The sequence below is a fragment of the Agelaius tricolor genome, unplaced genomic scaffold (genome assembly GCF_023055355.1).
Source record: "Agelaius tricolor isolate 1412-34295 unplaced genomic scaffold, bAgeTri1.0.p SCAF_67, whole genome shotgun sequence".
Classification (NCBI taxonomy): domain Eukaryota; kingdom Metazoa; phylum Chordata; class Aves; order Passeriformes; family Icteridae; genus Agelaius; species Agelaius tricolor.
The window spans coordinates 495571-1005648 of record NW_027269327.1 but is presented as its reverse complement, the minus strand read 5'-3'; the positions used below and the strand labels follow the sequence as shown (position 1 = coordinate 1005648).

General features: G+C 41.0%; 2 protein-coding genes and 1 long non-coding RNA gene across 5 annotated transcripts; all 3 read left to right on the top strand.

The window, feature by feature from the left end:
• Positions 1-22238: 22238 nt before the first annotated feature.
• Positions 22239-53846, top strand: SLC6A5 (solute carrier family 6 member 5). Its single transcript, XM_071417116.1, has 15 exons — positions 22239-22756; positions 23617-23755; positions 25561-25692; positions 27129-27302; positions 27917-28058; positions 28474-28606; positions 30757-30891; positions 31417-31520; positions 34046-34170; positions 37256-37368; positions 38032-38163; positions 39579-39678; positions 47226-47326; positions 50081-50248; positions 53551-53846. The coding sequence occupies exons 1-15, from the start codon at positions 22250-22252 to the stop codon at positions 53704-53706; spliced, it is 2361 nt and encodes a 786-aa protein (XP_071273217.1). The 5' UTR covers positions 22239-22249; the 3' UTR covers positions 53707-53846.
• Positions 53847-63972: 10126 nt separating this feature from the next.
• NELL1 (neural EGFL like 1) lies at positions 63973-382595 on the top strand. 3 transcript variants are annotated; one of them, XM_071417123.1, is made up of 20 exons: positions 63973-64187; positions 68184-68312; positions 93231-93381; positions 107772-107942; positions 127754-127850; positions 136015-136087; positions 136330-136412; positions 140184-140318; positions 141141-141243; positions 144627-144700; positions 151970-152069; positions 161595-161723; positions 220594-220719; positions 257536-257658; positions 306048-306143; positions 362959-363099; positions 371721-371914; positions 377146-377322; positions 379247-379471; positions 380701-382595. In XM_071417123.1, exons 1-20 carry the CDS (start codon positions 64139-64141, stop codon positions 380749-380751), a joined length of 2427 nt encoding a protein of 808 aa, XP_071273224.1. In that variant the 5' UTR covers positions 63973-64138; the 3' UTR covers positions 380752-382595. The 3 variants fall into 3 exon arrangements, with proteins under 3 accessions (XP_071273224.1, XP_071273222.1, XP_071273223.1); XM_071417121.1 differs by lacking the exon at positions 362959-363099 and having other exon boundaries at positions 63997-64187; XM_071417122.1 differs by lacking the exon at positions 377146-377322 and having other exon boundaries at positions 63997-64187.
• A 24121-nt stretch (positions 382596-406716) lies between these two features.
• LOC139584824 (uncharacterized) lies at positions 406717-408806 on the top strand. Its single transcript, XR_011676843.1, has 2 exons — positions 406717-407930; positions 408156-408806. It is a non-coding gene; the product is annotated as an uncharacterized lncRNA (long non-coding RNA).
• The last annotated feature ends 101272 nt before the right edge of the window (positions 408807-510078 follow it).

Below are 510078 nucleotides of genomic sequence, written 5' to 3'. Positions count from 1 at the left end.
GCCTTGGGTTGCAGGGCTAAAAGATAAAAGAGGCTTGAGAATGTGTAAATGCTATCTTAAAATAAATTAAAAAATAAACCCCCCCCAAAAACCAACTCTGCTAAAAATGAGGATTTGGTATCATCTAGCCAGAAGGAAAATACTCTGAAAAGATTTCCATTAATGTAAAGCCTGAGATGGGGGATTTAATAAAGGCACTGGGTTTTCAAAGAACTTCAAATACACAAGTGGACATTGATTTCATGGTGGTTGTCTCACAGCATGCTGTGGAAATAACCCATCAATTATAGGGGGCTTTTTTCAGTCTAGCAGTTGAATAATCTGGGGTTCATCTGACAGCACAGTGAGTTATTTACAGTGAGTTATTTCCTAATGGTAACTCAAACAATTAAATATTGTAGGAAATGGGGTCAATAATTACTCACTTAAAGGGATTCTAATGATTGAATCTGAGGCACAAAAGTGGAAAGTAACTATTTGGAGTAGAAATGCCCCTGGATTTGTCCAGTGAGATATAATAATCCTTCATACAAATGTGATTCTTTATTCTATGGCACATGGTCAATGTGGCCAAACACAAATAATTTTTAGCTGAATTTAAAAAAAATAAGTAAATAAATAAACAAAATAGTGCAGAAATGGCTGGTATTCTGCACAGTTCATGGAAACTTTTCTTTGTCCAGGTGGTACAATCAGTCATTGGTGTATCAAATTTTTAAGTATTTTTTAACAATTGGGATAGTCACAATTTCAGACCTAAATGTATTACTTCAGTGTATTCTCCTGTATTGAGAACAGAAAGAAAAAAGCAAGTTGTAGAGAGCCTGAATTTCACTTATCATCTGACAGCATTTGCCTGTTACACCAGCTTGTCTAAATTTACCTCACAGAATTTATTTCTTTAACAACAACATCTTATATGACAAAATCTTTTTTTTTTTCCTCAGCTAAGCAGCATCAAAATTATGGGTTAGACCTCTGTAAGTTTGAAATTCAGATGAGGCATTTATTTACCTGCCTTAGAGCTCTGTTTTCTTCTGCTCTTCCCTCTCCTTCCCTGGAGCTGCTGTGGGCAGATGCAGTTTCTGATGCAGAAGCAAACCCCACTGCTGCTCTCCAGTGCTCATTCTTCCCCTCATGATCCTTGCCTGACATGATCCATGGAGCTGTTTGCTGCTGCCTCCTTTCCAGAGCATCTCTGGTCTCTGACTTTGGGGTTTTTCCTGCTCTGGGGCTTTTTGTTGGTTTTCATTCTGTTTGAACTTTCTATTGTGCCCTGACAGCATTCTCCTATTTCTGATGACCACATCTGTCCCATCCTATGGTGCTCCTCTTCTCCCTGATCCTTTAATTTGAAATGTTGGATGTGCAGCTGATTCTTGGGAGGTGCAACAAGCCCTGTACAAATCTAATCTTTGCTCCAGCAGCCATGCTTGATTTGCAGGCACAGCAGAAAGGGGATGCAGGTGCAATAAGACAGATACACACAAAGGGTTGTCACAGGCCTTGAAATGTATGAATCACTTGTTGTTGCTAATGGAGAACTGCCAAAGCACATTAAAAAATCTGATTGGGTCTGTGATGCATACCTAGGAGGATATAAAGCAAAAATAAATATGATTGGTAATTTCAGGTTAGTTTAGTTGTCAGATGCATGAAGAAATACAAGATGGAATTATGACACTTTCCTTAATGTGTAGTTTCATGCATAAACAAAGCCTTTTCTTTGACATCAGAAAATTTAGGACCCTTAATTCACTTTATAAATTCATTTTGTGAAACTTGCACTCAGCAAAGGGCAAATGAATACATGGGGATAAAGGCATGTCTGTTTTCCAAGAGGATAAAATTTGCCTGACCCAAATTGCAGGTGGCAGCTACAAATTTAATGGGAAAGTGTCTTCATTTGCAGAACCAGGAAACCTGTGTGTTAGGCATTAGCAGTGTCATGTAAGTTTGTGTATGGGAGTGGGTTTTGGGCATTCAGGGGGGTTGTTTTTGGAAAATATGTTTTTGCCATGCTCAGTTATGAAGTCCAGCACGTTCTGAAATTGCATGGACAGAAGTTTTTAATGTTTAATCCCATAGTTAACCTTTTTTTTCAAGGCATGTTCTTTACCAGTAGTTCTCAATCACTATTCATGCTGAAAGCAATTTGCATTATACTTAGCCCAAAGTCAGAGGAGCTAAGATGGATCATGATTCACAAAACTTCTTTTAATATTCAGATAAAACCTGAAGGTTGGCCTGCCTTCTACTTGCAAATCTGTGCCCAAAATCTGTGGACTTGAAGATAAATAACCCACCTGGAAATTATATGGATGCTCACAGCTCTACTTCTCATTTAGATGTTAATGGTATGTTAGTTTTTGGGGGTTTTTTATCTTGTCTTCTGCAGTGCTTTTAAATGTTTTGCTAAGCTGTAAAATTTTCTTGCTGCTTCTGCCCATCAGAGAGCAGCTAAGCAAGACTGAGAAACCTGGAAGCTTCTGAATGACTCTTCAGTGAGCACCATGCTGGGGTCTCTTAATAGGATTTTTGTGTGTACACCTTAGTTTGACCTTCTAAATTCTGTCCTGTGGGCTGTGCTGTAATGAGCCAGATCCAGCTTCTGTGATCCAGAGAATAGCAAAGCCTCAATTTCAAATAAAGCTCTACAGAGGATTGGGAGAGCTGGTTTGGGAAATATAGCTTCTAACTAAAAATGTAGGCTGCTAGTGAGGTTTGAAGAGTTTTATCTCAAGGATGTTTCTCTGCTCTGTGTTTAATAGTGCCTGAAGTTCCCAGCAGTAATGACTCTTTACTTTTTCTGTCCCTGCTTGAAATTATCTGAAGGAGAAATTGTACAAGTGTGTCTTCCCCCAGGTTTGTGGAATGACATAGCCCAGCTATGGCTGGCTGGAGAGGGAGGAGGGGGAGCTGGAAGATCAAGGGTTGAAAGTAAAGACTTGTGTGAAGACTAAAGTGATGATTTTATTTTTAGAAACCAGGTTTAGAAGTACAATTTGCTACTGCTGTGACCGTGTTCACAGGGGTCCCAGGATGAGGGAAGAGACGAGCATCTGACTCCATGTTCCAGAAGGCTGATTTATTATTTTATGATATATATTATATTAAAACTCTACTAATAGAATAGAAGAAAGGATTTCATCCGAAGGCTGGCTAAGAATAGAAAAAGAAGGAATGATAGCAAAGGTTTGTAGCTCAGGCTCTCTGTCTGAGCCAGCTGACTGTGATTGGCCATTAATTAGAAACAACCACATGAGCCCAATCCCAGATGCACCTGTTGCATTCCACAGCAGCAGATAACCATTGGGTACATTTTGTTCCTGAGGCCTCTCAGCTTCTCAGGAAGAAAAAATCCTAAGGAAAGGATTTTTCATAAAAGATGTCTGTGACACTACTGCTTTTACTGTGTGGATTAACTGCATAGTAACAGCATTTAGGGGTTTTCAAAGGCAACCAAAAATAGTTTGCAGTGACTGTGGCCTCCTTTAGGGGAAATAATGCTGTTACCATTGGTTTGCAGTGGCTGTGACCTCCTTTAGGGTGCCAGGTGACAGTGACCTGGGCTGAGCAGCCTATGGGGACACATGGGTATATATCTGAGAACACAAACTTTGAAAGGAATGGCAAAGACATTTTACGTTATTTTGTTTATCCAGGCATTGACAGATGTTAAAGCTGGTGAAGTAGTGACATCTAATTAAAAGACAAATACCTTATTACATGGAAAGGGAAATTAGAGGGAAAATCTAGCTTTTAATGTTATGAGCACTACAGACAAATTTGCAGAAGGACTTAGGTGATTAAATAGGTGTAGAAAACAACCAGTTTGAATTGCTTTTATATAACTGGACAGAAACCTGAAGATGGTTCAGTCCTCCCAGTTTAGTGATAAAGTTTAAACACATACTGTTTGATACAATTTTTGACCTTATATTAAATTCTTAGGTTGATAACTAACTTCACAGGGAAAAGTGGTATTGGTAAATACTACTTTAATGATATTGAGAGAGAAGGAGAAGCCTTCCTGCTGGTGAGGTACCATGCACACAGGAATTCATAGGATATTTTAAAAGCTCATGCTTTTTCAGCACCTGAATGTAATGTCTGTGTCATTTACACCTGAGTGTAAAGTCTGTTCCCAATTGGCTCAGAATTTTGTACCTGCTTTGCTAATTCCCATATATCAAAATGGAAACAGGCTTCATTTCTATCCCTTTCTGAATGGCAAGGGTGTTCCTGGGTTTCTTTGAATTACTAATGCCTCCAGGTTCCAGAGCTCTGAACTCCTCCATGGTAAATGAAAAGGCCTCACTCATCCCATGGAAAAACCACCATGAAACAATCAATTTCTGGATTTATAACATTTCTCTTGCTGTTCCTCTAACAATTAACCAAAGTAAAATAAAAGGCTGTTAATGGCAGTGATAACAAATTAAAGAGGAATAAAGCTTACTCAACATGTTAATTCTATTTTCCACTTGGGTACTACTCAAAACATCAGTGCAAATATGTCCCCTGGAAAGCAAACTGGCTGAAGTTAGCCTTTCACAAGTAAGAACTACTACCCAAATAAAATTACTCTCCTTGGATTCAGCTGGCAGATGCTAAAATAATCCCCCTTCACATGGTGATTTGAGAGGCTTTTCAAATTATTTTGTTTTCTTCCAAGGAAAAACAGGTGAAATGGGATAGCCATTTTTTCAGGGTTTTTTTTTCTTACCTTTCTGGCATCTTGATGCATGATCCCTTCCTGTACAAAAGAAGGGATGGATTTTTTCCAAAGTGGCTGGCATTAACTGAGGGAGATCACATCTGCAGCCCAGAGGAACGTGCAGTGAGGAGCAAGGTGTGAGTGACCCAAGTGCTTAGAGGATACCCAAACTGGCTGAAGTTTGCCTTTCACAAGTAAGAACTACCACCCAAATAAAATTGGATTCAGCTGGCAGGTGCTAAAATAATCAAGTGCTGAGAGGATACCCACATCTGGGAATTACCACTGGTGAAAACCCTTCTGGTGGACATAATGCCAGTGCTGCTGGAATAGAATCTGTGCCAGGTGGCATCACTGCACCACTTGAGCAGGTGATATTCATAGACTAGAATTAAAAACCTACTAAGAAAATAACAAAACTCTCTAAAACTGACATCATTCATCCAGTAGTGTCCAAACAAATTAATACATATTGGCTTCACCCTTTAGAGCCATCACTCTCTCTTTGCAGTACTTTTCATTATATAAAGTCAACCTTGCTAAGAATTTTAGCTTTTGCTTCTATTTCCCTGAGTGTTGCTGACTGCCTGGATGAAAGAGGGGGGCAGGAGGAAAAGTGACCTGCTGGGAGACACAGCAGAAAACCAAAGGTCCTGGGAGGCACAGGGAGCTCCTTGAAGGAGGGTTGATCCACTTTGGGTAACGATGCTTTAGGTAATTAAGCCTGAAATACAAGTAGGATTCAGTAAGTAGAACTGAATTTTGATTTGACCTTCTGATGGGTTATGCAAAGAGAGGAGCACTGAAAAGAGGGGAATTTCTTAATAGTATTGACTCCTGTCACAGCACTGGACATTCTTGGAATAAAGGCTACTCAGCTGGAAAATTGGATATGAGGAGGAGGAGGAGGAGAAGGCCTCTGTGGCTCAGATGTTAAACTGTGCTGCACTGCTTGCTTGCTTGGGAATTAACACAAAGGAGAAAAAGCAGTGCACAGCTAAGTTTCTTTCCTCTAAATGATACATGCACTGATGTTAATTTTGGCAGCATTTTGCCTTTAGAACAGTCCCAGCCCTTGTGTTTGGGGAGATCCCAAAAAATGGACTTGGCTTAGAGAAAAACAGCCCCCAGAGGTGGAAATAATGCTGTTACCATTGGTTTGCAGTGACTGTGGCCTCCTTTAGGTGGAAATAATGCTGTTACCATTGGTTTGCAGTGACTGTGATCTCCTTTAGGAGGAAATAATGCTGTTACCATTGGTTTGCAGTGACTGTGGCCTCCTTATGTGGAAATAATGCTGTTACCATTGGTTTGCAGTGACTGTGGCCTCCTTATGTGGAAATAATGCTGTTACCATTGGTTTGCAGTGACTGTGACCTCCTTATGTGGAAATAATGCTGTTACCATTGGTTTGCAGTGACTGTGGCCTCCTTTAGGGGAAATAATGCTGTTACCATTGGTTTGCAGTGACTGTGATCTCCTTTAGGAGGAAATAATGCTGTTACCATTGGTTTGCAGTGACTGTGACCTCCTTTAGATGGAAATAATGCTGTTACCATTGGTTTGCAGTGACTGTGATCTCCTTTAGGAGGAAATAATGCTGTTACCATTGGTTTGCAGTGACTGTGGCCTCCTTTAGGGGAAATAATGCTGTTACCATTGGTCTGCAGTGACTGTGATCTCCTTTAGGAGGAAATAATGCTGTTACCATTGGTTTGCAGTGACTGTGACCTCCTTTAGATGGAAATAATGCTGTTACCATTGGTTTGCAGTGACTGTGACCTCCTTTAGGTGGAAGTAATGCTGTTACCATTGGTTTGCAGTGACTGTGGCCTCCTTTAGGGTGCCAGGTGACAGTGACCTGGGCTGAGCAGCCTATGGGGACACGTATCCCCAATCTTTCTAACTTCTCACTTGGAACAAACCAACATCCCTGGTAAATGACAGCAAACCACAGCAGGGAGCACACTGCCAGCTGAGGAAAATGGAAGGAGAGGAGGTTTGGTTAACCAAGGTTATTTAATGTTGTCAAAAATAGAGCATATGGAGGTATTACAACCTCCTTCTTTAATTATCAATTCAGCTCTGATCAAAATTTTCTGAAGTGACTAGGGATTTTAATTTTCTTTTTTGTTTTTTAATTGCTCTGATGAAACTGAGATTTATATTTTTACAAAAGTTTGCCTTTCTGAATGCAAGCTCCTCAAAAAACATGAAGGCAACTTCCTTTGTAGTGCCTTAAATGCCAGATAGGATTTTTTCCTCTAAAGCAGACGTCCTGAATGTCATTTCTTCAGAACAGGTTGATCTGTGTTTTAATATTAAAAGATGCCATGTTTTTTCTTGTCTTCCTATGTTAAAAAAAGGCCCACAAGCAGATGATGCAGTATGAGTGCAGGAGTAAATACTCCATCTTTCATGGCCTTCTGATCACCTTTTAATCCATTGTTTTGGTCAGTTCTGAAGTGAATACCTAAATGCAACCTCTGGCTAAGGAATGGAGTTGGGGTTGTGGCTGAGCCCAGCCCTTAATGGAATTTTGTGGTTTTCACACGGAACTATTTTCTGAATCAGATGTTTCATGCCTGATTTATTCATGCATGTGACACTTAATTACTTTTGCAGTAATTGAGACATTATTGAAGGAAGTGGGTAAGAGAGCTGTCAGCAGGAAAACCTCCACAAAATCAATATTGTAACATCATTTGGCACAGGCTGCCCAGAAAAGCTGAGGATGCCCCATCCCTGGAAGTGTCCAAGGCCAGGCTGGGTGGGGCTTGGAGCAGCCTGGGATAGTGGGAGGTGTCCCTGGCAGAGGGACAGCTCTAGGGTCCCTTCCACACCAGAGAACCCTGTGATTCTGTGTCCTGTAGCTTTTGTAGTTGCCATCTGAACACTTTGCCTCAGTCAGTGGGGTAAGCAAGAAATGGCTGAGCTGTTACCCCAGTCGCACCATTTCTCTGCTCACATGGATTTATTCCCAGCAAGACATTTTCAAGACAGTCTACAGAGCTGAGAAAAGACTTTCAAAGAATTCAGAGGGGAGTTTATTAGGTTTTTGATAAAATGCTAGTCTTTGATATGCCTGCCAGGACATGGTTGTTTTGCCCGAGTTCTGTCATTGCTCCTCTGGGACCACTCTGTGCTTGAATGTTTTTAATAAATTCCTGTGTTTGTACCTCATGTTAGAGCACTGAGAGCAAAATGAAGCCATTCCCATCAGTCAGAATGCCCAGCTAATATATTACAAATAAACCTTTAGGTCATTGCCAATCAATTTGCTCTTCAGCATATTCTGATGTTGCTGGCTCTATTTTTAAAATGCTGAAGTGTACTGATCCTTTGGAAGAGGACAAATACTTCTTTTCAAATCTCCTTCTCCATGGGCATTCACTGTTTGATATGTGCAGCTGTTGTTATCTGGGGAGGAGGGGAAGTGATCAAGCATCAAACTTTGATTTGTTTGACGTGTGCTGTGCACTGAGCAGCGCCTCACCAGGCTCTTAGGAAAGGTGCTGTGGTGGAGAACCAGAGAGGCTGGCTAAAAGATTTTATTTTGCATAAAATATTTTAAATACAGAGTCTCTTTCCAGAGTGCCTCACCTCTACTCATCTTCCATAAGGAATAAAACCTTAGGTGGGGTTGGCCAAGTGTAATTTACGATTTCTCTAGAGATGAAGTTGAATTAAGGAGGGAAATGCATAATCCTAGCTGATAACAAGAGTGTAGGTGACAGGAGAAGTTAATAAAAGCCAGTAAAACACCTACCTGCACCTTGGCAAAGTAATTACCTCGACCTAGAGCAGTGGCTTGTTTAAGAAAACATCTCCAGATCCTATTACATTTTCCTGTGCTTCACAGACACCTCTGCAGGTCATATTTCTCTTTCCTCCTCACTCCCTGCAGCCTGTTGCAGCTCATAATGTGAAGCCATTTCTCATGCCCAGTAGCAGGGGAATGGAAGGGAGAGAGATGAGCTGGCACCAGGAGGGTTTTGCAGCGGATCTGACAAAGGGCCAGGGGAGAGATGGTGCAGGTGATGTTCATCCTCCTGCAGTGCATTCCAGGGACTGAGCTTTGCTCTCATTGTGTGGGATCTGAGAGAGGTAAATAAACCACAGGGTTTATTTTTAATATATTTTTATATTTTTTATATTTATAAATTTTTATAATTTTTATAATTTTTATTTATTACTTATATATTATTTATATATTTATTTATATTATTAATATAAAATATATTTATATATATATATTTATAATTATAATACCATGTTGCCATGGGTTTTAATCCCATTCTGGCTTCACATATGAGCTTTCCATACTTGTATGTCCAGTGATAATCACAGCAAAAGTAAATACTGAGCATGCACATGCCCCTCCTTGCTGCCTGACACCGTCCAAGGGGAAGCCATATGTTCAAGTCCTCCTGCCTGTTGTATGTAGATCTGAGTTTTGAAGCAGGTTGTGGTGGCCTTGATAGCCTAAAAAAACCAAATAATTAGAGATTCTGGATCAGCCCTGTTTGAGCACTGCTGACTCTGTCAGCTGATACCAGGAGCTGCTGGTAACTTTCAGATCATCTCTGCAGAGGAAACAGTTCTGGTTTGCAGATTATTACCTCATGTCCTTGGAGGATATATCCATTTCCAGTCTGATTCTGGGGGGTTTTTTGTTGTTTTTGTTTCTTTCCCTGTATTTCACACCTGCTCCCAAATTGTGGTTGTCTCAAAGATAAAGTGGGTGTTTGTATGGTCCTTCACTTTTTGGGGGGTTCTTTGCTTTTTCCAGGGATCAGTGCTGGGTGGTACCTGGAATTTGCTCCTCTGCCTGCTGCTGACCAAGCTGGCTTGCTTCCCCTGTGCCTGAAGAACAACCACTGATAATTGTCAATCCCAGCAGAAAGTTGGAGAAAGGAACATGTGGCCAAGTTCTGTGAAATTCTCCAGGCTAAAGTCTCCAGACATCAAAACCAATTTAATTTGTCTGTCTAAATGTTATTGCTCAAAGTTGAATGATGATGTGTTGCTTGAAGATGAACAAATTGGATAGAAAGAGGCAGGACTCATCTTCTAGATCTAAGATATCTCTGTGTTGTCAGCTTTGTAACAAGTCCTGTAAAGCAGTGAAAAATCTCCTCTGACACAGGAGAGGTGAGTGTGCTGACATTGAAGTAATTGGTTGGTCCAGGTGGTTATATTGCAGTTATCTGGGCAGGCACAACTTGTCTGGGGTTTGACCCTCATGGCCATTCCCTTCTTGGGGACCAGAGTGGGGAGAAGGCAGCTCAGCCCCCCTCATCTCACCTGACTGGGCCCTGCACCCACGATGAGGGGGCAGTATGGAAATCCAAGTATTTCCACTGGCAGAAAGTCTCTTCAAAGGACATCATCTCACTAAATGTCTTTCCATCCATCTGCCCCATTGCAATTAAAGAGGGATGTGTTTATGATTGTTGGAGAGATGTTATTGCCAAAATGCAGGTAGCATAGGAGAACAAAAGGCTTCTCTCAGGTTTTTGTATCAGCTTGAAGAGAACTGAGGGGTTAGTCTCAAAACACTTTTGTCATAGACATCTTTTATGGAAAATCCTTTCCTTAGAATTTTTCCTCCTGAGAAGCTGAGAGGCCTCAGGAACAAAATGTAACCAATGGTTATCTGCTGCTGTGGAATGCAACAGGTGCATCGGGGATTGGGCTCATGTGGTTGTTTCTAATTAATGGCCAATCACAGTCAGCTGGCTCAGATAGAGAGCCCGAGCCACAAACCTTTGTTATTCATTCCTTCTTTTTCTATTCTTAGCCAGCCTTCTGATGAAATCCTTTCTTCTATCCTTTTAGTGTAGTTTTAATGTAATATATATGATAAAATAATAAATCAGCCTTCTGGAACATGGAGTCAGATCCTCATCTCTTCCCTCATCCTCGGACCCCTGTGAACACCACCACACACTTTAAACATAGAGAGAGTAAGAAAAGGAGAAGGGAAATAAAAATGCCTAATAGAATTCTTCATAGTGGCCCTCAATGAAGTACCATACTGGTAGCTGTAATCCAAAAAGTTGCAGTGCTGCAACAAGGGCACCTGGAGATGCTCAGATGCCAAGTTTCAGCAAAGTCTGTGACCGTGTTTACAGGGGTTCTTGGATAAGGGAAGAGATGAGGATCTGACTCCATGTTCCAGAAGGCTGATTTATTATTTTATCATATATATTACATTAAAACTACACTAAAAGGATAGAAGAAAGGATTTCATCAGAAGGCTGGCTAAGAATAGAAAAAGAAGGAATGATAACAAAGGCTCTGTCTTGGACTCTCTGTCTGAGCCAGCTGACTGTGATTGGCCATTGATTAGAAACAACCACATGAGCCCAATCCCAGATGCACCTGTTGCATTCCACAGCAGCAGATAACCATTGGGTACATTTTGTTCCTGAGGCCTCTCAGCTTCTCAGGAGGAAAAATCCTAAAAAAAGGATTTTTCATAAAAGATGTCTGTGACACTGGTTCTTGTTTGTATAAAACAAAAAAGAAGGAATTGTGGAAAGAGAGGGGATAGAGTTGAGCTGCAGGCTGTGGGACAAAACTGAACAAGCACAGGGCAGCACAGGGCAATACATGGCAGAACAGGGCAGCACAAAGGAGCACAGGGCAGCTTGTCCCAGCTTGTCCCTGCCTGGCCTTTGGGACAGGAGTGTCACACAGCAGAGCCCTGCAGAGAGGAGCCACCAGGAGCTGCAAGGCAGGTGCACAGCCCATGATCTGCCCATGGAAGGACATTTAGAACATGTGGGGCTGACACGGCAACGTGGGATAGGCGACAGAGTGAGAATTGCCATGGAAGGAAATACTGTGCCTTGAGGAGCTGTATCAAACCAGCTCCTTGCTTTGAATAAAGGATTCAGATTCCCTGCCAGTCTGGGTCAGTGTCTCTGTTGTTACACTTATCCACTTGCTCTTGGTCCAGTTCCCTAACCATGTGAAACCTCCTCTGGCTGCCAGCACAACCAAACCTCGTGCTTCTGCCTGAAATGAAGGCTTCTAACAGGTTTTGAAGTTTTTACCTAAATGCTTTTATCTCAGACAGTTGGGGGCTGCTGAGAGGTCACACAGGGAGATATGAAATTGGATGGAGCCCTTGGAATCAGACCTGATCTCAGAGGAGATGTTGCTGAGCAGGAGCAGAAAGGATGGAGGCTGCTGCCCATGCTCATTCAAATTCCCAGTTGAAGCAATGTGTCTGAGGTCACCTGGGGCTTGTGGCAGAGCTAAGCTCCAGTCTCACAGCATCCTGGACAGGTTCCTCCCTTTTCCAGTTCGTCACTGCCTGCCTGAGCTGGGCCTGTTTGTCTGCTTCTTGAGCTGTATTTTCTTAAATTCTTAGCAATGTGATGAGAAAACATCTTTTGAGCGCCCCAGATAAATGGGGCTTTATTAGGAAAGATTAAATTTAAAAGGTACTTGGGAGAAGCTGGCAACTGAAGTACCTCTGGTGATCTTTTTGTTTTGCATTTCTTACCATCTCATTGACAAAATAGGAGTGAGCTGAGAACCTTGATAAGAAAATGATCTTGACACTGAAGTCAGAGTTTGATTTTCCATTATCTTAGATAGTGGATCACCTTGAATTTTTCATATGTCCAAGGCATTAAGTATTTTTAGAACTCATTGTTGAAGCTACACAGAATTTCATATAATGAAGCATAGGAATTAACAAAACGATCATTTAAACAATGAATCTTGTAGCTTGGGAGAACAGTGTCATTCTAATTGGAAATTCATGCTCAAGAGAATGCTTAAAGCTGATTCCAGTATATAAACTGGTAGAGGCTTACTTGCTTTTTCAATTTTTAAACAGTTCAATATCTGTGATTGAAACCAAACACCCTAAGTGGAATGCACAGATCATCCGAGGCTATTGAAGTTTCTCTGTTGTGAATAATGTTTGAGGCTCAGACCCCAGGGTAGGATCTCCCTCTGGGTTTACTCTGGGACTCTGCTGAGGAGGGCTGGAAATGCTTCCACCAGTAAATTCCCACAGAGCTGTTCCAAGTGTCCTGGGACCACTGATTCAGGAAGGGGAGTCATTACTAATGTCCTCCAAATAGGTGGCCCAGTGAGAGAAGCTGTAGCTGAAAGTTTGTCCTTAACATTTATTCTTCAGCCAGAATAATGTTAGGTTCAACTTATGACCTGAAAAGCTCACTGCCTATGAATGTCCTACAAACCACTGACAGATTTGGCCTCACATCCCTGCCCTGGGGTTTCAGCCCTGGACAGATGGGTTTCTTCAGCTGGCACTCTGCAGGATGGAGGGTGGGATTTTTCCATGCTGACAGAGAGATCACAGTTTTGTTGTCTCTGTATGACAATCACCACACCCACTTCAGTGTATTGGGACATTTCCCCTTTCACAGTGAAAGAGGAAACAAATTCAATGTGAAGAATCCATGCCTAGACAAAGTTAGAATTTCCCATGAGAGACCACAGAAAACGTTTAAGGTTTGTTTGGGTTTTTTTTTCCCCAATCAGAATCCAAATGACTGTCATGACTTGCCTTGTGAAACACTGAAGCAGGTACATTAGTATGCTTATTATTTTTTTTTTCTTTAAATGGGATCATGTAGTCCATGCTGCTGACCCTGGAGAAGGATCACACAGCCTCACAGAGGTGCATGCTGTGATTTTTCCTTTTGACTCAACAGTCAGAAGTGGACAAGGCAGAGAGTGACAGGTGCTAAAATGGACTGGCTGTCTGCTAGAATCTGCTCTGAGGGGTGGGTACTTGTGGTGTCCTCGCAGCTTGGAAAACCAACTTTCCCTCATTTTGTGCTATTTGGGATATTTTCTTTCCAAATTTGTGATCAGGAGTTCAAACCTTCATGTGGTACTTTTACATGATACAAGTGACTGAGATAGCACAGTTTGAAGACTTGTGAGTGTTAATCTCCATTAATATTGAAATTCAGCTGACTTGATGCTTGATGGTTCAGCACTGAGTCAGTGTGCCAAGCAAACCCATCTCTGCAGGTGGTTTGGGCACTTTTCTGCAGGTGAACCATCCCTGTGAATGTGCTGTGATGGAATGTGCCCCCATGTTCTGTTCCTTGTCCCTGTTTCCCTGTCCTGCTCTGTCACTGTCACATTTTCTGGAGAAATCCCTTTGCCAGGATTTCTTCTCCTGGGAAGCTGAGAAGCCTCAGAGAAAAATGAAAACAATAATTATCTGATTGCTGCTCCTGTGTTTTGCTGCTTTGGAATGTGGTTGGAGAGTGTTTATCCAACATGTGAATTGTTTTGAGTCAATGACCAATCACAGTCAGGCTGTGTTGGGACTCTGGAAGCAGCCACGAGTTTTTATTATCACTCTTTGTAACCTTCTGTCTGTATCCTTTCTCTATTCTTTAGTATAGTTTAGTATAGCATTCTTTAACATAATATAATATCATGAAATATTAAATTAGCCTTCTAAGGACATGGAATCAGATTCTCAATTCCTCCTTCATCCTGGGGACCCAACAAACACCACACTGCTCCATCCAGCATCCAGTCTGCTGCCACTCTGAGCAGGACCTGCTGCTGCTCCAGTCTCTCTGTCTGTGGGAATCCACAAAATCAGAGGGTTTTGGGAAAGCTGCAAAAGGCAGGCCTCAGAGACAGCAGAACTGTGATTAGAGCTGAGCAGCAGCCATGAGATTGGGCAGCAGAAAAATTATTTAAACTGTAGAAAAGCAAGGACAAATAGAACAATGGTCTGTGTATTAATGCTTGTCTAGAATAACTCCCTAAGCTACAGAAAAGTTTATCTAGTGAGATATTAGGAAGTTTGAAGCTTAATAATGGAGCTCTGTACATTGTGTTTTAAGGCTCACAAGCAGGTATTGTATTTAAAATCAGCAAGCATTGTTTAACCAAAGGTACCTGTGCTTATAGTGGTTGGATGGAACTACTGTCAATGTGCTTTTGCTTTGTGTGATTGGGCAAAAAGCTTATAAAGTGAGTTGTAGCATTAAGTTCTTGGTCTGCTGCCTGGGATGTGAGCTGGTGGCATCTTCCCATTGTCATAACCATGGAATGAGAGTGATGCTGGAAAATCAAACAGCTCAAGGCACGTTCCCAGCAGTCCTGTCCTGTTGGTGATTTGTACACAGCCCCCAGCTGGCAATACTAGGTCAAAGAAATGTATTTTTATTTTGTTTGCAATGTTAGGACAGGTGCAATTTTACCTGAAGAGGAGAACTTGTTAAGTTCAGTGGTTGGGCTAAGCTAAGTCTGTGGCACAAGAAAAAAATATCCTTGATCTGATTGCTTATAGGTAAATCATGGAAATCTATTTACAGCTCTAAATAGCATTTACTTACCATTTTTTCATTAAATATATGGGATTTTTTTCTTTAATGTCCCGTTCTACTGCAAAGTGAAAGTTCAAAGCTGTGGTTATTATATCCCATACTGAGATTATGCCCTGTGATTAAGGCAAATGTCCAGACAAATGAAGAAACATGTATATCTGGGGGAAATAGCTGTCAGGAGCATAAATGCCTGGCCAGTGGTGCAGAAATTCCCTCCAGATGCTTCTGCTTTCCCCCCACCTGATCCCCCTTTCTTTTAATTCTGTTATTTACAGTGGTCTCCAGAGAAGAAGTTAAACCTCTCAGGGAACTGGCTCCTTTTACAGCAGGATACCAGACTTTGATAATTATCTGGAAATCCAGGGGCCATCCAAGCAGGTTATGTGAGTTAAGGCAATTGGAAAGTGTACAGGAGAGCTAATAAATAACGGGATGAGACTGAGGCATTTCACAGGATGAAAATAACAGGTAGTTATCACTTGAAAGATTTTTACAGTCTCTTCATTATTTGAATATAATTAACTGAGAGAAGTAAAATATTGCAGCCTGGTGAGGTGAATCTTTGCCTGTAGAAAGGGGCCGTGCTCTTTGCATGGGAAAACTGTTCATTGGAATTAAGGCTACACAATTTTTTTGCATATAGGTAGAATTAAAAGGGAAATACAAGGAATTGAAGTGTCCCTTGCAAGGAGTGGCTTATTGACATCTACTTTTGCTGGTGTATGTGTGTAACTCAGCTGAGTGAATGCAATATTGCTCTTGGCTTTGCACTATGGATTTCTATATCACAATGGTTTCAAACCACTTTTGGTTATGAGAAAAGGCATAACCCTTTTCACACACACATTAGCTTCTCCCTGTTATTATCCAAAAGTGTGATTTCTCTGTAAGATCCCTAAGCCCTGGGCGAGGGCAGGTTTATTCAGGTTTGTTATCACCGGGACAATGCAAGCCCAGAGAACCGATGGAGCCCTGCCCGTTTCTTGGGCTCCTGAGCTGCAGCAGAGCCCAGGACTTGCCTGAATTCAGCTCCCCTCCCCTTGGAAGGGGCACCATGGCGTGAAAAACACATTTTACTGCAAGTCACATCCACCATGGTCCTGAATCAGTGCGTTTCACAGCTGTCGTTTCACACCTCTGCTCTAATTGCCTTTATTTAGGCTGTCCTTTGGCAGTCTCAAGTGGATGTTCAGAGCATCCCCGGGCTCCTCACACTCATCCTCACCCTCACTATCGCATTTGCCTTTGGGGTTTAAGGCAGAAAAGAGTGTGAGTGGCCGTCCCTAGGGAGAACTTCAGCCAAAGGGTTTTTCCCTGGATTTGCCAAGATTTCCCTGCCACAAAAACAACAACAACAACAAAAAAGAGCCCGAGGAGAGGAGGGAAGAAGGAAACCTGTGGAAGGAAGAAGAAATTCTTGTGCTGTGGGAATTACTTCCCAGGACAAGCTGTGACTTGGGAGGGTGGCATTTCGGAGGGTGGCATTTCAGAGGGTGGCACTTAGGAGGGTGGCACTTGGGAGGGTGGCACTTGGGAGGGTGGCATTTGGGAGGGTGGCATTTGCGGGGTCGCAAAGGCCGCGCCTTGGGGCCGTGGAACCCGCCGGGATGAGGGCGCAGGTTCTTGCGGCGGCTGTCCCCATCCCTTTTAGGCAAACTTTCCAGCGGCGAGGGACGACAAAGATTTAAGATCGATAGCTGCAATGCTTAACTCCGTCATAGAGAAGCCAGGACGGGGGATTTTAGCGCAGGGATTAAAACTGCATGGGTGCCCGTGGGCGCGTTCGGGGTGGTTGTGGAGAGGTGTCATCACTTGCTCCTGTCGTGACTTGGCTTTTTCTCCACTGAGGCACGGCACGAATGCGGCACAAAGCCAGGAAAGCGCCTGTGACGGGGGAGGGAGGCAGCGGCACCTCCGGAGCCCGCGGGGCCGGACACAGCCCCAGAGCCTCTCCGGGGCTCAGCTCCGCCGCCTCCCTTCGTGCCTTTGCTTATCCGCAAAGAAGGGGCAGGGGAAGAGGAAAGATGGCCAACGAGGGGAGAAAAATAAATCAATCGCCATTTTTCATCTTTGACAAAGTAATTAAGGCTCGCTCGCCCGCTCGGAGGGGCCGGTTTGGGGCAGCCCCTTCCCCGCGGGGGCAGCGCTGGCCGGGGTCCCCGGGGCTCCCTCGGGGAGAGCAGCGATGTCTCCCCTTCCCCTTCTGCTGGAAACACCGCCGCCCTCCCCTGCAGAAACCGCCCTCCCTCCCTCCCTCCCAGCTCTTCCCTTTGGGAGGAAAACACGGATCCCTCCAGGCAGAGGAGTCCCACGTCGGGGTGGGGGACATCCCCAGAGCCCCCAGGGACGGAGGGGAGGGCGGTGCTGGGGGTGGGCTACAGGGAACTGCTGCTCCTGAATCCCTGCCGCTCCTGAATCCCTTCCGCTCCTGAATCCCTGCTGCTCCTGAATCCCTGCCGCTCCTGAATCCCTGCCGCTCCTGAATCCCTGCTGCTCCTGAATCCCTGCCGCTCCTGAATCCCTGCCGCTCCTGAATCCCTGCCGCTCCTGAATCCCTGCCGCTCCTGAATCCCTGCTGCTCCTGAATCCCTGCCGCTCCTGAATCCCTGCCGCTCCTGAATCCCTGCTACCCCTGATGTGGGCTGCAGGGAGCTGTTGCTCCCGAATTCCTGCTGCTCCTGAATCCCTGCTACCCCTGATGTGGGCTGCGGAGAGCTGCTGCTCCTAAATCCCTGCTACCCGATGTGGGCTCCAGAGAGCTGCTGCTCCTGAATCCCTGCTACCCCTGATGTGGGCTACAGGGAGCTGGTGCTCCTAAATCCCTGCTACCCGATGTGGGCTGCAGAGAGCTGCTGTTCCCGAATCCCTGCTACCCCTGATGTGGGCTGCAGAGAGCTGGTGCTCCTGAATCCCTGCTGCTCCTGAATCCCTGCTGCCCCTGATGTGGGCTGCGAGGGCGGCTCGCCTGCGGGACAGGCAGCGACGGTGACAAAGGGCTCAGAAAAATCATTTGAATGAACCTGACGGCTGCTAGGTGGTTAATTAAACTAGCTGGTTTAATTAAACCCCCACATTGGAGGGATTTGGTTTGGTTTCGGAAAGAACCATAAATCCAAGCTCGGAGGTTGGACCAAAGCAGGTGTTTCCATCCCAAATCGCGTGTGAGAAGGCAGGGGCGGTAGGGAGCTGGGCTCTGCGGCCCCGAGGGCCGGGGGGGACAAAGGAAAATGTTTGAAAACCGAGCCGCGTTGCTCCGTGCGTCTCCCTCTTGACCGAGCGTGGATCCCGGGCTCCGGTGCCCAGTGAGAGCCCCCGGCCGTGCCCCTCCCGGAGCTTTCCCTGGGGTACAGGGGAAGGAGAGGTACTCCCGACTTGGCAGAAAGTGAAGGAGATCGACTCCCTTTTTCCGGGGGTGGAACTTCGATTTCGCGTTTCAGTGCTGATGGGAGAAAACAAAAATGTAACTTGGAAGAAAACGTGAAGAGTGAGTTATCCGAATTATGGAAAAACAAAATAAGTCAATCCAATGACTCTAGAAGACGCTTAGGAGCATTCCCGACCAAAATGTCTCTCGGACTGCTGTCCTGTCGCTTTGAATTCGGCCTTTAGAGGCGTTAATGTGCACGGCCGAGCTGACGAGGAGCAGATCGCTCTGCGGCTGGAGGGCGACTCGGGAAGGACACGCTGCCAAACCCCACCGGCCTCTCCCCCTCCTGCTAAAGCCAGCTCCTGTCAGCGCCCCTCCACTCCTCCAGCCCCGGGGGAGTGCATGGAATCACAGAATGGCTTGGCTCATCCAGCTCCGCTCCGCTCCTGCCACGGGCAGGGACACCTCCCCAGGCCAGGCTGCGGCTCTGCGCGACACAACAGAGGCAGAAAAGTGATTGAAAGACAGGAACGTGCAACCATCCACAGACAGTGTGTGTAAAACAGCAATTATATACCCATGGTACAGGTATATATATATATATATATATATATATATATATATATATACAGCAATATACAGCAATTATATACCCATGGTACAGGTGTGTATATATATATATATATACAGCAATATACTGCAATTATACACCCATGGCACAGGTAACCCCCGTGCTCGGAGATGTGCGAGGCAACATCGCAGGTGAACGAGCGGCGCTGCGAGCGCGTTCTGGAGCTGTGCCGGGAGCCAAGAGCGTTTCTCAGCTGCGGGGCTGACCGATCCCTTCGGCGAAAAGCGATTCTGGCCGTTCTGCTTTGCTGGCCCCCGGGTTCCGTGGGGCTGTCAATAATTGTGGCGGTGGTTTCAGCTGCCGCCGCAGTGCCGGGCTGGGAGGGGGAAGCGGGGGAACAAAGCTGCCCTGTCCCTGTCCCTGTCCCTGTCCCTGTCCCTGTCCCTGTCCCTGCTCCGGGTGGCACCGCGCACCCAGCGGCTCTGCAGCACCGCCTGCGCGAATTTCTTATATTGACTTTTTAATTTTTTTTGTTTACTTCGGCCGCCGAAGCAAAGGCTCGTAAGCCGTAAAAGCCTCAAGGACGCAGCAGAAAGGCAGAAAGGCGTGTGGTGCCGGCGGGCTCAGCCCCCCCTCTCCGCCCCTCTCCGCATAGGCGCCACCGTGCTTACGCTAAAGTGTGAAATACTCTCCGGAGAAGCTGACACCGGCAGGGTCTATGCGGATGAACAGCGTCGCTGACGCTGAAATAACTGGGAAGGTTGCGTAGGGAGCATCCCGATTCGCCAATGCGCTTTTTAGCTTTTTTTTTTCTTTTTCTTTTTCTTTTTTTTTTTTTTTTGTCGGCGTGAACAAAATCATCTTGTGCTCAACAAATCTTTGAGAAAGCCCCTCAAGTAGCAAATCACACCTACAAGAGGTGATCGGGTGTGAAACACTTCGCTGCAAAAACGTGATTGTCAGTCAACACCTGACTTTTAATGACGAATAATTTCTCCCCCCAATAATCAAACTTTGATGGGTGAGGGAAAAACACCAGCAACTTCAGGGCTGATGCCGTCATCTCTGATCCCACTTAGCCGCTCTTCAGACAGTTTTGATGACAGAGAAGCTTGTTTTCTTGTGTGTATCGTTTAAATTTAATTGGAGTTTCCCCCATGAGGCACAGTAAAAATAAACGATACAATGCAATTTCGTGCAACGAGACCAAGAAAGACACAATTTAAATGTATTTGGGTACTTTATAAGTATGAACTTCTCACTCCGTGTGTAGGTATGTGGTTAGACACAAAACCCATAATGTTTATGTTTTTATTTTTATATCCATGTTTGTAAATTTTGTATATTATATACGATATACTATATATCGATAACATGTATATATGTATGTACATGTGTATATATATTCATATATAAAAAATAATATATATATATGATACATGTATATAATATATATTGATAATATGTATATATGTATGTGTATATGTATATATATATATACACATTTATATAATATGATACATGTATATAATATAAATTGATAACCTATATAAACGGGCTATTATAACACCTGATCTGCGACCTGCAGAAATGCAGACTTTTAAAAAGGGAGCTGGATTGCACTACAGTGAGAGGGAGGAGGAAGAGGAGCAGAAATGGAAGCTTTGTCCCCATTTCTCTCCCGCCTGGGTGCAGCAGTACGTGTTTCTCACATGTTGCCTCTGATCAGCAGAGGAAAGTTCTGCCGTGCTGGGCTTCGGGTTGGCGATCAGCCCCCACATGAGTCACAGGGAGCACGCAATGCCACCGCCGCGGGAGTGACAGCCAGCCCGGCTTCCCGTGTCCCTTTAAAACCCGAAACCAAGGCTAATGATTTATCAAACTCTTATTATCAAGAAAATGTCACGCGAAGGGCACCTTGCTATGCACTGACGCAAACCCGGTCTTTCCCAAGGAAGTATAGAAAGCTTTGCTCTGAACTGGGCAAAATCCAGTCTGGCAATTGCCCGTACTGCTCCTTTCCCCTCTGTCGGCTCCATCTGTGGCTATTTAAGGCATGGTGAGTGCTGGGTTTTTTCTCCGGGACGCCGAGCGGGGCTGGAGGCGCGGAGCAGGGGGAGCTGTCCGCGGTGCTGCCGGCGGAGCCGCCCGCGGACCGGCTACGGGGGGATGCTGCGGGGAAGGGGCGAGCGCGGGCACAGCGGGGGCACCCCAAAATGCCCTCGTTTGGCGGCCCAGTCCCTGCAGACTTTATCTCTGGTGCCGGGAGAGTGGGATGACGGTGGAGAGAAAACTTGTGGCGGAAATGGTGATGGGGAGTTTTGCGCGACAATGAGAAAAATAAAGGGTGTATGTAAAGCTAACATTGAACTGATGGAAAAGGTGAGGTTGGCCTTCAGGTTGCTTAATGTATAAAATGAAGATTTTTTTAAATTGTAGTTTTAAATGTCTGAGTGTTGTCAGTAATCTATCTAATGAAGCTTAAATAAAATCTTTAGCATTATGTGAATCGGAAAGATAAGAAAAAGAATAGGGGAAGGCTACTGATAGTGGCGTTAATCCCTCTGTGGCAGTGCGGTTATGTTTTGGGGTTTTTCTGCATTTCACTCTCTTGCTGACGGGCTTTGAAGCGTAGCAGCCAGCTCAGAAATTTTCACCAGCACCATTTCACTTGTTTTTTAACATCTCCGGTTGCCTACAGGGCAGCTTGTCTCTTGCTCATATATAATAAAAAAAAAAAGCCGATGTGCATTGTTGAATGACAGAAAGGAAATGGGGCGTAAAATTAAAGAATCTTTCTACACTGGTGATAGGGAAGGGAGCATCCTACAGTCGTGATGTGAAATCTAACGAGGTCTGGCGGCGCAGTGCTGTAGAAACACTTATTTAAACTTGAATTACGGTTTTGCAGATGCCAGTGTTGGTTTTTGTTTGAGGTTTGTTGTTTGGGGGTTTTCGGGAGGGAGGTTGGGTTGAGGTGGGGGTTCTCTGTGTATCGTACCCTTTTTCCCCCCAGAGCATTAACGTGGAATGGGAGGGCGAGCAGGAGAGCCGTGGCTCCTCGAAATTCTGCAACCCTCCTGTATCCCGATTTTCTGGCGCATGCGTTTCCTGCACGAGGACAAAAATTCGTACAATCTCCGCAGCGCCAACACTTTCCCCCCACCCCCACCCCCCTTCTTCTCCTTTTGGTAAAATATGTGACGTTCTCATTTTAGGATTACGCCAGTCAAAGGGATATGAGCAAGCAGCTTGTGAACAATCCTGAAGCGGTGGCTCCCGGACCCAACGAAGGTGCGGGAGTTGTGAGAAGCGGCCCCGAAAATGAGCCGCAAAACGCCCCTCTGCCAGCGCCCGCCAGCGCCAGCCTTCCCCGGTCACTCTCCAACGACAGCAAAGCCTTTCTCTCCGAAGAAGCGAAACCGAACGAGTTGGAGAGGACCAAAGTGGGGATCTGCAAGCTCAGCAGCACCCCGGTGCAAGCCAACTCCACCCTCCTCCGGAGGGAACCTGCGGAAAGCTTCCCCTGCAAGCCGAACCCCGGGGCAGGGATTGCCGGGCAGGCTGCGATCCCCCATTGCAAAATTCCCGCTTTGCAAAGCACCGACGGGGACGCTGCCCTGAGCCTCGGCAAGAGCACGCTGGAGCAGAACAACGCCAAGGACGCCTGGGTGACCTTGAGCCAGAGCACGGTGGTGCTGGGCGCCGACGGCAACACCTCTGTTCTCCCCGGCAGAGTGGAGGGGGTGAGTTGTCTCCTTACAGCTTTTCCTTGCCCCGCTGCGGCTCGTGGGAGAGTCTTTGCCGCTCAGCACCGATTTGGGGCGGAAGCTCTAAATTCAGGTGCCGATGAGTCGGGGATGGGCCCATGCCGCATGGAGGGGGAAGGAAGAAGGGGGGAGCGGATTTTAGCCCCAGCAGTCAGCGCTGAGGATGTGTTAGCGGTGGTGCGAGTGCCAGCGATGTGTTGGCGGTGGGAACGAGCATCCCGTGTCATTCCAGCGCCTGTGGGTGCAGCGCGGCTCTGACCCGCACACCCGTACATGAGGTCTGCTCCTGTCCCCAGCAGCACACACACATGAAGGGTGCCTTGCCCTTCCCCTCACCCCATAACCAAAATTCGGGCGAAATAAAGCAGCCCAATGCCATAAGAGGTCCCGGGAGGGAGGGGATGCCGCCGGTGGGGAATCCCCCCGCTCTCCTCCTGCCCACCCGCATTTACCCTGCAGGCCGGCGCTGCTGCTGCGGTAAAAGCCATTTCCACTTCTCCTGGCTGCGCTGGGAACCGGCGCTCGGTCCTGACCCTCCAGAGGCCACCGAGGGCTCCAGCCCCGGGGGAAGCGATGGGACCCCCCTGGCCACGGGGGATCAGGGGCCGGGACACCCACCCCGAACGCTCGGGGCAGGGCCGTGCTTTAACCCCTTTCTGGTGCGGTTTGTCCCTGAAGGAGAGGCCTGGCGGGGGCGGCCGGGGAGCGGGGCCCGAGGCTCCCCCGGCCCGGGGGCTCCCTCACGGTGGAGCCGCAGCCTGTGCTGCTAACGGGGCTGCTTTGCCATCTCTCTCTCTCTCTCTTCTCTCCCCCCACCTTTCCCCCCCTCTTTTTAGGAAGACGATGTGGGGGATGAAAATAAAGCCCGAGGGAACTGGTCCAGCAAGCTGGATTTCATCCTCTCCATGGTGGGTTATGCAGTGGGGCTGGGCAATGTCTGGAGGTTCCCGTACCTGGCCTTTAAGAATGGGGGAGGTATGATGGCTTTTTCCTGTCTCTCTACCTGCAGAACCGTACGGGGCTGAGCCAGTCCCGGCCTTTTGGGCGGGGAGAAACGCGAGGGAAGCGGGGTCGGCGGCTTCCTATGGCCGGGCAGCCAGGCCGGGCTGAGCCGGGGTGCGGGGGCACCTTCAGACCGTCACACACGCTGGGGAAACATTCGCCTCGGCTGTTTGTGTTTGTTTGTTTGTGGGGGTTTTTGTTTGATTTGATTTTGTTCGGGTTTTTTTTTTTTGTTTGTTTGTTTGCGTTATTTTTGGTTTGGGTTTTTTTTTGTTTTTTTGGGTTTTTTTTTTTGTTTGATTTGATTTGGTTTGGGTTTTTTTGTTCGCGTTATTTTTGGTTTTGGTGTTTTTTGGGGTTTTTTTGTTTAATTTGATTTGGTTTGGGTTTTTTGTTCGCGCTATTTTTGGTTTTGGTGTTTTTTTTATTTGATTTGGTTTGGGGGTTTTTTGTTTGCGTTATTTTTGGTTTTGGTGGGTTTTTTAATTTGATTTGGTTTGGGGGTTTATTGTTTGCGTTATTTTTGGTTTTGGTGTTGGTTTTTTTTGAGTTGATTTGGTTTGGGTTTTTTGGGTTTTTTTCTGTTCGCGTTATTTTTGGTTTTGGTGGTTTTTGGTTTGTTTTTTTTTTGAGTTGATTTGGTTTGGGTTTTTTTCTGTTCGCGTTATTTTTGGTTTTGGTGGTTTTTGTTTTTTTTTTTTTTTTGAGTTGATTTGGTTTGGGTTTTTTTCTGTTCGCGCTATTTTTGGTTTTGGTGGTTTTTGTTTTTTTTTTTTTTTTGAGTTGATTTGGCTATTTTTGGTTTTGGTGGTTTTTTGGTTCTTTTTTTGGTTTTTTTTTTTCTGGTGGTCACCTCCGAAAGCAGGAAAGCCCTGACGAGATTTCCTTAAAAGGGAGCGCTTTTCTTAAAAAAACCCCTGCAATTGGTGCTGGCCGGAGAGGGAGGGATGTGAGGAGGCGTGATGAGCACAGGGGCAGGGCTCCGGAACCCCCGTCCTCGGTTACACACAGGCTCTGGATCCGCAATCGGTGCCGTGGGGAAGGAGGAGGGACTCTAGGGTCGGGATCCCGAGTCGGGACATCCCGTTATTTCGTGAGGCTTGGGGGAATTGTCTTAAATCTCTCCGCGATCCGATTGAAAGATAATCGTTTGAAATAGAGGGAATGTCGATCAGCTGAATAGAGGAGAAGCTGGAAGAGGGGCTATGCCGTTTGCAGTTGACAAGGGCATGAAGAAGAAGAAGAAGAAGAAGAAGTTTATTTGCAGGGGTTCTGCTACCAGAGGCTCTCACTGAAACGGAGAAGCCGCGGATGCTACCGGGTTAAACCCCTGCAGCTGCAAACCCCTTCCCTCCTCGAAAGGGCTCTCAGCTGAGGGCAGTGGTGCTGCGATCATGGAAAGCAGTTTTGTAGAGCCCGTAACAGCCGTTTTCTGCCAGGGAACAGGCAATTTTAAAGAACTATTTTAACATTGTGAGCTTTTTTCTTTTCCTTTTCATTTTACACGTAGACACTTCTAAGTGGGAGGTGTTAAATACTCATTTAGCAATAATGAGGATTTACTGTCTGTAGAAAACGCTGGAAATGTAGAAAGCTGACACCTAGCTTCCCCCCCTCCACCCCTTCCGAGGCTGTCGGCACCGGGAATCGATAACAAACCGAAACGTTTTAATAGAAAAATTAAAAAAAGTTAGAAAAATGTCTTGACTAAGTTGTCCCCAGTACCACGGGGTGATTCAGGTTGCTCTCTCTTCTCTCCCCCTCCCGCCCGCCACAAGGTGCGTTTCTCATCCCCTATTTGATGATGTTGGCTCTAGCTGGGATCCCCATTTTCTTCCTGGAAGTCTCCCTGGGGCAGTTTGCTAGTCAGGGCCCCGTGTCGGTGTGGAAAGCCATCCCCGCGCTGCAAGGTGAGCGGGGCAGGGCCGCTTCGGGGAGCATGACCCGCGCTGCGGCTCTCGCATGGCTTCAGCCGCCCCGGCCCCGCTCCGCCGCATGCCGGGGTCTCCCTCCATGCCTCCATGCCTCCCTCTGTGCCTCCATCCCTCCCTCCATCCCTCCCTCTGTGCCTCCATCCCTCCCTCCATCCCTCCCTCCATGCCTCCATCCCTCCCTCCATCCCTCCCTCCATGCCTCCATCCCTCCCTCCATCCCTCCCTCCATCCCTCCCTCCATGCCTCCCTCCATCCCTCCCTCCATCCATTCCTCCATCCCTCCCTCCCTGCCTCCATCCCTCCCTCCATCCCTCCCTCCATCCCTCTCTCCATCCATTCCTCCATCCATTCCTCCATGCCTCCCTCCATGCCTCCATCCCTCCCTCCATCCATTCCTCCATCCATTCCTCCATGTCTCCATCCCTCCCTCCATTCATCCCTCCCTCCCTCCCTGCTTCCATGCCTCCCTCCATGCCTCCATCCACCCCTCCATGCCTCCATCCACCCCTCCATGCCTCCATCCCTCCCTCCATGCCTCCATCCCTCCATCTCTCCATCCCTCCCTTCATCTCTCCATCTCTCCCTCCGTGCCTCCATCCCTCCCTCCATCCCTCCCTCCACGCCTCCATCCATCGCTCCATGCCTCCCTCTGTGCCTCCATCCATCCCTCCATCCCTCCATCTCTCCCTTCATCTCTCCATCCCTCCCTCCGTGCTTCCATGCCTCCCTCCCTCCATGCCTCCCTCCCTCCATCCATCCCTCCCTCCCTCCCTCCCTCCCTCCCTCCATGCCTCCCTCCATGCCTCCATCCATCCCTCCATGCCTCCATCCCTCCCTCCATCCCTCCCTCCCTCCCGCCCTCCATGCCTCCATCCCTCCATGCCTCCATCCATCCATCCATCCATCCATCCATCCCTCCATGCCTCCCTCCATGCCTCCATCCCTCCCTCCATGCCTCCATCCCTCCCTCCATCCCTCCCTCCCTCCATCCATTTCTCCATGCCTCCATCCCTCCCTCCATTCATCCATCCCTCCCTCCGTGCCTCGATCCCTCCCTCCCTCCATCCATCCACCCCTCCATGCCTCCCTCCGTCCCTCCCTCCCTGCCTCGATCCCTCCCTCCATCCCTCTCTCCCTCCCTCCATGCCTCCCTCCCTCCATCCCTCCCTCCATGCCTCCCTCCATCCCTCCCTCCATGCCTCCCTCCCTCCATTCATCCCTCCCTCCCTCCATGCCTCCATCTCTCCTTCCATTCATCCCTCCCTCCATTCATCCCTCCCTCCCTGCATCTCTCCCTCCATCCCTCCCTGCCTCCCTCCCTCCGTCCCTCCCTGGCTCTGTGGCCGTGTCTGTAGCAGAGGAAGCGATGCTCGGTTAATGGCTTTCCCTGCTGTCCCCCCGTGTGTCCGCAGGCTGCGGCATCGCCATGCTGATCATCTCGGTGCTGATAGCCATTTACTACAACATCATCCTCTGCTACACCCTCTTCTACCTGTTCGCCTCCTTCGTGCCCGTGCTGCCCTGGGCTTCCTGCAACAACCCCTGGAACACGCCCGACTGCAAGGACAAAAACAAACTTTTGCTAGGTAAGGCGGGACGCGCTTGTACTCTTCTTTTATTGAGGGATTTGGTTTGGTTTGAAAATCTGTGGCCGTGGTGGTTTTCCAGAGGTTTCTGCAGCTCAGCTGCGCCCCTGGGAGATGCCGGAGGAGAGTGCGGATGGCCCTGGGGAGCGGCCCCTTCCCAAACCACTGCAGAGCGATCTGTGTCCCATGGGCACTTCCCTCTGCTTTTATTTAAAGTATCCCTTCCCAAGCATAAATTAGATTTGTTAATTTAAATGCTTTCAAAATGCCGATTCCCCCTCCATCCCCCCTCCCCCGGAGGAAAACTCTGTGTAGGCAACACAATACCACAGCTGGCAGCCTGGAGTGTCTGCTGAAGACAAATCATTTGTCTTTAGAGAAGCTTCTTTTTAACGAAAAAACCCCCAAAAACGTTTCTGCAAACGGTCCCAAATACACGATGACATGAAAACGAAAAAAAGTTTATCTAGTTAACGACCTTTTGGAAAAGGTGTCGGCAGCTGAACAAAAGTTCAAGTAATTAGGTGTGATGTAATGCATTCTTGTCACTTTACAACAACAACAACAAATCTGTGCGCTTTATTTTCCTGTTTCCTCACCTCATTTCTTCCTAGATTCCTGCATTATTGGCGACCACCCAAAAATACAAATCAAGAACTCCACTTTCTGTATGAGTGCCTATCCAAATCTAACCATGGTTAACTTCACCAGGGAAGGAAACAAAACATTTGTCAGTGGGAGTGAAGAATACTTCAAGTAAGATCTTTCTTTGTTTAGAAAAATTATGTTGTTCTTTCTGTAAAATCCACTGGAACAGGGAACAACATGGCTTGGAAAAGCAGAAGTACAGTAGTGAAGGGCAGCAAATGATGCTCTTTTTTTGTGCTTAGGAATGATGAGAGCAGAATTCAAATGCTGGATTACTTGTTTTCTGTTCCTGTGGTGCTTGGCACAGCTGGGGTGTTGGCCCATGCCCGGCAGTTTTATCTACTACTGCAATGCAGATAAATAAAATAATACATGGGGAGAATCACTGGAACCATCTAGAGAAACTGCTGAGGACACTGAGGCAGAACAAAAAAGGAATTTGCACTGAATTGCTGCCTGTGGTTGCTTCCATTATTTTTTTTTCCAAAATTTTTTAATTTCTTTTTTTCCTTCTTATTCTTAGGTACTTTGTATTGAAGATTTCAGCAGGGATTGAATATCCTGGTGAGATTAGATGGCCCTTGGCATTGTCTCTTTTCCTAGCTTGGGTGATTGTTTATGCCTCCCTTGCTAAAGGAATCAAGTCATCAGGAAAAGTAAGAACAATATTTGTGATTGTACACTCACAAGAAAGCAGGGTGCTGGTTTTAGGGACTCACACTCTCATTTAAGGGATGAATTACTGAAAATATTTTCAGTAAATGACTAAGTATTAATTGAAATGCCTTTTTCCTTTCTAGTCAAAACAGAAACTATTTTTGTTCAACATTTTTTTCTCTAACCTTCAATAAATTTAAAATGACCTCTTCAGCTGCACTCAGCAGTGGGATGGCACAAATGGTACTTTCCAGCCTTCCCTATTCTGTGTGGGGTTCATAAAAATTCTGCATTCATCTCCCGTTTCACTGGAATCCGGGAAATTTGGATGTGAATTAAGATGTTAAGTAACATATTTGAAAACCAGAACTGAACTTTTAAAAAAAACTCAGTGTGGGTGTGTGTGTGATCAACACCACTGGCTATTTCCTGGGATAAAGACAGTGGAAATGGAGATGTGAATAATTTTCTAGAGCTGGTCAGAGAGTTTGAAGCCATCCCTTTGCTCCTAGAAGCTGACTTCACCTCTTGGGAGGTCACGTGAAAATCCACGGATGCAGAGTGCCAGGGGAAAGTTGAGATTTTTTTTTCCCCTTACCCTAGTGGGATAGGAAAAAATATTCCATGAAAGGCAAGAGACTGGATAATAATGTGGGTTTGGATGTGGCAATGGATATTTCTCTAAGTGACTCTTTGTGGCCAGGAAAAATACTGACACTGATGTCAGAGAGAAAAATATTGACTCCTTGGTGTTAGAAATAGAAATCCTGTAATTATGTAGAGATTAGTTCAGTATCTTGACTGTACAGAAATTCATCGGGGCAACTTGTTGAAACACCCCTTGAAACAACAAGAAAAGTTTGAAAAGCAGTTTCAGAAGTCACTTCAGCTCAAGCCACAGGCTGAGGGAGGTGATTCTCCCCCTCTGCTCTGCTGAGGAGCCACCTGGAGCCCTGTGTCCAGCTCTGGAGCCCACAACACCAGAAGGACCTCTTGGAATGAGTCCAGAGGGGGCCACGAAGGTGCTCAGAGGGCTGGAGCCCCTCTGCTACAGAGGCAGCTGAGGGAGCTGGGGCTGAAGAGAAAGGTCCTTCACCACCTAAAGGGGCCACAGGAGAGCGGAGAGGGGCTTGGGACAAGGACATGGAGTGATAGGACAAGGACAAATGGCTTCAACTGACAGAGGGAGGGTTTAGATTAGAGATTAGGAAGAAAATCTCCTCTGTAAAGATGGTGAGGTCCTGGCAGGGGTTGCCCAGAGAAGCTGTGGCTGCCCCATCCCTGGAAACGTTCAAGGCCAGGCTGGGCTGGGTTTGGATCATCCTGGCCTTAGGGGAAGGTGTCCCTGTCCATGGCAGGGGTTGGAATGAGATGATCTTTCAGGTCCCTTCCAGCCCAAGCCATTCCATGATATAATTCCATCATGTGTTATGATTCTGTTTTGTTTAGGACCGGACATTGATGTGAAAAATATTTGAAATTATTTTGTGTCGAATGTAAAGCTTAACTGGCCATAATCCAGCCATTTTATTTCAGCTGTGTTCTAGATAATTATTAAAACATTAAACACACAGCCACTGTTGTGTATTTAGACATCATGACGATTAGGTCTGTCTAGCTAACTGCAGACTTTCCTTTTGTTTTGAACTTGGACCATAGCTATCATCATGGTGATACGTAATTATTAAGAGGTACAAACAGCAATAAAAATTCTTTAGGCTTTTTTTTTTTTTTTTTAGTTAAATACAGAAAAATATAGAAGAAACTACAGAAATGTTTTACTGAATGGCATTTCTCATTTCATTTCCACTGAACTGGGATAGTTCCTGCTGGGGAATGATCAAAAGCAGGATTTTCCTTTAGCTTTAAATTCCTATTGTTCCTCTCCAGATGGAGAGAGGAATCCTCCTTTCTCTGCCTAGAATTCCAGCTCTTGCCACTGTTATTGATGTTATTCGTGTTCCCAGCAGCAAGAAGAGCTGTAAAACTTCAGATTTCCAGGGAAATAACCCTGTTGTTTTCTTAGTTTATCATAACCCCGACTGCTGTCTCTGAGATTGAGTAATTGCCTTCTTCTGGCAATAGTGGCATTTCCATTTCCCCTCCTCTCTCCTTACTCTTTCAGTAACCTCTTCTCTGCCCTGTGCAGGTTGTGTACTTCACAGCCACATTCCCCTACGTGGTTCTCATCATCCTGCTCATAAGAGGAGTAACTCTGCCTGGAGCTGGGGATGGCATCTGGTACTTCATCACACCCAAGTGGGAGAAGCTGATTGATGCTATGGTGGGTTTGCTGCTGCACTCAGAGCTGCTGGGGTGATAAATGATATATATTATATTATGAGATATATTTCACATTAATAATAATAATAATAATAATAATAATAATAATAATAATAATAATAATAATAATAAAAATCCCAGATCTCTCAGGGGTCTGCTGCAAGCATTTTCCATGTGCAGAAGTGGTGTTGTCATCTATGGAAACTTGTTCTTCCTCTTACATGGGTAAAGTATTATTTAGGGTCACTGGCAGAGAAAACATCAGTATCTGATGCAGGTTTTCCCTCTTGACTTGTATTTTTTGTTTCTGAATGTATTTGAACTGATATGTATCAAACAATATGGTTTATATATTTATGTCTCCCATATACAGCAAGGTTTATGGTCTCCTTTCAGATGGACTCAACAAGAACAGTGCTCCTTATCAAATGAGCCTGATGTGGCTCATTCAGTGGCAGGATTTTGCTTTTAAATATTCTACTGACATTCATTGGTCTAACACTCTTTCCTTTTCTTTCCGACTTAGGTTTGGAAGGATGCTGCCACTCAGATTTTTTTCTCCTTATCTGCAGCATGGGGAGGTCTAATTACCCTCTCTTCATACAACAAATTCCATAACAACTGCTACAGGTGTGTAAGAGTGAAATACATCTGTGTTATTAAACAGGTTTGTCCAAAACCAGTTATCCTTCATCTTCCAGAAATCTGGTTTGCAAGACCCCTATCTCTTGTCTTTTTCTCCCTTGTCTTTTTTCCCCTGCTGCCCTTTTGTCCTTTCTTCCTCTCTGGTATTTTTTCCTCTTTTCCTCTCTTCTGTTTCCTTTCCTATTTTTTTTTTTTTGGTGTGCGTGCGTTTCGTTTACATTTAACCATTTTTGTGTATTTTTTCCTCTTCCCAGATCCTAATCCACTAGTCTCAAGATGATCATTTAGGCTTGTTACAGTTCCTGCTGGCTGCCCACTTTCAGAATGAGCAGGCTGAGGCTGAAGGGCAGCCTGGGATGTGTCAGGAGCTGTGGGCAGTGAGACAGAATCACTCGGCAGCTCTGCTGGAGGACAGCCCACGAGCAGAGTGAAACATGCAGGACTTTAACTGGCAGCTTCCATTGATGGGATTCCTACATCCCCTAAATCTTCTTTCTTTTTCCAGTTTTTCCAATTACATGCAAAAAGTTATTCCATGCTATGAAATCTAAAATCACTTCTTTGAGGGCTATTTTTTCATGGGAAAAAGTCATAGTGTGTAATTTTTCATGCAAAAGCCTGCCAGCTAAAATGTCTGCAGATGGAAAACACAAAAGCAAGTGGCACTGGTGGAGTGCTTCCCTGCTATTTTACAGTTTTTAAAGTCAGTCTGAAGCAAAGCTTTTCCAATTCTTGCAGTGCCAGAGGTGCTGATTCAGGACAGCCAGCAGCATGCACAGGGACTCCCCCAAGAGATGCTCAAAAACTTTCCCCAGTCAAGATTTCAAGGCAAACACTCCTTGGGATTTCCACTGCCATCTCCTACGGCTTCTAAGTACAGAATACAGAGTACTTAACCTAAAAAGAAATGTAGATGAGGATATTAAAAATAAATAAAAAAATTATTTTACTAGTGCTCAAAAGTAATTTAATGAAATTATCCCAAAATATGGATGAAAGCTAACAGTGTTGCATACACAGTAACTCCCACCCAGCAATCCTTTGGGTCCTATTTTTGAAAATGCTATTCCTGAGCTGTTTTTTTTTTTTTTTTTAATGAATAATTGCAATCAGAATATCAGGGGGAAAAATGGAGGAAGCATCATGCTACCTTTCTGCACTAACTTAACAATCTTTTGTGACATTTGGAAGATCTTAATGAAAATTTTGAAGGGAATACATGGTAATGAAGTGTAAAAATATCCCAGTTCTAATACCTGATAAATGCTTTGCCTCTGTTAGGGAGGGATCTGAGAGACCAAAGTAGAAATAATTAGAAAAGCTTAGTTACTCACAGTATTTTAAATTTTACAACACAACCTTGAATGTTGAAATGAAGTATGACTATTTTCTTTTTCAATTTCTATATTCATTACATTTTAATACATAAATTGTAATTTTCAGTCACACATTGATTTTAAACATAGTCCAAAATCTATAATTGCAGTAAATTTACATAAATTGACTTCATAATGAATACCTGAAATATTTCAAAGCAATCTAGGTTTTGGAAGGTTAACACATGGTAATTCCAAACAGCACACTGTCATTTTTTTTTCTGTAGACCCAAAGAATTAACAAAATAATTCCTGTTAACACATGCTCTGTTGGACATTCTAGAAGTTTGCCAGCTCAGTGAGGTTCTTTGACAGCTTTTCGAGTTGTGTTTCATTCTCTTCCTGACAAAACAATATCAGTAGGAATAAACAATTCTAGCCAACATAAACCCCCTAAACATTTAAAGTGAGGGATTTGTTTTTCTGAAGATGTAGTAGTTTATGGGGAAGTTCTCTGGACATGCATATTGTTTAAAGAAAAATCCTATTGAAAAAAATCCTATAGAAATCCTATTGAAAGATCCTATTACATTCCTAAGAATGCAATAACTATGGAGGGCTGGTTTGCTGTCAAGTCTTGACATATCCAGCATAGTGAGATGTTCAGCTGTAGATTTCTTGAGATTCCTTTGATAATAACAACCATGGAAAAAGGTACCAAGGAGTCCTCCCTCTACAGACAGGAAGGTGATTGAGCAAGCTCTGCAAAGTACAGGAATTTTGTGTCTAAGCACAAGAAAGACAAGACAAAAATCATCTCAGCTGGGCAGCAGTGGTTAGTCCATACCCAATGTGGAGAGCAGATGTCCTGTGAGGCAAAGAGTTAAAAAATGTGTCACAAATGAAGTCACCATGGCTGTCTCTGTTCTTCAGGAGGCCAAGAGCAGATGTGCTTGGCCTGTGGCTCCTGCACAGCACGTGGGTGATGGAAGCTTGCAGAGCTGATTCCTGGTGCTGCTGTGGAGACCTCTGTGCTCTCTGATCAGCACCAGAGGCACCTGAGGGGTGTAAAAGTGTGCCTTCACCAGCACCCCCACAAGCTGTGTGTGCTGATGAGAAACTCCTGAAATACAAATGCATACACAAAACCTTCCTCGTGTGTATCCCAACGGGCTTCTTGTGCTTTCTTTGCAGGGACACACTGATAGTCACGTGCACCAACAGTGCCACGAGTATATTTGCAGGCTTTGTCATCTTCTCAGTCATTGGCTTCATGGCAAATGAGCTCAAAGTGAATATTGAAGCTGTGGCAGACCAAGGTAGGGCTCACTGGCATTTCATTACTTAGACAGGCACCCTGTGGCACTTCCAGCTCTGTTATTAATGATCACAGATATTTGATATATGATGGCTCCAGTGTCATTGATATTGGAGGTGGGAATGATGACTTCATGGTGTGGATTACTAAACCATGTGCAGGCATTCCTGCACAGGAGAAGGTAGCCTGAGAAGTCAAGATTTTAATTAAAGCCTGTTAATCACTCGTTTGGTAAGAGAAGGAAGGAAATTGAGACTCATTTGAAGCCTTTGTGTAAATGACAGGTGGAGGGTAGGGTGGGGTGGTTATTGGCCTTCTCATTGGTCTCTGCTGCTGTTTGAGGAGGATTTGACAAGGTAAAAGTTATCTCTGGTGGTGGGAATTTTGGATGAGAGGAGGGTGGGAGAAATCTGGCGCGAGGGGTGGATTGTGCTTCTGAGCTGTGGGGAGCAAGGAGATGCCTCCTCAGACAAGTAAAACATTTCTGAAGAACTGCTCAGAACACCTTGGTTAGTGAAGAGAGGTGGTCATTAGTGGGGATCTGAGAGGTCTGAATTGGTAGTGCTGAGCTTAATTGGTAGAGCACCACTATGCCCACAGAACCATAGCTCTGAGTGCCAGTCAGTTTTTAGGAGAAATGTCTACATGAATATTTTAGACTTTACCTCCATTCTGGAACAAACAACAAAAGCAGCCCCAAAATCTCAACCACGCTGCACTCACCAAAATGATTTGTGAGGAGATGGAGCTAAAGGAGCTGAGAGGGGCTGCAGAGGCAGCTCCCAAGAGAAGTGGAGAGGGATGGGTGAGGGATGGGACTGCCAGGCATGGAACACCTGGCTCAGCTGGCACCTCTCTCTGGAGATGTGAAATCTTCAGCACAGGAGGTCAAAAGCCCTTTTCTGCTTGGTGTCTTGGAGTGAGCACCTCGCCCCAGGCTGGAGCTCTCTGTTCCCAGCTGTCCCAGGGGATGTGGGGGCAGCTGTGGGGGCATTTGTAAGAGCCTGTTCAGATAATGTGGAATTATTTCATGAGGGTGAGGCTTTGCTGCTCTCCATGACAGGGGGAAACAAAATTGGGTGAAGTAATAGAGGATGGATTTGCAATAGGAAGAGAGTGAAGATGGAGGGGTAATTGTGGACTGAGGTGCATTATGCATTATTGCATAATAGTAGTTAAAAAGCAAACCCAAGAACTTGTGAAAAGAACAGCCCTTGTCATCGCCTAATTATTATTTTTTTTTAAATTCTAAAGTTGTATTTCTTTTTGCAGTGAAGGAAAAAAAAGCCAAAATGATGATGAAGCATAATCTCCTTTCAAGTTTTCAAAACCTTGAATGAAAATGTTAATGGAAATACAAAGGGTTTTAAATTTTTTTCCTTTTTTTCCTCCTAAATTATTAATCTGAAAAACATAGTATTTTTTTTCATTTAGAGTTTTCTTTTCAGGAAAAACTCATTTATCTGATGAACAAATAAAACATGGAGGGAAAGACAGCACAACCTCTTTTTGTTCTACTCTCTGATTAAGAACATAGTGTAGTTGAAAAGGGTACCTTAAAATGAAATTTCAAGGTAATTTTACTTTTTAAGACATATAAAGTACTTGGAGTTTTCCTGGCTTTAATAACTTTTATAAAGAGTTCATACCCACCAAATCTTGGAAGATGGAAGGAATGGGAGCTTGTGACTATTTCCTGTGGTTGGATGCTACCAGGTGTGTGTTATCTAGGAGGGGCTGACCTGGAGACATGCTCATATTCTATAATTTAACTTTTCCTAAAGGTGTGATTCATGGGAACTCATTATTCTGAGACTTAATTAAACTTCTATATGCAGGCAGTGAGTTTAAACGGAGTCCTTATCTCCACCAGCCAAGAAGAAATCTTTTCATTAAGAGATTAAAGAGGTGTTTGTTAATAAAACAGGTTCCACATGCAAAAAGTAATTTTTTTGCAGCACATTTTAAAGGAAGCAGCACTTACTGAGTCATGTACAGAGTTTGTTTTGTTTTTTTTTTTTTTTTTTTACTGTGTTTTAACTCCTGTATTTGCCTTTTGTTCAGAATTGAACCCTGAGCACTGCACAAGCTGCCCAAGGAGATGATTTTTCTGCTGCTGAAACTGGATTTTTCTCAGTACATGAGCAAGCAGCAGCTCTCTCCTGAGCACAAGCAGCACATGCAGATATATATATAGATATATATATATATATATATATAAAATCCAAGCACTTACAAAAATACGTTTTTCTTTATGATCAATAGAAATTAAAGCCCAATATATATATATATATATAAATATATATAAAAGATCTAAGCAATTACAAAATACTTTTTCTTTATGATCAATAGATATTAAAGCCCAATATATATATATATATATATAAATATATATAAAAGATCTAAGCAATTACAAAATACTTTATGATCAATAGATAAATAGATATTAAAGCCCTATATATATATATATATATAAATATATATAAAAGATCCAGGCAATTACAAAATACTTTTTCTTTATGATCAATAGGTATTAAAGCCCAATATATATAAAAAAACCCCAAACAAAAAACACAAAAGGATGGGAAATTCCTGATTTAGGGTTTAAAAGATTCCATCTCCTTATTTCTTGTGCTCTGCATTATTTTGGCTTTTCTTGTGGATTTTTTTAGAATCACAGCAGTTATTACCTTCTGTCTGGTGTCAGGTCTGGGCATGTTTTATATTCTCTCCTCATTTAACAGCGTGGCAATGAGCTGAAGAAGAGTGTTTGCATTTCCATTCATGTTGTAGCACTGAAGTGTGGATGTTTGCCATGGGTTTCTAATTGGCAGGGAAATTGCAGGAATTTGATCACAGAAACATTGCTGCAGTGTGCAATTTTTGCTATTTTTTATAACTTTTGGATCAGTGTGTTTGTATAGTGGTTGAATATGCATTCTGCTTGGAAAGTTGGACTAAATAAGTGATTTGAAATTTACAGTGTAAATAGAAATCAATCAGGTAGTGCTAAACTCTGTAATGTTTGAGCCTTTTTGTAAATAGGAATGATTGAATGTGATAATCTTTATTTTTCTTATTTCTAGGTCCTGGGATTGCTTTTGTGGTTTACCCAGAAGCCTTAACTAGGCTGCCCCTCTCTCCCTTCTGGGCTATAATATTCTTTTTGATGCTTCTAACTCTTGGATTAGACACCATGGTAAACTGCTTTTGTGTCCCATTCTTTTCCTTTTGATTTTTCTATTTATTTGTTTGGAGGACCATGCAATTGATTGCTATTTCCCATGTGTGTGACCGTGTTCACAGGGGTTCTTGGATAAGGGAAGAGATGAGGATCTGACTCCATGTTCCAGAAGGCTGATTTATTATTTTATGATATATATTACATTCAAACTATACTAAAAGAATAGAAGAAAACGTTTCATCAGAAGGCTGGCTAAGAATAGAATAGGAAAGAATGATAACAAAGGCTTGTGTCTGAGTTCTCTGTCCGAGCCAGCTGACTGTGATTGGCCATTAATTACAAACATCCAACATGGGCCAATCCCAGATGCACCTGTTGCATTCCACAGCAGCAGATAACCATTGGTTACATTTTGTTCCTGAGGCCTCTCAGCTTCTCAGGAGGAAAAATCCTAAGGATTTTCCATATAAGATGTCTACGACACGTGTGAGCAGTGACTCATGAAAAAAAGAGGAATGCAGTAAGGCCATCAATGCTGAAATCATTTTGGCAGAGCTTTGGTGCTGCCGTCTGAGCATTTAACACCTAGGATTCAAAATAATGCTCAGATTCGAATGTTTTCCATGCAGTTGGAGCAGTCTGTGTGCACTGAAATGAACCCTTCTGTTTGTTTGTCAGTTTGCCACCATCGAGACCATCGTGACCTCGGTGTCAGACGAGTTCCCCAAGTACCTCCGGACACACAAGGCTCTGTTCACCCTGGGCTGCTGCGTGTCCTTCTTCATCATGGGCTTTCCTATGATCACTCAGGTAACCACGCTGGCTTTGAGCATCACTGCCTGGCCCCAGTCCCCCTCTGCTGGCTGCTTTTCTGCTGCACAGGCTGCACAGTGTTTGGCTGAATTCTGCCACAAGCGACACATGCTGTGTCTGAAAACCTTATTAAAACAAACAAACAAACAAACAAAAAGGATGCTCTGACTGAGATATTCTTAAAAGACTTTGCTCTTTAAGTCTTTCTGAGAAACAGGCCTTTAAATTTTTCTCCAGCCAAACATCTCCAAAATAGTAACGTTTTGTAAAGTAATAAATAAATAAATATATAAATTAGTAATAGTAATAATAGCAATAGTAATAATAGTAATAATAGCAATAGTAATAAATAGTAATAAATAAATAGTAATAGTAACAAATCAACAAATAAATATATACATATATATATACACACACATATATATTTATATACATAAAGTATAGCAATAAATTAAGTATTCAACCCACACTGACAGAAGGCAGGTTTAGATCAGACATTAGGAAGAAATCCTTCCCTGTGAGAGTGGGGAGGCCCTGGCACAGGGTGCCCAGAGCAGCTGTGGCTGCCCCTGGATCCCTGGAATTGTCCAAGGTCAGTCTGGATGGGGCTTGGAGCAGCCTGGGACAGTGGGAGGTGTCCCTGCCCATGGCAGGGGGGCTGGAATGAAATAATCTTTAAGGTTTCTCCCAACCCATTCTATGAATAAGGGAAAAAACCCCAATTTTGAATATGTTATAAATATGCACACCTGTTTTGAGTGCCTTTCCTCTGAGACTAGACACATACTGATGGTCTCTGCAAACTGTGGAGTTAATATTGGAACTCCCATCTACTACTGATAAACTTCAGTGTCTTCTTCACCAATACCTTCAGCATGATATATAATTTCAAGATGAGATGGACAAAATCTTAATATTTTATCAATCCTTCCACCCTTTTTTCTTTCTTTTCTTCCCCCTTACCTCATCACCTACTAGCCCAACTTTGCTGTTCCAAAGCCCAGGAAGGATTCAGTCCTTTATTCACTTGAGTTATGCATCTTAACTCCATCATGGAGACAGGATATTAAATCCTTTCCAAACAGATGAACTGGACTCATTATTACAGCAGCTGTGCTTCCAATGGTGATTTTGATTTTGTTGTGGTATTCTGTGTTTTGAGACACTGCAGGCGGAAGTTCTGATCACAGTTCAGTCCTTCATCTTAAAGGACTGAATCCAAAGTCTTCCCAAGCTGTCCTAGCTAGCAGAATCAGGTGTGCCCTCTGCTTTTTTCCTGTTGGGTTTGACATTCATTGAGCCAGAAGGAAGAGCCTGGCTCCAGCTGATGTGTGGGTGCTGCCTTGGCTCCTGCTCCTCTCCAGTCTGCCCGCCTCAGTGCCAGGGGTAATCCTTTCTCTTTCTCTCCTCAGGGTGGAATGTACATGTTGCAGCTTGTGGACACTTATGCAGCCTCTTACTCTCTTGTCATTATTGCCATCTTTGAGCTTGTTGGAGTTTCCTACATCTATGGTAAGAAAAAACCGTGTTATTGGACAGCCTCTGTCAAAGCGACATTTTAGAGAATGAGAAGTGACATTCTTAAGGAAAGGAATAATTTTTCTCTGTAATAAAAGCCCCAAAACACTCTTAGTTTGGACAGAAGCATGACAGGACTTCAGGATCCCTTTAAATGCATGTATGCAAAAGACTTTCATACAGTCCCAAGTCATTTTCCACCAACAGCTCAAAGATATGAGAATAGAGCAAACATTTGCTGACACTTTTCCAGGGGTGCTTTTGTGCTTCAGCAGTTTTAGGGACAGAGACCTCCTGAGCCAATAGAGCTTTATATATACTTTATACATATATATATATATAAATTTATATATATATATATAAATATATATATAAAGTATATATAAAGCTATAATATATATATAAAATTTTTAAATATATATATATGCAAAATATATACATTATATTTATTTATTTATTTGTTTGTTTATTTATTACTATTACTATTTTAGGGTGGCCCTAGCTGGATGCCAGGCACCCACCAGAGCTGCTCTATCACTGCCTTCTGCAACTGGGCATGGGAGAGAAAATATAACAAATGTTCATGGGTTGAGATAAGGACTGAGGCAGGTTGTTCAACCAATACTGCCGTGGGCAAAACAAACCCAGTTTGGGGATATTAATTGCATTTATTGCTAAGAAAAACAGAGCAGAATAATGAGATTAAAATAAATTCTAAGAAAACTTTGCCCCCACCACTCCCTCCTTGCCAGCTCTATCTCATCCCCACAGGAGCACAGGGAGATGGGGAATGGGAGTTATGGTGAGTTCATCACAGGTTGTTCCAGCTGCTGCTCAGGAGAGGAGTCCTTCCCCTGCCCCAGGATGGGGTTATTCCCACAGGACAGTTCTCCATGAACCCCTCTAATATGAGTCCATTTCATGAGCAGCAGTTGTCCATGAATGTCTGTAATGTGGGCCACTCTGCCATGGGGTGCAGTGCTTCAGGGACAGCCTGTATGGGGCTGTCACAGGGTCACAACTCCTTCAGTGGGGGTCCCTACAGGGTCACAACTCCTACCAGCATGGAGAGGCCCAGCATGGGCTTCCCTCTCCTTGGGTCTGCAGGTCCCTGCCAGGTCCCTGCCCCAGCCTGGGCTTCCCACAGGTTCACAGCCTCCTCTGGGCACCCCCTGCTCTGCTGTGGGCTCCTGCATGGGCTGCAGGTGGGTTTGTGCATCCCTGTGCCCTGCATGGGCTGCAGGTGGGTCTGTGCATCCCTGTGCCCTGCATGGGCTGCAGGTGGGTCTGTGCATCCCTGTGCCCTCCAGGGCTGCAGGTGGGTCTGTGCATCCCTGTGCCCTCCCTGCATGGGCTGCAGGTGGGTCTGTGCATCCCTGTGCCCTGCATGGGCTGCAGGTGGGTCTGTGCATCCCTGTGCCCTCCAGGGCTGCAGGTGGGTCTGTGCATCCCTGTGCCCTCCCTGCATGGGCTGCAGGTGGGTCTGTGCATCCCTGTGCCCTCCAGGGGCTGCAGGTGGGTCTGTGCATCCCTGTGCCCTCCATGGGCTGCAGGTGGGTCTGTGCATCCCTGTGCCCTCCCTCCATGGGCTGCAGGTGGGTCTGTGCATCCCTGTGCCCTCCATGGGCTGCAGGTGGGTCTGTGCATCCCTGTGCCCTCCATGGGCTGCAGGTGGGTCTGTGCATCCCTGTGCCCTGCATGGGCTGCAGGTGGGTCTGTGCATCCCTGTGCCCTCCCTGCATGGGCTGCAGGTGGGTCTGTGCATCCCTGTGCCCTCCAGGGGCTGCAGGTGGGTCTGTGCATCCCTGTGCCCTCCAGGGGCTGCAGGTGGGTCTGTGCATCCCTGTGCCCTCCAGGGGCTGCAGGGGAATCTCAGTTCCAGCACCTGCAGCAGCTCCTGCCCCTCCTTCTGCCCTGCCCTGGGCATCTGCAGGGCTGTTCCCCTCACGTGTTCTCAGCCTGCTCTTCTCTGCTGAAATAACACCTGTACAATAACTTTTTTTTAATCCTTTTAAAATCTCTTCTCAGGGATGTTGCTGCCATTCCTGATTGGCTCTGATTTGGCCAGTGGTGGATCTGCCCTGGGCATCTCCAGGGATTGTCTCTGTCAGACACAGGGGAAGCTTTTACAGCTTCTCACAGAAACCACCCTGTAGCCCCACTGCTACCAAAAACTGTCCCTGCACACCCAACACAGCATTTAACAACTTCTGAAGGCTTTTTCCCCATGTGCACATCCAACTTCCCTCCTTCTTCTTTGTCCATAATGTAGACTCCAGACTGGGCAGCTCCTCAGGATGATTAATTATCCACAGTGGTCACACCAGTGATGTTGATCCCTCTTGATGTACATTAAATTGTGCATCCTCAGCTAGTATGAAACAGTGCAATCATCACAAAGCTGCTGTAGCTGCAACCATTGATACCAGCTGCTGATGTGCTCCCAGACTTGCCCAGTGTTTTCAGATTCTGAGGCTGATTCTTGGAAATGGAAAGATCTTCCCACATACCATAAAAAAATAATTTATGCCTGGAATGGAAGGCTATTTCTGCTGTTGCTGTGGACAGGAATGGATTATATTGTTTAATCAGCTAGGCATAAAAATCCAAGATGTTCTGCTGAAGCTGCTTGTGTAGCCACTGACTTTGGGTTCTGGCCCTTTTCACTGAATACTTGTACCTGCCTGTGTTGTGGAGTCCACTCTGTAATATAAGTGCTTTTAAATATAGTCCAGGTTTCAAATTTTGGTGAATTTAAATTATAGTCCAGGTTTCAAATCATGCAGAATTTAAAATATAGTCCAGGTTTCAAATCCTGGTGAATTTAAATTATAGTCCAGGTTTCAAATCATGCAGAATTTAAATTATAGTCCAGGTTTCAAATCCTGGTGAATTTAAATTATAGTCCAGGTTTCAAATCATGCAGAATTTAAAATATAGTCCAGGTTTCAAATCCTGGTGAATTTAAATTATAGTCCAGGTTTCAAATCATGCAGAATTTAAAATATAGTCCAGGTTTCAAATCCTGGTGAATTTAAAATAGAGTACAGGTTTCAAATCATGCAGAATTTGGTGCTCCTGCTGGAGAAATAAATGTTATAGACAGGACAGGGAATCAGCCCTTCCTTGTTTTCTCTGGTTTCATGGAAATTCAGCAGTGTGTTTTAACCTCCACTGACATCCAATTCAGTGGGTACACCTGAGAGATTGGCTGCTAAGCCAGACATGACCTAGTAAGGAAATGCTATAGAATATTATGGAAATACTCAAAACACAAAGAGAAAAGTCATGTTTTGGTTGAACAAAATTCTTTGCTTTTTATGTCCCCGGAATGTAAATAATTCAAGTAGAGTTGGTTTAGAGGTGAAATGAAACCCAGCTTCTCGAAAATCAATGCAATTTCATAGGCAGTGATGAGTGGGGAGACTTACAGAGATTTTAAGGTTTTGCTGGGGATTTTTCCTCCTCACTTTGCTGACAGCATGCCTGAGCAATGATATTTTCACTCTTCATGGCCACCAGCATGGACAGCATCACCTGCTCTGTGCCAAATATTGCCCCCTTTAAAGCCATTGCTATTAGTGCGAAAGAGAAAAGGTCTGTGCTTAAAATATTTTTAGTATTTTAAAACCTACTTAAATCTGTGAAATTTCTTTGCTCTGCATGATTTTAAATAAGGATGAAGGTAAACAGGGAGCAAGAACTGGCTCTGTTCCTCCTCTGAACACTGTGTGGCAGAAGCACTGCAAACCAGCCTTTGTGGAATGACATCTTAGTAGGTTTGGAAGAAAAAACTGCTCTGGCCAGTGTTTGCTTTGCCCAGCAATTCCAGTATCCCTTGAAGCATTAACACTTATGAAAAACATAAACCAATGCAGAAATAATAATAGCTCTGCAAAGGAAGGGCCTGAATGGGGGAGAAGGCTTTTTTAGTGAGTTATTACTTCAGTGTAATCAGATGTGGAAAAGGTTTGACAAATTACCAATTATTCTTTTTGTGCTTTCTGTACAACTGATTGTTCATCAACAGATGTTGGTGAAACCTTGGCTGCAATCTATTTCACAGGAATTAACCCTTTGCTAGACTGAGGAGCTTCCTTTTGTGCAAATAAAAAGGAAAGGCATTAAAATCATTGCCTGTTTGACTAATGTGCCAGAGCTACTTTTACTGTGCTAAAGCTGCTTTTGCAAGGACTGGGCACAAGAATACATCTTGTGCATTTGTGATTTGTGTGTTGTAAATGCAAGCAAAGCTGCTGCTCGTGTTGGATCCCTTCAAGCAGCGCTCAAAATTGGCATAATACATTTTCAAGGTCTGACAACTGCTGTTTTACACTCCACTGCCACCTTTCTCTGTGCACTTGTACTCTTCATGGCAAGCAGGTTGGCACAGCAGTGGCAGGTGCTGTTATGATGAAATAAATTTGTCTTTAGTTCTTGTTACATGTTCTGCTTGCTGAGCTTGCTGAGCTTGCTGAGATTTTTAAATTAAAAAGAGACACACGTGGTTATTTCCTTGTGATCACTTATTTTTCAGTAGAGTCAGTGCTTCATGATACAATCAAATGCAGATTTTTACTTCCCATGCTGGTTCAGATGTGTATTCTCCGATTGTTTAGATTATGATGAATGATTAGTAAAGAACAGCTTAGAGGTGGGGGCATTAATTTAATCACCAGCATAATTCCCACCGTTGCATTTTGTAGCATGAAGCTAAAGACAAAAATCCCTGTGTTTGAGTGAAGCACTGCTGGAAACTGAAAATACATGATGGAAACTTTGTTTATGCTCCATCCAGAACTGCTTTTTGTCAGTTTGTTTTTGGGAAGGTTTGTTGTCAGAGTGAGTGGAAACTGCTGCTGTGTATTTGTGGAAAGCATTAGTCATTTTGAACATTTTACCTGTAGCAGAATAGTGAAGTAGTTGTCTGGCTAGGTTTGCAGTCTCCTTTTAAATGGATTTTATATGTCAGCACCTATGAATACATCATTCTACTTTAGAGAGGGAAAAATCAGATATGGAATATCATGTGTTGTTTATTTCCCAGAGTTATTCAGCAGGCCTGGCTGATCTGAGAGGGAGATCAGATTTATTAAGATCTGGGAAAAAAAGTTGGTGTTCTGTAAACTAAAATATCCTTTGCATTTTTTCTGTGCAACTTCCACTGGAAAGAGATAAGTAATGTCTAATCCCTCCATCTGTTATATACATTTGACTCCTGAATTGCTAATATTTAAGAGTGCCTTACACTGTGAATATCTACTGACCATTCCTAAAAGGAATTTCTTTTTTATTTTTAAAATTAGAGTTTCAAACAAATCTGTGCAGGTTTTCATGAAGCCAGCATGAATTCTGGAGGCAGAAACCCTTGGTAAATATCCAGTTAGGTATCCCTTCTTTGCAGCAGCAAGTGTGGCTGAAGCAGACACTTGAAATGAGATTTAAACTTGGTGGAAATACCCATCAGCCTTGTGCTGCTGCAATTAAAGCCCAGCTTTGTTGCCAGCAGAGCACAGGGATGGCTGCTGTGTGAGCACCTCCCTCACACAGCAGGTAAATAAAACACAGGGACAAATCGTTCAATTGCAGCAAAAATCTCCTTCCAGCTCCATCACACGATGACCTTGGAGGGTACATTTTGTCCAGACAAACTTCTATTCTTCTATACAAACTTCCATTACCAGGTGGAGAAGGACCCAATTAGTCAGCCTGGTGCTGAAGTACAGTGATTCCATGGGCCATAAAAATTACATGTATTTTACACAGAAGAGGCTTGCTGAGGAAGAAAACTTGTGGTAGTCAGTAAAAGAGAAAAAGAAGGAAAGAAATTACAAAAGGAAAAAAGTGACCTCTGAGTGTCACCCTGGTTTTTTAAAATTTTCTAAACTTTCTGCTGTTGACATTTTTGTAGTAAGTTTTCTCACACACTTTCTGTAAATAACTCATTGTTCTGTATTCTTTTATAGAAGAAAAAAAAGTTGATAGACTGTTGGTTCAACCAATGGCATTGGAGAAGTGCCACTGTCATCCTCCAATCCATTGTCACTTTTAGAAAACGATAAATGTTAGAATCAGAAAATAAACGGCCCTTTTTTCTCTTTCACCTTGAGAACAGTGTGAGCGTGTGTTCTTTAGCAATATCTGAGTTACCTTGGGCTCAGTGTTCTGAGCTTACATCCAATGCAGATTTTAAGTCCAGTCCTTGCAGTGCCACTTTCCTGTTTAATTTCTGTATTTTTTTTTTTCTCTGTTCCCTATGATATCAGGGTTCTTTAGCTCTTCTCTCCCATGCTGGGTGCCTGGGCTGGGTTTCTGTGTGCTGCCCCCTGAGCTGGCCCTGGGGGGCTGCCAAGCATCCCCAGCCCTGCTGCCTTCCCCTGCATCACAGGGCACTGAGGATGGACCAATGCTGGTGCTTCACTTTCTTAATTCTCAGAACAGTCAGGTGGAGAGATTCATTTCTCCTTGATATCAGCAGAAAGGCTTCCAAACGAGGGGGATCAAGCCTGGGATTATCCCTTCTTACACTCAGCAGCTGCAGCAGCTGAGTCTATACAATAAGGAAAAAAGTAGTTTATTACTTTTGTTACAAGCATTTCTTCCCTTACTCAATGCCTTTTGTCCAGTATTTAAGCTTTCCACACATCATGCAAGTTAGACAAAATGCTACAGAATAATGCTTTGCAAAATTTAGATAAAATCGGCCCAAATTTTAAACATTTATGTGAACAGATGAGCTCTGACCTCTCCCTTCTAGGAAAGCTGGAATCAATTTTAGGGTTTTTTAAACTTTTGGATAAATTACTAATGATGAAATTGCTAACAACTAACTTACTAACAACCACCAGGAATAGCAGCTGCTGACCAACACACCTTTCCTGGCACATGGCATGGCCAGGGAGGAGCTGCAGAATGAAAATAACGTTTTCTGAAATGTTGCATTTTGCTGAAATAACATTTCCCAATCTTGCATCTTTTATTAACTCAAGTAACCTTATGAAGGTTAACATATCAGCTGACCTTTTTGTTCAGACAACATTGAATATGATTCAAAATATTTACAACAGGTGCTTTTTAGGGACTTTAAGTATCATTTATGCATCAGGGGAAAAAGAGCAGGACATCAGCAGTTTCAGTGCTGAGGGGTACAGCTGTAATGCAGTCATGTAGCAGGTGAAGAGAAGCTGAAATACTGCCTGGATACTAATAAGGCTGATCTTCACAGGGGAATAAAACAAACAGACAAATAATTGCAGCTACCCAGTACATATCAGTAATGCTTTAACACAAAACATACTAAACACCTAATCTCAATGTAAAAGCTCAATTGCTTTAATCCCTAAGAAGGAAATATTAAATTGGAATGGTTCCCACTCTATTAATCCCATTTTTACTGTGTAGTTAGGTGCTCTAAGGAAGCTTTCAAACAAAAATTTGGAGTTTGTTTCCATAGTTAGACACAAGGGAGGGCACCAGAGCTCTGCTGCAGACTGCAGCTGGTTTCTTTCACACCTAACTGCTCTTCCCTTTGCTGTTTACAGGACTGCAAAGATTTTGTGAAGATATAGAAATGATGATTGGATTCCAGCCAAGTAAATTCTGGAGAGTCTGTTGGGCATTTGTGACCCCAACTATTTTAACAGTAAGGAAAAAAAAATTTAACATCTTCTCCTAAGAGTTTTGCTGTTTTTTGTTCATTATGCATGATGTTTCTGGGTGTTAGTAGCCAGAACTTGGATGACAGCACAGGTGTTTTTGCCATGGCTATGTAGTAGAAACAGTGTAAGGAATGGTGGTTTTGGTGGAGAGGGATGGTGAGTCCTCCAGGAAAAGGGTGGCCTTTTCCTGGCCATGCAAAATGCTGCTGTGGCACACCATTGCACTGCAGCATTATAGATTATTGTATATAAATATGTAAATATAAAAAAAATATAGAAATACAAAAATATAAAAAATTAAAATATTTAAAATATATGTTTAAAAAAAGAAAAATTTTTAAAATATATAATAAATAGACACGATTTATATAGATATAGATATAGATATAGATATAGATATAAATATAGATATAAATATAAATATAATATAATATAATATTTTATACATATCTATATCTATCTATACATATCTATATCTATATCTAGATGATATTTAATACATACTAATATCTGTATATATCAATATATCTGTGTGTGATATTTATGTATGCACAGGGAAAAGACAAGGTCCTCCTGTGTGCTGTCAGACTGAGCTAGGGACAGAAGCTATTTTATTGCCACAGAAGCTGGTGTGAGAGGGGTGCTTTGGAAAGGCTGAGGTGGAACCGGGCGGCAGAAGGAGAGGAGGAGGATGAGGAGGATGAGGATGAGGAGGATGAGGAGGATGAGGAGGATGAGGATGAGGATGAGGAGGAGCGGGACTGTCCCGTCCCCGGGCCCGGGAGGTGGCGCTGCGGGACAGCGCCCGGAGAGGAGCCCCGAGAGGAGCCCTGAAATCTAAAAGCAGAGCGACTTTGGTCTGTTTTTATTATTCTTCCTATTTTCCTTTCATTTTTATTTCCTCCCCAACACCTTCCTTCAAATTCAGTTAGCATTTGCTTCACGTTTAGATCTCCATTTAATAAAAAAAAGTCACGTTCTCAATTTCACCATTGCTATGAAAGTTTTTTCAAGGCCAGGGGACCAAATCCAATAGCTGTATCTACGTTTGCCATCTAGGTTTCTAACACAGTGCTTCCTTTACATTTTAACCTCGGTGCAGATACAATCTGCAATCACATATCTTTTTTTTTTTTTTTTTGGCACAAGAATGAAATAATTTTTTCAGCATTTCCAAAAGCTTCCAGCTTGACAAAACAAAACAACAGAGCCTTGTTTCACCAGTATCTTCTGTTTGAGTGCATGTAGCTGCCCTTGGAAATTCTCAAGCCTGAGCCCCAGGTGCAGCAAGATTCTGTTCTTTAGTGCAGTGTCAGTGTTGGCAAATCTTCTTCTTCCTGGAGGGGGAAGAAAAGGGCACTGGCTGAAGTTAACAACTTATTTTCAGTATTGTTAACTCACAAATGAGGACATTTTTTCCCTGAAAACTGGAAAAGGTTTAGTTTTCACAGACAGGAATGCCTGTGTGAAGGGAGCAGTGAGTTTTGGTGAGCTCAACAAAATCCTGAGTTGTGAAGAAATGAAATTTTCTCCAGTGAGAATGATTTCTCCAGTGGGTGAAATGAAGGTAGTTCTACTTTTCTTGCATAGATTTTCTTTACCTGTTGTCTGCACTGCCCTACAGCATTGCTCTGTGTGAAATCCAGAGCAATCTGTCTTACCCACCTGTTGTTTGATTGTGACAATGTAGGCCTGCAGTTTGCAGATCACTTTTAAAAAGTTTGAAGACATACTCCAGTTTATAGAGTTAGGATGACATCAATGGTATTTATCTTCTCTTGGGGACCTTTTTTAAGATGAAGGCATGTGCACATGGGATTGTTTTAGCTCTTTGCTTTTTTCCCAGTGGTTATTTTCAAGATGCTGCCTTAGACCCTATTTTACACTTCTGAAGGGAACTCTAAGGCTTTTCTGCAAATTGCTCAGATCCTTTACTAATCAGACTTGTGCTCGTAGCTCAATCAGTAATCACAACCAGGAAATAGGAAATTATGTTGTTTGTTAAGGAAAACAAATTTGAACTGACCATGTTTACTCTCTAAACTTGCATGTTCTGTTGTTGTTCCCTGCAAATGCAATATTTAGTGAACTCACAGTGAGAAATAAATTGACACTGATCAGTTATAATTCAATTTTTATGCAATGGAAACAGACAAAGCAAAACCAAGCAACGAATTCTTTTCTATTATTGCCTCTGTAAAGCTAATATTTGATACATTTGGATAGCCTAATATTAGACTTTTGTTAGACTCCACATCTCTGGAACTAAAGCTGATCATTTTTGTATGTGCCTTCACCTTGTTATACTTCTGTAACTCTTCTGTGTGCAATTATTGCAAGCACAGGCATTTTCCAAAAGTTACTGAATTATGCACAAATGTAAGCAGATGTATTGCTGTTCACACAGTAAGTGAAATGGAGAACTTACCATAATCACATTAAGTAAAACTGCCAATAGACCATGTAATAAAGCATGTTACTCTAGGGACAAGATTCTATTTCAATTATTCTGGCACAAATACAGTGATTTTTGCGGGATTTTGCAAGATTTCCTAGAAACTCATTAGACTCAGGCTCTGACCCATTTATTAGAGCTTGTGGCAGCACCCTGCCTTAGGTGTATGTGGTTTTATCTGTGTTCCAGAGACACCAGCTCTGTGTGAGGATACCCACCATTGGTGGCACAGCAGGCTTGCTTTGCTTACTCAAACATATTTGTTTTCCTTTCTTGTTCCCAGTTTATCCTGTGCTTCAGTTTTTACCAGTGGGAACCCATGACTTATGGAGCTTACCACTACCCAGGCTGGTCCATGGTGCTCGGCTGGCTGATGCTGGCCTGCTCAGTCATCTGGATCCCAGTCATGTTTGTGATAAAAATGCATCTAGCCCCAGGAAAATTTATTGAGGTAATGCTTCTGTCTTCTTGCTGTTTAAAAATATGGCCACAGGAGACTGTATCTTTCATTTTACACGGATTTTTGTGATATTGAATGCCTAATACTGCTCAGATTACTTTCTGGTAAACCAGTTATTGTGTTGCAAGGAGATGTTCAGTTGATTTAAATTGTAGAACTTCTATTCCCAAGTTTTCAAATAACACGGTCCTAAATTGTGGAGTGCTTTGTTTTATGAGCTCTAGATAAATTTCATGAGGTTTTGTATGGCTTTATTGGAAGAAAGCTGTTCTAGATTCGTTGGCCTTTTTGTGAAAGCAGCACACATATACAGGAAGCCTCAGCTGCTGGCGTGTGTTGTGCCCAGGGAGCCTGACAATCAGCACCAGGAGAGGGGAATCAGCACCAGGAGAGGTCAATCAGCACCAGGAGAGGTCAATCAGCACCAGGAGAGGTCAGTGAGCACCAGGAGAAGGGGAATCAGCACCAGGAGAGGGGAGTCAGCACCAGGAGAGGTCAATCAGCACCAGGAGAGGTCAGTCAGCACCAGGAGAAGGGGAATCAGCACCAGGAGAGGTCAGTCAGCACCAGGAGAGGGCACCCAGCACCAGGAGAGGGGAGTCAGCACCAGGAGAGGGGAATCAGCACCAGGAGAGGTCAGTCAGCACCAGGAGAGGGGAATCAGCACCAGGAGAGGTCAGTCAGCACCAGGAGAGGTCAGTCAGCACCAGGAGAGTTTAATCAGCACCAGGAGAGGGGAATCAGCACCAGGAGAGGTCAGTGAGCACCAGGAGAGTTTAATCAGCACCAGGAAAGGGGAATCAGCACCAGGAGAGGTCAATCAGGAGAGATCAGTCAGCACCAGGAGAGGGCACTCACTACCAGGAGAGTTTAATCAGCAGCAGGAGAGGTCAATCAGGAGTTGCTGTGTGCAAAGTTGGGTCCTGGAGTCACCCAGGAAGGCTTTTCATGCATCTCAAGATACTCGTTACAAAACCCAGCTGGCAATCTCTGCTTTCACCTTTCAGCTCTTTATTCTTCCTGAATTGGCTGATCTTTTCTGGCACCTGGGCTTAAAATAATTCCAGGTGGCAATTTACTTTTAATTTAAAGTTCTTTTGTTTATTTTGCTAATTGGATTCCTGACGCTTTCCCCCAGTGCTTCAGAAATGCGGTGGCCACCTACTTCTCTGCATCCCTGAGCCCTGTCCCTGCCTGTCACCCCCTCTCACTGGCTGTTCCCATCCCTCTGGCTCCTCAGCCCCTGGCAGGAGGAGCAATGTCAGCATTTCATCCCTTCATTGCCTTGCCCCTGTTTTCTGGAGAAGCTCAGAGCTCTTATTTTAGGTCTTTGAGGCTTTCTCAGTTCTGCCTTCTCATCACTGCCTGCTGCTTGTGCTGCTCCCACCTTGGGAGAAGGAACAGACACTCTCTCCCCTTTCTGTAGCTGCTTTTACAGTTCAGCTTCCCTGCAAATCCCACCGGGGCTGTTTCTTGCTTCAAAAAATGAAAAGGAGAGAAAATGTGCTAAAATAGCATAATCTTTTTGGTCTCTCAATATGTCACACTACACATGCCTGAGGGAAAAGACCATGCTTCTCTGCTATCCATAGAGGAAAGGAATTTTGTAGGAGAGGAATTTTCACAGTGGTGGGACACCCTAGGGAGAGCATCAGAGCAGCAACGAGGCCACTTGTCTAAAGGGTCATTCAGCTCTTGTGTAGAGCAGACTGCAGGGCCTGGTCAGGAGACAACTGGAAATGACCTAAAGTGCAATTAGATTTACTTCTTCCTTGGCTCATCAGCTTCTCTCGCTGACACTAATGCTTCAAAACTTCTCATGCCTAAAACTGGCCCACAAATTGCCACAAAAATAGGGTACTTCCCTTACTGTGTTTCCAGGTGTGCACCCAAAGAAACACCCAAGAGTTGGATCTGTTTTGTAAGGGCTTTTGCTCAAGATATTTCAGCTGTAGTCTGGTGTTTCCTCAATATTGAGTCTGCTGCATAAAATTATTATGGTTGATTTGGGAGGGAAAAGTTGCAAACTGGTAATTAAGCAGAGATTAAAATAACTGATAGAGAGGTCTGATTCACTTTATTAGGTAATAAACATATAATTGTTCCCTCTTAAGTCATCAAAAATATGTTTTCTTTCCTTTTTATCTCTGAATGCACCAATCAAATTATATATTCAATAAAGAACTCAGTGGAAAGATCAGAAAATTTTCGTTTTTTGCCAGGTTGACGTTCTCCTCTTTCTTTTTTCCCGCAGATAGAAACAAAACATTTTGTCATCTCAAAATTAAAATCTTTCCTAGTGATATACTACTTTTTGGTCATTTGTTTACTTTGGGGAAATATGCTAACTATAAATCCAATTATTCTAATGCACTTACCCACTGCTTAGACCATTGGGCTGAGTAATTGTGCACATGTCCTTCAGTCAGAGAGCCTCACAGTCTGTAGCAGTGGTTCTGAGCTCCCCTCATATGGTGTGGGGTAGAATGTATAATTTAAACCTGCCCACTTGATCCCTTATTAGTCTTGAAAACCTTGTCCCAAACAAATGCTGAGCAGTCTGTTGGAACCCAGGAAATTCCTCTGGCTGCCCTGGATGACTCCAGCCCCTGCCCAGGGGGCTCAGAGACCTTGGCACAGAGCCCAAGCCCCTGTGCCTTTGATCTTGACCCATGGAGCAAATCACCACCTTTATATGAAGAATTACAAGTCAAGAGAGTTTAAGTAGAATAATAGTTAGTTTATCCCAGGGTGAGAAGTAGAATGTTGAGATTGTAGAATGGGGGCTCGGGGTCCCAAGATGGAGGAATTTGGGCGTGCCTTGTCCTTCTTTCTTCTTCCTAGCCTCCATCTTCTGGGTGATGCTGGCACTTTTGGATTGGTTTAAGGTAGAAGCTCACTGTCTAACACAGGTGATAGGTATTGGGAAGTTATGGTAAATAGTGTACATGTAGTTTTTAGTATAAAAGGACAACACTGCCCCAAGGACAGGCAGTGTGCCTCAGCCTGACCTGCCAGACAGACCTTGGTGGGTCAGAGAAAGAATGTTAGAGATAAGAAATAACAAACAACCTTGAGAATGAGAATGGAAAAATCCTGACTCCTTCTTTGACTGCCGGGCTGGGGAAAAGAGGCTTGTACGTATCTCAGAGTCACTGTGACCAGCAGAGATTCTGAGAGCAGCAGAGCATTGCCAGGCTGTCATCACTAACCTTAGTGAGCCCATCCTCACTTGCTCTGCACTGATTCTGCCCCATGGCACCCAGTGAGACTCTCTTTTCTCTCCCTGGCAGAGGCTCAAGCTGGTGTGCTCCCCACAGCCTGACTGGGGCCCCTTCCTGGCCAAGCACCGCGGCGAACGGTACAGGAACATGATTGATCCGCTGGGAACCTCCTCCCTGGGGCTGAAACTGCCGGTCAAGGACATGGAACTGGGGACCCAGTGCTAATGATTGTTACAAAAGGGTGGCAATCACACTGTCAGCCTTCTCTGAGTTTATTTTTCGCATTTTTGTTTTCACCCACCACTTCTTCTTTTCCGCAGTGCCTGAAAGTGGTTGCTTAGGAAAGCAGGACTTGTTGTTGCATGCCATAGGGGAGGCCTAACTAGACCACTTCCAGGTGTGGGTGATGCCTGTGACATGTTCTGTACCTGGGGACGCAGCAAAAGCCCTGTGTGTGACAGGTGACACAGCCAGGTGTTGTCAGGTGATGTAGGAATAAACAGAACCAAACCAAAAAATCCTTAGAGGAAATGAGGTGTGCAGTTTGGCCCACTTCCCACAAACACCCTTTCCAACAGGTGGCTGGCATGGGACTAGGATTTTGCTACCAGTGTATTGCAAGGAAGGTTCATCCCTCAAATAGGATGGAAGTGAGCAAAGAATGGGATCTCCTGTAGTCCTGATGGAAATCCAGCACAAGGCTCCTGTAGCAATGGGGTTGCTTCTTCTACACTGACAGCCAACCTTGACCCATCACGTCTGCACACCTCCTTTATGATTTGTACTAACTTGGAGGGATTGTTATGTTATTTAAACAAGTGGAGAACCTTGAAACAGCACACCAGGAAGCAATGTATGAGGTGAGAACAGAAACACGATAATCCATTTGTAGAAAAATAAGAACAAAGTGTTTAAAAATGATCAGTTGAGAGACTAAACTGCATTTGAGTCTAGAAGTGGTTTGGAAATGGTGTCAGAATGAGCTGTATGGGCATCACTGCTTGAAGTCCTCTCATATGTTTCTTTTGATAATTTGACATCTGTCATTTCAACTAGGAATGCCTCAGTTACACGAAATATCTGAAACTTGCTCCACGCCAAATGCAACTGTGATTTTACTCACCTCGCTCCAATACTCTGAATATATTTTTCCTTGTTTCTCTGCTTTTGTTTACAGTATCTCCTCAAAAAGCCATCATATAATTTGTGCCTAACTTTGTATTCTTACAGTGGTAAGTGTAGTCTAGTTACCACCTGAAAACAGTTATTGGATGTGCTGTTCAACTTTGTGACTCCCCGTTCATTTGCCTCTAAGCACCTTTATATAACCTGTAACCTTTAGATGGTGTATTCTTCTCTTTCAACCAATAGGGAAATAGCAGGACCCCACTTGTCTATAAATTATATATATAGCACGTCAATTCTTTAAAGCAGTATTCTCTCTGAAACATGCATAGGGTATTTTTTTCATTAGAACATTTTCATTAAATAAAAATACTCAAGTCCACAATAATTAACCACTGCAGCTATCCACACAGATGCAATATTAGATGTAGAAAATGCAAGGGTTGAGGGGGAAAGGGACAATTTAGTAGAGGGCCATCATAGCATTGCATAGCATCCTAAATCATTACATTTTAAAAATCAGATATATGCAATCATATGAATATTAGACTTAAATAGTTTTGTTACCTATTGGACAGAGTAAAAAATAGAGCTTTTAAAGAGTACATTTATTTACCTAAATAGAAAATTAGCCCAACTTATTGTAAATGCACTAGAACGAGAGAGAAAAATATATCTTCAATAATTGGCAAAACTTAACCTTTATTATCTTGTTATATCCTATACATACATATATGATATTTTTTAACGGTGATCAGTGTTCATGTAGTGTGTGCTAGTGATGTTTTATGTCCCTATAAATATCTTACCAATCGTGTAGAAATAATGAGCTTAGTAGTTTAGCCAGTTTTTTCCTCCCCACAGACACTGCTGTAGTAGCCTGTAAATGTTCTTTCCTTTCAGGGGGCTGTTTCTATCCCATTTTTTTGTCTGTCTGTCTTCATACTACAGGGTCTCAGGTAAATCCTCAGTTCACGTGTGTCCGTAGATCAGTAGGTGTGTTGTTTTCATCCTGTCGAAGAAAACAAAAAGCTAAACCTTAAAGTAACACTTCCACAAATTGTTAACTCCTTTTCTCTCTGTGTGTGTGTGTATATATATATGTATATGAAATATATTAATAACCATTTTGCTGAACTTCCTCTTTCACGGGGCAATTAGTGTTGCCAGTCCTAGGCACTGCTGGAAATCTTTAATCCTCACACAGAACAAGTGAAGCACTATCAGGGGCTGTCAAGCAGGGCAGGGAGGGCAGGTTCCACAGTATTTTACACTGACCCCTGAATCTCTGCTCCATGGGCTCTTGTTGGTCTCTGTCTCAAACAGCAGCAGGACAGGACCCTCCCGTGGCCTTCTCTGCCTTAAAGCTGTTCCCCTTGCTTCAGCTTTGCCTGCTATTTTAATAAAAGACTTGCTGTTCTTACCTCTGGCTTTTATTTTCCTGGCAGAGGCAGGTTTGAGAAGCTGTGCTCTGTTTGGCCTCATGAAGGTCCATAAGGATGAGCTGGAAATTTGGTTCCCACGTCTGGGTGGGGCTGAGGGACCTTCCCTGGGTGCAAAAGGAACCCAAGTCAGCATCTCTCTTATGTGAGAGAATTATGTGTTTCTGTTGGGATAAATCACTCTGTGTCCCTCTTAACCAATATTCCCTCGCGCCTTGGTTTGATTTTTGGAGTCTGAGCCAATTTGTCCTCACTAATACTGTAATTTAAAACCAACAGCAACATCTATCTGTAGGTTTGGTCCTCTTTGAAAAAGAGACGACACAGTCCAGTGGTTTGGGAGCACTGAATCCTTTCCCTCAGTGGCTTGTCTCAAGGCATGCCTTGGCACTGGGATTGCACATTGCCATGGAGCTCCCTCAGGGTGAGGATGTCAGTCACTGCCTGCCTGAATTGTGAGAGAGATATCGTTTGAAGGAATACTCCTGGGATGTGATATCTTTTGGCTTGGATTACCAAACCAGACTGCATATGAAATTGCAACTGAATTGCTTTCCATGATTTATGTAATTAATCTGCTTGCTTTTAATTTAGATGTTGTTCCTGTGCCTGCTAAGTCATTAGCACAGGATTAGGCTTGAATTTGAAACTCTGTAAACAGATGATTGTGATTTTTTTGCTAGCTGATCTTTGTCTTCAGCTTTGACCCCATTGCTAGGCTTGCAAAAACCTTTGGAAAAGGGGAGAAATGCATACAAAAATCACAGAAGATGTAAAGTTTTCACTAAATGTGAAAGGCAGGGTTTTATTTTGGTCACATGAGACTTTTTCTGAAGTATTTTACTGTCCAAATCTGAAAGTTGAGATTAAATTAACCAGCAGTGTCTTCTTTAAATGAGAAGTTACCTTAAAGTTTGGGAATGCACTTCATTTACCATGTTCTAAGGAAAGTTTGCATGCACTTTGATAATTTTCTAAAAATAAATTTAGTAACTAATAGCATAACAGTAAAGAACTTTAAAAGAAAAAAAGGAGGGGAAAAAGCCATATTAGTAAAAATGTGATGTATGTACTTTCAGATCTATCTATCTTGTGAGTAAAAAAATGTTTAAATTTGGTGAAACTCTGATGCATATTTTTTCTTTGAAATTAAATTGAATTTCTGGATGAGCTGAGATGCATTACTGTATGCATTAAAGATTATACCTAATGCAAATGCTTGCCATCTTCAAATTCTTTGGGGTCTTCCTAGTGTTTTTAATATGCAACGTTCAAAACCTGTGTTTCAGCTAGACAAGGCAGCACTTTGTTTCCAAAAGAAGGGTTTAACAAAATGACCTTTAATTGAGAAAGACTTGGATTGTCTTTGTATGATGTTTCAATTGAGTCCAAGTAGTCTTTTGATTCATTTCTGCTCCAATGGCCACATCAGACGTGCCTCCACACTGAAGATCATTGCTTCTGATACACTGTGTGACTGTCTCTCACCATCAAATCCCAACACCTGATTGATTTTAAACACCTTCGGTCTTTTTGTTGTGTAAAGTTGTTTGGAGAATATGATTTCTTTTTGCCTGTGTTAAAACAGTGTTTATGTATGGCAGTCATTGGTGTCCTGTTGGTTTCTTTTTCTGCAGCTCCACTTCTTGCAATCAAGGATGGACTTGTAGGGACTGTGGGCTGCAGACAGCAGAGCTTTTTGGCCAGAGGCATCCCAGAAAGCTTCTCTGTTCTGCTGTTGTAAGAGACACTCGTTTCTTGGTTGGCAATTGGGTGGTGTGCACATGAGGTACCTGGGAAATGGTCAGAGCTTGATGCTCCTGAGGGGCTCAGGTGGGACACTTGAGGCAGGAGGGGAGAGGTGTTGGGAGTCCTGCCTTTGGCACCCTCAGGCAGCCTATCACCAAAGAGAGGAGGTTTTCCTGAGGGGTGTATCATAATGTGAGAACCAGGTTGGATCTTAATGCTTGCAATATTTTATTTGCCCATAACATTTAAATACATCTTCAGGTAACCATTTGCCTTATAGCTATCTTCCATTGCTAGGAAAATTGACTAAAACATGTTGTTATCTGTCCTTTATATTATGTAGTATTACCTTCTAAGGTAGATGCTTGGCTGGTATAAATTGTCCCAGCTTTGTCTGGAGCTGTGACAATTTACACCAGCTGAGAATTTGCTCCCTGTGTCCTATGGCACTTTATTACAGACCCATCACTGATGGGTTAAATCTTAATTACTTGCGTAATGTCATATATAAATATATATATATATATATATTTACAGGCATTCTATGGGGTACTGCTGCCTATGGATAAAGATTTGTACCCTAACCAGATCATTATGATTTATTCATTAGCTGTATGTGCAAAAGATATATTGTTACAAAGAATGCATCATATGTATCTCATGTAGTACATATTATGTTGCTGTATGTTGTTAATTTCAGAAATCATTATTCTTGAGGCCCTACCTCAGATTTTGTATTTATGTGTAAAAATGCAATTTATTGTATTATATATTTGCCTAATATATTTGAATGTGATAAATTAAAATTATTCAATAATGTATGGGCTCTAAAGACTCTAAATAAATGTCCAGTGTTTAAAACTGAAATGACATCAGTTTCCCTGGTGAATGAAATGTCTCTTTTTCCACCACCTCCTTCCCCACCCAGCACACACCACAAACATCATTCTTACTTAACACACAGACTTAAGGTGTCTTCAGAATTGATCCATTTGATTGTTAGAAACATTGAGCAGCGGCTGGAAACAGCCCTCCTGGGAAACAGACATGTTGCACAGCTGCAGAAACAAGCACCATTTAAATGGCTGCTTCCTTAACTATTGAGTGTTCTGTACCCTGTGGAACTATTGATTGCTTAACACAGGACCGACTGGATTTGTTTAAATCCTTCTTATCCTATCAATTCAATTATCCCAAGGGTTGTTAGACTGTTAAAAACAAGAGAGGCTCACATCTGCTGGAGATGCAAATGGGAGGCTGAAAGCAGGAGCAAGCGAGGAAGGGAAGTGTAAGGAACAGTTTCTGGTGTTATTGTACCTCGTGTTTGAATTCCTGCCGTGCGGTGAGGCCATGTGCCACAACACTGGTTTGCAAAGCAGCTTCTCCCCTTCCCAGCCTGCCATGGAAATGGGTCTGGTCCAAGCTGTTTCACTGTTGGCAGCCAGGAGCTCTGGAGAAACTTTCCCCAAATACAGCAGCTGAAGCACGATGTCCCGACGTGTCACCAAAAGTGGTGTCACAGGAGATACTCGTGCCAAGAGCAGGATTCCTTCCAGGAGAGGGCCTGAGCCTGAGCACTGCTCTGTAGCTGAGTGGCAGGATGTTTCACTCTGCTCTGCCTCTCAGCTCCTGTTGCTCTGAAATGTGCATGCATGGGTGAAGGAGGTGCTAGGACCTGGTGATGGAAGACTACAATCATTCTTTGCACATTGCCTGTGCAGGCGGATGTGACCGTGTTCACAGGGGTCCCAGGATGAGGGAAGAGATGAGGATCTGACTCCATGTTCCAGAAGGCTGATTTATTATTTTATGATATATATTACATTAAAACTATACTAAAAGAATAGAAGAAAAGGTTTCATCAGAAGGCTACCTAAGAATAGCAAGCAAAGAATGATAGCAAAGGTTTGTGGCTCGGGCTCTCTGTCTGAGCCAGCTGGGCTGTGATTGGCCATTAATTACAAACAACCACATGAGCCAATCCCAGATGCACCTGTTGCATTCCACAGCAGCAGATAACCATTGGTTACATTTTGTTCCTGAGGCCTCTCAGCTTCTCAGGAGGAAAAGTCCTAAGGAAAGGATTTTCCATAAAAGATGTCTGCGACAGGCAGATTTCATTTTGGGGAAGTCTGAAGTTACCAGAGGGCATCATGAGAGTCCTGAGAGAAAGCTGAGTGCCATTAATGCCCTTTTCAGGAGGAGAAACTGAGGCATATGGAATGTGTCAGACTCCCAGAGACACCCAGTGTAAGTTAATGATACAACACATTGATTCTGGGAGTAAGGGACCGTCACCATTAGGCATCTACTGCATCAAATCTTTAAACTCATAGGAACAGATAAAAATCCGTGTCCTTTTAACTGGATTAAAGTTAAAAGGACCATTTTAACTTTGGTTAAAGTTAAAATGGACTGATCATGGCCAGAATTTCAACCAATGCATGTTACTTAACAGCTGGAAGATAGGCACATGTTCTACTACACTGCTTACAGATGTGTTTAGTCTGAAATAATTTTACTCTTTTGGTGCTGAAATTCCTATGGTCAGCATGGAGGTTGAAGGGTACATCTTATACCAAATGGATTAATCAGCTGTAAAGTTTAGTTTAGATTCTCAGTCTTCAAACATTAGCTGACTATGTGTTTGGGAATTAAAAATAATTTAAAAAAGAGCAGTAAGCATTGCTCCATGACTGCAAACAAAAGTAGACAAATGATTTTTGTTCTTAAGGCTTCATTCTGATGGGTTTGTTAGTTAGTTATGTAATTGTAAACCCTAAATGGGTACTTTTAGCCTGCTGAACTGATTATATAGTCCTTTCCAAGTATGTGTTGGTTAAGGCAAGCACAGCATACAGTAATCCCCCCTTCCTTTCCACCTATTCTTCTTCCCAGTGCTCAGGTGTGAGTGCTGCTGCTAATTCTTGCCCTCTACTGGCGGCAAAGCAAACTTGGCTCGGATGGATCGCCAGCGTCCCCGTGGAGCCAGGCTTTCCAGGGACGAGAGCTTCACTTGGGAATCCAGGAGGCTTTCTACCCCACGAGCTACAAGTGGTGGGCTTTCTTTTCTTTTCTTTTCTTTTCTTTTCTTTTCTTTTCTTTTCTTTTCTTTTCTTTTCTTTTCTTTTCTTTTCTTTTCTTTTCTTTTCTTTTCTTATTTCTTTTCTCTCTCCTCTCCTCTCCCCTTTACCCTTTCCCTCTTTCTCTTTTCCTTTCTCATCTCTTTCTCCCTTTTTCTTTTCTTTACCCTTTCCCTCTTTCTCTTTCCCTTTCTCCTCTCTTTCTCCCTTTTTCTTTTTCAAATTTTTCTTTTTATTTTTTCTCCCAGGTGGAAGCACTGCTGTTTTCCAGCATTTGCAGTGTAGCTGGCAACTGAGTCCACACAGACACTCTTGCAGTAGCAATGCCTTTAATTGCATTTTAGCTGTGGCACGCAGACAGCCCTACAGCTGTTCAGAGAGACATTGGGCCTACTCAAAAATCCTTCCTCAAACTACAAAATGTCACAAGCTTTGTGGCTGGCAGGACTAACAGTTTAACACCACACAGTTAGAAACTCCACAATAATTTAGGTCAAAACCACGAAGCATTCCATGCCCAATGGATAGTGCAAGAACAATATTCACAGGAATATTATCTGAGCTGAAATCCAGCTCAGTTTCCAGGACAAATGCTTCACTCTTGCAAAAGTACCTTCAGATTTTTTTTAAATGCCTTTTTAAATTTTTTTTAAATACTCAGGAACACAGTTTTAATTCTTACTTGGTAGTCAGCTTTTCAGCTATTTATACTTCCCATAAGAACATACCAGAAAGTCAGATTTTCTGGTGATAAAGGGAGATGATTTATTGCCATTAGGGGAGGTGTAAGAATAGTGTTGGCTGCAAGAAGGGGATTTTTTGTTTTCCATCCATTTGCCCTATCCTTTCTCCATATGAACAGCTGAACATATGTGCTCTCCAAATGCTCTCCAAATGTGTGATCATTTGGGCATTAAGCTGGACTACAGGAAGAGCTACAACTGTGGGACCAGCTTTTTCCAGAGCACTTTTTACCAAGTTACTTGTGTAATGGTTATTCTTTTCCATACATGGAATTTGTATTATTTGTTTTGTACAAATAAATACAATACAATTTATATTGTATTTGTATTTGTATCCATACATGGAATACTATGGATATTCTTTTCCATGAGATTGCTCAAGATGTGTTTGAAATTGTGCTTTACAGCTGGTAACAAATTTTTGCATGTACGCACAGTAATTTTTTTATAAACAGCATTTAATCCAGGCTTAGGTTAAACAGATCAGTTTGAGAATCTATCTATGACCAGTTTAAACCGTATATCCACTTAAGACTCTGCATCAAGTGGAAAATGGAAAACTTGAATTAGATTCAATTTGGGGTCTAGATAGAAACTGGTTTTATACCAGAGAAGCACAAACAGATCTAAACTAACAGGAATTGGATACACAGACCTGTTCCCCAAAAAGAAATCTCTAAAATCAGATAGTAACTGCTGTGCAGAACCCTGATGTCACTAGGATGGAATAGAAGGGTGTGTCTTCACAGGCTGAGGTACCATTGCCTCTTTCTCCTGTTGCTATGGTTATATAGAATATCTGTGCATAGCCACACACTCCTGTGTACCATGTGTGTGCCCCTCCTCTCGCCCAGGGGCTGGTGGTGGGGCACCCTAGAGCCAAAGGGGAGAAGCTGCAAAAAGTTACATTTGAAGGGAAAAAAAAAGTTGTTTCGATACACTGGAGATAAATTACTGATGTGCTTTCTGAGTGGCCACCCCAGAGGTTTCCTGGAGTGCATTACCTTGCTGGCAGCCAGGAACAGCTGTTTCCAGACATCTCACTAATTAAGTAATTAGGCAACCAAGTCAGACTGTTTGCTCTTGCCAATGTAAATGTGTACGACTCCAACTGCACCCCTAAGATGGGCATGATTTTTATGGTGTCATCCTAACTTTGTCCAAATGTACAGCTTATTATTTAACATTAGAAAATGGTTGGAATTTGCACTGTGCAGCACAAAATCACGATGAGGAGAAGCAGAAGAGAGGATGGTCCTGGAGCTTGCAACTGTAGATCGACTGGAAATCCCACTCTGTTCCTGTTCTGTAGGGTGGGAACATCATCTGGGGCCACTAAACTGTCCTTCCAAATTAAATCAGGTGTTCTGCAGGGAAGAGTATTGCATTTAACAGAGGCATGTGGTAGTGTGCTCCTTGCCAAGCACTGAGCCAAATTAAAAGGCTGGAGTGAAGAAATACTTGAAGACAGGTTTTAGAACAGCTTATCAGAGCAGATTCTCATGGCTCACGAGTATCTTTAAATACTTTACCTCCCTTTTACACGTTAGAGGCTTAAAGCACAGTTAAGGGAGGTGAGCAAGGACACGCAAGAAGCCGAGGAAAGGCGCAGCTTTCTCTATCATACCTCAGAACTTCTTTTTGTTTATTCATACGTGGCATAAATTATTACTCAGAGTAAATACTTGATGAGGGTCGATTCTTAGGCACGGGAAGAAGGGCAAGGTGCCCCGGAGGCACCGCACACCGGCCGGGACGTGCTGCAGCAGTGCGGGGCCTCTCTCGCCCGGGGGGTTCCCGTTATGGGAGTGGGCCCGGGGGGTTCCCGTTGCGGAGCGGGCCCGGTTTGCGGTGCGGGGCTCCCGGCCCGGGGGTTCCCGTTATGGGAGCGGGCCCGGTTTGCGGTGCGGGGCTCCCGGCCCGGGAGTTCCGTTATGGGAGCGGGCCCGGTTTGCAGTGCGGGGCTCTCGGCCCGGGGGTTCCCGTTATGGGAGCGGGCCCGGTTTGCAGTGCGGGGTTCCCGGCCTGGGGGTTCCCGTTATGGGAGCGGGCCCGGTTTGCAGTGCGCGGCTCCCGGCCCGGGGGTTCCCGTTGCGGGAGCGGGCCCGGTTTGCGGTGCGGGGCTCCCGGCCTGGGGGTTCCCGTTATGGGAGCGGGCCCGGTTTGCAGTGCGGGGTTCCCGGCCTGGGGGTTCCCGTTATGGGAGCGGGCCCGGTTTGCGGTGTGGGGTTCCCGGCCCGGGGCCGCTCCGCTCGGAGCGCGGCCGTGGCCGGGCGGCGGCGCTGGCGAGGCCCGGGGGGGCCGGTGCGCGTCACGGCGGGGGGCGGGCGGGGAGCCCCCGCTGCGGGGGCGTCGGGGCCGCGCCTGGGCAGCGGGCGGAGCCGCCGCCGCCTCCTGCCGGAGCCGCTCCGCGCGTCGGAGGCTGCGCTCGGCTCCGCTGGGCTCGGTGCGGCTCCGCAGCAGCTGCCGGCGGCCGGGGAGGGAGCGAGCGGGCGCCGCCGCCCGCGCCGCGCCGATGGGTCTCCTCCTGCTCCTCTGGGCGTGTGCGGCCGCCGCCGGGGCAGGTGAGGGGCCGAGCCGGGGTCCGTAGCGGGGCTGGGTTCCGTGGCGGGGTTGGGGTCCGCCCCGGCCGCCTCCCCGGGGAGCGAGGGCCGGGGCCGCCGCCCGGGGCGCGCCGGTGGCGGGCGGAAACTTTGCGGAGAGGCGGCGGCGGCGGTGGCAGCGGGAGCCGCCCCGGCCGTGCGGGGCCGGGCATCCCCCACCGTGCCGTGCCGCGCCGGGCGGGCCGGGCTCGGGGCTCCGCGGGGCGCAGCCGGGCTCGGGGCTCTGTGGGGCGGGCGCTGCGCGGGGGCCGGGGGCGGGCGTGGGAAAGTTTTGCGAGAGCGGCGAGCGGGCTGAGCCCCGCGGGGACCGGGAACGGAGCGGCGGCCGGCGAGGATCCGGGTCCGTGCCCGTGCCCGGGCGGTGCTGTCCGCGGTGCTGCCCGCGGTGCTGCCCGCGGTGCCGGGCGCGGGGCGCGGCGCTATGGGCGTGATGCGGCTGGCAGCGCGTTATTCCAGCCGGCTCCGCTGTCTCTCCAGCCTTGCGCGACCCGAGTAGCGCTTCTTGTTCCTTGCGAAGGCTTTGTTCTTGGTCCCCGCGTAGCGCTCCTCCTCGGCTGGAGCTGCTGAGGGACACGTTTCTCCTTTCTGCTTTCTAGCTGTTCTCAGGGAAACCACCCGGCACAATTATCAAAATGCAAAGGAATTAATGTTTTGTAATTAAATTCTTATAGTAATTATAAGCTCATCAAAATCTACAGAGAGATGCGGCATAAAAACAGTTGGAAGAAAATACTGCCCGTCCCTTTCATAGTGGTGTTACCCCTGATAGTGCATACGGAGATTTTAAATGGTCAGCAGGGACCCAAAACTCTGCTACTTGGAAAGTTCTCTGTGTGCAACAATTGCCATCGAAGTTGTGAGAGGAGAGAGCAAAATGCCTGTTCTAGAACCTCTTCTTTACTATTTTACTGATTCACGTGGGTACGTGCAAATGGCTTGATTGTGTTGAGTGTGCTTTAAGGAAAAGTTTTTCCATCCCCAGACAGCAGGTTGCACATGTCGAGGGCGTTATAAATGTGCTGCATATGTTGCATGGCTGCACATTAGCTAGATGGAGCATGGCATGATTGCTGGTGCTTGGGTGTAAGTGATAAAGGCAGAAGCAGAGAATAAAAGCTGTCAGAGCTGTAAGGCAGAATTAATTTCTTTTAGGGATTTCCTAGTGACATCATTCATAATTATATGGCTTAATCCTCTAATCTACTGTAGTGCCTTCAGTTCACATTGGGCTGAATCCACCAAGTCCTGAGATGATTTCTACTCCCGCCCACCTGCCTGAAGCACTTGGACTGTTGCTTGTGTAAGCCACTGATTTAAGGGGAATGGCCCAATTACTTTAAATAGGAATTGAAACCAACATCATCCAGAATCGGGCCCAGGCATTGCACAGCTCTCCAGCGAGAGCAGACTGCCTGATGCTTAATTTTTACTTTAGAAAGAGATGGCATTTCCAGCTACTTGTTCCACTGGAGAGAGACAGCATGAAATGCTAGATGCAAGTGTGGTTGATATGCATGTGGTATCTTTCTGATAGACTGGGGGAGACCACAGGGGAAAAGGAGACTTGCTTATCATACTGAGGCTGCTGATTTGTTGTTTATTAATTATTAACTCGGCATTCGAGTGCCTGCTGCCGTTTGAAGACCCAGCTCAGGAAAATGACTAGGTATTTAAAGCAGTGTAGGCTCTTGCTAAATAGTTACTGTGACATAAGAAACGGTCTCTGTTTTCAAAAGTATTTTAAAAGCTGGACGAGAACACACTGAAGCTGTCACACAGGATCCTTTGCTGGCATAAATTGAAGCCTGAAGTATACAGTGATGTATACTTGTTGAGCCCTGGGTATTCAGGGTGGAATAAACAGCTTTAATAGAGCAGTGGAGCCACTGTGATTTATGGGAGTGCCTACCCTTGCTCGCTGTGGTTTCTGTCCCCACCCTGTTGATGGCTGTGACAGAGCTTTCACTTACTTTAATGGGTTTGAGATTTGTCTTACTGAACACAGTTTGTCCTTTCTGTTGAGCAAGTTTTAGTACCTACTTGACCTCCCTTCATATCAGTAGATTACTGCTGATTTGAATAGATGTAAGCCCTTTCTAATGAGGGACAGCATACTCTGTTTCTCACAGGGACAGCAAACACTTGGCTTTGCTGGTAGGTAAATTCACACAATTTACATTGTGCTGCTTTTGTGCTCAATGGAAACCTTAGAAGAACAACAAGTCATTTATTGTTTTGGTTCTGGTCTTTATTCCAGGAGGGGGAGGTGTTTTTAGTCCACCAGTGTGGATGTTGTCACTTGTGGTCATTCAGTGCCTGAGTGCCTACAGTGGAAGTCAAAGATAGTACAAAAAGCCTGATGAAGTTGCTGATGATCTGGGAAGTTTTTACCTTTGGAGGAGTTTATCTGGGTTCGCTAATATTGTCCCAATTCCAATTTTCTACAAAAATGTGTTTATCCCCATATCCTTATGTAAGCACTGTGTGTGTGGATGTGTCAGCACTCTTGGAGCTTCAGTTCCATCAAATGCCTCTAGATCTTAATTTTCCTTGTAGAGTAAGGTTGCTAGAGACCTCCTAAGCTGTATTTTCAGTATTTTTTAATGCTCTGTCCCTTGTGGAGCAGAATCCTCTATGTTAGCACAACATGTTATTCCATCAACGTTTCATCCTTGAGGAAAAGACAAAGTTCTGGAGTACAGAAGATTTATGAGTAGTGTATGTAACTTCTTGTTCATTCTGTACACCTCAGTAATTTCTCAGAGCCTTTCAAAGAATCAAACTAGAGTACTTGCTGCTTAAATGATCCAGAAGTATAGTCCTGGAATAACAAATCAATCAATTTAGACCTGAATGTGAAGTCTACTTAGTGGAAATCAATCTGGACGTGCTTTACAGGTAATGTCCTTGCTCCATGGAAGTCAATGGGACTTTTAGCATTGACTTCAGCTGTGTCAGGATTTCATTCTTGGAGCCTGTTACTAATGATGTTAGTGAAAAATGTAATTAGGAAAGTGTTTGGATTCCACACGAGCTATTTGACCTGTGTCTCAGGCACAGATCTCATGTCACTCTTCCTGCTGTGTTGAGAGAAACACTGAGGGCAGGCTGCTCTCTTCCCATCCCTAGGAAAAATGAGCTATCTTTGATGAATTTGGTGTGCTAACCATCATGTTGCCCTGCACTCTTCCACACAGCATTTTCAAACTTTTGGAGTCTGTGTCTTTTATGTCAATCCCACCAGGTAGATTGAGGGGTACCCAGGCTTTTCCTGGGCACAAGCCTGTTATGAATTTCAGGTTTAGATTTCTGCTTTCCCAGCAGGTGCTCCTGCAGCCCAGGGGTGCTGCAGCTGGCTGGGGTGAGTGAATGTGGGCTTTGGCAGCAGCAGAGGCAGTGGCAAATACCTTGGTGAGCCACCTAAAGGCTCTTAGCCTACAGGAGGGTGCTCTTTGCCCTGCTTCCACATCTGCTCCATGCTCCTTTGGTCCACTTGGGAAAAGGGATTGGGTTTAGGTGATGAACTGTGGGCCTGCTCAGTTGGTCACAGCCAGGCAGGAAATGTGAGAGGAGTTTTCAGCCCTTACATCTCCCTGGAAATCATGTGGCCAACAGATGAATGCTGCAAATCTCTCTCATGGTTTTGCCTAGGTGGTTATGCTTTTCTTTATTTGTTACTCTTGAACCTTTTGAAGATACTGGATAAATGTATCAGCTCTAGAATGTTTTAACATGTGCACAGTAAAATCTCTGGGAAGGAAATAGCTTAATTGAAAGACTTGGAATAGAATATCTTCTCTTTCCTGCCTCTCAGTTACTGTCTTATAAGTAATTACTGTGTACTCTGTGTGTGTGAGTGGGAAGGCACTAGAAATGTCTGTGCTAGATATTCTTCTCTATTCTTTCCATTACCTGATTTGAAATAAAAATTGATCTAACTCTCTCTGCCTCCAACAGCTGTAGGATTTGGAATGGATCCTGGCTTACAAATTGATATCATCACAGAGCTGGATCTGGTGAATACAACCCTGGGGGTAACACAAGTGTCAGGACTACACAATGCCAGCAAAGCCTTCTTATTCCAAGGTGAGAGAAACATCCTCTGCTTTCTTATCTTGCTTCTGTCTGCATGAGCTCAGGACAGCTTTGATGCTTAAAGGGCTCCCTGTAATGGTGGTCTTACCTAATTATTGCTTTCTTTTATGTCTGTTTCTTGGAATTAGTTCTTGAAATACAGATGCTATTTTGTGTGTGTGTGTGCTGTCAGGTAGTGGCAAGGGAATTTTGGGTGTGTTTTCAATACTCCCTGATATTTATTTCTCATTAAATATGTCAGAGTAGTTCCAATGGGTGGACTTGTGGGTTTTTTCTCTATGGTCATATACATGCAGAGAGGCACACAGCTAAAGCTGAGTAACTATGAGAAGGCATTTCATGTGTTAACACTGATTGGTAATGTAGCAAATCTTTAATCAACGTTGTGAAAACTGCTAAGGGGGCCAAATAGAATGCTTTTGTGTTTAAGTCAAGGGCAAGATAAGTCACTTTGTGGTTTTTTTCCCCCTTCATTAAGTATTCTAACGTAAAGTTTGTGAAGTGTTTGAAAATTATGTTGGGTTTTTTCTTTTGTATTTTTACTGAGTGAGATTCTGGATGTAGTTTTTCAATGTATTTAGGTAAGGTCTAGATTAAGGGACAGTGTCCCATGGGGTGGAAGCACTGAGTTGCTACAATATGCTAATTAGGCAGGAAAGACATTTATATGATTTGAGATTAACATGTGAATTTTAAGGCACTATTGGAAACATTTTTATTGTGGAGGCTTCCTATGTTTCTTCTTTACTGTGCTTTAGTCAATGTTGAAGACCCTTTTTCTTATCTGTCTTCTGTAGCTGTTTTTAGAGGCAAATGATTATGATCTCATTCAGCTTCAGTTCTGGATCTGCAGTGCAGGGAAGTGGGTCTGCAATCTTGCTTCATTCTTTATCTGGCCAAGGCCAGTCTAGGAGTCAGAGCAGAGCTGCTTCTGGAGACCACCTCAGGAGTTGTTTTCTGTCTTTTATGATACAACAAGCAGCTTAATTTTCACTGATTCCCAAATTATTGCCCAAAAGAGCAGCATTGATTCTTTTCATTTAAAGATATCAGTTTTTTTTCTCTTGATACCCTGAGTCCAGGTTTGTGTATTATGGACAAATAATACATTATAGTCAATCCTCTAAGGACTGCAGTGGCCTAAATATGTTAATGATTCCAAGTGCTATTTCATGCAGTTAATTGCAACCACACTGATGAGTTGCAATGTGAGTTTTCACAGACTGGTGGTCAGAGCTGTAGGGAAGAAGTCTGAGATGTGTTTGTCAGGACTTGGATTGAGACCACTGATACTGAAAGTAGCTTTGAAATGTTAATGGTGAAGATGTTTTGGATATTCTGTTCTTTTGTCCATTTGTAATTTGGGAACTTAGGACTGGTGTAAGAAAGGTGGGACTTACAAAATCCATGTGAATGGATATGCTGAAAGATAGATGCTCATGGGAAGCAATAAACAAACATTCACAGTATGAAATGAATAAATAATTTGAAGACTGTAGTTAGGTACATAAAGCTTGTTTTAATTCCCAGAACAGAAATGCTTTTTGCTAATGCTCACAGGAATAGCTCTCTTTTTGAGTAAAGCCTCTAGTGTAAAACTTCCTGGAAGGTGGCTCAGGAAAGTGACTCTCTTTGGTAAAGCTCATCAGCCCTTGGGTTGTGAGAAGACTGAAGGCCTTTGCTGTCAGCTGGGATGGAATCTGAAGCTGCCCTGTTGTCTTCTTCCCTTCTTGTTCCTATCTGTTGCTTGTTAAATGTCAGCAGTGTGTTGGCAGCTGTAGGGATTCCCTTTCAGTAGCAGAGGTGACTTTACAGCTACAGTCTGGCTGTGGGCCATGTCCTTTGGCTGGAACCAGGAGATACTCTACTCAATTTGGATTTTTATCTTGCCATACAGTAAAACCAGGATGGAACTTGGAGTGTATGGGAGATTGCTATGTCTAAGACAGAAGTAATACTTTATTCCACAGAGATCCACAAACAAACCGCTGGTCCAACATGACACTGTTATGGTTTGAGAGGAAGTGAGGTTTTTTGGGATGCTGTGGTCAAACCAGTAGGTGCTCAGATTTGAATATTGGCACCTGGCGTGGCCACTGGGGACATGGATACGCCTCTGAGAACACAGGGGTTAAAAGCAGAGAACTCCCAGGAAAACTTTCTCTTAATTCTGGTGGGTGAAAGGTTCAGAGCTGCCCTGCCTGGCTGGCCCTGAGGATGGAAGGGTGGAGGAGCACTGAGAGGCATCGGGCAGCTCTCCCAGGAGAGAGAGACAGAGAGGGAGAGAGCCAGCCTGTGCCTGTGCCACCTTGAAATTGGATAGCACGGCCGGCCGAGGAGAAGGGGGGACGCAGGGCAGCCTTGGGAGTTCTGGACAGGCAGAGCCTGAGATTTTTAACCCTTTTGATGATGATGGATGAATGGAAACCTTACAAATGCTGATCCTCCTGGAGCTGAATGAGAAGAGAGATAGAGATGAGATAAGAGGAAATGGGCCACGAGAGAAGTGGAAAAGAATCTTGGGAGGGAGGAGGTGATGGAGTGGCCTTTGGCTGGACTTTTCTTGTATAGCCATGGACAGAACCATTTTTCCTGTGACAAGAGACTGCATCTGGGGGGGAGGCAATGGCTCAGAGACAAGAGAGTTCAGTGATGTTATGTGAAGGAGTGCATGGACAGAGACAACGGGTGAGGAGGGTGGTGGTGCCCTCCATCTTCAGTGGAGGAGAAGATCTCTGTTCCTGACACCCCTCGGCCCCAGGGGGTGAATTTGGGGGGGGACAGGTGTCCCAAAAGTGAGACACTGTGCTTTTTTGGAACTGGACAAAGCACCCTTAAAAGGGGAACCCTAGAAGCAGCTCTGGTGCATGTGCAGTGGTGAGAGCACTGGGCATGGAAGGAAGATGTCACGATGGCAAATGATCTCCAGGCGGTGCCACGTGTGACAGGAAACACACGAGGTCTCAACTGTGTTTCCAGGGGAAGCCATGGCACAAGAGGGACTCCTCTCTCCTTGATGAGCTGAGAATTGATTATCTAAAGGGTGGTGATGGACTGAGAGCTGGTGATCTGAGAGACAGATGTATTGGAAATTTGGTGGGAGGAGGAAGAAATGTTTTTGGAAGGTTTTCATTCTTTCTGTGTGTTTCTTTTTACATGTGGTTGTAGGTTAATAAAGTTTTCTCTTCTTTATTCCTAAGCTGGAGCCTGCTTTGCTCTATTCCTGGTCCCATCTCACAGCAGACACCAGGGAGAATGTATTCTCATGGGGGCATTCACTGGCATTGCACCAGCCTCAAACCGTGACACACTCGCAGAGGAGAGAGAGCCTGGAAGTTAGCACTGAGTTTCAAAATGACTGTATCCTCTTGGAGCAGCTATTCCAGGTGGAAGGTGTGGTGCTTTCAGCACAGCTCTGCTCTGGTTAGTCCTTACCACATTTTCACAGTGGCAGTTTTGCCTGCCGCCTTTGACAGCGTGTATGGGGGCTCTGAGCTTACGTAAAAGCTCCCTGTGGAACATTTTCTGTCTTGTGAGATGAATTTTCTAAAATGGCTATACTGGAGCTGTTCAAACTGAGAGTGTTCCAGCAAGTTTGCATCTTGGAGGTAGAGAAATGGTAATTTTTTCCCCAATCCAGACAGTTTTGTGTCCAGGGTAAGTTCAGGAAAATATGGAATCTTCTCCTAAGCAATTATTTTTTTTTGTGAATTAAACTATTTGAAAGAGAAAGCTCTGTAAGTTTTGAGCATTCTTGAAATGGAAAAGGGGGGTGATATGAAAATATGCACAAAAAAAGGGGAAAATATTATTTTTAATTTGACTTTTCATCAGTGATAGCTCTCTTACAGTAAATGACATACTCTTTATTACAGAGTTTCTGAGGAGTGGTGTCATTATTAATTTATCCTAGAGAAGATGCAGAAAGAATTTTCATTGACGAGTTTGTGATTTCAGTCTGAGACCATCCCAGTAAAGCTGGTGGAGTATTCTGATTTTTTAATAATATTGGTATGAACAGCCAAACCTCAGATTTCTGAGTGAAACAGATTTATAGGCTAAGAAACAAATTCAGCTCTGTTGCAAATTGTGTGACAGCATGGTAGAACCAAAGTGGCAATTGAGAGATGTGGGTTGCCTTTGGGCAAGCAAATCTGTTCCTAATTCAGAAAAGCATAGAAACCTATAATTAAGTGTAGTCATCTGAGTTGTCCTGCTGGGCATGGGCTTTGATTGTTAGAGTATTTCAGCTGGATTTTTGATTGATCAGTTCCATTATTTGAATTTTTCAGTTCCATTCTCTGTGAAAGGGGGATGAGGAAGTAAAAAACCAGAGCAGTGTAAGTGCTGACAATGTGCATTAGAGGAAATGTAGATATAGAACTCATAATTGCAATTCTGCAAACAGTCTGATTCTTAAGATCCATAACATTCTGGTGTCTTAATTATTTGTCTTTTATTAACTTTCACACACAAACATGGGAGAGGATGTCTTGGTGGGCAGATGATTTGCTCTAGCATGAAAGGGCAAAGGAGGGTGAGTGGAGATTCTTGATAGGTGCTTTTGGGCAATGGGGCACCCAAGACCCTAATGTCTGACCCACATCTTCAGCTAGGAGGCCAGGGAAGTCAAGGAAATGGTTGTGGGGCTGGGTGGAAAATCTGCCTCAAAGAAATATACTGAAAAGACGAACTTTTCACCTAATAATGTGCCTTACAATAACATCTGACAAACATGGAATGTAAGAGATCTACAAATGGTGTCTTACAGGCATGAGAGATGAACAGGATCAGAACAGGATTATACTGTAAACTGTAGATAATACAATTAATGCAAATAGTAAATATTGTAAATAGTGCATTAAGAAACCCTGAGCTATGGCTCCCTTGCTGGGGCTCAGCCCTGTTCCCTGTTTCAGATACCAGGGAAGCAGGGCTTGTGCTGACTTTGGCTTACCAGCATCTTGAATTCAGTAGCAGAGGAAACCTTAGTTATCTGATGATAACTAAGGCAAAAGGGGGCAAAAATAAGGCAAAACTGGTCACCCTGTTTCTGGGTAGACTGGGACCAGTTTTTAGCCTAGCTGTTAAATGATGGGATTACTTTAACCAGTCTGACTTTCGTTCCATGCTCAGTTTGTGTTGTGGAAGTGAGATTTTATTCCCTTTACAACCTGTCAGCTATGCCTATTTCTTTTTAATTCTTCCTGCAACGTCTCTTTGGAGTTAACAGAGACTTAAAGCCCTTAAGGCTTTATTTACATAACAGTCCCCCCCCAGCCCTGAAAGTTTATTAAGGCTTTGCTGTTTCCTTTACTGGCAATCTGGCACTATTTTTCTACTTAGCCTTTAAATTAGGAATGGTCTTTTTACTACATGTACTATGTTTAGCACTCAGCAAAAGAAACCACTGAGTACTGTTCAAAGTCTGGAGATCTGCAGTGCTTTGTTCTTGACCATTTCTTGACTTGTATTACACAGCCACTGGATTTAAGAGAAACACCTGGCCTGGAGCTGCTGCAGCACAGGGTTCAGTCATGCTCCTTTTTCCCACTTTGTGCCAGACACTGCTGAGTGCTTTTCTGTACTCTCGTGGCTCCTACAGGAAAGGTGAAAGAATAACAAGTGCCTTAAAGCGTAGAGAAAGGCAATGTTTTTGTGAGAAAAAGAGCGAAACTTGTTGAGTTCCTGGAAAAAAAGGACTGTCCTGCTTCAGGCCAAAAGAGAGATCAAAGCTGCACTTCCAAGGCGGGTGGAGGTGAGTCCCAGGAGACCCTGGAGCTTCCAGAAGAAGTGCACTCCTCTCTGTTGGTGTTTTCCTTCAGTGTTGTACAAATCCTGGCTTTTTTAAGACTAATTCCTCACTTAGAGAGTGGAAGTGTTTCCAGATTCCACTCCAGGAATTTCAGTCAGGTTTTGCAGTGCTGAACTGAAAGAGGTTTGGATGCTGGCCAGCTTTGCTGTGTTTTAGGCTGGTGGATAAGAACAACTGCCTAAATTGATCTTGTCATCAGGAGTGTAGAGGGGAGGTGGGATAAGCACACACCCCTTTTTATCAGAACAAAATACCTCTGTCTCTGGTGGGGCAGTCTTCAGGAAATGCTTCTTGTGCCCTGGCAATGCTTTTGGGGCAGCAGCTCAGCACTGAGCTGTGCTCACTGAATCCCAGGGCCAGTGTGCTGTGTCACAGACATCTTTTATGAAAAAATCCTTTTTTTAGGATTTTTCCTCCTGAGAAGCTGAGAGGCCTCAGGAACAAAATGTAACCAATGGTTATCTGCTGCTGTGGAATGCAACAGGTGCATCTGGGATTGGGCTCATGTGGTTGTTTCTAATCAATGGCCAATCACAGTCAGCTGGCTCAGACTCTGTCTGACACAGAAGCTTTGTTATAATTTTATTCCTTTCTATTCTTAGCTGGCCTTCTGATGAAACCTTTTCTTCTATTCTTTAGTATACTTTTAATGTAATATATATCATAAGATAATAAATCAGCCTTCTGGAACATGGAGTCAGATCCTCGTCTCTTCCCTCATCCTGGGACCCCTGTGAACACGGTCACAGGGCTGAGCTTCTCACCCTCAGTCCCATGGCCTGGGTGCTGTGGCCAGGGTTGGACTCCTCTCCAAGTGTTAAACTCTGTTATGGCAGCGTGATGTGCAAGGTGTGGGAGCTGCAGGGCTCAGGACAGAGCCAGGGGCTGGGTGAGAGGGAGCAGAGAACAGCTCAGGGAGGAAACTTGCCATTGCCCTTCCTGGGGCAGGGGGTGGGAGGTCTGCAGTGGGCAGGAGAGATAAACTTTAATTTTGGAATGCAGGCGTCAGTCCCTCTTTACGTGAGATAATGAGACAAGAGTCATTGCTTTTTGTGGGATCTCTCCTGCTACCTTTATGGCAAATATTAAATATCAGCAGTATTGTTTTTACAGAGCACAAATCTTACAGCAGCAGAAAAATTAGGAAGGCACAACATGGTGGCTGGAAATCTTAGCTCTGCCTTCAGGTGTCATGGGAGAGAGCAGCTCTGGTACCTTCCCATGGTGGTGCATCCAAATATCCCCTCTGGTGGGAACACCAGGGTTTTTGGGGCAACCCCCTCCTGCTTTGGGACACTTGGCAGAGCAGCTGATGACCCTTGCACTGTTGGAAAGGAATGGCTGTTTTTATTTTTATTTTTTTTTCACCAGGTCTTGCCCACTGGCACTTGGGTGTGTGTCTGTGCAGCTGCCCCCCCTCCAGCTGGATGAGATTTTGTTTTTTCCCCTTTTAAAGTCCACTTTGCCTGAGGTGCTGCTGGCCTGGGCGTGGGGCTGGCCAGAACCAGCAGTGTGTCCCCTCACAGAGGTGTCCTGCAGCTCACCAGAGCTTTATCTCTGTGGAAACTCTGCAAGCTCCTTGAACCTGCGAGCTTTTATTTTATTTTTTAAAGGTCAGCGCGAGGTATTTTGCCATTGATGTGCCACACTGTGCAGGCCTGCTCTGCTTCCTGTAAGGGGGGGGTTAATTTGGGGTTTTACCCCATGTTGCCTGTCCTAGGCTTCAAGTGATGGTGGGCAATACCTGGTGAAAAAAAAAATAGAAATAATAATCCCTTTCCAACAGTGCAAGGGTCATGAGTTCATGAAGGAGAGGCAGCTTCCATCAGGTAAAAACCCTTTGTATTTGTCAGTAAAAACACCTTGAGGTGTGGATCAGCCTCTTGCCCCATCCTGTGGTAACATTCAGGTGTGGCAGCATTCTGTGCTGCTTCATTTGGGCTCTTCCTCCTGGCTGTCCACTGAGGTATCCCCCTCTCCCCTGGGCATGGCAGAATTGGTGCTTTACCCTTCTGAGAATCCCCCTCTCATCTGGGCATTGCAGAATTGGTGCTTTATCCTTCTGAGAATCCCCCTCTCATCTGGGCATGGCAGAATTGGTGCTTTACCCTTCTGAGAATCCCCCTCTCATCTGGGCATGGCAGAATTGGTGCTTTACCCTTCTGAGAATCCCCCTCTCATCTGGGCATGGCAGAATTGGTGCTTTACTCAGAGCTCATCTGCTTTCAGGGCTGGTTCTGCAGGCACTCATGGACACCTCTTCTGCCAGTGTCTGTCTGTCCCTGTGATGGAGGCTTGGGGGGCTGTTAGCAACAGGGCCCAGCCCATCCTTTGGAGAGTGGGATCCTCACTGGTGCTCCACACTCATCCCTGGAGGTGTTCCCCTGTGTTTCCCAGCTCCAGCCTGGTCCTTAGAAGCCATGGCAGCTGCCCACCGTCCTGGAGTGCTGACAGAGGTGTTAGCCCTTTGTCAGAGTCTGTGAAGCACTGCTAAAATAAGGATTTAAAGAGGATGCCAACACCTGGGCTGCCTGCACCCGGCAGGATGGAGGGAAGTGGGACTTCCCTGCTGGAGATGGTTTCTGGGCTTGTGTCCAGCAGCAGGATTGAGCTCTTCTTGGGGCCTTGAGTGCTTGTCCTGCTCCTCACCCCTTCCTTCCTTCCCTGCTTCGCAGCCCTTCCCTCTGTAGGAGCTGGGGGTGAGGGGGACTCAAAGCTGGAGGTGCGGCATCACCAGCCGGGGTTTGTGTACAAATCACCAACAGGACAGGACTGCTGGGAACGTGCCTTGAGCTGTTTGATTTTCCAGCATCACTCTCATTCCATGGTTATGACAATGGGAAGATGCCACCAGCTCACAGCCCAGGCAGCAGACCAAGAACTTAATGCTACAACTCACTTTATAAGCTTTTTGCCCAATCACACAAAGCAAAAGCACATTGACAGTAGTTCCATCCAACCACTATAAGCACAGGTACCTTTGGTTAAACAATGCTTGCTTATTTCAAATACAATACCTGCTTGTGAGCCTTAAAACACAATGCACAGAGCTCCATTATTAAGCTTCAAACTTCCTAATATCTCACTAGATAAACTTTTCTGTAGCTTAGGGAGTTATTCTAGACAAGCATTAATACACAGACCATTGTTCTAGTTGCCCTTGCTTTTCTACAGTTTAAATAATTTTTCTGCTGCCCAATCTCATGGCTGCTGCTCAGCTCTAATCACAGTTCTGCTGTCTCTGAGGCCTGCCTTTTGCAGCTTTCCCAAAACCCTCTGATTTTGTGGGTTCCCACAGTGTAGGAGCAAGGAGTGAGTGTGTGAGTGACAAGGACGTGGTTGGGATGGGCAGGTTCCCCTGGGAGCCAGCAGGACCCAGGCTGGTGCTGGGCACAGGGGGAAAAGAGGAGAAACAGAGGCAGATATGAATGCCATCTGTAGCCAGTCCATCTTAGAAGCAATAGGTATTTAAACTCCAAGGTCCAGTTCTTGTATATGTTTCGCTCTAAAGTGATCTTTATGCTCTGTATATCTTCATGTCACATTCCAGTTCGCAAAAAGTTTTTAAAAAATGAAAATAAAGACATAAAAAGAAGGGGGCTACACAATTCAGAACTAAGCTTTACAGCACAAATTGATCTCCTCTGGGAGTGTCTGTTCCCACAGATGCCAAATGGAAACCTCACAGCTTCAGAGGAGGAGTCACCTGGATGTGCAAGGGAAGGTGAGCTCTGGCAGGGGGAGCAGGGGATGAGGTGAGATCTGACAGGCAGGGCCACAAATGGCCTCAGAGGAGGGGAGAGGTGAGGGAGAGCTCTGTGGAGGAGCTGGGGGCCAAGGAGGAAGCAGCTGATGGCAAATTGTGATGAGGACAATGCCAGTGTTGTAAATGGTGTTCCATTTGTGTTGACTTGGGGCTGGGTTGGGAATTGCTGTTTTGGGGTGAGTTGATGGGTGTTTGTTGTGGGTCCTGGGGCGGGGAGGTCCAGGGTTTGGTGGGGGTGGGAGGTGAATGCACGGATCCAAACCCACCAATCCTGGACTTGAGAGGGGTTATAAAATGAGGGCTTCAGGTGGGTTTGGGGTTCTTCTCCTTCTGAAGGATCTACTGTCTGGGGGAGAACCCAGCGTGTTTGGGACACGTTGTTATCTTTGGGTTGTTGTGTGGGAGCTGGGGCTTATCTCAAACTCCCCGTCCTCTGTAGTTTGTTTTGATAAACAAGAGCCTGTTTCCTTCTCAAAATCTGGCCTCGTTCGAATTCATAACACAAGGACTTTAACTTGAGGCATGGTGGGGAGAGGTGCAGAGTAAAGGGGGCTGTGCCCAGCAGCTGGAGAAGCAACCTGGAGAGAGGGGCACGGGGCTGTGGCTGGATGGGAAACACAAAGTCTGCAGTCCTGGGCCAGGAGAGCAGGATTAGGTGAAGGTTTGCTTTTTCTACAGGCAGCATTAAGGCAGCATAATCAGGAAAAGCACAGCAAGTTTAGATTTGGGGTTGCTGTAAAGTACCCCTGATGTGTACTGAGATTTCACAAGTGTCTTTGGAGGATGCAGCTTGGAGAATGTGGGGGTTTGTGTTAGTGAATTAGAACCTTACTTTTGCTGTAAAACTGCCCATTCCTCCAACAGTGTTACAGAGAATTCACTAATATTTGTAGCAGGCTCAAGTACTGTGCTGGAGTAATTAGCTTGGTGTGTTCTGCCTTCAGAGAAGGATTTGGATATGGTGGATTTACTGTTCAAGGTGAGTCCTGAACAGTAAAGATGAAGCAACACTTAAGATCCTTGTTTGTTAGTTTTTCCTCTTTGTTCTTTCCTTTGTGCACTGACTGTGACCTGTGATCACTGGCTGTGGGATGCTGTAATTAAGAAAGGTTTTGGAATATTCATCCCCAGAGGGTTGAGCAAGGATTTCCTGTGATACTTTAATTCAGACATCTGCCTAACTTATAAATTATATATATATATATTAATATAACTAATCTTTTAATATAGCTAATCTTTTGTTTTGTATACACAATACAAATTTTTTTCTTTCAATTTAATGGTTAGTCTAAGTGAGGCTACTTTCCATTGCAAAAACCATTTTCAGAACACAGAAAGAATCTGCAATTGAATCCAATGAGCTAGGAAGGGTTGAGTGAGATGAATCATCTTCAGTGGAGGAAATTAAAGATCACTTGAGACATAATTATTAAACAATGCTTTGATGCTTCAAAGGTACATAAAATGCTATTAATTTTGTTAGTTCCCAGAGGTAGTTTTTAAAATACTCTTATATATCCATCCTGTCTTGGCTGTTTCTTGTTTAATGTCTGAATTATGTTAGAAACCGGTCCAGGTGTAAAATTTATCCAACATATTGATATGAAAGTATAGCTTGTGAATAATTTCAGAGTTTCTCCTTCAGCATTTCTTTGTTTAAAACACCCTTGCCCCCTGCTTCCAAGCAAGTGTAGACTAAAATAGAAACCTAGTCACATTAAACAACAGTGACCAATTTCTACTTCTACCTTTTCCCCCTCCCCCATCCTGAATGCTGTCATGCTGCCTTCTGTTACTTGACATTTTTTGGATTTCCCATCATGTCTGTCATGATTAGGAGAGAGTTCTGAGCACATATTGCCTCTGTCCTTGACAGTTATTTTTGCTTTCCTGGGAGACAATAATTGTGCTGCTTATCTATCTTCATTTGCCACGATGGGAAGTACAGAGGGGAAGTGGGATAAGTACTTCTGGAGTGTGCTAAAAGCCTTGAATGCTTCTGGCAACCTGTTGACAAAGTCCTGTCATGAAGATAAGCAGAAAAGGAAGACAAGCTCTTTACTCTTTAATGGGCTGAGGGGGGATGCAGAAATTAGTTTCTGATACTGCTGCTAAGGGTGTTCTACACCACGTGGTCCTTACAGTGAAAGTAACTGAGATAAAAGCAGGACTAACAGTTTGAGTTTCTTGTATCCTCATCAAAATAAGATGATGACAAAAACTGTCTTTTCCATGCAAAGATTTTGGCAAATGGGTACTCTTCAGTCACACCATCCTGTAATTAGCTCCTTGTTTATTAAACAAGCATTAAAATGGAGGAGGAATATTCTATAGCATCTTGTCAGATGGGCCCAGGTGCTGGTCAGAGCTGTGGGAAGCTGGGGTGAAGCAGGGTTGGCACCTGAGCTCTGCTGCCTTGGGGCAAGTGCCTGAGTGGTCCTGGGTGAAGAATCCTGCCCCTCATATGCAGCTCTGGTTTGCTGGACAGATGCTGCATCAAAAGAGGGCAGAACTGGAGCATTTGTAGGGCACTGCTGAGCTACAGCTGCTTGAAATGCAGAGGATGGGAAAAGCACTGCTCAAGAATTGGGTTCTTACTGTAGGCAGTGAAACAAAGCGGCCTATTATTGTGTATTTTGAGCCCAAGGGTGGTGATATCTTAAATTTTAAACCAGTTTTAGTAGGAACTTGTTAATAACTGAGCAAAATATTTACATTTGGCCTACTTGATTAAATTACTTCTAAACACAGCGACATCTTTTGCCTAAAAGGAAGTGGTGTTATTTGTAATTACTTTCACGAGTTTTCTTTTTAAGATTTTGTACCTTAAAGAAGTACACAAAGGCATAGACAGCCAGACCTAATGAAGGAGCCAGGAATGGACCATTTCCTGTGATGAAAAATCCTGCTCTCTTGGAACTGTCTATCAAGAATAAAGATTAGATGCTACTTGAGACCTCAACCTACTTCTTCTGTGCCAAATTCTAGAACAATCCTGCCACCTGTGGTGTGGGTGTATAAATGATACACGAGGGGGGATGTTTTTTCTGTTATTTTTTTCATTTTCACCACATAAATGGCACAAAGTATTCATGTCATACTATGCTGGTTTTATGGTGTTATATCATGTGATTGTCTTGCTTTTTTTGGCCTATTCAAAGATACAGAGAGTATTAGGTTTTTATTTTTTTAATAGAATGGGCAAAAATTGATTTTGGTGCCTGATGCCCACTCCAACATGGGATGATATCCTTAGTTATAGGTTGCATATCTGCTAAAATAACATAGCTGGTCCTGTAATTCTGATGACAGGGATCTGTGAATCACTATTTTAGAGCAGTAAGTCCAGCAGCTCAGAATTGGTTTTGCTTCCTAAAAGCCTCTCATTACAGTTTTTCTGTCCCTCATCCTCCCTCCTTTGTGGCAACATTTCTTAAATTACAATGGAGCTCGCTGTGGGTCCCTGTACTGTAAATAGGACAAATTGTACAGGATCACTGCAGCTGCTGGGGCTGTTTTAGGGTCTGTCTTCCCTTGCACATCCAGGTGACTCCTCCTCTGAAGCTGTGAGGTTTCCATTTGGCATCTGTGGGAACAGACACTCCCAGAGGAGATCAATTTGTGCTGTAAAGCTTAGTTCTGAATTGTGTAGCCCCCTTCTTTTACGTCTTTATTTTCATTTTTTAAAAACTTTTTGCGAACTGGAATGTGACATGAAGATATACAGAACATAAAGATCGTTTTAGAGCGAAACACATACAAGAACTGGACCTTGGAGTTTAAATACTTGTTGCTTCTAAGATGGACTGGCTACAGATGGCATTCATATCTGCCTCTGTTTCTCTCTCTCTACTTCAGCTCATTGTGAATAATTCTGAAACTTTAAAGCCTCTTCCTGGGGAAAACAAAGCCAAGATGTGTGGGAGGGGAGTGGGATTTGTGTGTGTATGTGTCATGATTGTTCGTGGTCTGTGGAGGTCTCCACAGATGCTCATCATGCTGTTTCCAAAGCCAAGCAGCACAGCCTTAAAACATGACATTTGTAGAATAATTTGGTAAATGCTGATGATTTGGAAACCTCATGTGTTGCATTTATCCCAACCTTCCTTTTCAGGGAATGTACTGACAAGCTGGGGTAGGAGGACCCTGCAGTATTAGTTACAGTGATCTTGTTTGGGAAATAGTGGAAGAAATTTAGGTATTTAGGTTTCCTTTATTGTAAATAATTATGGAGCCAGAAAAAGAAGAGTTTTGCTCATATTTCTCTCATATCTAAGTCATGTCCTCTGCTTTAGCTTTTTGTTCTCTGATACTGGCATGCTTTTAATATTTTTTGATGTCTTGTGAATGGCAGCTTTCAGATGGGATATACTGCCCACCTTGCTTCGTGCCATGCTAATCTCTTCAAAATGTGATCATTAAAAATAAAAGTAAACATTATTGCTGGTGTTACTGCTAACAGCAAGAAAGGCAGAAGAGGAGGGACATGAGGCATTTCTATTTAAATAAAAGCTTATTTTCAGAAACAAAGGCTTATGGAGAAAAGGGAGCTCTTAGTACCCCAATCACGTTTCCTGTTACGGATGAACCCACAGCAATGGATGCTATCAAAGTTGTCATATTTTATTCATGAGTTGTGGTATGCTTGGGTGAAATAAGAAAAGCAATGGTCCAAATCATAATTATGGTGTAAAAAGATAAAACAGTTATTATTGTGACTTTTTAAAAGAAATTATCAAATCTCAAATCATGTAAAACTCCTGGAGAATGACTAAGTATGTTAGTTATTTATGGATCTTTGTTGTGGGTGTTGTGAAACATTTCACCAATAGCATTTATATTTATTTTGGGAGAAAATATAAATGTGTGCCTATGTACGTTCCAAGAAACAAAGACATCTAGAATATTGAATATAAACATAAAGAGGCTGACAGCAGAAATTATACTTCAGTAGAGAAGGGCTCTCACAAATGTATTATGCCTCATGTTATTATCATGCAGTTAATAAATAAAACAGACACCCAGGATTTAATTTGCTTTAGCAATAACATGGAAGTGATTTTTTTCCTCGGGGTAAGAAAACAAAAGGGAGAATTAGTTCATGAAACATGTGCTGTTTAATGCTTGTATAAATCATTTATAGAGTATAAAAAAACCCCTGAAATCGTAACTTTTTAGCAATACATGACCTATGCTTTAAAAGTAATTAAAAAACTATTTAGACTGTCAAGTCTTTGAGAGTTTGTGAACCAAGAGAGCACTTCAGCATATGCTTGCTTCCAACTCCAAGGATAATTTCATTGCCTTTAGTTGGATTATTCATGTGATAAAATGACTGGAAATTAAAACCTGTGTGTGGGTGTACCCAGGTCTGTTAGCTGCATTAGGATAGTAACCTCTCTCCACAGTGAAGAAACCAAGTCAGATTTCTGCTTAGCTGAAACTTCCCTTTTAATGAACTATTTCAAGTAGTATTTTGATTTACACATTTTAGAGTGCAGGTTTTCACCAGGGAGGCAAATTTTAATTTCTGTATGGCTTTGCTGAAGTTAGACTGGGATTTTCAACAAAGTCAGAGTAACTTAGCATTCTCCTTGTTTCCTGCTCCTGTGGAATCTGGATCTTAAAATTTTGTTGAAATGGGTTATTTGTTGATTGTATCTGTTAAATTCATAGAAAACTTAGGAATCATAAAGCACTTCAGAAGTACTTGTGGTTTTTTTTTTCTAAACATTGTTGCCATTATTGGATCAGTATTTGTTATTACCTGGAAGAAAGAATAGTGCTAAATGAGAAATCAGAATTATTACCTACTGCTCAAAGTGTGGATCTGTCTCTCTCTTCTGTTAACTTTATATTTTATTTCTGGATTACAAACACACATGGAGTTATAATGGGAGGAAATAAGACCAAACCTACAATTAGTAGTTTTTTGCAAAACTTGTCTCCTGTTTCTGATTTTTAGTTCTAGGGGTTCCTCACCTTCTGGTGCCATCTTAAGTTTCCTTTAAACAAATGCAGATTGTCTTTTGTCAAGTTTTGGTATATATTATAATTTTTTAAAAGTAATCTCTAATATTTTTGTGTGACTTCAAGCATATTTAAAAATGCTTTGTAGAAGGGGAGGAAAAAACTGTTTATCTTGCTTTTTCATGAAGCCATATTTTTGAGTGGCTCATTATTTTGTGTGTGACATTAGTATTTAGTATATTCTTGAAATAGGTCCTTGGAATGGCCGGTATTACTCCAGCAAAATGGATAGCACCCTGGGAATGGTTCTTGGCAATTCCTGAATTTTCCCAGTGTTGCTACTGGCTCTGTTCACAGTGTTGCTGGTGTAAGTCCACGTTCTTTCTGTTAAAATGTTATTTTACAAATTGGCAAAGAGCAATCTTTACAGGAACAGTAACACGATAACCTTATCTAATATAGGTAAGCAGTGGGAAAGTTGATACAATCAGCGACTCCTGAACTAATTAACTGACAACACATGTAATTTGATTTAACTCACATGATTTAAGAGCAGATTATGTGCTTTTAGTGATAGTGAACTTCTGGAGCATTTCAACAAAGTGTTTAATTTAAGGGATCAACCATTTGTAAACAGTCTTGATTTCAGCATGAATCCCTTGAGGAAGGAACGGAGCCTACTTGAGAAGACGAGCTCAGCAGCTGCTTAAAATACTTGAAATAAGGTTCAAGTGGCTGCCTTGAGCAACAGGTGAAGTGTAGCCTGAGCACAGTGGTGGCTGCTGGTGACAGCAGGAAAGCTGTTCCGAGGCCCTTGGCTGCCTGCAGGTGTCTGATGTTGGTCCATGGCAGCCACTTGGGTTGGTGACAGTGCCAGTCCTCAGCTGGCCTTCGAGTGGAACCAGGCTGCTGCTTCTCCTTGTGCTGCTGGAGAGCTTCCCTTGCTTTCCTTCCAGTGCTTCCCTTGCTCTTTCTGCCTCTGTGGGTGGAAAAGCCAAGGAGGAAGCCCTGGAGGAAGGAGGCCCATGGGAATTTGCTGGATACAGGAAATCTGCTGCTGTGCTTGCCCAGCCACGTCAGGCACCTTTGGCTGGCTGCTGTCACTGACATATTTTATGGAAATCCTTCTGCTAGGACTTTTCTCCTGAGGAGCTGAGAAGCCTCAGAAAAGAAATGTAAACAATAACTATCTGCTGGCTGTGGAATGTGGTCTGGAGATGGTTTATCAACAGGTGCATCTTTGATTGGTTCCATGTGAATTGTTTTTAATTAATGGCCAATCACAGCCAGCTGTGTCAGGACTCTGGTCAGTCACAGGTTTTCTATAATCATTCTTTGCTAGCCTTCTCATGTCTCCTTTCTCTTTCTTTAGTATAGTTTCAGTATATCATTTTCTTTTAATACAATATATATCATAAAATAATAAATCAGCCTTCTGAAACATGGAGTGAAGATTCTCATCTCTTCTGCACCGGTGCAGTTTGAGACGCTGATAAAGCAAACAAAGGACTTAAGACTCTCTGACATCTACTTAATTAGCATGAGTGTGGTCACTCTAGCTGGTGCTCAAGTCAAGGCAATTTTCAAGAAGTGAAGAGTGTGATACTAAGCCACTAAATCAGCTAAATTAGTGGTTGAGGAGAAACTATGATTTGATAAGTATTCTCTGTTTGATTTCAGTGACTCAAAATTCTCCTGCTCCTGGCAACTGGAGTTTTAGGGCTGGGTTTGCAGTGGCTTCCTGAAAGGATTTTTATTTATAGGTGCATATATAATTTTAAACACTGGGTGAATTTTGTTAGGGGAGACCTATTTGTAAAGTAGTTTACAAACATGTTTATCAAAATGACAGCAATAAATGAGCACGTATAGCCAGGGGTAGTTTGGCATGATGCAAAAGCAGAGTTTACATGGAATAACACTATTTTTCCACCTTCTCTAGTGGAACTGCTTTTGCTGTATAGTCATGGGAACTTACCTTTGTGACATTAGCAGTTCACCCTGGTAATTGCTCCATCCTCTAATTTAATGAAAACCCATTAAACCGAAACAATAATTAAAATGAGACATCATCTCTGTAGGAGGCTTGCATATTAAAATCACCAAGCATTTCACTGCAGACGGATCTTATTCTTGAGAAACACTGTTTGAAGCAACATGTAAAAAGTGATTTACAATGAATAATCATAATTTAGGAAGCTGTGCTGTTGAACATGATTTCCTACTGTTTATTACTGACTCTGAGTGGAGCTAGCAAGGCAAAAACATTTACAGTGTCTTTTCATGCTCAGAAGCAGAGACGTGCTTATGAGAATACATCATGCCCTCTTTGGTGCTCCCTGGTAGCAGAGATTTTCAGAGAAGGGGGAGGTGTTTTGACCCCTCTCTTTTGGGTTGCTGGCAGGTGAAGTCTTCTATTTTCTTAGCATATCAAGAGAAATTTATGTGAATTTATCCCCATAGCTCAAACCAAAAAATTGGTGGTATCTGCAGACATCTACATTTTGCCCTTGGTAGGTAGGCAGGGTCAAGTACCTGAAGCATTTCTCTGCTTGGCAGTGAAATGATTCTTTTTGGAGATGATCCCCATAATTAGTGTTATCATCCTTCTGGGGATTTTTGTATCTGTTTGTGACTTGTGTGGACTGAGGAGTGCTTTTAGAAGGGTGGAAGTGAGTGGGAATGGGCATTTATCACTAGTGTTTTGCACTGTTGGTGTTTGTGGGTTTTTTTTGTGGTTTTTTGTGTTTTTTACCAGTTCTTCAAAAGATGTTTTGTGAGACCAGTGTGCAGGAAGGGGGTTGGTGCATTGGATCCCACTTGACTCAGAGGCTTTGGTGAAGCACCTGCTTCAGTGAACAAGAATGTTTTTGTGATGCTGTTGTGTGTTTTCATCCTCAGCAAGTGTTAGGGACTGCCTACACTGAGTGTTGCTAGTTTTGGATCATCCTTCTAATCTTGGTCTCATTTTTGTAAAGCTGGTGACTTAAGAAAAAGTGGGGCACCAGGATGATTTTCTGTTTGTTTTGTTTTTTTAAATACAGTTTTCGTTTTATTTGATTTTGCCTATAGCAAGGTAAAAGCAAAAAAACTGTAACATTCAATTCTTTAATTGCTATAGCTTAAATCTGGATTTTCTGCCGTTGCAGGATTAATTTCTACTTGCTTGTCCAGAGTGACTGTTCAATGGTTCTAATGAAAGCATGTTGAAGCAAATAGCTTTAAAAATGATTGAGGTTCCCAATAAAGCAATGTGTTCTGCAGTATGTTCTCTGCCAAGGGAAGTAAAAGGTATTCAAGCAGGCTAGTGAATGATAAAATGTACCTATTGCTTTAGAAAATGAGTTGATTCAGAAGTGAATTTTAGTATTTTTCCGCTAATGGAAGCATCTATTAAAGAAAAATTATTCTCCAGATGGATTGGTATGTGGCTTTTAACAACTGGTGCACATTTCTCATCACTTAAAATTCTATCCCAAATGGTCATGTATTTCCCTTTGTGCTGTGGATTGTTGCCACTGTCAAAGGAGGCTTGGCAAGACCTTTGCTTTCTTTCCTAGCATTGTCCTGTTCCTTCTCTAACTCATTTTTTCTCCTTCTGTGTGGTGGTGATTTTATTACACTTAATTAATGGAGCTGATGCCAACTCCTGAATTTCTCCTAACTGGGGTTTCTGATGTGTTCAGGGTTACAAATGGCAGAAGCCTGAGGTTTAATTTTGAGTTGCTAGAGCAGGTGATGCAAAGAGTGTTGAATCCACACACGAAGATGTGACTTGAGGGTCTAAATCATGTGGGGTGAGGACTGATGCTGATCCTGACTTATTGTGAAAAACGCCAATCACTTGTTTTTAAAATTTTAAATGTTTAATAGTAATAAAATGGTTATAAAAATAGTAATGCAATTAATAATAATTTGGACAATTTGGATTAGGACAATATGAGACAATAGAGACAAAGAGTTATGGATGTCCGGGTACCTTTTCTGGGCAGCACGAGCCCGAAAAAGGACCCACGTTAACAGAGGATTAACCCTTAAAAGCAACAGCCTGTTGCATATTCATACACCTCATCCATGATGCATAAATTCCATTCAAACACAGGATTCTGTCTGGGCAGTGTCAGCTTCTTCCTCTCAATCCTAACAGCACCTTCGAGGCGGGAAGAAGTTCGTTTCTTCTGATAATGGAGCAATAAATTCTCTTTCTCTGAAAGATTCAGGTGTCCTGTGGCTGCTATCACAGTGCGAGTCCTTTCTGTAAAAAAAGTATCCTACATAGCACAGTTTCTATTTGAACATTTTTTATAACCTAAAACTATATTTAACACAGTACTTAAGAGAATTAATACAGCATCACTTTCTAACACAACACATTTAACATTCATTTTAATATTTGCAAAAAGCCAATCATAAAATACATGCATTTTTCACATTATTGTACCTAATTCCATTTGGCATTTAGGGTTAGTGTGCCCTGAAATGTGTGAATGGTTTGTATGAGTGAGGTAAAGTCTGGCCCAACATCACTGCCCCCAGAGCAGCATCGCCATTCCTTTGGTTTTATGGGGAAGTGAAAACCCCCCTAGATTTGAGACTTCTTTTGAACGTGCTACTGGTGAGTGTTGGGAGTACTTCCAGTGTGGGTGAGATCACTCTGTGTGGCTCAGGGTGCTGTGGGTGCTGAGCCCCTGTGGCAGGGCAGCCCTGGCTGCTGCTTCCTCCTGGAGCTCTTTTTGGCTTGGCAGGGCTGTGGGGGCTGAATGGGCTCTCGGAGCACAGGGCATCCAGGACAAGGCAAGGTGGCATGTTGCCATTATATTACAAGAGTTCTATTGTCATTACACTGCAAGGGTTCCATATTGCCAGCGTTTCATAGGCAGCTCCTCTAGGCACTGACTCTTCCTTGTCCTCGCAGTAGCCAACTGATTCCAGTTCCCCTCAACCAACTCTTTAGGGGATAAGATTACATTCTATACTTCCTTTATTTACTTATCTTCTATCCCCCTACAATTCCCCCTTTCTCTTTTAATTAGCGAGTTGCAGCATTTCTAGAAGGACACATTCAAATAAATTAACATTATGACACGTTCATCTATTTCATTTAGACCTGAGAGTTATACAAACGTTCAGGCAACATATTATGGTACAAATATACGTATATATTCCTGAGTGTTGGTTCAGTGTTGCAGCTTTTCTCAGTTTACCAAGTACTTATCTTCAAAATCTTTTATACTCATATTTAACACTAATAGCTGCAATTAATATATTTTACCAAGAGTTTAGTATTTAAGTCCTTTTCCCAAAATCCACAGGGTCATATAGTCAAGTTCTTTTTCACGAATCTATGGGGTCATATAGTTGAGTCCTTTTTCCCCAAATCACTGCTAGGTTACATAGTTTAGTATTAAAGCCCTTTTCCTCCCAAGTCACATCAGGGTCACCATTGGTTGTCATCATAGTGCAAGATTTCTACTGTCATTACACTGCAAGGGTTCCACATGGCCAGAGTTTTGTACCTCCTCTAGGCACTGACTCTTCCTTGCCCTCACAGCAGCCAACTGGCTCCAGTTCCCCCTTGGCCAACCAATCCACTCTTTTATAACACTCTTCTGATTGGCTACAGCTGTGGCCTGCTAACATCAGGCCTGCTCCTAATCCTCAATAATTACCTCAGCTGCAACTCTTTAGGAGGTAAATTACATTTTAAACTTCCTTTATTTACTTATGTTCTATTGCCCTACAGTGGCATCCCTGGTGGTGGGGGAGATGGTGCTAGGGAGGGAAGGTGTCAGGACCTAAACAGTTACTGTTGTCTGTTCTGGCAAACTGGACCTTTGGTTGGTGTTTGGCTCTTCTTCTTTGGACCCACAGCTTAAGAATTAAAATCAAGCTGCACATATGCTCTCTCTGATATAGGTGTGTCTTGTGCATTTGTTCTGCTGAAGGTAGAAAGTTGCCTTTACTTGATGCTCTGAGATGATTTCTGCCTCTTGGACTTGCAAATATGCTTGCTTTCTTTCCCTGATTAATTTTAGAAACACCCTGGTATGTTTTAAAAAACCCTCCAGACAGTCACTATTTCAAATTAAGAAAATATAATCACATAGAAGGGCATATGAAAGTCGTATCTCTGTTTATTTATTTTGCTGAGATTGCATTATCATTCAAGCATGAAGCGATGTTTCACTGAAGATTGCTGTATAAACCTATATTGTTCTATATTATGTAGGAAATATGACATTTCATTACAAGCAGACAGTTATTTTTATAGAGAGCATAAAAAGTATTTTACCTTTCAGGCGCCTGTGGTGAGGGGGTGTATGCATTCTCAATTTTTTTTTTCTATTTTTTTTTTTTTTCTATTTGAAGTGGGAAAATCTACCTGAAAATAGAAGGCTCTTATTCTAAATGGGTTGTACTCCCAGCTCATTTGTATGGTGTTTTCTGCAGAAACCAAGCAGAACACAAACCCAGTGTTCCTGGGGATGCTGTGTGTGAGGGCAGGTGGCTGTGCCACGCCACAGGAGCTGGGCTGTGGCAGTGCTGGCCTCAAAACCTCCCCTTCCCAGCCCTGGGGTTCCAGCTGCAAGCCCAGGCTGTGCTCAGCTCCAGAATCCCAGGCTCTGTGCCCTCTGGATCCCCCCAGCCTTGCTGCCCTTCCCAGCTCATGAGTGCAATTGCATTTAGCATCTCACCATGGAGCTAGTGGGAGAGTCCCCTTGGAGGCACTGAGATCAGGCTGGGAAAGCAGCACTTCTAGAGACATTTTTGCATCAGCAAGTACATTTTTCACCTGGCTTGCAGTAGGGATGTCCCAGGATGCTGGTAATGGCTGGACTTGTTTCCCAAATATATACATACATATATAAACATATATATATATAAATATATATGTGTGTATCTATATGTATATATACACACTATACTTAGATGTGTGTCAATTTTCTAAAAGCCTGGTTGTGTAACTCCCTTTGCACCAATCACACTGGCATAGAGTTGCAAGCACTTTGTAAATACTATTTGTTACCCAGTGGTTTTGGCCCAACATTCTGGAATTTCAGAACTCTGGATCTTACTGATTTTAATCAGCAGAGAATGAATATCTGTGTTTCATGTGGTTTTGGTGTACTCTTATCTATGAAGAGGTGGTAGAGAAGAGCAAAATATTTCAAAGTGTGTTTCTAACTGAAATAGTCAGTGCACTGATGAACCATGGATGATTCTGAGCAAGGAGCCCTATATTTTTGTATAAAGTTTGATGGATGGGTGGTGGGATGTGGGCCTTCCTATAATGAGAAGCTGTTGTACTTTGCAAGGCTTGACTGAAGTTTAAACATATATGTTCCACTGACAGCACTGCCTGCGAAAGGCAGATTCTTTCATGTGAAAGAATTTTTGAAAGCTTTGTTAAGTCATATTTTATTTCTGGTAACAACTTCAAGAAAAAAAAAAAGGAAGATATGAAGGTTTTTAACCTTCAAAAAATGATAATAATCTTAATCTGTCAGGTCTTGGACATTTTACCTCTGAGTCTTACTTGTGCCTTGGAACAGGCTACCAGTGTGTTGCCTGTTTCTGTAGATAGCAAACTGGATATTGGTGAATTTATGGGTCTGTGGGAGACATAGTTTTGTATCTCTTGTGTCAGCTTTTTAAAAAGAAACTGCATGATATTTATGACCAGTAATAACACCTGCTAGGTAAAGATAATGATGCAGATAGAAAAAGCTAATAGATAAAGACAAAATCTGGTCTTCTGTGCTGGATTGTTTTTTTTTTTTTTCTATTCCACTATAGGATGGCAGTGGAGATGGTTTCTGCTCCTGGAAGCTTTATCTTCTGCTCTGGTAAAAGTGGCACTGGACAGATAAATAGTTTGTTGCTGTAAAGTGGGCACTATATATTTATTTATCAGGGGAATTTGAGCCCCTGGCAAAGATTTTTAAATGATGCCTGGTGATTTTGGATGTCTTAAAACTGGTACTTTTCACCAGTGAGCCTTTCAGAGTCCAAGTCTGGGTGTGCAAGCTCCTTTGGAGGGCTTTAGGCTGCACAGGACAAATGGAGACACCCAATTACCAAACATGCTTGAATGCTTTTTCCCTGGAGTTTGGTTTCAGTCCATGGCATCCCCTCAGCAGTGATGTGTTTGAGGCTTTTGGTTGTTTTCCAAGCCAGTCTCTCTCCTCTCTGTCTGCAAAGCCTCATTCAATGACACAATGGAGCCTTTTTAAAGTGTTGGGGATTTTTTTTTTTCCCCCTTCTACAGTGAAATTCTGAATTGTAATTTTCATCACTCCTCTGTGTGTTACATCATGCATGCTGGGCTGGATTCTCAGCATTCACTGGAGTTTCTCTGGTTTTCTACTAGCTTTGTGCCAGCATTTTTGGCTTCAGAGTAAAACCTTTGGAAAGCAAGCACACTGGTTTCTAATTGGTTATGACATCCAGGAACTGTAAGTGGCTCAGGTCTTGCAAAAATGTGAAAAAAGCCCAGCATGAGAGACATGGCAACGAGTGGGAAGGTGAAATGCCACGATTTCTCTGCTTTGTCATTAATTGTCTTTTGTAATGATGATGTATAGTGAATAAAAGGATGAGTTAAAAATGAATGTGGTGGGGGATGATGCATTTGAATCTTAGAAGATCAGCTGTGAGAAGGTGTGAAGCTGCTTGGCCATCGTCAGGACTGGCGAGGCTGGAATGTTTCTGCATCTGCCTGGTCAGGCTGTAGTTTAATAAATATTGTATGAGCTGTCATACTTTGCTTGTTTAAAGAGAGCAATCCCTGAAACAGCCGTGGATTGCAAGCGTGTCTTGTATTTATTTCTCAGGCAGGAGCACAGCCATATAGCATTATTAGCAATAATACATCTCTGCCTTACACTGTGCAAGGACAGATTTCCTGTGATGTACGAGGGAGAGGTGGTAACAGAGTCACTGGTGAAAACTGAAATTGGAGCTTGCTGAGTTGTGTTGGGAGAGGCAGTGCCTGAGATCTCTGAATTTAGGGGCCTGTTTATTTGACTGCAGCACACCTTATTTACAGCAACTTAATCTGCTCGCGGCAGACACAAATGGCTCAGCATCCCGTCAAAAAATCCATCAGAAAATCAGTAGCTGACCAGTTGTGAACTTGTCAAATTGACAAGTGGACATGCTGACAGAGATGGCATTTGGGTTTTTCCATTGAAAAAAATGCAGTGGTGCACCATGGTGGATGACTCTCAAAAATAAAAAATATTGCTGTGAAAATGAAAAATGTAATCTGAATCTTTCTGACTCAGCACTTTTACTAGACTGTTATTTCCCTTTTTTTTTTTTTTTTTTTGTTTCCTATTAAAAATAAAATTCTTAGATGCAGAAAGAGAAATCCATGCAGCACCCCATGTGACTGAGAAGTTAATCCAGCTCTTCCAGAATAGAAGTGAGTTCACATTTCTGGCCACTCTGCAACAAAAGGCATCGACTTCTGGAGTTATCTTGTCCATCCGGGAGTTGGAGCACAGGTAAGAGCAATTTGTTTCTCTCATGGAGCAGCAGCAACATAAAAGATTCTGAATGCTCAGTGCTCTGTTTGGACAATGTGTTGAAATGGTAGATGTAAAATCTAACATGCAAGTTAGAGCCTTTCTTCACAGTTTGCAATTTGCTACTTTTTTCTAGCTCTTATTTTTTTTTTTTGTTATAGGAGGAATTAATTATTTATGTATCCCAATCTGTAAAATAACTTAAACAGAAAGATCAAAGCCAATGTAGTGTAGATGCAATGCACTTTGGAAGTTACAAACCTTGTAATGCAATTTTCCTGGCTAGTTTATTATATGTGCTTTAGGAGTTTGCTTTTTCATAAAAGTTAAACTTGCACTTTTCTTGCTTCACTATGTTTTATTACATTATAAAAGAATACATTTTCTTTGAGATGCAGTAACTAAGCTATTAAGCAATTAAGTTACTTGTGCTTCCATGCAATACTGTGTATCTTTTCTTCCCTACATAAATACATTGTATTCCTATTTCAAGTATGTCTCTTATAGTCTGCTGTTTGTAACTTTGTGAATGCTTTTTTGGTAATTTCTTAGGGCTTGAAGGACCTTTGTGTCTAGTGTGACACAAAAAGGATTAGTGCTGGTTTTTTCTGTTGTAATTAAAGTAATGGGACATTCTTTGGTTGCTCCCATTTCAAATCTAATATTAGTTATTGTGCAGCACTTCTATTAAAAACAGTCCTACTGATAATTTGTCTTAATCATGTACTTGATACTCAGTTGTTACCCCAGTTGGCCTTTTTGTGGAGAAAGTGTGTGGAGGAGAAGGCAGTGGCTTCATCATGGCCAGATTGTCAGTGGTGCCTTTTGCTAGTGCAGCAGCAGAGATGTCCAGAAAAGGCTCCCCACTTAAGGGGAGGACTTTGCTGTACTTTTCTGTCACCACTCTTTCTTATTGCTCTTTCTTTCACTTTATTCCTTTTTACAATTTTCAGGCCACTGTCTCAGTCTAGAAGAATATTGTTTTACATTAGAGAGGGATCCCTCCCTCCATCTATTCCTGTTCTCCTTCTCTTACTCTATCATTCTTTTTGCATTACTTTTCAATTTCTCCAAGCTTTTTCAGGCCTTGTGAAGTCATGGTTAACAGGATCAGTTTGCCATGTTAAGAGTTTGTTTATTATTTATTTGAGGAAGAGGACATTGAGGACAGCCATGGAACAGAAAAATGCTATCACATGCCTGCACTTAGCAAAATCCAAGGTCAAACTAGACAGGCCGTGGTGATTATACAATGCAAGGCACATGGATTTTTAGAGATGGCATCTACTGAATGCAGCTCCTGGAGTCCTCTATCTTGACAGGCAGAGGCTTGTAGGGAGATGTGCTCTGCAGGAGTAATCTTGGTTGAGCAAAATACACCGCTGTTGTCCTCTCTGGCGCTGAGGTTATCTATAATATTTAAAATTATGACATCTGCTTAAAAATCCATAGAGTTGAAGGATTGCCTGCTGGTCTCAGTTGAACCTTTGTAGCTCTGTGTAGTAACAGGAAGTTTCAGTCTCTGTAATTCCATGCAGGAGTCAGAACAGGCATGTCTGGTGTTGCTCCTGACTCCTGTTACTTCAGGTGGATTACTGTGGCTATCCTTCTTTTTTGGACTCATTGTTTATCCCTTAAAGCCATTGTTTGTTTGTCAGGTTGCTGCTCAGACCTTGGTAAGGATCCTGCTTCAGACCTCAGATCTGTGATGACAGAAATCAATAAAGTGGATGACAATGGAGAAAGTATTTTTTAACATGGGTGAGAAGCAGAGAACAAAGATTTGGGGCACTACTGAAGAGCACCATGCTTACATTAAATCAGAACTTTCAGGCTGATAATTTTTGGTGTTTCTCTAGCAGCTCCACTCACTCTGTAGCTTTGCATGGGAACTGAAGTGGGTGCAGACACAGGGCAAGCCTTTTATTAATCGTGGCTCCTGCTGAGCTTCTGATAATTATCATGGCTCTGTTCTTGATGACATCACATTTTTTGGTCAATCTTTTTCAATTTTCCCATGTCTATGAAAACAGACACTGCAAAGAGGACAATAAAGAGTATCTTTATTTCATCAGGAGCAGGATGTGTGGGAACAAGTGTAAGGGTGCAATTGTTCCCTAACCAGTATAGTTTTTGACCATGGAAAACCCAAGAACTCTTCTCAATTTCTTTTCTTTGTGCAAAATAGGAGATATTCTAGTTAAAGGCTTGCTTTTTTAAACTTACCAACATACCAAAAGTGGCCAAATTAAAAGTTCAAGCCTTCAGCAACAAGTGACAAAAAGAAGCTCTGTTAGCTGTGGAGTTCATATCTCTATGGGAAATGTCTTTTTTTTGTTGTACACAGATTTAATAGATGAGAAATAGGTGTTATTCCAAGCAAAGAAAAGGTGTGTGCATATATTCTGTTTTTTGATGTAGTGGAGATGATTGTCCTAAGGTAGTAAGGCATAGAATGCCTGGTGTAAATTTAATTTCTCTAATAAGTTTTAGCAGATTTTTATTTTCCAAGAGAATGGAGCTCTTAAACTGAAGATCATAAAATAAGATTAATACAACTTTTCTTGAAGTCAGTCATTTAGATTTACTATTTTGTTGTTCTGAATGGATATTTTGTAGCAATTAGAGATCTGCTGTTAATTTGTGTCATCATTTGATGGGCAGGACAATGATTACAATGCATCTTTGTTAACATTTTGTTGAATCAGTTTAATGATGATAAAGATTTTGTTTTCATGCTTCAAATGTATTAAAATAAATCTTGTAAAATCGAAATCTTAATTAATGCAGAGAAATTCTAATTGGAGAGTCTGATAGTTTGTGCGGTCTGTGTGTATAGTTACTTGGAATATAGTGGTAAATCTGAGGATTATGTTTTCTTTCCTAAATCAGAGGTAATAAAAAATAATATAGAATGGACAGACATGTTACTTGGGGATGCAGAAGGTGGAAACTGTTTTGATCAGTGAGTTGTGCTAGCCAGTTCTTCCCAGATGAGCTTTGTGAGCTATTTTGCTCACAACCTTTGACTCTTTAGACCACCAAAACACTGAGAAAAGGCCACCAAGATATTTAAAATGCCACCCACAATGAACTCCTCATTTCAACAGTGATTTAATAGTGTTTCACCTGAAGCTGTGTCTGCCTGCTCCTTAGCTGCTCTGGCCTCGCATGGTCCAGAGCCCAAGAACATAAATTAGATGGAGCCATCATTGCCTTTCAGCTGTTTAATCTCTGAGTTTGAGATATGCTGATGGTTCTTCTCCACCACTGGCCAAGATCAGCATCTGGAGAAATGTGTCAAGGATGTTCAGGGTCCCATTTGTCATTCTTTCTGAAGAGTGTTTCATAGTGGGAGATGTCACCATGACAGAACAAAGAACTGAGTCATAAGATGATTGTTTCAAAGATTTTGTTACAGGAAGCATTAAAAAACTTTTTTCCTAAATTTTTCCCTTTTTTTGTTTTCCTTTTTTTAATATGCTTGTAACCTCTAAGTCTAGGACCTGAACTTTAGAAACTTGATGCCATGCCAAATATCTGGAAACCTGTAAGCTGCTTGTACTGCTACAGTGAAATGGATTTACTGAGTCCAAAATCTGCCCCTTCACTATGTAGCAGCAAGCTGTGTTGATATAAATATTCAGGAGGAGTCTGATAAATGTGCTAGGCTCATAGTGAGACTTTCATTCCTTGCAGGTCAGTTTTGGGTGGGGAGGTGAAATAGGATGAGACTCCAGTCCGTTGTTGGGGGTACTTCCCCCAGGAGACACCATGAATGCCTCCTGAGGCTGTTGAGGAGCAGATAGAAAGCTGTATGTTCACAAATAACAGCTGGAAAGCTACCAGGCCATTATATGTTTAATTAAAAACACAAAGGAGTAATAAGCTAGTTAAATTATTCACTGAAACCTCGCTGATGAAGAGAAGCCTCTGCAAATGACTTCTGACCCTAGTAGTAAACCTGAAAAATTGGATTTACTCCCTGCTATGTTTTAGATTATTCTCTGCAAGATGGAGAATAATATTCCAATATGAATATTGGATTCCAAGATGCCCAGGATTCAGAAAGGGAAGGAAAAACTCTGCAGATGTATCCATTAACCTTTTTCTTTTAGGGTAAAGGGCACATCTTTATGAATATTTATATGTGGAGTTGCTAAACTGAAAAGCTGTAAAGAGAATAGCTGAAGACTGAGCCTCACTTCCACCCCTCTGAATGAGCTGATGTGAAATATGTGAGGCATTTACATGTTTTCCTTCTCAGAAGGTCTTTAGAGATGCAAATGCAAATAGAATTGTGCTCACCTGCTTCTGTTCTTGGGGTTAAAGTACCTGAAAGGTTAAAGTGAAGAAGAATATATACACTGTTACATAAATCTTCCACTGATTTAAGCGTTGTGAGAGAGGAGTTACTACTGGAGGAGTTACCTTCCATCCTGTGGCTTCCTGCTGAGAGCAGGTGTTTTATGGACACTAGGCTGACAATTGTTGTCTCTCTGAAGCATTAACATGCTGCTCATAACCAGCTGTTGAAGCACATCCATTGGACCATGCTGGCAATTGGAGGAGAATGGCTGACAGTTTGAAACTGTTAAAACCCGAATTTGGACAGTGCAGAAATGTTATGGTCAGCCAGGAGCAGGACGTGTGGGTCCCCCAGGAGCCTCCTCCAACATGCTGAGTTATTCTGTTTGATTGTTTTATGACCCTCTGATCCAGGCAAAGAACCAGAATGTCTCAAACTTACACTAAATGCAACTTTCTGAAAACTGTCTGCTGAGTTTGGGCTGCTGGTTTGGAATGTTAACTCCCCTGGTTAATAAGACATTTAGATGTCTGCACCATGTTATTAATGTTCCTTTGCGTGGTTGACGGTAGTCTGGTGACATGTCTGCTTTTTTGGGTTTTATTTGCAGTTTTTTAACGATGCCTGTGTGCTCTCTTTGCTCCAGGCACTGTCTCCAGAAAGGGAGGGGTGGCAGTGCCTGCCCTGATGGTTGCTGGCTGTGGAAAGCTGCCAGAGCTCGTGGCAGTGGGGCAGGGAAGGTGGAGGCCCCCTGGGACTGAGGGCAGACATGGACTGGACCTTGAGAGAGGGCAAAGGAAAAGATTTTCTTTTCTTTTTTTCCCAGAGAATCCAGGAGAAATGTGTTTGTTGTCTGTTACCCAGTGTGCAACAAGTCAATAATTACACACTTGAGAGAGACATCTGTGACCTTGTTCACAGGGGTCTGAGGATGAGGGAAGAGACGAGGATCTGACTCCATGTTTCACAAGGCTGATTTATTATTTTATGATATATATTACATTAAAACTATACTAAAAGAATAGAAGAAAGGATTTCATCAGAAGGCTGGCTAAGAATAGAATAGAAAAGAATGAATAACAAAGGCAGCTGCCTCAGAATCTCTGTCTGAGCCAGCTGACTGTGATTGGCCATTAATTAGAAACAACCACATGAGCCCAATCCCAGATGCACCTGTTGCATTCCACAGCAGCAGATAACCATTGGTTACATTTTGTTCCTGAGGCCTCTCAGCTTCTCAGGAGGAAAAAGTCCTAAGGAAAGGATTTCTCATAAAAGATGTCTGCGACAAGACATCAATTATTTATTTCAGATCTGCACGAGCCTGGGCACTCGGTGCTTTCACACAAACCAAGTGCACCAACAGGGCTTCCCACACTGTTATTTGTGCACAGAAATCCAGATTTGGTAACTTCCCAAGTACAGCCCTGGTACTGGTTAGTATTTACTACTGGTTAGTAGTTTCCATGCAGGTTTTGTAATCTCAGCTAACTTCTGGGCCTGTCCAAGGGAAGGGTCTTCCTGGGCAGGTGGCTTCTTGAGCTCTGGGTGTGATTTTTTAATGTTACAATGGAGATAGTTCAGCTAAGGGATGCATGGACCTTGAGGTTTTTGCCAAGTTGGTAATGTATAAATAGGCATACAAGGACATACTGATTTACTACATCCTTATAGTTTATTAGTTCTAGCCTGCTCTTCAATTAGGGTAGGTAATTGTTCCACTGATTAAGTGTCCTTTCTTGCTGATTAGAAACGTCTTAATAAGCCAGCTTAAAGTGTCTAAAGAATACTGACCAGGCCAGGCCTAAGATGATTTTGGCATATTCCATGTTTTGCAACGTGTGGAATTTGTCATAATGTAAGTAATCACCGAAGAGCTGCTGAATTTCAGGGATTAGAGGGAAGAATCTTTCTTCTAGGGACACTGCAATTAGGGTAATTTGTTTTCAAATACTTTTTAAGTGAGTACTTTTACTCAGGTGACAGACCTCATTAGTTAAAAAAAAATTTCTCTTTGTTTTTTTTGAGATACATTTAAGGAGCCTTAACTTCAGCTGACTCCAGCCAGACTCTTTCCTGTCCTGCTGACTGGGCTAGCTCTGAAGCCTGCTAACATGCTGCTCTATTTTTAGGTGCAGTGTGAAACTTCCTACTTGGTTTATTAGGACTAGGAGAGAAACCAGGCTTTTCTCTTTTTTTTTTTATTTCAGCCAGTAGGCAGGTTGCAGCCATGGTGAAGGTAGATTTTTAGACATATAAAATGAAAACAAAAATGCTGAAGGTCAATCCTCACAACACATGCCATGGAAATCTGTAGCTGCTTTGTACCAGCTCTGACTCCAGCTGTCTTTTACTTGGCAGGCAGATGTTGGGGTTACTTTTTTCTTTATCTGATCAAAGAGAAAAGTAAATTTGTATTAGGGTGACCTCTGCCTAGTTGCAGGTACACAAACACATCATAAATGCTTTATGCCTTGCAGCTTGCATGCCCAGCTGCCATGTATAGGATGGGTAGAACAAAAGACAAAATGTTAATAAATATTCTGTACTAATAGAAGATGTCAGTGTGGGAGTTTTTATTGTTAAATGTTTCAAACTAAGCTGGTAGAGCACAATTACTCTTGTCCTCAGAGTGGTCTGAATAGAAAAATAAAGTCACTTAATTGACTGAGTTTAGTTCCTTTTGCTTGAAATGAAAGGATAGAAATGTTTGGAAGAACCTCATTTAGGTAGCCAGTAGCACAGTGATGTTGCACTTTCAGGCTTTTACTTGTGAAGTTTGAAAGTGTTTAGTATCACATTTGGCTATATTGGATTTTCCTGCACAGAGGGAATACTTTTGGAATGGAGTAGGTGATGCAATATATGGCATTCACCTTTTGTGTTTCCCTTTGTAGAAAATTAATCTGATTTTTAGTAACCAATTTCTTTGCCACAGGTAATGCTTCTATTCATGGCACCTTTTGTGCTGCCTGATGTCAGCCTGACTTTGGTGATATCAGTGTGCAATCTCTGCCACAGCAGTGAGTCTTTATTGCTTCATTTGCCATGTATGGCTTTGCTGTGCAGCCTCTGGGTCTGTCTGTATTCAAACCAGCTGTAAAAAGCAGCTTTGAATGGTTTGTAGGTATGGATGTTAGGGTGATTTATTAAAAATATGGATATTGGTCTAGTACCCATATTCAGCTGTGATGGACAAAGACTCTCTAACAGTTTAAAGTTAGAAAGTGTGTGTTTATTGTGGGATAGCTCCCAAATACACACCACAATTTACAGGTGATTACAGAGCCCTTTTATCTGTACAGGTATTGAATACCCAAAATACAAATGCATATTCATGACTTTGGTACATCCCATTCCCCTCTTCATATGGTAATTAGTTCTAAAGCCATTAAGCATGAGTAGTTTGTTCCTCAAAATGGGTCGGTGGTCCCTTTCATGGGGAGGGGTCCCAAAATGAGGAAATAAGTGAAGTCTTCCTCGTTCTGATCTTTCTACCTTGTCAATGCAAATCTGACAAATGAACCCTTGGTAGGACTCCCATTCCCCATCTTCAATTGGTTTCAGAACAGAGGAGCCCTACAATTGTCTTATGTTCCTAAAAACCATTTATCAGTTTCTATATTCTTCATTATAAACCCAGCTAACCAAACATTGTGTTGACAAGCAATCAATTACTAGTTAACTACTAACTCTTAACTTCATCAAGGCCTACTCATTTATTTTGATTAACTCCAATAAAGCTTATCTCTAACTAAAACCTCAGCTCCTCTAAAATCCCTAAATTCTTTAAAGTTTATGTCTCAGGGGAAGCTTCCCTGCCTCACCATCCAGGGCCACTGTGGCGGTGACAGTCATGGCACACAAGACCCTTGCTGCACCAGACGTGTTCCTTAAGAGGAGTAGATCTGTGTGCTTGAGCCTGTTAAGAGCATTTCTTCAAAATCCAATGTTTCACAGTGGTTAATGCTGCAGAGCTTGGGATTGTGCCCTGTCACTTTATAGTAACTAGGGTACAGGAGCAGCGCCCGTGGAAGCGACTGAAATATTTGAGATATTTGCCTTGGCAGGTGTAACTTGTTCTGGTTTTGCATCCACACAGAGCTGTGGTGACAGCTGCAAAGTGAGTGTTTCCTTTCCTTTGAGGAGATGGATCTTTTCTCTCAGAGGCACTGCTTTTCCTCACCACGGCTTCATCACCAACAGGGGCAGTGCCTGGGCAGATGCCTGCCAGCTTATCTGCAGCACAGTGCCCAGTGCCTGCTCCTGGCCTGGTTTGCTTTGCACTGAGGATGCTGAAACAAAATCTCAGTTATTTGATGTCTCTGTGCAGGCTGAGCCACTTGGCACACCCACCACAGTGTGCCCCACTGTGCACTCACTTGGTGGTAAGGAGCAGCAAAAGGCCAAAGCAGTAATGGCCTGTGATTCATCACAGAATCCCTGTAGATGGAAAATCCTGAGATCTCTATGATAATGGATGCAGATTTTTTGCCTGTCTCTAAATACATCAAGAAGTGTTTCTACAAAGATGCTAAAGCACAGTCTTGCCTGAAGCCGTTTTTATCATGAAATAGCACAATGCTATTGTGAAATGAAAAAGCTATGTGCACAAACAAGTCCAAATATACTGATTTTTTTTCAGAAGCTTGCTGAATTTACAATTTATAGCTGATGACATCAAAATGACTGTCTCTAGACTTTTCCTGAATTTGCATTGTTATTGACAAAATTAAAAGCTGTGCCTTGGCCAGACTCACAGATATTTTCCAGAAGTTTCTGTGCAGTAACAGTCTGATTTTTATGGCAGTGATTTTTTCCCCAGCATTTGGGAGGCCCCACATGGTAGTGTGGCTGCAGCACGTGTGAGGTGGATGGGGCTTCCATCCTTGAACTCCCGTGGCTTTGTGACCTTCTCCCATACAATGGTGAGCAGATGCACAGTGTTTTGACTAGATGGCAACCCCAAGTTTGTACATATTTGCAGGCCTGCCATCTGTGCCTGCTGCTTTGCCCTGGGACATCTGTTCAGTAGCTGTAAGAGCATCTGCTCTAAGCGCTGGTGCTGCTCCTTGAAAGAGGCTGTGGGGCTTCATTTGGCACTTGATCAAGGACAATGGAAGTTGTAAAGTCAGAATGATAACTCTGCTTTATTTATGTTTGAATGTGGTAAGGAGGAGGGTTGCCAGAACTGAATGCAAAAAGTAGTTCTGTGTTAGTTCCTGGAGCTCTTACAGGAGCATTTAATCTGCTTACCCAATTGTGCTGCTGTCTTCATTGTGGGATATTTTAGTGATTGGTGATAGCTGTTGGGTGGTGAAGATCAAGAAATAAAGTGCTGTGTACCCTAAGGATGTTCTGGAGGACACCAATTCCACAGTTCTTGTTGGACCCTGTCTTGGGATCCACAGTGTGTGGGCTGTCCTTCCTTTGGCCACTTGCACAATCTAACAGCAGTGAAATCTCTGAATGAAACGTGGTGGTGTTTGCCACAGGGTAAGATCTCTTCTGTGGGTTGAGATGGTGAATAGGTGAATATGTTTCTTTAATGGAGATGGTGGATTAGGCCAACTCACCTTATAGAAATACTTTGCGTTTTCTGCTTCAGGTGTTGTAGATGTTCTTGTTTGTCACAGACATCTTTTATGGAAAATCCTTTCTTTAGGATTTTTCCTCCTGAGAAGCTGAGAGGCCTCAGGAACAAAATGTAACCAATGGTTATCTGCTGCTGTGGAATGCAACAGGGGAATCTGAGATTGGGCTCATGTGGTTGTTTGTAATTAATGGCCAATCACAGTCAGCTGGCTCAGACAGAGAGTCCAAGACAGAGCCTTTGTTATCAGTCTTTCTTTTTCTATTCTTAGCCAGCCTTCTGATGAAATCCTTTCTTCTATTCTTTTAGTATAGTTTGAATGTAATATATATAATAAAATAATAAATCAGCCTTCTGGAACACGGAGTCAGATCCTCGTCTCTTCCCTCATCCTGGGACCCCTGCAAACACGGTCACACTTATTTAATGTTGATAGCGACTTTTCCGTATTTTTTGGTCATTACATCCACAGCCGGTGTTTCCAACTGAAAGTATACCTTTCTCTCCTGATCTGGAAGTGAAATGAGCAGTCAAATGTACCGTTTAGTCACTGTGGTGGTGACTAAAAGAAAGGGGAAAGAAAAAAAAATGTCATTAAACGTACCTGTGTCAAGCTTTATCGTCTCCAAACAATATTTTTGTGTGAGGTACGTAGGGGTTGCAAAAAATGTCAGAAATAATTGTAAAATATCTTGAATCTAATGTGGAATAATACTGTTCTTCACAGAAAGCACATTGCATGACCTTAAAATATCCCAACTTTTTTTGATGTGCATAAAATCAGTCGGAATTTAGCAGTGTTTTTCTCTTATACATTGGGGTTTGAATGAGAGACTGCAGATAGACCTATAAAAAGCATTTGAATTCTATAATTGTACAAAAGAAGCCAGCAGTAATTTACATGCTTAGCAAACAGAGAAATTCTACTAGTGGGAGAATTTCAGCCAAGGTCAAATTGTATTGCTGTTCCATAAAAATCAAGCTTTCTTAATACACGTGTTCTGAGAACTTCATCTGTCAAAATACATGTTAACTTCTGATCGTGCCTTATTTAAAATATATGAAAGTACAAATTGTTACTGAGAAATAACCAATAAAACTAGAAACCATCACTCAGTGCTAAGAAGTTGACAAGGAGATTACTGTCTCACGCCTTTTTCCCTGCAAAAGGTCTGGAGGAGGGTGGCAGGGCCCTCACTGTAGGGCAGCCTGACACAGGTGATGCAGAATCAGAGATTGTCACAACACTCAGGGTTCTTTCTTGGGCTTTTGGAGTGCATTTCATGGCAGCACTGGAAGTTCACACTGAATCATGATACATATATTCAGGTGGTCCCAGGTGTTGCAGTCTGTTCAGGAACCCTGATTCATTCCAATCCTCTGTTTTCTTGGCGTTCCTGACAAAATACTGGAAAGTATCTTCAAAACACCTGGTAGACATCAGTCAATTTTCCTGTCTCTTGTATGGTACCTTCTATTAATTTTCCCCCCTCCCCATTTTTATGTGTTGTTTTATCGTGGATAAAAAAATGTACAATGGCATCTGAAGATGAGATAGCGATTAAAAACAAAATTCCATTTATTTCCTCTGTGTTTACTAATTATTTTTTTACCGGTTGATGATTACTTGCCTGAGTTTGTTTTTCCCCTCATTTGTCTTCCATTCCCCAATTTGCAGATTAGAGCTCTGAAGCAGAGCAGGTGCACTGGCCTTTGTGCCACTGCTTTGGAAGAGGCTCCTTTCCCCCAGAGTCTCGTGGAAGGAGGAAAGAAAGGAGAAATCTGTTTGCATGTGACTTCTATTCTGGTAGAGAAAAGACAACTTCTGAACCCAGAACATCGTGAAGTGTTTGTGTAATCAAGGTCTCTGTGTGAATTTCTGCATCTTTAAAAAAAACCAACACAAGAGTGTTGGTTTAGATTGCCTTTAGTTTTTTTAAATACAGGAGAGAGAGCGATGTGCTGGGGTAACCCAGTAGTTTCTGCTGTTGGGATTATGTTGGCTGCTGTTCACTGATGTCTCTCTGAGTGTAACTGTTTGTGATTTGCACTTGTTGAAGGGTGGTGAAGAGTAGGTGCAGAATTTGTCTGCTGTCACCCTCCTTTTCCTGCCACTGAAGAGCTAAAACATGGTGTTTAATACAGTCCCGTGGCACTTCCAGCATTAGGTGCACATCTATAAAAATGTTAGCACTAGCTATTACATGAAATTTTAAGTAATCTGTTCTGTACTATATAAATTAGTCAGGAGGTTGACAACAAGCTCGATTCCTAAGCAGCAAGTTGTTCTCAGTCCTGAGGTAACTATTGACACTAAAGCTTGTCAGGTGAGAAGCTTTGCAATTCCCTGTGCTGTGCAAATAATAGAGCCCTGATGTGATTAAGTGCAGTATCAGACTGACCTTTCCAGGGCTGCACTGTTTCCTTTACATTAACAAAGAAATCATTGTGTGGTGAGTGATCAGCTCTGTGGCTATTGGAGATTATGAAGAATGACCTCAGGAAGCAATTTGCTTCCTGCAACAGGAGATTGTCTTGTTTTTGGGCTCTTAAGCCTCTGTGATCAACCCTATATCTCTATGTATATACATACAAATACTTTGTGTGTGGATGTTATGTACTTCTCCATCATTTAAATTTTTTTTCCAGTTTCCTGTCTCACTTCCTTTTGTGCTATGACAGCAGATGGAAATTACAAAATGTTTAAGTATGACATCACTGACAATACTTTTCCTGTAGTGCTCTTCTTGCTTGGGAACACCAGCAGCAGAATCTTCTGGATATTGACTATACTGTTACTGAGCATTGAAATAATAAATCTTCTCCAGATTTCCTGTGAATGTTATTTAGGTATTTTAATGGGTGTTGGCTGTAGTTAATCAACACCCTGCTCTACTATTTAGAAAACCCCTCCTTTTCTGCTCTCCTTGTACCAGTTCCTTCACAACACCAGTCTTTTTTTCCACTCTGTACTGCATGCATTTTGTTTGTACCTATGCCTGCTGTGTTTTTATTCAGCACTGGTTTTACCTTTACCTCCTTGTGTGTTTTACTTTGTCACTCGAGCCTTTGATTCATGTGACCCAATAATGCTTTTATGTTGCATGAAAAATATGATTGGCAGGATGGAGGAGGGCTTGAATTTCACATTTGGTGAAGACTTACTGTCTTTGTGTTCCCTTTCCCAGCCTGTTGTGATGTCTTGCACATGTGTTTTATCACCTAAGTTTCCTCCCAAGAAACTCCTTTTTTCCAGTTATGTTGGAAACCCTCAGCTTCATTGGTAAGATCTAATCTTGAAGAAGTGCACAGCCCCCATGTAATGATTGTGCACACAGGCTGGTAGGGCCAAGCAGTGTAAAAGGCTTGTGGGAAAATGAAAATTGGCACTCCAATATTTATTGGTTTGTGTTACATTTATTTTTTTGGAAGTGGATTTCATTACTGTAATTTTTCCCATCCTGCCCCAAATCAGCACCTATCTCTCAAATGCCATGTTAAATTGGTATTGGCCAACAGGGAAAAACAAAACACTGTGGAGGCAGATGGGGGAAAGGACTATCTGGACAATCTGACATCTTTACTTTCTTGTAGAGCTATTTCTACCATGAAGGGAGGTCTGCATCACCTGTTTCTATAGACACAGCTTCATTTTAGCAGGAAAAAGATTCGATATGATGCAAATACTTGGTGAGGTCCAAGAGAAGACTTCACTATTTATACTGTCAGTGTATAAAATCATCCTGGAGAAAGAACTGGCTCCCCCCACAGCCCTGTGAAGTCAATTAATAACCCCATTTCATTAGCTCTCCTGTGAGTCTGACAGCTGTGTGAAGGTTTTGATTGTTGGACACTTTATGACAGATTTGGAGACACCTAATCCAGCCAAGAGGTTTTGTCCTTTCCTTGTAAAGCTGAACGATCACGGCAGCAACAATAAAAGTCAGAAAATGAGTTAAGCACAATTGCATGTAGGGGAGTCCTAAAAATAAACAGTTGTGGTATTTTAACTGGATTTGCAAGTAGTAAATACAAATTTAATGATTACCAGGTGGTTTCTTACCTTAATGGCTTTTTATTTGTTTGTGGTAGTGATATATGTACTGTTCTTTATTTTTCAATTTCTTACAAAGCCTGCAGTCATACAAAATATTTTGGTGAAAAGAATAAGGCTTGGTTTCTTGTAGTTTTCTATGGGTGAAAAGAGGACTTCAGTTTCCTTGGCTAACGAGTGGTACTTGGAGCTGTTTTCAGTAATTAGTATCGCTGGTTTTGTATGCTCTGAATGTATAGCCTTGTCTCTCTGCTCCTTTTAAAAAAACATAATTAGTAGCTAATCCATGCTGAGTAACCTCTTTAGATTGTGGTATTTGTTTAAAGAAGCCTTGCCAGTTCAGAAGAAAGCGACAGTCTCTTTCAGAGGGCATATCCCAAAAGTGGAACTGATTCTCCATGTTTTCACTGCAGCTATTTTGAGCTGGAGAGCAGTGGCCTGCGGGATGAGATCAGGTACCACTACAGGTTTCATGGGAAGATGAGGACAGAGGTGTTCCCCTACCGCCTGGCAGATGGGCAGTGGCACAGGATTGCTGTGTCCCTTAGTGCCTCTCACCTGCTGCTCCACGTGGACTGCAACAGGTAAGCAAACACTTTCTGGCATCTGGAATGCTTTGAAAAGTAATCTCTAGTGACGGGAATCAAATTGGAAAATGTCTCATTCTAGAAGTATGCTGAACCGCCCTGGGATAAGAGAAGGAAAACCAAGTACTAAAATGGAACAATTCATTGTGATTATGAACAAATGTGGAAAAGGTTGATTGCTGATGGGGGAGTATTAAATGCATCTCTGTAGTTTAGGCAGTAGCTGAGCAGTTATGTTTGCCAGTGATTGCATTTAAGTGTGATGGATGGGTGTGCAGTCTGCTCTGTTGTGAGCTGCTTCACTCAGCATACCTGAGAGCCTGAAGGATAGATAGATGCATCAGAGACACTTTAATTTTATTTTGCATAATCAGACAATGTAGCTTTTACTGATTTTTCCACGTGCTGCCGCATTTGGAAACTTCTGAGAAACCTGAAAGCTTCTTTTTGCGTGACTGGAACCAGAGTTTTTTGTTTTCTGAAGGTTATTCTGTCTTTTCCATTAGAAGTTGTGGAGTCTGTGAGATGGCATATTGCCAGGATTTCAGAGAATGAAAATCATCAAACCTAGAATCTCTCTTGCCTTGGGACTTGATCTCACAATGTATTGTAGACTTCAGACTTAGCAACTGATGAGGAAGAAATTCAGAGAGCTTGAAATTGGGACTTTGATGATAGTCTTTATGAATGAGGAAAACAAACCATTACTTTTGTATCTTATTGCACCAAAATGAAGGGAAAAAAAATCCTTCACATTCAGTGAGAGGATCAGCATGTAAATTTTGCGATCGTGGCACTTAAAGGATTGGGTGATGGTAGCAGATATTTTTTTCAAAGTCTTCATTTTGTGAAGACAGGCAGAATAAAGTTAGATGAGTATTATAGGAGCTAAAGGAACATTTGAAAAAGTTTGAATTTTGACCCAAGTAATTATGAGATACTGTTTTGAGAGGAATGTTACAAACATTTTCTGCAACTCCATTAACTACTGAAAAATCTAATCTGAAGGAATGTTGCTTATTGGACCTTATTTGGACCTTAGAAGCAATTAAATGCTGAGAGTAATTTTAAATTCATTGGGGCATGAAATCCACAGTTTGCAAAGATTCTCTTAATTTCAGTCATTTGATTTATTTATGTTCCCGTTATTTGTCTGTTATACTATTTCTTTGCTTTCAACAGAATGCTTCTTTCTTTGTTTATTGACATACTGGGTTTTGGGACAGGTTCTTTGTTATCTACTTTGATTTTTTTTTTTTTTTTTTGAACAGCAAATGTGTTTTGGGAAGACCCTTTTTAGCAGATTGTTTATCTGGCTGCTTTCTTGTACAGGATTAAAATGAAGACAACACAAAATGGCTGTCTGGTGCAGAATTCTTTCCAGGGACAGGAGAACTGCACAGAGCCATGGTTGTGACCTGATTTTCTTTACAGTAAACAAGAAATAGATAGATACAATTATGGAATGAGCTGTGCTGTCATATGAGGTGACAAATGTGTCCAGCCATCTCTGTCAGGTAGCCCTAAACAGGGCTGGTCCATCCAACCATGTCCCTTAAGGTGCTACATCCTAAGGTTGCTCCCAGCATAAATCCATACCAGGATGTCTGTGTTTGGCTGTGCATTGTGGTGTATTTTATGTATTGTGGTGTTTTATGGCAACTCCTGTGGAAGAGTAATGGAAATAGTTCTGAAAGCATGACTTGAGGACAGATCATAGTGGAAGTTTAGATGAGATGGGGAAAAAACCAGGAAGTCTAAGTTCCTGAGTCAGCTGAGGCATCATTGTTCAATTAATTGAGAATTTTGTGAATGTGGGTGTTACTTTGATTTAATCTTAAAACCCTTTATATCTTTGCACTCAGAAAAGGAGTCAACATCTTGTTTATCATGGCATTTTCTTAGGACAGTGCAATAAATGTCAGAGCTTTGAAAATGAAGAGCAAGTCAATGAGGGGTACTTCTGAGCACTATGGAAACCCTCAGCCTTCTTCACGTTAGTGTTAGGGAAGCTCAGCTGGAAGTGTGAGCAGAGTCCCATCCCACGTGAAGAGCTGTGGCCTCTGTGTGTGTGTAAATATCACTATTTTAGGCTGGTTCAGGATGCCCAGTGAGAAGTGATGCTTCTGCAGACTTGAATGAACAGGAGGAAACAGGATATGAGTGCAGTCAATACATTCACCTGTCCCACCTCCTGCAGAGGTTTGAGTCATCAGAACAAGAATTTAGCTTCCTGTCTACCTATCTAGTTAAAGTTCTCAGCTTTTTGTTTACTTTGTTTGCCAGCAAAACAAAAAGGGAAAAGAAAAAAAACAACTGACTGCCAAAATTAATGACTTGTATTTCTTTAGGGGCTGGCAACATGGCTTCCTTACAGACATGGCTGAATTTGCACAAATGCATTGTTTCTTTTGTTTAGGACTGTGGTAATGTGTTATATATTTGGAAGGCTATTGTGAGGGAAGGATTTGTGAATGCAGTGTTACTAAAGTTAATCTGTACCTGAGAGTGCATTGCAAGTGTTTGCATTGGGAAAAATATCCAGTCACAGCCTAGTTTTGCTACAGGATTCATACTGTGGTACTCTGGCCTCCAAGAACTGCAGCTGATCAGAAAGCATTGGAGAAGAAGCTTTTAATTTGTAAACAGATAGTCAAATCTACTTTTTCTCTTCCCAGCCCTATCACCTGCATTACTCTGATTTGTGAAATTTTTTTTGACATTTGTACTTGATTATCTTTTGGATTCAATTCAAAGCCAGCTTTGTTTTTCAGACCTTGGTAGGCTAGGGGAAAAAGTACTTGGGAAATAGCAAAGACCTGTAGGGCTTTAAAGCATCACCTTTAAAACAGTGCAGTTGTCTCTGTTCTAATGAGATGTCTCTGGCCTCCAAGAACTGCAGCTGATCAGAAAGCATTGGAGAAGAAGCTTTTAATTTGTAAACAGATAGTCAAATCTACTTTTTCTCTTCCCAGCCCTATCACCTGCATTACTCTGATTTGTGAAATTTTTTTTGACATTTGTACTTGATTATCTTTTGGATTCAATTCAAAGCCAGCTTTGTTTTTCAGACCTTGGTAGGCTAGGGGAAAAAGTACTTGGGAAATAGCAAAGACCTGTAGGGCTTTAAAGCATCACCTTTAAAACAGTGCAGTTGTCTCTGTTCTAATGAGATGTCATGTGGAGGGGGAAGCACATGTATCAAAGGAGGTTTATTTGCCCAAGTACAGGTCCTTTTGAAATCAGCTCCTGCTGCATCTCACTGGCTCCTTTTAGTGCTCCTTCAAGAACAAGGAGTGGGAATTGCAGCTGAGTTTGATGTTAGAGCTTGGAACTGCTGGCTCAGGAATCATAGAATGGTTTGGGTTGGAAGGGCCTTTAAAGATCATCTTGTTCCAATCCCCTGCCATGGGCAGGGACACCTTTCAGTATCCCAGGTGGCTCCAAGTCCCATCCAAGCTGGCCTTGGACACTTCAGGGATGGGTCAGCCACAGCTTCTCAGGGCAGCCCATGCCAGGGCCTCACAGTGAAGAATTTCTTCCCATTTATCTAATCTAAACCCACCCCACTTTGATTTGAAGCCATTTTCCCTTGTCCTATCACTTTGTTTCCTTGTCCAAAGTCCCTCTCCAGTTCTCTTTAGGAACTGGAAGCTGCTGCAAGGACATCTGAGCAAGGAGCTTTCCCAAGGCTGAACAGCCCCAGATTTCTCAGCCCATCTTCATGGGACAGAAAAAAGATACCTTGGAGTCCAGACTAGAAACCTGCTGAGCATCCCTGGACTCTCCTTACTGACTTGAAGAGCTTTTGTGCTAGCCAGGCATGTCTCAGAAAACTGACATGAGAAGCTGTGGGTGCCCTTGCTAACATGCATTTCACAGTCTAGTAAGGTTCTGAAGGCTTAGAAAAATGAAAAGACTGCATTAATTATAAATGCACCTACTGATGCACAAGTAAAACCTGTGCTCAAAGTGACATGAAAATTAACTTTGCTGCTTTTGGTAGGATCTGTGCCTCCCTGCTCTAGGCAAAAAGGGGTTGTCAAGGATTTTCTGGTGAATGTTTAGATCCAGCTAGAGCAACTGCATCATTATCCTTAAATAACCAGTAGTACCAATAGATATTTCTGTATATGTATGTATGATCAAATTAACTCTGCCATGCTTTTCCTCAGCTTGGGCCTCTGTTCATACCTGTGCTGTTGGGAGATTTGCAACCCCAAGAGGCTGTCAAGTCCCACAACATCTGATGGTTGTTTTCTCTGGCAATTAGTTTTAGCTGTAGAGTCTGTATGGTTTCCCATGGCACCTGACTGTCCACTGAGATGTTTCTCCCCTATGGCAGCAATAGCACAGAAATATTTTATTTGAAACACAGCAACATTTAATGGTGTTGAGAAGAGTGAGGGAATAACATGGAGCCTACAAGTTAGGAGGTGGCAGGTACTGTATCAAAATGTATTTATTGAAAATTTTATTTATTGCAAAATAGAAATTCCAAGTTGTTCTCAGTGTAGCTGATTAATCTGGAGGGGTAAGCCTGAAAGGTATTTCATTTATTCTTTTTTTTTTGTTTTCTGTTTTACTTATCATCAGCCATATTGATACAAAGGTACTCATCTATTCAGACAGTATCCATCTTCCTTTTCTTGAACTCTGTGGGCATAGAAGGGAGAGAAAGGTGTTTTGATGAAAAAATTAATGTTCTTCCAGTGGAAATCTGTGCTGGAGTGCCTTTTGCTGGGAATACATCCTGTGGTTTTGATGGATATCTTAGCTGTTTGATGGAGGGGGTTGGTAAGAGCATAAGAGAATAGATTATAAAACTGGAGCAGGCTTGGAAGTAGTCTCCAACTGAAAAAACATGTTGTCTGCTTCTTTTATGTTAGAACAGCGCATTAGGGAATAAAAAATGCATGAGCAGTGAGAACTTTTTAATTGGAAAAATAAATAAATTAAAGTAACATCCTCCAAATATGGGAATCCAAGACGTCCGAGTTCTTATAAATGAGATATTGTGGCTGCCAACCTGAGGTTTTCAACTGATCTAAACAAAGTTCCGTGACTTTAATTAAAGTGTAATAAATTTAAAGAAGGTTAAAGGATGCATTTAAAAGAGGGATTTGCTGCTTTAGTTACTGTAAAACACTTTCTCTTGAGAGGGAAAATGGTGTGGTGACAGTGCTGTGCAGCTAGGTAATTCAGTCTCGCTGCTTGAATATGAGTTTGTGACCCAGATTGCTTCTCTGCTCTCCAAGCTGTATCGCAAAAGCTGCCAGAGAAATGTTTACTTGGGTAGAGTGGTGTAATTGTGCATCATGGGTGCACCCAACCTCAGAACTGTGGAACTGTGGACTGGTTCCTTGTCACCTACGAGTTCTTTCTTTTGTTTGGCAGAAAGGCTGTAAAATGTTTAGCATGAGGGAGATCTCCAGCTGGCATACCACATCAGCTGCCATCAGTCTCCATCATCACAGTTACTGCAGTTAGCTGCAAGGAAGTGTTGAGGATACAGTCAGCATTATTTTCTTTTTAAAGGAACTTTTAAATAGCTAGGGTTTTTCACTGAATAGCTAATGCATCAGCAGAATGGTGGCATGGGTGTGACCAAAGACTGAATGATATGTTTTAATCCAGTCCTCAATTATGATGAAAATTTATTTTTAATCCCCCAAAAATATTTTGAGCTCCTTTGTATACTGCATTGAGAGAATTGTGAGAATGCATGAATATTTATGAAAGTGCTGAAAAAGTACTTGAGGACAAAAAAGGTAACAATCCATATCTGTTCCTACCTGTCTGAGACCCTTTGGCCACCCCCAGAAGGCAGACATCACTTGCACAGGTACCTGGGCACTGAGCTTCAGCAGAGAGGCCTCACAAGCTCCTGCTCAGCATGGAATCTGCTTTGGGCTCCTTTTGGGAGCTGCTCCAGCTGCTGCTGATGTCAGGAGAGGAGCAGAATCATTCTCCTGGGGTTTGATTAAGGGTCTTCCATAGGAGCTCGGGGCAGGGTTTGGTGCCTGCAAAGCCCAATATCCTGCTGAATGTAGACTCAGCAATGGTTTTGGTCCCCCCTCCCCCTGTCAGATCTGGGGACTTATTGTATTTGTGGGTGCCCCATGGCAGGGAGGAATGATGGATCTGACTCCCTGTTCTCAGAAGGCTGATTTTTTACTTTATGATACTATATTATATTAAAGAATACTGTACTATACTATACTAAAGAATACAGAAAGGATACTTACAGAAGGCTAAAAAGATAACAATGGAAACTCCTGACTCTTTCCAGAGTCCTGACACAGCTTGGCCCCGATTGGCCAAAGAGTCAAAACAACCCACATGAAACCAATGAAACAATCTCCAAACACATTCCACATGAGCACAACACAGGAGAAGCAAATGAGAGAAGAATTGTTTTCCTTTTTCTCTGAGGCTTCTCAGCTTCCCAGGAGAAAAATCCCGTGTGAAGGGATTTTTCAGAGAATGTGAATGCCACAGGGACTTGTGGTGCTTTCTGGTGAGTTGTCAGTGTTGGTAGACAGGTTGGTGGCTTCAACAGGACAGGAATATTGTGTTATGCTTTACCTTTGCCACCTTGCATTCCTTGTACTTTCATGCTCTGGGTGTGTCAGAGGGAGAGGATGGATAATGGCAGAGGAAATGATCTTAAATCAAGACTGGCAAGCCTTAGGTGGTTTAGTAGTTTCCAAAAGTGTGTGACTAGTTGTATTACCAAATTCTCAAATATTTGTATATTGGTCCAATATACATGTAGGCATGTATAAAGCAGTAAATCTTTAAATTGGTTTGGTTAGTTACAAAAGCAGTCTCTGAAAATTTAGCTTGCACAGTTTGAAATGTACTTGGATATTTTTCTGTGAACTTTTTTCAGGAGAAGTCTCCTATTACTTGGCTCTATTTCTTTTTTATTTGTTGATGTGGGGTTCATATGGACAGAGGGGTGATCATAATAATTTAAGAGTCAGCCAGATAAAGCAAATGTTTTGAGCTTTTTCCTGTCAGATTGTAAAAACAATTATCTTGCTCCAGACAGACAGATTAACTGAGATCTAAGAAATAAATGAACTCTTCCATTTGAAGTAGTTAGCTTAATTCTGGAGTTTAGAACTACAAATCACATAGGATAATGTTGGAGCAGAATTGAGAAAAGTATAGCCCAATTCTAGTTAAATACTTTTAGATCTTTGCCAAAGAACAGGTGAGAGCCCCTCTGAACTATTCAACAGCAGACTTGAGACCTGAGTCTCCATGTAGCAAATAGTGCAGAGTCTTTCCAAAAGATCTGAAACCTCCTGAGTGTGGTGGGGCTTGAGAGGGCGATTGTTCAAACAGGGCTGAGGCTGCTGAGAGCTGTGAAAGCAGCCCAGAGCTTTATGGAGTGCTTTAACACTTGAGGTGTCTGTCTTTGGCAGTTTAGCACTGTTACCCAGAAGGTAATTATTCTAGGAATCCAATCTTTACAAAATCCTCAAGCTGGCTGCAGGGAGGTAGAGTCTGCTTGATTGAATTTCTTAATACCCCAGAACCTGACAGTTCTCATTATTTCATGATGGGGTGACACAAAACTGACAGCTCTCTAAAGGGCAGTGGTGCGGGATCAGTCACATTTTTTCCTTGGCTCCGAGGAGCTGGAGGCATGTGGGGTGCTCAGAGGTGGAAGGTGGCAGGGCTTGGGAACACCAAGGGGGCTCTGGGGCAGTGGCTTCCTCTTCCACTTTAAATATTTTTATATAATATTTTAATATTTTATATAATATTTTAATATTTTTAAATATTCCATTAAAGTGGCTTCCACTTCAAATATTTTAATGATATGAAGAATCCTTGTTTTGTGATCCATTTTGCCAATGGAAGGATGCATGGAAGAAGCAGTAAGGAGGAGGTTGGTAGCTTGATCCTTGGCACAGGAGTAAGGTAACATGCAATTGCCAGTCCTGTAACTTGTCCTTGGATCTGAGAGCAGGCAGTAAATGAAAGAATCAGTGGAAACTGCATTACTTAATTGGGCTGCAGTTTCAATGGCATCCTCTTCAGCACATCAGTAGTGAAAGCAAATAACTAATAACTGCCACTGTGCTAACTAAGGCAACTTGGAGTTTTTCAGCCCAAACTGAATTTTTCTCTGTCACACCAGCTACTCACCTTAACTTGTCTGAAAGATGTGCCATGCAGCATCCCTGGGGAACACCCCAGTGCAGTCTGCAGTGAGAACTCTCACTGACTTGAGCCGAACCATGCTTTCACCTCCCCAGTGTGTCAGATGTTGTGAGAAATGTGCTGTCCCTGCAGAGTGCTTTTCTGCCTGTCTGCTGGCAGTTTCCATCTAAATTTAATTTTAGAACCAATATAATGGCTCGTTCTATGTTTACTGTCTGTTTCATACACCTCCCCAGTCATGGCCAATTAGTTATTTGTGGAGGGACTGCAATGTTATCTTTCAAACAACCAAGACTAAACTGGACAGTTGGAAAACACCATGGGAAAAGGGAAATGTGGGCTATTGGAAGAACCTGCAGGAAGAGCTGAGGAGCAGGGAAAGAGGCCATGGTGTTCCAGAGGCCGTGGCAGCTCCAGGGAGGGCAGAGTGCCTTTGCACAGAGCTGAGGCAGCACCAGGGGCAGGGCCCTGGCATGAGCCTGGCAGCAAAGGCAAAGCTCCATCCTCAGCCTGCACTTGCCTTCCATCACTGCAGCAAATTGGCTCTGGAATATGGATGAGGTTATTTTATGATTACGTACAAATCCTCCAGTGATGACATGAGCCCCTTGATGAGATGATCCTGTGACAAGATACCCTGTAAAGCAATTAACTTCTCAGCAGATGTGGTTTTGGAAGGGGGGCAGAAGCTGTTTAGTAAAAAGGTTTCTTGTGGCTTGCCTGAATTTTATATTTAGCTTTTGTAGCAGTGCAGAAAAAGTTGAAATCAAAAGCCTCGTTCTTTTCACAATTGCACCTATCTTATTGTACTAGATAAATCAACTTTGGGGTTGAGAGGAGCCTGAGACAAAGGGAAAACAAAGGAAACACAAAGGCTGCATGTATTTTGTGAAGAGGAGCTGTTCCAAAGCTGTAAAGGCTTATCATGCCTCAGGTTCTGTAAGTGCCAGAGTGAAGATCCCTGTTCTGCAGGTCTTGGGCCAGAGACCAGCGCATCCCTCTGTGGCAGGCAGATGGAATAGAAGCAGAATTCAGAGCTGCCAGTTCTTACTCAATAAACACCTTGGGACAAACCCCAGATGCAATCTTAGTTTGTATGTTTTTGGAATTTTCACGACAAAATAGAGATGGCATTAGCCATTTAATAATGGTTTTAATTAATGACAAAATAGAAATGGCATTAGCCATTTAATCATGGTTTTACCTCTTTGTTCTGATAGCATTTTATTTTGGGGTTCATTTTGCTGCAAGGCCTTATTTGTGCACATTTTGATGCATATTCTTCCTGTTTTGCTTTCTGATTGCAAGATAGGCTTAATTGGCTACTACTTGTTTCATAGATATTCTAATACAGTTTTTTATCTCAGATGTATCTTGCTCTAAGGGTTTCTTGTTTAATTTGTGGGAGAGGAGCTTTTCTTCTTTTAATATCTTGAAAGAACCCATTGAATTAATTTCTCCCTCTTATTTCTAGAATCTGCTTTTAATTGCTCAGGCTTGGTTTGATGATATTTTGCATCTGGGATGTACTCTGAACATTTGGTTCATGTGAGATGGGCTTTTGGTATGATACTTGGTATGGTAACAAATGAGTGTGCTGTGCTTTAAGCTTTCTTGTTAACAGTTTGCTTTATTCAGTATTCTGGTTTAGAACCTGAGCTTCAAAGTTTGCTGAGGTTAAAGGGTGTCTTTTAGGGACCCTGTGAGTTTTAGTTTTGTCCTCTTTTAATAAGTGTATTTGTCTCCTTGACTGTCATGGATACTTGTGTGCATCATAAAAACCCTCCTGCTTTGTGGTTTATGCTCTGGTATAAACCAGATAGTGATAGTTGCTCACAAGTGATAAAGAGATGCTAAAATGCCTTTGGAGAGTCAGATATTTGTTTGAAAAGTGGCATTTGATCTATGTAGCTCTCAGCTCTGTATGGAGATGTTTAAAGTCCTGAATTCACATTAATCCATAGAAGTTGAGCACATTGATTTTTGTAGAAAAAGCCTGTATATGCAGATGACATTCACCTCAGCACTTCAGAGGAAGAATTCTTTTGACCTAGACACCACCTTAAGTTCTGCTGAATATGGCAAAAAATTATCATGTTCACCAAAACCTGTGAGAAATATTCTTGTGTGCTCCTGCTACCTGTGGATTATGTACAAGTTTTAAGGGCAATGACAGGGCCAGGAGCCACATGCTATTTATTGAGCTCAGCTTTACCTAAAAGAAAAAGGTTGCAGTGTGGTTTAGTGGTGGTAGGCAGCTGAGCAGCACACAGCTGCTGCCTCTGCAGTGGGATGGGGAAGGGATTCAGGACGATGCAAGTTGAAATAAAGACAGTTTAACAGCTAAAGCAAAGCAAAACAAAGAATTAATTCACATCTCCCATCAGCTGGCAGGTGTTTAGCTGTTTTCCTGGAAGAAGCAGGGGTTTGTCTCACTCCAATGCCATAATGTCTCACTGACAAATGCCATAATTCCAAACATCCCCATGCCCTTTCTGCTTTCCCCCAGCTTGTGTTGCTGAGTGTGATGTGGTGTGGCACGGGGTGTCCCTGGGCTCAGCTGGGCTCTGCTGTGCTGGCTGTGTCCCCTCCCAGGCTCTCGTGTGTCCCCAGCCCCTGGCTGGTGGGGCAGTGTGAGGAGCAGGAGAGGCCCTGGTGCTGCTGACCATCAGCTACAGTACAGGAGTGACACCCACCCTTTTTGGTCATGTCCTGGGGTGAGGTTCTGATGCTGTATCCCCATTCCTGTGTTCTGTTCATGCTGGATATCATGTTCTGTGCCTTCAAGGCTGGCTCTGCAGAGCCAATGTTTTGTTTTGGTTTTGCTATCAGCCACTCCCCCACAGCTGGTGGGACACAGAGACAGGGCAGTGCATGGGTGCTGCTTTTGCTTTTTGCTTGGCTTTTCACTTTGCTCTTGCTCCTGCTTTGCTCTTGCTCTTGACTTCTGCTGGTTAGTTTAGCTGAGCAGCCCAAATTTTTCCCTGGACTGTTTCTCCTTTCCCTTTTTTGGGCCTACTCGAGCCTGCTCCGGGCTGGGGCCTGGGAAACACCGAGAGTTTGCACCTTGTGGCTGCAGCAGCTGCCCCAGCACAGGAGGGACTGAGAACAGAGCGATCATCCCTAAGAGAGACTTTCTGAATTTCTCATCATTTCAGAGCAGTGACAGAGTGGTGTCACCTGGTATTGTTCATTCTGTGTGCTGGGGGTGCTGTGCCTGTTAAATAAACAGGTTCTTTCCACTTGTCTCTGAGGAATCCTTCCCGACCTGGTTGGAGGGAGGGGCTGTGTGGGTTTGCTTTCTGGAGGGGCCCCTTTTGGAGATTCTCTCCCAAATTTGCCTTAAACCAGGACAGGTCACAAATCCTGCACAGGGCACCACACCAGCTGCTTTGCAGAAAATGAGTCTGTCCTAGCCAAAAGGAGCAGTTGCCTAAGCTGAGAAATGTGATCACTATTTGGGTGTCAGACCAACTGTCTTGACACTAAAAGCCCTACTCTGGATCCATACATGTAAGGTACAGTTGACCTCATGGTTTGGCATAAAATTTTTTCTGTATAACTTGTGACAATCCTAAGCAAATGGCCAAATTTCTATTTGTGCTTAGAGTCTGACTCAGCCTATTTTCTGGGTTTTTCACACTTTCAGAAGTGCTGTTTTTGTTACATGAGGATGGGCAAACATTGCAACCTGGCAGACAGGCTGTTAGGGCTTAGGCACTCTTTGCACTGTTGCTGTCAGGAACCATTTGTATCCGTTTTGTCATTTGCAAGTAAAGTTCATAATATTGACCTTGTTTGTAAAGGTGTTGGAATCTACCTCAGGTAGATTTTCTCCTGATGAAAGTTGCCATAGAGGGAACTCTGACAGATGCACTTCTGCCCTTCTTGGGCCGTTTGCCCTAAACCACAGATGCATTTCATGACAGATGCATTTCTGCCCTTCCTGGGGCCGCTGCTGTGTCATATAATAGGTCCAGTCCTCTACTTCGAGTCGATAAGAATGATTTGTTTTAATTTAGTGCTTAGGAAATTCTGATAAAATGAATGGATAAGTTTGTAGGAAACTGAGGAGTGTAATATATTTTGTAACAAAAGCCCCTGTACAGGCAGATAATATCTCTGTGAATTCACCCTTACACAACTGATGTGTGGAGAGTGAACCCCCAAAACCTGACAGTGAAAATGGGCTCTTGTGACCATCTCCACTTGCATTTGTGTAGTTTCCTCCTGTTTGTTAGCTACTTTGAATTTTTCTTGAATGAAAAGAAGAGATTTTTAAAGCAGAATTTTATTTAGATGGATTTTTATTTTTAAATTTAGATTTGTTTTTTGGAATAATTAAAGTGAAAAATAGAGTACATTAACTTTGTCTCTGTGATTATACAGGAAAATCAATGAAATCATTTGGGTGACAGACCTTGAAGAGAATGTAAACTGAGCATGCACTCTTGAGTCTTTTACTTGACATATGCTATTACTGGACACCTATTTTTTTTCTCCCAAAGCTGAATAATAACTTGATTAAATGGTTGGCAGTTACTATTGTACATTCAAAATTTAATAAGAAAAGGCTTCCTTCATACCCCAAGATTTTAATCTAGATTGCTTTCCTCTGTTAAATTATTATGAACTCCTATAGTATGGCAGAGGAGATAAGAACAAAAAAAAAAAAAAAAAATCCAAATTTCCCCCAGGAAGTTTATTTTTCTGAAACAAAACACTGGAAACTGAATGAATAATTCAGTTGAAGTTGCTCCAAACTGAATACATGTCAAGTAATGCATCCTATCTGTAAACACTATCAAGAAAATCCAATCACATTGGTATTGGCACATTTATATTGGGAAGCATAGAGAAAATGGGTTGAAAGAGAAATATGTAAAGATACCTTAGTATTTATTTTTAAAATAAATTCTTAATCTCTTTGGAAGTATAGAGATAAAGACAAATGCCGATATTGTATCTTAAAGCTAGGAACTGATATAAGCAATCAATTTCTCTATTGGTAGGTTCAGAGAATTTGCTGGAGAAACTTTTTGAAGCAGCTGATTGTTTTTATACAATGGGCTGTGTTAGGAGGCCTCATTTGCTATTTCAGAGGTGTACTGTGTTTTTTCAGGCTCAGCTGGAGATGATAGCAAGGGTCAAAGGTGGTCCTCACCTCTGCAAATTTGATTAGGGAAAAGATTGATGCAAAACACAGGGAACTTCCTTCTCTGCCTCTCTTTACAGAAGTTGAGAGTGCTGTGTTAAAGACTGTCATGAACAGAACTTTTCTATGCCCTTCACTGTATTTAAAGGATCTGAAGATCCAGATGGATGTATACAGGGTAATGAATGGTTGCAGGAGAGTGTAATTTTTGAGCATCAGGCTTTGAATTGCAAAAATCTGTTTTGATGATTCACCCTGATGTCAGGAAGGGCTCCTGTGCAGCTGTTGGAGGGGCCTTTGGAGAGTGAATAATTTACTGTAAGATGAATCACATCCTAGAAACACTTATGTCTCTTCCTTAAATGAGTCTAGAGGACCAGCTCCACTACAGGTATGAACTTTTGAGACATTTAAAATTGGGTGTGATGAATTCAACACCTGTTCTCTACATGGAAATTTAGAGCTTCCCTGAGGAGGAATCCCAAACAAAGGACCCCCATGGCTTTTGTACCCTCAGTCTAAATCTCTGTTTAAAGCCTGTTTAATGCAGTTCAGGGCTGTGTGTGTTCACAAATTTCAGAGAATGTTCTGAGCTGGGAGGGACCCACAAGGACCTGAGTCCAGCTCTGTAATGAATGGCCTGAGTGAGGATCAAGCCCTCAACTTTGGTGTTGTTTAGCACCATGCTCTAACTAACTGAGCTGATCTCAGGGTTTTCATATCCAGCCTGCAACCAGAAGAAGGAATGTTCCTATTTTACTAACCCACTCGTATTTTAGACATGGAAGAATTTGAAAATATCATGATTTGGTGTGCTGCTCTGTAGTGACTGTTGAGTTGCAGTCTATTTTATGGTTCAGAATTTTAGGCAGCGGTGCCTCCTGATCAGTCCATACTGGCTGATGTATCCTAATGTGAGCAGACATTTAGTTTATTTTCAAAGTTTATTTTCATGTTCTGCTAAATATTTCAGCAGTTTCAAAAATCCATCTGGCATGGCAAATACTCTATGTATGATGTAGAGCTGCATCTCCACAAAAGTGGAAATAAAGTGCTAACTTCTGCTTATTAAAGTTGTGTGTAAGAAATCATCTTCACTGCAAGAGACAATTCCATATCACGTTTTTTCCAGAGGGAGTGGGACCCAGTATGAGAGGCAGTTAAGCTTCAGTCATGCCCAGTCTAAAGGCTTAGATCTTGGGCAGAGACACTGTCTTTGTGATCTTGGTTAATCTGTCTGTGTTTCAGTCTACTCGTGTATAGAATGAGGGTATTTTCCTGTGCTACCATTCTATATTAGATATATACCATTGTACCATTGTATATGTACACATTACAAGGATGCTAAAAATAATTTATATTGAGTTAATTTATGTTGATTAATCTGGAGGGGTAAGCCTGAAAGGTATTTTATTTATTTTTTTGTTTGTTTTGTTTTGTTTTATTTATCATAGGCCATATTGCTACATATTGAGTACATGGACTGGAGCTGTCTCCTTGTCCAACAGAGCTTGATTTCTAGAGAAGTTCTCCCTCTATGCAGAGCAAGATATGTGTGTGTGTGTGTGTGTGTGTGTGTGTGTATTAGGATGCAAATATTTTAGATATGTCTCCTTTCAGGAATACACTGATTATTTTATAGATTCTCTATTTTCTGTATATTGTCTTCATTATGGCAGAGATGCACGTTTGAAATGTGTCCTTGAGAGAGGTGATTCTGATGATTGCACAAGAATACTTAATAAATCAAAGCATGCAGACAGGGTAGAGATATAGATACAAACCACAAGAATATTTGGGTATTTATTGATTAACAGGTGTATTAACAGGTATATTTCTTACTGTATTTTGCTCAATGGGTCAGTGGTTACTGAATGTATTCTGAGCATCAACATTTCAAGACACTAGGATTGGTTCATTGTTCTATTACCCTGGTTTTATAGTTTAACTTCTTTGAAATATGTTGGTGTAAAATAGGGGCAAATCAAGCTTTCTCTTGGAAAGTAACTGCAGCAATGATAAATCTGGAAGCCTGGAGTTTGTAGGAGAGCTTCCATTAACCTGGAGACCTGGGTCTCCTCATGTTGGAGGGGCTATTCACTCTGCAGCAGTTTTAGTGACCACAGCTCCCCCGAGTCTTCTTTCTGAGCATTCCTTTTCTTGTGAAGTGTATTGTGCATTTCTCTGTGTTGGCATCAAAGCCAAATGTGCTGGAAACTGGTCTCCAAGGAGCTCTAGACCAGCACTTCGTAAGCTGAAGTGTGTACTTCAGCTATTCATATGCCAAATACAGAATATTGGTCACATGGGTAAAAAGCCAAGGAAGGTGGCACAGCTCAGCCCAGAAAGGCAGGTAAGGGAAAGTGAGTGATGTGGAAGCTTAATGTGGATATTCTGTTTGTTTGGGGTTTCTGTGTTTTAATTTTTTTTTAACTGATGTGCTTTCCCCCCTTTTCATTTCCCAAGAGTATAGAGGGGCTTACAGGAGTAGCAATATGTTGTGTGTATACTTGCCAGGCTTTTTTTTTCTGATTGTGTTTAACAGTATACAACAATAAAGTAAATTGACATAGTTTGTAAATCAGATGATGTCAACCAAAACATCTTTTGGCATAAAAAGATAGTCAAGGACTGATCTGCATTTCATGCCCTCTCTTGACTCCTAAGCCTGTTACTTCATAGGCAGATCTGAGGAAAACAATCCAGCCTTGTTGACAGATGTGGAATAAGGTACAAACTAACCCTGATCAACCCCTTGGTTTAAGGTAAATGCCTGTTTCAGAAATGCAATTTGAATTAGAGTAGAACAGTGGAGGAATATGGGGAATCTTGAGCTTTTGTGTCTTAAGGATGGCCCTTTGTGAAGAGAGTGGAAAGAAGGTGACAACAGCCCTGTCCACATAGGCTGAAAGAGTGTTAAATCATCAGAAAAGACAAGATAAGCCACATTAGCCTGTCTCTGATTTGTCTTCCTAACTTGCAGTTGTTGAACTGTCATATAACAGCGTCAGGTTTTGATTTCTTTTATATGCAATTGAAGAAAGATAGATATTGTGGAGTTCTTTTATCAACTTTAACTAGGCCAGGTGAATAAAAATCAAATATTCTTCAATAAGTAGTGTTTTTGAACCTGGTCAGCACTGGGATTTTATATAATGGGAGAAATGCAGTTATTTATTGGATATTGTTTAGCCTTTTCAGGAGATGAGGAATTTTCCTGTGGGGGCATTATTAACCAAAATCATGAATAAAGCTATGCTATTATGCAAAGATAAATTCCTCATATGATAGAGCAGTTCAGTGCACATGCTCTCAAGGAGTTCATACTCAAGGACCATGTCAATTCTTTGTTTCTCATTCAGTATTTTGCTGCAGTTTTGCATTTGTGTAGTTCAATTTTGCATTTGTGTAGTTCAATTTTGCATGAGGTATGACAGAAAGCTTCTACTTATACTTTAAATTATTGATAGGGACAGTGCATGCAAAAATCCTGTAATTCTCAAAACCTGCTTTAAAAGAATATGAGCTTGTTCTGCTGTTTGGGCAGGTAAAACAGCTCAGCATGGTAATTTTATAGATAGACCTAATTAAACACTAGAGATAGAATTTTCCTAGAGCTCTGAATGCATCATGTGCATGAAATGTGATGAGTTAGGGCTGATGATAATTATAATAAACTTTAGCAATGAAATTATGAATATTACAAGAAGTCTGACTCCTGTACTCACATTCTTTAGCTGTAATTTTCATATTTTTTGTTATTAGGTTTGAGATGTTTCTTGCTGTTTCTTTAAAAAAAAAGTAGTGTTAGACTTTGGTTTTGTTATATATCGCTTCTATTTCATCTTGACAAATGGTTTGTACTCCTTTTTGATAAGCAAAAGTGGGTGGGATATAGGACTCTGTACTTTAACATAACTTTGTAGATCTTTCTAGAAGTTCTTTAATACTGGGATGTTATTCTAGGCCTCTGGAAATAAATGAATTTTCCAATAGTGTGATATGGTGGCTTTGACACTGGCTGGACACCAGGTGCCCAACAAATAGATAATGAAGATAGTGATAGACTATATAGATAATGGAGAGATCACCCACCCATTACAGCTGAGGGCAAAACAGACTCAGGAAAATGAGTTTAATTTGCTCAGTTAAATCGCAGTTAGGCAGAGAAGTAAACCCAAATCCCTTCCACCCACCCTTTTCTTCTTCCTGTGCTTATTTCACTCCTGATGTTCCTCTGCCTGGTCCCCACAGATGGCACAGAGGGGATGGGGAATGGGGAATCTCCGCTCCCATGCTGGAGCATCCCCTCTCCCTCCTCCTGCCCTGCCCTGGCTGTGTGCAGAGCTGCTCCCCTCACTCTGTGTTCTCAGCCCTCTCCCTGGATGGAATTGCTGTTGCTCAGTAACTTTGCCCCCTCCTCAAAGCATTATTCCAAAGGTGCTGCCACCATCAGTGATGGGCTCAGCCTTGGCCAGCGCCGGATCCATCCTGGAGGCAGCTGGCACTGGCTCTGCCAGACATGGGGGTGTTTCTAGCAGCTTCTCACAGAAGCCACCCTTGCAGTCAATACAAACCCAATAGCCATGGCAACTTGCAACTTGAAAAATCACTGATTACACTTGGCAAGCCTCTGGCAGAAACACGTGGAGTGTAATTGTGAAGAGAAGTTCAGTTGATCAACTTCTGTGTCACCCTGGTTTTTTAAGACTTTTTAAGCCTTCTGATGTTTACATTCTTGTAATGAGCTTTCTCACACACTTTCTGTAAATAACTCATTGTTTTGCATTCCTTTATGGAGCAGGAGAAAGCTGATGGACTGTTGGTTTGTCCAGTGTCATTGGAGAGGTGGCACTGTCACCCTCCAATCCACTGTCACTTTTGGAAATCTATAAATGTTGGAGTCAGAAAATAAACTTCCCTTTTTTCTTCACCTTGAGAACAGTGGTGTGCACTTGTGTTCTTTTGCGTCCTATAGTGACACTTCTGCTTTTTTTTAGTGGTTTTTTTTTAGGTTTGTTTTAAAGCCATAGCTTTAAAGAAAAAACCAATTTGACCACAGATAATTTCACCTCTTTAAGCTAGGGGTTTTGGCAGACTCAGAGTTTCTTCTCTTGGCTGTCCCACTGCTGTGATTGCATAGCCATGCATACTCCCTGTAAACCGGACAGTAATAGAAATAGATTTCATCATCTCCTCCATAATTCTTATTAAGCATGCTATTTTTGTTATGAAGCAGGAAGTTCATGGCTCCCTCTGATGTGACACAGCAATATGAGAACCCAGGATCAGTAACTCTGAATTTTTCATGTTCTGGGAAGATGATATCATTGTAGCGGTCTGTTTTCCTGGAAAAGTTGTTATGGAAACTTCATTACAGCTTTTCTAAAAATAAACAAACAAAACCCCAAGCAAAACCTGTTTAGAACTCCAAATACTTTGTTAATTTAAAAATTGTGTTACAGCAATTTTTTCATCGGTTCATTTTAGAAATTTGGTATGCAGATTGCTGCAGTCACGTGCGAGTTTATGCAGTCCATAAAGGTTGTTATGGACCTTGTATTACTTGCTGTCACTGTTAGATACCATAGAGATGTCCCATTCTGTGCCAGACCTGTGCTGGTGACAGGCACAAGGTGGATGTGCAGTAGAGGCACCACATGTGAGCACCCAGCCTGAGGAAATCCAATAAGAAGGGGAGAAGGTTCCATGTGCAAGCATGAATAACACATCAGAATTGCTGAGCCAGTCTCACTGGATAACCAAGGAGCAAAGGGTGTGTGAGTTAGAAGGGGTTTTTATGGCTTAGAGCAAAGGATAAACCCACCCCAAACAAGAAGATGTTTTTACCAAGCACAAAGATAGCAGAAGAAAACAAGGCAGCAAATGCTGCAGGTAGAAGAAAGGTCTCAGAATTTTCCACTGCAAGAAAACTGAAAACCAACTTCTAGCTTAAACTGTAATGTACTGATGTAGAGTGGAAAAAAAAAAGGGAGTGGAGTGGCATAAAGTTCTTTTGTGAAGTCTGTTCAAAATTCTAACCAGTCTGAACGCCTCAAGGGGTTGTTGGATTTGGTTGGATCTTGTGTGTGATTGCACTTTTTCTCTAGGGTAGATTTTAAGAAACATCCCTAGACTAAGATGGTCCTATTTTACTTTTTTTTGCCCTACTGCTCCACCAGAGTGGAGCAACTCTGGTGCTGTTACTTCTTTAGTCTAGTGCTGCACAGCTGCACAAGGAGAGTTTCAATTTTAAGGAGTCTTCATATGTTTGTGATTTAAATTTTTTTTAACTTTAAAGTTATAATATATTTTCTTCACCACAATCAGTGACAAATACTGTGTTTAATGAAAATTTTTAGGGGTTTTATTTTTGGTTCTGTTTTCCATCTTTTATTGTTACCTGATTTTGTCAAGGAAGTTTTCAGAGGAAAGAGAAAATTCAAGTAAATGCAATGTCTTCCCTCTACAGGATTTATGAACGTGTCATTGATCCCCCAGAAACAAATTTGACACCTGAAAGCAATTTATGGCTTGGACAGAGAAACAGGAAACATGGTTTCTTTAAGGTAAGCAGATATGAAATGGCATGTGAGGTAGGAAATTAATAATAGTCAATAAGGTACTTCCAATCAGTTGTCTTAGGTTCATGAAACACAATATGCATGAAATTTGGTAGGAACTGTGGACAATTTGTAAACAGCTTGTTGATACCTGTTTATACCTGCCTATACCTGTTTACAAGGTGAAAGTTCCTGATATTTATTCCAGTTTTGGCTAACAAGGCACAGTATGAGTGTTTATTGTGAAAGGAGTCCGTAGAGCAGCAAGAGGCCAATCTGCCTCTCCTCAATCTGGGCATGGATTTGTTGCCAAGGTGATTTACCACCCACTTGGTTTCCATGTGAAGCTCTCAGCTCCTAAGACAATTTTACAATTTGCCTGTTTTCTGAGGATGTCCCTAGATTTCCAACAAGCTAGGGCAATTACACTGAGCTTATTTCAGCATAGGAGCTAGCAATTTTAATTGTGAAACAGAGGTAAAAGCCAACTTTGGACTTAAATGATAGTCTGAGGGTTGCTCTGAACCTACAGTGCATTTCATCCTCCAGCAGCTGAGCTGTCAGTGTGAAGTGAAATTGATAGTATTATTTTATCCTACAGCTGTTGGTTTTTTACCTCAGCTGCTTCCCACTATTCCACAGATGGTAAACATATGTTTATAGCTACATAGGAAAAGGAAGAAGTTATATTGGAGGGCCCATCTTAAATTCTTATTTTGTGCAGGCAGTCAGAGCCTCAGAGCTCTGGGATATTATATGTTTGTAAATTAATATTTCTACGTGTTAACACTTTGGAAACAGCAGGGTAGCTAATGATATGCTAATGGGCTGACCATTTTTATTGATCATAATGAAAGCTGACAAGTGCCTTACTTTGCTTTATGTGTGCTTGAATATTTTACTAACTTTCTTCAGGGGAGAAATATAATTGGTTGTGGTTTTTTTAATCCTGCTTGAGAGTTCCAGAAATCTTACTTTTTTTACGTTTCTTGTTGCAAAAACTTGGGATTTTGCCAGTTTGGAAAGAGTACACATCTCTTTCCATATATTTATATGCTCAGCAGGATTTCCCTTTCTTTTTCAGAGCAATTTGTTTCACTGTTTTAGCATATAAAAAAATAGATATATTTTCCTTAATGTAAACAGAGATCTGCAGGGAAATAAGAGCATTAAAAAAGAATTAGCATTTTTGTTTGTGTGTTGGAGCCATGAAAATGTGTGTAAGGAAAAGCAAGCTTGTTGCGTGAATAATTTTTTTTTGTACCTTTTGTTATTGATCTTGATACTGTTCATTTTCTTACCTCACCACTCTTTCCAGTAAATTGTGCCTGCCTATACCTGTGATCTTCACCTTTTGTACCTCCAGGTCTCCATTCCATCCTGCCACAGCAGGGAGGGGTAGAGGAAAGGGGGATGGAGAGGGAACAGCCTGGGGTTTGGGAGTGGGGACACTGAACTGGGAAGGGCCATTCCCAAACCAGGACAGCCCTCATTGGTGGCTAAAGTGTGGCAGGAAGGGTGGAAATAACAAGAGTCAGAGCTGGTGGATGATTTATTTGCTGTAAGCATCTGTGGTATGAGGTGTGGAACACTGGCTGCAGTGTTGCCTGGCTTGTTCACGGGGATGTGGTGCCCAACCCTGTGTTTGTTCCCTGATGTGCCCCTCACAAGGGTCTTCTTCAGTGGCTGTTGGGAAGGATGAAAGTTTGACAAGGAAGTCTCACAGATATGGATGCTTGGCAGAAAGATTTTTGAATGTAGAGTCTGAAGAAGGAATAGAGATGGAAGCAAGTTTTGATATAGAAGAAAAGAATTGCTGAGCCAGTCTCACTGGATAACCAAGGAGCAAAGGGTGTGTGAGTTAGAAGGGGTTTTTATGGCTTAGAGCAAAGGATAAACCCACCCCAAACAAGAAGATGTTTTTACCAAGCACAAAGAGAGCACAGGCAAACAAGGCAGCAAATGTTGCAGGTAGAAAAAGGTCTCAGAATTTTCCACTGCAAGAAAACTGAAAACCAACTTCTAGCTTAAACTGTAATGTACTGACTGTTAGTGATTGGAGAACAGTGACATGAATATGGTCATTACAGGAGTTATGACAGGCTATAGGTAATAGTTAAGGTATGGATTGGTTCTACTGTATTGAGATGCTCAGCAAAGAAAAGTATAGAATGCAATGTAAACAAAAGAAAAGTCTAGAATGCAATGTAACCAAAAGAAAAGTCTATAATGCAATGTAACCAAAAGAAAAGTAAATAATGCATTGTAACCTAAACTGAGGGTGCAGCTGGAGCTGACAGCTGTAGGCACAGCTCTGTCACCCACGACCCTGGACTGCTGTAACATCTTGGAATAAACTGCATTTTGGAGAGCCCCTGGAGTCCCACATCCCTCATTTAAGCTCTTAAGTGGGGGAGAGGGATCAGGATTCCTTTGTTGCTGATCTGTGTGATATCTGCTTGATAACATAAAGGGCAATGGGAGTTATTTTGGGTATGAGTTCAGTGTTGTTCTCCTACCCTCGGGTTCTTCTGTGGGGAGTCCATTAATAATCATATCTAGTCTGTGGGGTAAAGCAGGGGAGGGAATATGGTTTGGAGGGGATGATGGTTTTCCACAGCTTTTCACCCATTTTTCCTCCTTCAGGCCTGTTAAAACAGCTTTTGAGAATTTGTAATTTCATTTGGATGTTAAGGAAAGCATGTTCTTGTTGCTGTGTCTGCCATGTTTTCTCAGTATGGTCTACAGTACTGTGTTTAGAGTCAGGACAGAGATTTCTAGGAGTGTCATTCAGAGATCTCCCCTGAGGGGGAATAATCATGAGTGTCATGGAATGTGGGAGAAATTGGGCTGGCATTTAGAGGAATTCTCTGCTCCAGAGTTTTGGGAGGTCACCCCTGGACAACTACAGGACTCTGATAAAGTGACAGTACTTGCAAGAAGAATGCTGATGGCAACTCCAGACTGGAGCAACTCAACCAAAGGCAAACCCCTCCAAGGAATTGTTTTTGCTCAAGGACCTGGGTCCACTTGGTGGGTAATGGAGAGAGGCAGGGAAACACAATGTGTAGCACAAGGGGATTTGATTTTGGATAAGAACAGTGTGTGCTGTTGAACTGTACATATAATACTGGCTGCTGCATGGCACTGTCCCTGTATGCCATGGCTGCCACGGGCAGTGAGGATGGGCTGCTCCACACACACCACTCTGAGCTCCTGGGGCAGCAGCCAGCCAGCAGCACAGCAGCCCTCCTGTCCTGGGAGACATCTGGGGTGGGCAGAACCCACAGCCATGGGCTAAATGAGCTCAACAGACAGCTTGGAGACATGGCTACTGGCTATGGAAATGATACCTGTGATTGTGTATATTTATATATCTATGTAGTTGGAAGGTGAAGGATCTGGGTGGGACATAAGTGGTATAGAATAAGGGGTTATAGAAAACTAAGGCTGTCATGGTTTATGAGTGGTTCTCACCAATTCAGTACCCACCCTGCCAAGACTCTCTCAAATCACACCTTGCTCTCTCTCACTCCTCCTTTCCTTCCCCCTTCCCACTGTGGTGCAATGTAGAGGCACAAAAGGTGAAGATGATGGGTGTAGATAAGAACAATTTACTGGAAAGAACGATGAGATAACAAAATGAACAGTAACAGCAACAATATTATTATCAAAAGATATAGGAGAATGAATTATTTACACATTCCTGATAATAGATGGTACTGGATGGTTCTCTCCTCCACAGTTTCTTGACCATAAGGAACTCTTGCTCCATGGAAAAGAGTCCCTAGAGTCCCTTCCCCTGCCTCCTGTAGTGGTGTGAGTGCTGTAGAATTTTATATATACATTATATATATATAAAATATATAAATTATAAAATATATTATAATATATAATATATACTATATTATAATATACTATATATTACATATTGTAATATTATAATATATATTATAATATGTAAATTATAAATGATATATAAATTATGAAAAAAATATATCTTTTCTAATTCCCACGTCCCAGCTCTCTCCTGGCTACTGCAGAAATTAACCCTGTGCTGGACAGAGCCAGGACAGCCAGACAAACCCAGGGTTTGTTTCAGGGCTAAGGCCTGATAATAACCATTATCATCAGGTTAGGAAGCTGAAGAAAATGCAACCAAAGGGAGAAAAAGATTGATGCCAGATATCTATGGAACACTCTCTAGGATGGATCTGATTGCTGGCAGGATCAGAATTATCTGCAAAATTTGTTTTATTGCTGAGGAGAACCCTTCCCCCTAAGGGTCCCTCCAACGAGCTAGTGCAAAAATGAGCTTATTAATGCCTTGGTGAGAAGGTGATTTATGTTGCAAGACAGTAGTTTTCATAACTACTGGAGCAGGCTCTATTGATCCTGCTTGTGCCTGGGGATTGTATATGAGCTGCCTGAGAAGCATATGAGAAGCATATTGGTGTTTTTATTGCACAGTATCAGGTGTATCATTTTTATAGTCATATGACTATAATTATATATATATAATTATATATATATAATTATATATATATAGTTATATATATAATATATATAAAATAATACAAATAAAATTATATACAATTATATATATAATTTATATATTATATATAATATATGTTATATAGATATAATCGATATAAAAATATATGTTATAAATTATATATATACATATATGTACATACACATACATATCCATATATATATACATATATATATAAATACATGTACGTATACACATATATACATATATATATATATATATATATATACACACATATATATAGATACACACATATATAAAATTTATGGCAAAGCTGCTGGCATGGCTTTGCCAGGGCACAGGAGTTTCAGGCACATCTGCTGGTGCCACCATGTAGAGCCTTCCCAGCCCTGGCCAGGGCAACTTGCACAGCTGTGTGGGTGATATTATCTCTGTGGGAGAAGTAGGTTTTAAAGAGGATGAAAGGCGATGGAGGAAATGAAAATGCACAAGTGGGGAGCTCATGGAATAGATGAGCCTTTTCACAGAATGTGGGAGGACTGTTCTGTGTGGTGGATATCTGAGAAGTGCAATTCACTGGGCTTTTTGTATTATGTCCTCATGGGATGGGCTTGATTTTTAGTGCTGCAGAACCTGAATTTCATCGTGTAGCTGGTAATCTGCCTGCACCAGATGAAGGCTCTTCAAGCTAGCAAGTCCTGATGCTGAGCTGAAACTTTGGATGTCATTAGCCAAATGTTTTTATTGATAATATAAAGGTCATGTCTGCTTGGGATGGGAAAAACTGGAAAGATTTTGACCACTGACATCACACTGTTAGGGACAAATCCATGCTCTTGGCAGCCCAGACTTAATGCTGAAGCAGGAATAACCAGAGTTTTTTCATATTTGTTACAATAATTATGGCTGTAATAAGTGTTTGCCTACAATGAAGTCTCTCTATTAAAAAAATACATCAGCAAAATTTCTGCCCTTGGAAAGTTTACTTCTGTGTTTGATCGTAATAATTAAATTTCAGATGTTTTATAGACCTAGAAGTCATCTATGTTACTGAAGTTCATATTCCTATGTTATTACATGGTAATATGCTTTCAGTAGCAGAAATTAAGACATAAAATAGTTGTGTTTCCTCTTCAGGCTATGTCTAAATGCAAATCTGTCCAAAAGACAATGGAGTAATGTGACTCTAAAGCAACAAACACATTTGAAGAAGATGCACCTTAAAAAAAAAGGCTGAAGAAAAATCACTTCTTTTTGGATGGTGTCTCATTAGCTAGGCAATATGGTGTGGTGGAACTCTGTAATCTCATTTACTCTTGGTTGAGCTTTTCACTGCAGAGGCTTAAGTGTTGGAAGTATATTTTTATGCCTCACCTTCTAATTTCTCACTGATGACTGCTGACAGAAAATGTGTAAAATGGCTTTTAGGATGTTCCATTTCCAGTTACAATATTACTTATTACTTATGGTTTCATTATTCTCATAAGTGAAAAGGTCAATAAATGTATATTCTGCTGCGAGAAAGACAGGGTGATCTGATTATCTCTGTTAATATTTTCAGTTAATATTTGATCATGAGACAGTAAGCAGGAAACAGTGCTTGCTGATTACATTGTGCTCTTTGAACAGATGAGCATGTAAATGGGACTTGCCTTGCCAGGCTTTCAAGGACTGTCTGAGGCCTCTATTTATGGGTGGCATGTGAGTGCATGTGGGATATGGGTGGCATGTGAGCAAGTGATGATGTCCTTGCCCTGCAAAATTCACCCTATTGCAATTTAACTGAAAATTAAAGCACAGTCTGGCAAATCAGTAATTTAATTAGATAATAACTGCTGCCATGATAAATTTCTTTTCAGTTTAAAGAAATTTTTCTGTCTGTGAGGAGGTAGAGCTGTGTCACAACATGTGATTAGCAGTCAGGGGAAGTGCAAATGTCAGCACTAGAGGTCCTTGATTTCCCCTGCTCCTGTCCCTTAGTGGCCATGACATTATTGAAGCAGTGGATCCTGTGAAGTAAGAACATTGCAGAGCCACAGATGCAGCAAATGCTTCATCCTGAGCTAAGGAGAACAAACACAAGCTTCAGCATTTTCTGTTCTGTCTGAAGTGTCTGGGGTGCTTCAGGGCCCAGGTGTGCAGGGGCATCTGCAGCCTCCCCTGGGGCTTTCCTTGCAGGGCAGGCACTGACCTCTAGGTCCTGCTGTCCTGCCTGCTTTGGTTCAGGAGCCCCAGAGAAGCTGCCCCTGTCCTGCTTTGGTTCAGGAGCCCCAGAGAAGCTGCCCCTGTCCTGCTTTGGTTCAGGAGCCCCAGAGAAGCTGCCCTGTCCTGCTTTGGTTCAGGAGCACCAGACAAGCTGCCCTGCCTGCTTTGGCTCAGAAACCCCAAACAAGCTGCCCCAGTCCTGTTTTGGTTCAGGAGCCCCAGAGAAGCTGCCCTTGTCCTGCTTTGGTTCAGGAGCCCCAGAGAAGCTGCCCTGTCCTGCTTTGGTTCAGGAGCCCCAGAGAAGCTGTCCCTGTCCTGCTTTGGCTCAGAAACCCCAAACAAGCTGCCCCTGTCCTGCTTTGGTTCAGGAGCCCCAAACAAGCTTCCCTGTCCTGCTTTGGTTCAGAAACCCCAAACAAGCTTCCCTGTCCTGCTTTGGCTCAGGAGCCCCAGAGAAGCTGCCCCTGTCCTGCTTTGGCTCAGGAACCTCAGACAAGCTGCCCCTGTCCTGCTTTGGTTCAGGAGCCCGAGAGAAGCTGCCCCTGTCCTGTTTTGGTTCAGGAGCCCCAGAGAAGCTGCCCCTGTCCTGCTTTGGTTCAGGAGCCCCAGAGAAGCTGCCCCTGTCCTGCTTTGGCTCAGGAGCCCCAGAGAAGCTGCCCCTGTCCTGCTTTGGCTCAGGAACCTCAGACAAGCTGCCCCTGTCCTGCTTTGGCTCAGGAGCCCCAAACAAGCTCCCCTGTCCTGCTTTGGTTCAGAAACCCCAAACAAGCTCCCCTGTCCTGCTTTGGCTCAGGAACCCCAGAGGAGCTGCCCCTGTCCTGCTTTGGTTCAGGAACCCCAAACAAGCTCCCCTGTCCTGCTTTGGCTCAGGAGCCCCAGAGAAGCTGCCCTGCCCTCCTGCCAGTCCTGCCCAGGGCACCTCTGCCTGCCTGGGCTGGATTCTGCCTGGTGGCACAATGACCCCACTGCCTGTTGAGATACAGAGCTAGGGGCCTTCATGGAACCAAGTGTGAACTTACTTACATCTGGCACTAGGCACTTGTCTTTTCAGTATTTGATCTCACAGTCTTCCTTGGTTAAAAAAAATAAAGGAGTTTTGCTGTGTTTCATTTCATCTTTTGGAAAAGTGTGTCATCGGCTTGAGCAATGGATATTATTGCACTATATTATTGCACTGCTTCTTTCAGCAGGCTCACCCCATTTAAAGGGTTTAAGCAGCTTATATTTGGTGATTACAAAAGAGAAAGCAGTATTATCACTGTAATATTCCAAACACACAGAGACATAGGAGGAGTTCTATTTTGTTCACCTTCAGTTATTTTCCTCACAAGTAGAGTAAGCTGGTAATTTTTGTTTGTATCCACTGAAGAAATGACTTGTGAAAGAGCTTGTACAGATTGAAGTGAATGTTTGTAATCTGTATTACCAGTTTTCTCTTCTTTTGCAAAGGGTGTTATTCAAGATGTGAAAATCATCTTTATCCCTAATGGATATATAACACAGTGTCCTAATCTGAATCGCAGTAAGTAGCAATCTTTTTATTGTCTCTAGTTTAGATTTTTCATACAGATTGTTTCTCTGCTTTAAAAATAATACTTTCAGGCTTGTTATTTTTTGCATGTGCTGACTTCCAGAAGGCAAGAATTCTGTATAAACAGGTTGCATTTTATGTTCAGATAAATCTAGTATGATAGATTGTTGTTTATTTATGGGTTATTGTGTCTTTCCTTCTTTTCTGTTTCTTTTTAATCTTTCTCTATTGAGCATGCCCAACCTGCAGTGATTTCTTAAGTCTGGTGCAAGGAATCATGGATTTGCAAGAACTCCTGGCAAAAATGACTGCAAAAGTAGGTACCTAAGCTTTTTTTTAGTTGCCCCTTTCCTTCCATAAGACAAAGATGAAAGTGTTTATTCTAGATGCCGTTTCTTATACCATGAAAATTATTCTAAATTTTCATAGTAGAGCCAATTCTTTTCTTGCTGTCTGCAGTAGTCTTGTGGACATAGTTCTGTGGTTGTTTCTTAAGCTCAGTAATGTTCCTGTTCTCTGCTTTATTATTTGTCAGGTTGTAACAAAATACCTAGAGTCTGATTTTTTTGTAAGAAGCCTTAGCTTGATTTCCCTTTTCACGCTGAGGGATAAATGCAGAAACAAAAGAGTGAAACCCCTCAACAATTGCCTCACCATGTGAGGCTGTCAGAGGGAGAATGTTTCCTTCTGGGAGGTCCTGTGAAGTCTTCAGGACTGGTGGAGTCTCCTTGTTGGGAATTGAAATGAGGCCCCAAAATGAAAATGCCTGTGAACCTGCTGACTGTGCTGACCTTGACAGCGCCTTTTATCAATGGCTTTTATCAGTGTTTTTATCAGTTTTCATCAGCTCCAGGTGATGTGCTGTGTGCTTGGGTTTGTGGTTTTTTTCTTTCTTCTTTTCCCCCCCAGCTTTGGATCATGAATAGTGTGAATGGGAATCTATAATCTTGGGGTTTTTTTTTGGTTTGTTTGAAATGTTTGAAGTTTTCTTTAGATTCTGCTCCTACAATACACAGGCAACCTCAGTGTTAAGCCAAGGCCATTCAGCAAGGCTGTGCTGAAGTTTTGGGGTAGGAAACTGTGTTTTAGAGGTGACCAAACCCCTGAGCTGTGTTAAAAGGAGAATCTGAACACTTTTTGAGGTTACTGTTGGCGAACCATCTGGTTTGTGGTGGAGGGATGTTAATTGTCTCTTTTGAAACAGCACTTAGGTGTTACTTACTTAGATTCAAGTGCAGATGCAACCAACCTGTAGATGCCCTTACTCTCAGTGTAGTTACTGTAGGAATTTCCAAACCAGGATTTGCATAGCAAATTTGTGTAAAAAAATGATACTTTTTAATGCAGTGCCTTCAAATGCTCTTTCCCTTCCCCACAGGAAAGGGGAAACTGGTTTTTTGGAGAGTGAGTGCATTATGCTGGCAATCCTCTTACTCAGCTGACGTGCTTTGGACAGGCTGCATCCATATGAAAAATGTGAAGCTTTTAGTTCAGTTTTCTGCTCGTACTATGAAAGAGAGGCAATTATTTTGAGCCCTGCTGGTGGTATGAGCAAGTTCCAATTATGCAGTGTACTGAGTAACTTGCTTTCTCTGATGTTAATTATATTTTTGCTTGCTAGTACTTTATGAGGGGAAGCCAATAACACCCTATTTGTACTGCAAAGACTCTGCACTTTCACAAAGTGGTGCTGGCATAATCTTTCATTGCAAATTCCTTTTCTGTAACAGCAGTCCACTGACTGTTTATTCTTGCCGTCGTTTCCTGTTGTCCAGGCAAAATGCATGCTACAGGAAAGGAAATTAACTTGGTAGAAAAATGCAAGTTAAAAATGGGGGGTCTGGAGGTTTGTATCTGCCTTTGAAGTCCTAACCACAACAGGCAAGAGTGACTAATGTAGACACAGGTGTATTTTGTGGGGATGATGCATGTCAAGGCTTTGAAGGGCTGCCTGCAGAGCTGCTGTGTGGCCTGGCAGCTGCTCAGAGAATGACAAATAAAGAAAACACACTACAGCAGGCTTGCTCATGGGCAGCACCCCAGCCCCTGATCCTGCACCAGGAGGTGCAGAGCATGGACACCATGGCTTGGAAAAGCGTCTTGGGGTCTCATTGTTGCTTTTAGGCTCCACTCTAGGCAGATTTCAGCTTCTCTCTCAGTCTGTGTTTGGTTACAGCTGTATCACAGCATTGAACAGAAGAGCAAGTGTTGTTTGCCATGAATGTGTATGTGCAGTTTATAGAAATTAAAATTATGGAGACTCAGAGCTGGGAAGGAAAAATCCAGCCACTGGTTTCAGGCTCCAGTAATTTTAGTAGCTGTGCAAGTTGTGCAGAATGAGAGCAGGAAAGGGAGGCTCCCTCCTGTCACCATGATATTTTCTGAAAAGTCCTCTGAAAGAGGACTTTCTCCTGGGAAGCTGAGAAGCCTCAGGGAGAAATGAAAACAATAATTATCTGATTGCTGCTCCTGTGTTTGCTGCTTTGGAATGTGGCTTGGGCATTGTTTACCAACAGGTGAATGTTTGATTGGTTCCATGTGAATTGTTTTAATTTAATGACCAATCATGGTCCAGCTGTGGTGAGGCTCTGAGTTTTTATTATTCATTCTTGTTAAGCCTTCTGATGTATCCTTTCTCTTTCTTTAGTATGGCATAATATAATATAATATAATATAATATAATATAATATAATATAATATAATATAATATAATATAATATAATATAATATAATATAAATTATAATATGATATAAATTATAATATAATATTATATAAATTATAATATAATATATAATTAATATATAATATGATATAATATAATATAATATATAATTAATATAATATAATATCAGCCTTCTGAGAACAGGGAGTCAGATTCTCATCTCTCACCTCGTCCTGGGGACCCTCACAAACACCACACCCTCCTGCTTGGGCTGTTCCTCTGCTGAGTCTGGTGGGCTCAGGGTGGGACACAGGGCCCCTGTGAATGGTCCAGCAGAGCCTGGCTGTGGCAGATTGTCACAGAGTGCTATGAAAGGAGCATTTGATCATGACTTGTAGCAAGCTAACCACCCTTACCTCCTCTTCCTACCTGGGCTTTGTGAAGACATTGCTTTTACAGACTAATAAATCCTAGTTTATTTTTGTCATAATTTGAATGAATTCTGAATCTCTCCAGTAGATATGTTCAGTTGATTTAATTTTGTGTCCTTAAATAGAGGCACACTGTAAGTCAGGGTGTTACAGTCTGGCTAAAATGTTAATTTGCTGCAGGAGAAAAGGGTTGTGTTACATTGCAGCATTCCCCACTGGGCTAGAGTACTGTTAGTTCCTCTAAATATAATGGCTAAAATAATTCATGTGGCTTTAACAATCTGCTGAAATCAGCCTGGGCATCTCCTGCACTTCTTTGAGTGGAATATAACTTCTTTTGGTAAATTATGAGCCTCCACTAGGGTGTGCTTTGTATTCAGATGTGTTTGTTACATGGAGACTTCCAGCACAGAAATTTCTACTGAGTCTTTCCTTGCTGGAAGTCAAAAAGGTTCAGACTTGGCTTTGATTAAAATCAAGAAAAACCAAGTAATTGACTTAATCTATGGACTAGGCAATCTGGTTTATTTACATCGTGGGTTTATACAGCCAGGAATACTTTCATGAATCACAAAATTTTCCCTGTAAGTTTTATTTTTAAAAAATTCTTGTATTTATTTTGCCAGAAAAAAAATATATTTGAACAGAGGCCTGTCATCTTTCAGTTATTTGTATGGGCAGGGAAGGAATGCACATATTTACTGACCAATATTAAGCTTGTATTTCTGTTGTAACAACAAGGAGTGTTCAGAGCCAGCCACAAGCCCAGGGTTTGCTCCAGGAGCATGGTTTCTCCATTGATCATAGTGTGGGATGACCATGTACTAACTCCATCAAAATCTAAGGAATAGGGTTGGTTTTTACCTGCTGATTTCCTGGTTCAGTGTTTCAAAGGTTGTGGTCAAAGTTGCTAAAAATAAGTGTACTGGTTTTTGCTTTTTTAAATCACGTGCTTGAATTGCAGAAATCTCATCAAGTTACTTTCATTTATAGTTAAATTATGCAGAAACGAGGCTGAGTCAATTGGAAGACTGTCATTGTGAGAAGACTTGTCAAGTAAATGGATTGATCTACAGAGACAAAGACTCATGGGTTGAAGATGATCACTGCAGGAATTGCACATGCAAAGTAAGAATTTCTGGAGAGTTTGAAGGATAGGATCTAATGAAAATGTGAAAATGGCCTTTGAATACATAATGTTCACTCTGAGAATTCCTGTGTTTTTAGTATGCATCTAGTGGCAGCATGGACAATAGAGAGGGAAGTGGTAAAATAAATAAAATTTTGGCATTACTTATTTGTAAGCTTCATACATAAAATCTGCCTTCCCTTGACAATGCTTTTCTACTTGTTCTAATTATAGCTGTGAGGACTTTGTGGTTTTGGGGTGAAGGAGTGGCATTGTCTGTGTTTGCTTTGGAATTGTTTTCACTGCAGTAGCTTTTTCAAAAAGGAGGCATTATCTTAATAGTATTCATAGATGCTTAGCTGCATCTTGCATGGTAACAACTTGCAGATTCGTTTTCAGCATTTATCAGACTGAAAAATACAAGGGACAGAAAGAGGATTAGTATGCAAAACCTGTATCTTTGAAATTATTTGATAAATATCTGAAGAGAGCCTTTGTTTGCTCAGGAAAATAGAAGCCTGATTGTTAAAAAACTTAAAGATGATAGGAACAGCATACAGAAAGTAGGGCTTATGTTCTTGACTTATGTTTTCCAGTTAATGCATTTTGCTCTAGGTTTGGGGGCAAAATCAGTAATATGTATAAAAATACTGAAGGCAGTTCACCTTCAGCTGCACTTTGATTTATTTTGTAGTTGGGTGGGATTAAATCTGTTGCTGAAGGAAAGGTTTGTAATCCAGAATGGTGCTTTCATTTACTGAAATGGTTCTTAGTGGTGTGTATAAAATGCAGCTGATTGCTGTCCTGCCCCCTTTGCTCAGGGAGGAGCTGTGGAGTGCAGGAGGATGTCCTGTCCCCCTCTGGAGTGTCCCCCCGATGCTCTGCCCGTGCACGTGGACACTCAGTGCTGCAAGGTGTGCAAGGGTGAGTACAGCACACACACCTGCCTGCTTCGCCTTCTTCTCCTGCCACCACGCGCGTTTTGGGATGGTTTTCAGAGGAGTTCAGGTAGCGCGAGCCATAGCGGCAAACGTGATTTAGGAAGAAAATGAATAATTGCTGGGAAATGAACAAGCATTGCAAGTTTCTGAGGTACTGTTTTTACCTATTGTTAGTGTAAAATTATTCACCCTGCTGGGAGTTGGGAAGGCTGACCTGGCTCCAGTTGGTATCTCCTCTTGATGTGTTGAGGAGCATCAAGCCCATGGTCTGAACTTTCTTTTGTGATGAGTAACTAACCAAGCTGTTATCTTTTTGCCTGTCTTTTATTTCAAGTTAAAAAGCTGTTCTTTAAAATAAACATGACAGTATATCAGACCCTGGCTTAATATCCCTGTGTGGAGCCGTAGTTTGCTGTAATTAATTTCCAAATAAATTAATGAGAAGAAAGAAAAGCTAAGTACATTTTGTGATTGGTGTTATTATCAGCTTTCAGTTCCTTTTAGTGGGAATGAAAGCTGTTAAGTAACATTCACGGAAGGAATATTCAATATTTGTTACTTTAATAGCAGTACAAGGAACAAAGGCAATTTATGTATGAAAATTTTAGCTGTATACTAATGCCAGCCGTACCTTGAGAAGCACAAATTCTCTTTCCCCTGATCTGTTCTGGAAGATGAGTAAACTTCATGCATGAGCTTTTCAATAATTTATTAGCACAGGGATGTTGAATTATTTTAGGATTTGTTAGGAAAATAATAACACTTTTTTAGCAGTCTGTCACCCTTCTTCAGTCATTGAATTTGTTAGTTCCATGCACAAATATCCTTTAGCTGTAATCTTGCACTTGCTCTTGTTTCTCATGTAATCTCATTTCTCTGGGCTGTGTGTCAGCATGAATGTTCTGCATACTAAAAGATACTCATGAACAGAGTACTTGGTTGGTAAAGTGGCCATGCTGGCCTGTATTATTTGTCTTAAAATATTTTTATTTGTAACACTGAAAGTCTAGGAAGTTCTCTCATGAAACTGGATGTACGCACAAGAGTCAAAATCTGACACAAAGAAATTGCAAGGCACAAAATTGTAGATTCAGTGTATACCCTCATGAGTGAACTGTTCCTGTGATTTGTAATGGGAAGATGAACAATCAAACTTGCCTTTTGTCAGTGATTGGCACAAACTTGACTCGTTATTCTGACAAGAACTCAGCATGTCAGTCAATGGGAAGAGACATGTGGAAGTTGATTGAAATTGATTGTAAATGCCAGCTCCTTGACAAAATGATGTGCTAGGACCACAGTTGGTCACCTCTAGGTAGATAGTAGTAATTGCAGAGGTTTTCCAAAGAGCTGCACTGCAGGTGTTATTTTCTCTGTGCCTTTTCTATTTAGCTCTGATAGAACCATCAGTTGTAATTTGCTGTCTCTAGGGATTATTGAATGGCTGGGTTATTGAACACTTTCCCATCTTAGCTAAGGGTTAATGAGCAAAGCTCTCATGTCTGATATGTTAAGAGGTTTAGGCAGTTCAGTTTTGATCCCTGCCACCTTGTGTTAGCATTTCAAATAATTTTTGGCAAAAGACTGTAATTTTAGATATAATTTTTCTGAATCATACATTAACTTGCTTTCCAGTGTGTCCATTCTTTTGTAAAAAGCAGTCATGTCAGGAAAACAGACAGAAAGAAGAAAATGTCTCTATTTCAAATTCTCCTAAAAATAGTTACTGGGATTCCTAATTTGAACAAAGCTTCCTCATCTGAAGTTTTCTTCAGAAGTGAGATCACAACAAGTAAGGCATAAAAACTAGGGCAGCTTTTGATAAACAAGGAAAACTAGGATGCCAAAAGGAAGACACCTCTTTTCAAATGCTTTAGTGATGATGAAAACTGAGTTAGCCTGAAAATCGTAAATCATTCTCTTTTTTTTTTTTTTTAAGAAATGAGCATTTTCACAAAGAGTCATTAGAAGCAAATTTATGTCTGAAGGTTCATGAAGATTGATCTAGCAGTCTCTTCTGCTTAAAATTTGAGAATCAATCTGGCTATGGCAGCTGCTGCTGTGGAACTGTTGGCATCACCTCTAAGGGGGACACACTGGCACCTGTGAGTGCTTCTCCTGCCTGGGGATTTACCCAGGAAATTCACCTGAATTTCCCCCTCGGGCACTCAGGAGGGAAATTCAGGCAAAACAGTCCTAGATAGAGTCTGTGTTTTGAGAACAGATTGCTCTGAACACTTGCACGGTGCAAGTGCCTTGACTCTCAAAACCTTAAAGCACTGTTCAGTTGCAGCATAGGATTCAGACCTTTTAGCTTTCCTTTCAGGGTCACAGGTGAGACTTTTAGTGGCCAAGTACAGAAAGAGCTGAAATAGCACAGCAGAAAGTTGTTTTATCAGTGTTTACCATCGATCTGCTTTGTAATGCAGGGCGCTTTTATGGCGGATACTTGATTTGTGTGAGATCGTAACAGTCCAGCTGCTCTCTTTAATTGATGGATTTACTGTCCTTCTCTGCAATTGGAATTTAGACTTGCAGTTGCATGGGGACTGTGATAACTCTGGTCATAATTGACCAAGCTGTTTGCTGCTCTGGCCCTGATGCCTGTTGCCTTCTTCATGGTGGCAGGAGTCCCAAGCCAGGTGACTTTGCTGCGAAGCGAGCGAGGAATGTTCCAGTCTGTTGGATCATTTGTGGAGCCACTCATCTTTGGCAGAAGGGTCAAAATTTCAGGCAAGAGTTTTGCAGTAGGAGTTCTCAGTTTCCTGGGAAAATCCTACATATTTCACGTGTGCCTGAAGAATATTTTCCTGAAATAGATTTTTGCAGTTTGTTGATTCAGTAGTCATTCACTGCATCCAATCTGTTCCTGCAGTCCTCCAGTAAGCTGAAGAGTTCACCTTTGGGCCCACAAAAAATGTGAAGGCTTAATTGAAATCTGTGCTTACATTATTCTTGTGATGAACTGGATGCTAATAAATGTCTCCAGTTCTTGAAGTGAGTCATGAGGACCTCTGGTAACACAAATACTGTAACTACTCTACATGATGTTGGTAGTGAAAACATTTTCTATTGAATGATAGGTTATTTAGTCCAGGACATATTGTTTATGTTCCTATTCTCTCTTTTTAGTTTGGGTAAAGAGGCTACTTTCTCTTACAATGAATTTATTGTTTGTTACTTTGTTTGTAATTATATGTGATACTGACTTCTGATGAAAGCAAAATGAATCATGTTTTTAATGTATTGATGTTTTTTCAGTGCATGTGTATACTGGTTTTACTTCTTCGTTAGTCCTTGCATTTATTTGCTGCTTAAACACTGATTTAATGAGTTTTTAATCTCCCTCCTCCTCTTGAATTACAGCAAAGTGTATCTATGGAGGCAAAGTGCTAGCAGAAGGTCAACGGGTGTTAACCAAGAGCTGCAGGGAATGTCGAGTAAGTTTCAGTTGTATAAACCTTTCCTGTTTTTAAATGTATCTGTGGTGTTCAGAAGTGACAGTGAAAAGTTAGTGCATTTCTTTAGGCTTCCTTCATGCAAATGTGACATCTGTTGTCTTGAAAAAGGTGACCTTGAAGTCACTGAAAGCCACAAATATGAAAACAAGGCAGGAATATGACCCTTGCAGGATAAGAGAAATATGGGCAAAATGATTTGGAAGAATGTTTTCTCTTATCTCTGCTTTCATGAGCTTTAGAAAAAGGTAACAGCCTCTTGGGCAAATTACTTATTTCAGCCAAATTGCTAAAATCTGAAGCAGCCTTCTTGTTACATTGTGTGAGATACTCTGTATTTTCCCTACTGTTGTTCAAACTATATATAGTTCTTCTAATAATTGAGGTAAATTACAGAATATTGGAGTGAACTGAATTCTTTTTGGCAAATTCATGACATTTGGACTATGACAGTCAGTATTTAAGAGCACAGGTGAATGGAGATTACGTTAGATCTGTTCAGGGGCAGAGTGTGAGTGTGCATTGGAAAAGATTACAGTGATCTGGTTATTGTTGTGCTTGGAGCTCAATGTGCAGAGTAGCAATTTTCTGTTCACTAATGGAAATGGACAGTAGCTGGTTGCAGATGTTGTGAAAACAGCTTGTTATGCAGAATTACTTTGCTGTTGTTCCTGTTGAGCTGTATGGGGTGCTCAGCACTGCCTGTACAAATATGTGGGCAAGGTTGTTGCCTTGGAAGGCAGACTGAGATGCCTGTCATTTATAAAATGACATAGGATGCTTATTTGAGAGTGGAAGTACATGTATAAAATGAGAACAGGAGTATTTTCAAGTTAAAGTGAAACCAGAGAGGGTGATCTGAATTATGTCTGTGGAACATCTCTGTACTCTAAATAAGAGTGTTATATTCATCATTAGGAGTATGGTAATACATTCGGGAAGATTAAAAGCAAATACCAACCATCAAATATCTGTCATTAGGAATGAGTAAAATAATGAAAACAGCTTTTGTATTTTGCTTATTGTTAAAAGGAAAATGATATGGCAATGTTAATTACAGTAACATTGCAGTTGGTATTTGCATCTTAATTGACAGTATTGATAAATATTCAAAATGGCATCTGTGAATGTTACACCATAAAAAAATAATTTGATACATGCCTTCAGAAAAACCCCAGCAATCTGAAGTTCTGTCCACAAGTGTGCTTCAACAAAATATTAAACCTCACTGGCCTGGGGAGAGTTTTTAAGAGGAAGGATGCTTGCATCTGTTTCTGTGGGCTGATGTGTGTCTGTGCAGGAGGTTCATTCAGTGTGTCTTCAGCATGACCTCCTAAATCTGACCTACTTGTCTGCTGCTCAGGTGGGAATGCTCCCTGGATGAAGGATGGATGATGATGAGACAAACTGTGGCTGTGTCATTGTTTTCTGTCCTGTGTGGACAAGGTGTTGTATGAGAAAAGGAGGGACTTTGTCATAGGAGAGGACCATACAAAATGTAATATGGTTTAATTTTCCAGACTTGAAAAACTGACATCAAGTTTCAAAAGCTGCTGATCCATGAAGGAATACAGTGGAGGGTACACCTCTATGTCAATATAATAGTGTTGATAAAGATAACTTAGAAATCTTTGTGTCTGTAAAGGAGGATATATTTGTAAGTGGAGCAATGTCAACAAGATTAAATTGAAATTTCACATTTCAATTTTTATTTGACGATAGATTCCTTACTCTTTGCATGGTACTGATCCAAACTTAAGAGGCTTTTAACTTGTATTGATTTTTCCATCCAAAAAAAATAATACTGCTGATGGATCCAGCCAGATCAAAGATTTTCTTTATCAGCAGAGAGACCTTTTTTTAATTTTTCAAAACTAATCCAGACTAAAAATATTTATGATGCACATCCTCTTAAGCATGAGCACAGATGTTATTCATGAACAACCATTCCCAGCTGGAATCCTGCCCACAAACACTCTTTAGATGAATCTACAATGACAAAAGGAGCACACAGGTATTTCTAACAATCATAGGACAGTTCAGGCTGAAGGGACCTCTGGAGGTCATCCTGTCCAACTCACCTGCTCGAGCAGGGCTGCCTGGAGCCAGCTGCTCAGGAGCACGTGCAGATGTTGGGTGTCCCCAGGGATGGAGACTGCACAGCAGCCCCACAGTGCAGGAGTGTGTCCCGATGCTCACATGGGCCCTGCTGTGTTTCACTTTGTGCCCCTGGGCCCTGCTCCTGTCACTGGGCACTGCTCAGAGGAGCCTGGCTCCTGCCTCTTGGCACCCTTGGGTACTCTTATGTGTCTGTAGGATCCCTCTGAGCCTTCTCCTGTCCAGCCTAAATAGGCTCAGCCCTCTCAGCCTTTCCTCCTGTGAGATGCTCCAGTCTATTATTTATCCTCATGGTCCATGGCTGATCTCTCCCAGCTTTCCCATTCCTCTCTTGTGGTGAGAAGGCCAGAAAGTGCAAGTGTGTATGAGCTTTTGATAACTGCACCTTTCTGCATGCAATAAGTGTTTGATTTTTTGTTTGTTGGTTTGTTTAGGGTTTTTTTGGGTTTCACCCGTATGGTGATGTGGGCCATTGAATGTCAATGGAAAGATTTCTATAACTTCTTTTGGAATGAGAATTTGCAGTTGATCAGCTGCCTGTGAATGACACGATTCATAAACAGATGACATGCTTGACAGTAAAGGGTACAAAAATAAATGCCTCTTCATTAATGCTGGGAGCAGGCAGTCACAGTGTGCCATACAAGATGGACAGGGCCCACAGCTTTCAGGAAGGTTGACTAAAAATTTTTTTGTAAAGATAAGGAACGATGGTCTTCTTCAGAGTGACAACTGAGGCTGCTGTTTGAAGCTGTGTCCTAAGAGACTGATCAATTCCAGCTTGTTGTGGCTTAGGAGTGATACTCCTGCATGTGGTGCTCTATCTGAAACCACATCTCTCACTTCCCTGGGTGGGATGGAGAGAACTGGAGGTATACAAAAGGTAAAGATCATGGGTTGAGGTAAGAACAGTTTATTGGAATCAGCAAGGACATAAGAAAATAAACAGTAACAGCAATAATAGTAATGACAAAGGGTACAGGGAAGAGGTGATCATTTCACAGGGAACAACAAAACCTGACTGCTCCCTCTCGGCCCCAGCAGCCCCACCTCATCTTGGGTTGGTTTTGGTTGATAATTGCTGCCCTGGGATGTGCAGGATGTCTCTGCTCCAGCCCGCACAACTGAAGAACGAGTCTGGACTCTTCACTGTTTGGTCTTGAGGTTGTTCATTAATTCTTATCTATAAAATTTCCTTTCTGCCCAGGGGAGATCTGCTCAGCAGGGCAGCCACAGGCACTCTGACCTCCCCCGAGGAGCTGTTGTCCTTTTATACTACAAACTACATAGAACATATTGACACTGAATTCCCAATACCCATCACCCATGTTAGACAGTGCACTTCTACTCTAAACCAACCCCAAAGTGCCAACAGCACTGCAGAAAATGGAGAACAAGAAGAAGGAGAAAGGCTGGACATGCCCAGATTCCTCCATCTTGTCCCCATAACCCCCATACCAAAAATCCTAAAATCTACATTTTCACCCTGTGATCATTTTGTTCTTACACCATTCAAACCTGTGAGACTTTCATGTCCTCATACAAAGCTGGCAACTTGCTCCAGGGGTCAGAATCAAATCCCAGGTGTTCTGGGCTGTGTGCCAGGGTCTCTGAGCCCCCTGGCAGGGTCCTTGGCAGCTCTGGACACCCGGAGGGTTCTACTGATTTCCAACAACCTCAGAGAGAGGTGGAGTAGGACAACCTCCTGTCCTGGCCATGCCCCTCCTGGCTACTGCAGAGATCAACCCTGTCTTGTCTGGAACCAGGGCAGAGATAAATTCATACAGGAAAAAACCCCCACCAAAATAGCCTTATCTGAAATCTTGCAAATAATTTTCGAAGCCGATCATGTGAGATGAGCTGTTTATTGTTCAGATTTTCACTGTATGTCACTGATTAGGCTTACATCCAATCCTTTTTTGTATGTACTTACCTTGGTAATTACAAGAAATTTAATTATCTTCTTGTAAATTTTTGACTCCAGATCTCATTCTTTGTGGATTGTATGTCACAACTGAGGCTTGATATATTTATTCCAGAAAAAAAATGTCTTTTTGACATCTATTTCTATTCACTTTCTATGACTACTACATATGTGAATTGAATATAAAAAGGAATAATTTTTCTAAGGCTGCCTGAAGCAATAATTCTAAAGTGGGAACTCTTCTTACTTATCTCAGTGGATAAAATCTGAAATCTGATGATGATAATTCTTATAATTGGATCTGTACTAGTTTATAACAAATTAATTTTAACCCAAAGAATACTCAACATGGAAATGTTTTAATTGTTTTAAAACTTAATTACAAATAAATTTAATTTGTTTTCCCAAGATGCAAATTCTGCAGAAAATAGAAGACTTAAGGAAATAAAATCTTACTGTCGTTGAATTAATGGAATTCTCAATTTGTGTTGTTTAATCTCCTTGTGAGTCACTAAAGAAGCAGTGAGCTTGGAATAAATTTGTCTTTAGCTTTTTGACTCATCTGACACTCATTTGACTTTCATACCGTTTCTTGCCATATTTTTCTGGCCAGATTTATTGTCAGTCAACACTTTTTGTGGTGTGCTGACATTCTTTACTCTTTGTGCTGTAATTGTCCTGTCTGAGCTTAAATAGGCAATGAGTTACAGCCAGAGCTGTTCCAGCTGCTTGTTTGATAACAGTGCTGGTAAGTGATGGCTCAGTGTCTGGTTCTTTTATCACCTTTGATCCTGCAGTTGCACAGACAACCGTGGGGGATTCCTGCCTTTCCCCTGTGCAAGTGAGATCAGGAGGAGACCGAATGCCTCCATTAACTCCACTGCTCTTGCTCTGATGATGTGTGCCCTCTGTAGCTGCTTTTTCTCACAAAAAAATAAGAAAAGCAGATGCCTGTGGGGTTTTTTTAGCATTATTCACGACAGCAACTGGTGCAGCTTGCCAGTGAAGGCAATTGGTCCTGCTTAGCCTGAAGATTGCAGCGTCAGGGGCAGCGACGGGTGGCGGTTCCAGAATTACAGATTTGCATTCCCTGGCTCGGCTGCACTCCTCAGCTGGAGCTTCTGCAAGCTGCTGGGCACCTCGGGCACATCATCTGTGCCTTGGAAACCCAGCAGGCATTTCCTGAGTGCGTAGGTGAGATCCCCTTCTGGGGCCTGGAGGGGCAGAGCTGAGGTGGCAGGGCTGATGACCAGCACAGGTTTTTACCTGTGTGAGCCTGGGCTGCAGTGTGCTGGGGCACGGTGTTGTGTAGCTATGAGGGCAGGCTTCTGCACTGGTTGTTTCTTCATGCAGGTCATTTCAATATCCTCAATATCCCTCACTCACAGGTAATTTCAATATCCTCTGTCAAAGTCATGTATCTGGTTGTCACCGTGATATTTTCTGAAAAATCCCTTCCCCAGGATTTCTTCTCCTGAGCTGAGAGGCCTCAGAAAAGAATGCAAACAATAATTATCTGATTGCTTTGGAATGTGGTCTGGAGGTTGCTCACCAACAGGTGCATCTTTGATTGGTGCCATGTGAATTGTCTTAACTCAATGACCAATCCCAGACCAGCTGTGTCAGACTCTGACTCAGTCACGAGCTTTCATTATCATTCTTTTTAAGCCTTCTGATGTATCCGTTCTCTTTCTTTAGTTTAGTTTTAGTATAGCATTCTTTACTATAATATCATATAATAGAATAATAAATCAGCCTTCTGAGTACATGGAGTCAGATTCTCATCTCTCACCTCATCCTGGGGACCCTCACAAACACCACATTTGGTCCTTCAGGTTATGAGAATGCTCACTTTAATGAGGTTTTGTCTATTTTTTGGTATTGGTTTCCCTCTTCTTTCCTAGCCCTAGATATGTTTGGATCATATTTTTAAACTTGTCTCTGCAAGCATAATAGCTGGAAAGTGAAATTTCTTCATTTGAGGAAAGCAGAAATTCTTATTCCACCTTTTTGTTCTGACATCTGAGATGTCATGAAAAATGTTCTGGGAGGAGTGAGGACTAGACTGATGTTAGAAAGGGGTTTTGGCAACATAGCAGGCTGCCTGCTTTCTTAGTGGAGTTTCATAGCTTGGAAAATGAGATTACTCAGGTGTGGACAGTCCTGTGGGGTAGTGACTGTAGTTCCTACTGAGCACAAGTCCTAGTTGTTAATTTTTGCTCCACTTGCTAGTTTTCAGTGATGGCAGAGCTGCAGAAGGGGTGCTGAACAAGTAAATTATGGTATGGAGAAGGCTGGAGGGGGGGATAAGCTAAAAGAGGAGGCTATTTTGGGACAAGATGATAAGAAACAAGGAATTAAGTGCTGGAGAGCTGTTTGGGCTGCAGACATAGTGAGGCTGATCTGCTGGATGGGAGAAGATGGAGTAAAATCTGGTGGAAAAATCTCTGCATGAAGGCTCTGTGTCTGTGATTACAGAAAGTTTCTACCAGCATCTAGACCTCCTATCACAGTCTTATTCTAAATCTAGAAATCAAAATCATAGCAATGTCTTTAGCTTGATTTTTCCACAGCAGTTTCTGTAGGGCTCTCCCAAGATGAGCTGTCTTCTCTGGAGGATCTCACTTTGGAAATAGGTGATCAGTAATTCTAAAGAACAGACTCTTGGACGTGACAGAACAACACAACACTTGAAAATACTGGTCCTGCTGTGCAAATTGGAGCTGAATAACTTATCAGTGATGCATGTAGACTGGGAAGTAAGAGGAATAAAGCTCACATTTGCAGAAAGCAGGAAGACTATCTTTAAGCTGGATTGAAATTCTTAAATTCCTTCAAATACTTGAAAAGAAGACAACTACATATTGGTAAAATGAGCCTTTTACCAAATATGAGACTACATATTGAGACTTTTACCAAATGAGGCTTTTACCAAATATGAGACTACATATTTGGTAAAACTAGCATAGAATTTTGAGCTGAAGTGCCTTGGCTTTTAATCTATTTTTTATGTTGGGCAGAGAAATGCACAGTAGATCACGCCAGATTTGATGTTATGGTGGAACAAATGAATTTACCTTGCTTCTTGCCAATTTACCAGTGTTGTTGCAGGAGATTACTAGTGCTGTGGATGGAAAAGTATGTGATCCTTGCCATTGCATGTATTTTCACCAATATAATTTTTTTTTTTAAATGTTGTTTATTTTCAGAATGGAGTTTTAGTCAAAGTAACAGAGACCTGTCCACCACTGAACTGCTCAGAAAAAGATCATGTTCTTCCAGAGAACCAGTGCTGCAGTGTTTGTAGAGGTAAGCCAGCCTGGAAGGAATATGGGAATACATTGAAAAGAGCAATTCCTTTTTAATAAGATATTAAGTACCTCCATAAGCATGATCCTAAAACCACTCTGTGATACTCCTTTGGCTAGAAGACTTAGCAGATATAAATCTGTAATTGAACTGATTTAGGCAGGAGGAGGGAGAAAAGGAAGAGCTGGAGGAGAAGGGAACTATTATCTCCTAAAACATCCTATTAAAAGGATGTTGTACTTGAAAAATAAATATATTTTGTTCCTTATGCCTGCAACTGCAGGGTTTTGAAAGTGTTTTGTCAAGGTCTCTATTTTAAAATCTCAAAAATAGCATTAAGATTCTAGCTGGATGGATATTAGGAGGTTGATTTAGAGCTGAGCACTCTCAGGACTAATTTATGAATTAAGCTGGACAATGAAATAGTACCAATGCAAACCAAAAATTAAACAAATAGTGCTAGAGCCTAGAACCTCATTTTTCCTCCTTCCAGAGGATATTGAGATGCAGGTTCCTCTTCCTTTCACCAGGTTGTAGGCTGGACCAGACTGAACAGGCAATAACTAAAATCTTAATTGAGTAAATCCCCTTAAACGAGGAACATGCAGGTAGCACAAGGTTAAGACTTGAGCAAGCTTTCTTTTTAAAATGTGTTCTAATCAGTGCATTGCTGGGTGAATAACCATTCCCTGTGTATTGCATCTGTTCCTCATCTCTCCCTTGGTGCAGAGTCTCAGCTGAGCTCAAGGGGAGCCTCTCAGGACTCACATGGCAGCCTTTAGTGATGCACCTGAGAAATTCAAGCAGGAGATGTGCCAAATGAGCATTAAACATTTGCAGGCTTAGATGGTTATTGAGGTCTCCTGGAATATTTGTCTTGCCTGTGTATAAATACCTCCAGTGCCATTGCAGATGGCAGTGAGGAGGCTCTGAACCTCTCCCTCTGCCAGTAAATATTAATTAATAAATGTGCATGGTTAAATATTTACTGAGGCCTTGAACTTAAAAAACACATGCATGTGGTTGCAGGGACCAGCATGCTTGAGACTCCCTGTTGGGTCATGGTCTAAGAATATACACATTAATTTTATTTTAGCAGTTTCTAGAAACATCTGCAACTATTTAAGCAAGCAGTAAATGTTGCTTCTCTGTCCCTCAGAGGACTGCATGTCTTAATGATACTTCTTAACAGATGGCCCAGTTTGATGTAGTGCAGTGCTGAAAAAGAATGTATTCATTACTTAAAAGGATTAGAAATATGAAAGCTTCAAAGTTGATGGAAGATAAAGTTCCATAATTATTCACTTCCATATTATTGTTAGTGATAGGTCCTCTTTTTAGATATTCATTCCCAAACTGGCTTCATTATTTATAATATAAGATGAATATGTATATTTATGTGATGATCTCTAGAAGCAAGGGAAGAAATTGTATTTTCCCTTCCCAGGAATTCTGGTACATGATGCATTCAATTTGACACATTAAACTTTGACTTCAGTTCTGCTTTAGCTGACTGCTTAAACAGCACCTCCTCTTTTTGTATTTCATCGTGGCTTTTTAAAATTCTTTTGAAAATTATGCCTAAAGATATGATTAATTTTGTCAACTTTACAAAGGCATAAATTCAATTTAGCACTCATAAGTTGCTTTTGTATCTTGAAGTAGAATATATGCTGCTTGACACTTTGCTTCAGTTGCATGCAACCCAAAGTGGTAGTATATAATTTTATCATGTGCTGTTGTTAAAAATGGATATTTATTAAGAATTCCATATTTGGTGTGGGTTTTATCCAGCAAACAGGTGCTCTCTGATATGGCAAGCAGGCCACAGTTTCTGATCCTGTCCTGTGCCAACGTATCCTTTACTGGGAAAGGATTGATTGCTTGTCTTGTTTGCAAAACTGACTTCTTTCAGAGACTGTATTCAGCTTCTTTTTGTCCAAGCCAAAATAGTAAGGAAGACATATTGTAATAATTGCTGTCCTGAATAAGCAAAATTATTTGTTGGAAGGCGACACGGATCATTTGCACATCAGATGCAAATTCCACTTTGTATGAATGATGGTGCAGGTAATTTGTTGCATTAGTCCTTAGCTGAGCCTTAAGTTATTCAACAGAATATTTAGCAAACATTTACTAGCAATGTTAAATGAGAATATTATTTCTGTGTTAAGTTTATCAGTGCATGTTGGTGTGGGCTTTGTAGAATTAGTAGATGTGGAAACAGAAGCCTTCCACTGAATTTCATGTTCTGTAGAATTACAGAATATATTTGCTGATTTGGGCAAGGGTTGAAAGGGTTGCATCTTGTGCTTTTCTAGCTGCAGCAAAGGAATTTCCATGTAATGAAAGGATAAGTATGAGGGGATCAGCAGAAGGAAAGAAAACCACAGAAATACAAAACCTTCATGATGCTGTGGTATGAGACTGTACCCTCTGAAGTACTTCCCACAATAACAGATGAGTGCCATAGCTTCTGCAGGGTAAAACATAAATCTGAGGTGTTTATGGAGATGGAAATTGTGAGTCAGCAAAGAAAAGAGTTGAATACTGTTATGTACAGGGCTGGTGGCCTTCCTAGATAGTCATTATTGCTTGTAAATGGTAGGGAAAATAAAGAGAGCAAATAATGCCTGCTCTTCTTTAGGCTTGCCCCATGGGTTTATAGTGCAGCAGAAGGTAATAGCACATTGCTAAAAGGCAATTTCCAGATTTCAGGGAGGTGGTTGTGTGAGGTGTACAGCAAGGTGAGAGCAGTATGGAAGAACTCTGCTTTAAACTGACAGTTTATTTCTGTGATTTCATGTACTGAATGCATGAACCTCACCAAATCTGTATATGGGATCTATCCTTGGCTGTCATGTAGAGTATATCCAGTTTTTCCTTTCACCTCTGTGCTTTAATATAAATGTCTGCTTTAACTATGTGGCCACTTTATACTTTCCAGCAGGACAATGTGGTGTTATTAAACTGTCTTTTAGGCTTACAGAAAATTTAGTTAATTTTCAAGTTTCACAAAGAATCGTGTCACAAAATACATTTTTCGCTACTTTTGAGAATCACTCATTTTTCTTACAGCATGCCTGCTACATTTTTTATAGCCCAGGGACAAAACTAATATAAAAAACAGTGTCATGAAAGTGTTTTATTGTTCCCTTTAGCTGTTTTTCTCCTTGCCAAAGACAGTGTATAATTTAGAAAGAGTGGATTTTTTTTTTCTCTTTTGCATGAGTGATTCAAATAAAACTTCATGAGAGAATTTTTATGTTGTTGTGCTCACAATTTTAAATACGTAAAAATAGCCTTAACAGCCTTAGCAACTTCAGATGTGCTCTTCTTAAAAGAAAGAGTGCGATGAAATAATGAAGTGGTGAGAGTGGGTTTGTTTCTAGAGAAAATAATTATTTGCTGTCCTGCAGGATGGTGGGACTGATGGATTTAGATTGCCTGCTGATACTCGTTAGGAGGAAAGGGAGAATCTTATTGATGAGGTGAAATATTACATTTTACAGCCAGGAGCAGCATTTAATTCTAAGACTGGGGCTTCTGCCACCCTTCTTTGTGCTGCTTTGGGAAGGGCTTTAGTTTTTCAGTTAGAGGGTGAGAAGGCTCTTCAGTTGTGCATGCTTCTCATCTCTTCCTGCCTGGCTGTGAAACTGAGATTTGACTCTACAGAAATTGAATTTTTCCCATTTATTGCTGTGAGGTAGGAGTTATTTCAAGGTTTTAGATTTATTAAGATTTAATGGCAGTTGATAAATAGGAATTAGTTTATTTCTAAACAGTTGTAGCATTACTTAGGATTTAGAAGAGCTTTCTATCTGAAAAAGAAGAAATCTTTTTAAGCTTGTTAGGCTGTGTAGTTACCATTATTCTACTGCACACTGATAAGCACTGTGTAATAAGCTCTGCATTCATAGAGCAGCTTGAAAGAATGTATGAAGTTGCTGTTTTATGTCAGACAACTGAGTTCTGTCCACAGTCTCTGAAGGTGTAAAAGCTGCTGTTCAAAGTGCTGCTTTGCACATGACTCATTAAAAACTGATTCAGATCATGGAAGGACATAATTGGTAATGCAAATTTTAACACTCTTCCATGACTTCTCCCTCAGATTTACCTTACATAATTATATTGTAACTGTGGGGTTAAATCCTAACAGTAGAAAAGATTTTGAGATTGGAACTACCTTGGATTTTTGAACATTTGCTGGTGCTTTAACAGAAGAATTATAACAATTTTTGTTTTCACATTTAGAGATTTCTCAGTATAAAACAATGAAATGGAGGATATCTTGAAAAGCAAGAGAGCATGGGTTTTAGAGTTTTTGATGTGAAGGGCTAAGGCTATTGTAAGAAATACAGAAAATTGTCCAGAAGTTAGAAGGAAACCCTCAGAAACAAGGAGAAGCACATCAGTGTTGACAATAAAAAAAGTAGGAAGAGATGCAGGTCTAAAATGTATTGATTGCAGCTGAAGTCTTGAATCAGTTCTTGCATTTTACAATCAATAATTAAGCCAAATTACCAAGTATGTAAAAAACTGGATGCCAGCACGAAAGAGCTCAGTGTGCTGCTCTGCAAAAGCAGGTACTGGGAAGATGTTGCTTGGAAAAATGGGAGCAATGTTCAGGTGTCCCAGTCTCAGAGTCTGTGGTCAGGATGACCCTGAGATGTGTTAGAGAGTCTCTTTTCCCAGCCCAACGGCCGATGAAGGAGTCAGGATTCTTCTGTTCTGGTTTTCAAGGTTGTTTATTTTCTGTTATCTATAAAATTCCTTCTCTGACCTGCTGGGATCTGTCCAGCAGGTCAGTCCGTGGCACACCACCCGCCCTCAGGGCAGTCTTTTTATACTAAGAACTGTGTGTACTTTATTTACAATAATTTCCCAATACCCATCACCTATGTTAGACAGTCTGTCTCTACCCTAAACCAATCCAGAAGTGTCACCATCACAGCAGAAAATGGAGAAGAAGGAGAAGGAGGACAGGACACGCCCAGATTCCTCCATTTTGCCTCTTGAACCCCCATTCTAAGTCCCCAAAATTCTACTTTTTCACCCTGTGACAAATTCACTCTCATTCTACTCAAACTCCTGTGGCTTGTAACTCCTCACACAAAGTTGGTAATTGTTTCCATGGGCTAAAATCAAAGGCACAGGTGTTTGTGACTCTGTGCCAAGGTCCCTGAGCCCCCTGCCAGGGTCTGGAGTCCTCCAGGGCAGCCAGAGCAATGTCCTGGGTCCCAACAGCCCAAAATGGAATAAGTTTTTAATTTGAGATATCTGATTTGAGGCCACTAAGGCCTACCCAGTTGTGCAGTTCCTGATGCTGCAGAAGAAACCATGATGGTTTTATGGCTGCTAGCATGTGTCTGGTTCTTTTCCTAATTGTCTTAGTACATTTATTAATGGTCATTCTATATTCAGAATGAAGGAGTAGAAAGAAACTTGTATTTCCTAAGAAAAAGATGGAGCAAACATTTCAGCAGCTTTGATGAAGGAAGAGAGCAATGTTATCAGAAATGTCTGGGGAACGAACAGAGGTCATCAGGCCTATAAAAATCTAAACACACTCTTCAATATTTCATTCCCCTGGTAGTATCTAATTGTGTTTTGGATGACTTTGAAGGGCTGTTGTGCACGTTTATGATTGTGTGTATGTGCAGGGAAGATGTTTCTGGCATCTGTTCTGAATGCAGTCATCTGTAATTTTAATTCATGCTTGCCTTGTCATCTGTGCTGGCCTGAAAGTCGTTAAGATTATCAGAACTGTTTAAGATTTTCTGTGGTTTTGTTAAATCCTCTCCAATTGCCTCTTGCTGTGGTGATTCTATTTTTAAGCCATTCTTATATTTAGAGAGGAGCTGACTGTGTCAGATAAGCCTTTGCTGAATATTCTGAATGAATTGTTATTTTGCCTGGGCAGTGGAGATGCATGCCCTCTGCTATCTCCCACCCATGTGGGATTTAGGGATCCCACTGCAGGATCAGCGGGTGCTTTTGGCATCTCTGGAGGTATTTTTAAGGAATCCTATCAGCCATTTCACACCAAAGAATTAATAAAAATCAGATATTTGGCTCTAAAACTCCTGCTGGGGAGAATTTGGACCAATGTTTAAGAAATCCAAGAACCACACATCCTTGATAATCATCTTTTGGCTCTTTTGTAGTGCTAATTTTGCATTTTTGCTGGGAAAAAAAAAAAGTATCTCTGGACAAACCTCTGATCCAAGCAATGGTGTCCTTTTTCTGACAGAGGCACAGTGAACCCTTGCACTTCTGTTCTCTCAAGTACATTTTTTTCTGCTGGTTAACCTTAAATTACAGTTGTTTTGGAAAAGCTTGGTGACATAATATGTTGTAGCACCATGTGTGCTCTTAGCAGGAATGGCTTCCACTGTCCACTTACAGAGGTATTGAACAAGTTTGCTGAAATGCTGTTGGAAAGTGAAGTGGAGTTACTTCTAGACAGCAGTTTTAACAGATAGGAATCAGTGTTTCACAGGTCTTTTGTGATAATAAATGCCAAGACAGTTTAGAGGTGTAGTGGATGTTCTATGATTGTGTATTCCTAATGACAGGAGAAAAATGGAATGTCTTTTAGAGCCTTTATTTTCTTAAAGAACTGGAGTTAATTTTAAAAGGTAATTTAAAAAATTAAATATTGAAATTATTATTAAAAGTATTATTTAAATATAAAATGGACATTAAAATAATTTTTTACATTTTTTAATGTAAGGCTCTTTTAATAGCCTTCAAGCTTGAAAAGCTGATTCTGGATGGAGACTGTTCATATTTGAGTTGATAAAGGAAACAAAATCAATGCAGATTTTTCCAGAGATTTTTTTTTAAAAAACAGGTGACAGCTCTAGTGGCAAAAAATGGATAGGTAGGGTGGCCATCATATCTACAGATAGGGTTCAGAGGGGGCAAATAAACAATGAAGGATTCACAGGGCTGTGATGTGAAAATTAATCACTGGCTTGTGCCTGGGAAAAAGTGCTGTTAGAGTGGTGGATCTGAGACCTGGGACTTGTGATTAGAGTTAACTCTGAGAAGCCTTGGCTAATTGTCTTAAATTTGCCATGGGCTGATCATAAGGTAAAATGTTGACTCACTGGGATAAAAAGAGCCTGGAAACAGAATTTTGTTGCAGAAAGTTGCATGATGCTGCATACCAGCACACTTGTGACTAAAACATCCTGATAAAGATGAAATTTTTTTTTTTACAGGTTTGGATGAGAGGGAAATAGAACTAAATATAAACCAAATACCCTGAGACAGAGTAACAATCCATTCTGACCCAATAATAATCAAATCAAGCTCATACTGCATATGAGATCGAAGGAGAATTATGATTCCAAAGAAGTAGAAAACAGACCAGGATGCCATAGTCTTAGGGGAAACAAAGAAAATATTATAAAACTTAGTGTCTCTTGGACGTTATCTGGAATGCCAGTAGAATAGGAATCCTGTGTGGAGAGCATAAATCAGATGCTGAATGGGTGAGTTTGAGGAGATGGGTTCCACTGTTCAGTTCCAATTATAGTTATAAAGGCAAAAATGAGAAGTCAAATACTGTGATTGCATAAATGGCTAAAGGCAGTGTATTGGCACCCTATTTTACCAGTCTAAAATGTACCTGGGCTTCACAAGGCTGGGTCTGGAATACTTGAGTTGTTTTTACTAGACTGTGAAATGAATAAAGACTAAAAGGGATAACTGAAGGTTTCATTAAGGGAATTGGTTCTTTTTCTCAAGCTGGATTGCAATGAAAGAATGAGCCAGCTGAGCACAAGGAAGATACCTTGGCTGTTAATAAAATGAATTTGAACTTTAAGTGTAGAATTGGATGTTGACACTGCTAACAGGTGTTAATATTTAAAAAAAATTACCTCAGAACTCAGCATTAGATGATCAGACACAAATCTGGAGTGCACTAAGCTGGCACAACCTGAGTGTTAAATTAGTACACAACAGAAGTGTGTGTGTAAAAATACATTAAAATATGATATCAAAGCAAGGGATAGCCAACTAAAAATACATTAAAATATAATACAAAGCAAGGGATAGCCAACTAAAAATACATTAAAATATGATATCAAAGCAAGGGATAGCCAACTAAAAATACATTAAAATAGGATATCAAAGCAAGGGATAGCCAACTAAAAATACATTAAAATATAATACAAAGCAAAGGATAGCCAACTAATAATACATTAAAATATGATATCAAAGCAAGCGATAGACAACTAAAAATACATTAAAATATGATATCAAAGCAAGGGATAGACAACTAAAAATACATTAAATATGATATCAAAGCAAGGGACATAAATAGAGACCTGAATCTGGCATTTAGATGTTAAAGTCTGCGTTGTGTTTTTTTTAGCTATTTTTTAGGGGGTGTTAGGAAGTTTATGATCAATGAACAAGAACTTTTAGTTTGCTCCTTTATGACCAGGTGTAACTGGCAGAAACTGTTCTGGTATTCAGATCAGCACAAGCTGGAATACCAATAGATGATGGTATATGTGGGTTTCTGCTTTTCCTCCTTCCAGGACAGAAAATGGATAGAAAATAGGATTTACCAAAATGACTGCTTATAGATCTCAGACAGATAGAAACGGACTCTTGGATATTAATAGAGAAAATCCATAAAACATTCATCAGTGGAGGGAGGAAAAACAATTCCTGTTGTCAAATTCTGTAAGTTATTTCTTAACTTCCAGTGGAGTGCCTTTAGAGATGAAGTTACAATTAGTTTCAATTTAGACTTAAGCAGAGAAATATGTTGACATGTCTCTGAGAAATACTGAAAATCAGAAAGAAAGAATTTCAGCCACTTCTACCTTTACAGAAGGAGGTGGGCAAGTTCATCCTATTTCTAGAAATAAGGAATAAGAGAAACTGTTCACAAAGAAATTACTGAGAACTTGTGTGAAGGAAAAAGGAGAGATTAATAAAACTTCCCCTCGATAGAACACGAGGCATGGAATAATTGTTAACTGTAGAAACAATTGAGCTGGTTTTTGGTGACAGAATTACAAGGCAGTGTATGTGGTTGCTTTGACTACCGCTACAATTTTGTGCAGTGTCTCATTTTGGTCTACTAAAAGCACACGTGGCTGTGCATAATAAGAGAATTTTGAGGGCTTTTTTTCTTATATTACACTTCATTGTCCTTTTGATGTAAGTTATTTTATTAGCATTGCACTTCCTGACAATCAGAGACTTAATGCTACGTGGGTTCAGTAGAACAGTAATGAATTGTCATTGCTTCCTGCTTTGGAGTTGTCTTTTTTCCTGAATAAAATTAGTCACACAAATATCTTCTCGAAGAAAATGTTTTTTCTGAGAATGAATTGATGGAGAAATCCAAAAAAAGTCTCTGTGCACCAACTACGTTTATAGAGAGAATTTGGAATGTAAAATGCCTAAGTTTTTGAGTGATACAGTCAATGTAAATACCTGAATATCTGAACTAAACATGTTTTAAAAGCTTGTTGTGTGTTCCTTGTATTTTAGGCCATAACTTCTGTGCAGAGGGACACAGGTGTGGTGAAAACTCAGAGTGCAAAAACTGGAACACAAAGGCCACTTGTGAATGCAAGAACGGTTATCTCTCTGTCCAAGGAGACTCTGCATATTGTGAAGGTAAACAAAATATTCAAAGACCCATTCCCTGAACAACTTATTCAAAAACATGAGATAAATATGTAGATGAATATGGAATATGTAATATGAAATAAACATTCATTACATATTCATTCCATATGAATATGTAATATGAAATAAACGGTAGGTGAATGCATTTCATTGCAGAGTTCAGTTTCATGGTGGTGAATATGACAGGGCCCCTTTTTGTGTTCCTGAATTGAAGGTTCCAGGTGCTGCTGGGCCCCCCTCTCTGTAGGTGTCTTGCATTGCTGCAGCTGGGTCTTTGTGCACCATGGTCAGGCTGTCAGGACAAATTTTAAACCACTGTTTTTCAGACAATAGCACCTGCCTTCTAAAATGTTTCTTAGAGAACAGTGTCTCCATAAGATGCATTAACTTAGGAGGTGGGAATTGTGCAGGCATTTGTGAGAATGGTAAGTGTGAAGGAGTGCTGTGGCTCGGATCTAAAAATGATGACATGCAGTCCTTCCTGAAGCACTTCTGTGGGACAGGTACTTTGCTGAAATGGCTTTCCTATGGTACATGAGAGACCCATTTCTGAGAAGATTGTAGCTGAGGTACTTCTGTTCATGGGTTATGCCATCACAGGAATGAATGCAGTGGAGTATTACTCTCCTTCTTGTTTCCCAGTGTTTTCTAGAGCTTGTTATTCAGAGCTGTGATGTACTTCTGAAAAAATAAATGGATGATTCAATGTGTACCACATTCCTTCCTGCCTTTGCATTGTGGGTTGGGTTTTTTTTAATGCTCTTGCATGTCAGGCTGCAATATTTTATTTTTTGACCATCGTAGGATGTTTTTGAGCTACTCTGTAAAAAATATTTCCCTTGATTGTTTTTGCAATAGTGCTGGTGATGGAAGGGGATGGCATTTTTGACAAGCTGTTAAAATATAGCATAAGAATTGAAATACTGAGGACTAAGGATGAAAGAATAAAAAAAGATGTGTGGGGATTGTGCTTAAATGAACCTGCATTCATAAAAGGGCCTTTTCATGTATACAAGTCAACAGGATGGCTTGAAATAGCATTTTATAAATATGTTCACTAAAGTGCAGCTTTAAATCTTTTGGTATTTAGTAATTTCTCTACAAACATTAATTTGAATGGTCTGTTATATTCACTTTCAGTGACTGGAAAAACAGTTCCCACATGTGCTCTTAAAGGTAGGCAGCAGATATATTGTGTATAGAGAGAAACTTTTTAGGTACAATAAACTGAGCAACTGCTTTTTACGTACTGCAAGGACTTCTTGCACATCAGAGGACAGGCTGTTTATCAGCTGTGATACATAACCCAGTGTTAGCTGGGCTCTTCTTTGCTGTTTTAAATAATTGCAGTGCTTAGTGTTTCTATTTACCCTTTTTTTTCTGTGGAAAAAATTCAAACATCTTGACCCGAGTGATTTTGGAGATATTGGCAGTCCATTAGTGGTAGTGATCATGGAAAAAAGAGCTTTTAAAAAGAAATAAGCAGGAACTGCAACATACCTGGGTCTATGTTGCATAAATTTTTGGAAGGGCAAATTACATCCCTGACTTTGACCCACTGTGTGGGTGAAACATGAGGCAGCAGAATAAACAGCTGCTTTTGCTGCTGGAGACCGTGGGATAGAGGAGAGGGTTGCTCTCTGCATTTTATGAAATTATGTATTTGCTACAAGGAGTGCAGTTCTCTGCAGGTAACACAGGAGAGAGGCCCTTGAGCAAGGGAGCTGCAGCCTGACAAATTGATTAGCCAAGAGGTGACCCCTTTCAGCCCTGTGAAGAGCTTCCTTCCACTCCTCCTTCCTCTGCTTGCTGCAGAATTTCTTTTTATGCCTCTCTAACCTCATTCCTCTCATCTACGTGTTTAATTTCCTACATAGAATCATTTCATAGCTGGCTGTACAATAGTCTCAAATGCATGGTGAAGCTGTGATTTAAACAAATGACAGCAAAGGCACATGTCTGAAGGTACAGTTCAGCAGGAGGTTGAAATAGTATGGATTTTCTTTTACTGTTTTGAATTTCTGTGTGTAAGGATTAAATGCTCAAAACACCTGAGCAACAAATACTGAACATCCAAAACACCTGTGGAAGCAAGGAAGAGCTCATGCTCAGCTGTAGCTCTGAATTTGTCTTTGTTTTTGCTAATACTTTAAACTCTGGATGTGTAAGATTACTCTTTCCTTAAAGATGGAAGGTTAAATTATTTCACACTTGTGATATGTGTTAGTAAGTGGCACCTCAGTTTAGAGTGCTCCAAATCATTAACTTGGAGCTTTCCAAATTTCTGATCTCTTCCAGTGTACTTGAAGTAGTTGTGCATGTCAATTGTGATGTCTAGTATTATTTTACCTTACATATGATTTTAATGTTATTTCTGCTTGCTCTCACTCACAGTTTTATCCTGCTGGAGTTTGGCATCATTTCCATTTTGTAAGATCTCTGAAGTATTGTGTTTGAGTCTGCTCTGCTTTTTGATGAGCATTTGTCTCTTTTTAAACTTTGCATAGTCACATTAGCAGTACAGTGGAAAAAAGAATTAAAAAGATTCTAACTTTTATTGAAGAATTGACATTAACAAATTTGTAAAATAAATAATTTAAACCTGAGAGGCTTTCACTATTCATTCTCAGCAAGTACTTTTCAAGTACTTAGAAGCTTCTTATGTCAAGATGTACATATAAAATACCACTCATTATATGCATTCCATTTTTGAAATAGCAGATGTATTGAGGGAAAGCTGTTTCTGGAAGCAAACAAGTAAATGAAGCTTGTGATGAAGGAGATAAGTGGAGATTCTCTGTGTTATATAAAAGCAATATATTTTACTTAAAACCAGAAAAGTTGGGCTTTTTCTGATTTTCTGACATTTGGCTGCTTGTTGTGCATATAAAACATAATTACAGCATTGGTCTTTTTGAGAAGAGATGTGTAGAAACATTTCTATTGATCATGTGGTCTAAGGTTTACCTATTGTCATGGTTTGAGGCTGTGCAATGCCAGTGCCCCCATGAGAATACATTCTCCCTGATGTCTGCTGTGAGATGTGACCAGGAATAGAGCAAAGCAGGCTCCAGCTTAGGAATAAAGAAGAGAAAACTTTATAAACTTACAATATATAAAAGAAACACACAGAACTCAGCATGAAAACCTTCCAAAAACATTCCTCCTCCCCCCAAGCAAATTTCCAATACATCACAGTAGTACAAAACCTTGGACTCTCAATTCAGTTACCACCCCTCAGAGCACCAGCTCTCAGTCCATCACCACCCTTTAGATAATCAATTCTCAGCTCATCAAGGAGACAGGAGTCCCTCTTGTGCCATGGCTTCCCCTGGAAACACAGTTGAGACTCGTGTGTTTCCTGTCACACGTGGCACCGCCTGGAGATCATTTGCCATCGTGACATCTTCCTTCCATGCCCAGTGCTCTCACCACTGCACATGCACCAGAGCTGCTTCTAGGGTTCCCCTTTTAAGGTTCCAAAAAAGCACAGTGTCTCACTTTTGAGACACCTGTCCCCCCCCAAATTCATCCCCTGGGGCCAAGGGGTCTCAAGAACAGAGATCTTCTTCTTCTTCCCTGAAGATGGAGAGCACCACCACCCTCCTCACCTGTGGTCTCTGTTCATGCACTCCTTCACATAACATGTGTGTTAGTGCCACATGGACAGCAGCTTGTGGCAGAGCCAGCACCAAAATGTGAAGTTGCATGTGTGTTAGTGCCACGTGGGCAGCAGCTTGTGGCAGAGCCAGCACCAAAATGTGAAGTTGCATGTGTGTTAGTGCCACGTGGGCAGCAGCTTGTGGCAGAGCCAGCACTAAAATGGGGACTCTGAGTCTGTGTGATGCTGATTGTTCCAGATGTGTTGTGTGATGTGTGCAGCAGACCTGCAAATATTTATACTTCTATGTACTTCTTCAGAGCTGAAAAAAACCTGCAACCAATGCCTACTTTGCAAATAATAGCACAGCACTATGAACCAAGAGGCAGGAAAGGGTCAGCAGGTGGGGAGCCTGGAGTTCAGAGATGATAAAGGAAAATCAAGGCTCATCAGCTGGCAGCCAGGGTTGTTGCTAGCTAACATGCTGATGCTCACTTTTTACATAACAGGCAAAGGGCCATCTCTTCTGAAAAGACTTTCTGTTATATATATTTCACAGCAAAGGGGAAAAGAATAGTGTTTCTCTGCCACATTTCAGCTCCCCATTCTTTATTACTTTCTTCACTTGAAGCATTTACAGCCCTTTCCACCTGCAAAGTTATGTTGGTACAAAATTGATTTTTACCTTGGTGCTGTTGAGATCTGATCCATTGTGAGTACTGCTAAAATCTGATCTATCTGGGACAGACAGCACAGGACAAATGCATGCTTCTTCTCACTGACAAGAGTGCATGGAACAAGAAAATCAGTGTTTACCTGAGCCATCCTTTACACCTCCAAGGAGCATCTCTTGGAAGGGGTGCATTGGCATAGCACAAGGTGTTTTGTCATGTTACACAGCATGTGCTCAGCCAGTGTCACAGGGAATGGTCTGTGGTGACAGGTGTCATACAAGAAAAGATCCATTCACTAAGGTGGACCTGCAAGATGAATATTCTCATTTTATGACTATTGTATTTTTTCCCTCTGTAGCTAAGTATGCTCTCTAGGATGATTCTTGTGTGACCTGACCCTCACCTCAGCACTGTTACATCAGCTTAAAGAGTGATGAATTAAATTCCTTAGCATTTGTGAAAATTTATGCAATTTTTGACCTTGATGGAATGCTCTAGAAGCACACATGACTTTCAGGAGGAACATGACTCAGTTGCTCTTTCCCTTCTGTGCTCCTAAAGTGTTATTTAATCTGTTGTTAACAAATTATTGCTCATTTCTAAAAGATGTCACATAAGCTCTGAAATGCTAGCCAAATTCAGAAAATCTGCCTAAGGAAGAGTTATGATAATTTTACTGGGCTTGGCAGATTTTGGGAAGATGAAATAAAGACGAATGAAAGCTTAGGGAGAAAACTGAGTGCTCATTTTCCACTGTGCATGGATCCAAGCATGCAGCATGGGGGCCTGGCAGAATGACTGCCTGGTGTGCTTGAAATCTCAGGACTTGGTTGCTAGCTATTGTAAAATAAAACCATATTTAATTTCCTTGTAATTTGCAAGTACATTGCAGACACATACAGTGGTCTTTATTGCTTTCACTTTCTTTTCCTTTGAACTTGATACCACATGTAGTCAGTAAATCCTTTACAGAAAGATAGATACCTAAATATATTGAAAATATCTGTTCTGAAGGTACATTAGTGTAGGTTTTGTCAAAAAATATTTCTTTTCTGAAAGTCACTTAGGAAAAAAACTACAACACACAGAAGATGATGGGTTTTTTCCCCATTGTTGCAGAAATCAGGAAAAATTAACCTTTTTAGATTAATGATTTAGTTCCAAATGCAAAGACACAAGTATCAGCATACTTCGGTGAGAAAAAAAAAGTTTATTTCAGTGGCAAAACATAGTGGAACAAAAAAACCCTTTCATCATAAAGTGAGGCTTCTGTTACAGTTTTGAAGATGAGAGAGCTTCATAAAGCTTACCTCTAATATTGAATCCTTTGACCCATCACATTCTGTGCATAAATAACTGTTCAGTGTGCAGAACTTTTCTCAAGCCATTTGAACTGAAAAAGAATAAACCCAGTCCTGCATATGGCCCTCAGAAGTCTGCTGGCAATCCACTGAGTTTTCACAGCTGCTGTTTTTCTTGCTCTATAAAATAAGGTGAATTTTGTTGAGTTTTCCCCTCCTCCTCTGTAGTGATTTCACTGCAGCTGTTCTAATTTCACTGCACTGTGGCTTGGGAGGTGACATTAACATTATGTGGTACCATATAAACCTTCTGTGTGGCAGTGATGTACAACTGTGCTGTTGGATGGGCTCCATTGACTTGACTGCTGGATCAGCTTTTAATGAGAATCCCTCTGCTTGCTGTCCTCCCAGAAAACCTGCATCACAAGAATGTCTGTGTCCTGCAGCTGTTCTGTGTGCTGTGATAAACTTACAAATGTAGGTTTATCACAGCACACAGAACATCTGCAGGATGTGCAGATGTGTGAGGATACAGATGCATCTACAGAACTGGGCAGGTTCCAGGTGATTTCATGAAGTTAAGGAGTTGGGACAAATATTGATGGCAAATGCACTGATTTTCTTTTTTTTCTCTATGCAGAATCCATAGAAAAGGGGAGGGTGGGAGAAGAATCTGAAAATGTTACAGTGAAAGCATCATCTCTGTCTCCAGGACAAAGAGGGCAGGGGTTCAGATGGAACAAAGTTCTCATGGGGATTTACAAAGCAAAACCCAAAGGCCCCCCTGAAATGCCAAAAGCCCAAACAACCCCCCCACACCTTTATAAGCATGGAACTCGATGCCAGGTTGCTTTTTAAAAAGTTTTCTTTGAAAGACACTTGTTAACCTCCTTTTTAAGATTTCAGTTACCTAACAGTGTCAAATTTAAACTTTTACTATGTAGGTAATCCTGTTTATCGGTGAAAGTCATTTCTCCTGGTGCTATAATACAAATAATGTTTGTCCTGCCTACTGTTTCCAGAGAGAGAGACTTTGTATTTAAAATTATACCCCTAAGCATCACATGAACTCAAAATCATCTTTTATAACATAATCCAAAGGCAGGCACTTGTCAGTTGCTGTCCTGCCTTTGTGGGTATATGGACTTTAATAAGTGAGACTGCAAATTCCTTGTGCTATGAGCTGCTAGTGGAGGAGGCTGAATTAAACCCAAAATAGACCCTTTCCCTCTCAAGTTCATTGGATGGTGGTAAATTCAAGGCAGAGATTATGTTCTTGCCAGTGAACAGAAAGAGTTCAAGCAAAATTCTAAAACTTTTATCCTAAGAAGATTCAAGAGTTTTTTGGAAGTGATGTTTGTGCCTTATATGGCTCTGGGTAGATTATTTCTGTTATCAAAGCTGCTTTTATATTTACAAGTTGATTAGTTTAAAATCATATTGCAGCTCCAGAAAGCTGGAAAGTGGAATTACTTGCCATCCCCTGGAGTAACTTTAGTTCTTTTGGTGCAATGTCGTGCTGAGATTTATATGAAAATAAATTCTAATTTCTAATAAGGTAACCATATGTTTTGGTGTTGTTATAATAAAGTGTCATAAATAATTATGGCTCCCAAGGAATTCAGGCTTGCAACTGTCAGTTCTTGTGTTAGTAACTCACATTTGAACAAATTATAATCATTGCTATTAAAGGAAAAAAAATCCTCACTCCTGCAGGATGGCAATGAAAATCTTGCTCTGAAGATGTTGAAATTTTTGTTCACATGAAGAGATTGGAGATCTTGTGTCCCCAAATCAATAAATGTTAGGGTTGCATTCTCCTGAATTGTAACAGGATACAATTTGATAGATGGGTTAATGAAAACCCATTGCCATGCTGTTGGCTACTAATCATAGTAGAATCTGACTTAAAAGCTGACCAGTAGAGGAAAAAATACTATTGCATGTTCATTCAGCACCAGTGTAATTATCTTTTGCACTGTAATGACCTTTCACTGTGTGCAGAATGGGAGCTTCAGACAAGGTTTATTAGGGAAACCCTCCTGTTTAGTCAGGATAATATTTATTTATAATATTTATAAACATCTATATTTATATTTATATCAATATCTATATCATATTTATATAATATGTTCCTATAATATATTATATATATTATATATTGTATACATACAAATATTTATATAAAAATATTTATAGTTATTATACTATTTGCAATTATTATATATTTATAAATATGTTTAATTATATATAATTATAAACATTTATAAATACTTCTATTTATAATTATTTCTAAATTATAATTATTTCTAAATTATGTATATTATATATATACATATATAATATATATATAATATTATATATATAATATGTATATATATACATATATAATATAATATAATATATTTATATTATATAAATTATATAAATATAAATATTTAAACAAAAAGAAATTATTTATATTGATAGTGCTTAGATTAAAAGATGTTAATCAGAATTGTTTACTACACAGTACAGGCAGCCACGATTACTAGTATAGTATAATTAACTATTTTTGAATCAATATCAAAGCAATGATGTTGAAGTTATATTAAAAGCAATTATTCAGTAGAGATTGATGTTATTCACCCATACCAATGTGAGCACATCTCTTTTGCTCACCCTGCAGGATGTCCCCACTCCAGGAGGACTCTGCACACACTCCAAGGAGGGGTGTGTTAGAAGACCTTGCCAATAAAGAGTGGGATTGGCCTTTTCTAGTACAAAATGACATCAGCCATGTGTGTCCTGGCCTTTTCTAGTACAAAGTGACATCAGCCACGTGTGTCCTGGCCTTTTCTAGTAGAAAATGACATCAGCCATGTGTGTCCTGGCCTTTTCTAGTAGAAAATGACATCAGCCATGTGTTTCCTGGCCTTTTCTAGTACAAAATGACATCAGCCATGTGTTTCCTGGCCTTTTCTAGTACAAAATGACATCAGCCATGTGTGTCCTGGCCTTTTCTAGTACAAAGTGACATCAGCCATGTGTTTCCTGGCCTTTTCTAGTACAAAGTGACATCAGCCATGTGTGTCCTGGCCTTTTCTAGTACAAAATGACATCAGCCATGTGTGTCCTGGCCTTTTCTAGTACAAAATGACATCAGCCATGTGTTTCCTGGCCTTTTCTAGTATAAAATGACATCAGCCACGTGTGTCCTGGCCTTTTCTAGTACAAAGTGACATCAGCCACATGTTTCCTGGCCTTTTCTAGTACAAAGTGACATCAGCCATGTGTGTCCTGGCCTTTTCTAGTACAAAATGACATCAGCCATGTGTTTCCTGGCCTTTTCTAGTACAAAATGACATCAGCCATGTGTGTCCTGGCCTTTTCTAGTACAAAGTGACATCAGCCATGTGTGTCCTGGCCTTTTCTAGTACAAAATGACATCAGCCATGTGTGTCCTGGCCTTTTCTAGTACAAAGTGACATCAGCCATGTGTGTCCTGGCCAGCTGTGCCAGCCCAGCATCCCCAGTTATCAGTGGTGTCATTGTTGGTTCCTTTCTCAGGTGCTTTACCAGGTCTGCCCCATCTTCCCCTCCCTGTGGGGAGGTTGAGCTCTGGCCTTGGTGAGTCAGGCTGGTTTCAGCGTTGTTCAACACCAAAAGCAGCAAGAGGCCCCTTCTCCTTCTGCCCCAGACAACTCTGTAAACAGGGCATGGTTCCAGTTGGTTTACCCCCACTCCAGGCACAGCATCCTGCTGCACCTTTACAGCAAATTGTCCCCATAGCTGTCCCAGCAGTGCAAGAGGGAGAAATCCATGCAATCAGTGTGGGTGGGTATGTCCTCCACCCTGTCAGCAGAAAGAGCTTTTGCTGGTCTTTACTCATTAAGCCCTTGTATTGATCCTGATATTTCCAAAATCCCATTTTTTTTTTTCCCACATTATGATACAGTATAGCTCATGTCACATTCCTGCTGGCATCAATGAAAAAGGGAAAGATTTGAAAGAGTTTTGATGGAATTCTGGTGGTTTAAACCAGACAAGTGCTTGCATCAAACATTTGGCAGCGAGGGAAAGAAAAAAATCAGCATGGTTCTTCCAGTGATGATCAGAAGTTTGGTTGGGTTGAGCAGGACTGAAGAATACTGAGAAATATTTGTATAAAATTGAGGAGGTTCTGCTTGCACTTGGATGGAAGCCGCTTGCCAGTATTTTTATACAAGCTGCTAAAAATTGTGTGCTTAGCCCTCAAAACCAGAAGGTTGAAGTTCTACCTTTTTAAAAGTCTGGAGCATAACTGGAATGGTTTAAAAAGTGATGTGTGTTTATGTATCTATGGGAATGGAATTTTCCCATTGCCTTTGGTTACCCAGGGTCTGACAGCTGCACCTCTCTCAGGGGCCTAGGAACTTCCAAAGGGAGTTGGCATAGAAAACCTCCAGGTAAATTCCAACCTAATTTTTTTCTGATTCTGTCATCTTGACCTGTTGTCAGGACCCAGGAGATTGCTCTGGCTGCCCTGGGGGATTCCAGACCCTGGCAGGAGGCTCAAAAACCTTGGCACAGAGTCACAAACACCTGTGCCTTCGATTTTAGCCCATGGAAACAATTACCAACTTTGTGTGAGGAGTTACAAGCCACAGGAGTTTGAATAGATTGATAGTGAATTTGTCACAAAGTAAAAAAAGAATAGAATTTTAAAGTTTTAAAATAAGAATTCAAAAAACAAAACAAAAGAATCCAAGAATGTCCTGTCCTTCTCCTTCTTCTTCTCTTCCATCTTCTGCTATAATAGTAACACTTTTCAATGAGTTTAAAATAAAAACAAACTGTTTAATATAAGTAAGAAGTATTAAAAAATATTGTAAATAAAGTACATGTAATTTATAATATAAAAAATTAACACCACCTCAAAACCAAATGCTGTGCCACAACCTGACCTGCTAAACCAATCTCAACCAAAAAGAAAATTAAAAAAAAACCTTAAAAAACAAAACCAACAAATCTCAACTTCTTCAGTCACAAAGCTAAAAAAAAAGACTTTCTAATACCTCAAAAGTCATCTCAACCACAAAAACCCAAAAGACCTGCATCAAGAGCACTGGAGGGTCACTTTAGATTCTGTTGAGTCTCTGTGGTAACCTTTGGCAGTGCTTGGGTTTGCAGAGAGGGCAATTATTTTGCATTGTTTAATGTTTTGAAATGAGAAAAACACAATTTCTTTGAAATGCTGGTGCTTAACATTTTTTTCAGCTACTTTGAAGAAACTTGATGTGTGAATTTGGTGCTCAGTCTGTCTCTCTGATACTCTTGAAGAATGATCTGGGGGCACGGAGTCCCTTTTCCAAATGGGAGTTCTCACAGCCAGTTTAGAGATAACATGTTGGCTTGGGCTTGATTCTGGCTGTGTAAAATTGCATTTTGTAAAAGGTCCTGCTTGCTTCAAAGTCATCTGCTTGCTCCAAAGGCTGTGCTGCCAACAGTAGAGCAACAGAGCTGGTTTGGAGGCTGCCTGAATGGTGGCATGGGTGGGTCAGAAGAGAGAAACAAAAGCTCTTGTCCTACAGCAGGATCTCTTACAGACTGAAAAGAACACCCTCCACCCTCCTCAATTTTGAGAACATAAGAAAAAAAACCCCCTGATTTGCTGGAGAAACCCACATGAAGGATGTGGAGCACTGATCTAAGGCTAGGGAATGTAGAGACCAGAGGTAACAGATGCAGTGAAGTGAGTGTAGAAAATCACTTTGTTCAGGTTTGTGTATAGATTTAGGGATCTTGGGGAAAAAAATAGCATTAAATTCCTCAGAAACTGGTCTCATTGCCATGGCTTTTCAAGTTTCTTAAATAAAGCTTTAAAGCCATTTTTTGTATTTGAAAGTACTGAAGGAAATTAGGATTTTATCCTTCACTAGAAAAAAACTTCGACAAGCAAAACACCAAAAACAAATGGAAGATATAATTTGGCTTAATATAAAAATATTTTTAAAAATTATTTTTAGTAGCGAGTATGTTTTGCCCATGGCGATAGCATAGCTGGAGGCTGCTCCAGAAAACTTTCCCTTTGTTTTTTCCCTTGTGTGAATATATTTTGTTTCCAGTAGAAGGTAAATAAAATTGGTTCTAAAAGTACAAGAGTCTCTAAACCCATGGCAAATGTCAGTTTATACTGACACATTTTCCCCTGCAGGATTTAGTAAGGGACTTACTGGTTCAGTTCTGGGTACCCAAAGTTAATGTGCATGTGAAAAACAAAGCACAGAAGTTAAGAAATGATTGGAAAAGGCATTATTACTAACCTCAGGCTTTGCTATTTGGTTTGCTCTCTACTCTTTTTTTTTGCTATTTCAGCATGCATATTTGTCATCCTTGACCAGCATTTCTCCTTACAGCTTGTGTTCAGATAATTTGGAATTGAGTTGTGTGCTGATTGTACAGGCTATGTCTGTACTGCACTGTGTACCAGTGCAGTCTATTCTGAATTTATTAAAAGGCATTGAGCTTTTGACATTATCCAAATGTAGCAGGGATACACTGGCATATAACAATTTTAATATACGTAGACAATTTTAGACAACAAATCTAATATCTGTGGACATTTTGCTTCTACATATTTGTATCAAGTTTTATTTTCAAATAAAAATTCATTTACTTGGGTTTTTTTTTCAATCCAGTTCATTTATGGAAACACATTTATTGATTTATTTAAGCAAAACAACAACATATTATTTATTGTGTTGCATGAGGACATGTATTTTAATTGAAACTAAAATTGAGGCTGATTTTTTCCCCTTGCATGGTTCCAGTAAGAAGAGGAAGCTGAGTCCAGTTGTCTGTAAGATCTGTGTGTTTAGTGCTGTGTATCTGGGCAGGTTTGTCTGGTTTGCTTTACTGCCTAAAATCTGGGATAATAGTGGTAGCAGCATCCTCTGTTGTTTTGCCAGGGTATTGTGCAGTTTACTGGGTGCAGGATTGTACAAGGAATAGCACAATGATACCACAAAATCAGCCAAAGTAAGTGTAGAAAAGTAATCAAATTGCTTACACAGCAAGAAATAAGTTGCTGGGTTTTTTCCCAGTTTTATTTTCTAAGTGTTATTGACAGCTGAGGGCAGACATTCTATAAAATATTCATGTACATATTTAATTTTTAGAAAGAGAATTCCTCTTAGTCTGTAAGATTTTTGACAGACAAATCAATTTCATTTTAGTAGGTAGCTGCCTCTAAAAAAAAAAAATCTCAAAAAAGTATTTTTCTGATGCAGCTACCCCTATTTGATGATCTGCTTCTGTGTACCTGTATCTTTTTGGAGGCTGATAAAAAGAGTTATAAAAAAAGTTAGTGAGACTTTGATTTAAATAATTGAAATCAGTACAGATGTATGTACAGCATCTACAAAGGTAATCCTTATATTGATGTTAGTTTCCTGTTGATTTGCTGACTCTTATAATAGTTTTAGTATTCAGTGGTTTCTTTCCAAAAATGATAACTTCTCATTTTTCCAGTTGGTGTATCTGTTCTTCATGTCTAAAAGGTAAATTTCAAAATACTCTTTGAGTGTTCAGTAGAAAATTTTTCACTATCTGTCCTTATCACTTTCTTTAAAATTTTAATTTCTAAATTAGAATCTTAGTTTTCCTTCCTGCTATGGATATTTTCTGACTAACTGCATTATATTAACCTAATTTTTTTATTGCTTTTGTTGAAGATGTTTGCAGTGTTTGTATCTTGTGTTGTTCCTATCTTGTCCTGAGCTCACTTGCTGAAGCTGTGCATGCCTTATATGAATGAGGCATGTCCCTGTAGGGATCACTGTGTTTAATAGTAGAATATTATTTTCTCTCCACTTACAGGCTTAAGGAAGTGCTTGAAAATAATTGGGATAAAATTGACAATGCAAAAATGCAAACTCCTTTTTGTCTCTCATCTTCCTTAGGATTGTTTACTTCTCTCTTTTGTTTTATTATTTTGTTTCCTTAATTTTTATGACTTATATTATCCCTTCAAGCTTTCACCAGAGGCTGTGTCTGTACATCTTGGTAGCTATTAGTAACTGAGATAATTATAGGAATACACAGCAACATCTTATTTGACTGTGAGTTAGTGTTAGCTCAGAGATTGCTGTGTTCTGCAAAACCAGAGAATGTCCAGCTTGCCAAGAGTTTGCACTGAGCAATGCCTGTGTGCCTTGGGGTGGCTCTGGGTGGGCACAGGGGGTGGATTCCTGGGGCAGTGTCACTGACATATTTTCTGAAAAATCCTTTTGCTAGGATTTTTTTCTCCTGTAGCTTCAGCTTCTCCGTGTTTTGCTGCTTTGGAATGTGGTTTACCCAGCATGTGAATTGTTTTTACTTGATGACCAATCCTAGTCCAGCTGTGTTGAGGCTGTGAGCAGTCACAAGATTTTATTACCATTCTTTTCTATTCCTTGCTAACCTTCTAATGAAATCCTTTCTTCTATTCTTTTAGCATAGTTTTAATATATCATTTTCTTTTAATATAACATATATCATAAAATAATAAATCAGTCTTCTGAACCATGGAGTCAAGGTTCTCATCTCTTCCCTCATCCTGGGACCCCTGTGAGCACCACCACATCCTGGCACCAGCACTGGGCAAGCAGAGTGGCCAAGCTGCCCTGTGGTGGTGTTTGAGGTTCCCCAGGATGAGGGAAGAGAGGAGGATCTCAACTCTATCGTTCAGAAGGCTGATTTATTATTTTATGATCTATATTATATTAAACCTATACTAAAAGAATAGAAGAAAGGATTTCATCAGAAGGCTGGCAAGGAAAAGAATGGAATGATAATAAAATCTTGTGACAGTCCGAGCCAGCTGACTGTGATTGGCCATTAATTAGAAACAACCACATGAGCCCAATCCCAGATGCACCTGTTGCATTCCACAGCAGCAGATAAATATTGCTTTTCTTTTCCTCTGAGGCCTCTCAGCTTCTCAGGAGAAAAATCGTAAGGAAAGGAATTTTCAGAAAATATGTCTGTGACAGCAGGACTCCGTGCCTGCTGCTGCTTGCCAGGGAGCAGGAGATGCACTGAGACCTGCCAGCCATCGTGGTGGCTGTTCAAGGAGCAGCTGTGGCCATTCCCACTTTTTCTGTTCCCTCAGGAGAGGATCACTGAGGTTGTGTTTCCTGGCTTTTGAGTCCCCCATCCATGAGGCAGTAAACCAGTTTTGTGCAGAGTTGATTCGGTGCTCCCTCCCCCGTGGCAGGTCTGAGCTGTGAGCTGGCACACATGAGGGTGCCATGGCAATGAGATTGTTGCTGATGCATTCCTGCCTCCAGGAGTAGGAGTGGTCCTGATTAGTTTTTCTGCACAAAGCTCTTCCTAGAATATGGGCATTGTTTTCCACTGTGAGTTTTTTAGGCAAGAGGAATTTTGCAGTACTTACATGGACTTTTGTTGTCACTTAACTGACAAAATGGTGAACCGGGCAAGCCTGTGGGAAGATGGAGATGGTTGTTAAAAATTGGGATCTGTGTAACCCATTGGTTCAGTCTCTTAAGACACCAGTTCATGGAGAGTGTCAAAAAAAAGTAATGCCTCATCTTATTCTCTAAGGAACAGGTTTGATTTCCAGGAGTTATGACCATCACTCATGCACGTGAGTTATTTTTTAGTTAAGCACTTTGTTTCACTGGAATTATATAATGTCTGTTTAAGAACCACTGTTTTGATCATGAAACATTTCCTCCATTTACTTGGGCACAAGTGACATTAACCTTTGAAGGTCAGGCCTTCTGCTCTCTTCTAGAGGTTTTTTTAACCCATTACCCCTTTGGTGACTTTATTTGCTTTCTAACTTTCAGTCTAGTTAGCTCAATCAGTGCTGTTGAAAAGGTCAGTGGCCATCTGAAGTGCATCTAGTTTGTGGAATAATGTAAGGCACAATTTTCAGTTGTTCTTTTCTATGAAAATCAATTCAGAGCCTGACACTGCCACTGTGCCTGGTTATCATCTGATGATTTTTCTGTACAAACAATACCAAATTTGGCTCAAACGTGACCTGCCTCGTGGCTGGTGGGCAGCTGAGGCTTGACAAAACTGGAGCTGCAGTGCACCAACCTCCTTTTTAGCAATTAGAACCCTGCTAATTTTACATAAAAGGCTACAGAACACTGAATATTGTGAAGATGTAGAGCTTTTACCAAGCACTGTTTTGGTTGTCAGGAGTACCCAGGTTTGTGTTTTGGGTACATCAGGAAATTGTCAGCTCAGTTTGAGAGCTAACAGATTGTGCCAGTCGTTTCTTGGTTAGTATTGGCATTATTGGATATTCAATAATGTGCAGCAGATGATGAATTTGGAGATGAGCTGAACCATCCTCTCTCATTAAATGTTTGGAGACAAATGAATTTTAGTTTCAGATGAATAGGAATTTTTTTCCCTTATTTAACAGAATATAAATAACTGGAGCTTGGTACAGCTTGGAACATCTATTTTGCAATTCACATAAATCTTGAAATGAATTAATGAGGAACATGGAAAAGAGGACTGCATCTTGGACAGAGGAATCTAATCAATGTGTATTCCCCTGAGCTATATCTGTTTTGTGCTGGGTTCCCATTGATTTTGTAAACAGTTTAGTGTTAGCCATAATCCCCTTTGAATATAAATCATTCCCCGGTAGTTTCTCCTGTGTTTTAATTAAATCTCAGCTGACTGGCTTGGGAACTCTTCCTTCAATAATAATACTAAACCAGGTAAATTCTCCCTGATTTTCTTCACAGCCTCACTCTGACCCCTGTGGAATCTGTAGGTATATAGAATTCTCAAGAACTGGTGAAGCTCAGAAAACCTGAGACAGCCAGAAAGTGGCAAAATTAGAAACTACAAGAAAATCAGAAATCTTGAGGGAAAACCAACTGACTTTGTAGTAAATGATTTTCTTTATTTGAAATTGTATGAGTTCCTGTTACAGGTGATAACTCCTGACCCTTCAAAAGAAAAAGGAGACTGAAATCATCCTTCTGAGACTGGAGGGTTGGGACAGGGGCCTTATACTCTCAATCTGGTTTAAGGATACAGGGAACATGAGCTGTCTATTCTCTTTTCAAATGAATTAGCTGGAAAAAGAATTTTGGGAAGAAAAATTTTGGTTGATTGGTAGAATTTCTTGGTTCCAGTCTTGGAAAAAAATGTTACCTGAGGAGATGATATTGAAATGATTCTGTTGTGACATAAGAATGAGTATCCTACAACTAGCATGAGAGCTGGCACTGTTATTTCCTGAAAAATAACATATATTGCAGTAGGAGCTATTTTGTCCTGTAGAGTGACAGACTGCATCATCAGGTAAATTGATTACAGTCTGAGGTTGGAATGTTGTAAGTGCAGCAGCATCAGATGCTGTTCTTTGCTATTCCTGCTCAGAAGGAATATTTGATATTCCTGCTCGAGGGTGGGGAGGAGTTTTGTCAGCTTAAACACTCTATTTTCACTAACCTGTGAAAGGATTACAGCTTTTACCACCCTCCATTTTTACAGCCACCAACTGTAAAGGGAGGGAGGCTCATCATCCATCCAGTAGACAAAACCCCAGGTATTCTCCCCACTCTCTTGTGCAGAGAGCCCTTATTGCTGCTCCTTTCCCAGAGCCTGTTCCATAGGTTGTGGCCTGACAGTCGTGTGCAATTCCACATGACGCCCCAACATCAGTAGCAATAATAATACCAGTAGTAAAATAAGTTTGGATCTATAACTCTACTGCAATAGGTGGATCTCTTCATTACTGAGAATTACTGTATTATATTTATTACTATATTATATTTTTGGACAGGATGTTTCAGTGGTCATAACTCTTGGAAATCAAACCTGTTCCTTACAGAATAAGATCAGGCATTACTTCTTTTTGACACTCTCCATCTTTAAATTGCAACTTCATAATCCTGCCTATTTTGATAATTGGTTTGTTCATATTTGGGTACCAAAATTCTTTCTGAAGTGGAAAATATTGAGGTTTTAGAGTCCTTTAAATAGCTGATCAACCTCACCCCCCCAACTTTCTATATCCACGTATGCATAGAGGGAAGGCAAGAGTTTGTCAGCTGGAGGTGACTGACTCTGTATTGGTTGTCTAAGACAGCAGCTGGACTCGGTGGTTTTAAAGGTCTTTCCCTGTTTAAATGAGTCTATGATTAATATTTAACCATCAGATTGGCTTGAATGACATGTGAATAGTGAGATGGAAGGATGAGGATAAGTGATAGGGTATGATCAGTTGTTGTTCTTCACAGTTTGTATTGTGCACTGGATGACTGCAAGTATCTCTCACCAAGTTTGCTGTGTTTCCCTCATTCTTGGGTTTCTGTGGTTGAAATGGCTCCCAAGGTGTTAAAAAGTCTCTTTTTTCCCAGCCCTGTGACTGAAGAAGAAGTTGGGATGTGTTGGTTTTGTTTCTCAAGGTTGTTTATCTTCTCTTATCTGTTCCATTCCTTCTCTGAACTGCTGGGATCTGTCCAGCAGGTCGGTTCATGGCACACTGCCCACCCTTGGGGTGGTGTTGGCTTTTTATGCTAAGAACCACGTGTGCTTTATTTACAATAATTTTCCAATAGCCATCACCTATGTTAGACAGTCTGTCTCTACCCTAAACCAATCCAGAAGTGCCACCATCACAGCAGAAGATGGAGGACAAGGAGAAGGAGAAGGACAGGACACGCTCAGATTCCTCCATCTTACCTCTTGAACCCCCATTCTAAAACCCCAAAATTCTACTTTTCCACCCTGTGACAAATTCACCATCATTCTACTCAAACCCTTGTGGCTTGTAACTCCTCACACAAAGTTGGTAATTGTTTCTATGGGCTAAAATCAAAGGCACAGGTGTTTGTGACTCCATGCCAAGGTCCCTGAGCCCCCTGCCAGGGTCTGGAGTCCTCCAGGGCAGCCAGAGCAATGTCCTGGGCTCTGTCACCTCATCACATTTTTACCCTGTAAAAGAATGAGTGATGTTTATTCATTACCTGGAAGCCAGTTTGTTATGATTATGAGCAATTTTGGAGGATGTTAATAACAGGAAAGTACCAAAAAAATTGTTCTAAGCTTTGCTGATGTGAGTTACTTGTTTATGGAAAGAAGCATCGTCCATAGCTGTGTGTGTGCTCATACATATTTATACACCAGTGTATTTTAGATGTTAGCTACATCTGTACCTTTAGGCTGTTGTTTAGTCTGTTGTAATCATGTTGCAATAATTAAAATATCAGAGGAACAAACAAACAAAACCCCATTTTAGTGCAGTGGGGCTTATGATGCCTGACAGATAGAAGTAATTAATTTTTCGCATGAAAAGCATACTACAACAGTTTTATCCAAACTGTGCTGGCTGAACTGTGCATTGAGGAGGCAATAAGTGCACTTGAACTGTGTGGCATGTACTGACACGCCACAGATTTGGATTTTTTTGTTTGCTCCCTTCTGGTGTCTTGTTGTACTAAGAGGCTGCATTATTTGAACAAAGCCTGGTAACTCATGCACGGCTTACTAAATTCTCATTTACTGTAAATACTATCTTTCCTTTCAAAAGGTGCCAATCCTGTTTTTTCCTAAATGTCTCATCAAATTTGATGCAAATCCCAGGCTCTCACTGTGGGGTTGATTCTTGTTACTTGTTTGGAGAGTTTAGCTATGTAGACTCTCCATCACTTTTTGCCTTTTCAATAGGCTCCTTGATTTTTGCTGAGATTTCTGAGCACTTTGCTGCATCCTGTGATCCGTTTATGTTTTTTCTGAAGCTTAGAACAGCAGTTTCAGTTCCTGGCACTAGAACTAGAAGTGAATAGTTAAATATTCAGATTTCAACTGTGCTTGCCTTGCTGCCTCTGGGTTGGTGTAGTGTGAGAGATGAAAGTGGTTTACACAGAATAGGGGTGCTTTTCTGAGCCTTTTATAATTTTTTTCCTTTATCTGTGCATTGGCATTATTTTTCTAATGTCTCATTGTTCAAAGTTGCTGAAAAGGTTTCCTGGTCTCCCTGTGGGCTCCTTAAATTCCCCTTGCAGTGGAAGCAGAGCTCAGAGTGAGCCCCCAGAACAGCAGCTGATTGCTGGGGTGCAGCATTGAGGGGTTGCCACAGTTCCCCCCATGCTGGATCCCAGGAATGCATTTCCCAGGCTCCCAGGAGCCAACTTCACAAAGCAGGAATGATCCACAGAGGCAGGAGCAATGCCCACCAACAACAGATAAAAATCCCATCTCTGCTGTTTGCAAAGTATGTGTGTTCACAAAAGGAAACTCTACTTAAGGGTATAAATGGCCATTGCAAACATTAAGCAGTGACAAAAAAAATAAGGAAACACTCCATGAGCATGACTCTTACAAGTCACTAAGGCAGACTTGAATCAAGGTACCTGAAATTTATTATGGCACTTTAAATGACAGCAATCATCACATCTCAGGTGACAGCCTGGGTCACTGAATGTTGGTTTAAACTTACAAGGCTTGGCAGACTGCTTCTGAGGTCAGAAAACTTTTTGTAAGGTGGGAATGTGTTATATAAGAAGAAATTATTATTAAATAATAAGAGGACATGTCTAATGACAGCTTCCTGAGGGGCAGTTGGAATTCAGTAATTCTCAGTTCTGTTTTATGTTCCTTCCCCTCATCATCAGTGTGTTATTCCAGTGTTTTGAAACATGTGGGTCTGGATCTTTATAAAAACCCCAAACTTCTGCAAAAGAGTTTTTAGGCTCCTCAGCTAAGCAGTCACTGCTTTTGTTTCTCCAGGAGCCCACAGCCCTCCTAGGGCAAAACTGTTTGTGTCCTGTAAAAGCTGCAGTGGAAGAGGACAAAATAGTTGAGTATTTCTTGTGTACAAAAGTGTTCCAGCAAGGTATGAAAGCGAGCACAAGGTAAAGAAAATGCACAGTTCTCCTGTTAGAGATCAGCTGTTTGCTCTTCTCTGTTTGCCTTGGTATCTTTACCACTGGCCTTACAAGGGAAATCTCACTGTGTCCTGATGAATCCCTTTTCTGAGCAAACTCCAGATGCTCTGTGCTTCACCTGCAGATGAGATTGCTCTGATTGCTGGGATGGTGGCCAGGGAAATGGCAGTGTGAATCCTGTAAAGTGGAGGGGTTATCTGGATGCTCAGTGTGTCAGAACACATTTAATGGTTGGGCTGTTGCACAAAAGGAAGAAGCTGTTTCTTTCTCTGCTGTCTGGTGGAACCAGAAAAAAAAAAGAAAAAAAAAAAAAGATAGAAGATTGTTTCCTTTTGAAATAGAGGATCAATCCCTAAAGATGCTTCAGCTCTTAATCTCCAGTTTAAATCCTGAGATTCTCCTGACTTTAGTGGGTGTTTTAAGGGCTTAAGCAGGAATTAGGAGCATATATGCTTTGGCCCTTTGTGCCTGTGTTCTCAGGAAAATGTGAGGTGGAGGTAAGTGTCTCCCTGTCAAATAGAGCAAGACCTCTAAGCCTGCAGGAGAGGTGGGATTTGAGCTAAACTCTTGGAATTGCATTTTTTTGTCAGCTAACATGGTCAGGTTTCTGCTCAGCAGGCTCACTGATGTGAATCCCATGCTGTGGATTGTCCTGCTCTTACACATGGACCTTGTCATCCACCTCAGGGTGATAGGTTTTGGTCGAGGAACCAGACACTTGTATATTTAGGGAGCCAGTAATAGTTATATAGAAGTTGTGCCTGCTAAAATTGCTGTTTGGACCCCAGCTTTTCTGTCTACAGCTATGTTAGCTGACTAAATTTTAATATTTGGGAAAGCTATGTGCATATGAGATGAATTGTTCTTCTTAATACCACAAGGTGTAAACATTCCATAATTATTTGAAGATCTCAGAGTGTGTCACTCTTGCCCAGTTCAGAAGAAAGAACAAAATGTGGGTACTGGCTTAGGGAAGTGTCTATATCCCTAAAGGTGGGGGAACCAAGATGAAGCAGGGCAAGCTTTTGCTGAGGTGGTATCTGAACAATCCAGCAGTAAAATTTCATAAATGTACCTATCAATACATTCAATAGATGTGATTTAGATTTGTGTTTATGCTATAAGCTGATGCACAAACTATTTTTTCCATATGAGAGATGAATGCACTTGAGACTAGTCCTAATTTAACATCTTAAATTAGGTGCACAATGTAAGATCCCAATAAAATTGCATCATAATTTCTTGCAGAATTTTATGTAACACTTAGATCCATTTTAAGAACAAGGAGGAGTCCTCCAGTTTATATGTGGGTGATGAAAGACTCAGATAAATGAGTGATGACCCATGAAAGGTTGTTCATGTTTGCTAGTTTAACTTCTAAGCCTGTAGTAAAATCCTTGAGATCCTTGTAACTTGGCATCTTTTCTCATATTATTGAAAGAAGATGGTAATAGGAAATAAGTACTAAGTCCAGTTGCTTTCTTAGTGCAAAAATGAAGAAAATGCCCTGTGCTCTACTTCATTTTTGTCCTCAATCTTTGGTCATTTTTGTCCTCAATCTTTTTGTCCTCAATCTTTGGCACATAAAAAGTGCCAGTGAGAGAAAAAGTGTTAAAACCAGTGACAGAAAACAAGAAATGTGTATTCTCTGTGTCCTGGAATTTCTTGTCTGAAATGTTTTAACTACCTGCACTGATGATCTGATGGGTGGATGAGTATTCTGGTTGCTGATATCAGAACCAGTGAACAAAAGAAAGTAGAAACATCATGTTGAAATAAAAGACACTGGAATGTGGTATGTTAGAAGGGGAAAAAAAATTCATCATTCATCTATAATATTCAGCTGGTTTATAGCTCATGCTTCATTTACTGGCTTGATATCCTAATCTAAAAAAGGCTCCAAAAGTAAAATTGAAAATTGTTTGGCTCAGAGAGTTTATAAGCTTGGTTGTCTGAATTCTCTTATTCCCTTTGAGAACAGGATGCTCTTACTGGCAGGTTCCAAGGACCAGATTTATAAGTGTTGTTTGTTACTACCTACAGAGGTCCAAGGTCTTTTAGAACTCCTTCCAGATTTTTTGTGGATCATGTGTAATAGAGAATTGGGGACAATTTTTCAGCCTGGAATTCTTGTCTGTTCTGTGTTTTAGCCATTACAATGATGTCTAGGCAGAACCATCACTGGTACCTAAGGTTTTGTACCTTTTCTCACAAATTAGCAAACCCTTCACTACTTGTGTGGTCTCACCTCCATAATGAGATCTGAGCTTTTGGAAATTCCCGTAGATGTTCCACCACACATCAGAAATCTATTTGTGTTGAAGGAGGATCCTGAGACACTGGAATCAGGTCCTGAGGAGCTGAATACAGTTACCCATGATTTTTTGAAATTATTACCTCAAAAGATCTTTTGTGGATCTTCTTCAAGGAGAATTTAAAGACAGAATTCTGTGTTCTGGGAAAAAAAAAAAAATCTGTTTGTGATTATGTAATGTTACATAGAAGCTCTGTTTTTTCAGGTCAGTGCTGTTGCTTCTCCATTTGCTTTTCCTTTAGTATGTTTGGGTTAAATTTTCATGAGATGTACAAGATTTCAAGAGCTGGTTGTGAGTCTGAGTTTTCCCTGTTAAGGATTAGAATGCTCAGATGCACTGGCACAGCCATGTAGCTGTGACAAATGAGAAATAATATTAACCTGTTTCTCTTGTCATTTCACTCCTATATTTCTGTATCTATAAAAAATGCTTTTATGTGAAAAGCCTGTGCTGAAAGGTAGAAAACTGATCTGAGAGATCAGTACAGTACGTTTTGCTTGCTCAGCAATAGATTAGCTTAACAAAATGATTCCTGACAGAAATTTGCCTAACATTGTCTTAAAACCCTCCCCCAGAGATGGAAACATCGCAGCTTCCATGTGGAAAGCTGTTCTGGTGCTTTGGTGCTTTTACCATGAGAAGACCTTTTGAAATACCTAACCTGTGCTGCAGTCTCAATCCTAATTTCAAAGGATGGTTCAAAAAAGAAAATAAAAGAGTGTTCAAGAGAGTCACTGTTCTATCTCAGGGTCCAATGAGTCACTATCATATTTTTGCAAAATTAGGCACGCTCCATTGTGAAGGAAGTACCAAACATAGTAAATTTTTTGCTCCTTTCTGCATTGCAACGCATCAATTAAAGCATTTCCTTCAGATCTGGACAGATTTGGATTTGCTGGAAAAAGCCCAAGGAATAAGCAGATGTTGAGCTAACATAATCTTCATTCACAGAGCTGGTGGTGTTAGGCATTTGAAGAAGAGAATGCACCATAATCATCTTCAAATGCATAAAAGGCTGCTGCAAAGCAGCATGAAATAGTGCTTTTTAACCCTTGTATTTGAGATGTTGGGTGTTTTGTTTTGTTCTGTTTTGTAAGCTGTTTTCTGGAAAAGCAACTGATTTATCAATTTCATTTGTTGCTCCCACTTAGTATCAATGCAGTTTCTTATTTCCGTGTAGGTGTCTAATCTTGCCCTTTTCAAATTGCGTTCTGTTTTTGAAGAATTGTGCCTCCAATTTGTCAGAACACCTTCAAATTCTTATATGCACCAATATTTTCATGGTTCCTGCCAGATTAGCACTGTTTTGTTATCAAATTTTGTCTGCATACTCCTTCTTTCATCATCCAGGTAAAAGCACTGAATAATATCAGTCAGGACAGACCCTGTAGGAATAGTGCTTAATAATATTAAATTTGATTAGTAAAACAAATACATGCTTCACACACAGCCCAGAAATCCTTTTAGAACACAGTGTATATCACAAAATATCCTTAGATTCATATTTGCTCTGTTAGTGTCTTGAAATAACTTGGGGTCTTCATTGACAAATGAAAAAGGAAAAGGGCTAAAACTCCCTCGTGCCACAGTGAACAAAACAACTACTGCACTAGGGCTTCTCAATTCTGCTCATTCTCAGCCCAAAATAGACTTGGTGTTGGCTGTGTCAGTGCTCCTGCTGATCACTGCATCCTTTGGGTATGGGGGTACCAGGTGTGGGTTTCTCTGGGTCTGGATTGAAGGCACTTGAGACAGTAATTCGGACTCAGGTGTTTATTATTTCTTATCAGTGAAACAGTCTCACTACTGTGAGTTCAGCAGCTTTTCATTAGAAGGCACAAATGGCCAACAATCTCTTGTTCCAAGGGCTTTTAAGACTAAACTATCCAATTGAGAGCTGACACCTGGATTATTTCCCCTTTTAACCCAATAACTGATCCCAGAGAGCTGCAATGGGGACTTTTCTGCCCCATTACAAAATGCCACCCAAACCCATGAAGAAGAAGGAAGAAGAAGCATGAAGAAGAAGCCCAGGATGACACCCTGTGCCCTCCATCTTGCTTCCATCCACAACATCCTAAAAATCCCAAAACCTCAATTTCTCACCCCGTGATACACCCACACTGCTCTCTATAATCTATTTCACACTTTGGTGGATTCCAGTCTGTCTTGAAGTCTGGGAAACTTTCTCCATGGATGAGGGTCAGAGTCAGTGCTGCCCTGGGGGTCAGGGCATCCTAGAGCAGACAGAGAAATATTCCCAGTGCCCTGGGTTTGCACATCTCCCCCTTCTCTTTGTACCAAAACCACTCCTTTGACAGCCACATCATGTCACAGCCTTTAATATTTGTGCCATGTCTACTTTAGTGCATCTGTCAGATACACTAAAGTAGACATGGCACAAATATGAAAGGGACTGTGACACCAATCAGTATGTACACACCTATCTTCAGAAATTGTCTCTGTGTTGGTGCAAGATTAAATCAACTGAGCACTGAACACACCATCCAGCCATGACCACTCTCTTCCCTGAGTTTGGCCACACCATCTTCTGACTCTTGTGGAGGAGGAAGCTCTGCCCATGGAACCAAACCATGGCTTCAGCACCTGACTCCCATGTCCCAGGATAGCCAGAGAAGCAGCCTCAGCTCAGCTTTTAGTGCTGGGAGCAGTTCCACGGAGTTACCTGCATGTACTGAGGTACTTCAAGTTGAAAACATGAGGTGCTTCACCAGTCTGTGCCTTTGCACTTTGTGACAGTGAAATGCTTTGAAGCAATTCCCTTTGAATGAAGATATTGTCATCAAAATGTTGAGCTTTGTGGGATCATGACTTCCTGAGCTTTGCCATTAGAAAAGGCTTTTGTCCATGAAACTCTAAATAGCTTGCAACTCTTACTGGCTGCTTAGCTCTTGCTATAAAACCTCCTTTAATAGTGGTGCAGGGAGAGCTGGGGCCATTTGCATTCTATGAAGAAGCTTCATTTACTTCCCTTCTGCTCTTTCATTCATTGTTGAACTATGTTTATTTGTCACCAGCATTTTAGATCAAACAAGTTCACACCTGGGTGCAGTTTGGAATGTCAATTATTGTGTTACAAAGGAATTAAAGCAACTTGATTGCAGATATTGGTGAAGATGACTAGAGATCCTTGTTCATATTGCAGCCTGACTTGTCATCAAAATCTTGAGCTTTGTTGGGATCCTGACTTCCTGAGCTTCTGCTATTAGAAATCTCTTTTGTCCATGAAACTCTAAATAGCTTGCAACTCTTACTGGCTGCTTAGCTCTTGCTATAAAACCTCATTTAATAGTGGTGCAGGGAGAGCTGGGGCCATTTGCATTCTATGAAGAAGCTTCATTTACTTCCCTTCTGCTCTTTCATTCATTGTTGAACTATGTTTATTTGTCACCAGCATTTTTGCATTTTAGATCACTCTTGGGTGCAGTTTGGAATGTCAATTATTGTGTTACAAAGGAATTAAAGCAACTTGATTGCAGATATTGGTGAAGATGACCAGTGATCCTTGTTCTTATTGAAGTCTGACTGGTCATGGCTGTCAGTCTTGGAGAAAACCCTTCTGGCAGTTGGTTTGCATTTGGAGCAAACCAAATCATTACATTGTTAAAATAAAGAAAATAAAAACCCCCACCTTTCTATATTCTATACAAGCAAGTGGTTTTAATTGTGGATGTCAGACACATCTTTAATAATGTGTGAGACAGATAGGACACTTGCAAGTTAAACAGAAGTTGGACTACATATGAGAAAAATAATTTAAAATAATAACTACATGAAAAGCAGTTCCTATAAATAGGTTTTTTCAGTGTTCACCATCTTGTGTGGCTTAGGCTTTTTCCATTTATAAATTAAATTATGACTGCTTGATTCAAGAATTGCATACTATAATATTGTTGAAGGAAAATATTTAATTGTAGGTTTTTGGCTCTAGTAAGAGAATCAGCCAACACATTAGTTGAATAGATTAATCTTCTTTAATCTATGGTACCTGCAGGTGTCTAATAGAATGTAAAGCTGTGGTTTTAAATGAAGACCAAGGGAAGGAAAAGAGGCTAAGAAATATTTTAACCATTATAAGTGAAAGCTATTCCCAAATGCATGGTAGGAAAATTATTGTTTTACCTTTTGAAAACACACCAGCAATAGCTTCATCTAAAAGGAGGTGGGAGGTGGGCATTGCTAGGAGTGCTTCATCTCTTGGGTCCCAGCTTGTCTTTGTTACCTTCTGCACAGTGATTCCAGGCAAGGGTTTAAAGTTCAGGTGAAAGAGGGGGGAAAGAAAAAAAATCTTAATAAAGTATTAGCATGACAATAAGTGTGTCTGCTGGAAACACAAAAGTTGAATGTCAGTGGGTGACACTCCTAAATTGCTAGTTAAAAGCACTGGAAGCTTTTTTGATATCAGAAAAAGAAGGTGTCTGCCACTGTCAGTAGTGTTGCTTATCTTCACTGTTTTCCCTTTTATTGGTTGAGATGATCTGTGTAATTTTTTTCTCCCATAGCCTTGAGAAATCAGAACAGAAGAAAAGCCAGAAAAAGCAAGGGAAGATGTGTTAGAGTGATGTGTTTCAACCCTCTCCCCTCCTCCCCTGCCACTGCTGGTATCTAAAAATACAATAATGCAAGTCTTCTAAAATGATAGCTGAGATAGGGTGCACTCAAAAATAATGCATTATATAAAATTATTTTTCAGAATAACATAAGTTTAGAATTGCTTTTTCTCAAAAGTTGACTTAATCACTGTGTGCAGTCTTCTGTAGAAAAGAGCTGAGCTAAGGCAAGTGCACTATTGGTCAATTTGACATCAAAAACTCTCATTCCAGTGTTTTTATTTTTTCATAGCATAAAAATGTTCTTACATGCAGAGAGATCTATAGCTGATATTTTCCTTTTTCTTTTCTTTCCTCTGTCCCTTGGTAATTAGATTGGATTAGGCTATTTCTGGATATAAAATTTCTAAATTGCAGAAAGAAGTGTAGCTTATATTTTTCAATTTAGGCTACATTTGCAGCTAGGAAGGGAGGCACATGAGCACTCCTGGCTCCTTTTCTAGGGAGTGCAAGGCTCAGTGTCTTGGCTGGAAGAGGGGCTTGACCATTTCATTGTGACCCATTTCGCTCTGCTTTTGACACTGAAGTGACATTCATTATTACTGACTTCTTTCCAAAAAACATTTGGAAAGGATATTGGGCTGCCCCTCAGTTGTGCCATTCTAAGGGAAGTCAGATATAGAAGTGGAGAGTGGCAGGTGTAAGTCTAAAGCATGCATTTTGCTGTGACGTATTTAGAGCTACTATTTTAATAGAGATGTTTAATATGGATGTTTTTGGGTAAAGGAACAGTTATTGAAAGCCTGATCCTGGAGTTCAGTGACTCTCCAGTCACTGGAGCTCCTTATCTGGTTTAAAAATTACTTTTCTGTTGCACTGTTGCAAAATGACTTTGTTTCTCAAGGGAAGGCGTGCTGTTTCTCAGGAGAACGCTGTACCCCAGGTGCTACTGTGGTTGCCATGGCAGTTTGCTAGCAAGCAATCTCTTAAATATGTTACTACTGGCAAAGAAATGGTGTCTTTTTCATCTTTTTGCCAGATGCTCATTTTGTAGAACAGTCTGCACAGAATGGTTAGATTTTGGGGATAAAATGTCATTTTCTGTCCCCTGAAATGTCATTACTTTTTAATAAGTTCTTTTTTGAGCTAGGGATACTTTAAAAAATAGTATAAAAAATAAACCTCCTATCTTTGAACCTCATTTTAGAAGCTGTTTTGGCAGCTGATATGCAAGTGTGATTGAGCCTATCTGGCTTTGTTTACATAAACTTACTCAGAAATTGATTTTCAAAAATATGCTTTGCTTATTGAGAATACCTGCTTTAATTCTGTTTGGAATCTGTCCTTTTTTCCTTGTCAGGTTCTGGGATGTAAAGCAGAACAGTCCTGTGTGCCTGAGTGTTTGTGTGGGGAGAGAGGGTGGGTATAGTACAAGTGAGCTACTTGCTCTTTAATAACTGATTCTGTTGGGTTGGGTTTTTTGTTGGGTTTTTTTTGCTTGTTTTTTTGTTTGTTTGTTTGTTTGTTTTTTATCTTCTGAGCAGCCCAAAGGTAGTTGTGTGGGGGTTTTTTTTTTTTGTTTGGTTTTATTTAAAAAGAGTTTTCTTCAGACAAGAGTCTTGGGTAGTGCTGGGAATTAATAAGTAAAGGAAAAGATGTGAGGATGTCTTTTGACAATGAATATATTGGTATTCTTCACACCTAAGCATCTGATAAAATGGAATACAAATGAAAGGACTTAGGGCTAAACTGCACCTTTTGGCACTTGTCTGAAGGAGAAGTGCTGCTCAAACTCAGGATTATCACAAGAGGTGTCGTGGCCCAGGGACCTCTCTCTCCTCCTGAGACCTTGTTCCTGTGTCTCAGGGCTCTGCAAGCAGCAGGGAAGTGCTGACACACTTGCAGCAAATTGTGAGGGTTGTGCTGGCTGCTGTGGAGAGCCTGACAAGCCATTGTCTCTGCACATCCTCCACATTTCTAGTCCACCTGCTCTGGGTGGGAAGGTGTTGGCATCTATTGCGTGAGAGGGTTTATTATGACATACAGCATAAGGAAAAGTCACACTCAGGCCCTTAAGCAAGGTTTGCTTTAGCTACTCAGATTTTTTTTTTTTAATGAATGCTGTAGTGAAACTTATTCAGAAGGTTATTCTAATCCTGTTCTGCAATATGAAAATAAGGGTGTAATTTAAAACAAATGACTTGGCAGACATTGAACACCTAGTGAGGTTGTGCTAGTCCCCAGTGCAGAGGGTCATCAAATCAAATATTGTGGCTGAGTTTTTCCAGTGCTTGGATAATTTTATGACCAATAGTAGCATTTTTAGTTATGAAAGGTAAGATAAAGATCATCAGCTCTCATGCCTCAAGGCATAAGGTAATCACTGCAGCGTTACAGGAGGGATATTTCCCTGCTGAGCAGCATTTCACAGTTGGTTATGTACATTATGAGGTGTGTTCTTTCCTTTGATATAAACCATTAGCCAAAAAGGTGACACTTGATGGCTGAACAGGTTGTTGAGACAAACCTTATATCAGCTGCCATGGGATATATTTCTGTGTGAAAGGGTTCTGTTGCATCCCATAATCCAAGCTGTTGCTTGGAGGAATGTATATCACTAAAAATCATAGAATGGATTCCCATCTTGTGCTCAGTAACTCTTGAGCTGCTGTGAGAGACTCATTGTCACCATATGTGTGAGGGATTGTTTGTTGGCTATTAACTGCTTTATACCAACACAGAGTAATGGCAACCAAAACACACTCAAAGCAGGGTTTTCTCCACTCTCTCTTGAGCCTCACGTTGGGCGCCAAATTTTGTCCTGGGAGAAAGCCTCCAGAAAGCAAACCCACACAGCCCCTCCAGAAAGCAAACCCACACAGCCCCTCCAGAAAGCAAACCCACATGTCCCCTCCCTCCAACCAGGTCGGGAAGGATTCCTTGGAAAGAAGTGGAAAGAACCTGTTTATTTAACAGGCACAGCACCCCCAGCACACAGAATGAACAATACCAGGTGACACCACTCTGTCACCGCTCTGAAATGATGACAAATTCAGAAAGTCTCTCTTGGGGATGGTCGCTCTGTTCTCAGTCCCTCCTGTGCTGGGGCAGCTGCTGCAGCCACAAGGTGCAAACTCTCGGTGTTTCCAGGTCCCAGTCCGGAGCAGGCTTGAGTGGCTCCAAAAAAGGGAAAGGAGAAACAGTCCAGGGAAAAATTTGGGCTGCTTAGCTAAACTAACTAATGAGCAGAAGCAAAAAAGCAAGAGCAAAGCAGAAGCAAAAGCCAAGCAAAAAGCAAAAGCAGCACCATGCACTGCCCTGTCTGTGTGTCCCACCAGCCGTGGGGGAGTGGCTGGTAGCAAAACCAAAACAAAACATTGGCTCTGCACAGCCAGCCTTGAAGGCACAGAACATGATATCCAGCATGAACAGAACACAGGAATGGGGATACAGCATCAGAACCTCACCCTAGGACATTGTCACCCTAGGACACTGGTGTAGTTGGTGCTCTCTCCTGCCTTGCTCCTTCTGGAGGCAGCTTCACACACAGCCTGCAGGTGTGCACTGCACAGTTCCAGGGCTGGCAATGCACACCTGGGCTGGGGAACCACAGCTGGAGCCACACTTCTGACTGTGCCCCCAGTGATGGGCTTGGCAGCACTGCTGGGCCCTGCCCCAGCTTCCACGTGGATTCCTTTGCATGCTGCCCACATCCAGAGCTAGCCATGAGAAGAAGCTAAGAATAGCAAGGTTATGTATAACAATAATCAGGTATACTTAAATGTATTCTCAGTTTTTGCTAACTAGGCTGGAAGGACCAAGGTTTCCTTGCTTCTTGTCAAGAAAGTTATTTTCCCATTCTTGTAATCTCCTCAGAAACCCTTTTCTGGGCATACTTACAGTTTTGTTTTGAAAACAGGTGATCATGTGTGGTGGTGTTTGTGGGTTTTTAGGATGAGGGAAGAGATGAGAATTTTGATTCTATGTTTTAGAAGGCTGATTTATTATTTTATGATATTTATTATATTAAAAGAAAATTATACACCTAAACTATATTAAAGAAAAGAGAAAGGAGACATCAGAAGGCTAGAAAAGAAAGGAATGAATAATAAAATCTTATGATTGCTCAGAGTCTCCACACGGCTAAACTTGTGATTGGTTATTAATTAAAAACAACTACATGAGAGCAATCAAAGATGCACTTGCTACATTCTACAGCAACAGATGATTATTGTTTACATTTTGTTTCTGAAACTTCTCAGCTTCTCAAGAGAAAAATCTTAGCAAAAAAATTTTTCAGTAAATATGTCTATAACAATCATGAATCAGTCCACTATTTCAGATGAGGTCCAAGCAATCCTCTGAGTTGACTGAAAATGTCTGATATTCCCAGAAATTCATTAGACCTTTTTACAGCTGGTAGATAACAAATAGGTACCACTTAATCATTCTATCCACCAGCTTTCTTCTTAATTTCTTAAACCTGATGAACCTTCAGTTTAAAGCAGAAATCCTCATTAGCTTGTCTTGTCATGATGTACTTTTTGCTTTTAAACTTCATCCTATTCAGTTTTCTACCTCACAAGGTCATCTCATTCTCTCTGTGTGATGATCTGTCCTCTTCCATGCTCATAATTATATCATCTTTGCATTTCATAATCCAGTCCTTGGATCAAGGTTCCTAATGAATGTATTAAGCAGGATCCATCCCAAGACTTGTTCCTGAGAAAGTAATATTTCTCTTAGTAATATTTCTCCATCTTTAGAACTGGTTTTTTTTCACTGCATATTCTTGTGGTGCCTCCCATAGACTCTATGCCTCCCATAGTTTTCTACCATATTATGATGTATTCTTATATTGCTCCTCATTGTCTGCCTTTTAAATAAAGATTTCCTAGAGAACACTGCCAGATGCTTAATTCAGACAAAGATGTATTAGTTGCACTATATTGCCCTTGTCTAAGTAGTCATCTGTCTTACTAAGAAACTCATCATGTCTCTCAGGTGGTCTATTAGTAATGAGAATATATTTCTTTTTATGCTACTTCAGGCCTCCCTCCATGCCCTCCATTACTGCCTGTTCCAAAGTCTGCTGTAGTCAGTGTCAAAATCACATGAATATGTGTTTATCACTTCTCCTTTCTTGGGGTGCATCTGTGTTTAGTATTCCCTGGTTTTATTTCTGCTTTAGCACTGATGAGCAGGGATGCCCAAAGAACAAAGTTTTTGACTAAAGATTTATGAAACTAACTGGTATATGGGGAAAACTTTAGTTCCCATTGGGTTATAAATTTCATTTAAAAAATTTGCCAGTGAATTTGTATTTCTATCTTCTGGCTCTTTTAGTATGCTGCAAATGTTCCTGTCCTTGTGGCATTATTCTTATGAGAAAATGGAACATTTGTCCAGGTTTGGGGATGCACAGTTAACTTTTCATTGAATCTATATGAGAGTAAGTCTTAACTAGTTCTTCTCTGTATTTTAATCTCTCCCTTCTGCCTAGGTGAAATGAGCTTTTCATGTTCAGTCTGTTTTTCTTTGAAAGATTGAGCAGAGGTGCTATTTTTATTGTGTGACTAATTTAGGACACCTGCCTTACCTTGTTAATCAATCTCTCTTTTTCTGTCCTTGTAAATTTTTTGCTTACTCCTGATATCTTCTTTGAAGTGCTTCTTATCCTTGATGTTCTTTTTAAACTTCATTCCAAACAGTTTCAACCTTTTGTTAAAGTTATATCTCTATATTCTTGAGCTCAGTGTAGGATTATCAGTTGTGTTTACTTTCTTATGCACTCAGAGTTGGCTCTGTTGAATCCCAGACCTTCTTTGTAGGCTTATTTTTATATATATTGTTATATTCAACTTGTCAAAAGATGAGTTGGTCACAACCATTTGATTAATTTCTTAATTTAACCAGATTTTCTGTAGGGTCAGATTTTCTGTTGCTTTTAAGTTCTTCACACTGATGTTGTCTCCAGTGAGGCTCAGCTGTGATTGGAGGTAAAGAACAAGCCTGAAGAATTTACAGCATGAGTTAAAAAATTGCAAACTGATATTAGGAAAATCACTATAAAAAAAGATGAGGTTTTCAGCTTGTTTTTGTCTTTTGATTTACTCCCAGTCAATAGCATATGATGACAGGATTAATTACTCCAGACTTCATATGCATGATATAGCTTTCTGTTTTCTACTCTTTATTTCTGGAGATTGATTACTACCTAATGTTATAACTTTTAATAAGGCATTTGATTTGATTTAGAGCTGTCTTCATTTTAGTTCAGATTTATATCAGTAGTTAATCAAATTTTATTGCACCTTAGTTAACTTTCAAATAATTTTTAGTAACAAGATTACGAATTTTTAAATTTTGGACATGCAAAAGAACCTCTTTGGTTGAACTGCCTGTAGTTTTAAAGAGAAACATCTCATATATTGTGGGCATGGTTTTAGTGCTGAAACACATAACAAAAATGAGATAAGTGAGGAGAAATGATATACAGACCTGTTTGATGTGCTGCTAAAGTAGAAAAAAATTTATAATGGCATCTTTCTGTATAATTATTGTATCCACAATCAAACTGGTGCAAATTGGTGCAATTTTGTGGAAGGCCGTGGCTAGCCAGGGTGTAACAACTCCATGTCTATGATGCATAATTTTTGTTTCCTGTTGTAAAACATGCCAAACCCTAATGAAGTCACAATTTGAAAATCAGCTGCTGTCACAAGTGTGGCAAAAACAAAAAAACCCATTGTTTCTTGTTAGCTTTTTAAGTTAATTGCCTAAGGGAGCTCATTCCCAGAACCAGGACAGCTCTTTTTCTCATTGCATGCTGGTGTCCCAACATACTGTTTCATTCATACATTTTTTTAAGTCTTCCTTAGAAATTCTGATTTTTCTCCCGATATTTTGTGAAGCTTTCCCAGTAAATTCTGATTTTTCTGCTTGAGGTTGTGGATCATGCAAGTATATGTACAAAGGTTTTTGGTTTTTTGTGTAAGTTTGCCACAGTTGTTCTGCATGTGTCTTGTTTTGAAGACTGAGTTAGTGACAAACTCTAAATGTTAAAATATATTCCAAAATGAAATACATAATAAATTTCTGGAGAAATACCTGATCATAGAAATTGCCCAACTGCCCTGCATTTGGCCTCCTCTAGGGAATTTAAACAGTCATGTTTTAGGCATTAGCTTTAGGGAATGTCTTACATTTTTAATTAACACTCTTAACTATGGATTGGACAAGAGGGTGAAGAATACGGGGGCAAGATTACCTGTGAAGATAGGCTCAGGTTGAGGGGAAGAAAGGGATGATTCAGTACTCCTAAGAGCTTGAAATTCAGTATTTCCTAAGAGAAATTATTGTCACATTTAGTAAAAGCTCACTGACGTTGCAAGCAATGTAATGTGCAGGTTGGGGGATCAGCGAGCCTGGAATGTTGGATGATACCGTGGGCTCAAAAAAAAAAATCTGCTCCTGGGAGAGAAACAAGAACTAAAAGATCACCTGAATAATGTGTGCTCTAAAAGCTGTAACTTGGTGTCATAAGAAGGCCAACCTCCTACTTCTAGTAGTGGTGGTTGTAATTTTATTTTTTTTTCTTTTAGAATTTGACTTATGTTTGTTTGGTTGTATAAAACCTGTTAGGGATCCACATGTTTGCATTGGAATTAGTATCTCTGAATGAGGTATCAGAAAATGTACCTCAAGCTACTACATTTAAAGTAGTTCTTCAGAAGCAGTAGCCAGTGTTTCAGCTGTTTATAGAGTAATTAACAGTTGGAGAGTTATTAACAAGTTATAGAGTAATTAACAATTATTAAGATGTTATGAGATAGACAGAAGTGGGGTGAAGAGTCACAAATGTTTGGGGAGTGCTGTAAAGCAAACAAAAAATCCCAAGAGAGGAAACACACCCCCTCAAACAGGACTTTGATGTTGCCTCTATTTGTGCTTCTCCAAACTCTGATTGGGATGGTCTTCTGGTGGGAGAGACCCATGTTCAGACCTCTCCATGTCATCTTCTGTGTGTGGCACTTGTTCCCTTGCAATGCAAAGCTGAAAAGTGCTATTTCAGAAATACCACACTTTTCAAAAAAGATTTTTTTCATATTACCGCAGCTCTGCTTTCTTAATTTGCTGTAAATTAATGAATACTTTCTGGTAAGTCAAAACTGTATTTTTGTCATGTGATCTGTTTATTTAACATAAAAACAAGTCATCAATCTCTGCTAAACACCTCCCAAAACCCCAATGAATGATTTCTAGTACTGGATTTACTTGCTTTTTTTGATTTGTGAGCAAGTCAAGTTCTGTGACCTCTCTGTTCCTGAAAAGCTGCCTGTTCTGCATTCCTGATCTCCTGCTTTTCTAGTACCAAATTTGTCTGCTTTCATTCCTTAGGGAGAAACTCCCAAGTTATATCTGTAGTCTTTGGAAAGCTGTCTAAAATATTTAGGAGTCTGAAAATGACTGACAAAAATCTCACTGTTCCTAACAGTACAAACTGGGGATATAAGCTAGGCAGGGAATAAATACTTTTTCATTTTGCCTGTATTTAGCCTTTACATCTTCTATCTTTTCTTTTTCATGGGTGCTTTTGGCATAACTAACAGGTAAGAAGAAATTAGTGTAGTATAATGATCTTTTCACACTTTGTTGCCACAGCTATAGTACCACATGCTGCAGTAGACTGTGAACCTTACAGCCTCTGAAGAAAAGCTGTGGAAATGTACAGGTGGAGAAATAAAGCAGGATATTGCTGCTCCCTGACTGCTTTCATATGTGTATAGTGGCATTTACTTAAAAAGATTAAGATCCAAGATTAAGTCTGTATTCTAAACACAAATTGCTGTCAGCTTAAGAATTTGAGAACTCGCCAGCTGTGAAGAGAGAAATTTCCCCATCTGTCTTTGCCACTGAGAAAAAGCAATAATGGCAGTGTGTGAGCATGAAGGACTGGACAATGTTGAAGCTTTTAGTCTTGACCTCCCTCTTTTTCTATAAATGAGCACAGTTTTTCTTTCAGAGGCTGATGGCGAAAATGGCATCTGAACACTGAGGCAAATACACTTTACCAAAGGACTGGTCATTGCCTGTGAAATCGTTTCCCAGTGTAAAAACCACTTGTTGATGTGCTTTCAGAAGCTGTCACTTCCTATGAGACATTGCAGGCAGGGTATTTCTTTGAGCTCTAGGGTTGAGACACATGGGCAGGGACAGCCTGATGTTCAGAAGTGCTTTTATAGTCCAGGGTGATGCTCTAGGCTCTTGTCAGACATCAGGGGAGACTTACAGACTGATTTCCCAAGCAGCTCTTTGATTCCATGTCCATTGTATATGCAGGGTGCTCTGGTGAAGGCAGGAATGATGAATCTGACTCCATGTTCTCAGAAGGCTGATTTATTGTTTTATGATATTGTGTTATATTAAAGAATGCAGAAAGGATACTTACAGAAGGATAAAAAGCTGATAATGAAAACTCGTGACTCTCTCCAGAGTCCTGACACAGCTTGGCCCTGATTGGCCAAAGAGTCAAAACAACTCACATGAAACCAATGGAACAATCATCTCTGGGTAAACAATCTCCAAACACATTCCACATGAGCACAACACAGGGGAAGCAAATGAGATAATTATTGTTTTCATTTTTCTCTGAGGCTTCTCAGCTTCCCAGGAGAAAAATCCTGGACGAAGGGATTTTTCCAGAGAGTGTGAATGTAACATATGTGTAGGTTGCCTTTTCTCTCTCTCAACTTTGGAAGGAGTTAGCCTAATTTTCTCCTCAGTTGTCTGAGACACCGTGATTTGTTGGGCTATTCCTGGTGGTTTCCAAAGGAATCTGATGGTCTGCAGCCTCCTGCCATCATGGCCCCAGGGCTCTTCAGTGCTGAGGGAATTGAAGGATGTGGCTGATGAGGGAAGAAAGGAGGAAGGGCAGATATGGCCATGCAACTGCTCTCCTTTCAGGCTGGACAGAAATCCCAGCCAAGCTGGGATTCAGCTGGTCACCACGTGTTGCAGCCTGTCAAATCCATGTCTGGGAGGGCTCTGTTGGTGTGAATTACATTGCTGCAATGGCAGGCAGATGTGGTGGTGTTTGAGGGTTCCCAGGACAAGGGAAGAAATGAGAATTTTGACTCCATGTTTCAGAAGGCTGATTTATTATTTTATGATATGATATTATATTATATTAAAAGAAAATACTAAAACATACAAAAACTTTACTAAAGAAATAGAGAGAAAGGAGACATCAGAAGGTTAGAAAAGAAAGGAATAAATAATAAAATCTCGTGACAGACCAGAGCCTTGACACAGCTGGACCATGACTGCTTATCAAGTAGAAACAATTCACATGGAACCAATTTTCTTTCTGAGGCCTCTCAGCTTTTCAGGAGTAAAATCCTAGCAAAAGGATTTTCATAAAATATGTCAGTGACATGCTGACTGTCAGGGCTTTATTTATTTATGGTGGGAATGCTGGCCAGTGGGTTTGTTATTACGCTTTGTCTTTTGTTCCTTGGTTTTTTGCTGTGTCTTTGCTGGTTGGGGCAAACAGGAGGCTCATAGGAGTGAAGCAAATAGTTTTTAATGGTGCAGCTTTTCTCTCTAATGATGCAATAGGATGGTATTATGTTGAATAGTATCAAACCCCAGACTGTGCACATCTCAGCTTGCCTTTGTGGGTACAGTACACTGCAGGGGAGCTGTTCAGGTGCAATGCTGACCTAACATCTCTGGCTGGCTGGATGTTCCAGTCCAGCTGGATGGAAGATGCCATGCTGAAGAGCCTGGCTCTCTCCAAAGAACATCATTGCTTTGTTCTGCAGCCCTTTGTGCCCCTTGTCATGGCAGCCTTCGTTGCTTTGCTCTCCACTCTTCTTTTTACTTTCAGGCACAAAACTGCTTACAATTACCTATCCTGAAACAAAGACAATTATATCAGTCCAAAAAGTGCTTTTGAGTTAAGAAATGTCTTCTGTGGTGTATAGTTAATTCAGAAGTTCAGCAGAATAGTCAGAGAGACGATTCTTTCAAGCCAAAATACATATTTCTTCATATTGTACATCAGCTTGCATCAAGATATTGTCAAACCATCAATTCCTTTATGTCTTCAAGATGTCTGGGCCTTTTGGGTGGGTTGTAAGACATCGAGGATCAGTATTTATTTACACAGACACCAGATAAAATGGCAGATTAGAAGCAACATTGATGAATTGCAACACTGACAGCAGAAGACAGCTAGTGAGGGATGCTGTCAGTAGGAGAAAAAAATATTTTTTCAAAGTAGTAATAAGCTGGCTGTACCTAAGGGAAATTTGGTAAGAAATATGATTCACTTTGGTCACCTCGGAAACAAGCTGTTCATGTTATTAGATATTTGAATTATTATTAAAATATTTTGTTATTACATCAATAACATGCTTAATCAGATGTTTTAATATGTGATATTACAACACACTAATTTTCTAACATAGAACCAAATACAGATTTTAGCACATGGATAATGATACCCTGGATAAACTTTTGGTATTTACCAGTCAAGTCTTAAGAACTGCCTGTGACTGAATGAAGTTGGATGCTTTGGAATTTTTATCTGCCTTGTGTTTTGTTACTGATTCCTGAATAAGCAGGATAAACGCAGCATGCTCAAGGAACATAGCCCCTTCTGGATCTGCCTGGAGGAACTAGGGGCTGTTTTAATTTATTTTGAATTTTTATATATGGATACATGCATGAATAGCAGTTTTTGAAACAGAATGGATGTCAAATATTTGGGTTTTTATCAGCTGAAAATTGGGTGTGCAGGTGTTCTAGTGCACCCCATGAGCTGGGTCTTGTCCTTAAGCCAAGGAAAATATCCTGTACCCATCATCCATGATGATGTGTCTTCCTTTTATTTTAAGTAATAGCACATTTATGGGGGATTTATCAAAACACAAGAATCTAGTGCCTATTGGAAAACATCAAGAAGATTTGCATAACCTAGAATCAGTGTCCATGGTATGCTATGTAATTGTATTTATAAGAAATTCATGTCTGTCTTCTTTTGTTTGGGCAGTCTTTATGGCCCTGCATAGACCTAAAAGTAGCTCAATGACAGTGATTTCACTATTCCTGTATGGTTTTTTTTTTCCTTCATGCTTTCTCTAAAACTGTTTTTTAACAGTTCTGGGATAGTTTAACAAGGTCAAAGCAGCCTATGATTTTACCCTTCAAAAATCTTTGTGATGATTCAGAAGCAGAGTTCAGAGCATGTGACACATTGGGTTAGAAAATGTAAAATTAATAAATAGAAAGCCATTCAGAAAGCACTCTAAAAATGATGAACAGCTTGTAGAAACTGATTTATGAGGCAAGAACAGAAGTTAGATAAGTAGGGGTTGGTTGAATGGATGGGCTGAACGTGTCTTCAGATCTGTGCACGAGCAAAGAGGAGCTTTTTGTGCATTCAGGGCTGTGGACCAGACAAAAGAGGTGTATCAGGGCTGTCAAGATAATAAGAGGGAGGAACTATGGAACAAAGTTGTTAAGATCTGCGAAAAACTGGAAGGTAAATAGAAACTGATTATTAAAGAGAAAATATTGGTATATAGACATATTCAGCTTTGTTAAGCTGGTCAGTCTATTGTGTCAGTAGATTATTTCACTTCTTTGTTATTTGGGTTTGTGAGAGCACTACAGGAGGATGAGAAGCTTTATCGGAAGAAGATGCATGACTTTTTAAAAAAGTCTTTTAAAATCTTGAATATCAGTGCTTTGTGAGAAAACAGCATGTGCTCTGTGTACAAGTCTTGTTATTGTGAATTACTAATTCTGTCTTGACATTTATTATACCCAGAAACAGGAATGCAGTCAAGATAGAAGTCGCTCCTTTCCTTTGATTTCATAGAATGTCAAGTGAATTGACTCAAAAAAGCTGTGTTAAATGATGGGTTTATGACTCAAAAGGTTTCAGTACCTCACTCACCTTAATGAAAAACAATGCCTAATTAATTAAAATTGCACCTATCAGCTGTTAAATGACAGTTACTAGCACCATTCTTAAGGGAGTGGAGTGTAAACTTGAAAAATCTTGATTTTGCCTTACCATAATAAATGTGTGTCTGATTCTTCATTCTTTAGTACATAAGACATAACAAATGTAGTGATAAAATTACTTACATTTTTTTTATGCTAAAGGAAATAAAATTCTTAGTGTACAATAAGTAAATTAAGTGGGTTGACCTTGGCTACCTGCCAGGTGACTGCCAAACTGCTTTATCACTCCCTTCCTCAACAACACAGGAGAGAAAATATAACAAAAGGCTCATGGGTCAAGATAACGACAGGGAGATACCACTCAGCAATTAACATCATAGGCAAAACAGACTCGACTTGAGGAAATAAATTTAATTTACAGCCAATCAAATCAGAGTAGGATAATAAAAAAATAAGAACCAATTTAAATCTCCCCATCCTCCCCCTTCCCAGTCTAAACTTTGCTCCTGACTCTTCTACCTCCTTGCCCTAGGCAATAGAGGAGGATGTGGAATGGGAGCTATCCTCAGTCTATAGCACCTTGTTTCTGCTATCCTTTCCTCCTCACACTCCTCATCTGCTCCAGCATGGGGCCCTTTCTGCAGGAGAAAGTCCCTTATGAACTGTTCCAATGTGGGTCCTTCCATGGGCTGCAGTTCCTTGTGAGCTGCTTCAGTGTGGGTCCCTTCTGTGGGGTCACAAGTCCTGCCACCAAACTTGCTCCAGTGTGGGCTCCTCTCCATGGGGGGACAGGTCCCAGCAGGACCTTCCCCATTGCTGGCTGTCCATAAAGTCACAGCTTCCTCCAGGGCATATCCACATGTTCTTCTGTGAGTCACCTCCATGGGCTGCAGGTGGGTCTGTGCATCCCTGTGCCCTCCCTCCATGGGCTGCAGGTGGGTCTGTGCATCCCTGTGCCCTCCCTCCATGGGCTGCAGGTGGGTCTGTGCATCCCTGTGCCCTCCATGGGCTGCAGGTGGGTCTGTGCATCCCTGTGCCCTCCAGGGGCTGCAGGTGGGTCTGTGCATCCCTGTGCCCTCCAGGGGCTGCAGGTGGGTCTGTGCATCCCTGTGCCCTCCCTCCATGGGCTGCAGGTGGGTCTGTGCATCCCTGTGCCCTCCAGGGGCTGCAGGTGGGTCTGTGCATCCCTGTGCCCACCCTCCATGGGCTGCAGGTGGGTCTGTGCATCCCTGTGCCCTCCCTGCATGGGCTGCAGGTGGGTCTGTGCATCCCTGTGCCCTCCATGGGCTGCAGGTGGGTCTGTGCATCCCTGTGCCCTCCCTCCATGGGCTGCAGGTGGGTCTGTGCATCCCTGTGCCCTGCATGGGCTGCAGGTGGGTCTGTGCATCCCTGTGCCCTCCATGGGCTGCAGGTGGGTCTGTGCATCCCTGTGCCCTCCAGGGGCTGCAGGTGGGTCTGTGCATCCCTGTGCCCTCCAGGGGCTGCAGGTGGGTCTGTGCATCCCTGTGCCCTCCCTCCATGGGCTGCAGGTGGGTCTGTGCATCCCTGTGCCCTCCAGGGGCTGCAGGTGGGTCTGTGCATCCCTGTGCCCTCCATGGGCTGCAGGTGGGTCTGTGCATCCCTGTGCCCTCCCTGCATGGGCTGCAGGTGGGTCTGTGCATCCCTGTGCCCTGCATGGGCTGCAGGTGGGTCTGTGCATCCCTGTGCCCTCCATGGGCTGCAGGTGGGTCTGTGCATCCCTGTGCCCTCCATGGGCTGCAGGTGGGTCTGTGCATCCCTGTGCCCTCCCTGCATGGGCTGCAGGTGGGTCTGTGCATCCCTGTGCCCTCCAGGGGCTGCAGGTGGATCTGTGCATCCCTGTGCCCTCCCTCCATGGGCTGCAGGTGGGTCTGTGCATCCCTGTGCCCTCCCTCCATGGGCTGCAGGTGGGTCTGTGCATCCCTGTGCCCTCCCTGCATGGGCTGCAGGTGGGTCTGTGCATCCCTGTGCCCTCCATGGGCTGCAGGTGGGTCTGTGCATCCCTGTGCCCTCCCTGCATGGGCTGCAGGTGGGTCTGTGCATCCCTGTGCCCTCCAGGGGCTGCAGGGTCACAGCTGCCTCTCCAGGGGCTGCAGGGGAATCTCAGTTCCAGCACCTGCAGCAGCTCCTGTCCCTCCTTCTGCCCTGCCCTGGGCATCTGCAGGGCTGTTCCTCTCATGTTCTCAGTCCTCTCTGCCAGCTGCTTTTGTGCAAGGTTTTTTACCCTTCCTAAAGGACGCGCTCACAGAGGTGCTGCTGGTGTTGGTGATGCACTCAGCTTTGGTGAGTGATGGGTCTGTCCTGGAGCTGGCAGGCCTTGGCTCCATCAACATGGGGGCTGTTTCTGGCATTTCTGGCATCTTGTCACAGAGTCCACCCCCTGCTGCCAAAAGCTTGCCATGCCAACTCAGTACAGTGGAATGAGGGTTTCTTTTCTGGAGGGAGAGTGCGGTACACGTGACAATGGCATAGATTCTGAAATTCTCTTTCTATACTTTCTCAGCAGAAGGAGCTGTTCTGTTTGTTTTGAGAAGGATGACCACCTTTGGAATGTGATACAAGGGTGTTTGACTGTTTTGGAAAAGTAATGTTTTGTGCTTTTCTCCTGTCAGTTTTACAGTCATCTTGGTCTTGTGCTCCAGCCCATCAGCAGGAGCTCTAGCCTGTCCATGTTGTTCTCTAACATGTATGTGTATGTTAACATCTAGGCCCTTACTTCCTTCTGAAGCTCAGTTTCATCTTCTTTTCCCAACAGTAAGGAAATGTCTTTTATTTTGCCAGCCTTGTTACTCTGAACCTTTTTGAGGCTCTCCCTTTGCTTTCCATCAAAGGGCAGGCATCCATCATAAGGAGGGAAATACAGGCAATGTCTTCTCCCTTCACTTCTGTTTGCAGCAATCCTAGAAGTGTTGTGGGTAAAGTGGAGGTTTTCATGGTCACTACCTTTCTGGAGGTGATTCTTTTGCTGCTGCTGTGCAGGAAAGCAAAGGATATTCAGGATAGTGACACGTGCACAGAGCACAGGTTAGTGGAACAGTGTGCCTTAATGTACTAAAGTAAGAGGTGTTAATTACTTTTCTAAACACATTTTTGTCTGGAATTTAAGCTTCACGTAGTACTCTGCAGCAACTGGGTGTGTTGGGGGACCAGGTCCCTCCAGTGCCTGCTAGCTCTCTTCTGCACTTGGCAGCTACAATTATGCTGGTATAGGCATTGATTTGCATCAATGAGAGATTTGTATTCTCAGTACCTTTTTCATTTACAAAAATTAGAGCTTTGGTGCAGGAAAAATCTCAGAGACTCTTCAAAGTAGGGTCTTTATTATATAATCTCATGAATTCTGTGTGGAGTAGGTTTGCTTTGACAATTATCTCTTCATGTTTTTCAAAGTCCCCAGCAGTGGGAGTGTGTGTTTTCATGGCATCCTGTCTGGCTTTACTCTGTGGGTGACCTCATGCTGTGTGCCACAATGTGATGAGGCTACATTGCTGTTAATAAAAACTCAACAAGAGCTTGAAATACATGTGGAGGGAGGTGAAGGCATTGGAAACCATTGGGATGAGGAGTATTTTGCATTGATTTTGGTATTGACTTTCTATCCACAGCTTGTCTAGTTTTGCTGTCTTTATTTTTTTTATCATGTATTTACAACTAATGTAGAATTACCAATGAAATCAGGCCAGAATTTGCTTCTTAATCAAGATGATGAAAATGCATTAGATATCTATAGAAGTTCCCTTCTTTATATTGATAATGGAATCTCACATGGTTTTCATAATGGTTCTCTGCAGAGACAAAATACATGAATGTTTCATCAACAGCAATTTAAGAGATACAATTTTGCTATTAAATAAAGTTTAATCTAGCATAAAAATTTGAGTCAGAACACAGCAATTGGAATTAGTAATGCTCATTCAACCCTCCTTTTCTGTCTCTTCATTCAGGGTGAGATCTTTGTTGATTCACCTTCCTCTGCAGTGTACAAATAAGTACATACACACAGAGACTATTCAGTAGGCTGGTTCTAAGACCATTTCTGGGCTTTCAACAATTCATTATTCATTTCTGGGCTTTCTGCTCCCTTTCCCTGGGATTACTTTAACCTATGTTGAAGTATGTCTTTGGCACTGCCCTGCTGTGCAGTCCTGTATTTCACAGAGAATTTTGCTGGGTTTTGGAAGAACTTTTGGTAAAAGCCAGCCATGGCCATGCTGGAATTGGGTCTTATTACTGATAACATGCTCTGAAATTTATGAAACGATGCTGGCAATAAAATAGTAATTCACTATCCCAATTAGCAACATAATGCTGCCTCTGTTCCCCATCTCTACTCCCAAAGGTGTGCTGTGTCCTACAAATTAAACCCTGCTTCTGGAAGGCTCAGGAAGCTTGTTTGCAGTAGGGCTCTTGGCAGGAGGGCACGTGCCCCCCCAAGGTTTTCCATTAAAGCAAGGAGGAGGCTGCACATCCCTCACATCCCATGGCTTTCCTGGCTGGCTCTGCACCTCTCTGCTCCAGCCTTTCTTGGTGCTCTGACCACTTGCCTTGGTGGAACCCAAGGGAATCTGTGCATGCATTCCTCAGCAGCTGACACTGAGAAAGGAAATGTAACTAAAACATGTATTGTAAAACACTCCATGATGATGGGCTATGTAGTAATTTAGATGAAGAGTTACTAAAAATGAAATATTAAGGACGTGAGTGTTCCAATTTCTTCTTTTTTTTAACTGCAGCTAAGCACGTGACTATGTTATCAAAGGGGAAAGCATTAAATCACCAGTTCAATTTCATAGCCAAAAGCAAAGCAATTAAAATAAAATTCATCCTAAGTGTTGAGGCAGGACTTTAGGTTGCAGGTGAGGAATATTTTTATGATCAGCTGTTGAATTCCCCCCACCCCTTCTTACTGCTCCTCTTACTTGTTTCACCTCAGGTTATGCCTAAGGAGTGCAGTACTATTGCAATTTCCAGACCAGAAATGCCTCCTTTAGTAACTAGTGCTATAAATCACACCTGATTATCATATTTGCTGATGGGAGATCCATCTTGCACTTTTCACTTATGTCAATTAGGATTGTGTTCATAGGGAAAAATATTTATAATATCTAAAATTAGGTGGTTTTATTCTGCTGATGTTTCATTGTTTATTTTTACATTATAGATGAAATTAAATTTAAAAAGGCACAGACAATAAGACTAGATTGCATAGCAAGGATGTGGAACACTGAAACGTGTTTAGCATGGCTCTGAGGGATCCTGGAAAGGAACTGTTTTGCAATGATCCATAATTTCCTTATCTGAATATGATATTAGTCTTTATCCTCTGTGGAACATGATTAACAGGGAATGATCTGGAGCCATGAAAAGAAACCAGCAAATCCTCTATCATGTGGAAGCACCTGGTTTGAGTGAGGAGGCAGTGCTGCCAGCTCAGCAGTGGTGATGACTCTGCCACTTCACTGCTTCCTCGTGGATTTTTCAGCAGAGCTGGATAGGGGAACAAGATGTGATGGAAACAGCTGAATAATGAATTGCTGAAAAGATGTTAAGAGAATAGTTAGGAAAATGAAGGCCATAAATGGAGAAGATAGGGCACAGTTGGTGTTTGGCAGCGTGGGACAATATTGTTCTGCACAAGTAGTCCTTGAGTGAAAAAATTGCTTCGGTGCAAAATTGTGGAATATTAATTTGAAATGGTTTTTGCTACTAACATATTATCTATCTCATTTATTGTAACAATACATACCTAAAGTCATTACAAAATACTAGACTAGTAGTTGTCCAGGGGCTTTTTCAAGCGTGATAAAGACAGCACCCCAAAAAAGCCCCATACAGTTTTCATAAGCATTTAATTTTTCAGAGAGCTACGGCATCCTTCAAAATGCCACAATAAAATGTTGCTGTGGGCACAGGGATTCTAGATCAATTACATGGGCAGCCTTCTACAATTCATCATTAGAAGATAGCATCTGTGTGGATTTGAAAGAGTAAGCCAGTCAATATGGCAGGATGTATATAGAAGGAGAAAAACTGGGTAAGAGTATTGGACAAAAAATAGAGAGTGAAAGAAAAATGGTGGATGATGGCATGACACACATGCTGATGGAATGAGATATTTACTATAATTACTCTCAGTATAATGGCATGAAGAAAGAATTGCTCATTTTGATATAATGATCCATTGTTCAGCCCCAGCCATTAGTAAAATCAGATGGAGGGGTTTGAAAAGGTAAGGTATGAGCTGGATGAAAATGGATAGAGTTATTTCAATGTATTGTACTGCTTGGCTAATACAGGTAAAGGGAAGATTAGAAAAAAAACAAACCCTCATCTCTTCCCTTCCACCCTCCCTCTGTGTAAGCATTCACTGGTATCTCTCAGAGTGTTTGGAAAGATTAAAAAATACCAATAAATAAGGGGGTGAATCTGTTACAGAAATCTTGCATTCCTTTTTTTTGGACAGCAGAATTTATTTCATCAGTGCTTGCTGAGATCCAGGAGGAGTTTCTTTCAAAAGTGAAATCAAAGCCAAAGCAAGCCTGGCTTCGGGAGTACATTTATGTAGTAAAGTAGGAGCAGTCATTCTAGGGAACAGAGCTATTTTCCTGAGAAGGAGGTGATTATTTTGCTTTGTTTTCTAATGAGCAATAATATATTTGTGAGCAGTAGCAGCATAACCTTTCATTTGTAGTAGACTTATGTAATGGTGACTCTTACAGCTAAGCATGCAGTAGTTAGATTTAGAATGAATTCTTGTGCATTAAGAGCCTTTGAAGAAGAAAAATGGGTGAAAGAGTGGTACTAAGGGAGAGTACTACTAAGGGAGAGTAGTCCAGTTCGATTTATTACATATAACTCTTCCCACTTCTTTCCCTGGGGTAATTTGGTGAGGTTTCTATCCTGGGTTCTAGCCAGGGGAAAGCAGTTAGGTCCCTCTGTGTCCCAGGGAAGCAAATTGTGAGCACCACTTCTGTAAGGGAAGGGCCTTCCCAGATACTGACATATTTGTTGGTCTGCATGGATTTGTGAGGGAACAGGCTCAGATCAGACCCTGCCATTGCTCCAGGTTTCAACAGGGGGGATGGTGGGGAAGTGTCCAAATCCTGATTGCAAACCCCAAAGCTTGCAGCTGATGGCAAATCCTGATGGCAAACCCCAAAGCTTGCAGCAGATTGCAAACCCCAAAGCTTGCAGCTGATGGCAAATCCTGACTGCAAACCCCAAAGCTTGCAGCTGATGGCAAACCCCAAAGTTTGCAGCTGATGGCAAATCCTGACTGCAAACCCCAAAGCTTGCAGCTGATGGCAAATCCTGACTGCAAACCCCAAAGCTTGCAGCTGATGGCAAACCCCAAAGCTTGCAGCTGATGGCAAACCCCAAAGCTTGCAGCTGATGGCAAACCCGAAGCTTGCAGCTGCCTGGGGATGTGCTGTGCTGGCAGAGGGTGACAGGCTAGCTCACCATTTACTGTTTGCCTTACCAAACCATCTTGGGGGGAAAGGATTGGTGTGATAAGCCTTTTTTCCCCCACTATCTTCTCCTCAGCAGCTAGGAGATTCCCATAACATCTCCTGCTTTCTAGAAAAAATATACACCATACCTGAGGCAGGACAGGAAAAGCCAGTGGTTTTTGATGTTTTCTGTGCTGTTTAATTTCTGTTGCACTGCCAAACGTGATTATTATGGTGAATTTAAGCGATATTTTCTTTATTGGCTACATGTTGCAATGCCTATGCAAGCATTTATTATATCTACAAGGAACACCAACATTTTGCTTATCACATCTGTAGAAATGTTTATTTATTCCTAAATTAACACTTGCAGAATAGCCTTAAGAAAACTTCTCTTCTGAAAAAGATAACATGTCCAAGTATGATTATTTACTAACTTTGGAAAAGTATGGCTGATGGATGAAAGCATTTACAATGTAAAATATTGAACACAACATCTTTCATAAAAATAATAAAAAGAACAGCAATTTTGGAGCTGTTTTTAAGATAAAATATGCATGAAAAAACCCTAACATCATTATGAGACTTACAGCTACATGAGTTTGTTTCTCATTCAATATTTTTTATAAGAGAAGCTTTCAAAATGCATTCTATTTGAAAGGCATTCTTTTTCTGAGCTTCTCTCTTACCTTTCACTGAATTTAGCTGTCCCCTGCTGCAGAGTGCTTGGCACCATTGCCAGGACCATGGCTCTGGCTGTGGGTAGAGAGAGCCCAGGTCTCTGCTGGTTTGTGATGTGGTGCAGCTCCTGGGGGATACAGCCAGAGCTCTGTGACCCCTGAAATCTCCTGGGTGCAACTCTACAAAGAGCAAACAGCTTCTCCTGCAAAGTTCTGACACCCACCAGCTCCTGCAGGGCCAGCCCCAGTTTATATGGGATTACCTCCACCTTAGTTCAAGTGGTCTGGTTATAATCAGTTTATATGGGATTACCTCCACCTTAGTTCAAGTGGTCTGGTTATAATCAGCAGAAGTGGCAAAGGGTCACAGAATGGTTTGGGATGGAAGGGGCCTTACAGAGCACCTATTTCCAGCTCCCCTGCCATGGGGAAGGACACCTTCCCCTAGAACACCTCCAGGGATGGGGCACCACGACCCCTCTGGGCGTGCTGCTCTTGCCTCACCACCCTCACATGAAAGAATTTCTTCCCAATGTCTAATCTAAAGCCACCCTCTGTCAGTTTGAAGGCTCAGAATGAAGCAGTTTCTCAGTATTTCTCATCTACCTGTCATTACATCTTGCTCTTTGCAGAGCACTTAATACAGTTCAAGAGGCAGCAGTCATCATTGTCTTCTTTTTTTTCCTTTCCGAAGGACACCAGGTCGTTTCCCTGAAATACAAAATTCTTACTTCAAGCAGCTGCTGGTATTCCTGAGTATGTTCAAATACCTGGGTGTATCCAAGAACCTGTGTGCCATAATGTCCATGAGAGGATGCAATGTTCTGAATGTTCCTCAGAATCCAGGAATCCCTCACAGCAGAGTGTCCTCAGAGGCATCGTTGACCTGCCTTGATGGAGTCCAAGGGGCCAGGGAGTAGCTGGAGAGCAGGGAAGGAAGGTGGCACTGCCTTGGGTAAAAGTCCTGAATCCTGCTGGCCAGGCAGGCCCCCAAAATGAGAAGTGACTTGCTTGTTACATGGTCTCTCATAAGCCACTGAGGGGAAGAGCAAATCCAGCAGCATCTTTAAAGAAAAATCCTTACACCCACTCAGGCACACTCCTTAGTAGCCTGTTCTGCTGCTGTGCATTCTAAATAGAAATATCAGTATAGTTTCAAAGAGTAATTAGAAGGAAAAAATTAAAAGGCTTGAGTAATCCCAGATAAAGCAATCTTTTTAAACTTCACTTAGTTCTAAACATCACAGCAGCTGCTACAGCAGAACAAGCAGAATTTTGACTTGTTTTTCCTAGTTGCTTTGGCATGTTGGAGCAAATGACTGAGCTGCTGCTGTTAGCCAAAACCTGTTTCCCCAAATGTGTCATTCTGCTTTCTGTGATTATTTTTAATCTGCATTCTCTTAAGCTGTGTTATCATATGTGAATTCTGGCTGCATATTTTTTAAAATAACTTATTTGCAACTGTCAGAGATACCTTATGAATAAATTATCAACCATCCCTAAGAGCTATAGCTGCAAACATTTTAAAGAAAGTATTAAGTCTGTGAACATTTTCTATTAATGTATTTATCAAATGAATGCACTTAGGGTTAAGGAAACAGTTCCTTTATGTTAAAAACAACACCACATTACTTTTCTTTGACATTAACACATCAATGGCAGCTTTTGAACTGATTGAAATGATCTTTTAGGAGAGCTTCAATTTAAATAAACTGATTTTTTCCTAAGAGATCTCAAGGTTCTTTGGGACCCTCCCACCAAACCAGTGCACATAATTTGCCAGTGTAATGATGGAAATGATGGAAAGCACAAAGGAGAGTGGAACTGCAAATTTTCAGTTTTCCTTAGAGAGAAGCAGAATTTATCAGCATAATAAAAGGAAAAAAACTTCTTGCTGAGAGGGACACTAGGTTGTCTGAACAGCAAGATTTTTAAAGGGATTTTTAAAGGGCTGAGTGCTGCCCTTCAAGATAGGATTGTGTTGTTTTGAGGAACGATGACCAAAAAAGACTATAGATGAAATTCTCTCACTCCAGAGAGTCAGGGAATTGGTCAGATCACTGCAGATTCAGGCTGTGCAAATCAGTTTTTTTTAAAATTTTCATAAGCTCAAGTAAAGAAGCTGATGACTTGTGTATTATTGTAAGCAATAACTAGGATGGAGTAGGGATTGTATTGTACCTAGGAATTTTAACATCTAAGGCTTCCCTAGGACAGAGTTTAGGAAACAACCACGTTCCTGGGCAGTTTACTACTGTAGCTGAGAAACAGGTAGCAAAATGTTGTGATCTCTTTTTGAGAATAATCACTTTCTTCCTTGAGTGTGAATGGTGAAAGTATTTAAGCTTAATATTGTTGAAATAAAGACCAGGAACCTTCCCCTGAATTTTTATTTTTGGGGGAATGCTTTTTTGGGGGCTGGTCTGCACTGGAAAATGTGACTGTTCAAGTGTGATTTGCATGAGAATCTGTGCTTTACAATACTTATTTGTTTAGTTGTTTAACCTGATAGTTGTACAGTTCCCGTCCCTAGAGCAGCAGTTAAATAGACAGAAAGCAGATTTGGAATATTGATCCTCTTGCACTGATCATAAAGTGGGTACATCAATGTAAAGCACTTTTCTGCTGTGTGCAGGGGAAGAGGCTGCACCCTTTTAATGATGCTCTAAAAGTCAAAATGATAATGCTTCCTGATATTATTATATTGATAGTTATTTTATTGCCTTTGGATTCCCAGGTGATGCTACACCAGCCCTAATTTATGAATGCATTTTTCACTAGATATACTTAATGACATTAGGCTAATATTTCTCAGCCTTGTTGAAAGGGACATTTTTCTTTGGCTCATCTGCTCTTCTTTTGGGCTCTTTGCCTGCCTCTGAATGGGCAGTAGCTCCATGCCCAAGGCAGAGTTGTGCTGCTGCCCTGCCCTGGAGGAGATGAATTGCCCCCATGGAAGCTGGTGAACACTTGTTGGTAAACAGTTTTAGGGCTAGCCTAAACATTTGCTGCCAGCAATGAGTCTCCTCTCACTCAGGCAGCTGGGGGAGGCTGAGCTGCTGCCAGCTCATGGGGAACTGCTGACTGCTGTGTCTGGTGCTGTATGGCTCCCTGAGGGTCCTGGGGCACAGTCTGAGAAACCAGGCCTGTGCTAAAGGTAAAAACCAGGTGTGGGCTATGTTAGAGGCATGAGATGTATGAGAAAGGAGACAGGCAGAGGGAGGATGAAAAGGAAAAATAGAAAGGCAAGTGGAGCTGAAGTCAAGTGAGTTTGACAGTGGAAAGGAGATAGGAGCAGGGGAGGGCAGAATCAGGGAGAATCTGGAGAGCAGGCAGGTATAATGAACCAGGAGCAGTAAGCCAGTGCAGTGGAAATGGCATGTGTTCATTTTAGCAGAAGCACAGGGTGGCTGAAATTTTAGGACCTGTCTCGTGCTCCAGTACTGCTGTTCTCTGCTGGTTTGGACACTTCATTGGTATGATTCCATCAGCTTGTGAACATACTTTAAGGTTTGGCATTACTTAAATAGTAACACTGTTTGATTTCACATTTTTAAGAACCCTGGGTTCTAGGGTCTAATGCTGTTCAAGTAAATGCATAGTGCTGGCTGGAATAAAAAGAGGGGAGGGGAATCCTCCCCCGCATTAATAAACATGAATTAGACATCAGAGCTTTCTGCAAAGCTGGGGTTTTTTTCCCTGTTTTTGATTTTCTGCCTTTGCTTCCCTACAGAGTTCCCAAAAATTCTAATTTTGTTTGGTATAGTCCCCAACTGGAAAGCGAGTAACTGGGAGATAGCTGCAAATGGAAAAATTGATTATAATAAAAACCATAATCTGTTACTGCTCTGGAACACTTCATAGTTTGTTTCATTTTGTTTTGATTTGTATGTTACTGTCTTTCAGTAGTTAAACTGAAAAGGAAGCCCCAGACAACAGGTGATGACAATAGTGATGTGTAATGGGATTATTGTTAAGTGCATGGAAGGAGTGGTGTACAATTCCAGAGGCAGAGATTGCTTTGTTTCAGAATTGTTCCCTCATGGTTATTACAGGACTAACAGTTTAAAAACCAATAGTTCCATTTCACCTTGGCCTGAATGGACAGAACTGCCATTGCCATCCATAGCTATTGTGCCTTCTTTACAGCTGAAATTATTTTGGTTTGATGTGGCTTATTGGGGAGGACAAACAATAAAGAGATGCTCTAGTTGAGATCTGGTGTCTTGTTGTCATCTTTAAACTTTACAGATATGTAGTAATGGGATTCTAAATCAAGCATAAAGAGACTTAAGTGGTTTGGACAGTTAGTAAAGTACATTTGCAGATGAGAAAACCTCTTTCCTTGGTTTCCATGGCTGAACACCATTTGTATTGTCTTCCCCTCCCACCTGGTTTCCTTGGTTGGTATGAGGTGCTGACCTGTCAGGTGCTGAGCAGGCAGCTCCTCTGAGACACTGTCCGTGTGTTTTACATCCCAGTGTGCTCACAGCACTGCTGAGTGCACCGGCACAGCCAGTGACAGGTATTTTATTATTGCCTCTGAGCTGACATTCTCTGTTTGTTGCAGCAGAGTCATGGAGATGCTAATTAGCTATGGGGTGGGCAAGGAGAGCTCTGCACTGATGGTGAACCCTGCTTCACTGGCTGCTGGGGAGACACTGGAGCCCAGTGGTGTCCCAGTCCCTTCCCAGGCCAGCCCAGACCTTGCTGAAAGCTGGAGCCCAAGTGTCTCTGTTGGTGCAGAGTGTGAGCTGATGTAGGGGGAAGCTGCTGATATGTGCGTGATAATTATGCTGTGCCAAGTCTCATTTTAAAGACCATAAGTATACCTTTTTAAAAGAAAAACAAACTACTTCACCATCCTGGAGAGAAGCATAAATCATGTATTTTTGTCACCTTCAAAGACCACTAGAAGATGAGCTTTAATATTTCAAATGCGACAAGCAATCCATACACATGAATCACAATTTGAGCTCCATTACAGCTGAGCTGATATATACCACTGTGTGCTTTATGGCTTTTACTCTAACAATATTAAGTAAAAAACCCAAAGCTTTTTGTGATGAATACCTAACCTTTTACAAGTATTTGTAGCATTGTGGTCCAGAGCAACAGATTTAGTGTTGCCCTACAGGCTTTAGTAAGAAAATTCTGCTGCCAGTTTTGACCTCTCAATATTGTTCTCTCTAAAGAAAATGCATGTATTAGTGAAAGGCTAATACTGCAAAGGTAAAAGAAAATCTGAAATGCTGAAAGGGTTTATGGAAAATGTAACCCCTAAAGATTGCAAAGACAGTTAAATAAATGAACAAAGTTTGAAGAGACAGATCTTTTTTGCTTTTATTTTTTACTTCTGCTTTCTTTGTTAGGCTCAGGCTTTTTCTTTCTGGGCTCTGGAACTTCTGCAGTGACCCAGTGCCAGATTTTCTCAATTTTTCTATTTATAGTCAAGTCATCACTTGAAGTCGTTAGTCTCCTTTTGAGATATTCTCTCATGGCAGTATTTTCATGTAGGCAGTGAATTTTCTTTTTATCTCTGGGTATTCTCATATTTTTTGTTGCAGCAACCTGGGCTGTTTTTGCAATGAATCTAAGTTCAAATTCCTTCACCTCTGAGACTTTTAATCCTCTCACTTCCCCTTGGGGGAATAAAGAGAAGTGTAGTGAGGAAGCAGGAGATGAAGGGTAGTGCATAAGGTTAATTTTCAGGTGAATTGGTTGCTGGTTTGACATTCTTGCTTTCTTTGCAGACCTCTTTTCATTCCTTTTCCTTTTATGCTAGAAAATTATTAGATATGCAAGAGCAAAACTCCTCAAAGCTATGCTCCAAAAGCCTATTAAAAATAGTCTGCAAGCAGATCAGTGTGAACACACGTCAACACCTGAGAGTTTCCCAAGTGGCTCATGCACTCAGTGGTGTGATAACAAGACATGTGGGAGGATTTTTCCTGGCTTTTATCTCTCATATACTGATGCTCCTGACTTTTTAAAATTCATTTCATCAAGTGGCACTGCAACTGAAACAACAGAAATGCAAGAACGAGATAGTTTAAGGTGTTTGCAGTGGTATACAAAGTATTTTGCCTCCAGGCCATCATTTCTAATTCATCCCAAGTTGGCAGCAGTCAGAAAGTGCTGCCAGCTGCCAGCTGTTTGCTGGCCAGCACAAAGAGATTTAGCTGGTAGCTCCTGCTGGACAGATGTCTGTAATGTAGAAAGTGTGAGTGTAGCTGGCATGTGTTTCATTTTCAGAGCCTGGAAAATGGGGCTGCATCTCAACTGCAGCTGCCTCAGTTTAGGAAGGTTGAACAAGATACCTGATTTTAGGTAACCAAGAACCCAGCATGTGCAGAATTAAACTTCCCCCCAGCCCATTCTGGGGCTGAATGCTGCTGTTTTGGTGCTGTTCCCATAAGCACGGTGTGGAGGGAGAAGGGACACTGTAGATGGGGTGGTGCAGAGGGGTGTGACAGGAGGCTGCACTGTGGGGTGGCTGCTCCACGAGCCAAGGAGGTTCTTCAGCTGTGCTGGAAATTGATACCTTTCCAGAGTGTGAGCAATCAATAACAAAAAGAAAGGAATAGGGGGAAAAAATGTCTCTGATTCATCCTTCCTTGTGTTGGACATATGTAACACTAGAATTAATATTTTGAAAACCATGAATTACTTCATGTAAAATCTGCGCTGCTAAGCAGAAAATCTATCCTGCTGAGAAAAAAATAAAGTGTACGCAATTCTTCAGTGTAATATCTGGTTTTGTCAAAAAGGAAGGGAGAAGATGTTACAGTTTACAATATGACAGAGCTTTGAGATATTTAAACAGGCACGTAAATGACAGGTTTGAGTCACTGTTGTGAAAACAGTTTTGGATTTTGGATTTGCAGCAGCAATAGAGATTGCTTAAGCAGAGACATGAGGTCAAACTTTTGCTACTCCTTAATAATGTTTTTTTTTTTGCTTTGATGTGATGCAAACCATAAAATGGGCTGAGGTGACTGGTTCAGTCTCCTTGTGTGACATGTGGAGGTGGCAGAGAGCCCTGGCCAGTACCTCCTGCAGCAGCTGTGTGTGTGTCCAGGGCATTGCCAGAGCACTTGGGTGAGTCTGGAGAGGTGAAGGACTCACTGTGCAACTGGGCACTGGAATCTGCTCTGGCAAACCCAGTGTGGCACCTCTGACCAGCACTGCACGGAGTCACTGTGCCTTGAGGAGCTGGCATTTTCAGTACTGCCTACTTTGACACTAATTTATGTGTTTGAAAACCACAACAGTTTTGGGTTTTTAGCATTGCAAAAAACCCCCCCAAATGTATGTGTTGCTTTTCCAGAATTAAAAAAAAAAGAAATAATGTTTCATGAAGAACAGTGGGAAGGAAGACATTGCTATGATACAGGACTTTTAAGGAATTTTCTTACTGGAATTTATTTATTTAATTATTAAATCTATTATTTATAGATTATCTGTATTTATAGATTTATCTATATTATTATCTATATAAGATATATATTATGTTATCTATATAAGATATGTATTATATATGATATTATCTATATATTAGATATATATTATATTATCAATATATTCAATACATTATACAAATAATATATTAGATATATATCTATAAATATTAGATATATATTAGATACATTATATATAATATATATTTATATTTTATGTATTTTTATTAATAATCTATTATCTATAGATTATCTATATTAATACCAATATATTTATAGATTTATCTCTTATTTATAGATTTTATATAATCTATTTATTTAATAAATCTATTTAAAGGAATATTTTTACTAAATTTGCCTTGTTTTTCAGTACTAGCATTTAAGCAGATTGCCTTTGGTGTTGTAAATGGAATTTATTTTCTGTTATATCACGTTATTAGATATATATGTCACATTATTAGATATATATTATATTATCTATATATTAGATATATCTATAATAGATATATATTTATTAGATACATTATATATATAATATGTATTAGATATATATTTTTATTAATAATCTATTATCTATAGATTATCTATATTATTACCGATATATTTATAGATTGATCTCTTATTTATAGATTTTATATAATCTATTTATTTACTTATTAAAACTATTTTAATGAGAATTTTTTACTGAATTTGCCTTGTTTTTCAGTACTAGCATTGAGACAGATTGTCTTTGGCATTGTAAATGGAATTTATTTTCTGTAATGTCACATTATTAGATATATATTCTATGTGACATTATTAGATATATATTATATTATCTATATATTAGATATTATATATATAATATATATAATATATATTTTTATATATTAGATACATTATATATATATAATATTAGATATATATTATTATTAATAATCTATTATCTATAGATTATCTATATTACTATCTATATATTATAGATTTATCTCTTATTTATAGATTTTATCTAATCTATTTATTTAATAAATCTATTTAAAGGAATATTTTTACTAAATTTGCCTTGTTTTTCAGTGCTAGCATTTAAGCAGATTGCCTTTGGTGTTGTAAATGGAATTTATTTTCTGTAATATCACGTTATTAGATATATATGTCACGTTATTAGATATATATTATATTATCTATATATTAGATATATCCATAATAGATATATATTTATTAGATACATTATATATATAATATGTATTAGATATATATTTTTATTAATAATCTATTATCTCTAGATTATCTATATTATTACCGATATATTTATAGATTTATCTCTTATTTATAGATTTATATAATCTATTTATTTGTTTATTAAATCTATTTTAAGGAGAATTTTTTAGTGAATTTGCCTGGTTTTTCGGTACTAGCATTGAGACAGATTGTCTTTGGCATTGCAAATGGAATTGATTTTCTGTAATGTGAGATTATTAGATATATATTCTATGTGACATTATTAGATATATATTATATTATCTATATATTAGATATATTATATATATAATATATTAGATATATATATATTAGATACATTATATTATATATATGTATTATATATATTATTAATAATCTATTATTATTAATAATCTATTATCTATAGATTACTCTGTATTATTATCTATATATTATAGATTTATCTCTTATTTATAGATTTTATCTAATCTATTGATTTATTTAATAAATCTATTTAAAGTAATATTTTTACTAAATTTGCCTTGTTTTTCAGTACTAGTATTTAAACAGATTACCTGTGGCTTTGTAAATGGACATTATTTTCTGTAATATCACGTTATTAGATATATATGTCACGTTATTAGATATATATTATATTATCTATATATTAGATATATTATATCTATAATAGATATATATTTATTAGATACATTATATATATAATATGTATTAGATATATATTTTTATTAATAATCTATTATCTATAGATTATCTATATTATTATCTATATATTATCGATTTATCTCTTATTTATAGATTTTATCTAATCTATTTATTTATTTAATAAATCTATTTAAAGGAATATTTTTACTAAATTTGCCTTGTTTTTCAGTACTAGTGTTTAAGCAGATTGCCTTTGGCATTGTAAATGGAATTTATTTTCTGTAATGTCACGTTATTAGATATATATTCTATGTGACATTATTAGATATATATTATATTATCTATATAATAGATATATATTTATTAGATACATTTTATATAATATGTATTAGATACATATTTTTATTAATAATCTATTATCTATAGATTATCTATATTATTATCTATATATTGTAGTTTTATCTATTATTTATAGATTTTATATAATCGATTGCTTATTTATTAAATCTATTTTAAGGAGAATTTTTTACTGAATTTGCCTTGTTTTTCAGTACTAGTGTTTAAGCAGATTGCCTTTGGCGTTGTAAATGGACTTTATTTTCTGTGATGTCACGATATTAGATATATATTGTATTATCTATATATTAGATACATATATTAGATACATTATATATATACATATCAAATATATATCGTATATATAATGTATCTAATATATATAGATATATATAATAGATATATATCTATATATATTAGATACATTATATATACGATATATATTAGATATATATTTTTATTAATAATCTATTATCTATAGATTATCTGTATTATTATCTATATATTGTAGTTTTATCTATTATTTATAGATTTTATATAATCGATTGCTTATTTATTAAATCTATTTTAAGGAGGATTTTTTACTGAATTTGCCTTGTTTTTCAGTACTAGCGTGTAAGCAGATTGCCTTTGGCGTTGTAAATGGACTTTATTTTCTGTGATGTCGCGTTTCTCATTTCACTGGGTCTGACTGTATCTTCCCTGGGTGTTTTGTCCTGCAGACATTGATGAGTGTGCTGCCAAGATGCACTACTGCCACGCCAACACCGTGTGTGTGAACCTGCCCGGCTCCTACCGCTGCGACTGCGTCGCGGGCTACGTGCGCGTGGATGACTTCTCCTGCACAGGTGAGCTTCAGCTGCAGCCCTGGCGCTGCCACGCTTGTCCTGTGGGAATTCCCACCTTCTGTCCAGTCCCAAAGGCCACTCAGCAGCGGGCCCTTTGCCAGGATGACATTTAGGCACAGCTAGGGTGGGTAAATGTGGTAGGAAGTGCCTTTCCCCTGTGTGGGTGCTTTGGGGTTAGCTTGGGAGGTGGCTGAAGAAGGCCACTGAGGGCTCTTGCCAGCCAAGACACAGTCCCTGTGTGTCCCACATCTGCCTTCTGGGTGAGGTGCAGGGGCTGAGATCATGTAGGTTATGAGAAGAAATAAGACTGTGGTATTTGAGGTCCCCAGGATGAAGGAGGAATGGAGAATCTGACTCCATGTTCTCAGAACGCTCATTTTTATGATATGATATTATATTAAAGAATGCTATACCAAAACTATACTAAAGAAAAAGGATACAGACAGAAGGCTTAACAAGAATGAATAATAAAAACTCGTGCCTGACTCAGAGAGTCTGACACAGCTGATGGTGATTGGTCATTAAGTCACAACAATTCACATGGAACCAATCAAACAATGACCAGTTGGTAAACAATGTCCAAACACATTCCAAAGCAGCAAACACAGGAGAAGCAATCAGATAATTATTGTTTTCATTTCTCTCTGAGGCTTCTCAGCTTCCCAGGAGAAGAAATCCTGGTGAAGGGATTTTCCAGAAAATATGACAGTGACATAAGATTTCATCAGCTGTGGTCTGAAACTGGTCAGTGGATTGAAACATGAGAAGTTACACAGGAGGAGAAGGTTTCTGGACACACAAACATGCAAAACAAAAATGGAAATATGTAAAGTTCTTAAATCCAGTTATTGTTAGGTGGTTTGGAATTTTTTTTATTGTTCTTAATGCTGAGAATTAAAGTCTCAGGAACTATGACCTGTTGTTTAGAAAAGACAGCAATGGATAGCATTAGACAATGAATCTAGTTGGTGTTTTTAAAGATACCTATCTGCAAATGAGCTCTAAAAATTCCTAATGGAAAGTAGCTAGGGCCTCATTGCCATTTAGGGGTTTTGAAGAAACTCTCTCTGGGAGTCTCAGAAAAATGTGAGAAGCTGCTGAGCTGCTCATCCCAACTCTATCTATCTGAGTAACATCTTTCAATGACAACGCTCCAGAAAGTCTGATTTTGGGATTATTTTGATGGTACACCTGTCATGCAAAGGAGGAAAATATTAGGTAGGTTTATTGAAATGGATATAAATCAGCTTGACACATGTTTAGAATGGTGTTGGGTGAGCTGTTCTCTGAAGTGGAAAGATGGCACAGTAATATTCAATATCAGAATGATTTTCAGCCTGGAATAACTACATTGTAATGTGTGTTATCCTTAGGGAAGGTCATAGGAAATGTTGACTTTCATGATGACAGCATGTCTTTTAGCTAATATTATTTGCTTTATGAAACTGTAGGAAAGTCCTGCCCACCTCTTGAGAGATGCTGGTACTAAACAGCTGTCGGGAAGCTGATTTTTATTTTGCCCAAAGAGTCATTATTTCTGTGTAATCTGTCTCTTTTCACTTTTTCTTGATCTTTTACAATGTGACATGACAGATTGCTGTGTGAGATATCAACCTTCACAGTGATGGGGAGAGTTGTTTTGATAGTCTGACTCTTTCTTTTCCATCTATGCTCAAATAATTTCCTAATGTGCCCTTCTTTCCAGCAAGGCACTATCATTAGGCATGCAAAGGGTTGAGCAGGAAAGGTATTTGTGATACACCCAGAAAGTGTGAAATAGCAAGAGAAGTTGCTTGACAGTAATGAGGGAACATTCACTTAAAGTGCACGCACACAAAGAATCCAGAGCAGGTAAAAGAACAGGTAATGGAATGAGAGAGACAACTATTTCTTGCAGGTTTATTGTCTTGCAAAAAACACTTCATTTTTGACATGGTCGTTAAAAAGCACAGCAAGTGTGTTACATAGATCAGGAGAAACTTGCTTCATTGCCTGTTGTATTTAGAAATAAGTGTTTGTTATAATATTAAATGGAGTGAAGATAAAGCCTGTGCAATAGAAGCACTAATCCTGTCTTTGTATTTTGCTTAAACAGACTTTGCATTATGCTTAAACAGACTTTTAGCAGTAATAGTAATGATTAAAAAAAAGCAATTAAAAAAAAACAGGCAGGAAATACTTAAGTAATTTCCCCTTATACTGACAACAAATGTTTAGCAGTCACCATAGACTGTAGCTATTACTCAGGTCTTTAAAATTTTGTTCCTCTTCATTCAAACCGAATAGATGAGAAATTTTCTTGTTATTGAACTATGTATTTGAAGACAAATCTGAAAGCCTGAGATGGGTTGGTGTTTTGATTAAAATTGTGTGTGTATGGGGTAAGGCTCTGATGGGTTCAGGATAAAGATGAAGTTTCAGATGTAACTGCTTGAGGCGCATGCATGTATTGCATGTATTTTGTACGCTGCTGAGCCCAATGCAGAGTTTTTCTACAGAGCAGGAGGTATCTTGTTTTGGGCAGCCTGAGTCTAGTTCATCAAGGTGTAAAGTTGAGCATTTGAGCAGTTCTGTGTGTTGCTGGGCAGGCATATGCTTGGTGGCTGATCTCCCAGCTCTTGTGGCTTTCAAAAGGTGGAAAGTATGTGGAAGGTGTAAATCTCTGTGTGGAAGGTATAAATCAGAAACAATTTTTAAGCTGAATGAAATGTTTCCATTTGATATTGAGGGGATTTTATCTTTATAAAAGGAAATGGAGTGATTGCTGAAATGTTATGTCAATTTGAATTAAGCAAAATAAAATTCATTTGGATATTGATGAATTTTAAATATGCTGCTTCCAGTATTTTCTTTAAGACACTGGATCTTAGTGAAATTAAACTAATTTGTACAGACTTGATGTTGCTGAAAGTTTTTTTCCCAAAACAAATTTTGGATAATAGTTTCCAACTGTGAAGTAGAAACTTCTGTGGTTATCAATAAGGAGCTGCTGTGTTGGAAGATGTGCTGATTGCACAGGAAATGCACTCATACAAACAGAGTGACTAAAACATTATTCTGGATGAAGTCTACCATGATATTAAACTCTCATCTATGACTGAAAATCAAGTGCTGACTATTTTGATAAATAATCAGTGTTCAGTCTCATGTAAGGAAAAGACCTGGGATGATGAGACAGATTAGTCAGCCTAGCAATAACTTCAGCCTGTGCTCACCAAGAAAGGAACATCAGTGGTTTTCTGCTTACCTGTTCCTAGGGCTTTGTGCACTGAATGTTAATTAACTTGTTGAGTGAAAGATGGTTTTATTAAAAAGAGTTACCCTGGAAATAGGAACCTGCTTTTCAGTCTCTTCCTGTGGCACTGACAGATTGTTTATCTGTTCTCTAGTAAATCACAGTCTTGTCCATTCTGAAACTGGCAGGAAGATTTGCTGCTCCAGATGTTCTCATTTGCTGGAATCTACTGATTTAAAGCATTTGATTGATTCTCACATGTTTTGGCCCTGGTTGCTTGTTGAAAAATAAATTCTCTTGGGTTGATTTCCTATAACATAGCAGTTTGGGAGTTTGCTTCAGAAGTGCATTATTTCATTTTATGCTTTTAAAGCCTTACAAATTACACAATAAGAATATAATACTTTTATTTTTGATGGGCTTCATCTGTTCTCTGGTATCATGTTAAAAATTCATGCATATGATTTTCTGTTTGAAACTAGAATATATAGTTCCTAAATCTCACTGTCATTCAATCAAGTATGCTAATGCTTTTTCATCTTAATAAGCTATAAATTACCTGGAATGACCACATATATCATGCTGCTAGGAAGGGAAAACAGTGTGGGTAGGTTTCATCTCTCTTTGCATAAGGTTGGCATTTTCTATGAAGACAATGATCACAAAAAAGATTCCTGGCCTTTAACAGCTATGATAGCCATTTAAAACATAATGGCTAATTCTGCAATTTTTTCCTTGTGTCTGCATGGAACACCAAAAACTGTCTCAAATCCTGCAGTCATTCAAAGAATAAGTTTCATTTTATTTGATCACTACTGGGCTTGAACACTGTATTTTGTTTGACTTGGGGTTTTCTTGTATGCTTGTGTTTGTTTTTCGTTTGTTTGTTTTTTAAAGAATTTACTATGAATATTCACTGATTATGTCATAAAGCTTAAAGAACTTCTCAAATGAGAGTGCCAGGAGATTTTTCATTCTCTATTTCCATGTGTTACTCACAGCCATTCTTCTAACTGAAGAAGCCTCCTTTGGACTTGAGAATGTCTCAGCCCATTTTGTCCAAGTTTTATCTTTTCAAGAAGTAGAAATAGAACTTCCATGGAAAGTTATCTGGCCATCCAACATGTCAGGAGTATCCATTCTGTCAAAATGGGGTGAGACCTGTGCAAGCATCCTCCTCTTCATGCACCAAAGCTATGCTGGCATGTTTTTCTCTGTGAAAATGATCCACCTCCACATTTTACTGGTCTGCATGGTGTTTCAATAGTGGACTGTGCTTTTACCCTCTTTCAGTCCTCATTTGCTGTGATGACGTTCTCAGAATTTCTTTGACCTTTGGTTTCTCGAAGCAATGAGTCACTAAAATATTTGTGTGTTACTTGCAAAAAATAAGTCTTTATCTGCCAGAGAAAGAGGAAGTATTTTCAAAACACATAGTTCAGTATTCTAATTCTGTGAAAAAATAGATGTTACATAGAAATATAATATTTAGAAATCTTAGAATATAAATCTTAGTCTTGAGTTTATATTCTAATTTGATTTACAGTATGGGTAGAGAAGAGGAGGTAAGAAAAGCTAATGATTTTAACTGGTTAAACTGTAACATCCATCCTGTGTGGTTTCTGGGCCCGTATTCAGTTTTGAATGTACTGAACTTCTCAGAACAAGCCCTTCTCCATCACATTATTAGAAAAGTTGTGCTTAAAGCATAGAAGAATGTAAGAGCTCTGAGAAATCTCATTTTCAAGAGAAAAAAACAGAACTTCTCCTGCTCTTCCCTTCTTCCCCTCCCCTGTCTGTGAAAGGCAGCTCAACTGCAGAAGGTCCCTGCTATGGTTAGAACAAATGCTCAAATTGTTTGCTATTACTAAAATTGATGCCTTAGTATTTTTGTTGCTGGGCTTTACCTGTCAGGTTCAAGGTGGTGCAGTTGACCCCATAATGATGCTAATAATGCAGCAAGTTTGGCTAGAGTGAAGTGGCAATCTCAAAGGGCAGGTTGCTGGCCTCACATCCAGAATCAGTGTGTGTGTGTTTGTAAAAGACCTGAATGAAAGCCTTTAGGCAGGCAATTGATAATATGGTCACTCTTTGAAAGATAGTGCTGTTTTCTGGAATCTAATCTAGTGACCTTTTCCACTATTTCTTCTTTGTGAACTGAATTAGCATTCCAGAAAGCAACCTTGTTATTTTTGGTGTGGCACTTGCACTTTCCAAGGGCTGCACAGGGTCTCGGGTGTTCAGGGAGGTCAGTAAACAAATGTTACAGCTGCTCCTGTGATGGGCTGGGGCTGATGAATTGAGAGGTTTGTCTGAAAACAGCACTCTGGGGCAGCAGGCACTGCAGGCAGGTCTGTGGTGGAATAGTTTTCAGGTTTGTTTTGTGCAAGAGCTCCCTTTAGATCTCGCTGTTCTAAAGGATACCATTAGGATCTGGCTGTAGTGGGGTGACCCTGTCTGCATTCCTGGTACCCACCAAAGCCTCTCTGTCATTGCCCTGTGCAGCTGGGCAGGGGAGAGAAAATATAGCAGAGATAAAGTTAGTTTCAGATGAAGACCAGGAGAGATTACTCACTGTCTTGGTTTGAAAGGACAGGTGTCTGCAAAGGAAGGCAGGAACTTCCCTTGAAATGAAGAATGTAAACCCCCTCCCTCTGAATTGTTATAATTTTGAAATTAAGACACTCTCAGGCAAAGATCTGGCAGTAGGAATGACACTTTTTTATCAGGGAAAAATAAAAATAAAATAAAAATGCAGTAATACAAAACAACACTGACAGAGTCAGAATGACCTGAACCCCTGTGGGTGAGGGTGTTGGCAGCAGTCCCATTCCATGGTGGCTGCAGCCCTCCAGGAGTGACAAATGTGGTTCTGCTGAAGCAGTGATCTTGTAGAAGGGTGGAGTTTTCTTCTGAAGGTCCAGTGGTGGTGTGGATGGGCCTGGTCTCCCTCTGGGAATCTAGTGAAAAAGAAATCTGCTCCCCTGGGAATGCAGTGGGCAAAGGCTGCTGTGCTGTTCCAAATCTCAGATCATATCCAGGTAGGAATGCTTGGCTCCCCCCCCCCGGGCAGAGCATCTCACAATGTGTAATTTTATCAGCCATACAGGGAGACACTCACTGGCCATGAACAGAAGATATTTTCTGGAGGGAGGATTGGTTGTGGAAGAGATAAAGAAAACTGTAACAGGTGGCCCAATGAAGAGAAGATAACTGCCCCACATCTAACAGATGGCAATAGAACACACACCCCAGCCACATCTTGCATTTCCAACCTAAGACACTCACCAAATACTGTCATGGGCAAAAAAGACTCAAATTCAAGATATTAATTGAATTCATTACTAATGAAATTGGAGCAGGATAATGAGAAGTAAAATCAGGCCATAAAACCACTTCCTCCCCATCCCTCCTTCCTTCCTGAGCTCCTCCCACCAGTGGTGCAGGGAGGTGGCAGTGGGGCTATGGTCAGATGGTCACTGTGACATTGCTCAGGGACAGGAGCCATTCCCCTCCCATGGGAGACAGTTCTCCATCACCTTCTCCAGCATGAGTCCATCCCAGAGGCAAGGCTTCTCCAGAGTGCTGCCGTGTGGGTCACTGCTCCATGGGGTGCAGTCCTTCCAGGACAGGCTGCTCCTGTGTGAGTTCCCCACAGGGTCACAAGTCCCACCAGGAAACCTGCTCCAGTGTGAGCGCCTCTCTCCACATGTCAGCAGATCCCTGCCAGAATTCTGCTCCAGGATGGGCCTCCCATGGTTCCCAGCCTCCTCTCAGGCATGCAGGGGCTTTGGTGGGAGCTCCTCCATGGGCTGCAGGTGGATCTCTGCACCCCTGGGGCCCTCCACGGCTGCCTCACCCTGGGCTGCCCCACAGTCTGCAGGGAATCTCTGCACCAACACTGGAGCAGCTCCTGCCCCTCCTTCAGCCCTGACCAGGCTGTCTGCAGAGTTGTTCCTCTCCCATATTCTCACCCTGCTCTTCTCTGGCTGCAATTACATCTGAGCAGTAACTTTTTGTTTTCTTCTTAAATCTAAGAGGCATTATCATCATTCTTGATTCAGCAGGTCCATCCTGGAGCTGTCTGGCACTGCTGGACATGGGGGAAGCTTCAGGCAGCTTCTCACAAGAGCCACCCCTGTAGATCCCCTGCTACCAAAATCTGGCCTCACAAATCTAATACACTTGCCTAATAACCACATAATTTTTTATAGCATCATAGAATGGTTTGGGTTCTAAAGGACCTTAAAGATCATCCAGTTCCACCTCCTCCTGCCATGGGCAGGGACATTTTCCACTAGACCAGGTTGTTCAGAGCCCAACCTGGCCTTGAACACCTCCAAGGATGGAACAGCCACAGCTTCTCTGGGCAGGCTGTGCCAGGGCCCCATCAACTTTGCAGTGAAGAGTTTCTTCCTAATGTCTAATCTAAACCTTCCCTCTTTCAGTTTTAAGCTATTTCCCCTTGCTCTGTCACTATGTCTCCCTGTAAAAAGTCTCTTTCCAGTTCTTACAGGCCCTCTTTAGGTGCTGGAAAGAGCTGGAAGGTCTCCCTGGAGCCTTTTCTTCTCCAGGCTGAGCAACCTGAAATCTCTCAGCCTGTCTTCATAGGAGAGGTTCTGCAACCTCTGAGTATCTCTGGGGGCCCCTCTGGACTCTCCATCAGGTCTGTCCTTCTCATGTTGGGGCCCCAGATCTGTGCACAGGCCTCCTGCTAGGGTGTCACAAGAGCAGAGGGAAGGGACCTCCTTCTCGACCTCCTCCTCACACTGCTCTTCATGCAGCCCAGGATGTGGTTGGCTTTCCAGGCTGCAGGTACACATTGCTGGGTCATGGTGAGCTCCTCCTCCGCCAGCACACCCAAATCCTCCTACTGAAGGCTGCTCTCAATCCATTCTGTGCCCAGAGAGAGGGCATTTGGCCTGGGTGCAGGACATGGGCTTGTTGAACATCATGAAGTTCTGAGGTGCACACCTCTCAAGGCTGTCAAGGTCCTCCAGAATGGCATCCCTTCCCCAGCTTGGTGTCATCAGCAAACTTGCCAAACTTTCCTAGAAAAATGATGAAAATATCAATTGTGTTGGGGTCATAATGATGTCACTGTTTATAGAATAGGGGTCAGATATTTAACACAATAGCTTTGACTGGTGTCGCCGTGATATTTTCTGAAAAATCCCTTTGGCAGGATTTCTCTCCTGAGAAGCTGAGAAGCCTCAGAGGAAAAGAAAAACAAGAATTATCTGCTGCTATGGAATGCAACAGGTGCATCTTTGATTGGTCCATGTTGGTTGTTTCTAATTAATGGGCAATCACAGTCCAGCTGGCTTGGATTCTCTGAGAGTCAGGAGCTTTTGTTATCATTCCTTTCTATTCCTTGCCAGCCTTCTGATGAAATCCTTTTCTTCTATTCTTTTAGTATAGTTTTAATATCTCATTTTCTTTAATATAATATATATAATAAAATAATAAATCAGCCTTCTGAACCATGGAATCAAGATTCTCATCTCCTCCCACAGGCTGGGGCTGAGCCCCTCAGGTAGATCTGAATCCCCTGCTTCTGCTTGGAACCAAAATGTGTTCCCTTCTTTGAAATCCCCTCTGTCACAACAACTTGAAGACACACCATGGTCTTTCTTGGAGCCCATTGTGATCTGTGTGCATGTCACTGCACATCTTCAGGACAGCACTCAGGCATTTTCAGATGCACCTGGACATTGGTTGTAAGCCAACCTGAATGGATGATGCTTTGCTTCTGTTAACTCAGCAGACACAAGATATTTTTATGCTGATCTCTACTCAACTGAGTCCTTTAATGGGAGGTGCTCTGAGGCAAGGCAGGACTCAGCTCCTGGTGCTAAGCAGGACTCCTTTGTTTGACCTGCAGTCAATAGCAGCTCTGTTCCCAGACCTGTGAGGGGAAATGTGATTTAGTTTGAGGTGCCTTGAAATGCAGAAACATTTGTTCCAGGTCCCTTAGAGGGCTGTTGGCCGAGTTGGGCAGCAGGTAGTGTGTGTGCTGGTGGGCATTGCCTGCATCAGAGAGCATTTCTTTGCTCTGCAGGACAAGTCAGCAGCAGGCTGGAAGTGTATTAAATCAATCCAGCACAACAGAAGCTGAGCAGCTGCACACCAGCTGACTGACAGCCACAGAGGTTTTGGCTCAAACCCCATTAACACAGGAGAAAGCTTTCAGTGGCATTCATTTTGGCTTTAGATAAGTCCCACAGAGAGATAACTGCTGCACTATTGCCATAGGGAAGCTCTGTCTTTAACAATACTAAAAAGGCTGATTCCTCTGTGTTGTCAGAGAATGCTGTACTAACACAGATAATGTGGCTTCTCAATGCATCCCTTGAAGCCTGAGAAGTATTTAATTGCTCTTTTGGAAAAGGGAAGCTGAGGCACAGAGAGTTGGAGTATTTTTGCCAAATTCATGCAGACACAGTGACAAGCATTAGGGAGTCTAGTAAAGAGTCAGATAAATTAGATATGGGAAAAACACAGACTTAGAGCAGCAAGAATTCAGTGAACAGTGAGGTTTATTTTTATAGATATTGACATTTTCACAAGAAACAATAGCAGTTCATTGAAGCACAGTGTGCATGAGCCCTGAGTAACCATGTGGCCTTTATGTTATAAATCTTCTCCTTCCTTTTCCCATGCAGTTTTGTAACATCTTTTGTTGCTTTGGAGCTGAATTATTCCCCAGTCCTCTAATTTTAAATGCCATGTTACATTCTTTTGTTCCTGACTTCACCTTCATTTTATGGGCTTACTGGGTTTGACTGCAACATTTTTTACATTCCTTCCTTTAAAAAAATAGCACAGGAAAACAGAATATTACTTGCTCCTAAGTGCTTTCAATCTGAGGGAAAAAAAAAGTACTAAAAATGCAATATTTACAGTGATTTAAATTCCTCACTGGCAAATAGTTTAATTAAACATCTTTGTGCTTTCCTGTGCTCTAGGCATGGAAGTGTTGCTAATTTGTCCAGAGTAGTTGGTAATCCTTTCAAGTCCTTTTGACACATTGATTTTCTGTAACTTTATTAATACTAAAATTAATTAAACAGCTGACTGCAAATCATGCTGATGGTTGTATTTCTTGACTTAGGCATAATTAGCATTTTTACATTATTTCTTAGCTGCAGCCTTTTGTGCTGGTGTATAAACTGTCATAAAAATGCAGTGTTTCAAATTGTTTTGCCTATGTATGTTCATGCTTATGCATAAACTTAAGCATTAAGCATAAAAATAATATTATATATTTAATACTCAGTCAGGATTAATGAATGAAGCTGTCTATCTAAAGAGACATCAAGGACAAGCCATGTCTCCTGGCCAGCATTTGTCCTGAGTTCTCTCACTGCAGGATTTCTCCTTGATACAATAGGACTAAATCCATTTTTATGGCATAAGAACTCTACATTCCTAAATGTGGCAATTCCTACAAACAGTCAGGGAGGTGAGGGATAGAAGGAGAGCCACCACGTTCATTTCTTAGTGGGAATGTGCTATCTCACAAACATGCAGCAGCTGCAGGATCGATGCCAGTGGCTGGAAGCAAAAAGCTCTCATGTTTTAGTCATCTGCTCCCACAGTAAGGGAGAATGCCTTAAGGAGTGCAACTTGCTTTTCAGAAAGAGTTTACTCAATCAAGTTCTGATCTTTTTGGAGATATAACTGCCAGGGTTTGTCATCTCCTTTGTCCAAACATGTAAAAAATTTCCCAATCTCTATTCTGTTTCTAGATACCATTTGTAACAAACTCTTTGTTCTTCAGACACAGAACTGAACTCTCCTACTAAATCAAGGAAGTAACTGAATCATAGAGAAGGGCATCAGGCACACCATTCCTCAAGGCAGGATCCATGGACTCTGAAACATCCTTTGTCTTATCTGTTCTTAAAAAACACAGGCAATTTCACTGAGGGAAACACTTTAATTCCCTTTTTGTGTGTGTCCCCCCTTCCTCAGCCCTTTAGAAAGGTTTCCTTAATGGCTCCCTTAAATCTCTCTCGCCACAGTTTAAGCCTGTCACCTCTTGTCATATTCTCAGTGAACACAGTGAATACTTTGACCTTTCTATTTGCACTCCATTTTAATATTTGAAATACCTTTTCATGAGTATGCTTTAATCTTCTCATCTGAAACCTAAAAGCCTATTTTTAGTTTTGGGGCTGAGCAGTACAGCAATACTCGAACTTAACTTCACATCTTCTTTTGAAAAGATTCTGGGTCTTTGCCCCCAGAATTTCAGTGTCTTTACAGAAGTATTTTTCACAGTGAACAGCAAGATTGTTCATGTGTGTCAAGGAGGGTGCTCTCAAGAATGGTCCCAGTAAGAGGAGGTGCAATGTGTGTGAGGCTGGCAAGTCAGATGGATAAATGTGGCTTAAACCTCCCATGCTGATTCCCAGAGTCCCAGGCTGTGTTAATGGCTGCAGCCAAAGGCTGGTGGAGCCAGGCCCAGTGCTGACCTTGCTAGAGAGGAGTTCTCTATTTGCCCTGCTGTGTCCTCTTTTTCCTGTCCAAACATCATTCAGCTATACAAAGAAGAGCTGTCAGATGACTAATTGCCAAGTACAGAATATCTATGGTGTTTGCTTTTGGTGCTCCATTAGATTCCATGGCTTGTCTGATTTGAGTAACAATGAGCACATGGCTGCTGGAAAATGTCAGGAGAAAATGCTCCAATGCTCTCCCAGCATGCCTGTGTGTGCTTTGCAATGTGTGTCTCCTGTGTGACTGTCTTGATTTGGAAAGCAGGTGTCTGCTAAGGAAGGCAGGAGCCTCCCCTGAAATGGGAAATGTAAACCTCCTCCCTCCAAATTGCTGTAAATTTTAAATTAAGGGGCTCTCAGGCAAAAAATATGGGAGCAGGAATAACAGTTCTTTACTAGGGAAGAAAATAAAAGGATCAAATCAACAATGCAGTAAACTAAAACAACACTGGCAGAGTCAGAACCCAACCTGACACCCTGTGGGTCAGGCTGTTGGCAGCAGAACCATTGGAATTGTGGCTCAGCCCTCCTGCAGTGTCAGGGCTGGTTCTGCTGGAGCAGGGATCCTGGAGAAAGGTGCAGTCTCTTCCTCTGAAGATCCAGGGGCAGAGGCAGCTGCTGTTCCTCTGGGAATCCAGTGGAGAAGCCATGCTGGTGTTCCAGAATCTCCAGATTATATCCAGGTAGGAATGCTTGGCTCCTCCCCCTGGGCTCACATCTCCCAGTGGGATGCTGTAGTTCTGATCAGCCATGCAGGGACATTCCATGGCTGTTATCAGCAGAGATGTCTCCCCAGTTGTGGAAGAGATAAGGAAAGCTGCCCACTGAGCAGAAGACAACTGCCACACAGATGGCAAATAGAACAGATACATCTTGCCTTGCAGTCTGGGACAGGGACCAATGAGTGTGCAGGGTGTGGCACATCCGTGTGCATTTCTCCCAGAGAAATCCCCAAGGCAGGGAGAGGAGCCCATTCACATTGGATCACAGCAGTGCCAAATTCCTAGGACTTCAATTTAAGGAATGGTGGAAATGATCTGGGACACAATCACTGGACCTGTAGGAAGGCCAAGAACTTGCAGTGTATTTATTTGGATTTGACAGGTGTATATCTCCTGAAAGGCACTGTGTCATGATGGATGAAAACAGCCTGGTGGGTTAGGAGTGACATATCTGTGAAATGTGCAGCACTTTGCTGCTCTGCTGTTGTATCTTTGTGTTTGCTGCTTGGATTTATGATTTCGAGAGTCAGGCTTTTGCTTATGAAACAAAGGGATTCCGTAAAACTTGTTAAGCTGAACAGAAAATTTTCCATGAAGTTTGTGGTTCTTACATCTGATGGGCTTTTCTGACCATGAGAAATATGTGTGACAAAGGCTTTAGCATGTCTTGGTTTTTTTCCTTTTTTAAATCTGCACTTTATACACCATGAAACAATGTATTAATTATTCTCATTTTGCCATGATCTCATTTTTATACCTGTGCTGAATATTTCATAGTTGTGTGTATATTGATTGGGAGAAAGCTAATATTTTATTAACAACTATTGATTCTCGAATGTCTATTACTGTATACAGGTGATCAAAGGATCACCTTCTGAGCAATCTGACATACTGAAAAGACCTCAGGACCCTGGTTCAATGATGGGCACCTGTAATTTGTTTGAAGTGGCTGGGGTTCGGTGTGAGCACTGTTTAGAAATGCGTTGTAGATCATCCAACTCTTTGCTGGCTCTGCATGTTCACAGATAAGTTAAAAAATGCTTCTTTCAGGAGAAATATGTGCATTAAGGGGATGGGGAAGAGTGCCTGTGGCTCTGAAGGTGTGAAGTGTGATTTGTCTCTTTGTGGATAGCCGAATTTTGGTTTTGGAGGACCTTTATGTTCTGTCTGTTAGCAAGAATATTGAGATACAGTGTGGGTAATACTGTAGGTGAATGTCAGTGTATTTGATAACTAGATATCCTGGACTCCTAAATTTATTTCTGTGTTTGTAAACATTAGTCAATAACCATGAATCTGGTAGTGCTGCCTCCCTGACGTATTTGTGAAATAATTTTAAAGGTTGTAGAGGAGCTGACACTGGCAGGCAGGCTTGCTTGGTCCTTAAGAAATACAGCCTTTGGGAATAGTACAGGGATGGGGGAAAGGAGAGGTGCTTTGATCTATCACTTTGTAGTTAATATTTTCATCCTTTCTACTGTAGGCTTTTTGCCTCCCAGTATGAAACTTCCTATTTAGTTACATGATTGCATGTAATAATTGCTCAAACTGGGGATTTTTATGACTCTCACAGAAATAGCTCTCATTCTTCATTGTCAGAGAAGTGGGACAGAGCTGGGCAAATGAATGACACAGCCTTGCTAATTGTGTTCCCATTAGAACAGCCTATTGCAATTTCTGTGTGCTTAGATTTTTTTCTTTCCCTTTTCAGAGTTTACAAATAAAGTTCATTTTTACAAAATACAGTTCATGCTGCTAGACTGAGATAATCAGGTGTTTTGGGGAAGGCTTTGCAGAAGGGGCCAGAAAACAGGGCTGCCAAGTAAACGATAAGGATGTCAGTGGAGAGGCAGCTTAATGGCCTCTAAGGGAAAAATATGTTTTTCCTATTTATTTATGAAGAAGAAAAGTTTCCATGTTTTCAGGATCCCAGGGATTTGGTTTAGTCTGCTTTGTGCTTGTCATAACAGAGGTTTCTGTTTCATAAAGTTTAATGAATAGAATTTTTCATAATGCTGAACTATCTACCAACTATTGTCCTTTATGCTATTTTTTGGCTGGTTTGTTGTTGGCCTTTTGCTTTCAAAATAGCACAAATGTTACAAGTGGTGTTCTGTGGAAGGTCTGACACAGCAAATTCTTCAAACAGTAAATGAAGGATGTGCATATTTAGGCACACACACTCCCCAGAGGGGCAGAGGAATCCTCTGATCTTTGGAGACTTGGTCTCAGATAGATTCCTTGGTATTTATCCAATTCTGAACTGCATCCTTTATTATAATTGGGCCCCAAAACCAGCTTTGCACTAAAGCAAAGACATTCCAAAGGTAGTTCCATTCTAGCACAACATATAAAGTTACTCTTTTCTGAATGTGCTGGTAGTGCCTGCTCAGTACCCTTTACTTCACTCTGCATGCTTTCAAGAGTCCCACAGACCCTCTGGTGTTCACATGGGGGTAGTTAAATGTATGTAAACCACATTCCCTGTTTCTCTGGCTGGCATGTTAAATCACTTACAAAAATCTTTTGATTGATTCACTCCACATTTAGGAAACTAGATTTATTCTGTTCCTCAGAGAAAGTTCAAAATCCACGGTCCAGGCGGCTCTTCTCTCCCTGGATCTGGGGTTTCTAACCTTTCCAAGATCAACTAAACTGTATATGGCATCTGATAATGTAGGTTCCTTTACATTTTTTCTTGTTGCTGCTGCTAAAAGTGAAACATTACTGGGGACACTTCCAGAGATGGGGCATCCACAACTTACCTGGACAACCTCCAGTGCCTCACCTCCCTCACAGGAAAGAATTTCTTACTGGCATCAATCTGAACCTGCCCTCTGTCAGTTTGAAGTCATTCTCCTGTGTCCTGTCACTCCATGTCCTGGTACCAAGTCCCTCTGCCTCGGGTTTTGTGTTGCTGAAATGGCTCCCAAGGTATTAAAGGTTTTTTCTTTCTCAGCCCTGCGACTGAAGAAGAAGTTGAGATTTTTTGGTTTTGGTTCTCAAGGTTATTTATTTTCTCTTATCTATTCCATTCTTTCTTTGACTTGCTGAGATCTGTCCAGCAGGTTGGGCTGTGGCACAGTCCCTGCCCTTGGGGTGGTGTTGGCTTTTTATACTAAAACTTATGTGTACTTTATTTACAATAATTTTCTAATACTTATCACTTATGTTAGACAGTTTGCTTCTATCCTAAACTAATTTAAAAGTGTTACTATGACAGCAGAAGATGGAGGACAAGAAGAAGAAGAAGGACAGGACACACTCAGATTCTTCTATCTTGCTTCTTGAACTCTCATTCTAAATCTCTAAAATTCTACTTTTTCGCTTTGTGACAAGTTAGCTATCATTCTACTCAAACTTTTGTGGCTTGTAAATCCTCACACAAGGCTGGTAATTTTCTCCACGGGTTACAATCAAAGGCACAGGTGTCTTTGATTGTGTGCCAGGGTCTCTGAGCTTTTTGCCAGGGTCTCGAGCTATCCCGGGCGGTCAGGGGAATGTTTGGGGTTCCAGCACCTCTCCAGCTGTCTGGTGGCCCCCTGAGGTACTGGGAGGGAGTCAAGGTCTCCCCAGGGCCTTTTCTTCTCCAGACTGAGCAGCCCCAGTTCGCTCAGCCTGTCCTCACAGGAGAGTGCCCCAGCCCTCTGAGCATCCTTTACGGAAGTGTTCCCGATACAGAGAGCTGAAGAAGCAGCAGCTGCAGGGTATCCATCCTTTAGCCCTCAGGGATGTGTGTGTGTGCTGGTCCATGGTAGCCACACTGCCCCTTCAGCAGCAGCATGGGGTGCAAGCTCAGTCTCCTCCTGTGTGACCTGCTGGAATGGCTTGGAGTCCTCCTGCAGCCCTGCAGGAACTGGCCCAGGTGAAGGCAGAAAGGAACTGCCCATTCTTCCTCCACCCCACAAGCAAACCGAGTCTAAATGTGGCTTTTATCAGCTGAACTCAGGAAGAGCAGGTAATTAAAGTGGTGTAAGTTGGGAGGCTCACTGCTGCAGACAGCAATCCTGGATACCCTCCTGCCCAAGATCTCTTCAGATAGCAAACTCCATGGGTTTCTTCTGTCAGATAAAATTAATTGCCTTTTTATTAGAACCTGGCATCTTCACCTGCAGTTGACCTTGTATTTATTCTCTGTCAGCAGAGTTGGTTCTTTCAGAGAAAACACAGACCTCCCTGAAACTATAATATATCATGCAAGGAATCCCTTCCCTTGGTTCCATCTAATGATGATTTTGTGCCTTGAACCATAAGAATCAATAATTTCATAATTAAATTCTAGCTGGCAGGATGATTTGTGCTATTCATGTTCATAAAGGGACTACTATTTTGAATATTATTTGACTTAAATTCAATACTGCCTAAAGTATTTTATCAGTTGGACCTATTCTGTAAAATGACTGTGTCTATCTATCTGTCCCCCCTGAGTTTTTCCCCTTTAATCTCACTAAGCAAGAGAGCATTTTTATTAATACTGGGTAAGAGTATTTTACATTGTTACTCATTTTACATACCTTTGTCATAGCTGCTATTAATTTTCTCATAAGTACTGAATAGTCATAATCCTTAAAATATTTTTATTCAATTCTAAAGAAAACAAATGGGGCCTTCCAAGGAAGAAAGTTAAGCAGATACATGAATATTGTAGTGATATTGAAGAAATAATAATTTTTATCACTTCCACGCTCTACAAAGAGGAGGATAATTGCTGCTATCTATTTAAATCCCTCAAATGCTATTTGTTGGTATAATTTCAAATGGCCACAATACATTATTTCCAATGTCCTTACATTTTAAGCTTAATATAAAAATGTGATTGCTTTAGAGTTGATAAAAATGAGACTGTCTCTGGAAAGGCAGTCAGGTTATTATGAAATATCTAATCTAATTAGATTAGCTGAGCTTGCTGTGATTGAAACCAATCTGGCAGAGGCACCAAGGAATGTTAGAATAGTTTGGGTTGGAAAGGGCCTTAAAGCTCATCTCATGGCCCCCTTCCTGCCATGGGCAGGGAAACCTTCCACTCCTTCCACACTTCCACCTTCCACTGTCCCAGGCTGTTCAGCCTGGCCTTGGGCACTTCCAGGGATGGGGCAGCCACAGCTGCTGTGGGCAGCCTGTGCAGGGCCTCAGCACCCTCACAGAGCAGGATTTGTGCCCAATTCCTGATCCAAACCTACCCTCAGGCAAAGGAGAGTCAAGTCACAGAGTATTGAACAGCACCACCATCACTGATCATTAGATGTTTGCATTTGCATCCCTCGGGATACTTCAAGAATGTGTTAAGTACCTTGGCATTATTGTGAATCAGTTACCTTGGTTTTACAGTAGGGCACAGATAGCACACAAGATGTTATTGCAAGTGGTTTTTCCTTTGGTAAATGTTTATGAGCTTCTCTTTTTTTAATTTTTTTTTCCTTTCCTGTCCATGAGCATTTTAATCCTTAAACCATGTTACTGCAGTGTGAGGGCAGGAAAGTTTAGACTTCATGAAATACCAATTTCAGATGTTGTATAATTATGACATTGCCATTTTTTTCCTGTAGTTTCTTGACATTTGTGATCTGGTGCAGACCATGATGCTCCTGGTTCTCCTCCACCATTTAAAAGCTATCTCTTATAGTATGGAAAGAATATGAGAAACTTGGTAAAAATTACAGTTTCTCTTGTAGTGATGCATTCTTGCTTTTTAAAAATTATCAATTTATAAATTTCAAATTAAATAATTTCTAAATTATTTATTTAATATATGAAGCATACACTTCCTGGCTTTACAGAAAAAACCTGTTAAATATTATGTTCTAGCTAATCTCAGTGAATTTTCTGTAGAGTTTATTCTTTCTGAGTGCCAATATTAACTCTTATTTATTTTCCTGAGTTACATTTGTTTCTCCTTAGCGAGTTTTTTTGTTTGTTTCCTTTTCCCAGAGAATCTAAAGCTATTTGCATGCTATTGTGTCATGTTCCATGTCTTTGTCCTCCTGTATCTTTTCTCAATGGCAAGTGAAACTAGTTCATATCTTATTCCCCTGCTGCCTTCTCTTTCTGTGTAGAGATGATAGAAATCTGAGTTACAAGATTTCTTCCTCTGTACATGTGATTTAAGGCCCCCGCCCCCCACCATTTTCTGGTTTGGTTTGGTTTATTGCCATTATTGCTGTTCATCATTTTTTAATCCCTTTTGTATTTCTGTGCCTGGCCCTGTGGTGATCATACCAGCACTGATCTGTTCCAGCCTACACAGAAAATGAGAAAGGCCTGTCCAAGATGAGGAGATAATCCTGCTGTACTTAACAACCATCTCTTGATACAGAATAAAATTTAAAAAAACCAATAATAATTGTAATTGTTATACTACTATATATATATATATATACACACACATTGTGCCTTCTCAGGCAAGAAATGGTTCTCAGTGAGCATCACAGAATAATAAGTGTTTCCCTTTCAAAGGGTTTTGAAAACTTTGCAACACAATGCCATAGATTGTAATAATGCCAAGTAAGTATTTCAAAGGCAATAAGCCTAAAATATGAACCTTGCCCATTAATCATTCAGAAAAAGAATGAAAAATAGGATCACAAGCTAAGGTAGTCATTGTTCTTTATGTTAGAAACAAAAGATGGGAATTGCTGTGGGTCTGGAGCTAGTGACTGGTTCGCCCAGTCCAAATGTGCCCCTTCCCCATAGGGGCAAGTGAAATGTTAGGGGAACGTTCCAGTGTGGAAGATGCCTTGTTTGGCTGGCTCTTCACTACAGGCTGGTCTCAAGGTGCCCTCTGTCCATGTGAAACACACTCCATTTGTGAGACACATTTTCTCTGCATTATGCCATAGTTATTTATTCACAGCTTTTTGGTGAAAAGAAGAGGAGGGGTCTCCCAAAGCTTATTTTCCCCTTGTATTCCCTCAGTGTCATTCCTCCAGCAGGGATCTGCTGGGCTGTTTCCAAAGGCTCACACAGTCCTTGCTGGAATTCTGAATAATTCAGTTATGAGTAGGGATAGGAACTTTGCATTGTAATTCAGGCCTCTTACAGGGTTAACTGCACTGAAGGTTTTTTCTCTGTTCTGTGTAGCTGCTTTCCAAAAGCTCTTGGAAAATACAGCAGTTTTGTCAGTGTTGGTGTGGTCACTGGTGACAAGACTTGGTGACATGTTGTTCATCTTTCTCAATGTGAATGCTCTTTAGGATGCCCTATCAATTAGAAAAGCTTTTTCTGGCTGAAATAAATTACTTTTTTCTTATTACAGGAGAGTAAAAAGAAGCTATACATATGTATAATTTTTCATCTCTAAGATTATTCCTGGTTGACCTTATCTTGCTTCTAATAAATATTTGAGATGCATTTCTATCCTCTTAATTTTCTGAGCTGGATGTGAATCCAGCGAGGTGTGCCTCACAAGATGACTTCCTTGGGTTGCAGCAGCATGAGGTATCCCATTGAAATTCAATTTGTGGTTCCAGGCAATTGTTTTGTTACACTAATTTTATTCACCTGGCATCTTTTTCATGCTGTCACCTAGGACGCAGGGTCAAATTAGTATCAGAAGAAATCCCTTTTTCTCCTTCCAAATTAAACTATTAATATTTAATTATTCAAATCGCTCTTAATTTTTAACATGTTAATTGAATGATCTCTTTCTGTGGCATTGGAGTGCTTGTGAGTGTTCTGCAGAAGGCTCCTGCTTCTGTTGCTGCAAGGTGGAGATCAGATGGAGGCTCCCAGCTGCCATCCATCCCATCTGTATGCACGGGAGCTGGCGGCAGGAGCTTTCCTACAGGGAATTTGTCACTGTGATGCTGCAGGCTCTCTCTGGGCTCAGGTTTTCTGAGGAATAGGTGAAACTAAAAAGCTCCACGGTCCTCTATGGGCAAAGTTACTCAATTACTCTAATGCTAATTTAATGCTGATTTCAGCATTGTGCAGCACAGCTCAGGGGGCTGATGGAAAGACAATTTCCTCTTTTCCTGTGACAGTATTTGCTGTTACTTGTAGACATTTGTCATCTGTCAAAGAAGTGACACATGAGATACTGATTGTTAATGACTGTAATTGGATTTGAGCCCCTAAATGGAAGATGTTAAAAGGACTGAAATTACAGTCTTTATCAAAATTATGTGCAAGCCATACTTATATCCCTTTCCTCCCTTCCCCTAACTGTGGGACAGGAGCAGGCAGGGGACCAAGGAACCTTGCCTTTCCTTCTCTCAATAGGGGTGTTCTTCTGGGAAAGAGTGAAGGCACAAAATGCCTTTGCAGGGATTAGGGACAGTACCCAGAGCAGGAATGTGATTTGATGTGTAAGACATGCCTTTGGTTTTCTCTCTGGTGACAAGTGACAGGACCTGGGGATGGCCTGAAGTTGTGTTGGGGGAAGTTCAGGTTGGATGTTCAAAAAAGGCTCTTCCCCCAGAGGGTGCTGGACACTGGAACTGCCCAACTTCTGTGGTTGGCTGCCCAGAGAAGTGGTGAGGGCACCAAGGCTGGCAGAGTTCAGCATTAGGACAACACTCTCCAGCACTTGGTGTGACTCTTGGGAATGGTGCTGTGCAGGGCCAGGAGCTGGACTTGGATGATTCTTGTGGATCCCTTCCAACACTGCGTGTTCTGTGATTCTGGGTTTAATGAGTTTGATCTTTCCATTTCTTGAAATTCTGTGAAGGGTAGTGTCTGGGCATGTACCTCCTGACACCTTCCTCCAAATAATTTTCCATTGATTGTCTTTTTGATGCTTAACCTGTGGCAGTAAGTTTAGATCTCTCATTTTCTGTGACCCTGTACACAGGGGTCTCGGGTTGAGGGAAGAGATGAGGATCTGACTCCATGTTTCAGAAGGCTGATTTATTATTTTATGATATATATTACATTCAAACTATACTAAAAGAATAGAAGAAAGGATTTCATCAGAAGGCTGGCTAAGAATAGAATAGGAAAGAATGATAACAAAGGTTTGTGGCTCAGGCTCTCTGTCTGAGCCAGCTGACTGTGATTGGCCATTAATTAGAAACAACCACATGAGCCAATCCCAGATGCACCTGTTGCATTCCACAGCAGCAGATAACCATTGGTTACATTTTGTTCCTGAGGCCTCTCAGCTTCTCAGGAGGAAAAATCCTAAAGAAAGGATTTCTCATAAAAGATGTCTGCGACAATTTTCCTAATGGGCTTTTATCAGATTTGTTTCAGCCATTCCTTGTTTGTAGTTATCAGCAACCCGTTTCAAATAGTCTCTTGATTATTTTATAGTGCTTGTCCTTGCAAGCTAGTCCTGAAATGTCAGTGGTGCTCCAGCATGTCAAAATATTTACCAATCACCCAACAGTAAAAAATGTCTGGTTTCTCTTAGATTCTAATCTTTTGTTTCAAATGGTTCAAATATTCCAAATCCAATCTCTTTTTCATTCTTGTCTGCTGGTGAACCATTTCATTGTGTTAGATGAGCTTTTCCGTGGCTCATAACACCTTTCTCACCATTTCTTCATGAAAGGATCCCCATCGAGCAGTCAGTTAATGAGAGAGGGGCTGGAATTCAGGTTGGGCCAGATGTTCTCACCCCTAGATTGTGCTTTCTCCTTTGAGCATGCTCTACAGGAAGACCTGTGCTGAGTTTAGCTAACAGAATTATTTCTCCCTTTTCTGAACTGGAATGCTCTATGTAATGCTGCTTTTCTTTGCTGAAACATGTGCTGGAATTAATTTTTAAGCAGTACATTACCATGTGGTGTGCATAGGTACATGTGTTTTGTGGAGGTTGTTCCTTGTGAACATGAAAATTGTTCTTTCCAAGTTCACCCTTACTTGAGTCTCATCTCTCATATTTTCTCTTGTTTTACTTAGGTCATATTTTCTGGAGAAACATTCTAACCCTGAATTTAATGCTTCCTTTGTGATTTGTGATAATGTAGCCCCAGTTTCTCACCTGTGCTATCCTAGCAGAGAGATTTTGGGTAGCACTCTCTGAGTCAGTAACACAGAGAAGGGAGCCTGGAAGTGAATGTGGCTTCATGCCCTGGGGGCTCCTGCTCTGAACCTCCAGCACATTTCTGCAATGCTTTTGGTGGTGTTTGGTGGTTTTAGGTACTTCAATTTACTGCCTCTTCATCCCCAAAGTTATCTTCTAAGTTTCTTGGGGAAAATACTCCTTTCTTGCCTCATCACCAGGTCCCTTGTAAAATCCTTGTATTTGAGGTCCCTTTTTTTGTTCTACTGTGAGTGTCCTCTGGTAAGTTAGTTGTGGAAGCCTGTACAATGTGTGGTATATAAATTCTGTTTGACCCATCTTTTGTCTTAGCAGCAGGATCCTCAAGCTGGGCACTGTTTTGCTGATGTAAGAGGGTGTAGGTGCAGCCAAAGGAGCCCAGGCTGTGATCTTGTCAGGTCTCATAAGACAAGTATGGGCCTATTGTGATCACTGTTGTGGTAGAATATCTGCAGGGAAAAACAGATGCCCCATGAAATGATGATGCACTAGTTTCTATTTCTGCTTTCAAATAAAAATTAATTCTGTGAGTTGAGAGTATATATGATGCTGAATTTGCACATCTTGAGGGGTAATTTGATCACTTCATTCCATGTTAAAGCTCTGTAGTATTTTTGTGAGGCTAAAGGAGTTAACTGAAGATTTGCACACAGGAGTGACATAAAGAACTAACCTTACTTGTTTTGATTTTTTCTGTTTTTAAAATTTTTTAAAGTGCTGAGAACCCATTTATCCTAGTTAAATCCACTGGGGGAAGTTAGGTTTTCAGCACTCCGAGAGAATAAACCTTTTAGTAATTTAGATACCTAAATACCTAAAATTGATTTTTTCAACATCCATTTTTGAGAATGTCAATCAGCACTCACTGGCTTTCTTGCAGTAGTTACAACCAGGGTATTGTATTTGGGTTGCCCTCATATGAAAGAAGGAATGATGAATCTGACTCCATGTTCTCAGAAGGCTAATTTATTATTTTATGATACTATATTATAGTAAAGAATACTAAACTAAACTATACTAAGTACAGAAAGGATCCAGACAAAAGGCTAAAAAGATAATAATAAAAACTCCTGACTCTCTCCAGAGTCCTGACACAGCTTGGCCCTGATTGGCCAAAGAATGAAAACAACTCACAGCAGAATGCAATGAAACAATCACCTGTGGGTAAACAATCTCCAAACACATTCCACATGTGAGCAAAACAGAGAAGAAGCAAATGAGATAATTATTGTTTTCCTTTTTCTCTGAGGCTTCTCATCTTTCTGGGGAAAAATCCTGGGCAAAGGGATTTTTCAGAAATTGTGAATGTGACACCAGGGTATTTTTTTGGTCAGATTCATATATTTTTACGATGTTGTTTATCCAGGGAAGTAGTTGAGTCACCCTCCTGGAGGTATTTAAAAGATGGGGAGATGTGGCACCTGGGGGTATGGTTTAGTGGTAGATTTGGCAATGCTGGGTTGATGGTTGGACTCACTGATCTTAGGGATCTTTTGCAGCCTAAATGATTGTATGATTTGACATTTCCTGTTTACTTTCAGTGAGAAGTAAGATTCCATCTTTGCTTGGCTAAAAGCTTAAAATGTTCTGGCAGCATTTGCCTATTTAAAAAGCAGTAGATAAAACACAAAGGAAAACCTAATGGCTCAATTATGTCTAACTTTGTGACCAGAAAATCAGGAGGAGTGTGCTGACTCTTTTTGACTTTCATATCACCTGTTACATCCACTCCAGCATTCCTAAAGTCTTTTCTTTGCATCTCTGATGGGTGCAGAGAATTAATGCATGTCCTGTCCTGTATAATCAGGAACTCTGATTAGCTTGAACTCTGCTACAGAGCCCTACATGTGATTTTATGAGCTCATGTGTCAGCAGATTGCCACATCTGTCACATGTGCAAGTTCACTTAGAAACGATTCCACCTCACTGTATTGCAGGAGCCTAAGGGAATTTTGTGCTTGTTTGAGATGGGGTGTGTGTTGCTTTTTGAAATTCTTTTTCATATGGTAGCTAAAGCATTGCAGAGTGCTGGAAACTGAAGCTCTACAGAACTTTTTATCACCAATCTAAGTTCATGAAGCCATGATGAAATGTTGGCTAAAAATTGCATCCAAAGGTCTATTACATTCTTTCTGTATTACTGATTTTGAGATTTCTGCAGAGTAAAGCTTTCAGGTATTGTTGAACTGAAAACACCTGAAAGATGAGATTCTGATATCAACTTGACAGAAGTACGCAGCTTTCACAATTTTATGGATAAAAAGCAGCCTGTCCTGTTATATTGCTATATAAATAAAATGAAGCATATTGCTTGAGGGCTTTTTTCCTGACCCAGTGCAGGTGCTTGGAACATATTCAGCTTTTTACAACAATGAAGCAAAATAAATGAAGCACAGTGTTTTAAGATTGAATGTTAACAAGCATCTCTCCTGAAAGCTGTAAATTAGGCAGTGGCACTTGCTAGTGGCTCAGGCACTTCAGATACTGTCATCATGTGTGATTTCTTTATTTTCCTAAGTGAATGTCCTATGATTTAGAGAAATTGAGAACTCCACAGAACTGGTGTGTTCTTGTCTATCTATTAATGCCATGCTGCAGTCTAGTTGGAGATGCTGAGCTGCTTTCTTTCAGCATGGCACACCACATGGAATTCAAGGCTTTATTTGCTTTCTATATGAAATTACCTACTTTGTAACTATGTCGAGAAAAGCAATAACTGCATAGAGAAATTTGGAATAACTAGTGGTTTATAAATACACAAATCAATGTATGCAATCAAGGTGCCTCATAAAAGTCCAGTGCCTTGATGCTTAACTGGTTTATGAAAAAGCAAGGGGTTGAATTAGAAGTTTAACATCCCATAGAAATTATCAAGATGATCATACTGCTTAGCATGTTCCAATTTAAAACCACTGTTCTGCTTTCTAGTTCTGTCAGGATGACTTGTGTGAGGTACTGTGTGTGAGGGGGAGCTCAGAACAGAATCCCAGCACATGGATGTGTGCTCTGACTGACATTGCACCTCAAGGCCGTTTCTTGTCTTTTATGAAATCTGGAATTTCTTTGGGATTTCTTAAGTAAATAAATAAGTGAATTAGAGAAAGACATGCACACTAGGTTACTGCATATCTCTAGAAGTAACAGTGCATAAACTGGTTATTCTGATACATAAATCTGGTAAAGAGAAACAGTTTTTAGATGTTTTTGTTCTTGCAGATGAGGATATATCTGTTTGCTTTTCAACACATTTCCCACGTGTACAGTGTCACATTTTTGTTGACTTTGTGAATAATTTCCTGTTCCTCCGAGGCTTTGTCTTAATAATTGATATCCCTTAGTCTTAAAAATGGTTTTATATTGGAGCAATAGGTTGTATACTTCCTTCAACCTGTGGAAGAATTTGAGAGATTAATTCTGAGCTTGTAGGACCAGAAGTGAAGCTCCTATGCATTCTATTACCATTTAATTTAGGGATTACTAAGGGTCTGTAAGGTAGTTATGTGCAATCCTTACTAAATTTTAGTTCTGAAAAGTCATCTGGTGTTTGTGGAGTTCAGCCGTGCTCTGCAGACTCTGAGTGGTTGCACATGCCAGCTCTTTGCTCAGCGCAAAACTGCTCTTGCAGAAGAGCTCCTTCCTTTGATGGCAGGATTTGCCATCAAAAAGCTAACGCAGGATTTTTTTGACAATGAAGTGTGGTTTCTCCCTTATGGAGTTTTTTGTTTGCATCTCTAAGTATGCAATATGCAGCTCTTGAAACTCTTGTAATGAATATTTTGTGTAGATCCTGTCTGAATTGCATCCAATGCTTGTCTCCACAATTGGGCTCAAAGTTTGCTGGCAAGTTTGAGAATTAAAGATGCACATTGCTAATGACATGAATAATCTGGCTTTCAAAAATAAGTCCACAAAACTGCAGCAGAGTATCCAGTTGAGTATGTCATGCAGATTGCCATTTTATTATCAGCCTCTGATAAGGATCTGTTTTGAAATTTCTGTGTATATCAATATTACTAATTGATATTATATATATATACTAATTATACTATACACTATATTATACTATATAATATATAGTATATATAGTATATATAATATATATACTATATATACTATATTATACTATATAATCATACTATATACTAATTATACTATATACTAAAATGATACTATATACTATTATATATATGTACTAATTGATATTATAAAGGGCATGAAAATTCAATGCAAAAGATTACCCTTTATACTGTGACTCTTCACATCATAATTTATAAGCTGGTTTTGATAATTTTAATATTATTTACTAATTTGACACATCTACTCAATCTAAATGCACTTCAAAGACTAGGGAAATAATATGTAAGTATAAAGATAAAACAACCATGTACACTTCCAGTGATTCTTGCATTTTCAGAGATTTGATCTAGTTTGTACAGTGCTGTTTTTCTTTAACCTTGGTGAGCTGCTGATTGGGGTGAAATGTGTCCCTAAATCTAAAACAAGGATTTTCAAGATTTCCACTTCTTCAGCTTTTCCACTTCTTCCTTTGATTTCTTGTTTTCTTTTTTATGATTGTATTCAGAAAACAGTAAAACCAAATGTCTCTCTTCTCACTTCCTTACAAAACGTTATATGGGCATTTAAGGTATATGTGCAAATATTTTATAGTGTGCTAGCAAGAGATCAATGGTTTTTTCCTTCTCCTCCTGCAGAAAACAAATGCAGTGTTGCTGTCAGCAAGGCTACCTATTATTCATCTTGATTTAGTCAAAAATAAACTTTTTTATTACAACAATTTAGAATTTCTTCACTGCTCAGTGAACTCATCTCATGGAAATTCAAATGGGTACTATTGGCAGTTGTTTTTATAAAGTAGTGAGGCAGAACAGAGGATCAGAGTATAAAATACCTTTCCCTTGGGGGGGAAAAAAAATAGGTGCATACACAAATGTTCTAAATTAGCCATTACCATTCAGAGAAGAGATACTGAAAGTGTCAGCTCACTGCTCAGCTGTGGTCAGAGCTGAGCAGAACAGTGAGATCCTTTGGGAAGGGCATTGAGAACAGGTTGATAAATATTATTATGCTGTTGTATAAATTCATGATGTTCTGGTGTCTTGAATCCTGTGTGTGCCTCTGGCCTGCCCATCTCCCAGACTGAGGGATCTCATGGAGAACTTCAGGGCAAGAGGGGGTGTGGTAGAGTGCAATTTCCTTCAGGTTGTAGAAGGACTTTGATTCCAAGAGGCAACTGCAGGCACATTTGGAATTTTATATTCAAATTAAATCCCACTATTTCTTCCTAATTACCCAAGAGTAGCATGTGTCTACTCTTTTAGAATGTAGTCTAAATAATTTCATGTTTAACACCAGAAGGTGTTTGTTGTGTCATAAATTGCAAAGGCATTTTAGTTTCTTATTAAAAGAATGGCAAAGGGGGTACTTTATGGTCAATGGTGACAGACTTGGTGACATGTTCATCTTTCTCAATGTGAATACTCTTTAGGATGCCCTATCAATTAGAAAAGCTTTTTCTGGCTGAAATATAAATTACTTTTTTCTTATTACAGGAGAATAATGTAAAAAAAAAATTAAAAAATAATTTTTTCTTGTTACAACTTCAGCCAGCATTTTGGATGTTTAAGTGCTCATAGGGATAGAGCTGCAGAAGGAAACAGTGGGAAGAAGGAAGAAGTGGGACTTTTCTGTTCTGCACCCTGTTCCTTCTTCCGTTTCCTTGTGGAAATGGGCAGGGTCAGGGTAAGCTTGGATGCTGAAGTTGGGAATGGGTATAGATAAAGTAATTTGTTTCTTTGATTCTCATGAGTAGAAAAACACATTTGATTTTGGTTTTTTACCCAGAGTTTCCTGAATTCACAAATAGCTATTATCATTCACCAGCTTACCATCTATCTCCCATGTAATTTCTTGTTTGATGTATGCATCTTGTTTCTAATTGCCTTGGTTTTCTGTGGGACATTCTTCCTGTGTGTTCAGAATAAAGCTTCCTTTTATTCAATCTGTTTAAAAGCTGTTTCTTTTGTTTCATCCCAACTTCTTATGAGCTGAAATCCTGATTCCACTAAGTCCACAATTCTGCCTAAATTAATTTTTTTTAATCTATCATTTTAAAAGCCTTAGTTATTACATAGAATTCTAATGACATGCAACAAAGAATTAGTTTTTTAGAAGTATTGGCTTTTTAGAAGTATTTGGAGAGTTGGCTTTCTCCTTTCTGAGTTTTCAATGAGCATTGCTTAATGGCTGCCAGATAATTAATTTTACATTAGGCCATGTACTCTATACAAATGGTATCTGTATTAATAAAAAGTGGTGGCATCCAATGACCTTGCTGTTCTGTGAGTTGTCTCTCTTAAATCTCTTGGTCATAGAAATGTTTGCTGAATTTGTGGTTCTGCACCCCACAAGCTGGCTGTTGTCTCAACAATTTAGAGAACAACTTAGATTTCTTTTCAGTGCTATGAAAATATTAATAAATGGATAGTCAGAATCTTTACAGAGTGTATTCCAAAGATGAATGCTGTATTATTGAAGTATGAAGCTTTGAGGAAGTAATGAAAGAGAATTCTTTCAATAAGAAAATTGTTTCCATCTTGTAAGCAAGTTTAAACTGGGGCCTTTTCTTGTAATGAGAAGTGAAAGTAGCTATAGTGAAAGACCCTACAATAGAATGTCTCCTATAATTCCATCCCATCTTTTTTTGAAGAGCATCTTTATTTAAAGAAAATGAAGATAAAAATTTCAGCATTCTTGCTTAAAAATAAATCCTGTGTTAAGTATATCTTCTAGAAATTATAGGTTTGAAATCCTTTATCCTTTTGCACAAAGGAAAACTATCCTGATTTCATGACTCTTGACCAAAAGATTCTTATCTTCACTATGTGTTTTTTGCTGTATATTTTCAACGTAGGGTTCTAATTTTCAATTCAATATTTTAGACAAAGCACAAACAGTACAAATTCTAGAGTTATTCCAAGCATGCACAGAAAAAAAAAAATAAGTCAAGAGAAAGCTAAAGTTGTCTAGATGCTGCCTTTATAGCCCATACAAATCTAGTAAGTGCTGACACTGTTGTGTCTTTCAACATGGGAAAGTAGAGGCATCCCATAAATTCTGTGGTACTTCTGGAAAATGCATTAAAAGAATATACAAACAGAATATAAGCAAAGGCCATATTCCTCCTAGATAATGGATAGGAAATTATTTTATTGAAAAGACCTCTTTCGTAAGAATGTGGGTATTTATAGTACCCAGAACTTCAAAAGTGTAGAACTGTGTTATTTTTGACTGATGCTTCTGATGTTAATTGTTAGAGCTGCCTAGAGCTCTTCACAAACACTGCATTTCATGTACATATGAAGGGAGAAAATTAGCATTTTTTTGTAATTGTTTATATGTATGCTTAGATATATTTCCATTTGCTTTCATAATTACATGACAAATCCTTTTTCGTACCTTGCATGCGTTCACAATTATTTTTTGTGGTTGTTTTTACTTACAATCAGTTTTGCAGTGTCATGTGGGTGGCTTTATGCAGAATGTATTACCTCAGGCAAGCAAAACCTTTGTCTGGCACCTTTCCTTCTGCCCCCACTGCTTTTCCTCCTGCATTCTTCCAGTTCAGTTTAGCCCACAAAAGAAGGTATTTTTTAAGTACCACGAAGCAAAAGTATTTTTGTGGTTCCTTCCAGACAGAGATTAGTCTGGAAAAGTTGTGGTAAAAAGGATGTGACAGAACTATGTGTACATGAAGGTTGTTGACTTTTTTTTGTCCTTGTTTGAATATTTCAATTTATACTTCACACCCAAGTGATCAGCCACCAGCAGCTGGAATGAGAACTTACTTGAGGTGTGCAGGAGCTGCTCCAGCCGGGTCTGGGTTAACTTCCTTAGCCTTGTGTTTTGAGGACAGCTGAAAGTTTAGTTGAAATTTAAACAAGTGATTGCACAGAGTGGTTGAATGATGTGCTGCTGAAGGGGGAGCTGGTACAGCTGGTGGGCAGCCTTGACCTTTCACAGCAGTTCTCCTGTTGGAACTTGTGTTCTGCTCTCCTTGTGCCCCAGGTGTGGCTCATTTGTTGGTTTGAACAAGTGCATGGCAAGGGTTGGTGTGCTGGGCTCCCTGCCTGGTTTGGGTCCATCTCCTTCAGCACACACTTGAGGGGGACGCAGAGGGGTCACATCTGGTATCTTCTGGGGTCCCTGTTGTTGGAAGGAAAGAGTGAATCTGACTCCATGTTCTTAGGAGGCTAATTTATTATTATATTATTATGTTATGTATATTATATTATATTATATTATATTATATTATATTATATTATATTATATTATATTATGCTATACTAAAACTATACTAAAGAATAGTGAAAGGATACAGACAGAAGGTTTAACAAGATATTAACAAAAACTCGCGTCTGACTCCTCAGAGTCTGACACAGCTGATGGTGATTGGCCATTGAGACAAAACAACTCACATGAAACCAATCAAAGATGCACCTGTTGGATAAACAATCTCCAGCCACATTCCAAAGCAGCAAAACACAGCAGAAACAAATGAGATAATATTGTTTTCCTTTTCTCTGAGGCTTCTCAGCTTCCCAGGAGAGAAATCCTGGCAAAGGGAATTTTCCAGAAAATAGGACAGTGACAGTCACAGCTGTCTTGGCAGCATGGTCATTGGGCTTGTTTCAGCAATTTCTTACTAATTTCATGTCCTCATATCATCCATGGGAAGGGTTTGCCCACTGTGCTGACCCTGAGGAGCTGCTGGGTGTGCTCTGCTCTCAGCATGCTCAGACCAGGCTGTGTTTGGTTCATTGGGGTTTCTCTGCTCTCAGCATGCTCAGGCCAGGCTGTGTTTGGTTCATTGGGGTTCTCTGCTCTCAGCATGCTCAGGCCAGGCTGTGTTTGGTTCATTGGGGTTCTCTGCTCTCACCATGCTCAGACCAGGCTGTGTTTGGTTCAGGGGGGTTTCTCTCAGCATGCTCAGACCAGGCTGTGTTTGGTTCATTGGGGGTTTCTCTGCTCTCAGCATGCTCAGGCCAGGTTGTGTTTGGTTCATTGGGGTTTCTCTGCTCTCACCATGCTCAGACCAGGCTGTGTTTGGTTCATTGGGGTTTCTCTGCTCTCACCATGCTCAGACCAGGCTGTGTTTGGTTCATTGGGGTTCTCTGCTCTCAGCATGCTCAGTCCAGGCTGTGTTTGGTTCATTGGGGTTTCTCTGCTCTCAGCATGCTCAGACCAGGCTGTGTTTGGTTCATTGGGTTTCTCTGCTCTCAGCATGCTCAGACCAGGCTGTGTTTTGGTTCAGGGGGGTTTCTCTGCTCTCACCATGCTCAGTCCAGGCTGTGTTTGGTTCATTGGGGGTTTCTCTGCTCTCAGCATGCTCAGACCAGGCTGTGTTTGGTTCATTGGGGTTCTCTGCTCTCACCATGCTCAGTCCAGGCTGTGTTTGGTTCATTGGGGTTTCTCTGCTCTCAGCATGCTCAGTCCAGGCTGTGTTTGGTTCATTGGGGTTCTCTGCTGCCTGTGTGATGCCTTGGGGCTTCCTATAACAGGATGTGCAATCCTTCACCAGCTCCTGGAAACTATTTTCTGGTGAATTAACTCCACTTTTTATGTGATGGTCTAAGACCATGTAGTACTGAAATGAATTCTGTCACTGTCCAGATAAACTTGGACTAGGCTGCTTCTGAACAAAGCAGAGGTCACTATAATACTTGTCTCTCCAGCTGTGCATGTGTTGGTATAAAACTACCCACACAGAAACACCAGAGCTGTGATACTGTTGGTGTAGACTTCCAAGGTGATGTATAGAATCATACAACATGGTGTGTTTTAGTAAAAGGATGATTAATTTCTTAGAAATGCTTTTGGAGGCATTAATTTCTTATAAAGGCTTTTGGATGGCCATTCTCAGGTGAAGGCCAAAGGAGACATGAACTTCATAGTCATTTCTTCCCAAGATAGCCTGACCTAGGTGTTGAACTCAGAAAATTCTCAGAAGATCCTCTGTAACATTTTGGAAAAGTTCATGAAAGCTTTTGAAAATGTTAGGCAGTTTTTGTCCAGAAAGAAAATATTAAGTTTACATGTGTATCTTTCTGGCCTTAGCAGTAGCTTGGTGGGTAGGAAATAGGACCAGGAGGTTGAAGTGTCAGAGATGATGTATCCTTCCATCCCTCATCTCTACTTACAGGGAGAATAAATAAAATACAAAGGAAATGAGCAGTGGACATTTGATTCTTCCCTTTTTTTGCTATAGAAGATTGATAACCTTTAATTTTCTGAAAAATCTTCAGTATTGAGGATTTCAGAAGAAAGATAAATGCTAGGTAAAAAGCAAAATCTTGTAATATCCTTGTTTTATAGAGAGGAGGGAAAGAGGCTTAATAAACTAACTGAGCTTGTGGCTTTGCCATAAAGCCTGAAATAGATGCAACCATCCTGAGTAACAGAAATGCTGATGTTGAAGGCAGTTCACAGAGATTTCATAAACAAATTAGCTTGCCTGTAAGAAGAGAATGGTGCTGCTGCTGTGGCTGTTCATCAGCAGTGGTAGCTGTTCTTGAAATGAGCATTAATAATCCAGCTGAATGAGAGTTGGGTCAAGGAACTCTGTCCTTTTCAGTAAGCCTGTTCTTTTGATCTGTTCATCTTTGATCATGAACTCATTTAGTGTGTATTGTATAGCAAATAGAACTCAGGGAGGTGGATGACTTCAGTCAAATTCATGGTGACAGTGTCATTCCTGAGCATGGCAGCTCATTTGTTTACATGTACATATATATGTGTGCATAAGAAACTCAAAGTTGCTTTTGTTTTCGTTTGCTAGAGTCCCTTTCTTGTGCTTCTCATTGCCAGCTACAAGGGGAATAGTCAGAACAAGACAACTTTGGGCTGTTTGTCTTGCCTCTGCCCCCTTTGGTGCTTTGGAATGATGCTGTTTGTGACTCCTTTCTCTTGCTGTGCAGGGTCCTTCTCTGCCAGTTTTGTTTGGTGCCTAGGCAGTATTTACTGTAACATTAAAGCAAAAGAAGGCTCTGTTTGATGTGTTGGAATGGGGATTTTTGGAAAGCAGTGTGTGTATGAAAGCAATGTTCTTTGCAAATTAGTCACAATTTTATTTGAGTTTAAGCAGAGCATGAGCATTTCCATGCTCCCTTCCCATTGTGATCACACAAATGTTCCAAAAGATGAGCTCCTGTGAGGGCACATAAAACCCAGGAAAACTTAGTACTGGGAGATTCTTAAGGATTTTTCATCTGGATGAAAAGAATTTTGTACCTTGGCAGGAAATCAATGCTTTCTCATTCTTATTAGGCCTGTAGCAACATCAGCTATAGACATCTCTACTCCAGGGAAAACTTCATTTGAAGTTCCCATCCTTGCAGCCATATTGCTGCTAAGAAATCTCGGGATTCTCATGCAGATGAAGTTCCCTTAGTCCTCCTTATGCTAGCAGTGTCAGGATGTCTCATGAAGGGCAGGTTCCCATGTTCAGATTTGTTGCTGACTCTTTAGATTATATCAGCTTTGATAAAACTGACCTCTGTTTACAAAATATTACTGTGGGATAGCTGCTCTGTCAGTGCTAAATCTTTTGACATTTCCAGCATCTGTATATCTGCAGAAATGCTAAATGGTGATTTACATTGTCAGAGTCCTAGAACAACATAGCAGACTCATCCTCTCCTGTGTATTTTGGAAAAAAACCACATCTGGTACCACTGTGAAGTCTTTATTTATACTTGAAGTGCTGAGAAGGTAACAGACTAATTTTGGCAATTGTTGGAGTAGGAATGATCTTGTGTACACACATGGGCCTATTGCAAAGGCATGCTCATTACAGAGAATACTGACCCAGGAAAGCTCAAGGCAATTAGAAGTAGGGAGAGATTATGGAGAGAGTGTCTCTTTTAAAAGAAAGCATAACTCAGCTTCAGCAGCTGTAGAATGCCTCCTTGGAGGATAGCTTGATGCTTTTTGTGTCTGACCCAGCAGCCTGAGCACCATGAGACCAAAGCAGCAAAGCATCAGCCTGTGGTACAGTTTCCTTAAAGATGAAGGGGAGAACAGGCAGCCTTTCAAGAACCCTGGCATTCTGAATATGTAAGGCCTCTGAAAGCTGGCAAGAAGCTGCAGTGAATTACTAAGCAGAGCTAGGGACCAACATAAACTAACAAGTATAAATTCAAGCCTGAGTTTATCAGCTGAAGCCAGGCACATGTGAGAGTGTGTGTGTTTCTTGCTAAAAGCAAAGAGTGAGAGGCTGATATATTGCTTTGATGGTATTTAAGAGAAAATACTTGCAATCCATATCATTTTGCTGTCAAATGTATTTGAAAAATGGAAAACATGTTGGATATATGTTCTGCAAATAGTTATCAACAGTGTTCCAGAAGTATTTGGTTTAGTGGATTCTTTAGAATTCACCATTCAAATCTTACATGTCTTGAATGATCTTGAAATTGGCTGTTGTTCTTTAGTGTGGCAGAGTGAGAGCATTGCAGAGGTTAATTGCAGCCTGTCAGAGCCTGTGATGCTGCTCTTCTCAATGGAGAGACTCTTCCAAAGGGCTCAGTTTAGTCTGCAAAAATGAGTATTTTGCTCGTGTTTTTGAGGCACTGCCTCTCTGTGATCTGTGGAAGGCCAGGCTTAGTCTCCAGTCCTTTGAACACCTTGATGCACTGGTAAAAAGCTTAAGCAAATCCCAATTCCAGGAAAGCACAGCTTTTACCTCTCAGCATATGGATATCAACCCCATGATTGCAGTTGCATAAATGAAGGCTACAAAGAAGGGTTCCAGATTCTGATTTTTTAATGTGGTTTTAAGAAAAGTCATTGCATTCTTTTGGTTCCGCTGAAGAAAACCGTAAAGGCACCGGTGCAAAAGTGTAAAATATTCAGACTTTCTTTGTGCAATCCTATATGAGGGAAGCTCCTTGTAATTGCAGGAGGAAGCAGAGAGCTTTGGGGTCAGGTAGCTCATCACCTCTAACTGGTGCTCTACAAGAACAAAAAGGCAGCAGGAGAGTGAAGTGCAGCGGCTGTAGCAAATTTGGCTCTGGGTAGCAGCTGGAGTTGCTGGATGAAAGCAGAATGTGGCCTGTTTGTCTGGGAGCCTCTTTGAGGCTCCATGGTATGATTGGTGCTCTAAAAATGTGAAATGTTACTACATGCTATCAGAGCAAGAGTCAGTTCAACATGAATTAGAGCAAGCAGTTGTGACAGCTGAACTGTGTAGTTAAAGGGCAGGCTGGTAGGGCCCCTCTTGTGTTACTTAGCTCGTATTTGTGATCAGTGCTGCTGGTGATGGACAGTGATGTAAAGGTTAATCTTCACAGCAGATATTCTTCCCTGATAATCTTCTTCATAGCTTTTTGTCACAGCCCTACTTTGCCTCCTCACCCTTTCTTTTTTTGTTTCTGTTTTTAACCCTAAATAATCTCCTGTTGCCATGCTCATACTGGATTTCTGAACAGCAGCAAGCCCATAGCTGACTCCCAGGCCAAGCCCCCAGCACTCAGCCACTGCAGCATCCTGCTTCTTCTCCCATTGGTATCCAAATACCACATCAGCTCACTGCAGCTCATGAAAAGAAAAACATAAAACATAAAATGTGAAAAATGCATGTATTTTATGATTGGCTTTTCACAAATATTAAAATGAATATTATAAGTGTTGTGTTAGAAAGTAATGCTGTATTAATTCTCTTAAGTAGTGTGGTAAATATAGTTTTAGGTTATAACACAATGTTCAAATAGAAACTGTGCTATGTAGGATACTTTTTTTAAAGAAAGGACTCGCACTGAGACAGCAGCCACAGGACACCTGAATCTTTCAGAGAAAGAGAATTTATTGCCCCATTATCAGAAGAACGGAACTTCTTCCTGCCTCAAAGGTGCTGTCAGGATTGAGAGGAAGAAGCTGACACTGCCCAGCCAGAATCCTGTGTTTGAATGGAATTTATGCATCATGGATGAGGTGTATGAATATGCAACATGTTATTGTTTTTAAGGGTTAATCCTCTGTTAACCTGGGTCCTTTTTCGGGCTCGTGCTGCCCAGAAAAGGCACCCGGACTGTCCATAACTCTTTGTCTTTATAGTCTCATATGAGATTGTCCTAATTCAAATTGTCCAAATTAATATTACTCTAATTGTATTACTATTTTTATAAGCATTTTATTACTATTAAACTTTTAACATTTTAAAAACAAGTGATTGGCATGTTTCACATAAAACATAAATAAAACATAAATAAACATAAATAAACAAATCTTGTAAATGGTTGTAAATGCATCTTGTAAATTGTTTTTTTTGTTTTTTTCCCTTTCCCCCTCCCCACTTAGAGCACGATGAGTGTGGCAGTGGGCAGCACCAGTGTGATGAGAATGCAATCTGCACCAACACCATCAGGGGCCACAGCTGCACCTGCAAGCCCGGCTACGTGGGCAACGGGACCATCTGCCGAGGTGAGTCTGTCCCCGCGGGGACACCACACACCTGCCAGCTTGTGATTTGTCACATCTGCCGCCACTCACCTGCGCTCTGGGAACCCAGCAGGGCTGCATTTTGCAGGGCTGTGCTTTGGGACATCCTCTGGCAAATGATGGGAATTGGTTTGTGCTTGACTTCTTAGGAAGAAGGAATATTTTTGGAATGGAAGGAGAAAAGAACTTTATATTTGCTGCACTGAATACTGTCATTTGAGTTAGTGTAATTCAGCTTTTGAGTGGTGTTCATGTTTTATAAAATCTGGATGCTCTGTGCTGTCACCTTTGGCTTTTAAGTTTTAATGAGATGCATTTCAAATTAGGATAATTGTATTTTATGCTAGCATCATGTGGTTGGTATTTGACTAGTTGCATCAGAGTCATGACTTTTTTTTAATATATAAATCTTTAAATGTGTATTTTGAAGATTTCTTAGTTTTGTAAACAAGAAATAATGATAGCCAGCCATGCTTGCTGTGAAGTATTCATTTATGGCATGTCCTTTATTTAGCATTGGTTTTATGTTTTTCTTTCGGTAGAGAGAGAAGGAAATATCTCATGAAAGGACAGAGGAAGGTTGGATTAGTGAGGGCTCTGTCTTGAAGTACTACTGAGTTGTAACTCATGCCTTTATGAATTATATTTGTCTCAGAAAAAGCTGGTTCTTGTCTTTTCTGGATTTTCTTACTTCTTGAACAGAATTACAGTTACAGAAAACTGAATTTTATTTTTTTTTTTTAATGACAACAATTGAAACTGAGGAATGTACTGGATAAAATGTTCTGTACAATTTTGGGCACAAGAGGCTGAATATTAATTTCTCAGACTCTTGTAAATGGGCCAAACAATTCCTTAAAGGACAATGAGCTTTGATGTCGTTCCTGTTTCAAGCTGAAGTCCTTCACCAAGATTGTCCTGTCAGCTGCTGAATTAGCAACCATCAGATTGGTTTTGATAGGACTTTTATCTGGGTACTTTCCACCAATGCCAGAACATCCCTGCACTTAAAACTAAAATGGTTAGTCAAGGATTGAATAAAGAATAGAAAAATGTACTGGAAGTGTTGGGCAAGTTAAAAAACCTTGGCCTGTCTGAATTGAAGATCAACAGGTGGTACCAGGGAGAAACTCACTGTACTCTTGGATTACAGTAAATATCAACTGCAGCACAGACAACTTGAGTTTCAGAGAAGCCTGGGTACTAAACAGCCTGACTGTAATATTATTATTATTATTATTATTATTATTATTATTATTATTATTTTTATTTTTATTTTTATTTTTATTTTTATTTTATATTTATATTTATATTTATATTTATATTTATATTTATATTTCTTTGAAATTGGATGTTTGGATTAGTTCATAAAATCTATGTTTTCACACTGGTTTTCTTCATTTGCATACCTTTAATGTGCCAAAAACTCGAAGTGAAACTCCTACTGCACATTTATTAATCCATTAACGTTGTAGTAATGAAATGGCACTAAAGAAATGCGATAATGTTTCTACTCTCAAAGTTCTATTGAAACCTGAGCTACTAAAATATATATTTTTGTATATAGAAATATTACATATTGTGTATATATATCTATATATATATGTATATATAGATATATATGTTTAGTATGCCTTGAATTGCACATGCAAGTGTAGTGACAGTTGCCTTTTTGAGATAGGTATGCATGGAATTCCAGGGATATGTGTTCTTATATTCTGACTAGGAAGCATAAATTGGAAAGACAACTGGAGATTATAGAAAGGGGTTTGCAGTCTAATAATTACTGAAGTCAACAAGGACAAGAATAATCCAGCACTGCATGGAATAGTCATTACTGCTAACAAGATACTATTAGAATTATCTGCATTTTAGTGAATTATAAAACACACAATATGAAGTACTGGGTTTGATTTTCTGAGCCTGTGGTTCTGTGGTTCCATGAAGTTTTCACAAGTTTGGATGCTAATTGAAGAAATGTTCCCCTTTTGCCCATGATAGCAGAAACACCACTTCTGCCTCTCTTTTACTAAGCTCCACAGTGGCCCCTTACCTGCCACAGGGTTTCCTTGCACAAATGCTGGCACAAGGAAAGAGGTGTGAGCATGTCAGGACAGCTATAAACTGCTGTTGGCTTGTCGTATTTTAGGGCTTTATCTTCAGGCAACACAGATTGGAAAAACATAGATAAAAGTCAAGGTGATATGTTTGCTGTAATACCACCTGAAGATAAGATAAATGTTTCTATTCTCCTTGAGACACCTGCAAGTGCTTTATAAATGTTTACATGTTGGAGATGTGTACACACACAAGACAGTGGTTCCAACTACTCCTGAAATAATAGATCTCCGTGGTTCAGTAGGAAATCTTATTAATATTGTTCAGCAAAACCATAAACGCAAAAATGATGGTTTTATGATGAGAGAAAAGGACAGACTTTGTGCATGATTCTGCATTCCATTTCAACAATTTATTTTAGCAGTGTTATAAAAAGTAAAATCAGAGTAATGATCCTCTTTGGATTTAGTGAATAAGACACTGATAGTCTTTATAAAAAACCCAGGATACTGTTATATTTGTTTTAGAAAAGAATACATATGTAGTTGAATTAAATTGTATTGTGGGCTACTGGCAAATACAACTCAATTACTCTGGCAGGAATTAGTGTTGTTTGCCATTTTTGTGAAAAGCACAGAGAAATAAAAAGGAGCAGAAGTAATATGGACATGAATATAATGATTGCTGGGGATTTATGGGAAAAAAAAAACCAACAAACCAAACAAACCCCAGATATTTAAGAGGAAATAGAAGATATAAAAAACCCCCAAACCTGTATAATCAGACAATCACACATCTTGACTAGCAAAAGATCTTGTGCATAAGGAACTGTATTACTGTAAATGCAGGACACTGGCTGTTTAATTAAAGACCAGATTGTGTCAAAGATGTGGAAATGGTCAAGGAGGAGGATGGTGCAGAAAGGGCACAGACCAAGACTTGCAGGGGCTTCAGCATTAAGAGATACTGCCATAGTTTAAGTGACACTGAAAATGGAAAGAGAAGTGGAGATGAATGCAATAAAAACTCTACAAACACAGAATTATTTATATGTAGACAGTGAGACAATAAACTAGAGACAAGATTTCCTGTGGATACTCTCAATTTCACTTTAAGAAGCAAACTTTAGCATCTCAGGCAGACACTGAAATTTGGGTGAGAGATGAGAGCAGAATGAAGCTGAGGTGAGCTAAAATGACAAGGCAGGAGAATGCTGTACCATCACCATCAGTAAACTGGACAGAGCAATGGACCCACAGTCAGGTAGATTATATATCAGGATTTCTTCAGAAAATGGTAAGTAAAGCAGAGATCCATTCTGGAAGAAATTACAGCATCAAAAGCAGAGGTATAACTACTTGAATAGAGAGAGATTCTGATTCTACAGATTTGTTAAATGGCTCTTTTCTCTGAAGGAAACTTGGGAAAAAATAAAAAGAAGTAGGAGTGATTTGGGACATAGAAGATGTTACAGGTGGGTGCTGGAAGACATGTCATGCCCTTCTACTTGAATTCTCTGAATGAATTATAGAATTCATAGGTGGGGGTAGGATAAGGACAATTGGAGCAATTTCACTAAACTTCAGGACAGGATGTAATAGTGCAGCATTAAGGCTGCACTTCAGGTGGAAGGGAAAGGTGATCAAAATTGGTTTAGCAACTGAGTGCTCCAGTTAAAAAGAGCTGTGGTGGGCAAATGGTGCCTACTTGGTACAGCACGGTACTCTGAAGTGTGCCTGCCAGGATGGACCTCGTGGGGAGTCAGTGCTTTGTGGCAGCAGCTAGAGGAAAGAAGTTCCAGTTTCCAGTTTGGGGTTCCTGGGACAACCAGGTGTGTGAATAACTCCTCACCCATAGACAGGATTGTGTGTGTGAACATAAAACACTGGCATCTATAAAATGAGTAAAACTCACTGTCATGGCTTCAGCTGAAGAACCAGGGGTAGTGAATACAGATATAAATACCATTCTTAGACCTAAGAGGCTCTTGGTCTGTGTTTTGTTGCAGTGTTTCTGTGTGTAATCTTGACAGGGCTTGAATCTGGGAGGCTGGAAAATCTATCAGGGGAAAATGTCTTTCTCTGCTTTTTGTCCTGCTAAGTTCCAGTTCTGCTTGGCAGCCTTGCACCACATGCTGTGGCAGTGCCATGCTGAAGTAATATGTGCCATTTGTGTAAAACATAGAGGACTTTGTGCCCCACAGTCTCCTGTGCCTCAGTGAGAGGGCAGGCAGGGAACACTTGCTGTGGGATGTACAGTCCTGCAGCTCAGCAGAGTTTAGCCTTGAGCTTGTGCCCTGTACCACACACTGAAGCCAAACAAAAGAACCAAGGATGCATCATAAGGTTTCTTCAAGTAATTGATAGCATTTAGGATGAAATGGCTTAAATAAGCCCCCACCCATCATACTTTACCAGGAACAATGGGCAAGTTGCCCCCCAGGTTTTGTTGCAATGAGTTGTTTTCCTTTCACAAGGAGATTTAGATGTAGTCGGTATACAAGCCTTGTCCTAACTCTTGGTATTTTGTTGAAAATGTTTGTTCTAAAGCATAAATTCTACCCACAGACATCCTTATATACTCTCAGAAAGATAGAAGTGGCCTTGAACATATTCAGATGCTAAAGAAAAGGAGTTCCTCAGAAACATGGACAAGGTGTGTTTGCTAATCTTTTTCATGGAGAATGAACAGAAGCCTAGCACTTAATCAAGTGCAAATACTGTTCACTGTACTTTCATATTTTACATGTACAATCTGTCTAACAGGTATATTTAGTGTGCTATTAACATCTCATTTAGTGGTTTCCACTGAGGTGCAGATTTATTGGAATGATTAAATGAGGTGGATTTAGTTACAATCATACACCGTAAAGCAAATGTGTGCAATGTGACTGATGCTTGGGCAGAAAACCATCAGGTATTGTGAAATAAAAATCAAAACAGTGTTTATTCTAATTAATATTTAGGCTGTATAATGGCTTATTTCTGCCAGAGCAAAGACTCCAATTTTTTTCCTATGTTACATTTTTCTGCAACACTACACAGGAGACACTTAAGGGATTAAAACTCAATATATGGTGGAGTCTTAAAGAATAGAGCTGCTATTTCTAAGTGACTCAATTCTAGTGTAATCTGGAATTTGGTTTCTTAATTGCACTGTGGGTTCTTATGTATTTTTGCTTTGGGATGTGTATTTAGGAGTGGGATTGTTACTGGTGGACTTACTGCTTAATTCAGGAATAAATTCTTTGGATTCTTAATATAAAATGCAACCAGATTTTGAATAATTACTCTTATTTTTTTTGTATGGTACTGGGGATAATCAGAGGGAGTCTTTATTCATAATACACATAGAATGTTTCCTGGCAACAAGAATACCTCTCAGACTTAACAATTGCTTCTCTTTGATGTCAGTCAATAAGTTGGCCTCTTTTACATTGTTTTAATCACAAATTATAATTGGGTGGACATGTTGCTTTAGCCAATGGCACTCTGAGAGCTGTCTTGCACTGCTGTTTTCTTTGTTTCAAAGCAGGTATTTTTTATATTTCGTAGTCTGAAATATATTTAATAATCTGAAAGATATGTCCACGAAAGAAGTTGTGTGCCTTCCAATGTGTAGGCAGTGTAGTGATAGTGTAGTAAACAGATGATTAAAGATAAAATAATTTTTATGTGTTATAGAATTTCTCCTGATAGGAAAAATACTCCAGTGTATTTTTAATAAGAGCTAAAGAAGAAAAAAAAAATATTCTCTTTGGTTATTTCTATACTGAGTCTGCTTTTTTGGGTCCCTTTTACACTGACATCAGAAAAGCTAAGGTAGATTAACTTTAAATGTCAGCAATGGGAGAGAGTCAGACGTGCTGATAGCTTGATATTGAAGCAGATCAGATCACTCATGCTGCCTCTTAGGTTTATGTTTTTTGCATGCAGGTGTGTCTGCTGGAAGTGGAGTTGAAAGCCTTTATGAAGCATTGGAGTGAATTATGAATAAAATGTAGGCCAAGATGGAAAGAAACAAACATGACTTTCCCATAGCCTTGGAATTTTTTGTGGCTATAAGGCTTTGAATGCTTGATGTGCCTTATTATGGCTTTAATTGCTGCTCTGGTGGAATATTCACCAGTTTCATGAAAGAATATGGGAGTTTTGACTCATGCTGAGATTTTTATCTTCATTCTTCACAGTCTTGCGCTTTGTATATTTTTTATAGCTAATATAGAGCGAATAAATCACTGCAAAAGCAGGCATGTGCATTCACCTGCATTTTGGTGTCACATGGCACAGGAGGAAAATGCCAGTGTAAGACGCTGGGATAGTCACACTTTTGGGGTGAGGCATTCTAGATATAATTGATTTAATAATTTTAAACCAGTATGTACTTGTACAGCAGTGCAATTAGAATTATTATAATTTTTTTCATTCTAAAACTAGCATGGCTGGAAAAGACTCAAGACAGTATTATTGAAGCCTCTAAATTTACTGTAGTCCTAAATCCACTGTACTAATAAAAATGAGAATTTGAAATTTTAACATAAGAATCTTTGTATTTTTGTTCATGATTAGATATTTATCAAATGTGGTACGTTCATTGCAATGGCTATGTTTGTGTTTGGATTTTGAGTTATATAAACTCACTTAGTTTCATTGCATAGATTTAGTTGTGTGAGGTGTTGAAATTCAGACTTTTGTATGTGTTGGGCTTGTGTGAGCAGGCCTTGGAAGTTGGGGGCTACTCCTCATCTGTTTGTGCTGCTGGAGAGGAGGAGATAAAGCCTGGGAAGGAGTGAGAACTGGGAGAAAGATTTATTAAGGTTTAATTCATTTCTCATTATCCTCTGATTTTGTTAGTAATAAATTCAGTAATTAGTAATAAATAATTCAGTAATTGGCAATAAATTCAGTTATGTCTGCAGGTTGAGTCTGTTTTGCCCACGCAGGTATTCAGGGGGTGATGTCTCTCTCAGTCCTGGTCTCAGCCCATGAGCCCTCGGTTCTGTTTCCTCCCCCTGTGCAGAGAGGCAGTGACAGAGCAGCCCTGCTGGGTGGGTGCCTCTCACCCCCTGCATTGGACTGCAGGCTGAGCTGTGCCCATCTGCAGTGTGCAGCCCAGTGTTACAGTGCTCTGCTGTGTGCATGGGACTGTCCAAGGTGATTTAGAATGCACATCAGTTATGGAAATAGCTCATTTAAAACCCATGAGTCATGTAACCTGTCAGAATCCAGATCCTGATCTCTGTGCTGTCACAGACTTTCTCACTGCTGTAGATTTATAACTCATTTGAAAGGAGTGTAGCAGTGATTTGTGCTTGCTGGAGAAGTGGTCTAGTCCAGAGAACTGTTGTATCTGTATAAAAGTAAGGAAAAGCTATAGTTATGTGGAATATTTTGAAACTTAATCTGACAGGTTTTTCTGCCTGTATGAGTAAGTGCAAAGGGCTCATCAGACCTAGTCATGAGTGCTTATGAGGGTTCCTAGGATCACATCCCAAAGTGAGGAGTCTCTTGTTGACTCAAGTTGCTTACTGTCTCCTATTGCTTTGGCTTGCATTCATTGTTTTCAGGTCAGCTGTTCACTCTGGGGTCATGTCCTGTGCAGCATGCACACAGAAGAATTGCCAGGTGATGACAAGTTAACAGATATGTTCCCCACACTCTCCTGGCCAGTAAAACTGTGTAGAAGCATGAGACTATTTCAGTATTCTTTGCTTTCTCTTTTAAGAGCATAGTTAATAAAAGCAAAAATGTGAAGGTGTCACTTGATAATTAATTTCTGCTCCATACATTGTACTCATTTTCGACATTGTGTTTGAGATCACCCAAGTCAATAACTGCTGTTTGCAGCAGATGTATCTCCTCCCAGGTCACTGTCACCAAAATATTGAGGAGCCCAATTTGGAGCCTCCTGAAGTTAAGATGGAGCTTTCTAATGCTACTGGAATGGTTCATGTGTGTTACACAACCTCATACTTTTCTTTTTCTTCCTGTAGTGTTGAAATCTAAAATTATCAATCATTAGCCCTTAAACAGATCCTTAATTGAAGGAACTCATTCTCTGTGCTCTGCTGCTTTTTTGACAGGAGAGCAATAGACACGTGGACAGTGGTTTGGCCAGCAGTGCTGACTGCCCTAACCTTGTAATCCTCAAGAGTGAAACCCTGTCTGTTTGTATCTGAGATTCTCCTGGCCTGCCCTGCGAGATTGACATGCAGTTATTTGGAACAAATTGCGTATTTTTTGTTGGTGGCTGAGAAAAATCAGTTCATTAAGAGCATCTTGAAATATATCATTGCACAAAGCTGGCTGCAGCCTGGGCTCAGCTCAGAGCAGCAATCAGAGCACAGTACAATAGCAGAGCAGAGTTTCCTTTTTGTGAAATCAGTTACAGTGTGCAACCATGTCAGCATTCATGTTTATGGAATAAGCACATTAAAAGGCAAGGAGAGGCCAAATAACATGCAACTCTTACTACTCCCTATAGAATATGACCAAACAATTATGAACACTGAATATAAATATCTTACTCAAATGTAAAATAAGGGTCTTGCAGTTGGTTTTGGCAACAGTTTTTGGTAACACTGTGCTGGCACCCCAGTGCCAAAGAAAGTAGCCTCTCACACAGCACATAATTAATCTGGAGAGTCCTTGGTCACAGGGTGGTGAGGATGGTAGACAGAAAAACTGCTGTATGTATGTACAAAGAACAGCCCAAACAGGGAGAGCAACATATTTGGTTTGAGAAGGGTGATGAGTAATCTTTATTCACCAGATCCTTTCCCTGTTCTTCTCCTTGATGTTTGCTTTGGGCTGTAGTTGGAGAGAGGACGCTGAGCTAATAGGGCTTCTGAAATAACCTGGTTGATTGATTTTGATGTTTTTCTAGATGGAATTATTATTAGAGCAATCTCTTTTGGGTGAGGATAATATTTATGTGTGTTCTATTTGTACAAAAGTTTTTTTTGGAGGGGCTATTTGCCATAGCAGTTGAATAGGCACCATCCAGAAAACTCTTTTCAGCCTCCTCTTCCTAATAATTTCCCCCACTGCAATACATCAAAGCAAAGCCATTAAGTGATTTGTCAAATGTGACATCCATGATTGGTACCTGATCCAGGACTCAGATTCTGTTCCCACTCTGATAAGTCTGGTCTTAAACCACTGGGCTGTGATTTCTCCATGGAAACTATCAAAACAATTTTTAAAATAGCTAAAGAATCAAAGAGGAAGACTCCAAAATCAAGCACTTGTGAATATGGAAAATTTAGGTTACTTATTCAGTGTTCAGTCCCATGCATACAGTCCATGCTAATAAAATCTCAGGTGTTGTGAGGTTTTTGGTCCCTCTGCCTCATTCAGTGCACAGTACAGACACATAAATCAGCCAAGGAGACAAAGTCCTGAAAATGCATCTTCTGTCTTTATTATTTTTATTGTTCATTGTGTGACCCTATTTCTGTTAGTTACTGTCCCAGTATTTGTACTGAATTTAAGGCATTAGCAGGTCCTTTAGAAGCCAGTATAAACTGTTTTTATCAAATGCTTGCAGTGGAGTGAGCATGCAGTTTGTCTGCCCTTGCACGAGCTCTCTGGTGTGGTGCAGTGATGAGTTTGAGGAGTTGTCCAGGTTTTCAGGCCTGTGGCTCTCACCCTCCCATTTTCCCATCACTTGAGGAGTAGGATATTACTCTGTGGTTTTGACACTGGAGGGGGATGTGGGGAGAAGGGGCTGGGTCCCAGGTTCCCAGGTGAGTGTACCACAGCTGACTTTCCTTTCTGCTGCTCCTGCAGAGACCTCTTGTCTTCCCATTCCCTCTGTTCTTTCTTCTCTTTATTTGTCCTCTCCTGGCTCAAGCACCACCTTGAAACATGCTGTAAGATTAATAGTGTGTGATTCAACATTTACAAACTGGGTTTTTTCCACAGATATAGGATAAAGCATATCCTTCACGTTTCTTGTACCAAGGTGGGGGTCCTTGGCCATTAAAAAAAAAACAAAAACCCCAACTACCTGTTACTTATATTGAGGAATATATGGGCTTTTTTTCTACAGTGGAGCTTCTGGTAGATATCAGAGAAGAAACTTACTACAAACTGTTTACTTGACCACATTACTGAAAATGGTATTTTATAGTAATAAAGCTTGGATTGCCCTGTATGTAGGTATGGCTCACTTTTTGTGAGTTACATTGGTTGGCTTGCTAGTTTTGGAGATTGCATTTATTTTTTGAACACTGGGAATGGCAAATCTGGAAGCTGTGCAGGATGTTTGATGGGACAATTTGCATAATTTTAGCTGGAAAGATTCTCCAGTTCAGCTGTTTCACAGTGGTGCTGGTGTTTTAGCCTCTGCAACGTGCTGAAAAGTTGAGGCACCCCTGTGTGTGTATGGAGCTCTTATCTAAAGTGTTCAACAATAAAAATAATGAATGTGGCTATGCTAAGTGAGCATATGCTAAGTACAAGACTAACAGCAAGTTTAAACTCTATACTCAGAATGGTACCTGAAAGAGATGTTGCAATGAAAAACAATCTATTCTGGAACCTACTAAAAAAAACAACAAATGATGCTTTGAAGATTGTATCATCAAAATGAATTATTAGGTGAACTCAGTACACAAATTGCAGGAATAATGTGAATTAAAATAGCTCAGAACACATGATGTGCAGAGGGAATTACAAGTTAAAGTAAACCAAGCAGAAGTGGGAATTGAAGGTGTCCTGCTTTTCAACATAATTTAAAATTCAGTCATCCAAAAGTAAAAATGAACAATTTGTATGTCATAAAACCGAAGAGTTTTTATATAAGTATTCCTGAAGGGCCAGAGCTGTGTGACCCGTGGTGTTATTCTGTCAATAAATACTCAAACATCTTAGTGTGTCACCTTGATGGTGCCTGCAGTTTCCCCAGTGCCCTTCCAGCCCCCTTTTCTTTTTTCTGGTTGAGCATTAGGAGGGGAATTGTCAATCTGGATTTTTGAAGCTGAACTTTAAAAATATTTATTTATATGACTTTATTATACACAGGCACATCAAGCAGGGTTTGAAATTTTAAAATTACGTAAAATTGAGAAACTTACCTTTTGTCTTTCAAAACTGTGAGAGCAGTACACATCCATACCTTTGTTCACATCCCTCTTACCTGTCTTCCTCTGTAGTCTTTTAATTATATTGCAGCCTTGAGGGTGTAGATGATGGGATGCATTTGCTGCCACTGATGAACAGACTGAATAACTGTTCTCAACAGCCACTCACACTATGAAAAAGTCTCCACCCCTTCCCTTGAGCATATGATTTCACAGTGTCTGATGGCTTTGTGAAGGAGCTGCTGCTGCTGGTGGAAAGCCCTGGGATGGAACCAAATGGCAGCTGGGTGTGGAGCTGCTGGAGCTCTTGCAGAGTTTAAGCAGGCAGCATCCATTTCCCTGTGTTAATTGTAGTGGTTTGCCCATGCTCATTAATGTGCCACTTTTATTACCCAGACACATGGCTGTACTTTTTCCTGACACCCATTATTCCTCCCTCTGAAGAGAACAAAGGAAACAACAGCCATCTGATATTGCCATGACACACGTTATTTCTCCATAAAAGATGGAGGCAATCAAATCAGTCTGCCTGCACAGGACAGTGTTCCCTGAGCCTTCAGAGAGAGGCAAGAGAGACAATTGTTAATGTGGTAATTTTACACCTCACTGAGCAAGGTATGTGTCTAACTAAAAGTAAGTGATTGACTCCAATGAGACTGCTTATGTAATTAGGCACTGAGTTTTTCTGTTTCATGCTGAATATGCTTTGCTGTGTTTATATCAAACACAGAATAAGCACAGACAACAAACATTCATCTTCCACTGAGGGTATCAAGGGCAGGTTCAATTCATAATTTCTGAAGAGAGAACTGAGTAGCCAGGCCCACCTATTGCTTGTCTTTGAATCCTTGGCAAATAGAGTGGCCTTAGAGGAAGATTTAGAAACTAGTTTTCAGTGACATCACAGAGAAGTAGTTAAAGCCAAAATAAAAATGAGTGGGAATCTATAAGCAATTGCTAATGGTTATTGCCAAGTGATTTTTAGTGCTCCATTATTTATTTATACTTCTACTGCTCTGAAAGCCCTGAAATTCAGAAATAGCTCAGATGTTAAGGTTTCATCCACCCAGTACTTGTGCCCCTTGCATTAAGTGTTCATCAGGTGAAAGTAAAAGAATCAAATAAGCACCTGCATGCAGCTGGAGCAGAGAACAGACAATATTCTTACCATCTTATGGCCACTTGCTGTAACCAGCAGTCCCAAGGATTTGATTTTGGATAAGAACAGTGTGTGCTGTTGAACTGTACATATAATACTGGCTGCTGCATGGCACTGTCCCTGTATGCCATGGCTGCCACGGGCAGTGAGGATGGGCTGCTCCACACACACCACTCTGAGCTCCTGGGGCAGCAGCCAGCCAGCAGCACAGCAGCCCTCCTGTCCTGGGAGACATCTGGGGTGGGTAGAACCCACAGCCATGGGCTAAATGAGCTCAACAGACAGCTTGGAGACATGGCTACTGGCTATGGAAATGATACCCATTCTTTTGTGACATATATATATCCAGCTAGCTAAATAGAAGGTGTAGGATATGGGTATGACATAGGTGGTACAGAGCAAGAGGTGGTTAATAGCCTGATTCCAGCCAGGACAGGGTTAATTTTTACAGTGGCCAGGAAGGGGCTAGGCTAGGACATGAAGGTTATTTCATACTAGCTCACATCGTTTTCTGGGAAGGGGGGGTCCCTTCTGGGTTGCAGAGTGGGGCACTGCAGTTGGGTTTTTCATGGAGGTGAGCACTGGAGTATGAATTGTTTGTCTCTTGTACACTCTTCTGTTAATATTGTTACTGCTACTGTTTCATTTTCTTATCTTATTGCTGTTTCCATTAAATTGGCCTTACATCACTCCCTGATGTTTGCCTTTCATGCCTCCAGTCCTCTTCTCCACCCTGCCTCAGAGGAAGGAGAGAGTGAGTGAGCAGCTTGTGATGTCAGGTGTTTCAGTGGAAACACTCTTTGGGCAATATCCAAAACCATTACTCCTAAACCATTACTAAAATGGTGCAATAGCATTTTCAGATGTATTTACCTAAATTCTGTCCACATGGCCTTTGAGGCATGCAGTGCTTTTTTCTTTTTTATTTTCCCTCCATTTTTTTTCCTTTGTGTATTACTTTTGTCAGTGGTTGGTTTGTCTGCTGAGGAGAATTACACCTCGTGACAGTGTAAGTTACACCTAATGCATGAAATCTGTTGCATAAAAAAGAGGGTAATTACCTGTTACTGATAAAGGTAGATGTTAGAAATCTGTAAGCACTATTTCTTTGTGCCTTGTACTTGAAACTGAAGATTACACATTAAACAGAAATATGATACATATCTTGAAATACGATTTCAGGTACTTCTATGATGTGTTTCTAAGGTCTGACTGCATTTTTTGTATGTGCTTCAAATTCTTTTATATTGCTGTGTTCTAGCAGTTGGTGAGAAATATGCTGGCCTTCAGTGCAAATAAACTGCACTGTAGAATGTCACTAAGCATTAGCAAATGTGGTATTTTCATCTGGATATAGTGTTTTGATTGTTATTTAAACCTTAATGTCTTTCTGACACCATGACCCTGATAAACTTCATAAATTGTCTCCTAGGTCATACCAGACAGGTCCAGTCAGGCTCCATCTCTTCTGGACAGGCATGCTAGGAACATGTTAATGAGGTAATACATGGGGACAGCCTGCTCTTGCCTCAACAATTACCTTTGACAGATGATCTGTCAAACTGCTACAAGAACGTAGCCTGTTACCTCTCATGAAATTTTGCAGGTATCCTAAGAAAAATAAATCCTGAAGATGCTTTTGCGTCTTCATCAAAAATTTGTTCGTGCCACTAAAGAATGTGTGTAGTCTTTTGACACTTCCCACTGTTTATTTGGAGCACATTGCAGTGCTGAAATGCTCAGCAGGACTGATTGCTCTGGAGTGTCATAGGTTGCATCCATGGGCTTCCTATTAGCAGCTTCACCATCCAGCAAAAGCAGCATTTATCTGTACTTAGCTGTGCCACTTAAGCACTTCTCTCATCCATAGGCTGTAGGAGGGTGAAAATTTAAGGGAAGTTATTTTAATCCTACAGCTGGAAACATGCTAGTTTATAAACATGGAGGGGATGGAGGATGCTGAGGTTGGTGCCTGTGCAGGCAATATCCACATTTTTGTGGATAGTGACATTTCTTCATGAGGACTGTTGTACATATGTTCAGAGGCTTTAACATGGCCTTTTTAGTGTGTGTAGCCATAAATGGTTGTAGATGTGGAAATGGCAGAATAGCATGAGGTCCTATTAGAAAGGAGGAAAGTGGAAACTTTCATGCAATGATACTTGAATTCCACTTTCACTCACCAAAGTCACAACCATAGAATGGTTTGGGTTAGAAGTGTCCCTAAGAATCATCCCATTCCACCCCCTTGCCATGGGCAGGGACACCTTCCACTGTCCCAGGTTGTTCAGGACCCCGTCCAAGATGGCCTTGGGCACTGCCAGGGATGGGGCAGCCACAGCTGCTCTGTGCCAGGGCCTTGCTGTGATCTAAGAAGGAAAAAAAGGCTTCACTGCCTTCAGTGTCATCTCTTGCTGTTTGCTCTTTCCTACTTAAAGCAAAGGGTAATATCTTGAAGATTCATTTCTTTGCATTTGGTAACCTGCATTTGGTAACCTCCACAACTTTCTGTTGTGTTTCCAGTATTATTTTTATGCAATTAAAGTGCCAATGTAATTGCCAGAATTACTGTTGAACCCAGCCTACCCACCTTTTCATGAAAGTCCCCTGTTAAATCATCAACTTTATTCAGTTGTGTTAGGTGTTTCTCATTAAACCATAATAATGTGAGCTCTCTTCCAGTAAGTCAGGTGAGACTTTGTCATGAATGTATGATAATTATATTGGTGATAGATCAAATAAAAATATCTTCTGCTAGCAGGGTTTATTTGCATTTCACTTGTGATGTTGCGTAGCTGACACGAAATCTCTTTTTATTGCCTTATTTCAGGGATGCAGGGAAGTGAATACTGGGTATAAAATGATGTGAAAACAAAGAGATCTTGTAAGTTTGAACCAACACAAACCTTAATGGGAATTGTTTTCCAAGCCCAAAGTCAGTGCAGGCATTTGGAAGGTTCAACTCTGATGCTCAGCAGATGTGGATCATATTTCTTAATCTCATTATGCAGTTCTGCATTTAAATAGTGCTAAAAGAAGCATTTATTAATGTTTTCTTTTAATTTTTCACTGAGACATTTCCTATGCTTGCATAGATACAATACATTGATAACATATTCTGAGGAATTTCTGTGTTTGGCAAATTTTCCAAAACTGACACTAGCTTTTGTGGTGGTTTTTATAGAATTATAGGATCATTTAGGTGAGAAAATGCCTTTAAGACCATTGAGTCCAACCATATGTGGTTGCAGTGAGGGCGATGATACTGTCAGTTTTAGCTTTTGTATTTTTAAGATTCTGTACTACTTTAGTGAATAGTTCTGAGCTTTATATTAAGAGATAGTAAGCTCTCTTCACAGAGCAGCTAGATAGAACAATTCCTTTCCTAGCTTGGGACTAAGGACAACCAACCCAAATTTCAGGCCCAAGAGATAAACAATGTGGACTGAAGAAAGAAAAACAAGAAGGATGGGACTTCATAACCTAAAGCTATAACTGGACAATTAACTCCAATATGCAAATGGACCAGAACTTATAAAAGTGTGAGACCTCGTGACCAGTCATGCATTTTGTGACCATTTTGGTTCATCTTGGGTGTAGCCCTGGCTGGCTCTTGTGCTGCCCAGGGTGTGCCATTGAATGACTATCTACTTTATTTAACTCTGTCTAGCCTCTGTTCTGGGTCAGCCTTGTCAAGGATCAGTGATACTGAACCTACCTGGCTCATGTATGCAGCCACATGGATGGGCTGCCTTTGTGTCCATCCCTCTGTTCCGTGTCACTCCTTTCCTTTCCCATCCAGGTTGTGTGAGCTTTGCCCTGGCATGGCACACTGCTGAGCTGCTTGGTCCCTGTGTGCTTTAGTAGAATGTGATCAATACTGACATGATAAATACAGAGGGCAGGGAGAGTGGAGCAAGCTCAGGCAGAGTCAGGAATGTCCCCTGTGCTGCACTCTGTGCTCTCTGGGTCGATGGCATCGCCCAGGTCAGAGCTCTGTGCTCTCCCCTGCAGGAGCTCAGTGCCTTTCCAGAGGCACCAGGGCTGTCCTGGGTTGACTTTATGTGCTTTTATCCCCAGTTATCTGTTCTGTTTATGCTGAATAATAAGTTTTGCACCTTTAAGCCTTGTTTCAGACAGTGAAGGGGGCAGAGAAGCAGCAGGAGTTTGTTTTCAGACCCTGCACTCACTCCTCCACATTGCTGCTCCTGGACTGTGTTGTCTGTGGATGGACAGACAGCGGGACAGAGCTCTCCTTTGTTTTAGTTAGTTTAGCTAGCTGAGGCAAAGAAGTTCCCTGGACTGTGGGTTTTTCCCTTTCCTTTGGCCTTGTTTAAACCTGCTCTGGACTGAACACCCAGGGGAGCACCAGCAGCTCCACCTGTGGCCCGCCGGGCCGGGCCTGGCCTGCGACATTTCCAGCACTGAGAGACTGAGCAGAGCCTGAGTGAGCTGAGCTCCAACCCGGGGAGGGACTTTCTCAGTTTGTCATCTCTTTTGGAGCAGCAAGGGGCTTTATTGTTTAATATTGTTTAGGGTTTATTGTTTAATAAACAGGGTTTTTCCACTTTTCTCCAAGGAGATATTTTCCCCAGGCCAGCTGGGGCGAGAGGCTGATTGAATCTGCTTTCCTAGAGGAGCCCCTCTGGGGGTTCTCTCCCAAATTTGCCCTGAACCAGGAGAGTTTTGTACAAATCATTGGCAGTGTCTTGGAGCACCAGTTCATAAGGGCATGAGGGTGTGACTGATGCCTGTCCCTGCCTGCAGCCATGGCCGCGGCCTGAGGGCCGGTGAGGAGCAGAACAGAGAGCGACTCAAACAACACAATTAATTGTTCATGTCCCTTCTTGGCTCATCTCTTCCTTCCTGATTTTAATGACAGAGCCAGTGGACAGGCTGTAGCCCTTGGAGTTATTTTGGATTGCCTGTAACAATTTTTTTTCCTTTTTTCTTTCATTTCTTTCTGACTTCCAAATTGCTGCCATCATTGCTCAGGAGCCACTGCTGAAAGGGCAGGAGCTGTGGAGTGTCCTGAGGGTGTCCTTTACATTGGTTGATAGAACAGCCAGTTAAGTGAGTTGTAAAGCAAGGGCTTTGGGTTAGCTCTGCCACAGAATATGAAGTGTATTAACAGTTTTAGTGCATTTTTTAAAAGGAAGCACATTAAGGTCACTTTTTCTCCCAAGTCGCCCAGCTGGCAACATGAAATGTTACTTTGCCACTAGGACAGCATTTCTTTTGCTGTCATCTGCTGCTGGGGGTTAGGCATGCTTTTCTGCTGCTCAATGTATTTGGTTTATTGATTTTTGAAAAATACATGCTGTGAAATTAAATTAATAGTTAAATACTAAACTGTTAGGAAGAAATGTCCCTTTAGTGTCTCTTAGATTAGAATTTATCAGGAAAATGCTTCCAATTTTGAATTGAGCACACCATCACAGACTAAACAGACAATTGTTTTAAAATGTTTTTTTTTTCTTTGCTGGTTGATCTAGTGTGAACAAAATCTATATTGACAGTGCTAAAGGCAGAAGTCCTCAACTTGGTGTATGTAGAGGGAGGGAAAGCACTGCTCCCTTGGCAAAGGGCAGGCTGTAAACTCCAGGAGGTGAATCTTCAATGACCAGCTGCAGACTTATGAAATATGGTCAATTATTTTCACTGTTATTTTTTCTAAGTTTTTTACTGGGCCAAAAGAATACTGGAGTATATGGATTACTTTATTTTTGCAATCTGTTTTAGTGTTAGTGTCTTTGTCTTCCAATATACATGAACCTTTGTGTGTCTCATGAATTTTCATCTTTGGTTCTTCACCCTCTTTCCAAACAAGAAACTTGTGAATATTCTGCTTGGAAACTTATATTCCTGAGTTCTTTGTTACAAAAATTGGTCACGGAATGTCAATTTTACACATTCAAGAAATATATTTTTCTCTTATGCTGGTTATTTCTTTTTCAACATTAGAAGCATCTCTAATTGTGAACTTTAAATAGGAGTACAAGTGTGGCCAGCTTATACAGTGAGAAAATGTTTAATTTCCAATTAAGCATTGGGGCAGCAATGCCTTTTGGGCAGAAAGGCAAGAGGGGAGAGGAATTTGTCAGTGGTATTTGCTGACTGGGTGATTATTAGCAATAGGAAATATTGAAACTTAATTAGGGTTTCTGATCTGGAACAGCGTATTAGGTTTAATTATGTCTGGAAGTCTAATATTTTACACTTTTTCTTTTAATTAAAATGCATGAATGTAAGTAGAAAGCTTTTAATTTTTACAGTCTGGGAAGACTAAGAGCAAGAAATTACATTGTCTACATAATACCGTACTAAAAAAAAAAAAGCAAAACCAAAGAAAGTGGTGGTAGAAGCTGAGGAAGCTGGAAGAAAGGTGAGCTTAAACACCTGACCTGTAAGAAGTGAAATGAATTTTAACAGTACAAAGCCAGGCTTCTTGCCAGGATTCCAGCCAGTATCTGTGTGACCCAATAGCAATTTATCCTAACTCTGAGCTGTCATGGGGTCACACCAGGCTGTTGACTGTCCCATCTTTGATGTCAAGCATGAACATGGAAGAGCCAGTATGGAGAACATTTGGAATCATGCAGATATTATCCCTGAGTGTCCTGGGGAAACTCCAGTTGCTATTCAGCACTGGTGAGCTCCAGGGACCCATATATATGGATGAAATTATTCCTCTGCTAGGGTTTTATGGCATGATAACAAGTTTAGCAGTGCTACAGAGTAAGATGCTGTGTGAGATAAAGCAGATGATATAAAGCACACAAATTAAAAGTGAAAAATGAAGAAATAATATGGGGAAATGCACACTTAGATTGATGAAAGTGCTATTAAGGTTACTCTAATTACTCTTGATAAGAAAATACAGAAATAAAGATAACACGCACTGCAGTATGAACTTAAGTGATCAGTCTCAGCATTCATTCTTGCATTTTAATCTCTCCTGAAAGGAGTTTCCCACTCCAGCATGGCTGATGGTGGTGATAAATGCAGACCATTTCAGCAATTCTCTCTGTTTTGACAGCTCTACTCACTTATCTGTGGTGCTCAGACCACTGGGATAGATCTCCCTGGGGTTTGTTTTGTATCTTGGCAGCTTTTCCCTCTCAACTGATGCTTTTGTTTTATGTTGTGAGAGATGGTGTTTATTCCTCCTTGGAGTCTGGATGAAAATGGCACAAATTCAGCAACTCCTCGCATAAACCAAGTTCAGCTTGTTCTTTTTCCTGTTTCTCACCTTCAGGTGGTAGAAGGTCTATGTTTTGGATAGGCCAGGATTCTCAGTTGCATGAAGGTGCTAATACATCATTTATTCAGAAAAATATACCCAGAAACAGAGCACGAGGTGGGATGTAAGCATTTCAGCTGCATTAATACAGCTGGTAGAGTTGGGTAGGAAAGTGAAGGGTGAAGGAGGAGAGCAAACAGGAGCTCTCAGGAGGTGATGGGGAATGGCTGATGTGCCTGTAGGATTGTGAGGGGCTTTCTTCAGATGTGGGAAACATGTGGAAGACAGCCATGTACCACTGGGGGAAACTGATAAGCCCTAACACCGTGGTGTGCTTTAGAGATCTCTCTGCTGCCTCTGGATCTCTGCACTGCTATTTTCATGTTGTCCCTCTCCCTGGGGTCATGAAATGCCATTCTTAATTGCAAGTATGTAACAATAGTTTCATGTACTCCACAGAGGCAATATGCTGATAAAACTTGTGTTGGATTAAAAGTCTGTTTGTTACAGGGACACGTGGGAAGAAAATAAAGGCCAGAGAAGAACAATAAGGTCCTCCTGGGAGCATGGAATTGAATGAGTAGTTTTATTCTGTTCAGGGTCTCTCTGTGGGTTTGGCTTGGACAGCAGCAGTCTGTGCATCTCTGGAGAGCAGGACAGACACGTGGAAACAAAAGATGGTTGTTTGGAAGTGCAGGTATTGTTTTGGAGAGGACTGCTGAAAAACAAGTAGAGCCAATATTTATAAACCCCAGATTTTAGTGACAGTAACATAAACTGTAACTGTAGGACCTTACTGCTTCCTGTGTTGTCTTGGATTAAATTGCAGTTGAATATCACAGTATAGCAAATAGCAGTTCAGGAGTTCATGGGGAAAAAAGGTCAGAAACTCAGCTGAATTTCTGGCACTTGCATGTTCATAAGGTGCAGTGGTTTCTACATCATCCTGTTACAGCAATCACCTAAAGAGTAAGGTCTTGCAGATCACCAAAATTTGACCTAGAATAAGTTTTTTAATGAGAGGCCTGAAATTGATGAAAGTTTCTTCATGGATCTGGGCTTTGTTTCAGATTCATTCTTGTCATCTTTACCAGTGTGGAATGCCTTTGTGTTGTGTATATCTAGCAGTTGTAAATGGAGAATAATTTATGCTTGCATTATGTAAAATAATTATGTTTCATGCACAAAAATTGGCAGAAAAGCTTACACATGGTTGTGACAGCACCACCCACTGTAGTACAAAAGATGTTTCTTTTTTAAAAACTCGATCATTGAATCCTACAGTGATTTCAGTGGGTTATAGCAAGGTTAAAACTTTGTCCTTGATAATGTCCATAACTCAAAGCTTTCTTGTAATAATATCATATTGCTGGAGAAACAATTCCCATTTATAGCATCTGAGTCTTGGACATGTTTACAGACTGTGCTCTCTCTCTTTAATTTTAGAAATACAGGTGAAGGTAAAAAAGTACCTTATCTGAAGATGTTGTTAGTGAGTTAATTAGTGCAATCAACATAAAGATAGATCTAGCCAGACTTTTAGTGCAGGAATGTATCAATTTTATATTATTGTGGGGTTTTGTGTTGGCTTTTTTCCCCTCTTGATAAGAGGTACTGCTCAGTCTGTTTCTAGACCCACAGAATGGATTAGGTTGGAAGGGACTTTAAAAGATCAACTATCTCCAAGCCCCTGCCATGGGCAGGGACACCTTTCACCATCCCAGGTTTCTCAGAGCTCCATCCAGCCTGGCCTTGAACACCTCCAGGGATGGAGCATCCACAACTTCTCTGGGCAACTTGTTCCAGTGCCTCACCCTCCTCACAGTAAAAAATTTCTTCCTAATATCTAATCTAAATCCAAGCCATTCCCCTTTGCCCTGTCACTCCATGCTCTTTGAAAAAGTCTCCATCTTTCCTGCAGGCTCTGTTCAGGTCCTGGAGGCCACAGTTGGGTCACCCCAAAGCCTTCTCTTTTCCAGGCTGGCCAATCCCAATTCTCTCAGCCCTTCCTGACAGGAGAGGTGCTGCATTACCTTGGTGGCCTCTCTGGGCTCACTCCAACAGCTCCGTGTCCCTCTTGTGCTGGGACCCAAAAACTGGATGCAGCACTGCAGCTGGGGTCTCACCAGAGCAGAGGGGCAGAACCCCCTCCCTCTCCTGCTGCCCACGGTGCTTTGGGTGCAGCCCAGGACACAGGCGGCTTTCTGGGCTGCAGTTACACATTCCTGGCTCCTGTCCAGCCTCTCACCCATCAGCACCCCCAGCCTGGATTGATATCAAGGGCTAACCTGACCCAGGTGGGTGCAGCACCTGCACTTGGTCTTGTTAAACTTCATGAGATTCCCATGGGCCCACTTCTTGAGCTTATCCAGGTCCTTCTGCATTGCTATCAATGCTTCAAGTTTGGATTACCCATCCTTCAAGTGTGCCACTGCACCCTCAGCTTGGTGTCATCTGCAAACTTGCTGAGGGGGCACTCAATCCCTTAATCTGTGTTATTAATGAAGATTTTAAGTAACCCCAGGATCGCCCCTGAGGGACACCACTTGTCACTGATGTCCATAGGGACTCTGAGCCATTGAGCCCAAGCTTCTGGATATTACTGTACAGCCACTTTCTCATCCATCTGACAGTCCATCCATCAAATCCATCTCTCTCCAGTGGGGTGGGGTACTCTGTCAAAGGCTTTACAGATATCAGATAAATGGCATCTGTGACCCTTCTCTTGTGCACTATGTAGTCACCCCACCACAGAAGGCCCCTGGGTTGGTCAGACAGGTCTGGTGCTTGGTGGAGCTGTGCTGGCTGTCCCAAATCACCTCCTTGTCCCCCATGTGCCTCAGCACAGCTTTTAGGAAGATCTGTTTCATGATCTTCCCAGCACAGAGGTGAGGCAGACAGGCTGGAACTTCCTAGGATCCTCCTTTCTGCCCTTTTTGAGGACACATATGGTGTTTCCCCTTTTCCAGTCACTTGGGATTCCACCTGACTCCATGACTTTTCAGCTGTTACGGAGAGTAGCTTGGCAGCTACATCAGCCCATCCTCTCAGGACTCTGGGGGCACTCCCTGGGTCACACTGACTTATGTACATTCAGGTTTCTCACGTGCTCATGAACCTAATCTTCACCTGGAGTGGGGAGCACTTTGCTCCCACAGTCCCCATCCTGCTGTCCATCCACTTCAAAGATGTGGGAACAGAGGGTGCCTTTGAAGAATGAGGCAAAAACATTCTTGAGTACATCACCTTTCTCCTCATCTGTAACTCTGGAGTTGAATAATCCCTTTTTTCTCCTGTTTTTGCAATACTTGTTTTGCTTAGTCACTCATTATCATGGTTTTACATGTTAGCAGCTATGTAAAAATAATTGTAATTATTTATAATAATTACAATTAATTATAATAATAATTGTAATTATTAATTGTAGATTATACATTTCAAATAATAGAAAATTTATTCACTTTCCCTATGAAGAGATTTTTGCCTTGAAATTAGGTATTGCTGCATGCTGATATACATGAATTGGAAGGATAGATTTTTGACAGATAGCAGCACTTTTTGTTGGTGGTAAACTCTATATGGAACTGAAAAGGAAGCACAGACTTCTGTTGTCTATCAGCAACATGACAATAATATTAAAAAGCAATCTCTGTCAACAAATGATGCTGTTGGAAGGAAAATTTGTACTCAATAGGCTCCCTCATTATTGCAACCTCTGCTAAAATAAACAAGTACAGAGAGCATTGTTAGGAAAGCTTGAGTTGCTCCTGAACTGAGGCAGGAACTTTCAGCATAAAAGTGTGTTTGCCTTGGTTTGGAGATGTGTTTGTGGCTGCCCTGAATAACAACTTTGGCATTGGTATAACACATTTGCTCAGTATCTGCTGCTTATATTGCAGTGGCCTGGTTGGTTCCCAGCAGGTTTCACAGACATCCTGATTTCTGACATTGAACAGCTCTCACTGGGACAAGTTCTTTACTGCAGTTTTTGGAATGACCAGGAAGCACAGTCTGATGAGGTCTATGAAATTATTGAAGCAGTCCCTAAATGCAAAATGCTTCCTGGGAATGTTGATGCTCCTGTGCACCAAAATGAATAGTGCCTGTGGGAATCCATAAAATCAGAGGGTTTTGGGAAAGCTGCAAGAGGCAGGCCTCAGAGACAGCAGAACTGTGATTAGAGCTCAGCAGCTGCCATGAGATTGGTCAGCAGAAAAATTATTTAAACTGTAGAAAAGCAAGGACAAATAGAACAATGGTCTGTGTATTAATGCTTGTCTAGAATAACTCCCTAAGCTACAGAAAGTTTATCTAGTGAGATATTAGGAAGTTCTAAGCTTAATAATGGAGCTCTGTGCATTGTGTTTTAAGGCTTACAAGCAGGTATTGTATTTGAAATCAGCAAGCATTGTTTTAACCAAAGGTACCTGTGCTTATAGTGGTTGGATAGAACTACTGTCAATGTGCTTGTGCTTTGTGTGATTGGGCAAAAAGCTCATAAAGTGAGTTGTAGCATTAAGTTCTTGGTCTGCTGCCTGGGATGTGAGCTGGTGGCATCTTCCCATTGTCATAAGCATGGAATGAGAGTGATGCTGGAAAATCAAACAGCTCAAGGCACGTTCCAGCAGTCCTGTCCTGTTGGTGATTTGTGCATACACCCCCGACTGGTGATACTGCTTATTTCAGCAATGTTGACTGGGCCAAAACCATGTGGGCCTCATTCAATTTTGGAATTCAGCAGCAGCCTTTGTGCTGAATTAATCAGGATAGAGCTGGGTGAGTTGCAAGGTGTTGTTACTCAATTATTGGGTAGTACTGAGAACTCAGTGTGAAAGCTAGTGGGTAGCATGGGTCACCATTCAAAATACCCAAAAGGCCTCAATAATCTTAACAATTTATGTATTAATGATGACTTAAGGGGGGTTTGGGAGGACTTCCACCCTGAGTTCTCCTCCAGGAAGAATTATATGGTCTTGTGGATGAATGTAATCATCAACTTAAATATTGTAATAGCCTAAGTAGTCTTAGAAGCTGATTACAGGGAATTTTTCTATACAGCTGGAGCCTCTCATTTTAAAGTAGCATAGAAAGTGAAGTGGTGTTGGTGTATTGCTTTAGGTGAGAGTGAGCTGCTACTGTGAACCAGCTCAGTGAAAGGTGAGGTACTTTTACTAGAGGCAAAGAAGCTTTAATATTGTACAAAAAATTAATATAAGATCTCATTGAAGATATTGTATGTACTTCTGTCATGTTTGTTCCAGAAATATGATTTTAAATGGGGAACATGTTCACTGATGACTGTCAGCGTGTGTGCAGAAATGCAGAATCTATCTGATAAAAATGGATTAAAGAGAGTTGCTTTTTTTAGCATTAGCAGCATGAAGCTTGTGAAGAATTATTTGTACCTAGTACAAATCCAGTGAGAGATAAACATCAAGGGAGAACAAGAAAAGTGGTAAAGGACACTGTAGTTACAAGAGCAAATGACACAAAATTTTAAAGAATATTGGAGCTTGAAAGTAAGAAGATTCCTGAGCATTTAAAATGTACTAATGCCAGAATTTTTTAATGACTGATTCCACATACAGTTATTTAATACAGAGATCTCCAAGGGGAAGAGTCTGGGGAACACAAAGTGCTGAGATGGGCTGCAAGGTTTGGTGATTTCCTAGGCTGCCACAGTTGTGCTGTAGCAGCACTTCTGAGCAAAACTGGATGGGAGTTGTCTGTGTATGAATGGAAGGAGGGGCATCAGCATTAAAGGTCTCTGTGGGGCTAAGGAAAGGTGTTTAAGGTAAGGTTGGAGTGCTTTGGTAGATCTCTGTGCCCCTGGGAGGGGAGTGGGGCATCCTCTGCACGAGGGGTGGTACCTGCTGCCATCTGGCACCAAGCAGCTTCCCACAGGCACCACCCCAGCCTCTGGCACAATGAGGAACAAAAGCAGCTGTGGTGATGCACTTCTGGCAGGTGTCCTGCCTGGTGGCAGCAGCTGGGGTGGTTTGGGTGTGGGAATGACCTGTCCCTGTCCATAGGCCCCATGGCTTGAGCCACCCTTGCACGTACCAGTTCTCCGTGACGCTGCAGCATCTCATATTTCCTACTTGATGACTGTCACCGTGATATTTTCTGAATAATCTCCTTGCCAGGATTTTTCTCCTGAGAAGCTGAGAAGCCTCAGAGGAAAAGAATAACAATAATTATCTGCTGCTGTGGGATGCAACAGGTGCATCTTTGATTGGTCCATATTGGCTGTTTCTAATTAATGGCCAATCACAGTCAGCTGGCTTGGACTCTGAGAGTCATGAGCTTTTGTTATCATTCCTTTCTATTCCTTGCCAGCCTTCTGATGAAGTCCTTTTCTTCTATTCTTTTAGTATAGTTTTAATATATCATTTTATTTTAATTTAATATATATCTTAAAATAATAAATCAGCCTTCTGAAACATGGAGTCAAGATTCCCATCTCTTCCCTCGTCCTGGGACCCCTGTGAACGCGACCACAGATGACAAATCAGGGGTTGAAGTGATTGATTGGCCAGACCAAGACAGTGCCAAGAATCTGCCAGACCATGACCATGATTCCAAAACACAGGGAAGAGTTTTCTGACACTGATAAGTTATGATGTATTTACTAGGTCAAGGTCTTTTACTAAGGAGGAGGTACAAAAGGAAGTGCTTTTTAGGTAAGCTGTTCTATTTCAGGGTGTTTAAAGACATAATAAAGACACAGTTAGCATTTCAATGAAAAGGATCAAAACCAGAAAATCTCTATGTGCATTTAATACTTGGATTATTGAATAAGAAATCCAACCTAGCAGTTAATGCGTTGAGTCAAAAATTAGAGTGAAACTATTTGGGGTAAGCAGTAAATGAAGAGATAAGAACATTAATATCTTATTTCAGGCAGAAGCTAGAAGTTCAGAGATACAGAGGTTTGGTTTCATGGCACAAATAAATGTGTGGGGAGGGAGCACAAGGACACATGTAACAGAACTCTGGCTCTCCCCTCAGGGTGTGCTCTGTCTATTAACTCAGATTGATCACTGTGATGGTAGTTGTGGTCTGTGCTGTTACTGTTTGTGTGTCTGTGCTACAGGATCAGCACATGGATCCAAGTGGATAAATGAAAAAGCAAGGAAAAATATTGTAAGAAAATGCTTATTTTACTCTTTCACTGAAAGAAGGCTCTCAATGAGAAAAGCCTCACTTATCTATTGATAAAGTCCAGCTTTTATGCATGGCATCATATGCACCAGCCTTGAAAGAGAGACATGAGGACAAGTGGCCTGTCTGAGAAAAGCTTAAAAACTCACTAAACAAACCCCCTACACCCTTCCTGTTTGTACCTGAAATACCAATTTAATGTATGGATTAAATTTATGCTTCTCCATGAAGTTTATTTTGAACTATATAAAGAGAATCCAAAACCAAAATCAAAGTCAGTGACCTGACCTGAATGATGAAAAATTAAATTAATGTGAAAACAGTTCTGATCTCAGCAGCCCATATACAAATGTTTAGAAATCTATACAGCTCAAGCCAGAGCAGTAAATAAAGATGAGCACTGCAGTTAGCTCTTGTATCATTTAAGCATCTGGTCTGCTGCAGTCAATGCCAAATTTAGTTCATGTAAAATAGATGTAAATGAATGTCTCTTGCAAAAGAGACTATCAAGTGAATATCTGCTAAATGGAATGTTGCTGCGGCAGAGTGACAAGTACAGAGATTTCAGAATTGTTGTACAGAAATTCTAAAAGCCAACGGTGCTTTCTGCAGCTGCAGTTGGGTTAACAAAGAGGATTCCATCATCTTTTGGGGAAAAAACATAGTCAGTGTTCAGAAAAATGCATTTTTGCTATTTAAGAAACTGGATAAGCCAAATCTCTTAGTATAATTCTAGTCACCCTTCTGAATACGGTTTCTCCTCCAGAGCTCAAAGCATGCAAACACAGTATCCATCCAAGAGGAAGATTTTCCTTTCTGCTTCACACAATGTCATGGCAGCTCCAACACGGACCTGAGCAGAAGGAATACGAGCACTTGGGTGTGTAGTGCTCTCAAACAGATGGGCTGGGAGAAAACCATGGGAGAAAAGCAGGGCTGAGGCAGGAGTGACAGGAATTGGCCAAATAGCATCAAAATTCCTCCTCTCCAACCCCAACCCCGACCCGACATAGACCCAACCCTGCAAAGCTGTCACAAGTTGGGAACTCCCTGCATTTCCTTCTGGGAGCAGGAGGAAAAGCCAAGTTAGGTTTCATGTCTGGACTTGACATGATGACAAGCACCCTTTCTGCAGTATTACTAGGAGTCTGTTGTGATCGGAATAGTTTCTACAGGTTAATTGTGTTTTTGCCGTTGCAGCATTTACAAGTTCCCTGCTTTGTAATATTAACCCCTGGAGTCTTCCTCTTGTGTCTGGACAATGGGCTCCTTGGAAGTTGTGTGGGAACAGCAAATCCTGAGGGTTACCCACACACCGATAGCTTCTTGTATTTCCAGGTGCCTCGAATCTTCTCAAAAGATTGGAGCCTAGCCAAGGTGAGACAAACCGTGAATGCAAAATGTTCAGGCACCTGTTCAGTAAGGGCACCTTTCAAAAAATAATAGAGACTCAGTGATTATACCCTCCTTTATTCCACTCATATTCCATGGCAGTAAGATGGAATCCATTTGACTTTATATCCATTTGAGTGACTGTCCTTCTGTGTAATTTCTCTACCACTTTGGTAAAGAAAATGTAGCTCCCTGAGAGACATCAGAGAAGCAAATTAGAAGGACCCTTGGAAAAAAATCAATTTTTGAAGCCCTTTTTAAATAACCTTATTGATTGTCTTGGTCAATACTTCTGCTGGGGAGATGATGCTTGTCCTGGGTATTCTGGTCATGGAGAGGAACTGAAGCATTTCATCAGTGCTCTGGCTACTTCCCAGTGACTCCTCTCATTTTCAGAGCAGCTGGTAACCTCAATGGAAACACTGCTAAGATGATGTGTGCTAAATTTGTTGGAACTTCTTTAGTTAATGAATGTCTCAGAGATGCCCTTTCAGCCTCTCTTCAGCTCCTATCTCTTCCAGTACTGGGATCACTGCTGCTGCCAGGCTTTTAGTTCATGCTTCTGCTGGCAGTATGATTGACTTGTTTGGGCAGCAGCTGTGTCCTGGAAGAAAGGAAAATTTTCTTTAAACGAGAGCCCCTATTAGAAAGCTTTAACTGTTGAAGCAAGGTCAGAGTGGAAGTAGTGGAAGAGGTTGTGAGCAGACTGGTTAGAACCAGTCTGAACTGTGGTTTGTGACTCCTTTCCTACTTTTAAAAGTTTATAGCAGCATACCAGCCAAGATCCATAGCACTTTGCTTTAGTCTCACTGAGCATTTTGTTCAGTTTCACTAAAGCTCATCTTGCTGTAAGACTTGGGAGTTTTTGTTTGTTTCAGTGTGTTAGGGACTAAGAATTTGCTGCTGTTTATTCCTGAGTTTAGTTCTTCTGAGGTGTATGTCTTTTCATGCTAAGGCAATCCCTGTGCAGTCAGAGGTATGGTCTGTGCCCTCTTCTTCATGTGACTTTATGTGTAAGGTGGCCCTGGGTGTGTGGTCTGTGCTGGGGCAGGCAGGGCTGCTCTGGGTGTGACTTTGGAAGTCCTTAACAAGCAGAATTCTGTACAAGCCTTGTTTTCTTACTTGGAATAATTCTTGTCTAATGGCTCAAGATTCCCCCCTGCCCCCTCAATTCTTCTAGGAGAGAATGAGCTGGATTGTAGATTTCTGTAGATAATATTTAGCCTTTCTCCTTTCAACTCAAACATTTTGGTGTTTGTGTCTCAATTCTGACTTACATTAGACGTGAAATGTCTGTTGAGGATACATGCACTTGTCAAAGCTGCAGCAGACTTTGGGGAAAAGCTGTGATGAATATTGGAAATAGATGATGCTGGCTTTATTGCAGAGCTGTACCACTCAAATTGCCACCCCTTACATCTGTGGCCATCGTTAAATGTGCAAAAGGCCAAGCTGTAACTAAACAGTGCTGTAACTGTGCTGGGGATGTGCCAGTGGCATCGATGGGGAAGACAACAGCATGTAATAGCCTTCTGGAGTTAAAAGCATTATGCCTTAGACTGATCTGCCAACTCAGATGCTTATTTGGGAGAGGTTTCAGTCCTTTGGGCTGATACACTTTGTTTTCACCAGACCTGCAGAATGTTCTGTTTCAATTACTTGAAGTGCCTTTGCACTGATGGTTCAAGGAGTTCATGTACGTGTGACAATTTTGCTACAAAATATCTTGAAGAGCTGTAATGGTTGGAGTGAATGATCAGTTTGTGTTAGAAGTAGTGGGATAGTATCTTTACTCTTAGTTTTACATAAATCCTTCCACAATCCGTACAGCTAAGAATTATGGTTTATAAACTGAATCAGGACCATGGGTTTGTATTTGTTATCATTACCTTTTAGTCATCAGAGTCTGTTTTCAGACTCTTCTGTGCATCATATGTGTAATGACACAGTGACTTTGGTGCTTTTTCCAATGATAACAGCTTTTTCTTTTAATTTCTTTACAGTTTTAGGTGTTGAAAGCTAGTACTTCCCTTTATGGGATTCTTCTGTCTTTTGAAGTCAGCAGGCACTTCTCTTTTGATTTTTAAAATTTAAATATTAAAAGATGTGGCCAGAATTCCTGTGCAGCCAGCAGCTTTCCCTTTTTTGGGTGATTGGTTGTCAATGAGATATACATCTAGGGGTGCTGTCATTTTGCTGGGTATTTTCTCACTTTCTCACTTCTTCCACACTTTCACACATCCCAAGTGTTTTGTTTCATTTAATTTCTTCTTTCTCTGCTCCTTTTTACTTTCTTTTGTGGGTTTTTTTTTTTTCCTGGAACTTCTAGAAGAGAAAGATAAAATGCATTTGTCCCTTCTCTCACATGGCATTTGAGCAAAGCTCTGAGTTTCCTGCTGGTGATTGTCCCTCTTCTTGAAGCCCAGCTGGCATTCCTTCACTCTGGCACTGTTCAGAAATAGATCAAGAGATGTTATTCAGAGGCCCCTTGGCCACTTCTCCTTTGGACCTGGGGTGCTCCATCCTCTCTCATCTCATTTATTGTGTGCTTACCAAGCAGTGCTCTCTTCAACCCCATCCCTTTCCACACCTTCCAGTGATGAGGGACCCTTTTCAGCAACAGAGAAAGGTGGAATCAGGGCCTTGCTGCCAGTCAAGGACTCCAAAATCAATTTATATAGAGGAGAATCCTTCTAATGAGGATTGATTCTTTCTGTTCATTCAGATGTGTTCTTGCTTTTGTGTGCTGTAACTCCCTATCTGCAAGATAAGCTAGCAGATTTTGAATTTCAGATCAAGGCTTGGATTGAATTTGCAGCTCACATGCTCTCATATTATCGTTACGTAGCTGCAGTTATGGTTTTAATATGAATTGGCAGCAGCTTTTACAGACAGGCTGAATTTCATAGAAACCTAACTTAAAATGCACAGAATGAGAAAAATGCCTCTCTGGAAAGGCTCCTGCTGAGCTGATAACAGGAAGACATCTATTAAAAGAGAAGTAAAGAAATATCAGAAATAGCCTTAGGTTGTTATGATCTTATTTTCAGCTTTATTAAACTATTTCCAGCTTTAATAATGCTTTGTTTAATTTTTCCAGCATTTCCAACCCCCTTAATTTAGTTTACACTGCATTTGGATCAATTAGGACACTTGATGATGCATTATTTGCCTCTGCCTATTTAAAACAAGAGAAACAACAGGATGGATTTTCAGTGTATTAAAGAAACTGAAGTTCCTCCAAAGACTCTGCTCCAAATGGCAAATCTCAGAGGCTGGCCAAGTGGAAACAAAAATTGCATGTTGAGTAGCTGTCCTGTGGACTTATTTTCTCACCATGGGGACTTTTCAAACTGTTTCTTCTACATCTTGGCTTCAGGATTTCTTCCCCCTCAATATGGATATTCTCATGAAGATTGTTACCCACAAGTTAATAGTAATAGAGGTAGAGACTCTCTTCAGGAAAAAACAAACAAAAAAAAAACCCTAAAACCCCTCTTCAATACTGCAAGGAGTTAGAGAGACTTCCTGGAGAGATGGCAGTGCTGCTGGAACCCAGCTGAGATTCAGCTTTCCTTACAGCACTCAGCATCTTGACATTTTTTTCTTGGAGACTCAAACCCCCAGGGGTTAGGACAGTAGAGAAGGGAACCCCTCTGAACCTGACCTGCATGATCTTACTCAGCACAGGATCAAGGTGCTCAAATGTTAAATCTATGCTTCATTGGATCTCTGGGCCCTGGTGTAGGGCCTGGTTTTTGTTGTTATTGGTGCTGGTGGGGTTGGGTTGGGCTTTTTTTTTAGGCAAGTATTAGCTCTAGTAAGCAAATGTAAAACTTGAACTTTATTGCAACACTCTTCTAATACTGGTATAAAACTGGTATATTTAGTATTGTTTTAGGTCACATTATCAACTGTTCCTGCCCTCTGCTCAAACACACTGGCAGCACCAAATTGTAGTTATCAATGTAAAGCAATGCTTGCTACAGACTTATCTGGCACATACATGTTACTGAAGCACCAAGGTTCAATATATGACTTTCATATGCTAGAGAGTAGATTAAGATGTTTCAGCTTGGAGAAACTATCTCTATTTATCTTTGTGTTAAAATACCTCTATTTATCTTTGTGTTAAAATTATGTGGGGGGCTGTTACGTGTTGTTATTTCCGTGTGAGGTTTTGCTTTTTCACGAGTGAACAGGATCATTTTTCCTCAATATTTTGACTGTTTATTGTTCCTAGAGGATACCTTGTTTATTTGTCTTGCTCCTGGTCTGTCATAACATTTTTAGCTTGACTCAGATTTCTTACAAGTTTGCAAATGGCAAATCTTGTAATCTCATTTGGTTCACCAGACTTTGTACACAGCTCTGAGAAACATTCCCATTTCACTGAAGTACCTCCTCAGTGGCACAACACAAGTAGAACTAACTCACTGGTATTGTGATGCTGGATTTGTTGATTTATTCAACAATAACAAAACACAATAGCAAATAGGTGAATTACCTAGGCTGAATTCCCTTGATGTTTAACTGATATAGAAGTATCTTATTCCTTTATGTGTCTTTTGGAAACAACAAAAATCAATTCTTTCTTAAGTATCTTCATTCAGCTTCTTAATGTAATGTGTATTTAAATACCCTGACACTGGTCAATTGAGTAAATGGGGTTGTGGACCCTGAGAAAGCAGAGATTTTTCATGGCAATAGCAACATCCCAGTGTTACTTGTATCTGACACTCCACTGTAAAAAATGCACTGTCTTTATCTTGCCCTATAGCTTTTGATGTTCTGCCAGCCCCCTGGAGCTTGAGAATGACTGTGCTGGCTAATGTGCCATACAGACCACAATTTAAAAGGTTTATTTTAGATGGATGCAATAGTCTGTGGCAGTGCACTACAGGCAGGGCAGGCTGAGGAGTCTTTCCCTGTTGCTGACTCTTTGGTGGTTAAATGGATGACTTCAGACTCTGGATTACCTCTCACAAGTACAAGCCTGTCAGGCTGTGCACTCCTGTGCAGCAGATTTCTCTCTGTACAGGATGGGTGCTGCTGCCCATTACTTTCTTCAAGCCCATTTGGTGCCTGTGGAATTATCAGATTTCTGGTCTGATAATAAAATGGCAGTTCCTGAAATGCCAACATGTCAGCTGCAGTGCACAGGAGTGATAGTAATTTTAAGTAGAAGCTCGCTTTCTGTTCAGTCTATATTTTTATTTCAAGTTGTCTGTTTATACAGCAACAGAAAATATTATTCCAGTGTTATCCAGCAGCAGTAGTTTTGTTTGCTATTAATGACAGATTATGTACACTGTAAGAGATTTATTTTCTTTTTGCTATGCACTATTATCCATAGTGTAGAACACACTGGTAATTTTACTGGGAGATTTTTTTTAAAAAAAGAAGAAAACAGCCACGATATAACAGTAGAGTGTATAAAGTTTCACAGAGAGAACCTTTTCCCCACAATTTGACTTGTTTTGCCAGTGTACATTAGAAATGACCACTTGGTGCTGCTCAGTGAAAGCATATACTTTTTTTTAAAGTCAAATCATACTTAAAAAGTGTCTAAACAGAAATTACTTCTGTACATAGCCACTTGTTTGAGAACACTTTAAGATGTCAGGAGTGCTTTTAAGATGTCAGGAGTGATTCCACCGGAATGGAGAGGAAGATATTTGAAAAGTTCCTTTAGTCTGCTGGAATTTGTATGAGTCAAACAATACAGTAATGAAGTACTTGTGGTGCTTTGCTTTTATTTCCTACCTGGTTTAATCGGGCATATTTTCAACTTCACATTATGTAATTGGAAACTATCACAGAATGGACAAGATTGAAAGGGACCACAGTGGGTTATCTCTGTTCCAACCTCCCTGCTCAAGCAGGGTCATCCCAGAGCACAGGGCCCAGGATTACAACCAGGCAGTGCTTGATTATCTCCACTGAGGGAGACTCCACACCCTCTCTGGGCAACCTGTTCCAATATTCAGTCTCCAATATACAATGCACAGGAAAGTTCTTCCTCATTTTCAGGTGGAACTTGCCGTGCATCCCCTTCTGCCCATTGCCTCTCATTGCCTGGCACCAGTGAGCAGATGGAGCCTGCTCCATCCTCTGGCACCTCCCTGCACACACTGGCAGCTCCCCCTCTCAGTCCCATCTCTCTTCTGGAGGCTGAGCAGGCCCAGCTCCCTCACCTTTCCCCGAAGGGAGATGCTCCATGCCTCCATCAGCTCTGCCAGTGTCCATGGGCACCACTCCAGGAGCTCCCCTGTGCTGAGAGCCCAGCACAGGACACAGCCCTGCAGATGTGGTGGGAAGGATGAAACTGTGACAAGGAAGTCTCACAGATATGGATGCTTGGCAGAAAGACTTTTAAATGTGGAGTCTGATGAAGGAATAGAGATGGAAGCAAGTTTTGATACAGAAGAGAAGAATTGCTGAGCCAGTCTCACTGGATAACCAAGGAGCAAAGGCTGTGTTAGTTAGGGGTTTTTATGGCTTAGAGCAAAGGATAAACCCACCCCAAACAAGAAGATGTTTTTACCAAGCACAAAGAGAGCACAGGCAAACAAGGCAGCAAATGTTGCAGGCAGAAAAAAGGTCTCAGAATTTTCCACTGCAAGAAAACTGAAAACCAACTTCTAGCTTAAACTGTAATGTACTGACTGTTAGTGATTGGAGAACAGTGACATGAATATGGTAATTACAGGAGTTATGATAGGCTATAGATAAAAGTTAAGGTATAGATTGGTTCTACTGTATTGAGATGCTCAGCAAAGTCTAGAATGCATTGTAACCAAAAGAAAAGTCTAGAATGCATTGTAACCAAAAGAAAAGTCTAGAATGCATTGTAACCTAAACTAAGGGTGCAGCTGGAGCTGACAGCTGAGGGCACAGCTCTGTCCCCCATGACCCTGGACTGCTGTAAGCTCTTGGATACAATAAACTGCATTTTGGAGAGCCCTGGAGTCCCACATCCTCATTCAGGCTCTCACAGATGTGCCTCCCCAGGGCTGCTCACCAGGCTGAGCAGAGGGCCAGGATCCCCAGCCCCAATCTGCTGGCAGAGCTCTCCCTGAAGCACCCCAGGGCCCCCTTGGCCTCCCTGGCCACAGGGCACTGCTGGCTCTTGGACACTTTGTTGTCCATGGGGATGCTCAGGTCCTTCCCACAGAGCTGCTTCCCCCCAGCTCAGATGAAATAAATACTAATAACTTTGAAATAAATACTAATGTTTTCAAAATAAGCAAAAATTGTTGTATCTGATGTAATCTCCACACTCCACACACACACATTTATATATATATATATATATCTTATTCTTGGCTTGAGTAGCATGCTTTTCTGTCATGCAGAATTCTGCTGAGGGTACACTGATTTCCAGGAAGGCACATGAACACTAGGTACTGCATGAGAGAATATACTACAGTGTGTTATTTTTCTGATAATTTTATTGAATCATGATATGGCATTGGTTTATTTCTTATACCTGATGAGTGATATTTTCATATGAACAAGGGTATCAAAACAATGTGCCATTGCACTGCAAAGAACATTCTCATTTACCATAGTTTATACTTGACAGATAAAATAAACATGGCCTGAAGCAGTTTCCTTTCTAGTCCAGATCCTGGTTGCTCATGGTGCTGAAATAGTTGAGATGCCTTTGCATCAACCCTTCAATCTAATAATTTTAATTTGGTCTTCAGATATTTCCTCTGTAGCTCTCTGTTTATGCTTGAACCCAACTTTTTCAGAAAAGTTAATTCTCACAGAAGTCACTCCTATAATTTGTAACTTATTTCAAAGAACAAAGAACATGCAATCTGTGGAGGTCATTTGCTTTTTCTTAGAAGAGGATACTTGCAGATTCAAATAGTATGTTTTTGGAAGCTATTTTTAGAAGATTTAGTAAAACCACTCACAGATGCATTAAGTAAGCTGCATCAGAGGGCAGGACTGGGGCATTAAAATTGTGTTTTATAAAGTCAGGTGCTCATCATCTGCCATAGCTGCTGCTACCAGATTGCAGAAAGTCTCAGTCTGAAGATATTGAGAACAGAAACATGCATATACAGATATTAAGAAATACCTCACTCTCCTTTGCCAAGGCCAGTCATAGCAGGCAATTGGAGAAAGCTAACAATCAAAGGAATCTTACCTTATTTCATATCACAACTTACACAGGGAAGAATTTCCACAAATCAGGTCATAGAACTGTCCCTATCTCTTCTTCCAGATCACTTCTTGGCCTGTATTGTTTGTAGGTTGTCTGCAGGATCTGTGCAGAGGTAGCTGTGAAATGTACGCCCATGGTTTCTCTGTATTAATTAAGGAATATTGCAATTTTGTTTCTCCATCCTAAAATTTTTCAATACAAAGCAAAATCTATTTTTTTTTTTGACAGAACACAATTAAATGGGATGTTTAAATATGATTTGGGAAAAGGACTAACCTCTGACAGGCTAAAGGCTGAATTTCATTTTGTGGAAAATTTCTTGATATTGCACTTTAAAAAAATTATTTGTCACAGTCCTATTTTCTGAAAAATCCCTCTGCCATGATTTCTTCTCCTGGGAAGCTGAGAAGCCTCAGAGAAAAAGAAAAACAATAATTATCTTATTTGCTTCTCCTGTGTTTTGCTGCTTTGGAATGTGGTCGGAGATTGTTTATCCAACCTGTGAATTGTTTTGACTTAATGACCAATCATGGTCAGGCTGTGTCAGGACTCTGGAAGCAGTCATGAGTTCTCAGTATCATTCTTTGTAGTCTTCTGGCAGTAGCCTTTCTCTATTCTATAGTATAGTTTTAGTATAATATAATATAATATAATATAATATAATATAATATAATATAATATAATATAATATAATATAAGCCTTCCAAGAACATGGAGGCAGATTCATCTTTCCTCCCCATGATGGGGGATCCCAGAAAATACCAATTTTTTTTTAATTTTTTTTTTTTTTTTTAGTAATTTCTTATCTACAAACAGTCTTGTAATTCTTACAGACTTCAGAATGCATAGCTGGGACACTTTGTGTGCATAATCAAAAAATATATGTAAGAATATATATGGCATGCATGTGATCAAATCTCTTAAGAGCATTCAGAACTAAATTTGTTGCTCTTCAGGGGAGCAGGATGTTAGAACCAAGCAGAAGTGTCTGCCACAACAACAAAGACAAATGCCATAGCTTTGCTAGTTCCCCACACAGCGTTTATGGATATGAAGCAGTTTAGTCATGATATCAGGGAATGGATACATCTGTTAAGAGAAATGCATTTTATGCACCATAAAATTAAATGCTGCATTACCAAGATATATAGGGAGTATTCCTATAGTCTGTTTTCACAAACTAAACATTGTAACGAGATCCCCTAAGAAGGTAGAACTGGAAATCTGTTTTGAAATCATATCCCATTAGGAAGGCACACTGTACTTTATGGAAGGATTACAGCTGTCTTTTATGGTGCTTTATTTTTCCTACACTGAGACCAAACTGTGTACTGTTAGCAGACTAGTGCATAAGAAAGGTATTTCAAATTGATGTTGAACTATATCATCCTAAATGATTCCAAAGTACTAAAAAAACCTAGGCAGCATCTGTGCCCTGGTGCTCCTCAAGTGCCATTATCAGTTTGGGAGGCAAACAAACACTAGCTGGAGTGTTTTGCATGTGTCGGGAAAGAAAATTTTGGCCAGACACCCCAAGCTTTGAGTATGTGTTTCTGGAAAGTTCCAGCACCTCTGGTAGAATCACAAAATTTTTAAAGTTGGAAAAGACTTACAAGGTCCTTACAAGATCCTTACAATGTCCCCAAGTGCCACATCCACGTGTCCTTCCAGTACCTCTAGGGATGGTGACTGCACCACTGCCCTGGGCAGCCAGCTGCAATGCTTGACAACCCTTTCAGTGAAGAAATTTTCCCCAGTTTATCCAGTCTAAAGGCATGCTTGAGCTAGCTGCAGGGATTTCTCATAACTTCAGTTTTGTGAAGTACAAGACATTGTGCTGGAGCCTCTATGGCAAAATAGGGAGTGCACTGATGCAGTGTAGCCATGATATTTTATGAAAAAGCCTTTCCTTAGGATTTTTTTCTCCTGAGAAGCTGAGAGGCCTCAGGAACAAAATGTAAACATTGATTATCTGCTGCTGTGGAATGCAACAGGTGCATCTGGGATTGGGCTCATGTGGTTGCTTCTAATTAATGACCAATCACAGCCCAGCTGGCTCAGACTCTCTGTCCCAGACACAAGCCTTTGTTATTCATTCTTTCTTTTTCTATTCTTAGCCAGCCTTCTGATTAAATCCTTTCTTCTATTCTTTTAGTATAGTTTTAATATATCTTAAATTAATAAATCAGCCTTCTGAAACACTGAGTCAGATCCTCATCTCTTCCCTCATCCTAAGACCCCTGTGAACACAGTCACAATGCAGAATCATTGAAGTCAGATTGGTGACCAAGGTGTCACTGCTCTGTAAAAAGCAACCAGGGATCTGTACATCATTTTCCAATGCTGGTTTGCTGTTCCCTGACATGTTACTACTCAGTTCTCTACAGAAAAATAGAAATGGAGACAGGGAGTAGGTGGCAAAATCAGGTCAAAGTTATGCATGTTTTCTAGGTATCAGCTGAAATATTTGCATGATGACATGTGCATGCAAAGACACAAGTCAGCAGTATGGTCTTACAAGCAGTGACAGTGATGCACTCCTTGGAGTCTTGTATTCCAAGAATTTAGAGGGTAAATTCTTAGACTCTCTGTAAATTGGTATAGATTACTAATTGACACTAGCAGAGAGGGTGGCCCCTTGGGTTTCTGAAATGCTCTTGGCTGATTCAAAGATTATATACACAAAGATTATATTTGCTTTTCTGCTCTTACTTGTTAAATACATTCTTTATTAAATTATATTTCTGTAGTTAACTCTGTTCTGTAGAAGTGCCTGGCAGGTTCAGGCTCTTAATGCATCTTCCTCACTGGGGGGTTGTAAAGTTTAATTGTTCATAATGTATAAAGGCTTGAGATGAAAGGATTTATTTAAAAGCAACATATTATGATGATTATAAAGCCGATGGTGATGTGTATAACACCTGCTGTCACACAAGCTTGAGCAAAAGCAATCTCTGCTTTTAACTGAAATTTCTCTGGAATTATGAGTACAATATCACTTTTCAGGGCTTCTTTTTTTGCTATTGAAAAAAAATCTGGTGTCTCTTTGAGAAGACAAAATATCAAAGTTTGGTCTATTTTCTAATGGATAAAACCAATTTGGTAAGATTACATCAGGTGAACCCTGATATTGAGATGAACATGTCTTTTGCCACTGGGAAAATTAAAATAATTACTAAAAGTATACTTTTGAAAGTTTTGAGAAGAATCTGCTATTGTGGTAATACTTTAGCTACTGAAAACGTTTATCTTTAAAAGTGCAGATAGGAACTGAGATAAATTGTCTCCAGTTAATGGTTATTTTCATTCTCTTTTTGATCCAGTTCACGGTTATTTTGCATTCTCTTTTCATCAATTGCAAAAGTCAGAAGAGGTAGAAGTGCAAAAGTTATCCAGACCTATATGGGAGAATTCATTATTTAGTGTGATATGTTTTAGCACTGTGCTTGAATCTCTCTTCTTCCACCTCTCCAAGCCCTCGTTGTTTTCTCTGTTATTCTTTCTTTCCCTTATAACTTGATCTGAACTGAGACAGAATGCCCTGGGGCATTGCCTGTGGGATCCAGGGCTTTTCATCTCTTGATTGCCTTCTTGGCAGCACCTTTAGCGAATTCAGATCTCTATCTGTTAGAGACTGCAAGGTAAGGTAGATTCTGTAAATTGAGATTAACTGTTAATTCTGTTGCTTAATGGGGAAATGTCTCTATCTAACGTGGCATCTCTCCTGATAAGGAGCGAGGGCTGGAGGGTATTGTGGGGGAGCTCTCAGAGTTTCACCTACTGAAGTCCTTCCTGTTGTGTAAGCAGAGGACTCTGGTCTCTGGGACTGACAATTCCTGTCCTTCTGGTGCTCGTCAATACAATGGGATCCAGTTTTGAAGAAGGAAATATTTTTTTGAGTGGATCATCTTGGCAGAATGAGTGAGATTTGAAAGGTGATGAAAAAGCCTTTTAGAAAATGTTTTCAGAGACAGCACTGTTGCTGTTACTTGCAGTGTAAGTATAGTACCAAGACAATGAGAGAGAACACCTGAATTTTAGTGTGCTTGTTTAAAAAGAAACACCTCAAGGTCTCTTAATGTCTTCATAAATGATTTGTAAATTACTTGTCTTTACACATGCCTCATCCAGACCTGAAAGTCCCATTGCCCTTTTATTTCCCATTTTCATCCAATTCCTCCCAGTAATGTCACCTTCAGATAGTTAAATGTTATCAATAATTCCTTGGTTTGCTATTACATTTTTTGTGCAGCTATCAAAACAAGGGATTTTTTTTCAGATTCAATTATGTTTGCAATAAGGTACAAGCAACCTTAAAAAAATATTGCTGAATTTGAGACTTTAGAGGCTATGATTGCACACAGCCAACATTCTCACTTCCAGCCGTGACTGAAAATGCTTTCTTAAAGTTCCTCTACAATTTCAAAAGATAGTGTTTCTCATATAGAGGAATTACCTCAATCCAATGTTTTATTAACATTGTAGGCATTTTTGTTATAGCTTATTGAACATTCCAGTGTTTTTCATAACACACGGTTATTTGAGGGTGCTTGGATAGATTCTTTATTTAGCAATATAGAGTAAATCTCACACTGAGAGGGAATGTTTCTCATTGGTAACCAGGCTTGTGTTTTACTGGTGAGGATGCCTGTCAGTACTGCAGGGCAAGGCAAGGAGAGGAGAGGGAATTTAAAGTGTATTCCTGTTACATTAGGGGTAATCCAGCTGTTCTTCTGCTGAATGTGTCCACAGAGTGTGCTTGTATGGATTGGAACTCTGGGATGAGAGATCTGTAAGATGTAAATTGCTGGAAAATTATTTTAATGTTGTCTGAATATTCCATATACTGTATGAGGGCCAAGCAGAGCTCAATTGCAGGTGCTGTTACTGAATTCAGGGTTTTTTCAGTGAGTTCAATGAAATTTGAGGTAAGGTCTTCACAAAGTTGTGGTAATAGATCAAGCAAGGGAAAATGCTTCTGTTGTATTCATGGGGTGCCCCAATGAAGGCAGGAATGATGAATCTGACTCCATGTTCTCAGAATGATAATTTATTATTTTAAGATACTATATTATATTAAAGAATACTATACTAAACTATACTAAAGAATACAGAAAGGATACTGACAGAAGGCTAAAAAGATAATAATGAAAACTCCTGACTCTTTCCAGAGCCCTGACACAGCTTGGCACTGATTGGCCAAAGAGTGAAAACAACTCACATGAAACCAATGGAACAATCACCTGTGGGTAAACAATCTCCAAACACATTCCACAGGAGCAAAACACAGGAGAAGCAAATGAGAGAAGAATTGTTTTCCTTTTCTCTGAGGCTTCTCAGCTTCCCAGGAGAAAAATCCTGGGCGAAGGGATTTTTCAGAAAATGTAAATGCCACACTGTTGTGCTTCTGGAACATGCTTCTTTATCCTTAACTTAGGATTCTTTCAGCATTACTGATTTCTAAAGGAACTGTTATGTTTGTAAATATGAATTATTCTACACCCATTTGTTAAAATAAACAGCAAGTGCACTAAGCACATTTATGTGATGCAAAGAAAAACTGCAGTAGTGCCATGTATCATATCATTTCTCAAAGCAAATTTCAGTTTGATTTTGCAGTTTAAACTGTTGACTTGAATTTTGAAAGATGATGTTGGGTTGGTTTGTGGAAGAAGTATTCTGCCCTATTTTGTCATGCTTATTATTAGGTTGCTAGAGAGACAGCTGCAGTTGGCTTAAAATGGTGCACTAAAAATATTGAAGAGTCTAGCCTTGAGGAAGCAGAGCAGTAAAATGGCAACAAGAATATTCATTTAGCACAGTTATCTGGGGATGTGAGAGATGCTTTCAAAAGCATAAGATATCACAGGACAGTTTTTATTATATTGCTTTTGTCCCTTACTGCTTCTATTGATCTTTTTCAAATAAATTTTTCAAAATTGTCACATATCTTTCTTCAGAGCCATAAAATAAATGTTGACATTAGTAAGTGTTTCATAGAGGCCATTTTACCAAGAGAGCAGAAGGGAAAGATTCTGTCTATTCCATATGCCTTCTGAATTAATTTAATTAAATATAGCTTGTTTGTTCATTAGAAAAGATTTTAGGTGAAAATGTATTAATCAGGGTGGGTAACTTGCCCATTCAAAAGTAAGCTCCATTAATGGGGTAGTACAAAGGCAATTATTCGTATTTATCACTGTAATTCATTGTACTAATTTTCAGGAGTTTAGGTTTCATTTTTCCAAATAATTCAGCATTTCCAGCTAAAGAGCACTTGAGCCCACCCTGAAAGCATCCAGATGAATGGCCTGCTGCTCACCTACAAATGGCCACAGCTTGATTACATATCAGTCAAGCAAAACACTGAGCAACAAGAGAATTTAGCATCATACCACAGTAAAGACTGGGCTCAGAGTTTAGAGCCTTCAGAGGGATATGCTCAGCCTTCCAAATTCACGTAAATCTTTATTGTGCAAGTGCTGTGTGACAGAGCACTGGGAACTTGAAAAGATTCACTGCTTTATCAGCTGAAATAGCCTACTGACAAACTCTAAAATATTAGTTCACCACTTCAATAAATATTATGTAGCATGCTAAGGTGTACATGGACACACAAACTAACACACATTATGTGTGTATGCTTATGTTGTTTGACATAATTTCTTCCTTATGTAGATTTTATTCTTCATAATCCTGCTAGGGAATTTTCTGTTTTGCCTTTTTTCTGTCTTTCTCTGTGTTGCCTGCACAATTTGAAGGAATTCTTTCATGCTTTTCTGAGCACTTTGAAAACCCCTCATCTCCTAACTTAAATTCTGAATTCATTGATCTTTATTCAAATTTAGCTCTCATACACATTTTGTACTGCCATGATTTGGAATTTTGACTACACTAGGCAGCAATTATTCTACTTACATTTGCAAAGAATCTTTTGTATGTGAAATTTCTATTAAAATAATTCAGGAATAATAGTTTTATGATTAGCTGATAGGAAATCTGAAATTTACAGTCTCTTCCCAAACTGCATAACCCTCCTACATACTACACATCAAATCTGAAGCATAAGTTGGGTGGCAAGCCCCTCACAAAAGTGAGAGCTGCCCAGCTGAGTTTGCCTTCCTCTCTCAGATGTGTTTGCATCCTGAGTGCCAGACTGACCCACACTCCCTTTCATGCTTCAACATGTTGGAAGAAAATTTTCCAGGACCATTCTTTTGGCCAAAGCTCATTCCTGGCAGATTTGTCCTTCTCTGACTGCAGCCAGCTGTGAAAGGTCCCCAGTGGCATTTGACAGACTGTGTGTGAAGTAAGTCACACCCTGTGTCCAATGGATGTAGCTCACTGAGCCCAAAAGAGTTTTGTACTTTTACAGATGATCGTGTCACACCTGAGTACAGAGAAAAAGAGCAGAGCCCCTACTGCTCCCTTCTTTTGGTTTATTTTAGATGTGTGCTTTCTCTTCACTTCCCCAGCTGTCCTCTAAACCCACCTGAGCAACTGGTACCATCTGACTGTTCTGGTATTCAGCCTACACAGCTGGATTGTTACCAATGCACCCCTGTGTGTACTTGTCTGAGTAAATCCAATCAGCTAATGAAATTCTGCTCCTTCCATCAACTGATTATCAAATTCCTTGTATAGTTACACCAGCCTGTCTCTCTTCCAACGCTGCATATTTTTGTTTACCCAGGCAGTCTGTGCCTGACCCCTTCCTTGCCTTTCCTCAACATCCATTTTTTAACTTCACAGGCATTTAGTATATCAAAAAACAATATGTATTTGGGAAGGTGACCTTTGTATCTCTTCATAGTCAGGTAACGTTCCTTTAAATTTGTTGGGTAATTATTTGGTTTTATTTATTTATTTTCTTTTACAAAAACAGTTTTATATGTTCAAGTATAAATATTTTGGAGTATCTGCTGGATTACACTGTAAAGTGAGAGGTATTTGCTCGACTTGAGGGTTCTGTGCTGCAGTATCTGCTTTTCTGTGGCAGCCAAGTGAGGTAGTGCAATGTGCTGCCATACAAAAAACCAGAATAGTGCAGCTTGTGCATCAGAAATAAAATTCTTCCTCTACAGAGAAATTATGTCTCTTTAGGAAAGATCTTTATATAACAATGGCTTTTATTTTGGAGGAAGAAATCATCTGGCATTACAGAGATCTGTTGACTTTGGCAGAAGCCTCCTGAAATTAACAGATTGTTTCTTTTACATACAGAATACTGAATAAGCCTCTAAATAATAGAAGTTTACTTGTGTAGACTTTATCCTAATGGCATCTTCACTTAATTTTCCTGACAAAACCTTTATGGTAAATTCAGTAACCCCTCTCCTTTTATCAAAGTTTCCAGCCTGCAAATGATTTCAGAGACAGGGTCTACTCATGGGAATACATTAGCAATATTTGATCTAGCCAGGATTTGTCTTTCTTCTGTTAACTTTGAGTAGGAGGGAGTCTCCAATCAACATTTAGAACATCTGGTTCCGTGGTAGTGGTAATTCCATCCCCCCTGATTTTGAGGGGTCCAAACCACAGTGGAAATCTGCACCACAAAGCCCCTATGAGATACAAGTAAGCACAAGCCCCAATGCAAGTATTTTCAGGAGAGCATGGGCACTCCAGCTGGTTTCCTCCTCAGTTGCTGAGCAGCTCCCTGTTGGGTCCTCTTGTCCATAAGGCAAAGGTACAGATGGGATGTAAGGATTTTACTGAATTTCTTCTGCTAATGCTGTAAAGGAAAAAATCTCATTATTGGAAATGAATTAATTTTGAGAAAATGTGTTAAAAGGCAGCAGCCAGAGGCAGGACTATTAGAGAAAAGAGTTCAGATAAATGAAGTTTGGTAAAATTGCTAGCAACTGGAACTGTATATTGAAATATAATTGAAACTTATTATTAGAGGTATTGAGGATTTTTATTATTCAGAGTGGTGCTATCAGTACTGTGAGCTCTTTTTTAGCAGTTAAGGACAGTAGCCTTCAGTGTGGTTTTTTTAACTGTGTTCTGAGAGTCGTGGGTTTGATGTTCTGTATCCTGCAAGCCTCTACAATGCAGGAATGAGATGGTTTGTACAAGAACCATCTGGGAAACAGCACGACAGTGCTGGCACTCTTCCTTGGGGTTTTCTCCTCTTGCATAAAAATGTGAGGATGAAGCACATCCCATCAATCCAGCAAAGCCTGAGTGACAAAGACAAGCACAGTTAGTCTGTGTTGCAGAGGATCTCTCAGCATCTACAAAAATTGAAAAGGAGAGTTGGATTCTTTCCTCCTGCAGCTATTTCTCAGCTTCTTCCTCAGCTTCATCCTCCAACATCTGTGGAACAAGCTGGTGCCTGGGTAACTCCTGGGCAGTACAAAGGCCTTCCTCACAGCAGCCTGTATGCAGAAGTTCCTTAGGGTGTCCCGGAGCAAATATTTTGGTTTTGGTTTTTTTTCCATGTAAGTTGCTAAGACGGGAAATATAAAGGACAGTAACACTTGGAATTACTTGACAAGTAAGTGCGAGCACATTTGAATATGTGTGGTGTGGTTTGAGGGTTCCCAGGATGAGGGAAGAGATGAGAATCTTAACTGTGTTTCAGAAGGCTGATTTATTATTATACAATATATATTATATTAAAAGAAAATGATATATTAGAGCTAAAGACAGAGGAAGGACACATCAGAAGGCTAGAAAGGAATGAATAATAAAATCTTGTGACAGACTCAGAGAGTCCAACACAGCTGGCTGTGACTGACCATTAATTAAAAACAATTCCCATGGCACCAATCAAAGAGGCACCTGTTGGTAAACCATCCCCAGACCACACTCCACAGCCAGCAGATAATCATTGTTTGCATTTCTTTTCTGAGGCCTCTCAGGAGAAAACTCCAAGCGGAAGGATTTTTCAGAAAATGTCAGTGACAAGTAAGCCTAGAGGAGGTACAGCTGTGGGAATGAATGGAGGGATGGAGTTCTGGCCCATGCCAGCCTTTCCCCCAGATGTGAATGGCACACCTGGCTCTGCCTGTGGCTGTCAGGCTGGCTGCTGCACTGACACAACAGACAGGTTCCAAGGGGAACCTTTTACATCACCAGCCCTGTCACATCATCTTTCCCTGCTAGAAATCTTTTTAAGAGAACAGAAGAAAATGCCACCTCACTCTGCTGACCTCCTAACAGGATTTACTGCAAGAAGCAGATATTTCACAGTACTAAGCTGGTACTATCCATTATGGTGGCAAAGAAAGTGCCTGAGAGCTCTCACTGAAGCCTTCTTACCTACCTGTCCCTAGCAGCACTAATAACTTTCAGTGGACATGCATGATTTTTATAGGCAATAAAACATCATCTTTTTTTCCCCCTTATGAATTCTTTCAAGAGCCCCATGTGGTTCTTTCCCAGTGTAATAAGGGATATGTTAAGGGTGAGCTATTAGCTTTTTTTGCCAATATTTTTTTTTAGTTTTCCTTTATATCTGCTCTGCCACAATTCTGCTTCTTTTGATGTTGTGCAGAAATGTATTACTACTTCACAAAAGTCTCTGTTTACTCTTTTTACAATTTCAAACCAGAAAACATGTAGATGTGGAATTTAACTTGCACCTTCTCTGCGAATGCTGAGACTAAACACAATTTCAATAGCTCTTGAAGGAATTTTTTTTATTCTCATCATGGTTTTTGTATACTTTGAGTTGTGTTTCTTACCAGTACTTTCAGCTTTCTGTACAGTTATACTTTCTTACAAATATTTATATGCAAAAAAAACCCAAACTAGTCTTACACCATATTTCTCTTCTTCCCATTCAGAAATTGGCTGGTTTCAAAATAGATATATTTTAGAAGATTCCCATATGGAGTGTGCATTGATGGGGAGGAAGTGTGACTGTGCTTTCTCCACACCACTGCCTTGCTCCAGGGGTGCTTACAATATTCTGCTGTGATCTTGTCTAAAACACTTTAGTATTCTTCTCCTCCATAAAACAGCATGGCATGCTATGAATTACATATTTACAGTAAGGCAGATGTGTCTGTCAGTTCAGTCACGAGATACAATGATGTGGGGTTTTGCCTCTAAGTGGTTAACAACTGCAAAAGGTTCTTTTTAATGCCTAGAAAACGATTCACTTTATTTTTCTTTTTAGTGTAGTGGAAAATAAATCTTAAACATTTCTTCTGTTATTTAGCACTTTAAGCCTTTTCATAGCATTTGTAACATCTCTTTGCCAACACTCCATCTGTGATTTTAGCTTGCAGGAAACACTTTGCAAATCTGTTATTAGCTTAGATGCAGAGAGCTGCTGTTTAAATATTAATTGTAACTTCTCTCAAAAGTGCAGTCAAACCCACTCAGTCACTTGGGAAGTTCAATGTTGAGGGGGAGAGAGTGAGTCAGGGGTAGGGGCTGCTCTGAGCTGTAGCAAGGGTGCTACTCAGGGTACCAGTGCAAAGTACAGAAGTGTCCTGATGCCTCTTCTCTTCTCTTCTCTTCTCTTCTCTTCTCTTCTCTTCTCTTCTCTTCTCTTCTCTTCTCTTCTCTTCTCTTCTCTTCTCTTCTCTTCTCTTCTCTTCTCTTCTCTTCTCTTCTCTTCTCTCTCATCTCCTCTCCCCTCCCCTCCTCTCCCCTTTCTTAATTCTACAAAACATACTTTACCCCTTACAATAAAAAATTAAAAAGCAAACTATTATGTGTTTACAGACATTTCAGTGAAGTATTTGATAGAAGTGAGGAACACAGTATTTGACACCATCCAACCTACCTGTCTTCTATGGATTAGCAGAGCATTTTAATTGTCATCTGCATATTCAATATAATGGAAAGATGATCAGCCCCATTAAAACCACATGATGTATTGTTTCCTCTCTTCTTTTTCCAGATGGTTACTAATCTTTTATTGGTGAGGTTGTTTGCCTACGGTGTAATCTGAGACTTTTCCTCTTGTTATTTTAGTGAGTTGCTTCTCTCTGTGTTTGCAGGTGGACTGAATTTAAATATGCTAAATTCTGTTAATTGCTTAGAACGTAGATGTTTTTCTAATTATCCTTCAAATGTATGTTTTAAAAAAATGAAGTATTACCCACATACTCCTTTTATCTTGCAGCATTCTGTGAAGAAGGGTGCAGATATGGTGGAACTTGTGTAGCTCCTAACAAATGTCTCTGCCCTTCTGGATTCACTGGAAGTCACTGTGAGAAAGGTAAAGCTTTACTGAAAAACACTTCTTTGGTAATGAAAAGTATGGTATGTGGAAGAAGTAATTCCTTTCTCTTCTGTCATTCTGCTTGATGTTTTCTCTCCAGTGAAGATATAACTGTTCCATTTCTGCCTTTTCTGCACTGAAAGTTTGTCTTGTCTGAAACTTTCCATGTTGAATTTTATCAGGGATGCATCTGCTTTTGCTTCTAGCATGCACTTTTAGTTAATTAGAAGGGACATCAAATGAAAAATGTTTGCTCCACCAGTTTCCTGTGGTGCAAGCTCAAGGTTTCCTTCTGCTTCTACTAAATTTGTTGTGCAAATTAGACCAGAATTCAGATGATTGCTTTTCACTTCAAGTTATTGAATTATTAATATTTGATTTGTTTCTAAGTCACAGTTTTTATAGAATCACAGCCTATTCAAAGATATCTCACTAGTCATGATTAGATTTTTGCCTGTTCCCAGATTTTTTTTTCAAAATCTGCTTCTGACAGCCTCACAGTTCTACCTTTCAGTTTGTTGCAAAAAGAGCTGGTTCCTTGTCTACCTTAAATGAGAAAGGGATCTTACCAAACTCCATATAGGATTCTTATTATTTTCTTTATTTTGCAGATTTGGGATTTTATTTTGGTTTGTATTTATTGAGGTTATATATTACTTAACTCAATGATGGGAGGTTTTTTTGCACTGCACACTTGTTAACAACTGTTTACCCATGTATTTATTTTTGGATATGAAGTGGATTGTTACTGTAGTGTGGAGGAGATCATAATTGGTGACTTTTTTTTAAGGAAGAAATAAATGAAAACAGAAAAATAGTTGTCACAGTTGAATTAGTGGAACCACTTGTAACCCAGAGATTGTGCAGTAATTTGTGTGTTTATTAAGCCCAGTTGTCAATAAATCTGCTTCAAATAGTTTCAGCAAACTGCTAAATACTTCTGTGGATGTAGTCCATCAGTGTACACTAAAAGCCCATAGTTTCTAGTTGTCAGCATTGTTTATGATTATTTAAGAATGAACTAGGACATTAATATTTTCATCTCATCCAGAATAAATCTGAGTACTTAATTATTTTTGCCTGTAGCCTTGTTTTAAATAGGAAAAGCCCTCCCAAGTCTCCTGCCATCCAGCAGTAAGTCCTGGCAGTATCACAGGGAAGAAATGCAAGGCGTTCCCACCTCAGAGCCTTGTCTGCCCAGCTGCTAATCCTAATCTAACCCATGTGTAATTTGCTCATTCCTTCCTCAAACATCTGCTGCTCAGAGGCATCAGCACACCCAGAGGGATGCAGGATGCTGGAGATGTGTTCTGTGTATGCAATATATGGAACTGCCAGCACTGCCCAAAGGGGTCCTGCCCACCCAGGCCACATTTCAGCCCCTCTGCCTGTGATTCCTTCACCCAAGGGTCTCAGAACATTCTTTTTTCTTAGAGATGTAAAAGGACCTTCATATCTAGAGCACAGACTCTCTAAACTGTTGAAGTGATGGTTTAAAATTGATAAATGGAGGACATAACCATTTTTGACTCCTGTGTTTTTCATGGCTTTTGTATTGTTTTGATCTACAATATGAGTTAGCACACCAGGCAAAGGAAGCATGGCAGGTATGGTACTCTCATTCTATCAAACAATTTAGAGGTAGATGTCAGAAGGCGATAGCTTCTGTGAATAAAATCTATACAACTTGAACCAGAAGGCAGTTCATTTTTTTCTTTGAAGATGTATAGGGTTTACTAGTACGCTACAGATCAAGATAATGATGCTAACTTTGAGAAATCTGACATACAGGCTGGTTTGAGAATGAACAGGGCTTGGTGTATGAGAATTGTCACATTTTAGTTGTGTTGGAGAGTTTAAAAACTTCAGCAGATACATCTTCTGTCATATGCATATTTCAGTGGCTAAGTGCACATCAGATCTGTGAGAACAGCTCCAGCCTTCTGAAGGTGCATGTCCTGGCCAGACTAAATGCTCAGATGTCGTGGTTTGAGAGGAAGTGAGTTTTTTGGGATGCTGTGGTCAAACCAATAGGTGCTCAGATTTGAATATTGGCACCTGGTGTGGCCACTGGGGACATGGATACGCCTCTGAGAACACAGGGGTTAAAAGCAGAGAACTCCCAGGGGAAGCTATCTTGGTTCCAGTGAGGGAAAGGTTCAGAGCTGCCCTGCCTGGCTGTGGCTGGGCGAGGGAGGGGAAGCCATGCGGCCGGGTAGGCCTGGGCCGGGTAGGCCGGGCCTTGGACAGACAGGGGAGGTGAAGGCCCCTGAGGATGGAAGGGTGGAGGAACACTGAGAGGCAGCAGGCAGCCACCCCAGAGAGAGAGAGAGAGAGAGAGAGAGAGATAGAGAGAGAGATAGAGAGTCTGTGCCTGTGCCACCTTGAAATTGGATAGCGGGGCTGGCGAGAAGAAGGTGGGGTGCGGCGAGGAGGTGCCCACAGGGCAGCCTTGGGAGTTCTGGACAGGCAGAGCCTGAGATTTTTAACCCTTTTCTTGGATGATGGAAACCTTACAAATGCTGATCCTCCTCCTGAATGAGAAGAGAGATAGGGATGAATAGCAGGAAATTAGCAAGTGTGATGAAAGTTTGTGCAAGTGAAAAATGTCCGAGAGAAGTTGAGAAGAATTATAGGTGGGAGGAGATGATGGAGTGGCCTTTGGCTGGACTTTTCTTGTATAGCTATGGACAGAACCATTTTTCCTGTGACACAGAGACTGCATCTAGGGGGAGGCAATGGCTCAGAGACAAGAGGGTTCAGTGTTGAGACCCCTCAGCCCCGGGGGTTGAATTTGAGGGGGACAGGTGTCCCAAAAGTGAGAGACTGTGCTTTTTTGGAACTGGACAAAGCACCCTTAAAAGGGGAACCCTAGAAGCAGCTCTGGTGCATGTGCAGTGGTGAGAGCACGGGGCATGGAAGGAAGATGTCACGATGGCAAATGATCTCTGGGCGGTGCCACGTGTGACAGGAAACACACGAGGTCTCAACTGTGTTTCCAGGGGAAGCCATGGCACAAGAGGGACTCCTCTCTCCTTGATGAGCTGAGAATTGATTATCTAAAGGGTGGTGATGGACTGAGAGCTGGTGATCTGAGGGGTGGTAACTGAATTGAGAGTCCAAGGTTTTGTCTTACTGTGATGATTGGGATCTTGCTTGGGGGGAGGAGGAATGTTTGGAAGGTTTTCATGCTGAGTTTTGTGTGGTTTTTTTGTATATTGTAGGTTAATAAAGTTTTTTTTCCCTTCTATTCCTAAGCTGGAGCCTGCTTTGCTCTATTCCTGGTCCCATCTCACAGCAGACACCAGGGAGAATGTATTTTCATGGGGGCACTGGCATTGCACCAGCCTCAAACCGTGACATCAGAGTAGAGAGGCGATGAGCCACCTTTGAAGCAGGGCTCCTTTTGCTTCACTGATTACCCCTAACAGACATAGTGCTTTCAGGAGCAAGAGGCAGTTCAGGAAAGGCTTTCTTCATTGTCTCCCAAAGGACACCTAAGTTGTGGGGGTACCAGTTGTGGGTTTCTCTGGGTCTGGATTGAAGGCACTTGAGACAGTAACTTATGTTCGGACTCAGGTGTTTATTATTTCTTATCAGTAAAACGGTCTCACTACTGTGAGTTCAGCAGCTTTTCATTAGAAGGCACAAATGGCCAACAATCTCTTGTTCCAAAGTCTTTTAAGACTAAACTATCCAATTAAGAACTGACACCTGGATTATTTTCCCTTTTAACCCAATAACTGATCCCAAAGAGCTGCAATGCAGACTTTTCTGCCCAATTACAAAATGCCACCCAAACCCATGCAGAAGAAGGAAGAAGAAGCATGAAGAAGAAACCCAGGATGACACCCTGTGCCCTCCATCTTGCTGCCATCCACAACATCCTAAAAATCCCAAAACCTCAATTTCTCACCCAGTGATGCACCCACACTGCTCTCTATAATCTATTTCACACTTTGGTGGATTCCAGTCTATCTTGAAGTCTGGGAAACTTCCTCCATGAATGAGGGTCAGAGTCAGTGCTGCCCTGGGGGTCAGGGCATCCTAGAGCAGACAGAGAAATATTCCCAGTGCCCTGGGTTTGCACACTAAGTATTCTAAACCCATGTCTGTTTGTCCTCCTGTTATCTTTAACATTAGAAATAAGCACTTTTTTTTATTTAGTATATAGTCTCACTCCCTCAATCACTATGACACAGACCTAAGACAATAAAGTGGTGGAGCAACGATTCAAATCAAAGCCTAAATGTTCTTGGCAAAGCCTTGTCTGGTGGAAGCTTGTAGTGAAGTGAGGCGTATCAGAAGTAAAGTGATGTGTTTTGGTCATGTATTAAATTTGCCACAGTGCATTTGAAAATGTCCTTCAAACTGACAACACAGCAACATCTTATACATTATTTGTGAGCTGAAAGGACTCGTCACCAGCTAAAAACAGTATGACCCAAATTGGCTTCAATGCCATGTAAAGGGTAAAATGAGCCAGTAATTAGAGATGTTGTTGAAAAGCAGGTGTGTTTACTTCTGAGTATGAATCATATGTTACTCATAGTTTCTGACTGCCTGGTTGAAATGATGATATTAAGTTAATTAAAAATTCAGAGATATTTGAGAAGGGTAGGATTTATACCAGTAATTTACTGAGGTGAAATTAAAATACACATTTAAGGCTTATGTACAGATACATAATTTAGCATGCTGCTAAGAAGAATTACCTCTTGCCATTTGCTTTGGTTGACGTGAGAAATCATCATAACAGTTGTGGGGCTACCTTTCCTTTTTGAAGGTGAACTGCAAATTGATATTCACAAATACTGTCAAGTAATTCCTTTCTCTATCCATTCTTTAATGCTGTTTCTTCAAGTATGTGCTTGATGCTTCTAACTGAATTTTTGTAATATTTAGGATCTGATTTTATCTTCTAATCAGTTCTTTTTTGTTCGTTTTGCGTTCTTTTGCCAGGGCTGAAATCTGTGAGCTCTGTGATCATTCCCATTTGATCGTATTTAACACAGTTGTGATACTTGTGTTGGAAACCTTTGCTGCTGGAATTTTTAGTGACTTTGCTGTATGATTGCAGCATGGTGGCTGAGCTGGAGATAGGCATCTGTAACTGTGTGTAACACTGTGGGCTTGAACCCAGGTGCATCCTTGGCAGGGATCCCTGTTAAAAGCCTCTCAGAGACATTTTGATGGGCAGAGAGGAGTGCAAATATACTCTGTGAGAATTGCTGGCAGCATGAACTCAAGTGCCCCAATTTTGCATCTATCTCATCTTTTTGCAACCTTTAAAACAGAAAAACTCTGGGTAATTCATTGAGCTGCTTTTTTCTGTCTGTGGATGGGTGACAGGTCAGTGGAGTTTTAATGCTGGTTTTGTGGACAGGTTCACAGTTATTCTGTATTTGTGGTAGTCACTACTGGTGAGGATGGGATAGACAGGACAACCTATGATGTCAAAGGCAGGAGTAAACAGATGATTGAATGCCTGGAAATTGTAGGCATTCCTTGAACACCTGCCTGCATGTGCTGGAGTCCTGTGTGTGGGTCTAAGAGATGCATCTGAACACTCTGGGATCTGACCAGTGGTGGGACTTGTTTACAGTGTCTTTCTGTACAAATTATCATTTCGGGTGATGAGCTGGAAACTGCAAAAGGGTTTGAAGCAGTGGGCTCCCAACTCGGGGCATGGAAAAGAAAGTGCAGTATTTTTCCAGGGGCTGCAGGAGGGCTTTTGGCAATGGGAGAGCATTGCCTCCAAAACAGATTAAAAACAAGCACACCATAGCTTTTCTCCCCTGTCGTGTGACAGCTGCTGTCTGAAGTGGTACACAATAAATGGGAGTATGTTTCTGGGGCATTAGAAGAGCTTTGTGTGGGCTGGAGCTCATGGAGGTGGATGGATCTGTGATAGCAGTACATGTGTGTTTAGTCTTTGCAAAGCACTGAAAAATATGCTCTCACATCACATAGAATGAAAGAGAGATGTCAAAGAATTATCTGCTGATTATAAACAGGAGCAAGGGTAAGATATGGCAGCAGAGTGTCAGGATGTGGTAATTACTACGGTTATTTTTTCACGTTGTTGTGGGCTGGGCCTGCAAAGAATTGTCTAATATTGGGGTGAGAGATAATATTTCAGTATGTACCATGGCTGAGAAATGTGCTTTGAATTCTATTAATTATATTGCAAGTAAGTAAATCAAGACTTGCTGTGTTGTGGTAGTTATATACGGATTCTTCAGCACCTCACTGATTTCACAGGTGTGTAATAAAATGTTGCTGTGCTTACATCTTCAGCATGTGATGTCATATCATGGGAATCAGGAGGTCTCTATCTGATTTGTTTCATCATAGTTGGCAGTATGTGCAGTTGTTGTCTAAGAAGCTGCATCATGTCTTGGTGTTCTTGTCTCTTAAATTGCTTCTTTTGGAAGATATTGTATTCTGTAGTCCTTTGGGTAAAAACCCTCTGTAGTGTATTCCTGTGGACCCTACGGTTAGAAAAAATGTGAGAATTGTATTTATATGTGCAGTTTCTTTGATTCTTAAACTGGATTAATCTTTAGGTGTGTATCTATCAAAGACATTCCAGTCGAGGAGCCTGGTTTAAAAAAAGAGCAAACAAAAACCAAAGCAAAGCAGAGAAAGAGATTTTTCCATGAATACAGTAAGCTAAATGTCAAAACTCCCTGCCTTTCTCTACCTATGATCTTTTTTAAAATAAGAAATTAGGTTTATTTTGGGAAACAAACCAGCTGTGCAGCTGTGGGCACAAGGCTTTGCATGAGATTCTTCCTAAAGCTTCTAATTTCAAGGTGAGACAAAGCCAGGATACAGTAAGACAAGAGGGGTGAAAAGCAAGTGATGCTCAGTTTATTCCAGAGAACAGTGGCTGTGGTTGATGTGTCACTCCTGAGGGTGTGACAGACCCAGAGATGGCAGATGTTCCAGGTGGCTGAGGTTGTCCTGCTCCATTTGCTGCCAAGCTGTTTGCAGCATTTGCCCCAGCGGTGCTTATTGCAAAATGGCAAGGGTGACATCTTAATGTGATGGAAAAAACAAAGCTGTCATTTGTAAAGAAACCAGGGAATAGATGAAAGAATATTTACTAGAAAAATCTGAGTAAGACCATCTCTGAGGATCAAGGGAACATCTGTCTGCAAATCAACAAGTACCTGTCACTGGAAGAAAAAGTTGTTTTATCTCAGTGTCAATCTCCCAGACCAAGAACACTGATCAACACCCAGCTGACCCTCACATGAGGAGACAACTCAGCAGTGTTTACTCTGCCTTATACATGCATATGCAGTAGTTTGATTTTACAAGTCAGGACGAAACACTAAGCTGGGTTTAGGGTGGTGGTTTTGTGGTGGTGGTGCTTTGTTGGGTTTTTTATGTAATATTTTTACCTTTCTGTGTAGTTTATTGTTATATATGCAGGTCTTTGAGTTTGTGTATTTTTATTTCTTAGTAAAGGAATAGCAGGTGTATTAGTCTTTTATGTTACCTGAGATGATACCTTGACAAATAACAAATTGTTCCAGTGTTTTAATATTTGTATGACTTGTGGTCATACCTACTGGGTCTGTGTGGCTAAGTGTTGGTAGGGAATGGAGAGCAGGGAGGTTCTCTGGAGAAGCTGCCAGAAGCTTTTGCCTGTCCAAGACAGACCCAACACTGGCCAAGGCCAAGCCCATCAGTGACATTGGTATTGCCTCTGGGATAATGTATTTAAGAGAGGCCAAATGTTACTGAACACCAGCAATTGCAGCTGGAGAGAGGAGCGAGAACGTGAGAACAGCTTTGCAGACACCCAGGTTAGTGAAGGATGGGCAGAGGTGCCTGTCCTTCCTAGGTGTGACAAGAATACAGGCTATCCTAGCTGAACAGGCAAAAAATGCTGGGACCTCCCTTTGCCATGTACTTAGCACCTGGAATCCCTGGGGAAGGGAGCTTGGTTTGTTCCTGTTTCCTTTCACGGTGCTGCACGGTGCTGGGTGTTTATTTGCCAAAGCCCACCGGAACCTGAGCTAGCTCTGAACACTCTGGGAGCCACAACAGGGGTAGGGAACAGCTGGGACTGGGGTGTGCCCACATCTGGGCACTGGGGAACAGCTGGGACTGGGGTTTGCACACAGCTGGGGATTGGGGAACAGCTGGCACTGGGGAACAGCTGGCACTGGGGTGTGCCCACAGCTGGGGATTGGGAACTGGGGTGTGCCACAGCTGGGCACTGGGGTTTGCCCACACCTGGGACTGGGGTGTGCCCACAGGTGGGACTGGGGCGTGCCCACAGCTGAACCTGAAGAGCTGCAAGCTCTACAGTGCACACTGTTACAGTCACAGCAAAACTGGACAAAGGAGGAGGCTCTTTTGTCTTGAGATTCCATCCAGGAAATTTATTCCTGCCAAAACGATTAAGGCAGACGAGCCCCAAACAGCTCAGCGCAAGGGGTTAAATACAGCTACAAACCAGGGGGTGGATACAGAAAACAACCAATAGGGGGATTTCAGGGGTGGAGCAAGGGGATTGCATCAACACTGTGGGACCAATCAGGATAGGGGCAGGAGAGGGAAAGGTCACATTGGCCAATGGGGCATTGTGGATTCAGGGAATTCCAAGTGGGTGTTTCAATCAGGGGTTGGCCCAGGGGTGAGTGGCAGGGAACATTCAGGAAAAAGGGGCAGGGTGGCCTGGACAGGCAGGGAAGGGACTAGAACAAAGGGAGGGGAAATAGCTTGAGGGACAGCTTTAAGGAAGGGTACAACTTAGGGAAAAACCAGCTTGGGGAAAACAGAATGAATCATTTAACAATAACTTAATGAAATAAACACAAACTGCAACATTTATTCATCCATAAGTTCTAATTAAATGCTACAGGAGGATCATCATGTTCAGATTAGGAGCAGCAAACTCTGAACTCTAAATATAAAAGCCCTATGTTCCTGCTGAACTACCTACAGCTGAGAGCTTATCTGGCCAAATTTTGTACAAAACCCTTGCTCAGACTGAGGCATTGTAATTGGTTCTCTGTTAGAGGCTGTGTCCCTTCATAGAGTTCTCAGTGCCTAATTTAGCATCTGTCCAGTTTATCACCAGGATCATCTCTCACACATTCTGTGTGCAGCCATATCTGCTTCAGGTTCCTCTTGGATTCTGAGGACTCAAACAGTGGGATTTAAATTTGTTTCAAGTGGCAGAATCACCATTGAATCTACTTAAAGAAAACAGAACTACGAAATGCTCAAAATTCCGGGCAAATATTTGTATTTGAGCAAATAGAAATATTCATATGTTAATGAAATTTCCATTTTGCAACTAAGAAGTTTCCATATATGAAGCTTTCCTTGTGATGTGAGCTGTACAGAAAAGACAGTTCCTTTAAAATACCAACTTCATGGTGAATTAACTACAAATGACATCTCATTTTACTGTGATTTAAAAAAATACCCAAAACCCAGCAAGTCTGCTTTTGAGTGCAGTGCAGTTATGATAATTTATAGCTTATTTCTCAGGACATTGCGACCCCTTTGGTTTTTTTAAACTTTTTTCCAGGCAGATGCCTACATTAGTGGAAAACAGTAATTCTACAGAGAAGTACCAGAATTAGGTAGTAGACCAGCTAAAAACTACCTCAAGCTCTCCAGCTACAGGCAGTATTTAGGGAACATTACTGAGTTTAATAAGCTCTTTGCCACCTTACTTTTTCTTATTAATAGCCAGCTCTGGACTGGAGAATCAACCATGAATATTTAAATTTGCTGAAAACCTAGAAATAAAATTCCAGACTCAATAAAACTCAAGCAGGCATAGAGAGGTACTTAAAATTTTTAACACAGGAATCCTTTTGGCTTCAATGGGAATTTCACCTCAATGGAAACCTTTGGATCTGGTGCAACTGGATTAGGTGAAATGAATAATAAATGGCTCTAGTGAAATGAAAGAGCATCTTGAGTAGGGTTTTTGTGTGGAACAATCTGTGTAACCAATGAAGCTGCCAAAGATGAATATGCCATTTTTAACTCCTTAATCTAACTAGCTAATCTAGGAGTAAGATGCTATTCAAACTGAGTAGAGAATTCAGTCTCTTAAAATGTGTACAACTGAGAATTTTACTGTGTGGAGCCATGTTTCTGCTGAAGTTCAAAATAGTGAATGATAACATATTTAATAAGTGATCTCATTGAGGTTAATCAAGAGGTAGTGAGGGAAAATGTGCCTCATTCATCAAAATGAGCATAAGAAACCAATTTCTTTTTGAGAAATACTCTGACAAGTGAAGGGACTGGAGAAAACCACATGTGAAAAATCATGCTGATGTTGTACAGCTTATTGTGTGTTTAATTCTGACATAAAGTCAGTTTTCCTGCTATTATTTTTTTAATATAAGATTTTTTTTCCTCTGAGAAAACTACAGTACAAGAATGCTTTAAGCAAATGAAGTAAATGTAAGCAGCAAGCTGGCACTGGGGATGGGAGGTCACTGGGGTCCCGTGTCCTGCTGTATTGGTTTGGAAAGCCAGGTGTCTGCTAAGGAAGGCAGGAGCCTCCCCTGAAATGGGAAATGTAAACCCCCTCCCTCCGAATTGCTGTAAATTTTAAATTAAGGGGCTCTCAGGCAAAAAATATGGGAGCAGGAATAACAGTTCTTTACTAGGGAAGAAAATAAAAGGATAAAATCAACAATGCAGTACACTAGAACAACAGTGCCAGAGTCAGAGCCCAGCCTGACACCCTGTGGGTCAGGCTGTTGGCAGCAGTCCATTGGAATTGTGGCTGCAGCCCTCCTGCAGTGTCAGGGCTGGTTCTGCTGGAGCAGGGATCCTGGAGAAAGGTGCAGTCTCTGCCTCTGAAGATCCAGGGCAAGAGGCAGCTGCTGTTCCTCTGGGAATCCAGTGGAGAAGCCATGCTGGTGTTCCAGAATCTCCAGCTTATATCCAGGTAGGAATGCTTGGCTCCTCCCTCTGGGCTCATATCTCCCAATGGGATGCTGTAGTTCTGATCAGCCATGCAGTGACATTCAATGGCCTCCTATCAGCAGACATCTCCCCAGTTGTGGAAGAGATAAGGAAAGCTGCCCACTGAGCAGAAGACAGCTGCCATACAGATGGCAAATAGATACAATTCGCTAGGCAATCCAGGACACCTGCCCACAGTCTTTGTCCCAGCTCTCCGTGGGTGTCTGACACTCAGCTCAGCCCTCTGTGGCTCTGCAGCCACCAGGGCCAGCAGCACCCTGATGCCCAAAGCCATGCCAAGCATGGCTTGGCCCACTCAGGGTGGCAGAATCCCATGGGAATTTGGTTCTCTGGGCATCCTCTCTGCTTTTGGCTGTTCCCAGTGTCCTTATCTCACAGACCCTGGCTCTGCCAAGTACCACCCACTGGCTTCTCTGGGTGCTGAAGGGTGTCCAACAGTGGAGGCACAGTGTGGTGAGGGACAGTGATCTTCCATTTGGGACTGCTTGGGACAAGCATTCCATTGATCTACCATTTGGGATTGCTTGGGACAAGCATTCCATTGATCTTCCATTTGGGATTGCTTGGGACAAGCATTCCATTGATCTTCCATTTGGGATTGCTTGGGACAAGCATTCCATTGATCTACCATTTGGAATTGCTTGGACCAGAACAATATCTGTGAGGCTGTGACGTTGAATGGGATGCATGCCAGTCTGTCCCAACAGGAAGCCCCTGAATCATCTGCCCAAGGTCCTGAAGGACAAGGAGGTCCATGCTGGCTCAGTGTTCTTCAGCTGTGTCTGACTTGACAGGAGGGGCTTGGACTTCCCAGGAAACTCCAGCCCTGTTAATCTTGTCTTAATAGCAGGAAAAATGATGGAGAATAGCAGGAAATGATGTCCTTCCATCACTTCACTGCTGGGAAGTGATGGAAGGACAGTGCAAGCATCAGCCATGGGCAGCGTGAAATAACAGAGAGAAATTCCTGTCTAACTGATGGATTATCCTGCTGCCATAAAGTCACCCATCTCATGGATGGTGGGAAGGCAATGCAGGTTCTATTTCAGAATTTTAAGTGGAGTTTTGATCCTGTCCCTCACAGAATATATATGGAGGAGGTGTCCAGGTGTGAGCTGAGCAGGGATAGGGTGTGCTGGGTGAAGAACTGGCTGATGTACTGGTTTTCAGTGGGATAGGATCCATTTTCTTCTCAGTGAGTGGCACAGAGCTGGGTCTTGATTCAGGATGGGATTGCAGTGGATATCACACAGATGGTTTGGATGTTGCTGAGCAGGGCTTGCCCTCCTCTGGACTCTGGAGGGTCCAATGTTTTTCAGTGAGAAGGGAGGGATGAGTGTGGATGAGGGAGGCAAAGAATGCACCTTAAACACCTTTGCTGTGTCTCTGTCCTTGTTTGGGAGGTGACCATCCATATCCTGGAAGGGGACGATGCTATTTCAATGCTATTTCTGCAATGGGTTTTTTTTTCCATTCATGTATTTAAAACCTCTCTTTTTATCGTGCCCTGCATTTCTGGCCACCTTCGTCTCCCGCTGAACTTGCAGCACATCAAATTTCTCCCTGCAGTGGCTAGAAGCATCTGTGTATTCTTGCCCTGACCTGCATTCCACAGGGCACACAGCTTCCTTTTCCATCCTCTTTCCCAGAGAAGATGCCTGTCAAGGTAAGCCAGCCTCGTGCCTTGCCTGCTTGGCTTCCGACATTTGGGCATCGCCTGCTCCTGTGCCTTAGGAGATGTTTCCGAAGCGAGCAGCAGCGATGGACCGCAGTACCTTGCAAAGCATTTCCCCTGGGAGCTTGCTTAGCAGTTCCCTGAGCAGCCTGGAGTGTGCTCCCTTCATGCTCCAGGCTGAGGCTTTGCTGGCCCTTTTCCTCTTGTCAGAGGTTTGAGCGTCCAATTTCTTTGTGGTGGCTGTGGCCAAGAGAGTCCCCAGTCCCCGCTTGGCCCAGGGCACGTGGGGCTCAGAGGGCAGCCTGGCTCTAGGGGGGCTGAGCTGGATGGTCCTGGGCTGTGGGGGGCTCCTCCCTTACTGGGAGGAGTTTTCCTGGGGAGGAAGAAGGCTCTGGCATGAGCCACGAGCCCCCTTGCCTAGGGACAGCAGTAGGGGACGTGTCTGTAGCGGATGCTGCCTGGAAGGAGCTGTGGGTGTGCAGTGTGGGGCTGAGCTCAGGGAGGGTGTTCCCCCAGCCCAGCAGGCAGAAAGCCCCTGTCACACAGCAGGAGCCTCATTTCAGGACACCAGGAACAGCCCCTCCCTCAGCAGAGCTCCCAGCCCCCAACAAAGGTTGGTTATTCCCATGGGTGCTGCCAAGGACCCTCCCCCTGGGAACAGGGCTGGACACCCTAAAAAGAGGGGTCAGCACCTCTTTTTAGGGTGTCCAGCACCCCTACCACAGGGGCAACCCAGCCCAGCGGGAAATGAGAGGGATGAGTGTGAGAGGGCCACCTCTACCCCTCCCATCCCGCACCAGAGGGCAGGGACCTTCCTGGGACATACCCAGCAGGATATTCAGGACCATCCTTGCCAGGGAAATCTGGGAAGGATCAGTGTCCAGCTCTGTGTCCTGTGGGCCACCTTTCCCACCCCATGCTCCCTATAGGTCCAGTTTTGCAGGAAGGAGCCACAGGAGCCTCCTGGTCTTTGATGGCCTTTTCTTCCAGGAGTTTTCTGTGGAGCTCATTTCTATTTTTTTCCTGTTTCTGAGCTCCTGTAAACACAGCATAAAGCTGGAAGGGGCTGGAGGGAGGGAGAACACACAGCTGGGGAACTCTTGGGTGAGAGCTTTTCCCATGTTGATCAGAATTAATCACCCCAAAAGCATTGGGCTGACATCTGAAGGAAGAGATCATGTCCCCACTCATGTAATCCTTGGAAGATGAATAAAATGGGATAAATCACTTTCATAGGTGACTTATGTAGATTGTAGCTTATGTACAATGAGGATAACTAATCCAATTATTTTGCTTTAAGGAGTCAGGGTGAAAATGTGAGTTAAACCCGTGCTGAAGGGAGTGCCATCCCCTCTGTACTGACATCTCCTCTGTAACATTCACAGTTCTGTTGAATTTCAGTCAGAGTATCTGTTTGTGCAGAGTAACACCCATGGTTTTCAGCAGTCTGGTTCAGGAAGAGCTCATGAATTGTTCAATACTACACTGCAGTGAAGAAGCCACAGCTAGAGGAGGTGACTCTTTGTCAAATCCGCTCAATTACATGCAGTGTGTGGAGTCAAGAAAACAAGTTTCTCCTTAGGATTGTACTCATATGTATGTGCAGAGGAGAAATGAAATAGGAAGGTTTGCTGATATGGAACTGTAGAAACTTTCTTGTACCCTCCCAGGCTTTTTCTGTATCAAGTGAAACATTTTTGTAGTCTATATTTCCTTTGCTAGTGATGTGTCAGTTTTCTGCAGAAAGTACCTAATGTACCCAAAAACTTCCCTTCACAGTAGACTTTTTCTGGATAATCCAACATACCATACCTGGTAACATATTAAAAATAAGTGAGTAAAATCAATAGAGTAATACCTGTTGTGTTTGAAAGAGGCTTGCTAATCTGTCAGTGTGGCATTAAAGCCCATTCAAGGTTCAGTGCTTACTAACTCACACTGCAGATTCCTGTTGCTTTTGTTAGACTTTCTTTCATGCATTCATTCCCCAGAGAAAGAATAGACAAGATGTTAAAATAATATTGTGCTTAAGGTAGGGTAGGTATGAAGCATAAAAGGAAACATGTATGGTTCTGGTTGAATATTTCCTTTGCTAGTTCCATTATGATTGAAGCAACTTTAAAATAACAGTCATGCTCAACCTTCAGCAACTGTATGTCAAAGTTATTTTCAAACTTTTTATAATGTTATGATAAAAATCGGTTCAGTCCTTCACATTGGCAGAAATAGAGTTCTTCCTAAATACATCAATCATTTTCTTGCTTTTAAAAAGGAACTACTGATTTAGCAATTCAGGCAGTTCAATAGCTGGAGTTTCCTACTGCTTAAGATGTGCAACCTCTGAATTATTTCTTTCAGCATGTAGTATCTACTGAATACATCAGTCATTTCAGAGACAAACAGAATGGTAAAGTTTATATGTGAAAGAGTGAAATTACCTTTCTTAGCTGATTTTTTTCTGAAGAGACATTCTCTGTTGGCAATCTCATCTTTGGAATGGTACTCATTTATCTTTTGAATGAGACATGAAATGAAAGCCCTAAACGCTGCTGGTCATCAAAGATCCAGTTGAACCTGTATCCTATTTCAGCCTGTGTAATTGAATTCTGCCTTCTTTAGCAATGTCAGAGAAGTCACTCAGTTGAAATAGCTATCTGGCTAACATGAGTGGCACCCATGTCTGCATGTCACAAATGGCCATGTTTCTGTGATAGGTTAGGGATCCTTACAGCTTTTGATGGTGAGTATGTGGTTTTAAATGTGAATGACTCTTAGGTGGAGTCCAGGTGTGTGGATGCGTGAGGGTGAGCTCCTCCACTGTTCTCATTGCACGGTCTTGGAAGCAGAGCTATCTCTGGACTGGGCAGCACAGTTCAGCCAGGCTGCAGCCCTACCACATCCTCTGGTTGTAAAGCTGGTAGGCAGAGGTGCTTTTGGAGCTGAGAAAAGCAGGCAGGCACTCACATTCTCATCAGGATCCCATGCACCACTCCTGCATGTGTTGCAGCCACCCAGCTTCTTTATAACAGCCTGCCTGTTCATTGCCAGCTTGGGCTGTGGGCACACTCAGCTCAAGAGAAATTAAAGAGATCTTTCTCATTTTCAAGACAGTATTTTAACAAGTTACCAGGATGAGTCTGTCCTTCCTTTTGCATTTGAGTCACTGACCTTGAAAACCAATGGAAGCTTTCAGGCTCAGAAGTGAAGTAGCTTTGTAGTCATGAGGAGAAGGTTGGTTCTTCTTGTAAGAGCCAAAATGAGAGATGTGGGACTCCAGGGGCTCTCCAAAATGCAGTTTATTGTATCCAAGAGCTTACAGCAGTCCAGGGTCATGGGTGACAGAGCTGTGCCTACAGCTGTCAGATCCAGCTGCACCCTTAGTTTAAGTTACAATGCATTATTTACTTTTCTTTTGGTTACAAATGCATTCTATACTTTTCTTTTGGTTACAATGCCTTCTAGACTTTTCTTTTGGTTACAATGCCTTCTAGACTTTTCTTTTGGTTACAATGCATTCTATACTTTTCTTTTGGTTACAATGCATTCTATACTTTTCTTTTGGTTACATTGCATTCTAGACTTTTGGTTACAATGCATTCTATACTTTTCTTTTGGTTACAATGCATTCTAGACTTTTCTTTGCTGAGCATCTTCATACAGTAGAACCAATCTATACCTTAACTATTACCTATAGCCTATCATAACTCCTGTAATTACCATGTTCATGTCACTGTTCCCCAATCACTAACAGTCAGTACATTACAGTTTAAGCTAGAAGTTGGTTTTCAGTTTTCTTGCAGTGGAAAATTCTGAGACCTTTTTTCTGCCTGCAGCATTTGCTGCCTTGTTTGCCTGTGCTCTCTTTGTGCTTGGTAAAAACATCTTCTTGTTTGGGGTGGGTTTATCCTTTGCTCTAAGCCATAAAAACCCCTTCTAACTCACACACCCTTTGCTCCTTGGTTACCCAGTGAGACTGGCTCAGCAATTCTTTTCTTCTATATCAAAATTTGCTTCCATCTCTATTCCTTCATCAGACTCCACATTTAAAAATCTTTCTGCCAAGCATCCATATCTGTGAGACTTCTTTGTCAAAATTTCATCCTTCCCAACATCTTCTCTTGAGTTTTATCACTGTTTATCACACAAGGCAATGTATGGCCAGTGTGTTTATTTTAGTTGTTTACATGACTAATTATAAGGATTGAATTCCAATCTACAGATGTTTTATGATGATCTCCTATGTTTTCATTAGATGTTTTGGAGCACAGGTGGTCCTGCAGCGTGGGAGAGATGCTTAGTTATTGGTAGTGGTTATGTAAGGAAAAATTTGTCTCTATCAATTTGTGATTAGGTTTCCTAGAAGGAGACCTAGTGGTTTCTGGGGTGTTCGTTGGTTTGCTTGTTTTCTCACTACCATAGATTGGGTAAAGAATGTCTGTGAGCTGTGTCAGCCCCTGCAGAAAGTGAGGCCAGTAGTTGTGTTGGCTTTGAGGGGCCAGGTTTTGGTAGTTGTGAAGGCTACAGGGGTGGGTCTTGTGAGAAGCTGCCAGAAGCTTCTCCCATGTCCTGCAGAGCCAAGGCCAGACAGCTCCAGGATGGACCTGCTCCTGGCCAAGGCCAAGCCAACCAGTGATGGGAGTAATGCCTCTGATAGCAGATTTAAGAAGGAGGAAATGTATTGTTCAGAAGTAATTGCAGCCAGAGAAGAGCAGGCTGAGAACACGTGAGGGGAACAGCCCTGCAGATGCCCAGGGCAGGGCAGAAGGAGCAGCAGGAGCTGCTGCAGGTGCTGGAACTGAGATTCCCCTGCAGCCCCTGGAGAGGCAGCTGTGACCCTGCAGCCCCTGGAGGGCACAGGGATGCACAGACCCACCTGCAGCCCATGCAGGGCACAGGGATGCACAGACCCACCTGCAGCCCATGGAGGGAGGGCACAGGGATGCACAGACCCACCTGCAGCCCATGCAGGGCACAGGGATGCACAGACCCACCTGCAGCCCATGGAGGGCACAGGGATGCACAGACCCACCTGCAGCCCCTGGAGGGCACAGGGATGCACAGACCCACCTGCAGCCCATGCAGGGAGGGCACAGGGATGCACAGACCCACCTGCAGCCCCTGGAGGGCACAGGGATGCACAGACCCACCTGCAGCCCATGCAGGGAGGGCACAGGGATGCACAGACCCACCTGCAGCCCATGCAGGGAGGGCACAGGGATGCACAGACCCACCTGCAGCCCATGCAGGGAGGGCACAGGGATGCACAGACCCACCTGCAGCCCCTGGAGGGCACAGGGATGCACAGACCCACCTGCAGCCCATGGAGGGAGGGCACAGGGATGCACAGACCCACCTGCAGCCCATGGAGGGCACAGGGATGCACAGACCCACCTGCAGCCCATGCAGGGAGGGCACAGGGATGCACAGACCCACCTGCAGCCCATGGAGGGCACAGGGATGCACAGACCCACCTGCAGCCCATGGAGGGAGGGCACAGGGATGCACAGACCCACCTGCAGCCCATGCAGGGCACAGGGATGCACAGACCCACCTGCAGCCCATGGAGGGCACAGGGATGCACAGACCCACCTGCAGCCCATGCAGGAGCCCACAGCAGAGCAGGGGGTGCCCAGAGGAGGCTGTGAACCTGTGGGAAGCCCAGGCTGGGGCAGGGACCTGGCAGGGACCTGCAGACCCAAGGAGAGGGGACTCCATGCTGGGATTCCTGGTAGGATTTGTGACCCTGTGAGGACCCATGCTGGAGCAGGGTGTACTGGAAGGACTCACACTGTGGAAGAGTGTCCCACGTTGGAGAAGTTCATGCAGAACTGTCTCCCATGGGGGGTACCTCACACTGCAGCAGGGGCAGGATGCTTTTCCCAGCAGCAGAAAACACCTGTGATTATCTGACCATAGCTCCCATTCCCCATCTCTCTGTGCTGCTGAGGGGGAGGAGGTAGAGCCTGGGAAGAAAGGAGGGATGGAGGGAAGGTGTTTTTAAGGTTTATTTTACTTTTCACTGTCCTGCTCTGATTTTTTTTTATTGTGAAATTCAATTAATATCTCTAATTCTAGCCTGTTTTGTCCATGACAGTATTTGGTAAGTGTTCTCTCCTGTCCTTATCTCAACCCATGAACTTTTGCTGTATTTTTCCCCTGTTCAGCTAAGAAGGGAAGTGATAGAGAGGCTTTGGAGCATGTCTGGCATCCAGTCAGGTCACCCATTTCAGTAGTGTGAGCAGACAGGGCCCTTTTCCCTGAAACTCATTCTCCCAGCACAGCTGTCCTGTCCCCCTCTTGTGACAGCCAGGGCTCTGGAAAGCCTGTCAGTCAGTCCAAAATGAATTAAAAATGGGGGAAAATCTCTGTGTATTTCAAGAGACTTTTGGTCCTTGTCTGTTACAACCACGGCAGGTTGTGAATTCTAAAGTGAATGGAAGCTGCTTTTTGAGATGGGGCTTTTAACTTTCTAGACAAGCCTTTCTGTCCCCCACCTCTTATTGGTTTTCACCCTTGGAATATCCAACACGGAGTTTTTCAATTCTTTCCATTAACTGTGTGGAGAAAGTAAAGATTCTATTCATCCCTCAGAAGCTTCCTTCCATTCTCCCATCTGCAATCTTGTTCTTTTATGGAGCAATCTCCAACTTTGATAGAGGTCACAGCTGATGCTGTTTGAGGTGTTTGTGCTGACAGCAGTAACAAGTCCCTCAGTGATGCCATGAATCATTTGCAGGTTAGGGAGTCAGATATGGTGTGATAGTGCCTGGCTATTCCTAAGGCCCCCTTTTGAGGTGGATTGAGTCATAGGCTTCTTTTTGAAGAGAGATTTGATTTTTTTTTTTTCAATCTCTTCTCCCCTTATCTTTTCTCAGCAGAGATGTATATTATATACATGTAATGTTATATTTATTAGGTGTAGATATCACTGGATAAGATGAAAGAAGGTTGAATGTGTCGATGGATGGTGGTGGGTCACTGAGGATGCAGAATCTGATCAATACTGAGCACAATTTCTCTAGATCCAATGTCTGTCTCACTGAACTGACTGCAGGAGATTTTTTCAGATCCTCTCCATGATATATATAATTTGCAAATGTGAAAAGAATTAAATACAGCATTACAGAAGGAGGTAGTCCACCACTCCCTCGTCCAGCCACTATAAAAAGACACATTTTTTATTACAGTTGTAGGTTGTCCTAGTTGTGCTAAAAGTTTCCTTACTGTGTGTTAAATAAATTAACTGCTGTGTTAAATCCATTATCACATCTTCTTGCTGCAATCCACAGAATTAAATTGGTCACTTAGTCCATTTGCTCTATGGCTTCAACAGGGAACTGATTCACTGTAAAATAAATTGAAATAGCTCCTTTGGAGGAAATTCTTCCAGGGAGAAGGAACATCCAAAGTGAGAAATGTGATATATTTGACATTGCTACTCTGTTAACTTGTGGAAAAATGGAAGACATGTCGCCTCATTGCATTTAATGTGATTTTTCATGAATGCTAAATTCAGTCTAGTTAAAGAAACTTATATACAGTATATTCACATTTCTAGATTTCATGTTCCACTCTTCTTTACACTTCTGTATATTAAGTGCCAGACTTAAAGGGCATAGACATTTTTTCTAAGCCAAATTGAGAAGTAAAATGAGGGAAGAATTTTGTCAGTCAAAGCTAAAAATAACTGCCTGTACTACAACCAATTTCTGTTTTCCACTGAAGGAAAAATAGTTTTTTTAGAGTCATGAAGAAAAAGGTCCAACCAAACCAGGGAGTAACTCCCTAAATGTTTTTCTTTTCACTATTAGAATGTCTTACTTTTGAATATAGATTTTAAGAATGATACCTAATGTGAAGGACTGACCATATCAGAAGCATAAGGTAAAAATCAAAATATTTTATCAACCTGTAAAGAGCTAAAGGCTTTCATAAGCTTTTCATTGATACTGTTAGTTGTACTGAAACAGGCTGAAAACCTTGACCTATTAAATTTGGGGAAAAGGAATTTTGTGAGAACCTAATTTATGTGACAGAGTGATAAAGGGCTTTGTCAGTCTTTACCACAGAAAGTTATCTTCCACTATGAGTAGTCAGGTGGGTTTCAGTTGTCGGATAATGATGTAAAATACAGCTCAATGTAATGCTAGCCAGGTAAAATTAATCCAAAAAGTGCAATTAATGAAAGGAACATTAAGTGGTAATATGTTTTCAGAAAACATTCTGAAAGTAACATTTGATTCAGAATACATGAATCACTTATCTGACATTGTGAGCATCAAGCTTTATTTGATTCAGAATATATGAATCACTTATCTGACATTGTGAGCATCAAGCTTTATAAAGCTTTATAAATATTGGGCTATATCATAAGGTTGTAGTTTGTCTATTAAAAAAAAAAACAAATCTGTATAACACATAAGAGTTATAGTTGGCTCCTTCCCAGAGCAGGAGATGATTCTAAATTTCTGGACTCAGGATGAAGCTGTTGTTCAATCCTCAAGTTCCAGATTGCACTAGTGAATGAATAAACCCTGGTGGGACCTAGAAGGATAGGAATGTCTTGTTTTTGTGGCTCTGAAGATTTTGGCTGGATGAATTTTAATCTTCCCAGGAAAAAACCTTTGTATTAGTGTACAGTGTTATAGAATGTTTAAGGTGGATAGAGCAAAGGCCACATAATGTTGGCAGTCTTCCATATCAGATCATGCACATGCAGACAATGTGAGGAATGTAAGCACAGAAACAAAACTTTGGAATGGAGGGTGTCATTCCAGCCTTCCTCTGTGTGTATTTTACTGGCATATGGTGGGAATGTTTGTACTTTCTGGGAATGCTGCCACAAGTGAGGCAGCAGAACTTGCTTAGCACAGAGCATCTTTTCTCTAGGTTGTGTAGCAAAGTATACAGTCTTTGAATGTATGTGGTGTTAGTTTGTTTTTCCAGCATAGAAGCAGGGGGAAAACTGAAAAAAACCCTTGACAATCCTGAAGCTTGATTGAGGAGTTACTGTAGAATGTGTTTTATAAAGTGCATTGCATCTGATATGATGATGTACTTTGTTTATAATCCAGTGTAGGGAGGATAAGCAAGAAAAAATACATTGAAAATTATGTCATTCAAACACATTCTAATGGATTCCAGGTTTGAGCAGGTCAGCCATAACAGTCTATCTTAATTGTCATGTCATTAATTTAAAACAGGATCTTTTTTTGTGGTGCTGTATAAAATAGCACTAATATGATGGGCAATGGTAATTTGTGGCCATGGAGATTGTTTCCTAGTTGGAAACAACTGTTAAAGTATTTGTCATATAAAAAGAGTGGGTATTATAGTTGTTTACTGACCTTAATAATCAGCTATTTTAGGAAATCTGCTCCAGCTGTTCCCCAAGACACCAGGCACAGGCATTGTAAGGCAAGGGATGAACCTGGCGAGAGCTGGTATAAACTCATCACAAATCTTGGGTTCTCTTGGGTTTTGTGTTGCTGAAGGGACTTCTGTGGTATTAAAGAATTTTTTTTCCAGCCTTGCAACCGAAAAAGGAGTCAGGATTCCTCGGCTCTGCTTTTCAAGGCTGTTTATTTTCTCTCATCTGTTCCATTCCTTCTCTGACCTGCTGAGATCTGTCCAGCAGGTTGGGCTGTGGCACAGTCCCTGCCCTTGGGGTGGTGTTGGCTTTTTATACTAAGAACCACGTGTGCTTTATTTACAATAATTTCCCAATACCCATCACCTATGTTAGACAGTCTGTCTCTACCCTAAACCAATCCAGAAGTGCCACCATCACAGCAGAAGATGGAGGACAAGAAGAAGAAGAAGGGCAGGACACGCCCAGATTCCTCCATTTTGCCTCTTGAATCCCCATTCTAAATACCTCAAAATTCTACTTTTCCACCCTGTGACAAATTCACTCTCATTCTACTCAAACCCTTGTGGCTTGTAACTCCTCACACAGAGTTGGGAATTGTTTCCATGGCTAAAATCAAAGGCACAGGTGTTTGTGACTCTGTGCCAAGGTCCCTGAGCCCCTGCCAGGGTCTGGAGTCCTCCAGGGCAGCCAGAGCAATGTCCTGGGTCCCCACAGGGTTCCTTTCTATGGGTAAAGATGCTGAGAATTTGGCAAAGTCATCTCCAAGGACACAGCTGTCTTGAAACACCCAGACAGAAGATTTTATTCCTTTGGGTTATTAAAAGCCAAGGTAAAGCCTCCTTAAAAGACAAGTTTATACTCTAAAGATGAAATGACTGCTGTGTTATTAAGGGCTGACTTGGGCTATGTGTGGTTCCTCCTACTTATAGAAAGAAAATCACATGCACCTCTTTAGCTGCACCTATATATTTTGTGGGTATGTAATACGTGTACACCACAGCTTAAATGTGCCCCAAGTGATGTCTTTTAAGAATACCCAAGGACAGAATGCCACAATTGCCTGTAAATGTTGGCAGATAATCACAGTATTCATGAATTCTCTTTTAATTTTCTTCTACTTCCCTCTCAAAAATACCCAGTGTTGTTGTCAGCATTCTGTCACTTCCAGAAATTAATTTGAAAGTGAGATAATCTAATCTAAATTCAGTGTAACTGTAAATACTGCTAAAATATGCTTTCAGGACTAAGATAGCATTATATGTGTACTGTGGGGTGTAGGTCATTGCTTGTTTTCAGAAAACAAGGATGTCTGTGTCTAAATTGTGCATTACTGATTCTAAACCACCATTTGTGATTTTTGTGTTCACTTGCTCTATGAAGATAAGCAAGGAAAAAAAAACAGCAATAAAAAAAACCAGCCTCAATAGCTATGCATTTTCGATGTATTTTTCTTGTGTTTTATAATAATGGATATCTGTGCTGGAACAACATTTTCTAGATCTGTAGAATTATGCAGATGAATCTGAGTAGCTCCCATGGGGAAGGATTCTTATATAGCAGTGAAGAAGTGGAAGAAAAATCGAATTTTCATTATTCTAATTCTGTTTTTTAATCTGTGTGGGCACACTCTTGTGCGTGTGTGTACATTTGGAGTGGCTTAGGTGGGAGAGGGTGCCTGGCAGAGGATGTAAGGGCTGCACCATCAAGTAAAAATGAGTGAGGAAAAGAGGACTCCTGGCATTTTTCATCCGGTCACTCTTGGTGCAGGGGGCAGCACCAATGGGGGCAGTGTTCGTGTCATGATTTTTACAAGACCTGTGCCATTTTCCCATAATTTTATTTCTCTAATTGCATCTCTGAAGGAGTAGAGTCAGCTCTGCAAGAAGACAATGTGCTGGTACAGTGCAAAACAGTTTCTAGTTCCATATTTTATCTTCTTTCCATGATTTATTATTTTACAGAGATGAGGATAATTAGAATATAAAATCCCTTTCGATGATTGCATGAATTCCTTTTCTTTGGAGCTGAGGAGGGTGTCTCATGCTTAAGGAATAGTAACCAAATGGTGAAAATAATTGAGATGCTCTTGAATTTTTAATTTTTTTCCTTTTGCCTCTGGTTAAATGGATGTGGGTCATGGGTAGATGATGTAGCATAGCTAGTTATATTCTTGTGATGCCTCATAGATCAAGCTCTTTATTTCATTGTTAATTTTCTCTGACAGCATCACAGCATTTCAAAAACAAACACCACCTATGTTGGACTTCTTACTGTAATTTAAAATTCAATACAAACCTCAACTTATTAATATTTACAATGAGAGTATTTTCTCTAAAAATTAAGGAGCAGATGTGATTATTTGTTTTAGCAAAGAGCTTTAAAAATAATAAAAAAATTCCACTGGTGTGAAACTGTCCTAATGCCTCTGGCTATGAATATATTATGGATCTATATCTTCACAGAAAACATTTCCACTTTGTCATCTTCATTTAATTCAGTCCTTTTCTGCTTTATTCATGTCACCTGGGTTAAATTTAGTTTACACTGTAATGCAATTTATTTTATTGAATGTGATTCTCACAGGTCCCCCTGAGAGATACACACATAGCTTCAGCCTGCAACTAACCTTCCTGTTTGGTGTCTTCATTGCTGAAATCTGCTTGCATCAGAAGCATAGCAATAATGAAGAATTCCATGTCATGGAAAATATGTCAGAAGCAAAGGCAGTTTGTGTGTGTACATCTTTGTATGACCTTTTACACCCTCCTATTACACTGCCCACGTTACTTCTTGCACAGAAACCAGGAGAGCTGTTTGTGCTGGAGATACTTCTGCAGGGATTGTTCAAGGTTTGACAATTAAAAGGCATGCATTTCCTCTGATTAGCCTTTTCTTTGACTTCGAGCTATTTTGGCAGGTTTTCTTACTCCATGTAATTTGCTCTTGACATCTATTATTACTTAGTCACGCTTTCAAATACTATATATTGTTTGTAGTATGAAAATACAATGTATAATTGACTTCCAAGGATTCTGAAAAGAATATAATTTTTCACAGAAAACGATGGAGTCTTCTGACTGCATATTTTTATGAGAAAAAAAATACTTTGTTTCACATCTCTCTTTTCAAGGAGTGCAGGCAGTTGCTTGCATTCATTTTCCTTATTCTTCAGTATTTTGGAGCCTTTTGTTTTGCTGTTTGGAGTAGGTCTGAGGTTTCTGACAGCAGTGTACCCCTGGAAATGGTTAGGAGTGAATATAATGTGCACAAGTGGCAGGGAGACATCCTGCACACAGTTCTTGTCACCTGAGCCATCAGACCCCTCTGACACTCTTTCATGGCACGTTTTGCACTCATTGTTTTTGTGCACTGAGGACAGAAACCAGCTGTCCTCACCCATGCATTGCTCAGTGCAAGCTGGCTGAAGCGATTCTTGAATAAATCTCTGCTCAAAAGGGGAATAATTTTAAATAACCAGGCTGCAGAGAGAGGCTGGAGCAAACCTTTGGGTTTCAAATATGAAGATTTTTTACTTCTCTCCAAATGAAAACTCTTGTGACCTCTTCTTTCCACCATATTGGTAGAGAAGAGTCTTCGTTGGTCGTTCAGTTCCTCTGATATAACAGGTGGATGAGTAACAATGAGGGGGCAGTAAATTTCAGGCATGTTTAATGTCACCCCTTCTGTTCATTGTTACACTCTCTTCTGGGTTTTATGTGTGAGTGAGAAACAACAGAGACCTAAACAAAAGAGCCTCCACCTACAGAATACCCAAATGAGAATGCTCAAGTATTTTCTTGACATCAAAACTGTGGGACATAATTCTCCAAAAACACTTACTGCTTTCCAAACCCTCTTTTATTGAGTGAGAGATGGATGTTACTATCTGTTCTGAACTTATAACAGGATGCTGTGAGGAAGAAACTGTAGGAAATGTATCGGTGGTTTCACAGCTGGGAGTCTGAATAAGAACAGTAAGTTTGGAACTGTTCTGACTGTCCTAATTCTTTGAAACAAGATCATGCACCTCCATGAGTATGATGGCAGCTACTCTTCTGAAATACTGGTTTTTTCTTGTTTTTCTTTCAATCCACAAAAAGAGGCAAACAAACAAAAATGGGTTGTATTAAACCCTTTGATACAAGCATAAACGATAATTGCTCTTTTTTACCTCTTCCTGCTTTCCTCTGTGAGTGTAGATGAAAAATGGTCCCACAATTGAAATGAGACTGTGCAATTTGCTTGGTCAATAGAGCTCTTAACCTCTATCCCTGTTTCTTTGTACTGCAAACTTTGTGGTGGATTTTATGGACATACCTGGAAATTAGGCATCTCATAAATCCAATTGCAGTCAGCTGCTGTGTGAGAATGGTGTTTGAGCAACTGAAAATTGTGAATTTCTCAGTTGTTGTTTGAAATTTTTGGCTTTATTGAAAGGAAGCTGTTAGTAGAGCTAGAGCTAGGCCATGGCTTTTCCTGGAGCTGATAAGGAAAAAAACAAGATAAGGAAAAAACAACAAAGTCTTCATTGTGGCTTCCTTTTCTGTGGGCTGTTGTCTTGGTGCAGAAAGATGGATTTGCCCAGAGAGGAAAGAAAACAGATGCTTTCTCCAGGTTTAGGAAAAAAGATTGAATGTGTTGGGGTGTGACTGATAAAAGGAGGATTCTAATCAGCTTTAAAGCACTCTGACTGACAGCTTTCAACTGTGGTGGAGCCTGCTTGGGCTGCATGAAGAACCTCGTGATGATAACTCTTACTGCCCTTTTTGCTTGATTTTATTTGTGCTTTATTCTTGGTGAGCCAGGGCATTGGAGGTTTTTTCCACTCTCTTTCCCACCTCCTCTGCCCTTGACTGTTGTTGTTAATCTCTGTAGCTAAAGAGTGGTTTTCTTTGGCATTTCTCTTATCTTACAGGATCAATATGGAAAGGGGAAAAAGGGAGTGAGACCTTAAATATTTTCAGCTTTAACAGACAGCTGAACTAGAGTCTTAGAGTGTGTCAAATCCACATAATGCTCAGGGAATGCTACATGCAACTCAACAAGCACTAGTTAGATGTGATCCTCCATGTGGGTTTGTGTGTCTGTTCTTAAAATGCAGCAGGTAGTCTGGCTGGGGAAGGGTGGAAAGAGGCTGCTTTGTGAAGACAGCTTCTTACGCTCTGTGACTAAAATAAACAATGGCACTTTTGGGCCTGAGGTGCACATTATTTTGGTTACTCATAGATCTCCTGCTGCTCAAGCACACTGGGAAACAAATGCATTTCTTTTATGAGAAAATGAAGCCCAGAGTTAGTTTTCTCAAAGCTTGTTTTGATCCTCTGCTGAAGATTATTGTGTGTCTCCCTGACTGCCCCGTGGTCTCTCTTGTTTTTTCCTTATCTGGTCTGAGACAGTGTAACAGAGAAGAAAAATGGCCATATCAAGTTGATCTGTAGGTCTTGAGTTTCAGGAAGTACTGTCTTCCTTGTTGATAACCATTCCAGATGAATTCCATTCCTTCAAAGAAAAGAAGGCTGTATTTTGCCGTGTCACATTACTCTATCCTTGTTAAATACATTTTTTTGAGGAAGGAGAATGATCTCAGATTTATGGAAAGCCAAAACTTGCATCTCTTTTTTATAAAAAAAGCCTTACAGGTTTTTAAATGTATACTATAAGATTATGCTGATTTGGTCTTTCTAGTCCAGGATATGAAACAAGAGTACTGGCTGTGCTAATCAAAAGACATATGTAATCTTCTGAATATTAGATCATTTCTCCCAGTGCCTTGAGTTAAATATTTTGGCTGCTAAAATGTTATTCTTCAGTTAATAGTGTTGTTCTTGTTCATGGCAGGTATGAATGGAGTTCTTTTATGTGTAGTTCTCTCACCCAGAGCACACAGGGTGATTTAACCTTCTCTATGAAACACCTTTTTTCTTTTTGGGGGGGGAGGTTTTTGAGTCTAGTGAAGCCCTAAACAAACCACTTGAGCACCAGAAGAGCTAAAGAAATGGTGAAGAATGTTCTGCCTTTCCTGAGGTGCATTCTGTACCTTCTTTCCATCTGCCCCACAGATCTGAGGGAAAGGCAGGAGCTGCTGCTCAGTGTGGGTGGATAGCTCGGGTTCAAACCTCATCTGCTCCTGTGCTGGAGAAATACAAATACTTCCCTAGAAAACCGTGGTCAACACAGGCCCTTCAGCTGAATGGTAGGCTATTAAGTGGGCTAATAATAGTAGAGATTTGGCAGTACATTTTGTCACTCTTTCTATGCTGTCTGTGCATTTTTAGCTTGAAAATTCTACAGAATTTCAACAGAATTTTGTGCACTCTGTGCAGAATGCTCAGCCACTGACTAAATGCAGTTTTATTCCCCTGCTCACCCCATTTCTGTTTCAAATTCAGGCTCAGGGTGTGAGCAGGTTGGGGTACTCTGGGTGAGCTGGACAGAAATTCAGTCCTGAGCATGCAGCAGGGAAAGGGCAGAGCTGCAGGTCACAAAGCTCGAGTTCCACAGGTCTGACCTGGTCTGAGGCTTGGAATGTTGCACAATATTTTCATTCCTTTAATTACAAGAAATTGTCTTGGTTCTGATTTTGTGAGTATTTCAAAACTGTCTGCATTGAACAATGTGTTGACACATTTTAGATGTCAAAAATGAGCAAGGTCAGAAGGGCTGCTTCTTTACAGGGGAATGCAGTGCTATCATTACTGCTCTTAAAAATCAGTATCTTATCTCCACAAGGTTCCCTACATCCACTTGTGAGTTGCCCATGGAAACATTCATGGAAGCTGACCTTCCCGCTCCTTTGGACTTGCCAGATGTCTGGGGAAAATCAGGGCTTGTTTTTACTGTCATTTAGGACCATTCAGCCATAGGCTGAAGGAAAATGTAGTTCTGTTGACAAAATCAACATGGAGAGATATGATAGAAATTCAGCTATTAATTCATATGTGAGCACCGTTCTTTCACATAAAACAGTTTCTTAGAAAAATGTCTTGTGATTAAAAGGCAATGGTTTGAATCTAATTCAAAATACCACCCTGCAGCGTGTTTTGACAAGGTTTATGAGTCTGACTTCTGAAAGCACTCTCATGCACAACCTTCACAGGTGATTTATGATGATTTTTTGGAGACTAGGTAATACTGTAAAAGGACAAGGTGAAGAGAGAACTGTATCCAATTTAGAAGTGATTAAAATAAGGCTAAGGAAGAGCCTCATTTACAATATGTTCAGTTCACTTCATGAACAGTAGGAGGCATAAATGATGGCAATATCCCAAGGTCCTGAATTCATTTTCTTGGTCCTAGTAATCTGCAGATTAGCCACCTGGTATTGCTGCATATGTTGCTTTAAAAATCTCAGTCAGCTCCTGTGTCATAATTTGGAGTGGAAGTAATTACAGACTGTGACTGACACTTCTATTAAAACCCTCTGGTTTTCAGGTCCATTTCTGCCTGAGAGCCCTTTTTTCTTTCACTCATACAAAAGTCCAAAGTATGTACTTCCACTTTTTTTACCTCCATAATAAAAGAAGAAAATACATTGGTTTTTAAGGTATCACCTGCTCATATACAAACCACTGCCAAGTTGTAACCAGAAGTTTTGATGGTTTGATCATAACAGTGTTTCTTCTTTTATAGGAGCCACCCAGTAGCTGGTTATGCTTCAGCTTACACTGCATTTTCTCTCTGTCTCTTGTAAGGCCAGCCCAGCTGGAAGGTGACACTTCCAAAGGTCTGGCTGCTTTTCCCTGCAGAGAGTCACTCTGTGGATGTGCTGCTCTGGGAGCTGTTCTGGGGAGTGGCATTCTGCAGCCAAGTGAGGCATCTGGGGCCTCTCTGAGATGGGAGGGAGGGGGAAGAATTTTGCATTCCCCTCCTGGCAGTGCTTAGAAGAGACAAATAATAGTAGTAGAAGCAGCAAGAGGTGTTTCCTGAAGCTCCTCTCAAAAAAGGAAAAAGGCATCCTTTTCAGCCAGCCTAGGACTGCTTGGCAGGCATGGGGTGGCCTGAGTGCTTTCACTGGGAAACCATGGGATGGTTTGGGCTGGAAGAGCTCTTGAAAGCTCATCTGGGCCAAACCCCCTGCAGAGAGCAGAGACATCTTCAACTAGGTCAGGGCCCTGTCCCATCTGATCTTGAATGTGTCCAGGGATGGGGCATCCACCACCTCTCTGGGAAACCTCTTCCAGCGTTTTGCCATCCTCAGCACAAAAAACTTTATCCCTTTACCTAATCTAAATTGACCCTTTTTTAGTTTAAAACTATTACTCCTTGTCCTATGCTTATGCCCATCTTTCTTATAGGCCCCCCACAATTATTGAAAAGCCACAATAAGATCCTCCAGGAGGCTTTTCCTCTCTAGGCTGAGCAACTTCAACTCTCAAATGTTCCTCATAGGAGCGGTGATGAGAACGGGCATAAACTCATGCTTAACACCACCTTTACAGGATTGCTGCACTCCAAAATCCAAGTGGCCTTCTAGCAGCTGAGAAATATAGGTGGGAATATGGGGGATGGATTTCTTCTTTGCCTTTTTCCACACTGCCTCTGTGTTGGCCAGGTTTGTTGTTAAAGTTCACTCTCTTGTCTGATTCTTCTCACTCCTTGCTACTCATGTACAAGAGCTTGTGTTTCTTTCCACCACAATGTCACCTTGATAGCTAATGTCCAAAGTGTTTCTGGAGATTCATTAAAAATGTAAATGGAGTATGCTCGTGTTATTTTAATTATGAATCAGATGTTACCTAGGAGTTAACAGACAGCTTTCTAGGCAATAACAGAGCTGTGAGTTTCTTCAGTGGAAATGTCATGGAGATATCCTTCAATATTTGTGATGTAATTTATATATTCCATTCTATGTATGTATGGTTTGTGGCATTTGGCATTTAATACCCTTCAAATTGCTATTTATCAAATAAAAAATGTAGAGAATTGCCTTAAAATGGGATCAAACATATTGCTGCCTTTGATCAGAATAAAATCCAATTCTTTCCCTCTGACTGGTTTTACCATGGTGTAGCTTTGTTGAGTGAGTTGGCTGTAATGAATTGGAGTTGAGTACATTTCCTTGGAATCTGTGACTTAATTTTTTTCTTTCTTCTATTGATGTTTCTCCTTGACAAAATTAATACTTCATCTGTGAACCTGGCTGAGCAAAGTGTCATCCTCTGCTCAGGAAATTTTTGAGATCCTGATTCTAGGGAGCTGGCAAACTCCAGTTCTCTGAGGTAAAACTCTTTATTGGGAGCTGGCAAACTCCAGTTCTCTGAGGTAAAACTCTTTATTGGGATGGTTCTTCAGCAAAATTCCAGATGCTTTTTGATCTGTGAGACACCTTGGGAAAACCAAGGTAAAAAGCTGAAGTAGAAAAGAATCCTGCCAAGCTGGCTGTGGTAAGCTACTGAGTTATTGCCAGGAAGAGGATTAGGGAGGCTTTTAAGAGTATCAAACTGTGCTTAAATTCATAGTAGGATATATAAATGTATCTCTCAGTGGGCCAGAAAGAATTTTAATCCAGGGCATTTGGCTCCTCCTTTCTTCAATGCCTAGATCTGAATTCAGGAATTTCTATTGCTTCTTCTTCCCCAGTTAGCTGCCTTTACCAGAGCACTAAAGTAATGAGAGATGTGTAAGGAAATTAGAATTTTCTCACTCCCTGAGTTTGCTGAAGTCAGTGACAGAATATGAACTTGAGACTTAATATCTTAAATCTGTTTTGCTGTAATTTAGCATACTACTTCAGTTCTCTTCAGAATCAAGACCTATTTTTATATCCTCAGTTTATATTCACCTGTACATTATTTCCCCCCCTTTATTGCCTTGAATCCATGTTTTCTAGACCTCTCATCTATTTTGCTGTCCTCTCCTGTGGATCTTGAGTTGGTCCATGTTGCCATTAAGCTTGTTACCTGCTTCTGGTGGACACAACACAGTGGGTGAGACCTTCAGGAATGTGAATGTCAGGAGAGGATACACAGGGCTGTGGTCTGTTCCTCCCAAGCTGATGATGGCTGTGACTTCATTCTGGCATCACACTCAGGCTGAGATCTGCTCCAGCTCTTTCTCTCCTGCTTGCTTCTCCTGGCAAGGGTGGTCAGGGAAGGGGAGCTGGGCCAGCAAAAATGTTCAAGGTAGAACAACAGCCTTGAGCATAATGACTCAACTCTATTTCATCTCTACTAATTTCTTGAAAATTGGCCTGCATTATTTACCCACTTTCTGCTAAATAAATCAGAATATTTCTGTATGACACTGCTACTCAGCAGTCCTCTTAATGAGCATTGTGAGATGATCATTTGTAACCCTGAGCCCTGAACTTTCATTAATTTCAGTAGTCAGAGGTACTGCTGATTAAATGAGCTGTTTCCAGGAGAATAAATCTCCCTGCACACACAGAGAGAGTAATTGACAGCACACCAAGATTTCCTGTGTGGCTATTCCAGATGTAAGAGTCTGGTGGGATTTTGTATCTGTTTGTAAGCTTGGGAGCAGCATTGGAAACCTCTGCAAATGTTTCCCATTTTCCATGTGAAACAGCTTTTACAAACCCTTGACAACATTAAAATAATGCTAAAAAATAAAGGAAGCATTATTTGACCTGAAGCATGGCTGTTTCACTTTCCAATGTTGCAAACAACTAAAAAGCCTAGTTATTTTGACCCACTCTATTTAAAATGTTAATTGTGTAATATAAAGTTTAGAGATCTTCTGCCATTGCTAATCTCAATCTTCATTTCTCTTCTTAATTGCACATTTGAACAAGAAATTGTAATGTTTTTAAATTAGCTCTTAGGATCTATGGGGCCTTATGTGAAGGAGAAGGTAGTTCCTAGGAGGAGATGAGGTTTATATCCAGCTAGATCTGGCTTTTCCCAGCAGCATTGCAGAAGTTGCACTTGAAACAAACATTTTTTGAAAAATATGTGTTAAATCATCATTATTTTTCCTTTCCTGAGTCCTGCTGTCTGAAGGAGGCCCATGGTTTGTGCTCAGAGTGCTGTTTGGCTGGTCTGGCAAGAAGCAAGGGTTCTTGGTACCCGATGGCCAGGATTTGATAACAAAGAATAAAATTACAATGGAAATCAGGCAGGTTTTGTTTAGACAGGAAAGGGAAAATGGCTCAGTTTGCCATGTGGTACCTCATATCATGAAGAATAAACAGTGATGTCTCCTTTAGAATTTTATTGCATATTAACAAATATCATTAATAAAATAAGAAAGTCCCTAGCATTTTATAGCTGCATAAGGAGCTTTCAGATCTAATTTAGCTCCCACTTACCATGGGAGACTGTGTCACATAGTCCTCTTTGTGGATTTGTCAGATCTGTCCTAAAAATAGCTATTTCTTTAAAAATAAAAAGTTACCATCTTGCTCCTCAGTTTAAAATGATATTTCAGACATTGCTTTCTTATGGCTATGAGTCCTCCACTGATTTCTATTCAAGACTTACTCCTGACAGTTAATATTCACTTGTATTGGTGTTCTGACACTTGTCATTCTTCTTTTAAATGAAAAAAAAACCCTTTTTTATTACTTGTCCTCATGAGTTTACATAAAGGAATAACATCTCCTCTTGGCTTTGAATTTGCCAGGCAAAATAAGTGAGGAACACTACATTTCATAAAACAGATTGTTGTATGTCCTAGTGCTTCTCTTCACTTCTTCCTTTTTTTTTTTTATTCTTGAGCAGAGCTGAAGAAGAATTGTATTGAGATAAGCATCACTGTAGCTTGTTTCATGGCATTAATAGCTTTATGTTGTTGTTACAAATGCTTCTGTTGATAACTTCCAGATAGCTTTTGCCTTTTTCAACAAAGCTAATCTTCCTTATTCTGTCGTCCTCTGATTGATTAACATGATCTTCATCCTCCCCAGTAATTTCTCACTGGTAATTTCCCTACTTTTAGTAGAAATACTTATTATTGCTAGGCTCTTGAGCAGAATCGCAAAGCACATTATATCATTACTTTTCATTCAGTTTCTATTAGGCAAGAATGAATTTCAGAATGAAACTCCAGTATTTCCTGGCATGGGCAGTGCTTTCCAAAGTTGTACCAGTCTAACTAAGCAAAGCTGTGCCTCCTTTTTCATGTCTTTGATAAAAATACGAGATGAGCTCCAAGGCAAATGTTTAAAGAAATTACCTTCCCCAGTTCTCTTTTTCTTTTAATCAGTAAGCTTCCATGAACTTTTAAGGGTGTTGTTAGTCTGTTTTTATTGGTGAGTATAGTGAGATGGCATAGCTGGAAAAGCATGGATCTCCAAGGGAGTGTAGTCACTTGTAATGGGGCTGTGAAGAATGTAGATGTCCTACTGTGTGGTCCCTCATTAAATTCTGTAATTGTATGTCTGTGAATGCTCCTACATTCACATGTACAATGTCCTAGAGGCCATAGGTTCTGCTTCTGTATGAATCCAATTTATCTGCCTTATCAGGGATAGCCAGCCCTGCGCTTTTACAATGCTAAAGCCATTGTAACTAAACTCTGAAATAAGCTTTTTTGGGCCCCAGCTAACTGGAGTGCTCCAAGAATCCTGCCCTGGAGTTGGGCTCTTGGAAGCACACCCTGGACCCAGGTGTAGCTGCTGCTTTTGGTCAGAGGCGTTGGGCAGAGCATTTCTGCTTGTGGTTGTACGTGGCTTGCAGAGTGGCTACTAATATTTTTAATCTCAAATTTTTGATTTAGGATGGCTCCCTGTGCTGGAGGTGTGGCGCATCTCCCCTCCTCTCAGAGCAGGGTTTGAGGGGGGGTCCCTTTTGAGGTCTGTTGATGTTGGTGTTCTGCAGAAACCAGTAAAGACTGGTTAGCCCAAGGTGATAAAGATGGACACAGATTCCTTGGAGGGTGGTGGGGCGTCTCTGCTGGCCTCCAGGAGCAATAAATGTTTAATCCAGGGGTGGCTACACCTCCCTGTCTCTCACATCCTGCCCAAGGATTGACAGTGATGCTCCTCCCCTCATCCCCATCCCCAAATAGTCTTTGCAGGATAAAAATTCCAATAATATGTCCATCATTACCCGCACATCAGTGGCACAGCCACTGTAGGACTCGAGCACCAGAGTGCTTTCCTTTTTTGCTTTTTTCTCATTTTTAAAAAGTTGACAAAACCCAGTGGGCTGGGAAAAGAGGGTGTTCCTAGTTACCCAGAAGTATTGTCCTTTCTGTGTGGATGGAATAGCTCGTGGCTGTTGGAGCTGAAGCAGTGAGACATGGGACAGTCTTCAAAGCAAGTTTTACAAGTAGGTTCATTTCAGAGCTGAAACTTGTTATTTATTAGAAGTGCTAATACATGGAAATATGTCTTTATCAGCTCTCTGGGGCTGGTCTGAACTGTTATCATCATTTCACACATGCTTTTTGTAACCTCACCATTTGTTCTCTTTTCTCTTTTTTCTTTCCTGCCACCTTGCTTCCATCTTTCTGCTTCCCAAGAGATTAAAGGGCCAAAATGCTGCTCCCTAAACTTACTTCATTATCCACAGAAAGCTTCACAGTATAATTATAATGCAAATGGGAAGCTACTTATATTTAGAAAAGACAAGGCATTTAATTTAGTACCAAATAGCAGGAATGAAAGGTACTCTCTTTTCTATCTATGAAATTGCTCAGTCTTTTCTGGATAACAAATTTTGTTCAGGCTGCTTAATAGAGTTTCAAGTCATATATTAATTATTAAGCTTGATCCAAACTGTCATATTTACGAAGTGTTGCTGCCGTGGTGTAATCTAATGTCTACTGTCAGGAAATAAATCCATGGAATATAGATTTTAGTCCTGACTAGGCCACTAACTTAAGTGACTGGAGGTGCTTCCCTCATCACTCCAGGCTCATTTTTCTGTGTCTGTGAAATGTATATTGCAGCAAGTACCTATAACCTCTTGGGTGAATGACAAATTCTTGATGCAGCTAAGTTGCAATTTACTTTTAGAGAAAATGTTTATGTGTCAAAAGATAAGTTTTGGTATGTTTTGTAGTATTTTGTCCTGTGAATCTGAAAATACTTCTACAAGTTCTTCAGGAATGTGAATATTAAAATTTCATCGTCAGTATTGCTGTTGGTATATATTTCTTTCTTGTCGTGTTGGCTTTTCATGGTTTAACAGTGGTACTAGCACAGATATCAGTGTTGAGCCATGAAATTATAGTACAAATTGGAGAAACTGTAACAAGTAGCAACAGCCCAAATTATCTTAAGAAACCAAAATTAATTAAAATCCTTTATGTCTGCACAAAGACTGCATACTGTGTTAAGAAGTAATATTAAAAAAAAAAAGTTTAAAACCATCATAAAATAAAGTTTTAAAAGGTAATGATGAGACACCTTTATTTAAAAGGTAATGATGATAATAGGATTTATCAATCCTTTTAATGTAAGCAGAAGCAGCATTTGACAACCAGTGCTTCAGAATATAGATCAGTTATTTTCTGACATTCTTTAGATATGTTTGCAATAAGTTATTGACATAGACAACTGTTTTTCTGTCCTTGTGCTAATGTGTATCAGTAAATTGTCTCTGACTATCAGTATAGTAAATGGTAAGCAATTATAAATCAATGGAGACCACAAGCTTTAGAGATAAGCTATGCAGAAATAGAGAAAAAGATGAAGTAATTGCATTATGCTGTTCAAGAAGCAGAATTTTATGAGCTCTAGAACCAAAGGGGATGTCTAAAATCAGAAGAAAAATTATATTGTGTTTTGCTAAAAAGGGAGGTGCAGACAAATAAGAAGGTAGTGAATAATGAGAACAATAATGTGTATCTGAGCAATCCAACTGAATAATTTGATGTGAAAGTCTATTCAGTTTTCTTGGAAATGGTACAAACTGTTTCAAGTTAGAAGGAAAAACTGTCACCTTGATCTTTGTGTCTCAGCAGCTTCAGAGGGAGTCCTCTGTAGAGCTAAAACAAGAATGGACTCTGCTCTCCCTCAGCTCTAGTCATGTGTTGGAACGATGAAGCAGAACTAAAAAAAATTAGGAGAATTATTATCAATAGTACTATCAATATCAATATTATGATATTGGATTTATTTTTAATAAAATTTTCAAGACTGTTAATCTGAAGCCTGAAATTGACTTTCTAAACTTTTTTACAGCCAAAAATGTGATATTGCAAAGAGATTTGTCTGCACTGGGTTGACCCTGTCTGGATGCCAGGCGCCCACCAGCTCACAGAACATTCTGAGCTGGAGGGCACCCACCAGGTCCATCAGGTCCAGCTCCCAAGGGCATGGTTCACACAGGGGCTGGACCCACAGCTCTGGTGTCACCAGCACCTGCTCTGACCAACAGAGCTCCCCTGAGACAAAGCCTCTTTCTTGCTCCCCTCCACAGCTGGACAGGGGAGAGAAAATGTAATGAAGGGGTCATGAGTTGAGATAAAGACAGGGAGAGATCACTCACCAATACCAGCAGAGGTACAACAAGCTTGAATTAGAGAAATTAATTGAATTTATTGCTAATAAAATCAGAGGAGGATCCAGGCACATCCATCTTGGAGTCTCCAGGGGCTCTGCTGGACATGGGGGAAGTTTCTGGCAGCTTCTCACAGAAGCCACCGCTGTAGCTCCCTCACTTCCAAATCCTGGCCACACAAACCCAGAACAACATATTTGGAAATTGTTCTCTGTCACTATAGGACACAAAATAACACAACGTGGAAACGCTGCTCTTTCAAGGTAAAAGGAGAGTTTTTAAATTTCTGACTCCAACATTTATAGATTTCCAAAAGTGACAGTGGATTGGAGGGTGACAGTGCCACCTCTCCAATGACACTGGACAGACCAACAGTCCCATCAAATTTCTCCTCCTCCATAAAAGAATGCAAAACAATGAGTTATTTACAGAAAGTGCGTGAGAAAGTTCGTTACAAGAATGTAAACATCAGAAGGCTTAGAAAAACTTAAAAAATCAGGGACACAGTTCTCCCCAGAGATGCAAGGCTGACCCATGTTCAGTTGAGTGTTTTGATTTCCCTTTCTGCACGTCCCAGTGGAGCTGAACATGTGCCCTGTTCTAGAGCCCTGATGGGAAGGCTGATGGCCCCCCAGAGCTGGGAGGGGCTGGGAGGAAGTCGGTGCTCTGGGAGGGATCAGGAGCTGCTCTTGGTGCTGGGGACCAGAGCCAGGACTCTGCTCTCCAGGGAGGGAATTGGGAATCCCTGGTTTTTGTCATCTTTTGGAAGTACTTGTTTTGGAATGAGATCAGTAGGATTTGATGTTAACCTGTGGAGACACAATTTACCAGGAGTAGTAGATCGTTCTGTGGACTTGTTCTGATGGGCATCTCATGGCAGGCTCCAGGCCAGCTCTTCTCAAAGCACCATTTCTTGTCTTCTTGGTGTTTGGCTCAGGATGAGCACGTCCCTCAACTCTCATTTAATCAGAAGGCACCATTTCTTGTCTACTTGGTGTTTGGCTCAGGATGAGCACGTCCCTCAACTCTCATTTAATCAAAAGGCACCAGAGTGATATTCTTGAGCCCTGTCATTGTTCCCCTGCACAGCATTCTCTGATGGACCCACCAAAAACCCCTCTACAGGAAATAGAGGGGTTTTGCCTGCTTTTCAAAAGGTTACTTTAGAGTTTGTTTCCATCTTGTAACAGTCATGTAATGGATGGGGTAACTTCAGTGACATATCATCATGAAAAACTATAGTTGGGTGAACTATTCTTAAAATATTATGGGTTATTAAGTAATTACAAAAATGCTTTACACACCGACACACACACATATATATGTAAGTACATCAAAGCATTTCTTATTAGTGTTGCAGTGGAACAGTTTTGACACTTCAGCTTTAATACAACAGAGCCAGGAGATGCTTTGATCCAAGTGCCAAACCGCACCTTTGCAACAAACAGGACATGCTTTGATGTAGTAAAAAAAAAAAAAAATAATAAAAAAAGGAATTTTCATTCAGAATTAAGTTTTCTATCCTGAATTTTTTGTATTTATTTTTTCTGACATGAGATATTTGGAAGGGATTGCATGTCCTTCCTGAAACTGCTGTCCATGGAGTTCAAATGTGATCCTGTATCTCCACATCAGGATGGGAATTGCAGTAGGGAAAATGGTACCTTTGCAATTGTTATGTCGAGGTGAATGCACAGCAATTTAAAATCAGAAGCTGAACTGGTTTCCACCACAAGATGGTCTCTGATATTGACACAGCCAGGGTTAGGTTCTTGGAAAACTTCTCTCTGGAAAATTCTGATCTTTAAAGTAATCTAATGTTTGTGGTCAAGGACACCTCTCTTTGTCCTTGCCTGTGTAACCATGTGTCAGGAAATAGCTGCTGTAGATTGCTCCAGGGCTGGCAGAGATTGGAAAAGGGATTTCTTTGTACACTGTGTATTATTTTGATGGCCTTTAATGGAGAAAGCAATTTTATTTTTTTAATATTTTTTAAGCATCATAGTGAACTTGAAAAATAAAGACATAAATATTCAGTTCTTCCTAGGAAACCCAGTCCTCATTTAATATTTTCAGTATTCTAACAGGGCTAAAAGAGATGCCTTTGACTAAAAGCAATATAAATGAAGGAAAGATTTAAACTTTGATGGAAAAGATTATAAAATATGAAAACTCTTAAAGTAGTTCAGGAGATTCTAGTCCCATCTTGGAAATGGAGGAATGTTCCATGTGTTCTTAGGCCAAAAACTCTGTTACATAGGTGTTAGTGGGAAAAAAAAATAAAATTCAAAGGAGGTGGTGAATGATCACTGGCAGGTGCAAGAAGGCAAGAAACTTGATCAAGATTTTGCCAGCAGAGCATGTGTGGGTTGTTTGACTTTGAAAGGGTAGGAGTACTTTTCTGGAATAGTCAAAGCAACCAAAAAAGAGCCAGCCTAGGACAAAGCTCAAAGCATGGTATGCAAAATGGCAGAGTTTGTGTTACTGAGTGTATGGAATACTCTTCCTTGTGCTAACTTTTCTTTATATTGTCACATGAACTTTTTATTCTAGATCAGAAAATAAAAAGGAAGGAAGAAAGCAGGAAGATATAAAAATGGGTACAAGAAAAATAAAAAGCAGCCTTACCGTAAAATATATCTCCATTAAAGCACTGTTTTCATAGCTTTTAAACTCTTTCCTCTGTCCAAGGTTTCCCACTGGACCATTAAAGAGGCCAAAACAGCCCCAGTAGCTTACTTGTCTCCATGCCCTGAAGATGAGCCCTTCAAATTTATGTTCAGCTTTCTGGGAAGTGCCTCCCATGGGTGTCTGGAGCTGCTCCTCTCCGCTGGTGAGCTCTGTGCACTTGTTCCTGCTGCTCCTGCACAAGTGCATCAGCCAAGGAGGGCAAGACACCGCCAGGGGACACATCCAAACTGGAACTGGGTGGTTTTCCACTCCTCCAGCTCTGAGTGAGCAGCTCTGGTTTGATGGGACTACAGGACATGAAATAACACGATGCGGACACACAGCTCTTCCAAGGCGAAAAGAGAATTTTTAATTTCTGACTCCAGCATTTATAGATTTCCAAAAGTGACAGTGGATTGGAGGGTGACAGTGCCACCTCTCCAATGACACTGGACAAAGCAACAGGTTATTAAATTTTTCTTCTTCTATAAAAGAATGCAAAGCAATAAGTTATTTACAGAAAGTGTGTGAGAAAGTTCGTTACAAGAATGTAAAGCCTTCAAGAAGGCTTAGAAAAACTTAAAAAATCAGGATGACAATTTGCCCTTGCTATGAGCCCTGCTGGATGCAGCAGCTTGGTCCAGAGATCTCTGACACCCCAGCCAGTCTGAATTAGTCTCAGATTCTGACACCTAATTTACATTTGCAGATCCTTTCGGCACAGTTCACTGAGCCTTTCTCATGTAGATTCGTGCTTTGCCAGCTGGATAGAGTTGTTCTTACCTTGTTCTAATGAGAGAGATCATGGCTGTCTGCCTTGAGGTAGTCAGCAAAACCTCTTGTTACAGGGAGTGAAGTGGGGGTTTCTGATGCGTGATGCTTCTCCTAAGGAAGCATCTGAAGGAGGTGTTAGATGAGTTATAGCCTGAAAGCAACCCAGCTCTTCATTGATCATGTGGTTTGCACTAAAATTAATCCTAAAACTGAAAATCTGTGAGAGACCAAATTTTCAGTTACTGGAAAATAATGTAGTTTTACTTAGACAGTTTCCATAGGGGTATAATAAATGACCCCATCTTAAAGAAAAATACAAAATTGATATTTTGACTAGGTATTACAGAAAATAAGATATGCATCTAAAAGACTGGTGAGCTTTGGGGTAATATGTTCAATAACTGAAGGATAAGTAAAGGCATCTTTTTTACTGTATTTCATAAATTTGGATGACAATCTATAGGACTTCTAAGTTGGCACATGTTAAGAACCAAATAAAATGAACATCTCTCATTTTGCCTTTTCTCTGCTGTGTTTCACAATCTGTGAAAAGCTTGTTTTGGAAAGCCAGATGTTTTATATTCTGCTTTGGTGGTCCCAGGTTCCTTGCCAGTTGCATGCCACGTGCTTTACTGGTACTTGGTGCTCATCTGTTTTAGAGCCACCGTTGTCCTAAGTCGCTGTCAGGCAGTAAGCATCTTTTTTACTGACTCTCAAGTGATTTAAATCTCACAGACTAGACATATTAGGTGATTTCATGTGGCCCTAAGAGTGATTTCCACTGTCTGTTGCTATTTGTTAGCTGAGGTGGAATTTTCTCGTGGAACAGTTTCCCTTACGACCCTTTCCTTGCTCACCTCCTCTGAGGCTCATGGCTGAGCCACCACTGCTGTTGTCCTTGTTCATGACATGAGTCACAGCTGTCACACTGTCTGGAGTAGCTCACCTCACCCAGTCTCTGCTCTGGATCTAATGTGCACGATGGAGGCCACAGTCTCTGAAGAAAGATGCAATTAAGGACAGAAATCTAAAGGGACAGGATAAGTGCTCTGTTTACACTGACTTTTTTCCCCCTTGAAATTAGTCTTGCTCCTATATGCATAAATATGCATAGGACAGCTGGGATTTTTTTTATGTTTTGGTATTCCCTGTGCTGCAGATCAACCTCATTTCACTGATAATGAAGCTCTGAAACACAGACTGTGCATATACTTATATCCATATATGAAATCTCTTTGTGAAATGATGGCATTTTGTGTATTCATTCTTTCATCTACATACTGTCTGAAGTGTGTACAAAGAGCTACTAAAGGTTTTTGTAGTATCAAAAATATTTGCTTGCAGATAAACAGAAATGGAGCGAAATTTTTTAAGATTGAATGTGGTATTTTTGGGGTGCCCCGTGGCAGGAAGGAAATGGTGACTCTGACTCCATGTTCTTAGAAGGCTAATTTATGATATTATATTATATTAAAGAATATTATACTAAAAATGTACTAAATAATAGGGAAAGGATCCAGACAGAAGGCTTAACAAGATACTAATGAAAAACTCGTGACTCCTTCTTCCAGAGTCCCAACACAGCCTGAATGATTGGTCATTAAAACAATTCACACGTTGGATAAACAATCTCCAACCACATCCCAAAGCAGCAAAACACAGGAGAAGCAAATGAGATGATATTGTTTTCCTTTTTCTCTGAGGCTTCTCAGCTTCCCAGGAGAGAAATCCTGGGCAAAGAGGATTCCTCAGAAAATATGATGGTGACAATCAAACACAGGGAGAGTAGTAGCACCAGTGTTAGACCCCAAGTGTAGGTGTTGCTTCTAATCCCAAATTTACTCATCTAGCCAGATTCATCGAGTCTTTCCAGCCACCCCAAGCCCTCAAGCACTAATGTTGAGCCCATGTAGCTGTTTGAGATCCTGCAAAGTTCAAGGTGATCCTCCTAGTCCAGCAAAATCTTACGTTCCAGCTTTTGCAGATACATTTTTTGAGGACACTTCTTCTATAGGTTAGTGCATTTGAAGAGAGTAAATTATATTGTAGTCTTCAAATTGTAAAAACAACTGCTATGAGGAAGCCCTTCCTTTGGAAATGCTAATGAAAGCAATTGAATTCAACTTAGGTATAATAAAACTTTGTTAATTTAATGAAATGAAGGGCACAAAATCAATTTGGATAAATGTGTGGTTTTAGTGTGTGGAGGTCTTATTCATGCAGCAAGCAGTGACTGTATCTTCATCATGAATAATTAAACCCCTTTCAGATAGGCAAATAAACAGAGGCTTTCTACATTTTTCTTTTCCTAACAAAGTATTATGCTATTAAGAAGTATTTTGACATCCAAGGAAGAAGGACAATGTAGAATTGCAATGTATAATACCAGTAACATTATTACTATTAGGAATATTATTATTATTATTATTTTATTAGTTCACTGGCTTTCCTTTTAAGATTTTCTACTTATTTCAGTTGCACATTTTTTAATTGCTTAGAGAAATGATGTAGTCATATCTCAGAGTTGGTTTAATTAGAATTATTGATGTCTGAAGCAGCACCCAGGCTGGGGGAACTGGGGTCTGATCAAAGTCACAACTAATGGTCTAGTGAAGTTAAAAATTCAATCTGTAATTAACATTGAAAGAGAAAGCATATGTTTTCAAAAAGCACATTTTATACTAAGGAAAAAGGCACTTTTTATTTATTTGGAAATATTCATTACACTATTTAAAAAGAAGGGTAACAGTAATGACTGAGTTCTTCACGTGGAAGAAACACTGGATGCAACATTGTGCTTTTACAGACATTGACATACTTTACTCTCCTTAATAAGGTTTAGAAGTGCATGTGAAATAAGAAGTTCACCTTAAGAAGGATTCTAAGGCTTTTGGAATTTTGAGTCTTCTTGGGGGAAATCTTTCTAGCTTGATTGGAAGTACATATAAATGTTTACATATAAATGTTATTGTATAGAATAAATAAGTTTAACACTGGAACAAATTCTGATTTGAGGCGCAGAAGAAAACAGAAGACATTAAACAGTCAGCATTGTAACGTCCGTCTCAGCTCACTGACTCCTGAGGAGGCACAGGACAGTTGAGCATCTGGGATGAATTCTCACCTTGCTTCTGAAGGTGTCAGTGGATATGTTGTGTTGGTTTAGTAAACTTTTGTAAATTTTTTTGCAACATGTTGACTCTGATTATGTAGTGAAGTGCAATGTGGCACTGTTGTGTTGTGAGTCTCCAGGACGAGGTGAGAGATGAGAATTTGACTCCTTGTTCTCAGAAGGCTGATTTATATTATTATATTATATTATATTATATTATATTATATTATATTATATTATATTATATTATATTATATTATATTATATTATAATTATATTAATCATATCAGTGAAGAAAGAGAAAGGAGACATCAGAAAGCTAGAAAGGAATGAATAATAAAAACCCATGACTCCCCAGAGAGTCTGACACAGCTGGCTGTGACTGGTCATTAAGAAAACACAATTCACATGGAACCAATGAAAGACTCATCTACCACATTCCAAAGCAGCAAAACACAAGGAGAAGCAATCAAATTATTGTTATTTGCATTTTTCTCTGAGGCTTCTCAGCTTCCCAGGAGAAGAAATCCTGGTGACAGGATTTTTCAGAAAATATTACAGTGGCATGGCCCTGCCCAGGTTTAACTGGGAAAGAACACTTTTTCTAAGTGTTTCTAACACATTTTTTCTGTGTTTCTCAAACTTCCTGGGTTGTGCATCGAGCTGACGACACCAAAGCACTTTTTGTGACTGTGCCCGTGGTGTGACAGGGCTGGGAACGTGGGCAAATGGAACTGCAGGGGCTGGTGGGGAACAGATGTGTGGCATTCATATTTTCTGGAAAAATTCCTTTGTCCAAGATTTTTCTCTGGGAAGCTGAGAAGCCTCAGAGAAAAAAGAAAACAATAATCATCTCATTTGCTTCTCCTGTGTTTTGCTCATGTGGAATGTGTTTGGAGATTGTTTATCCAACAGGTGACTGTTTGGTTTCATATGAGTTGTTTTCAGTCATTGGCCAATTACAGCCAAGCTGTGTCAGGACTCTTTCCAGAGTCAGGAGTTTTCATTATTATCTTTTTAGCCTTCTGTAAGTATCCTTTCTGTATTCTTTAATATAGTTTAATTTAGTATTCTTTAATATAATACAATATCATAAAATATATACTATTTTATTTATAAAATATACTCATTTATAAAATAATAAATTATCCATCTGAGAACATAGAGTCAGATAATCATTCCCTCCTGCCACAGAGCACCCTGCAAATACAATAAGATGGAAGGTGCTGGGGCTGGAGAAAGTTCAAGCAGACCAAAATAGAGAATGTCTTTTACTTGCATGATGAACACAAGGAGATAGGCAAAGTGCTGCAAGAGTCTTGATTTCTCTTCAGCAGCTCTTTCAGGCTTCTGTTATTTGGTGTCATTATGGGGTCTTTTTCTTCACCCTTCTTACTGTCAGAAATATATGTATTACTGTCAGAAATATATATATATAAATATATATATTCCTTCCTTTGATGAGAGCAGTTGCAGTTCAGTGTCCTGTGTGGAAGACCCACCACAAATTTCATCTTTTTATGAAACTGTGTTCACACATTCTCCCAAAAGTATGCATTTTTATCATTTGCACTTTATTGATCAGCCCTTCCTGAAACATTTTCATCCCTAATTAAGGATGCAGAGAGCTTTACATTATTCTGCTTATGATTTCAAGAGCTCATTTTATACTGATTGTTTGGGGATTTGCTTCCTTGGGAGAATTTATTACTGTATGAATGAAAATGCTTTTCTGAAGCTGTTAATCAGTTCAAGATTTTAAAAAACTAATTGAGACTATTTCTCATTATTATTAAATTCTCAGGGGTGCTATAGGGTGTGCACACTATTATAATCCAAACCTGTAATTTGGATTTGCTTCGTGTGCCCTTTGGCACAATGGTATACATGGGAATTTTAAGGAGAATGTCTGACATTTAGCCACCCCAGCCACAGTGAAGAAAATGTGCTCTTTATTATTTTCTCATCAGCTGCTGCCTCCTGTTAGCAGTGAAATTTTTTTACAAGTGCTGTTTTGATATACTCATTTATAGAAGGGCTCAAACTAATCAAAAGAACTTCCTACCACTGTGCACTATTGGGCTGCAATATAATCTTCTCAATGAAGTGGGGGAGGACTCATCATGTGAGTTGTTCTAAAATTGGTTGAGGCAAATCAACCAAAGAATTTAGGGAAGGGAACATCTATTCTCTGTCATGGGATGTTCTAGATAAGATAATAGACTATTTCTATCACTGATGTTGTAACTTAGCATTTCAAGTGCTAGATGGAGTGATATATTGCTTATGCATTGTACCTAGAGATTGTGCATGATGTCTGATGGCACTGGGTAATAATGCTGAGGCTCATCCATGAAGCTTTTATACGTAGAGCCAGTATCACCTGAATGATTCCTTTTGTGCAGTGCACTGGGTTGCAGGCAGTTGCTAAGCTGGGTGGAGAATGCTGTTTGTCAGTGTCCTCTTTTATAAGAGGTTTCATTCATCTTTGGTAGCTCTGATGAAACAATCTGCAGCCTGCAGCCCGTGCAGTTCATCAGTTTTCATTCAAGTGAGCATTCCTTCTGAGGCAGAGTCAGAGGCTGAGGAACGGCTGAGGCTGGGAGGGACCTCTTGGGAGTCACTTTGTCCAACGCCACTGCTCAGCTACGGCCACCTGGAGCCAGACGAGTATCCCCAAGGATGGAGACTGCACAGCCTCCCTGGGCAGCCTCACACTGCAGGAGTGTTTCCTGATGCTCACACGGGCCTGTAGCCTGCTCTGCGGCCACGGGAGCTGGACAAACGCCGGCTGGCCGCTCCCGGTGTGTGGCCGGAGGAGACCACAAGATCTGCCACTCCGGGCTCCCCTCGGAAACCCCTGGCTAGTGGTGCCGTCTGCGGCGTGGGTGGCACAGGCCAGAGCATGGCTAGGAAGTCCCAAGACAAAGGAAGGAGAGAGTGGACACTTGTGGATGCCAAGGCGCTTTATTTCCCAGGCGGGACCAGGGACGGGTGTCAGAGGGGAAGGGCTGGGGTGCAGGAGCATCGGGGGTAGGACGGTCAGGACGGACAGAGAGCAGAGATCTCTGCAGCCAGGTCATGGAACTTGTGGATTATTGCAAAGGGCCTGGGTGCAGGGCCCTGCTGGGAGCTGCCAGCCACAGCTCAGAGCAGGCCCAGAGAGAGGGAAAGAGGATGAGAGGGTAAGAGCATAAAAGGGAAAGAGAGCAAAAGCGTGAGACAGTAAAAGGGGTAAGAGAGCAAGGTTCTCATTACAATACAATAAATCTGCTTCTGTGTTGAATATTCTAATTCTCACTAGCCAATCTAGTACAAGATACAAATCCTATAGCATTTACATACAGCTTATAAGAGTCATTACATTACCATACTGTGTTACATTTTAAACCCTAAAAACTCCTCTTTGGGGCCCTTCTGCCAAGCTGTAGGGTCTGCTCTGACCCTTGGGCCTGTCTGCGAGCAGAGGGAATTGTTTCATCAAAAGGGGATCACCTTCAGCTGGCCACACCATTGTTTTCCAGTTGTTCAGTAGCTGAGGGATCTCAAAGCTTGCTTTCATTTCAATCTCACTTATAGTTTCTATATTCTCAAAATCTTTTGCCAGACAATCATATTTATACGGCTTTCCTGTTTCATCTTCCCCAACACTTGGGGAGGCACTGATAAAGGGAGTGGGTGTGATAGGAGGAGACGCGAGGTGACCAATAAATGAAGCTCAGGGGAGGAGCGCGGGACACAGCTGGACCAAGGAGAATCCCATAGGGGAGGGAAGAGGCTCTGGAGGCAAATCATACATCGAGTTAGGGATGATTGACATGGAAAATTCTCGAAATAAAGGGGGGGGTGGTTAGACATGGGAAGTGGGCAGCACCAGGAGGGAGGAAAGAAACTTGTAAGGGCACAAAGGGAAGGACCAAGGGATCAGTCACCTTGAGGGACAAGCCATTGGCGGGAAAACAAGGGGTAAACAACTTAGGGGAGAAACCATTGTGAGGGGATTACATGGGGGGAACCGAGGACCAAACCATATTTTAAACTTATAAAAGGGATAACTAACTTTACAACCAAACTCATATAAATACTTTTAAAACACACAACGCCACGTGGGCCCTGCTGTGTTTCACTTTGTGCCTGTGGGCCCTGCTTCTGTCACTGGGCACTGCTCAGAGGAGCCTGGCTCCCGCCTCTTGGCACCCTCCCTTTGGGGATTGATGTGTCTGTAGGATCGCTATGTGCCTTCTCCTGTCCAGCCTAACCAGGCCCCTTGGGTACTCTTATGTGTCTGTAGGATCCCTCTGAGCCTTCTCCTGTCCAGCCTAAGCCGGCCCCTTGGTACTCTTATGTGTCTGTAGGATCCCTCTGAGCCTTCTCCTGTCCAGCCTAACCCAGCCCCTTGGGTACTCTTATGTGTCTGTAGGATCCCTCTGAGCCTTCTCCTGTCCAGCCTAAGCCGGCCCCTTGGTACTCTTATGTGTCTGTAGGATCCCTCTGAGCCTTCTCCTGTCCAGCCTAACCAGGCCCCTTGGGTACTCTTATGTGTCTGTAGGATCCCTCTGCGCCTTCTCCTGTCCAGCCTAACCCGGCCCCTTGGTACTCTTATGTGTCTGTAGGATCCCTCTGAGCCTTCTCCTGTCCAGCCTAACCCGGCCCCTTGGGTACTCTTATGTGTCTGTAGGATCCCTCTGAGCCTTCTCCTGTCCAGCCTAACCCAGCCCCCTGGGTACTCTTATGTGTCTGTAGGATCCCTCTGAGCCTTCTCCTGTCCAGCCTAACCCGGCCCCTTGGTACTCTTATGTGTCTGTAGGATCCCTCTGCGCCTTCTCCTGTCCAGCCTAACCCGGCCCCTTGGGTACTCTTATGTGTCTGTAGGATCGCTCTGTGCCTTCTCCTCTCCAGCCTAACCCAGCCCCCTGGGTACTCTTATGTGTCTGTAGGATCCCTCTGAGCCTTCTCCTGTCCAGCCTAACCCAGCCCCCTGGGTACTCTTATGTGTCTGTAGGATCGCTCTGAGCCTTCTCCTGTCCAGCCTAACCCGGCCCAGCCCTCTCAGCCTTTCCTCCTGTGAGAGATGCCCCAGCCCTCACTCGCCCTCAGTCCCAAGGGTGGTCTCTCCACTGCTGTTCCATCCCTCTGTGGTGCTGGGGAGGTCAGAACTGGGTCCAGCACTTCACTCACCCTGCTGGCAGTACTTGATTTACTGCAGCACCATCCACCTTCTTCACAGCAGAGTCATCTTGCTGGTTCATGTTCACCTTGGTGTTCACCTTGGTGTTCACCTTGGTGTCTACCAGGACCTCCAGCTCCTTTTGTGCCAAGCTGTGTTCCAGCTGCTTGACACCCATCAGCTCTTTTGTCTTAACATCGGTCCCCTTTAGGTGATTATTCTTAAATTTTGTGATCTTGGCAAAGAATGCACAACTCTTTAATTGCAGGATGCCAAAATCACTCGCCAAAAGCACTTTTTATTCTCATTGATATATTAGTCTTTTTATGAGATACTTAATGGACTTTGCCATGCAGATTTTCTGAAGGGTAATTGTGCAATCTGTAGTAAGTTTTTAGTATGGTTTTACCAGTCATTGTAAATTCAATGAATCTGAATTTACAGCAGTTATTCTTTCAATAGGCTTAAAGCAGCTGTCTATGTGAAAGTAGTTTGCTTTAGGAAGGGGTTTGAACTTTCTTAAAAAAAATTTGTATAATCCTGGCTGTGTAGAAGAATACTTGCTGTGTGCTTTGTTTAAAGTTCCTTGACACAACAGACCTCTCCTATTGATCTTGGTTTTCATTTTATTCTAGTATGCATATCTAATACTCTGAATAGTTGCTTATATATAATATATGCAGATACAACTCCAGCATCACAATTTAATTGAATTAGCTGAAGATACTGAACATTCTTAAAAAATAAAGCTCACATTCATGAATCATGAAGGTAGCAAATGTTGGCCTTGCCTCTACCTGGTTTCTTGAGAACATTTTTATAGGGAATAGAGAATGGTGACCTAAATGGCAGGACAGTGGACTGCAATTACAAAATGGAGAAGTTTCTCACAGTTTGGCTTTAGAAAACTTTGGAAAGGTATTTGTATCTCTCTCTGCCTTATTTATCTCACCTGTGGATTGCACATTATATCTCTCTACCAATAAATATATGTTATTGGTATATATATTAGAGAAATTAAATCATGGTGGTCTTTGATTCACTATTGGTCTGTGGATCAGTTTCTCTGCAGAAATGCTACCAGACTGATTTTCATGGGTAACTGTAGCATGAACACCACACACTGTTCCTAGCTAGGTAGAAAACCACTGAATCTGGAGTCCTGACAAAGTGCTCTGGTATGTTCAGGAACAGCATAGTGTCAAAAGGAGTAAGGGAGGACATTCCTGGAGAACCATGGGATGCTGCCAGCAGGTACAAGGTGAGAGTAGGCAATGAGCTGAACTTCTGTCCTGAAGTTTGACCATCAGCCTCAAATTTGACAGAAATTCTCTCCCTTAGGTTGAAACTTAACCCACTAATTGTGAAGACAGTCTTTTTCTGACTTGTGGAATGTAATTAAAATCCCGTTTGCAATGAAAACTCAAATGCAATACTAAATATGGAACAGTTCTTTACCCTGCCAGGCTTTCTACTGAGTGGTCTCATTCCAGTTCTTATGTCCTACATCACCCAGTAATCTTTAGATATAAGACCAAAAAAAATTCCTTCAACTCCAGTCTTGTGAAGTGAGATTTATTTGAATGAGCCAGGATCTTTCAGTTGCATACTCCAAGTGTGCTGCATATTTAGCATGGAAATCAATGAATGAGGGTTTGAGAGAGAGATGCACTAAAATTATAAAGACATCATCTTGGACTGTGTAAGTATATAAAGTACTAAAATGAATTTCAATAAATTCGATGTTATATATTAAAAGAATGAATCTTAAAAAATGCTGGTACAACTATTCTGTGTTATTATTCTGATATTGGTTTAATTCCATTTATTCTTGGTGAGCTCATCATTCTGAATTTGCACGTGAGTTTCAAATGATTAAAAACCTTTATTCTAGTCCAAAATTACACAATAAAGCATATTACAGCTGTTCTTTAATTATAAAGGATGGTGAGCACACATTTCATCCCTGAAAGCCATATAGTACTATTAAACTGTTTGTGTAGGTTTGATTATTAATGAGTGTGAGTTTCATTCATTATCTTACAAATTAAAAATTTTATGGTCTACCACTGTATCCTCAAAATAGAAAATGGACCAAAGCCTGTACCATTTATACAGGGAAAACTATTCCTGCCTGAGAAGGAGTTGCAAAGGCCAATATAAATATAAAGCAATTAAAATCAGTCTGTGAAAACAGCCATGACTGCTGAAGAGAGAGGAAAATGTTATTTGGTGTTAATTGTTTGCCCAGAATCTCCTAATGAGTTAAAATGAACATAATTAAAAAGGAGGCTAAATGTCAAGGAAAAATGTCCTAAGCAGTTATTCCAAAGCTTGCTGCTGGCTTCAGGCAGAGGTGGGGGCAGTCTTTATCACCTGAGCTACCTAAAGCTGTGAAACTAAAAAGTGGTGATTAAAAATGCCAGCAGATAGTTCTCAGACAGATGCCTTTCCTGTCCTTCCTGCTTTTAGTATCTCTGTTGTCTCAAGAATGAAGTGGCCCCATGAGGCTGAGCAACAGCCACCTGTCATTATTCAAATGTAACTCAATTACAGAGTTAGCTGTGTTCTCTAAGTTACATTTGTTCAACAGCTAAATTGCAGTTCCAGCTGTATCCTTGCTATTCCAGGCACACTAGGTTGCAAACCTGTGACAGTGTCAGAGTGTTTTAGCCTCTCCTACTTGGACTGGCAACATCTAGCAGACTTTAAGGGTGGCTGCTACTGTTGTATTTGTGCTTTGTATTATGCGTATAACATTTGCATATGTTTAAAAATACAAGCAGGCCCCTCTTGTAGTGAACTGTCAAAGCTAAAATAGAGATTTAATGACATAAAAAATATAAGGGTTAATAATAAAGGATAAAATTCAGTTTTTATATAAGTTTATGTAAAACTGAAGAGGTAGGCAGATGGGAGGGTTTGTTGGAGATTTTTAGAGAGCAAGAGATTTTTTCATCTGTTCTCATCCAAAGCAGTTGTCTTTGCTTCCAGGGTTTATTTAAACTAGTGGAATGAACCCTGTGCAGCAGGGACACTGTTTGCATAGTGCTGTCAGTGCCATCCCTTTCTTGCTATCTCTGTCTTGTGGAAGTGAGGCTTAGGCTGGAGTAGGAGATGAGAAGAGGCTGTATTTTCAATATAGCCAATGCCTCCGTGGTCTGGGTGCATCTTTCTGGTGTTTTTATGTTGAAAAATGTTATGATGTGGGAAACAAAGCTGAAATGCTCTGGAAGCAATGGAGTCAGCTTTCAAGATACAATTTTAATTCAGGAAGCTTGAGACCTGTGTGATCCTTTCTTGTTAGTACACACTTTTCCTGCTTATAGGTCTCCTAGTCAGTGGAAACTAAAGATAAATAATGTATATTTTTTGCATGAAAAAGTATACAGTAATGGTTTGATGAATAGACACTTTTACAATAGAGCTCTTCTGTCTCATGGAAACTGTAGATTGCTGGCTGTTACATGACACTGAACAGTATTTCCTTTTAGTATTATCACACAGTGACTTAAATGTGGTGGGGCATTAGAAAAGATTGAATTATTTTAATTTTACTTTTTCACAGGGTTCCAAAGCCATTGTATTTTATTTTGAGATAAATTATCCTATTTATCTTGTCTGCATAAGTACCTATATGAATAATTCAAGAAGCTGCTAAAAGTAAAAATTACAGACCTGTCCTTAAAGGGCAGGATTAATATCTTGCAAGAGCTTATATGAAAGCAACTGGTGCCTTTTTTCTCCAGTGCAAAAATGTGCTATTTATGGGCATTTGCAGAGTCACTATAGTGGAGTATTTCCAGATCCATTAACAATTGTCTCCTAATGGCAGTCAAATGACTGAGTAGGGTAAAAGCAGGCAACAGGATGGTTTGTATGAGATCTCCTTTTACATGGATATTATAACAAGTCTTGAATGAAAAAAACTACAAAAACAGTGTCATGGTGATAAAAGCAGCATGTCTTAGAGCAAGAAATGAAAAATACTGCCCTTAATGGAAAGGTAGTGCAGATATTTAGCCAGGGACTGCAGAGGAAAATTAAGATTATGAAACATTCCACTTCCCAAGGAAACATTCAATTGTCAGTTTCTCACAAGCACTCTGTTTTAGACTATCTAGACACTAATACAGACATGCAGAAAGCCCAGACAAAACTGCCCATCCTGCTGCCAGGAGCACTGAGGGCAAGCAACACGTGCAGCATGGCAACACAGCCAAAAGATGCCCACCAATTATTTCTTCTGGCCTGTGTGAAGTGACAGAATTTCTGATCGGGTTTTAATGTGCTCCTTTGAAAAAGAATATCATTTCTACACTGTTCTCACTCACAGGTCAGAACTGTACACTTTCATTTCAGCTTAACATACCTTTAAGAAGAAAGTACATATAGTACATTCTGGTAAGCATCTGCACACACAAAACACACAAAAATAGTGTGTATGTCTAACTCAAATTCTAGAGCAAAACACCAAACCAGACTTTTATCCTGAGGCAAATATGCAAATATGGTGCTAGAATCTAAAGATGGAAAAGCAGTGATGAAGTGGATTGATTCTTATTCCCTGAACTGGCTCTTATCTATATCAACATTTCTCTGTGCAGAAGAAATGCTCCAAAAAAGTGTTTTGAGGACATAGGATGTCCAGCTGGAAATGGCCTATTAACTGAACTAAATAATGTCATGGTGTATGACACACCATTTTATGAAGCTGTTATTTGCTTTTTCCTCTTGGTATTCTGAGCATCATAAATCTCAATTTCTAAAACATCCACAGTATTTTCCTATTCCCACTGACCCGTGTTTGTACACATGCTGCAAACAAGGATGATAGGAGAAGCTTGCAGAGCTCATCATGGTATTTCCAACCCTTTAAAAAGTGTTCATGTGCACCATTTCAAGGAACAGGAATGTGTTGGATGAGCAGAGATGCTGTTAAGGATTTTCCTTGTTGATACAGCTCTTCATGCACGTCCCATCACATGGTGCTGCTGCTGCTGATGTGCTCCCAAAGGAATCCTAGCCTGCTGCAGAAGCAGAGGGAGAACTGATTCCCCATTCTCCTTCCTGCACCATGCTCCCAGCCTGGATCCAGCATGCAGGAGAGGGCTGGGCTGGGGAGCAAGGAGGAGTGCTGAGCTTAACCTTGGTGGGGGTGAAGTAGAGCTTGAAGAGTTTTTTCCTAGTTGTTCCCACACCAGTGGTGTCCGTCAGGGCAGATTTTCCCAAAAAGCCCACACAGCTTCTCTTGTCCTTTGCCCATTGCCCCCAGCCTGTGTAGGACAATGCTGGCATAGCTCCACTGCCTTAAGGAGATGGAGGAAGTAAAAGGAAAAACCTGTAAAACTGAAAGCAAATCTTCTTTTCCTAGCTCTGCTGGTTGAAGGAATTGTTTAGTGTCTCCCTACACATCAGGGAACAAAAGCTGTCACAGGTATGGTACTGCCACAGTAAAGTCATCTGGTCTTGAAGGAGTTCTGTGTATTATTTTAGTTTTTGACCTAATGGCTCTTCTTCCACTGAGTAAAGCGCTGCCTAGTAAAGTTGTGGTTCCCTGGCAGACAGGCTTTCTGAAAAGCAGGCTGCTAGTCAGTTAGTGTCCTTTGCCATGAGCCTAAATCATATGCTTTTGAAAGGGCTTAAGCTTAGAAATGAACTTTAGGAAACCTCTATTAATTTTGTAAATTAAAAATGTACAATTGAACAGATTGAAGTCCAGTACAGGACTGACACAAGAAAGCAGTCTTTAAACAGAAACATTCTCCAATCCAACACTGGGAAAGAAAGGAAGGTAAGAAGAGGGATTCATTTGCTATTGACCTGCAGTAGCAAAGTCATTCACTTTCCAAATAGGATTAAACCTGTTTCATCAGCCATGACATGTGAAAAGATCATGGTTATAAATTCCATTTGCTGTAATGAATTGGAAGTGTCTGAGTTTGCAAGCAGCACTCACTGTTGATGGACAGCTACATTCGTGCAATGTTTTAACACTAAAATTAGCTTCCACAAGGTACAAAGTACAGAAAAGGTGACAGCAGTGACAGATCTTGAAGCATTTAAAAATTGACTCTTTTGTTAGATGGGAGCTGAATAAAGCTAGAAATAAATAGTGTTTATGATCCTGTTATGTAGATAACTTGGTTCATGCTTGAGTGAGGGCGAACAGGAATCTTGGAAAATGGCATTTTTTAGGTTTCTCAGCCATATTTCAACAAGAATAAATATTGTTACTGAAATGAGGAAAAATCGAACTTCTCTATGGTATTGCTTGTGAGATGTAAGAAAATGGGATTGTGTTGAAGGATACTTCATTCAGATCGATTTCCATGTACATCAACATGGCTCCAGTGCAGTCCATGAAACCATAGTGGTGTATGTGTTTTGGAAATTGAGATAAAAGCTACATTCTGTGGTTAGTTAATCACCTTAACTCAGTCTTGCATCAGGATCATGAGACATTTGTCCTTTAATGCTTGTGGAGCTAAATGTCTTTTCCAAACCTGTTTTCACCAAGTTTTTTTGGTTTTTTATGCACATTTTTAGTGTGCCAAGAAAAAAAAAATCTCAGTGGGTGAAAGTGGGAATTATTTGGGAATAATTTGAGTCTCCTTTTAATTGATAAGTTACCCAGCTGAAAACTGTCCAAAATTTAAAAAAAAAAAAAAAAAGCTTGAGCTGAATAGAGGAATGAAAATATAATGGCTTTGTAAATTACCACAAGGTTAGCATATAATTAATTTGCTAATTTTAATTACAACCCTACAAAATGTGCTGAAAAATGCTCAAAGGGGAGAAGCAGCCAGGTGCCAGCCATGATTAGCCAAGGTTACTGGCAATTACAAAGTCTCTATTAAACGTGTTACAGAAATTTGAGAAACCCCTTTCTGAAAACAGCCCATTTATTGAAACTCAGCAGGCTGTTCATCATGCTGGATCTTTCCATTGCTACAGACTTGCTGTCATTTGCCTCACTCTTTCCCAGCTAAATGTTTTATTGCAGCTGAAACGTGGACTGCTTTTTCTGTCTGTCACACGCTGTTACACTTGTACTGGGTATTTATTTGGATCACATAAACAAAAGAGATTAACCAGTGTTTGTGAAGTGGTCTGAGCACCTTCAGTTCCAGAGAGCTGCCAATATCTCAGCTGAATGCTGGAAACACAAATCTTGAAAAAAATGCTTTTTCTTTCCAAGGTGTCCTGGCACATGCAGTTTGTAAAGCAGGAATATTGCTGAAACTGCCTTTTCAGTGGACAGCCTGTTCTGCAGTGCTTTAAATGCACAGACAAATGGAATTTCTGAGTTAAAAAAGCAAACAGAAATCCCCAACACAAAAAGACAAACAAGGAACAAAAAATCTGCATGTTTGCTTTGCATTTTCAGCAAATCAGGGTGTAAAAGAATGTCTTGTCTGTAACAGATTACACGATGTATTATTGTTATTTTTTATTGTTGTTCTGTGAGTCACGCTTTAAATGTCTGTTGTTTGGAACTGTAATAAACCTTGACCCATCTATTAAAGGAAATCTTTAAAAAAAAAACCCTCCGAACCAATAAGATTTTTTAAAAAAAAACAAACCTACAGTATTGGTGTCAAAGGAAATTAATTTCCCGGCTGGCTTGTGTTTTTCTCTGAGGCAGATATTGATGAGTGTGCAGAGGGGATCATTGCGTGTCACAGCCATTCGCGCTGTGTTAACCTCCCGGGGTGGTACCACTGTGAGTGCAGAAGCGGTTTCCATGACAATGGAAGCTATTCTCCTGCCGGGGAGTCCTGTGTGGGTAAGCAATCCTCAGAGAGCCTTTCTTTTCTTCCTTCTGCATGGCCTTCCCGAGGGACTGCGGAGTTCCTGAGCAGGGAACCGAGGTGTCTGTCCGTCTGTCTGTCTGTCTGTCAGCACGCCCTGCTAGGAGGGGCATCCCCAGCCTGACCCATTGCACTGCTCCCTTTATCAGAGCAAGGGGCTGGGGAACCTGGAGTGAAAGGGGCCTTGCTGGGTGGCACAACTGCCCACAAAAGGGGCTTTTCCAATTGAAGGTTTCAACCCAGTGATAGAAGAACCTCTCTGTGGCATGTCTGTGTTGCTTTGGTTTGCTTGTTTTCCATTTTTCAGCATCTTCATAGTTAATTTTCTAGAATTATGCAAATAACATCAAATTCTCTATGCACCATATTTGCAGAATAAGGTCCCAAGAGCATGAACAGAGAGGGATTTTTAATGAGTGCAGAGGAGTTTGTCAGTGTTTCTATGGGAAAGGATGAGGCTCCATGAGGAGTTAATGTTGGCTCCTGCAGTCTCTGTGCCCTCACTGCCTGTGGGGCTCTGGGTGCCACTGCAGCAATAAAACCATGGTGAAGATGGGAATTCTGCCTTTCCCCTGCTTACAGTTTTTCCATCTTTTCAGTTATTTGCCTTATACATAATTCCTATGTGGTATTTTATCAGGTGAGTTTAAAACTCCTTAGAAGGGATCCCATTTTAACTTCTGTGAGGCACGGATCAACAGGGTCCTAGTGTTACTCTGACCTTTCTTTGGCATTTCAGTTACTTCATCTCAAGCCAGTTATATGAGTTTTCTATTAAAGCTCTTTTCCTCCTTTTGTGGTTTTTTTTTTTTTGTTGTTGTTTTGTTGAGGTTTTTTTAATGCTGTAAATTTAATTGATCATGTCCATAACTTCAAAGGGTGTTTTCTATGATTTAAAATCTATAATTAAAATAAAAATTTGTAACAAAAAGATATAAATTTCCTTGTAAAAAACATTACCATCACATTACCAATTACCAAAACATTACCAATTACATTACCATGAATTCTGGCTATTAGAAGTCCTTGGGATAAGGTAGTGCCATAATTTAAAAATGCAGAGGAATGATAATGATTTTCAAAGCAATATTTTGTAGATTGTCCAGCTAAATTAGCTTTTTACACATTGTCCTAAGCTGGTGGGGAGCTCAATAAAATCACAGCAGTGAACATCTTCAGAGGGTGTCTGTGTAAAAAATGGCAGATTTTACAGCATTTCAGGATTCCATAGATAAAATAGATGAACGTCGTGTATTTCTAAATGAATTCTCAAATGCTAAGAGTCCTCCCCTGGTTTATTTGAATGTTGTAAAATGAGTGATGAATGGAGCAATGTTGAAAATACCTTCTTTGTGAGAAGTCAAAGCAACGTGACATAACTTTCAGAAAGCCCTGAGGCAGCTGGGGGTCAGAGGCATTTTTAGCATTTCTGGTGCTTGTACCACTCACATGGAGAGCCCCATCCCTCGTGCCTGCTGTAGCTGATTTGGGAAGCAGAAGATAAGAGCCAGGCTGATGTCAGGAGAAGACAGACAGACACACAGGCAAGACTGTGGCTGACCCCAGGCAGGCTCAGCTCTGGAAAGGTCAGTACTGCTTGCACTGAATCACTGTTGAAGGGTTGCAAAAAGGAGCCCCAGGTGTTGTGATGGAGACTGGAGGAATAAGATTCCATGAAAACACACTGCCCTCATTTTGACCTGCACAGCATGCTGGAAGTCTGTGAGGTGAGGTGCTCCTCTTGCCATATGCAAGTTGTAAACAGAATGTGAAATTAGTGAGGGTATTTTAATGAAATAGCTTCTCTGAACCATCTGCTGCCGGGCACCAGTGAGGAAGAGAAATAAACCAGTTTGCTTCACCAGTATAATAAAATAAAATAATTAAAAATTAATTGGAAGATTTTGTTAACCCATACTGACAAAGTTCAAACCCTGATGTTTATTTCAAAATGCAACTAAGAATTGGGTAAAACAGCAGAGAGAGAACACTGCACCCTCTAGCTAATATGCCACATTACAGAACTTGTTTGTTGCATGGTGGAACATTTAGAGTCAGAACTGGTGTCTTTCACTCTGTTTCAGATAAAAGAGAGCTCATCTGCTTAGCAACAGTATTTTTTCCTGGTGTATTGTATATTGAATTTGTGTACATGAGGTGGGTATGAGCCATAGTCTTTCAGTGTGTTTTGAAACATTTCTTCTTCCTCCCTGAAGGACAAACTTGGAGAACAATAAATAGGCTAAAAACATAAGAAATAAGATTAAACCCTTTCCTACAAAATAATAACAATAAATATTACACAGAGTCTTAAATATCACAAGACAGTGGGAGGGAGTACTCATCTCTGACAGATTGCCCAAAGCCCAGGCAGCCAGTTGCTTTTGTTGGATACATTTATGTACATATTAGTTAACCCCTTTTCCCTCCATTTTATGTGGGTGTTATGGAGCTGAGTCATTGCTTGCACTATCTCTGCAGTGCTTGCAAAACATTAAGAAAAATAGCATCTATTTGGGAAGTGTGATACCTCAGTGCTTCTAAAAGCTAAATTCTCATTGACAAAGAGAAAACAGGGAAGTTTGTCACCTGGTGAGGGACAATTGATTAAATCAGCAGATGTGGCAGAGAAGGTCATAATATTGCACCAGAGCTTGGATAATAAGGATGTGTGGCTTAGCCAGGCCCCTTCAAGATTGGGAAAATTCTTTTTGTTGCTCAAAATATCAACCAAAGACAGCTTTTATCAGGGATGTCAGCTTCATATAGTGATGGTGAGTAGGCTCAAATTAAGAGAATGTAATTTGATTTCCCACAGTAGTGTTTTTATGAGCCCCTGGTCTTTCACAATGTGTTATTAAGAAAACTGCTTGCAGACAAAAGACAATTGCTGTACAAAGTTGCTACCAAAGTTTGCCTGGCAATTAAAACCTGTAGGCTACAGCTGCTGTGTTGTTTGGTTGTTTTGTTTGTTTTTTTTTTAATTTTGTAATAGGAGCTGGGCTGCAATCTGAAGTAAGAAACAATAAAACTTCATAGAGAATGATGAGCTGTCATGTGATACAGTATTTGTGACTATCTACCCAAAGCAAATTCTACTTTTCAATCCCCATCTCAAAGTGAGATGCTTCCAGTCTGTAGAGTGCTGTTCAGCCCTGGAGTGCAGATTTACTGATTCTATTTCTTTTCATGATGATTTGTGTTTCTTGGTCCCCACACTGGGACTTCCACTCACAGAAGGAACAACCACCAAGGCAGCAGTGCCTGTCAGGTTTTGTTTATTTTTTTTTTCTTTAGGAACCACTACAAATTTTGTAGGGAAGCTTAACATGGATTCTCCTCCCACCAAATCCCCACGGGATTCAGCATTTATTCCAGCCTGAAAGGTAGTGTAGCTAGACCTCACTGCAGGGTTGGAGTTGCTGGTTTGGGGAAATGAGAGCTGGGAAAAAGGATGACTGAAGAGCTCATGAAAGAAAACCCCACAGGTATTAGTCCCCCACAAAAGCTGGGTGCAGCAGTGCTGGCAGGTCAGATCCAAATGGACTTTAAATCTGTTCCTGAAGCTTTCAGGTATTCCATGGTATGCTGCAGTGGTGTCTCTTATCTGGGTTAGAAAGTAAAAGCAAAGGAGGTTAGATTTTATTTTTCTCCTTTTCTGTTTCACACAAAAAGGAAAAGACCCATCCCTGGAAAATCTTTCCCATATGCCTGAGAATTACTTTCCTATCTGTTGGTAGGGAAGTGCTGTGGAGGCAGAAAGGTTTGCATGTGGTACAGACTATCCAAGGCCAAATAGAAGCTGCTATTTCACAGCTTTCTTCTGTTCTGCTTGTAGAATTTCTTAAAGCTCACAGTATCAGAGTTGGTGTCAGTGGATTTTATCCTGTAAAATAAAGGTTATCTTATTTACTTTCCATCTAGTAAATTCTAATTTTTATATTCTGGTAGAAAATTGTGTAACATATCTTCAAGGTAATTGTGTTTAGTCATTTCTATATTTTAAAAAGCTTTAGTAAATTCTTATTCAGAATCCAATTTATTATGCACTGTTCTTTAATAGACCATTGTGTCTCTATAGAATAAAAGTACTACCATAAAATATTTTCTAGCTAACAATGAACCCATTCAGTGATATTTTTCCAAGGACAGCTCCAAATAACTTTGATTTAGAAAGAAGGCAAAACAATCATTAAGTGACAAGTAGTCTGTGAAAAATGATTTGTCAAAACAGAGTTTAGTAAACTTGTACATACATTGGTTTGGGAGCCCAGCTTACATTTTTCACGTTAACAATATACTGTAATGGTTTAATGTACCATAACAGTTAAAATTAGCACATTAGTGGGGTTCTTTCTTCTGCAACAGCTTATCATGATGATACAGAGCACACACTGCATGGCTTGCTTGCACACATTTATTAAGGTGCTGTGGAAAAGTCTTACAATTAAAACCTGGATAGCCTTGAAAAGTAAGAAATGAAGTATCCAGGGATTGATTTCAAGTTTCAGTGAAAGCAAGTTAATGAACTTGTGTTGATATGTACAGTCATGCTTGTCTTCTACCTGATTCAAATGCACTGGCCGTGGGACCTCTCATAATATCTGAGGCAAATTACTTCTCATTACAGCCAAAAAGGATGGAAAAGGAAATTGCATCTCTGGGGATTATTTGCTTCCATTTTGATTCTGTTTCCCTGCCTGCCCACATTACTGAGCTATCCATGTACTTTGAGAGTATATTGGGAATGAGCACCTCTTGGGTGGTTTCCTTCCACAAAATGTGACTGATTGCTAAAATGTGTATGGTCACTTGTGGCTGTGCACTTGTTTATAGAAGCACTGGCTGGAGAGTTTGAAGAGTGAAGATCTTGATCACTTGTCCGAGGGTCTTGGCTGCAATCCCTTTGTTGCTGCTGTGTTGCTGATAGAAAATTGCATAAAGCTTTGCAAAAAATTACAAGCAAATTTTTGCTCAATATGGGTGTTGCCACTATACCCTCACTTCTCCTTGAAAAGGAACTGTCTGGAGAGGGTAAGGAAAGCTCTGCCACTTTTATTGGGGTTAATTAGTAGTTTTTGCCACAGAGAATCTCAGTATATAATGAATAAAATTGCAAAATCCTATTTCAAGTGTGAAAATCAAGTTCTTTCCATAAGTTGACAGGATACATGAAAGAATGAATCCCTCCAAACATAAAGACAGATGTTTTGGTCTTGTCCTTTATATATAGGTTGCTATTTCCAGTGTGCTTCAAAGTTGCTTGATTTATAAATTATTATTTTATCTCCTTCCTACTTTGTATTGGTATAATTGGAAATGAGATTTGTGTGCAGTTTTGCCTTGCCCATCTTTAAATGTTTCAGTTTTGGGCCTGCATCTTCTGAGAACAGGTGTGGGAAAGCAAATGAAACCTGTCGGGATGTGGAGAATTTCACCTAAGCAAGGATTTGAACACTACAAAAATAAGCAAAATGCAAAAGCCTCATCATAGTTTTCACATCCACTAAATTATTGTTTTGGACAACTGAAGTAAGCTAACTTTTCAACACCTAAGTTGAAAAAGTTTTTCACTGATATATGGTTTCACCAAGGTACCTCAGACTCAGCATTTACAATTCAGCCTGATGGAGATCATTTAAGAGTTCTTTGTGGAATCAAAGTAAATGCTGAAGAATAACCTAAGAATAACCATTGATTCCAATTGTTAAGGAGAAATTTCACACTAAATACAAGTACTTTTTTTCATGCTTTGCATAGCCATCTACATGCTGATCTCACCCTGATGTGGCCATTTGATCTTCATTAAAATGAAATACTTTCTGTACCTAACAGAGCTAACAACGTGGGAGCATTTGGTTGGGGTCTTCTTCCTTCCCCTTGCCCCCAGTCTGGTTTTAGGCTGAAGGAGAGACAGGGACAAAAACATGTTATGCTTGTAACTTTTTCCCCCAAGTTATGAGGAACATTGTCTGTTCCGACTTTAGGAAATGCAATCAACATCGACTAAAAAACTGCCGAAGGGATATTCTCCAAAAGTTAGTTCTGTTAAAAGTTCTGCTGGAAATGAGTGTAGTGTTCAAACCTTTTTATCTCTGACTAATGACTAAAACTTTTAAGACTATTATTTGCAGAAAGAACCAAAAAGCTGCATAGCAATTAGGGATTTATGTTCATGCTTTGCTTGATTCTTCTTCAACAATCACCCATTTACCAGTTTGGGCTGTTCTTAATGCATCCTTTTTATGTGTGCTAAATGGAGACCAGCAGCAGAGGTACATAAATGGGGTTCTTCCCTTCTGCATGCACATAAGAGATTAAGTTGGCTTTGTGTGAACAGGTCTGTACTACTGAAAACATGAATAATGTTAGTTTCTATAATTGCTAACATCTGGCTTTCCATAAATCTGTTAAATTACATGGAAACAGAATTAGATTTCAGTGTCATAAGTAAAGCAATTAAATGCAACTCTGTAGGCAATATGGCTTTATCTTCATCTGTGAAATCCTTTTAGTTTTGAGCTGTGAAAGCTACCCTTCTGATCTGCACTGTTATTCTGCTACATCCTATACAGATTATAGTCAAGGAGCTCTTAATGTGGTAGGGAAGACAGTATTGATGGTGCTTCTTGAAACCACCAAAGGCAAAGTGAATACTTCATTTATACCTTTGTTTTCAACAAAAAATACAAGTCAAAGTCTGTTGAAAAGAAAATGGGAAATCTTTGAGAATGTTCTAAGTTTTACAGTAGCTGTTTGGATATAATTCATTTGATACCAGTTCATTCATAGTTCTCTTTATGGCAGTCTTCATGCTTTTTACTTCCTGCAGTACTCTGGCACTTGTTAAACAATGAACTGCAAATTTTAATTTCTCTTAGTGCTGCATCCTTTTCACCACCAGTAGTGAATATTTCAAGTACTCAGTTATGGCTAAGTTGTGCACTAGAGCAACAATGTTCTTTCCTAGCAATTAAGACTTTCAGGACAGCAAAAATGCACCGTTTTTAGGCAAGTCTGAGTGATGAGCAATTGAATCAGGCTGTCAGGCCACTGGAACCTTTTGTGCAAAGGACTGGCTCACAGGTTAGCCCAGAGTGAAGCCCTGGGAAGGCAGTGAAATAAATTACCTCCAGCTTCCCTTTGGATCTATGAGCACAACAATGAGAAGTCATTTCCTGGCAGCCCAAAGCTTTGACTCGGTTGTGCAGGCTGATTTTCACATTTCATCAAATCCAAGGGTGTGAGCACATTTCCACTTGTTCCTGGAGTATTTGTGAATTGAAATCAGGAATTGTACTGTCCACACCAGACTGAATTTAGTGAGATGATTGTTGTAAAGAGTTTCCTTCAGCAGAATGAGAGAATTCTTAGTCTTTTTAAGATAGGACATTTTGAGGTGATGAATCATGAACCTGTGGCACTTGTCCTAAAAGTAAGGCCACTGGACATCACATCCTACCTAAATTAGACTTTAGGTAACTTTTGTTTGTAAGTTCTTTTGGCTTTGTTGGTTTAGAGGGAAGTTAAAAGTACTGTTGAGTAATAATGAACAGTTAAAATTTCACCCTAGCAATAAGATAATTTCAAATTATAAGTACGGTGGTTCTTGTAATTTCTGAATTTATCTAATGCTATTCTGGAGCTATTATGACAGAAACCATCACATAATTCTAAAGGATTTTATTTTCCACCCTTCCTTCCATTGTTGATTACAGTTTTCATTGTTCATGTTGGACCAAAAGAGACCCACCAGTTTATTGGTATTTCATCTGGACAATTTGTCAATATATTGTTTAAGAAAAATCCAAAGTTATTGTCTGAATGAAACACCAATTTTTAGCAATGCAATGTGCTTAAAAATCTAATAGCTTTCATTGCAAGAAAAAGAACACTGCATGAACTCCCTAGATAAATTCATATTGCATAATTATATTTTACCCTCCAAGAGCAAATTTATTGGGATACTGTAATTCACCTTTCTCTGGTGTATAATCATTTTCTCTTGTCACCTATTCTTTGTGTCATTGCTAAATCATACTGCATAGCTTTAAGACATATTTTTTTGTGTATAAGGTGCCTCCAAGTTATTTTTTTTTTTTTCCAATTCACTTACACCTTCCAGCAATGGGAAAAGGATGCAACTGACTGCTTTAATATGGGGAATGTTGCTTGTGCTAGGAAATTATAAAGAATAATGCACTTCTATTTTGATGTAAAACCCAGAACAGAGAGTGGTCTAGTTAACAGAAAGTCACTCTGCTTGCTAGTTTGCAGTCACTGGGAAATGAGTATGCACATTTATCTGAAGGTTCAAATTTGTCACTGATACATGGTTTCACCAAGGTACCTCAGACTCAGCATTTACAATTCAGCCTGATGAGATCATTTAAAAGTTCTTTGTGGAATCAAAGTAAATGCTGAAGAATAACCTAAAAACCATCAGTGCTTAAAGTCTACCAAGTAAACATGGAAGCCATAAAAAGGAATGCACCCTCATCCACCAACCACAATAAGCAATAATTACTTAATTCTGAAATAAAGCTTACCCCATGCAAAATGTGCCCGAGGCTTTTATAAACCTGCTGTTTTGCAGATATCGACGAGTGTGCCTTAAAGATCCACACCTGTTGGAATGACTCAGCCTGTGTGAACCTGGCAGGAGGCTTTGACTGCCTGTGTCCCTCTGGGCCATCTTGCACTGGAGACTGTCCCCACGACGGTGGCTTCAAGAGGAACGGGCAGGTGTGGACCCTGAGGGAGGACAGATGCTCCGTGTGCTCCTGCAAGGTGAGATCCAGCTGCCCTGGGCTCCAGGAGGCTTCCATCCTCTGGGCTCATGTCAGAAACCCTAGTTATGCTGTTGGTGGCAGAAATATTAGCCTAAGCCCAAGGCAAAAGGCAAGCTGGACACTGTAGCTGGGATGGGGATATTCTTCTGGGAAGGCTTTTATTTCCTTGATTTGCTCAACCACACACTTAACTGAATGATGGCCAGCCCTGCTGAGCTTTTACCGTGTCACCCTGTGGGCCAGAGCATTTCAGAATGTGCCTTAAAGAGGGTTTTTGGCCCTTTACCCATTACCCTTTAACACAGCATGCAGGTTCCAGCATGCTCCCTGGAAATGCTGAAAACTGATTTTAATTTCTCTTTCCTATGAACATGCACCTCTCAGCACTGTAGTCAGCTCACTTCCTCTTGGCTGTGTTTCCCTGTGCTTGGAATGCATTTGAATTAACTGGGTGAGAAGAAAGGTCAGAAGACCCAGCACAGGCACTTGAATTTCCTCCAAGTGAAGAGAGGTGAAGCCCAGCTTTTTCCTTGGCTGTGTTGGCAGGTCTCCCAGTGGAGCAGTGCAGCTCTCTCTGCTTGTTTGGAGAAACCAGATCTGGTACCAGTGAAAGTACCTTAAAGAGTTAACATTTAGGTCAGGGGAGGGGGGGTTTTGTTGTTGGTTTGGGGATTTTTTCCCCTGGACATTACCTTTTTTAAAAATTTTTCTTCATATGGTAACCAAGTTAGAAGAACATTTGGCTCTGCTTTCTTGATTTTCACTAGTTAACAGAGGAATGCTCTCTTTGAAACCAGAAGAATTTTAGAAACACCTTAATCTGAGAAGTGGTTGGTCTTTTATGGTCACTTTGACCTGATTTGTTCATAGTGTGGGCAAAGCTGTCCAAAGGCACAGCAGAGCACTGTTGGCCCATACATGAGATCAGGTAAAATTAGGTTTTGGCCTCTATGAGGAGCTGAGGATGGAGCATGGAATTGGCCTATCAGTCTCTATATCTCAGTGCTTGGGAGCCAGAGAAGCAGAGGGGAGCAGAGGGAAGGAGGAGTTTTGAAGTTTCAGGAAGCTGAAAGCCTCATCCTTTCTGTTTTGCAGTGGTGTAGCAGAAGGGAAAATTAAGACTTCAGAGTGAATACAACCTAAAAACTACACTGCTGGTTTGGCTCAGTAGGGAATATGTTCTTGTGAGTTGCTATATTTTTTACTTCAAGTGGCCTCAAGCTCCCTAAAACTCCTCCTTTCAGAAATTGAAGTATACAATTTTACTGAATATACATCAAGCTTTTATGGTAATCTGGGGGAGCTGGCAAGCTTATGAAAGGATTTCCAGTCAGTAGACTTAGCAGTTTAATATATGTGAAGACATCTGGTCTGCCTTTGCAGAATTATAACTATTAGTATTCACATTTTAGATTGCTTGCAATTTGTGTTATTTACCATTTCTCATTGCATGTATATCTTATGTTGAATGTTCTTACTAGTATATGAAAATACAGAAATTATTAACTAGTACATAGTTTATACTGAGCCTGACACTGTTGTTATGACTCTTACTATATGTCTTCCTCACTTCACTTTTTCCCTCTGTGAATTAACATTTGCATTTAATTTCATTCCAGTAGCTGCCTGATTCAAGAGCAAATTCTTGTCTGCAGATTAAGGAAAACAGGAAGAGCTCCTTATATTATCACATCTCAGGCAGAATGGAAAGTCTTCACTCAGTGTTTAATGAAATACATTTTTGTACATCCTGATAGCTTCCACTACACCAGGCTACTCAAACCTCTCCCTTCCATGCAGTTGCATGGAAAACTGCCCCTGCTTGATCTTTTGCAGCCTGCTCAGTTTGCAGTGAGGAAAAGAGCAGAATGTAACTGAAGCATTCCTTATACCACTTACTCAAACTTTGCAATGATCCTACTTACATGTTTTATCCAAAAGAATGGCTTTTGTTTTGCTGTAGTTACTCTGGCAAAGGACAGGTGGATATATTCTGTGCATTGCCTGAAACACAGTCACCATCTTTAAAATATTTTAACTTGCAATCTGGTACAAAGGAAATACATTAACCTTACTTAATGAACTTCAAAGCTATTTGTGAAGAAGAATACTATAGAATAGAGGAAATTATATTGCTTCATTTATGTAATGAAGCGAAGTGTCATTACTGAAGCACAGGCTATTTCAGTGTTTCACTGGACCCAGTGTCTTCAAACCATTCTTGTTCATCGAAATGTACATAAATTTACAAAATCATAAATTCTCAAAACTATAAATTAACATTGTTCCTTTAGTACATTTGACATGTCTTGTATAGGCATCTTTCTGAACTATTGTGGATTTAATAGCCCATCACATTTAAGGCTAGAATTTGGAGTGGGAAGCTATTGTGCTGCCATGAAAAAGCAAATCCTGGCTGTGCAGTCTGGGCAGGCCAGGTCTGGGCTTTTGAGTCTGTCTCTGCTTAAGGCAGCCCTCCCTTGCCTGTAAAAAAGGCCTGGGAGATGCACACAGCACTGGGAGCAGGAGGATCTGCCAAGCTGATTTGTGTTCCTGAGAGTGAGAACCATTTGGTGCTTTGGTTTTTGCAGGGCCTGATTTCTTTCCAAACTGGCTTTGGGGCTCTGTGAAAACTTGGACCAGCCCTAACACCTGTTCTCTTCTGTGTCAGTTTTTGCTTTGATAAGAACAATTTTATGAGCTACCTCTGATGCTTTTGAGGAATGTAGAACTGATTCAGCGAGTAAGGTGGGAAGGAAGAGGTAGTAATGAGATGCTATATGTTGTTACTCACCTGAAGAAAAGAAGGGTTTCTATATCTATTTCTCAATTTTCTATGTATTTCTCAGGGCTGCTGCTGAGCTGCAAAGATGCACATGAGGTAGTGTAGCTTATGAGGCTTTCTGCTGCTGCAGTATAGGGATAAAAATGTTTTTTGAAATGTGCAGAGCTAATGAGGGTGTACACAAAGCACAGGTGCTTAGAGACTAAACAGAGTAGCAGTGTATTATGATTACCAAAAGTTCTCTGGCAAAATCATCAGAGTTTTTCAGTGTTCTGAAATATGGAGAGTAAAGGCAACATAAAACATGCTCAGGGAAACACAGAATTACCAGCAATGTCACCAGCTGAAAGGGGAATTTTGAAAGCTGATCTCGAAAGCTTAGAAACTGAATTGCATTTAAGCAGATGGGCTGTTGTTAGCCATTATTAATCAGCACAGAAGAGGAGAGAGACTGCCATGGTCAAGGTTCCCTGGATTCCTGTCACAGCCCTGCATGCCTGGTGCTGATCATCCTGACAGAGCTGCTGGGCTAAGCTGGTTTTTGATGTGCAGCTGGACCTGGCCAAACACATGGCCAAGGAAATGGGCTCCTGCCATTCTTCCTTGTGATTTACTCAGACTGCTGAGTAAGGAGATAAAGGTTGTTTAGTGGCAATCTAGCCACTAGTACAGAACACATATCTTGGTTTGAGACAACGCTGAACAAAGCTTGTACAGTAATACATGCCTTGCAGTTGCAAAAGTGGTTCAGCCCCTTGCTAACCTGGCATGTTTTCCTACTTTCTCACAATTTTGTGTTGTCTTCAGCTTTGCTTGTTAGGCATAAGAAATAATTATAATTATTTTTACAATAGCAAGGAATATTCTGGTCCATTCAAAACTCTGATGAAACGCAGCAGTGACACTGAACTGACATTGGCATTGTGATTCCCTGATGCTGATTTTGTACATGTTGCATTGTGGACAAGGCTTTGCTTTAAAACAGGAACCCAACTCTGGTTCCCCCGTGCTACAAGGTGAGCAGCCTGGTCTGGTGTGAGGAAGTGTCTCTGCCCATGGCAGGGGAGGTTAGAACAAGGTGAGCTCCACTGTCCCTTCCAACTCAAACCTTTCCCATGCCTATGGCTGTTTTGGCTGCCTGTGGAAAAGACATCCTGGGCTGCACTCACCCTTATTAGAAATCAGTTTTTTTCAAGGATCAGAGGAAATAAATTCCATTGCATTGAAAGGTGTTCCTATATTTGGTGGCAATGAAATTTTCTTCCTTACATCAGATAATAGGCTCAGAACAAAGTTCCCATGAGGCTAGGAAAAACTGCAATGAAATGAATGGAGTTGCTTTAGGAATTGTGTATTGTGAGTCAAAGCTGAATATAGCTTTATCCAAGCCCTCTGTAATACATTCACTGAATTATAATGAATGATAAGTTCTTTTAGCTTTTAAACTAGTGTCGTGTAGCTCCAGATGTGGGACAGATACAGAGGTCAGAATAAAGAACAATTAGTGCTACTGTGATTGTGCTATATTTTGTCCTGATTTAGTTAAAGGGATCACCTTTATTCTAGTTATTTTCTTCACAGTCCTACCTTCAGTCAAAATAGTGCTAAATAAAGATTATATGTATTAGAGTGGCAACTGGTTGAAGAGTTTGTTGATGTAACCAATGAGATATGAAATTGCTTCACTGTATTTCACTGAGATACTGACTGCTTTTAAATTCAGTTGGCTGGAGACAGGAAAACAGTGTTGTTGGGTTCAGACAGAATTGGATCCATGCACTGACAGAAACTGGGATAGTACTGGTATTTGTTCTATTATGACAGGCAAATCCACTGTTGTGGTGTTGTGAGGGTCCCCAGGATGAGGTGAGAGATGAGAATTTGACTCCAAGTTCTCAGAAGGCTGATATTATATTATATTATATTATATTATATTATATTATATTATATTATATTATATTATATTATATTATATTATATTATATTATATTATATTATATTATATTACATTATATTATAACATACTAAAACTATACTAAAGAAAGAGAAAGGAGACATCAGAAGGCTAGAGAAAGAATGAATAATAAAAACCCATGATAGACCAGAGAGTCTGACACAGCTGGGCTGGGATTGGTCATTGAGTTAAGACAATTCACATGGCACCAATCAAAGATGCACCTGTTGGTCAGCAACCTCCAGAGCACATTCCAAGCAATCAGATAATTATTGTTTATGTTTCTTTTCTGAGGCTTCTCAGCCTGTCAGGAGAGAAATCCCGATGAGGGGATTTTTCAAAAAACATCATGGTGACAATCCACTCCTCATTGGCGCGGAACCCACTAAGAACTTAACATTTCCTGATTAGCCACAGCCGTGCCCTTTGCTGGGAGCCCCCGTGGCCTGCCCTGGGCCGTGGCTGATGGCAGGGCACTGTGTGCTGGCAGGACGGGAGGATTTTCTGCCGGAGGACAGCGTGCGACTGCGGGAGCCCCAGCGCCGACCTGTTCTGCTGCCCGGAGTGCGACACGCGCGTCACCAGCCAGTGCCTGCACCAGAGCGGGCACCGGCTCTACCGCAGCGGGGACAACTGGACCTACAGCTGCCAGCACTGCCGCTGCCTGGTATGAGCGCTGCACGCTGGAGGGCACTGAGGGCAATGAGGACTGTGGCTTTTAGCAGAACGCACCTGCAGGCAGGCTCGTGGCTCTTCCTTCAGCTGCTTTCCAACCCCAGTCAGATCTGGGGGCGTCACCCTATGAAATGATGTTTGGGTTTCCCTTCCTGACCTCACCCCAGAAGGCTGCCACCTATGAGGAAGAGGAAACCAATGCCAAGAAATAAGTGATGTCTATAGCACAAACCTTAGAAGGGCTAAGACATAAAAGGGCAATTCCTCAAACTACCACCCTGGATTTCAGAATCCATAATATTAATTCCAGGGATTGGGTGATGATTAAGCCATGGAGAGATCAGTCTCTAACTCCTCAGTGGGAAGGTCCCTTTCAGGTACTGCTCACCAGTAAGTGGTGATGGCGGTGATAATGAAGCATTTAGAGAGCCCCAGAGAGCTGAAATCTACACCATCAGTTTTTGCCTTACTGCTGAATAAGCAGGTCTAATGAGAAAAATTGAGAGCTTGACAAAAACCTTGGAAACCTCAACACTATATTAATTTTAGCATTAGTCTGCTTTTGAGAACTTTTATGAGGTTGTCTGATATTTAATGACTTCTGCAAACCTTTTACGCATGTGATGGAGTTGTTTGGAGAAATTTCAGTTTTTAATTATATCTGTCTTGTCAAAAGGAATAATAAATTTAGTTATTTATTTATTTGTTTGAATTCTGCAAATCTGGAAACATGGAGTGCCAGTGCCGATGTATAAATTAGAAAAAAATTAAACAAATAAGGCTGAAATTACTAGAAAAACATACAGAATAATGATCACTTGTTTTCTCATTAGACACTATGGGTTATTCCCTTAAAGCTTTAGGTTTTCTAGATATGCTACTTAGTGTATCAATGAAGTTCATTAAAACTATCAGTTTTCTATTTATAGCTGTCTGTAGAACACAGTCTTTATATATGTTACTAATCAAGAGGTGTCTGAGAATCAGGAAGGAAATTGCATTCAAAGCTAAGTTGCTGTCATGAGGTAATTATCCATAATGCACAGAGCAATTATTGAGGGTGTGGCTTGCAGTTTCTTGTCTAATTTTATGATTGGGATAACATCCAAAGCTGTAAGGCAGTGATGCCCTAAATCAGTGTTGTGTGTAAGGTTCTGTGCAGTGTGTTATGTTCTCAGCATCTGGAGTGTTTACAGAGCAGTATAGAGCAAGTTATTGAAGAACTTTCCAAGATAAATTTAGACACACAGAGAAACACTGTGCAGAAGAAACCTGATGTTTTTGTCTTTTCCATGTCTCTATCTGCTAAAGTGTTTCAGGGTTTTTTTTTCAAATAAAAATAATAATAAAATTAAAAATAAATAAATTATGGAATAAAATAAGTCAGTGGAACACAAATGGTATTGCTCTAACGATTCCTTTATGAGCTGACAATAAAGTTGATATTGGCAGCTGCTACTAAAATCAATGTTCAGTGCTTCTCCAACATACTAACCTACATCTATCTGCAGTGTTAATTTTCTATTTAAACACTTGCTGTGATCCTGCAGAGATGTTTACGTGACCAGGAGTAGAAAGAGTGCATGAGTCTGCAAGGCAATCACAGCAAAAATTATAGTTTGTAGAAAATATTAGTAACCAGTATTTGACCCTGCCTCCAGAAGCCCCAAAGAACTCAAGTTCTCCTGCTACAATGATGAGTGTTGTTGTTTAGTCAGAAATCAACCAAATGATAATCTGCTACATTTAGGAAACTTCAGTTCAGTATTCAACATGTATTTGTGTGATCAACCAAAGTGAGGTCTGAACCATTCAGTTTATTGCAATTTTGGCAAAACAATGCTTTCGAAAGGGTAAAAAGTTTCTTGTTGGTTCATAAATGGCAGGTACAATGACACTTGCTTCAATATTTGTAGGAAGGAGAGGTGGACTGTTGGCCTCTTCAGTGCCCGACGTTGAACTGCGAGTACACAGCCATCTCAGAAGGAGAGTGCTGTCCCCACTGTGTCAGTGACCCCTGTCTGGCTGACAACATCACCTACGACATCAGGAAAACCTGTCCAGATGGCTATGGAATCACAAGGCTTAGTGGTGCTGTATGGACAATGGTGGGATCTCCCTGTACAACCTGCAAATGCAAGGTATGACGGGCCGGGTGGAGTGGTTGTGGAATGTACCTGATAAAATTGGGGTCCTTTTCTGCCCCTGGAGGCTCACATTAAGATCTTGGGGAAGTAAATGAGACCTGAGAGCCAGCAGAAAACCCATGTGTTTTCTGTCTGACAGAGTATAAGCAAAACAATTCTGTCCTTGTTGAAAATGTTGAGCACAGATACGTTACTATCCTAGTGCAACTTTCAGACATTCTCTTGAAGGGCCCTTCAGGCATTCTCAGTATGAGTCAAGAGTAACATTTCAATAATTACCTAGTGTGGATGTTCATGAAAATGTGTATTACAGAGCTGGTAAGCTGAAGCAAAAACACTGCTATAAAAGTTTCAACAGCAAGTACACAAGTTAAAAGGCATTGCAGCTCTGAGATGAAGGCATTCCCACAGTAGTGATGGGAAGGGAATGTCACAGTTTCTGTCCCCTGATCTCATCAAGATGTGTTTAATCCAATGGCTCTCATGCAGGAGTGCAGTCTATTTCCCTTGCTTTGTGCAGTGATGACCCCACTGTGCTAATGTCAGAATTATGAAAATGTTGTTTAGGGTTATATAAAATGTTCTTCTGTTCACTCTAGGAGAGAAAGCTATTGCCTCAGGGCTTTAAATTATTGAAGGCAGTATTTTTGCCATTCTTTTGAGGTTTTTTTCTGTAGATTTGTGATGATTAAAAAAAAGAAAAGTAAAAAAAAAGCCCATTTGGGCTTTTAGTAGCTGCTGAACTTTTCTATTTCATAAGATAGCTTTATAAATGACTGTATGTTAGAAAAAGATACTTAACATTAAATTCCAAAGCTGTATGGTCTTTATGTTGCCCTTATCCCCTCCATAACTGCCGTGAACCAAGAACCTGACCTGTTTTCTAATTTCAGACAAGCAGAAAGCTTCCCTTTGTGGATCACATCAAAATTCTCTCCATTAACTTCTTGCATGAGAGAATACCCCAGTCATCTGTTTCCATTGCTGTGCTGTATTTTATGATGGGCACCACATCCAGGTTTCGAGTTCCTGTGGCAGTTCAGGCCAGTTCAGTGCTATGGCAAGGCTGGCCTCCTCAGAGAGCCACTGCTGGGAGCAATGCCCACACCCTGGGTGCTGGGGCAGGTGTTTTTAGGTGTTTTAGATGTGTCAGGGATGGCCCTATGTCTGCATGCCACAGCCCTTTGCTCCCTGTGACCCGCTGTGCTTGTTTGTCCGTGCAGAATGGGAATGTCTGCTGCTCGGTGGATTTAGAGTGTCTCAACAATAACTGACCTGGGCAGACTGGACTGTGCCAGGGGAGGAAAACTGCTGGAGTTACCACCTGAAGGAAGCCTGTGCATTGGCATTTTATACACCAGACAATTACCAAAGTCTCCAGAGGAGGAAGGTGTTTGGGAGTTGCCTTTGGGAGCTGTCACTATGCTCATCCCTGCCGGCCTTGTCGGGGGACTTCCAGTACAGCGCAGAGAAATCAATGGTTGCTGCAAGTTTTCAGTGTTGTAAATTACACACCTTTCCTGTCAAGAAATTTGCAAATATGTTTGAATTATTTCATGGGTAAACTAATGCTGTATTTTTTGTTTTAATTTGTGTATTGACAACATTGATAGAATTCAGCTCTTCTTATTTTGAATCTAGATTTTACAAATACGACAGCCTGTTGTGATTTTGTCCCATGATATCACATACTTGGTTCCAAGGTCCCTGTTAGATGTATTTATGAAAATATGTATGTATGTACAGTCAGATTGCATAATACTTATATTTCACAGCTGTCCAACATTTTAAAGCATTCAAAGGTATGGACAGAATGAAAGTAATCAAAGTAAGTCTGTCTTAAACTATAAAATTAAATGCCATGAACTGAATGAAATGGCAGAATAAGCACTTTCTTCTTCAAACGTGCAGAGCAGCAACAAGACCTCTACAGTGAGAAATGGAACTAAAATCCCATCCCACTGACAATTCAACACATATTCAAGAAGGAATCACCCGTCATTGTCAGCATTGTGTTGAGTATAATTCCTCTGGATTATACAGTGCTAAAACAGCCAGAGATCCTTAAGATTATATAGTTTAAGTTGAGTAGGTTAGAATTTGCTTGCATTTGCAATATCATTGATGAGTTCAGAATTTTTCCTCTTTTGTGTTTAATAATGATGTCTGTCATGCTCACTTACTGCTGCCACAGTGACAAAGTGCAGAGGCACCTGTTCCAGCAACAGGAGACCTTAATGCCTGGTAACTTCCATTACCAACAGCTCAGAAACAGATTTTATCTTTTCATATTTTATGACATTCAAAAATACTTCAATTTACTGTGTTGTTGAGGACCTAAGCTTAGACAGAAATTTAAACCAAGACTCTTAGCCCTATATGGAGGTTAGAGCTTAGATTCTCTTCAGCTAATGGCTGTTTTTTTCACTAGGCTAGAAAGTTTGTGGCATTAGAACAAAAATATATTTCTATGGTGATGCATCTACAGCTTAAATGTCACATTTTTTAATGTGCTGTTGAGTTTTGTTCTGTTCATTTGTGTATTGTTTTTTTTCTTTTTGTTTATTTAATTAAACACACTGAATATATGGAAAAGATTGCAGAAATAACTATAGTGGCTACAGTTTGGAAAGTCTACATTTGTGAGTTTTTCATAGTTTCATGAAGAAAATGTGAAACTGATCAATAAGAAAGAAGTGTGACTATACATTGAAAATATTAGTTGTTAAATGAAGTACTATTACGTTTATAAGGGGACAGTGGCAAAGAATATAAAATTACTTTCAGTCATTCAGATAACTTTATTCCAATTTTTAACCAGGTTTTGTTTTAGTTAACAACTTTGTGTGGTAAAGTTAAATTTATTTTCTTAAAAGGCCCCGTCATTTTCAGCTAATAATGTATTGACTCTATTTGCATTGCCCTGATGATTGTATAATAAGGGAAAGAGTTGTGTTTTATATGATACTCAAAGGATGTTTGTAAATCATGTCAGCTCATTTTGTATATCACATTGTAAAACCCAATGGTAATTCAGTTGTTGAAGATACCCAGTGGGCTGAGATATGAAGGGGAATGATTTAAAGTCTGTGGGCATCTAAATAAACTCCTATGTACAGATTGCTTTCCCTTAGTTTTATTAGCAGGATTCTAAAACACTGATCAATGTCCTTTCCAGCTTGAGCTCGTGATGTTGCAAAAAAGGAGAAAAAGTGTTTGCCCAGAGGTATGGCATCAGAGTGCTAAGAAATATGTCATTTATACTCAGGCAGAATCATATATTCCAGTCTGTCATATTGAATTTCTGAAGCTCTGTAAATGGATTAAAGACTGTGCAATCTCTGAAAATCATTCTTATCCCTTTTACCTTGTAGTAGTGAAGCCCTTTCCCAGGATGCTTCTGGAAGCTCCAGATCTTGTTAGGATCATATTTAACAGGACCACAGAAGTTCACACCTTTCCACTGCAGACCAATTTTCTTCCAGAGTTCAAATGCAAATTAATTCAGTAATAAAACCCTTTCAGAGCATTTTATATGGCATTACGTGTCATTATCTCCAGAGTGATGCAGCTTGAATTGTTTACACAAAGTCAAAATATTGACACAGACCTGTTTATGTTGCATTTTAAGCAGTTGCCCTGACTGTGATGAGCTTTCCCTCATGAAGTAATTTGATCACTAGTTACATCACATGTTCCTTCAGAGCACTCAGAAGCCCCAGCCCCAGCTCAAAGAGCACATTATGGAGGAAAACTTAATTCCCTGTGTCCTTCGTGACCAAGGTAAGTAAGAACTTTCAAAACTTCCTTCTTGATGAAATTCCCTATTCCCTGTAAAGATATGGACACTAAAAATAAAATGCTGAAAAAAAAACCCCAATGTTTATTATAATAAATTGAGAAAATTCTTCTCTTTGTTTGTGAGATGGACATTGTCTCTGCTCAGGAGAATGTATATATTTTATCTATGTAGTGCATATTTGTAGTGTAGTATTAACATGAGGAGGACTACCACTAACTTCTGTGAAAGGAAACTTGCTGCTGGTTAGGAGACTTGGTCAAAGCTCTGGCTATAGACAATTGGAATTTTGTAGCTGTTTCTGTTTATTTATACTGTGAAAGAATATTCCCTCTGCAACCCTTCTGATGACAAAAAAAAAAAGTCAATGAGTGACAAACAGAAAATGAGAATTCCAGGTGTGGTAAAATGTCTTTGTCCTCCCCCTTTTGGTAGAAAACTCAGCCTAGGTTCTCTAAACCAGAACCTGGTGTAATGTCTTGTGAGGACAGTGAGTTCTCAGCTCTGCTTCTGGCTGTTTGCAGACTCATTTCCTGAGTTAAAGCAAGTGCAAATATTCCTTTGTAGTGGCCCGTGGAGTCAGGGACCACTCTGAGCCCTGCTGGCCACTAGGAAGGGCCAAAGCTGAATTAATTATTTCCCACAAATGCTGAATAATATCAGCCCAACTCACAGGAGTGTGTGTGGGATTTCTTAGTGCCTTTGTGTTGCCTCAGAGACCTAAATAACAACTGTCTTCCAGTAATATATCTTCCCCCAAGAGCTGTCAGTGAGTTTTCGGGTATAACTGTGTACAAGATTTAATTAATAACATCTCTTCAATCAGATTGCAATGACAACCAAAATATCTTTTTTTTTTTTTTGTCCTGTGACAGACAATAATGTTTTACAAAACAAAAGGTAAAATGTCAGGAGTGATTACATAAATGGTAGAGTAGATTTTAGCAGAATTAAATTATAACTCCTACGAGCAATATGGGAATGTCTCACATCTAATGGTACTTACATAATCATCATTAATGAGGGGTTTTTAAAAGGGCCCCATGATACAGTTTGATGTAAAATTTTAAGTGAGTGTTGTGATAAGACATAATTGTTTGAGGAACATATTCTGCCAGTGGAAAAATGTGCCTGCCAACAAGCTCCTCTTCTTCTTAAGGTACATCTTTGGAGCTCATTGAAATTTAAATTGGTGTAAGGAAGATTCATGGTAGTATAAATTAAAAAAATAAAAAGAAATTTAAAAGATCCAGTCTGGGGTGTCTGAATGCTTCATATCCAATTCTTCTCTGGTAGAAGTCAGCAATAATTCTGACTCGGCTGTCATTGACCTCAGAGGTGTTACTGAGCTGCTGCTGTTGCATGTAATCTGCAAATTACTTGCAGGTGCTAACAGGATTAATTTTTGCTACTTGCTGCCAATGGATAGTCCCTCTTGCATAGGTTTAGTTGTATGTGAGAAGGATGTGTATCAATAAGCTGATTAAAAGGGTCAAATTCAGTGTTTTTTGAAAAGGAAACCATCATCAGGAGATTCTCAGCACATGGGTATATGATGCCAAAAATCACGCCCAGTGGAAAAAAAATCCACAAACAACAACCTAAAATAAGATTGCCAAAACCACGTATCTGTCATTTAAGTTTTTTTACTGCTACTTCAGGTGTGCAGTATGAGGGGTGCACTGAATTCTGATGGGTGGATTTCTCACTGGGAGCCAAATCTTTGCTTCAGCAGTGCCTTACACTTGAACTTTTTATTTCCTAAATATGTACATGAGATTGTTTTGTTTAAGTGCTTTGATTGAAACGGAGTGGTTTGGGGAAGTAAACCTTCCTGTGCTCTCTTTGAGAGAGAAGCAGCTGCCACAGGACCTGGTCCAGGCTTCTTTCTTGCGTGTGCCTCTACCCTGGTGGGGAAAAACCCCTTTGGGAAAGGGCCCAGGGGGACCTGGCCAGGGACTGGACGGTGCTCAGGGGATGCTGTAAGTGCTGACAGCCACTGCAGGGCTGGCCCCTTGTACAGGAGGCACACAGCCCTGCTGATGGTGGGCTTTGCTTGTCCTCCTCTCCCCTGTCCTTTCTCTCAAATGGCTCCTCACGTCATCCCTGCACATTTCCCTGTCCCAAAGCTCTTCAGGACTGAGTGCCTGGTGGTTGGTCATGTAGATCCACGCTAGGGAGGAAAGGCTGAGAGGCCCTGCAGCAGACCACACCATCACTCAAACACAACACAGACACCAAGGTCTTTTCATGAATTTAAACCAGAGCTGAAAAATCCTGTCTTCTAATAATGCAGCTGATTGATTGCTGTTTGATTAAGTCTAAATCTACTTTTCCTCGAGCAAGAACTGGAAATGTGCTTGATGTAATCCAGTCCTTCTTTGCACTGGTTTCCCTTTGGCAGTATTAAATATGCAGATTTGTTTTTCTACCTGAGTATTATGCAAGATATTCATCCAGGTAATAGAATGTGTGTGTTTTGGTACTGCTGTGTCTCTAGACTAAAAATAGGAAATCCTTACTTAATTTCTATGATATTAGAATCAGAGAATCCCCAAACTATGTTCAGGTAAGCACTAATTTTAATGATAAACTTCCTGTTAAGGTAAGAGTTAGAGAAAACCAAATATTTTTTAAGTATTTATGCAGCTGGAGACATGGTTTTCCAACCTGAACCCAGTTTTGTCCATTTACTCACATTTATATTAAATAGTTAGCTGGTTACTACACACATTCGTGTTCACAGGGGTCTTAGGATGAGGGAAGAGACGAGGATCTGACTCCATGTTCCAGAAGGCTGATTTATTATTTTATGATATATATTACATTAAAACTATACTAAAAGAATAGAAGAAAGGATTTCATCAGAAGGCTGGCTAAGAATAGAAAAAGAAGGAATAAATAACAAAGGTTTGTGGCTCGGGCTCTCTGTACGAGCCAGCCAGACTGTGATTGGCCATTAATTAGAAACAACCACATGAGCCCAATCCCAGATGCACCTGTTGCATTCCACAGCAGCAGATAACCATTGGGTACATTTTGTTCCTGAGGCCTCTCAGCTTCTCAGGAGGAAAAATCCTAAGGAAAGGATTTTTCATAAAATATCATGGCTACACACATTAGCCACACAAATTTAATTTATGATTTGCAGGATAGAAGACAGCTTTGAGAACTGCTAAATGAAGTCACCACTTGTGCAGGTTTTCATACAAAAAATAATATTAGAAACTGCTGCCAGCACTTTCTCAAAAGCAGAAGGAAATGTCTCTTCTATGGTTTGGGCAATGCACTTTTGCTCTATTTTTTTTTCTCCTGTGACAGCACTGGAAGCCTTTGGAGGGTCTGGGCTGCTGAGACTCAGCCCTCGAGGTCCCAGTGCCTGCAGAGGGGTGCTGGGTGAGGGGAACCAGGGTGGGATGTGCTGGTGCCTGGGAGCAGCCCCGCGGCAGCAGTTGTGTGTCCATCCTTCCTGGGGTGAAGCAGAGCACAGAGCAAGCCTGATTCCTCTGCATCTTCCCAACTAAAATCAGGAAAAATCTGTTTGGAAGGTGTCTTCTGCTGGTGTCTTAAAAATGGCAGAAATGCCAGGATTTATCTGCTTTTCTTAGTGTTTTGTACAGCAGTGGTTAAGGATGAGCTTCCCAGGGCTGGATGATAAATAAGTGTAGAGCAAAGCAGTTCTTTTCTCAGGGGGCTAATTAGTAATGTCAGCAGGTAGCACTCAATTGTCTTTTGAATTTTGAAGTATTTTAATTAACAAAAAGTGATTGCTCCCTTCTTTGCAGTTTATTCTCTACTTTCCTTGATTATTTTGCTGATCTCTCAGGCTGTCCCATCACTGCAATCTTACAACCTGAGCAGGGACTGTGCAGATAATGTGAGGACTAAGAAAAGGAAATATTTGGTTTTATGCCTCTAGTAAAAGGAAATCTGGAACTGTAACTATCTTTTTTCGTTTAAATATTAGTTTGTTTCATAGTACCCATAGCTAGAAATATCATCTGGGCCTCAGTCTCAAAATACCTGTTTTTTATTATTAAAGGAAGGCAGACCAAACCAGTTATCTACCTTCCATGCATCCTTTTTTAAATGGTATCTTCCTTAAGCATTTACTGTTTCAGGGAAGAAGGAAACTGTATTTGGATCTATGATTCCAGCCTGTCCCTGAGAATGTTCTGTTCCATGTCCTTTTTTGCCTGGAGTTCTCAGAACTGGCTCAGCAGCATCCAAAAATTCATTTTGTAAACCAAGAGCACAGTTGTGTCTGAGGACAAGTTGACAGCCTGGTAGAAGGGAGGACAGATGAGCCTGAGAGCAGTCTCACATCAATCCTTAGCAAAGCCTCAGGGATCACCAGGAAGTATTTGGGGATGTGCAGGATGGTGTAAATCACAAATGTTGGCTGCAGTTCTGTATGCCTCTGGAGTTCAGGGGAATTAAGCTGAAGGTTTCCTATGTCTAAGTATTGCTCAGCACGAAAGTTCAAAGCTATTTCTCTTCCTGAATTAAAGCATTCTTGTAAGATAGATGGGATTATGGTGTGCACATCTATATCCTCTACAACTGGGGAAAAAAGAAATTACCCCAGATGACTTTTTCACCTCTGAGTAGCCATCTCATCCTAAGTCAATTGTCAATGTTTGAGATACTATTTACAGAGGAGCTTTTCTAGTGTGAGTAATACTATTTCAAGTGAAAATAGATGGATGTCATCTATTTCAGATTAGTTGATCCAGTGCAAGGAGAGCAATGAGAAATGTCAGTCCTACATGTTCAAAAATTGTACCCTAGCTGTGCTAAAATTAGGAGCTTAGTTTAAGGAAAATGTGTGTGCTCAAAAATGTACATTTTTCAGTGATTCAGGATTGTCAGTGCTGAAATTAGATTATTCTTGTCAGTAAGACTGAACTGATGCCTTGAGGAGGCTGATCTAGAACAGAGGCTAGACAGAGTTAAAGTAGGTGTCACCATCATGTCTTCTAAAAAATCCCTTTGCCCAGGGTTCTTCTCCTGGGAAGCTGAGAAGCCTCTGAGAAAAAGGGAAACAATAATTATCTGACTGCTGCTCCTGTGTTTTGCTCCTTTGGAATGTGGTTTGGAGACTGTTCACCCACAGGTGATTGTTTCATTACATTCTGCTGTGAGTTGTTTTGACTCTTTGGCCAATCAGGGCCAAGCTGTGTTGGGGCTCGGGAGAGAGTCAGGAGTTTTCATTATTATCCTTTAGCCTTCTGTAAGTATCCTTTCTGTATTCTTTACATAGTTGAGTTTAGTATTCTTTAATATAAAATAATAAATCAGCCTTCTGAGAACAAGGAGTCAGAGTCATCATTCCTCCCTGCCACAGGGCACCCCACAAATAAGACAAGCAGGGATTTATTAAAAAGCCTCAATGGACATGCCCTGGGCAGCACAAGAGCCCAGCCAGGGCTGCACCCAAGATGAACCAAAATGGTCACAAAATGCACGACTGGTCACAGGGTCTGTCACTTTTATAAGTTCTGCATGGGGCTTTGAGCAACCTGGTCCCTTTCAACCCAAGCAAGCCTTTCTATGATTTCTCTGAGGATTTCTTTGGTGTGTGCCTCTCCCTTCATGTCAGCAGAGTAGCTGAGGAGAGCCTGGGTTCCAGGGCTGGGCTGAGCTGGGGAGCCCAGCTGCCCCCAGGCAGGCAGTGCTTGGGCCACTTAAGGAGGGTCCCTTGCTGGTCTAAAACATTATATATATAATATATAATATATAATATATAATATATAATATATAATATATAATATATAATATATAATATATATTTCTGGTCCAGGCCAAGCTCAGTGTGTATCTGAGCCTGCATTGAAAATAATGAGTTAGAAACACCTAACTCCTTTCATGAGAGTTTGAGAGCTTTTGGGAGGCAGGTGATGCTGGAGATCAGTCTGTGTTTGGAAAGCAGTGGTGCTTGTACTGGCCTGCTTTCCTGTCAGTGTTTTTGCCCTGGATTTATGCCAAAAGGTGGCATAAACCTGGTGCCAACCAAGCCTGGTGCCTAAGTGTAAGCAGGAAAAAAAGAACCTGTGAGGACCCTGGCCCCAGCATCCAGAATATAAGGAAGAGACCCTAAAGAGAGACACTTGAAGTCTTCAGCACTGAGCAAAAACATACAAAAGTGTGTACATTTAGTGATTTTAGTTCATAATGGATATGCCATAGTGTAGGAGCAGTGCCAAATTTATAGCACTAGGTCTAATGCAGAAAAGCCACTCACCTAGCACTCGTGTCATGGAGTCATGGCGGGGTCTGCTGCACCATGGTCTGTGCTAACAGTGCATGCAGACACATTTTTATACAGAAAATACACCCTACCCAAAATTCAGCTTTCAACAAGTGCAATCAAAGTGAAATAAACTGATCAGGAAAGCTGTATAGTTAAAAATCTGTGATGTGGGAATGACCTGTGTGATTATCAGATTTTACTTCAAAGCAGATAAAATGATTTGTGTTAGCTTAAAAATAAGGAGAGGGTTAGAAGCTTCAATGAAGCCTCTCAGTTCAGAGGTGGTCAAAAATTGCAGGTTTTACAATTGCAGAATTGTAAAAAAGATCCTGGTTAATGAAATTTTCTATGTGTGTGGGGTGATGTTTGGTAATCAAGGCAAAAGAAATCATTAAGTCAAAGCTTGCAAATGGAAGAGAGAGAACCAAAAGGAAAATAAAGCATTATGCCAAGTAAGCAGGAGCTTCAGAATGAGATTTCTGCATTTTTTATGACATGAGAGTACTGCCTATAGCAGAAATAAATGGTTTATTAATCTCAGGCTGGCACCAAATGCAAAGAAGAGGTAGCAGTTGAGGAACTGGAAAGCCATTATCAAGCATGTAATGGAACAGCACTGAGTGATCTAGGTTATAAACATTCCTGTGGCTTTCTGCATGAGAGAAAAGGGAAGCTGAAATCAAGCAAACAAAACTAATATTACTTAATGTTGGAAATATGATGTCATTGGGCAGTTTAAATTAGAAGAGGAGCATGCAAGAGAAACACATGGGTGGAAGAGCCAGGTGATATCAGCACAGCAAGGATGCTTTAGCAAAGACAAATGAATTTATGAAGCTGGTGACATTAAGTGTGGAAGTGATTTATAGGAAAGGCTCCTAAGCCAAGAAAGCAAAGAAATTGAGTCCAAAGGAGTCAGCATAATAAAATACAATTAGATTTTTTAAAATTTGTCCTTAGAATGTGGACACACAAGATTGGAAGCTACGTCCACCTTTTGATTTTATTTAGAAAAGACCCTGGCCACTGGGAGCATGTCCAAGAGCAGGAGTGTGGGTCCTGGAGCTGTGAGTGCTCTGTGAGAGTGGGGCACCTTTTGATTTTATTTAAAAAGAACCTGACCCTGGCCACTGGGAGCATGTCCAAGAGCAGGAGTGTGGGTCCTGGAGCTGTGAGTGCTCTGTGAGAGTGGGGCACCTTTTGATTTTATTTAAAAAGAACCTGACCCTGGCCACTGGGAGAATGTCCAAGAGTGGGTCCTGGAGCTGTGAGTGCCCTGTGAGAGTGGGGCTGTGCCAGGGCAGGGGCCCAGGAAGGCAGACCAGCAGCATGGCATTTCCTGCCTGTAAAGAGCTGTAAAACAAGGTTTACTGTAGAGGCAAAGGGCTGGGGGTGAAACAGGGCAGGACTGGGATCCCAAGCCTACCCTGCCCATTCCTTCCTACCTAATGAGCAGCCAACTCAATGAAGAAACCAATGGCTCTAGTGGCAGCTTAAAAAGGGATTACTGGAGGCTTGGAGCTTTGTGAACTGCTTGCCTTTGTCACCCCACATGCCCATGAAAGCAGAGTGCTCCTTGAGCACTCATGGGACTGCACAATGGCAGTGCAGTTGCTCCCAGGCTGTTCTCAGATGTTAGGTATTTAATGAGCCCGTACCTCACACGAGTGCTGAGGTCTCTAGGTGTTTAGTGAGGAGCAGCAGGCACCTTGGAGGGCTTGCAGGGAGCCCTGGCTGCGTGGATTGGGGCACACAGGTGAGCTGAGCAGAGCAGCAGCTCTTTGCAGCGAGCTGCCGTCAGCCTCCCATCCTGAGCCTGCTCCAGTTCTCTGATAAATGGTAATAAAATTGCCATGTAGGGTCTAATAACATAATAGACCATATAATCACAAACTATGAGTTTGAAAGGTAAACAAAATACTCTTCTGGCAAGGGTGTAACAGAGAATTACAATTTATCCCTCTCTGCAGAATCTCTGTATACCCCAACCATCCTCTTATTTAAATGGTGAGGCAGTTAGAAAGCTTTTGATACAACATTATCTTTAGACATTATAAAGCAAATTATTTGTTAGTATGGCAGTAAAGGCTTTGCTGCAGCTGAGCATGCTTTGCAATGATAGAAGCAGGTGGTTTACAAAGTTACAGAATAAGAACTGATTATCAATTTGCTATCCTCTAACAACATCAATGTCGAGTGATAATGTGCTGTACTGCTTGTTACTGAGTAAATAGCTATTTTTATATTACTTGCTTTCCTGCAAATGGGCTACTACCAGGAAAAGTAAAATATATGGCTGTCTGATATCCTGAAGCAGTAAACAAATTGCTCAGGGGGAGCATTGGTGAAGCACTGAAGAATATTTGCTGATATTTATAATTTTTATCTCTGTCAAAAAACATCCAAAATTTTACAATTCTCCTAATACCAGAGGTAGTCAGAGCCCTGTTGCTTTACCATTTAATACTTTTAATACATAATAGCAAAATACTGAATATGTTCTATGTTAGCAGAACTCAAAATCACAGGATTTTTAGCAGACACTGAGCATAAAATGAAATAGGATCTTCTTTATTGTTCTCTTTTGGCTTGAAGAAAAGAAAATTCCAAGAGGTTAAAAATGCAGCTAAAAGCAGGAGCGCTATTATAATTCAAGGTGTCTATGTAGCATGTATAAGTAACCATGCAATAAATATTTTGCCTTTTATATTCTAGTAGTTTTTAATAGCTTTCCCCAGCTCAGGCTGGGGAAAGGAAGGCCATTATATCTTGACAAGGTGGTTTTCACTCAAGCTGTTGTTCTTTGAAGAAAACAGACTTCTTACAGGTCAGTGACACACACTTGCCATGATTTATGCACCCAGAGCTTGGCAGCCACGGGAGCTCTGATGGGTTTTCCACTGTCAATTTAATTCAGTTTTTGATCATTGCCTGTTTTGCAGGTTAAACTCTTAAAGGTGCTGATGCAGCCTGGGAGCTGTGGGTGCCCCAGTGGCCATTCCTGGAGGCTGCAGTGTGCTCCATGAGCAGTGCCCTGGGCAGTGGTGGGTTCCAGAGAACTGGCAGTGCCTGTGCCCTCCTCCCTGTGCCCCAGCCTGGGCAGCGCCCACGGGGCATCCCCAGGTGAGGCTCCTGTGTCTGGCAGCTGCATGGCTCCTTCAGCCTGGCACAGGCCTGTGGTGTTCCCTGAGACCCACAATGAAAGGAGAAAATGATGGATCTGGCTCCATGTTCTTAGGAAGCTAATTTATTATTTTATGATCTATATTGCATTAAAGAACATTACACAAAACTATACTAAAGGATAGAGAAAGGATACAGACAGAAGGCTAAAAGATACCAATCAAAACTTGTGACTCTCTCCTCAGAGTCTGACACAGCTTGGCACTGATTGGTCATTAAGTCAAAACAATTCACCTGCTGGATAAACAATCTCCAGCCACATTCCAAAGCAGCAAAACACAGGAGAAGCAAATGAGATGAAATCGTTTTCATTTTTCTCTGAGGCTTCTCAGCTTCCCAGGAGAAGAAATCCTGGGCAAAGGGATTTTTCCAGAAAATATGATAGTGACACAGGCATTGTGAAGGTTAATGAGGCATTGAGTAAATAGTGGGGAGAAGAGCAAAAAAACTGGGGTTGCTAAAGAAGCACGGAGCTGTTTTTTCTTGGCATTAACCCAGAATGAGGAGCAGGGCTTACAGCTAGCTCAGGAGGGCAGGGTTACCTGTGCTTTGCTCCTGCCAAAGGGAGCACATACAAGTTATTGGGATATTATATACCCACTGATTAGGTAATAGCATGGCAAAGCAAGGAAAATATTTTATGACAAACTTAAATAGCAGTGGATTCAGGTTCAGGAGGCCTGGGGATTAAGAGAAGGGACTTCATCTGGTCAGGGTAGATAGTGGCCATTAAGCTGTGCTCTGGAGAATGTGCTGAGCCTTGAATAACAGGAGTGTGTTTGTGTGTGTATGAGTTTCCCTAGCTTGTTTTCCTAATCAATTGCAGTCTCGAGCAATTCCTAAATTGTGCCTTCCTCCTTCCTTGCTTCAGTCCCTCAGCACCCCTCCCTCCCCCATCTGTTTTCCTTCCGTCTGTTTATGGGCTCATAAGTAGGAAATAGAATTAATCAACTGCTTATGCTATATTTTAAAAGGTGACATACCTAAATCTAATTATGCAGGAGAAGTTAATGAATGCCACCTCACTGGTGCATTGCCATCAGCAATGCCCACCCCGTTTTCTTTGCTTTTCCTACAGGAACTGCAGTATAGGCAGGAGAGGGGGAAACTATTCCATTCTAAATACTGTAAAAGCTCTAAATGCTGTAAAATGTGCATAAGCCATCTCATCTATTGTTGTGAAATTAGAGTGCTCAAACTTAGATAAGATCTGTACTAATCAGAATGCTGCAGCCAAACATTCCCTGCTACTGGTACAACACTGATAAATCCCAATGCAAATTTGAAAAAAGTGTTGATTCATTTCTTAAGTGCATCTTTTTTAAGCCATGTAGTTTTTTGGAAGTGTACTGGGATTTCTTTTGAAGCACATCTTGACTTTTAATAAATATATCAAAAGTACTTTAAAATATATCATAGCTAATTCTGCTCTCCCACAAATCCATCACTTTTTATTGCCTTTTAACTAATTCACCCTTTTCCACAGCAGAGAGGAGATAGTTCAAATCTCTTGATGGTATGTTTTTCTTTCAATTTTTCTGGTTGTAAACGTTTAGGGGAGAAAAAAATCACCTAATATACCACTCTTAAAAGAAAGGACAGAAATGTGTTCCCTCATGACACCTTGGCTAACTGGACTGTAATATATCCAAGGATACCGGGTAGAAGGGCAACACTGGGGCAGCTCACAGTGCACCATGGTGATTTAGGAAACCAACTTCTTATGGCTGGCTGATTCTTGGGATGGACAGGTGCAGGACTAAAATCCAGCCCTGACAAAACACTGGGATCTCACCTGGAGTTTGTTTGCATAGCAATCTCTTGCATTTCTGCTGTTTCCTGCGAGCTCTTCAGTGCTGCTTGTGCAGGGAGAGAAATACCTGCAAGTCCAAGTGAGGTGCTTGGAGCTTTAATTGCATTCAGTTAATGCTTGGCAAGTGTCACATGATTTGCAAAAATCATCTGTTGCTTAATCCTCTTCAGTGCCAAGGGTTATTAGGAAGGGAGTGCAAAGAAGATGAGAAATGGGAACGTTTGTATGTTGTGGAATGAATGAGAGAATCCTCAAGTGGCTTAAGAATGATTGGAGTTTTCCTTTTAACCTGTGGTAAAATTTGGATTATCAAAACAAGTGTTATAAAAATTGAGGATGACCTATAGCTGAGCAATCCTTTCACTTAAACCTTGAGAAAAAGCACAGAGAAATGACAGCAGGAGCTGACTGCTGCCCATTGCCACAGCACTGAGGTGGATGCACAGAACTCTGCTGGGGTTTAAGAAACAGTCTGAGTGAGTTTCTTTTCTCATATGCACACCTAAGACATATCTCCAAGGCACATGTGTGAGATTTCCCACTTTTTGCTCTCTGAAAACTTTGCAGTCTGTTACATAGTTCACAAGGGGAGGGGAAAAAAAGCTTTATTTCATGGAAAGGAATGAGGCAATGAGTTAAGAGCTGTCATTTTGGGCTTGCCATCTTTGCTCTTAGTGTCCAGGCTGGATAGCTGCAGGGTTTCTGAGCTGTTGCAAAGAGCATTTGCAGCTGGCTCTGAGCTGTGATAGACAGCTGATAGGTGTTTCAGAAATGAGCTGCTCTGCGCTGAGCTTTTGTAGATGCAATCTCTGGGAGCCCAGTGCCAGTGCTTGGGAGAGTGTGTGTGAGAGGGGAAGGGAAAATGTCAGCAAGATTGCTGGATGCACACGTTAATTTGCACTAATCTGGCTGGGAGGAGTTGTGCCTGCAGCTCTGGAGCCTGTGATCCACAGCGAGGAAGCTTCCTTATCAGGCACTGAGCCACACGCTCCTGGCAGTGCTCCAGAGGCTCCTCATTGATGAAACAGGCCCTTGCACATAGGAAACAACTTTAAAGGAAGATATTTTATGCCAGGGAGCTTTAAAGTTACTTCTTTTCCCTGTAGTTATACAATTATGAATTCTGTAACATGCACCGTGCTACAGTACAATGACAGTAACACAATTTTGGTTCAGCTTGCAGATAAGGTGTGGTGGGAACTGAGATTTCAGACTCAGACAGGCTTCTGAAATATCACTGGGTTACCAAAGCTGCTTGATTTACAAGGAAGTGGGAGTAAAGCATGGGATACCTGGAATAATTACCTGAAGAAGGCAGCCTGAGCTGCTGATTAGCATCCAGCATTGCTGGAGCTGAGGAAGGAGCTCGCAGGGGAGGGAGAAAGGGCTGTGTGTCCCACAGGGCTGTGTGTCCCACAGGGCTGTGTGTCCCCCAAAGGGCTGTGTGTCCCCTAAAGGGCTGTGTGTCCCACAGGGCTGTGTGTCCCACAGGGCTGTGTGTCCTACAGGGCTGTGTGTCCCCTACAGGGCTGTGTGTCCCCTAAAGGCTGTGTGTCCCCTAAAGGGCTGTGTGTCCCAAAGGGCTGTGTGTCCCCTAAAGGGCTGTGTGTCCTACAGGGCTGTGTGTCCCCTACAGGGCTGTGTGTCCCACAGGGCTGTGTGTCCCCCAAAGGGCTGTGTGTCCCCTAAAGGGCTGTGTGTCCCCTAAAGGGCTGTGTGTCCCACAGGGCTGTGTGTCCCACAGGGCTGTGTGTCCCCCAAAGGGCTGTGTGTCCCCTAAAGGGCTGTGTGTCCCACAGGGCTGTGTGTCCCCTAAAGGGCTGTGTGTCCTACAGGGCTGTGTGTCCCCTACAGGGCTGTGTGTCCCACAGGGCTGTGTGTCCCCCAAAGGGCTGTGTGTCCCCTAAAGGGCTGTGTGTCCCCTGCAGGGCTGTGTGTCCCCTAAAGGGCTGTGTGTCCCACAGGGCTGTGTGTCCCCTAAAGGGCTGTGTGTCCCCTAAAGGGCTGTGTGTCCCACAGGGCTGTGTGTCCCCTAAAGGGCTGTGTGTCCCCTAAAGGGCTGTGTGTCCCCTGCAGGGCTGTGTGTCCCCTAAAGGGCTGTGTGTCCTCTACAGGGCTGTGTGTCCCCTAAAGGGCTGTGTGTCCCACAGGGCTGTGTGTCCCCGAAAGGGCTGTGTGTCCCACAGGGCTGTGTGTCCCTAAAGAGCTGTGTGTCCCCTAAAAGGCTGTGTGTCCCTTAAAGGGCTGTGTGTCCCACAGGGCTGTGTGTCCCACAGGGCTGTGTGTCCCCCAAAGGGCTGTGTGTCCCTAAAGGGCTGTGTGTCCCACAGGGCTGTGTGTCCTCTACAGGGCTGTGTGTCCCAAAGGGCTGTGTGTCCCACAGGGCTGTGTGTCCCACAGGGCTGTGTGTCCCCTAAAGAGCTGTGTGTCCCACAGGGCTGTGTGTCCCTAAAGAGCTGTGTGTCCCCTAAAAGGCTGTGTGTCCCCTAAAGAGCTGTGTGACCCACAGGGCTGTGTGTCCCACAGGGCTGTGTGTCCCCTAAAGGGCTGTGTGTCCCCTAAAGGGCTGTGTGACCCACAGGGCTGTGTGTCCCACAGGGCTGTGTGTCCCACAGGGCTGTGTGTCCCCTAAAGGGCTGTGTGTCCCCTAAAGGGCTGTGTGACCCACAGGGCTGTGTGTCCCACAGGGCTGTGTGTCCCACAGGGCTGTGTGTCCCCTAAAGGGCTGTGTGTCCCAAAGGGCTGTGTGTCCCCTACAGGGCTGTGTGTCCCCGAAAGGGCTGTGTGTCCCCGAAAGGGCTGTGTGTCCCAAAGGGCTGTGTGTCCCACAGGGCTGTGTGTCCCACAGGGCTGTGTGTCCCCTAAAGGGCTGTGTGACCCACAGGGCTGTGTGTCCCACAGGGCTGTGTGTCCCCTAAAGGGCTGTGTGTCCCACAGGGCTGTGTGTCCCCTAAAGGGCTGTGTGTCCCAAAGGGCTGTGTGTCCCCTACAGGGCTGTGTGTCCCCTAAAGGGCTGTGTGTCCCACAGGGCTGTGTGTCCCAAAGGGCTGTGTGTCCCACAGGGCTGTGTGTCCCACAGGGCTGTGTGTCCCCTAAAGGGCTGTGTGTCCCCGAAAGGGCTGTGTGTCCCACAGGGCTGTGTGTCCCCTAAAGGGCTGTGTGTCCCACAGGGCTGTGTGTCCCACAGGGCTGTGTGTCCCCCAAAGGGCTGTGTGTCCCACAGGGCTGTGTGTCCCCCAAAGGGCTGTGTGTCCCCTAAAGGGCTGTGTGTCCCACAGGGCTGTGTGTCCCCTAAAGGGCTGTGTGTCCCACAGGGCTGTGTGTCCCACAGGGCTGTGTGTCCCCCAAAGGGCTGTGTGTCCCCTAAAGGGCTGTGTGTCCCCCAAAGGGCTGTGTGTCCCACAGGGCTGTGTGTCCCCTAAAGGGCTGTGTGTCCCCTACAGGGCTGTGTGTCCCACAGGGCTGTGTGTCCCACAGGGCTGTGTGTCCCCCACAGGGCTGTGTGTCCCCTAAAGGGCTGTGTGTCCCCTAAAGGGCTGTGTGTCCCACAGGGCTGTGTGTCCCACAGGGCTGTGTGTCCCCCACAGGGCTGTGTGTCCCAAGGGGCTGTGTGTCCCCTAAAAGGCTGTGTGTCCCCCAATGGGTTGTGTTTCCTACATGTCCAAAATCAAGACAGAGCTGTTGAAGCAGTTGGACTTCCCCAGTTGCTTGGGTGTCCTCAGTTTGTCTGGACTGGTTTCTCAAGTGCTTTCTGTCCAAAATGGGAGGTTATAAAAAAAGCAGTCATTTCCTTTCAACTCCAAAATAATTTTTCACCATTACTTTTAAAATCTAATGACTGCAGCTTTGACTGGTTGGTAGAAATCAGAGGCCCATGCTTTATGCAGGATGATTATTTATTTATTTTAAAAACAAAATCAAGGCTGTCTGCGATTTGGATCTAATTTCACATTTATTTTTCATAGTTTGTTTGCTTAGTAGCTCTGCAGTAAAGCAGTGATTAGTTAAATCAGTTATACATAAATTCAAAGACTTGCTCTTCATTTTAGATGTTCAGACTTAATTGGATTTAAATCAGATTAAAAAGTGACTTCTGAGGGAAAAATACCCCCAAGCATGCAAAGAGGGTTGCATTTTTTAACTTATCACATAAATGGCAATAGAGATTTCTATCTTTATAACATTTATTCCCTCTTACAGCTTACAATTCTATTTAACTTTTAAAGAAAATACTTATATATTAAAATATTAGCAGGGCAGAGTAGGAGGAAGCCGCTGACATTTCTTTCTCAGACTACCCTGTTTTCTACTCCAGAGTATTTTCTTTAGATTGTAATGAAATTTAAAGCCTAAATATTATGAAAGGAGGTCATTCTATGATTTTATTTAACATATGAATTGCTGTGAAAAGCACATAATGCAAGCCATATTAAAACCATGAAAAGAGTTGGTGTTCCTCAGGAGATGCCCGGGTAGATCTGGACACCTTCTCCCTTGGGGCTCAAGGGACGCTCAGGGGTTTCATGCAGGCTTGGGCCTCGAATGTGGAGAGGAATTACTGAGTAATGAAGAGCAGGGCTGGGAGGGTTTGGATGCAGATGGACTCAAAATGGTGCATTTTGAGTGCTATGGGAGTAGTTTGGGATAACCAGAAGTAACATCTGTGGATCCAGCAGATAAATATCCTTGCAAAGGAGCAGAGCACAACTCAGTTCTGACTGTCAAGCACAGTTTATGCTGTAGGGCAGTAGCATTCTGCTGCCTGGCCTTTTCCCTAAATTTGAGCTTCTTTTGATAGGCATTTGGACAAATGAGGCTCCTGCAGGCAGAGCCTCTGCAGCTCTGCAGCCTCCTTGTGATGCAGAAGATTGAAGAGTTGATGCAAAGTCCTTCACCCTATGCAAGGCAGGGTGAAGGTGCAGCTTTTGGAGGACAGAGCAGAGGTTTGGATTCAGATAACTCTCCATCTGGACTGATACAAGGCTGGGGAATTCAAGTTATCTCCCCCAAAAGCTGTGTTTTCTATGGGGTTGACAGAGGCTACTGCTGCAGAGATGAGAAGAGGCAGAAGGAATAGCAACTGCTGGCTCCAAATGCCTCTGCTCATCTTTCCCATCAATTATTTACACAAGAAAGATTTACATGAAAATTAATAATTGAATTTTGAATTGCTGCTTTACATCAATAATGAAATAGTTGTGCCAAATAAAAACAGATAAAGAGAACAGCATAAGAAACCAGCGTTAATACACAAAAGGAAAAGTAATATTTTAATGAAACTATAAAGCTTATTACTGCTTTGTGGCAGAGGGTTACTGACAGTGACCTAGAACATACAGCTTCATATGCCAAAAATGAAACCTCCTATTTAATCTATCATAAGTGATTTTGGCATATTAACATTGTGTGAGCTGGATTCTGCTAGGTTCCATAATCAAGTCATTTTTGTTACCAAAATAGCTTTATAAATAAAAATTTTATTTTATAAGTTAAATTTTTACAGCTTTTAATATAGGTTGTCTTTCAGGTGTGAACATCCAGAAGTATCATGGTAGACACAAAATTTCAATGTTTTAACTATTTCAATATTATTTTTTATTATATTTCTATTATTCGATACTATTTTTTTAAATCAATTTTGTCAGGTATATTTCTGGAGAAAAGAGACTGAGTCTGAGACTTAGCCTACAAAAACCTATTCAGTCATTAATATCCAAACTTTTGACAATTGCTACGTTTTTATCATTAACCTAAAAATGCTGGGGGGGAGGCATTGATGTGCTTCTTGAAATGCTGTAACTCAAACTTTAGCTTCTTTCTCCCCCACCCCCAAGGTAAATTTCTAAGGCTTCTGTCGAGAAAGAGGAATGTGGAAAGGATGGAGAATAAACAATGTGTACGCATCAAAATCTGCAAGTAAGTAAAATGAACTCATTATTTATTTTAGTAGCATGATGTATGTGTTACATATAGAATTTCTGGATGCTTGGTGATTAGAAAGCTGCAAACTAAGGCAGATACAGCACTGACCTGGAAAGCATTGAGACCCTGCACTATATGTGAAAAGTACAAATGCTTTTCTAACTTTATTTACTTTTAACTTGCTGGTCAATCTTTTCAAAATCTTGTGTGATAGAATGAGCTCCTAAAGTGTACTGTGGCCTGCATCTGTGAATTTAAAGAAAGGAAATGGTAAGTATGACAAAATAACTGATACAATGTTTAAAGTTATGCGCTGTTCCTTGTCCTGCTCCAGCTCTTCACTTAATATTGTTTTCATTTTGATGTAGATTTCTCTTGCCACTTCCCTTCTGTGTTTCACCAGACTGCTACCTGAAGTGAATTAGGGGGAAGACAAGCATAAAGTCAATTCCCCTTGCTGTAATTCCCCAGATTTTAAAAGGGAAAGACATTTATTTAATTTGCTTTGCAACCAATGAGCTCATGGGGTTCATTAATTTCTCAAGAAGTAAATAAGTTCCGGTGGTTTGTTCTCCAATTTATCTCTTTTTGTCTGTTTCCATTTTAGCTGGTAATTCAACCTCTCCTTCTTGCTCGAATGAACTGTGTGAGAGAACACATCTGGGCTTTTTCAGCTTGGGGCACAACTGTGCAGAAAAACAGGCATTTTTTGCTTAATTGCTCTTGTAATTGGCAGCCCATGGCTTCAGAGCACAGGTAGCACACGGGTGTGGGTTGGACTGCACCAGGAGGGACCAGCAGGCACTGGCCCTTTGCTAGGACACATCTGACTGGAGATGGGCTGGGTTTCTTGGTGTTCCTGGTGCTGCATCTTGGTGTTCCTGGTGCTGCATCTCCCAGTGAGTGCCATCAGGAATGCTCCTGGGCACGCCAGCTAGGCAGGCATTGTAGACACTGAAACTGCAGCCTACTTGTCTGCTGTTTCAGGCAGAAGGGAAACACAATTAGGTGAGGAAGTCTCATTAATGAGGACACTTTAGTAGCAGCTTTTGGTAGGGTGGGCTGTGGAAATGTTAGATTTAGAAAATAATCAGCCTGCATTTTTTATCTCTACTTAAAACAGTAGAATGGAAAATTATCTTATCTCCATAAACTGCTATTTTTCACTGGTTCAATTATTTTATCACCCAAAGCAGATGCCACACAAAGAATTGTGGTTGGGAGGCATGTAGTTATTTATCTCGGTCAAAGTGTCTCAGTTAAAATGCTGTCAGTAGGAGATAATAATAATAATAACAAATACATATGCATTTGGCTAGAAGAATACAAGATTATACTCAACAGAAACACATTTCTAAAAGAATAATTGTAACTAATTAGAAATCTCCAGTTATGCTTAGAGTTGTAAGAAACTGAAATCAAATTTAATTATGCAAGGTCCCAGTTGTGCCAAAGGTGTTATAAAAAATATCTTTATGGAGACATTCAGTATAACAAACTGGCTGGTGTTGGTATTAGCATGCACAGTTGCACATTTTCTTAATATTAGTTTAAAGTTTAATGATGGTGTTTGTAGGATTAATTACCAAGAATCTGCACAGCACTCACTGGGATAGTCACCCAAAAGGCTCACATTTTTGCAATGTTATGTTATTGGTGACTCCAGAATATCTTTGACTAAATCCTTTATATTCTGGTGCTTAAAAGTGGATCTGTGCTTGTGCCCACAGGTGCTTTGGGTGCATAAACAGTGAGGTTAAACAGCTGCTCCCTCTGCATGCTAGCAGGGGATTGCTGGCCAGCATCAGGGTTTACTAGGATGAGTGCAGCACTGTTCTGGGACAAAGTCAGTGAAAGATTGGTTATCTTGGGTGACAGGAGGGTCCAGAGGCTGGGAGATGTGGATAGAGAGGACACACAGTAGCCATTCATGTTTTCTGACAACCAGTTGTCCAGGCATGCTGAGGAGGAAAGCTAATTATTCATGGTAACTCCAGATAAAAATCTTAATACAGCTTTTAATACAGGTTGTCTTTCAGGTGTGAACATCCAAAAGTACCATGGTAGACACAAAATTTCAATATTTTAATATTGCTTTGAATACTTACAGTGAAAATACCATGCATCTCCTCCCTGAAGGGAAGGATTTTGGCTGGGCAAACTGAACCGTGAACCAAGGGCTTTTTCAGCAGCACTCACTGTGCCTTAACCAGGAGAGTCATTCTGTCCCATGGTAAAACAGATCTTAGGTACCCATGGAGGAGCAGTGATCACGAGAAAAATGCTGTGATGTTAGAGGGATGGGGGAAGATTTGATATAAAGAAACCCTGCTAATCTTGGAATTGACACAGAATCAGGAATTGGATTAGGCTGTGCAGTCCAAACCATTTTTCCCTTCTTTTCTGGCAGCTCAGTTCCCCACTGCAGCCTCTCTGGAGGTGACATTGGTAAATGAAGCTTTCAAACTCGTGCAAGTCTTCCCAATGATTTTTTTTCAAGCCCTGCAAGGTTTCTTCTCTGTCATGAGAGCATTTCTTTCCAAGAGCACAATTTTCTTCTCAGCCCCAAAGGTGACTTTCCTGCCAGTAAAGACCCTCCTGGTCACCACCAGGTGGTTTTGTCCTTGAACCACCTGGCCTGACACAATGGGACCCTCTCTCTTCTTCCCCACCTACACAAGGCAAGCATCTCTATTCCCACAGCTCCTCTCCCCACAGGATCACAGTGAACTGTGGGTCTTGGGGGCTGCCTGAGGGAGTGACCCTTGACGGTGGCAGGGGCTGGTGTCTAGGGGCCTCTCACTGCTCAGAGTGACTCTGAGAAATGTTGGAAAGTCTCTTTTCCCAGCCCAGCGGTCAAAGAAGGAGTCAGAGCTCTTCAGTTCTCAGTCTCAAGGTTGTTTATTGTTTTTCATCTATAAAATATTTTCTCGTGTCCAGCTGGTGTCCGTTTAGCAAGACAGTCAGAGGCACTCTGCCTGCCCCTGGGCAGTGTTATGTCTTTATACTAAAAACTACATGTACAATATTTACAATTACTTCCCAATACCCATCACCTGTGTTAGACAGTGAGCTTCTACTCTAAACCAATCCAGAAGTGCCACCATCACAGCAGAAGATGGAGGCCAAGAAGAAGAAAGAGAAAGACTGGACACACTTAGATCCTTCCATCTTGCCTCCTGAACTCCCATTCTAAAAATCCCAAAATCTACTTTTTCACCCTGTGATAAATTCACTATCATTCTACTGAAACTGTCATGGCTTGCAGATCCTCATACAAGGTTGGTAATTTGCTCCATGGGTCATAATCAAACCCCCTGGCATCTTGGGCTCCGTGCCAGGGTCTCTGAGCCCCCTGGCAGGGTCCTGGCTGCTCAGGACAGCCAGAGGGGTGTCCTGGGTTCCAACAAGCTGGGGGCTGGCAGGAGGAACAGGAACCCCGTGTTCCATGGCCACTCTCCTGACACACGGCACTGAGCTCCTCTGCAGGGCTGCAGGTGTGCAGCCAGGGCTGAAAGCCTTGTTTAGTAACTCTGATCTCCAGGAGGGGCTCAAAGGTACCTCTCGGAGCCTCTGTGGTCAGGATGACCCCAAGATGTGTTAGAGAGTCTTTTCTTCGCTTGGCAGGTGAAGAAGGAGTCAGGACTCTTCTGTTCTGGTTTTCAAGGCTGTTTATTTTTTGCTTATCTATTCCATTCTTTCTTTGACTCACTGAGATCTGTCCAGCAGGTCGGGTTGTGGCACACTGACTGCCTTCAGGGCAGTGTTATATTTTTATACCAAAAATTACCTGTGCTTTATTTACAATAATTTTCCAATACCTATCACCTATGTTAGACAGTCTGTCTCTACTCAAAACTAATCTAAAACTCTCAACACCACCTAGAAGATGGAGGCTAAGAACAAGAAAGAAGAAGGACAAGGCATGCCTACATCTCTCTAACTTGGCTTCTGAACTCTCATTTTAAAAACTCAAAATTCTACTTTTCTATCTTGTAACAAACTATCATTCTATTTAAACTTTCGTGGCTTGTGAATCTTCATATAAGGTTGGTAATTGTTTTTTCCAAGGGCTAAAATCAAAGGCACAGGTGTTTTTGACTCTGTGCTAAGGTCTCTGAGCTCTCTGTCAGGGTCTCGAGTCTTCCAGGGCTGCCAGAGGAATTTCTTGGGTTCCCACAGGTACCTTAAAAGAGGCAGGAGCTGTGCTGTGTATCTATCTCAGCCCTGCCTGTCATGTTCCTGGCCTTTGTGCTCAGGCAGGGGAGGCAGCCAGAGAAAGGCAGCACAGCACTCAAGTGTTTGTCCCAGTGGGTCTGCAGGCACTGTTGGAAAAGGAGTCATTCCTGCTACTGACAATAACCTGGGATGGGATTCACTCCTCTCCACCTCAGGCACCTGTGCTCTATATACATTTGCAGCTGAACTGGGCACTCCAGGCTTCCCTCATTAGTTCATGGAAGTGATTATCTATTTTTAGGCATTAGTCACCTGTCCTATTTTAGCTCTCTATTTTAGTGCGTGATGAATTGCATGATGTCCATTAACAATTCAGGAGAGAGTCTAATCCAAGTAGCTCAGATGTGGATCTCTTAATTGATTTATTTGGATCAGTTCTACCCCATCTGCCTAGGCCTTTAAAGCACTGGGTGTCTTCCAAGGCTAAAACTGAGGCAAACAGTGAGAGAGGCAGTGCAGAAAGCACTTCTGCTTTCTTTGCCCACATAGCAGCATATTTTCAGGTATGACTTTGGCAGCTGAACACTTGAATTGGCCGTGGTCATTTTGTACTGTCACAAGTACCATTGGTCCTTGTCTAGGAGCAGTATGGTCTCCATCTGTACCAGCTCCATCTAGCTGGAAAAAGAAAAGGATTTTCAGTTGCCTTCCCTCTCAAGTATCTGCTATTTCATTGGCAAATTCCTTCCCCTCCCTTGCCCTCCTTTTCCCTATGGCTCTGTGTCTGGGCTGCTCTTGTTGCAGCCAGACCTGGCAGTTCTCTGTAACTCCTTGAGGCTGCTGACCTTCCTTACCTCTGGTATTTTTGGGGTGCCCAGAACAAAGGAGGAATTGAGAATGCGACTCTATATTCTTAGAAGGTTAATTTATTATTTTATGATATTATATTACATTATTTTATAGAATGTTATACTAAATCTATACTAAAGAATAGAGAAAGGATACAGACAGAAGGTTACAAAGAATGATACTGAAAACTCGTGGCTGCTTCCAGAGTCCCAACACAGCTTGGCTATGATTGGTCATTGAGTAAAAACAATTCACATGTTGGATAAACAATGTCCAACCACATTCCAAAGCAGCAAAACAGGGAGAAGCAAATGAGATAATATTATTTTCTTTTTTCTCTGAGGCTTCTCAGCTTCCCAGGGGAAGAAATCCTGGTGAAGGGATTTTTCAGAAAATCAGACAGTGACACACCTTCTGCTGAAATGAAGCTCCCTGGCACAGAAGCAGGAAAGTCAGCTACCCCTCCATAGTGACTGCTGTGGGAGCTGGAATAACATCCCTGCACGTGACCCACACACCTCTGCCTCCCTCCCACATCATGCCCAGAGCTTGCTGTGGGGATGGAGAGGCAGCAGCAGGGAAGGCTGGCTCCTGCTGAGCATTCCTAAGCTGCTGAGAGGAGCAGGGGCTGTTCCCCAGGGGTGGTCCATGTGCAGGGACAGGTGCAGGCAGCAGAGCACGTCTGTAGGGATGAAGTACAACAACGATGAGAGCCTGCTTTGTCTCCCACAGCGTTTTCCCACAGCTGATGTGGACTCATGATGTTTTCCACACATGTTGGCACATCTCTGAGCCTCTGGGCACTTGAGGAGCTGCACTCTGTGACCGTGTTCACAGGAGTCTCAGGCTGAGGGAAGAGATGGGGATCTGGCTCCATGTTCCAGAAGGCTGATTTATTTTTTTATGATATATATTACATTCAAACTATACTAAAAGAATAGAAGAAAGGATTTCATCAGAAGTCTGGCTAAGAATAGAATAGGAAAGAACGAATAACAAAGGTTTGTGGCTCGGGCTCTCTGTCCGAGCCAGCTGGGCTGTGATTGGCCAATAATTAGAAACAACCACATGAGCCCAATCCCAGATGCACCTGTTGCATTCCACAGCAGCAGATAACCATTGGTTACATTTTGTTCCTGAGGCCTCTCAGCTTCTCAGGAGGAAAAATCCTAAGGAAAGGAATTTTCATAAAAGATGTCTGTGACAGTGCTCCTTGAGGACACCCCAGGCCATGAGCCATCAGGGGCTGCTGGCTGCCCACACCTGCCTGGCAAAGTCCTGGGAGGATCAGCTGTCCCACCCTGAGTGCTCTTACAGGGGGGTGTCTGCTGTGACAGGCTCAGGGTGAGTTGGCCCTAGGGGTGAGTTATATGGAGACTGAGAAATGAGGCATTTGGGATCAATTCAGCTGTCTAATAGAACTAGGATTGGATTTCTCATTTCCAAGCCTTGCTTGTAGCCTGAATATTGGTGCATCTCTTCCTGCCCTTGCTTTTTAATCAGAAGGGTTTATCTCCAACTTGTTTCATCCCTTTTCACATCATATAGTTGTCAGTTGTGTACAAATCTGCTGGGTATTTATTTTCATCTCAGTTCTGACCTGAGTGTGCATACCAGCTGTCTAATGATGTCATGAGCTCTGAGATCTGCCATCCCTAAACTCCAGTGCCTGTTCTAAACTGGACTATCTGTGCACTTACACACAGAGGATGGGTTTCTGTATCCTCTCTTGCCACCTAGCCCAGTGAATCCTGGCTGGACTGAGGACACTGAATCACTCTTTGTTCTCTCACCATTTGCATTTTGTTTCCAGGCTGTCATTCCAAGATGATACATGATGATGTCATTCATAAAGGATAAACAGAACTTGGCCTGTGATGAATTGCAGAGGCTTTGGATAAAGGGTGAATGTTGATCTTCATGGATAGGATTTCTTCTCTGTGGGAGAAGTCCAGGGATGTGTAGGATGCAGAGGATCCACCTTGTGACACTGATACTTTGTCCAGCGTTACATCAGAGCACAGCAGTGATGCAAACTTCCTGTTCCAGTGCAAGAGGATCCTGTAGGATCTCCTATAATAGGGAGTGCTGATGTGTTTCACATCCCAGGACTCTGATTCTCAGTAATCCTTCTTGGTGTAAGGACAAAAGATCACACACAGTGGGTTTTTAGCTGTATCAGTTACTGAACATCTGAAATGTGTCCTGATTCCAGAAGAATATCTGTTAGATAGCATAAAATACTTGAAATGCAAGTCATTTGGCACACTTAGGGAGCTCTGTCCTACAATTCTCTCCCCTTCTCCCTCTCTTGTTGCTAATGAAACAGCTGCTTTTTGGTTTCAGGCTTTAACCTCTTTTTGGAATCCTTTTATGCTCTTGGCCCTTTGAAATGCATGAATTGCTATGAAAGAAAGCCAGTGTCATTGCTGGGAGGCAAAAGGAAGGCCTACAGGTGAGCTCATGTCTAGTGATGAGAGACTGTCTCACCTATTCATCCCCTCCTTTATTTCTATAAAGCAACCCAGTTCCCCATGGCACATGGTTCCATGCCTTTTCTGCTTTTATTTAAGCATTACAATTCTCTCAGCCCCAGCCCTTCATTAGCACAGCACCAGCAGGTAACTCCCTCCTTTGCGGGGAATTATTTTTCATATCTAGGCCCCTGTTCCCACTGCAGGAATGTGCTGGCCCAAAGTAGAAGAGGAGGTGGAGGAGCTTGGTTTCCAAGGAAAGATGCTGGAGAACAGTGCAGAAAGAAGGAAGATGTGAAGGAAATAGACGGCAAGTGGAAGGTAGAATCTATTTATTGGATGAGCACCAAACCTTGTTTCTGTGAGTGGCTGTGCTCTCACTGGGGTCTCATTTTGCTCTCATTTGCTACTGTGCAGCAGGATTTCACTGGAGGGTTGGCAAGTAGAGTGTGCCATCACCTGAAGAGTCAGGCTATCCTCATGGCTGAGTGTCCTGGTTCAGGGCAAATTTGGGAGAGAACCCCCAGAGGGGCTCCTCTAGGAAAGCAGATTCATTTGGCCCCTCTCCCAACTGGTCTGGGACAAACTACCTCCTTGGAGAAAAGTGGAAAAACCCTGTTTATTAAACAATAAACCCTAAACAATATAAAACAATAAAGCCCCTTGCTGCTCCAAAAGAGATGACAAACTGAGAAAGTCCCTCCCCGGGTTGGAGCTCAGCTCACTCAGGCTCTGCTCAGTCTCTCTGGTGCTGGAAATGTCGCAGGCCAGGCCCGGCCCGGCGGGCCACAGGTGGAGCTGCTGGTGCTCCCCTGGGTGTTCAGTCCAGAGCAGGTTAAACAGGGCCAAAGAAAAGGCCCCACAGTCCAGGGAACTTCTTTGCCTCAGCTAGCTAAACTAACTAAAACAAAGGAGAGCTCTGTCCCGCTGTCTGTCCATCCACAGACAGCACAGGCCAGGAGCAGGAATGTGGAGGAGTGAGTGCAGGGTCTGAAAACAAACTGCTGCTGCTTCTCTGCCCCCTTCACTGTCTGAAACAAGGCTTAAAGGTGCAACACTTATTATTCAGCATAAACAGAACAGATAACTGGGGATAAAAGCACCATAAAGTCAACCCAGGACAGCCCTGGTGCCTCTGGAAAGGCACTGAGCTGCCCAGGGAGGCTCCTGCAGGGGAGAGCACAGAGCTCTGACCTGGGCGATGCCATCGACCCAGAGAGCACAGAGTGCAGCACAGGGGACATTCCTGACTCTGCCTGAGCTTGCTCCACTCTCCCAGCCCTCTGTATTTATCATGTCAGTATTGATCACATTCTACTAAAGCACACAGGGTTCTGGGTGTTCCGTCCAGAGCAGGTCTGAACAGGTCCAAAGGAAAGGGAAAAACCCACAGTCCAGGGAACTTCTTTGCCTCAGCTAGCTAAACTAACTAAAAGCAAAGGAGAGCTCTGTCCTGCTGTCTGTCCATCTGCAGACAGCACAGGCCAGGAGCAGGAATGTGGAGGAGTGAGTGCAGGGTCTGAAAACAAACTGCTGCTGCTTCTCTGCCCCCTTCACTCTCTGCAACAAGGCTTAAAGGTGCAACACTTATTATTCAGCATAAACAGAACAGACAATTGGGGATAAAAGCATCATAAAGTCAACCCAGGACCCTGAGGATGCCAAAGATGCAAATCCAGGATCACTGAGTTGGTGTACGCTCTCATCTGTCCAATACCAGTGCAGGTGAGACTTTAAATGTGATTTAAATCATTGCATTGCTTCATTGGTTATTTACCATCTACAATAAATTAATTCAGCACTAAACCAGCTTAAGCAGCAGCTCCTTATGGGATTTGCAGTTTGTAGGCTGGAGGCCTCTCTGTGTCTCAGCTGACACAAATTAACATACTGTGGTTAACTGAAGGTGTGAAGAATCATACCTCATGTCTTGGTTGCAGTGTTAGCAACTTACTCCTTCCTTTTAAAGTCCAAGCTGAACTCAGCTCATTTTGGATGATTAAAAAAGGAATTTTTATTTTTGGTCTCTCTAGTTTCTGAGTTTTCTCCTGAAAAATGTTTTGAGTTGATCAAACAATTTTGTCCTTCCAGACAGACCTTTATTCTCATTGCTGCATCCATTTCTGCATTGAGGCAGTGAAGAGAGCTCCTGTTTGCTCTGCATCCCTGCACAGTTCCACTGAAATTGAGTCATCTCCAATCTATCTCCTAAACCCTGGCTAAAGACAAGAAGGTCTGAACACAGCAAGGTTTGGCTTTCTTTTTTCTGGTTGAAAAATGTGGTTTGAATTCTGTGCCACAGAGAAGAGCTCTGCATGTAGTATTGCATAGATGGCAGATATCTGCTATTTCTCCCCTGCTCAACATACAGCCACCTATGACACCTGTATAGTGTCTTGTGTTCTTAGGGCACAGCAGGCAATGAAGTTTGGGAAGCACATTTTGTTAAACAGAGTATGGTTAAGGAGGCAGATGGTTGGGGAAAATAATTCTCCCTAAGATTATAAGTATTAATTCCTATCTGTTGTTCCTGCCCTTGTTTTTTTAGGAAAAAAAATCAGGCATTTGCTTTCACATCATATTGCAGTTGAAAATACAGTGTTAAAATAGTGTTGGATGCCTGGAAAGGATGGCCTAATGGAAGTGATGGATGGGAGCAGCTGTAGAGATAGTGAACATGTCTGTGATTTTTGAAATTATTAACCATGGTATACAATAAGTTTTGTGGTTTTATAATCATGTGTTTGTCCCCAGCAGTAACTCTCCCTTATGTCTTTGAACAACGCCCAGCAGAGACTCTTGTTGTCATAAATTAATTTAATTAAATTTCTGTTAATTTGGTGACCTCAACTGATACCCCAACGAGCCAGTGACTGGTTGGTCTCAGATGACCACAGGCTGAAATTTTGGGATAATGTTGCTCTCTAATAACTTTATGTGATGATTAGTGATGTCAGATGACCACGAGCCAAAATTTTGGGATACAGCTCATGCCTAGTAACCCCCTGTGATAATTGGTGATCTCAGATGACCCCAAGCTGACATTTTGGGTACAGGAGTAACTCTGTGTGATAATTAGTGACTTTGGATGACCATGAGCCAAAACTTTGGAGTAAAGGTGACCTCTAGTAACTCCATCTATTAATTGGTGATCTCAATTAACTCTCTATGCTAATTAGCAACTACAGATGATGCCCATGTCCTAACTGTTGACTTCTTCTGCCCCCAGACACGCATGCTGTGCATGTTATATTGGGGTTGCCATATCAGCTCCTAGAGGTCAGCTCCAGATGTCCATACACCAAATCTAACCCTGCAGATCAGCTCAGGCCCCTCCTGTGCTGTATTCCTTTCTCAGAAGTCCCCTGAGATGTCCCTATGTGTCATTGACATATTTTATGAAAAATCCTTTTGCCAGAATTTCTTCTGGGAAGCTTCAGCTTCTCCATGTTTTGCTCCTCTGGACTGTGATTTGGAGAATTGTTTACCCAGCATGTGAATTGTTTTTAATTAATGACCAATCACAGCCAGCTGTGTTGAGGCTGTGAGCCATCACAGGTTTTTATTATTCATTCCTTTCTAGCTTTCTGATGTCTCCTTTCTCTTTCTTTAGTATAGTTTAGTAAATAATTTTCTTTTAATATAATATATATAATAAAATAATAAATCAGCATTCTCAAACATGGAGTCAAGATTCTCATCTCTTCCCTTGTCCTGGGGACCCTCAAACACCACCACACCTATGAGCCCACAGTGTCTCTTGAAGACATTTGGGGACCAAATGTGCTTCAGGACATTCGCTGAGATCATCCTGATACCCAAAAAGACCTTTGGGCTCTCCTGGGGCTCAAAAATTAGGCCCTACTATAATTTGTCACCCCCCACTTGGCTCCTGGGGACCATTTGAGGGTACAGAGGTACCAGTTCTATGCCTTGGGGCAGCCCAAGGTCAGTTTCTGCTGAACTGTAACGTCCCAGCTCCTTTCAGAGCCTCTCCAGGTTCAGTGTCAGCTGGAAGGAGCTGGAGTGGGATGATCCCACTAGAAGATTTGCATTACATATGTTGGATTCACATTCCTTCAACCTGAGAGAAGCAGAGAAAAGAATGATCAAAACAATTCTTATCTGATTTGCTGCATTTGCTGCTCCTGTGTTGCTCACAAGTGGAATGCATTGTGGAAGATTGTTTACCTGAAGGGAATTGGTAACTGGATTCTGGTGTGAGTGTTGTGATTCACTGCCCAATTGGATCCAGGTATGTGTGGGGACTGTCACTGACAGTCACAGCTGCTGTGCAGGGAGTGCAGCTGAGTGCTTGGCAGATTCAGTTTGGATGTAATGTAATATAGAGTAATATAGTATAGAATAATATAGTATAATAAAGAAATTAATTAGCCTTCTGATAAGATGGAGTCCTCCTCATCATTCCTCCCTGCCACAGGGGCTGCTTTGATTTATTGTACACATCCTTGCCCTGAGTGCAGCTTTCAAGCAGCAGCCCCTGAGAGGAGCACATGAAGAGGAAGAATGGTGACCCCCATGCATCTCCCCTCTGCTTCCCCCAACAGACAGCACCATTTAACAAAAACATCATGTCAACAGTGCCAAACAGGAAGCAGCCTGCTTTATTCCAGGAGGGAAGGGCAAGAGGCAGCTGCTTTTCCTTAGAAGACTGTTGTGAAGGTGACAGAAAGTGTCTTCCATCTCTTTACATCACAGGGAGCTTTAGCAGAGTCTCAGCCCCAGCAGGGCTCTGATGTCCCCCATCACCTCTCAGCACCTCTCCTTCTCTTGGAGCCCATTGCCTGAGATCCTTCAGCTCCCCATTTCCCACTTATGGTTTTGGCTATAAAAGCCTACAGTTAAGGGCACCTTACTTAGCAGTTGCCTTTTGTTGTCTTGATTTTTTTAACTTTTCTAAGCCTTCTTGAAGGCTTTACATTCTTGTAACAAACTTTTTCACACCCTTTTTGTAAATAACTTATTGGTTTGTGTTCTTTTATGGAGGAGGAGAAATTTGATGGACTCTTGGTCTGTCCAGTGTCATTGGAGAGGTGGCACTGTCACCCTCCAATCCACTGTCACTTTTGGAAATCTATAAATGTTGGAGTCAGAAATTAAACTTCCCTTTTTTCTTCACCTTGAGAACAGCAGTGTGTGCACTGGGTTGTTTCATAGTGACAGCCTTTTAGGAGGAAGCTGCAAAGAGAATGCACTTCTCAATATCCATACTTATCTGGACAAGCAACATCTGCTTGGAGACCTTCTGCCCTGTGCAAACACATGGGACCCCTGTGTTTCTTAAAAACAGACCCCTCTTAGTTCTTAAAAACTGGATTCATCTTTGCTTCAAGTATTTGACGTAAATTGTCCCAGCTTCCATAAAGAAAAAAAAAAAATCAGTTAAAAAAACCCCACCAAAACAAACAAAACAAAATGCACAAAAACTAAAAACCAAAACACTGAGGGGATTGGATGGGGAAAAAAGACCATAATCCAAATTATTCCAAGAGAGGAGAGAGACTGGGTTACAGGCAGAGAATCAGACAATACCAAGTCCAAATGTGCTGTTCCAAATGCCCAGAACTAGCTGAAGCCAAAAGAGCTCCCTTTGCACCTTTTCCCTCCTTTCTTTTTTGTAACCTACATCCTGCTGGAATTACTCAGAACATGGAGACAACAAAATGTAGAAGCCCAAGATGACCCAGCTTCAGTCCAGGCACCACTACACATATAAAGATGCTTCCACTTGGCTTTAACCCGTTGAAAAACGTGAAGGAGAGCACAAAAACCAGCAAACCCCCAGGCCTGTCCCACACAGCAAAGAACTGGGGCAGCACAGGACAGGAATGGGACAAGGCACCATCCCCACGCCAACCATGAGTGTAAAATTGGAGGCAAAACCACAATAAAGACAACAAATAGTGGTGCTGCACTTCTTTGATGCCTCTGAGAGGATGAATAAACCCATACTTGGTGTTGCCCTGCAACAAAATCCAGGGCAAAAGACCAGATCCTGCTCCCTTCTAACAGTACTAAAACAACTGCAACCAGTACAGAACCATTTTATAAAGCACCATCAACTCCCGGATTCAGTCCCCACTCTGTGTTTAATAGGTTTGCTCATCCTTTCAGAAAATTTTATTCTGGTGTGACTCTGGTCAGAGCAGGGCATCACATGGTGTCCATGAACTTTGAGTCTGCCAGAATGCAAAATACCAGGTCCTCAGGTAAACTCTGGGCAGGTTAGGTAATAGCAGTGGTGTTGGTCTGATTGAAAATGTTATTTGAGCCTTTATTTAATAGTTTTCTTTCAGAGCAGGCTGCTTTTCATTACCATTTAAAATAGATATTACCACCATAGTTAATAACTTTCATGGTATTATACCCTCCAGCAACTTTATTATTTATTCTTAAATTATAAATGTTCTGCTCTTCTCTGGCATGCCTTTTTTTTTTTCTTTTCCCTAGAACTTGGTAATGAAATACCCAGGAGAACTTGTGGAAGGAAGAAGCAATGAAGCTGAGACTGAACACCAACCTGGTCAGCAGATCAGAAGTTATGTTCAGCTCCCAGCATCCTGCTTGTCAGCCTGGAATGTTGCTGGAAATTCCACGCAGTTGTGCTGCCTTCACAGCAAAGCCTCCAGCCAGATGAAATTTGTAGGTGTGAGGATCTGTGCTGGGTGGAAATACCTGAAATACTGCAGGTACCTGGTGGTTGAAGAACAAGCATCCACGAATAAATGTAAGTTTGAATTGTCCCATTGACTGACCAACAGCACACAATAGAACAGTCCCTTTGCTGCTGGGGCTCAGCAGTGCTGCTCTTCCCATGTCTGCACAGACACCATGGAGGCTGCAAATTAAATAAGACAAAAAAATCACCTTAAACATACAATGTTCCCTACAGGTTTGTGTTTATGCAACAGAGAGAGCCAAGGAGATGATGTTACCCATATCCCCTGGTTATAGAGCTATCATCTCATGGAAATTTAATGTTTTGGTAATCCTAGGTACTCCTTTGGGACTCTGGCCTATGTCTGTGTTGATATTTCAAGCTGAAGGGGCTGAGGCCTAAAACTAGTTCCTCAAATAAAATGCCATAACATTGCCAAGGCAAAGGAAATAACAGTGGTGGAAGATACAGGGAAAAGCAAATTCAGTGGGTTACTTGTAGGGAAGTTGTAGCTCCTCAGACAAGTGAAGGGAAGAATATTCACTGAAGAAGCAGAGTGGAACTCTCCTCCATTTAAATGTATTCACTGACTGAAGTGGGAATATTCAAAGCATATTTTTCTCCTATTAAGCAAGTACCAGCTGCTGGAACAGAAGGATGTGCAGGAGAGTGGATCCAGCAGTTCCTTCCTTTGCCATGCTCTGAGAGCACCTCCAAGGCTGCCCTAGGCTCTAATATCTGCTAAAAGATCCCAAAGGATGAGAACTGGTGATGACAACTCCAGCAACACAAACTCCCATCTCCTCTCCTGCCTGGACAGGACTCCAGAGGAATTTTCTCGGGATGTGGGATGTCCTTCAGCTAGAACAAGAATGTTTTGATATATGGAAAATTCAGTCAAACCATGGTGTCTCCAACACAATTATAGCTGGTTCTCCTTCTCTACCATTCTTGCATAAATAAAGCTACTATTGAACCTTTTGTGTTTATTCAAAGAGCAGCAAAACTTACTGGGAGCCAGGAATTACTTAATAATAACAGAATGAGTGTGCCTGAGTAAAAGGCCTAAAAGAGAGCTCAGACAGCTAAAAATACAATTAAAGAGAGATGATTAGAAACCACTGAATGATATTAAAAAGCGGTGAAGCATTGGTTTTGGAGCAGAAAACCTTTCTGACAGAAATACCAGTATAAATTTACAAAAGCTGCTTACTACACAAAATGCTGGAAGCATTGATGGAATAGCCAAATTTATGGAATCACTAGAAGTTCAGTGCAAGCCAGAAAAATTGTTTGGTGAAAGTCCTCTAAGAAGTGCATGCCATTTCTAATTTCTGTTAGTGCTGGGTGCTGTGGGACTTGGAGTTCTGAGCAAGACATAATTAGAAAGCAACACAAGCCTCAGGAGTCATTCTTCTTTCAGCTATTTCTAAGGGCACCTTTAATTGGCAATATTCAAATACAAACTCCTCCAGATATGAGTAATGACACAGTCTTCAACTCTCTCCTAAATTATTCCAAGTTTCTCAGTGAAAGATAATTTTAGTGTGAGCTAGTTATCTCCATTTATAATAATAAGAGAGCAACTTGGGTAGATTCTGAGCTAAATCTTACAAACTGGTTAGCAATGAAAGAGAGGGAAAAGTAGCTCAGTAAAGTAATCAGCTACAGAAAGACTTTTGGAAAGCTTCAATATGTTCATAAGACTCTGAACATGGAAAAATATGTATAAATACATATAATTATATCTTCATAAACACCTCAGAAGGGAATGAAAAACCACTTCTTGGGTTGATGGTCTGGCTGCAGTAATGCATTGCAGCCATGAGCAGAGAGCTGCTGTTTGTATCCCTCTCACATTTAAAACAGCACATTGTCCTGGCTAAACATAGTTTGTCAAGGATGTCTGACTCTATCACCAGTTTCTACACATAATGAAAATTTACCATCTTTCATTAGACACTAGAATCAAAAGGAAAGAAAACTTACAACAAATTCCTTATTTTCTAAAGAGCTCTCTGTTGGGTAGTTCTTATGACTACTCAGGATGCAGTGACTTTGAGCAATGACTTTCTCTTATTGTATATTTATGAAGCAGATTAATTTCCTGATGTAAATTAATAGTGGTGGCTTGTAGGAAGCACAAAAGCTATACTTGTAGGTTACTATGAAACAAGCCAGCAAAGCATTTGTTGCACAGAGCTACAAAACACCTGCAAGACATTGAATGTGAGATGGGGTGGGGAGGAGGGAAAAGAAACCTGTCCCTATTAGCAACACTGCAATGTTGTGGATTCATGCCATGAACCATTTCACAGAGAGCTGCTCCAGAGGAAACAGGGGGTGAGACAGGTAAGGCTGGGTCATGCTCTGCTAGAATTTCATTAACACACTGCTTGATGCTTTCTAATTGTCCTCGAATCATAGAATAGTTTGGAAGTTGGAGGGCACCTTAAAGTTGATCTCTTTCCAACCCCACTGCCATGGGCAGGGACACCCTCCACTAGACCAGGCTCCTCCAAGCCCCATCCAGCCTGGCCTTGAACACTTCCAGCCATGGAATATCCACAGCTTTCTGGGCAGCTTGTGCCAGGGCCTCACCAGCCTCACCCTAATTATCTGAAACAGGATGCACTCCTGAAGGACATGGAGATATTTATGTTTTCTGTAGAAATCCAAGCCTCTAACAGCTTCAAATAAAGGTGCCCCTTGTGGATCTATTGACAGCAGATGAGGTTCTTGCACATTCAAAGCAGGCTGTGAAATTCCTGCCAGAGGAACAGGAGCTGGCAGTGCTGCTGCAGCTATCAGGGAAAGCTGAGCCCCACACTTCTGCTCATTTTTCACCACAACAGGACCAAAATGCAGTTCATATCCCATCACTTGTTTTTCCCTTTTGCCATGGGGTAACACATCTTCTGAATGCCATTTGTTCTAAAAAGGATCTCAGACAAACTGTGGAAACTTCATGACATCTTCGTATAGTATTTATAATATAGTATGTGTGGAGATGGTATACCTCCTTCAAAAGGTAAAACACCCCAAGTATTATATGAAAAACCAGTATTATATGAAAAAACATACAGTATTATATGAAGTATAATATTATAGTATTATATGAAAATTATATATAATTATAAATATATTACACATTAAAAATAATTCTATTAATATTAATAATATAGAATATATAATAATATACACTACATATTATAATATATGAATAATTTACTATATGATAATTGATATATAATAATATTAATATTAATTATACATTTATAATATATTAAATCTATTATAAAAATATAATATTATCTATTATATGAAAAAACATACAATCCTTGCTTTAGGTTTTGGCAGCATTTTTAAGAAATCTCTGAAAATCTAAAAAATGATAATGATAATGATGATAATAATAATAATAATAATGTTTTGAAAAAGTATTTAATATAGACTTCCAGCTGTTTGAGCCCCAGAGTAGTTCAGGAAGCCCATCTGTGCATGGGCACGTGGGAAGTCACCACATTCTCCCATGACTGACATGACTCTGCCTCCTTTTCCACAGGAAGGCTTCAGGACCTGAGGAAACACAGGATGGGTCTCCCAGTTTTCCCTTCCCCAGAGATCTCCCTCTGCCCTTCCTTGCTGCCTGCCATAAATGGCTCCTACAGAAAGAATGAGAATGAGCTCAGAATGCAGCACACAGGCCAAGGAACATGAATCAGCATCATTCATCCCCCTGCAGCACAGTGCCTCACAATGAAAACCACATTGGAAATCTGGAAAGCGACAGTCCAGATTAAAAGGACTATTGGACTTTCAAGGAAATTAGGCCTGAACTTTAGGTTGGATTAATAAGTCAATTATTACACACAAATATTGTTTCCAGCTCAAGACCTAAGTAACCAAAATAACAGCTTTGGGTGTTTTGGAGAGAAGGTGGGCTTCTAATAGCAACTTATACATTTTAAAGATAACAAAATAATAGGAGAAATAAGAATTTATAAAATAGGTGCTCATTCTCATTATCCTTCTCAGTGTAATGAGGTACAATATTCTGATATCAAGGTCAGTTCTTTGATTCAGTGGTGTCAAGTGCCTCCAAAATATTGCTAATTAGGCACATTTATCCACAAAAATCAGCCATTGGTTTTGAATCCTTTTTATAGTGGGTAGCTCTGGTTGCCAGCAAAATGAGGTCAAAGCCAACAGAGGGGCAATGATGTCTGTATTCCCAGCCTCCACTCATGTAAAAGCTCATCACATTTCTACTTCATCATGTTTAAAATAGAAATGAATTTCACAAAGTAGATTGAAATCCATGAGCAATTAAGAAAAAAATTGTGAGTGAAATGCTGTTATCACTCTGTTAGAGAACTGGACTATCATTGCTTCAGTAACACAGCAAAAAATGGTCCCATAATTGACACTGGATAGATAGCTGGAAAGCAAAATAATGAAGTTGCCCGGGGTGAATTTGAAGAAGTAAAGTCTTTTAACTAAAGACAAAATAATTGGAAAGTTTTAGCTAAGAAATAATGGGGAAGTGAACAGAATACTACCATAAAAAAAGCTTGTATAGGCTTAGATAAAAAAAATAGAGCAATTGAGAAGAAGACAGCATTGGTAGTGATTAGAAAAGACAGAAAATTAAAGAAAATGACAAATGCTATGCACAGATGTTGCCTTCTTTAAAGTCAGAGTTTTCTGTGGAGTTGTATGAAAAGGGAAGTAGAAGTTAGGGTGAAGCAATGAGACCACATCATTGCAGAGGAAATCTCCCTCTAATGAAGAGCAAATCACCTGTGGATTAATGGTGTCCTCTGGGGCTGGGCTGCTCAATGCTCTCTGCACTGTTTCTCACCGATTTTTCTGCTGCATTAAGGGTATGGAAATGTGGCAGGAAATAAACCCTCTTGTGTCCCAGCTGGTCCTCAGTAATCAGAGGGGTTGGGTGTGGCTGCACTTAATTTCTGATTGTAGTCAATTTGGCACTGTCAGCCTGCTGGAGTTCAATGAGAATTTGCATGATCACAGATTTACAAATAGTGCATTTTACCAGTCCAGTACTGTAGGTCTGGCTGAGTTTAACAGAGCTTGCACAAATCAGATGGTTTATTCAAGCAATGAATGGGAAAGGAGGATTCAGGAGTGCAGAATTCAGACAAAAAATGCACTAACTTGCAGAGTGTTACTGTGACAGAGATATTAGTGATGCATATATGTACATATGTAAGCATTCAAAGGACTGCTCCTATGGTGGAGGTGGATTTTCTGGCATCCTCAGGACAGAAGGAGACACATTCCATCAGCAGGCCCTGAGAAAGCAGTGGTGTTTCTCCCTCTCTTTTGTTAATTCTCCTTCTTGTTTTTGTTGGAACTCAGCACATCGCTCCCGATGTCCAGAGATGCCAGGAGAACCCTTGGGGGTCTCGGAAACCCTGGAATGTTGCCAAGAGTGCTTGGTGGCTTGATTTTGACCCATCCACAGAAGTGACAGCAGTTTGAGGACATGAGAATCACTTTGGAGTGAAGGGTGTAAAAGGGACACATTTAGAGGGTGAAATATAAACTTTAAGGTTTTTGGTACAGGGGGGTTATGGAGACAAGATGGAGGGATCAGGGCTTGTCTTGTCCTTCTTCTTTCTTCTTCTTGTCTTCCATCTCCTGTGATGATGTTGGCACTTGGGGATTGGTTCATGGTGAAGGTGTACTTGCCAATATGGGTGAAAAGTATTGGAAAATAAAAGTAAATATCATGTACATAGATTTTAGTATAAAAAGACATGACCGCCCCATGGGTAGTCAGAGTGCCCTTGGCTGCCTTGCAGGTCAGACCTCTGTTGGGCAGAAAGAAAATTTTGTAGATAAGAAACAATAAACAATCTGAAGACCGAAAAGCTGAAGAGTCCAGACTCGTCCTTTGAATCGCGTGCCACCCAAGAACCACCCTACCCGTGTCAGGGCAGAGACAGACAGACAGACAGACAGCTGGACCCGACAGTTTTCTTTATGTGTCAGAAGTGCAGGCACACAGCATAGTGTGCCCAGGAGCTGTGCACGTGCATCACCAGAGCTGGGAGACCCAGCACTGTGATGACCACGCAGTGTCACGGACCCCCAGGAAAGGTGCACCATGTCCCAGCTCCATTCCTGCAGTCCTGCTGGGACGGCATGGCTGTGCCTGCAGGGGAAAATCACAGCCTGGCCCAGAGGAGCAGGAGGGAGAAGTTCCACAGGCTGTTTGCTACCAGGGAAGGAAAACCCCACCCTGCTGTTACATCCCTTGGGCTCCTCCACAAGGGTGCTCTATAAACTGGAAGGACAGAAAGGGCAACGTTCAGAAGAATGTAAGAGTGGTGGTGCATTGTGGCTCCATGAGAAACAGCACACCTAATCTCCTCAGGTGGTACAGTTACAGCAGTAATAATATCTTTTACAGCAGTAATATCTTTTTAATCAGTTAATCCCACTGGTTCCAAAGTTCTTCAGGTTGTCCAGTCTTTGCCTGTATTTTTCCTTTCCTCCAGATTAATTTTCTATTCTTGTCGATGGATTTTTCATCAAAATATGCTGTTAACTCACAACTAATATGTTTTTAGGAGCAAGATATAATTTTTAATAGATGATCCTTTTATAAAATATACATATAAACCATCAGCAATGCCCAATAAATAAATACCCAAGTAACAAAGTAACATCCATTATATATACCAATATATACCATATATATATATATATTCCTATATATATTTTTTTATATATATATATATATACACATACATACCAATATTTGGCATATATATATATATATATATATATATATATATATATATAAAACTTGTGTAGGAAAGGATATTTCTATTATATATATATAATATGTATAATAGAAATATCCTTTCCTACACAAGTTAGGGAAGATCTCAAATAAAATATTCTAAACCTTTAGCTTGGTAATTTGCATAGCTATTAGCATCTTACAGTATTTGTTCATTCAGCATTACAGTTGGTGGAAGGTGGTTCCTAGTAACAACATCATTTGCTCCTCCCCCTGGTCTTCACTCTTTTAAATTACATTTAAATATTTAACATGAGATTTTTCCTTTGCTGTTTCTATCCCAAGGTTAAAGCTTTTTATTTCCATGCAACAGCTCAAAATGGATTTTTGAAAAAAAGGAATGTGGTTGCAAGGATTGCAGCAAGGTTGGATGTACAATTAAGATAATGGTGCCACTATCCATCTGAATAATCATTTTGATAATGATTACTGTATTGGAACATTTTATGAGGTACAGAATAAAAGGAAAATCAGAAGGAATTCCCTTTGAATAAATATTTGGCATGGCTGAGTGCTGCAACAGCATATCTGAATGATAAGAGATGTTTACTAAGCCAAAGCTGTATTCTCTGCTAGAGAAGAGGAGGATTTAATTTGTTGCTTTTTTCCCCCTCCAGAGCTATATTTTAAATGCAAAGTGTTGCTTTCTTGAATGCTCAGTTATTTCTTGAAAGATATGCTCCAAAAGGAAAATAAAATTAAATTAAATTCACAAAAAAAATCTTTCTAACCTTTGTTGTGCCAGGGAATAGAGCAGAAACAAGCTGCTACAAGATAGGATGTTCTGCACAGGAGGAACAAATGTTTGGGCTGGTTCTCCCAAGGCAATAAAAAGTGCTGTGAGGTAGAAGGCTGTTGTGTTTGATTACTTGGCTATCTGGGCATACAGACTTCCAGGGCAGGTCTATACCACTGCCATGCTATTGAATTCCCTGCTTTGAATTTGTCAGTCCAGTAGATTAACTTTGGGAAGTGGGACTCCAGCCACATTACCTGCACCTTTTCTCAGAGAGCCAGCTCACAACCTTGCAATTGCAGCTGCTGTGAGTCACCCAAGGGTCACAGTCAGGAATGACCTGGGATCCTCTAATGTTTGTTACCATAGCATCACCTTTTGCCACCCAACACTTTTCTCAATTACATTTGTAGATTTTTATCACTCTGAATAGGTTTTGATCTTTCGATTTTTTGATCTTGTTTATTGAACTGGTCTTAATTTCTTGGTTGGTTTGTTGGAGTATTTTAGTAAGCGTTTACTAATCAAATTTCAGGAAGATCCTTATTAATACAGTAGGTTCAACTTATAGTTTAAAGATCTGCTCCTTTGCACCAAAGGGTAAAAATGTGCATTGTTTTCTTCATGGTCCAGGAGAACCAACCCTTCCCATTTCACTAACCTTAATGAGGCAGCAGTCTATCCCCAAAGCCCCTGTGACATTTTTCTGCAATAGTTCAGGCAAGAATGTATTGAATGTGCATCCCTTGGCATATAGTTGCTCACAGAAGTAGATATTTCAAGTGATCTTTGCCAGGCCCTGTGTTTACCAGGGGTATTAATTAAACTTCCATGAAAAAGTCCTCAAGGATTACATTGGAACCAGGTATAACATCCCTCTGGCATATCTGGCCTATTTTGGGTGTCATTTAACCAACAGTGGAAGCTCCTTGTGACCTGTCATCTCTTTCATTAGTCAGCCTAAACACCCTAGACAGAATTATAAATCTCTGGCTTTGCAGTAACAATTTCCCATTTCTCTCAGCATGACACAAACCATCAGATGCTCTGAAGGTGCTTGGATATCTGCTGTGGCTGGCTGACACTGTGTTTCTTGTGGTCCTAAGCAGGATCAAAGGTAAAACCATTGTGCCAAATGATCTAACTGTCAAGCCAAGGCTGGTTTTCCAACAGTTTCATAAATACAGTCTTTAGCACTTGTTTATAATCTCATAGTTTTGGATTAGACATGTAAGCCCTAAATGCCTGATAGCACGCAAGCCTTTTGGTTCTGGGAGGGGTACTCACCTATTCTGCAAAGCAGGAACTTAAAATATAAGCTCAACATTCAAAGTGTGTGATGTCTGTGACCACCACAGTCTTAAATGAGTGTACTCCCAACAGACAGGAGTACAGAGAAGCTGAACACTTCATTTAATGCATTAATCCAGTGTTTTTCATTTTTATTTGAAAAGGAGGGTCAAAACCCACTAAAACTGGATATAGAGAAAACTGAGGGTGAAACCAAAAGCTTAGATAAGACTGGATAAGCTACTCCAAGATATGAAGAAATGCAAGCCTCCTGCAAACACATTAGAAAGAAACATACTGGAGAATTTAAATGACTAACTGAACTTAATTTCTTTTGTTATCACATTCAGTAAGCAGAGAGATTGTTTTGTTTGTTTTCCTCTTCCTTCCTGTGTTTATGGAATACTCTTATGGCAATTTAAAGATACTTAGATGTTCTTCCAAGCCAGAATTGTTGGCCTCTTTACATCTATCCAGTTTACAAGAGAAAGGAAAATTGAGTAAGACCTCCACAATAGGGACAAAAGGAATTTTCTCCTAAAATGATGCCTTGTTGAACCTTATTGAAATGAAATAATGATTAGACCATAGCAGAGAGGAGATGTATCCATATAGAGACCCACATTCCACATAAACACAACTATAACTCACTATATTTTATTTGATCACAACTCTAGCACAAATGTTCTCCTGGATGACAGCTTGAGTCCAATAAGACATAATTGGAGGGGATAGGTGCTAATGTCTTGTCAAAGTTATATAGTTTCTTTTTGGAAAAGACATCTGGTTTAATTGCTCAATGCCAACTGAATTCTTATAACCAAAGGCAATAATTGCTTGCTGCTGAATTATATCTATGAATAATTGAAGGACTTGCCTTTCTCTGTCCTTTCTTTGGCTACTGGGATTGAAGGGACCCAAGCTTTGCATTTATTAAATAGATACAACCTTGTTTTATTTAATTTCCATTTTTATTTTATGTCCACTGTTCTCACTTATGTTAAAAATCTTCCCCTATTGTTACACATGGTGTAACAGCACCAAAACACAAAGATGCCTGAAAGCATGTCTTGTTTCTAGTTCTTGCCTTCCTTTAAAAAACACAGCTTGGTGGGTTTGTCAGGGCAACCATGTCTGAAATATCTATAGAAGAGCTCTTAAAATGACAAAAAGGCATTTACAACAAATCACACTTGTAAGTAGGGTTTTCTTCTAAATGAAAAAAATCCCATAACAAGCTTTAGTGTTACATTTCACAGGACTTTTTTAATGCCAATAAACTGCAATTATGATGATGAATTAAGATGAATTAAGCTTCCTTTTCTTTATGCAGGCTTAGAATATGCTACAGGCTAGCAAACTGCTGTTTTCCCTGTGTTTATGAAATCCAGTGGTCAAAGAGGAATGCTTATTCCTGAGAGGCAGCCTTAGCAACACCTCTGCGTGAGCATTTTGCCTTATCTGCTGAGCAACACAGTCATTTTCATATTCAAGATTATAAAAGTGACTGAAGATAATTTTATTTACACACACACATATATCTGCAAAATATAGGAATGTTTTCCTTTATAACTGCTTAGGCTCAGACAAGGTTTGTTCACAGGTAATCTTCATGGCACTGACCAGACAGACCAACTGTGAATGTCAGCAGTGGAAGGAATTTCACTCTTTTCTAAGTGCACAATACTAAACAGTTGACTACTTACCCGAGGCTTACTACTGCTTTGATTTAACTTGGAGTCAAAAGAGCCCAGAGGAATAATAGATTCATTATATGTAAAATGCTGCATTTCAGCTTTTGACCACTGCTAAATGCAATTTAATTGGCTAAATGAATGCAGCATGCAATATTTATATATGTCCTTACAGTTCCTTAAGAATATGCTCTGCATTATTTACAGAGGAATGTTAGACTTTGCTAGCCATTTATGAAGGATTAATTATCTGTGATGAGAAAATAGCTGAATATGCCAACATACTTGTTCATTCCTTTTAATCAGTAATTTAGGAGAAGTTTTCCACCCTAATTAAAACCTTGGTGTATTTTTGCACACATTCAGCACTCCCTTAGAAATAGGAAAGAAAGGCTCGAACAGAGCAATCTCCAACTCATCCCTTCTTTTCACCTTATAAATTCTCAGTTCCACATGCAAGAAAGAGATGTACAATTCCTCGTAAAAGAGGGATTAAATAAATATTTGAGATTTTTCATCTGTTTGCAAACGATCTGCAGGGGAAACCAGAAATTACTTCACTGGCTCTGGAAGTTGTTGTGAGCTTCCAGTGGCTACCTGGTGCAATACTCAATAGAGTAATTTCTAAAAGAGATGCTCAGAAGATCATGTGTAATGTCACAGTTGGAACATTTGCTCTTAGTATTGGACCACTTGGTTCCAGTCTCTGCTCCTGACCAGGTGAGAAAGGGATATCAAAAGATCAGATAAGTATTGTGCCATGTGGATGGATGGAGGGGTAATGGTGGCTGGCTCCTCCACTCCAGTCTCATTTCTGAGCAGGGATGGGAGCCACTCATACCCTAACAGTGCTCAGGAGAGGACTCCAAGACAGTAAAATGGCACAAGCATAGAAATAACAACTGTGGGATACAAAAAAAAATATTAAATGTTCATATCCCTGACCAGAACTGCATGAAAAAGAAATAAACTACCTTGCATTCATCAACTTTACCACAGGAAAAGAGCATGCACGTGGAAGTTAATCACAAAAACAGATGCTTTAGTATAGCAGCAGCAAGTAACCTCCCAGCAACTCCTTCCACCTCAAAGCCCTCCTTACTTTCCTGGGTAGGATGTAAACCACAGCCTCTCTTTAATATCTTTAAGGGCTCTCTCATTTATCTCTGCTCACCGAAATTCAGGTTTTTGTCATGCACATTGGTCTGGCAAGCACCATTCTTGCTGTGAGCAGGAGAGTCCCCATCCCTCACACAGAGGTGTGCAGCCATCAGTGCCTCCTGTGCTTCTGCAGTATTGCACAGAGGTGATGAAAGCCTCATCTGCCACACAAAAGTCAAGCAGCCTGTCCTCATTCTGCACAGCATGCCTATAAAAAGCCATTCAGGACCTGCTTCTAAAATGCTGAGTGTAAACACATTATGCTAACAAAAGTGGAAAACAATATTTTTGGTGGAACCCATTTTGATCTGGTTTGCTGCCTTGCCTTGAAGATCTGGAGACTATTGATAAAAACAGTCTGTCCTTGGGCTTAAAACTGAAGACATAACTTTTTTGTTAATCCTGTTAATCTCATTAGATATCTGCCCAAAAGTTCTCTGCAACAAAATGAGTCAGAGAGTAGAATGGTTATGGATGTTTTGTTAACTTGTGAGAGATTTTCCCTGGCTTTGGAGCATTCATAACTACCAAAATGAAACATCTTATACTGTGTAGAACCCTGTCAGGCCAGCATAACTCACAATGTAAGGCAATTCCAAGTGATTCAATAATGTGAAGGCTACTTTCAATTTGTGTGAATGGTGCATACACAGCTTTCTGTACAGGAATAGCCTGACAATTTAGGTTATTTCAATGGACTGCTCACATTCAAGTCAGTTGTCACCATCTGTTCCACCTTGCCATTATAAATGCAAGCAAGCATTGTTCACAGTTCCAGCTTGGGTACATTCCTTACCCTGCACAGTACAAGCCATCCATCTGTTTCTGATGGAGAACGCAGACACAAACTGGGGAAAATTTCCTCTTCTGATCCTGCGTATTCTTTGAGAAGTTAATGAAGATTTTAGATTGTAATATGGTGGGTTTGATGAAGACCAGAAAAAGTACAAAGTGTTTAAATGATCTTTGAGAGCACCAGTCCCTTTCCTCATTCCCCTATATGTTCCTGGCTCTCTCTATGCATGTGCCTGCCATATCATAAAATATAGCATTTTTCCTCCTCTAGTGAGGAAGAAAGTATATTGCAAACGTATCAAAGGGGATACTTCACCTTTTCTATTGCAAAATTTAAAAAGGGAAATGTGTAGTCTCTCACTATGCTGAGATTCAAAATAATGTTCATCTGCTTTCTGAGATTATGACTGATAAAAGAATGAACTTCAAAGCAGCAGTCCAAGTAGATCTCAGCCCTTTTATAACAAGAAAAATGTTGTATAGCAGAATCAGCATCTATGCACATTGGTGCACTTTCTTTTCTAAAGGAGCTCCTCTTTAAATACACCAAATGAGCTGTCATAAGGAAACACAATAGGATTTCCCTGTTTGTAATTTTGTTTTCTTTTCCTTGCCCATGCATAGTATTAACTTCTAGCTGACTCTGCTTGCCAAAGGCAGCCTTACAAAATTATAGGTGTGGGTCACACAGTACTTCCACTTACTGAACTGTCAATATTCCACTGTTAATTAGTTGCTAATGATGCCATTTGCCCAGACGATATTTCAGCAAGAGAAACTCTTCTGTTCAAACATCCTCAACAATCTTCTTTTATTGACATACTAAGAGCAGAGCAATGAAATCTCTTGTTATTTCTGTCTATTTCTTCACCCAAAGGTTTCTCTCGAGACACTGAGATGATGGGTAGTTAGAGACAGTGTCTCATCTGTAGGGCTCTGGCTTGAAGTCAGGCAGTGATTTTCCATCAGTGGATTTTAGTGTGTCCTGCAGCCCAATGGCACACCCAGCACAACGTCTGTCACAAAACCCCACCACTGCAATTGCTGTCTATCCTAGGCAGCCTGCCTCGCTAGGCTGCAGAATTCACTGCCTTGCCAGAATTACAGATTAAGACAAGAAGAGACGGGGCTGTGTCCTTATGGTCCTGCTGTTCTCTGAGGACACTCCACACCCAGAGCCCAGCAGAAGGGGGCCATGCCAGAGCTGACTGCATTCTCTGTCCCAAACAGAAGGAAATCTAGTCTTAGGCTACGTGACAGCTCTGTCATTTTAGAGGAGAGGACATGCTGAAGACACCCTAGTTCACAAAAATCATCAAAATACAAAACTGAAGCATGAATAGTTGTGTTCACCACCATGTCCTAAGAAGTTTTATTTTGTATTTCCTCTCCAACCTCTACTTTATATTGGAGATAATTTTCTCTATTTCCTACTACAAACTGTATAATAAAAGTTTTTGAGACACCAGTTGGATTTCTAACCAGGGAGGACCAAAGCAATCATCTCAGTGACTTGATCCACATACGAGAGCCAGGCACAGCATCACCACACCTAACCCTAAGTGCCCTGCTATTATCCACACCATAAATCTTCTCAATACAAGTGCTGAAATTGTATTAATCCAGAGATGCTTGCAGTCTCAATTATCCAAACTCTTGGCAGGGAATCCTAAAGAGATGGGCTTAAGTTTCACCTCCCAAGGAGGAAAGGGCTTTGATAGCAGAAGTGGTAAGAAGTTTATCTCAGACTGTAGAAGCACATGCTCCTAGAAACAAACTCCTGCTCTAAACAAACAATAGGAGGATTTGAAGCTCAGTTTCTCATCCTCTGGGTGGAACCTATAAACACCAGGTTCTAAGTAAAAAATAAGGGAAATGCACGACACATTTCTTCTTCCTTTCCCCTGTCCTCAGCACAAAATCTCACTTGGCTTTCTGTTATAAGTGTATTCATTTGAACAGTCTTTGCAGGTATTATGGGAAAAGAAAAATCTGATTTCTGAATCCTGCTGGAGATTAAACACCATGCTGCTCACTCAGAAAAGGCTTCTGTGTTGGCTCAGTGGACAACTACTGAGGCATCCTAGTTAGTGGACAAGTAGGTGTCTGCAGGCTTAACTACTCACTGGGGAAGGCTTTTGGGAATCAATATTTTTGATTTAGCTATTTAAATAAAAACAATAAGTTAAGCTTTGTGCATTCTGTGGTTAGAAAAATATTCTCCAGGCACACAGGCAGTGGTTGCTGCAGTGCTTCAGTTTCCTTCTCCTGTGGGCACCAGAAGGAGCCACCAGGGGCTAACACAGCAAGGATGTCTGTCTGTCTGTCTGTCCCTGAGACACCCCTCCCCATCACAGTGTCCTCCACTGTTTTCCTTCCTGACCTCCTCTGAGATACCCTGTCTTCAGCCCTCTGTAAAAGGACCTAAAGGTGCTTTCTCTAGGAACTGGGACCTGTGTGCTGCTGAACGCTGGTAAGGTGACTTCCCATGCACCAGCAGGCTGCCTCTGTATTTCTAGACCCATTGAAAATGATTCTATAAAGTGATTTGGAATCCTGTGCAGTGAGATGCATTTCTGAAATTTATTTCATATATCATGTGTTTGGATAAATACTATAACATCCCCCCCAATATTATGGTGCTGATGCTTTAGAACAGTGAATGTATGGGGTTGTAGTAGTCTAGATTGCACATTTCCTGAGAGAAAGGGATCAAAGAAGTTACTTGCTATTGTTTTATTTGGTAATTTTGCAATGTTAGCTGCTTTCACCCTAGAAGCACAAAGCACCTCACAGAAACTTTTCCCCTAACTAGCTCTACTGTTTGTCTTTCTCACTATTCTTTACCACATGATTCTGGAAAGAGCTTGAGGAATTTTCACACAGCAATCCAAACAGCCCCACTGGCATGCTCATGTTCAGGAAATAAAATAAATTAAAAATTAATTTTTTCTTTTAAAGTTTTTAAAAAGTTTAATAAAACAAAAGATCTTCCAGGAGCAAAATATGACTGAATGAAAATTTCCAAGCCCCAATTAAAGATTTTCAGTCATAAAAAGGAAAGTGATAGGTGGCAAGAAATTACCTCTTTTCTCTTGAAATTCTCCTTCTTTAACCATAAAAACAATGTGAACAGAAATTCAGATTTTTACTCTTGTAGATCTGCCACCAAGGACTGATAACTTTTCAGAGAGTCCACACACACTAACATTTCTTGGATACTTATATATATCATTATAGTCGTACATAAGAAGAGAAAAGAAGCTTGAAGATTTTTGGTTACACCATTTTCATCTGCTGCGACATTTTTTTTTCTTTTGGCTTGTCCAGAGTCTGCACTTTCCACATTTTAATGGCTCTGTGATTAGTTAAGATTTCCATGTCTTGTTCTGGTTGCTGGTCACTTTGCAGTCTTTCAGATTTCAAATCAGTTATCCCCTCCCTTACCTGTAATTTATGGACTTGATTACTTTCTTAAGTAGTGGAATTAAAGCATATTTTCAATAGCTTAAGGTATTCTGACTAAGGCCATTTTAAAGACTGCTGTGCCTTCCTATGCCTTATCAGATTGTATTTTAATTCTTATTTTATATTTTGTCCTCCAGATATCATTCTATACAGTCCTTTGGTGTAATTCTAAAGTCATCTGCATTTTAAAATCAAAATTGAATGCTATTCACTTGGGGGGAAAAGGCCAATTTTTAGGATGAGGATTAGGTTAGTACTGCTTACAACTCCATTATGGGGCAGCCATAAAAGACTTTTAAAGGGGAAAATGGTGCTTTTTTTAACTCCCTCATGAAAGGTCTGAGCATCCAGTTTTGTGTAGTAGGACTCAGGGTCATTTCAAGATCAGAACTGAATTAATCGCTATTAGTCAAGGAAAAGTCCCAGCTACTACAAAAACCTACCTCAAACTTTAAGGTTCAGCCTCTTTCTCATTTTCCATGTGAATATCCTTCACTTCCTTGTGCCATGGACAGTCTGAATTTTCTCCTGGTTTAGTCATTCACCATATGATCCTTTCTGGAAGAGAGACCAGTACACAACTGGTGGGTCTGGCTGTGACACCTTTACTCAAAAGTAATGGTTTGAGAAAAAATATAAATATATATATACACACAGAGGCCTTAGATATATCTGTGAGGCAATAAAACTAGATATAAATGTATGAAGTTAGATTTTAAAAAATGCATGCATAGCATCAATGAACAGTAATTGCAATATGTAACTACATGCACAAACACAATTAGACACAGAGACTTGAATGTGTAAATATTCTACTTGTTTATTCAGGAAGGGTTGCTCTAAATGAACAGCAAATAATAGCACATTTGTTTTGCAAGTGCAATTATGTTATGAATTTTGCCTCTGAATCATTAACCAGGCTTTGTTAAATGTTACAAGTCAAATTGCCTTCATCCATATGCTCTTGGTGTAATACCGAACACAGTATCGACTGATACATTTTAAAACGCAGCCTTTGCTTTTATATTTTTGTCCCTTCTTTTTGCACAAATTGTTAGGTGAGAAAACTTGACAATCCATGTGTTGGGTTAGGTGCTGGAGAGGGTCCAGAGAAGGGTAACAGAGGTGGGGAAGGGAACTCGAGGAGAGCTGAGGGAGCTGGGGGAGCTCAGCATGGAGAAAAGGAGGCTCAGGGGGGCTTCCTGCCTCCTCACAATTCCCTGACAGGAGTTATAAACAGGGGGGAATCAGCCTTCTTCCTCCAAGGAACAAGTGCTAGGAGGAAAAGAAATGGCCTCAACTTGTGCCAAGAAGGGTTTTTTGATTGGTTATTAGAAAAAAATTCCTCTCTGGAAGAGTGTTGCTCTAGGACACGAAATAACACCATGTGGACACACAGCTCTCCAAGGTAAAAAGAGAACTTTTAATTTCTGACTCCAACATTTATAGATTTCCAAAAGTGACAGTGGATTGGAGGGTGACAGTGCCACCTCTCCAATGACGCTGGACAGACCAAGAGTCCATCAAATTTCTCTTCTTCCATAAAAGAATGCAAAACAATAAGCTATTTACATAAAATATGTGAAAAAGTTCCTTACAAGAATGTAAACATCAGAAAGCTTAAAAAAACTTAAAAACCACATCAACAGAAGGGGGATCAGGTACTGTGACAGGGTGCCCAAGGAAGTGATGGAATCAGCACCCCTGGAAGTGTTCACAATGCATGGATTGACACCTGGGGACATGGTTTGGTACTGAACATTGGAGGTGGTGGGTTAATGTACGACTCCATGATCTTCCATGTCCTTTCCAACCTGGCTCTCTGATTCTGCACACAGAATTCTGATCTGGTTCTGGCCCAGAAAAAAAGCAGTTTTTCCTGTGGAGCCCCAGGGGATAAACCTGTCCCACACAATGGAGCAAATGTGCACCACCTTCTTGAGTCCTAAAGTTCTCTGTACCTACAGAAGTGAGGTCGAGAGGTCAGACTTTGCACTGCTCTCTGAATGTGCATATCAGGTTTTATTGTGCCAAATGGGGGAACATTTGGGGTTTTTTTCCCCCACTGTGTTCCTGATGAAAAAGCGAAAGCCACTGACTGTGGAGTGTTACATTAAACCCAGCTGAGCTGGTGCCATAACCCCATCATTACAGGCATGCAGCCACCAGGTAGAAAATATCAACAATTATATATCAAGGTCAGTTAATGAGAAAGAGGAAGAAAAGTACTGTTTGGTTTTACAGAAGAGTTAGAAATCAAATTAGCTGCATGGATACAACTCTATTTTGCAGACAGAGGAAATGCACTGTCCATATGAACCAGATAAGGAGCACATTCCCAGAAAGAGTAACTCCAACAAAGCACCTGTACCTCATTCTTCTTACATGTATAATGCAGTGAATTTGAGAAAACCTCTCCATCCCACAGGATGATAATCTCAGCAAGTTCAAAAATCTTATTCAGACTGCATTCAAGCCCCATGTTTGGGAGCACAGGACAATTTTAAATGACAATTTTACTGAACTAAGCTCTCTTGTCAGTGCTGTGAAACCAGCATTTTGCTGCCTTCAGTCACTGAGTTAAATTGGAAGCCTAGGGAGAATAAAGAAGTCTAAAAAGGGGGCCAGATACAATGGTGAATCTAGTTTAACAAACTGAGAACATCACAAAGGCAACAGCTTACCTTTGCTCCCTCCCTTCTCCTAGAATGTTTAAAGAAAGAGAATGGTGGATGGGTTTTAGCAGCTTTTTGACCTTGAAAAGCTGTGTCCTGGATGTCACCTGGGAAAAAAAGGTAATTTTACTTATTCCTAAAAAAATCTTAGTGTGCTAGGCAAGCTTAAGCATCCTACAGACCTGCTGGCTTGGGTTTTCATTGTGAGCTTTTATTCTGAGGAATTAATAATTCTTGTACATTTGTTCAATCTTTTAATAGTGACAGTCCTGAGCTGTGGAGCCAGAATTGTGAATAAGACCTGAAATGCATCTCATATGCAGTTAAAATAGGAGGCTTACTACTGCATTCAGAGTTATCAAATAGATGTGAAAGTATTGAAAGGAAAATCAGAACCAAGTGTTTCCTGGCCTTATCTTGACAGATTAAATATGCACAGCCAGCAATCCTGAGCCACTGTGCTTCCCAATTCTATCAGTTCTTTATTATTTTCTTGGTCTAGTCTTTTTCAAAGACAAGTACAAAACAATTTTCTTCCTTTCCTTTTTCTTTCTGCCCTTTTTGCAAGGGCAAGACACTGAGTCCATTTAAAACCAAATCCTGCCAGGAGAGGAAATCACACTGCTTTTCTTGGGAATGCCTTTAAACCTGCCTTTGAAACTGTATTTCCTCCTCCCTCTGCTCTCAGTAAGAATACTTAGAGTGCCTTTTGGGGAAGCAAAACCATGACATTTTGCACTTCTATTTGGTAGGTACAAGGAGCACCCATATGAGGAGATTAGGCAGTTGGATTTACTCCTTCAGAGTGATGGAAATGATAATTATTTTGCATATAAGAACTTGATGGGACAGAATTGTGTGGTGAAGCAATATGCTGTGAAATGCAAACACCTTCCTGCACTGCTCTTGGAGGGGAGAGGCCCCCAGTGCCTCTGTCCCTGCCACAATGCTGAGCACTAGCAGCATCCTCACTGCATTTTGAGAGCACTTGTCAGGCTCAGCTCTGCAGGAAAACACAGAATGTGTGTAAGAAACTTTGAGATCTGGTTGAGAAAACCCAGGGGAGTAATCCCACAGCTCCTGCAGCTCACAGGCATGTTTAAGTTGTACAGTGCTGCAATCAATTGCCATCTTAGAGGCTGCTGCACGGCTGTAGAAAATAATTTGGGTTAGAAATACAGCCCACATATCTGCCTTGCTCTGCCAAAGAGCAGTCAGAATAATGAGAGAGCAAAATGAAGACTCAGAACAGGCCTTAATCTGCTGACTGTACTCTTCCCTGATTGGCTTGCAGTGAGTTCTTGTTCTTACCTTCTGTGACTATTTGAAGGAGAAAAAAAAAAAAAAAAAGAGGAAAAAGAAAGGAAAGCACATTCCCAATGAAATCCTCACATACAGATTGCCCTAAAAATTGCATAAGAAAACTGATATTTAATAAATTATTAGAGAGATCTGGCAGGTTCAATCAAGAGTGATATGGACTAGTACAGAATGAAGACCTGTGTGCTCTTTGCTCTCTGAAGGACCACAGGATTGAGATCAATCCAAAAAGCAACCAAAAGCTCTTCTGGGTTTCAGAGCTCTGCAGCTCTGGTGTTCCTTGGCAGCTCCCAGCACATGGGATGCAGCAACTGGAGCTGATGTGGAAATGAGCAGGAGGGAGCAGCACAGGCCATGCCAAGCCCAGCATCCCAGCCTGCACAGGGCTGAGTTGGGATGCAGGAGAAAACTGAGAAAGTGCAGCACAGCAGAAGCTCTCAAGAACCTCTTGTCACTCAAGGCGACATGTGAGACCCACTGATTTTAATTGCAGCTTTCCATTGCTATTTTTTAACTTTACAACAAACACAGAGATAGTGTTGGAGCTGGGGAGGACCCCAATAACGAGATTAACTTTATTTTGGATGCCCCCACTTTTAGCCATTCACATTTTTGCTAGCCCTGTAAACTCACATGAGAGCCAGCAGAGAGAAATGAGCATTTCTGTAGCACAGTACTCTGCTGGTATTTACATGTTCACTCCAAGGAGAAATGAATTTTGTTCCACAAGTAGCTTTTTCATTCCTTAGAATACAAAAGTAGACAATTAGTTCAGATGCTGATAACAAGCAGATATCATGATATAAATTATACATCATGATATAGCTAAATGATATAACATTTTTAAATCCAAACCCAGGCACTTTATTTTCACACCTTTTTACCAGCAGGTCACTTTCTCCTTCCCTCCCTAGACTCCTCTAGGAGGTTTTTTTTTCCTGTTAAGTATTCAGGCACTATATGGGACTGCACCTGTGGGGTTATAATGCAAGAGAAGTGGAAAGTTGTAGACACAGGTATAACAGTATGGGAAATATAGGGGGAAATGTGGCTGCTGCTCCCTGGATGGAATGCAGTCAGCATGCTCCACTTCCCCACACAATAAAATCTAAAGGGGACTAAAGGGAGGATAGAGCAGAGTGGAGACACCAAAATCAGGCTCTGTGCAAACCCAGGGCACCACAGGGAATATTTCTGTGTCTGCTCTGGGGTGCCCTGACCCCCAGGGCAGCACTGACTCTGACCCTCATCCATGGAGAAAGTTTCCCAGACTTCAAGACAGACTGGAATCCACCAAAGTGTGAAATAGATTATAGAGAGCAGTGTGGGTGCATCACTGGGTGAGAAATTGAGGTTTTGGGATTTTTAGTGTGTTGTGGATGGAAGCAAGATGGAGGGCACAGGGTGCTATCCTGGGTTTCTTCTTCATGCTTCTTCTTCCTTCTTCTGCATGGGTTTGGGTGGCATTTTGTAATTGGGCAGAAAAGTCCCCATTGCAGCTCTCTGGGATCAGTTATTGGGTTAAAAGGGAAAATAATCCAGGTGTCAGTTCTTAATTGGATAGTTATCTTTAAAAGACCTTGGAACAAGAGATTGTTGGCCACTGTGGTCACTGCTGTACTTCCTTTACATTTCATAAACATTTCCAGAATGAAACAGCTTTGGTTAGTGTCTTTTGATTGTAGATAATGACAACAACTGGTGCATAAGATTAATGTATATTCATGAGCAGAATTATAGCTGTGCATGAAAGCACTACATTAGTGCTTGGTAATCAACATCTGCTTTACCTTTTTTTTTTTTAATGTTAGCACAGTCACTAATCAAAGATAATTACACTGTTGCCATTTGAAATATTTATCACAAGTTCTGTAGTAGGAAGAACATGAAGTACAGTTTTTTCTGTACAGTTACATGCAGTGCTAACTAAAGCTAGGCCCATAACACTGTCTGTGGCCTTGCAAAGCTTCTTTGTAGAGTTTTGGGATGGAAATAATGATTGTAAAGAACTAATATTTTTAATCTGAATACAACCTTCTACTTAAGAATCACAAGTTGATGGTAAATATTAACAAATTATCTGCAGTAGGAAGTCCAGAATCACTGAATATCCTCATAATGGTAAAACTAAGGCATAAAATGGATTAAGCTTCTGAAGAAGTGACAAAAGCAAGGGATAGCATTCAGATCCTCTTGCTCTCACTCCTCAGATTTAGACAACCTTCTGAAAATAAGAATGAAAAGGAAGGATCCTTTCCATTCTTTTCAAACTACAGAAGGATATGAGTAATATTTTCATTGTGGATGACTCCATATTAATTCTATAAGAAGGATAAGTAAGAGGGCAGCGTAACAATAGCTCATTTAAAACTACAAAATACACAAATTCATACACAAATTCCAAATGGAGGAAAGTTGCTAACGTCTTAAATTTGGATTTGAATTAGGTAACATTTCTGTCTGCTCAGATTCGATGGGTAATTTCTTTTCAAAGAAAGAACAGACCCAGTGACCTCAGCCTCTCCTCATAAGGCTTCTCCTCCAGACCCTTCACCACCCTCCTGGCTCCCCTTTGGATGCCCATGTATTCTAAACATGCATATATGTTTGTCAATTACTTAATTTGGCCTTTAAAATTACCCAAATATTAGTAACCTCTTATTTTGGAGGGATTTTTTTAGCCTTTTTTAACTGGATGCAATTATTTTCCATTTGTGCGAACCATAAAATGGGAATGTGTAATCAGAACAGATGAAAATTATAAACTCTTTGTATTATCTATTGTAGCAGGAAACCTTAAACTTCCACCAGCACTGAGTTGGCATACACTGCTTTTAAAGAGCCCCACCCATCAGTTAACACCAAAACCATTTTGTCCTGTTAAAACCATCAGGAGCTGGAGGTGTACAGTACTGCAGAGTGTCACTATGGCTTTATTGGCACAGCACTGAGGCTCACATCACCTGGGCCCCTGCAAAATTCTGCTTCAAGCCCTGGCAGCCCTGCCTCTTCCCTGTGGCTTTCTGGAGCAGTAAAATCAGTTCCACGCAATTTACTCGGGAAGGGTCGTTCAGGAAGGATCCTAGACCCAAGATGCTATCAACAATCTGTGAATCTTCTGGCACTTTTCAGATCAGTCCTGTTTGAACATTTACCCATAAAATTAATTTGTGAGAACTGTGCTCCAACTCTGGTGCCTTATTCACTTCCCATTTTGTGATTCTTTCTTTACTAGCAATTCAAACTCCACTAAAACCCCAATGAAAGCCACAGGGTGAAGTTTTGTCTGAAACGTGACGTGCTGCTTAGGTGTCTGCTCAGACTTCTCAGTGTCAGACCTTACTTCTTCTCAAATTGACCATGAACAAGGCAGAGCAGTTTAACACCTTGGAAATCCATGGCTGCATGCAGCAGGAGCTCAGGGGCTGGCTATGGGCACAGCACCCTCCATGCCCTGCCCCTCAGCCACCCAGATGGGAACAGCCTGAACTCTGCTGTGGCGTTTGAGGGTCCCCAGGACAAAGTCAGAGATGAAAATCTAACTCCTTGTTCTCAGAAGGCTGATATTACATTATATTATATTATATTATATTATATTATATTATATTATGTTATATTATATTATATATCATATAATATCATATCATATCATGTCATGTATATAATATCATAGAATATTATATCATAGAATATAATGTATATGTTATTATTTATTATATATTATTATATATTATATATTATATATTATATATTATATATTATATATTATATTAATAATATTATATAATGTCATGTATATTATATCATAGAATACTGTACTAAAACTATATTAAAGAAAGAGAAGGATACAGACAAAAGGCTGAACAAGAATGAATAATAAAAACTCGTGACTCCTCAGAGCCTCACCACAGCTGGACCATGATTGGTCATTAATTAAAAACAATTCACGTGGAACCAACCAAACATTCACCTGTTGGTAAACAATGCCCAAGCCACATTCCAAAGCAGCAAACACAGGAGCAGCAATCAGACAATTATTGTTTTCATTCCTCTCTGAGGCTTCTCAGCTTCCTAGAAGAAAATCCTGGGCAAAGAGGAATTTCCAGAAAATATCATGGTGACAGAGCCCTGCCACAGCTGCCAGGGCATGGACCTCATGCTGCCACCCACACAGACTCTGCTTACCAGAGGGGCTCTGATCTAGAGGGTCCCTGCTTCCCCAGACAGTTTTGACTGGAGGGCAGCCCTCACAATTCAAGGTTAAGCATCTTTCTGGATCCAGGTTTTAAGGCCAATTTTCACTGTACTCATGCAGAATGAAAAGAGGAGTCCACGTCCTCCTGCAGCATGGACTAAGAGGCATCTGTGTATCAACCACTTGCCATACTTTGGCCATGGAGCCAGGTCTGGCTCTTCTGCCAGTGCCAGCAGAGAGATCTCTGCCACAGAAAGGCTCCAGCACACAGCAATTGCAGCAATTCCAAAGTCCTGCACACTCAGGGCCTGCACAGAGCCCAAACTGGCTCCAAAGTGGCTGATACTTACTGGGAAATGAACATGGATGATGCATCAAACAGGCAGGAAACCACTGAAGGGTTACAGTGCATTGTTTTTTAGGATTAGTACCTTCTCCATCACATTTATGAGGACACAAAGCTCTCAGGCAGTCAGGAATACAACTGTAGTATTTCCCAAAGACAACAATTAAAACATAATCAGCAATCACCTTTAAAAATGCTTAGTGTGAATTCCACACAACTCCCATATTAAAGTCTGAAATACTGTTGCTACTTGAAGAATTATTAACAGAGAAAGTTTGTTTCTGTAGGCATCAACTTCTCCAGGTCTTAGAGCAGCTTTGCTTGTCTGTAGATATTGAGGTGGTGATGAGCACTGCTAAAAGAGATGAGGAATAGTCCTGAACTCCACTGCAGAGTAAATAAACACATCAACATGCCACTAACAAGCAGAAATTACTGCAATCTCAGAGCTTGAAAATTAATGATGGGGGGAGGTGACACATGCACAGCCACTGAAAGCAGGGCAGGATTTTTATTGGCAGCATCCACTCATTTATGCTGCAAGTTCACACTCCTATGCTTAAGAATTAGAGTCCACTAAGTGGGAGGGGACAGAAGAATAACAACTTTCATTAATTGTCACAACACACTGGGAGTGGGGTGAAGAAGAATAATACACCACTTTGTTTTCCATAGAACAAACCTTCCCATTTCCATGAAAATGTGCTTAATCAAAAAAACCCAAAAAGCCGTGTTCGGAATCACACTAGTCAGGATTTAATAATACAGCTGCTCTGTGGATCTCCATGTCTCCTAAAAGGCTAAAGCAGCTGCCTGCCAGTAAAAACTGGATTGGGAACAACCCACAGATATGAATACACTATTGGTGCATCTGAGTGGGCTGGAGAGCCCCCCAGAGAGCCTTGAGGCAGGGTTAGACCATGGACAGCTGCATCTCCTGGTGCTGGTAACCTCAGAGTGATGTGCAAGGCCACAGGAGGTGCTGGGAGGGGACAGAATGGCATTTCAGGAAGAGCAGACTGAGAAACAACAGGTCTTGGTTTCTGGATACACTGGAACTTGATTGAGTTGATGCCCCAGTCTGTCCAGTTTCATGTGATGGGTAGGAAAAATGATGATTTTAAGTGATTAATTACACAGCTAATTGTGTTACTTAATACTGCACTATACATTGCAGGTATCCTCCAAACGATGGGAAGTGGTACAGAATAACCTCTGGATCCTGGCCATGTCCCTTCCTGGTTACTGCAAAAATTAACCCTCTTCTGGCTGGACAATCATTCAGAGCAGAACAGCTTTTGGATCGACTCTTTCTGCATGGACTGAAGTGAATTTGGATCTGCTCTTTCTGGATCGACTCTTTCTGCATGGACTGAAGTGAATTTGGATCTGCTCTTTCTGGATCTACTCTTTCTGGATGAACTGAAGTGAATTTGGATCTGCTCTTTCTGGATCTACTCTTTCTGGATGGACTGAAGTGAATTTCACGGGCTGGAGGAAGTCCTGATCAATTGTGCAAATTTTTTCACAATACCTTACATATATGGTCAGGTCTCAGTTAAAAATAAGGTATCTTGGTCCAGTCAGTGTGGAATTAATTTTAAAAATTCAAATCCTGGAAGTGCAGGATCCCATGCATTAAACTAAAAGCAGTTTTGAATCAGGGACCCAATACATGCAGAACCAATACATTTTGCTTAAAAACCGAAATGCTTTTTGCCATATCTAATATGCCATTGATGATGACACATAATTTATGATGATACAAGCCACATGTATTAATTACTGCTAATTTTATGCACTGTCCAGTGTAATTTGGGTTGCACTGTTCTCAAGCATTTCAGAGTCTCCACAGTCTCCTAGAAGTTACACTCCCTGATGAAAGTCGTGCCTGTTCTGCCTGGAGAAGAGAAGGTTTGATGAGGACCTCACAGCAATGCTCCAGCACCCAAAGGGTGCTGTCTGCTGGGACACCAGAGAGGGAGCCTGCACCAGGAACTGCAGTGACAGGCAAGGAGAAATGGGTAGAGACTGAAAGAGGAGAGATTTAGGCCAGGTGTTAGGAAGAAAACCCCTCATGCAGGGAGGGACTGGGACTAGATGATCTTTAAGGTCCATTCCAACCCCTCAGCATTCTCTGATGCTGTAATTTTTCATTAGCTTAGTCCACATTTCAAAGTGCAGGGAGCTGTTTCTGTTTTACCATTTTGATTATGCAAGCTCATAAGCTGCTTTATGAATTATGTTATAAAAGCATTTTCATTCTTAAGTTGCAATGACATAGCAAATGTGAAATAAAATCAGAATGCTGGGGTTTGAAGTCAGATTAGCAGAAGTACAGACACCTCTAAGAGAGATACCACCACCAGGGCCAAAAGCTGCAAACAGGTCCAACTCCTGGGAGTTAATTAAATGTCAGTAGTAAATTCAGCCACTGTTTGAAAAGGAATTTACTTGTTCTGTGTCTGATAGAGAAAGGTTTGTGGCTGCCTGTACGGCTGCTTCCTTACTCACATCACCAAGAATCCTTCATTCTCCATTTTTTCCATGCACAGACTAAATAAAATCCTGACCTAGTTCTCTCCTGAAAGAAAGTTTGCTGCCCTTTGTGTGACATCTGATCAGCTGAGGCGAGGGCAGAGCAGAGATGAGGAGCGAAATGAATTACCAAAGCACTGTTCTTGCCACTGAAAGGAGGAACATCTCCTGCTAGTCATCACAGAAATGGTGCAGGGAGGACAAGGGTTTCATTCTGAATGCAGAACAGCAGTAATGTCAAGATCTATTAAAGCTTCTCTTGGAACACAAAAATCTCACACAGAGAATCCCCAACAGTCTCCCACTAGTGAGGCGTAACAACTTCACAACTTGGAATAAAATGCTGAAGGTTTCTGTACATTCTTACATTTTCTGGGGATAATTCTCCACACCTGTCATCCTGGCTTCTGATAGCAAAGTCAAAGATTCTCAGAATAATACTTCAGAACACATTATTGGAAGGAAATATTATTAAGAAAATGCCCAACAACTGCAGTGTTTGAAAGAAACAATTACAAAGAAAGTCAGTGTGAAACAGAAATGTACAAAAGCATATCTTGATTCCCATTCCAAGTACCTGGAGCTCAGTTGTATCAATCTACCAGGAAGACTGTGCCTAAAAATTCATAACCTGAGAGTTATTTACAGAAATTCCAGGTGAGCAAAACCAGAGGAGTAATTCCAGCCTTTTTAGTAGCTTCCATCAGAAGAGAGAACAGCAGAAAGATGTTTGGCCAAGATGGGAGTAGAAGGACCAAGTAATCTCTTTTGAGAGCCACTATATTTTTGGTAGTTAAGACTCTCTAATCCTTCTTCTTATACATTAATCTCTTAAAGATATCTTAAAGAAGCAGCTTGAGTAGATGCTGAAAATGAACAAATGTGTTGGCCTTGTTGCAGCAGAGGACTAAGACCCACTAATATGAAGAAATATAGAAATATAGCCCATGGTGTTTCTGTGATTGAACATTTACAGTCACAGAAAGGATATAAAGCCTGAGGAGTCCTTTCCATCCTTCCTTTTTAGTTTACTTTGTGAAAGCACAAAACTATAATCTTCTTATTCAGAAGGACAAAAAAGAAACAAAGACAAATCTTTATTCCAACTCCCCACCTTTACTCCATACACAGGAGCTATACTAATTTATTCCCTTGGCTTTGACCTTTCTGAAGAAAATAGTCTTATTTTGCTCCAACATTTATCACTGGGCAAAATGTCAGCAGTGGCAGTGGTGTTTTTGAACAGCACTTGTAACAATGGCTTGCATGCAGTTCTGGAGATGGAGCTTCTGTATGCTGGTGGATATGGAATCTCCCCCTCAAGGGGCACAAACAAAATGGAATATCACAATCACTTTCCCCCAGTACAAAGACTCATGACTTGATTAGAAAAAAGGTCATGGGGAGGCTTTTATTGCTAAATATATTATGTCTGTGAAGGCATAAAGGCAGCAGCAAGTTAGCTTAAGTAGGTTTTCTTTACCAGTACTGTGGTTTTGACAATTTCCCTACCTATTGGTTTTCCTTGCACTTTGTCCTGATTTGCTCAATAATCTGAATGGCTGCCCTCATCTGAACCATGGTGCATTATCAGGACTGCCTTGTTTTCTTCTTTTTTTTAATTCATTGTCTGAAGTCAGTACCAAAATGAATCAATGTACTGGATGTTCTGATGATAACAACACAGACTTCATCAAGCAGAAGAGGCATTTCCCATGTTAGTAGTTATCTTCCATATCACTTAATGAGGCACCTATTTTATGACCAGCAAAACACTTATCTATTCCAATTGAGCTGTAAATAGACTATGCTATACATATATATATACACATATATGGTAAGTATGTTTTGTGGTTTGTCACCATCAGTAACCTTGTCAATATACTGGTAGTGTGATAATTATTTATTATTAATTATTATAATTATATAATATGAGTTATAATTATTTTGAATTGTTATAATCATAATTATTGTGAATTATTCATAGCACATATTTATATTATTGTTTATGATTTATTTTATTAGTTTTTATTTTATTATTTATAATTATATATTTATAATAAATATTTTATATAATATATAGAATATATACTATTAATTTTTAATTTATATATTATATGTTTTATATCTATTATATATTTTTAAATTATATTAGATATTTTATAATTATTTATAAGTCAACAGAAAAGAATTTGAAGCAAAAATTGCTGCAAAGATTTAAAGCAGGTAACAGAATTTGTCTCACGGGAAAAACAAAAGGAAAGAAATAAAGAAGCTGGGGACAAGGAAGGTATCAACCAGCCTGTTGTTTTCCCCATGTGAATTAATGAGGGAATATGATTGTTCTTAAAACATTTTATACCAACTTGCTGGGCTGCTGTAATTTTATCATTCTGCAATTGATTACCATTTCTTGAAGTGAGTGCCATACAGGAAACCACTTCTGCTAACTTCACACTGGTCTGAGCAGGGTGACTCTCCCTGGAGTCACATATGGCAGGTGTAACCAGTTTCAGTCAGATAGGGCAGGTGTAACCAGTTTCAGTCACATAGGGCAGGTGTAACCAGCTTCAGTCACATAGGGCAGGTGTAACCAGTTTTAGTCACATATGGCACATTTAACCAGTTTCAGTCAGATAGGGCAGGTGTAACCAGCGTCAGTCAGATAGGGCAGGTGTAACCAGCTTCAGTCACATAGGGCAGGTGTAACCAGTTTTAGTCACATAGGGCAGGTGTAACCAGTTTCAGGCAGATAGGGCAGGTGTAACCAGTTTCAGGCAGATAGGGCAGGTTTAACCAGTTTCAGTCAGACATGGCAGGTGTAACCAGTTTCAGTCAGATAGGGCAGGTGTAACCAGTCTCAGTCAGATAGGGCAGGTGTAACCAGTCTCAGTCAGATAGGGCAGGTGTAACCAGTCTCAGTCAGATAGGGCAGGTGTAACCAGTCTCAGGCAGATATGGCAGGTGTAACCAGTTTCAGTCACATAGGGCAGGTGTAACCAGTTTCAGTCACATAGGGCAGGTGTAACCAGTTTCAGTCACATATGGCACATTTAACCAGTTTCAGTCAGATAGGGCAGGTGTAACCAGTTTCAGTTACATAGGGCAGGTGTAACCAGTTTCAGTCAGATAGGGCAGGTGTAACCAGTTTCAGGCAGATATGGCACATTTAACCAGTTTCAGTCACATAGGGCAGGTGTAACCAGTTTCAGGCAGATATGGCAGGTGTAACCAGTTTCAGGCAATATGGCACATTTAACCAGTTTCAGTCAGATAGGGCAGGTGTAACCAGTTTCAGGCAGATATGGCACATTTAACCAGTTTCAGTCAGATAGGGCACATTTAACCAGTTTCAGTCAGATAGGGCAGGTGTAACCATTTCCAGTCAGATATGGCAGCATTAACCAGTTTCAGTCAGATATGGCAGGTGTAACTAGTTTCAGTCAGATATGGCAGCTTTAACCAGTTTCAGTCAGATATGGCAGGTGTAACCATTTCCAGTCAGATATGGCAGCATTAACCAGTTTCAGTCAGATATGGCAGCTTTAACCAGTTTCAGTCAGTTCCTCATGTTTGAACTCAGGCCAGACTCAATTGCTTATGGACCCACTGTCAGGGTCTATTTGTAGTCACATATTTTTGATATACTTAATCTTTCTGACTATAATGATGACTATGCTAAAATATATTAGATGTAATCTGTAACTTAATTGCTAGGAGATATAGCCTATTTTTATTCTCCTGAATCTCACCTCTTCCCTGGGTAAAGCATGTATTCTACAATGTACAGAGTCCTCTACAAATTAAAGTCTGCTCTCAGGCAAACAGATGCCTGGTGACTGACTGAGGAAAAAAGGTATGAAAATAATTGAAGTTTGTCACAGAGCATCAATACAGAAATTAGAGTTATTTAAGCACTTTTGTGTAAAGATAATTTTTATTTCACTGTTGTCTACAGGTTGTGTTCTCAGGAGGGACATGTTTAATCAACAAAGCCCCAGTATTTCCAGGCAGTGTGGTAAAATTCTGCTTTTTTCAAGGTTCATGAGCATATTGCAGAAAGCCTCTGTGTGCCTCCACGGAGCCTCTCCACTCCTCATCCCCACAGTCTTGGTGCTACTGGGTCTTTACTTATTATATTTATTCTTTACTGGGATGCCAACAACTTCTTTCAGCTATCAAAGTGCTCAAAGCAGGGCTGAAGTTAACAGCTCAGGCCATACACACTAATGGCTCTCAGTAAATTGATATGTTATTATTGCTTAATTTTGGTAAACATTCTTAGGGGAAAGTGGTGTCTCAATTGCAGCCCATCTAAAATAAGCTCATTTATGCTAATGTCTTTCTCCTTGACACTCAGTAAATTCTTCCTAATGCATTAATTATGACTCCAGATAGACCAATGATTATTTCATATATGCTAATTAGGAATCATTTTATTCAGTCTGCCACACATATCAGTAAACAAGTGGAATGAATTCCCCACAGGGAGGATAAAAAGACAATGATTTTCCTTCCAATGAAGCTTTGAGAATTTACCCCACAAACAAGATACCATTAGAGAGAAATGAGACTTAGAAAAATACACTTACAGGTGTGAGACACGCCAAAAACGTGCTCTTTCTCACTGATAGAATAAAGCAGATTCTTAGCTCATTCCTTAGCCAAAATCTCATTCTCAGTCAGTGAGTTTTTACTATGTATGATTAGGAAGTGCAACCACCTTCTACAAAGTAAATAAAAATTACAATCAAATTAGTTCCATTTGTAGCAGAACAAACTGATACCCAAGAAAAGTGTCATTTCAGGCCCTAGTTCTGGAAGAGATAGAAGGCTGAAGAAAATCACTGTCATTTGAACTCAGGTTAAAACATGGTGTAGATTTCTGCTACTAATACTTGTGACCTTTACTGCTCCTAAACCCCACAATTCTACAACTGGATCATGTATACCTCTCATAACTAATTGCTAACTTTGTATAACTAATAAGGATGTCTCCATAAAAACATAATTTCAGGCTTAAAACCAACCAAAAGAGAAACATGAAATGAATGATAAAAGTACCATCACATACTGTTATGCACAAACTCTTAGAACCTCATGACATAAATGATAATATAGGATCAAAGCTGGCAATTTTTATGTGCAGGTCAGATCTCTAAATATATATTTAGGGCTGAACTAGGTGAAAAATTTATTGTGTGTGGATATAAAAATTTCTACTTGATTTTTCTTTTCGTGTGTTATATCAAGTCAACTCTTTCTAAGTTTACACACTCAGGGCCTAGAGTTCTGCTGAGTACATTCTAAAAACGTGAGTAAATATTATAGAAGACTACAATCTAAATTCAACTACCACTTTTGATGCATGAGCCAATCCACAACAAAATTTGGACTTCCAAAATCAGCTGTTTCTGTGTCTGAAGGTTAACTGGTTGATATAGATCTAACAGTAACTTGGAGAAATAGGAAAATATCAAAGTCTGCATGAACAGACCATATATTTTTCAGAAAAAAATAATTAATCTGAAGGCATCTACTTTTTGGGATACGCCATTTTTCTATAAACTCTCTTTCAATAGTAAGCATAGACCTATATATTAAAAAAAAAAAAAAAAAAAAGAAAGGCAAATGAGACATTGCCTCTGAGGAATGCACAGCTAATTCTATTGTGGAGCCTTTGACTGCAGAAATGGGATGAACTGCACTGTCCTAAGGGAGACACACACTATTGCCTGCAAGGAAGAAAAGTACAAATATTTACCTTAATTATTCTAAAGTCTGGGAGTGTTGCGATGAAACCTGGGCCAGTTTCTAGAATCTAAAAAAGTGGATGTCATCCTCCAAAGATCCCAAGGAATATCAATGAACCTTATAACAAATTAATGCTGTCAGAAGTACTTTTGTGTGCTAGTTAGGCTGAAGAAAATGAAAGTACCTTTCCTTAGGCAGACAAATTGAACCTTAAAGTCACTACAAATTCATGCACAAATTATTGTAAAATTAATGTATTCTTAATATTTAAGAATATGTTGGTTCTGGATTTTGTGTTTCACAGCAGTGAGGAAGTCTATAAAAGCCTCCAAATCCATCTGCAAATAAACTGTTGTGAGTTATTTGTTGGTTTGTGTTTGTTGTTTTGTAAAGTTTTTTTATTTCCCTGTTTTTATTTTTTGGGAATTTGAAGAACACTTTTGATCAACTGAGACACAGAAAATACAGTGCTGAAGACATGCCATCAAAAGCAAACATCCTTGTGGGAAACCATCCCTCTACATTTACACTACCATCATCACATTTTACTTCAAGCAAGGCAACTCCTTACCATAGGGATCAGCAGGCATTCCAAGTTATTCCTAATCAAGGTAAAAAAAGACTGAACTCTGCCAGTGACTCTCTGAAACATTAAGGGGAAAAAGTCTAGGATAATTAAAATTAACATCAGTCAGCCCAGACAGAAAATCCTTAACTGTCCAGTTAGATTACTCAGCCATTCAGACTCCATGCAGGTAAGGGCCACTTACAGGCTGTTTAAACTCTGCTACAGCTCTAATGAATGCAGAATGGATGGGTCAGAAAAGCAAGCACCTCGGACAAAAAATACTAGAAAATGTAAATTCTCATTTCATTCATGTATTTCTGTGTATGGGGGCTGATATCCAGTTGAGTGGTTACTGCAGTTTGTGGAAAAGGTAATGAAACATCAGATGGATACTGTTCAAGAGCATTACCCATAATGATCACATTGTAAGCTATTAGCTGTTTTAAATACATAAATATATTACAGCAAATGGGATATGTGTTTACAGCAACACAGCAAGGTTATTTTGCCACTATTTTTTAAAGAGGAGAAATTGAAATACTAAGTTATCTGCTTACTGTGTTGTTAAAAAGGGAGACCATTTCCTTAATGCTAATTTAATCAAAATTATGAAGAGAAAAGTTAGACTTTTGTACAATGTATTGAAAATTGATTAAATTGTAATGATGGTCCCTTGCTGGTAGTAGAGCAGTAGCACGCTTCACTTCTCTTTTAATACACTACCTTAATATTCAGATATATCTATCTCACAAAACATCAAATGAAACCCCATGGAAATCCAAATTTTTACTGATTTTTAATGTACAGAAGTAGGGGAAATTTCAATGAACTAAGTTTTTTTTTTTTGTCCTTCACAGATGATCAAAAGCTACAGGAAACCTTCATAATTTACATCTTCAACAACCATCTTCCCACTAGAAAACATTTTACATGGTTTTGTTAGTTTTTTTAATTTTTATTTCTTTTTGAAATAAAAGAAATTAAAGCCAATAGCTCAGGTACACAATCACTTTATTAACACCTATTTAGCACTACTCATATGAGTCACTGCCTCCATGGGAGGTAAGATGTCCCAGCAGGCTTTTTCACTATATGGACATGAAATCTTCCCCCACATGGGTGATCCTGCAAGCATGTGGGTGAAAACTGGCATCTGCTTGGAGGAACAGCCAGAATGGGCAGCCCAGGGATGGTTTGCTACTAACTCCACCATCCTCTGCAGCATTTCCCACCCTTGGGGGGTCACCGTTCCCTCAGCTTTGTGTGCTGTGTCTCTGACACACCAGGATTAAATACAGCATGATTAAATCTGCACTTGTGGCATGGAGACAGGTGGATCTCCTCAGCCAGGCAAGGAAGACAGGAAGATAGCATATTAATTACACCTATTAATAAAAGCTTTTTAGTGCAACTCTGCTGAAGAGTCAACGGGAATGCAAGTTCCAGGTGGCATTTCTAAACCCATGACACAAAATGTCAATGTCTCACAGCTCACTGCTACACATAGAAGACTAATTTTGCTACCAATATTAAAACCAGTATTAGAAACTGGTTTTGAGCAGCTTTCTATTTTTCACAAGTTTCATATGAATACAAAGAAGAAACTGATTTCCTGATCAAAATTTGCATTTATATTCTGACATTCAACCCAGTTCCTTTCATTTGTTTATGAAAATTCTTGTTCCAATGCTAACATTTTCAAGGAAATGGTACCATTGTGCTCCTTATAATATTCCAGAGGGAAGGATCTGAAAATGCTTTGCCACATTTCAACTTACATTTGTTTAAAAGCACAGAATTTATTTTCAAGCCATTTAGGATTTGATTACTTGTTTGTGGGGGTGGAGAAGCAGTGCTGAGGCAGGAAGAGGAAGCAGTAAATCAGGCACCTAATTTTCCAATCTGGGAATTCTATTCTTTTCAAGTGGACACAAAAGGTATCTTCTGGACAAGACTGACATCAATCATCTGAGAAGTTATAGAACTTTCATTAAAATGGACGGTAGTTTTAATTCCTTAATACATAACTGCCCCACAGCTAAGGCCAGAGGTGTTTGTGGAGGTGAACTTGGAGGACCAATGGAGCACAGTACAGTTTAGCCACCTAAACTAACTCCCAGCATCTCCTGCACTGAGATGGGAGCAGGTCCTACACTAAGGCATCTCCGGGCAGGAGCCAAGCCTCTATTCAGCTTTGATCTTTGGCATTGCATAACCAGCACAAACACACTAAAGGGAGAGCTGGACTCACACAAAAGTGTCAGATCATCTCTTGGTAGTATCTATGAGAAGTATGTGGATCTTGAGAAATATCTAGAAACCCAAGTCACACACCACAGAACTCTTATGCTAGAATCTGTGCAAATCTAAGACCAAAAGACTTTTGGTATTCTAAAAATAAATTAGAAATATATGCAGGTAACACTGGAGAAAATGCACTTTTGTAGTTTGTTTAGTAAGATGTTTGTGATGTGTTGGTTTACAAGTAAAACATTTTCGTTTAGGTTAAGTCGAAAAGAAAAATCAGGAAATGGAGAATGTAAGAAAACCTTAGCAAGGCATCATAAGAAGGATGAACTCCTTACCTTCATGCTTAGAAGCAGCCAGGAGAAAATGAACACACCATGATTACATTCATTTCCTGTAGCTGAAATAAAACACCTTATCTTGGTGATCAGAGATGCATTCTGTCCTGGAGCAGGGCTCCCCTGAAACTGAGCTGAACTCCACGCTGAGGTTCCCTCCTGCAGCTGCAGTGACACACTGACTCACTTCTCTCCTTTCAGCTCACCACATCTGTCTCAGCCTCGGAAAACATCCAGTGTTAGGACTTTTCACATCCCATTAACTTTATAAAATTTTATTTGATATTTCTTTAATACCATTTCTACAGATATTATTTTGTTATATTTAATGATCAGTTCAGTACAGTGGGTTTTTAAAAATCTCTTCTTTGGAATATTTTTCTCTTTAGGAGCTCTTTTCCCCACTTATATTTAGGAGTCAAGAAGATCCTGCTTGTCCAGCAAAGTTGACCATGTTTTGGTCTCAGTGAAATAGAAAACAACATTGAAACAAAACTGATGTGATTACAAACCAATATGATTGAGAATTGAATTCCATTATATCCATGTATGACAGCAAGAGCATTCAGCACTCATACAGAAAAAAACAGAAAAATAAATATGCAGCAATTATAAATATTCTATATATTATGTAGAGCAAAATCAAAAGTCCACTGATTAGAAAGAGACTGCAGCAAACTGTAATCAAAGTTTTCATTTGAATTTTTTTTCTTCTTTGGCTGTTTCAAAAGCTTCTTGATTCTCTAACATAATATTAGAAAATTTAACAAAAGGAAGATCAGTGGGCATCTGAAATTCTGGAGTTGCTCTTCACCTTCTCTATCATTATTCCTAGAATTTCAGAGGAGTGTATCCAGCTTGAATACATCCTGAGATTACTTGGCAGAAATGCTGTGTGCCTACAAACCACCCAAGTGTGCTTGTCTGAACAGAACATCCTTGGGGAGGCAGGAATGTGTGAGCCCTCCTGCTTCCATACAGAATCAAAAACCTGAAAGAAAATGAGCTCAACATATAGAACTAATTCTAATCATTCATGTCTTTCATGGGTGTTAGCTGAGCATTCCCAGTGCTCCACACCTGCGCTGATAATCACTACAAAGTATGATTTGAACATCAGACAGTGTTGTCATTAGAAAGTAATTAGTTTTAATTTGTTGTTAATGATAAAAGAACCAGCCATGCAGGTTTGTTTAAAACTCTGCATCTCCTGTACAATGATTTTCAGTTAGCCCCATTTTTATGATGCTATAAGACCACCATTCCTGATTACATTACTCCTTGCTCATACAGGTATTAATCTTTCACGGATAACGTGGCCTGTTTCTAATGAATGCCTTAAGCCTTCGAACAAAAGCACTCAATTTAGGTTCTTTAGAAATAGTGTCTCATTGTAACCACATAGGAGATTGATTAAATACCTTGCTGTCCAAATGACTTCAGAAAATTAATGGACCCAATCGAAGTAAAAACCTCTGTGTTCTTTTCTTGTAACAAAATAAGGACAACCTAAACGTAAAAAATTGCCAAGAAGATTATATAAGTAATCAGATGCTAACAATGCTTTTCTAAATGAGCCAATGTATCAACATTATACAGAATTCAGGCTTTATTCAGGCTTCATTGGGAAGAGCCATTATACCAGAGAAATAATAGTAGAATTTTCTCTCTTGTTAATAAAGGGTAATAGTGGAATTTTGGAGGTTGTCATAAAACCAGTGAGACATTTTCAAACTGAAAGACAGGAAATTTAGGTTAGCTATACAGAAGAAATTCTTTACTGTGAGGGTGGTGAGACACTGAAACAGACTGCCCAGAGAAGCTGTGGATGCCTCATCTGTTCCAACCCACATCTAAGACAGAGTAACTAAGGTTCCCATTAATAAATCCCTTGGGGTGATTAGAGTGAAAGAACACTGAATGACCAGCATACACACGAAGAAGCTTTATTTTAACACTATGTAATTGCAGTGGAAAAAATGTATGTGGCCATTTTGGGTATTTTCTATAGGAGTATGAAAATTCATGAAGAAAATACATAAGGAAAAGAAAAGAAAGTGAAGGAAAGGATAGTGGATAGTAGATAGTGGAGAGGAAAGGTATCTGTGGATCTAGCAACAAGAGCTGATGGTTGCAATTTCCATGTCTGTGGTCAGAGTGATGGTCACAGTCCTGATCTGTTGCCAGTGGGGGTCCACAAAACAAAAAGTTCATGGAGTTGAACACATTCAATTTGGCAGTGGGAATGCCTAGGTCTTCCCCCATGGATTTTTCGTGTCTGATGCAATGTTATGGGGCATGTGCAGTGTTCTGGTGGAGAGTTTCTGAACAGGGTTGTGGGGGGCTTTGGGGTCCTTGGTTGGTCCATAGCCCCCCTGGAATACAGCTGCTGTTGCCCCTGCTTCTTGTGACTGCACAGCTGGGTGGTCACCATGGACCTGAACAGGAGAATTGGCTCCAGAGAGGAGCTGCTCTTCCTTCCTGCAGTGCCCAGCTCTCCAGGCACACTGCTTGAATGAGCACTGGAGTTTGGGGCTTTAACTCCTGACTGCCCAGCCCTCTACACCACCCCTGGCAGTGCCCAAGGCCAGGATGGACGGGACACTCCATGCTGGATGGGGCATTCACCAGCCTGGTCTAGACAAAGGAACTACTGCACCATGGCAGTGAGGTTGGAACAGATGATCTTTATGGTCCCTTCAACTCAAATCATTCTAGGATTCTATGATTCCAAGACTTACAATTAGATATTTTCAGATATTTTCAGAGTCAGACATGGAAAAGCAGGAAATGTAGAACCATTGCTTATTGCTATCTCAAATAGCTGGATGTGGATTTCAGCACTGGCATCATCATCAGCTTCTGAGCTTTCTTCTGCATGTTACGTGTGCCTAAACGTGCCTGTGGGGAGATCATATCTCACTGCATTCTAACAAGAAAAGGCACATTTCACCTTACTGGAAGTGCACAGGAAAACCCCAACAACCTAGTCCTACCTCAGCTCTTTATAGAGAATGCATTTACATTATGTATTTTGGGGAGCAAAAATATATCTTTGTAATTATTTAGTATGTGACATATTTCGAGGTCCTTCAGATCCATTGATGCTACTGGACTGGAACTAATAACTAAAAATTTTCAGAAAGAACTGCCAGTAAAGTTGGTTGCTTGCTGAGAAAAGACTTCCATGAATTTGGAAGTATGGTTTAGATTCTTTTTCTCTGTGCTCTTACACATCTACATCTGAGAACAAATTGGTATGCTGACAGTCCAAAAATGAAGCAATTAAAAGAGCAGAATTTAAGTTGCTGCCAGTATCAGCGAAACTGCAGTAGAAGAGTCTGAAGTTTAAGAAGAAAAGATGCAGGAAGAGGTAAGTGACAGCAACATGCTCTGAATCAGGCATTTAAATGAATGGCCAAACAAAGGCACTGAGGGCTCACAGTCAAATGCAGGACATGAGGACATTTTGCAGGAGATAAACCTGGAAAGGCATGCTGAAAGCCTTTCTAGAATATCCATCTTAAGATACTCCAATTTAGTAAAGGAAGACAGCTTTAGACAAAAAAATACAAGTCGGCTATCGGTGGGCATGGACAGGAGAGTTCCCCAAACAGGTGCAAAGGGCATCCCCATAAATCTCAAAGCCCCAGGGTGCACAGGACCAGCCTGGAGAGAGAAGGCAGCTGGCTGGCATCTGCACAGTCTGTGCCCAGGGAGATGATGTGCACTGCAGCCTCTGCTGCTCTGGAGCCAAGCTGAGTCACACCCCAGCTGGCTTTCCCTCTTACCATATATACTCCATTCTGTCCCTCTGCCAAAATCAAAAACCAGCCTCCCACTCCCACAGTTGTGTTTAAATTACATCCATTAATTTCAGTATTCCAGTCTGCAGAAGTCTACACAACGGCTCATTACAACTTTCCAAATTTTGTAACAAAACCAAGAATTACATCCTGAAGTTTTCTTCTATTGAAACATGCTGGCAGAAAATGCAAAATTCAAAGTATCCTAACATTGCTTCAAGTAAAAATTGTGAACTTTTCCTTCCTTGAAAGAAATCACTGCTATGTTTAAAATGTTATATTTTCTCCAACAGACCATCTCTAATGTGAAAATTAATGTGCCCCTGCCTGAGAGCCTCTGCAATAATATTGAATGCATTAAAAATTGCTGCTTCTATTCAATACTGATTAGTTGGCTTTTAAAGTATAACCTGGCCAGCCACAATTACATTTTATTGATTTACATTTTTTATTACATTTTATGTAACGTAAAATTAATTTCCAAATTATTATCTGGTTAGCAAACATTCTTGCTAATTTGAGAATTTGAGAAAGGCTTCCTGTGAATTAACATAGGAAAAGTTGCAGGAAGGACTTCAAAAGTGGGGGAGCTGCCAGAATTACTTCACTAGTGTGAAATACTGATGGCTAAGCCTAAAAGCCTCATCACATACCCAAGCATCTCAACAGGTAAAATAACCACAGAAACCAGAGCTTTTCATCACAATTATTTAAGAAAAAAATACATTTTGCCTAAAATAATAATAGGCTTTATGGCTTTCCAAAAGGAAATGAAAGAAGTATTCTAATGATTGCCTTGATGTAATTCTAATTTTGTTTTAGAAATGATGGGAAGGAATGACTAGCTAGAAGGTGTCGGGAAGAGGATAGATCTGTCTCCAAATATTTCCATTAATCTGGCATATTTTTAATACAACTGAATCAGGAAAAATCAAGAATAATAAAAATTTTTCAGCTTCAAATACATTTCCTTATTCCTTTCAAATGAAGTAATAATAAAAAAGAGTCACAATGTGAAATTGTGCGGGCCTAGGATCTCTGAGTCATCTTTAATCTGTTGCAATTTAGAACTAGACTGCTGAATAATCAGTAATTTAGAACTAACTGAAATTTAGACTGATAAAATAAATTTGACAGAGTCAAATTTTTTACTGGGTTTGTAGAACCCAGTTTTTACTGGGTTTGTAGAACCATTTTACAGCCCACACTGCTGTGACCTACATCTATATCACCAGAGAAGCTCCAGCCTCATGAACCTTTTCCTTGCTGTGGGGGCAGCCCTTTTTACAACAAAGCAGCAGCTGGATGGGGCTGAGCAAGTTCTTTAGTGTAAAATGCCCAACACCCCTTGTCTTTAATGTTGCATCATTAACTTTAAAACTAAGGAAAAGTAAATGTAAAAGGAAAGGAAAATTGTGATTAATTATTTTAGAATTATTTTTAAATGAAATCCTCATGCTGGCATGAAGGTCTTGGAAAAGCAGTGAGTACCGTTTCCCAGTTTTAAAATCATTGAACCACTGTGAAGACAGCAATTATTGAAGCAATGTGAAGACACATTCCTGGAGAAGCTGTGAATGCTCTGTCTCTGGAAATGCTCAGGGTCAGCTGGGACAGGGCACTGAGCAAGCTGGCCCAGTATAACATGCCCCTGTTATGTCTGTCATGGCCATATTTTATGAAAAATCCCTTACCAGGATCTTTTCTCCTGAGAAGCTGGGAAACTTCAGCTTTTCCATGTTTTGCTGCTTTGGAATGTGACTTGGAGAATTGTTTACCCAGCATGTGAATCGTTATATATATACTAAAGAAAGAGAAAGGATACAGACAGAAGGCTTAACAAGAATGATAATGAAAGCTCATGACTGACTCAGAGAGTCCGACACAGTGGGACCATGATTGGTCATTAATTAAAAACAATTCACACATTTGGATAAACAATCCCCAGACCACATTCCAGAGAAGCACACACAGGAGAAGCTGAGGCTTCTCATCTTGCCAGGAGAAGAAATCCTGGCAAAGGGATTTTTCAGAAAATGTAATGGTGACAGTATTCACCCCACACAGGGTGAGCACTTTCCATATCTGCCCCTTGGTGGCCTCCAATGAAGACCAGCCTTTCTATTACCTCCCAGAGGAATACTGCCTCCAAAGAGTGCTCCTTTATTCCTAGGTCTTTAGGGCATCAATACTTAGTCTGCATCCAGAGGCTCAGCAGGGCCTGTAACTGAGTACCAGTACTCAGACTGAGTAACAAAGGACAGAAACATCTTGGTTGTGCCTGGTTTGTCCCCTCTGCTGGCACAAGAACATCTTGCACTTGAGTGCTTTACCATCTGTGGGCTATGCTGATGGATGATGGAGCCCAACACTGGCCATCCAATGCTGCTACCAAACTGGAACAGACCTGTCCAGCCTCTCTGCACTCCAAAGATTTTCATTTAGAGCTCTCCTGGAGCCCCGAGCTCTCCTCATATTGCAAATCAAAGGCAACTCTGACCAAGGGGAGAGAATGATGAGGAGGACTGCATGGATATCAGAAGGCTGATTAATTACTTTATTATACTATACTATATACATTTCATCTGAACTGAATCTGCCAAGCACTCACCCTGCTCACACTGCACTGACTCTCGTGGCTGTCACCCACAGTCCCCACACACACACACACACACACCTGGCCCTGGCAGGCCAAGGGAACAGAACCCCATCACTGTGGGTGAACCATCTCCACATTGCATTCTGCTGTGCCACAACACAGGCACAGCAAGTGAGATAAGAATTGTGTTTTCCCTTTCTCTGAGGTTCAGAGAATGTGAGTCTCAGAAATCCTTGGGAAGATTTGTGCCTTGCTTTTCTCTGTGAAATGTGGCAACATGCTGAGGTCTGTGGCTGAGCATAGGGCTGTGCCCAGCAGCGTGGATGCTCTGTGAACCTCCAGAAGAGCTCTGGGCTGGAACACAGGCTCAGGGTGGGTCTCAAATAGAAATCCTTGAGCACAGGGCTGTGCCCAGCAGTGTGGGTGCTCTGTTAATCTGCAGGAGAGCTCTGGGCTGGTCTCAAATAGAAATCCTTGTGCACAGGGCTGTGCCCAGCAGTGTGGATGCTCTGTGAACCTCCAGAAGAGCTCTGGGCTGGTCTCAAATAGAAATCCTTGTGCACAGGGCTGTGCCCAGCAGTGTGGATGCTCTGTGAACCTCCAGAAGAGCTCTGGGCTGGTCTCAAATAGAAATCCTTGAGCACAGGGCTGTGCCCAGCAGTGTGGATGCTCTGTGAACCTCCAGAAGAGCTCTGGGCTGGTCTCAAATAGAAATCCTTGAGCACAGGGCTGTGCCCAGCAGTGTGGATGCTCTGTGAACCTCCAGAAGAGCTCTGGGCTGGTCTCAAATAGAAATCCTTGTGCACAGGGCTGTGCCCAGCAGCCTGGATGCTCTGTGAACCTCCAGAAGAGCTCTGGGCTGGAACACAGGCTCAGGGTGGTACTCAAATAGAAACCCCACCAGACTGCAGCAGCATAAATGAACTCTTCAGTAGCATGTGAAGGAAAAGCAATCAATCTGAATGTTCAGCAGCTGTTCACAGAATCAAATATCCAGAGAGGGCTTGAAGTGCAACATCTGAGAAGATTTTGTAAATGAGGAGAGCACAACATCTACTTGCAAATGCCAGTAAAGCATTCCCATCCATTTGATTACATCTGATACTCTAGCAATGTTTCAAGTCTGATGCTCACAGAAGTGGTTCTATTTTTTGTAAGAACAAGAGAAATAATCTGCATTATTTTTTTCTGTGTTGCATCAAATTATTTTAAAATGGCGCAGCAGTTTTTCATGCTTAATCCTATCTGAATTTTGTTATGCTTTGATTTATTTTAGCAAAATCAGCTTTGTGATAACACTGTCTATTATTTTTTCTTTTATAAAACCAATTTTAATGTACTCATTTTCTTCAGAGCCTCATAAAATGAATTACTAAACAACTTAAATAGCTCTCTCAGCCCGTATCTGATCTAGTTTGGAGCTGCCCATGGTATGGCAGTAACTGAAGTGACCTACTTGAGAGATCACTTCTCATTAGCTGGTTATGAGGGACAGGAGCCTCCCCAGGGAATAAGAAGAGTCTTGGGAGGGTATGTCCTGTGGTTTGACGATCCCACTTGCACTATTCTCATCCCTGAGGCACACCAAGATTGTAAGAGCCATACCCTCTTCTTCAGAGTGCCACAACAAAATGTTCACAGCTGCAGTCTAATATTGGACTTCAATACTTTATTCTGCATATTCTGGAAGAATGTCTGATTTCTCCTGGCACATGGAAGGAACAGCAAATTATATACAGCTTCTTCATGCCCAGAATCATCCCAAAAAGCTCAGAGGATAGTTTGACAGAAACTGCATGGTATCAGTCTATTTTTTGACATGGGAAATTAGCATTCAAGTTCATATATTGCTGTCTGACATCACATGATTTGGGTTTGTTACTAATACTGTCTTGTCAACAAATGTTATAAAGCACAGAGATAAGGAGCCATGCAGGCCACCTGAAATAGAATTGGACAACAAATGCAATGGAAAAACCCTGAATCCCATTTGTAAGATGCAGAACAACCACCAGACTGGGTTCAGGCAGTAAGCCAACAGCAGAATTCAAATGGTGAGAACAAGTGTCAGAGGCTCTCACTGATATCTCCCCTTATTCACCCCCAGAGTGCCAGGGGGTAAGCTCAGTTCAGGGCTGGTACTAAGGACAACCCAAAGCCTGACAGCCAGGAAATCCTCCTGCCCAGCCTCCTGGAGGGACTTCAGTACTCTATCCCAAAAACACAAGCAACCAACCTCCATGATGCGTGAACCTTCCTCCTTGGGAGCAGGAGGAACCCTGCTGCATGAGTGCAGCTACAAAGGCACACTGCAAAATGGCAGGAAGACTTTGCTACCATGGCACAGCCCATTACAGAAGGCATTGCTAGTAGGCACCAAACCCATGGGTGAACAGGGACCCCAGGCAATGAACCAGATTCACAAATGAGTGGCTGAAAAAGAGCCCTAAGCACAGCAGGCAGCATTGAGGCCAGAGGCAGGGGTAGAGCTGTGGGAATCCACAAAATCAGAGGGTTTTGGGAAAGCTGCAAAAGGCAGGCCTCAGAGACAGCAGAACTGTGATCAGAGCTGAGCAGCAGCCATGAGATTGGTCAGCAGAAAAATTATTTAAACTGTAGAAAAGCAAGGACAAATAGAACAATGGTCTGTGTATTAATGCTTGTCTAGAATAACTCCTAAGCTGCAGAAAAGTTTATCTAACAAGATATTAGGAAGGTTAAAGCTTAATAATGGAGCTCTGTGCATTGTGTTTTAAGGCTCACAAGCAGGTATTGTATTTGAAATCAGCAAGCATTGTTTTAACCAAAGGTACCTGTGCTTATAGTGGTTGGATATAACTACTGTCAATGTGCTTTTGCTTTGTGTGATTGGGCAAAAAATTTATAGAGTAAGTTGTAGCATTAAGTTCTTGGTCTGCTGCCTGGGATGTGAGCTGGTGGCATCTTCCCATTGTCATAATAACCATGGAATGAGAGTGATGCTGGAAAATCAAACAGCTCAAGGCACGTTCCCAGCAGCCCTGTCCTGTTGGTGATTTGTACATACACCCCTGGCCAGAGATACAGAGCAGCAGCTCAGAGACTGTCATGCCCAGGGAGCTGCAAGTGCCAGCCCTACCTGAATGCTGCTGCCCATGGACAGACAGCCAACACACGGACAGAGACACAGCCAGCCAGTGCACACAAATCCGAGCCATCAGAAACACCAAAGAAACCTCCCTGACCAAAAATCCCCAAAGCAAGCCCCAAAACGAACAGGGAAGTAAGAGATGCTGAACAGTCATGTTTCATACTTGCAGCAGGCTAAATGATAATAGCATGTCAGGGCCTGTTTTCTGTTATTCCTTATTCTGGTGTAAAGGACACAACTCAGGGAAAGGGAAGATTCCAGGCCATGATGAGGGGACTTGGCATTCTAGGGCAGATGGCAACGTAGATGCAACTACAGAGGACAAATGAGAAACCTCCCAAAATGGAAAAGCAGTGCTGAGAAAATCCTTCATCAAATTTGAGACTACAGCTGTGAAGCTGGGTGTTTGCTCCAAGAGCCAGTATGCTGGAAGGACAAGGAGGCAGCGAGCACTCAGGGGTCCAGGCACAGACTAAGCCTTTGCAATCCCTTGCAATGCAGCCCTCTGGGCAAAGCAGCTGAGCAAATATTAGGAAAAAGAAGGCAACTGTGCTTGTTTAAAACAAAGAGATTGCAACAAGAGTGGAATTTGGAGGGACTAGCAGAGTAGCAAAGGGTTTGGAATAGACACCCTGACGTCCATCTGCTGCCATTAGGTTTGACTGCTAGCTGCTGTTGACTAATTTATAAAAAGTTCCATCATTAAGTAGTTAGTTTAGATTTAGATACATGCAGTCCTTTCAGTTTATTATCTAATGTGAAACACTCAGAGCAGCAGACACAAACAGAAATGTTATGTTCCCTACAGCTCACAAATTCAAATGCCTTTCAGTTCCAGGCTTTAATTTACAGTCTTTCTTCCAGGTGGTGGCCAGGCACAGCTCCAAAGTACAGTATGGCTGACACCAGATGCTGGCACTCATGCAAACCTCATTTTGGCAAGCAGGGGAAGAGTCAGGGTGCTGAGATGCCATGGCAGCCATTCTGGTGTTGGCTTGGTGCCTTGAGAGCATGGCAGAATTTCATGTGTGTGTGTGACAACTCCAGATACTTTTCCCAGTTATTTTATGTTCTTTAAAGCAAAGCAACTCTCCAGCTGTTATAGTGTGGAGAAGCAAACTTTAAGCAACCAAATGAGTGAATTTTATACAGAAATATGTAGAAATGTTTGAACTTGCAGAGTCTGAAACTCTATCTCTGCATATCAACACATTGTGCACTTCAGCCTGATTCAGATGGGCAGCAATTTAGATGACAGTGATGACATTTTAATTATAAGTATTTTTAATTTTGGCTTTTATTGAGAGCAGTGTTGAGTCAAGATCGAACTTGAACATTTGTACAACAAAATTGACTTAAACAGTACTATAAACTCCAAATAGTTGGCCTATCAAAAACCCACAAGAAATAATGCTCAATTAGTGCTGATATCTGTTAGCAGCATCATGAAAAAGCAGCTACAGATTACAAGCTGAAGAGAGCAAATCCAACTGCTAAACACAGATCATGTGCTGCTTTATTGTTTGGCTATCCCCTCTTGAGCATCCTGGATTGAATAGAGCAACTTTAACTCATGGCTGACATGAAGCTAAATAGTGTTGCACTGCTACAAAAAGCAGGGGGAAAAGCAAGCAAAAACCACAAAAAGAAGAGCTGAACCAACGTTCCTGTCACTCAGAGCTGAGAGAATGGAGGGTAAGGAATGAAAGCCTACCTGCTAAGGGATCCCTGCTGGGGATAGAGAATTGAATAAAGGCATTATATGGACATATGGCAAGGGCAGCTGCAGGGCAGGCCTGAAGCCTGGGCAAGCATCCAGGTGATAACAGGGCAGGAGGACAGGATTTGTTGGTCTCTCAAATTTTGGTGCTGTAATCCTCACTGAAACTTTGTCGTAGACGTGCCTTAATTTAACTTTAGTTTAATATAACTCTAATTTCAATAGGATTATAAGGGGATTGGCTCTCTAGAAAAAAAAATACGGAGGGGAATTAAGGTATTTCTGAGAGAAGTATCTTCATCTAATGTGTCCTAGTTAGCAGAAGAGACACACACCCTCTTTCAGACATGCTAAAGAGCCTTATCCTGGGGCAACATGGCAATGATTCAGGAACACAGACAAATCTTTTCATATCACTGGATATGCCTTGCATTTTAATCACTCAACAGAGAAGACAGCCAGGGCCTGAACCCAGGAGGAGGCAAAGCGTGAGGTGGGGCTTTATTTGGCTCACTGGCCACGGATTAGCTACTGAGGTGAAAAAAGATTCCAATAAGAGATAACACAATGCTACTAACACCAGTTCTATTTCCAGGTACACGAGAATTTAGCCCCAAATTAAATCAGCAGTATGGCTCCATAGTTACCCTGGTCTAATTCAGTGAATCATTGGCTTTGTTACCAGGGAAACTGGCTGCTGGGAAAGGGCTGAGGTTTGGGAGGAATATTCTCTGTTGTGGACAAGACAAGGAATATGTAATACTGGAACAGTGTGCATCAGTTGACAGTGCCCAGTATTTTATCTTTGAAACCCTCTTGAATCCAACTCCCTCCCTGATGATGACCAAGATGATGAAATGAACTCTTTAGCTCAAAGCCACCTATGACACCTGTTGGATGAGCAAGTGTACATAACTTTAAAAACAACCTCAAAAATCAGCAGTGCAGACATCGCAGTGTTGCATCTGCAGTGAGCACTGCTGCTGGATGCTCGAGGTATCTCAGCTACCAATCTAAGATTAGCTTTGAGTACACCACCACACCATTGTTAATCCAGCATATTTGATATCAAGTAACTGATCTCCATGCACTTATCTGTCTTTTTTTAAAGATTTTTAAATTAAAGCACCTAAGGCATCCTTTTCAGAAGGAATTTGTTCACAAAAACCCTACTAAATGTGTCCTTCATAGCAACAAGTTCAAATGGGGCGATGGTGGCAGGCTGAGAGCAGCATACATTCCTTTCACATCTTCCTCTGCTTTTTCACTGCTGTTGACCTCTCTCTGAGAGGCACATGAATACCTCACCTCCACCTTGTGTACAGCACACAAAACCAGATCACCCAAAACACCTGACCTGAACAGCCTTGCTCCCTGGAGGCAATGAAAACCCATCTGAACTGGTGAGAGATAGAAAAATCAGAAGCGTAAAGATAAGTGCATTAATAACCTCTAAGTAAACAGTATGGATATTTTAAATCCATATCAGGGATGTAGGCACTACTTTTAGTAAGACAATTATAACAGCAAAGATTTTGAAAGGAGACTGATGGGTTTTGGAACCCCTTTTATTTGTCCACTAAGTCACCCAGAGCATTTAAACACATTAATGTTCATAGCTGATATATAAATCATATTTGTTAAACTTGTTTCTGTTTTATGCTTGTGAAGTGCATGCACATAGAACAAAAAATGTTTTGAAACTCTGTCATTTCAACAATATGCACTAGGTTTTTTTTTTTCCATGTTTCAAAAAGGAGTCTACAAAACACAGAGGTCCATTAAAGTGTTTAGCATCTCTAAACAAGAAAGACAAACCTCCCTCTATATACCATTTCAGCCCCTAAACGCTTGAAAGAAATGAACAGGAAAGGATAAAAATCCATGCCTGTGTTCTGGATCCAGGGGCACATCTGTAGGAGGGTGTGCACACTGTGAAGCACCTAATTAATTTAATTAGATGGATCTCTGTACTAGCAAACTATTTCTACCTGTGAAAATTTCAGAAGCCTTTAATCTACAAATCCAAGCAAAGGGGGAAACAAGCTGCTTACCTACACAGGCATTTCCTACAGTGTCCTGTGCTTTCCACCAAGGCCCCAGTGTGGTCAGCCCCTTGGAAAAGGAACATGCCTAGGCTGCAGGAGAGAGAATTGTGAAGAGCACTCCTCAGAAGGCAGTTTATCAACAGAGGGCTTGTGGGGCTGGCAGCCCATGCATGATTTATTTCCCCATGAATCTGTCAAGAATCGGTCTCCCCAAATCCCCTGGGAATCAGTTTTCTCAGGCAAAGAAATCCAGGCATTCAATTTCTGTCCTTACTGGACCAATAGTCATGTCTAGCGCTGTTAATTCTTATGTTCAAAGAGGCCCCAGTTCTTCAAAAACATAAATATGCCCCATAAAGATCCTCTATCCCAGGATGCAAATGCCAAAAGAGGATGCCAGGGAAGGACTTCAAAACCAGGAAATTACACTGTACTTCAAGCACATTCCCTATTTCCAGATCAACAGATCATCTCTGTACACACACAGAAACCCTTGGTGGATTTCTCTTCCCTGAAAATCCCCCCCTTCCTGTTGTTCCCACATGCAGTTTTAGCACCCCCAAACCAATGAGCCTGCCAGCCACCATCTGACACCATCAACACAGGCATAAAAGGATTTATAGTGACACTGCTAGCGAAAGGGATTGACAAATAGCAGCTCTTCAGCTGCTAAAACAAGAACATGAAAGGAGGTTGATTTAAATAGATTTCTATCACATGCAATTGAAAGAAATCAAGGGTTCTGAACAACAAGAATGACTCTTTCAAAGCAACAATTAGAAGTCAGGCTGAGCTCTAGCTGTCTAAAAGTTACATGCCTAATCTAAATTATTATCATTTCTTTATGCTATATCTATAGATACAAATACAAAGCAAGGCAACTTGCTCCAGATGACAAGCCAAACCCTCCCTATGATAGCTGTTGTCTTGGAAATTACCAGAAAATTAACAGGAGCATATCTATTGTCTTTAATATTTGGTTCATTCATTGAAAAAAAAACCTTGCTTACGTAAAATAATTCCAAAATTCCTACAATAGATAGGAAAATAACAAAGTTGTATCCCACTAAAACATTCCTTAAAATACCTCTGGTACTAAAAACCAACTGGTTTATCAGAAGGATAAAGTTCAGACAAAACCCACAGAATTATAATTTATCTTGTTGCTAAAAGAAACATCTGACATGAGGAGTTTTTCTTTGAAAGGAAGATTACCCTTGGTTACTAAAGGAGAAATTTTATCACTAGGAGCCCACTGCTGGAGTAATGGTTATAATAGCTTCGCCCCTAAATGGGTTCCCTTGAGTAATGCTACAGAACAGCTGTCTGCCCAGAAATATGACAGCATCTTCCACCATCTAATTGGGCCCCTGGACTTGGTGGAACATTCAGGAGAGGCTGTCCAGGTGCAGGTTATTTGCACTCTAGGATCTATATATTTATACACAGCATTGGGTTTTCCTACCCAGGTTTTTATTTCTAATGACTCTCTTCTCCTTGATTTGCAACTCTTATTACAGCAATTTTGCAACAAGCCACATTACAGCTGAGTGTAAATCATCACACAAAATCAGAATCCTGGTTACTTCACACTAGAACAAATGAAATCATTTTTCTCAACAGTTAGGCTAACATGTTATAATTCTCAGCACTTCGATTTTTTTTCATCTTTGAAAACTATGGCAGTGAAAAATGTCTGAAAATAAATATTTTCTTTGATATAGAGGGTCATTTCAGCAGACAGAGACAAATGTCTCAAAGGATGCAACATACAGATCACCTCAATACAAGGGAGGCTCAAGGTCCTTTTGCTTTGTTTGTATTCACCAAGGAGATTTTAAGACAAATGTATACCTTAAAAAATTGCCTTATGCTGTCTATATACTCACACTTGTAGGAACACAATTGTCATGCACATCTTAGAAATCATTTTGCTGATTAACACAAAAGTACAGAATCTGAGGTGAAAGTCTGTTTATGCAGAAAATAGACTACCTCAAGCAGCAGCAGAAAAGCCACCACACTTGGAAATAAAATAAATATTGTGATAGCCTGTACAGGTGCCATTAGCAATAAATACCAATTTTTATGCCTGCATGGGGAAAAAAAAAACAAACACCTACATTCATCACAGCAGTGGGTGCAGTTCAATTTGCAGTTACACAATTTTAAATTAATATTTACTTTTCTAAAGCCAGTGTAATTCTTCTGACAAAGTGACCTGAGAGAGGAGTTCAGCTGATTTCTCAGCTCGTCTGGATCCCATGGGTGAGATTCATCGTGTGCACGCCACTTATCTCCCAGGCGTCAAGCAGGAGCAAAGAAATCAGTCAACCTCCTGGGGCTGTGGAGATGTGGCACACGCTGGGTGAAGATGGCATGAGTGTATGAGGCTGGACATCCATCCTCCAGGTGGCTGGGCCATCCCCATGGGTGACCTCAGGCCCTCATGTCTCCTTCCACGACAGAAAGCTGTGGACACTAATAGCTGCAATTGATATATTTTACCAATAGTTTAGTATTCAAGTCCGTTTCCCCAAATCCACAGGGTTATATGGTCAAATCCTGTTTCCCCAAATCCACGGGGTCATCCCAAATCTACAGAGTCACGTAGTTTAGTCCCGAATCCATGCGGTTATATAGTTTAATGTTTAAATCTTTTTTTTTCCAAATCACATCGGGATCACTACTTGTTCCAATTATATTACAAGAGTTCTATTGTCATTACATTGCAAGGGTTCCATATGGCCAGAGTTTTGTACCTCCTTGATGTTTCTTGCAGGCAGCTCCTCTAGGCACTGGCTCTTCCTTACCCTCACAGCAGCCAACTGACTCCAGTTCCCCCTTGGCCAACCAATCCACTCTTTTATAACACTCTTCTGATTGGCTACAGCTGCGGCCTGTTAAAATCAGGCCTGCTCCTAATCCTCAATTATTGGCTCAGCTGCAACTTTTTAGGGGGTAAGATTACTTTCTATACTACATTTTCTTATATTGTATCCCCCTACACTAATAAGCTCTTTTCTAGGATCACACAAGAGGTTCTTGCAATGCTGATCAGGTTTACAGGCTGTCTGTACTTTTGCAGGAACGAGCTGCTAAGATATTTTTATTGCGTTTATATAACAATATCCAAGTGCTGAACTCTAACTGACAGACTGTTCAAGGTTTTTCTGTCTGCACTCTCAGTGCCCACACCAGCTCAGACTCCTCTTTCTCACTCATCTTTTGCACCTTGGATTCATCACTTCTAGTCTCTTTCCCCAAAAACTCCCTAGCATCTCTTTTTTTGACCCAAAACAGAGCTGCAAATAGAACTACCTACTCCATCTATCAGCAGGTCCCCTAAACACTTCTTCTCTATGTTGGTGCTTTTTCTTCTGAAACTAATGGGAATTATTAGCTGCAGATATATTTGTGACCTCTTTATCCCAATCAATACATTTTTAAAATTAAGTCAGACATGTACCTCATTACCTCTAAGGAACTGCAAGCATTCCTTGAGCACTGCAGCCAGCTCTGGGCTTGCAGCACAGGAATAACTAACAATAATTGTTAGTGAGTCCAGGGGAGGCCACCACAATGGGCAGAAGGATGAAACACCCCTCCCACAAGGAGAGGCTGAGACAATTGGGTTTGTTCAGCCTGGAGAAGAGGCTTTGGGGTGACCTCACTGTGGCCTTCTAGAACCTGAAGGGAGCCTTCAAGAAAGATGGAGAGAGACTTTTTACAAGGGTGGTGACAAGGGGGAATGGATTCAGACTAAAGGACAGTAGGTTTCGTTTACATGTCACAAACACATTTTATGAAAAATCTTTTTGTTAGGATCTTTTCTCCTGAGAAGCTGAGAGGCCTCAGGAACAAAATGTAACCAATTATTATCTGCTGCTGTGAAATGCAACAGGTGCATCTGGGATTGGTCTCATGTGGTTGTTTCTAATTAATGGCCAATCACAGTCTGGCTGTCTTGGACTCTGGTCAGTCACAAGATTTTATTATCATTCTCTTCTATTCCTTTCAAGCCTTCTGATGAAATCCTTTCTTCCATTCTTTTAGTATAGCTTTAATATATCTTTTTATTATAATATAATATATATCATAAAATAATAAATCAGTCAGAAGGCGGAGTCAAGATTCTCATCTCTTCCCTCGTCCTGGGACCCCTGAGAACACCACACATTTACATATTAGGAATGAGGAAGAAATTCTTTACACTGAGAGTGATGAGACACTAGAACAGGTTGTCCAGAAAGCTGTGGATGCCCCATCCCTGGAAGTGTTCAAGGCCAGGCTGGATACTCACTAGGGATATATGATTTGACATTACATATATTGGTACATTATGAAAATTACTTAAGAGTCATGATGATGACAAAGAAAACACACTAAGATTTGGAAAAAGAAATCTGTATCTGTAATGATCCTATTATAAACCATTTAAGATATATCACTGCCTACACAGGCACTAAGCAAGTATCACCTTCTGCAATTCCACCAAACATGCCAGTGTCAGGTTTCTTTCTACCAATACGTTTAATGCTAGGTGTCCTTAGATCTTAGCATATAAAATGCCCTTGTGACCCTTGTACAAATCAAACACATATGCATTGAAGTATTCAACAATAGTATTTGTTTACAGTACAAAATAAATTCAGTTAAAGCTTAAATTTATTTAAAGTCACTCAAGAATGAATAATTTATCCTATATTTTTCAAAAAGTGCTAAATTTTTGGCTAAAAGAACTGGAAATCAAGAGCTTTATATGAAAACTGAATTTTGATTAAAAAAAACTTTATGTATTAAGAGACAAACGGGCTCCCTAATTTTCTGTTTTCCTGGCCTATGAAAAATGACAGATTCTAACCACAATGAATCACAGAGGTGCAGCCTAGATACCACAGAAAAGGAAACAAACTTATCTCTAACGACCAGCAGCACATTTTTTAACGTGTAATAACAACCACGCAAATAAATTATTACTTTCTCTAATTCATCGCACCCAACATCGTGAAGAACATCAGAGATGTTCTTCTATTGCATTTCCACTTTCAGGCACCAGAGGAATTAAGCCTTTGTGCAATGCCTATCACATCTGGAAAGGTGGAGCAAAAAGGATTCTTCCAAGCTGAAAATTCAGAAAGGCAGCTAAGTTTTAAAACAGTATCACAGGATGTTAAGTAAGGTGCTAAGGAATTTACTACATGGCATGTGACTAGTGCCTGGTTTAGAAGTTGTTCACATACATCTCCCTGGCAATGTTAATGACCCCAGCTGTGTCAAAAGTGTGCACTTCTATGGCTTCAGCCTCAAATTGAATAATTCCTTTAGTAAAAGAGAACCCCATACTGTTACCTTGGGGAATTGTAAAAGTGAACACTAAACAATCAATTTTACCCACAATTCTGAAAGTACCAGTCAGGATTACACTGTAATCATGACTTGTTATTAGATCAGTGTATGTCTGACTAATGCCTGGCTGCAGGAGGATTTATCACAAGTTCAGTTACATCTCATGCTTTCTCACTTATATTGCTCCCTGCAGAGCTAATCGGATCTCCATGGAAGTTCATGGGAAATTCAGCACTGAAGTGACAGATACACAGACCTTGTGTGTCCCTTCTTTCTGACATGGATTTGTGGGAAGAGATGGGATGGAGCTGAGCTGGGGACTGTGGGATGTGCCTGCAGAAGCACAGGGCAGCACATGGCAGCAGCACATGGCAGCAGCACATGGCAGCAGCACATGGCAGCAGCACATGGCAGCACATTGCAGCTTGTCTCCCATGACCTTGGGAGGAGGAGGTGTCATGCAGCAGGGCCCCACGGGAGAGGATGCCACAAAAGAGATGGACGAGACACCTGTTTCTTCATGCAGAACAGCCACACCTTTATTCACACAGCTCATTATCATCATTTATACATTATCATTAATACCATTATCAGAAAGCACTGTGTTTAAATCTAACTGGTCAGCAATTCACTGAAACTCACTTCATTGGTTGGTAATGGCTAGTGTACATGTCCATCAAACTTTTCTCTTTCTAGATATGTTTACATTTTTTTCTCCTGGAAAGTGCATGTTTCACATGGGTAGAATTTCCCTCCCCACAGGTGCAAGCCATCCTCTCACAAGAATGGATTGTTATGCAAACTGATTCTCATTCTTATAATTCTTTTCTCACAGGAATTTACAGGATTAGCTGTTAGCTTAGCCGAGGTAACAAGGCCTGATTTTACAAGGCCTTTCTTTTATAAGGCTTTACCTATGTACAAGAGGAACCAACAGGAGCTGACAGATGGGAGCACAGCCCATGATCAGGCCATGGAAGGACATTTAGAACACATGGGGTATTGCCAGCTGGGGGCTGTGTACAAATCACCAACAGGACAGGACTGCTGGGAACGTGCCTTGAGCTGTTTGATTTTCCAGCATCAGCCTCATTACATGCTTATTATGACAATGGGAAGATGCCACCAGCTCACATCCCAGGCAGCAGACCAAGAACTTAATGCTACAACTCACTTTATGAGCTTTTTGCCCAATCACACAAAGCAAAAGCACATTGACAGTAGTTCCATCCAACCACTATAACCACAGGTACCTTTGGTTAAACAATGCTTGCTGATTTCAAATACAATACCTGCTTGTAAGCCTTAAAACACAATGCACAGAGCTCCATTATTAAGCCTAGAACTTCCTAATATCTCACTAGATAAACTTTTCTGCAGCTTAGGAGTTATTCTAGACAAGCATTAATACACAGACCATTGTTCTATTTGTCCTTGCTTTTCTACAGTTTAAATAATTTTTCTGCTGACCCATCTCATGGCTGCTGCTCAGCTCTAATCACAGTTCTGCTGTCTCTGAGGCCTGCCTTTTGCAGCTTTCCCAAAACCCTCTGATTTTGTGGATTCCCACATGGGGCTGACATGGCAATGTGGGATAGGTGACAGAGTGAGAATTGCCATGAAAGGAAATACTGTGCCTTGAGGAGCTGTATCAAACCAGCTCCTTGCTTTGAATAAATGATCAGATTTCCTGCCAGTCTGGGTCCATGTCTCTGTCGTTACAGGCTTTTTCTCCTTTTCTTTTGCTTTTTCTCAAAACTATTTTCTTTTTGTTTAGGTTTACTTCTGCACATTACATCTGGCATGTATTAATTATCTTTTTGTTCCTCATCTCTCTCATTTTTTCCCTATCATTTTCAGTTTCTCATCTAGCTAGCTCATTGCAGCACAAAGTTGAGGCAGACTGTAGCTACAACATGTACCAGACAATATTCTCCCTTCTTCTTTTTTTTTGTTTTTTCAGGCATCCACATAATTCTTTGAAGACACATCCTTGTAATGACTTAAAGGAGAGAAACTGAGGTGCACTGGAAGGTGACCATTCCGGGCAGTGAAGCTCACTCAGTCCCACAAAGGCCCACAAGAGAAACCAGGAACTACTGATTTCTCAATTTATGGACATTGCAAGCAACTGTCACAAAACCTCTGTCAAAGACCTGGCAGGATTTAGCCTTGAAAAAAAGGATACTTATGGCACCTATACAGTCTTCCTTGTGTGATTTGGATGACTGAGTTGAATGAATGAATGAATGAATGAGCAGACAGCTGGAACAATTTTCTCTGGTACTGCAATTTGTATGATCTGAATTTTTGTAGACTCTGCACATTCAGAATGGAGGCCTGGAAAAAGATAGGCATTTAGTTATGAAAACCTCAGTGTTGCAAATATATATGAAATATATAGCTACACTTCTGCCTGCTGTGAATCAGCCTCTCTCTTGTTTGAAGTTAAGCTATATTTCATCCAGCTGCAGATGAAAATGACTCAGGGTAGAAGCTGTCCCAGTAAACTGTCTACAAAGGGCACCACTATTGCTGATCTAGATCTGAAATGCTGAATTATTAGGACCCAGAGTCACTGTTAGACCCAATATTAAAGTATCCTGATTCCCAGTAGTAAAATGAAGTCCCAAGCAGGTACCTTGGCATACAAGGATTTATCCAATTCCTTCTGAGGTTAACTTGCTACTGATGCTGCACATGGAAACAATCAGCCCAGCCATGATTCCTTAAATATCAGGGATTAAGTTTAGGCTTATTAAATATGGTACTGTCTCACTCCAATGCTGAAAGATAAAATGTATAAAACTATGCAAAGAAGAAGAACAAACATTCCTCTGCAGGCCCTGGTGATGCCCATGGTGAGGCAGCTGTGTCCCTGCAGCCTCTGGGGATCCACAGGGGATGCAGAGATCCACCCACAGGGAATGGGGATCCATGGGGGATGCAGAGATCCACCCACAGGGAATGGGGATCCACGGGGGATGCAGAGATCCACCCACAGGGAATGGGGATCCACGGGGGATGCAGAGATGCACCCACAGCCCCTGGGGATCCACAGGGATGCAGAGATCCACCCACAGCCCCTGGGGATCCACGGGGGATGCAGAGATCCACCCACAGGGAATAGGGATCCACGGGGGATGCAGAGATCCACCCACAGGGAATGGGGATCCACAGGGGATGCAGAGATCCACCCACAGCCCCTGGGGAGGTGCCCATGCCAGAGCTGGGGGGTGCCTGGAGGAGGCTGTGATCCAGTGGGAGCCCCATGGAGAGGGGGCCCTGCTTCCAGCCTGGAGCAGCCTGTCCTTGGAGGCTGCCCCCCGTGGCAGTGCCCCATGGCACAGCAGATTTGGGAGCACTGGGTGCCTGTGGGGGAATTCAGGTTGCAGCAGGCACAGCAGGGCTGCTGCTCGTGGGAGTGGAGCCATGCTGGAGAAATTAATGGAGAGCTGTCTCCTGTGGGAGGGACCCCACGGCCTCACAGGGAAAGGACTCCTCTCCCTGAGAACTGGAAAAAAATCTTGGTGATGAACCAACCAAAGCCCCATGCCCTGTCTGCCTGTGCTGCCGGTGGGAAGGAGGGAGGGGCTGGGGGGAGAAGGTGTTTAAGGGCTTCTTTTACTTCTCATTATCCTGCTCTGATTCTGTTGGTAATAAATGCAATTTTTATCTCCTAAGATGAGCCTATTTTGCCCTTGGAGTGCTCTCTCCTGCTCCTTATCTCTACTCATGAACAGCTGTTTAATTTTTCTCTCCTCTGCCCAGCGGTAGCAGGGGAAGGCAAGTGAGTGGGTGCCTGGCATTGGCCAGTGTTCAACCACGACAGGGTCACATCTATTTCAGTGAAAAATCATGTTACATGAGCAGCCTTCTTGATCAGCTCCTCCTAGATCTAAATCCTCCACCTTCAGGATGAGGGCAAATCAGCAGCAGAGCAAATAAAGGTTCTGCATGTTCTCAGCAGGCTGGGGATCGAAATGACAGCATGAACCAGAGAAGCCCTAAAGCTGCTGAATCCAGTGACTCACCATGACTCCTGCCACCAGCACCTGCAACACACACCAAGACATGGATTAGCTTCACAATGGCATCTCTAGGTCTACAGTAATAAGTATTTATGAAGAAACTTAATGAGTATTGTCTTTTTAATTACATAATTATAGCAAGAGAGTGTCCAGATCAGGAAAGCAGGAGAGCAATAGCAGCAAGGCAAAGCCATGCCAGCAGAAAAGCTGTGATTAGCTCAGGTCCCCCCAGACAGATTAAGGTGTATTAGCAGAACAACAGGAGTGAAACGAGCACTGCTGACAATGACCTCACTGATTTCATGGAGAGAATTTCAGTCCCAAGATCTTTCAACTTCCACATTTTCAAGCAATGGTAAACAGCCACACTTCCGAAATAACTGTATTTTTAGAGTAGAAGAAATAAACAGGGAATTCCTTGACTACTTTTTAATGGGTATTTCCATCTTGCCCCCTTTCTTTTCATAGAATCACCAGCACATTGGCATTTATGCAATTAACAAATAGATGGCTATCACAGCAAAAAAAAAAAAAAAATTAAGATTAAAAACTATACAAATATAGATATATTAGACAAAATGACACGAAGTAGTTTCACCAGTTCTGCTGTTATAAAAGAATATAAATGGAAAAGTCCCTGATAAGACTGTTCTCTCTTTAGCAGATTAGATTTGCATTTGTACTGATCCATTTCAGAGCTGAACCATCAAACCCTATGAGATTAATTTAACCATTTAATCAACCATATCAAATGCTAAGATCTTTGTCTAGGACTGTAACAAAACAGGTGTTGTGTTAAGGAAACAGGATAGAAACAGGATAGAAAAAAGGAAAAAGGATAGAATAAAATGAAAGAGAACAAGGTAGAAAATACTGGTTAACACAAGAGTGTTGTGCTTCTCCTTTACAGCTGGATTACTCTAGAATCAAATTGGAATAATAATTAAAGACAAATAAGCCATTATTTTTCATCAGAGGAGGCACTGGTGTTACACAAAGGAATATGGAATATGTCTTTGTAACAAAACAAGCACAGCCTGAATCCTGTGCTGGTTAAGACCTGAAACAGTTTGCAACATGGTGCACTGTTTGCAAAGGAGTGCATTCCTGACACACAGAAATCACAAAATGGTATAGAAATGTCTTACTGTGCTCTTCTTTTAATAGCAGCAAACCCTATTATTTAGCACTGTCTCTCTATCTCCAGAACAGATATTAGAAAATAAATGGAAGCTTTGGAAGAGATATAAACCACCCTACCAAGAACAAAAAGCCCCAAACTGACATCCCTTCAACCCCACCACCTGTATGAATAGTGTAGGCAATCATATTTCTGCTGTTTAAATCACCCCTTGACATCAGGCATGCTGGAATGGCCTCACACCTTGGCAGACTTCCTTCTTTAGGAAATGCACATGGCCTAAAGAGAACCCTAGACATCTGTCAGGTACCTGAGATCTGGTTCACACCAGAATGTTTCTATAAACAGCATCCCTAAGCCCCATCAACATCTGTGGACAAGTACTGATAGAGCAGATGAGTCTTTTGTGCCCCCCTCCATCCCCTCCAAAATGGCATTCTCTCTTCTTTTTCTGCTGTGTCACAAGGACACAATTTCTAACTCCCTTAAACTGGAGCTTCTGAGTGGTGCTCTGATGAGCTTAATGGGTATTTTTATCTTTTTTGCTTTTAGGAGCTAGGTACTTTCTAACAGCTTGTTTCTTCACATAGCCATGATAACCAGCAATTTCCCTTAGCAGCACTAACTCCAGCTCAGGTGAGATCATTATTTTGAGGATATATTAAAATTTACTACATGACTTGGTTAACTGATTATATGCCCTGCCATAAAAAAAAAAAAAAAAAAAAAAAAAAAAAATCAAAAATTTAGCTAGGAAAAACCCCACAACTCCTGACTTTCATGCATTATATTCCAAAGCATCATGAAATCCTGGTTTGGCAGCCCAAGAACAACTCCAGAGCTCATGACACATGGCAGTGTGAATCTATTTGTCTATGCACACACTGTTTCAAAGCATTGCCTCCTTTCTGGAAGACTATTCTTCCAACAGATTTAAATTACACCATTTCCTCCACACAGCTTCACAGAAAAGTTTACCTTATACTGAAAACAATCTCATAGTAGCCTGCATGCAAATGTGACTTTAGAAAAAATTTAGAGAGAGATTATGGCGAAGTTCTCATTTGTGGGGAAAAGAGGAAGCATTAAAACCTGCAAGGCTGATTTGTGAGGTGTTTGAAGAGCCTTACAGGGCTCCAGCATGGCAGACATTAACAACATCAATCTACAGAGAACAGCTGACCTATTGAGAGATGCATGGCAGTTACTTCTCTCTCATAGCTTTTATTATAGAACTCAGCCCTGATAACGAGTCAGTAGTCCCCCTTGTAAATACTGCAGTCCACAGACAATAGATGGCTTATATTTGAAAGCAGGGCAATCATCCCAGAAGACTAATATGGCAAGGTGATGGAACTTAAAAAAAAAAAAAAAAAGAAAAGCAACTGAAGACAAGAAATTTTAAGAACTTTAGAAAGGCTAAAGGATGAGAACTGAAAGGGTTTAGCAAAAAATCCAAACCATTCACCACCACTCCATCCCTCAGAAACACCCAAACAAAACCAACACACACACAAAAACCCAAAAACCCCCACAACCCCAAAAAAAACCAACAAAAATCCAAATGCACACACACACAAAAGGGAGGTCAAGCTCTTAATATCTTTGCAAAAATATATATTATATTTTGCAGCAACATCAAGTCTTGTTTGCCAAAAAGTTTACTATGGAAAGAAACCATTGAGATAGGCTGTCACTGTCATATTTTCTGAAAAATCCCTTTGGCAGGATTTCTTCTCCTGGAAAGCTGAGAAACCTCAGAGAAAAATGAAAACAATAATTATCTGATTGTTTCTCCCTGGTTTTGCTGCTTTGGAATGTGGTCTGGAGATAGTTTACCCACGGGTGATTGTTTGATTGGTTTCATGTGAATTGTCTTGACTTAATGACCAATCACCATCAGCTGTGTCAGGACTCTGGAAGCAGTCACGAGTTTTCATTATTCATTCTTTGTAACTTTCAGTCTGTATCCTTCTTCTATTCTTTAGTATAGTTCTAGTATAGTATTCGTTAATATAAGTACATAAAATAATTAGCCTTCTAAGAACATGGAGTCAGATTCTCAATTCCTCCTTCGTCCTGGGGACCCAGCAAATACCACAATATGCTACAGTGCAAAGTGTTTTCAATTATTCTCTAGAAACATCCTGTGATGCAATGTTCATTTTAGCCATATGGAGTGAGGTTATGGATGTTTTGTACTGTATGCTGCTGTATGCAGAGGCAGGGTAGTGGGCCACTCATGCTCTCTTATAGAAAGTGGGATTTAAAGGTAATTTATGAAGCTTTGATAAAACCAGCATCCCTTTTCAGTTGGAAAAAAAAATCAATTTGGGATTTTGTAATCTAGTGTTTCCCATTAGTTTATGATCCCACTGTAACAGAAGTGCAAGAGTTATTGAGGAAAAAAAGGAGGAATATCCATCCTCTCACCTACTGTGTGTTACGTATTCTGTGGTGTCCAAAGACTGAAACCTAATTGTGCCTGGATCTGTAAAAATCATGAAATGAGATCACATTACTGTCAGTAACCTGAATAAAAGATTACACCTGGGTCTGTTTTGGGGCAGTTGGCAGACTGAATCTTGAGGAGATTAAATGAGATGAATGTCAAGAGACTGGTGCAATAAGACAGCAAATCACTTCCAGGTATAAAGCATACATGGCAAAGGAATAAAGGATGAAAAAGGTTCAAGGTGAAAACTGATCAAGCTGTTCTGGGCCTTCACACAGAGGGATCAGGAATTGAACCTGGCAGTAAATCTAGCATCAAGTAGGACTTACCCTAAAGAAGCCAGTGAAATAATTTGGAGGCAGAAGTATCAACTCAGATAAAGAAAATTATTTTATGAATTGAGTGAAATGTAATTCAAGAGGATTACAAAGAAATAATAGGGCAAAATATAACCTACCTTGGTTCTAACAAGCAAGCTCCCTTCTCAACATGGCTTTTTATGCATTGCTACTGTCCAGATGGGCAGGTAAGGTCTATGTCTTCCACTCCGATATACAGCTCAGTACCCAGTAATTTACCACAGAATTTAGAGAGCAGTTGGTTAAAACCTTGGTCTGGTTCTTTAGAATTAGGAAAGTCATAGGCAGTATCAGCCTTAAGCATCATGATTGGATTGTATCTTTAATTAACGAAGTTAAGTCCCTTACAGCATTAGTCCAGGTCAAAATTAGTGAAGAGAATTTAAGAGAAAGGAAGAATCTAAGATTCTTGAATAATGAAAGGACAATTACAGCAATCAAAATCCACTGGTCTTTATGTCATAAGCATAGAGTTATTACACTGATGATCATGGATCTGGTCATCCAAAGCATATGGACAAAAGCTCCACCAAAACTCCATTTACTTAAAATTTATTGATTATTTTTCTGAACTCTTAAATACTTTCTGTGAAATTTCCACCCCATTAGTTTTCACTGAAATGGTTTAGATGAACACAAAAGTCAGAGAAGTGGTTTTTTTGAGAAAAGTCTACCTTTTTATTTTAGTGTTACTCTGTTCCTGAAGAACCATAGCCAACTATATCTTCCATATGTCTGGATATGGAGCCAAAACCAGACAACATGGAAAGAAGGAGCTAATATGAGATTTGATACTTGTAGGGATGGATCACTATTGACTATGTTGACTTTAGGCTTCATTAGGAAACATTATTCAGCTCCTATTTGCCTTCCTGTAATACCATAAATCCCCAAGTTTTACCTTAAGGCACTGGCCTCTCAAGGCTGTAAAAATATTTAATTATTAGACAGGAGGTCAATCTTTGAAACAGCTTCTTTCCTCTGAATCATGCTTACATTGTAGATCTCTCAAACAGGTACAGAAGGATCCTGATTTCCCACTTCCACCTTCCAGTCGTGCAGGGTGTGTGAGGAGGAGAGCAGAAATTGCCTTATGTCTGCACAGGCTGGCCTGGCCAGGCTGCCCCAGTACGGATGGCTTTGTGCCAAATCCAAAATCTGCAACAGGAACTGCTGCCCTGCCTGGCATGGAAACCTCAAAGGTGACCTCCTGTTTAAACTAAATATTAGTATAGACTTGCCCCGTGTTCCAGATGACAAATTAATTTGTTTTACTCGATTTTCTGTGCTTATTGATTTTGTAGAGGTGTAATAGGAGAGCAGAGTTTGCAGACCTTGTTTCCAAGCCATGTTATGAACAGGTTCTGTGGCAAATGAGCCTTCCAGCATCTGACTGCCAACCACTGAACCTCTGAGAGGGCACAGCTCGCCTTTGCCAGGTCAAAAGCCCAGGAAACCAATAATAAAGGTATCTAACAGAGAGCAGCACAGCTCTTTTTGCCTTTTTCTGTAACTATCCAGAGGGGGAAAGCTGGAAAGGAAAGGAAAGGTTCAGAAAGGTTCAGAAAGGAAAGGAAATTTCAAGGGGAAGGAAAGGGGAAGAAAGGAAAGGAAAAGAAAAGAAAAGGAAAAGGAAAAGGAAAAGGAAAAGGAAAGGAAAGGGTGACAGAAAAGAGGTAATAAGGGCACAGCTTTTTCCTGTCTCAAGAGGGACAGTGAGGAGCAACCATCACTGCTCCAGCAGTTAATGATACTGCTCAGGTTGCTGAAGATTAAAACTTGCACAATTGATAAGGGAACTAAATAACATCATAAACTGAATTTTTTTGTTTGTGGCGAGTAACTTCAAGTCCTTGTTTTACGTCAAATGTAGGAAGCAAGACATTTGAAAGGGGACAAAACCAAGGACCTTAAATTTTAAACTCCCTGGGTTTTTTCAAATAGTGTAGCTTTAAAATACCACTATGTAAAGTCACAAAAGCCTAAAATTAATTGAAGACACTAGTGTTCAGCTAATAGAATTTGGCTCAGTCATGCTTAGTAGGGACATAAATCTGTAAGTCAAAGACAACAATTAATTTAATTGAAAACACAATGTTAAATTAAGCATTGGGTTGCTTATTTTTAATTTAACCAGAATAAATTTTGAAAAATGCCCTGGCTTACTTTGGATTTGCTTTATAAGCATAAAGCCCTACAAGCAACACTCTAAGAACCTCTGCTCCAGATGTAAAAAAAATAACTTCTCTTCTGCACTAAGTACTTTATGTATAATTATGTTGCAAAGCAAAGGGTAAGTTCTCCAAGTGTGGATCACTCTTCAATGGGATGTTAATAAGAAACTGGTGGTGTAAAACACCAATGATGTATTGTATAGCACAGAATTACTCAGGAAGGTGAGTCCATGGGATGAGGTCCAATGCCCATTAAAAAGAGTTGTGGAAGTAATTCCAGGGGTTTCAGCTGAGCTGAGGCTGCTTAATTTCACTGATACCTTTGAGGAAAAAGGGAAAGAATAGAAGCCTGGATTTTTCTATTAGTCTTCAACCAGGAGAAAGAAGTAGAAAACCCAAGAGACTGGTCACAATTAAGGAAGTTTAAAGTTTTATGAGGAAGACTAAACTAGCAGAGTTACTTGTACATTTCTCTCTCAACTTCTTAACCCAGCAACAGCAAAGCAATAGATGGACACCAAAGATTTGTCAAATAAACTCATGATTCTATTTATGGCATGTATTCCTTTAAAATACCTCTGTGCCTGAGAAAAAATACCAAAACTTGACCACAGACCAATCAACAGTTAGTTACAAATCAAACAAATACCTTTTTGTGTCAGCTGGTTACCATCATCAAAAATCTGCACTTAATTGCTGCTAATTCAGTGAAGAAAAAAAATTTATTTTAATACTAAATCCTAGGATCTATTATTAAAGAGAAGAGCAATCCTGCCTTCCAAAACCCTGTAATAACTGATGCCAGAGATCAAAACTGGGACATCAATTGTTAAGTGGAACATATTAGCACCAACATACAAAGCACCAAATACAAACCCCATAGCCTTGAAGATGCAGTTTACCTGAACACCTCTGCAGCTCTCTGTGGATCAGTCAAATGTCAGCAAAGTGCTCTCTGCTGTCCCTGTATCAATTAAGGATGGCCAACAGTTTCATATGAGAAAGTGGCACTTAAACATGCATATAATCATTAATGATATAAAGCTATTCTTAATTGTCTAAAGGTTCAAATTAGGTAGTCTAAATGCTTCAGCACTGCAAACACAGGAAAAAACAAACCCTATCCGTTTCCCTCACTGAGAGGGTATGTGAGCTTTATTGAAATAGTCTGTCAGCCTGCAAAGTGTTTCTTCCTGTGAATGTCACTATTTTTACAGCTACTGCCATCAAAGTTTGCTTCTAAAGGTAATTTTCTTAATGAATTACTATTTTCTTTGAACATAATTTTAAAAAGAGAACACAGGAGCTAGCAGCAGCAAAAAAAAAAAGCAAAATTAAAAACATCTGAAACCTAAAAGAAAAGGAACAGAATGTAGAATTCATCATGAAATATCTACCTAAAGGAGCCACAAAAGTATCATCAGCTGACATTTACTCAGGCTTAGGACTGTATAATATTACTATTCAAGGAGAGAAGATGATGGGTGGATAAATCTTGCTTATGTGAACAGTCCTACCTGGATCAGTCAGAGCTCTTTTCAGCAAGATGAATCCTTTTGTCGTGGGTGTATTAACACTCAGAAAGGACCAGGATGTGCTATTTTGCTGTATTGAATTATCCCAGTGAAACACAACAAGCCTTTCTATGGTGCTCTCAGAGATCCTCTACCCTTCACATACCACCACTAACTTATTTACCTTTTCTCTCTGCTCCCTACACTTTTCAGTCATTTTCTGCTACACTAATCAGTGTTTTACCCAGTCATCACCAGTCATCATTTGCCTACTCCATATTATCTATGCACTGCTAACCTCACTTTCAAGTCTTGCATGTTACTAAGTGGTCAAAAAGAAGTCAGAAAGCCTTATAAATGCATGAAATTCCAAGGATCACATTCTAAATGGAAAAGAAATAATACATACTATTATGAAGTTACTTTGGCATAGACATCCAGGACATTCAATTTCAATTCCAGGAGCAGGCCAAATACTTCAGAAGCATGTCACTGTCATATTTTCTGGAAAATCCCCTTGCCCAGGATTTCTCTCCTGGGAAGCTGAGAAGCCTCAGAGAAAAAGGAAAACAATAATTATCTCCTTGCTTCTCCTGTGTTTTGCTGCTTTGGAATGTGGTTGGAGAGTGTTTATCCAACATGTGAATTATTTTAACTTAATGACCAATCACAGTCAGGCTGTGTCGGATTCTGAGGAGAGAGTCACGGGTTTTTCATTATTATCTTCTTAGCCTTCTGTAGGTATCCTTTCTGTATTCTTTAGTATAGTTTAGTAGAGCATTCTTTAATATAATATAGATCATAAATAATAAATTAGCCTTCTGAGAACAGGGAGTCAGATTCATTCATTCCTCCCAATGATGGGGGACCCAGAAAATACCACAGAAGCAGCAGGGCCAAATGAAGAACGGTAAGAAGTTGTTCAGAAATGGAAATTCAGGCAGTTGGATGGCAGAGGTCAGCTCCAGAACACTTCACTACAAATTACTCTGAAAGACCCCTTCTTTTTTTGTGATCCTGACCAAGATACACAGTGAGAAAAGCCTTTAAAAGAAACCTGAGAGTAAATAATGCTCGTCCTTCTCCAGCTGATGCCAACAGAAACACTGTGCAAAGGTCTGCTGCATTCCCTGAGATGCCCCTGTGCTGGCCTGGCCCCAACACCCATAGGCATGAGAGAAGCACAGGAAGCTCTGCACACTGCTTAGGAAGTTACGAGTTGGAGAGAGGGCAATTTCCTGGTTTATATGAAATGAATTCATCATTAAGGTGCTCATTACATTCCTGCAAGCAGGCTCTGTTTCAGTTAAAGGTATTATACTTCTCCTTCTCTGCCATGTTCTCCTGTTAAACCTGACTTTCCAACCTGTCAGGTGTTCAGTACCATCTTAGAAGTGTGAGGAGGAATAAAGAAAATCAACATGGCTGGTTTCAGAATATTGGCTTTACTGTTATCAGTAATCCTGGACTCATCCATCTTACAAGCATGACTATCTGCAAATAACCTGCAATTTGTGAATGAGCTGCTAGCATGCACTTGCTTTTATTTATACCCATCTTGTCAGAATTTATTTTAACTGGACTCATCAGTTCAACATCATTCTAACTGCCTCAGTCATCAGGTACCAGCAGTCTCTTTTCTAGGAGGTCTACCAATCTCCTAGAACCTTGGGGCATGAATAAAACTCACAGTGAAGATAAATTAAGGAAGTCATTGGCAGTAAATAATCCAGACTTCAGCTGTTAGCCACTCTCTTCTGCCCTTTCAAGGGAAATTTGAGCTGCTTTTGCAAGGAGAAGGTTCAGTGGTAGTCTCTGGATATCAATCACCCTCTGCTTATTTCAGCATTTCATTAAAGTTTTCCCAATTTTTCTCTAGCCCTGGAAGACAATGCTTGTAAATTTTTCATGAAGCAGGAATCCTAGCCAGTCTATCAAAGTATCTGGCAGGTCCCTTTCTGCAGCCCATCAGACCCTTCTCTCTTGCAGTAGTCAGATCTGTTCCCAGGTCCCTACAAATGTCCTCTGTGTATATATATATATATATATATATATATATATATATGTGCACCTCTGGCATAGCAACTTGCCTCACAAATTTTCACCTGACTGAAACTTTTGATAATTCTGACTTCTGGTTGAAAAACAGCCTGAAAGCAAAGGAAGAATCAGTGCTTTGAAGCTAAGAAAAAACACAAACAAGCCCCACCTGCTTTTGGTCAACCATCATTATGAGCAAGCTCCTGTCAGTGTGAGCACAAGCTCATCCAGCTCTTTTCCAGTCCATACATGGCATGAGATTTTGGATAATGCCAGTTCACTTATGCTCCCTACATGCTCTCAGAAGATATTAAATAACATGAGGCAGGAAACACAGGCAACAAATGTCATGCTTAATGAAAGTTTTGGGGTTTTTCCATGTTTTCAGATGAGGTTCTGCCAGCATCTTGACTTAGTGGAGATGTCCTCTACATGTCCTTGTTTTGTATTGCTTTACATTTGTACAGCAACACACTCTGCAAATGTAATGGCCATTTGTTCTGTCATTGCTTTCCTGCCAGTTCCCTTAAAGAAATTCCTCTAAAACTCCTGGATGAAAGATTTACTACAACCAATGGCGAGAAAAAAACGTAGATACATTGTAAGGATAAATTAGTTTACTCAACACAGGTCAGAATTTTAGCATGGACAATTTACTTACTACAAATTGCAACTGTTCTCCCTTTTTGGTCCTTTTACTATAAATGAAAATTAAATGACAAGCAAAAGACAGGGAGAAAATTGTCTTAAACTTTCTTACAGATACTATTAAACCATAATGGTCATTCTGAAAAAGCAAGAATAGTATTTCTTGTTGCTTACAAAAAAATCAGTAATTTGGGAGGGTATTTTAGTGCGTTACAGAACTGATGTTTATGATCACAGAAATTAAACATTGTAAACTTAGTTGTTTACAAAATCTAATAGTTATACAAGTCTGTGATCAGAATTTAATATTAGAACACAAACAAAAAGTGAGTAGCAAATATTCATAAAAGACCATTTTCATACAATTCAAGAATTATTAAAATATTGTGAACAGCAATTTCATAGAATGAAACCATAGAATCATAGATTCCTCATCTAGGTTGGAAAAGACCTTTAAGATCATTGAGTACAACCATAAACCTCACACTGCCATATCTCTTTCTGGCCAACTCATCACCAGAGGAATGAGCATTCATTAGCATTGTTATTAATTTAATATTTGGCATCATGTACTGTTCAGTATTCTTATTTTAAAATTAAGAATGGTGGTTCTTAATTATAAGGCATTAAACCAGCCATACTCAATAGAACCTTGCACTGATTCACAAGACAATGAGTTGCTCAGCTCTCACTGAATTCATTTGAACTGCTATAAATTCAAAGGCTTGAAAGCAGTATCAAAGCAACCTTCTTTTCCTCTTTGTATTCCTGTAGATAGTACTTGGTAAGCCAGATCCATTTGTCACTGGTACAGTAAGGACCAGCAAGGGCTATAAAAATCAAGTTAATAACTTTTTGCCCATGACAGGTCCATCAGATTTGGAATCCATTTCATTCACTTTTTTAGAGATGATCAAACTTTCTATTCTATTGAATTTCTTATATAATCTCTCAAGAATTTCCTGGACATGAATAACCTGTCCTCACAAAGGTGTGGTAATTAAAGGCCTTGTTTTCACAAAATTATTACAATTCTGGCACCATGCAACAAAAGCAAAGAAAGTAATTTATTTGCAAACTAGAAGTTAAATACCTTCACATAAAGACTGGAAAACACCACTAGTTTATTGTGAGGTGTAATTTTACATATTTCTATAATGGCTACACACAATGCAATTAATTTATTTTCAGACAGTAGGAGAAGGGGGAAAAAAGCAAACAAATAAAACCCATGAACAGTCATTTTCTGTCTGGACTAAAGCATTGCCATTCAGGATAAATAGATGCTATTACACATTTAGTGATTTATTCATCAGCACTACCCAGGGAGGGCAGATTGCATTAATACAGACAAAACAAGCAAGACTGTCAGCATTATGTTTTGCTGAAGATATATATAAGAAATAAGTCTTAAGTTTTATTTATTCAGTCTAGTTTGGGAGAAGAATATGAGCATATTACTATACAGCAAGTTTTGAGAATTCAAATATGAAGTGAGTATATGAAATCCCTGCAGAGGGTCTTGCAAGTTATTAAAGTAACACAGAATAAATGTTTTTTCCATATGAGAAATTCTTGTAACTGCTAGACAGTGAACTCAGAAACAAATTCTAATTTCTAAGGTTATATTGCTCTGTCTGTCTGGTAGTAACTTTCTGCATTTTTTTTCACTTTAAAGATTTACCTTAGCTCAGCTATAAGAAGTGAACTAAAGAGTATAACAAGATCTTACGTATTTCCAGCCACCATCCAAACTTGTAGACTAGATAGCAAAGGATTATCTGAAACTTGCTCACCACCTTTGTTTTATTTCCATTACACATAAAATCCTGCAGATATTACAAAACATAATAAGGGACAAGGCTGGAGAATCACATTAAGATGCAATCTCATGAAAGGTTAAGATGCCACAAATGGAGACGCACTGTTTATTAAGGACTTGGGATCATAAATACAATTATTCACAAACAAAACCCATTCATCAAAAGTGAGCTGAGATTGAAACTGCGTTTCAGCGGAGCCCAGCTCTTCTGTGTAATGCTAATAAATACATCAATATATTGAATTTAGATTACAGTGGGAAGAGAAAGTCACAGACTATGGCAGGAGTGGGCTCAGTACCTTGTAACACTGCACCTGCCATTTGTTTGGTACAACCTTATTACAGAATAGATTTTACTTAGCAGGTTTCCTCTCAGACAGATTGTATTTGGCCTTGGTTGGAGATGATTAAAAACCAAGTTGCAGAATGGGACTCAGTGATGCCACAGCTACCTGATACAAGCACAGTGCTAGGATTTAGCCTGGCTTTGCAGTGCAGGGGCTCCATGGGCAGTGTTGGCACGACCTCTGTGCACCCCTGGGATGGATGTTCTTACCAAGAAGGCAACTCTATTTCTCACACAGTGTTCCTGAAGAGAACAGAGAGAATAGGTGCAGAGCTGGCAAGGGAGACCCTGTAAATCAATGCTCTTGAAGTAAGAAAAATATAGCAGTCTGCAAAGAATATCAGCAAGAATAAACTCTCAGTTTAAATACACACATTTAGAAATAGCCTGATGCCTGCTTCTCAGAGACAGAGATCCTTTAGTCATTAATATATATATATATATATATATATACACACATATAAGCCTGGTTCACACCAAAACACTGTTTAAAAGGCTTGTTCTCATTTCAGTTATTGAAGTGTGGTTTGGTGTACTAGGTTATTTAAAAACTGAAGTCTCATTACTTCAATAACCCAAGAACTAGCTGACATCATTCCCTGGTCATCTGTAGCACACTGAGCTCATGGAAGTCAGTCAGTCTCTGTGTATTGCAGTTAATCTCAGAGGATGAGGATAAAAATTATTGTTTTCTCCTGTGCAAAGAACTTGTGTCTCTAGTGCCACGTAATGTTCCAGGGAATGTCAGAGCTAAATGGTCCTGGAGAATCCTCTGTGTCAAGAGTTCTGGCTGCTTAAATGGGAAATTTGCAGGTGGGGAATGCTTTGGAAAGGTCACAAGGGTGACTCAGACATTCTGGTGTACCACCTAGATGCCATTTAGCAGCAACTCTGCTAGGTTCTTCCACATTAACAGCATTGTGTCTGCACGGACAATAAAATTTAAAAGCCCCAAGTGTCGCCATGATATTTTCTGAAAAATCCCTTTGCCAGGATTTTTCTCCTGAGAAGCCTCAGAGGAAAAGAAAAACAATAATTATCTGCTGCTGGGGAATGCAACAGGTGCATCTGTGATTGGTCTCATGTGGTTGTTTTTAATTAATGGCCAATCACAGTCAGCTGTCCTGGACTCTCTGGTCAGTCACAAGATTTTATTATCATTCCATTCCTTTCTTTGCTAGCCTTCTGATGAAATCCTTTCTTCTATTATTTAGTATAGTTCTAATATATAATTTTCTTTTAATATAATATATATCATAAAATAATAAACTAGCCTTCTGAACCATGGAGTCAAGATTCTCATCTCTTCCCTGATCCTGGGACCCCTGTGAGCACCAGCACACCCAAGAGCTTCAGAAATGAGTTCTAGAGGGAGATGCCTGCATGCTGCAGACCCAGACACTCCAGCCTGCTTTCTTTTTGCTCAAACTTTAGTCACTCCAACTCCCAGGGGAAAATTCATGAGAAGAAACTCATCTGTCACACAGCACTTGACAATCCTTGACTTAACTACTTGCACTGGCTTCTGTAGGAAAGCTGATGCTGCTTCTCAGGGCAAAGATGGGAATGCCAACAAAAGAACCAGAGAGCCACACAAGCTACTATGCACCTGACAGCTCCTTGAGAATCTCTGAAAGGATAAAGCAGGAAGGAAGACATTCAAAGCTCCAAGAGTTTTGTAGCTAGTAAAATACAGAGTTTGTTATATTATACCTTGGATTGGGAGAAACTGTTTTAGGCCAGTGCAGCACTTGACGATACAAACAAAAATTGCAATCTCCCCTAGATAAATTATTGCTTTTGACTTCTGGAAAAAACTACAAGATTTTGAAAGCCTCCGGTGCAATTTCTCAAAAAAAAAAAACAAAAACCTGACTTTTCTTAAATTTATTCCTTTTCCTCCTTTGTTTCTCCTTAGAAACGGTCTATGAACACAACTTTGACATCTTCAGCCACCACAACAGGAACATGTTCTGCAGAAAAAGAAGGGACCACAGCACAAATATTTAGTTAAGACCTGTAAAACACCATATTTCACTTTCCCATCACATCTTCTGTATTGGCTTGTTTTATCTTAATAAAATTACTTAATTGTATTTGCTAGTGGGAAGTTATATTGCTATGATTTCTTGTGGACATCCTTTTTGCATTTTAATGCCAGTAAACAGAATTATTGATAGCAATGCTGATCAGGGCAGTGGCAAGTAGGGAATTGTTGAACCAAGTAATCTTACTTTAGTCTAGTGAGGTCTGACACTACATTATATCCCTGTGTTTACCTCAGGGATAACATTTCAGTAATAAATTGCTGGAACTCTGTAAATAGCATTTTTTAACACGGTTTGGGGTAAATCAGAAGGATTTGTGATCTGCAATTTCATGTCAGCCATTTTTTCTGGTATGGTATTTGTAAATTTCTGTGAAAGCTTGGGAAAAAGTCCTATCATAAACAAGCTGTATTTTATCTACTTAGTTTCAGTAGTATTGTGCCTGAAAAAAGCACAATTCTTCTGACATGCACAAAAAGTAGTACTAGGAATAAATAAAGTCAAAGTAGCCCTTCTACTTTAAACAATCCAAATAAAGCCACACTTGAGGTCCTGAGTCAAGACTGGGACATCTCACCATAAAAAAATTGTGACTCTATTTAGGAAAATCCATGGAAGAGCACAAAAAATTATCAAAATTCTAGAAGAGAATAAATGCACACAGTAAAAAACAGGAAAACCTCTCAGTTTAGTCTAGACTATAGACAACAGAGGAGACAGCTGCAACTATTAAAGGTTGCCACAAAGAGGAAAAGAATATTATATATTATGTTATATATGAATATATATGTTACATATATTCCTATTTATATGAATATATGAATATATATGAATATATATGTTACATATATTCATCTGGAGAAGGCCAAAAATCAATGGACAAGAACTTATGAATACACTTGGATGACATGTTAAAATAAAATTTTCCTAGCCATAAATATAAATAAATATAAAATAATTTTAATATTTCAAATACTTAAATTTGAATAAATTTGAACAAATTTAAACATTTCACAGAGAAAGGAGATGGAATCCACTACCAGAAGCTTTGAAAAACCATACAGGAGAACCACAGGGCCATGAGCAGCTGAGTAAAGACAACACAGCTTCCTGCAGTCCTTTCTCAGTCAGTTTTGATTATGATTCAGTAATATGAACCTCTAAAATGAGATTCATCGGCAAAGGTGGGCTTAGGACATTGGCTACCCAACTCTTCTGTTGAGGGAAGCAAAGAGGACTGACACAGATAAGGAAAGAATGTGACAGGAGTGCATGGAGGGGCAGCAGCTGCTTGGGTTTTCCAGTACAAAGATCCTGTTGTGAGTCTGCCTTGCAACAAGAAAGTACTTACTCAGTTACTTCTTCGAATTATCTGATATATTCAGTACCCAAAAATGCTCACAGTAGGCTCCCCAGTGGAGACAAAGTGCCCTCAGAGGCAGAAGTAAATTATTCTGGGCATTACATACACCCCAAGTGGCAGTGACAAGTGAAATAACCTTCCTCTCTGGAAGAAGGAGGCAAACAATTGGAATAATTTTCTTCTTCCACCACTCTGAAGCCAGGTAGGAGCAGAGAGTAGCTCTAACCTTATTGCTGTGGGGATTTTACGGCAGCAGACTCCAAATATGACTATTGATTTTCCTGACAGAGGATTCATAAAAACTTTTGAAACCCAGATAGATTTAATCTACTGCATTTCTTAGAAAATCAGTTAGCACACTGAAAGCTGTTTGATTATTCAGACACAGTCTATCTTTGGCAAATCTTAGTTCATTTTCTATCCTTTTTTCTTTATCTCTGTTTCTTTAATTACAACTTGTCTGGTGCATATCCCTCACCCACAGCAATTATAACAAGCCTGTAACAGCCTTCATTATCTCTTCCTTCAAGATCTCTTTTAAGTCCTTGCATTATGCTGAGGTCAGACTAATGACACCATCGTTGTCCAGATCATTATTTTACAGTGTCACACAAGGTTGGACATGATATGCATTAGAACTAAAAATAAACATGAGGAAATACAGTGGGTAGAGCTGCAAGAGGAATATCTGGCTGCAGCTGAAGGCCTTTCTAAAACTAAATTTTCATTCCCAATCCTTGAAACAAAAGGTACAAATGTCTCAAAATAATATGCAGGCAATAAGCAGTTAATAGGTATTTCCACTCTTCAAGAGAATAAATATTCATGCTGCAAAACCTTGAAATAGAAATTAAGTTCAAACATGCAATGTGCAAGATCAACCTCTGAGCAAACACTCCAAAATTTTTATGAGCTCAGAACACATCAATCAAATAACAAAGAAGGGGAATGACTGTTAAATAACAAAAAATTACTAAGAAATGCAAAAGTGGTTATAAAGACTGAACATAATGTAATGTCCATTTAGAAAAGCATGTCCTACTTATTACTTTTATAGCCCTGGTATTCTACAGTAAAGAAAAGATACTTTATAATAGAATTGGAAACATTATTACAGCTCAAGCAATGATGAGATGTCACTTAGTGTTTTACAAATACATAAACTGAACTGAAGCAAGTACAAGGGCCTTTTTAGATGTTGATTGTTATTGAAAACCTGCTTTGGAGCAGAAACTAAAAAATATTATCTGATTAGTCAATGAAAATTGAGGCTGAGAAGCAATACCTTTACTTACTTAAACATATTTCTATCATCAATATAAATGTAAATAGGTACAGAACTAAAAATAAATATAAAGTTCACCAAGACATCAGAATAAGTTTCATAGCTTTTGGTGCCAATAGATGACATAGCCTTCGAGCAGAAAGGAGTATGGGAGACCCTGTCAGGAGGGCAGCAGGAAATGGGAGGGCAGATTTAGCATCACAATCTTCCGTCCCTCAAGGGAAATACACAGCCTTGGTGGAATGAGCAGATCATCTGCTATGAGAGAAAAACTTCCCACAGCAAGGAAGTCAGTGGGAATTCCAAAGGGGGGAGAAAAATAAAGTCAGTCCAATAATTTACACTTACGCAAAAGCTTTTCAAATTCACATCAAACATGTTGGCAACTCCTTGTGAGTTAAGCATGTTTCTCCACTGAAAAGGTAACAAAATTTAAGGGACTCAGGTATTAGCTTAATGAGATGCCTGTCAGGATACTATGATTTCACAGAATATTTCAGGTTGCAAGGGATCCTTGGGGATCATCTAGAGCAAACCTCCTGCAGTGAGCAGAGACATCTTCAGCTAATTTGCTGCTTAGAGCCCTGGCATTCAGCAGCCTGAGGTAGGAAATGCTAGTCATGATGACTGGACCAAAAGAAGCCCCTCCTCTGCCCTCAGACCCTTGTTATCTCTCTGTAAGCCTACAGGTCACTTTCCCCTCGACCCTTACCATTGGACTGCTTCCTGAAACTCCTGTACCCTATAAAAACCCCTACTTCTGCCCAGCTCGGCAGAAGAGCTGTCCCTGAGAACCTTTGCAGAAGACTCCAATAAAGGACGTTGTTGTGGTGTTACATGTTAGTTAAATGGTTTGCTCTGTCCCACCCCTTGAAAATGTAGGGTTTGTTCCAAGCCTGTGATCCTCCCCTGCAGTATCATGGATCTGCAATCCCATTGGCCCAAGTCTGATTCTGTGCCCACTTCGAATGTCCCTGTTAAACTGTGGGGGGAGACCACAGAGGCTCTCCTGGCCCTTTGCTCTCCTGCCCCTTTTTCCCCTTGGCTCTCCCTCTCTCCCCCTCCATCCCCTTCCCCCTTTTCCCTCAGAGGCCAGGCTGCTCCTGGGAGTGGGACCCCCAGTAAATCCTCATCTAATGAGCACCCTCAGAAGCTGTGTGGAGTCTCCTTGCCTGCCTGCTGTCACCAGGGAACACACAGCTTAGGGGGCCCCTGGGGACCCCCAAAACAAACTGCATCTGGACATCTCTGTGGAACTCACACAGCCTTCTCCTCTCTCTCCCTGTGTCTGCCAAAGGCACTCAGCAAAGAGCTGAAATCACAAATGAGCTGAGCTTGCTAAGGCTGCCTGTGGCTCTGGAGCCTGCCTGAGGGACCAAGACAGTCATGCTTAATTGGACTTCTCTGTCTTGGACACCCACAGGGAGACCCCAAAACACCTCATAAAGTACATGGGGGGGGACGAGATCTTCTCTATGGGTTCAGAAGAAAACTTTACTCAATAAAGGATCCAGGACAGAAGCCAAAGAACTCAGGTATGCAGGGGTTATCTACAGGGGAGGCTCAGGGGCGGGTACAATTCTTTAACCAATAGGGAAAGGGATGGGGAGGACTAACAGGCGTGGTTTACAACACTGCAGCCAATGAGAAACACAAAAGGGAGGGGTTTAAACAATCCAATGGGATTTCGAGGGGCAGGGAATTTGCTAGAACAAGGGTTTGGTATAAGGGAGGATTGACAACTGCTGGGAGGAAGAACAGGGAACACTTGGGGTTAGGACTGGACAGGCGTGTGGGAAGATACAATTTGGGGTTAGACCAACAATGGAGAGGGAAGCAGAACAAACCATTAAAAGGAAAATTCACCACAACACCCCTTGTCCCATCTCAACAAGCCCTGCTGAATAGTTTGGACCCATCTTCCCTGTAAGATCCCTTTAGGTACCAGGAGCACCTCCAAGGTCTCCCAGAGCCCTCTCTCAGCCTGTCCCCATTACACAAGTGCTGCAGCCCTCGGGGAATCTTCTGGTCTGCTCGGGACTTGCTCCAACACATCCATGGTTGTGTTGGGGGCCACAAGGCCAGACACAGGACTGCAGCTGGGGCCTTACCAGAGTGGCAGAGACAGGGGGAATCCCCTCCCTGAATCTGCTGGTCACATTTCTTTTGCTACAGCTCAAAATGCAGCTCTTGCCGTTCTGTGCTGCAAGCACGCGTTGCCGTGTCATGTCCAGCTTGTCAGCCCCCAAGTCCTTCCCAGCAGGGCCTCTCTGAATCCCTCCATCTGGTGGTGTTTTCAGGGGTCCCAGGATGAGGGAAGAGACGAGGATCTGACTCCATGTTTCAGAAGGCTGATTTATTATTTTATGATATATATTATATTAAAACTATACTAAAAGAATAGAAGAAAGGATTTCATCAGAAGGCTTGCAAGGAAAGGATAAAAATGATAACAAAGGTTTGTGGCTCGGACAGAGAGTCTGAGCCAGCTGACTGTGATTGGCCATTAATTAGAAACAACCACATGAGCCCAATCCCAGATGCACCTGTTGCATTCCACAGCAGCAGATAACCATTGGTTACATTTTGTTCCTGAGGCCTCTCAGCTTCTCAGGAGAAAAAATCCTAAGGAAAGGATTTTTCAGAAAACATGTCTGTGACACTCCACCCTCCAGCCTGTGTTAGTATGCTGAGGGCAGCTCCTCAGGGAGTCCTACTGACTAATTCTTTGCACAGGTGGAAGTTTCCTTTCTTAAAATTCCTTTCCTTTCTTAAAATTCAGGATTCTGACTTTATTCTTTGCCTGGCCCATATCACTTAGGACTGCAGAGTCCAGCAGTGATCCCCCCAGCCCAGTCTCCCTCCATTCTTGACATCACCAATCAGCTCAAGCTGGACCTCAGGTCCCATCTCACATCCCCTCTAGCAGGGCTATTACCTGGCTGAAGAAATTAAGATTTAGGGACACACCACTTGCCTACAGCACTTCAATGAAGTAGACTTTAATTTTCACTTTAGTAGAGATTGACTGCTAAGACTAATTCACTGAATTTTCTCTTTTCTCTCCCTAGAACGTGATATACCAGAGAGGAAGGATAGTGGGATAATGAAACCACACAGTAATTTACTACAATTCCAGTAAGAATGTTGAATTGTCAGGAAAAGGACTTCTTGCATGACACTTAAAATACCCTTAAAATACTTGATAAGATTGAGCTTCTAACAACTGGTTTAGATACTGAAGTTTCCAACTCAAATATAGTTATAAAAGGAAATTATAGGAAAAAAATTAATGCTTAAGAAGTAAAAGTACAATTGGCCATGATTTGTGTCTGAATGTGAATCTGGGGCGAAACATTGAAATGTGAATCTGGTTGAGCACATGTTTAAATGTTGTTCATAGTAGAGATCACTTTTTCATTTGTTTCAGTGCTGCTCTCAATAAGAATGCAATACTAACCTATCAGATGAAAGTCGGTGTGAACCCATCAGTGTTAAGGGAGAAACATCAGCTTCTGCACAACCTGAGAAGGCACAACTTCACCTTGTGAATTTTTCAAGGACATCTCCAAGAGAAGATCATGGCCATGACAGCAATCACACACACATCAGGCACATTGTTGTCAGATTAATTTTCACCTCGTCTTCTTGGGAAAACGAATGCAAAAAATACTTACATCTTTAGTTAATGTTTTCATGGCAAAGGTCAATTATTTTTGTAAAATGAGATTTCATGTTATGTGTATTTTATGGTGTTGTGCAAGAATTCCTTTTCCTGACAATTCAACATTCTTACTGAACTGTAGTAAATTCACAAGTAATTGAGCCTTAGGATAATATTAACATTATAACATCCATTCTTTGCTCTTTTAATAAACATACAGATTTCTCTGTTGGCTGAGTGAACACATTTGGCTTTCAAGATTTTCCTGTCTAGAAATGCCCATTGATTCTTCAGTCTATAATTCAGTGAACACCTTACACATACAGAAATAAAGTTGTCTTGCTGATTACAGAATCACAGACTTTTAATAGGAAAACTCTTTTCAGTTTAGCTTCTGTGTACAAATAAAAGTCATCATTCCAGGTATATTAAGTGCAGATTTGGAAAAAAAAAAGCTGTATGTGCATAAGCAAAATTACATTTTCTAATTACAGAAATGTACATAATTTAAGAGGTAATTGACCAACAAATGTTGTGTGTGAATCTCTTTAACCCAACTACATAAGTCATTTATAAAGTAGGAAAATAGCTAAAATAATAATTTGCAGAGGCAGTGAAAATAGTAATTAAGAACAGTTTGAATGTTTGCCTGCTTTCCTATGATATTTCCTTATAGCTGTCATAAGGGAACAGGAGAAGAGGAAAACTCTGCAACAAAATCTAAGCATGAAGTTACATTTACGATTTCAGGCAGACACTTCTGCAGGAAGCTCAGAGATTTGCCCAGAAAGATTCAACTGCATAACCAGGTCCTTAGGGAATGTGTTTCGAGGCAAAATCTAGGAGCAACACAACAGCCTCTCACCTTCATCACGAAGCCAACAGTGTACATAGTGCTAATGCTGTCACCTTTCCAATGAGGAAGAAACACAAAGCCCTAACAAATCTGGACACTATGAATGTCACTGCTCTTTGCCTGGTAACGTGACAGCCATCAGCAGCTCTGCCTCAGCACTGCCAGGGAGTTTATCCATCAAAATCCAAATATCCTTAATTGGCAAACTCCCCTCTTCTGGTCTGAGGCACCACAGGATGTTTAAAAGCTACTGGCTCCAGCTCCACCTTAGTGATAAGAAAAAAAGTTTGATAGGTACCCTTCATATTTAACCAATGTCTCGTGTTTGAGGGGTTCCCAGATGAAGGCAGGAATGATGGATCTGACTCCATGTTCTCAGAAGGCTGATTTATTATTTTATGATACTATATTATATTAAAGAATACTAAACTAAACTATACTAAAGAATACAGAAAGGATACTTACAGAAGGCTAAAAAGCTGGTAATGAAAACTCGTGACTCTTTCCAGAGTCTCAACACAGCTTGACCCTGATTGGCCAATGAGGGAAAACAATTCACATGAAACCAATGAAACAATCTCCAACAAATTCCAAAGCAGCAAAACAGGAGAAGCAAATGAGATAATTATTGTTTTCCTTTTTCTCTGAGGCTTGTCAGCTTCCCAGGAGAAGAATCCTGGGCAAGGGGATTTTTCCAGAAAATATGACAATGACAACAATGCCTTTTTGAAGTGCTATAAAACCCGTACAATTGTTAGGGCAGTCCCAAAATCTTCTAAACCTGGAAGATTGCAGGAATTGAATGTTTGCATCACACTTCTGTGAGCGCTGTTATCAGTCTCTCTCAAGGCATATGGGCTCTCTCAAGGAATATCAATTTGCAGCAAATGGAAAATCTCCAGATCAAATAGAAACATCAGTGTATCAGAAAAAGCCAAATTCAAGTCCAATTAGAATGTGACTTTGAGACCTGACATCGCACATGAACGTTTCTACCACTGGATATTCTTTCCATCTTGTTTCTCAAAGAATGCTTTGAAAAACCTTGGGTTTGTCCCACTGTGGTACAGAATCACTTCTGAAATCTCAGAACAAAAATTCCTGGTGTGGAAGAGAGTCCCTGCACACAACTGCGTCAGATGTGGATTGAAAGCTGCATTTGCATGTCCTGCCACTCTGCCTTGGCATCTTCTTCCATGCTTGGTGTGCATGTCTGAACCCTAAGCACTCCCCCAGCAACACCCCAAGCCTTCCTCAGGCAGAAATCAAGGTGCAGTCACTCCTGCATATAACAGTAAAGCAATTCTGCACAAAACTTGTGGTGCTGCTCCACCTTTGTGCCTTTTCAAGACTATTATGAACAATGAATTCCCAGGAAGTTTCCTACACTTATAACTGAGTCCCCAGCTCTGCTGTGTGTTTATTTGGCTCACATACCCCATGGCAGCCATGCTTACAAGGTGTCCTATAAAGCAAAAATGCATTTTGTTAGCTACTGTTAGCTTTTAGTTCCCTCATTTATGCTTACATCTTTCAGCTGAATGTATAAACCTGTACTGAAGGGTAAAGAATAACCTTCCCTAAGAATGGAGCACAGCAAAAAAGAACAATTTAAGGAAATGGCAGGGTTGGTGGGCATGGGGGAAAATATTCCAGCCTCATGAGAGAAACTACTGTGCAGGAACATAGGCAAAACAATTCAATCCATACAGTACAAAGGGGAATTCTGCAGGTATGCAAGAAACAATATGTTCAGGTAGCCTGGGGTGAATCAGATGAACAATTTGGCATGGCAGGATGTGCTAACTTTATTATAAACCCTTATTTTATTTTTTATTTTTGAGACACATGAATCCTGCCCATTGTGTGCCCATACATATCCCTCTGGAAAAAATGCATTTTGTGCACGTCTGTACCTAGATCTGAACACCAATTCAGCCACCAGATAAAAAGTCTAAGTTATCCTTTGGAAAAACACTGGTAACCTTTAAAATGTAATTGCTTTTGCAAACTGACAACTAATTATCCAAAAGCGAAATGCACATTAGGCATTCAAATAATGAAATGTCAGTCAGTGTAATAGAACTGTCACTTTATTTTTTACTTTGAGAAATTATTTTAGTCTTAAAATCAATCTATATATGCATAGGCAAATGTATTTTGCAATTATGCTTATTCACATAAAATAAAATCTTACAAAGCTGTACTATTTCTACCTACAGACTGTGTGCTTGTGTCCTTCAACTACCACTGGTATTTTTAAAGGTACAAATACCACTACTGCTGCAAGCTGCTTCAGCCCTGCATTTATTTTTAAGTGCCCTCTGCAGCATTTTGTTGCTTTCCAAGGGAATTTTCTGTCCACTGATGATTGCTAGAACATACTTATTTTACTGTGTAATGAACCTGGAAGCCAGACATCCTTACACAGAAACAAACTGTCACTGTCATATTTTCTGAAAAATCCCTTTGCCAGGATTTCTTCTCCTTCAAAGTTGAGAAGCCTCAGAGAAAAATGAAAACAATAATTATCTGATTGCTTCTCCCTTTTGTTGCTTTGGAATGCAGTCAGGAGATTGTTTATCCAATTGTTTATCCAGCAGGTGATTGTTTGATTGGTTTCATGGGAATTGTTTTGAGTCAGTGACCAATCACCATCCAGCTGTGTTGGGACTCTGGAAGCAGCCACGAGTTTTTATTGTCATTCTTTGTAGCCTTCTGTCTGTATCCTTTCTCTATTCTTTAGTATAGTTCTAGCATAGCATAATATAATATAATATAATATAATATAATATAATATAATATAATATAATATAAGCCTTCTAAGAACATTGAGTCGGGTTCTCAATTCCTCCTTTGTCCTGGGGACCCAGCAAATGACCCAAATGGTGACCTCAGATGTTGGCTGTAGCCTGGGCTGAAGAACAGACCCACGACAAACCGTGTTAATGTTAGGATTGTGAAGTCTGAAAACATGGTTCACCACCAAGCTGCAAAAATTAGTTATCTCAAGGATGTGTTCCATTTCCCTAAACAATCACAGTTAGATTTTGTACAAGGCAAGATTAAGGAATGTTTACTTAAAACGTAAGTTTTTAGCAGTGATAAGGGAAGTGAGAAGTGCATAGTCAAGACTGTTTGGTAGCATGTCCCCTAGACATCTTCACATCAGATTCCCTAAGATCCCAGCCAGCTCTGAGGCCAACACACCTGCAGCCTCCTCACAGGTGCTCAGGGAGGCTGCCTCAGGGAGGGGAGTGATATTGTCTGGAAAATCCCTTGGCCAGGATCTCTTCTCCTGGGAAGCTGGGAAGCTCCAGCTCCTCCCTGTTTTGCTGCTTTGGAATGTGATTTGGAGAATTGTTTACCCAGCCTGTGAATTGTTTTAACTTAATGAGCAATCCCAGCCAGCTGTGTTGGGACTCTGGTCAGTCACGGGTTTTTATTATTCATTCTTGTCTAGACTTCTGATGTATCCTTTCTCTTTCTTTACTATAGTTTTAGTATAGCATTCATTAATATAATATAATAAAATAATAAATCAGCATTCTGAGAACAGGGAGTCAGATTCTCACCTCTCACCTGGTCCTGGGGACCCTCACAAACACCACAGGGGAGCACGTCCCAGTTACAGGTGCCTTGGTGCAGCTGCTAAACCCTGTCAGGGGGCCAAGGAGAGCAGATGCTCCAGCCTTCCTCCTCCTTTCCCTTCAGGGCACAAAGGATGCTTCTCCCCCTTGTGTTTCACTTTACAGACTCACTCCCTGAGCCAGGGCATGGCTATGGCACGTGGAAACACACAAGACACAATCTTCTCTACTTTAAATGATCAAAAAAATATTAAGCATGGCAGTGCAAATAGTGCAACTAAGAATGCACTCCTTGAGTACTGTGACATTTGTACCCCAGAACAACTGATTTTTTAGAGACCCCTAAGTACATCACATATGTGTAGGAATAAACACATGTGTGTTTATTTATATGTGTCTGCTGTAGATTCACATACTGCCTGTGTATATTCAGATTCACATAGATTGATACAGATTAAAGCAATTACAGTATTTTCCAAAGCCCATAAGTATGTTTTATACCTATGTGTATATAAATACTCACCTACATGTACATGGCACACAGATCTGTAACTTTATCCTAACTCAGACATTTTAGTTTAGCCCTATATTTTACAGGAAAAACAGAAATAGGTAGTTTAACTCCAGAAATAGGTATTTTAACTCCTTTCACCCCTCTTATTAATTTTTCATTACAACAGCTCCTCAGTCCATTAAAAACCCAAGAATTATTAATTTCTCCATCTCCATGTATATGCAAATTACTGAACTTCTTTATTTAGTATATATAGCTCTAGTTTAATGAGCTCACAATGAGACTGATTTATAACATGCAAAAAATAAAAAAAGAAATTGCCTTATAGTTGGGAAAACTGATAACATCATTCATTCTTTAGGTACCCTGCAGATGCAGGCGCTGCTTTTTAATCATCCTGATGAAGATGTCTGTAAGAGTTCACTGTAAGAGCATCTCTCCCTCTCCAGGTATCTGTGTCTGACACCAAGGAAAAGCAGATAGCACAGCAAGAGCCACAGTCACACCATGCCATAGGGGTGGCTGCACATCTGAGAACCAGAGCTGTAATCACAGAGCACATGCAGTTTATGTATGGGAGCAGATGCAGGAAAGTGTCATTCTGATCTCCTCACTAGGACAATATTTGGAGTTGGCTTCAACTTTGATATTTCCCATCCTGTTCTGGTGCTTAAATGTACACCCTTCCTTCTTTGTTGGATAACTGCACATAAATCACAGTTATGCTTTTCTTTTATAATGGAAGTTATGATTTTCTTTTTTATTCTGGAAGAAATAATTCACATAATTCCAGAAAACATTCAGATAATAAAATGTAGTATTAATAAATATTAATGATGAAGGCTTGAAACCTATTTTGATGAGCATTTGTGCCTGCAACATGCAGCAAGGCAAACATCTGTTGTAGATAACACAAGGGAGGTAGAAATATGACCATTCAGTTTGCAAAACAGAAATTTTAGTGCTGATTTTTGAGCTATTCATCAAGCTTGTTTTTTCAGAAATAGAATAGGAAAAAGAGCAAGAGTGGCTGGGTAAACATCCCCTCTCTGCTTCCTCTGTGAACAGACAGAGCCAGCTCACACATTTTAAATATCCACAGAGCCAGTTGTTATGAAGAGTGTGCTTTGATGCTGTGTTGATATCTCTGTGATTATCTGAGTCATTTGCATGGCAAAGGGAAGAGCAAGGAACACTCTCCTGTATTATTCCCTGGTAAAATGGGAAGATGGAGCAGCCATGAAGCAGATATTCTCACTGAGCTCCTTTGCCCTCCCCCTCACCTCCCCACGCACATTCCCAAGGTTCAGGTACATAGCAGTGCTATTTTAGAGATGACTGAGCTGTGACTAGTTCATAGCAGGCTTTTTCAGTGAACCAATTTTAATTTTTAGTAATACTAAGCAGAGCTATCATAAACAGAAAGAATCATTTTGTGATGACAGCAATGAATTTCTTGCCATTTCCTCTATCACAGTAAGGAAATGGGAAATACATCCAAAAAACATTTTCTTCTGCATATTCATCATCACTAGATCATATTTTATTGCTATTATATGAACACTGTACTGAGATACTTGTGCTTAGAGAACACCTTCTCATTTTTGCAATTTCCCTTTTATAACTCTAAAATTCCAGCTAATTTCTGCCTCGTTACTTTAATATAATTCCTCACTGATGAGAATCTTAGGAGAAGGGACACATTTTATGACTTCAGGTCTTCTTCATGAAAAGATTGAAAAAATATGTATGAAAGCAATTGAGTCCAACAGAAAAAGGACAGGCATTAAAGGCTCAGCCCAGATCTATTTATTTTTAAAGATTTTTCTTCTCTATGCCACTGAAGGACCAAAGGAAACAAAAAAGAAACTTCATATATCGGATAAAAAAATTTAATAAAAGTAAGAACCTCATATGAGATTGATTTTGATTTTTCTTAGTAGAACCACCAGCTTCTCCTAGGGATAAAAGAGCAAAGGTGAGGATATATGTTAAAATTAACCTTATATGAGACTCAGAACTTTTTCAACAGATAACCACAGAACTAGTTTCAGACTTGAAAAATATTTAGGTGTAATCACTACCACAAAATTAACCCAAAGTAGAAAAATTAACATAAAACCAACAAAACAAGCTAAACTCATTTTTGAACACCATAGTCCTTCCTCATTCACAATATGCAATTAATTCTCTCCTGCCAGTTATATCCCCAGCATCATCCCATATTGAGCTTTCTTGGCACTAGAAGTCACTCAGAGCCAATTAACATTCAACTATCCTTTCCTCAGGACTGTGTGCTTTCTGTGTTTTTATGCACACAAGGAGCAGCTGTCAGATCCACCTTTCAGCAGCTTAACAAGCACTCAGATGTTCTCTCCAGGTTCAGTAGCTGCTCACAGTAAGGCAGCTTTCAATCCAGTCAGGGGGTTGAACTCTTGCTTCTTCCCTGGCAGTAGCCTTGTAAAATTACCTCAGCTGGAAGTCAGCCCCCACTCCCCGAATTTTCATCTCTGCCTTTAAGGAACGGATTGTGTGGAAGACTGTGCAGCAGCTTCTGAAAGTGACTTCAGGACAAATGGGAAATTCATGGTCTCCAGTCTCTCAGTTAGTTGATGAATGTCAGGGGTCATCTAATAACAGCACGATCAACAGTTTCAGCACCACCGCTGTGCAGCCAACACCTGCTTCTTAGGAGATGAAGTGCAGAGAAATACTGTCATGGCTAAAGTGAAGTACTGTCATGGCTAAAGTGAAGTACTGTCATGGCTAAACACTTTCATGGATCAGGGGAATGGGGAGGAAGCAGGAAGGCAAGAGATCAGAAGTCTCACAGTGCCTCTCACCATAGCTCTGTGCCAAGTACTTGAGGCCAGCCGGGGGCTGTGTACAAATCACCAACAGGACAGGACTGCTGGGAACGTGCCTTGAGCTGTTTGATTTTCCAGCATCAGCCTCATTACATGGTTATTATGACAATGGGAAGATGCCACCAGCTCACAGCCCAGGCAGCAGACCAAGAACTTAATGCTACAACTCACTTTATAAGCTTTTTGCCCAATCACACAAAGCAAAAGCACATTGACAGTAGTTCTATCCAACCTCTATAAGCACAGGTACCTTTGGTTAAACAATGCTTGCTGATTTCAAATACAATACCTGCTTGTAAGCCTTAAAACACAATGCACAGAGCTCCATTATTAAGCTTTAACCTTCCTAATATCTCACTAGATAAACTTTTCTGTAGCTTAGGGAGTTATTCTAGACAAGCATTAATACACAGACCATTGTTCTATTTGTCCTTGCTTTTCTACTTTTTAAATAATTTTTCTGCTGACCAATCTCATGGCTGCTGCTTAGCTCTAATCACAGTTCTGCTGTTTCTGAGGCCTGCCTTTTGCAGCTTTCCCAAAACCCTCTGATTTTACAGATTCCCACAATACTCAGTGCTGGATGAACCCTAGTGCAGAAACAAAGGAAGCAGGATTTAGAGTGAGTCTACTCACCCAAAATCTCAGGAAAGAAACTCCCTATCAGATGAGTTCTGCAGATTACAGGCAGGAGGAAATGCAATTACAACAGGTTATGCTGCCTTTTCCAGAACTGTGCTCACATGCAGTTTCCCTGTGGGTTTTTTGGCCCTGCTAGCAAATGTCATCCTTGGAAGCACATGAGTAGAAACAGATGGATCCCCCTGTGAGCACCTTGCTAAGATAGCCCCCACAAAGAAACCATTCCATGTCCTGTGGTAAACTGTAATTGCTGAACTTCCAGCTGATAGCATTTCTTCCCCAGGGCTCTGTGTTTGTAACACTGCACATATTAGGAGTGAGAGCAGCTGAGCTGACACCTACAGCCTGTGGGAAAGAACCTTCAGCTTGCACATCCTTTTCAACCATTTCAAGCCAAGACACTGACCCACAGTTACAAGGAATAACAGCTGTGGAACTTCTCCTTGAAAATGCTACAGCTAAAATAAAGCTGCCAAGGTGTCCTGATATAGGCCATTCTTGTTTCCTACACAGAACACTGTCATAAAACTAAATGCTGCAACAGGAGCAGACAGCATGCCAAGCAGGCACTGCTGATCTGAAATGTATCCAAAATAACTAAACCTCCTGAGCCTGGAAATTCTGGCTGGAAATTCCATTACAATAAACTTTCCAGCACTGGCACTCTGGGATTTGGAAAGTCATCGGTTCTCTTGGTCTTGTTAATTCCTTGATTTATCCTCGCTTTTGTGTTCAGCCCCAAATAAGTCAGATTCTACTCAATTGCAGTTCTGAACTAGAGAATATTTCCCTGCTCAGCTGAATGGTGTTCCATCACAGTGAAATAAAAAAAGGCTACAAAGATGCGGCACAGGTTTTTTTTTCCTTTTTTTTTCCTTTTTTTTTGGGGGGGGGGGGAACCAAAGTTTGCTATGCCTATTTTTTTATTACTACTCCATTTTTCTAGAAACCTTCTTAGACTGGGAGAATACTACCAGTTACCTGCCTATATGTGAAAGCTCATCACAAAAACAGAAGAAATAATTTAGGACCAAAAACAGCCCCCCAAAAATTGCCATATCTGCAGAAGACAATTCCACCAATAAACCTGTTCTGGTGCAGGTATAGCAGGCAGAATTTTTTTTCCAAGCAAAATGCAGCTGGACCTTGACTAATCCTTCACATTGAAATGAAGTTGTATTTTTGTACCTGGGAAAACTCTAATAAGTATAGTCAAAGAAACTATGCTGATAGAGAAGGGAAATTAATCCTGCATTCACATGTTAAAAAGTCTTGGACTGGTTCCTCAGTATTTGCCATTTAGAATTCACTTCTAATTTTCCTGTCCAGCACAGCAATCACTGCCAGTCTCAGTCACAGGTGCATTGACAGATTACTAAAAGATGCTGAGGACCAGCCCTAAGTTCATTTATGAGTTCAGTTCTGCTATCAGAAGAATAGTATCAGTTTTCTTTGTCCCTATCTAGTTTTCTTCCTTGATTTTCAATTTCTCAGAAGGGAATTCCCAGACTTCCACATTTGTCCTTTCCTTACTGGAAGCCTCCTCAGAGAAGATGAGGCATTATCAGATGTTATCATGTGGGAATCACTGATCTCTTAAATCTCTGTAGTCTTGACACTGTTATATATTAAAAGATAAATGTAAATAATAGCTTTTAACAGTAGTGATATGTAAGAAGAAAATATGATCTAGCAAATTTAAAAACGTAGTTTAATTCCTGTATACCATTAGATAGCTAAGTTAGCCATCAATCCCTGATAATGACTCATTCATTTATTTAGCCAGCAGGGTGATGTCCCACTTTTTGGTGGATTATCAATAAGAGTCCTGATTAAAAGGAAAACTATTCCTGCCACATGTTTAAACAAAGGTAAGAAAAAACTGAGCTTTCACATTAAAAAATTTTGTCAAATTTCATATAGTGTTTTTTGCAGTAATAATTTTGAATGCCATGGTAGGAAGTGGATTTGATCTGCTCCTAATCAGCCTTGTGAAGATGCAGTAATTTAGCAAAATTGAAATTTAACTCTTACTAATGTATTATTTTAGTAGATTCTTGAAGCTTGAGCCTGTTACTTCAGGCAAAGTAGAATTAATTGCACTGGATGAGTTTGAGGAATGTTTTCAACATCATATTTTCTGGAAAATCCCCTTGCCCAGGATTTCTCTCCTGGGAAGCCAAGAAGCCTCAGAGAAAAATGAAAACAATGATTATCTTATTTGCTTCTGCTGTGCTTTGCTGCTTTGGAATGTGGTTGGAGATTGTTTATCCAACATGTGAATTGTTTTGACTCAATGACCAATCACAGTCAGGCTGAGTTGGACTCTGGAGAAAGAGTCACGAGGTTTTTATTATTATCTTTTAGCATTCTGTAAGTATCCTTTCTCTATTCTTTAGTATAGTTATAGTAGAGTATTCTTTTATATAATATAAGTACATAAAATAATAAATTTGCCTTCTGAGAACATGGAGTCAGGTTCATCATTTCCTCCCTTTGATGGGGGACTCAGAAAATACCACAGAACGTGGCTCAGTTTCTGAAGTCAACCTTTTGTCCATAACAGTGCAAATAGACCAATTCTTACAAAAATGTCAGGACTAGAGGGTGAAAAATCACCTTGGCCAGTGTCCACTTCAAATTGGTATTTATTGCTGAAGGCTGATAAGTGGCTTTTACATGGAATTGTCCCATGGGAAGCCTCTCCTGCCATAGGAGGGAGGGAACAGCAGGATCCCATCAGTGAGCCTGTTCTTCCTCAGGGTTACAGGATACAGCCCCTCCTCACTTGTGACCCACTCTCAGCTGTTTAAGCACAGCCAGACCTGGAGCTGCAGGTGCACTCCAAAGGTGACCTGGAGCTGCAGCTGGTCACACTGGCACTCTGAAATATCTGTGAGCTACACACATCACATGTGAGCCACAGGAAAAACCCCCAGAGGCACCATGTGAAATACATATGACACTGACATGCTTGTCCAAGCAGCTCCCTGCAAAGCCAGTACATCAACCAGCTCTGTCTGACTTGTATCACTCTGACATTTCATCCTTTTGGAGATGAAGAAGATACTTCATGACACTGGGACAGTTTTGTTACTCTCAGTTTTCTTCCAGATCTGAATCTCCTCATAGGCTGGAAGAAAAAAAAAGAGGTTCATTCTCAAAACTCACATGCACAGCACGTGCTTCATGAGACCAGACTTAACTACTGGATCTCTGTGTCATGCTCAGATGAGATAAGCCTTCTCTAGAAAAAAATTACAGCAACTGAAGAAAAAAAATATCATATATTGTGACATGGTCCGAGGATGAGGGAAGAGACGAGGATCTGACTCCATGTTCCAGAAAGATGATTTATTATTTTATGATATATATTACATTAAAACTATACTAAAAGAATAGAAGAAAGGATTTCATCAGAAGGCTGGCTAAGAATAGAACAGGAAAGAATGAATAACAAAGGCTTGTGTCTGGGACAGAGAGTCCGAGCCAGCTGACTGTGATTGGCCATTAATTAGAAACAACCACATGAGCCAATCCCTGTTGCATTCCACAGCAGCAGATAACCATTGGTTACATTTTGTTCCTGAGGCCTCTCAGCTTCTCAGGAGGAAAAATCCTAAGGAAAGGATTTTTCATAAAAGATATCTGTGACAATATATTACCAGTGAAAAAAAGTTAGGTAATATATTTCCTTTTCCTAAAATCAGACTATTTCAGCTAAGGCAATGAAACATGTTCTGCAGTCTCAAGTGCTCAGCTGCAGGCTGCAGTGCTGCTGCCTGGGACAAGCAGGACAAATGTGCAGAACTCTTGTTGCTGCACCCCCTGTCCAAGCTGGAATGCTGCCAGTGCTCCTCGGGCTCTGTGAGGAGCAGGAGGACAATGTCAGCTGTTCCCATGGAGGGACAAGGCCTGGCCCTGGCTGCCCTAGGACAGTACTCTATACAGATTATAGATTAAAACTCACAGATGGGAGGGGATAATAACTTTGTTAGTTATTTAGCATAGTCTGATGTCACAGACATATTTTCTGAAAAATCCTTTTGCCAGGATCTTTTTTCCTGAGAAGCTGTGTAGCTTCAGCTCCTCCATGTTTTGCTGCTTTGGAATGTGATTGGAGAATTGTTTATCCAGCATGTGAATTGTTTTTACTTGATGACCAATAACAGCCCCCTGCATCAAGGCTGTGAGCAGTCACAAGATTTTACTATTCATCCCTTTCTTTTCTAGCCTTCTGATGAAATCCTTTCTTCCATTCTTTAGTGCAGTTTTGGTATATCATTTTCTTTTAATATAATATATATCATAAAATAATCAGCCTTCTCAAAGATGGAGTCAAGATTCTCATCTCTTCCCTCGTCCTGGGGGCCCTCAAACACCACCACATTCTGATTACTTGTTTAGAGACAAAACCATTTTAATTAGTGCTAGGAACCTTGCCCCACCTCTATTGGACTTCTGTTTTTCCTTCTCTTGTATTTTTATTTCACCAGACTGCAACTTGTTCAGATTTGTTTGTCAGCAAATCTGGTATGTCAAAAAATTGTTCAACTGAGAAGCTCAATCTCAAAGTGCTTACACTATCATATAACCCAGGCAATGTTTTACTTACACCCTGATAGTTAAAATTATTAAACTTGTATCCCACCTAGCATGTTGACACAGCATTGCCAGGAAAGAAAGTTCATTTTGTCTACACATGCAAAAAATCATGAGCTGAAAGATGTGGCAGAGCATTTTGACTGATACAGCAAAGTTCTTACGACATAAAAAAGTAGTGTGTGTATTTTTCCTGGGTGTTTTTGTTGCTGTATCTTTTTTTTTTTTAAATAATACACAAAGTTCAGTCATTTGAGAAAATCATCATAGAGTAATTACCACACCAACGCTATTTAGCATGTTCCTTTCTCCTTCTTTCCCTGACTGAAACCCACATCAACTAATTACATGCAATTAAACATATTCTTTCCAATGCTTTTGCCTTGTTTTCTTTTTTCATTTCACTACAATTACTGTGAATTCTCTTTTACTCATCAACTTGCACTTTTCAAGCAAATTTTCATGCATTTTATGCATCAAAAGTGCCAATACCTCAAAGAGGAGGATCTTTGTAGTCTGCCCTGATGGAGGGCCATTTCATCCAAATTTCATCATTTTCATCCAAATTTGTTCTGTGCCTCATCAAGGGTCTGATAATAGGCTCTACACAGCAGAAATAGTCAAATTGCAGTTTGAACCAGAGAATTTTTTTATTTGCTGCAAAGTAGCAATTACATGAATCTTCAGCTACACAAGGGAACTTCTCAAACAACAGTGCTGTAAATCAAGCAGTTTGTTCACTTGAGATAGGAACCTAATAAGAGAAAAATATTCTTCAAAATAATTCATCATGGAATTCTTAGGCTGTTTGAGATACAGACTGTGTTTGGATGCTTAAGGGGGTCTTAAAAGCTACACAGGCAGTGACATTGGTGCAAATAACAAACACATGTGAGTCAGCACTGACAGACATAAAGGGCAGGATTTATCAAATCACAATTGATAGGATCTTCCTAGTCTCAAGTATTTTAGGAGCACAAACACTCTTCAGCCTCCATTAAATAACATGGTATTGACTTCTCTCTATACCAAGGATAGAAGAAACGTGCTACAGCCTCACCTAGAGTAGTTATAACAACTCCCATTTCTAAATTGCAGACCTGTCCAGTTACTAAATAAAATAGAATAATAACAGAAATATATTCAGAGACCAACAGAACTAATAAACCTTTTTTTCATGGCTTCTTCCACAGAACAGCATACTTGTTTCTCATCCTTTCCACGAACCAGTTGCCACCAAAAACATATTGGGAAACCAGGGAGCCTGAAGGAAACCATTCCTCCATGCACCTCTGTGTTCATAGCACTCAAAATACCAGGGAATTTTCCTTGAGCAGGTAAGGGTATGGTGACAGTGCACTTTGAGACTATTACTGCATGCTGCTCACAGGCAATCCATTCAAACAGACCGATTGACCTCAGCACAGCTGAGCACAGCACAGGAACAGAGTGACTCTGCTAGAGCTGGTTTCTGTATCTAACAGGCTGATGAGCTCCAGCCAGTGTGCTGTGTCCAGTGGTTGCCTGGCAGTGATTCCAGCTCACCTCTTTGAGTTTCTGCTGAAATGGGAGGGCAGGTTGTTAGCAGAGGCTGGCACTAGACAGAAGGCAGCACTGGAATCAGCTGGAGGCTCAGGTACTCGGGAGCTCCCCACCTGACAACTCACATGTGTGTTGTTCTGCTGAAAACCCAACTTTGTCACTGGTCTGGAAAGAGGAGTATTCTCGAATCATTTTCTTCTGAGAAACAGTCAACAGTCAACATATTATAGAAAAATATTATTATCTTCATGTGTGATGTGCCTTTGATTGCATCATAATTCTGAACAGAAAAATTCTATACATGCAGAAGATCCCTGAGGCATGGCCCTGAGCTCATACTGTGGTTTGGTCAGTGTGAATATATCCTCAGGGCAGCCACTGGAGTATGGCAAGGGGTTACACTCCCTGGGACAAAGGTGTTCCATCCTCAGGCATGTATGATCCAGAAAATCAAGTATAGAATCTCTTTTGTCCTGGCTTGGAGTCAATCCAGTAGCGATCACGTAACCAGTCAGAAGCAAGACATTATGATTCAAACCCACAAAACAAACCAAAAGAAAAAGTAATACTTTTATTCTATCTATAAACTCCCATGTACTGGCAAATTAACTGAGTGGTGTTTTCTCCTGCATAAAGGCATCCTAGCAGCAGGTTATTGGGGTTGGAATTTGCCAGGGTTTGGAAAACTACAACTTCAGTAGCTGAGATAATGCTTAGCTTACATATATGTGCCACAAGTTAAGGAAAGTGGATGATGTTAATAGATTCAATTGTTTCCCCCCTGTACTTTCCTGGCCATTTTAATATCAGAATTTCAGTTTGGTAAGGGTAAAGGGTAAAGCATGGGATGGAACATGTGTGAAGGAGTTTGGAAAAGATAAATATTTTGTCCTATGCACAGTTAATAAATTAGGAAGAGGTCTGGTGTTAATACATTTCAAATTTTTTCCTTTAGGTGTTAAACCATCTGGTTTTGTCTGAATATTGGTTTCCTGTCTGAAGTTAAAATAATGAATAGTGGATATGTTATGGACAGTGGAAGCTGAAAGTCAAACTAATTTACAGATGGATCCTGAAAACTCAGCAGAGTTAGACTACTGAAGTCAAAAGGCTCCAATATCTTATTTTCTGTTTTAACCTTAAAAGGATAGTCTGGTGATATTTCAGGTTAAAATTGAGGTTGGGATAATGATTAGAATTTTAGAAGTAAAATGTCACAAGTTCTGTACATGACTGGAATCAACTTAGTCCACACAGCTATGAGAGGGTGATACCAGCAGTGATCAATTCCTAATGTTATTTTTTCCTGTGGGTATCATGAATTATATAAAC

Bases quoted from the DNA above. Each gene is read 5' to 3' on its own strand.
- SLC6A5 (XM_071417116.1), top strand. From the start codon at position 22,250: ATGAGCAAGCAGCTTGTGAACAATCCTGAAGCGGTGGCTCCCGGACCC. The intron at 23,756-25,560 runs GTATGATGGCTT...GCCCGCCACAAG, and splicing joins GGCCTTTAAGAATGGGGGAG to GTGCGTTTCTCATCCCCTAT. The intron at 34,171-37,255 runs GTAGGGCTCACT...TCTTATTTCTAG, and splicing joins TGAAGCTGTGGCAGACCAAG to GTCCTGGGATTGCTTTTGTG.
- NELL1 (XM_071417123.1), top strand. From the start codon at position 64,139: ATGGGTCTCCTCCTGCTCCTCTGGGCGTGTGCGGCCGCCGCCGGGGCA. The intron at 152,070-161,594 runs GTAAGCCAGCCT...CTTGTATTTTAG, and splicing joins GTGCTGCAGTGTTTGTAGAG to GCCATAACTTCTGTGCAGAG. The intron at 257,659-306,047 runs GTGAGTCTGTCC...TTTATCTTGCAG, and splicing joins CAACGGGACCATCTGCCGAG to CATTCTGTGAAGAAGGGTGC.